Genomic DNA, 487,587 nt, shown 5'->3' with positions numbered 1-487,587 from the left:
CAGTGTTGCCTGGCAACGCTCTATAAAACCAAAGAGAGTCACACAACTTGGGAACAATGTTATGTAATCGGCAAACAAGAGTCACATCATCAAATCCAGGAAACGATAAACAGATGGGCTTGGCATTTATTTGTTAAAATTGTTTAAATGTTCTTGAATAAAGGGTCATATGTTGAATATTCAAGTTATTTCTCGCATTTTATTTTTTTCTCTTATCTATCGGTAATATTATGTTCAAACAAAAATTCCACGTTTTATGGCTCAATAATTTCGATAGTTTACACACTAATGCGCTAGGAAACAGTCTAAGTGAGTTATAATGTCGAAAACATGCTTTGGAAATATTCAATGTGATTCAAACTGCTCTTTATTGCTAACCGGAATAGATTAAGTATAATCTGTTTTCCTGTCAAAAAGCGATTGTTTAGAAGTAGGAAAAAATAATTATGTTCCCGACTTCCCACATTTTTCTTTGAAATTTGAAAAAAAAAACAGAAATAAAATCTACCATTTGTTTCAAAAGCATTTCATCTCTTTCTACTTCAAACGTCTGAATTTATATCAACTCGGCCGCAGGGAAATGAGTCAGACTTGAATCAAGCCTACACAACCCTTACCCCTGCGCTTGGCCCCCCTTATGGTAGCAGACTTGTAAATAAGTTGTCATAGACAACAGTGATAAATATCTCCACTTCAAAAAAATCAGGAACAATACAAGTTTCAAAGGTGTTTAAGACACATATCAAATTAAAGCTCACTTCCTGATCTTTCCTTTTCCTTTCAAATTTCAGTGGCTTAACCGATGACTTTTGAAAATATTTCTCTCCAGAAAAAAAATCTCCCTTAAAAAGGTAAGAGGCCATCGCCATTTTGGAAATTGATGCCTACACTGCATGGCAGAATAGAGCCATTTGGAGGGCCCCGTTTGGTGCGATATTTTCAGAAATACAAGCTGACAGTCCTGCCCCTGCATTTCATCCACCTTTTTAACAAACCACCAAGTCCACTTGCCACGAAAGGCTCTAATAGCAGAGAATTTCACAGCATACAAATCGTGATTCGATCCGCGCAGGCAATTTTGGACCTATTTCCTGGCGTGCAACCTTATGCATCGACTATAAAAGCGACTTATGCGGTTGAAAAGGAGAATCAAACCATTCTTAATCTGGAACAAAAACTTCGTTTTATTGGGATTGGTTCTCTCTGAAAGGGTAAAACTAATAGGTCCGAACATATTTCTTGAGATTTTCCAGTGACTCACTCATTCACGACGATTGAATTTACAAAGTTTTGACACTGTGCGGACTTTTTTTTACAAAACTTGTTGGACCGTTCCTAACGTTTGTTTGAGTCCTCGACGGATGCAAGAAACATTTTAAACCAGCAACGAAGAAGGTAAGAAATTGAAGGCTTTACCAACTCCTTTCCCAAATAACTGAAAATTCAGTCCACACTGGACTTCCGTACCGGAAATCGATGTTACAATATACATGCGGTTGCTGATAAACGAAGGTTACTGTTTTAGAAAGAATGTGACATCACGACGCGCAGAATAGAGAATATTCAACTAATCTTTGTATATTGACACGACAGACATGTTTCCCACAAAGTTTATTGGCAATCACAGATATTTATTCATAAACTGCCATCACAGAGACGATCCTGGTATTGCAGTGCTTGTTTTACAAAGCACATGTACATGTTTTACTAGAGATCTTATTACAGATACACTCGCAACCGCTGAGAAATTTTGATTTCAGGGGTCTGATGGGCGATCCTGCATTATCAAATGTCTTGGCCATTGTGCATGTTGTACAAGGGCAACTTTATGCCGATTTTAAATCTCGTTGACCGCAACTTCGACCGCAAACAGTTCAGATCGGATCTGTTCCTCTCAACCCAATCCTGAATGATGTCATTGTTAGCATTGTCAGTCCCTTGTTAATTGAATTTTTTTTGCAGGATGGACTTTTAAGGACTTTGTTTTGTCTGCTAAAGGAAACTTTCTTCCGCAGGGGTTGGGAACTGATTAGGAGAGGCAAGGTTATGGTGTCTTGCATGGTAACCGAAAACTCTGTGAAATCATTTTCCATCTGAATATACACGGATACGAAATTAAAACAAATTTAAAAAACAACAAAAAGCGACCGAAGGATATTGTAAAATATTAGACTTTGCTGATGCAATAGTACAATATTATATCAATCATTCCGCTAAGTTCCCAAATTCTAATTTGGCGTTTCGTTTGGAAAAAAAGAAACAAAGCTTAGCATAGCCAGAAAAATAAGAAAGAGAAAAGAAAAAGGGAGTCCACGTTTTTAATGGACTGAAAGTTAATCCGAATTTCGATTGAAATTTAAAAGAAGTAAAGCGTGAAACAGAATAAGTCCCAGTGGAAACTCAGTGAAATCTTGTTCTATTCGATTGATTGAATTTCACTGGAATTCGTCCGGTCATTGGTTTCACTGAATACATTTTTCCTGGAAAGGACTGAATTGCAACATTTGGAATTTAGAGAGTTGGATTCCGGAAAAATGAAGCCCAAATTTAAAAAAAAAAGGATGTCACGAACCTGAATTGAATTTGAAAGGTCAAAAAGGACCGTTTACCAAATCTTCCAAAAGTTCAATATTTAAACAGATGTAGCTGGCTGCTTAGCCGCTATAAAGACATTTTTGGAGGTTTATAAGTTCAGTTCTCTTTACACAAAAAAGACAAATACGTAGGCCGTTTTCACAAGTTAAGTTGTAGGTGTTCGGTTATTTGCATAGTGATTAACTTCGTGAGTGTTGACTCAGAAAGCTAATGTTGTTTATTACTGAAATGCAAAGAAGTGTTCTCAGACGCTGGTGTGCGTGGGGGTGATTGATTATTTTTCCATTGTCGAGACTATCATGCATCGATGGCTACGTGGGTTGCACCTGAGAACGGATACAGTATTATAAGGCAACTTTCCATCTTTATAAACGTCTGTTGTTACTGTTAGACCAATCCTTTTGTCACCGTCGACAGCGCGCCAGGTTGGCGTGGCCTTCAAAGCTGGCCCCGGTGCCACTATAGAACTGTACAACATGCACAGATCACCGCAGCACAACCACTGCATGTGATGAATGAGTGACTGCAGAATTCCGGTCGCATGCGTCATCGTTCGACAGCGAGGGTTTCGTGGCTATATAAAACGTACACACTGACTATCCCCACACAAAACTGCCTGTGTCAACGGACCTAAGCACTTAGGCAAACTACAGAAATATCAGCTTCATTAGCTCAGAAACTAGTAATTTTACCCTTGTCGTCAAGTGCCTTTTTCCTGCATAGACGGTGTAGGGCCGACCGGTTCAAGATGTCGAGAGGTATCAACGAGGCCCTATGGCGGGCGGTCTGGGTCGTGTTTTGTGCAGCTCTCGTTACAAGCTTCCCCACGATCTCTGACGACCCCGAAGTTGCCGAGGCGACATTTGTAAGTTCGAGTCTTGGGTCTTCTCCATGTTTTTTTTCAAAGTTTCAAACGCCAAAGAAGTATTCCAAATTACCGATTGCATTTCTCTGTTGGAGACGCTATCTTCTGATCTTGGTGAAATGTTAAGCAAAAGACAAAAACTTACAATAATGTGAATTTCTTCTCATTGAAAGTTTTTTCAACCTCTGGAGACGAGGCACCGCTGGTAACTTTTTGGAACACAGCTGCTGTGTTGCGGGGACTGTCCTAGACAGTCTTCTCTGTGGGGGATCATGTGTCTCTGCAGCAAATCCATTACTAGTTACCGGTTCATCTGGTTTTAAAGGGCACGTGTAATGCAACTGGTTGATTGCAGTCCTGGTGGATGCACCTTTTTCTGTCATTTAACCTTGATTGTTGCGCCTTTTTAAAAACTTTTTATGCTTATGTGAATTTGCATTTTAGGCATTTGAGCGATAGTGTGATGTCACATCTTCATTACTAAGAACTGCCAGATTTTGGATACAATTTACTTGTCTCGACTTTTCCTATCTATGATGATTAGTTGTGTCACATGACTAGGCCAGTGAGCAAGTTTTTCCCAAAATTATTTTTGATGCATGACCAAATTTACGTTCACAATTCGAAAGAAAAATCACGTTTTGAATGTCTTCCTGAAATGACATCAGAACAACTGCGCCCTCACTTGTCAGGAAGCGATCGGATAATATAAATAGCGCAACAAAAAAAAAGAATATTTTCAAGGGTTTTCTCCAAGGTGTGCCTTATGCCGTTTCTGACAACCGACGGCGCTGCTGCTGCTGCGAGGTCACTTTAAGCACAGGACCTAACGTCGCAGTGTATTAACTCGCTATAAATGTCTTGAGCGTATTTTTGGGTCAGTGACTGACACTGAGTCGACAGCGAACGAAACACTAACCTGGGCGATGAAGACAAAAGAGTTAAACAAATGAAAAATCGATGTACCTTTTTAATGATACAAGTCACAGGGTGTAATCTGACGTAATGTTGGGGATTTTTCCTGATGCCTGCTTGAGTGATCATTTTAGAGCTGTCGAAAATACCTTCTTGTAATATCGAACTTAGTTAACACATGCACCACATTTTTGCAGTGTGTTTTTCAAATGTGATGGAAAGAATAAGCCTTATCGCAAATAATGCATGGCTCCTTTTTCCTTCCCATAATGCCTTTCTACTATTGTGCAAAATCACCCAATGCAGTATTTGCGATAAGGCTTATGATTGATTAGTCTGTGTATGCGTCATTATGTCGCGGACGGTAGTGACGCACGCATTATATCACTGGGACCATAAAAGTGTTTGCCGCTGGGTATGAACTTCCCGGCAGCATCAAGCTTTGTGTACATTTCAAATCTGTTTCATCCGCTGTGACTTATCTCAGCATTTGTGCCCAGCCGAATCCGCGCCTTATTGAAGGATGAAAGCCATGATATTTGTATGCGCGGTGCTTGTATAAATGAACAGCGGCGACAATGGTATTTTGGTCTTAAAATCGTGTATTTTTAGAGCAGCCTTTTCCTGATTTTTAGGATGCAGAGTTCCAGTGATTTCAAACGCCACTTCCTGAACAGCTTGTATAATTTGAGGTCACCAGTATATAACTGGAATACGCGAGATGCACAAGCAACTGACCCTGGTCCTCTGTTATCCCGATTAATGGACCTGGTTGTCATGGATACTTGACATTATGGCCATCATTTGATTGAACATTGATCGACGATCTTCGATTTTGTTCTTTTAACGTTGTCTAAAATCCCTCGACAGCTTTTCTTTGTGAACTTGAACCAATCGGCTCGAACAATCGAAATTGCCCTCGAGATATCTTTGCCACTAATTTGAATTGCTCTTGAGACATCTTTTTGAGTGCTTACGCGCTTCTGTGTCTCAACTAAGTCGTCAACGCATGTGACCCTGGTCAGGCGTCCTGCGGAATTTCAATTTCTTTATTACAGGTGTTTGTGACTTAAACTTGGCCAGTTTCTTCTATGCACACACTGACTTCACCTCCCGGATGACATTATTCAACCGGTGACCCCGGCTGCGTGTTTCATGTTGCCACGACGACCAAGGGGGTTGCCGATGAGGTTTTTCCCCCCTCGGCCATTTCCTTTCCTAAATATGCAATAATGGTCAGTATTTATAGCCTGTGAGTCACAAGCATTGTGTAAATGATGACTTCCTCTTGATGTGCTCCGAACGGAAGAAGGAAACGGTGCACTTGTTCGATTATTTTGCACCATGTTTGTATGCATAGCGGCCTAAAAGGAATTCCCAAATAAAAATCCATATTAATTGTGGTTGTGGCAGTGTTAATTAACGGTATTCAACAAACTAGCCTCCATTGAATCTTTGATCAATATTATCGCATGAAATAAACCCAAATGGCCTGGCTCTGTACAGTGCGTAAATGAATGGGTAATCTGCACTGTGCATTTCTTTCATTTAAAAAAAAATTGGTTCGAGTTCCCATAACTGCACGAAGGATTGAAATGTATTAATGCTTGATTTAACCAAACGACTTCAATCGATTTTATGGGCGGAGCAATAACATGATTCACTGTGCCTGCAGCCGATTGGCTCTCGCAATCGGCGGTCAGACCAAATACGCCACTCTATTTCACTCTTATTATCTCACAGCAAAAGTGAACTATGACAATTTGTTCTTCAATTTTCCCGCCTCCTCCTTCCCCTGCTACACTCTACCCCTCCCCTTTTTCGGTGTATCCACATTGGCTGGCCCTTTTTTTTCCTTTGGGCGGTTGGACCCGCGCTACCGGCTTGTTTCCTTGGTTTAGCATGCACAAGAATTGTGTAAGCTTGTTAACTTCTTTGTTTAAAGTCATGTTGAATATTTCTAAAATCTCATTTGCATCACCTTTTTTGGCTTGATGGATAATCTGTAATTTCTCCGTCTGATTCATTCCACAATCATACTTTTGATCACCCAGTGACTCTTTTTTCCCACAGAGACAAACTGTGTTCTTTTTCATTGTAGCTCTTTTCATTTCGGAGAAAGTTTCTAGTTATATTTTCCGAATAGTAATGTATATGTATTTCTCACGCCAGCTATCGCTCATAAATGCTCACTGAACTCTGCAAGTGACGACGTTTTACGCAGTTGGAATTAATTTGGTCACCACTTGTTTTGTTCACCTTGTCTGCTCTGGAAGTAACAACGAGCGACGATAAAACCGGCAAGGAGAAAGCAGGGCTAGCGTACCATTTAATGGGAGTGTATGCTGTGTCGCTTAGATTCTTTCATTGAAGCTTCCTGCTACTGTTACCGCCCTGTATTTCTCTGTGGTTCTCCCATCTCGATTTAGGCCTAGTCACAGCGGTCTCGCACTTTCACTTCAAAAACTCAGTTTGCCATGTTTGTTCAACCTTTCCACCATAGAGATACTTGACATCCTACGGTTACATGAATCCCCCGGCGTCGGAAGAGGGCGACATTGCCACTATCACCGACGTCGAGTCTGCCATCCGCCGCGTCCAGTACTTCGCCAACCTGCCAGAGACAGGCACGGTGGACGCCGCCACGCTGGAGGTGATGAAGGGGCCGCGTTGCGGCGTTCCGGACCCAGTGGGCCGTAGCGTGAACGGCACGGTGCTTGGCGGGAGGCTCAGACGGTACGCTCACACTGGGGGAAAGTGGAACAAAAGAGATCTGACCTACAGGTAAGACTGAATTATTGCAGCAACATTGCAGAAAGGTGTCTTATTCAGAGACACAGGCACCACAACCGACAACGATGTAGATTGTATTGGCACTCTTATGTTTAAACAGGCGTTGCAGATGATAGCATAATCGTGTTCGGAAGTGGCATCACATAACTAGACAAATTAGAGCAAAGTTTCTTATTTAGGGACACAAGCAGGCCAATCACTCATGCATCTCTTTTCTGCTCTTCAGAATCCTCAACAGCCCTCCGGAGCTGTCTTACAGTCAGGTGGTGGAGACGATCCGGGAGGCCTTCAAGCTGTGGAGCGACATCACCCCGCTGAGCTTTTACGAAGTGACGGGGGCGAACTACGCCGATATATATCTGCGCTTCGCCCCCTACAACCACGGCGATCAGTTCCCCTTTGACGGGCCCGGGGGCACCCTGGCCCATGCCTACCCGCCGCTCAGCGGCTTTGGAGACCTGGACGGTGACGTGCATTTTGACGACTCTGAAACGTTTACCATCGGCACGTACGACGGTAAGAAATTGTTTCCCTCAAATTGGCCATTTTCACGTTCGAGTGCACCATGTTGGGAGATTGCACGGTTGTGCCATTGCTCAGCATGTGAGTTGTGAGGACAGATTAATTGAAAATTGATCAAACGGCAGGCTTTTCATCTGGCTGATTAACTGATTGACTTACTGAAAGTGGTTACCCGGCTGTTCGCATGGATTGATAGACAAGGTAACTTAATGACTGATACAAGTGAATGACTGTCTGATCGAGTGGTAACTTGTCAAACCAGCCAGTTTGCCGATTGACTGATCAATTGACTGACTGGTTGTTTATCATCCCAGGCGTGAATCTTCTCCAAGTCGCAGCACACGAGATAGGCCACAGCCTTGGCTTGTCGCACTCGTCCGTGCAGGGCGCCCTCATGCAGCCCTTCTTCCCCGGTTACGACCCCAACTTTAAGCTGCACTATGACGACATCCTGGGCATTCAGACGATCTACGGTGAGGAAAAATGTCTGGAAATTGCTATATGACATGCCTGTCCAGAGCTGTTGAACAGAGCTTATTTTTTATACGCAGCTAAGTTCATTGCCAAACATGGCTGCAGCTGACGAACATGTGACTCCCATATAGAAAACGGTTTGAAGGATCATGATAGTTCAACTTTTCAGCGATTTGGCAAGGTTGATAACTTGTAGCCTGTTCATCTTGGCCCACAGTTAATTAACTTTTCAGCCCACATCTGGCGTATAGTTGTATGCAAACTGTTCCATCGGAGGGTTTTGCTTTGTATTTTATCACGCAGTTCTGAAGATTTCTTCTCATTTATCAAAGTCCTTTCGTCACAGACATGGATGTATTCTCATCATTGTTCTTTACACGAACAGGATCAGGAGGTCCTCAGCCTGGACCGAACCCGGACCCGACCTACCGGCCGGTACCCGATCCCACCGAGGTCCCAGTCACCGTGCCCAAGCCCGACAGGGACACCTGCAACAAGGCCTTCACGACTATGACACTCATCAGGGGAGAGATCTTCGGTTTCAGGGTGAGAAGGGGCACTGATTTTGAATGGGTTCGATTCTGGTTAGCTGTGCTCTTGTAGGTTTTCTTCCCTGAACTGAATTTAATCGATTCCATGACTCCCGTTCAACAGGGCGCTCGATACTGGCGAATCGCCCGTGAGGGCCAACTCATCTCCAGTCCCGAGGGGGACAAGAACAAGTATTTCTGGGTCGGTCTCCCGCCCAGGATCGACGCCGGCTACGAGAGATGGCACGACCAGAAAACGCTGTTTTTCAAAGGTAAGTTCCCCTTGGCAAATTCCCCCACAAACGACTCTGTAATCGACAGTAGAAATCTGTGAAAAAAACTGTGAAGTCTTATTGTTACTAAACCCGTTATACAATCAGCAGAGTAGTTTCAAACAGAATGGCTGTCACCGTCTATGTGAATGTTCTGACGCAGGAAACCAGCACTGGCTGTTTGACGGTATCACATTACAAGACGGCTACCCGCGCCTCATCAGTGACCTCTCACGCGACCTTCCAGTCGACATCGACGCGGCCATGACGTGGAAGGAATATAGTAAAACTTACTTTTTCAAGGTCTGTACTTTTCTTGGCCTAAAAATTTGGCCATTTTCATGCACTTTCACCTTATTGTCTGCCATATCAGTAGCGATAGAATAGACCGTATTTGCGGCGTCCCCAATTTCAGTCATATTTCCGCTACGTAGTGTATAAATTCAAAGAACCAGACTATATTCTACGATTTCATTCTGAGTCCCAAAATCACCTGGTACCATCCTATTACGGGTTTAAAATTTACACTGTACGTTCAGGAATACGACTGAAATTGGGGACGCCGAGAATACGGTCTATTACACAAGATGGCGCTTTCCCTGGTAGCTCTCACTGATTCTTGAATGATGGACTCAACACTGCGCGCTAGCCAGTGAAATAAAGCCTTTAGCGACGCAACGTTTTGTAGCGCTTGCATTGTTCATTCTCTATTCATTAACTGGTTTCCATTGAAGGAGCTGTTGATTGCTAATCGTTAGAATGTTTACCTTGGTCGTCAGTGAGTCATTCTGATTAACAGACTAGCAAGTAAAAGGCAGAAGAAAATAGATTACCTCGTTGCTGTTTCAGTGCTCCTGTTGTTCCCTTTGCATCCCATGTCTCATTCGGTAGCACGTTTGATTTTTGTCGACCTATCCTGAATGGCGAACACTGAATCTTATACTGCAGGGCGACATGGTGTGGAGGTTTGACGAAGCCACGCAGACGGTAGACCCTAACTGGCCGTATCGTATCAAAGATATCTTCCCTGGTGTCCCGAGCAACCTGGGCTCCGCATTCCGGGGACGAGACGGTGAGTTGCGGCAAGAGCATCCAGGCCATGCTGGGAGTTCCAGTAGGCATGCCCTCTTAAAGATGGGGAAGAACCGTGCCTTATCTCCCACTCCCAGCTAAGTCAAAAGCAACGATACAAAAAAGTCAGAATGCTATCAATTCACTGAGGCTCATACCTTTTGGAAATGTGTTCACACTCAGAAATCGTCCCACACATGCAGAGTCAGTAAAACTTGTTGGCATGGTGAAGGATGTACCAAAACCCCGTCCACGTGATAAAAGTCACTCATTCACAATCAGGAGAAGTACTTCGTTAGGATCCCTTGAAATCCCCGTAAATTGGACTTCTTGTTGGACAGGTGGTCTTGCTAGTTAATGTGCTACACGTGGAGTAATTGTTCAGCTGCAAGACACTTGAGGCCACTCGTGTGGAGTCCCATCTCTCGACTGTGAAAGACTCTGTCTTTAAATTAACTCTTTCCGTCTTTCCTGCTCTCAACCAGGCAACGGCTACTTCATCCGCGGACGCAAGTACTGGCGCTACAACGACACGGCCAGGGCGGTGGACCCGGGATTCCCGCGCTACTTCGGGTCGGACTTCCTCAACTGTAACCTGGAGGCGATCATGGAAGACGAGGCCAGGGAGGCCGCGGAACAGCCGAACGGAGCGGTGGAGATGAAGGGGGTGACGGGCGCCCTCACCGTCGTGGGACTGGCCGTGGCCTGGTTAATGAGCTTGTGAAGCAACTTTAGTGTGCCCGCCCGTAAACTAGAATTCAAAATGCTGATTGTGACTCGGGTCTTTTGAAAAGTTATTTAGCCACGATCCGTTTCTGATTAGTTATTTTGTAAACAGCCCGTGGTATTTTAATACCACCACCAAACTGATTCAGATGAGGACCTGATCGTAAATTATGTTGAAATAATAGTAAGAACCCGTAATGGCTTAGGCTTTCCGTAAACAGCGCCCCGAGCGTCTTCCAAAATAGACAGTACTGCGTGTGAGTGGGAGGCCCTTTTTTATGTACCTCAAAGTTATGGCTGGCAAATGGCTAGCAAGTACAGCATTGAATTGAGTGACAAATGTAAATCGTGGGGTTGTATATGAACATCCTTCATTTCGGATGAAATATAGGCGGGGCTGACTTGATACTGGGGCCAAAATGGCGTTCGTATCAATACTGTGTAAAATGGTGTCTGTGAATAATTAAGTGAGGAAAGTACAATTCACTTTTCCAGTCAAGCGATTCTTAAGTTAATTTTGAGAGAGTTTAAATTATTTGAGTACTAAAATGCTTCCACATTGCGAAGCCCGTGTATTTAATATGATTTGAAACTGTTCTCGACGGTTCTCGTTTTAGACATCTCGCGGGCGAGATGGTCTTTACGTGTGTAAATAATGGCTTCCTGTGTTATGGGGAAGAAGCATTGTTACCGTATCAGTGTGTTTGATAAACTGTATGTGTTTACCCTAATAAAAAGCTTTTCTAAGAAAATAAGTAGTGTCTTAAAAGAGTGTTGCCTTGTCACGACGTAATACATACACCATTGTATTTTGTACTCGTGGGATGTTGTATAAGAATTCTGTGCGGGAAAAGTTTTCAACAGTGTGAATGGGGGTAATGTGTTTGAATGGCCTTGAGCAATGAAACGGGTGTAAAAATGGGGGTTTCCTAATTTTCATTTATTTAAAGTCAAGGATTTGTACATTTTTAACATCTGTGACCTTTTGACCAGACGTTTGGAAAGTTTACCTCAACGATTAGACAGCCAATTTTAAAAGCACGCTTTGCCGTTAGTGAGGACGTTAGGGGATTAGGGTGCCAGTCAAAAATGGTGACTTAACAAACATTACCCGTGACTCATCTTCACATTTGATACAATTGTCTCCTCAAACGCTGGATTAACTAGAAGGGAAAAGCGTGACTTCTCACAGGTTTTTATACAAAAGCACTTTAAATACATGTATGAACAACAGAGAAAAGTGACACATAACTGATTGAGCATTTAAGACGTGCAAAAACGAACATGATCCAAAGACAGCACATTTATACAATGCATTATTCCCATATCACTGACCGCGGCATACGCACGCGAATGACCGATTTATGTGGGTCTCCTGTGAGTTCCTGGAGAATATGAGACAACACGGAAGAAGCCGTTCCTGAAGCGGTCAACCGGCCAGAGATCAGGCCTTGGGTCCGGGTTCCTGGGAAGCGAGTTAGATCTCGACACATTACAGGTGCGCTGTTTCTCTTTCAAATTCACACAAATTTGCCCTTGGCGAGCAAGACTTTTTGTCACCCTAATTTTCACAAGGCAGCGGACCGCACACTGGAATTTTGCATGCCACAAGAATGAGGCAGTTCTCTTTATTGAATGAGTAAAATGTACACGAAATCTCGTCATACGTTCATTATGTGTCATTATACATCGTCAGCATTTTTACGAGGTGACGAACCGCATATACGCTTCCCAACAATGACTCGCACTCGTAATAACCAACGTGGCGGATACCGTGTACCAGCCACAGAAGATCTTGCAGGGTGCATTCCACCAAATGCTTGTATTTTTGCGCGCGAGCTCATTATTATTTTGTGATCCCACGGGGTTTTTACAATAAGACAGGCCATAATCAGGAGGCATTACAGAAATATTTTTATAAATCTCGAATTTAGGACTGATAGTCTCCAGTTCAGGGTATTTCTTTCACAAAAAGTCCGAAGTTGCGGACCTATTTTGGATAGAGGCGGGCGGTTACATTCAGAAGTGAGCGCTTAGTTTTATTGCTATTGTGGGGGTATCTTCGTTCAAAGGCGAATAAAAATTTTTCGTGGCTAACCCCCATGAAATTGAAACGAAAGGTCATCCTCAGGCCATAATCTTGAATTTCCAATGAAATAACGGAGGCCAACCTCTTCACGAGTCAACAGGCGGCGCTATTTCGGTCCGATTTTGCACTGTTTTCTATGGGCGCGTATTTGGTGTAGTGCAAACTGCATGAAATAGTTCAGTGACAAATCACCGTCTCTGCAAAGTCACAAGCGCGCATGCACACATGCCAGTGTTGAATATGCCTTTGCAACAGCAAAAGTTGCAAGGCACGACGGACCAGGGCGCTTCTTTGGAATGTGCGTTCACACGAGATCTTGTATTGTTGTTACAATGAGCGGATATCAAAATATGACTTTAAACAGCATGAAAGAGATTTATAAAGAATGTTCTAACGAAACGTGAACATTTTGAGTTTCTGATTTATTACTCAAGGCATTTGTAGACATTTGATCCGCCTTATCAAACGATAAACAAACATGTTTTCATTATTTTGTTCAATTCAGTAAGAAAATCAAATTCAAGAAGGGAAACACAAAGCGACAAACAAGAAATGTGATTCCAGCCTTTTGCTTAATTGATAAAAAAGAGAAAAGAAACAACACTTTCGGTTTTTTATCATAACCCTGTTAAAACTGGTTCGTTAACTGTTTTTGTTATAATTAAAACAAAATTGATTGATTGTTTGAAGTAAAACACCCCCTAAGCGTTGTCATGAATGCCTCTGACGTCATACGTCTTCTGAATACCAAAAAGTCTCCTGAAAAATATCACTGACAGCTGGAGCATGCAACTACTGCAGTTCGACGACTGCTTATTTGCGTCAATACGCACACGCCAACAGGGCGAGCGAACCATTATTTAGTGAATCACACCGTCAGTCACAACATATGGAGGAAAGAATATTCCTTCCTCCATGGTCACACATTGGCTATTGAACGCCAAGGCCTCACAGTTCCTGCCGTCTTTATCTTGTGGGATTATTTTCAGATCTGTGGTTCACCCTGGGCTTTTCTTTTACGGAAAAGGCTATTGGTCACCAGCGGTGTGACCATCCCCAGAGTGAGTTCCAAAATGGTTGACTAGATAGTTCAATCATCCATCGTTCAATTGCCATTGATCGAACTATTAGTTAATGCACCTCCATGTTTAATGATAGTGGTTGCACGAACTTGCATATCGCTACAAGGAAATGTGATGGTGTGGTAGGCCTAAGTGTACCAAACAAATGTTAGATTGACCAAATATTCAAAGTACCGAAAGGTCTTTTGTTTGGATTGGCGTGACAAATTGCTTAACAGGCAGATTGGATGAAAACACGCATTTACATGTTTGTTTGCGTTTCACACCAGCCAGCCCACTACCAAATAGGTTGCTGTTCTATATCGAAACTTTGCTGCGTGCATTCCCAGACAAAATATGTCAACAAATTGTAAGGACGTTTCCTCTTTTCATTCAACCGATTCGTTGCGGTTAATCAAATACATTTTCTATTTATAGTCAAAAGTGAATAATTGGTAAAACGGCTCAATAACAAGAACGACCTAAAACAGCTCGAAACACTTGCAATATTCGCATCGCAAAATATATGGACATATGCGAGTAAGATTCCACACGGTTAACGACGACCTCAATTTTTTGAGAAGTCGTTGGATTACACAAATTACAAATCGATACCATGGTAGGGGTCGCGAAACAACGAAGGAATTATTTTCCGAAACTCTAGTTGGCAATGATTAATTTACATGTAGTCATTTTACATGTTGTATGTTAAAGCTTAAGGTAAAGTCTCTCCGAGACTCGCTGTTTTTCTCTGCCTGGCTTGCTGTCGTTAACCCAATGGTCCCAGCCCCACTACTAACTGCACAGCGAATAACGATGGGCGGATCCAGAGCCAAATTTCTGGGTGGGGTGAGGGAGGGAGCTGGGTTGTTTTTTTTCGTGTGACCTTTTACGGCCTTTCTGAAGTAGGAGGCTGCATTTCAGGAGCTCTTTATTTAAAAGCTTTTGGAAGTGGGAAATGAAACTTTTTTCCGAAAAAAGATTGGCTCTTTGGGGAAGCCATGGCCCCCGTTACCTACCTCCCCCCATGCGCCCTTGCTACGGAGGCTTCTGAATTCATCAAGAAAGAAGGAAACATTTCAGTAATAAATTCCCACGTGCAACCTACCCGCACATACGAACCTTTGAAAATGCGATGTCCCAATACGTCTCTTCCTGAAATGGTGTGGGCATTTCCGAGTAAACGTCATGCTGGGTTTCGAATTTTGTTTTTGTTTTCTTCACAGAAGATGATATTTTGTGACACTGTTGTGAAGACAGTGACGTTGCAAACAGATAGCAAGGACATAGCAATAAATTTCATGTACATGATTACTTTTTATTTGCAAACCTCAGTGAGTTTTTATTCCACATTTTCCTCAAACAGGGAGGTTGCAAAGGTGTCAGTCTGTTACCTTGACAACATACAGTCTCACCTGATCCTTGAAAAATCATGATTTGAAAAGAAATCTCTATGACCGAGGGACACTTCCAACGAAGAAACCGCACTAGAGTTTGTCCTGCCGGTACCGGTACTAACGCCTGATTGACCAGTATACACTGTGAAAATCCCTTCCAATATTTATGCCAGTCTGTTACCAAGGGAATTGCCCGTGTATACATTTTGCACTATAGAGTTTGCTCATTGACAAAATACCAGCTTTCACAACCACAGCCCGTCCTCATACAACGTGTATACATTTTGCCCGTGCATACATTTTGCACTATAGAGTTTGCTCATTGACAAAATACCAGCTTTCACAACCACAGCCCGTCCTCATATAAACAAGAACAAAAGCAACGACAATGACAGCGACGACGTCGACTAAGACAATTAAGACAACAATTATGAAGCTTCGTCTGACACTTGGGGGAACATTACGATCTCTGTCTCCATGGTGATGACAATGACCAATTGTGTTCGTGAATATATCGTGAGCGCTCGTCTGCCTAATTTTCGAAAATTACTCAATTCATACCCAAAAGAGGAGACTGCAGGCCGTTACGTTTCGAGTGTGACGTAGCTCGGACTTTTCAGTCACATCTCAGAATCACGTGACGCCAATCAGTGGAAAGAGGACGGACACCACGACCGACCGCACGAAACCCGGTCCCGACCTTCGCGGAAAAAAAACTTGCTTCCAACTGTTCGCGCGTATTGTTCGGTGGCACCTAAAATGGAGAGATAATGCAGTAGGCCTATGTGACCCTGGCAGGGCACTTCCTGACAAAATAGTGGTGACGAGGTTTCCGGTGCCAAAGACCAAGGTTCCTCTTGTCATGCACGGCACATAATAAAATCAAGGAGATCAAAACCGAAATGTCATTTATTGATTCCACAGCAAACCGTCAAGCCTGGTTGCGAGGCTACAAAGGGAGAGTTTTCCACCAGGCTGTGTACATTTCCTGGTTCCACATGACTTTGTAATTCGCCAACACAGCACGGACTCACAGTCACAGCATAAAGCCGTCGCAGCTGTTGTGACACCACGTTCATTTCTTGCCTCATTTCAAAATAATTTCTGAAATCTCAGCATCTCAGTCTGCCTGTGTACATCGAGAAACACTGCCCGACCATGGCTCTCCTATCAATGTTGCCGTTGCTGGTTCTCGTAGTCTCGCTAAAGGCCGTTTTCTTCGCGCAATCGTCTGAGGTACAGCACCTCATGAGCGGTGTGGTAAGTTATAGACAAGTCCATATACTGTGTTCATGTCAATGCTGCACGTTGCATTACGCGCAGTTCAATTGCTACGAATGTAACATAATACTCACAAGTATCACATGGTAATTCTGAACGCAAAGGGAATTCGTGAAACATCTTTTGCGCGAGAGTTTCATCGACAATAGCGAGGCCAAGGAAGTGCGAAGAGGCGAATTGCTTGGGCAATTTCAGAGCAAAATCGACACCGACAGGAACAAAATCCGTACGGCATATGGATTTGTACATGCCAAATCGGAACGGCGAAAGTTGAGAATAGCAGTGAATGCATGGTGTAACAAAATTATTTCCAATGAAAGTGTCTTTGCCGTCTAATTTTGTTATTTATTGTAAACGGAACAAAATTCTAATTTTTCAATTGACAAACGGTACCCTGACTATGCTGTTCTGTAAATTCATACTCCATTCCAACACGAAAGAATGGTGTTGAATGATGGTAGTACGACAAATGATAAGACAGTAATCATAAATATTCCAAAGATATGTAATAAACTGCTTGCTGACTACAATGACCTAAAATACAAATCTCAAAATATAGAGGGCCTGACGTTTCGATCTTAGCAGAATCTTTCTCAAAGGCATATAGACTTTGAGAAAGATTCTTGGGAAAGTACGTGAATTTCAAATCAGATTTTTCGTCTCTTGGCCAGAAGACTCCTGGGTTTTCTTATCACAAAGCTGCTTTTATAATACGATCAATTCATTCGAGTAACAATGTGATCGTATCATATTATTCGAATTCATGTCGTTCAAAGTAAGGTCTTGATTTCATTAAGGGTGTGTTCTTTGATATTTCGGTGTGATGGCAAAGAAATAAAAGAATGAATTACACAAGTTTTTATTGCTCAAGCATAATGACGATGCACAATCGATTCCAACTTTTTTGATGACGCACATCTGTGCAAAGAAAGACATCAGATTGCACACCAACTCTCTAGAAGATGTCAATCTAACCCTTAACTCCATAGGGTGTATGTAAAAGTCATATTGAAATCGGAGGATTAAGGACTGTTGTTGACTGTTGTTGAAGCTCACTTTTCATGTTTTTCAGATTGTAACTTAATATATTATATCCTGTATCGATCGCGCTCAGAAGAATACCTGTGTGCTCCCTATTTCCTTTCAAGGATCATTTTAATCATGGCAGACACATGTTGCCATACACATAGTTGGAAACACACCGAGCATCAGAAAGGAACATGGAACCAGTTCAGTTGGAATTAGCATAAATCACTTCTTATCAGTCAATCAACCGAACAAAAATGGTGACTAACCTAATCTGACGTTTCCCCAACTATGGCAACAATTCATGTTTGCACAATACTTGTAAGAAAAACACAGAATGCAAAGCGGATTTCCTTGCTTGTTCACGAGGCTTCCCGTTCGTTTGAATTTAACCAACGGTGAACATGACGCAAGCCTATTTAGAATAACATGGTTGGAGTCGCCTGCACTCTGGAATGAACCATGTTCATGGTTAGCACATTCGGTTGTACTGTTTGGGGTGGTGATTTAAGATTCAAAGCTTGAAACGTGAATTGAGACTTTCTTGGGAATGTTCAAATGACTCTGGGCTGGCGTGGCAAGTTGCTTTGGATATTTATTCAAGAATGGGGAATGAGTCACTTGTTGTGAAAACAGGGCAAAATTTTAACAGCTGCCAAACTTGACCAAATTTATTAAGCATTTTGAAGCAGCGTACTCTGGTTTTTTTGTTTTTTGTTTGCTTTGAAACGTCAAAAAGAGTGTTGCAGATTATTGTGAAAATTCGGCTTCGACACGCTTTGTCGGTGTGCAGAGAAATGGCATAGGTTTCCATCTGTGGTATACATTTCCCCATCGACAGGTCCGTGCGAATCCATTGTTTAAAGTGAAAAAACCGCAAAGTTTCCTTGGGATAAAAATGACGACCGAACGCAACCGGCTTCCTTAGAAATTTTGTTGTGAGAGAAATTAAGACAAGTACTATAAAAAGCTATTATACAGACTTCGAAACTACCTCAATTACCACCTCGCCCAAACCATTTTTTTTTTGATAAGCACAAGTCATTTCAAAACCTCATCATCACGACAATAATGTGACGCCCTTTCGGTTCTCGAAAATGTTCAAACAATAGTGTCTCCATAGTTACAAAGCCGGGGCGGTCCTTTAATGTGAACTCACCGCCTGCTGGCACATAATACGTATTCAGTGCGGCACGTGCTGAGTACACGCAACCAATTTTTGTTTGAATCATAGAATGTAGCATAAAGGGCTTCTTGTTCCACATCAGGATTTGCACCCTACGGTCTTTGCGTGAACGAGCCTGTCTCTTTTGGACCACTTCAACTCGGGGCGGATGGTCGCAACGGGAGGTGGGGGGACGTTTCCACTTTGGGCCCCTCTTTCTATATTTGTCCATCGATCATTGAGCGAATGGCTAACCTAACCGACCAAGAAACCAGAGACCCTGACAGCAGCCGACAGCCAAGAAAAACACTTAACATGTTTGACATGCTGCCCCCCCCCCCCGGTTTTCCGGTATTGGAGCTATGACTGTCTGCAAACACTATAACAGTCCCTTTTCAAAAGTTAATCTTATTTAACGTCATGTTGATATTACGCTATTCTAATGCTCTTTTAGTCATGATGGAGCTAAGCTTGAAATTTGGTGCTGAAAAAGCTGTAAACTGAGTACTGAAAAAAATTGTGCAACGTGTAAAGTCTACTTATGACAAATGAAAAACAGTGCAATAAAATGTCTGCCAGTTTTTTACCTACAGCGAATATCAGATAACCTAAATTGTTGGTCGATTCGGGTGAAACGTCTACCAAATTTCAGGAGTACTCATCCTAGGTATATATTATACCTAGGTATAATATATACATATTTCTATTCTCTCATTATTTCACTGTTTATGAAAGAAACTATATAGGGAAACTGACTAGGTGCTTATAAATTATTATAAAGGTGAACAAAGAAATTGACTGGAGCGGGATTTGAACCTGCGACCTATGGAACATCGTACCAGTGCTGCACTGGTACGGTGTTCCAGAGGTCTCAGATTCAAATCTATCTTTATAAGGATTTCACTGTACAAGTAACATTTATTTCAGAAAGTGGTCAAAATGACCTTGGAGGAAACAGGGACTGCACACAACTGTTTCCATGGGCTGTCAATATGAGTTCCTTTCGCATTGCCTACTATTCGCACGGGCGGCCAAAGTTTGCAGAAATATCACCCTTGGTTAGAGTCACTTTTCGCCTCGAAGCTTGTACACATTTGCCGCTTGGCTGTTAAAGAGGGTTAAACTTTCATTCAATACTTAGTAGCAGGCCCTACTTTTTGTTATATAGGGTTCCAAGAACTGCGTGCGATCTTTCAAAGATTTCGTAGATTATTCTTTTGCTGTGGCACTGACGGGTGCCATAATTTCCTTGGCACTGGCAGGCAAAAATGCGACTGTGGAGAAGAGAGATGTCTTTACAGGGTTTCCAAAATAATATTTATGCTCCCATATTTCATCCCGGTTCACGGGGAAATCGACAACCCTGATTTTTCAGTGTCCCTCGTTTCAACCCGACCGCTCGTCTCAAGAGCAGGAAGCCACAAAACACGATTTTTTCCATTGTTCAACTAAAACAAAGACGACCCGGTCAGAGGTCGCATCTTTTGGCAGACCGACCTACCGACCTTTCGACGACAAAAGCTCCGGTTCGCAACCTGGCCCTGATGTTATACAATGGCTCGTACCGGGTACCAGTTTGGGTTTCCGGTTCGTGAACAGTCCGAGACATGGGCTTGAAGATAATAGCTGTCAGACAATCAGCCGGAAATTGTGACCCGAATGACCCACCAGCGAATATTTTCTAAGCTGCCTGTGGTGCAGCCTTACATTTTTTTTAACGTCAAATATGTCATTACTTTGGATGCAACTCCCAGATACAAGGGAAATGGACCCGGTGACCTTTGACCCAGTTCATATGGCTAAGGTTGTTCTGTATATCAGCACGCGTTTATCCATGCTTTGTTGAAAGGTCCCGATTATATTGGAATGAAAATCGAAAAAGTTTTTCTTCTTTTTTTAAATTAAAACTTGCACGGTAATGGACGCCACCAATTCAAAATTTGGAACCCGTTTGACTTATTATACACCGTTGGTGGATAATACGGGCTACCCACAATGAGCGCACCTCCAAAAGTTTGCAACGCGTTGGCCAATCACAACGCACGAAATCTGTCGACTCTTTCCAAACGCGCGCTGAGTCGACAGATTTCCCTCATTGTGATTGGCCATGGCGTTTCAAACTCTTGAAGGTGTGCTATTGAGAAACACCCGTACTCAAGTCTGACAAACTTCATAGCCAGAAAGTTAAAAACAAAATAAAACACAAACAAGCGAAACATTTGTTTTTGGGAATGATATCCTTCAAACCCACAAAAACATCCTCTATAAATGGCAAAACTGGTGTCCCACGAATGCCAATGAATCCGTCTTTCAATACGTATCAATTTTGAAATTAAGAGACAACGTTCCTTTTTATATATATACGCGAACATATATCCCCGTTATCACAGCTTGTAAGATCCAGATCAACGTTTCGATCAGTCAGTTCTGGTAATCTACCCGGGTCGAGGTTATTGGCATTTTTACAGCCCTTCAAAAGTAGCACACGGGAAAATACGCCGTTGAATTAGTATCACGCGCGTGGTATCTCAAAATGAATACTTAGAAAGCGATGCCACTGTTGATACCTCAATGCACCGATTTTTGTAGTGAACGCTTCTGTAAAAGTCTATTATTCTGGTCTTGTTTCTTTCTCCAAGAATTATCTCCAGAAGTATGGGTATATGGACGAGCCTGATCCCAACGCCGCCGAGCTGATCTCGGAGATCGAGGTCCGCCAGTCCATCATGTTGATGCAGCGGTTCTTCGGCCTACGCATGACCGGCCAGATCGACGAGGCCACGGCAGAGATGATGGGCAAGCCCCGTTGCGGCCTACCGGACATTCCGCGGGGCCGAGGCCGCTGGTTCGGGACCAGCTGGGGCGGGCGAGCCAAGCGGTACCTCACGCAGGGCATCCGGTGGGAGAAATACGTCCTAACATATTCGTAAGTATTATATTAACATTGCACCCCGTCCCAATTGAGTATGAAGCTCACATTCTTCACAGTCTAGTCATAAAAAGTGACAAAAACTATGATTTCGAAGCCTTATTGTTGAACTGGTTCACATCTTTCTGTACTGTATGTAAATCTGCTATTGAATAGGCATAACATTTACTGGAACTGAATGGACAAGTATCAAAATGTTACAAAGTTCTAAAAATTCCGCAAAAAACAACATTAGGAAGAGTGAAAAGGATGAAAACTCTATCTAGGTTAGACTTAAGCGAAGAGAAATGCTTCACTTGAACCAAAGCTGGCTGGTGGTTCAAGAGCCTGGTTCTCAGTACCGACCTGTGCTACACTATTTGAAGAAACACTTACCAGCAAAAACAATATGTGTCATGATCCAGTTGACAAAATGGGGTTTCTTTCAAGTGTTAAATAAAATTGTTCGAAATTAACTCGGCATTAATCTGCAGCTTTGACAACTACACACCGGACTTATCACGGAATCAGGTCCGCGACTCCATTGAGCGAGCCCTGAAAGTGTGGAGTGACGTCACCCCCCTCAGGTTCCGCGAGATACAGGGCGGCAACCCAGACATCCACATCAAGTTCGCCAGCCGCGAACACGGCGACAGCTACTCCTTCGACGGGAGCGGGGGCACGCTTGCGCACGCCTTCTTTCCCGGGACCGGCATCGGCGGTGACGCGCACTTCGACGAAGACGAGTCGTTCACGTTTGGCACGTACCAAGGTATCGTACGAACTCTCTCGCTCTCTCGAACTCTGACAAGTGTGCTCATTTTATATTCAGTGTGTTGTAAATAAGTGTTGTTGTTTAGACAGTGTACATGTAATTGAAAAAACAAAACCCCAGGGACGGCTTCCGGATAGTCGACTAGACTAGCTAATAGTGTGCCTCCAAGAGTTTGCAACGCGTTGGCCAATCACAACGAAAATTTGCCGACCACTTCGAACGCGTATTGGGTCAACAGATTTCGCGCACTGTGATAGGCCAACGCGTTGCAAACTCTTGGAGGCGCACTATTCAACCACCCATTGTTGAGTTGGCATTTAGTTCAACTGTGGTTAACTACGGTCGTTGCTCGAACTTCCCCAGCAAATAGCGCCAAACCTTTCTCCTCCCCCCCCCCACATCACAAAGCTCACAATAAACCGGCACAAAACAAGACTCCAGTGATACTGAAACTTACCTTTCCCTTTGTCCGCGCAGGCACCAACCTGTTCACCGTGGCTGCCCACGAACTTGGCCACTCTCTCGGCTTGGGCCACTCGGACGTGCAGGGAGCCTTGATGGCGCCCTACTACCAAGGCTACGACCCCAATTTCCGGCTGCACTCTGACGACATCGCGGGAGTCCAGAGTTTGTACGGTGAGGGCATCTACAACCGAAATTTCAAATTGTATCAAACAGTAATTGTGAGGTCTTTTGCTGGTTATATAAACATGTGCAGCATCGTCAAGTATTTGCCTCCCACGAGTGCATGAAACCCGAAGCATACGCTTAGACCAAATTTGAAAGCAATTTTTCAACCCTGTTGTAGAGTTTGCTCTTGAACAGGTACAAAATTATAAAAACGGTCATCAAAATGAAGCAATGAATATTTTCGGTGTCGATACAAGAAACCAAAGGCTGCTGTTTCATTACTTGTGACAATAAGGTTCCAAGTTTTGTTGGAAACCTTCCTCGTCTAAATTTACTGTCGCACTGATTTGAGCGGGTTTCTTCGACCGGCACGTTGGCACGTTGGCGGGACCCAAGTTTCGCCGAATGAGCCGATGTGTTTATCTCCACACGCGAGATACAATGTTCAACTCGGGCAGATATTTCAAATTCAAGAAACTTGTGTCTTTTATTCATCAGGAGGAAATCCGCGACCCCCTACCCGCCCACAGCCCCGGCCGACAGACCCTCCGGTGCCGACCCAACCCCCGGTGGAGCCCGAACCGACCATCTCACCCACCTGTACCGGAGGTTTCTCTGCGGTGTCTGACATCCGTCGCGAAGTCTTCATCTTTAAGGTCAGCAATACCGATTCTCGCGATCACTATATTTTCATAATGAGAAAATCGCGGATGTATGCTTTCAGTAATCGAACGATCACACGTACTCAAAATTTACCCAATTTGGGGGATTTTTGCTGCGTTCATGTTTTCTTGTTTCTGTAATTTTTTTCAGTCATTTGACACAGACTTTAATGACCCATAGTTGGGGCATCCATAATACTGCAGAGAGGGTGTAAATAGTATGCAGTAGCAGCTTGGAGCAGTTTATGTTGGAAAAATATCGAAAACTGTGCACTTAACCCTATAATGGTGTAGCTTTCCTCCAGGTTCAGACCTGAATGGAAATTTGTATATATTTGTACAAATTTGTACATTTGTACAAAGCATGTAGAAGTGTTAAACGAGTCCATGTCGCAGACTTATGAGGGCTTTGAAATGCACCCCCTTCAAAAAAACAAAAAACAGAACTCAAAATAAAAATGGAAGATCCTTTTTGGAGACGGTCCCTTTTTTTCTATTGAAAAAAAATTGGAACGCTCATAAAAACTCTCAAATATTTACCAAAACCTGTGAGTGGTATTAAATCAATCAACCGTGTACCATTTTTATTCTATCTACAGGAAGAGAAAATGTGGCGATTGTCCAACAGTGGTACCCCGCTCACTGGTTACCCGATGCCCACGAGCCGGTTTTGGGGGAGTGCGCCCTCTCATGCTGACGCTGTTTTCGAAAAACTCGATGGGACAATAGTTTTCGTTAAAGGTGAATTCCACGAGTCGACCTTTCTTTTCAGTACTAGTATATTCATGTTTCATTATGCATCCTTTTTTTACACAGTTTGTGATTAACACACACTTAAAGCCTAGCAAGCATCCATGTTTAACCATAAGGCAAGGTTTAACAAAATAATGGTTGGTCCATTTCCCTTAATCTATGCCAAAATTTGTGGGCACCAGGCAACTGCTAGTTGGCGAATGGTTGGTGATCGAATTTAGCCTAAAGCAGTTTTAATAGGTTTGATTTGCGCATACCTGTTTGATAACAAAGATATTGTCATCGATCATGCCATGGACAGGGTCCAGATTCTGGGAGTTTAACGGGCTGAACATGAAGCAGGGCTTCCCCCAGCATGTTGGCCAATTGACAGGCGGCGAGCTGTCTGACGTTGATGCGGTTCTGTCGCTCAGGAGGGAGGCCAAGACCTACTTCTTCAAGGACGCCCTCTGCTGGCGATTTGACGGCATGGAGGGGCAGATGGAGGCTGGCTACCCTAAATCGATCGCGGACGAGTGGGTCGGGGGACCCGATAGCGTGGATGCGGCTTTCAATCTCGACGGTAAGTACACTGATATCATCATGAAGTCGTGTCCCAATTAAAAGGCCGTGTCTTGGAGTAAAACATATCCATATGGGAACTGGCTTGAACTGCCAGCCAGAGGCTTCCATAGGCGCACGTGTTTTATTTTCATCAGCCGCAGCCAAAGCGTTCAGATATGGCCTTGGGCCCTCGGCAAAGACAGGTTTCCATTACGTCCCCTGCAAAACATGGATTGCGCCCTCTGATGCTCTAAGTCAGACAGTCTAAATGAATCAAAATGTGCAGCAGGCTATCCACAGTGCATGGCATTTCGAGCACATAATCGCCTTAAGACCGACTGTCACCATTGCTGATATACGGAAGGCAATTAACAAGGCGTAAGAAGTTGTGCTCTTTTACAGCCTTTCAATTCACCCTCATGCGAACCATAGCAAAATATCTGCTTACAGGCAACATTAAGTTCATCCGCATTTTCGATGAAAAACGTTGCCTGCCTACAGCGGAATCTGGACTGTGGGATCAGACATTCTCTCGCTCAGTAATAACAGCAACAAGAAAACAATGCAAGCAACGTCTTCATTTGTGTAGGTCCTATTTGTACGTATGCGTTAATCATAGGCACGACCTTGACAGCGTCGTAGTCATTGACTTACCTCAAGAGATCAGCATTGACCTGTCCTCTGTGAACCAGACACGTTTCCCCTAGGACTCCGTTCTGGCTTCTCATCATTTTCAATGGCCTTTATATCTCGTTGTAATCGAACGCACTCGTGTCCACGAACCCGTTTCACGGCCAGCGCTATCTTCGGTTAAGTCTAGTATCTTGAACCATGTGCTTAATAACTCCATGCTTGAACTCTATGGGGAAACCTCGTTATTGGCAAACGTGTGCAACAGGTTGGCCGGCTGTGACAGCCAGCGACTGATTGTATATTTCCAAAGAGTACAATACACCACCCACATTTTAACGACGTCGCTAAGCACACAGGTTTACACTCACAGATGTTCCATGTATTTCGTAAAGACCGCAAGCAGTAAGCATGGCAAACGGCATGGCAATCTCATTGGGCGCGAAACCGTATAAGCAGCTCCGTAGAATAACCCTTTTGCAAATTAAATTTGAATAAAATCTGGTACACTGAGTTCTTTAAATTCACGTGAACATAATTTGAATTCTCCACACTACAGACACTGTTGCTATACCTCGTGATTCGGGCAAGCTTTTGCTTAGTTACATAAGAGACACCTCGCAACAATACACTGTTCTCATAGATAAGAAGGTCACAAAGGAACCAGTCCATTCCAGAGATGGTGGTCGCTATGCAAAAGCTTGCCCCTAATCACAAGGTATAGCGACAGTATCTTTAGTCAGTGGAATTAAAATTGTTACGTTTCTGTGCAATCAAATAACTCGGTGTACCAGATTTTATTCAAATTTAACTCGCAAAATGGCTTTTGAGCCGACGATTTTGACATGTCACCTAAATTGAAACCAAAGAGGACAGCATCGATGATAAGGTCCTTGGGTAGCTCTTTCCACGGCTATTTACATAGCCCGGAAAAGGTCTTAATCTTCGATTTCATTATGAGTTTACATACGTCCTTAAAAGAGGCGAACACCTACATCCGGTGTTGGGTTACGCCGGCTTGACAAGTTGCAGTAGTTTTCATTGTTAGCATGCTATACGACAAAGTGTGTCCGACATGGGCCTCAAGGGGAAATTCCACAGTGCCTTTGTACTCAAACACAAGCAATCCTGATACTGAAAAAAATCACGCAGCTAGGGGATTTGTGTTTACGAAAACAAATGATGTGCTCATGGTCCGTGACATGTTGTGCTTCTTCTGCAGGCGACTCCTACCTCATTCAGGGGAACCGGTACTGGCGGTTCAGCGACGGCAGCAGGACGACTGAAGCGGAGCCTGGGTGGTTCACGGTGGACTTCCTGGGCTGTTCGGAGGACACGGTGTTCACCCCCACCGATCCCGCGCCTAGTGGCGCCGCCAGGACAGCTTTGGAACTCTGGGTCTACCTCTTGTCGGCGTTGACAGCGCTCATATTTTTGACATGACTTCTCAAAAAAACAAACAAACTAACAAAAAAAACACTCAAGCGATGTCTGGTACGAGGTTTACGAACAACCTCGTCTATTTTAAGCCTGCGACATTATTATGCTGCGCCTCCATAGTCGCTTAGGTTAAAGAAAAGTTTAAAAAATTACAGTACACGATGATGACTGTAATTTTTAATTGATCGTGGATCTTCCTTACATTGTTGGGTTTTATTTTTAATTATTTCATTGATCTTTCCGTGGAAAAAGCTATTCGCAGGACGAAAGTGTATGGGTTTCAGCATGTTGTGAATTAGCTGATGCATGAGATGACATCAGGAAAGATGCTGAAGTTTATATATAAATATTTATATTTATGATGTTTAACTATGAAGATCAAATAACATATTGAAGGAACTGAAAAGCAATTTGTTAAAAGGTACATTCGTTGCTTTTCTTGAACAAAATTTCAATATTTCTTTCTCTGCAAAGCTTATTTGTGAATCCTTGATTCACATGTTAAATATTATACGACAAACATGGCAAGTAAAGCATTATGTTGCAAAACATAAACGTGTAAAGTGAATTTTACAATGTCTTAAAACAAACGAATACACTGTTTTACCTTTAAATGTAAATAATGGTGACAGAGTCTTCGCGGGCGAGGACAGAAGTATTTTTTTATCTAATCGCGTGGACGGTATTTATCTTAAAAACTGCAGGGGAGAGCGGGACTATTTCCCGCCATAATTATAACCAAGTCCGTTCTAGAACAGTTTCACCTGAGTTGCCATCAATCCACACGTCAGGATCACCAGTGAAGTCAAAACTCAGACAACTGGTTCGGCCAAGAACGAACGTTACGGCTAAAGCTATAGAAATAGAAATAATCCGCGTGCCTAAGGGAGCCATGGCTACAGCGGGTTTCAACTACTTACCGTAGGAACGTGTGTTAATTCGAGTCGTAGCCGTGGTTGATTCGAACACAGCCTTATAGTCTACCGCACCAACAGTGACAAAGGGCTGATGGCCATGCCTCAGTCGCTATCCAGTGAATGGATGCATGGTGACTTGACTTGGAACTTGATGCGTGATACATAGTAACGATGACTCGATTTATAAAATAAGTAGAGTTTGTAAATACAGTATAATGTTTGTCACTGCTCTATGTCCATTTTACGTGTCTTTTTAGAAATAAAGGTACTGGGAACGTAACAGTCACAGACTTTTGTACGAATGCTGTAAACGAGTGATTTGATCCCATTCCCCGCAATGATCGATGATTAAGCTCTGGTAATGTTATTCACGACGTTGCATAATTATTATTACAACGTGGCATTGTTAGATTTAGTGGACACAAAACAAAAATCAGGGCGTCCATGAGTTGACCGACTGTTGGCTACTTCTTTCAAAAATAATGGCGGAAGTCTTCATTATATCCCCTGATGCGGAATTATGAAGCGGAAAAAATAGATTACTACCATAACTCATAACCCACACCGACGACCAATGTTATTTTTTAGGTCCTTGTTTTCTTTAACCTCGATTTTTGGTCATTTTTTTACATTCCTATTCTTTCATGCCAACTAGGTATGAACAGCTCCATGAACCGTCGGGGGGACAACTAGCAAGATAACTTTAAGGTAACATGTCCATGGGAATATAAACGAGCAATTCTCATCACACACCTCTTGCGACGCTACCGAACATATCCACTGAACACCAGCTACCTGCCTCGAAAAGAGGTGCCCCCTTCGTCGGTTGAAAAGAGCTGTGTTGGAAGTGGAGTGTGTTTGTTTTGTTGGTAGCGATGCGACAGTAACTCGTGCACTTCAAAGTCGTTTGTGAACCAGCGAAGTGCGGTTCCCACCAAGCCGGGAGCCTGAGCCGTGGAGTTACAGGACGACACGCTGCACCTTTTTGAATCGGGGATTGTAACTTGTGACTGTCTATGTAACTACAAAAATTTAGCAACCAGATAAGAATTTACCAACAGACACGTTTTTGACGACCGCCAGCGGGCTTGGAATGTCTGAAGGCGGATGAGAAAACGCTGGATGGCGCTGTCACATCGTGGCCTCTTTTTAGCTGCCATTTCCCTGACTCCTGGTGCCGATAAGAAGGCCCATAGATACATACAGAGTTGTCTCGAATTGACTGTTTGCAGCCCCAAGTGAGGCCAAATGTCCTCAAAGGAAACTCATATCAAGGCTTAGTTCTATTTTGCCACGCCTGTATTCGGGCTCCTAGCATCGAAATCCCAGCTGGCTAGTGATGCAGCGTTAGTCATAGCACCGGGACGCTGGCTCAGTGTGACCTGGTTTAAAAGGGAGAGGGATCGATGATTCAAGGCCATTTCAAGTGGTGGAGACGTTATGAAGTACAGAAACTCCGGTTGGTTTTGAAGTTTATCTATACGGTCTGACTCAGAAACGATCACATGGCTGACGATTAAAAACTCATACATATATAAATGCTAATAGGCCACAATTGTTATTTTATTCTCTTACTCGGTTTTTCGATCCATTTCTTTCATATTCCTTTCGCCAGCATGCACATCGTGTTTTGATCTTATAAATGGTGATCTATTTTCCAAAGATGTACTTGAACCGGGTAGATGTTAATCTACTCCAGGTAGGCCTTTTTACCCCTCAACCTTTAATTTTTTTCAATCCATTTCCCTACCAACAAGGATAAACTTGTGAATTGTTTTTCACGGAACTCTGCAATAATACGGTATACTGTGCTACTGAGTAAGACACGCATAGATGTAAGGGCAAAGCCCACAATTGAAAGCTAAATGGTGAATTGGAACAAAATTCCTTTCATCTGCTAAATCAGTGCGATTCTATCCACTGAAGGACCGTTTAAGTTGAATATTATGATAGGATATTATTATTAAGAAAAAAGCGGGATCCTCTCTGCCAAACGCGTCAAACAAGGCAGTTGGTACACTTTGCGGTATGTTTCGTTCTGAATTATGAAACCTTACAACTAAATCCAGTCTAATCTAGTATGAACATCCAGCTGAACAAAGAGGGGGCGCAATTTTCCTAGCAATGGAGGCTCCTTTGGTGACTGAACTTCGCTGGTTCACGAGCGACTATCAAACGCTTGCGTTTCTATCGCATCGCCAATTTATCGTATATTGACTTCTTTTGACTCTCTGACTAAAACGGTATTAATGGATGGGAATAAATATGAGCTTGGTCCATCTCAAACAGAACCGGTCTTAAACGCACGTTAATTAAGACCAGCCAAGCACATGGTTATTCCCTTATTTTTTGTATCTCCGATTGATTGAACAACTAAAGTAAATTTTTCTAATCAGCTTTCAGGTAAAGTTTGTTGATTCTTTTACGCACGGTGGCACCTAAGAATCTCTTAACAAGATCGTCGTGCATGTTCCACTGACGCTGAAGTGAAAAGTGCAATGAGTAAAACCGGGGGTGGGGTTGATTATCAAATTCCTACAAAAACAAATTTAGCTTCGGGCGTTTGGGATCGTTCGCACAATTTTTACAGTTGCACAAATTATATCTCTACTTAAACGTGCACACAAACGATGATTTAACCATTATCGGTTGAACAATGCCTTTAAGCCAATTTCCGCCAAGCCGGCTTAGCAGACGTCAGCAACCGTGATCCATTTACAGCCATGACGACTTCAAAACGTGTCAACGTCCGCCAACTACACGTACAAACGGTCTACTACTGTGGCTTTATACACCAAAGGTGGTTAACGCGATATGCCACACGTGCAACCCACCCTCGGAAAATGGGCACCGGTTACCAACTACATGTATCATTTCGACTTCAGGTTTCACGAAATGCTTCACAACCATTCCCCTTCCACAGTACCGATAAAATTGATTTCACATTCCGCAACGGGGTCATGACAAGAAATATAACCACATACCTACATTTATCTGGTTTTTCAGGCAAGCTTATGCTTAGTCTGTGGAGCATTGTTATCGATGTTAACTCACTGCAGTAGGAAAAAAGGGATCGAGAATATGACGTCATCAAAACAACATGGCGCCATCCATCAGCCTACAAGTTTCGCATGCAATAGTAATTTTGTAAGTTCCTATGGCTTTTGAAAGCCCAGGAAAGCAAAAATAGACACGTGTGTGCGGTGAAGGCTGTAAAAAAGGGGGAAATGAATCATATGACCAGTTCAGCATCCCGACCGGAAGGCGGGAAACAAATATCATTGACAATGTCCGTTTGACATTGTGCCGTATATTACCTACCCTGCATCACCGCAACACAAGTGCCGCATGTCAACTGTTCGGTATAGAAGCGTACAATCTTTACGTGCATTTATCTACCTGAGTTTCGGGACAATATTATACATGAATTTCAATGGGTGATTTAATGAAGGATGGAGAGATCTTGGGTAAAACACGGGGGGGGGGTTCTGTGCTGTTAAACAAATTTCCCAAAATTGCTTTCGTTGAACTCTACTGACTGGCATGAGATCTGCTTCATAATCATTATGAACCAGAAGTCCAAACACCGATCGTCTCAATGCCAAGATACACTCAAATCACGTGGATCTGACGAGCATGTCTCTGAGCCGAACGACAGACCCTGCGTAACAGCATGCACCATCACCTTGGAAAAAAAAAGTCCGGAAAAATCAGTGCGTCACAACAGGGACATGAACCCTGAGAGGGAGTTGAGAGGGAAGAAGGCGCGGCATTGACGGGTCGAGGATTGGCCTCGAAAGCATGGTGGAGTGCACCAACATTAAGTAGGCCGACTCTCCGTCTTCGATCCCAACTCGCGGCCGCTCGAGCTCCACAAAATCGTGCGATATTGCGTGGGCTGGTCGGCGATTCACCCAACCCTTTGAAAAAAAGATACCAAATAGAAGCCACTACTTGATTTAATATAAGTTACGACCAAAATAATCTCCCTTGCATGGATTCGTCATCTTCCTTTGCTTCTTTGAAACAGGGCCGTTGATTGGCTGGGCGATAATCGCGGTTTCCTGTGTGCTGGTATTATTCACAGTGACTGGGGTAGGTACGAGTCACAAGCTAACACCGCGTCGAGTCGCCCCCGTACGCTCCCCGCTAGACACTTCTACCTCGAGCCAAGGGTTCCCTCCCTTTTTGAGATCTGTATTACCCGTCGACGCATCTTGGATTCCTTGGATAGTAGATAACGGACGAAGACGGGACAGACAGTATAATAGAGCGGCAGGGGCCGATCCTTTTGGTTGTCTCTCAAGAATGGCCGGATCTAATTTTCGTCTGCTACTGGTCCTGGGGTTGGGGTGCACTTTGTGCGGGCTGTTGTTGGCCGACAGCGAGGAGGCTGGACAAGCTAACCCGCAGCTAGACGGCGGGAATGAGGGCAGTGCCGTTGATGCTTCCTCGGACGATGATGTAACAGACCCCGGTGAGATCGAAGAGGCAAATGTAAGTCTGAGTTGACTGGTCCCAAATTTGGTTGGTCCCAAACTAGCTCCATAATATTTCATGGGAAAGAAATTGCAGTTATAGGATAGGTATTAAAGGTATGCCAGGCACGTTGGGCAGTCGTGGAGAGGAGGATATGAGTTTATAATGGATAAAACCAGGGATACTCAAAACAACGTTGCGTAGAACAGCAATGACCAAGCTTGCTGAAATGACCGTACCGCATGAAGAGGTCCGCAGAGCAGTAAACTTACCAGAGCGCCTATACTCCTCATTTTCAAGCAGAGAGAACCTTCCAACTGTGGCTACAATTAATTTTTCTTAAACACAAGTTTTCTGCAACTTCATTCTCTTTTTGCAATATATTGGCAGCCTTTTGAGATCTGTGTAATATTAAATAATGTTAAATGCACCGACAAGTAAACTTTGTCAAACATTCAAAAGTCATTCACGCTTTTCTGGACAACTGAGGGCGCTGTTCCTGTGACGTCATCCAGGAGCACATGGTTCGGTGCATAGGGTTTTTTTCAAATTGTGATCCAGAATTTAGTCACTGAAAACATCTTTGATAAAAAAAGAAGAAGAAAGACTCAGGGGTTTGGGGGCACAAACCAATTGTAACATTAAGGTTTTCTTCCTGGGATGACATCATAGGTTTGCTCAGAAATTTGGAAATATACATTAGCATAAAAACCAAAAAGGCAGAAAAATACCCGTTGAAATAGTCAAAGAAACATTGAAAATGAACTTAACCGAGGAACAAAGCTGCAATTTTGGAGGTTTGTATTAAAATAAATTCATTACACCTACACTTTACGCCACCCTAGGCGCAGATATGTCATACTGTGTTCACTTATGTAGAACACATTGAAAGAAACAGAAACCGATAGAGATCGACCTAAGTCACGTGACCTATAGTGGGTATCATACATCAACAAACATGGTGTCCGAAGCTTCTATAGCAAAGTGTGGTTTACTAACAACAAAGCCAATTTTCGTGCAGTGCTCAGCACATCAGTAGTCTGGGTACTTTACCGACCGTCGACTTTATATTTAGCAAATGACACTTATATGACACACTCTTTTAGGTCTATGGGAGGACGATATGTTTGCTGATGTTTGATACCCACGATAGGTCACGTGACTTAGCGAGCACAATGATCGGATTATTATCAACCGTCTACAGGACACCTGATCCTTGCTTATATGCAGAACATAATAAAATGCTCATACCAAATTGGGCATTCTGACTGTGTGTGTATTAGTTTCGACTATGCATCGAATATAAACGGAATATGGAGAAAGGCATACCAAAATTAACGTTCAAGTTTTTCGTAGGTATGTACACAATCAAGGATGTTTTCACCTGGCGTCACTTTATTATTAGCGCCCTAGATGGTAATTCACAATAAATCTCTGTGTGAGTGGCACAGCACATGTATAAAACCAAAGAAAGGATCAAACTTGATGGAAAGAGATCATTGTAACACTGTGTGCTATGCCCCACCAGGGATGGCCAGTACTAAGCAATGGGGATTTTCCAATTCGGTAAACGTTGAACCTGGTACGTGGCTTCGTGACTTCGTCTTGCATCCTATTTCGCCTCGTATAAGGAGTGTGCATAGTGGTGTGAAATCATCCTTGACGCGACGGTGGGGGGGGGGTCGCTCTCGAATTAAATGCCGTCCTATAGGTGAATTGGTACTATCCATACACAACAGAGGAACTATATTCCGCTTAAGCTGTACAGACTGTAACTCGGAAAATGTAAAAAAAAGCAAACAAACAAACAAACAAACAAACAAACAAACACCCCAAAAAAATAAGAAGAATAGATGTGCAGCGGTTATGGTATTAGAAGGTTTTATTTCATTTTCGTGCGAAGCTTAGGGTCGCCACGTTGGATCGACGTGTGAGCAGTCCCCTTGATTCAAAAACCAAATTAATGTTTGGTCAACCCTGATTATTGCCATTGTTTCCTCATAAAAGTATATTTGCTACGTTAAAAAAGATTTAAGTACTGTGCATTATTTTTTGTCATATTTTTGGGGCAAAATGGAGCAGAATCATTAACACAATTATTTTAACAATAGAATGGGCCTTCTCACGACCTACTCTGGAAAAATGCTGAGCCAATTAAAATTACTATAAAGTTTTCAATGTTTCGTGTGACATTTTTAACTGTAAAGTGTGGCCAACAAGAATTTTCACTAGAACGAGAATAGCTTTGCACGGTAGACGAAAGGCCCCTCACCAGACCTCTGGCCATAACAAGGGTTGGCAGTGACGTTATTTCCTATCGATTGTTTTTAAATAGCCGTGCCCTTTCTCCGCTGCAGTACGAGTCATTAATCGCTGTAAAGGCCAACAAGGCCACATACCAGGCTGACCTTTAACTCAACTTTCTCCATGTGACCCGGAAGTACCAGCATGTTCTCTGATCTTGTACCCCTACTACGTAATTACAATGTCCGTTTACGTCATACTGCTTATCTTCCGTGAGATAAGCTTGGGTAACCCCAATCCCAAGACCCAATCGGGAACTCGACATCTATTTATATTACTGGGCGTATCTTACTGGCGAGACTCTAAGGTGAACTTTGAATTTTTAAATGTGCTTCCAACCCCAACCCCCATCGCAGCGCTGACGAAATTCACCAGATAGCGTGCAGCGGTGGTTCGGGAGACATATAGGAGAGACTGAAGATTTGAACACGAGTCACGTAAATATTACGAAAGGATTTTGCTCCAGGACCATGACAGATACGTGCACACTTCGTTTTCGTTTCCACCTTTTTACTGGCAGAAGTAATGTTGATTTAATGCACACAAGAAAGGATCTCTTAAAAAAACACATACAGAAATCAATTAGAGAAACTTCATGTACCTTTTCCGGTAGTTATTATGGAACGGGTGTTTCTCAAGCCAGTAGGGCGGAGCTGTTAGGCGTGGTTAAGGGGGATGTAATCTAGTGCATTGCAAAGCTCGGACTGCTTGTTTGCTAAAGCGCTACGAGCTGCTAGCGTTGGTCAAGAAACAAAGGGCAGAACCCGTTTTTTTTTTTTTTTTTTTTTGAAAGAGGCAGTTGTGAAAAATGAGTTACCTTCGAATCGAGGTCAGTCACTGTTCTTTCCTTATTTCATAAGGAAAATGACTACCTCGCGGTTGGGTTTGTTACTAGAGTGTCGATTCTGAGATCGTCTGTTATTGACAATAGCTGTATGGTTTGATGACACCAGCAGCTTTGTAGACAAGACCCTCACAAGTTCATTGGTAAGTCCTTTCACAAGAGTTTACAAGCTGAGTCACAAAACCAATCATAAGTGACAGGACACTTATGACAGAGGAATTCTTTTGTCACAATTTCTATTTCAATAGCATGTGACGTGGCTTTGCGCGAGACTTTACTTGTGATGGACTTGCAGGGACTTGTGACTAGTTGTAACGGACTCGACCCCAGCTCCAGACACCAGTCCGACCGCTGAGTTTTAACCACAAAGTTCTGGTCAACCCCTTTTACAGGTATACTTGAAACAGTATGGCTACTTCGATGACGACGAGCCGGAGGTTGGCATCCAGCGCTCGGTAGCCAACGTGGAGCGGGCCATCGCCATGATGCAGTACAAAGCCCACATCCCCGTGACCGGCCGACTGAACAAGGCGACGATCGCCATGATGCGGAGGCCACGATGCGGCAACAAGGATTTCAACAGCCCGGCCGACCGGCTGCGAAGGCGAAGGAGGCGCTACTCCTTGTCGGGAAATAAGTGGCCAAAGAAGGACATTACCTACAAGTGAGTCGCTCGTGTTTGATGAATCACCTACCTACTTTGTTAGCAGAATTGTTGACACTGACATGATTCATTTTTCGAGAGGGTCTTCAAGTGGCCATTTTTATGTCAGGCCATTATCCGAAACGCGCAGTTATTTACGCAGTCTAAAATGAGGACAGGTCAAGTTGACCCTTGATGCCGCGCTTCCGGAACCCTTGGATAGGAAATATAACGTGCAAAGATTTTAGAATTTTTTTACTATTTTTCGTTCAGTTACTTCTTAAGAAGTCCAACTCCGAAAAAGGGCTTCTGATAATATTTGCTAGTATATGAATTTATAGAAACTGAAAAATTACCTGACCTAGGAGAGAAATATCCCGCCAAAAACTGACCCATCACTTCCGAAAATCTAAAATACATCAAGAACAGGCCAATGCGGCGGTCTCGTACGCAGATGAACGTTTACAGTTTGAAACTTTATGGTAGTCTGTGGAAGCCGAAATAAAAATAGATCAAAATATAATACACACTTTTTTTAATTTATTAGGTAATAAATTTAAAGCAATAATCTACTTTTACGAAAGATTCTAATATTTTGTTTAACCTTTGCTGACAACAACTACGTGAATCTGGAACCCATTGACTGCAGGTAGGTAAATCTTCACAACGTTGTACAATCTCGTTTTCACGTGAGCACGGAAGTGAAAACAAATGTGCGTGAAAAAGGAGACCTATAGGTACGATATCACTGGACGTGAAAAGTCGTTAATGAAATTCGCTTTTTTTTTCAGTCTCCGGGTGACTTTTCCTAAAAATTACTTCAGAAAGACAAAGGTGAAGTTCCAACATGAGTGTTCTGGGGTGGTTTTCCAACAAACATCGAACGTGATCGGACGGCCCCATGTAAAATCCTCATAGGCGAACCACGCGAGGGTTCCGGAAGCTCACCGCGTGACCTTTTACTTTCAGGCTCTATAAATAAAATCAAAGAAACCATAGCCACCAACATCCCATTCAGACACGGCCTGACATTCAAGATGGCGGACCGCAAAGCATCACGGGGATGCTATGGGGATTTTGTAAGGGCTGTCTATATTGTATTGTTCCTTTCTCGACGCCGGTGAAGTTGCTGCTGCTGTTAAGCTGCTGCTGCTGTTTTCGATGCAGTCATTACTGCAGCTGCTGTTGAAGTTGCTGCATGTTGTTTCACTTCTGCTGACTTAACTTCCTTCGGTAGTGCCACCAGCAGATGCTGCCGTTAAGTTTACTGTTCCTATTATTTTCCTGTTGGTGCCGTCGTTGTTTTGGCTTATCGGTGTAGCTGTGTGGTATGTTGCTTCATTCTTTCCCACTGCTGTTTTTGTTCTGTTTACTACGGGCATTTACCTCATTGATGGCTATCTCCTTTGACTGGTACCTCCTCAGGTTCATCAATTACACGCCGGACCTGGGCCAGCGGACCACCCGCTCCGAGGTCACCCGCGCCTTCAACCTATGGAGCCGGGCGGCCAACCTCAACTTCCGCGAGGTGCGCTCGGGTCAGGCCGACATCGACCTCCGCTTCGCCTACGGCGATCACGGGGACGGCTACGACTTCGACGGGCAGGGAGGCATCTTGGCACACGCCTTCTTCCCCGGCAGAGAGCCCATTAGCGGGGATGCCCACTTTGATGAGAGGGAACGATTCACCTCCAACTCAAATCAAGGTGCGGACCATGGTTTGTCCAGCGGCGTAGCCAGCTTTTGGTGTGTAGGAGGGGGGATTCAAAAGCGAATGCGGCTTTGGGCTCACTAAAAGTCAAAAGCCTTATCCATGGTGCCGACATCCTTGCTTCTGTTTCATGGTGTTGTTTTCTTGGGGTGTTGGAAGATTATTTGATAACTCTACCGATTACTTTCTTCCTATGAAGTATTCTTTGTAAACAAACAAACAAAAAAAGTCAGGGGGCAAGTTCTGCCCTCCCGCCACTGGGTTGGAATAATCCATTTCTATCCGCAAAACAGAGGTCTGTGAGCTGCGTGAGGATTTGCCGGTTAATATCACCACCCTGTATAGACCTTTTTCCTGTGATGTCACAATCTTGCTGGACAGCGATGTGTTGTGATGGTAATCTACCTATTCAAGATAAACTAGTCAAGCGTGCAGCTTTCGCACGTGCGCTTGCACGTGGTCGAAGCTGCTCGTAGAAATATATGCGATCGGCATGGCCGAGGCGGTCCACACGGGGTGGTATTGTTTACATTGAACGCAATCCAGTCACGTGGGTGAAAAAGGTCTATATTATGCAGGTCGTGACTAATTCATGGGCGTTCACTGTGGTTGCCCGGAGTAAAAGAAAATTCAGAGACGTCCATTGGAGCCATTGACAAGTTGAACAAACCATTGCCGTTAGCTAGTTTAAATTAAAATGTTTTTGAACAATAGGGCCAGGTGGGAGCTATCGACTTATTTATTGTCGAATTGGTTAGCAAGGATTTCTTGGTAGGACAAGATGAAAATACTTCAATGCTTAATCTCACATCATACAATACGATGATGCAGTAGAAGTAAATGGAACTTTGTTAAAAAAATTAACAAAGTGGGTTCCATCCTAAGGGAATCAAACCCATAAAAACCGAATCCTGAAGCCAAAATGGAGATTATATGCCGACGTCCGAAAACATGCATTAATACTGGTCCATTTGTTATCCACGATGTGGTACAAGCGAGCTAAATGGTAGTTGATTCCACCGTACTCTGTACTGTTTATAATTTGTAGGTACCAACCTGTTTATGGTCGCTGCTCATGAGCTAGGTCACAGTCTCGGCCTGGGTCACTCGGAGGTCGAGAACTCCATGATGGCTCCGATCTACCAGGGTTACAGGCACGGAATCCAACTCCACAGGGACGACATTCGTGGGATACAGCGACTGTACGGTAAGACGTGACGCTACTTAATACTGCGTGCCCAAACCTTTAGGGGGTTGTGCGTGGCAGCACCCCAGTAATTCAGTAGCTAAACCTGCTGAAATATGAACTTTTCTCTTCGAACACTCAGCTTGTATCGAACCGGCAGTGGAAAATGATCAAGTTTCAGCTGATTTCCTCTGAGCGTCTTGGCTACGGAACCAGCGTGTACTGCTGGTCCATTCCAGACTGCACAGCGCCCTCTTTGGCAGGCCGAGTATTTTTTTACCAAACGAGAACCATGGCTGAGTTCAGACTGCTTGTTTTCGTATGTTCACGAATAGATCGATTTGTTGTTCGCTCACACTTCTTGCCACCGAGGCCATTTATGCGCATGCGTGCATAAATATGAATTATAAGTGAAACGTCGATAATTCATTTCCCACGATACAAGAATCATGGGATACACCCTGTACTTTCCCATGGGAAAATGGTTTTATTGCCAGTCTTAAGAGGAAACTAGCCTTCTTGCCTCGTGGAATCTCCCCGTAAACGAAATGTTGCATTTTACGTCCCTATAGCCTGTGTTCACTCTGGGTTGCGCCATGGTGCTGTTTAAAAAAAATAAATGAAGCTTCCCTGCCCACCATGTGACCGCCTAGGCGCAGGGTTAGGCTGAATTGTTCGGACTGCACACCGAGTAGGGCCTAATTGTTCCGAATCGCCGTTACGTAGAACCATAGACCCCTTTCCTTATCATCCAGGTCTATGGTAGAACTAATTTTATTTAAATAATAATAATAAGGAGCAACGTTTCCACGTGCGGGTTGATACGTGTGCATAGGATGTGCGCGCTTTGATTACGGAAGTAAGTTACCCACAAGGCTTTGTGACACTGTGCTTCCTTCACAAAATTCTGTAAAGACGCCATTTCAACCCAGTGTACGCTCATGCTAGTTTTGCAATATGGTGCAAGTTGATCGTCTAGTTCTGCAATTTAGCCAGTTCCACTATTCAGATAAAATGGGCTTTAATTTCAGAACGACAAAATTGCTGGGGACTTGATTCATTCTCTATACAGTTGACTTGAAGAGTTTTAGATTACGTTGCAATGCGCGCTTTAAGTGTGCATGCAGCGCACGAATCGTCCTGTGTCGGAGAAATAAGACCTACCGTAAAGATGGCTCGGTTTACAGAACCGGCAAATATTTACGGAACCGGGCAAACTACCGACCACTAAAAAAAGCTCGCTAGAATTCGTCTTTCAAATAACTGCTCAAAATTGTCAAGTATGATAAGTAGCTGGATAATTTCCAGATGTCTCCGGATGAAAACCTTTCCATGAAAGTAAGCTATCGAGGTGACAGGGACCTTGTACTGTTTCTGTTTGCGGAACCGCTCAATCAGCGTTCCCCAAATTTTCAAGTATATGTGTGTAGTAGAGTCCCCTAATGTGGCGCACTTCAGCGTTCACTTGACTTTCCCCCATACAGTGCTGCCAAACCTCTTTTTCAGAAAAATTTGAAACTCATTTGGCTATAAACTGGTACCATTCCTTTCATGATACTTGGTGTTAAGCCCTTATGGACAGTTTCAGTTCTTGAAATTTCGTTCGAAACCGTCAGCGTCCGGAAATTGGGCTCGAATTCAGCAGAGTGTTCTCTAAAGTGGCGCAGTTGAAACAATCTCAGAAAATCCCAGGTATTGATTAATTCTTGTGAAACATCATTTCTGCCACTCAAATTACCATCCACAAGTTTGTCCGAAAATTCTTTTTCTAGTTTGGGCACATTTTCAAAGAGTTCATTTCGCATGTCAGACAAAAATTGGATAATCAGGCGGAAATAAAAATTTCGTCCAAACTCTGTAGCAGGTACGGTGTAATAGAGATTTAACAATCAGAATATTGGATGTTTGATGAAATTTCGCTACTTGTGCGCCGCGTTGGGGGCCGTGCCACGTTCAGGGTACATTAAATGTACAATGCATGCTTCGAAATGCATTCTGTAAATATTTTGAAGTGGAGCATAAGCGCGTAACATCACTGCAGTATATTTCTGAAGAACTCAGTGCGCATGTTGGTATTTGTTTTTTACAAAGGGATAAGATAAACAGTATATTTCTTTTCTCTGCTGCAAGGTCCGAGAAGAGGCCCCCCTCCGACTGATCCTAGGCCTTCACCACCCAGACCAGGCAGCCCTAGCCCGCCGGGTCGGCCGTCCTACCCAACTACACCCACCTGCAATATCCGTGCGAGGGCGGTCATGACCGTCTCGCCAAACGAATTCCTCGCATTCGGGGTAAGTTTCACGTTCTGCAGCTAGTTTGGCGCATGAGGGGACGATTCAAGCTATCCATCGGAAACGCACAGCAATCCTGCCCGATCTTAGAGCGAGTTCCGGTACATAGGTGCAGATTTGGGATTTTCTTTTTGAACGATATTCATTGTGCATAGTAAAAAAATTGCGATTGTTTGCTTCATAATCAGAGATGTATGAAAATCTTTTTTAGATCTGAACAGGACGCCGTGAAAATACTCCAAGAGAAATGCTTTAAATCCCATTTACGAAAAATACGATAATTTTGTTTGTTAAAAGCCATAAATAGTTTTCTTGCAAAATGGCCGTCCCATATTAAGTGGAAGACGGGAAAAACAACATCAACAACTGGCAATCGGTTTCCTGATAAAACAACGGCTCATGACGTAAGTTAGCTCCATAGTTACAACATGGTCAATATTTAACCATGGAGCTGTGAGCAACCGCGCACGTCAAGTCACCTGGAAGGAATTTCTCATTTATAACATGTTGCAAAGGTTTGACCAGTTGTAAGGCATGACTGACATGCGTCCTTAGAATTCTAAATTCGCGTTTCTGTGTTCTTCACTTGTGCCTATGTACCGGAATTCAGCCCTTAGTCCGTTCCAGACTGCATGGAGAACCTTTTCGATAGGTCACCGTCAAGAAGCCACCACAGTGTCAAATGACGAACAGCATAATATTTATAAACGTCATTGTTTTCAGGCAAATAGATGTTGGTGTCCGCTTTTTAGGGCAAATCAGGTTTAGACGGGGAGTGTGAATTTTTGTCATATACGTCAGAATGTTATTTACCCCATTCCATTTTGCACATCCAAAAACACCCGGATGTTCACGAACAACGGCGTTGGACCGCCAAACTAGACTGAACTAAAAGTTTCCTCTTGGGCGGTATCGACTTGATATTCGCTGCTAACTGACTTCTGAATGTCGGTTTGCTAAGTCATCACATCCTGGAACTTAGCACTCGTGGCCATAATAGCGCCTCCTAGAGTTCCACCTAGAGTTTTGCACAGTGTTTCGACCCCTATTCCCCGTCACTCTATAACAGCAGCATGCCGGTAACTTGATTTCATGCAGAACAATGCGTTTTGGCGCATCGTCTTCGACGGAGGGTCGTACTCGGTGCCTCAGGGATATCCTAAAAAGTTCAGCGATGTCTTCAGGGCCACGTCGAGCAGAGGCCAGCCCCTGACAATAATAGATGCCGCCTACAGGCGGACTGATGGCAGCTTTAGGTTCTTTAGAGGTATGATCGTGTCCGCCGAGAACCTGACCACTTTGAAAGCATATAATAGCATAAAGGGAAGGCGGGAACCCTCGCTTCTCCCCTAAAGAAAAGCACTTCCTTCTGTTATTTTTCCTGTTTACGGGGCATACCAAAGGCAATCACCCATTCTACCTGCCAGTCTTTGCCAGAACTATATTCGAGAAATTCAGCAAAACTCACCGAAATAGATTCAAACATTTTCTTACTTTCTGCTAGATGATTTCCCACAGTATTGAGTATTTTTTCTGGTTACTTGAATAACAGAAATGAAAAGGGCATTCTTTATAAGCCAGTGCTTTTAGTTTTCCTCTAAAATTTTGCCCACAACCTCCCCAATTAAGAAGAAATACGTAATCACTTGAACCATGCAGGTTAAAAAACGGTTACGAGGACGTTTCAGTCTAACAGACTATTCACGAGTTTATATATACATCTTTTTTATTGTAGGGACTGAATATTTCGATTTCACGACGGGTGGGACCTTCAAACGGCGGGGGAGACTCGGTCGGCTCTTCCGGCGAGGCAGGTTTCCGACTTACATCGACGCGGCGGTGATCGTGCCCAACGCGAACAACCTGGTGTACCTATTCCGTGACACGCAATACTGGCGGCTGAACGACGAAGACGGCCGGGTAGATCCCGGCTACCCGCAGCCCCTCAGCAAGTGGTCGTGGGAGCTGAAACCCGGATTCGACGCTGCCTTCTTTGCTGAGGGTAGGTGGGATTTAAAGTTTCGCAAATGCGTCACTCTGCATGCTAGGAATAGAGACAGAACCCGCCTGGAACGAGACCAAGGAAGGCCCAATTTTTCCAAGCAATGGCAGAACTGTTTTGTGGATAGAGTTGCGACATGAGTGCACCATTAGAGGGTTTGCATGGCTGCCATCTTGTAGGCCAGGGCTTTTGTTCCACCGGGTAGGCACAAAGGAGGTTTCCGTGCGGAATAAAAGAACTGCCCTACTTAGAGATGGCTATCACGCAAAGCCTTAATGGTTGAAAGAGAACAGCGTCAGCCTACATGCATTAAACAATTAGCACACAATAGCTGCATGCTGTACTGCACATATAATGAACAATCAGTCTAGTTGCAGAATATACAGCTCTTAGCAACGGTTGCTGCCTTTGTACGGCATTTCGCTGGTTCACGATCGAGCATGAAATGCATGGCTCTTTTAATCAACCGATTAGGGTTTGCTTCTGCTCAAAGTGGATTTCCAAGCAATGTTTTGGCACAAATACCTGTTTTAAAAATTCAAAAACTCCTATTTCGAAATAAAGGCTCCACGGACCAATAGTCACTTGCGTATCCATGAATAGCAACAATGGTGATTTCACCATTACAGAGTTTCAAACTTGCATCCATTCGCGGCGCTATGGAATACATGCAGTCCGACGTGCAGTTCGACTTCACTGCGAGTTTATGTGGAAAATTTCGAGTGCAGTGAGGTTCGTCGTAATTTTCAGAACAACATGGAGTCCTGGGCTAGATGCAGCTGGGCTTCGTTAGTCAGTTGGACTCGAAACGCACACCGTAAACGGCACAATGCGAGTTGTGAGCGACATTTTATTTATAATACGGGCGATTCGCAATAAGTGCCTCCAAGACTGTGAGCAATCACATTGCGCGAATCTGTCGGCCCTTTCCAAACGCGCATTGGGTCAACAGATTTCGCGCACTGTGATTGGTCAACGTGTTGCAAACTCTTGCAGGCGCACTATCGTGAATCGCCCGTATTATTCCTGCAAGGCGTCTGCAGCTGTTTTGCAGAAAGGCACGTGTATCACTGGGATAGAGCAGGGGTAGATCTTGAAGGCATGAACGGGTGTTTCGTAATTCTTCTTCTTAGTGATACCAAAAATCTTTCGGGCTTCCTATTCACTTGTACAGATTCAGTTTTCTTTGTGTCTGGGAACGAATATCGACAGTTCCACTGGAATGGCTACCGGCTCGAGCCCGGCTCCTTCCGATTTGACCGGCAATTCTTTGGGTGCGGCCGACTACAACTGGAAAACGAAATGGACAACGGCCAGACTTCCAGCAGGACCGCTCGCAACTGGGCACTGGTGCCCACCATGGTGGCAGTCTCGACAGCAACGTGTCAACTGTTGCTGCTGCAATAAAATAACACCACACCCTGAACACTAACACAACGACATTTTACTGTACATAAGACGTGTTTCTAGTTGCCTTAATAACCAAGCAAATATGTGAAAGCATGGATTCCGTGCGTGGCTGAGGAGGACGGTGTTTACGCGCCTTTGTAGACATTTAAAGGCCACCTCGCCTGCGTTCGCCCGTCACACACTGCCCCATTGGGAAGGGCAAATGCATGACGTACCTTTTGTCGAGCACTCATTAGACAGAGTTAATAAATAAACAATTACACGGGTCGACAATTCCAGGTGCGCATAATTACCAAGTGCCAACTGAAAATACATGCGTGTCAGGACAGCAACCCGCAATGCTTTGCGTGCCCACACCTGTGACGTATTTCTTTCCCATAATCCGTGAAGCGCAAAATTTGCCCCCTCCTAGCCTTTGAAGGCCGGTTCATACTTCACGCGGAAGCGAAAACGGACGCAAATTTGTGACGTCAGATCAAATAATGGCACTGCAAATTCTTAAAAGTTGAACGCATTTTAACTCGCCGGAGCGAAATTTCGCTGCAAATCTTTCGTGACGTCACATCCGCTTCGCTTTCGCAATTTGCCAGAAGTATGAACCGGCCTTTAGGCCTCGGTTGTGGAGGACGAGCGAACACGCCGGCGACGCGGGCTGTGATTCGTCATTAGGCCTACTGGTATGCCAGTATTGCTCGAGGCCAGATAGTTTCCAAATATCCCGACACGATCGGTACTTTTGGTCATTTTTATAATTTAGAATGTACATACGAGGAGTCAATTTCTGTGTTCTATTTTACAGTGCTTTGATGTCCGGTTGGGCCTAATTCACCTGGCTCACCTTGCAGACATCCCAAATGGTTTTCATATCAAACGGCGATGAATTTCTCAATGACGCTTCGCGAAAGCTTTTAAAAAGTTGATATTTTAAAAAAGAAGGCTTTGGTGACGACTGTGAAAAGCAAACCACAAATCAGTAAGTTCGTATTGGCTACAAAACGCGCGCATGCGCACTTCTGCTCGACAACGAAATTTGGAGAAGCCACCAATCTCCATTGCTGGCGTGGACATGCGTCGATAGCTGTGTCGTCTACTGTGCGTAGTGTATTAAACAGTCACCATGCCCACTCATTGCAATTTACTGGGACATTAGTAATAGCTACTGATGAAAGTCGAGTGACCAACCGGCTCAAAAGGTGACGAGCAAGTATATCCAGGACCCTTTTCCAATACTCGACTTGGGCTCCGTCTCAGGCTTCGTTCCCAAAACCAATCCCCGATTGTGGGCCTGAAGCGTTTAAACTAAATTAAATTACTGTAATTTCTGGCTCTCTTGCATCTTATTTGATGTTTTGTGGCACTATTAAACTAATTACTGCGTTTACAGCTTCAACGTCAGCTAGTTAAAAAAAAACAGTTGAAGCCTGAGACGGAGCCGAAGTTGAGTATTGGAAAACGGCCCAGGTTATCGGTGCACACTATGTGCGGTACCTCTCATCCCATGACCGTGATAAAAATCGTTATCCCGGCTGTAGTCCCGCACATGCGATGTACGAAATCGAATTTAATGAGGTGGGGCGGCTTGACAACTGCATGTGAAAATTTTGTTATTTTGGTACTCAAGCAAGGTGTCGTCAATGCAACGTATATACACAATTTGCTCACCCATAGAGCTTCATGAGATTGTACCTTTGGCTTAAGGATTCACCTTGCGGCTTGAAGGAAGTAATATGCCGGTCACGTGGCCTCCTATCCTCGCCAGTAACAAGAACTAGTGGGAAAACCCACCTTATTTCCAGCGTGCCCATTCTGTAGGTGGTTTTCGCTATTTATTTGCTTCTTCTGTGAAATACCTGTGCTGGATCACAATTATATTGTATAAACAGAAATACGAAGTGAGCAAAAATACGTGTACTACAGCAAATCTATACTTATAACTAAAGAATTCAACTTGCACGTATTTTAAAATAGACCTACATGCACCTATACATTGATTTACCTGTGACTCGCTCATACAACAAAGAGTATGTAAAACAATAATTGCACTGTTACTTAATTTTATAAACAAACACGGTTCGCGCCAGCATGCAGGATACGAGAGACGTCGATTTGTCATGGGCTGAATTTGAGCTTTCCTTCACTGCGTCAGTCCGACCCCTAAAATTCAAATTCCACCGATAAATGGACCTGTTCGGGATTACTAGAGTATGCCACTAAATCGTCATTTTCCTTCTTTTTTGACTTATTTTAACCCACAAAGAGCGGGGATTATAGATCGAAAAAGAACCTTTTTATACACGGTATTACGACGCTTTCTTTGGACAAGAGTATACGAGCAGACGCCGACACTCATCAACTATGCATAGTCTATAAACATTTTTCCATCTCGAGAAGAATTTCTGAATTTTTTTTCATTATTTGACTATGCGCCTTACATTTATTTGTAAATACACGTTTTATATAAGTTGAGTATTCAGTTCATCACTACTAACACCATGAAATCAATATGACAGGTCAAATCAGAAATTATTTCTCGATTTTTAAAGATTTGGAAAGAAATTATCCAGCTTGCAAACTGTTAAAAATTAAAGAACGACAAAAAGTTGTTCGATATAATCAATGAGTATTACCTAATTGTAGTTATGTTTCATGTAAATGTAAGAAAAGAGGCATCTATTTACAAACTCATATTGACTTGGATGTCACGGTTATAATATTGTTAATAGTGATTATATATATATGAATGTACTGTACAGCCAAAGAAAGACGGTTGTACATAGCCATGTTCTGAAAGAATGGTCGTCTCTTTTGCACTGCAGTTGAAATTCATATTCGTCACTGGCTTGTAAACGGATTTAAAAATCACGTTTTCTTCCTCCCAATAAGCCGGGCATTATTCGTGGATAATGAAATTGGCTTCTTCCCTTTGCTTGTTCCTTTTGACGGTTACGTTTTTGCTGAATTCGCACGTAAATAAAGTTTTTTGTGCGAAGAAAAAAGACACGAGTAGTTTTCATGTCATTCTGCGACTGTCCTTCATTTTCATATCATGCCTACATTACATACTTCATTATTTTGTAGAAGCTGGACTCCTTGAATTACATGAGCATCTAGATATGTGATTAGAGACTGAACCGAGTGATGAGCTAACTTTGGAAGTCGTGGGATAAAAAAAGAAGGAAGCCAATGGAAAAAATGAAGCTAAAACCTTAAACCGAACAGAGATTTAGAAGATACTACGCCAGTGTCTAAACGGCGGCGCGATCTCGACTTCAACGCCATCTGCCCCACTGACACGGATCATTAAATTTCCATTTTTTTAAAATGGAAAAACATTTCTTCTTAGTACTAGTTTTTGTAGTAACTTTTTTTGGGAAATACAGCTCAACTTGTTTTTATACAAATTACTATTTGTTATAAAAAATGCAAACACGTCGTTGAAACTTCTTTTTATTAAAACCGACAAGAAGGAGGTAGTTTCCCATTCGAAGAAAGTCCTTCATCAATACTCTTTTGAGGGCGCTATTTTGCTTTTGTCACACAAGGTACTCCTCGTCAAAAGAACGTATGAAAAAATACAAGGAAATTGTCCTTCAAAATTAGCTACGAACAAAGTTTTGAAGAAATATTAGCCCTGTCTATTGTTCAAACAGTTTATTCAACACGATAAACAAGTAAAAGATAGAACTACATGTTACTCAAAGCAAATGTAAAAATGTGTGATATACATATGTTCACAGAGCTATACGGAGACACTGCTGTTCTGCCTTGGATGCGTCACGGTTTGGCTCATGAATATGGAAATATATTTATCAGCAGAAAAACCAACATGTTGAAGTTTCTCCCTGTTAATGCTTCAAAGGAGGTATTTAAGCAAAGAAAGTGTCATTTCATGTCTCCCTATATTATTTAAAGTAACAATTAAAATAAATAATACTTTTATTGAGAAATATTTGTGATTAGATTTAAAACCACGCCTTGCAAAAAACCTTGTTGATGCCCACAGTAAGTTCAATTAAAGTAATTCTAAATGACTTATGAGTTTGGCAATATGACGATTGCAACATTTAGCCAAACACAGGTTGGCATGACCACGCGTCAGCAACGTTACAAGAAGAAAGGGTAGCAGGTATTTATTCTGATGTAGCGCCCTCTTTGACATTTTCAGTCACCCTTTGATCTCAGCCTTGCCGCTGTTCCGAGACGTTTTATTTTTACACGTGAGTTAAGAGCCCGTGATTTCAGAACTTGTATTTAGTCAGTTTTTTTCCTAGAAAATGTCAAACGTCCGTCGACGAATGATGACGAATCACTCCAGAAATTATCGTGAACAATAACAGCATCTCAACGAGTCCCGATACGCGGTGTCTCCTTGCACTTTGAGAATGATGCCGTCGGCGGTAATTTCAGCAAAGGGGGGGGCATGACCTATGGCTGCTCCGTCAATGACATCATCGACAGAATTCAAGTTACTGGTGATCCTTTCACTTTGAAAAAAGACCTCCTAACAAATTCTCTGATGAGGGTTTAAAACGGGTTAATTTCAGTACAGTCTTCCAGGACTGGTTCAACAGTCTCCCCCCCTTCCCCCAACAAACAACAAACAAACACCCCGACACTTGAACAAAACCCCGAAACTCGCCAACTGCTTTCAGAAATTCACACGTGGTACTGCAGCTAAAAAGTTGGAATGGTTCCATTTCAGAAAAGTTCTTTTAAAAGCGTGCCTATGATTTCGGTGAAAATGATTTGTCAGTCATATCTATTTCAGCCTGAGTGTCTCCGAAATATGTATTCATAATAATAATATAGTGTGCTTCCTGTGTTTTGCGAATGATGCGCAAAGCCATGAGAAGATGAATTTCTCCCATGATGACTGCCACCTCACGTGCGCTATATACTGGCGGGACATCTGTCCGCCATCCATCGGCGTTGTCAGCATTCATTTCCGGGAGGGAAATTTCCGAGGTAAACAAAACACTCATCAACGAGGAAATGGGTAACAATTACTCGAAGGAGGGATCAGTTGCCAGGTTTGCTAAAGCAAATTGGAGATTTTAGTTTCTTTTTATCTCTCTTTTAAAATTTCTTTCGCGTTTTTTTTCTCTCTTTAATGTTTCATTCTTTGAACACCCCATGCTCACCGCGACGGCCTGCGCCGCCACTTTTTGCCGCCACTTGACTGGTGAACAGTGTATACGAAACGGAATCTGAGGAATTTAGAGAATTTAAAAGCAATTTGCAAACCCTTTTTGTCGCAGGTCGACAGTATTTATGAAAACAATTCGCTGAATATTGACAATTAATTAATTCGTTCTGTTTTGGGGTATCTGTTCCTGCGCAAATTGTGTATAAAGTGTGGAGTTCGGCTTGACAGGGTTCAGACGACGAGAGTTTAATTTCTTAGACGCAGTTCGTGCAACTTTATTCTCTTGTGCAATATACGAAGACAACTTGGCATCCGTTTGGTTTAAGTGTTTTGACAAGCATGTAATTTGTTCGAACATTTAAAAGTATCCTCGCTTTTGAAATTGGAGGACAACAGAGGGAGTTGTTTCGGTGGCGTCAATCAGGGAACAAAACCGCTCATTTTATAGGGATTTTCTGTTTGAATAACTGTAATACAAAATTTGCTCTTTGAGAACTTTTCCATGAAAGGGGTTATGGATAGATATTGATTTATTTATTACTTTACACATACCTTGATAAGGAGCAGCAAGTCTTCTTCTTTTTAATTAAGTATTATTTCAGCCTCCTGTTTGTCAATTACCCTTTAGACTTTCGTTGCATTTGATATACATTTTACCTTATATTTTGTATTTATTGTGTCCTTATTTATTGTGTCTTTATCATTAATTGTTTATTCATTCAATTTATTCAATTTCCAGTTCAAGTGAGTTCATTATCTTTATTCATTTCCGATAATTCTTTTTCTTTTATATTTAAATATTTATAAGTTCTAATTGGCTTCAAATACTTTTATATGGTAATATTTTTATTTATATTTTATTTACTTTGTACACAACTTGATGAGGAGTCTTGATGAGGTCTTTGGGAACAGCGATTGTTATCGCTTTTGCCTCTCCCAAGCCCATCTTCTATGTGATGAACAAGAAATGGCATAAATAAATAATGATAATAATAATATCTTCTCAAACAACAATGAATCAGCAAATGAAAGCAGAAAATATCACGATTAATAACAAAAATGTGTCTATGTACAGATCAATGCAACAAGGAGGTTTTCTCCCTGGAATGACATCTCAGTTTGCTTGTGAATATGGAAATTCACATTTGCATGAAAAGGCATCCAAATGCCTTTCCAAACATGAAAATAGAAGTTGAAAATAAGGTTACTTTGAACACAAACATGCATTAAATATGCCTTCACTGTAAAAACCAACGCCTACGCCTTTCGTTTATTGTAGACATTTAGCCGATTAAAATTAAACACCTTTACTTAAATAAACGTGTTTGGGTGTTCGGAATGTGTTACTTCCCTATAAACGCGTTTTTGTGTTTAGTTATTAACACGTAGGCCTACCGGTACAAACATGTCTTGTTTGTGTCTATTTCATTAACACATCAACACGTCTTTGTTTAAAAAATAAACGAATCAGCGTGTTTGAGTATTGGATTGTTAACACTACGACGCGTTCACAAAGTGTTACAAGGAAGGTGTGAAAACATTAACATTTGTTTTTACAGTGTTACGCGACCCCTTTAAACACCCGGATGTGCCTAATCGTTTGTGCAATCCTGTGATTCTACCTCCATGGTGTAATGCACCACTCCAAAGCATTCGTTACATGCAGGCCGACCATAAATTTACCTAATTTAGTGCTACTGGAGATCGACTGTCATTTCATGAGTGGAAATCATGTATCACCTTGAAACAAAAAGTCAGTGACTGACACCATTTTTCCTGGACACGTAAGTGACGTCATCAGAAAAATGTGACCTTGTAAACAAGTCTGATGTCAGCGGTCGTAAACATTTATCAGTCCAGAGCACACGCCAGGTACTCTGCGGAGGTGTCCTTAGTTTCCATAGCATAGCAACTGTCAACATTTTGTCGTACATGTATTCTCATAAGCTCTGGAAGGATTATTGCTGCAGGAAGTGAAATTACGAACAAGTCATCGACACGTGCGACGGGTGCAGCGCCGAAAGATTTCACTGCCAGACCCATGGGGCAAGGATTCCTTTTATGCAGTTGTTTATCTGCCTCCTCGGGGATCTATTTTTACTGGAAAATTAGTCATACCGCCCCTCTCTTGAAGTAGACATACGAAGATAGTTTTGTCAAGGAAAAAACTGTTACATTTTGCAAGATTCACTGGTGCAAATATACTACCAGAAGTCACAACTTAAATTTTACAAACTATTACGTTGCTGGACCGATATACCCCAATAAATCAAGCAATGTGGCATTGTTTGGGGGCTGCTGTTAACACAGCTATTGTCATTTTTCGGTAACTGTTGGGAATGCATAACGATGGTACTGAAAGGACACCAGGGAGTAACTTGTCGCAAGCTATTGTTCTCGAATTCCCCTTTTCCGCTCATGCATGTAATCCTGTTCTATATAAATTGATCACAAAACGTACGTCTGGTCTTCTTTCGGGGTAGAAAGAAGGGTTCTGTCTTGTGCCCCTAACACTCTCCCTCCGGCCTGAAGGAAATATGTTTTCCCGAAGAATCCCTGATTGTTATATTTAGCAAAGATTTCCCAAATCTCCGTAATAAGTGATACAAAACTCTGGGCGATCCAGAGATTCCTCCACATCCAGAGTAACGACTGGTCATAAAAGCAGTCACCGTCCGAAGAGATTTTCAGGCCCTTTCCCTTGAGTTACTACATTCCCAAAATAGAAACTGATGTCACAGAATGAGGAGACTTCCGGGGGGGGGGGGGAATAAATATAATTGTGGGCGTGTCCCAACTTTGACTTCTAATAACCTACCTACTAGTCCTATTCCCCACCTTCCTCCCCAAGGATCAAACCTTAATGCTTCCGTTCATGCTTGGACAACGTGTCACTATCAGACATAAAAAATCGTCGACACTGACCGTTTTGTCTCCAAGGAAATAATGTGACCATAAGTGGTCCCGTGGGTAAACTCACATGTGTTTCGTACAGCCTTCGGTACACCACTGTCTCGGAAGTACAGCAATCCTCTAGGCAAATACGACATACATGCACATGTGCAGTACATGCACATGCCTTCGCACACCGCTCGCAATGAGAAAGTCGGTCGTTTAACCGAGGTGAAACAATATACAGTATATCTGTCGTTGGAATGCCGAAATACGGGCACTGCTTTCCCTACGTGCGCGCGCCTCAAACCTCAGCAATTTGCCCGGAATGCCTGACCCCGGTTGCTATTTCTGTCGCGGACAGCCGGCCAACCAGCAGTCAGCCAAGACGAGCCTGACATCCGCCAATGGGAAGGTGGCATGTTTAAGTGCCGATAACATTTACATCTTGGTGTGAGACCACAAGACCATCAAAAAATCGGGAAACGCCCGCATGGCTATATGCTTTGAAAGACCAACAGACAACAGGCTGAAGCGACCAAAAAGGATTGTCCAGAATTTTGCACACAAAAAACGTGAATTTCAGAACGCCATCAACAAAAGCCTTAATGAATTATTCATGCTTTGGAATAGTCATAGGAAATACATGTAATATTTGGAGAGCATCAAGAAGGAACATTAATCTGTTATCTCTTCTAGTTGTAGAAATGAAAATTAAGAACTGAATTCTGATCCGTGCAAAACTATCATGTAGTCTCAATCGATGCCTCACAAGACAGTGATTTTGTTCTATTTTCATTTTAAAAACAATTAAGTTATTTTAATCACATCTTAATCAAACATCGAAGGTTGAAATGAATCAGACAGTCATATAAAACACTCTCGCAACAACTAGGCTCTTTTTCTTAAAAGCTTTGTGTTTTATTTGAAAAAAGTAACATTTGATTAATAATATTTGGAAAATGATATGATTGTCGCAGTATTACATATAAAAACTTAATGCGTATAGTTACAAACATCTTTGGCTGCCATGAGTAAAATAGCTGGCATGGTTAATACATCAAATTCGCCTTATTTACAGACATCGTAAATATTTACACAATCCCACAAAAATAGACTCACTTTAATGTTCCAGTGCCAATGAACCGAGGGTGCCAGTATGGATAACACCGCTGACCATGGTAACGCCCCCCCCCCCCGGTTATTTACAGTGGCCCCCTTTGATGGCGGTAAGCGATGTGATCGCCATTCAAGGGGACCATCGGGACTTGCACAGAGAAACCCCAGAGACGATGACTTTGGATGTTAGAATAATGGGCAGAGATTGGAAACCTCAAAACATCATCCACTAAGGTAATCATCATTGGTTGGTCTTCTATGCTCATTCGACAGTCCTCTTTGTTTCCGGGTTTCCGATTCCCGGACGTTGACTGGCGCCCCTACCAACAGTCTCATTTAACACCGAAGGGAACAGTCGAACAACAGGTTACTAGTCTAATAGTTTCACGTCGAAAACAAACACCGTGAATACATGCATATAACCGATACTCTCTTCCATTTCGTGCTCATGCCTAATATAGAACATAAACTATGAATACGTCCATTTCCCTTCTTCCAGACCATGCCGAGTGCAACAACGCACGGAGCAAAAGTGAATTCTGGCCTTCGGAGTTTGAAAATTCCAATAAATGCTTAGTGTATTTAAATCACATTTGGCCAAGACTAGAACAAGCTTGGCGAGGCCATGATATTTGGTAACCTGTTTCAGGTAACCAGAAATCTGTAAGACAATTTTAAGCGTCTTTTGAATGATGGATACGGGTTGAACTACTGTGGTTCAGTCATACAGGAGCAAGGATCTTTTTGATCATAATTGGAGCAGAGTCTGCGGCATGGTTGCATCGCTGGTTCTCAATAGCTTCCTAAACGTACAGAAGGTACCATTAACATACAAAAAAATGGCAGAGACCATGAAAAGCAGCAAGAAATGCAGCCGACGGGGACAACAATGTGAGTGACGATAGGACTTGTCAAGCAGAAATGTGTACAGTTGGTACTCGGTAATGGTTCCACGGAATGGAAGTGAAGGGAGCATTGAAAAAAACGTGAAGAGTAACCACTCAATGGTCTGGCCCAAAAAGTTGGCACTCGAACTTGCTCTTGTCCGTGCTTTTCTGCACTTAATACCTTAAAGTTTTCCCCTCAGGGTTGAGAGGCATTAACTAATAACTAACATTCGTTTACTGCATTAATGCATCGCGAACAACCATACAATACAAGATGGCAGTTATCTCAATAAGATGCTCGCTGCTTTTACGATGGAAGACTTTTAAAACAGGGAACGAGCCGAGTTACAGTGTGCAAGTGTATTTTTATATGTACATTATTTCTAACAACCGATCACAGGCTGTGTCAGTGGCGGCTTCTGCCTCTCTTTTTCCTTCCGTAGAGAGCGTGCAAGCCGGCCATGTCATTCCTGGACAGCCCAAACTCCGGGTCGTGGGGCCTCATGAACGGGTGCATGACGGACTCTGGGTGGGGCGAGTGGCTCAGCCCGAGGGTGTGACCCAGAAGATGAACCAACAGCTGGAACAGGTTAATTCCTGTGTACAGACCAAGAGAAAACATGGCAACCCGTGTAATTAACGTTTGGAATCCTGACACCCTTGTTAATTTAATGTTTTGAGTTCCTCGTAATGCACGCATTTTGCATTGCGGAAATCTTATCTTTCCTGCCCACGCGTACTCATCGATACGTGACGTCAGAGGCTGCCATCAGTCGGGCAGCATATCAATATTTCGGCCCCTTGCTCAGAAGACGGTCGACAAAATTAAGAAAAGGAAAACGCGGTCCCAAAAAGTTGTCTTCAGAACAATATGATGTAGCTTATAACGCCAGTAATAAAGCACTTAGGATTGCTGGTTGGTCATATTCGTCACTTGACGGGCGTTTGTTTTTGACAAAGCCTTATTTTAAACAGATAACCTTGGCTCTTATGTACTGGTACCTTCCGACCAATGCTTGAGCAACAAATGAAAAAAAATAATGCCTACCATCCGTCTCATCCCCGAGGGTGTATTTCTCTGACGCGTCCAGGTGAATATCCCCGGGCAGGAGGGGGTCTGTTGGCGGGAATGCGTGGGCCACCTCCCCCATGGGTTGCCAGAACGGCCGCCGGTCCCCGTGGTTCATGGTGGGCATAAACCTGACATTGATATCGGCGTGGCCCGACCGGACCTCGGTGAACGTCAGCGGGGACCTGCTGCTCCACAAGCGACAGGCTTGCTTCAGGACACGGCGGACAGCCTTCTTGGACAGTCCTTTCTGGGTCCAAAATATTCTGAAAGGAAATCCCCAGAAAGTTAGAAGATCAGAAGTTATTGTCCCACGTAGATAATCCTTTTTTCCAAGAACGCCACAGGAAGTAAATAGCCAGCAAGCAGTGGGGCTTCTGATAACTTTTTTCCTGATCTCTTGGCGAAATGATTCTACTTACGCCGCCAAAAGCTCAAAGCGATGCCAAGTCTCCAACAAAATGCACCTACTAGGTCAATTACATGATTCTTCCCTCCAAAGGGGTTATCACCGCCAACTCTCACCTGATCGTCAGCTCAGTCTTGTTCCACTTGTCCCCTTCCCGCCCATACCGGAACTCGTCCCGCATCGCCTCTCCTGCGAACTCCGGGTCCCGGCAGCCGCAGCGGGGCTGGGCCATCTTGTCCAGGGTGGCCGCGTTGATCACCCCGGTCTGGTTCAGGTAGTTGAAAAGCTGGAATTTACGGATGCCGGACCTTATCGCAGCCACGTCCAGGCCGGTGCCAGCCTTGGCTGGGTCCACATAAATGTAGTTGTACTTTTTCAGGTACTCCTGTATTAAAAGTGGATATAACACGTCAACGAACAAGTCAACCCTTCGTTCTCTTCTTGTTCGCTATTGCACAGCGACAATAGGGGCTTTGCGTGATAGCCATCTTGCTAGGCAGTTCCACATGGCAACCTCCATTGGGCGTACCCTGTGGAACCAAAGCACTGGCATATACAACATAGCAGCCATTCAAACTAAGGAGGCTAAGATGTGATAAGGGCGGAGTCGACTCGAAACACTTGTTTTATTTGCGTGGCCTTTATAATTAATGCTTGCTCTCCACATGTATTCATATGAGTTCGATATTCATACATGTACATGTCTTATTTTAACGATATTTTTCAGTTGTTTCTTTGTACATGTAATATTGCAGAAACTGTGGCTCGAAGTTGATCTCCAGGACAAGTGGTTTTAACGAAGGTTTCCGATTCTCAACCTATGTGAACAAAGCTTGAGTAAGACTACAGCCATAAATGTACATGTTCATGCATATGCCTATCACGCTGGAAAATTCGCGTTTTCAGATGCCATGAGCGTTAAGGCTCAGGCGAAAGCGAATGCAGCGCAAATTTGTCAGGGAAACGGCACACGTTACAGAAGAACGTGAATTGTTGGCGTTATGAACTTTCACGTGAAGTACATGTATGAACCGGGTTTTAGAATGGGGTAACTGAAGCTAGTGAGGTAGAAGTGCTATATTTGGCGACTGCTGGTTAGATCAACAGCCCGGGGAACTGTGTTTCCTCAGCATTTAGGATGCTTGGACTCATGGCTTCCGCAAAAAAAGAAGCTTTGTAAACGATATTTCAATTCCGAGTCACCGTGGTAGAAATTCGCGGCGACGTGGAGGCCTTTTCGCTTGAATCACGGACCGTGTGGGTCCGTCGTAAAAATCGCCATGATTCGCGTCCTTGTGCGCATGGTTGACCATGACGTCACCACCTCGCATCAGCTTCTGATCCGTGTCGTTAACCTTACTGCATGTACTGCTACGGGTTGTTTTAGATTGAATTGGGACGTTTATACATTAAAGAATCCCTTGAAAATCGGACTGTGTTTTGCCCGATATGCATACGAACTACCAATATCCTGGCTACGGTATGAAACAATGTGAGAGCTTATAGGATAGCTCTTTTGATACAAACCTTCAAAATGCTCCTGTTTCGGTTAACCTTATTTTCAACTTTTGTTCACCTATTTGAAAGGGTATTTTACTACCTTTTTGGTCCTTATGCAAATGATGTCCCAATATTCATGAGCAAATGTGTGATGTCATCCCAGGAAGAATACCTTTAAATGTTACGTTGGTTTGTACACAAAACAGTTCTACGTTTTTGCAGATTTTGCTGGAATGACTTTTCTCTTCTTTGATGATTTATTGTTGTTTATGTGCATAGCAATAAGTGAGCACTAATCCCTTTCTCAGAAATGTTTTCAGTAAGTAAATTCCCGGTTCACGACCCTAGTAGAAAAATGTATCCAATGAACTATGCCTTCCCAAGATGACATCATAGTAACAGCGCCCTCGATTATCCAGGAAAGCATGGTTAATTTTCAAGTGTTAAAAAAAGTGCACTTTTGAATGCATTTAACCAAATGGGAGTGTAAAAGAGTTTCCAGACATTGAAACAAGTACAAAGACGTTCAAAAATTGTGTCTAAGGAAAGTTTATTGATGCTACACTTTATGGAAGCAAATGTACATGTACGGCTAACGGTCGCAGCCACTTGCCGTGGACACGGATGCTACGGGCCCATGTATGTATTGGTCACAGCCAAGTGTAACCTTGTCTTCGTCTTCAAGAAGAACGGAAAAATAACCGTAGCATGCCAGGCATGTCTGTCAACTTCGCGTTTTGTTATTTTGGCGCACCTGCCAAAATAATTAAGTCTTGATTCCACTCGCATAGCCTTTGACCTTTTCCCTATTTACCCAAGACACTCAGTAAAATCATAGAGAAAGGACACAGAAAAAATGGCACGTCCTATGACTGTTGGCATTTTATCCCATTTGACGGAATAGACACCAATGACGACCTTATGAGAGTGTGTCCTTCCATATTTCTTGAATACGTGTACCTTTTTTGTTTGTTGACTGTGTAGAATCTCGAAGTGTTGTCATGGTGGTCAAAAATCATCTTGAGAAATATTTTTAGCACAACTCCAAACCCGTTGTTTTTCTCTGGATACACCATTCACCTTCGCTTACTATACAAGGTTTTTTTTTTCAAGTGGCTCCCTACGGTCTCGACAGACACGAAATCTCGACCTGAGGACGAGGACCTGCAAAAGTACGAAGGTCGCGTTAAGAACCCTAGCGCGACCTGAAACATGTGCACATGTGATCAATGGAGAACAAAAGGTCAAGGTTTAAGCAGATTTGCAGGTTGTGACTTTCAGAAGGCTCTGATCGGAATGCGGGCCTCGATACTGCGTCAGGAATCCTATATCCTGCGTGATGGAAAGGGCACTTGCAACAAACCTCTGTTTTCTACATTGTTAGTCAAATCGATTTATCAAGCATATTCTTTGTGAGAAACTTTGTCAAACAACTACATTGTTTTGATTCATATCCAACCGTTGCAAACGGCATAGGCATACATATACATGTATCAGGATGCAAACAGAATCCAACTTCAATTTTGACAGAATAATCTATATCGATCCAATTTCCCAAAGGGCATAGGTTTAGGATCCATTTCCCGGGGAGACTCCGGAATTGCCAGACGGAAATTCAAGTCACTACTCGACCTAACGAACGACATGGTGTACTGCACGTTGTCCGATTCATCCTCCAAACTTTACGGTGAACAACAGCAAAGAGAAACGACCGGCTCAATCTATCCATGCATGTCAATCACAGAAAAAAACTTCTAGAGCCGTGCCAAATTAGCAAACAAAAGCTCGTTCAGCTGTTCTTCATAAGTAAAGCCCGGCTTTGAAGGCGAATGACGTCGTACTTGTGCGTCCTCTTCCAACTTTCTTTATCACAATCGATGACTTCTGTCTTCTAAAGCATACCCACTTTCGAAAACTGTACATACCCCCAGGTCCCGCCTCATAATGTTAAATCACGGTTGTGAATGGGCTTCGTCTCTCCATGAATGGGGAAAGCCAGTAATTGGTAGAAGACCTCCCACGGTCTCAATTTTGGGTCTAATTATCGTCAGGTTGCCGCCAGCATTGCAAGTCATGAGCCGTGAATATAAAACGTACTTCAGGGAACAAATCACTATACACGACGCGTACATACATGCACTTTACGTGTCATCCGCAACACAACCACAGTTTTCAAGGAGGGTTGGGGGCAGAGGCGTTCCGGTTCAGACAGAGACACTTAACGTCAACAAAAACTCTTTTGACGTGATAATGATGTTGTGCAAGTGTTTTTTCCTGATAAGGTTCTGCTGCTAATGTGCATGAATCCAAAGAGCTTCCAGTAAAGTATGCAATGCACCAAACGTGGTGGCCTCTTTTGAACTCGAAGGCCGCCCTTCACGTCTTCAAAGACATTGATTTTTAGTTCAAAAGACATGGATGTTTTAAATGCTTCCCTAACTCATGAAAGTTTTTGTTTGCTTGTTTATACATTCTTTGAACGCGTGCGCAGAATTCAGTTTGAATTATTATTATTTTATTAATTTTATTATCAATTATTAATTTTACAGTAATCCGCATTCCGACTTCGACTTTATCATTGACAGAGAATGATACAAACGTCCGGAATCGGCACGATAAACCCTTACTCTCAAAACTGTCGTCATGCAATGTCATGAGTCATATTTCCTGAAGAATTTGGAATTAAGTTAAGGATCCAACTTCCATTTGAATCCGCCACAAGCTTAGCCTACGTATACACGTGCCGCGAATCGACCGAGGCGGAAGTGTGATTTTTTTTATGGGCACAATGCTCCTGAAGGTGTGCTTTGGTGGCCACCGTATATCACGGCAATGGCCCGCCTCACCCGCCCGGAGAATGTTTTTGCAAGCGGGGTCAGAGCCAGGTCAAGTCTTTGGGGAGGTACTCTGATTAGTGACGCATAGCCGAGAAGTTTGAGAGGTGCTACCGGAATGTCTTTCGCTTCTCTTCTTCTCCGTGGATATTTTCTTTTTCCCTTGTTTGGAGTTGCCGGAAAGAACGTAGGATCACACTCGGATCCATGCTTGGATTAGTTTCAATTATAGCCGTGTACATTGCACCGCGACGGAAAACCCTATGTGTCTCGATTACATGCATGTTTATAAACCTCCATGGGTACGCCAAGTGGGAGTTTTCCCATTTTACCTTATACAGAAAAAACCGAGAGTGCAACTTTGACGTGTGGTTGAAAAATGTTGGGTCATGACTTTTTTGCCGGAGACCTGGTTTTAAATTTCTGCGATGGTCTGTTACTTTTTGGGCACAATTTGCAAAACAAACCGGGCAGTCTGTACTTGGACCTTGTTCTGGCCATTGACCAAGACCTTGCTTTGATCAACGAGATTAGGGATCGTTGAGCGACGGTCGCTTTCCCTGTGTGTGTGGTCACTGCTCAAGTAGGGCTTTGTGAACTGATTCAGTCAGTATTTAAGCCTGGAAATGTAAAGATAATCATCTCTGGGTTCATTGTTCAAGAATTCTAGCAGGAGAGACACGGTCAAGTCATTCATTCTGAAAACGTGTACTGTAATTGACCACTTGACGGGAATGCCGAACTGTATCAGCGAGAAAATCCTTTATACCTTTATCGTTACTTTACAGAATAGTTGATCGGCGTACAAATGACGTTTCCTTTGTTTGCAGAATATTAAAACAATGACATGAATGATACGAAGATCCCTTGAATGAGCAGACTGAGAGATCCTTACAACTTCTGACCCACAAGCCATCCAGTTTACTTTTGTTGTGTAGTTTGCATCACTTTAATTGACCCATATGACTGTATAGCTTGTAGCCTCTTTATACCGTGCTTGTACTAATTCGGCAAAGAGCCCTTCACGATTTGCAACAGTGACGTGCTGTGTGCTGCGTCCCTGCCGAATTTCTCCTTGAACCGAGGCGGCAGCGGCAACATGACGCGGCAAAGTTCCCTGTACCTCCGTTTGTCGGTGCGGCTCACCAGGCATGCCGGGGACACGAACAGCGCTGATTCACAGAGCCCGCGGAATGTAGGTCGTAGACTCGTAAGGGAAAGTGCTTTCTCATTTAGCGCTTGTGAAAGCTGCCCACATACTTCAAGGGCAACTTTGATCTTTGCTCTATCGTGGTTTCATTCCCAACATTCGAAATTCGCAACATGCTTTCGTCTGCTGAAATAACAGCTCATGGCAAATGAGTTATGTGTGTTGCGGCAAGCAACACACATAACTCTTCTTCTCAATATAAGACTAATCATAGAGCAAGGAACGGAATAAATAATAGAGACAACTCACCGCGCCCTCCGACAGTCCCGGTTCTATGGCCAGACTCCGCGCCCGTCCTGCAACCATGACCAATAAGAACGCCGACCAAAGAATGTCCATCTTCACTCTCACGAATTGCCAAGGAAACAGTCAAAAGACTATCGAAACTTCCGTCCTCAGATTGTTCAAATCGACAATATCTTCGGGAAAAGTTACCAAAGCGTGGTATTCGTTGTGGAGTTGTCCTCTATGCTGTGATGTGTGTGTGATCCTCGATGACTGTGCGCTGATTGCAGTGTTTCGGCTTCGCTGAATTGTACGCAGTCAGTTGTCAACTGCGTCCTGATTCGTCCGCAGTTCGTTAGCCACTGGCAACTTTCAAGACCTCGCAAAGTTCTGTGGTCTAGTTCATCACTTACGAAAGATGTCGAAAAGGTCCACGCGGGTGCAGCACCTGTGATAGTCTTTTTACAAAACGTCAGTGCTTGATGGCGGACACCGCGCATAGTGCGCCCCCTAACGACTCATAATTAGACTGTGCGCCAGTAAAACTAGTTGTGCGAGGGCACTCTTCCACAGAAATAAAATAACCATCCATCACTGACGTCTTGGGCCAAGACTACACCTACGAAGGAGTCCCTCCAAAGCGTGAAATCGGTGGTGCAATCGGCCTTTCTCTCGTGTCACCCGTGGGGTCGAATCTCTGGGGTGGGCTGCGTTGGCATTTCCACGAAACCGCAAAAACAAAAAACTTACAAAATTCATTAAAGTAGGAGGAGTCAACCTCGGTACGCTGTCCCTTCGCTGGTATTCCGCTTCGGGATTCGCTGCCGTTTAACAGCAGCGATACAGTGATTCGTTAAACTGCCAAATCGAGTTTTGTGGCACATATTTTCCGCAGGTGTTCGGAACTTGGGAGAAGTCCAAATATTAAATACTGCGGTTCGGGCTTTTCAGATCAGATCATCCATCCGGAAGAAAAGATCTTATTTCTCATCACTAGGAAAAAGGCAAATGCTTAAAAAAGAGGAAAATCCTCCTCCATAAATTTTCTTGCTATCAGTTTTCAACTTATCTTAATTATTATTTGATAATTCTATTTAGAATATTGATGAATTAGCAACTGAACATTGATCGATTGTAGAGACTGAGCACGTAATCTTTAGCATCTAAATATTTTCAAGCACTGTTTACCCAAACCTATGCATGGGTGAGTTCGCATCAATAATACACTATGTCTCCTGCCAATCTTCATCTTTCTTTGAACTGTAAGGCAGTCTCTTTTTGTAAATCCGCCTTTAAAAGGCTCCAGTGACAAACGCCTATTTGGCTCATGAAGGAATTTATTAGAGCCTATAAACACACGGTTCATTAATTTTTTTTTCTTCAACGAATACTTTCTTCCTTTTTGTCGAAGATTTACAACTTCTGCTGTTATGCATTTAGCAGGAAATTCCGTTTCGTAGGTTTCCCAGTAGTGTCCGTAACTTCAGGCAGAGCTACGTTTTGGGAGACTACTTGGGCCTTAGTTACGCGATAATTGGGGGGAAAATCCCGGACTCCGCCAGGTATGCCAGTTTATTAAAGATAATGAGAAGACCATGGATCTGGAGGGTGCGGTGTCCCAATTCAAGGAAAATTCTCCGCCAGGCTGAGGCGCTTAAAAATTACCCCTACAGATTCTTTCGATAAGAGGGGTCTGTGTGGGCCGAGAAATTGTGGGATTGTGTAAGTATGGCCCAGGATCATCTCTGTTGGTGCAGGGGCACCCATCTGGGGGCAAAGCAGACAAAAATGTGATTGAAAATTTATCAGAGTTGCCTGCAAAAGGGGAGGAATGTTATTAATTTGAAAAATGGCTGCTGAGAAAACTTGGGCACATTCACTTTTTGGGGGGAGGGGTGAGTTTGTTTTGGGCGGATAATTAACAAATTAATTTGGTAACCTACTAAAACTTGAAAATCTGAAGAAATCCGAAGGACCGAAAAACACTTTTTTTTTGAGGCCTCAGAGACTTCACTGTTGCCTGCCACGGGGTTCCAAACTTTGTTGATTTTACACTGTTTTCAACGGAGCTTGAATTAGTTCAGTGCACCCTGGGGTGCAGAGGCCAGTGGCCATTAAACCCGTGACCATGACGTCACGATGGTCCAAAAACTAAAACACAACAGTGTTCTCACCTTACTGCTTGCTCTGTAAAAGGGTGCAGCCATCGAGTCGCATCATGATTGGCTGACGCGTTGCAAACTCAAGGAGGCGCACTCTTTTGAATCGCCCGTATTCAGTTGGACTGGCCTGCAACTAAAAGAGAGCTGCGCCTTAATTGAAGACCAAACGTGTTTGTCATGGAGCCAAGCGAAAACAAATAATTTAATCAGTGCAGGCCCCCGGCAAATTGAGAACCAACGTCATGGTACTATCATTACTAATTATTGGAGCCTCTAATGGACCCTGAAACTCAAGCCCGAGTCCGAGAAAAAAAAACACTTTACTGTCAGTATACGTGCGCATGGGTAACTAACAATGTTACAAGAACAGAGCCTGAAATTATGCTCAAAGGCTAAGTTTGCAAGGTTTCGCGGTTTCTCCTGGCACTGGGAAAATCACGACATATCGATTGAGTTTCATTAAGGAAATCGGTTCTAATAATGCTTGCATGACAGAGTGGTGTGTATGCAAGGAAGCTCGGTATTCATGTCCACGAATACAAGAGAAGGTCAAGCTATAACCTTCCCAGGAATCGATTCAACCCTGCCCCTTGCAATTTTTACTCTATCTTGTTATGTGCGTCTAATTTTAATTAGGCCCAGTATGAAACCTCGCATAATCGGATCCTTGGGAGCGTAGATAATCCCACAAACGCCGCCAGCCGACGACAAATATTGACCTGCAGCTTTGATTAGTTACCCCAGGGTCGGGCCTGACGAGTTGCAGACGACGAACGAGAGACGGACAGGACCGTGTTGATTTGGCCATGATTTAACGAGGTTATTTTGTAAACTTACACGCAGTGTTCCAGCTGTCGGGCCTATATACCCCCTCTCCATAGATGACCCTCTTTGTACCCATCAAGGGTGCCAGTGGTGACATCATTATAATCATAGAGCTTTCGTTTCCCGGAGAACCGAGCCCGTGCTAGTCTTGGCCTAAGACTGGATTTGTATTGCTTTGGCCCCTTACACGAACGAACATTGTCCCGTGCGAGGACATGCGCCGAACAGCGAGGTCAGATAGCAGTAGAGGGCGCCTGAAACTGCAGTCAAGGGTGCAGGATTTATGTCTGTGCGTGCAGGGCATTATTGAAATAAATAGGCTGAAAACTGCTTGCGCCAGCCAAATCCCAATAGTTTACTATAATGACCTGCACCCTTAATTCGTCTCTTATGGAATGTCGCTCTCTACTTTTACTATTATTCGGCTTTGCTATTACACGTACATGTCGGCGGGGCGTCTTGTGCCAACTCGATACTACTAGTCCTGTGCTCGAGCGCTGATGCTGCGTTCATTATCGTCCTTTGGACTCTGTCAATGCAATGTTGTTTCTCAGGTCTGTAAATCAGTCTATAGGCTTAGTTCGGGCGGCTTGTTCTTGAATGTTGACGAACAGCTCGATTTGTTTCGTGGGTTGACCGCTCAAACTCTGGGAACGTACAATCGGTTATGGGGGTTGTTAGTGGCAAGCAAAATGCAACACGGCGACGTCCCTATAGACCTTTTTCGACAATTAATGTTTGGATGACTGGGCTGAATTCTTGAATTCTTTTCTATTTAAAAAGAAGCATTCATTTCTGTGTTATTAATGGTAATTTTGCAAAACTCAAACATTCGCTCTTATAAGAGTGGAAAAGCACTCATGTCGCTGTCAAAATAAAATACATTGCACAGTGGCCTTTCACTCTACTCGGAGCGAATAAGCAACATGCCAGGGGGCTCTCTTGTTGGCCACATTCGCATTTTTCTCCTTGAGATCAAACATGTGATTGTAGTGGTATGTTGCACTAAAATCACATACTTAGGTCTACATTTCTTCCCAAACTCCGCATTAATTTTATACCCATAGAAATCGGCGTTTCAACGGTCCCGTGTCACCCTAAGGTCCACTTGTTAGTATTTGAAATGATTGTTGAAGTTCGTTCATTTTTTCGTTCGTTGTTGGGGAGAGTAGACATTGAGTTGGTGGTTCGAAAAGCAAGTTGATATATGGTGCAGTACGGGTTTTGATATCCGTTGGAATGGTTACGATTTGTGAATAATAAGTTGTATGCTATCTAGTATGTTGTATGCTATACTACGGCTATCTAAGCAATCTCATTATCATGCCCCTAAAAGTACGGTGAAGTGGTTGCACTTCTTAAAAACTGGTCTAACGCAGTAGAAGAATAGAAGGGGAATAAAACTACCCCAATATCCCCGAAAGTTAAAACTCACAGTGGTTAAAAAGGCAAACCGAGGAAGAACTAAAAAGTACATAAATTGAGTAAATCGTGATCTTCATTTTTCTGTGAGTGAAAATTAGCACATCCTGCCTGGCCTCCTAGTGCATGAAGTTCAAGAGGACGCTAGTTCCGCCTACTTTCACCACAACACCACAGACATATAAACACAGGTTTGTATTATGTCTGTGACTTTCACAGACGTGTTTTAATCTATCTGCTCCGAGCGGAACAAAAGAGGGCGTGTTTTTTTGGTACTCACCGCAAAGGTGCGCCATGAGGCGCGCAAGTACATGCGCGTTTGACGCAGATCGCGGTGAGTACGCGTAACTAATAGAGTACCGAAGTGAATACATCACGCGCACAATTAGTGTGTAAAAGGCATTAGCGCGAGAACCACCGCGTGAACCAACACGCGCGCATACTCCATTCGTTTGCACTGCACTTTCTGGTTCACAGTGACGTCACACTTCCGGTACTCTATATATTCTGGCATGTATCCGTTTCGTAAGTGACTTCGTCACAAAGACAGACGCACCATGATTTGCAGGCTCTCACTGGACGATCGCTGAAGTTGTGCGTTAACTTCCAGTTCCATGGTTCCACGTAAACGGCAATCAATGCATGTAACTCTATGTGCAGTGCGCGTGTACAGTGAGCACGGTTTAAAGTGAAGTGACGTCACACTTACGAACCAGATGGTCTTTGCGTGCACGCAGCTGAAAGCGTGCAAGAACCCGCTTGTAACCACCTGTCTTTCTTTTGGCAATTGGGGGTGCACTTCAGCTCGGGGCGGATAGACTACCGAAGTGTGATGTCATTTTGAACCAGGAAATCTAGTGCAAATGTTGGTTCACGCGCTGGTTCTCGCGCTAATGCCTTTTACACGCATAATTGTGCGCGTGACATATTCACTTCGGCCTATCAGGTTCGGTTTAAACCACGCTCACTACACATGGACTGCACATAGAGTTAAATGGGCCGTTTTCCAATACTCGACTTTGGCTCCGATTCAGGCTTCAATTGTTGTTTTACTTCCTGACTGAGGTTGTAAGCGCAATAGTAGGCCTGATAGTGCCACAAAACATCCAGGAAGGTGCAAAAGAGCCAAACATTACAGTACTTCTATTTAAGTTAAACGCTTCAGGCCCTCAATCGGGGATTGGTTTCCTAAACAAAGCTTGAGACGGAGAAGAAGTTGAGTCTTGGAAAACGGCCATGGTTAACGGTTAACGAGCACCACCAGCGACTGTCCAATGAGAGCCTGCAAATCGTGCCGCGTTTGCCTTTGTGACGAAGTCACTTACGAACCGGATAGTGCGCCTCCAAGAGTTTGCAACGCGTTGGCCAATCACAACGTGCGATATCTGTCGAGCCTTTCCAAATGCGCATTGGGTCGACAGATTTCGAGCATTGTGATTGGCCAACGCGTTGCAAAGTCTTGGCCATTGGAAGCGCGCTTTTGTGAAACGCCCGTATTCAAGTTTGCCTCTTTACTTCAGGGGTTAGCGTCGCAGTTCTTTCCTCGCTTTGCACCAATAAGGCCTGGGTTCGAGTTCCGCCGTGGCCCTGGCTTCAAGTGCATTTGGTTTCCAGTCCATACTCGCTCTCGCAGGTTTTCTCTGGGCACTCCGGCTTCCTCCAGCCTCTAAAACTGGACCTTCTTCCTAACTCCGTAATGTGATGCTGGTTAATAAGGTGTATGAATAAACGTACAGGTATTGGCGCAAATAGCCCCTGTTGCTGACAGCGCCATTAAAACCGAACGACAACAACATTTACTTCAGGGTCCAGTCCACTAATTCAAGCCCCATTGAAAACCGTTCAGGGCCCAATAGCATGCACGCCAAGATCCCTGAGATTTCTGAAACACAAATGAAATTCTTGTCTGGTCACTTATCTTTCAATTTCTTTTCAATTTTTTTGTGGGTTAACCAATTACATTTTTAATTATTCCCACAAAACAAAATCACCCCCCAAAAAGTGATTTTTCCGAAGTCTGATTGCAGCCATTTTTCAAGTGGCAACTCTCAACTTTCTCGGGCACTTAGGACCATTTTTCAACCGTAGTTTTCAGCCCTTCTGCCCTCATATGAAAGCTCAAAGACCCAGGGAGTTGATCCTGGCAACGATTTACACAATCTCACCATTTTGGGGGCCAAACAATCTCCTTTTTCAAAAGATACTGTGGGGGGGCACTTTTAATGCTAATGAGCTGGTCAGAAATTCTCACTTGAATTAGTGGTCTGCACCCTTCAGACGCGGCCTTGTCATGCTGAATGGTCTGGATAACATAACAAACTGTACATTGTATGTGTTGGCCTGCGGTTGACCGAGGCGGCCGTCTCTTGTCGATGTCATCGTCAGGCATGCATCATGCATATGTGGATGATTCAACCTTGCTCTTCGCAGTATGGCGACTGGTAACGTATTTTGTTGCTCTGTGGCCCATCGTTTCTCCTCGCAATTCCACCCCCAATATGCATTTATTCACATCAGCCCCTCCAGCCAACGATTTCTGATGGCAAGCAATGTTAAGCTGACCGCATTTCAGACTGAACAGCCCCTCCTCGGTCTTGGTCTACGCTGCTTCAGCAGCACCGTGTCGGGACAAAATGGTACCGGGAGGGCCTCTGCCGCCGATCACTCCCTACCCGCTAACCATGCTGACGCGAGCATTGGAGTGCGATCTAGGCTGGACTTCTCCTGTTCGTCTTGTTTCCGGTACAAAACAGTGTTTGAACTATTGCGTGGTATGTTTGTGCTGAAGTTGTCTAGCTATCAGAAGTTTGTTGAAAACAGTGAAAAGGTAAGCTCAGTGAAAAAAACAGTAGTTTCTCCCTCCCGACCCCACCCCATCACTCACGTTTCGAAGTTTACGACTCGGCATCCTGACTCCACTTTGTTGGTTGTGTATAAAGTCTGTGGAGAGTTTAGTGTAATTTTCAAAGCATTTTTAAAAAAAACTTTGAAAGATTTTTTTCAGCAATATTTGACATTTCAACATTTTAGCAATGTAATGATTGATAGACCTTCAACGGAGATCATAACTGATAAAAAAAAGACAGGATGTCAAACTCTTTCCGCTTTCTTCCTAGGGCCTACATCCTACCTCACTTCCTCTGAATATGTACAGTACATATAAATATGTACCAAATGTGGCCATTTATTCACTTGCTAGAAATTTTTGTACATTATAAATTGACAAAGTAATGTAACAAATGTAAAAGTTTCATCTTTTTATTTTGACAAAAGCTGACATAGGGGGCCTACTTACAAATAACCTAGTCAAGTAATTATTTGCAACTTTGAGTTAGGCCTACTTGAGGGAAAGACTTCCATCTACGGACATCCCTTTTTTCTCTGCAGTTGTTTATCTGCCAATCAGCAAGTCATGACATGTCCTAGAAAGCCAACTTCAGCGAGGAAAATATCGAAGCGTTTGCAAGAAGAGAACACTTAAAAATTTTTCAAACCAGTCTCGTGGGGATTTGCATAGGCATCAAGTGATGTCCGTCTATGGAACTCTGAATTGAGCACAGGTGCAAGTTTCTTTGGTTTTGTCCAAATCTGGATTGAATGGCTATTGTTATTAATTTGGCATTCAGCTGGGATAGCCCATACAAGTCTTTCAAGTTATTGCTAGTGGTGTCTCTTGGTAGAATAAGGGGAAGCTTGTAGCTAGAAGACGGTGAGGAAATGTACAGTTTCAAAATATGGAAGGAAACGAACTGCACAAAGGGGGAAAATCCGAAGAGTTGGATACAGACTGAAACCCTAATCCATCATCCATGTACTGACCTGGGTGGGATTTGAACCCAGGACCCACCGGTGGAATTTGAGGGAAAGTACATGTATTAACCTCCAACCCAACCCTGGGCTGGATGAGAGTCTGAGTCACAAGCTATTTAGTTTGAGTCCAATTTTCATTTTGAGTGTTTTGCCGCTGTGGCACAAGTTAGTATCCATGTTACCAAAATTGCCACTTAAGTCATGGACTCAAGTCATACCACTCACCACACATGCACTCACATACCATGTTGTTTTTTTGTTTTGTTTTGTTAGTTTGAGTTTTTTTTGAAGTAAGGATTTTTTGAAGTTGATATTTGCGGTTTTACCAATGTATACATTCCTAAGTAGTTCATCATGCAATGCTTTGCATACAATATAAGCCACGATCAGTCCACTTCCTGCCACAGGCCTCAGAAATATAATTCAGCTCATCAGATATTAACCCATTGTAGACTGACACTGTGCATGGTGTGCAATAAGCTATGTAAAAAATAACTAAGGGCCTATAGTTCCTCATCTGGGATTTTTGAACAAACGAAGGAGGTGGCCCCGTTTTTGGTTTTCAAAAGGCAATTTTTTCCAAGATTGTGGATGTATTTCTGCTTTTCTGCATCTGTTTCACTGATACTTTTCATCTCAATCAACTATCACCCGATCTATCAGATTCAAAATATGCATACATGCTACATGTTTTGCCAAAAATAACTTAAAAAGTCAAACTCTGTTGGAAATAAAAAATGTAAAAAAAGAGAGAGCCAGAGGGGACAAAGAAAGAAATTAATTTTCTTACTCTGCCTTAATAAAATCCTGTCATCAACTTGTGCACCATTACAGATCATGAGCATGTCGCAGCGCATCTTGGGGCAGCAGCTTTTTGGCGTGGCTGCCCAGTGCACGTTCTATGGCCACTTCATCGCAGGGAATGGGGAGGCCCAGGCCAGGCGATTGGTGGAGCGCTTTGAGGAGCTGGGCGTGGCCACCATCTTGGCTGTCACGGCCGAGGAGGACGTGGGCGAGAGCGTTGGCAGGTAGGGCTATCGTCAGGCTTGGCTCTTAAAAAAAAGGACGAAGAAAGAGTTTAATATGAGGCAATATTTCAATGTCAAAACCGATGTAAGCCCAAACAACAAAATAGCTGTGTTTCCTGTTACCCGACCCAACTTAAAAAACACATGGAACCTATATCTTTTTATTCAACAAATCAATAAAATATAAAAAGTTATTGTGCCTTGCCCCGAGCCTAATTGTGTGTACATTGTATTGTTTTAATTTTTTTTTTGCATTAGATGGACAGCTTGTGTGTGTTTGTAACTCAACAGCCAGCTGCTTTACTACTCAATCACAGTGCTGATATGTAATATTGACGCGCACATGTACAGTACCTGTTACAAATTCACGCTGCCCCCCCCCAAAAAAAAAAATATAGACCATCTGACCCTAATTTTTTGGGCTACAAAAATTTAGAGTAAAAAAAGTATTTTACCCACCAACCACCCTAATTTATTTTTCAGTGTAATAGGAAATACAACTAATTTTTTGTTTGGCCTAATCCCAGTAGAATTGTTAGAACTAGAATTGCAGCCGTATATATGTTTGCACAGTAATTGATGGCAACATGTAAATGGTGTCCCCAGTAAACGACTAGTTAGGTCAAAATGATGTGTAGCACAGTTGGAATGACTTGTTGAATATGATAAGCTGTTGCTTGACTCAATCAGATACAATGAGCCAAGATATGACCGGAATGCCAACGGCTACTTAAATTGCATGGACCTCTCCCAGGCGGTGTCCAACAAGTTCAGGCCCATCAGCCAGCTGAAAGTGACCTCGTTTTGCAAGGCCGATGTCTTGGTAAGTTTGTAACCCTCACCTTGTGGGCTCAGTGTACAAGCACGCACTCACCTGTGAACATCAGACAGGTTGGGTTCCCCACCTCCCACAATGTCATCCAGAGTGAGAATGGTGTTGGAGAGACTGGGGCCTGTCTTCCCGTCTCCCCTGGTATACCGTTCCTGCATTAGATAACACATGGCAGCAAATCAGATGTTTGGAAAGTCTTAGTCAAATCACAAGTCATTTTTTTGCTGGCCCAATTCAAGTCACAAGTTATTTAGGCACAAGTAAAGTAGAGTCACAAGGTCATTTAATCAAAACACATGACAAGTCACAAGTCTCTGTCCAAGAGCAAGTCAAGTCAGTATCATCCAGGGAACTGAAATGTAGTGATGCCATCTAATGAGAGCTTTTCAGTGTGGAAAGTTGCCAGAATTAAGGTTTGGAGTGCGAAGTCTTGAGTTATTGGTATGCCAGCTGGTGAGCACACTTTGAGCACAAATGGTACGAATGAGCTACATGTCGGATTCACTATCCTCCCCGAGTGGGACCAAGAGAGGGCACTATTTTCCTAGAGCGGAGGCTGGGAACTGTACTTTGCTGGTTCATAAATGACTATGAAATGAATGCTTTCGTCACTGTGTGCATCCCACCAATAAAATGAACACTCCCACCACTGTGGCTCTTTCAACTGATGAGGTGGGTGCTTCTCAGTGTTGCAGGTGAGTACTTGTTGAGTAGCAAGGTTCTCTGCCAAATTTTGAAGTGGTTTAGAGGGAATAAAGCTTGAGTACATGGGCTTTTGATGATAAAAATACAAAGGTAAGATTACTAACTAAATGTAAGACTTCAGACACTCCCAGTTTTGTAAAATTTAAGTTTCAAGGAGAAACGAGAGTACTTTTGTCCTGAAATCTTAATTTTTATTGAACACCGATAGTCTGACACTTAAGTCATCATTTGACCTTAAGTTGTAACCTTACCTCTGTGCATATACCATCAAATGTACTTCAGCTGTGATCCCTCCTAACTGGTTAAATATTTGGCAGAGAACTTTGTACTTCAAAAAAACTCAACTACAAAATCGGCACTGCTTCTACTGGAGGCAGATTGGCACAGAAAACCAGTTTCAGTGAAACACTTGAACAACATTTAAACCTGAAGGGTGCCCTCTTATAATTCTGAAGGATATACGTATGATTTGTTGTTCAATTAACATCACGGAGCATCATCATCCTTTCAATTTGAGTTTTTTATACTCCTGCAGGCTAGAATGACAGAATTACTTGAGGAAAAAGGTTTGTCATATGACAATAACTCTTCGTTGAGTGTCAACAATCTTGCCCAGGGATTAGACGGCAACATGACTCCCATCTCTGATCTCAGTGATGCTGAGAACCACCACCTGAGGCTGGTGTTGCAGAGACTCAGTGATATAGGCCAGGTGCGCCAGTGATTTTATTTCCACCATTTTTTTTCTTTGTGATGTTTTCAGTGGCAAGAAACTGGAATCCATAAAATTCATACAAAGGTTTGCTTAATTAAGTGTGATAGATTTGGCATAAACAGCAAAGTAAGTTGCCCAAAAGACAAATTTGCAGAGAAATCCACTAAAAAAGACATCCATTGAGGGATGTGACGATAACAATTAATATTTGTGATACTTCCAGGCTTGTAACAACAAACAAGGCGTGAATTGTTTCACAAATTGCCGTGATTATGCAGGACATGCACTTGGTTTTCATTACAAAATGCTAAAAAGTAGCAAAACCTGAATGCATTAATTTTGAAAAACCCACAAAATGTGGGTCACCAATGCTGAGAAATCACACCCCAGTTGATCAGAGTGTAATGACTGGCTTTACCTTCTTACAAGGTCACTAAATCTTACAAAATTCTACACAGACATTGTAGAGTTTGATGGGTTGAGTAGCCATCAATTCAGGAAATTTCTTGAGGTACCTTTGCTAAATGGGCATTGAATATTGGGGGTGTTAAAAATTGTGTTGCCTCGAAGGAACGTACAGTGGAATGCCGCTATAACGAACAAGACGAGGACCACGCCAAATGTTCGGTACAGCGGTCATTCAGTATAGCGAATTTAAGTGCCGAACGTTTCGTTGCCATGTTGAATAGCACCCTCTCTTGTCTAACCGAAGTGCACCCTCTTGTGAGACCTTGGCTCGCTGTTTTCGTGATGTTTTGCCATTGCATTCAAGTTGAAGGTTTCTAGAAATGTATCTGTTAATTATTTTTTGTTTTTTTATTTAGACTTGAGTCAAAAATTGATATTGATTTTATCCTGAAAGTCATGAAACTACCGCTCAGGATCAATCTCTGATGCATACTGTGGCAAATCTCGGTTGATTTGTGTATCACCGTGCGTGTACGTGCGGTTTTCTCCGCACCCGATCATGTGGAGTCGCAAAACCAGTGTCCATTCAGTACCGTTGACAACTAGTGGCTTTCCCTTCTAATCCTTGGGGAAATAATGGCCAATTGTCACTTTCCAACATAAAAAAACCTCAACTGTTTTATCATGTTGATGTTTGGGAATTACAAACGACAACTGAATAGTGTTCGGTAGGTTCTGTGCACAAATTATTGGGAGCCAAGGACGATGTTCGGTACAGCCAAAAGTTCAGTATAGCGGTGTTCCATTGTAATGCAAAAATGACAAATGACGGACTTTACCTGTTAATAGTTCATTAACAGTGTTGTATTCAAGTCCTTCACAAGTCCAATCACAAGTCCCTTCACAAAGCCAGTCATAAGTGACAGGGTGAACAATGACAAAAGAATGCTTTTGTCACAGCTCATTTGAATAGCTTCTGAATGATTTGTAATGGACTTGCAGGGACTTGTGATGGACTCGAATACAACACTGTTCACGAAGTGACAGTAAGATTGCATCGTGGAACTCTCTCCAAATTCAAATGCTGACTGAAGTTTACAATGAATGGGGAACCTCTCAGAGAGTAGAAATGTGATTGTATCATTTGCGTTTCAGCGAGCCGTCAAGAACCATGCCCAGTTGCTTGTCGACGCAGAAAAGACCAACATCAACCCAGGGATAACACTGGTGTGTCTTGCCCTGATGTTGAAATTCAACAAGGAGGAACCTGTGATATGGAACACCTACCAGTGTTACCTGAAGGCAAGCTTGGCACTCCTTTTTTTCTTGACGAATTTTCAAATAATTTCATTTTGATGATTTGTGTTATTTTAAAAGACAAGGATATTAACCCCTTCACTACGGAGGTTTGCTACTACTGCACCGTTGTGTGAGGATTAGTGCATACCACACATACAGTCTATTCACCATGCAGCTGCTGGTTCAATGGGGTCTGCTGCTGGACAAAGCCCTCCATTCAGGGCATACCACAGCCCAGCAGTTGCGGTCAAAATAATCCCGCCATGAAGGGGTTAATGAGTTGTTCACTTCTTTAGCTTTGCCGAGTTTCTGCAGGTGTAATAGTGATGTCGGAGATCCTCTCTTCTTTTTTTTGTTTTGTAGAAAACAAGGGATGAGGTGGAAAGTGACTTGAGGTGGTCCCAAAAGCGAGGCGTTTGCTTTGGGGTGAAAATCGTCAGGGGTGCCTACATGGAGGCGGAGAAGGGATACGCAGCACAGCACCAGCTGGAAGGTGGGAGGCTACAACAGAATAGACCTGAAAAGAGAGAGAGACCAACAGTCAGATAGCTGGGGACAGAAAGAAATGTGTTAAACGGGGCATGTTGTCCATCTTGCCTTATCCCTCCTGCTGAGTTTGTCTGGTGTGCACTGGAAGCACTACCCATTGAAACTTAAGTTTCACAAATCTAGTCCCTCCAACCAGGATTTCAGTGTTTATGTGTGTGGCAGGGAAGGTAACATTATCAATTCAATCTTTGAATACTGCAGGTGGCCCGTCCACCCTCCTTAACCATGTGCTGCTGGGTTTAATGAGAATTTGCATGATGACTTCCCGGGGGATTTTCAAGATTTTCCATTTTCAAAATTCTTCAAAAATTCATCACTTCATTTACTGGACGTTTACACCCACCTGAATGACTGTCTGGTGGCTACTCTAATCTGATAGGCAACACCTATTGACGCCAGAATATTTCAGCCAGGCCTGCCGCCTTGTAAAGGGAGCCCACACTGTGCGGTGTTGGCCCAGTCTTTTCAAATGCAGCCAGATTAGTGTGCAACAGTATTGTATTGATCGTCGCTGGAGCGCTTGTGTCCCTGGTGATAATCCACTTTCCCCGAATGCCACAAATAGTGGTATACACTGTTTCAAAACAATGATGAGTTACCTCCGCTATTGACAACTGAAAAAATGTTGGCAATTCCCAACAGCTTGGTCTTTTGTGGCATAGCTCCTTTGTCCAATTTCGGGCACCCCGGCTATGCGTATAAACCTAAGTTCTCCAGTACTAGGATCCCGGCACGAAGTGGTTGATATTATCTGCCAAATCTACCAATATGAGCAGCGTTAGTCATTCACTCTGCTCTACTTCAAGAGTTTACAACAGGATTTGCACTAACTCGGGTGCTTGTGCACCAATTTAAGCGATTAAAGCATTAAATGGGTTTTATAACCTCAGACAATTCAAACCCACATTAGTGATTAACTTTATGGCAGTCAGCCTGTGCTGAGCAAACTATAGGCACACACGACTCTGTGTTCAGTCAGGCGACGTGCAGTAACCGTTCGTGGCTGTGGTTTGGCACTTCTTGGTAATAAAATCTCCCAGTGTCAATACAGTTGCTGATGAGAAAGATGCTCCAAATCCTGGTATCACCTCACTGAGTGAATCTGTACTTGACAAACAGCACCCTCAACAGGTCACGCACAGATCCATTATATGACATTAATCACAGATTACTGCTGGAGGGGAAGAGAAAAAACAAAAACCTCAATATCGACGGGCATAAATATTCTCCTACTGTTATTATTGGTCTTATTTGGGTTTCCCTCCGGCAGACCCGATCAATCCCAGCTATGAAGCGACCAGCGACATGTATGATGGAGTGGTGGCTCTCATGATGGACCACATAAACCGAAACCCGGGCCGCTGCGGCATGATCGTCGCGACCCACAATGAAGAGTCGGTGCTGAAAGCGGTGACAAAGTATGCATACAGGAAAGCATTCTCCAATATAGTACTGGATTTAACTCGCACTTCAGTGTTGCATGCAATACTCTGTAACGTGTAATATGTTTTCACAGTCAAGAACCTTTGGCCAATTTCTAAGACCTGTAAGCACCAAGCATTCAGTAGCAAAACGGGTAACCGGCCAAAATACCAAGCAGCATATTGTTTTTGAGTGGTTCCCAGCCTGTTCTTCTGTTATAGCACATATACATGTTAATTTGTACAGTGATTTGCCACTTAATAGCTGCGGGGGCTAATTCCATAGGCCCAAAGATCTGTTAAAACTCAAAAATATTTCCTTTTAACAAGGGTGCCAGTCAATTATATTTAGTGCACTGTGCTGCCACTGGTTCTCAGCCAACTTTTGAATCTGCTGGGCAACATCTTGTGCGTAGCATATGTTTGTATAAATTGAGCCATGGTTTGAAAAGGAATTCTTCGAGTCCAGAGGGGGCAAAGACTGGAGTCATTATATAGCGAGGCCAAGGCTTTCAAGAATCGGCCTTGTTGCTAGACTTGAGACCTCCAACACTGGTAAGCATCGGGTCGCGACCACAACAATTGGACATTGACTTTATTTGAGGCCAGACTTACGATTTGACTTGTGATTGTGACGTTTGATTGAAATGACAACTGCTCTTCTTTTTGTTTTTTTAGGATGGAGGAGCTTCGGCTGTCGCCTACCTCTGGCGATGTCATCTTTGGTCAAGTCTATGGCTTGTCTGACCGAATCACAGTGGCACTCGGTAAAGAACTAAAAAAAATTTCCTCCCAACAACATTATGCCAAAGTTATGAACTATTCATGAGAAGTTGTCAAAAAAATCCAAAATTTTGCATTCATGTTAGGAGTAGGAGAGGCCAGGAGTTGTGAAAGGTTTTATTTTAGTTACATTCATAGTCATTGCGTCATTTAATCCAATCACTGGTCAGCATGTTTGTCCATTTGACAGGGAATTATTGCCCCCCCCCCCGACTACATCACCCTCTTTTGAGGCCCGCAGAAATTAGAACCATTAAAATATGAAGTGGAACACGAGAACGTTTATCACAGAAGTTTCATCCAGGTATCAGGAGATTTCCCACTCACGGTTGGCAGAACTGTAAAACCAGGGTCTAGCTGGTCTGAAACTTTCTGGTAAACGATTTCAAAAATGTCTTTGCCCCACCCAGGCAAAGCAGGCTACATCACCTACAAGTCGGCGCCTTACGGCCCCGTGGACGATGTCTTGCCATACCTGGCCCGCCGAGCTCAGGAGAACCACTGCATACTGCAGAGCACACGCCGCGAGCGATCGCTGATGATGGAGGAGGTCAAGATGAGGATGAAGTTGCACTAGCACTGGCTCCTCCCCTGTAACGGCACTTTAAGTGCCAATAGAGGCTTTACGTGGTTGCCATTTTGCAGGGCAGTTTTTTGTTCCATAGGGAAATCTCCTTTGTGCATACCCCGTGGAACAACAGCACTGGCCTACAAGATGGCAGCCATGCAAACCCTCAACAAGGAAACCACTGGCCAGTCTCTGTAGCCACTTTCGATTGGCCACTGGCCAGTCTCTGTAGCCACTTTCGATTGGCCACTGGCCAGTCTCTGTAGCCACTTTCGATTGGCCGATGAACTCCCAGAGCATTTCAGCAACCTTAACCAGAAGCATGTGTTGAGTTCAAAGCAATTACCAGGAATATTTTTTAGGTGGCCCGCAAAAGTGCAGAACCAGAAATGATTACATCATCGACAGACAAAGTGCAAAAACACAGGTGACCTTGTTGAACGTCATTTCAACTCCGTGTTCAGCAAGTTTCTTTCCAGTGCTGCTCTCTCACATTCTCAAAGAAAGTACCTCTTTAATTTTCAAATAAATTTTTGAATGTGTAATATTGAAAAGATGACAAAAATATGTGTACTTACTTTTTTCTTTTTTAACTGGCATGTGTGGTGAGAATAGTGACATCACACAGGTGTGAACGAAATCTGTGATTCCCACGGACAAAGTTGTTAAGACAGCTCAGATTTGCCCTATTTTATGCAATTTTTCCAACAGGGCTAGCAGTACTTCCGAGCGTTAAGAGTAACGAAAAGTCCTAAATAAACTACTTAACACCCAAAAAAACCTTTAAAAAAACTGATAGATGGTTTCACAGCAAATAACAACTGGAACAGGTATTCCAGGTATTGAAATTGAAGCTTCCTCTGGGCAGTATTTGAAAGAGTCAAGATTTTCACTAGAGTGGGGTCAAGTTTGATTGTTTTCGTTTGCTTTGAAAAGTTGTACACAACTGTACACACACACACTAAGTTAAACCTATGCATGTGATGCTTAAGAAATAAGTTTTTAATCTCAACCACCAGGTCTGCAGGACTCTAAAAGTTCAGGTACTTAAAGACGCCGAGTTACAAAAAGACGCCAAGTTACAAAATGATTGCACTTGATTGATAAATTGTTACAAAAGAGCTAACATGACTACCAGTGCCAGAAAAAATTCCTTTCCAAATTTACTTTTAAGAGATCTTACAAAAAGTTAATTAATATTTTTATCCTGATGTAGAACTGTATATAATACATAAGTGTGACAACGGGATTTGCCGAATATTAATTTTGAGTAAAGTGTGGAAAAGGGTGTACTTACGTACAGTGCACATTAATGATCTTACAGTTTCAGAGTCCAGGTAAAACATGGGACGGAGATCGAATGAAGCCAAATGTAGGCGATTCCGGTGACCATGGCAATGCCATCACTGGTCAGTTGCTGTGACCCCTACCAGTGACGGTAAGCATTGTGATAATGGTAATGCCATCACAGGTCAGTTGCTGGACGACATGCCATGGACGAAAATTTTTCAGAACTAAATATAATAATACGGGTGATTCACAGTACGGTTCACGTCCAAGAGTTTGCCACAGAGAGGCCATGGCAATGCCATCACTGGTCAGTTGCTGTGACCCCTACCAGTGACGGTAAGCATTGTGATAATGGCAATGCCATCACAGGTCAGTTGCTGGACGACATGCCATGGACGAAAATTTTTCAGAACTAAATATAATAATACGGGTGATTCACAGTACGGTTCACGTCCAAGAGTTTGCCACAGAGAGGCCATTTTCCACGTTTATGGTCAATGAAATCATGGCCCCCTTGCCGCGATTTGCCTACTTCGAGAAATTTCTGATGGATTTGGACATACTGTGCAACAGAAAGAAAAAAGGATTACTTAAAACTGTTACCAAAATACACTCTCCTCTGACAAATGAACACTAGGAACAATTCAAGTTCCTGTGGACCATTTCCCATAATGCCCTGTGTGAAATGGCCTTCCATTGGCAACCGATTCATGGCACACTGTAAATCATTTGCACTGAATAAAGTGAAGAGTAGCCTGCTTCATGTTAACTCGATTTAGGTCACGTGTTACCTCGCAATGATACGGGTACCTTTTAGAAATCAGACTAATCAGCCGACAAAAATTGTCGGAGGTGGAGGGAAATTTTTTTTAGGCATTGGTAAGCTAAGCATTGTTTATGTTTTCTGTTGGAACATTTTTCATTTACACTGTAAATATTTCCACCCAAAATATTTTAACATCACATTACAATTTTGACCGGGTAAAATTAAAAACATATATGTTTTATAATGTGAAAATACAGATTATGTATAGTCTCATGAATGTACAACACTTTGATTTGTCAGGAATATTTTACAATAGTACAGACACGTATATTTCAAAGTGAAACTTGCTATGATTTATATTTTGACATAAATAATAAACTGACCAAATAAGGGTCTCCTTGAACCAGAGCCCTTGTTGTCCGTCTGCTTGTGTAACATGTTTGCCGAAGGAATTGGGCACTTCAGTTCCACGTTGCCCAAACAATGGATGCTTAATAGACCATCTAGTCAACCACCAGGGTTTAGTCCCTGGGACACCACTGTCTCATTACTGGCTGTCAGTTTTCATTTTATGTGATGGAGTATTGACGAAGCTTTGGGCCCCAAAACCATAACACAAGATGGCACCGAATGCAGCCAACAGAAGAACATGCGGGACTGCATTTTGTATCCACATTAAACTTTGTCAGAAGCACTTGACAAATGGTCGTACAATAGGTCCCACCCCAACTTGCCCGTTGTGAATGATGGTCACTAGGAGTTTACAATTACCTGGCACATGTCGTTAGGGGCTGCCATAGTAAGCTTGCGGTCTACTGTGAACTGGTACCCGGCGCAGTTGCCTTTGCTGCCGAACCATGGCCTTGCACTGAATGGAGACAAACAAGTCTGTCATTGCCGGTGCTTACAATCAACAGGCTTTATGCATTACTATTAACCCCTCAGGGTGCACGCCGCCTACCCACAGACTCGGTCTGTGCGCGTTCGTTCTGTGCCACAAGTGTGCAAAGCAGTGCGTCTGCCCAAAGGAGATATTGTTGCTGGGCAACAAAGCGCCCTCACCTGTGCATGCAAAGACTCGTTATGATGCATGTGAAAAAAGTCAACAGTTTCTTTGATAGCACAGTCTAGAGAGTGCCCAATTCCCGCAAATCTTTTCCCATGCACAGTGTTGCACTCTTGGTTCCTCGTGGACTGCCTTTCACTTGTATATGCCGGACTGTTTGTGCGCATTCTATGGGAAAAAAATGGGCATGTGCACTCTCTACACAAAATAGGTGCCCAAGCGGGTACTCCACTGTGGGTAAGATTTTGAGTTGGATTCAAGAAAATTTGTACCAAGTTATTAGCGATCAGGGGCCAGTTTCATAGAGCTGCTTATAAGCACAAAATTTGCTTAAGCGGGAAAAGAACTTTGCTAAATAAAGGTTACCAGCTCAAATTTTATCTGATTGTCATGCTAACCAAAAACCAGCTAAACACAATCCCCAAACAATATACATCACATGGAGTTTTGGCTGGTTACCTGATTTAATCAAGTAAGGTTTTCTTGCGCTAGAGCAAATTTTGTGCTTAAGCAGCTCTATGAAATTGGCCCCAGGTGTCTGAACTATTTGGTCCTCACAGCGTCTCATGCATCACAAACACAGTCCCCACAACCATGGAACAAGTAAGTGTATAAAATAGTGCACATTTTTTTCTGCTGTTGTGAGAAGGCTTTATGTACATCCACAGCTCAGCTGTGAACCAAACCAGAGCAATGTGCATATCCCATGGCTTTTTCACTAATATCCCGCTGAGTAGCAAAGTTAAGCCTCTTCCTTCCTTAGTAAATTTCCTTGCTAAGTAGCTTCACAGATACTTAAAAAAGAAAGGGACCCTACGTGATGTGTCAAACACTTGGTCTTGTCTTGGTTCAAATGAACACACTTACGTCTCCTTGCACCGTCCACAAAGTCCTTCAGTATGTCAGCCATGATGGAACTGGCTGCATGGGGATCTTCCAACTGTCGCGTAGGCAGAATTTTACTTTCTGGCCTAGACCGGAAAGAAAAATTAAGTCAAAGTTTTGTGGGGGCATCATTGTGAGAAACGCTCAGTATTTTGTCTCCTGACGATGGAGAGAGGATACTGTCTGAAACGTTGGGTGCCCTCCAGCTCTTTTCAGAAGGTCCACACAAACGCAAAGGAGATATCCTTGCATGGTGCTACCGCAAACCTCTTAACCTAACTTGCCACCTTCACCATGAAAAGCCTCAAAACTCATCCATATTTTCACTTGTCCTCAAGCCCCAGGCAGCATGACGTTTCACCACAATATCAATATCACCACAATGTTTGCTCTGACACTGGCTTTGAAACCACTGAACTCGAGTCGTCTTGCCAAGTCAATTTAAGCATCTCCGTGCCCACAGACACTGCGTTCTGTGTCTAAACTCGACGGATAATTGTGTGTCTAAACTTGACGGATAAAACCACATAGTAGGTAGAACCGTCTCGATGCTGAGTAACTAATTATGGTTTTTTAGATATTTCACATGCATAGCTTCTGTCCCAGCACACAGAGCGAGATCAGGTCTCAAAAGTGCAGAGAAGCATGTCATGGCCATCCCTCCACACAAGGCATCATAAAAATGGATCCTGAAGTGAGTTCGTCTTCTTACCCTGAAGCAGGCATTTCTGGGGGTCTGGCACATTCCTGGGGGGTCAGTGTGGGCATCAACAGTGCTGGCTTGACCTAAAACAATAAGTCGTACTACTGAATCAGTGTTCAGTTGAGTAAAATATAAATATATATGGAACAATGCACTCATTATGCCCATAGCCCTAACTGCTACTGTTCATGAATATTCGAACCCTAAAAGTACTGATCTTAACCTTATCACAACCAAGACAGAGAGCTAGAAATAGGCCGTTTCTCCCTTTGAACCCAAGATCTTGGCTGTCCAAGACTCCAAAGACAGATTTCATTTTTCTCTCAAATCATGCACAGATACAAAGATGGCCAAGTTTAGCACATCTATCAAGTTTTAATTCCTTTGCTCCTTGGGTTCATAAGTAAACTTGCTGAGCGAGCACAATTCACTGAATTTGGAACTCTGACATCTTTAGGAGTAAAAGAGTTTGATTTTTAGAAATTCCTAGGGGACAGCTTCAAGGAGGCTTAATTTGACAACCTCAATGAATCGCAGGATAAAAAATTTGTGAAAGGTAGTTTCAACTTCCTTGAGGAGTAAGTCTGGGTTGAGACAAGACACGTACAGAATACCTACTTGCTTCAGTCTAGCAATTTCTAGTTTCAGCTGAGAGATTTCTGCCTGAGCTTCCCTCTCAGCCTTTGCTCTTTTTCGTTTTTCCTAACAGGTCAAGAAAAAATAGAAGTCAGACAAAGTTGAAAGACAAAACAAAGAGAACAAAATTCTTATTTACTTCAAGTTCTTGTGAGCACACTGAACAAAAGGGCAGCTCTATATCCCCGGTTCTATCCAGAACCATTTTGCTCCTGTAAGAACTTTTTATAAAGTGTATCCCCAAATCCTTTACTTTTATGTGTTAGCAGACAATGCCTTACCTCAATATCATTATTTCTCTCTGTTACTCTCTTGTTTTAGGAAGAAAAAGCCTAAGAATTTTTCACCCTTTCTGTCACCAATTTTGTTTTCTGTTATTTCGTTTCATAATACAAAACCTAAAAAGTGGTTGAAAGCATGCATACAATAAACACCTGTATAAATGTTACATGGTTTGAAGTTGGACAGTCATTTTAGGTCTCTGAGTATTGGAAGTAGATAAACTTGTCCACTTCAGAAACTAGGTTGTCGACTTCCAATACCTAAGGGATCTAATACAGACTATTCAGCCAAAATAAACCACAATATCTTTGCTTGACGATACCTCTTGCACATTCAGTTAACCCATGTGATATAAAAATGCATCCAGTCGGGAATCACTGACCTGGGAAATATTTATTAACACACATTAACACGTTAAAGAACAACATTTAGGTAAAGGGTGAAGCATAGATTTGCTTTTGTACCCTAACCTATTGACAGACATACATATTATAACATAGGACAATACAAGACATGAACATGTTTTTGGCAATGATACACATACGGACAAACACTGACAAATATGCTGATCGATAGATATGTGTGCCGCCATCTTTTCACGTGTACGCTTCATAAAGCACATGCACAGACAAACTAACACAAGGTTACTAGTTCATTTACGCATGCATATTTACTCTATGCATAAAAACTTGCATGTGCAAAGCTTGTGTGTGCACTTGGCAAACTTGGCTGTAAATCATGAATATGTATGAGGCAGTGTTGCAGTGGAGACCACTTGAGAACGTCACAAGACCAGTACAAGACCAACACAAAACCCCCAGTCTGAATTCAAGTCACAAGCTATTCAAATGAACTGCAACAAAAGCATTCCTTTGTCATTGTTCACCCTGTTACCTGAGACTGGTCTTGTGCATGGTCATGTGTCTGGTCACGTGTCTGGTCATGTGATGGTCTCCACTACAACACTGGTATAAGGTATAAGTAATATGAAATATGGACCAAAATCCCAGATTTTCATCAAACAAGCCTCATTTCAGCATCCTAAAACTGACAAACTTCGTGGGGGCATAAGAGTGGACAGTCCCACCTATCTCCCTTTCTAAAATTCCTGAATCAGCACTCACTAACAAATTTACAAATTAATTAATATTTCAGTGTCAGCCCTTTTAGGAAGCCACAAAAATTTGGGGAAGGGGGAGAAAGATAATGAGACAACAGACCCTTCTTGCTGGATTCTTGAGGCATCTGAGCCAACACAGCCCGAGTAGTTTTGATTGATGAACTCGATGACTCCTACCTGCTCAAGGAGATCTCGCAGCCTCTGCTGGTCAAATCTGGCCATCCTCTCTGAATTTTGGATCTCTTCCATCTCTTCTTCCTCCTTCCGCAACTTCTCCCTCATCTCCTCATCTCTTGCTGCATCCTTCTCTCTGGTTGATGAAAAAAAATGAAACCCAAATGGGATTTTTCCAAAAAAATTTTACAAAAATTCAGTTTGCATGTTTTCTAATGAACGTTCTTTGGGCGAGCAAGCTGAACAAGCAGTAAAAAAGGAGTTTTCTGGGAACAATATGTTTTTGGTAGTTCTTTTGGGGGGTATGACCAGGGAGGCAGTAATGGGGTGGGGAGAAGGACGTGAGGGGGAAGGTATTCAACTAACCTCTGTCTCTGGTCTTTCCTGATATTCCTCTCTCGTCTTCTGTCTTCCGCTTTGGTTCGCTGTGGCAGCATCTCATAGTACCAATACTCCCAAGGCATAGCCACTGCAAGCAACGATGATAGGGTTGAGCTGCATCGTTAACCCGGCAGTTTCTGTGCTCACTGGTGGCAAAAATGGGGGAGGGACGGGGGAAGGCTGGCACTTTTTCAATGTGGGAATGCCCCCTTCAAACACACTTTTAGTTCGACCACAATGGGGCAGGGCCTAATCAGTTTATTCCTGGCTGATGCCATGGTCCCACAACGGTCCCCCTGCTTTGAAAATCCTTCCGCCGCTGTTGTCACCACTGCCTGAAACCACCCTGCCTGTCACTTTCTATGGACTATTCCAACACCCAGAATTGAAAGCTGGCTCCGCAGTAGTAGTCCAGTGGCGTAGCCGGGGGGCCCCTGGGGGGTACATGCCCTCCCACAAATTCCCAGTGCCCCCCAGGTGCCCCCTTCCCACTAAAAAAACAGAGGAATACATATTGAACAAGGCTAACAAAAACTTGCCCCCCCCAAAAAAAAGCACACCACTGAAAGCTGGTGCCCCCCATAAGATGCTGGTTCCCCTTTGTGCCCCCTCCACTAATAAAATCCTAGCTACGCCACTGAGTGGTACTACATAAACTCGCAGGAGATACGCCTCCCCAAATAGTTTGTGATCATGCTACTGGCCAAAATGCTCCCATGCATCAAGTCTGAGATGTGCGCGTGGTTGTGGTGTTACCATGGTAACAGCATCTCCTTTAGATTAATCCACACTGCCTGAAATTACTTCAGTATGCTCTGGTACAGTCAAGCTGACAGATTTGGGACTAGAATACAGGTCTTACCAGGTTAATATAATGCAATTGCCTCACTTTTGGGTACTTACAACCTTCCTCTGCATGCGGCATCTTTTATTTACTAAATAACCTTACCTTGTGTTGGGTCCAGTACTGGTGTGCCGTCTTGCCCACTGTTCAGCTGATGATGTAGAACCTGGTAGAAATGATGGCCAATCTGAAAAATGCACCAGAACAATGGAAAATGACTGAAAACCTGAAGACAAAAACTGACTTCTTCATGTGGAGTGGAGCACGCTGAGTACGCGTAACTAATTTACCCCGGCACGTATGGTCTTTGTGTACATGCAGAACGCCTGCAAAGACCCGCTTGTAATCACCTGTCGTTCTTTTCGCTGATTAGGGGTGCACTTCAGCTTGGGGCGGATACCATAATCATGTTTAAAGGGAAGATATAAAACAAACTAATTCATCTAGTATAGTCTTTCCAGACAAAAACACACCAAATGACTGAATGCCAGGCTGATGAACTCAGTTCCTGACACAACGACCGACTGACCAACTCACTGACCAAACAAGCCCAATGACTGACCAGTCATTATGCGGACAATCATCTGACAGGCAAGCTAACCACAGCCAGTCAATTTCTTGCGCCGAGCAGATTTGGCTCGGATTTGCCGACTCCATGCTCGATTCTTACCTCATACATAAGTTCATCTTTAGTCAGTTTGACGGCATTCCTCTTAAGTATGAACTCCATCTCGGGCAACTGTGGGATGAAACATAAGAAATCTAAAAATTTAACTGAGGTGGAAAGCTTGCGGTAGCACCATGCAAGGATACGGTCTCTTTCGGTTTCGGACAGTATGCTCTGTCTGTCGTCAGGAGACTGGACGGACAGAGTATACTGTCTGAAACGTTGAGTTCCTCACGGTTCTTTTCAGAACCATACAGACTCACAAAGAGATCGTATTCTTGCATGGTGCTACGGCAAGCTTTCCACCTTAGTTGTCTGTCACCATGAATAGCTTGAAATCCCATCCAAAAATTTAAATCAGACTATTCTGCAACAGTCTTTTCTCAGAATAACTTTTCGTTTAACACTTGCTCAGATTTTTCACTGAACATCCATTTTGAGGTATTTGGGTGTGAAAAGTTAATGTTCAAAGCGACTCTAAAATAACTCAGCTTCCAAGCTGAAAATTTCCAGAAAGTAACCAAAAGACTTACACTCTCGCACTGCAGCAAGTATTTCCTTTGCAACATTAAGACACTGACTGTCATGCAAGGAACGATGTCATAGTCTGGTACATCCAAGCCGATAATGTACTGGTCCCATACATACATGACGGCATCCAGACTTAAGTAACCTTGAAAACAAAAATTATAGTCCAAGGGTGCATTTTTTTTTATTCATTTATGAACTGAATACAAAAGAAAGAAACCGCACAGGAATTAGTTATTACTTTTGCTTGGTTGTCCGTGGACATGTTTAAAAGGAAAATGAACAGTGGTTCTTGGAAACTTACCCACAAAGAGACACCTGACCATTGGCCTGACCAAAGTCTTGATGCCTTGTGTGAGTGCAGACGGCCCTGCAAAGTGACCTGTGGCCAAAACACATTCGGAAGTGAAACAGTGTGCACAGATAGATCACGTGTGCGTTCTATTGGTTTCAACAAGAAACGTTTGAAGTCTAGCGTGTGGCTTGAGATAAAGATGAAAACTCCTCTAAAGCCAAGAAAAAGGTTTTAAAAAAGTTGGAAAAGGGTATCTATGCTGTAAAATGCATGGACAAGAGACCACAATTAACTTAATTGTTATGAAAAGAAATTAAGATTTCTGCAATAAATATTGACAAAAAACATTCGCGGTCGGACGTCTTTGGAACAAATTCATTTTGGTTTTTCCTCCAAAATTGGCGCTCCCATAGGTTTCATTCTTCATCAAGACGTTAGAATGGAATTTTTTTAAGTCTCAGAAAAGGAGAAAGGTGAGACTAACCACTGAACACTTGGTGAAAGTGCTCTGCCAACGCCTCGTCTTTTTCTTGCAGCATCCCAGCGATCTGCTTTGCAAATGCCTCCATGCTCCCCTGAAAATCCTGCAAAGTTGTCAGAAATGCAATGCCGGACCCCAGTCTGAGAGTTTCAACAGCAGGGTTTTTTCCTGTCTGTTTCTGCATGGGCTATAACAGCGAGGACTCATTGCACAGTCAGAAATGCGACGGAAGAGTAAATGAGTGAATTTATCAAGCGTGATTATAAAGAGAGGGACACACTTTGAATCACAATGAAAGTCGTCTACACTCGACCAAACGAAAGGTATGAATAAAAACCTGGGGGCAACTCCTTGAAATATCAGCCCTTGGACAATGTCTTGCCTTCTAGAAACCAGACCAATATGGCAAGTGCATCATCTGGTTGCCAGACAAAAATACTGACAATGTTTTTGGGATGTTTAGGTCCGGTAGGAACCGTGGTGACATGGCTAAAGTAGGATAAATTGTAAGCCAAAGGTTAAGGGTTTGATTTCTGCCCAGACTATCTTTGTTATGATTGGTCACCATTGTTGGTCAAAGTATCAGGAAGACGTTGGAGTTTTTTAAACAGTTAAAAATTGTCAGTTGAGATATGAAAAAGAGACTTGTGTGGGAGAATATGTGGTGTGGAAAAGTAAACTTACGGCCAGGACAGTAACGGCCTGCTCCCAAACTGGATGGCTGTGTCCAAACCAACTTGCTGTGGTTGAGAGTAACACAAGTGTATGGAAAGAGGCTGCAGCTGCCAGCCAAAGACCTCCAGTGGCCAATGAGTTATTCAAAGCCCTAGCCACAACTTTTGAACATGGCCTAAATCTAGATGAGAAAGCTTGCATTCGGACTAGGGACAATGGTGAAGAACTCACTTTGACGTAGGATTCCCGCATAAAAATTGGCCGGCTGGACATGAATGTAGCATACTCCTCTATCAGTAGGGCCAAGGTGCTCTCCAGCACAAGCTGCTCAGGCCGCGTAGTTGATAACACATTGAGGAGGAACGGAATTACCAGCATGTAGTCCGTGTCAATCAGGCTAGTCTTCGTCTTCTTGCAGACGTGGTGGTAGGACAAGATGGCCTTCATTGCATGGAGTATATCTAGACAGACAAAGATATTTATTTTAATAGGCCATATGACAAGCTGAAAAAGGAGATGTTTTTGCACGTTCTGTAAGTTAAAGCTATGAGCAATGCAGTGTATATTAAAAGGCTTGAACACAGAAGCCAAGTTTTTCATGGCAAATCAAGGACAGAAATCAATATTCCCCACCAAACACTTTTGTGTCTAGACGCCTGTGCACTCTTTACACACGTATGCGAAAGTTTGAATTGCTGACTTCAGAACTCCAAGTGAGTGTTTGTCAGTACGGTTCCACTTGTTACGCATAAGAATGAAATCTCTGTACAGATGACACCAGACATTGTTTACGTGTGTGCTTTGCTTTGGCATCCAATGGACTGTGGGCCCCCAATGACTTTGTAGGAAAGTGCATATTGGCCTATCAGATGGTTAACTGAATAAGTGTGTGCAAACTGCCTTTTGGACAAACTCTTGTTGGTACACTATTTGGAAAAAGTTCCACATACGGACATCACTTATTATCCCCTGAAGTTGTTTATTAGCCATCAAAAAGCGATAACGTGCCTTGAAAAAGTCACATTTAGTGGGTCAGTATTGAAGCATTTAATTAAAAAGCACTAAGAATTTTTCAGACCAGTCTCACAGGGTTTGTACACAGGGTGTCAGGTGATGTCCACGTATGGAATTCTTTCCAACTGTTTTGTATAGCGCTCGAATTCAGCTCAAGTTAAGCAGAAGTTGAATATGACGATACCCACTCTCTCACATTGGATGCATTACCCCCCATGCTTAGCCGTACCCTTACCTGTGTTATTTGAGAGATCCTGGAAAGTCGGTTCCCGCGTAAGGAGAGCTTCGCAGGTCTGGACGACCTCCAGGTCAAGAATGGACATCACGCTGCTGGGGTCAGCCTTGAGTTGCTCCAGATACAACGATCTCACTATGGCGTGGAAAGAGGATTAAATAAAAAAGTTTTTTCCCCCCTATTCCTGAGTTGCCTTACAAATGAATGTTTAAATCTGAATGGTTTTCTGGGCAACTCGAGGCAGTTTTGGCAATGTGGGTACTGCACAAAAATCTCACCGCTCTTTTCTTCAATTCAAGGGTTACATATGTAAGTCAAACTGTTAATGAGTATATCTTGTTCTTCATTTTGATAGAGCAGCTCCAATATGTTACAATCATATTGCTCTTTCCTTCAATTAGCAAACTTGAGCTTGAGCTGTGATTGACCATCAGAGCCCTTATTCTGGTGGCAGTATTGCCCAACTATCAAGAGGTTGACTGTTGTCTTTTTTTCAAGAGTATGTGTGGCTTACATTGTAGCCATCTGGATCCTCCTTTTGACAGAACCACTCCCCCAAATGGCAAAAGTTTATGTGATGATTTTACACTGTGCAAAAAGTTACCCTCACTGGTTGTAAAAAGGGATATCAAACGCTATTGATGTCATGTATCCCGTACCCACATAAATACAGTGCAGATTTGCAACAAGAGACAACCCCAGAGAGATTGTCGCTGGATCAAATGACAGCAATTCAACACAACAAACTACCTTAGTCCTCATTTTGCTAGAGTTAGCTCAACAGCTTTTGACCCTCACCCTTTGGACTTCTGAGGTAGAGCCGCCAAGCGATCTGCCGGAGGCGATCCGGCAACGCCTGGTTGAAGAACCGTCGAAACTTGGCCTTGTTCCCTGGCCAGCTCTTGAGCAGCCCCAGGGCACCCTCACGAGCCTGCTCCAGGACTAGCTCCGACTTGCTCTCCAAGGGCGATGAGTTGAGCAGCTGCTGGTTGGCATGGTTACTGAGATGCTTGTCAAGTGTCTTGGATGCTGCCTGGTTAAAGCTCTGAAAGGCATCACCTGAAAAAAATAATAACTTGAAGCTCAGTGCTGTAACCTCTAGGTGTAAAAAAAGCATGGAACCAAATGAAACAAATTCTGAAGTCTGAGCTCTCCTTGCTTTTGTGTCGGTCCTTAACGAGTTCATGCTAGAGGATGTGTAAATCCCCAACAGGTTTCTGTGATGAGTATCCATCGGTGGTGCATTGCAACTTCGTGACTTTGTTGCTGAGTTTAACAACATGATGATGGGGTAAGGTATCCTGCAGCAAGACCACATTTGGTTGCAGTGTTGTAGTCGAGAACTTTATGTCCGAGACCGAGACTGAGACCAAGGCATCCGAGACCGAGACCAAGACCGAGACCAACCCTCCCGAGACCGAGACTCTTGTAGGCCGAGACCAAGACTGAGACCAGGTCTCTAGACCTCCAACACTGTTTGGTTGTAATTTCTACAGACGTGCTTTCAAAAAGCATTCAGCAACAGGTTGTGTCATTATAGACACTTTTCTGGGAGGTTTCCCTCCGTCCTCCGCTGACCTTCTTGTATGGCCTTGGCAGCCCTCTCTAGAAACAGTTGCTTCTCTGGATCGGACAGGTCAGTGAACTTTGACACATGGCTTTCATTTAGTTGCTGCTGGACAGCCTGGTTGAGCTCCTGGGTCAAGATCTTCCACTCCTAAGCAATGAATCACAACAGTTGTCGAAAGTATAATACACATGTGTGGTCACTGTCAATGTATCATATAATGACTATTGACATATGGGAAGCCTTTTGCTTCTGTAACCTTTTCCAGGTATCTTCAGGATGGCAAGTTACAGGTGCCATGAGCATTTATGAGGAATCTTTGGTGGCAGTCATTTTTTTTCTGCTTGGCAAACAAGAGGTCACGTGACTAAAATGATGTGATCTGATTGGACAATGATGCAAACAAAATGGCCAGGTGGTGTTTTCATCTGATTTTGTGCAGATGTTGTGCAATTTTACGTTCCTTTTTTCAGGTCCAGTACCTCTGAGTTTATTCATGATGGTTTATTATTATTCAGTAGAGGCGCATATCACAACTCAGAGAGTGTTCTTGCATCTGGGGAAGTCCCTTTATTCAAGGACAAAATCAGTCCCTAAAAAGAGAATGTCCCTCTACATTTAAACAGGGACAAGTTTTTTCAAGTGGGCTTGGTGATCCTGCCATTGCTCTGAGGATGCTTTTAATGCCTTAATTGGATTAAGCAGGAGAAAACACCCGAGGCTGCCGTTAAAAAAATTCTACCGTTTAATTCTAGGATTACAAGCAGGAGTCTACAATAACTCATAAAGGGTGGGAAAAAGACATATCAGAACAATTTTTCTGAAAATCAATTCTTTATGACATAGTTAATCAGTGACATGGCACAAAGTTCATAAAAACAACTTAAATAACTAAATATGAAAAGAAAATATGGGAGAAAGAATCGATAATAGCAGTGGATATTTTTGACCTAAGCTCACTTGGGAAAAAATGTTAACTTTTAAGGAGACATTCTCTCTTTCAGGGGACTGGTTTTGTCCCCAAATAAATGTGTGCTTCTACTGTTATTTGTAAAAATGTCTGGTTTACAAGGTAGTAATAATGACATAAATGTTAAAAGACACCAAACAGTAAACATTAATGAAAAAAAGACATAAACAGAACAGATCACAGTTTCTTTCTTTATTATTTCTGTTAAAGCAATTGCCTTGGCAAGTAGGCTAGACAGAGGGTTAGGGCCTTCAGCTCAGATGAAAATAGGCTTGTCTCCATTGATCTCGGGACTAGGTGGTTGGATTTGATAAATGAGCTGTCATTTGTTTGTGAACTTTGTCATGTAGGCCCAACCCCTAGCCCCACTAGTGTGGCACGGACTCTCACTCCCGGATCGGGAGTGAGAGTCCGTGTCACATGCACACTAGGGTGGCTAGCCCTACCCCATGTAGGCCTAGAAATTGATTGATAAAAGAAAAATAAGTCCAAGCCCCAGTTGTTGTTTACATAAATTTGAGCACATTAACACATCAGGTTGCTTCTCATTTAAATGTGTGATAGATTATAAATATACTCACATCTGTCTGTACAATTTCACCTTTACAATCCAGCAACCAGCGAGGATGTGCCGATCTCGCACCCGCCATGTTGTTTACACCTGCCAACCAAGTGACGGCGACGTAAAGCGCATCTCTATTGGTCGAGCAGGAACCAGTTGTTCCTTTTAACCCAATGAAAATCCTCGTTGAACACTGCGCGAAAACCCATCAGGACGAACAAAAACATGGCCGCCTACATTGTCGCATTCGTCTTTCTGATTGCGGGTAAGAAATTAGGAAAGAAATTGCTATTAACCCCTATATTCAGTAAATCTAAGAGACACAAATGTTGATGTTATGATTGTTATTTTAAATGCTCACGTATCTTCTTATTTTTCATCGCTGAAGGTGTTTTTGCTGCAACTTTTGATCCATATTTTCCTCGCGATTTAACTGTTGCTGAACCGGAATTCGAGGTTAGTTGTTCAGCGCGATCGATGGATTTGTACTATCGCTCGATGCGAACATGTAATTAGGTAGGCCTATTCATGATCGATTAAACAGGAGTTGCATTCAGTCACTGTTTATTAAGCCGGTGACATGATTGGTTTGGGAAATTGTTGGTGGCATTCAACTCTGCGCTGCAGAATTGAAAAAGCTTACGGTTGAAAATTATGCGAAGGCTAAATGCTTTCCTTGCTCCCACTCGTCCCAGCCAGTACAATAGGCCATGCACTCTTGCTCTATGGGCCATGCAAGCAGTGCCCAGCATGCCCAGTGCAGAAGAGTTGTCATGCTCCGAGTCCAACTATTGCATCAGTCCCAACTATGGTCATGATGGTCATTAACGGTGCTATATTTTCGCCCCAACTTGCATGGACTTGGCATTACCGGTTTGTATGAATAAGCCTAAATTGTGGAACTTTTTGCCTGTGTTGAATAAACTTGGAGTAAAGTAGAGCATTGCATTTACACTCTCCACAGCCATATTGCCAAAATGCAGTGGTACAGCTCCGCCCACAATTACCCTATCCTTCATGCCCCTCAGCCGTCTGAGAATACTCTGCGCACTGTTGTTCAATCATATTTATTGCAATGTTAGTAGTTCTAACTGCATTCGTTTGTAGTGTACTTGTTCCAAGTTTACTAATGTTTACATGTACTTTTCAGGGACATCATGCTACCACAGGTGAAGATCTTGTTTTTATCATTCGGAGCCAGCAAGAGAGCCCGCATAATCAGTGGGCTAAACAGGTCAAAACCGACATAGAACAGCAGTATCGTATCTTAAACTTGGTAAGTCTTGGCCACTTGTCTCTAAATTTTCCAACAGTGTCTTTGGGGGTTATTTGGCTTGAGGAAGATGTCTGACACCATTGGTGGATTTGCACCATGGGACAATCCTGTTGGAACTTTGCACACTCAGTGTCACAGCCCAATGGACAATTTTGCAAATGCCCAGCCATCGATTGGTCATTGTGTCTATGATCCACATCCCTGCTGGATTTCTTTTCCAAGGGGAAGTAAAGTCCCAGATTGTGCAAGTTATTGTAAGTGACTGTACTTGGCTGCAGAAGAAAAGCTCAGTACAGTTTGGTAGAATGGTCTGCATTGAACAGTAGTTTAAAACTATGCCTGGCAGACATTAATTAGTCATTAAATTCATCGTTTCAATTAAGCCACTTGCCATCTCAGCTTGCAATTATCCATTGGAAACATTTTGCTTGCTCAGACATTCCAGTATCTAGAAGCTGTCACCTTTTTCCGTTTCCTATTTCTTGCTTGGAATCAGGGCAACCCTCGTGTTATTTTACTGCATCAACAGTATGAGATCAGTGGTGTGTGGACTATTCTGCCTCTCTTGCCTAAGTAAGTACAATTTTACTTGTCTCTTAAACCAACCATTACACCCCCAAATCCCACAAAAAACACAGATAAATCCTAACAATCGTGAAATGGGCTTTCTAGTTTCAAGCACAAGAAAGGCTGTGAGCAGTTGTTAGTTTCTAACACTTCTCTCAAGTGGTCCCTTCATCTCTGCAAAACAAGCTTTAACCCTCCTATGGTTTTACAGCACAAATGCCCACAGTCACTGGTGAGCATGTAGTTTCTATATGGAACTCAAACATGCACAGGTTCAGTGTGTACACAGTAGGTTGTCAGCACAAAATGACAAGGGTCTTTTGTGCAGTCCTCTTCACTGCATTTGGTTAACTGCACAATTATGCACATGAAACAGTGAAGCACAGTTCTTGGGCAGCACAAAAGTGCAATCTGATATTCCTGTGAGGGACAGTTAGTGTAGTGCACAACACAACACAGCTGTGCTTCTTTGAGGTGTTTACCAAATGACCCAAAGAGTGACTTCAGCATAGGAGGGTTAAGCAAGCTCTTGGCAAATCAGAAATGGTCTGAGATATCTGGCAGGAAGCATGCGAGTGTTCCAGCCACAAGTCAGTTTCTTTTACAAATTCTTCGGGTGTCAACTCCTCTTCCAGTCCATCAAAATGAAGTCTCTTCAAGTCCACAACAGACACATTTATTGCACTGCAATCCAATTTTTGGTCAGGTTGAAAGAGGACTTTGGCCAGGCCAGCTGGTTATTCTTCTGTGAGGAACAGACAAGAGTCAGCGTCCATGGGCTTCTCCAAGTACTCACCAGATACGACCCGCAACAGGTACCTAGTGCTCAGTGCAGAGTATTTTCACACTGCTTCACCACATCCGCAATTATATTTGAAGGGACTCTCTTTGTGTGGCTCTGTCCCTAAGCAAGATATGTTACAGTGACAAGCCACTAAAATGACATCGTCACTTATCAGATAACAATTTGTTCTGACGTTATTTTATATTTTTGTCTTTGAAGCAGCAATGCCTCAGCAGCAGAAATTTAGAACTCCCTTCACATTATTTGTGATTTCTATAGGAATGGTTCTTAGGGCGCGCCTTACAAGACCAAACTGCCTCTGTCATCCATCACTATCGTTTCCATGACGACCCCTCTCAGTTCTCCTACCCGGACTTTGAGGCAGGCTGGCTCATCAGTGTGGGTCTGTTGCAAAGGTATCAAGTCACATTCTAAAGGAAGTAAAATTTCACATAAGAAGTAATTGCTCTATTTTGGAATGAACAATAGAAAATTATTTACAGCAACACTGAACTGTTGACCAGTGTTAGAGTGTTGCTTTTTAAAATGAAGTGCAATGTGGAACTCATGTAGAACTGATTTTTTTCCCCACTGACAGACTTGCAGAAAGGTGGGAAAATGAGGAGCATCAGATGGATTTTTCAATCGATGTCAAACACGAGGTAAAAGTTCAATATTCATTGGGATGTCATGGTTAAAGAGAGTTTCTAAGGGTGGCCAGTGCTTCGTGGAATATTTTTTGAGTAAATTTGGGCCATGTTGGCTGAAGCCCTAGTGTGCGAGTTCTTTTGGGGCTAAAAAATTTGAAGCTAACGTAAGCCTCTTTTGCTTTTCATACACTTTGTTCAGAAAGACACTTTGCCTCTGAAAAAAAAAGTTGTTTGGACTGACAAAACAGGCGGCAGAATTATATGATCTGTCCAATTTCTTTGTCGCATTGATGTGGAAGGTATTTAAAGTCTGGTTTCTTTTTCAGTTGTCATTTTACATTTGGAATGATGGCAATGGCACCCGACTGACTGCCCTGCCAGCTCTGTGTGCCGGAAATGTCGAGAAGAACCCTCACCCAAGGTCAGACAGTGAAATCAGGAAGGCCCTGACGAAGGCAATTCGAGATGGTCCCCGGGAGGATGATGGATGTGTCTCTGCTCATCCCAAGGGCCTACCCACTTGTGTAAGTTTATGGCAAATCTCATATTACATGTACCATAAAACTCCAAAGTGTGACCCACAGTTTTAGTTTTCATTTGATATATGGCAGAGCTCAATAGCCCATTCCGTTCTGGAGAGATGACTTTTCCCATATTAGTTCTTTGCAGTTCAATTTTGCAATACAACTGTGAAAACAGGCTCGATAAAGTTGAGTTTGATACAGACTTAGGCTCGGAAGACTAACCTTCAATCTTCCCAGCAAGCTACATATTCCTTTTTTTTTGACAAAAACTGAAACTTTAGTGATCAAAGATGTCATTTCTGACAAAAAGCAACAGCTGAACGTCCACAAGGAATTTCACCCTCGCATCTTTGAGCGCACTACAGCATAGAAAGGCATAGCACAACTTATATTACCTTTGGCTAGAGCTGGTCACATGTTTAATTTTGGTTTGCTTTCCTGCTTTCTTTGTCCTAACAGGGAAAAGCAGTTCCCAAGGAAGACATTCTCTTTGCTGTGAAGACTTGCAAGAAGTTTCACAAAGACAGAGGTATACAAAACAGAAATAGAAAATGCAGCCTGAACTGTAAATTTCACCAAAATAAGCAACTTGCTTTACATTTTATTTCTTATTTGAAGTTAGTTGAGCCAAATAAATCATCAGGTGGGCTGTGTCTATCACTAGAATCGGTATTGTTGTCTGGGTCTGTGGCTATTCACTGTGGTGCATCCATGGCAACAATCAAATCCACAGCCACAAGTTTCTCAAGTTTGACATGGCTGTAGTCATGCAGACATATACATATCCTGTTGCTGAAACTTGTCGGATGTTAGTAATTCAGTTCTCTTTCCAGTCCCCGTTGTCCAGCAAACTTGGGGCAAGCACACCAGCCACATTGTCTTTGTCAGTGACGTTCCAGATGACACCATACCCACCGTCGCCTCTGGGGTGCCCAACACGGAGAGAGGTAAGTCGCCAATAGGAAGTCGGTTTGAATGTGAAGGGCTACACCATCTTTAATGGTGGGTTTTGATGTTCAGTGTATACTTGCTTTTGTCGGAGAGCTTGCAGGAAAATCTCCAAGCTAACTCTGGTGGGACTCGAGCCCACGGCCTACTTCCTAGTGCAGATGTGGACAGGATCATGTCATCAATCTTTTGATGTTCTGACAGGGCACTGCGGCAAGCTCTTTGCCATCTTTGACATGTTCAACTCAAAACCTGAATATCTCAAGTACTCCTGGCTTGTGGTGGCTGATGACGATACTATACTCAGGTGGGACTTCATCTCATTACGATGCAGTTTTGACCTTCATTATCATCATCATTACGACAATCACCACCTCCAACCCATCTTTTATCACCTTCATCTCTATTATCACCATCACTGACATCATCACCATTCCAGTCACCATGTGTTTTCACCATCACCACATCAAGTGTCACCTTCACCTTTAACACCTAAACTCCATTGTCACCTTCATCACTTCAATCATCCCTCCATCATCATCTTCATCCCTTCACCATCCTTGTCTCCGGCACTTTCATAAACCTACATCATCACCTTCACCACTGACTTCTTTACATCACCAGCTCTTGACTTAAGTTGTCGTTTCTCAGAATTGTCACAGCATTGGCGAACAAGCACCCTAAGTGACGAGCCTCCCTTTTGTCTGTTACAGCGTAGCCAGAGTCCGAGCACTCTTGTCTTGCTACAGTGCTAGGAAGGTGGTGTTCCTTGGCGAGCGGTACGGCTACGGCCATCTCAAGCTTGGGTGGGGCTACGACTACCTCACGGGGGGCAGCAGGTGAGTTTTGGCAACCTCCGATGTCTCACGAGCTCTCAGAAAAAAACTGATCGTGTACCACTACAAAAATCTGTTGGAATCTTTAATAAAATTGGAGACTTTTCTCTCTACTATCAGCATGGTCTTCAGTCGAGCTGGCATACAAAAGCTCCTAGCCACGGGCTGCAGGTGTAACAAAGATGAAGATCCTGATGACATGATCTTTGGGATGTGCGCCAAACGACACGACATGCCCATCACCCACTCGCCGCTCTTTCATCAGGTCAGTCGAAGGGGGTGGTGACAGAGTGGCAGAAATAGGGGGCCAGAGAGACGTGCAGTACCTGGTTGTGTTGAGCGCAGTTTTGGAATATGGCACGAACAAAGACATGAATCCAATTTACATATATACATGGTTGGGGGGCATTCTCTGTTTTCACGGTACCACCATATTGGAACCAAAGTGAGGCTGCACTTGCAAAATAGTCTGTTTTGTTGTCACTGTATCCGCTCCAAGCAGGAACAGGAGAGGGTGTGTTTTGCAGGGAAACCATGGTCCTTTGGTAGGTACCCAGCACATGCATGTGCAGGTTGTGCAACTTTGGCATGGGACGCACTGAGCACACATGACCAAATTATGTTTAACGTCGAGTTTTTGTGTGTGCTGAAATGAAACTGGCTGGAAAACTTCCCACCAGCCTGTCTTGTCTTTGCCGTTGAGGGTGCACTTCAGCTTTGGGCAGATAGGGGGGCTGCGCTGTTTGATAAAATTTGTAAAAATCCATTTGAAATTGATGAAGCTCGCCAGTACAGCCTCTCTTTCAAAAGATTCTCAGGCATGTTTGCTTTTTTCATCGTAAATGAGCACTTCATCAATATTCAGTACCTCAATTTTGTGCAGCACTTCATTTGTATTCATTGTTTCCTCTACTTGTAGGCCCGCTCCACAGACTATGCGATTAGATTCCTACAGAACCAGACACCACTTTCCTTCCACAAGCACCTGCATGCTGACCCACTGGCAGTCTACAGGGACTGGTTCAAGAAGGCAGACGAGGCAGACTCTAGAATCCATGGAGTACAGGGAGAGAGGGAGGAGTTATGATAACACCTCCTAGTCTTAACGCTTTGGAACGGTTGCAATTTAAATTTGGCTACATTAAGGTATGTTTTGAATAACTTGTACACCTTGTTAATCTCTCACTATTTTTAGGACCGGAACTTTTAACTAAATTAATTCAGTTAAGTGAAAGGCTGTGTCCGAATTACTCAGCTACGGCTTACTATAACGCACAAGTCTATGGTAGCGGTTGCAGCCAGTTCCCATAGAGTCGGGTGTAATTTCAAGCCGCAGCTGCATGATCTGGACATGGCCCTATTGATTTAGTAAGTTTTTTTAACTATAATTTTAACACAAACGACAGTCCGCTGTCCTCTACTAAACATTGCCAAAAGAATCCCTAGAAATGAATTTAGTGCTACACAGTGCTGCTTGGCACAAACACTGTATTGACAAGAAATCTAGTTTAGATATCGTGAATGTCATGATCTTGCCCATTAAAGGTTGCAGTACACGTCAGTTTTTGCCATTGTGAAAAAATGACGCAATTTTACAACAGAAATCTAACACCAAATGACAACAGCCATCGGGAGATATGTAACTGAGTGTATTGCAGTTTACTTGCAAGTCAGGTCAGACATACACCTGACAGGTTTGAAAACTGACTAAGGAATGGCTCTGTCACTGTACACTTGATTACTGAATATTCCAGGATTGAAACTTTGGACAAAAGTGCTTTTAATTTAAATTTTTACATTTGCACAAGGGATTGTTTGATACTAACTTGGGGAATGTTAATTGATAACTCAGAAGTTACAGATGTGTGCTTATTCGTGGTTCTTATTCTACAATATCAAAAGCATCAGAACCTTGAGAACAGAAAAACACTTGAAAGAGTGACTAGGCACAAGCAATTGTTTATGGCAGCTGACAGGTATGGCAGGTTTGCCAATTTCTTGAATCAGTTTATTAAATCAATGTTTTGCCTTCACTTTTTACCATAAAAAACAGTGTAGTTTACCAGGTTTTTTCCTGACGGAAGTCCGTTTGTGACTGTACAGTTTTGTAAAGCAGCGTAGCATATGACCAGTAGGCAGACTGTATGATTTCATTTCTTGCTCATGGGGATGATGCTTGCCTGGGTCTCATGCAGGGCCATCCATGCTTGTTACCGGCTTACGGCGACAGCGTACGCGTTGAAATACAGATGTTATGGTGACCAAAAAGGTTAGGGGGACAACCTGATGTCCCCCTAACTTGGTCCAAACCTTCCCCTAAACACAGGGAAGGCCAACACATGCTGTTTAAATGCACAAGAGTGCGAGACATGAATTGGTGTGACCCCACATCAGGGTTAAAAGAACAATGTAGCACTAACCATTACTTAAACCTCTATCTGAGAGTTGTCAGCGGCATTTAGTCCAGGGCCGCATCATCTGTCTTTTAAAGTTATGGACTTTCCGCAATACTGGCTAGATATATGTACACGTGTATGAAAAGGTAACAGATATACTGGAACGGCATTTCTGACATTTTCAGGGTGTTTTATAGGAAAATTGTTTTATTACACTTGAAATGACGGTAGTTTTTAACACAGTTTTTAAGTATTGTATTTTTTGAAACAGGTCAGGCTTGTGTGTGTATGTGTGTTGGAAAATACTGAAGCATTTCAGAGATGTTTGAAATTTGGCTGCACTAAGAATTGTCTATCTTTCGTACTTGACAGGTTTATATTTTGGAGGGAATAAAACGTGGGAGATTTATTCAGTCGAAACTTTTCCTTTGTCCATATTTCGTGCTGTCTGTGTGTTTGAGAAGAATAGAAGTTCAAACTATTGCGGTATTCGGCATTGAATTAGAATGAACTCATGTGATTCTTTTCCTGGAAAAAGTTTTATTTCGGAAGAGGTAAAAAAAGTCCCCTCAAACACTGAACATGTTGCTTACCTAAAACAAAAACTTGGAGGACTTTTTTCCTTCTGTTTACCAAAACGAACAAAATTTTTTCCAACAACATGGGTTGTCTGTATTGATGAAGACTCGTTCACAGAAGAACTGTCAGACAGAGACTTGGAGGGGTTGAATAGTCCTCGGCTCTCTCAAAGATGTGCCAGAGGTTGAGGTCGACACTGTCATCACCAAGGCCACCAAGGCATCACCAAGGCATGATGCATGGGTGACTTCACCGTATGCTGGCCAAATCATTTTTTGCGTTCACGTGGTCGAACTTTTCTATATATGGTCTCGGGCTTACCTTCGCATTGTGCGGCGTACCTGGCCAATGTGAACAAATAATCGCTCAACCTGTTGAGAAAGATGCAAAAACATGTGCTCAGAGAATGAACATGGGGTGAAAACTCTGGCAAATTTCCAACCTCTCAACGCTGTTTTTGACCACATATAAATTGAGTCCACAGGCCCTTATATTTCACACTATGAAAACCAATGGAAACCCTTAACATGTTTAGCCACACGTTGTCCATGTTCATCAAGACATCAAATTGAGTGATGTATCCAAGCAGGGATGCCAGTTCTCAGGCAAAAGCCTGATTTCATGCTTTTCACTTGCTATGTTGGGCTAATTTCAGTCCCTAACAAGGTATATTTAGGATTCTCTGGCCTTCATTTTAGTCCCTAACGAGGTATATTTAGGATTCTCTGGCCTTCATTTTAGTCCCTAACGATGTATATTTAGGATTCTCTGGCCTTCATTTTAGTCCCTAACGATGTATATTTAGGATTCTCTGGCCTTCATTTTAGTCCCTAACGATGTATATTTAGGATTCTCTGGCCTTAATTTTAGTCCCTAACGATGTATATTTAGGATTCCCTGGCCTCCATTTCAGTCCTTAACAAGGTATATTTAGGATTCTCTGGCCTTCATTTCAGTCCCTAACAAGGTATATTTAGGCTGCTATGACCTTTCTATGAGGCTCTGGACAAGAATCTGCCTGGCATCCCTGATCAAATCAAACGAATACTTTTTCAATTCAGAACACAGAAAAATATGAGTTTGAGGAATGCCCTATTCTCCAATTAAAGCATTTTTCAAGCACATTTTGAAAGGACTTCCAAAATACTTCAGTGGTTGAAATGCTTTCACGATTCTATGGCAAGGTGACAGGTTTTTGCAACTTATTTTCAAATTTTCAGTCATCAAGAAAAAAATTTGAAAAATGGAGTGGGCAAACTACAGCCCCAAGTCCATGTGTTAACAAGAAGCTTTCTGTTTTCAAAATAACGATTCCAAATGGAAGTAACAAATCAGGTACTTAAAAACAACATTCCGAACTATTTCTTACCTGTTTAGAAATTTCCCTACATTTGGATCAATTTCATTCTTTGTCACCAATGGAGTAATCCTGCAGAAGGTGAAACCATAAAAAGACAAGTCTTTCACTCAAAATCGGACACATTCATGGGCTTGTAAGAACAATGTTACAGATGAAAAGCTTCTAAATTAAAAAAGGAATTCACTATTCTTTGTTCCTTCAAAAAAAAATACCCAAGCTACACTCAACCGATGTAAATCATTGCATAGGAATGAACAAGCCACTCGAAAATTCTCTGCAGAGAAAATACAGTAATTTGGGTATTATGGTCAATGGAGAGATCAGAAAAAAAGTTGTTACGAGAGCAGCAAGCCCTCTTTTTAAAAATCATCAATATGCGATCAAAAGTATGGAAATGCATCTTTAGGTCTAAGTTCTATCCACGTTGTGGTAGCATATTTAAGACTGGAAATCTTTGGATTAAGACAAGATTTTATCAAAATTTTTCTTCAACGAAAGGTACCTTCTTTCTGCCCTTCGACACGTGGATCTTGCAACATGCAGTGATGCACTTGCCTTACCACCAGACTGTACAGAAAAAAAGACAAGGAGCTTTGATTAAATAACCCCCCAAAGTAGTACTTTGGTGCAGGGTTGTAAGGTGCAAGTAGATCAACAATGAATTCGTATCAGGTGTGAAAAAAGTGCTCTTTAAAAAACCCAATATTTTTGTGATTTGATTCTAATTCATGTGGGGGTGTTACCAGGTACTTCCCGAAACTGTAAAACTCGCCCAATTCTCCTGGAAACCAGTGTAACATTCTCTGCTTCTGAAGTTTTTAAGGGACATCAAACCCCGTATAAATGAATGGTGGTTGGCTCAACCATCCTTAGTCTGGTAAAATCCTCGCCAAGCTCCTGGTGGATTTTCAAAAATCCTGGGAGGGTTACACTTGGTACATCCGAGGCGACTTACGGGCAGGATGAAGTTTTTCAGTGGCGTTAGCTGATTTGTGTACTCGTCAATCCAACTTTCCAGCGTGTCCACGCACTCTCCGCTGAATGCTGTCAGATCTGATAGCAGCAAACCATGCAACCTTGGTTATAACACTAGCCTTTTAACATCAAGATGGCAGCTCAAAACAGCACAAGAACAGCAACGCAATACCTTTCCATCTTCATTTTCAGTGAAATATTTGTTAGAAATTTGAAATAAGAGAATAAGGTAGAAGTAAAGAAATATATCCATTTCTTCTGGAACACTTAAAAATTAAAAAGAAAAAAATACACCACCTTGTCAGGTAAACAGTGCTAAGTGCTGAAAATGCAAGCTTTATTTGGAAAATAAAATTCAATTTTTAATATTGGAAAAGTAAAAGTTTTCCCCCAAATTCACTGATAAGCATCATTCATTGAGAAATCAGCCTCACTGATCAAGCTGTGTCATTCAGAAGGCCACACACATTTACACAGTCAAGGAATCAACTTAGCAAACTGAACTGCACAATCAACCACAAACATCCTTCCTGCTTCACTGAAAATTGGTTCAGCTGAAACTGAAATTTACATCAATTTACATCTGCAGAGCCCACAAGAGAGAACAAGTTGGCTGACCTACCCAGCTGATTGGCTGATGCCAGGCTTCTGGGCGTGGCTATGTTGGAACCAGCATCTTGCAGGAGACACTGGATCTTCAATGAAGAAAAAAAAAGTAAAACTTCCACAAAAAAGACAGTCAACTGCACCCTTCGTAGCAAGGGCATACGGACTACACTTGATACAGTATCATGTCTAGCATGCTTGGTATGCATCTTGAAAATTATAAAATCTTACAATTCAGCCTAAACAAACAAACAAAAAAAACAAACAAACAAACAAACAAACACCCCAACCAACAAACCTACCTCCTCCAGCTGTTGGTCAAACGGTAGCTTGGCATCTCTCACAAACTCCCTGGCAAGCCTGCAAACACAGAAAGACCTAACGAACAATGCTCTTCCCAGGTCGTGAAACAAGCTCATAATTAGCTCAAAAGCCAGAGGTCAGAAAAATGATTAAATACTCAGTTTTGGAGGTGAGTGGTAACTCACACAGCCAATAGTCCAGACAAAATCTGTCCAATTAGCTGCGAAGTGAAATTGCACAAGTTTCTGTGCTATTGTTAACGGTTTTGTTTCATTGTTCGACAGTGCTTCCTATATTCAATACTGTAAAAACCATATTTATGGTGACGCAGCTACCAAGGATCAAGTTATTATTGTCTGTAATTGTTAATAAACAGAAGCACTGAGCTCTACGATGAGAATGTGGGATAACGTCAATACCAGACATCATATTCCCACCAGTCTAAGTCTAAACTTAACGTCGTACTGACCCAATGGATGAGGAAAGTTCATCATTGGCTCCCAGCGCCTCGAAAATCTCATCACTTTTAGGCCGACGATCGCCAGCAATGGTCACAGATGTTCCTGGGGGAAAAAAAGGTGAGGATTCGCAGTCAGTTTTGACTTTAAACTGAATGGAAAGAGCAAAAACGCCTACCGCAAAAATGAGTTGGTATTCCCAATGTTTTTTGGTAACGTCATGAAATTAATTGCATTACATAGTGCTCTGCATTTATTACTACCAGTAAACTGTCCTGTAAAGAGGGCAATCTCTAAATAATATTTCAATTTCAATATATTACATTTCAATATTATTAAGATTTTTTTTCAACCCTTTCCCTAATAAAAATATGTAATTTTAAAATTATACCGTAAACAATGCTTGTAAGCTAAAAGTATGTTCCCACAACTTTTACAGTAATTTGCTTAGTTTGCTGGCACAAAACAACAGTTCTACAGTTATACAAATATAAATGTAGGAACACTCAGACAAGTTGGTTTTTCTTCCTGAGGGATAATACAGTGGGCCAAGTCACAACTTCCCTAATGGGTTGTTGACACATTTCAAAGAAATAATCACCTTTGTCTCCAGTTCTTGTATAAATCTTAGGAAGCTTGACCCTTTGATCACTGGAAAAAAAGAAGAATCGTAACTTACAAAGAACTGTTCATACATTTGTAATGACAGGCCATCTATTAAGGAGGTCCGCTTAATTATTAGTTTAAGGACGCCAAAGCAAAGGAAGTCGGGCAAAAAGAGTCCAAAATATACAGTTTTATTTACACGTCAACTTTTGGGGGTTCAAATGTCCAGTCCAGGTTTAATTAAAGTTAAATGATTCAAATCCTTTATTCCTTTATTTTCTTTACATGTAATTCCATATTCTCTGAATTCCAGGCTGGTGTGCGGCTGTGGACTTGGCCTTCCAGACAGCACTCGATGGGGCCCACACTGGAAAGGGAGGGTACACTTGCCCACCATATTATCTTTGCGGGTATTTGTAAACTACGGTGACCCCTAAAACACGCTTCCCTACACATGTATTTTGTAACTAAGCAAATTAGCAATCTTCATAAAAGGTTTTGCCCTTACATGGATGTATACGGTATATATAACAGTATACTCAGTGCTCAAATGCCCAAGAGTTTGCAAAATTCACAAGCTTACTGGGGTGGGACTTGAACCCATGACCTCCTGCTTACTAGTGCAGGGTCGTAACCACTCGACCACCGAGCTTACCAGGGTTGGGTGGCTGGTCCGAGTCAGATGCAGTAATGAGTACTGCAAATTATTACAAGATGAACTGAGTCGGGGATGTTAAGTTTCATAGCAGGTTTTGCGATTACACTGCCGTATGAACACATGTATAACACTGTGAATTTTTTCACAAGCTCTCAAACAACTGAATGCCGAGTACAAAGTGATTTTGTAATGTATACGTCTGTGTGAGGGCAAAACCTGTTCTGAAAATTAACATCCCCAACACAAAGTACATCCTGTAACAAATCAATAATGCTCACAAAACTGAAATCTGTGTCAAACTCCAAACCCGATTTAGGGCAGGGTTTATAACATACATGCAATTCTATTCTTTCACAGTGCCCTGGAAACTAGGGCCTACTTACAGAACTGTAATTAAGTCACCTGCCCAATGTGAGCAGGTGAGTATAACATTCTTTAAATTTTCTACTAAGTAGGCCTACTTACGTCTTATTTCATTCCAAGTGATAGATCATAGCATGGACCTACCTCCATGACCATAGGATAACAATCTGCCGAATATGACTGAACCAGAGTTTCGAACTGCAACAGTGTTATCGTGGTCATAAACACTGATAAAAAGGGCATTGAAAGTGAAAAACTAAACTCGAGAAAATACCGCTGGTAGTGGTACATCAATGAAAAACGCCACTCTCAAAGGCACGCAGTGTCCTGGGAACAGCGTGGACAATAGCAATGGGAGAAAATAATGGCCACAACTACAGCCTAGTTGGGGTTTTTCAAGTCCCTACGCGATACGGGGTACGCGAAAGTTGGGGCTATGCACACTGACTAATCAATTTTTGGGCCCTAGTTTACATGTCATGTTTCACTACAAATGGAAGTAAAATAACCTTGAATACATCCGATGAAACAGAAGAACTCTCCTATTAAGTTCAGGGAGAAAACATCTCGTTGACAGGGGCAATAAATAAAGAAAACGGTTCGAAACAATTCCCACTTTTCTCGCCAAATTTCGGCTGATAGGCGCCGCCATGTTGAAGTGCGACCTCTAGTGACTTGCGAAAGTTCGAGTTGAGGGGAAAGGATTAAGGGCGGGGCAGGGGCGGGTCTTGATCAATTAAGTGTAGCTTTTGGTCTAAAAGTAGTTGATCAGTGTTGGTTAGGGATTGTCGTATTTTGTCCAAATCATTTAACCGAGGCCAAACATTCACCAAGATGGATTTATCTTCATTCATTCAGGATGATAAATAAGAGAAAAACAAGATTTCATCATCATCAAAATACACTTATAATTATGCGCATTCAAATTTGTACTGTTTTAAATGTTTGACAGATCAAGACACCTTAAATGCCATAAATATCAAAACCATAACAATTAAAAAGGGGCGCCCTTGAAATACGAGAACCATGGTAGAAAAGACACCCACATGAAAAACTAGATATCCATATACAGACGATTTTTGAGGCTGATATTCAGGATATTTTCAGGTTAAATCCATCCTGTGCTTCGTTTCTGCAAAATGAGTCCCTCATTCAACAGACACTTTGAGTAACCTGCAACAGAAAACAACTATTACATACAACCATAAAGCTCTATAAAAGAAATTCAAAAGGTAAAAAAAATCTCCCAATAAAACATGAAAACTGCATCATATGCTGTATCTTTTAATCCGTAATAGCTACGGAATTCAGTACAAAAAAAAACAAACTTCAGAGAGCTTAACCCTAAATACAGAAATTTAAAGAGCCATAAAATGAGTATTCCGTTAATAAAGAATATACAGTGTATGTCAGAAGAAGAACCACACCCTAAAGTATGGCACAATAGTGACAGAATGATAATTAATATTAATCAATGCATCTTGGGTTTAACCCAACTCCGATACTGCTAATTTTAAGGTACACAACTTTACATATTAAACACACTTCATGACTGTAGTTCTTGATAACTTTAAATTCCATGCAAAAAGTAATTTGCACATTTGTAATTTCTACATCTTGAATACTACATGGCAATAAATGAGTCAAAATAGTTTACAGTATATTTCTAGAATACTAGATAGTGCAAAGATATCATGCAAATATTATTCAACATTTATTCTAAATTATTTCAGGTTGTGAGTGTAAGTCCTTATTGTAAAAATATAACCCAGAAGGATTACTTGTGGAACAGACTGACAAAAATAGGCAAAGCAGGAGTTTCAGGAATGACTGTGGGAACTGCCCCGGCTGTGGCAAATAGGAAACTACAAAAAAGTGTGAGGAGGCACATCAAACCTTTGGAAAAATATCACCAACACTGTCTTTGAAAAATACTGAAGATCAGCTGGAAAGAAAAGAGGTCTAACTTCAGTGCACTAACCGACGCAGGAACAACCAGCATTGAAGCAATGCTGATCGTTGGGCTGGCCATCTCACTCGAATGGCTGATAGCAGACTTCCAAAACAGTTTTTCTTTGGACAATTGAAGGAAGGTGCAAGAACAAGACGTGCACAGAAAAAGCACAATCAAGACACCTTGAAGCAGTATCTAAAGAAATGTGACATTACGACCAATACATGGGAGACACTTGAACAAAACAGATGTGAGTGGCGACTTTCTGTGGCACAAGGTACATGTATTGGTCACTTCAAAGGCTCGAGGAAATAAGAAGCCCTTCAGAAGTGCCAGAAACAGACAGAAAGCGGACAACAAGCCACCCACAATAGACGACACCTATTGCTGATCATTCAGCAGCAAAAACTGTAAATCAAGAATAGAGGACACACTGACGTTAGGAGGAACAGGTCATACTCATCCCCGAGTGACTGCTGATGACGATGATATTTTTGCCTTGGCGTTTCATATCGTAACGGCAGACGAGCATTTAGGTAAACCTGTGACAACTCTGCTTCAAAGACAGCGCAGTTTTCCGTCATTCTTTCCCACATGTCTTCATTTTCCTTTTTTAAATAAATGACAATTTTGAAACCCAAGTTGTGGCTGAGATGAGAGATGTAACCTAGTTGAAGAACTCCAAGTCACATAGTGACTCGGAGTTCCTCAAATAAGATGTAACTCAGCTAGCAAAATAAAAAACAATTCTAGACAGTAGACCTTGAAATTCATTAATTGCCTATCACCAAAATGCCAACATAAATAAGCTTGAAAGTACAGTTACCACCAACTTCTGACCAAATATGATCAGCCTTTCACATATTTAAAATCTGACCAATGATGACCCACTTACTTAACATTGTGGACAGAAGAATGCAGACAGCAAAAAGTGTTGTTACTTCCATTCAGTAAATTTAACGACAAACTAATGATAAAATTTAAATTCAGTACTGGGCCAACCATGGAGCCACAAACAGTCTTGAAAAAAAAAGACCTACATGTAACTTCCAATCACTGGTCAGGACACACTTACCCGCCCGGCATGTACACATCAAGACAAATTTGCCTAACTTTCCATCGAGAGTGACTATAGAGTTCTAAAAAAAACTTTCATGACAAATTAACGAAAGTTAAGAAGATTACTAACGTTACTAGATATTACAATCTGATATAGCCCTATAGCCGCTTCGGTTTTTCATGGAGGAAGTTTTCGCAACATCCGCCGTGGCGGTAAATTGGCTATCAATCACCAAAACTGCCATGGGGAGGCTGACCTGCTCAAGTGGCTCAAGAAACAGCCGCTGCGTGTCTCCTCCTTTTTTAGCCAGGTGGTACATGTAGGCTGTAGTGTAGAAGATCCATGAATTCCAGCCCCGACGACCACACAATCGTATAACTTTAAACTTTTCGAGCAAATCCAATATTTTCTCAATTTCTTTTGGTGCAGCTTGAGGCCAACTCCAACCGTGACCACCGTGTGTACACCTGGTGTACCGCGATCAACCTTTGACCACTACTAGGCCTAGGCGAGGAGGTCAGCAGAGAACCGAATTTACGGCTATTATTTTGCTAAAATAAACGATTAGCACAAGGAAAATTCTCATGCAATTCTGCAGAAGTCAATGGATAGGATGTGGATTTTTGGCAGCGCCAGAAAGGCCGTTTACGTCAAGGTGAAACCGTGGCCAAACGTGCCTACTTTTCATATGCCAAATTTAATAGGGGAGAAAAAGTTGCCTAAACTTGCACTAACGGTGGGAAACTTTTTGCCTAACTTTATACCGAACCAGACAGACGCGGAACATTTGCCTAACTATTACGCCCAAGCCAGAAACTGTGCTTAAGAATTATTTGCCTAACATACTTTTGAGCTAGTTAACAGTAGGAAACTATTTATTACTGCATGAACCACATCTACCGTAACTGTAGCCTAAGGGAAGAAAACATTCACACAACCTTTGTCACTCCGGGAATACTGAATGTCGGCACTGCGCTCGACTGTGAAAGTCCTAAATCGAAAGTTAGGCAAGTTGTTTCTAGACCGCCAGCTCACCTAATGGAAAATTAGGCAATTTTGTTCATGACCAGACACTGTACTACCTGAGTAGAAAGTTCGGCACAATTTTGGGCCACCGTTAATTTGTTCGGTGGAAAGTTAGGCAGAATTTCGCCCCACCGTTAAGTTCTCAATGAATAGTTAGGCAAATTTGCTCACACACGATTGGTCGAGTTCGGGCGGCCTGTTCTTGACACAGGTTTCTTGTTCTCCGGCTCGAACGGCGGGAACACGACTCAAGAACACTATTCTCGGGACAGGATCACACACCACCTCCTCGTTAGGGTTTTACAGGAACACACGGAAAAACTCGTGAGATTTTGATTTTTGAACAGCTGCAAAAAGTAGAGAGATGGCTTCCAAAACCATAGACAATGGGAAGTTTTGCAAAATTAACATTAATTATCTTACACTGAAATGAATGTTCCATTTTATATAGAAAAGAATTCAAATCATCCAAACATTAACTCTCGAATAACGTAGCCTACATGGACGCCGCCATATGTTGCATGTTGCTTGTCACTACCAGCGATAACCGGTTGGTTGTTCCCGGCGTTTGAGCAGCCGACCCGGACCCACGAAGAACAAATCGAGCTGTTCGTGAACACTCGGGAACAAGCCGCCGGAACTCAGCCGATATCGGCAATGGAAAGTAAGGCAAGTTTTTCGAGCCCGTAATTAACTTGCTGAGTGGAAAGTTAGGCAAACTTATGCATTTCCATCAATTGGCTCAATGGAAAGTTTGGTAAACTGTTTTGTGACCATAAAGCAGGAGAAGTAGAAAACTAGGCAAACATTTGTATGACTGTTCATTTGCTCATTAAAATGTTTGGCAAATTCTTTTATGACCATTACGTGTAGTTGGTGTTATATGAAGTTTGTGGCAATTGTTTCACGTTCATTAGCTGTTCAAGTGGAAACTCTGGCAATGTTTTAATGCACATTACATGCAATTAACATGCGTAGAGAGCCCAATGGCTGACGAATGAGATAATGTTATTGTCCTACATAAGTGATTTGGATACAGTAGCAAGAAGTCTCTTTCCTGAGGTGTGAGAATCTACGCTTTGACAGAGCAGAATAACAACTGACTGAAGAGTGGACAGCTTTCTTTCCAGACTGAGAGAGATAAGGCAGCATGTTTCTCAACGGAGGACATTTCACAGATCCTGGCCTGGGGCTGTTTTTGTTTTGTTTCTTGTTGGATTTGGGGGATGGGTGTTCCTATGTACACAATAGATATGGTATTGTCACGGCTCCAGTAACAGCCAATCAAATCGCTCTTTACCAGAAACCTGTTCACGGATAAAGCTTTTCATTGGTTAAGGACAGGGCGCATAAGTTTTCCACTCTAATTTGAATCTTTTTATTTGCTTTTTGTATTTCAGCTTGGGAAATCCAACATGGGCATGTGAACAACCTGAAATATGCAAAGTCTGATGCTAGGTGTTTGAGAATCCAAAATTTGAAGCAAATATGTGAAACTTATATTGCTTATGGACTCTTTTTTAAAGGCCGGGTAAGACACCATCCGAAACTTGGATGAATTTACTTAATTCTGCCATCTTATGAGAAAAGCCAAGAAATAATGACAAAAAAAACGACAATAGAGTTCTTAATTTTCAAGTAATATAATGTTCAAAATTTGGATAATTCGTATAAAGACACTTAAAAGAATACATTAACTTCTATAAGAGAATGAACCAAAGCTTTTTTTCCAACCCCATGGTGAAATTAAAATATTAGGATTACACATAAAAACTTCATGATATACACTCCTGGTCTTGATAATTCCTTATTTATTCCACACACTTATTAAGGCTATTGTAACATAATTACTATTTGTGCATATTTCTTGAAATACCTGAATACTCAATGTAACATACCCTCAGTACTATTCATAAAAAGAGTTCAAAATAATATCTATACTGCTTGTATTCATAAAACATTAACAAAAGTAACACATTGGAGTTTAACTATTCAGGAAAAATATGTAGAATATTTTGTGTATCATAACAATTTGTGTTATTTCAGGCCAAGACACACTTTTGGATGGATGAAACGTTTGGGGTAACACATCTACAAATTGTGGAGTAAAGCAGTGCAGAGTGGGCTGTCTGCAGGTTGAGAGAAAAAAGCTGCTCGCATCACAGGTATAAAAACGGATGAAACAATGGCAAAGGAATGCTTTTGTTAAGAGTTTTGTTTGCATGACTTGTGAACTTAGCTTGAAATCGGATGCCTTACGAATGGACCAGACAACAGCACAGCTTTTGAAAGAATTACTGGATTCTTGATAAAGACAGAAAATGAAAACTCCGACTAATCTCTGTTTAAAAGAAGGCCCTGTGACAATGCAAGGTCAATACTGTCTCTTCTTGAATTGCCCCTAGCTTTTAGCAGACTTTAATGATATAATAAAATTTTTACCCAATTCCCAAGAACAGGTATGTGCCGGAACTCGCAAATATCAGATTTAGCCTCTAATTAAAAGACAATGTATCCTTTATTGCAGTATTGGCGTGTGGCCTAGTGGTTATGGATTAAGACTCGCGAGTATAGGGTCGGGGGTTCGAATCCAGCTGATGGTCACAAACTGTGACCATGGGCAAATTACTTTATTCCCATTCATCTCTCCTCACCCAGGGGTATCAATGGGGACCTGCGATGGCAGAGATGGTTCCTGTGTTCAGCTGTCTGTGCTTGGAATAGCAGCATCAAGCTGTATACTCCCCAGGGAGCTGAGATGGTGTTAGAAATGTTTATGTGCCTGGTGAGCGGGGAAAATAATGTAGGGCACCTTGATTGGGTTCCTGGATAAGTAGACATCATAATCGATAATACCATTATTACAAACAGCACCTCTGGTAAGGGAACAAATGTCACATATGAAGAACATTTTAAATTATATTGATTTATTTTCCATTTATTTAATTTGGCCTCTTATTTCCAACTCATTGTACCATATGTGAGACTCTCTTAATACTGGTCTACAACTTGGCCTTGGCCAGCGGCCCATTGGGAAATCGACTTAGCCTGAAAGGTGAGAGGTCGTAGCTGGGTTTAGTCTGCATGGCCAGTTCACTCAGGACCTTGCCGACGGCTGGAGCCAGCTTAAATCCATGACCTGGGCCAAAAATATCAGACAAGAATAACTGTTAAACCCATCAACCAATGCTCTTCTGATGCATACAAATTTACATCCAAACGGTGCCCGACGACAGCTTAGCGGAGTGTTATATGATATGTTTCAGATAATGATGTCTTGTAACAATTTCACAAAGACTAAACCCAACTCTGGATTGATATACATTTTTAGAGTGTCCTTAAATCCTCCCAAAACCATCCCCATGCTGGGACCAACTGTCCTCAGTGATGAGAACCGAGGTCCTCAGTAATAGGACCTAAAGTCCACAGTGATGGGGCCTTAGAAGCCCTCAGTGTTTGGAAAAGGTCCTCTGTGATGGGACCTAAGGTCAATAGTAATGGGACCTAGGGTCCCTGTTTCACCGAGCATGTTTATGATCTCAATTCAATATTTGATGGAGACTTTTCTTCTACAATTTGTACTTGACATTGAAGCCAAGTAATTTCAACATAACCTATGGACAAGACTGCAACAACTGAGTAGTCTGGTGGCATGGCTTAGGGAGGTATATGTAGATGTAGAAACTAGGTGTCAGACTAGGTGTCAGATATTTCTTGCGGTACATTTGATTCATGCAGAAATAAAAGGGTACTGGACACGTTTCAAATACCAGTCTATTTTCTTTTGTTGCATACTTCCAATACATGTATAGACATTTTTTTGGACTTTCATGCATCTTGCCCACGAGTCCTAAATTTTCGGACTAGGCAAGTGTCTTACTAACTTCAACAAACTCCTCCAAAATCTTTTGGTTGGAGCTGAAGGACCGCAAAAGGGGAGGGTTTGACACAAAATCAGAGTTTTGGGCTCCATAATGTTTTCCAAGCAAATTTGGTGCTAGAGGGCCTTGACAAGCACAGCTAGCTGATTTTAGAGCCAAGCCCAGACCAGAAATTGTGAGGTGTTATAGGGCAAGCTCACCAGAAAAGCCACACCCGATGACGATGTTGTGGTACTGGGGATGGGTGTCCAGGAAGAAACTTGCATCTGGGGTGAACTGTGGACGGGAAAGATGGGCCTGAACATCGTTAACTGTGATCACTGAAGAGGGCACCATTAGAAACACCTTCTTCAGACCGGGATATGTGCTCGCAAAAGGGGTAATTCACTGTACAGTGCGCCACCAAGAGGTTGCCATGGAGAGCCCATTTTCCAAGTTTTGGGCTGACAAATGCATGGCTGCCTTTCCGTGATTTGCATTTGAACATATGAAAGTACACAGTTTGCGACCCAATCTAACAAATACAGTCAAAAGTTGCCAGAGCTGCTTCAGAGTCAGGGGCCCTCAAGAGACTCCTGCACAATGTAGAGAAACAGGAATCCACGTCACTCTTCTCCCCCATAATCTCATGAGGATACCAAACTGAGTGATACATCCAAACAAAAAGCACGGTTTGCTCTTTCTAATGCAAACTAAAACAAAGATACCAACAAAAAGACCCTAAGTTTCATTTTGAAGGAGCTGGTCATGTTGGTTATGAGCACTTCAACAACTGTTGCTAATTTGTTTGTGAACATGGCAGTAAAGGCGAGGTCTGTTGAATGTTTTGTTTCTGTGGATGGTAGTCTTTTCGTCAGTAAGATGTTAAAAACAAAACAGACTTACAGTGTACATGCAAGTCTCTGCAATAACAGGAACATGCTCCAGGCCGGGAAAATACTGCCGGACAAAAGCTTGAAGTCTCTCCATCTGGAATTGGTGGTCAGCTATAGGGATATCTCGCTCATCCGGGTCGCAGGATTGATGTTCGGTGTGATCGCACAGCTAAGAGGACCAGACAGAGAAAACGTCTGCAACACTGAACTACCTGCCACTAATTCTGAGTCCTGATTGGCTGATCCATGGTCACCTGGGTTCACTAGCACACAAGCATGTCGGTGGAATTCTGATGGTGCGTGGATTTGTCAACTCTGGGTTATGATACAGAACTAGATGGAAAATGATTGCACTGGCACTACATAAAAGAAGCGTTTGACTGAAAATAAGTAATTGGCTCAGATTTTGGCTACTGCTTAAAATACACGTATGCCTACTGGAAACCCTGCCTGCCCAGCTGATTTTCTTTGTGGGTCTATACACTGACAACCTTGGAAAATATACTTAATTGTGACAGACAGTCAGATTGGATACAGTTCTTTTTAACTTCCAAACATTGACAGATTGTGGGTGCTCTACGCAAGACAGTCCCTATACAAGGGATGTAAGACAGACTAACCTCACAGACACAGACAGATAGCCAGATGGGACTACAACACTTGAAACAAACAATCCTTCCTAAGGCCCTGGTGCTACTCTCAATTTGTACATATGGAATGTCAGCAATGTGACAGACACAGACAGACAGACACATGGGATAAACCTTGGGACGAACAGACCTTGACAAGCCCTGGGTATTCCTCGCTGGGTAAGGCGTAAGTGTGCTCGTCTTTGAAATAGGCGATGAACACTGGCATATTATTGAATGTTCCAGGCTTTTTCTCCTTCCAATAGCAAACATCCAATCTCCATGGCTAGAATGAAAAAAGAAAAACAAAACAAAAAAAACCCCAAAACCTGTTAACTTTTTCAAAATTTTACAGGAAAGTTTGTCCCGAGCCAACAAGGCTCATCTAAACTGATGTTTATCTTCAGTTTCTTGAAAGTATTCAGAGTAGTTGTACTATTTGGAATGGCATGTCACTGCAGGTTATCCTTTTTGGGTAATTGTCACAAAGCTCGGACCCATTTCTGCTGTGGGATGCAGAGGGACGTTTTGGCATGGAGAGGGACGTTGACGGCAAAAACGTTGGACTCATCTCAATTCTGGAAATGTTTAGCAAAAGTGCTCTGTGATGGCAAATTTCCTTGGTGGATATATTCTTGTGTGACATATGTTATGGTTGAGCCCATCACAAGACCAGGTAGGAGTAACATGGTGAAAAATGACTAAGGAAAGCTTATGTCACAGGACAGCTCAACTGATGATCAGCTTGCAACTTGGCTTACGATTTGTGAAGGACATGCTGGATATCGGCAGCTACAACACTAGCATGTGGTATGAATCATCTTAACCCTAAAAGGCTCAGCCTGGCTAGTGCACTGCAGTGATATCACAAAAAAAGTCAAGGGCGGGTGGATTCCGCCCCCCTCCGGCTGTTAGGATAAGGCCAGCTTGAAGTCAGCAACACGGTAATTAGGAAACTGCAGTATTTTGTTTCGTGTTTTTTCCTTAAATTCTCACCTTGAGCGGTGGGTCCAGACCCAGGGGTTTCAACATCTTGGAGGCCCATGGTCCAGGCGTCAATACAACACTCTTGCATCGATAGTGGCCTTTCCTTGTGACGACGATCACCGTCGTTCCTGGCAGGATCTGTAAGACTGGTTCGCTATCCCGTATGGTACCACCGTAATTCTGAAATTCACTCTAGTAATGGCCAATTTTAAAAAGGGAGAATAAATCCCGGATTAGATTCATCTGATTGTTACGGCAAGCCAGAGATTCACCATGCAAGCGGCACCCTCAATAACAGAATTGTGTGACCTGTATGTTAATCCATTGTCAACATTGTAAACTCTGGACAAGACGGCTCTTCAATGTCAGCCTGACAGTTAAGGCTGAAATTTTTTGTAATTTTAGGTTTCTTTAATAGTCCAAAACAGCTGCAGGTTGAATGACTAAGGCTTTACAATGACATATAGAATGAGCGGGAACTCAAAAGAAATTCATATCTGAAAGCTGGCAGAATCCAACCCAAGTAATTTGTTTAACATGCACGTATGGGCCTTGAGCTGGAGCAAGAGAGGGCACTACATGTATTTCCTTAGCCACAGAGGCTCCTTTGCACATTGCTGGTTCACATACGACTATGAAATGCAAGCGTTGCAGTCGCATTGCTATTAACAAAATGAATACTCCTGATCAACATGGCTCTTTTCAACCCATGAGGGGGTGCTTCTTTTCGAGGTGGATAGGGAGATTCTTCAGTGTGCTAAAACACATTTGAATGCCTGGACATTTTGAAGTGTCTTCCTGCTAAAATGCCTTTTAGAAGGCTTTTCACTGAGGTCGAATGGGGAAACTTTGACCCCATGGTGTGGCAGTATTCCGTCAGTCAAATGACAACCAAATTTTTTGTTCTGGCTGGCAACGTACTTGCATGGCTCTCAAGCACTTGTCGGCGAGTAAGACTCCTCCATCGTGCTCGATGATCCCCACTGTGTCTTCTGAGATCCGTAGCCCCGGGAGCCTTCGCCGGATCTCTGGTGCAGTCAGCTTCGTGTATTTATGTCCAATTGAGTCCAGGGCCTGCCGCATTTGACTGAGATCCTTGTATGGCGGACCACTTATGACGAGCAAGCCCTCCTTCCTGGAAGATGGGAACCACTCACAATAAGTGAGACATGAACACCCTAAGAATTGCGATGAATGAAGCGATCCCAAACTCCGTTCACATTGATTTCTGAGGCTGCACTTATACCCAGGGAACCAATTGTTGGGGACTTGGTCTCACACATGTTGGACGGTGTGAAATTTAAATGACTTTCCAAAATTTTCAGCAATAATGGATTTAATAACTCCTCTATCAAACTACTGGAGTCAACTTTGCACAACACTCAATGTACACCAGTGACTGTGGACACAGTATTTAAATTGGGTTCTTGCGACAAGAACCAAAAAAGGGATATGAAACGCATAAGAGTACCATAGTAACAAATATCTCCCCCAGTTGTGAGTAAAGACTCGGGGCGGATTGAGGATGACTTTTCACAGTGCACAGGGCTGAAGTACAGATTGTCATTTACTAAATATATCAGGACTTTATTGCTGGCTTCATCTTAAATATCCGGCAGTGGCGTCATTTTCTCAAACGAGACCCAGCTTCAAAAAATGCATTCATCTTCAATCCTCCAGTTTCTGGGCTTATGCACAAAATGAAAGGTACCTGAATCCTAAATCCTCCAAAATCGTCCATGGCCCTACTTTGGGTTTTTTGCCTTTTTTTTGTTTTTTGGGGGAGGGGGAGGGTTGGGCACATCAGGTTGGTTGCTGGGCTGAAGCTGGTTTTTTGCAGAGTTGGCTAACGGCTTTACTTTTGTAATAAACAAAGCAGACATGTGCCTTTGTTTTAACACACTTCAGTTAAGGATTTTGTCATTTATGACCAGTGGCAGTGAACAATGGAACACACTGTCCTTGGGTACATGCATATGACCATACGCACCACTATGTGACCGATTTTTAGTGCTTCATTCACCATTCATCCTCAATCCTCCAAAATCCTCCAGCTTTTAAATCACCATTCATCCTCAATCCTCCAAAATCCTCCAATGTTTAAATCATCAATCCTCCAAAACCATCTGGAGGATTTTTGAGGATTGAGGTGGGTTAGGGTTTGACAGCAACTGAGTGAAAATATTTCCGAGGGTTGGCCTCATGTCAGCAGTATTTCAGCTCTGGATGAATGGAACTTCAATAAAGCCTAACTCCAAAGCATTGGTGGTGTGCACGTACATGTATGATGTAACCTTCACCTTGGTCAGGCAAAAAAAACACCCTCCTGCTGCTTCAAATAAAAATTAGTTAGAGCCTTAATCGTCGAAGATCCTATGCATTTCCTTTCAGTATGTGTGAATGACACCCTGGAGTATGATTTCAAGTACAATCTGGGCCTAAGTTTATGCATGACTGAGCATTAACAGCAGTCTGGCTCCAAGACCTGCACACAATGCATCAGAAAAAAACAGTCATTTGGGTCAAACAGCATCAATCCTTCCTTTAAGCATGGTCAACTTTTGACAATTTGGTGAAGTTAGGATTAAGCTGGACTGACCTATCTTGGCGATCTCATTTGTAAAAACTGTTCCCTCTAGTCCCAGGCAGAGAACGAGCCCGAGGTTTGGAGAGATCCCCACCCCACATTGACTTACCGATATAGCCTTGTGTTGGTCTTGTTTTCGAGCTCTGCCCATATCTTGAAGCACTCTGGCATCATCTGAGCAAAGTGTTTCTCCGGGTAGGCATAGCGAGTGATGCGGGAATGACCGTGGGAACTGCCTCGAGTGTGACCAAGAGGAAACTGAAGTACAGAAGAATTTAAACAAACAGATCAACTTCTAAATTCCTATCTCATTTTGAAAAGCAAATTGAGGTACACAAATATGCAGGGTCTTAAAAGTTAACAATAGACACTTAATGATGCCTCCCCACAAAACGATGTATGCAAAATTAAGCTTGAGGGTTTAACCCAAAAAAATTATGCATTTTTCAATATAATAGAATATGTCGTGATAAATCATCTTTTTTGTTTGGTCTTACACCATCTTTGCCCACACCAGAAATGCCTGAATACAGGCTAAAACATGAAGGAGGGAAGTGAGGAGAACAGTACCCTACTGTTCACAATTTTGAGGCGTCATGAACATCAACAAGTTTAAATAGTAAGTTTAAAATAAATGAATGTAAAGATTGCCAATTTAAGGGTGAGTTTTGGGGGAACCTTGGTGCTTATAAAAACTCGAGAACTGTGATCATGGTTCCTCCTAGTCTAGCCCCACACGAGGGCGGCAGTGGCTCTCTTTTACAACCCGTTTGGCAGATAAGAGAGACGGGTTGTAGAGAGCCACTACAGCCCTACGTGTGGGGCTAGATCCATGGCCCGATATTGATCCGACGTGATCGTGGTGATTGTGGGAACGGGCCCGCGTTTTCGTCGCAACCTACCGGTAGTACCGGGTAACTGGACGGCCGAACCATACCTGCTCAAGAAGCAGCGTTTCTTGTCCTTTTTTAGCCAGGTGGTAGGCTGTAGACGATCCCTCGATTCCTGCCCCGACTACCACACAATCGTACAGCTTAGAACCCTCGTAAAAATCAGACATTTTGCCAGTCTGTCAATCACGCCAGCCCTGCCATCGCCAACCCACGATCCCACGTAGGCCTAGTCGAGTCGTACACGTATTATGTACACATTAGCTAGTCCGAGTCGAGTCCAGGGTTCGCGTAAAAACGACGTCGGAGGGCCGGGGGGGGGCATATGTGACCATGGGGGGGTGCAAAGACGCGAACGGGAGTCGGATCGAGTGGCCGGACAGGGGGGAGGGGCGGCATTGGGACCAAGACCCCCCTTTCCAAAAAACTCTTAGAATTGTGAGAGGTGGGCATAGAGTTGGATACATTATTATACATCCAACTCTATGGAGCTGGGTGGTTTTTCCGGTCTATTTCATTTTTTTGGTTGTACAAAAAACATTCTCACCCTTCAGAAAGGACAGAAAGGTTACATGAAAAAATTGCACATTTTTTTGCCCTCCAAAACAAATCTGGCCCTCCCCCCAGAAATTTGGTTTTGGAAAAGCCCTCAAAAGAGGAACCCAGCTTATTTGGTTTTTGACCAATCACAATGCGCCAAAGCTGTTGACCCAATGCACATTTGGAAATTGTCGACAGCTTTTGCGCATTGTGATTGGTCAACGCATTGCAAACTCTTGGAGTTGCACTTTTGTGAAATGCCCTTATTACATGTACCTGTTTGCACTTTGCCATGCACACTGTATAAAAAACAATGTTTATGCTCCGAGGGTTATTCTAACTTGAGAAGAATTTCATGGTTTGTGATTTAATCTGGGGAATTTCAATAGCAGAACTAATTTTTCCACAGCTGCTAGCTGCCACAAATGAAAGTATCCCACCGTCCAAATTGCAAACAGCATCTTAATGCTGTATCGGAGGCGGTTTTCTGTTATTAGTACCTTAGTTACGATTCTCAAACGTACAACAGGTTTAGTCGAGCCTATCCCAGTGATAAAACACTCTTGCCCTCTGAGGACGTTAACAACATGATTGGACGTACTGGAAATGTTACGTTCTTGTCATAGAAATTAAATGATTTGTTTTAGCAAATTGAATGTTGATCTATGAATATGTTGAAAGTTCCATGAAATGAATCGTAATAAATTTGACTGCCAAATCTTCTGAACTGGGAAAATAAAAAACCTAGGTTATATTTGACATTATTCACAGTATAAATTAAAAAACAATAGCAGGGAAAGCCTGTCTTTTTCATCATACTAATTTTTATCATAGAAAAAAAATAATCCGCACATCATCAGAGGAAAATAGGGCAAGCAAATCTTGCCTACCAATGTGTGGTAAAGCACACCGCATCACATCAATACGGGATGTTGGAAAATGTGTGCCATGTCAAATTATGACTGCAGATGGACTTTCAAAAAAGAGTTGGGACTTGTGATCTGAAAAATTGACTTATGACTTGTCTTGAGAAAATGACTCAAGATTTGACTTGTCTCAAGAAAATGACTCATAACTTGACTTGCCTAGAAAAAGTGACTTGTTACTTATCTCAAGAAATTACTTGTGACTGAATTAAGGGGAAAAATGGGACTTGACGTGCCCTTTGGTAATGTGATTCTTGGAAAAGTTACTCGGTGACAGTCCAGACATGGCATCAATAAAGCTCAATTTAGCTGCGTTAAAGTCTCGCAAAAATAGTAAATTGGAATGCAACATAAGACAAAGCAAAGTCACCCACTTAATCCCAACAGATGACACATCACAATAAAAAAGAGACAATGCTAACGACCAGTCTTCATTGTGGTTGAACATGTACTTCAAAAATGTAGAAATAATTCAATCTCAATCTGAAAATGGAAGCTTTCAATTTCTGAAGGCAGCAAGCATGCTGGGAGTACGAATGATTACATAAACATCACGAATACAAAATCATCACATTATGTCTTGAATAGTACACAGCGGGTTCACTAATAATAAATGTCAGCTTCGACAATTAAAATTGAACTTTATATCAGCTTCATAGCAATTGAAATTTCTTCAAGCTGAAACCAACAATTAAAAAAGCTTTCCTGTTTTGTTCATTTGAAAAACCTTATGAGTATATCTTAACAAATTTACAGGCATACACATATTTGATATGGGCATTTTAAAAAAACAGAAAAACAATTTTCAAAAATCATCGGGAATTCAGAAAACTGTCAGAAACATATCCAACACCTCAGTATTTTTTCAGACCACCAAACATACAACCTTTTAATTTCAATTTTATATTATTGCGGAAAGAAAATACTTTTCTTTTATATGTGATACGTCAGTACTGTGATCAAACATTCCATAAATTTATACTGAATACCCCTAAAGTATTTACATTCATATCAAATAAATGTTCAGCGGTAAAATCTCACTTGGTGGGTTTTAATTAGGGCAAGACTAAGTGAACTAAAAAAGTTTAAAACACTTCCCTTTTTGATCTTTTTGAACACTTCTGCTACTCAAACATTCCATAAAAAATTAAGGATTGTATTAACAAAAAGACATATAAATAGAATTATTAAAAAGCATCATATGCTACAAATAATATTTTGTAAATTGAAAACTAAAATGTTTGGCACACCCAAGGAATAACAGAACAATGTTAGAAATGAATGCATATGTATCACTCTCATATACAATATCAGCGTTTCTTGCTCAATACTGACCTTGAATTTCAAACTTAAAAACCTTGCATATTTCTGATATAACATTGAGATTATTGATTATTTTGCAGTACAAGTGGTAGAGGATGAATGCTATCAAAGGTGAGCTATTTTAGCACCTCTCTGAAATTACTGCTCAGTACTTGCTCAGCAAGCTTACATTTCCACCTCTGCTTCTTCAATGTCATTGTTATTGATGAGGATTTTTGGAACATCAGTGCTTGACTCCTGACCTGTAGTCTCCGCATCACCTGCCTGTCTGTCCTCCATCATCATCTGTCCGCCCCCACTGCCCTTGGTCTCTCCAGCGCTATTGCTGTTGTTGCGGCTGATAGGCTGGCCTGGCGGGGACATGGCAATAGTGGCCGGGACCGCGGGGCCCGCATTCAGGTCCGGGCGGCACAGCGACGCGATGTCGTGGCCCAGCTCAATCAGCTGGTGGCTGTCCGTGCGGACGCAGGTCATGCGCTCCCGCTGCTTGAAGGGCTCCTTGCGCGTGGCCATGAGGACGGGCCCCGAGTAGCTCCTCCGGCGCTGGTCATCCTCTAGGGGCGTCTCCTCCGGTATCGGACTGTCCACGCGCGCCGGCGGGGACAGCGAGGGGGTCAGGCTGACAGAGTGTCCCCTCTGGTCTTCGCCAGTCACTGCCAGTGTTGCCTCATCTGCAGGGGGCAGCTCCTGCTTCGGTTTCTCCAGAAATTCCCAAGTACTTTCATCCTGGGGTTCAGGGGATGGTTTCACATTGTTCTTGCCGCGAAAAAGAAATGAAAACCTGCAAAAGAGGAACAATACAGGGCAACTGTAATACTATCATCTCCCATAACTCACTACCTAATCAAGTAAACACTGGTGCACAAACCAACAAAAAACATATAAATGGAAAGGCACAGACGTAGTCAAGATTCAAGACCAGGAGCAAGTACAGCCCACACAAAAGTTGCTTCCACTATGAGCCTCGAGCTGGACCCAGAGAGGGCACAATTTTCTTAGAAATGGAGGCCCCTTTGGTTGGATCTGAACTTCCCTGGTTCACGAGCAACTATGAAATGCACACGGTATGGTCGCATCACTACCAACAAAATGAACACTCCTGACAAATATGGCTCTTTTCAACCGATGAAGGGGGGGGGTTTCTGCTCGAGGTGGATAGTAAGTGATTGTCCACTACGGTACAACAATGACATAACTATAGGGAGGGGGATGGCACAGGAGAGGTAGCCCCCCTCTCCAGGTGCTTCCACAGAAATACGCAACTGCTATACTACGTTAAAGTTGTGCTGTGATTAAGGCATGCAAAATAAGTAAAAAGTAAAAACAAATGACACAAGTGAACATTGTCACTGGAGTAGAACCATAATGGACATCCGACACTTACAGTGAAAACCAAGACTGCGAGAAAGGGGGTTTTGGGCAGTGGCTCAGGCTTTCCACTGTAGCACGTCAATGTCAAGAGCTTGAAGCCACAGCCACAAAACACGCTAAATGGAGTTCCAGGCCCAATTCAACCACAGCTTGGGTGACAGTGACCATTTTAGTGAGAAGCCTGAAATAGCTGTGGTTTAATGTGGTTACAACTCAACGAAATTTATGTGCACCCGGCACCGTCACAAGGGGTGGAGGGGTTGGGAGAGATTTGGAAACCGTGATACCACCCTCTTCTTCGTTTTTTCGTCGGCAAACTCCTTGTCCTCTGAAAAAAATCACATGACTGACGGCAAAAAAGGTCACTGTGAACAGTGTCCCTATTGTAAGAATTTTGCCCTGTTCAGTCTATTCAAACAGAACCCCCTGGTGTCAGATAATTTCCACAACAGACATCCCCTCCCCTTAAACTGTGCATAACATGAACATTTACCGTGGCACTACGTAAATCATGCCTTCTGCTCATTAGCCGATGGATCAGTCTCAACGGTGCAGAATGATTTTCTAAGTGGGGGGCAGCAGTTGTGAGAGCATCACACATCAGCCATTAAAAAACCAATCAATGACCACCCTGCCCCGCTGCCAAAAGTGGGAGGGGGGGTGTTCTGCCACCAGTGCTTAGTCTACAGACAGGACTCGCACACACCAACAAAGCTGACCAGTACAATGACAAACACATCCAGCATGCTGTTAGCTGTTTGGGTCTCACCTCTGCCGTTACAACATTCCTCACTGGCCCATTCCTTTGTCAGTCACCATTAAACGGGTTTACAAAGATCACAGGAGAAAAAAGTAAGTTACTAAAACTAGGTTTTTATCAAGGTAGAAGACAGTGAGTCAACCATGATGCCAAAGGCGTAAAAGATAGCTGTGTGGCCCCTCAAAGGATCTCCTTTGGGAAAGACATATTGTATGTAATTGACGTGTGCACAAATTGCAGAAACTAATTTTCATCAGAATGTGCACAACCAAGTCACATCTTTGAATGGGGGCTGAGCACACAGCAGCAATGGCATTCCAGTGTCTACTGTGTCTCTTTCTGGGGTATTTTGCGCAGGACTTGTTCTTCTCCTCCTCCTCCTCAGATGTACTTAATGAAGATGATTCCAGTTTCGCTGTAACCATAGCAACAATGTAACCATTTGTTTTGTCCATAAAAAGTTTTGTGGGATTCATCTGAGGCTCTCTAGGCTTTTGCTCCCACTTCTGATTTTGACACTTCCCTCCTTGTCTAAAAGCTAACACCAAGGCAGAACCAAGTTAAGTTAATCTCAGGAAACACGAAAATGCAAAAGTAAACAGTTGCCAGATTAAACAGGGCTGAGGTTACTTATCCTGTCATGTTATCCTGTAGTTTATCACATAGCTTTTTAGTTTCTTTCACATGGAATAACTGAAACTGTTTCTATTCCCCCCTGGATGGGATACCAGTCTATCACACCTTGCTCCATAGCTACCACCTGTAACTGTTTATGCTCCTGGATGGAGAGGGGCCAATCAGGGTAAAGAGGCTTGCCTGAGGCCACAACTTTTGGCAAACAGCTGGATTCAAACTCCTGACCCCTCTGATCTGTTTGCTTGACAAACCTTAAGCACCCAGCCACACTCCTCCAAAAAAGGGCAAGAATGAACTATACAGTAAATAAAAACATCAAGTTGTCACCTCTGGACCCTAGCATCTCAGGTACTTTAGTTGAAACCTTCCTGAATAAATATTCCACTCTGCAGGAGAGCCAATGTCACACCCTTTGCGCATGTACTTCACCCTCCAAGGGATATTAAAATAATAATGGCATGGATGGGCTCTACCTTGCTCAATCCTGCAACATCCTTCAAAAGAAACATTCTTGGGGATTTTGAAAGCTCTAAAAAGAGGGGTTAGCAGAATGTTGCAAATAACCACTCACACAGATCACTCAAAACTCCAACAAATTTACACAATTGTAAGCTTGTAAACTTTGCTCAAGCAGGCATGCTATTTTTGAACACTCGGATAAAATGTACTCACTAAAGAGTAAAACATTGTTCTACTGGAGCGCAAGGCTAACACATCTTGCACATGTGTGAAACACTGGGGCAACACATGGTCACACTAGATCAGATATGTGACAAAATGGCAACACAGGCCAGAAGTTTAGCATTTGAACAAAAATATTTGGAAAGACACAGTGAAACTTATTTAAGAAGTAAGCTGGTTCAATATTTAAAACAACCTAAGGCTATTCAAGAAAACAGCACATGTGTGAGTCTGCATAAGACTGTGCTTATGAGGTGGACCTTACACGTGCATCTGGATGACCTCAGACACCCTCCATTTTGGACATGTGCTATTAGAATACTGAACTGGCTCAATGTGAAAGTTAAAGTGCATATAAAGTGTCTCTCTCAGAGGGGTTAATGATGCAATCTGTTTCCCTTGAATAGGCTGCTTTTGGAATTCAGGGCGAATTCCCTAAATTATTGTCTTGCAATTAATCATCTCTGCTTCATTGAGCATCAGCAAAAGTAAATGGATAACTAATGCTGTTTGGCATCATTATTATTTCACAGAGTCAATTTCAGTGAACTTCATTTACATGTCGGCCATATTGACTTGAATTGAATAAGAGTCCATTACACATAATGAAATGTTAAGCCATATTCAAACAATTTCAAGTGATCCATGGAACCCAACATAGTCTGACAATACCCACAGATTGTGTTGAACAATATAGGTTCAGGGAATGCGATTGAATACGGCTTTAAATAAGGTCTACTGCGCATGTCCAAAAACAATTGAGCACACGATTTACCTGCTTACAAGTAAACATCACCCTCAAAAGTCAACAGATGAATGTTGACTTTTCAACGATGCACTGTACAAACTGGCCTCTTTGGATTAACCTCTTGGTGGTGCTCTTTAATGTGAATGGCACCCATACGTTTATTTTGAGACAAGCTTCTGTCCTTCATTCGATATGCTTTGGTTTTCCCCAAGTCACTGTATTCCCAGTGTTGTCCAAGAGCCTGTGAGAATGATTTCGGCTTGCATGGGTGGGACCCAAATCTGTGATTTCAAATGTCATAGATTTGGTACATACAGTTTCTTGATGCCAGATGGCTCTCCTTTATTCTTGGAGTTGCTTCTTGCTCGCTTTTGGTCAGCCTCTGTCAACTGGACATCAACTTCCTTGGGTCTGGGGTTAAAAAAACCACCAAGAACAGAACTGTATATGAGGATTGCGGCAATATGTATTGATGCCCCTGATTGGCAGGTTTATATTTCTTGTGAATTTATCTATATTCCCTAAGATCAACAAGCAATCACATTAGGCTGCATACTATTGTCTACAAACTCCAAGCAAAAATAGTAAAGGGTGTGGTGATTTGAAATCAACTGGTACTTTCGGTTTGCACCTCCATGACCTGAGTTTTGAATTCCCCTGCACTTCAGTCCCTCTCAATTTCTTTAGGTTTTCAATGGAATGCCATTGCCCCTCCCAACAATAAAACTAGGCATGTCTTCATCGTCTTCTGTCTCTGCTTCTTCAAGCCACCAAATAACTTTGTCTTTCACCAAAAAGAATTAAAGAAACCTACTCATTAAAAACAAAGAAGACACTCAGATTTGTTTTCCGCAATACATTACACAGACTCGCAAAAGAACAAAAATTTTGATGTTCACTCATGAATCCCACTTGAATACAAAAATATGCTTCCAATGCAAACGAAACTCTGGCAATATCTGACTCAATTTGTTGTATGTCACACTAAAGAGCCCTTTTCTCAAACTGCTTTCCTTCTGAATTGCTGAGCCTCTCTATTTCAGACTTGTAAAATACCACACTTGCTGCTATCTGCCTTCTGACTACAGTGACCTGAAATGTACTGAGAAAGATGCTGCAGGGATCACAGTGTCACGCCCCCTGATACTTTAGCTTTCGTAGTGGTTAACAAAACCGTTAAACAATGGGGTTTCCAGCTACGGATGGACTCCCGCTTACCTGTACTGCTGCAGTTCGTCCTCCAGCTCCATCACGTCCAGCTTGAGCTCGTCCCGTTCTTGCAGGACAGTCTGGAGCTCTAGCAGTGTGAAGCGGGGTCTGTCAGGATCGCTGAGGTCAATGATCTCCTTGCCTGTCAAGTCGATGGTCACCTGGAAATATTATGACCAATGCTAAATTTAAGAAGACTCCAACCGAACACTACTATGTTCACTGAGTTTCACGGAGCTCTTCGGCAAGGTATAATTTTTGTTCTTATTTCTTTGCACATAATCAGGCTTAATGAAGAGAAGTTACCAGGAAAAGGTTTTCTGTAATGCGTGCACATTAGTTTAGTTAATTTCTCTCAACTGATTCTAAGCACACAGTAGAGCTAACAGAATTTACTTTGCAAACCAAATAGCAGGACAGAAGCTCTTTTAGGAAATGCTTGAATCTCATTCACTGAACAACGTACTACCGGTCAAAACATGTCCTACTTTGAATTGAAGTTCTCTCGGTTTTTATTTCCCCTAAACTGATCCAGTCTACCACTGGCTGAAGTGATACTGGGGCTGTGTTAAGATTATGGCTGCATCTGAATTGTATTGTGACTTTGGCTCACTTTTTGCCATTAGGGTACCATGGCGACTAGCTTAAGCCATAGTCCATTTCAGACACGGGCAAGCCCTACTTAATCTACAATAAGTTCTTACCATATTTCCCATGGGTACATTCTCCTCGTTTGCCTCGCCATCCAGGGCGTCGCCACCGTCGTCCGCGCTCTTCTGCTGTTGCTCGACTATCCCCTGGTGCTCGGTCAGCGTCTGCTGCTGCTGCTGTTGCTGTTTGTCCATCGCTGTCAGCTGCGACTGCAGCTGGGACTTCTCCTGGATAAAATTCTTAGCCATGCTGTTGAGGAGTTCATTCTTGCGGCGCAGGTCGGCTGTGACCTTGGCCAGCCTGTCGACGTGCTGCTGTAGCTGTGACCACAACAAAGAATCTGGAATAAACTCAGACCTTGAATCCGTCATTCCCAATAATTTTAGCAAGGACACACCTTAAATGTCACACAATCTCATAATGTGCATGAAAAAGCCCCACAGAAAGTAACAGTGGCTGGGCTCTACCTCCCTGTGAGATTTGGAAGGATCTTGGAAGTTTAAGATTAAGTGACCTTGACTAGCTGTTAAACATAACACTCTGCTGCAGTAAGAATCAAAGGATAGCATTACAAACTTGAAAATTTTACAAAATTTACAAAAGTCATTATAAGTCATCACAAGTCATAATAAGTCATTACACGTCATCACAAGTCATCATAAGTCTAGGTAACATGTCATTACAAGTCATAAGATGTCATCACAATTTATCACACGTCATCATAAGTCATTACAAGTCATCACAAGCCATCATAAGACACCAGAATTCATCACAAGTCATCAACAGTCATTAATGAGTCATCATAGGTCTAGATCACAAGTCCATCTCAAATCATACATGTAGTTGAAAGTCATAAGATACTCAAAAGAATGGAACCTGCCATTGCCCTTCTCCCTTTTACTGGTAAATGGCTTGTGGCTGACTCCATTTTTCACTCTGCTAAACCATACTTACAGCCTCCACCTCCAACGTCCGCGTGGCTATCTCATCATCCTTGGCTCTTATGGCGTCCCTCTGCTTATCCACTGTCTCCTTCAACTGATAGAGGACCTGCAAGGCCTCCTGCTCTTGGGCTGCAGCGAGGAACGAAAAAGACAGATCACCATCACTGCCACTCTAGTTATTGCTACAATCTCAAGAATTTCATGGCCACAGTTGTTGTCACTGTCATGAGAGTGACCTGAGGGCAGATCCAGAACCATATTTTTGGCAGGGGGGAACTTGTTTCTTTGGGGGGGGGAGACTAATCAGAATTTTTTTCACGTAACCTTTTACGGCCCTTTTGGGGGTGAAGCTACAATTTAGGGCTTTTTGGGGAGGAAGGGAAATAAAAAGTCCAAAAGATTTGTTACTCTTTATGTTTGATCCTGACACACAGATCCAACCTTCTTGTCAGCACGGTCAGGATTCTCATCACTGTCATCATCATTAAGGTAAATGAGAAAGAAGTATGACAGATACTTGAACGCCAGTCTCCGTGTGCTCAGCACCCATGTTCAAGTTTTGTGCAGATTCAGATGAAAAGTGGCGTGTAATCCATTTTACAAGTATCCATTTCACTGCATGCTACATGTAGCAAAAACGGCTCACACGAAGCCACATGCATGTAGCGCATCCTGCACTTATGCTGGTACAGAGTCAATGGATGGGAGAAGGGAGGGACCTGGCTGACAGATTGGGGAGGGACAAGGTGAACGATTCCATGTCCCTAACTCCATTCTGATACCTTTCTCCTTGTCAACTATGCCTTCCTTCTCACTCAGCTGTGCCATCAACATGTTGTTCTGCTGTTCCAGTCTCTTTGCCACTGTCATCCAGTCATGTATTTCTTTCTGCCTCTGTTCATCGAGTTGTTTTACATCCTACAAGTTAACACAAGACATGGAAAATATAGTTCTAATGAACACAAAGGAGTCTTCACAAAATCTGTAAATAAAAGCAGTTCCCCCACTGTCTCCTTTGTATCTTTTATTTCACAGCTTTATACACACTTTCATTTCAAAATACCCACATGCAACCATCCTCTCTCTCCGTCTCCACCGGGCACCCCTGAGCATTGTGCTCATGGCTATATACACCAAGATGGTCTCATCGACACACTTGCCATTATAAGACGCAGGTTTTCATCTGAGGCGACCACACTTGCGTGCTTGGCCAACTGCAGCTGCTCCTGCAGTTGCTGCAGCTCGCCGATCCCTTTCTCGCGCTGCTTGATGCACAACTCCAGTTGCTCCAAGACCCGCACCACCTTGGGCATCAGCTCCACCACCAGGTCACTCCCAACAGCATTGATGAGTTTCTCCAAGTCTTTCCCAATATCAGCAGCCCATTCATAAACCTCAATCACAGTGATTTCTGCCATGTTTGTGCTAGGCCTTAGCTTATATAGATACAAGTGTGACCTCACATTTAAAATGGGGATATAATAGAGCCTGAAGGAGCCACTAATTGGAAGAAATCTCGTCAGAAAAGAGTTAATTTGTAATTTGCAGTTTCACCTTGGTTCCACACTCTGCAGAGATTTCCACAAGTTCAGTGTTATCAGATTAGACATATTCAATTGAATTACAAACTCGGCAATGCGGGACTTGTTGAACTTGAGCTTCATTGTGCATGATTGAGGTCTTCATTCCTGCCAAGAAAGAGATGTTCCTTTACCAGCTGTCTCAAGAAAAATCGTAGATTAAGAGCACAGAGCAGTAAAGCCAGACACTGAAAATGCAACTTAACTGACTTGCAGTTGTAAGACAATCAAACAAATTAAGAAACCAATTTCAGACGTCAATGAAAACCTCACGAGTCACGTTTATTAGGTTGGCCGTGTCCGAATTGATTGGCTATGGCTAGCAATAACACGAGAACCTAAGGAAGTCACAGAATATCGGCGGCAGCCGTTTCACGTTTTGTGTGCTATAGCCGGCCGTAGCCAAGTTTACCGACACGACCGGCCAGCCTCAGTCGCCTTTTCAATGTCATGTGACATCACAGAGCGCAACATGGCGGCGGTTCTGTTGTGGGCCCGTCGATAGCGAGTGTGAGGCCAACCCCTTAAAAATCGTGGAATTTGTCGAGTCGCAGGACTCGGACAGCGTCCGATTTTCAGCATGGGGAACAAGGACAGCAGGCCCTCGATAATCCCCTACGAAGATGCCATCAGAAGAGGTTTGTTGCCGTGTTTGCCGTGTCGATTTTGACTCGGGGGTGTAACACAAATTGACGCAACAATCATTGACAGTCATGACACTGTGCGTGCTGTGTTGCTTGGCGCATGGAGGTAGAATCACATGCTTGACGTGACATAGGCCTACATGTAGGCCCACTTACTTGACGTGATAGGCCTAAGTCATCTTCATGTTTGCAGCACCACGCCTGTGGTAATGTGTGAGTTGGGCCCCATGGTTGGGCCTAAGCCCTAAGTACATTTGTGCTGCAACAATTACATAAATTCTCACATGGATTTTTTTGGTTTGAGCTCGATTGCTAAACCACATGTAGGCCTATAAACCCGGGGAAAATGTTCTATCCTGCAGACAACAATTGCAATGTTTTATTCCTCCATGGTCTGGGTCTGTGCCCCTAGTGCACAAACCTAGGCCTATGAGACTTGTATAAAAAACCCTAACAAATTCCCAACATTCCTAAGCATTTTCTAAGTAAACTCTTCAGAATTTTTGAAGCTGAAGTTCTCTTTTTAGGACGTTATCAATTTCTGATGGCAGTTATAACATTTTACTGGAAAATAAGTGTTGTCTAAAGGGCCTATGGAACTCTTTCTGAACTGAGTAATATCTGGTGAATATTTGGAAGAAATATTAGGATGGAGTACAGTTTTAGTGTACACTCAAAATACAAAAGATGTTAAAATATTCTAGAGGTTTAACATTTTTGCTTAATGCAATCTGGCATTCATTTTTGTTGTGAATGATGCCTGTTACATATGAGTAGGATTACTGATTTTGTCCCCTTCAACATCCATGTACTTTTTGAGAAAAGGTAGATTCTATAACAATAAGCATTGCTTGTTTTCAGTGCCCCAACATCAGTCTACATTTTTACATACATGTACATGTAGGTTGGACCATATAATTATGTTGTTGAACTATATAATTATGCATACCTGTATGAAAGTTCCAGTAGGTGAAGGCAGCCTCTATAAAGTTTGGCTAAACGTTTAAACGGTGTGGGAATATTTTGTAAATGTTTTTCAAACTAAATGTAAATTCCCACCGTTAATAAGAATGCCTGCAGGGGACAGCATTTCTGTCACTTTGGTGACATCCGGTGCTCTTCAATGTATTTATTTCATGTAGGATTTTAATCCAACTGTCAAGTTGCACAAGTGAAGCCATAAAACAAAGTTTGGTCAGTGTACTAAGTGTGCTAATTATATCGAAATGCCAGTTTGGTTTCTGGACAGTTTCGGGAATATAACACAGTGTTTTATGTTCATGCAGTTTAGTGAGTTAAGTAATTAATAAAAAATACAGTACATGTATGTACCAGACATGAATTATGCAGTGTTCTGCTGCTGTCCTGCATCAATAAGTTTGTGCTGACTTGCGATATCCTTTCTGTATGCGCGAATCATAGGCACGCTTTTTGATAATAGACACCAAAATAAAAAAGAGCAAATGTAAGAACTTTAGTAGATCTATCTTGTATAAAGTCTTGAATATTTATTACAATTTGATTTACAAAGGAGAAAAAATAGAGAGATGGACTCACATTTACTGGCGTTCACAGCGCAACAGTGACATAATATCAAATACATGCCAATGTTGTCTTATCTTGGACAAGTGGGTATTCTGTTAACACCTGACAGTTACTCCTTCTGAAATTAGAGCCCCAGTACATGTTTATGGTTTTTAATGGTTAAACTGTAGATTTTCCAAGGGTAAGTGCTTCTTTTTCTTCCTGATGTTTCCAAATGATCTAATCAACCCACGTCTCTCTTTCTTAGTTACTGAGGAAGAATTCAAGCGGATTAGGGAGGCTTTTAAACGATACTCCACCCCCGCTGGGTACATGAGCCGGCCCGTCTTTGTGAAAGATGTACTTGGAGATGGGATGCCACCAAAACTTGGAGAGGTGAGAAAACATCTGGTTCTGCATTTTGGTTTCAAATTACAGTGGAATGCCACTGTAAGGAACATGACGGGGTCCACGCTAAATGTTCGGTACACTGGTCTTTTGGTATAGCGAAACGTTTCGTTGCCATGTTGAATAGCTCCCTCTCTTGTCTAACTAAATTGCCCCCTCTTGTGATACTATGATTCGCTGTTTTCGTGATGTTTTGCATTCACGTTTGAGGTTTCTAGAAATGTATCTGTTAATTATTTTGGGTTTTTATTAAATCTTGAGTTAGAAAATTGAAATTTACATGTAGTTTATCCTGAAAGTCGTGAAGCTACCTCTCAGGATCGATCTCTGATACATGCTGTGGGGAATCTCTGTTGATTTGCAACCACATAATGTTCGGTAGGTTTGTGCACAAAATATTGGGAGCCAAGGACAGTGTTTGGTACAGCCAAATGTTCGGTATAGCAGTGTTCAGTATAGCAACGCTCCACTGTATTCATCTCCAGTGGAGACGCTTTTTTGAAGGTTCTAGAACTTCAGCCTTGCGTTGCTTACTGAATGCATCCCGAAAAGTTGGAAAGCTGTTGACCTTGGAAAAGCATAAAGGAGGATACGTAAGTCATCACTAGAGTGTAGAAGATAAATATTGTCTAGAAACCAAAGATCGTATAGTGCCGCGAAGCGGTGCAAGATGGCGAACTTCACCGTGAATACACATAAAACGTTGTAATCGCATAGGCGCCATTTGAGCAAGCAATGCGCGTGCGCAATGCACATTAATGCATACGCGCAGGCGCCACGGCAGGCACGTGCACCTGGTGAGCCTGCGCCTAAGCATTACCGTAAACTACGCAGGTGTATCGCTTGCTCAGATGGCGCCCATGGTAATTACATCTTTTTGGCAGAGTTATCCATCTTGCACCTTCGGCGCTATACGATCTTTGCTAGAAACCATTTAAAATACCTGGTATCATGAGTTAAAACTGGCTGTGGCTGATGGACAGTTGTTAAGAAATGCTGGCTGCCGAGCAACCTGCCCCCTCCCGGATGTGCCATTGCTGTCAAGGTGTTGTAGTTAAAAACTGCAGTGTATTTGGAATAGATCTTATTCAAGTTCCATTTGGAATTGATTAAAAATTTACCCCACCAAAAAAAATGATATTTTAACAAAGATGTGGACAAATGTACTTGTGAAGAGGGTTTCATCTAGGATTACAATATTTTAGAAATTGACACCCTTTGTTGCTATCTTGGGCCATGTATGGTATTTCCACTTGGGTCAATATGCCAACCATTGTTATAGATTTACATGAAAGTGAGGGCTTGTAAATTTTTGAACAAGCAAAAACTGCCTGTCCAAATTCATTCTTGCCTGTCCTCAGGACAGGTTCTTATGAGACGCTACTTGTTAACTGTAAACTTAATTGTTACTGCAAGTGTGGTTATATCCTCATCAAGTTAGTTTTTGGAAGTTAATATTAGGGTATTGGAACAGGGGATAAAAAAATTGGAAGTTTCCCATTTGAGTTGAATGTCAAGTCCTATCACAACCTTGGAAGTAGTCATTCAGTTTCTTTGAATGGCCAAGTCTGTTTTACAAAATATGTTTCATTACCCAAGTTCAGAGACGCATTGTTTTCAAGGGGACAAAGAGGATGTGTTCATTATCAACATGTGTCATGATGTCGGCACAACTTTGCCCTTATCCACCAGCCAATCGATTCCTTGTTATTTGCTCTTGAGCAAATTAATTCCCAGAGTGCCAGGTATTTGGCAGAATGCCAGCATTAATTGGCTTGATGTCTTCAGCTTAGCAACCCTTAAGCCCCTGTGTCTAGGTGATGAACTGGCATACATTTACATGTACCGGGTACCTGAATCAGTGCTTGTATTTGTGATATTATACCATGCATTGCATGTAGATGCATGTACATGTACGGTATACATATACATGCACATGTACATGTAAGTACGTGCATACATAAATGTACATGGGTTTTCTTCATTGATAAGCACTAGTGGATTCTTTTTTTTCTTGAAATCCTCACAATAAAAAATGACACCAATTATGTACATCTACAGTCCATATTTTGGGACTTTTACGAAAACGTCATTTTTAGTCCCAAAACACACCGGTATTTACTTGGTGGTAATATATTTATATATATCATTATATATTTTTAAATTGTAATCTCTTGCCCGAGAGAAAAAATTCCCAATCTGTCACTTCCAAAGGGAAAGAGGATTAGGCTTGTATGACAATGTCATTTTTGCCGGCAAGTGATAATCTCAGCTGACAGTTCTGAGAGTCCGTGAAGAAAAGAAAAGAATTGCTTGAGGAAGACACTTGTCAGTCATTAATGCATTAAAGCTTGCCCAAAGTGACTGATTAACATCAAAAAAAAAATCTATTTGCAATCCTGGGAACTTTGTACAATGTGTAAATGAACACCTGCATGTATGTACATGTACCTGCATTTATACAAATTCTGTCCGGACCCGACAATTTTTTGTAACCCTTTTTCAAGGTGAAAATAGCAGACCTTGAAATGATTCCTAGTCAAATTGGTTTCTTTTTCATTTTTAATTGGATTTTTCATGAAAACAAATGTCACAGTATGTATTTTAATACATGTAGAAAAAATTATAAAATTACTTTTTGCTCTCAAACAAAATCGTTCAAAATTCATGGTGTAAATCAAAACTGTTATCTTTAAAATAATGTGGCATTGCCTTCAAGCATTGCATTTCCCTTTGTTTCTTGAATATCCAACTTTCGCATACATGTACATGTAGATCAAGCATACACCAACATCCTTTGACATGTAAGATGACAACAAAGAGTCTTTTGTGGGTTCTGTGCACCGGTACAATTAACCGGTACACATATTTCTTTGTGATGAAGGAATGTCAACTCCACAATGGCCCTCATATTGCTCTTGCAAATTTTTTTCTCCATATCAATCAGCATTTGATTCAGTTTTCCTGACCATGTCTGTTTTTGTTCCACCCGGCTTCTTTCCCCTCTAGTTGTTGCATGCATATTAGATTGCCTCTTAATCCCTGCTGGAGAGGCTTGTTACACACACCCGATGCCCCGGCCAATCTAGTTACGCCAGCGATAATTACCACGACCACTACTGTGTCGGGATTTTGACTTGATGATGGTGCGTTGGATATCCCAAGCACTGTCTCATGCACTCGCAACCGACGCCTTCCTTTTCTCCGCATTCTCCCTCGGCGCTGATTTATTCCTATTGGATCCTCGGCGTCTGGTCCCATTGTAGAGCTTCTTGGCTCCGTCTTATCGAGTTTCCTGTCCTCACGGACATATTGATTTTTTGGGGGGGAGGGGAGAGGGTGTGTGGCAGAAAAACCTAAGCCTTGCAGTGGGCAGGTCTGTTCTGACCAGTTATCCATGGCAAGAGTAAACATTGACCTTCCTTGGAGATGGATCATCAGCTTGCTGTACACACCTGTTTGTTGGTCAGGGAACTCAGTGCATGCCTGTGTAATGTTACATGCACATCATGTGTAATATTACATCATGTGTAATATTACACTTCCGGTACACATACTTCTCATTTACACAGGATCTAAAAAAAAAACCCAAACAACAGAGAAAACAGAATGTACATACATATTTCCGTGTTTATGTAGTCACATGCATACAATTTACTGGTACATGTAACGTGTATATGTGGGTTTACTCAGTCACATACATGTAAATGTACACCATGTACACCGTACGTGTCGGCTATCATTACTGTATCACATATGGCTGCATACACCTGCAATGTCCATTGAGAAATATGACACATTTTTACATACACACATGTACAAGTACACATGTCAATCGCAGCTCAGTCAAAATACCGGTACAATACCATATTTCCCGCACTGTAGTTGCTGGGACATACCGGTATTGTACATGCACACTCGATATTTCACCTATGGGGACCAAAAACGTATTCAGTAATGTCCCCACAACTCATTTCAAATTTCCCTAACAACAGAACTTGTCCCCTGAACGCGGTGAATGCCTACCCATTTTTACGCACAGTGTGTAGTGCCTCACATGTGAAGCACTGGAACCTGTTTGTGCATGTACAGTGTACACGTATGCACATGTGTACTGTGTACCTGTACCAGAAGGCACTTCTTCTGTATTCACTGTGCATTCCACAGTGTCTACTCTCTACATATGTACATGTACATTGTGGACATAAAATGTCTTGACATTGGAGCAAATGGAAGGGTTTTTACAAATTGGCACTTTACATTTACCCATTTCCGTACTGTCAAAGAGTGACTGATATTGTCCTTGACTTTCTTCAGGTAATACGTGTAATTGTGCTAGGACATTTAATGTTGTACCATGTTTTCGTTTTCTGGGTTTTTTTTTTGCAATTTGGGAAGAGCCACATGTAACATACCATATTAGTACTAGTACGTACAATTCGTATCAGGCTTGGGCAAATCCATGCTAGAATCGGGTAGAATCCATTCCAAATTTGGAATCGGAGTTGCGATTCCACTTTTTTGAGGAAATGAATTTTAGAACTCATGGTCACTTCTATATAAATTGGAAAACTTGAAAGCCAGCGGTCTACGTAGATTGATAACCTTTTCCCATAAATGATGTGCTTCCATCAAGTTAAAATTTCTGATTTAAAAATCTGTAATGGTAATAAATCTTTTATGTTTCTGATAATTAGGGGATAATTTTTAATGACACAAGTGTTTAGGAAAAAACTTGCAAACTGTGCATTTTGCATTTAATTCCGGGTATACTCAACATGGCATTCACACATGTAAAAATTGGAATCAATTCCAAGTGGAATAGCGATTCCTGGATGGAATTGGAATCAATTCCGAAAGTGCTGGAATCGCCCAACTCTAATTTGTATATCATAAGGGAACTACAGATTTGGTGGTGACAGACAAATGTGTACATTAACAACTACCCAGGCTGCTGGTACATTGTTAACCATATGGCCCAGTTCTAGTACCAGAGTAGCCAGACAGTATCCAGTTTTATTATGGTTTTTGTAGACAGCTGTTCATTTTTGCAGCTTAGTGCTGTTGTATGCTGAAGTTTGAGTTCAAGTGCAAGTGCCACTGCATGTACATTTACATGTACTTTACCTAAGGCCTGAAATTCCACTGTGGATTAAAGACGTTAGATTGGGAGTTTCTATAGTGGGTAAATACATGTATTTGGTGTTTGTCCAAGTTGGGCATATTTGATGTCAGACTCAAATGTATTGGAGTGCTTCAGTGTTAAGGGTGGGACCCAAAACCATACCAGGCAGAAAGCCGGCAATGCAGAAGTTCTTCCATTATATACATGTATGTTATGCCTGTACTGTACATGTACAAGTACAAGACTGTGAAAACTTGCAATAAGTGAAAAACAGATACCTTTATGAAGAATGGTCAAAGCTAACATCAATTTTTGATTGGGATTCAATATATAACTTACTATTGCAAAATTGTCCTACGGAAAATGTTGAACTTCAGTCAGACACTTTTAGGTGCAATATTGAATTAATTGTGCAGTGCATACGAGTACATGTACGAGTTCGAGTTCTCTTCATTTTGTGTGCTCTACTGAATTGCAAGAGAAAATGCTCTGCTTTGATCCCGTCTGAATGAATATTTGGAGAAAAAAAGAAGTGAAAACTTGCCCCGGAGCATCATCTCATATCAGAATTCATGGCCGCGTCTTGAGTGCAGAGACCCAGGGAGATGCAACGATTGGTCAGGGGCCCGAAACCCAAGCGCGGGGCTTTCCGCAAGATCAAAAGCCGTAATGCGCCGCATTTATGCAGCCCCGAGGCATTTTCGTTTTTTTTTTTTTGCCATGGATCAAAAGGGGCAAGCGGGTATAGAATATCAGCGGACGGTGAGACTGTATCAGGTGTGCAGATGAGACTTTGGAGGATTGCTCTTTTGTCAAAGCCACCCTTGATGAGGTTGCACTATCTAGCATGTACATAATTTACATGTGTATCGGTGTCATTGACCCATAGATGCTCGAGTCGTACCGTAGTAAATGTACAATTTGTACATGTATGTACCTAGGGATTTCAGTATAGGTAATTGCACCCACTGGACTGAGTCCTTAAGGCATTGCTGTAGTGCTTGCTTTGATGGAAGGAGACCATTGGTCTATCGTTTTTTTTCTCATTTACCGACCTACTAATCTTACGCGCTCCATTTGGAAGTCTGATTTGGAGTCAAGTGCTCATCTTCACGATTTGCAACATTCGTCTGCAGTGCAGTCTTTTTTTGTCTTACACTCTCCGTGCATTTAAGGGGGAGTGCGCCCAAGTGGCCAGAATGTGCTGACTTTATACTGGCCGTTTGTTGTGTCCCTGGGCAAGCCACTCTACCCCTGGGGTGTCTGGCAATCCCATCAATGGAGGGAGGAAGAATGGAATAACCTCATCAGGTCCATTTTTTCAAAAAAGGACGGGGGGGGGGAGAGAAGCTTGCCAAATGGAGATGAGACCTGAACATACATGTACATATGCGGTGCATTCAAGTGAGGTACATGTTTACCGGTATGTGGAGTACGTGAATGGCAGTTCGGGTCATACAGTTGTTCAATAACCTGTAGAAAGGAGAGACCAGAAAAAGGCAAGCTACATGTACATGACCGTGCCCCCCAAAAAAGAAAATGGGGTGGGGGAAAGGAAGGGCATGTGTTGTGTACCTTTCTTCTTCCCCCCTTCCCTGGTCTGCCATTACCTTGATCGTTTTTTTTGATGAAAGGAAGTGGGAGATAACGCTTTACGGGGGACATGTGCCAATATAGTGGCGAGGTACATGTACATACTGTACTGTAGCACATGTAAGCCAAGTATATTATACCCTCCACTGATATTGGCTGAGGCTAATAAGACAAGAAAGATTTCTTTACTTAAGCAAACACATTTTTTAGTTCATGCTACACATGTATAAATGCACAGGTGTTACTTGACATGTCTGTATGTTTAACATTTAGCTGCATGTACATGTATGGGGTGCACTGTATGCACCCATAAACATGTTCTGTACCCTTATGTCAAATGATAAAAATGAATGGTTTTCGTTACCCGTTCCTGTTAGTTTTTTAATGCCAATTCTAAAGCATTTTTTCTCTTCCATCGGTAGTCTTATTCACATAATCTACAAAGTATGTACATGTACCGCAAGTTTACCATTTTGATGACCCGTGGCACAAGTCCACTGAACGTAGTTTTCAGTAGTAGCTTAAAGATTTTGCACAGTTACATGTATCTGCACAAACGTTTGCTTAAAATAATCAGAAACATTGTTTTCCTTCTGTCCTTCATGGCACCCACACAGTTGCACACATGCAGTAGAAATGTGCATGTTATGACCACAGCAACTATCCTACTGAAGGTGCACGCATGTAGGGTACCATTTCAGGTACAGTACCAGTACACTGTTTACAGACATTTTTATGCTCATCCGGTGCACGTTCTCCAACCGCCTGCATCAATCAAGCGAGACATTGTGAATATAAGAAGGCACTAAACAGTGCAGGACCCTAAATCCTCTTGGTCATTTCACCGTGATGGGGTAACCCTTGAAATGCAGCCGTCAGGATATGATGATACTTGAACCTGTGTAAGTACGGCTGTTTGACACAACAGTATTTTGAGCTGCAGTTTTGTGCATGTAAATGTACAGTGTACATGTATGTGTGTATCTGTCAATGTACATGAATTTGGCAGTTTCATATCTGTACAGGCACAGTGACAGTCTGGTTCCTTTGCTGTCATGATTAGTTCCTTTGCTGTCATGATTTAGATCACATTGTACTTTAACTATAAAAGCAAGAAAGTATACAGTACTGTACATGCGTTCCACAAACTTCACCCTCTCTCGCCGCCTCCTGAGTACATTAAAGCTCAGCCGAAAACTCTGAGTCATAGGCACAGAGAGGACAGAAAAGCTTGAAACACTAAGCAGATGGAGTGCTTTGGGCTTGAACGACCCAGTTCACTCAGACTGTGAAATCACTCCCTCCCCCCCCTCCATCCCACCTCCACCATAATTTGCCAAGGAGTTTGGGGCTTGAGATTTCCCTCCTTCTCTCATCGCCGTGGTGCAGCATCTAGCCTCGTGGGAGGGAGGCTGTTTGTGGACTCTCGAGGAGAGGCGGTCGGCATTGTGTTGTTGTGATCGGCAATGCCTGACGGAATTGTGAGCAAAGACAGGGATTTTTTTTTTCGGGATAGTGCCCTTGAGGATGAGTAGCATGCTGCCTAACCCAGACATCCGATACAACGGATGATGGTTTCAATCAAGTCATAGCTCTCCCTTTCTCCCCCCCCCCATTATATTCTTGTAGCCTGTATTTTATTTTAGAAACGAGCAGGAAATCTTGACCCATGTCCATGTGTCTGCTTACTGTATAAGGTATTGGTAAATGTGTGTGTTTAGAATGTACAAATTTATGTAAAATGGCCAGTGCTTTTGAAAACTGTAAATTGTATACTGTTCAATGCACACACACCATGTACATGTGTACACAATTGGTCTGTGATCTAGTTGGGCATTTTGCATTGAGTGGACTTATACAAGTCAAGGTAATTGGAGGGGCGTATTCTGGCAGTCACCTGATCTTTGTCATTATACATTTTTTTCCCTGGAATTCTGCATTTGTGCAGAAGATGGTCACAAACATGAAAAATGAATTCACCTCTGGCACTATGCACACATACATGTACCCTGTACAAGTCCCACATCCCTGCCTATTCTAGGGCCAGTGCCAATATAACCAAGGTTTCATGGCAGCCAGCCAAGTAGGACATTCTGGTGATAAATGCCCAGGAAAAAGATCGTATTTCAATTTTAATAAAGACGCACCTTGTAAAACAATTTTTTTTCTATCTGTTCTTTTTGAAAATTACAGCTTGTCTGGCTGTCTGTGACAGTTCTGGTATGCTTTTACATTTGATGCAGCTGTTGTCATATGCTTTCTTCCTTTCCAATAAGAAGATTCTTTATCAAGTGTTCAATTCATAAATCATGTACATGTAGTGTACGTGTACATTACGTGCACATGTACATTACGTGCTTGAAACTGTTTCAGCCGAATGGGTTGTCGTGTCAAGAGTCGTGAAGGTACACATTAAAAAAAAGCTGCATGTACGATACAGTAATGAGAGAATATGCTATGACACCAGTCCTATCAGTTCAGACGCTACCGTACCATCCATTACATCATTATCTTTACACTGAAAAACAAATTTTGTTTGTTTCCCAATGAGCAGAGTGGAGTTTCAACACCGTAAAATAGTAAAATCATATTGAAATATAAAGTCCCAAATCCTCTGATTTCAATTTGATTTTGCATACACCCTAGTGGCTTAGGGTTAATGCTCATTATTGTTGATGTTATAAGACCTTTTCAAGGTCTGCAGTAGAATATAACTATCTGCCTTTTCCATCGTTAAGGTTTTTTATCATTTCAAAATATTTTGCCACACTCTCAGCAAATAAAAATCAGTTGGTTACACGTACATGTACCTATGGCACTTTGGCACTCTTCAAGATTTCATTATCAAACTCCAAAGTCTGGGAACTTCCAATTCATTCTGATAAATACTGGCTTTTAAAAATAGATGTTGTTCAAATCACAATGGAAAAAACATTGCACTGCACTCAACATTCCAGTCGAAGGTTTAAAAAAAAGCTGGCAATATTGAAAGATTTGTGGCATACTTACATTATACTCCATTCAGTTGAACAAAGCAAAGAAATCCGAACGTTTGACAGAGAATTTCTATTCCATGTACATGTAACTGTTGTGTGATGTGCTCCTACTTTCTTTTCAGCAACTGTTACTTAAATTAACCTGTCCATCATTGCATTTTCTTTGAGGTAGTAGTCAGGGTTTGCCCTTAACTTTTTTTGTCTCTTGCCAGCCGGACCAGCAGTGATGGCTTTTTACTAGTCCACCAGCAGCATTTTCACTAGTCCGCATCTCTCCCCAGACTTTCAACATTCTTTTTTAGCACTAGTGTTTTCTGCTCCAACATCATGCATAACCTGATAACAGTGTGCACTCGGGGCTGCATGTTGTTTAATTGTTGATGAGTAATCTTAAATGGCCATGGGACTTGTGAATTTCCAGAATATTCATGATTATAACTTTACTCAAGCAAATTAAACACAGAGTGTGATTACCCACTGAAAATGGTTTGTTTTATTTGCAGTCCAAGAGACAGAAAACAATCCATATCATTATGAACAGTTTATGTACATGTACGTTCTTTGCAGTATGTACATGTACATGCACATCTGTGCATGTACACCTGGCGAAATGTACATGTATACAATGTACATGTATGTATAGTCATGACTTACATGTACCTCTGCGATGCAATGCATGAAAGCACATGCTGATTTAATCTAGTACGCAGAACCAACGGCAAGTCATGTAGCGTTGTCAAGACCAGCCGTACACAGCCAGTAGTCAGTAAACGGCTGACAGTTAAGTGCAATCGCATGGGCATTGTGGAACAGAAGTTTCAGACAATTTACTGCCGGTGCATTCATAGACTTCAGCATTACTTCTGTTGGGCTGGTGCCAGGGACAGAACTAGTCTTGGTCGCAAAAGGTCCTATTTTATTTCGTTCAAAAACCAGCAGTAGCTAGAGGGCATGCTTCACGATCAACTGTTTTGCTGCTTATTTCAGAATATTGTTTTACTAGACCGCCGGACTACCCAGATGAGGGCTTTCGCTATACCTCCATGGTTTTTACTCGAATTTGGCTAGCAGACCAGTGTCAAGGTCGAACCCTGGTAGTGGTTAAAAGGATTACATTTGCATAGTACATTCTGCTTGCAACTCTTCTTTTATCTGTCAGCGCTAGAAAAAATTTAGAAAACAAACTTGTTAGGACTCATCAATACTACCAAATGTTATTCACACAAAATTACGGATGGAAAGTAATTGAAATACTCCACATGTGGAGTTGGCCCACTATTTCTTGGTACTAAATGTACATTTATACTGCGTGTTCATGAGTTAAAAATGCATAAATCCCAAACTGTGAGTAGTGATTGTGATATAAAGAAATCAGTCTTTATACTTGCTCTCATACCAAGTACACTCTACGGTACATGCTACGGTAGTCTTCAAAATGTACAGGTGCCTGCATTTTTCCATCACTTTTGGCAAAGAATACTTTAAATGTGAAAGGCAGTGTTTTCCGTTTTGTAAAGGTCTTTTCATTTCTTTTGTATGAAGATGAATGGACGTGAACTGGTACGTTATTGATATTTAAACACAGGTAGAACAAGCATATTTTAAATGTCCTTTTAGTTTGGCATAATTTCATCTTTGCTTCAAGAAGCAGGCTTTTTTAATGTCAAAATCTGCTTGGTCCTCTGAATTAATATTCAGTCTATAAAAAGGATGGTGCATTGATTTTATGGATAACATTACTGGCTTAAACAGAAGATAAATTAGTGTGACTCACTTTGTTCTTGATAATCCCTTTTTTCCTGTTGACAGCACCTGTACTGTGCATTCGGGGGTACCAACAAGGGTCTGGTCTTCAAGGATTTGTTCACGGGCTTGGTGCTACTGGCCAGGGGATCACAGACCGAGAAACTCAAATGTAAGTGAGCCATCTAAAAAGTTAACTCTGACCTATATGTGTGTCATGCTTGTAGTTCTTGTCAGTATTCAGTACAAAATACATTGTAATGAAGTTTTTTAGGTAGTGCTAAGAGGCCAGACTGAATAAGCTACTTGGGAGTTAAATTTGAATAAAATCTGGTACACTGTGTTTTCTGATTGCATAGAAACGTAACAATTAAAATTCCTTTGTGCCGTTTCTATCCATTGAGAACAGTGTATTGTTGCAAGGCGTCTCTTATGTAACTAAGCAAAAGCTTGCCCCGAATCACAAGGTATAGCAACAGTGGTTTTAGTATGGAGAATTCAAGTTGTTATGCTCATGTGAATTTAAAGAACTCAGTGTTCCAGATTTTATTCAAATTTAACTCGCAAATGGCTTATAGAGGGATTTCACATTAGCGCCGTTTGCGCATATCTGCATCGAAACCGAGGCTCTATGTGTTGAACTTCGTTGCGCGCGCCCATGGAGTCTACACAGTACATGGAGTATTCTGTTCGTAAGTGTGACGCCACTTCAGTTTAAACCACGCCCACTGCACAAGATACATGACCATCGCAGGTACGTTAGTTTGCAGTCAATTGTCATTATTTATTTTTTTATTTTACGTGTCGAGTCATCCTGAAAGACTCTTCTTTATGTATTTTGTGTCTTAACTCCTTACTTTCAATCGTCTGATCGTATTAAGAATTGAAGCTGACACATACAGCCTCGTTTTCAAATGCGGAAGTGTGCAGATCGACGCTGAAAGCGTCGTATTGGGATCCCTCGATTGATCAAGGGTTTTGTTGCTGGCTCTGTGTTTTCCTGCATCTGCTTTGGTAATGCGGTATTTGGCAGTTTTTGTGCAGATGCTGTAATTCAACTAGAACATGTGAGTATTGCCAGCAGCATACATACACAAGTACTAGTAATTTTAATTGTCTTATGAGAATAATTTCTACAGTGAATTTTTTTTACATATAGAGCTTTTTCACCCATGTAACTGGGTTGCACTAAATGTAAACAGTACCATCACATGTGGACCATCTTGGCCATCGCATATCGGTATATTCTTACGGGCAGCTTCAATCGCGTGTGAACGCTGCATGATTGACTAGTTTATCTTGAATAAGTAGATTACCATCACAACACTATGCACTCATTACCATCACAATACATGGCGGTCCAGCACGATTGTGACGTCACAGGAAAAAGGTCTATATGTATGACCTACTGACCACACAGATGTTTCTGTGATAATTTCACGAGAGAAAACTCATGCATAATCTTCATATTACATTACGGTAATTGGCGGGCATAGATCTACAGATTTAAAGAACAGAGATGTCTGGGAGGCTAAAAGAATTTCTTTCGGGGACAAAAGAACATTTCATACAATTTCATACAGGAGAGTGTTCCTCATCACTTCAAAATCTTTAGAAATCGCACAATTTAGAGAGCTGCAAGTCTTTGCCAGACAGATTCAGAGGACACACAAGCATTTATGCAGACTAATGGTTTCTTGCAGCATGTTGAGTGCTGCATTCTTTTGATCCTGTGAATCTCCATGTAGCACTGATCAAGATTACTGCATTTTGCCTTTTTTTTTTCTTTTAACTGTGTGAGCAGTGTTGAAAGGCAATTACCCACTTCATGCGCAATGCACTTAACCGTTCTGTCATTCATTACCCGAGTGAGATTTCCGTAGTGGGTGGAGAGATCACGGTCTGTTTCCATAATCCTGTGAAAAGCTTCCGTTAGCTCAACATGCTCGGTTAGCTTTCAAAAAAACAAGACAGTGCTGGGGAGTTTTCCGGTCCAAATGTGCGCGCCCATTGCAGAGTGCACAAGTCTGGCAGAGGGTCATTCAGGCATTGTTGTTTGGTTTGGGATGTTGCACACAACTCCTCATTGATGACGCCCTTCTGTCAGGGAGCAGAAAATGTACACATAATGACAGCAGCAAAAAAGGCATGTGTTTGTTAAAAATAGTACGTATGCATTGGATGTCGTGACTTCCCTTCAAAATCTCTCGTGTCATAAACCTTAGGATTTATGCATCCATGTACACAGTACAGTGCAGGTTTACAAAATTGCAATTAACATATCACTCACAGATTTGTCCATGTTGTATTTACTATTATACATGTAAATGTACAGTCTACATGTACATACATACCCATACAGGTATGTAAATGTACATGTATGTACATAGGTCTGCAAGTGTGTGTGTACCGCGCATGTACACATACTGTACACGTACATGTACATGTACATGTACAGTATACTGTGAACAGTACGCAAACATGTGTACATGTACATCCCTTAGGAATGTTTGCTCAGAATGTTTATAGCAAGCATACATGTACATGTACCTGACCAGCCTCTTGTGGGATGGCTGTGCCTAATTGATAATCAACAATTCAGTCAATTTACCTGCATCTTCAGTGTACACAAATTAGCCCATTAGCTGTCCAAAAGTGTTTGTCTCTCTCCAGGCATATATGTACATGTACATGTAGCTCTATGCTCCAGGTGTTTGACTTCAGTGACTAGTCACTATGGAGCTGTGCTTCATGTCCTGTAATGATTGAAGGCAAGATAAGACATTGTTATAATGGTCTGCCTTCAAGTTCTTTCTGGACTCTCAGATAACTAGGCTAGTGCCGAATAATCCAACACATTAATATATTCTTACTGTTTGATCATGTAGTGGATTAGTTTTTCATTATTACAGTGGAGTCATGGACTTGTGCTGGCAAAATTTACAAAAGGAAATGTTCTTATGATGATAATGTGTTGCTTCATGCATCAATAGGAAGTGCTTCTCTCTAAGCTCTGTTGACTGAAAATTTGCCGCACAGCCGAATGATTGACCGGATTTCAAGCTGAGTACATGTTCAATTATATGATCTGACTTTGGCCTACAAATAACAATAATTTGTTACTACATGTACATGTAAGCGCCTTTATTAATTTTTCATAGTTATTATTTGCATAAGCCGTGTTTAGACTTTTTCAGGTGAAACTTACAAAAAGTGTTATCAATTTGACAAAAGTAAATCCAATGTGGACAGACAATAACTGCAGTTCTTAGTTTAACCTTCCTGCAGTGGAAATTTTACGGGACCAGCCCGGCTTGGAAGAAGTACATTGTCAGTTTTACGTCACAGAAAAGTTCATGTGGATGGCCAGTGTAACGTAAAAGATACATGTGTTGATTACGTGAATGGGTCAAGGCACATGTACGGTATGTATTTGATGTACATGTACATGTATGGTGCACATGTACATGTGCATCAGAGTAACTAATTCTAATTTTTCATTGAAATATCCACATACTACATGTAGTTTATTTGTGGAGTGCAGTATGTACACACTACGTGTACATAAATGTATGTACATGGAGCAGCATTGTTGACCTTGGATCTTGGCAGTAAATGAACCAGGAAATGTGATGATGGAGCTGTTTTAAATCATAAATGGTCATCAGGGTGTTTATCAATACGCTCATACAGGGCACATTGTTATATGTGTGTTTGTACAAATGTATACATGTGCATGTTACATGTGCATTGTTATGTGTGCATGTACATACAAAATCTATATAATACATGTACATTGCAGTATGTGAGTACGTGTACATATACATGTACATGTACCGGTATGCACATTACGCTTTTATGCATTTCCCTTATGAAGGGAATTAATAATTTGAAATTGCACATTTTTAAAGTTAATTTTCAGCAATTTTATATTATTAGATGTTCTTTTAAGTACATGGACTGTAAATGGAACTTTGTTATGGAGGTTTCAATGTTAAATACTGTACATGTAATAATAATTTTTACAATACGGGTACATGTAAAGGCCATGTATTTATATTTTGCGTGTGAAATGCAGTCATGCATGTATACTATAGTTTGCAATGCACTCTATGTATACACTCATTGTTCATCACCTTACAATTGCAAGATGTGCTCCTACACATACATACAGTATTGTGTTCCTTCCTTTAGCTTGATGTGTCTTTTTTCAATTAACTTTGGGCAATTACGTTTCTGGCACCATAGTCTGGAAGATAACGTTTCATCATACATGTACATTGATTGTACATGTACAGAATTCGGTTGAGCACAGCAGGCCGCTGTCTCACTCCAATCACTGGCCATCATTCCACACTGCACACTCCACGTGTCATCACTCACGAGGCCATACACGTACACATGTAGCTCACCCCATCCAATCAAGCTGATGTAATGAAGAAATGCTGTTCTTGCCTTCACAATAAATAAGCGATGAATGTACACCTTTGTTTGTTTCTGCAATTTTAGTAATGAAGTGTTTCACGTCACATCCACCTGTACTCATACTACATACGATGTTCATTGCTGTGATTGTACCATACATGTACATGTACATCATGCCATGTACAGACAATCAGTGTTACACCCTTTTCCCCTTACATCATGTACACAATCAATGCTTTACCCTTCTTGTGCACTGTTTTTGCTCAGTTTGTACAGTGCATATGTATCTGGTCCATGTACATGAACATGGACATGTTTGTACTCCAGTCCAAGGCTGAAAGAAATTCCAAGAAAATTTCAGAAATACTAATATGACGATTGGCCTGGTGACCTTAATTATTGAATCTTTTCCTTGCTGAACAAATTTCTGCCCTCTCTAACATAACATGTACGAATGTGAATGAGAGGCCACAGTCCATGACGAGTTCATGTTCTTCAATTAACATTTTTAAGGAACTCATTTGTTCAAATGCCAGTTTACTCATGAGTCCAGGTGAGAGTTGTCTCTTTATTAAAAAATTCCCTCATTGGTACTGGTTCATGTACATTTTCAATCGGTGCTGACATTTGATGGCAAGACTTGTTGAAAAGCTGCTAAACTGTCTGTCATTTTACTCGTATTCTCCAAGTTCCAAATTTTTAACTCGGTAATGGGGGAGGGTAGTGGGAACCCTCAGCATGGGGATTATGGTCCACTCCCCCACCCCATTTCTTTAGTTCAGGTCTTGTACATTTCTGGACATCTAAGATGTTTTTTGTGTTTTCCACAAGAGTTGAAGTTGTTTTTTTTTTCAGATATTGTTGTGTAAGATTAAATATCTCAGAACAATGTAAATTACATGTATGTACCGGTACATGCACCGGTAGCACCCAAATTTTAAACATGGCGACCAGATTTTAAAGCTTAGTGGCTACTCTTAGGACTTGGTGAGAGACAAGAAAAACTTGATAGGCCGCCAGGCACACTATGCAGGTTGTGGAACAGTGGTTAAATGTTTGTACATCTAGCAAACTAGCAGTGAGATTAGGTTGTAGAGATGACAAAACCGGTAGTGTGCTGGTTGTGTGCAGCTTCGTGTACTGGGGTACATGGAGATAACACATCAGGCAAATAGGCTCAACATTTGACTTGTACAAATTTTGGCTGTGAAATACTTCTTGTCCTCCAACTGGCGACAGTTTCTATTGCCACAACTATCTCTCCTGCGTGCATGCACGACGCAAAGCCGTCAAGAGCAGCTTTACGCAACTTTGCCATGGTAACGGAAATTCAATTAAGTGTACATTATGCACTCGGAAATTAAGAGAAGAGGAAATTACATTGTCATCCTATATGCAAGAGTGGCCACCATAAAACACAATATGTACATTCATCTTTACCACCTAGTCATATGTTCAATTTGGCCTCTGAAATATAAGAATTAAGCGTAATTAGGAATTTGCATTGCAGACTGCTTGCATGTCAACAAAAACTGGTACACATGCACAGTGACTAATGCATTGAGCAATATCAGTTTACCGTTTTTCTTATGGAATTCGAAATTTACATTTTTTCCGAGGGTGGTCATTTATGTACATTGTATACAATTCAAAAACATAATGTGAGGAAAAAGTTGGATCAGACACTTGTGCGGAATAAAGAAAAATTAAAATATTAAACTTAAATTCATCAAGCTTACCTGTAAAGCATGGTATTCGTCCAAAGTGCTGCAAATTGTAACCAATGTAAACATTCTTTGCAGAAGTTCAGTGTTGTCATGGTTGTGGACCTTTCCATTTGCAAGGTTGAACTTTGTGGCATTAACATGTATCCATTATAAAGTATGTATGAGATTGGTACAGTAATAATTATCAGCTTGAAAGACGAAACAGTGTTTTTCTCAGTACATGGGTTTTTTATCATGAGTAATGCAATACATTGTACCTGTATGTACCTGTACAGTATGTGCATGTTCATCTTATGCTTAAAATGTCAATTTACAGAACAATGTTAACACAGCAATAGCCCAAAGACTCCATTTATACGTACAGACATATACAAATGGACTTAACAATTTATGAGTCTGCCATATTGAAATAGACCGATCCGTTCAGCCTGCCTCATTGTTTTCTGACCAATCATAGCCGTGATTTATGTCCGATATACGCGCACAAAAGTCTGTAATGCTTGCGCAAGCGCATATGATGCGTGAAGCTGGAACGCGCAGTATGGCACTGGAAAAGAGCACGTGCTGTAAGTGCCCACGTGAGCAGCGGACGGGGCTTACTGGATCGGTCTATTGGAAGTGAGGTTAAGTCTTCTTATTTGAGACTGGAAAGCAACAATGAATAAATAACATAAAATTTCCTGTTAAATTAGTGCCTTTCTACTCTGATGAACAATTTCATATTTATGACTAAACATACTTTGGTGTTTATGCCAGATTTAGAAACAATTAAAAGAGAGGCGTTGAATCCACGTGAATTCTACAATAGTCTGATACCATCCCATTCAACAGTTAACCATTTATGAAACAGATTCATTGAACAAGATTAGCAATGGCGTCGTCTGGAATACGGTCCATTTAAGTACAATTTGTAAAGTTCGAAAATAAAGTAATTCATTCAGTCGTTACATGTCCACATAGCAGGATATGCTATTGCTACATGTACATGTATACTGGAGAGGTGTGTTCATGCACTAACAATTTCAACCAACAGAAATTTCCATGGAAAGAAGAAAAGAACATTCAACAATAGATGTACATGTACCGGTATGTTTGATTGTTGCTGTAAGTGGTCCTCATTCTGTTGGAATTCAGTTGAAATTCAACCAGTGTGTTCGTTCATTTCCCGTTTATCCGTACAGGTACTTGTATAGTCTGCCTGCCACTCGAACAAACATGGCCCGGTACATACCTGTATGGAAGAAATAATTTATGTACTCTGCATATATCTTACACATTCATAAAGAAGACATACATGTACCGGTAGATGTGTGCCCTATTTAGGCTGTAACAAAATTTTCATTTTTGATACTGTATCTTTGCATCACCATCTCCACAAAAGAAAGTCTACAAGTGCCTTTTGAGTAAAATTCCCATTTTGATTTTGAGACACATACCATACATACATGTTCGTTGTAGTTGTACATGTACAACTGCACACATACCGCTTTGTACATGTACATGTGCATGTCAGCCAATAAATAGGCAAGTACATGTAGATCTGTTTGTGCAGTGTGTATCACACGTGTACAGTACCTGTTACCAAGTTGTGGGAACTACATGTGTTGAAATAAATGTTATGACAAATGTTTCTCTCCACAGCTCGATCCTACACGTACATGTAACTTTCCTAACAAAAGATAGAAACTGTCACCTTTACATGCTGAAGGCCACCCCACACGTAAACGGTACCACACACCATGTACCGTGTACATATACATGCATGTAGCGTAGTTGTGGGGATTGCATGTGTCTAGTTAGAGCTATTGTGGAGACAAATTTGTTGTCGGGACACATTAAATTTTTAGGCCCCCCATCACTCGATCCCAAATTTCTCGACTTTGCCTCTCTAGTGTGAGGTAAGCCAGGACATGACTGGTGTACGTGTCCGGGTACCAGTTGTACAAGTATATATGTACAGTACATGTACTTGTTGCCTACTACATAGAACACGAGTCCCGTGTATATGTACATGTATATGTGCATGTACATATTCAGGCCTCGAAATAGTACTAGCCCGGCGGACAAATTCTAGCAAAAAATGCTCCGGGCTACCTTAACTTGGTTCCTTGGTTGCCCGGTGGGCTTGTGGAAAATTCAGAATGTACCTGTTAAAACTTTGATAAAATATATAATGCTTTTTGTGATAATAAATACAAGATCGCAAAAACTGAGTCGTTGTGGATGTGTTTTTACTTGTGTTTTTTGAAATGTGATGCTCGCACAACAGGGCGATAATTTTTATACACGGGCTAGTAAAACTCTAAACAGGCTAGTAAAATATCCACATAAGTAGTCCAGTGGGCTAGCCAGGAAAAAAAAGTTAGCTCAAGGCCTGATATTGTACATGTACATGTACAGACCAGCATGGGTGTAGGAGTCTGTGTGTGTGTGCATGTGTGGTATCCTACTCAGGTGATATCAAGGAGTGTTCTGATAACCCCTGATAACACCCCTTGCATTCCTGCATCACATATTACAGTGGAGAGTGTGCGTCATGCTGCTTGACCATTGTTGATGAGGATGCATATGAGAGCATCTGAAGATGAGTCAGTTCTTTCCATGAAATGCCAAATACTACAACCAGAATAATATCAATTGAACAAGCAACAGTTAACATAGGCATACAGTAGACGTGTACAGTGTTGTCTGTGCACGTACATGTACGTGTATGGTATGGGTCCCTACACGTGTACATTTTCAGTGAAGATCAGTTATTGACCAAACATGCATGTCTCGACATGTAGACTTGGACATACTAGTCTATGTATGTACAGACATGTCCATTGTACGTGGACATACATGTATTCATATACTGGTACCAGTACATGTACATACATTGTACATGTACATCTGTGTAACACCCGTACTTGAGGAACATTCAGTCAGTAATATAAATTCAGTTGTCTAGATTGGGCTGGAATTGACCATCGGGTTGTACCATTACTACCAGAAATTGGTTGCTCACAATGACAATAACGTTGGTTTAATTTTGTATTGTATAAGTGGGTAAGGTCACATCAATTTCTTTATTACATGTACATAAATGCAGACCAAGTTGTGTGTTGATAGGTCATTTTTTGTGCAGAGCGGAAAGGTACAGTGTTCACATTATGATTTACTGAACACCATCTGAGCTATATGTGTTATCCTCCAGTTTTGTTAAGGCACCTTATGACTCATTCTGGTATAAATTGCAATGTGTATTTTTCCATAGTGGGATGGAGGGATATCTGTTGGGCACCTGTACCCGTGAAGGTGTTTTGTATGTACTGGTACTTGTTGGTACAGGTTGGCACATGCACATCTTTTTTTCTATGAAGTATTCACAGGGTTCACACGCCTCCTGGAAAACCTGGAAAATTTTTATACCCATCCTGGAAAGTTCTGGAAAATAATTTATTTTTAAAAGTAGTCCTGGAAATTCCTGGAAATTACAGTAACATCATTACCGATACTTTGAAAGTGAGACAAAAATGATCTAATAAACTGCGATCGATCTGTCCCTGCGTACATTGTCGCTATTGTGCGGCACAATACAGTTTTGCATTATTCACCATGCATGGTCTACACACTCGAAAACACACCCACGCTGAACACCGCGCTATGAGCAAAATGGATGGTGCCCACAATGTGATTCTTTCTATGTTGCATGCATGGGGCACCAAGGATATCATTACTAAACTCTCTTGTAGTCAAATTTTACCTTTGTTTTTTGTAGCTCAATGGTGAACTGTCTGTTGTGGCTATAATGATGAAACCATTCTCTATTAAATTCATGCACTTTATTTAATATGTAATTAAATATTTCAGGTCAATATAAACTAATAAAGCTCAGTGTAAAAGTAAAATTGTGACTGTGTTGAACCTTTTTCCTTAACGTTGAATGGACTAGGGGAAGTTTTTTTTTATGATCACCAGCTGTGTGTAGGCCTACCTTGTGGTCCAGTTGTCACTGTCAGAACCTGAATTAATTCCTTGAAAAATCAAACTTTTGACCTGGAAATCCTGGAAAAGCCCTGGAATTTTTGTTTCCAAGGGTGTATGAACCCTGTATTCATTCTCTATTCAGGAGAATATCTCCTACCTGTCAGTGTCTACTGGAACATATTGAATTGCAAAAGGGCCAAAGTTAACTCTGTTGTACATGTACGTTATGAACTTCAGAGGGGTTCATTGAACCAGTACTTTTGCTTTAAAAAGAACATTTAGAATAATTCTGTTACATTTTGAACTTTTTTTTTAAGAAGAACTTTGTTTAGTGTATTAAACCAAGTGTTGTTCAGTGTATCGTATTTACATGTGGAGTGCCGTGGCCTTGTGGTTAAGAGCATCAGATTCGTAGTCAGCGAGTAAAGCTGCAGGTTGCAGGTTCGAATCTAGCCTGTGTTTGTGGTGCGTGTGCCCTTGGGCAAGGCACTTTGTCACTCATTGCCTCTCTCCACCCAGGAGTAATTGGGTACCGGTACCTGTGAGGGCAGAGATGGTTATTGTGGTTGATCTAGCTGCATTGCGCTGAAATGGCAGCATTGAGCTGTATACTCCCCAGGGAGCTGAGATGGTATTTGGAATGTTTCATGGGCCCAGTGAGCAGGGGTAATAATAATGGAGTTGCCCCTTGATTGGTTTTTCGGATAAGTGCGCTATATAAATCTGTATTATTATGATGATGATGATGATGGTGTGTTTTGTCTGCTTTTTCCTTTAGTCATTTTTGCCCTGTGTGCCAGCCACGATGGCGGTATGTACATTAGTCAGGAGGACCTGGAACAGTTCATCTCCACGTGTGACGGCAGCCCGCCTCCCCAGGAGGTTGCCCAGCTGTTCAGAGAGGTAAGCCCCTTCCCTTCCCAGTCCCACTGTTATCCCTACAGTCCTACCTGTGACAGCAGCCTGCCTCCTCAGGAGGTTGCCTGGGTGTTCAGAGAGGTAAGCCCCTTCCCTTCCCAGTCCTACTGTCATCCCTACCTGTGATGGCGGTGGGGCGATCTGGGAGGAATGTACCTATCCATCCGCATCACTCTCTTTACTTGAGGTTGCAGTCATCCTTCCCTGTGTGCCTGACTATGCAGAGAGTTCCAAACCGTCTTCATTCTGTAAAAAAAAAAAAGAGGAGGATAATATAACTGCATTTACATGTACATGAGACCAAAAATGGAACAAATTCAAGGAGAGTCCTTGTTGAACACGGGAATGTCTTGCTGTGTTGTCATGGCAAATAATCCCCATCTCCCATCCCCTGCGAAGCTCCTAGCTATTCAGAGAGGTAAAGTTCCTCTGTAAAAGGAAGAAAAATCAATAACACATGCACAACAGGAAACAGGGACAAATTTCAAGGAGAAGTGATGTCGGGGATGAGAATGCCTGGCTGTGTTGTCATGGCAAGTCATTGCGTTACGTACTCGCAAAAGCTGAACATGATCAAATTTGGACAAATATCAGGCCAATTTATTTGTTGGCTTTGCTTGTGCACCGTGTACATGCCTGAACCAGCATTTTGTCTGCAACAGTTGATTCCAACATTCAGTATTCACATAATAATCTGGCCCGTGACATTTCCTGCACGAAGAGCGGTTTACACATTTGTGAAATGCATTAACATGAATTCTAATGCGCCAGGTCTTCACATGCAGGGAGCGAAAAACTCATGTTGCACAGGCACTTGGAAAAATATTACCATATGTTCATGGATTGGTAAGGCTGTTACTGCTTTAAACGTAAGGTCCACTTGAGACACAGATTAAAAGAGGAACTTGAGAGCGGAATTAACAAAGAACATGAATCTTGAAAGTCTCTGAATTATTGAGTTAATAAGTTACAAAGCAGTTATCTTCATAGAAACTTGGGTATTTTTCCCTGTCAAACTCATTACATACATGTAAATCTGTTGTAGATGACAGCCTTTTTTCAGTCACTGCATCTATTTGAAAACCTTTCTTTTTTGGTATCAAGGATGACCGGGCATCGTATGAGCAGTTCTGCTCCTGGCTCCTGAAGCACAGTCATGTGATGAAGCTGTCGGCATGGTTACTGCAGGACTCCAACAAGCCAGGGCTACGGCTGTCGGACGAGAGCGACACGCCCACATTCTACCAGACCCTGGCTGGAGTGACACACTGTAAGAACATTTTGGCGTCTTTTCATACCTAGATGTCTAAATACCATACTCGTACATTGGCATCATTTGTGTCGATAGTCATTGCTTGTTTCTGTCCACCCAGTACTGTGGCTGTGTTGACCACTGAATTTAAGGCTTGTGATTATCATTTTGTACTCAGAGTGTGCCACATTGGTGTCCTTGTTGAACCATCTGATTAGACCATTAGCTAATCAGATCAGCTTATAATCTGCAGCGTCACTGTCCTTTCGATTAGAGTCCATGAAAAAGAACAGGGCCCAATTGCACGACGCTACTAAGCACATGATTTTACGCTAACAGAGACTCCGCATATTTCATGGAGACCGTAAGCAGTAACCCCAGCAAAAGGCATGCTAACCTTAGGGGAAAAAGGTGCTTAACTTGGTGATGCAACAATGGAAATCTCTATACATGACCATGCATTTGTTTTGCTATGCTCAGCAACTGTGAAATACTTGCCATGAAATGCGCTTATTGTTAAGCAGATGTGGTTAGCAAAAAAATGTTGGTTAGCAGTAATCAGCACTGTGAAATTTTGCCCAGACCTGACTACAATGCTTCATGCTGTCCTGGTCTTTTTTGAAGTTAACAGGCTGTGCTCTCTTTTTCACAGTGGAAGAGGCAGAGATCATTGAACTGGAGAAGAAATACTGGGCATTGCAAGCGCAGTCCAAGACGGGCCGCTTTGATCTAGACACGTTCATTCCGCTCATTTCACCGCCCATGCCTAGGGAACTATGCGAAGGTGAGTTATAAACGTAGCAAGTACGGTAGCATTTGACATGAACAATACTTCAATTAAACTCTCGCAGTTTGTCTGTAAAGGTTGTTTTAGTTCACACTCCCATTTATCATGAACAAAAATTTATAATTTTCACAAGTACAAATATCCATGTAAATGTTAAAATGGGGATTAACTGTTCACTTGAAACATTATGGTCATATAATGGTGGTTTTTGGATCCTGTGGTCTGAAAAGAAATGCAAAATTAGTCCGAAAAGAATTTGGGACGATAAGGATAAAGAGAGTTATCATCTGATGATGTTCAAGTTTTGGCATTTACCCTGAAAACCGATAGATGTAGAAACTGTAGAGTTTGATTTCACAGACTTCGTCATCTTGACTCTTTTCTCTTTGTTGGATCTGGTATTTTAGGCATTTTCAATGCATTTGATGTGAACAGCGACAATCACATTGATCTCAAGGAGATGGCGTGTGGCTTATCAGCATGCTGCCGAGGACCCAGGGTGGAGAGACAAAAATGTAAGCCGGGGAAGACAGCAAATGACTGTCACCCAGACCTCCAAGTCACTTCTGCCGAATGAAGCTGTCTGTGTCAGCCAGACTCGATTACTGGAAGTAAACTAAGCAGCCCGTTCCATGGACCAAAACCAAAGCGTGTTGTCAAGACCCATGCCAAGTTACAGTGGCTTGGCTGCAAAGCACTCTACGTAACATACCGTTTGATTTATAGGAATGTGTATAGGTCTCTCTCAAATGACGTCACTTCCTGCAGATTGCCCGGTGCATCGGCATTTATTACTTCACTTTGTGTGACACGCATTGGCCGGGCCGTATTTCAAACATATTTTGATAAGTTTCGAACATTTTGCACACTGCGCGCACATGCACCCGCTTGCATTATATGCGCTGTTGCAGTTTTTTTTTTACAAAGACGACGTCTGAGGAGAGAGATCTATTCTAGTGTGGCTGGCAATTATAGTGGTCTGTGTTTGAATCAGCAAGTAATTTGGAAGCATGCACTGTGAATGATAATTACAACAAAATCCTGTTCTAGATTGGATTAAAACTACACAGACATAGGTGTCATTATACAGTGTGTTTGACGTATTTACACTCACGTCATGTTCTAAAATGATTGGACATGGGTCGTTCAAGGTGTTAAGAGTGGATTTCTTTCCCAACCTACCCCTCTGTGAGAAGGTGTGGGGAAAAAAATCCCAAAACATTTCAAGTTTAAAATGAATCATTTGTACACTTTTGTAGGCTTACTGTCCGCTGTTTTCTCTCCCGTAGTTTTCTTCAAGATATTTGACACGGACCAGGACAACTTGTTGAACAAGGATGAGCTGGAGAAGATGGTTAAAAGTCTGATCAATGTGCGACGGGAAAGCAGAATAGGCCAAGAAGTGGTGAGAAATCCCTCAAGTATTTGAAAAACCTTCATTTCGCTTTTTAAAAGTCTTGGAGCAAACTGTCAAATTAATCTACCTTTCTGAATTCTGTGCTCGTATCTGCCTGTGTTGCATCTCATTTTTTCCTCTCAGGGTTTCTCAGTGGAACAGAATCATACATGTAGGTTGCGAAGTTACCCTCAATCTACATGTTTGAAGCAACTGTTGAAAGATTTGTTGTGACGCCTTGACTCCAAGGCATGTTAAGGTGATTGTAATTTATTGGGACCCAGGCTTTTTTTTCCCTTTCAAATGTCAGGCAGTTCATGTAGCCATTGGTTGCTTCCAAACATCCTGGCTATGGCTTCACAGTGACAGTGCTTGTGAAAGCCACTGCCTATCAGCTACATCCATTTCTTATAGATACTAAGGTGACCACTGGCCATAGCCAAGACGTTTGGATTGAGTCATTCATCAAATCATGAGTTTGGCAGGAATGTCAGCCTCTGACAATCATATGTCTGACTATCTGAGAAGTTTAGTGGTTTCTCTGGCTGAGTACAATTTGTAATTGTCTCGACAGGATTATCGGTCGGTGGAGAACTTGAACCCAGCAAACATCGCAGCAGACATTCTGGCTAACCACGATGGGGATAATGATGGCTGTATAACCCAAGAGGAGTTCCTGATGTGGGCCCTGAAGAACAGCCTCCCTGATGACTTCTGCAAGCAGCTCTTTCAGGTGGTTCTCACAAGCCGCTCCCTTCTCCCGTCCCCCCCAAAATTACAGTAGAATGTGCACAAATTGCTCAAATGTCATCAGAACTGGGCCCAATTTCTCAGCCAGTTGCATTGTCCCAAAACTTCCCAAGGACAGAACCAATTTGCTTGGCAAAAGGTTACTGGCTAGAATGCCCAGCATCTGCACATTCTTGTGGCTGGTTCTCAGCTAACTCTAGCTTAGCACATAAATTAGCTAAGCAGTATTTTGGACTTAGCATCCATTTAAAATTAGCATGGGTTTGATTTCTCAGTAATTTCCAATATTTCATGATTTTTCACCCCCAAGTTCAGGATGTTTAGGGATTTCATCATTCATGTTTTGCTGTTTTTTCGCACTTTGCTGTAACCATTACAGCCCTGCTGCTGGATTGCCTTGTGGAATTTTCCTCATGCCCTAATCTCCCCATGAATTGGGCCCTGGTCACGAACCCTAGTACTGCCTAGACAAGGTTTTAGTCAGAAGGGCATCTCACATGTTTTGGACACTTTACATGCTCAAAAGCTTGGAACTTCAAATGAAACACCCTGTTTTTCAATTGTAAAGGGAAATTTGGAAACCCTGCTTTCAAATACCAACTTAAACATAGAACTGTTGAAATTTTCCGAATGAAAAAGTTTGAAAAATGGCTTTTTTGTGGTGATTGAAACCTTTCTTGTAATTTCCTGTCACAGGTCTGCCACATCATTCTGGGCCTGAAACCCCAGTCAACAGAAGAGGAGAAAGAAGTCATCCTCGGGTGGGTGGAGCGAGAGAAGAGGCGGGGGCTGAGACTGACACAGACCTGGTACCTCATCTCCATGAACTGGTGGAGGATGTGGAACCACTATGTCGCCCATAAGGTGAGCAGGGAACCAGCTTTTGGGAGGATGTGAACCTGTGAACTATTTTTGAGCCTTGAACAAATTTCAACTATTTTTCACGGATTATAAGAGACTGTTAAATTGTATTCACAAAATAAACAACACATGTTGAATTGAGCTTGAAAGTTAAAAGTCTGGGATATGATGTCAGACTTTTCACTTTTGTGAATTCCGAAGTCATTTTTTTATAGATGAGGGGGAATGGTGTGTGGTATCAGTTTCAGAGCTTAAAGCATTATTGATTTGTTTCAAATGAACCTCAAAAAAGGTAAAAAACGAATTGAAACAAGTGAGAATCTTGGGCATCCCAGCAGTAAATACAGGGAGAAGTATTGTCCATGTTTTCAGAAAACTGAGATTTCCAACATCTTTCGTTCAACTCCATGCCTTAGTCTGAAGACTTATCTACTGTAACAACTCAGTTGTATGAATATCATTTGTATAAGAATCAAAATTAACATCGTAAATAAAATGGGCCAGTTGCCTGAATGTAGCTTCTGAAAGCATCTACTGTTTGGTTATATCAAAAGGCATGTCAGTAAGATGTTTCGTTTAAATGGCTGATTTCTGATTATAGCTTCATTTGCCTTTTCACTCTTTGTCAACTAGCCGCCCATATCCAACCATTCCAACACCAGTTCCAGCTCTTCCCAGAATTCGGTCAGCTCCCTGAGCCGGCCAGCCAATCAGGCTTGGAGCGAGTCTCGGTCTAGGAGTCCCCTCCTGTCAAGGCGGGGGAACCACCACCACAGCAACGGGACCGGCTTGACACCACACAGTCCTACCCGGTCCCCCAAACGATCAAATTCTGGCAACCAGGGGAGCCTGGGGCCCCCTAAGCCCGGGCTGATTGATAACACCTGCCTCATCATGCCTGACAACAGGAAGGTAAGGTGTCTGCATTTTCATAGTAGACTCATGTAATACTAACTTGATGCTGTATAAAACTTGACACCAAGGTCTCATTTTCATGCAATAGTTTCAGATCAGTGAATGAGTTCTCCACCCCCACCGGCATTCAGTTGTAATCCTCGGGGGAGAGAGGTAATTGCAGTGACATGTCTTGCCCAGGAACACAAGCGTGCATTATTCGTGTTGCCAACGTATGACCATACGTACAGTTTAACTTTTTAACTACTGTGACTCTTCAATATTGTACGCTCAATGCTTTCTGAAAGATTATTAGAAAAACCTCCAAACCCATGACCTCCTGTTTATCTATGCAGATGTCACAACCACCGGGCAAGCAGTCGTCAGCTAGCTAGTCCAAATCCCTTGTAGTAGTGGGCATTATAACCCATGAAGTTTGGTTATGCTTTTGCTTGAAAATATTCCTACATATTGCAGAGTAGAGATTCTGCATTTCCGACATGCATTTTATGATTTCATTTATCTTTTGTCACTTCTACTAGGTTGGAACGTTGACCAACGAGGGAGGGCGGTTGAAGCGGACTCCACCCCTTGTCCAGGGCAAAGATTATGAGGTCATCCCGGAGCCTGTGTGGAAAGCTCTCTCTCAGTGGTATGCTGGCGGGCCAGCACTGCCCAGGAATGTAAGTACCCCCTTCAAATATATCTGTTCGGAAGTTAAGGGAATAGGAGGGTGTGTGGATAAACCTAAGTTTTGAAAGAGGCTTGGTTTTTTGGCGGGGGGGGGGCAAGGGTAAAGATTGGAAAACTAATGACTTTTTCAGTTCTCAATTTGTGGTCTGAAAGTCTGAATTTTTTAAGCTTGAAGTCTTGAATAATTACGGGAATGACACTGTTTTTTAAACTGTTGATAGAGAATTATTTGGAATTTGCAGTAGTGATTGAGAGTTTTTTGTAATTCTATAAATTTGGTGTCCAATTCCCCCTCCCCTGTTACATCAGGCGTATGATGTTGTACGTTTAGAATGCATTCTTTAATTCCCAAGACTGATTATGTAATGCAAATTACCTTCCCAACAAATGAAAATAGTTTAATAGTTAATTTCAGTAATACATCTTTTGTTAAATGACACAGGTCAGGTGTAACAGGGACAGAAATATGTCACACGTTGGACCCCACATTTATAGAATGACTCATTTGTAAAAGAAAAAGTACTTGTTATCGCTGAACAGGTAACTAGGAGTGGAGAGTTTTGTTGCCATGGTGATGTTTCCCCAGTTGATTTGTTTTATGTCACCATGTTGCCTTGTGCTGTACTAAATCCAGCATTTCTCCCTGAGTAAAACCTATTTACAGGAGATGGGAAACGGTCTAAATCAAAGTAAAATTGGAATATGACATTTAAAGGGATGAGTTTTAAATATACACGCTGGCCCCCAACCAGTGGAAAGGCAATCGTGACTGCCTCTCTCGAATCATTCAGTGCTGTTTTCTGCCCTCGCCTTAGTGTCTTCTGATGATGAGATTTTAGGTATACACTGGGTATTGGGTATTCAGAAGGTCCGTCCACAGGTGATGGGCCTCTTCCTCTGGACTTGGGAAGAATTAGGCTTTGATGGCAGTGACTGTGGCTATAGGCGTTGGGCACGAATGGCAAAAACCAAAAGCCACAGCCAGATTCAGACACAGCTTCAAAAGGGGCTTCTTCTCTCGTGCTTGGTCTCAGGTGATAGTGCCTTTGGAAGGGGAGCCCAGTGCAACGCTAGAGCTGTACCCAATCAGCGTGCGTCTGCTCAGACACCAGACGGTACAGCAGAGACAGAACGCCTGGAATGGAGTCAATATCGGTAAGCTCCCTTCGTTGGCCCCAACATGGTGAACAATCCACTCTCATTCTCACAAGGATTCCAATGGCTGGTTGGTAAGGCATTTTTATCCAAGTAGACTGGTAAACAGACGATCACTGTTGGCATCGATTAGAAATAAGTCAAAGTCAAACTAACGATACGGAGGGTTCCAAATCGGTCTCTGGCAGGCCGGTGAGGTTCAAACTAGATGAAAAAAGCTAACAGTAAGGCAAAGTCGGACTAAGTTTAGGGGGAAGGGTTTCCAAATCTCAAATTTCATTTCTAACTTTGAAATTCAGGGATGCTGGTGTGAGGCAAAAACTCTGACTTCAGGATTTTCCATTTGAATTTTTTGGCCAATTACCTGCCTCAGCTTCAATCTTTTCAGGCTGTGGAAACGAAGCTGACAGTTGTCCCTGTGAAACATCCTTGTAGGCCTGTATTGTTCAAACTGAATGAAACTGCTTTCATCTGTTTGGAAGATACTGAGCTAAAAAGTCCAATTGTCAGGATGAAAAATTAGGTGAAGCCACAGACAAAGCTGAGTTCTGGAATAAAAAGGCTTTGACTGAACTTTCACGTGTACCTCCCTTCTCTTCTGCCAGGCAATGTGTCCATCGGGGCCGGGGGCATCAGCTTCGGCCAGAACAACAGCTCGTCCACCCCGCCGGCCCCCAAGCGCTACCTGGCCTACACCTCCTGCTTCAGCAAGATGCACACCATGCAGCAGATCTACGAGTTCCTCTCGGTCCGGCTGAGAATCCGCAGTGAGGAGATGAGGCTTTGGAACCTCAAAGATGAGGTAGGTTTAGACAAAAACAATGTCCTCAGGGCATTTTTGGAATTTCACATGCCCTCAGAGTTTGAAGTTCTCGTGGACACCTGGTGCCTTGGTACAGCCCTTCATAGCGACAAGAGAGATATGAGTTGTATTTAAATACCACAGGAGCTTGGTTTGCCAGGTGCCAGTGCAAAAATTCTTAGCATTTTGTGCTCATTCAGATGAAATTAATCGTGCACACTCTCTTCATGCACATGCATATTAATGTCAGCTTGGCCCATACGTTAGGCTGCAAAGTGCTATTTCTGCATGAACGCTGAGAATAACTACCGGTACACCCTTAGTTGTCAAAATCATGAGGTGTTCTATTTGACTAACACCTTTTGTGCCACACGCCATGCTTATCTTTATATACATCATGAAGATGCTTCTTTTTGTGCTCATTTCATCGTAAATCCATTTATTGAGTACACTTAATGATTCAAATTAGTATGTGTGGGCTTCTTGTTTGGTTGGGCTTGGCTACCTCATTAGGTTATACAGCGTTGTTTGCAATCACACATGTCAAGGTAAAATAGAATAATATAAGAAATACACTACATTCACTTATTTTCCTCGTTGCTTTGATGACTTGCAGAACAACCCCATCCTCCTCGAAGATGACTCCAGCACCATGGAGCAGCAAGGCATCTCAGAGGACCAGCCCATGCTTATTGAGGTCAGGAACAAGGACCTGAGTTGGCCGGAGGAGATGTCCCTGCTGGCCAAGAGCAAGCAGGACAAGCAGAAACAGGGTAAGATGTCATCAAGACATCTAGGAACAAGATGACTCAAGAACTTCGGTTCTTTTGTTGAACCCCTTGAGATGTCCGATACTGCTTTAATACCACACTCATGGGTGAAGATTTTCTTAAACTCGAGACATGTAATTTGGCCAGTCATGTCACTCTGTTGGTCGAATGGGCATTAAACCATCTGTTTCTGGTCGCTTGTTTAGTCTATTGATATACACTTGTGTTTGTTAGCCATGTACAGATTGGTAAGCCATGAATGTAGTTGCTTGATCTTCCTCCAACAAGTTCACAGAAGAATAACATTTTAGAAGAGTCTTGAATAAGTTTGGCCGACAAACTGGAGGACCGTTTATGAGAGAAGTCGACGATGGTGTAGAAAAGTAGCCTCGGTTAGGCATATTGATATTGATGTACTGTAGTGTGTACCGTTGATGTACTGTATTATGGAAATGTTCTTTACACAAGGTGTACCTTGGAATTCTAAGAACGTGTTTTCTCGGAATGACCACTCCACAGAAACTTTTGCACAGGAAGCTTTTGCTTGGAATGTTAGCTTCCATTGCAGTTGTTTTGTGTTTTGTCCATTCCCCGCACAGTTGTTCGGACCGAGTGTGGCTTGACGGGCATGAGTAACCTTGGCAACACCTGCTTCATGAACGCCGCCATCCAGTGCATCAGCAATACTCAGCCGCTGACGCTTTACTTCAAGTCAGACTCGTTCCTCTATGAACTGAACTCGTGAGTAATGACAGCTTCTAATTTAGGCCCGCAGTCGTGGAACAACTTAGCACAACTTAACAATATAGGCATTGCAAGAATCATTGGGGAACCGATGACGAGCAATGCACATCACATGCAATTTGTGCCGGTACCCTGCTTCTGCTAAGCAAGATGCCTTTGCACTGAGAAAAATTTCATGTTTAGACCTTACATCGGCAGACAATAGCTTCAAGTTACAAATCAGACTGATGAGGCACATTATCCAGGTCCGTTGTAGTTATGGACTGCTAATATTCACAGGTTAAAACTGAGGGCAAAATGTGGATTTCTTTAACACCTAATAGCTCAAAATTCCGAAATGTATGTCATGTCAACTGTGACTAAATTTCTTCTTTTCTAGAACCAACCCCCTGGGCATGAAGGGTCATGTTGCTAAGCGGTACGGTGACCTCATCCGGGAGCTGTGGGCTGGCAATGCCAAGAGTGTTGCACCCCTGAAACTCAGAGTAAGACCCTTAAAAACATCTTATTCATGAATAATATAACCCACATTTCATTTTTCCTCGCCTGTAAATGTGCCAATTTGTACCAGGTTCTCCCCCTGAGGTTTTGTGAATTTAGAGCCAGTTTATGATTTACCTTTAATAACAAAAACATCCTTCCTGCTCATTGTTGTGTGCCTAACTTAATTGTTGCTGAGAGTAATATGGAGAGTCTCGTTCTGCACTTTGTAAGAGCAGAACATCGGAATATCACATAATGTGATACGGCTGCCAAGCTAATAAGTGAGGCTGAAGTTGACAATGCCCTAAAATGAGCATTTTAATTAACCCTCCTATGCTGAAGTCACTCTTTGGGTCACTTGGTGAACAACTCAAGGAAGCACAGCTGTGTTGTGTTGTGCACTGCACCAACAGTCCCTCACAGGAATATCAGATTGCACTTTTTTGCTGCCCAACAACTGTGCTTCACTGTTTCATGTGCATAATTGTGCAGTAAACCAAATGCAGTGAAGAGGACTGCACAAAAGACCCTTGTCATTTTGTGCTGGCAACCTACTGTGTACACACTGAACCTGTGCATGTTTGAGTTCCATATAGAAACTACAGGCTCACCAGTGACTGTGGGCATTTGTGCACATTTGTGCTGTAAAACCAAAGGAGGGTTAAAGTATAACAATTCAAGACTACCAATTTGGGCAGTAAATTAAATAAGATTTCAAAATTGATTGTTTCCAACTGTAAGCAGAGTGGAAAAAAGAAAAAATACCCTCTGGGATTGAATCACGGACATCATCAGCACTTAAAAACCATTCTTTCATCTTGTTGGTTATACTAGCCAGCTCAACCGAACTCCATTTTTCCTTCTTGATTCATGTGCCTATTATAATATGTTGCCAGCTTGCTTCAAGCACGACCTGTTGCTTTGAACGCTATGTTTATGTGGAGAGGTGGGTCGTCAGATCACATTTTGTATTTGGGAAAAAATGCATGGCATAAATGGAACACACAAAATTGTGTATTAGTATACCACAGAGGACAGGGCATTGTGGTTTTTTTCTGATAAAAAGACATACAATCTAATAACATGCACTTATCGTCAAGGTTGGAATTGAGCGGGCTTACCACTGAAAACAGGGAAAAATCTGTCGTTCCATTTGTGTCTGTCGTCTCTGCTTTGGTAAAATCGTGCACATTAATAACTTTGTTAACGATTTATGGGTTTTCCCCCAACACCAGTGGACAATAGCCAAGTACGCGCCACGCTTCAATGGTTTCCAGCAGCAGGACTCACAGGAGCTGTTAGCCTTCCTGCTGGATGGCCTCCACGAGGACCTGAACCGGGTCCAGGAAAAGCCCTACGTGGAGCTGAAGGACAGCGACGGCCGACCGGACGAGGAAGTCTCGCAAGAGGTGAGCACTGTGGTCTGAAAACTCCCTCCTTCTCGAGAGGGGAGCCCAAGATCTGCTGCCACATTGGGCACTGATGCCCTTTGGCATAGCATTGAAATCTAGTTTGTTAAATCACACCTTTTTAATACACTTTAAGATGCACAGTCAGAAAAATTATCACTGTTGATATATTGGCAGCATAGGCAGAAGATAAGAAAGCACAAATTTTCCAGCATGCACTGCTAATGGAGGTACTTGTGTTTTGTGCCCTCACTAGGCATGGGAAAACCACCTGCGGCGGAACCAGTCTGTCATCGTGGACTTGTTCCAGGGTCAGCTCAAGTCACAGGTCCGTTGCAAGACCTGTGGTCACACCAGCGTCCGCTTTGATCCCTTCATCTTCCTTTCCCTCCCCTTGCCCATGGAGAGCTCCATGCATGTGGAGATTGTAGGTGAGTCCCCTCATTTGGTTAACCACAGCAGTGCCCAATTGATATAATTAGCCCATTTGGAACGCTGACAAGTGCCGTTGGCAAATATATCTGATTTCAAATCAAAGGTTGCATATGAATCTGTTTTCTAGATCTATTAAGTCTAGGTCTTCACTCCATTGGAATATATAGAGATGCCCCGACAACAAACATAGCCGTAGCCAACCCAGCCGTTGACTGCTTCACAGTTCAAAGACATTGGAAGCCATCACTGCTTTTCTGGCCAATAGGGTGTTGTGATATGCCAAATTGTGTGCTTGTATCCCATATAAAGAAGCATGCATGAGTGTAGTGCCAGTGGAGTTACACCGTTTCTTTTGGGCCAAATTTTACGGCGCTGCTTACTGCACGATTTCATGCTAACAGAGGCTCCACGTATTTCATTGAGACTGTAAGCAATAAGCACTTTGTGACGTAACAATAAAAATCACGCAGCCATTAGCACAACCATGCCAAGCCAGTTTTGAATCAGAATGCTGAGATTTAAATGTGAGTGCTGAGTTGCCAAAGTTAGTAGTCAGTGTTTGATACGAGCGCAGATCACTCAATCTCAAACCTGGGCACTCAAGTTACAAACAGTCCATTTTGCAGACTAAAACCAAAGTTGGCAAGCTACCCTGTCACATCAACAGTTGTCAACGATGGTTATTGTCAATTTTTTTTTCAATCCTCGTCAGTTGTTCGGCTGGACGGCTCAGTTCCCATCAAGTACGGCTTGAGGCTGAACATGGAGGCCAAGTACAAAGCCTTCAAGAAGCAGCTAGGAGAGCTGTGCGACCTGCAGCCGGACCAGCTACTGCTGGTGGAGATTGGAGGGGCTATGGTCAGGGTAAGAGAACAAATCCTGCAAGATTGGATAAAGCCGTGGGACACTTTTCTGTTATCTCTTTGAGGTTTGAAAATGCAAATGAAATGTAAAACATGTTTCTTTTTCTGCCAGGATCAAGTTTCTAGCCCTTTTTAACTGTCTTAGAATTATTTATGATTATTTACATTGTACAGGATTCTTTTGAAGATCTTTGACTCAAAAAAGGCGCTGGCCATTCGAAAGTAATTTGGTTGGTTGGGTCACATTGTGCAAATGACAATTGTCATTTTTTTTCTTATTAGAATTTCGGTTTTTCACAGTAAAGCCACTTTCTTTGTGATAAAGCAACATAATGTTTCTCTCTGCAGAGTTTTCCATCGGACGCACAGAAAATTCGGACATTACTAGGGGGCCTTTTGTACTGCTACGAAATTCCATTAGTTACAGCGACGGTGGCAAATAAACAATACATGAGTACACAGGGTGAGTTGACAAGTCGATGGCAAACAAAGCCTCCTCTGAAGTGATTGTGGTTTCTTTTAGTCACGATTGTAGTGTTTATCACTGCTTATATCATGCGCAGAGATTATATCATTTTCTATCTCGATTGGGACTAACTTCATCCTTATTTCATTCCAGCCACCATCCAATCCGAAAGCCTCATCAATCTCCAGCCGTTGCCTCCTATCAACTCGCCAGCCCCCTGTGGCATTGGCACCACCCAGCCGGCCCCACCCAATGGGGTGGTCCGCTGCAATCACCAAGCCACCAGCATCAGCATGACCCGCGTGGGAGGGGCGGAGACTGGGGCAGCGGCTCGTCTGAACGGAGAGGCGGAACAGAGCGAGCCCAGCCGACCAAACGGTGACGTGGGTGAGTTCTCTAGGTTAACCACTTGCTGCCGGGTTCAATTGAAATGGTCGTGCACAAATACAGGCGTTTGTCATGATTTTCCATTTTCAAAATTCTTCAAAAATTAATTACTTCATTTACTGGATGTTTACACCCACATGAATGACTGTCTGGTGGCTACTCTAATCTGATGGGCAACATCTATTGATGCCCGTGTATTTCAGCCTGGCCTGCTGCCTTGTAAAGAGAGCCCAGATTGTGCGGTGTTGCGTAATTTTCTTTTGTTCTTGAAACTAGAGCAGTTTGCTGCTGGCATCTTTTTCAGTGGGGAGAGATTAGCGTGTAGTGATATTGTGTTGCTCAGCACTGCAGCACTGGAGAGCTTTTGTCCGTGGTTGTAATCCTTCGTAAAGAATGCCACAAATAGTAGTATAGTGTTTCAAAAAAAAGGATGGATTATCTCCGCTATTGACTACTGAAAAAATGCTCTTCAAGTTCCAGCAGCTCGGTCTTTTGTTCAGAGTGTGGTCTTTCGTTACAAGACAAGACTCCTTTGTCCGATTTCGGGCTCCCCGGCTATGCGTACCAACATAAGGTACCCGATATCGGATCCCCTTGTGCAAAGTGGTTAACACTGACACATAAGAGCACACTTTACAATTATTTTCACTGAACCAGTTCATGCCAGAGGAAATATGCATCAGTATGTGTTATGTTTGGCTGTATTTCAAATTTGGGTTAATATATCTTGCCATTTTAAAAAATTGAGATTTTCAAGCGGATACTATGTTGAAGTGCTTGTTTCTCATTGTTTGATTCATATTTCCTAGAACCACTTAGCAGAAAACATCACTGAGTCAATTTGTTACGTGAAGCCCAAAACAGATGAGAACCAGTCAAAAACTGATGCAGATGGCATAGGACCTGAGCAGTTAACCAGTTTTTGCTGAACAGATACAATTAATGCATTTCTTTGCCAAGCGAATGCTTGAAAGTTAGCCCCGGTGTTGCAATTTCAAGACGTTAATATGGCCGTTTCACAATAGTGCATCACCAAGAGTTTACAACACATTGGCCAATCACAACGCGCGAAATCTGTTGACCAAATGCGCATTTGGAAAGGGTCGACAGATTTCGCGCATTGTGATTTGCCAACGCATTGCAAACTCTTGGTGGTGCACCATTCTGAATCGCCCGTATTGTATAAAATTTAGGGTTTGAATCCGGCCTGTATGTGGCATTGTACTGCATGTTTGCCATAGGGAAGACGTATTATTCGTGTTGTTATTTAAGGCAGAGATGGTAATTAGATTTGATTAATAGAGAAAACAATTCTGGATGGAAAATAACACCCAAAAAAAATGCAAAACTCAAAAAAAAAAATTGGTGTTTAGATCTCTGCACTACTTTAGACGTAAAATTTTTTTTGATGTGTTGCTTAAGTACCTTCTCCATTAATTTTCTCTGATTAGTTTTGGAGCGGCTTGGAGATTCCAGCACCCCTGTCAAGCAGCACAGCCGCACTCCCAGCACGGCTAGTGTCGCCAGCAGCGTAGGAGCCCCTCAGCCCGTGGTGTACAGCTTTGAAGGTTTCGTCATCGCCATGCATCGCAAGATGGTGAGCCTGGGAAGGAAGACCTTAGGAACCTTGATCTCTTACTGCGCACATTCACATCCGTCGTTGCTGTGGCATGGTTTTAGGCGGGCCTGCTTTCCAGGGATCAGCTGATGCCCCCGAAGCATAACGGTTTTAAGAACATGCCGCTGGTTTCCTCCACAGCGGAGGATTTTGAAGGATTTGAAAAGGTTCCTAGACAAATGGCCAGAGAGTTGAAATTAATCAGACAAAAACTGCAAGAATCGGTAGACTTTACCTACTGTTTCTATTTTGAGGAAGTCTGCCCAATTTATGAATTGTCACTTTGTTGTATACAACTCCTGCAGCAATCCCCGTCATTTGATTGGTGGATCGTTGATCACATGGCATTGAATTATATGTACCAACACATTATTTGTATGCCATGAAGCAATGTCCGCAATAGTTTTGGTGCACCAGGAAGTAATGTATCCTCCATAGACTTCACTGTTCAGTTGATGCAATGGTAAGTGGTGCGGCAACAATATGTCACTTCGCAGTGCGATGCACAAAATGATCTTTGCAGTATTGAAAATCCCCTTAATTAGCAGATGCAGGGGTTCGCTGTTGACCTTGTTTTGTTGTTGGGTTTGTCTCCAGATCCGCATGGACATGTACTTCCTGTCGTGGCAGAAATCGAGGCCGTGCCTGTTTGGCATCCCGCTCATCCTGCCCTGCGTGGCCTCCTCCACCACGCACGAGGAGCTGTACGCATCGGTGTGGAAACAGGTCAACCGGCTGGTCAGTTCCACGGCACCCATGGAGAACGGCCACAAGAACCACGCAGAGGACGGGTGAGTCAGGGCTGGACATGGGCTCAACCATTGAAAAAAGTCGCTCAGCAAAATATGCTGGCCAGTCACCGGCCAAAAAAGGCACACATTGTATATGGCTTTTCACAGGTTCACAGCGAGTTTTTTTTTTTTACCACAATAATTGCGCTTCTGGTGGAATATCATGTATCCAGTGAATTTTGCCCTTACAGTCACCATTCTGTGCTTACAGCACACAGGTACAAAATTCAGCGCTAGATTGGATTACTTTCTGTCAGTGAGTTGACCCGTTTCAGTACATCTTTTTGTTTGTCTCCACGGAAAATAAAAATCAACCTGTGCACACTGCTTGGCATTTAGCAGCTTCTGCATTTTACTGATCTTTTGTTTTGAGTAACAATGTTTATGACGGAGCACTTGCTGCATTTATTGCTAGTGACAGTCCACGCCACAGTTACCCTTTCACCTTGAAGGCTGTACAGAAGGATGGAATCACATGCGCATGGTGCCCTTGGTACAGGTGAGAAATTTCCTCCTATTTTGAGGATAACGTTCTTGCTTTCTTTAAGCGAGTCAGAAGATTCCTTAAAATTGCCTTTAACCTACAAGACGTTTTTTTTTTTGGTGTTTACATTTGCATGGCTTCATATTGCGTTTGATAGATTTTGTCGTGGCTGTGAGATTTCTTGTACGTCAGACCCCTTCACCTCCGGAACAACTTTCTTGGCCATTGACTGGGACCCAACCGCTTTGCACCTGAGGTATCAGTCCTCACAAGAGAGGGTGAGTTTGGAAGAGCACGAATGAGGTGGGCCATTTTGAGTGACAGGTCAAGAGGCAGTCACACTGGGCTTTGGCCAAAAGAACTAAGGGATAAAAATGAAGAAAATTACAATTTTTGATGGTTCAGTCCAGTTGCTACCATTAATTCCATCCTCAGGCACATACCTCTTTCATAGAGACGCAATGGCTCGATATTTTCACTTAAAACCAGTCACATGCATTTAGTCCCAATTTCCAGTCAAGCTGTGGTCAAACCTCCTGATGATTTCCCACACCTGACTTTCTGCTAAGCATTCCGATACACGTTGCTTTTGATAATCAATGATCGCCACTGACGTCACCCTGCTGGTCAAGAGTCACTCAACTTGGCAAGTCCAGCTGCAGTTGCCGAGTGGAAATTTTGTTCAATCTCAGTCAGCGCTCTCCAACGTCACCATTTCTGTGTATTCCAAGGTGGTGACGGAACACGAGAGCGTGGAGAAGAGCCGCCGACTCCAGACAGAACCCATCAGCCTCGACGACTGCCTGCGAGCCTTCACCAAGGAAGAGGAATTAGGAGAAGACGAGCTGTACTATTGCTCCAAATGCAAGCACCACAGGCTGGCAGTCAAGAAGCTAGACATCTGGAGGCTACCCCCAATACTAGTAAGCATCCAGAATTTCCGACATAATTTACTTTTCTTTCATTAAGTATTTCCTTCATTAAGTCCCAACTGGCGTAAATTGGTCCTTGGTGGACACCTTGGGCCTCATTTTGTGGGGATGGAAAAAATCCACAAATTTTATTAAACACACAAACTCTTCGCCTAGCCAAAAAGGGTTGTCGGCCTCTCAATACATGTTCTTATCTTGGTCAATATTTGTATAGGATACAAAGTTGCTCAGCAGTTTTTCTATGTCGTAAGGTTTGATCTATTCGGGTCTGTATGGCTCAGCGACTGTTACTTTTAAAATTAGGGACATGATGTCCGTATTTGTTTCATGAGCAAAGACAGTGATATTAGGTAAAAGCATGGAGTAAATCTGTGTAATATCCTTTCATTATAATTTTAAGTGGCATTACTTTTATTAAACAATTCTGTGATTAAAAAAGTGGATTTCTGATTCTCAAAACATGTCAACTTTGCAAACGGTTCGACTGAAATTTCTTTGTTCATTCACAGGTTATTCATCTCAAGAGGTTCCAGTTTGTCAATGGTCGCTGGGTCAAATCGCAGAAGATTGTCAAGTTCCCCAAGGAAAACTTTGACCCCTCCAATTTCCTGGCTCCCCGCAATCCGTTGGACTTCAGGAACTTGATCATCGGCCGGCAGCGACCCCGCAGCGAGATGATGGAGCTGATCCAGGGGAAGGAGGAGGGAGGAAAGTTGGAGGAGGAGACTACGGGGAAAGGGGAGGGGGACAGCCTTGGTCCCCAGGGAGGGGTGAGCGTCAACGCCATCAAAGTTAACGACAGGTGCGCGGGGAAGGACAGAACGGACAGCAACTTAGAGTGCACCTGTGGCGGTCACACCCAACCAGTGCAGCCAGCGCCCCCCGACAACAAGGACTGCGACTCGGGCACAGCAAACCACAGCGAGAACTCGTCTGACGGCAATAGCGGCGGTGGGAGCGCGCCGAGCTCCGGGGATGAGGAGATGGGCGGGCGGGGCAAGCTGGCACGGCAGCGGTCAGTCTTGACCCAGCCCACCGACGCGACCGATGCCCACCCACTGCTCAAAGAAGAAATAGAAGACGACAAGGATGAGCATGGACTGAGCCCCAGTCTCTACAACCTCTACAGCATGGCCGTAAGTGCTGCTGCAACAACCTTTTATCATTCAAATGTCAAACTGTTGATCAGTCAGACCCCTTCTTTTATCAATCACAGTTTTCAAACTCTCCAAGGATCGGAAAGCATTGAAGCATAATTTTTGTTCTTTATTATTGACGTGCAGTGTCACAGCGGAATTCTGGGTGGTGGTCACTACGTTGCCTATGCGGTCAACCCCAATAAGAAGTGGTACTGTTACAACGATAGCAGCGTTAAGGTCAGTGAGTTCTCTTCTTCCTCTAACGTCCGCTAGGCTATAAGCTATAACTATAAATGACTCTAAAACCAAGAGGCTTCACTGAATTTAACTGAATTTTCTCAGATACACTCATATTGGATGTCTGTATGCACATGCCAGGTTTCAATAATATTGAACACAGGTTGACCAAGTTCTTGGGGTGTGGAAAATGGACATCCCACTTCCATGGAAAAGATCATTAAAACAAATATCAGGAACAATTCAAGTTCCCCTTCCCCACAGCTGGAGAATGAGATTAGTCAAAAGTTTCCCACAATGCACTGTAAAAATGGCCTTTTCATGTAAACCTCTTGGTGGTGCAGTTTATTGTGAATTTGTGTTCTTCATGACCTCTGACCCTTGAACAGGAAGTTAAGGACGAGATCGACAAGGACAATGCCTACATGCTCTTCTACGAGCGGCACGGGCTGAGCTACGCTGACTTCATCCCCGACGTACGGGGGAAGGAGCCGGACACCACGCCCATCGACGATGACATCGAGGCGGACTACCGGCGCTTCTGCGTCATCCAATGACTAGCGGAGCGGGGCAAGTTGGGGGCAGTGGTAGGGTCGTGGCTACTCTGGCTCTGGATGGCGGCGCGCTACGGCTTGCATGCCTGCAACGCCATGATCAAGCGCTGAAGACATGGTTTCTCATCTCTTATACACCCTCTCTCTCTTGTTTTCTCCCCAGTGTCACTTCTCTCTTTCAGATCTGTGTGACATTCCTGGTCATTTTCTCTGATCCCCAAACATTCTTTGTTTTAAAGCCAATAGTTCAGAGTTCTAAGCTTGAAACCCAAGTCAAATTTTCCTTTTTTTTCTGAGGTCTAATATAACCTAGTTCCTTTCTGCATTGTAACAGGGCTCCATTTGGTAAATGTAAAATGACCAAGGTTTTAGTCACACACTTTCTTCCACTCAGACACGTTTTTATGCATTGCTGACTAAATTTGAAAACATGGGGTTTGATTGGAAATAGGATACATTTTTGCGCAAGTAGTAAAAATCCTCAGTTTCCGTACTTTTCATTTTTGTACTGTCTGAAGAGAAAGTGAGGTTTTTATGCTTTTGGAATAAGTACTTAACTTTATTGTTTAGCAGTCAACAGTCCTCATCGAGTTCCGCCAAGCCAGATGTGTTATAAAAGGCTTGCATCTCAAAATACCTCTGACCAATCCTGACTTGTTTTTGTCAGGTTGTGGCAACAATTCAATCAGTTCATTTCCACCTCAGGAATCAGTCAATCACATGGGTCATTTGGCGTGGGAGTGCCAATTCAACGGAGTTGATTGGCCACGTTACTCATTCAGTGTACCCTGTGAGCTCAATTGGTGAGTTAGTTTTGTTACTTCAGGAAACAATGCTTGTGCAAGTAACAAATTTAAGCAAATCAAAAAGTTCCACCTACCCCCAACCCTTGCCCCTATAAACAGAACATGTAATTTGAGTGGGAAATGATCTGTTTGTTCGTTGACTATGATTTTTGTTCTTTTGAAGTCTTTCAGTACCATTAAGCTGGTATCTTTCTCCACCCCAAAAAATACAATCTTGGAAATCTTTCTCTGGAAAAAAATCTCGCTCTTCAGTTTATTTTTCTTTTCTTGACAAAAGGAGAAATTAAAAAAATCAGTCTTCAATGTTGATTCAGAAGTAGAAAGGTCAGGCCACATAAATTTTCAGCCCAGCTTGTCTCGCAAGAGTTAAGTTATGTAAATATATCTTTCTTTTAAGCATAAAATGTTGTTGGAGCGGTACTGAAACATTGTGCATATTTTAAATCATCAATTCAGGCATAAAGTTGATATCTGACACACATGTACAATTTCAGCTGTTAAAATACACAAATGGCATCTATTTATTGATCAGACAGAACGTTGTTGAAGAAACCACATGCATTTGTGATGTTTTTACCACAGACTGGTTTGTATATATGTATGTTTGATGTTATTGTCAAACATACAGTGCACTGCTGATGTCTAGTTGTTAATATGCATGCCTTACTGTGGTACTACTTTGATTTTTCTTGATACAATATTTTGCATAAACTCATTACCAAAAATCCATCATTGCTGTCACACTGATTCTTTTGCATTTTCCAAGTTTGGGTTTCAAAATTGGCAGGTTTTTTGTGTCCAGGCAGTTTTTCTTTCTATTTTAATCACTCAGAAATAGAAGGACGTTTTGTGACCAGATTTTGAGCCAAATTCTGTAAGCAGAAATTGGTCAGGGGGACATTAACTGGATCAGCAATAATTCTGTGAACCAACCTAAAAATGCATTACCCATTGCAGGGCAATATGACTGGTGTTCTGATTTCGCATAGCAGATGTTTTCCATGCTTATTCTTCGGCTCGTGGTACCTTCTGTTAAAACTGGCAGGAGAATTGAATATTGGATAGAATGCAGAGACACTATGACAAAAACCCCAAAGGATCAGAAACTGGGGGAGGGGGCTCTGTCTGGCAGTGTTGTAGTCAAGTATTTTTCAAGTACCAAGGTTCTTTACCAAATCTTGAACTCGGTGAGAGGAAATGTAGCTGGAGTACACGGGCATTCGATGGTGAATACACAAAGGTAAGACTTCAGACACCCCTAAATTGTGTAAAATTGAAGTTTTAAGGAGAAAAGTACTTGGAAAGTACTCGGCCGAGTACTTTCCAAGTAATTTTGCCCAACAGTAAAGGCAGAAAAGTTGGCTCTTTTTCGTAACTTTCAGTCGTGAGAACACTACAAGTTAACCATCTGCGTGGTGTGCAGCTCACACATTTTTTTTTAACCAAAAAATTCACATTGGCCTAAATATTTACTCACTTAATTTAAAACTTGTAAATCGGTGCACTCAGTTATATTTCATGGTCAATGCTTACCAATATTTTAAAATTACTTTATACTTGAAAACTAAGCGTTGTATATTTTATCAATAGTTGTCTGATGATGTCTTGTATTGAGTATTTTTTACACAGAATTAAAAAGTAAGTAAAGACTTTAATGGTTATATATATATTTATATATATGTATGTGTACAAATGTGGCAGCTGTGATATATGTTGTGTAAATAAGTACAAATTGAGGAGGATCTGGAATGGTTGAAAATGATCTCAATTTTATTACGAACATTCTACAGAGAAGATGAGATCTAAGACAAAAAGTGCCGGTTAACCTTTCGTGTAGAAATCACAGTGCACTTTTGAAGGTTAAAGTCCTTAAACAGTGTATGCGTACATGGACATGATGAGAGCTGTTATCAGTGGCACAAATGCACAGGGGCAAGAATAGGCCATCAATGGTGGGGGGGGGGGGAAACTCCAATCAACGTGCCACATTTATACAACTTATTTTTGCTTTAAAAAGAGAGAGAGACCCGTTTTTTGTAAATCCATTTTTGTGAGGTAATCCCTTGTGCTGTGAATGAGTTTATTACAGAGAACATGGATGCCACCAGCCTTTGACAGACTACAGTCATTCCGTTTTTTATTTTGTAATTAAACATGTATGGAAGTCCGAACCAGAAGTGCATTTTGATAAGTTTTTACATCTGACCATTTTTTAGAGGACCAGGATTGCCCCCCCCCCAAAAAAGTTGCTTTGTACTTTCAAAAACAGGGCAAAGTCACTGGAGCCATCTTTGAGCAGTGACTTTTTTGTTTTGAATAATAGCAAACCACAGACCACGGTTTGTCTGTCCAGATTTGGTGCTTACATATTTTGAGACCTTCCTGAAGATTTGAAAATATAAATTCAAAATCTTGTTTGAAAGTGAGAATGCCAAACCGATATTTCCAGGTGATGCTGAATCAGATCCTCATTTCATTCCAGCTAGTCATGAGCGATTCTTAACGAAAAGAAATCTCGTCACACTTTAACACGCCGTACCGTAACTGCCAAATACACGGCTACTTAATACAATGCAGAGAGAAAACTGGGGGCGGGGGGGCTCACATTAGATTAAAATTAACGTTTGCACTCACTAACCTTAGTTTTCATTCATCCCCACTTTCCACCATTCTGAAGTAGTGATGTTTTATTCTCGTACAACTCAGTGAAAAAGCTATTGTTTAAAGATACATGTACAAAATGCAGACATTTCATTCGAAATGATGTGTGTGAAGACTGACTGCCTGCTTTTCACAATGCATCATCACAGATTTGCATTTTTATGGGTGTGACATGTATTTTGTTGTATTGTAGTTTGGGGGGTGGTTTTTCCCTTTTTCACATAGTTTGAATCAACTGAAAATGATTATGCGTGCACTAAATTGTTTTAGGCTCAATTGAACTTGTTTTTCTGAAACTTATGCATGGACGGCTGACTAAGGAATACTTGTGCCGTAGATCGCCAAAGCTGTCCCAAAATGAACATTTCAAAAATATATGTATTTGTCCTTTTGCTTTGAAAGAGGTTCAAGGAAGACAGTGCTGGAGTCAGCTGTAAGTAAATAAGTCCTCAGGAATGAATTAAGACTTCCAAAATTGTGATCAGTTTCACTGTAGTCTTGTTAAAAAATGAAACAGAGCCAGAGTTATTCAAGCCAATTCTTGAAAACAAAAGGCAAATGACATTGGAATTTGAATAGATTTACAAACTGGAGGTAGACTGTGAAATTCTTTTAAATACTGTGCAGTAGGTCCCTTTGATGTTCAAGCAAAAAAATACAATGGCAGATTTGAAACTCAAGAAGGTTTTGGTCATTGTTTAGAAAATACTAAAACGGAAACATTTCAGATTGGTGTTCGTAAACTTACAAAAGGCCTTTTCACATTAGACAAATCTCAGGGTTAACATAGGGTTGATGTAGGATCGAAATGGGCAACCCTGTGCTTACCCTGCATCAACCCCAAGACTGACCTCAACTCGGGTTGAACTCAACCCTGCTCCGGACCAGGTTTGATATTTTTTCAGCCTGGGTTGAAAATCATTTGTGCTCAGTTGAATGCCCCTGATAAGCTCAGTTCCCATGAAACAAATGTGAAATGACGCCAGGTTGAATGTGGGGGTGAAATATCAAATTTTTAATCCAGGCCGGCCATGGGTTCGCCCTGGGTTAAGTTCAACCTGGTGCGCAGTGTGAAGAAGCCAAAAGGAAATGCATTTGAACAGTGAACAGTTTCTTAGCAGGGGTGCATTCTGGGAAGGTTGTCATACTATGTCTTAATGTGCTGTAATGTTATTTGTCTGGAAATTTGCACAGTGTCGGATTTTGTGAAATGCAGATGTGTCACACATGTTGTTTGCATCACAATACAAGCTTTAATACACTTGAGCCACATGGCAGGCAGTTTTTCGTGTTTTCACACGTCAGCGGTTGCCAAGTATTTATATATGTATTTAACACATGACAGTTTTTTACAACTTGTGGGTCTATGGAGCATTGGTGTTCGTAAATAAAATTTGCAGTGAATTTATATCAATTTTTTCACTATCATCCTTGGCATGTGTGACAAGACTTTTTAACCTCTTGAAGGATAAATGGTGTACTCTGAACATAGGGCAATAATGTCACACTGGGAGGTGATAAAATGCATTGTGCCACATTAAATCAATTGGTAAATGGCTCAGTGGTTTAAAAGACTGCTCAGTAAAACATGCCGATTAGTGCAAATGCCTCTGATACTGTTTTTTTCAAAATCTGCATTTGCAGAGAGATTCGTTGTAAACGAGTTTACTGAATGATGTGATAAATTTGTCCTGTCCAAACTGTGACGTTTTGACCACAGACATTTACTAGTAACAAAACAAATTTGGATTTTGTATAACTGTTGACAAGAACTGTGTCGTGCGGACTGTTGGTGTGAATTACATACACAAACTGAAAGCAAAAAACTACTTGTGTTTGTAGATTGATTCTGTGACGTGGGGAAGGGAGCGAATATTGTCTTTGTATTAAAAAAAATGTACAAATTACCGAAAAGATGTAATTTTTGGAATAAAAGTAATCCACGAATTGGAAACACAGTGTGTTGGATACTTTTCTGTTGGAATGTTATACATGCAGCAATAATAAAGTACTGTCAAAGGCACCAACCACTCCTAATACCTTAGCTATCATTCTCTGGACTGTTACCATTCTTCCAAAATTTTTCACTGATGTGAAATTTACTTGACATTTTCTGATTCTGTTTGTGCTGTCAGAGAAATAACTGGACTTTTCAGATTTTGTTTCTGAGCTGTTGATATTGAGTCTTCATGTTACATACTCATAGAGACAAAAAATACCAAGTCACCCAAGTTTTGTACACCAACTTCAGTGTATGAAATGCTGAAACAAACCTGGCATTTATATACTTGGTTCAATTATATTCATGTAAATGTATCAACATTTGAGCCATTCCGTAATCACTTTTTAAATTTTCATTCTTTGTCATTCATGTGCTGTTTAAGTATCAGCCGTGTCGAAGGTTGTGACAGGAGAAGAACATCGTGAATTTAATTACTTCCATTGAGATTTTCTCCCCTATGAATGATTTGCAACGTGTAAACTTAGCAAACCTGAGCAAGAAAGCAAGACTCGACACAAAAAAGAAGGGACGACAATTCGTGGCTTTTACTTTGAAAACAAATGTTTTTATTATTAACGGCATCAGTCCATATTGTACACTTGGAAACCTACCGGCCTGTTGCCTGCTAAATAGGCATTAGCCTATAATACAAAGTGGCCGCAGTTTTTGCCCTCTGAATCAACAACTCTGCCAATACTTTTTCTCATTTCTGAATAACATTTAAAGCGAGAAACGCTCCAAGACAAGAAATATCACGCTAGTTTCTACTGTTAAGGGTGCGCACATCTACGAGTTATGTTCACTACAGCTTTCCTTGGGCAGTTCATCTCGATGGAATATCACAGGCATTGCTATGGGAAACCATATCTGCACCATATCCACTGGTTCCAAACACTATTTCAATGTTATTTGAACAAACCATAATGAAGAGAATGTGATTTGTATGAATGTCCGAATCAATGGATTTAGTTCTGATGGCTCCATTTTTTTTGTTGAGCTTCTACAGAATCATTTATTCCTGTTTAAAGAAAAAAATCTTCTGAATGTTGTTTCAAAACTCCAATTTTTTTTTTTTCGAAAGCTTCACAGAATGCTGCACTACCGTGCATGAGACTTGAATGAGTAAAAAACAGAATCAGACTCAATGCCGGCTACAATGAAAATGGGGTGCCATTCAAATCACGGCTTGATCTTGATAGACGGGATTGTAGAACTTAGATCATGCATTCATTTCATATTAAAATTTACAGTTCTAGCCACAATTTCACAAGAACACTTCTGAAGTAGGAAGTTAACTCGGTGCAGATTTTTTTTTTTTAAATCACATTTTTCCTTCCGTGGGTTTTATTAAAAAGAAAGAATATTTTATATCCAAGACTTCCAACAGTATGTGCCTGAAATAATTTCAGTTGTTTGGGGAACGTACAACATGCAGCAAACTTAATGCTGTTGATGAAATGATGCAACTGGTCCAATGCTACTAAACACACTGTGATATCCTGTCCACAGCTTTGAAATCTGACACAAAAGCGTAAAAAATTGCAATCAGACTTGGACGAGGCTAAATTGAACATACACATTTGCTAACCAATGAAGAAATTCTCGAAAAAATTTAAAGACAAAAAAACTTTTGGGTATATATACAAGGGCACATTACAACGTTCTTTTCTTTTTTTCATGTTTACTTATCTGCTCCCAACTCTGATTCCAAGCCGGGGAAAAAACTCAGAAGAGATTCTCAGGAATAATTGGTATAAATTACATATGCCTCCAAATGAGCTGCCTCTTTCTTTCCTGCAGTCCCCAACCCCCCCTCCCCCAAAACTCAGTCTGCGCTTTCGCCCCGTGGCTTCTCCAGCTTCTGGAGGTTCTCCTCACGCGGTTTCCCGCGTCCAAAGATGGAGCTGCGCTGCACGTCATCCGCCAGCTGGTTGACAGGATCCTTGACAGTCCGCTTCTGGAGTTTGAGCTTTGGTCGTCCTGCGGAATCCGCTGGAGAAACAAAAAAACGGTCAAAAAGTGGAATTCGCTCTGATTAAAGAAAACAGTGCAGCCGTAAACTGTCTCTGTGCATCATGCCTACGCTTTAATCTTAAAAGATCGCGGGGGTGAGGGAGTATGGAATCCGCCCCTTTCAACATTGTTTCCAATATCAGGCATGCCAAGTTTAAAAAAAATCAAGTGTGGCACAGCTAAGTTCTTGGGGGGCAGAATCCCCCCCGACCCAAGCTGTGAGATGGGCCAAAATTACCTGTCGATTTAATGGTTAATAGTGCATGCAAGTATTTCCCTGACAAGTTGGCCGCCTACATGCTACAATTTGTATCAATGAGTGTGCACATGTAGCTTTATAAATGCATTGCTCATGATGCATCTTCAGATTAATTGGGGCTGTCCACTGTGGACTCGCTGGAGGATCTAAAGGAAAAGGCCCCGTTATGGTAGCCAGTGAAATATGCTATCCACTTGTACACTACGCTCACCATTTGCCATGCAGTGTTACTCAGTGTTCACCAATTACACAAACCATTCAGGTTATAATACTCCATGGGACTACATGTAGGTATTAAAGGTAACTGTACGAGGTATATGTACTTCAATGGAGGTAGTTTCTATTAGCGGCACTTAAGAAAAAAATCATCTCAATAAATGATTTGTTATACGCTTACCCCAAAAAGCATACGTGTATAGTTGTGCATGGAGTGATAGCTGTTAATGAAAAGCCTGTGTCCGATTTCATGGTTTTTTAAAATTTCTTTTGCAACACAAACTGTCGAATTGCAGGGCTTACCAGGATCGGGCTCTTTGAAGTCGTCTGGCCTGCCAGTGCGTTCCCTGTCGAATCCCCCTCGGTCCCGGTACCCACCCCCTCTCTGTCCTCGGGAGCCCCCGTAGTCCTCCCGCCCCCTGCCGCCTCCCCCGTAGTACCCATCGTCTCCAGCTGGGGGTCCCCTGTCACCCCGTCTGAAGTCGCCACTGAAGTTGCCTGGCAAAGTGTACATACATAACAGGCCAAGTTTAAAGGGTGTTAATCACTGGTCCATAAAATTTGGGCCTCTCGATGCTGTGCATCAACGTGCCAAAGTTCAGGTCTGATACAAGAAAATTCGCTGGCACATGGAACCATCAGTCCAGCACTTCTTTCAGTAAAGCACAAACAAAGTGTGCTACAAGAAACATCTGGTACCCAGTCTCTACTTCTATGCACTCTACCCATAAAATGATCCAGGCTTTCAAAAGGTTGGGCAGGATATTGAATTCTGCAGCTGGAAATACCTCCCTTTGAAAACTCTATGACAAATGTTGATTTTGAGGTAAAACCTCTCACCAACCACGGTTAGTCACTTTCTATGCTGTACTATAAATCAAACACGGGTTACCCTAACCCCCCTAGGCTCCTGCACTGGGTAACATACTGACCCTCACAATATCCAACAAGTTCATCTACTTGTCTATGTACTTGTACATGCAAGTCACTGTACCAAACCTGATAAACTCCAACAGAATGAGCCCGTTGGAATTTGAGTGATATGGTATGGATGGGTCTATGCAGTATAGGATGACTTGCACTGAACAGTACCAAACCTGACAAAATCAAGCACAGTCCAACAATAATGGTACAGCAAGCCAGACACGGCACACAGTGACCCGTGTGTGTCCCAACTCACACAGAATCCAACACCATCTCCCTGGGCCTTTCATCCCAAGTCTCAACAAAATTCAACAAGTTCATCAGGTACGGTACCAAACCTGCCAACACCTCACAAAACCTGATCTTGGAGTATGGCAGGTTTGGGATAATAGGTTTAATAATCTGAGGTAAAACTTTGCTCAAGCTGGAAACATGAGCACGGGAATAGAAAACAACTGGAAAGAAATTGAAACTTGCAGGGAGTGGAAGGAAGTCTTACCTTCATCCCTGAATCCCCCTCGGCTTGGACCACCTCTGCCCCTCCCACCTCGGCTAAAGCCTAGAACCGAGTGAAACATAAAAACCAAAAAGTCAGGGCTCTCAATAATTTCTAGCCTCGGATCGTCACAGCCAAATGGCAATGTTTCGAGTAGTAGAACTGGGAACTCCAGCATTTTGGAATACTGACTGACAATCGGAGCTGCTTTCCGAAAAAAAACCTCTGATCTGACCGGTTCCCGAGTTGAAGTGCACCCTCGGCGGGGAAAAAAAGACACGTGCAGCCAAGACCATACATTCCAGCATAAATTCAATGCGCATGCTCAGCCCCATGTCAAACCATGCTAACTGATGTGGCGAGTTCGTACCAAAGGATTGTCAATTTCATTTAAAAACATGCCCTATTTTGTTCCCACTCGGTCCATTTTAGGCTAATAATATCGCTCTTTTCTTCAACAAACTGATGTTGTCTTTCCTTACTCCAACAACAAAGCACTCACACTTTCCTGAATAGTGTTTAAACCTAAAGAGAGAGCAACTACAATTAGGAAAGACCAGCTGTTCCAAGTTCCAAGAATGTTCAGAATGTTCCAAGTGGTTCATTGAGCATGTGCTTTATTGACAAGAAAACTATATACAAAGTTTCTTTGAATTACTCGCAACAATTAATTACCTCCCCGTCCTCCATCTTTTGATTTCTTGCTGTATGCAATGTCGACCCTCAATGGCTTTCCTTCAAACAACTACAAAAGAGGATTACGAAAATCTTTGATAAAATGGACCTCATGACAAAAGTTAGCGATATGGAACAGAATCTCTTCGAGTGACATGAAATGGTAACATCTGAGCAGTGGGGCAATATGAACTAGTTGTCCTCTTCCTGTTTTCCACCCCATTGATTTTTGTTTGTTCATTAGTATCATTAACCCTAACCGACCTCAATCCTTCAAAATCCTCCAAAATCCTCGGGGCAGTTTTGGAAGATTTGGGAGGATTGAGGCTGCATGGCATAATTTGCATTGCTGATTGTGAACGATGCACCGTCTCAAGGTTGTGGGTTAGACTTTGTGTTGTTTATGTTCAGCCATGCATAAATTCATGCCCTCATAATGTGAAATTCCCCACATTGCTCCAGGATACCATTCACATTGCTTCAACATAATGAGGGGAATTGTCGGAGGATTTTGAAGGATTGAGGCAGTAGGCACCACTCCACAGAACATATTCAAGAAATATCAGAGCATTTTGGGGGACTGAGACTGTATCCAATTTTTTCATGGGGCAGTTGTAGGATTCTGAAGGATTGAGGATGTATCCTAGCCAAGAGGGCCTAGGTGGTTAGGGTTCAGGATTTTCAGTATACTGGCATTTCACTTCAAATGAAATATGTAGTTGTAAATGTTTCAAAGTTACCAGGTGAAGTGAAAGCCGCCTTCAATACAAACATTTCAAAAAGATTCAGGAAAATCAATCCATTATCTTAGAAAAATGAGCCATCTATGAAAACCACAACCTCCAAAAAAATTGCCTCCCACCTTTTCAACACAAACTTTAAAGAGGAACTGTCATACTTTTTGTACTTGGCCTTTGAGTGAAAGATTAAATGAGGCATTCTGATTCACTTACAGCACCGTTGTACTGGAGGGCCTCCTTCAATGACTCCAAGTCATCAAATTCAACATAACTGAACCCTGGGTGGAGTATAAACAGTCAAGATGAGAAAAAAAGGAGAATGAATACCGATTGGCAATGGACAAGAAGATTCTTAGATTTTCTTGGCAAAGTTTGCCTGACTCAATTCATTGAAGTATGAGAAGAAGTCAACAATTTCAACTGACAAGCAAAAGGATCAGGAACTGTAATGGTTCATATATTCACTATTAAAACATAACTGAGAACAAAGGCATGCACAGTTTCCCAAGGACAGTTTTCAGAGAATTCTAGTCTGAGGGTAGCCGAAATAATGACAAATAGGTGAGAGATTTTGAAGACATGCGGGTCTATCCCTAAAACAACCCATACACTGGAGGTGCGGGTAGGGGGTCGTATCCGCTTTTCAGTTATTAACCCTCCTATGCTGAAGTCACTCTGTGGGTCACTTGGTAAACACCTCAAAGAAGCACAGCTGTGTTGTGTTGTGCACTGCACTAACTGTCCCTCACAGGAATATCAGATTGCACTTTTGTGCTGCCCAAGAACTGTGCTTCATTGTTTCATGTGCATAATTGTGCAGTAAACCAAATGCAGTGAAGAGGACTGCACAAAAGACCCTGGGTCATTTTGTGCTGGCAATCTACTGTGTACACACTGAACCTGTGCATGTTTGAGTTCCATATAGAAACTACATGCTCACCAGTGACTGTGGGCATTTGTGCACATTTGTGCTGTAAAACCATAGGAGGGTTAACAAGTTTTAAAATGTGCATAATATCTTACATACAAAGCACCTTTTGCATCCTTCTCAGTTTGTATTCTCCAGGGTCAACAAAAAAGTGTACTCTCTCAATGTTCATGAGAATGGTGACATAATGGATGGCCTTTTGGGCAGAAAGAACTGAAAAGCATGCTTGCCTTTGAAGGAATCTGTGTCCCTGTCACGCACGAGACGGACAACTCTAATCTTTTCCTGTAAATAATGTAGAAACCATCCCATTAACCAATTCTCATTCCCAAACACACTGACAGATATTTGTGCAAGCTTACTTTGGAATGCCATCACATCTGAAATAGACTGCTTTCAGTGTTATGGTTGAAATGACAGTCACACGACCAATGCAAGACCTCCAGTCTAACTTCAAGTCACAAGCTATTCAAATGTATGGCAATAAAAGCATTCCTTTGTCATTCTTTACCCAGCTACTTGTGACTGGTCTTGTGTCCAGACTTCTGGTTCTTGTCTACAACACTGATTGTTCTTCTGAAATCAATGAGTACTTCTTACTCATCTCAGCAATGAATACCAAAAGTAAATCCCACGGAAACCAGACTTGACAGGGTCTTGCCAGAGCTGGATCCTTAACTTCACGCAATATTGTGCTTGGAAGCACTAGCCAAACACAACAAATGGCAAGAGCTCTCAAACAAGAGGCCAGCTCAATATTACAATCTATAACAGGCTACCTGGCCAAATTGACCAACCGTTAACCTGTCAGACCCAGAGACTTTTCAATTAGACAACCCAGGCAGCTTCTACTTTCTCAAAATTGGCAGCAGTGCTGCTGTTAGTGACTTGCTAAAGCAACAATGCCAAACAGGTATGTACACCAGTTTATCCCCCCTTCCCTTTTGCACACGTTTATAGCAGGTTAGGGGTACCAGTGAATTCGGTGCCTCTTTGCAGTCAACTGAATTATATCCACCAGAACAATTGTAATGCTGTGCTTTACCGCCAGATTCTCAAAGATCGTCTCCAGATCCCCTTGCAAACAATCACTCGGTAGGTTGCCTACGTAGGCAGTGTAAGGGGGCTCTGTGGGCAGAGGCTTCTGCTGCTTTCCCCCACTGTAACCCCCTCCTCCGCCGTAACCCCCACTGTATCCCCCAGCACCATGACCACCACCGCCCCTTCCGTAGTCATTGTCACGATCACGTCCCCTGTGAGGTGCAAGGGGAAAAATGAGAAAACAGGAGTGTCTTAATATTTTGCTCAACAGAACAAAGACCAGCAATAATAAAATGCCAGAGGGAAATTAATACACTTTTACAAAACACAGCTGCACAAGATTGTAAGGCCAAGAGGAACCTTGGAATGGGGATTAATCAATTATGCATAAGTTGTTATTAAAAATGTTTGCCATTGTACGATGAGGTGAATAGTAAACTGGCAAAATTCCAAAACAAAAAATCATAAGAAACAAATGCTACCATTTCTGCAAATGAAAAAAATGAGAATTTTAGGCCCTGGCAATTGGACATGAAATGGATAGCAACAAAAAGGCCTTCCTGCATTGTGTCCTGGTGGCCCTTTTACGCCCACACTATAACATCAGTCCCAACTGTAGTTGGGACTGTCCCAACTATCGTGGGGCCCGTCCCGACTAGAGTGCTATAGTTGGGCTGGCCCAACTACAACACAGAGGTCCAGTCGTGTGCATGTGTCCAGCATGTGCCAAAGTCATATTCACTGTTTACAGTATCATGTCATAGATGAAGTGCCATATGGAAGTTAACGCGCAACTTCAGTGATCGTCCACTAGGAGCCTGCAAATCGTGGCGTGTCCGCCTTTGTGACGAAGTCACTTATGAACAGGATAGAAATTGGTCAACAACAGTTGGGCAAGCCCAACTGCAGCACTTTAGTTGGGACAGATGCTAAAGTTGGGGCGTAACATCACCATGTGTGTATTTTCCACAATGATCAGTCACTGTAAATAATTTGATGAAAGCTCAGATTTTGGACTACACTAATAAATTAAAAAAAAATTCTCATTTGGTCATATGAAGGAAAGGCAGCATTGAACATGTTGAACATGTTGCGGTTGGATTTTTGGAATTACATCGCACTGGCCTGAGTAACACTCAGTTACACGGCACGGCAAAGGGACAATATGCTTATGCTCCATTTATCATAGCATGCTAGCTGTGACGTGCAGAAGTGCAATGAAGCTCCCAGTCCCAGCTCAGATGTCCGACCGACCACGAGCCCAGTCATGCGTCGCGGACAATGATGGACTTTGTTCAAAGCAGTGAACTTATTAAGTTATTTTCCAAACATGCCAAATAATATTGAGTTGAATAAATACTCTCAACTGTCGAGATTACCAAAACATGCACATCTGGGGCACCAGGCTTGTACAGTAGTAAAGACTGCTGCCCCTAGAATTTATAATTAAAATGATGGCGCCCTCGTGCGCGCGTGTAACTCGTCATGCCCGTTTCACCTCCATTCACATTACGCACACAACATGCACAACATATTTTCAGCCTTCACATATTATGCTCCTTATTTTTCCACACTGTAAATTTAAAATAATTAAAAAAATCTGGAAATGATACTAGAAAGTCTGCAGATGTACTCCGTCTTCTCAATTAAGACTGGCTCACCTCGGATAGTTTCCTGCGGCGCCCGAAAATGCGTTGAAATTTTCACCAAATCCCGACATCTTGGATTAGAGTCTAAAAAGACATCGAGATCGACCTTTTGACCTCTAAACTTCAAGAGATTGACGAAAAACACAGATTTACAATTATTTGTTTAAAATAAAGTAAATAATGTCTAATTGATGGAAAATGTGTTTCCATAAATTATTTTTCATATTTCGATGTGTGTTCGGTGAGTGGACGTAATTTCCACAAAAATATCTAACTTATTGGAGTTATGATCTTACAAACATTAAATTCCAAACATCAACATGGCGGCAGCAGAGAAATTGCACGTGGATGCGAAAGTCGTCGAGAGTAAGTTTCAAAAACACCCAGAACGACAGAGTAAGCAGGACAAGCAACTCTTGGAAACATTCTGGGACCTTGCTGCTACATTAGACGGTAAAAGGGTGGAAGCTGCAGGGAGACTTATCGATATAGTGAGCAGAAGGCAGGCGGACCATCAACGCGATGGTACAGCCATGACAGCGACGCCGGTGCGTGCCTTTCGTTTCAACTGTTCACAGTCATGATAGTCTACATGTTCGCTGCCTTTGTCATACTCTTAATTATTGACAACATGTTTACGGGGAATTGAGCAAGCAGAGAGGGTCAGTACCTATATGACCTACCTTTGGGGTTACACCTTACAAGTTCTAAAAAGTGAAAGGAAAAGGTCATTGTCAAATGATTGTCATTCGTGTTATTGATTTGAGGCATACATGATTACAACATTATGGATGTACAGTAAACTCTCGATGGCTCAAACTCAAGGGAATGGATAAAAATTTCTAGGTATTTGGATTTCGAGCTGACGAAAGTTCTTGAGTCTTGCCCACAAACGTACACAGTGCACAGCACAGGTAACTCTACTGACTAGCCCCACAAGTGTGGCATGGACTCTCACTCCCGATTTATCCTTAGCCACACATCCGTATGCGCAATTTCGTGTCGGCGAAATGAACATTTTTGGCGCACCAACTTATAATCGTGGGCGCAATTTCTTTTGCACACTAACATGATTCTTGACCTTTCCGTTTTCTAAATACCATTTATTGAATGAATTCACTCACGTTATTCAGGTATTTTGCAGTCTTTTTTCCTTCATTTATTCAACCTAATGGGCCCACTCTCACAGTCGCCATCTTTAAAATAAGGTCGTTGAGCATTACGTCACCTGACCCCTCATCGTCTCAAACGCTGTTCCATGTCAAGACATGTAATAAACGGACTGATCGATAAGATACTACATGTACCAATGGACTCTTCCAAAACTTTTGCAGCAGTTTAGATGTCTCGACATGGAACAGCCGTTGAGACGATTAGGGGTCAAGTGACGTAATGCTCAACGACCTTATTTTAAAGATGGCGACTGTGAGAGTGGGCCCGTTAGATTGAAGGGATGAAGGAAAAAAGACTGCAAAATACCTGAATAACGTGAGTGAAATCATTCAATAAATGGTATTTAGAAAACGGAAAGGTCAGGATTCATGTTAGTGTGCAAAAGAAATTGCGCCCACGATTATAAGTCGGTGCGCCAAAAATTACGCATACAGATGTGTGGCTAAGGATAAATCGGGAGTGAGAGTCCGTGCCACACTAGTGGGGCTATCTACTGACTTGCTCTCCTGGTGTCTATTGGAGATGCTACAAGTGGTTATTTCCTTTTATCCAAGAACAAATCTCTTCTCAAAATCATTATTTTGCTCAGACTTCATATTTAGCTGAGGCATGCACAAAAAGCTTCTTTCAGTGCGGTCACATGGCCACCATGTACATGTAGAATCAACAATTGGACCGGTTGCTTGCAGGCTACATTTGGGCGGCGATGGCAATCAGATCTGCTTGAAAGCCGGGATTTGTTGAGGAGGTGGTCACAATTTGATTACAATGGCACTGGCAGCAGTCACCTTCGTTTCCTCATGCAAAAAAAGTGCGGTTTGCAGAAATGACCAATAATTAAAGTCTCCACGTTCTTTTTCCACTCATTGTCAGTAATTTGTTGATAGTCTTTTGGATGGGCCCTTAAAAAACTTCCAGTGAAGCGGATTTAGCGGTGTGGCATTTCAAGTTACGGAAGTATTTTTGTACATAAAGGCCTATTTTTTTGGTTGGAATGAAGAATGTGTTTGAGATAAGCGGAGTTTCGCATTAACCAACTTTTGACTTATTAAGAGTTTACTGTATATTTAGGGAAAGAGTTCTGGGCCTAGGCCTCCTACCATCACCCGTAGAGTCAGACCATGTGCACAAACTTACAAAGTGTACGAGTCATAACAGAAAAGTTGAAGTACATGCATTTTCCAAGAAACTTGAATTGTTTTCACGTTTAAGTTAGTGTTTCTTTGTCAGAGTTACACTTCTTGGTAGAATTTAAGTTATGTCAAGTGGCTGGATATGGAACTCTTTTGAACATGTTGAATGCTTTGCATGTTCAGTGCTTTGCTGGAAAATTAAAAAACAATCGAGGACCAGTTCATGGTATATGCAAATATATTTCCCATCATGAATAAGGAAGGCTGTCTTCATTAATTCCCCCACTTGATAAAGTAAAAAGAAAAAAAGTAGAGTTCAAGCTGTAAAAAGCAGTCTTGATTCTAATCAATATTTCAAAACTGAGAATACTAGTCAATAGCCTGGGTACTCTCACTGTTAATACTTTTACTTTTCATTAAATCACATCATATGCCACACTAACTATTCTTAATATGACTGTGGTTATCCAGGAGGCATTATGCGAGGAAGTCCAGTACACACTCAAGAGGCTCATCAGAGGGTTGGCATCACCACGGAAAGGAGCCCGGCAGGGCTACGCTATGGCACTGGCCCAGGTGATCTGTGAAAGTCCTCTTTTGAAGGATCGGGAGCATTGAGGACCAATGGTGGTCATTGTCCCATTCCAAAAATTTTGTTTATTTTTGAAAAATAATGCAAGAAAAGGGGTTTTGAGGGGACTAAAAGCGTGTAAAAGCCCCAAAAATTTAGCCTCACCTCGCAGTAAGGCCACAGAAGGCTAAATAAAGAAATGTTACAACTTTGTTGTCCCACCCCCTCGTATTTGGCCCAGATAGAGTTCCGTATACGGATGCCAGTAATTATTCCCTACAGTGACCTATTAGCCATCAGAAAGCAAAAACATGGCCAGAAAAGTTCAATTTAGGATGGAAAATGCCATGTCGTTTGCTGAGAAAAAGAAAATTTCAGACCAGTCTCATAAGGCTTATGCACGGGGTGTCAAGTGGCGTTCCTATATGGAACTCTTTCCTTTTGGTCCACTCCTGAACTGGATTTTGGTATTTGATCATAAGGTTATGACTGTAATGGGTTTCCAGAGCTACAGCTAGGTCTATTTTCTGCGCATCTCTGCACATTTCAAATCTAGTGAAAACCTAGGGACCCAGCTCTAGGCAACAGATTCGGATGCAGCCTAAAGTTGATTGGTTTATCCTCCAGCATTTGTTGACGCCCGTGATGCTCTTTTGTTGACCTGGCGACAAACCGGCTGGAGGAGATTTTGAGAAAGATTTATTTAGCCCCCAAAACAGCAAGATATGCCGATGTCCATTATTCTATACACATACTGAGGTTTTACCCAGTTTCAAGAGATGGCGTATCAGAAATATTGGAATATATGTATGTACAATTGTACACGTATACCTGCTTACCAAATAGTTACTCTCAACTTGACCCAAAAGGAGCATGGTAGCTTATTCTGAGGCACTCTCTTTTTAAATTAATGGGGAAAATGTTATACAATTCAGGAATAATGTGACATTTGTTGATCAGAAAGGTTCTTTCGTTACTTGTATCTCCAGCTCCTGGAGCACATAGAACAGATCACCCTTGGCGATGTCTTCAAACTCATCAAAGAACATCTCGAGACCAAAGGCCTTAAAAGCGTAAGAAAAGCCATTTTTTCGGTTGATTTAAACCACGATACATTTTATCCTCTTCAAGAATTGGTCCATTTGAATCATTTCCAAGGGCTGTCTTGTCTTTTTTTTTTAAAAGAACCACTGAACCAATACCTGTTCTTGATTTTGGAGGCAGATTTTGGAACATGATGTTCTTAGGTTTTCAATTTTCAGTAACTGCCCAAAGTGTCTTTTCAAAGTGTCCTGTCAAAGGGGATCTTGTGAATGGCAGGGTGATTTAGGATCACCAGGGATGCAAAAAGAATGAGAGAAGAGTTTCCAAGTAAGAAGATGTTAGTCACTTCAGGGATCACCAGCTTTGCCCAGGGATGGGTTTGATTCTCTCCAAGGATGAAATCTCCCCGCTTTCCCCCGAGTCAAGACTTATTTGTCAGTGTAATAAAATGTCTTTGGGGGGGGGTTGAGGCGATTCCTGGTTTTGGAACACTTTTTTGAAGAGGAGTTTAGACTGAGAACCAGTGTCCAAGCATGGAGCATTGTTGCTGTTGTTCCCACATGTATAGTCTCACAGAATTGGGAAGTGCTATCCACTGAGTGTGAAGCATCTGCTGTCTTTCTTTTTTTTTTCAGGAGGAGAAGCAATGTTTGTTTGGGAAAGCCTTCGCCTACCTTTCCATCATCCAGTCGGGGAAGTTGCAAAAGGTCAGTCCACCCTGGCAGTGTGGCTCACTGTATGCACTGTGCATATCCCACCTGAAACTCTTTTAGCTAGCTCTTTGGTATTTGTCTATATCCCAACCTTGCGCTTTTCTAACTTTTTCAGTGTATCCCCAACCCCTCTGAGAGTTTTTCCTGTGCTTTCGTTCCACATGAAATCCTTAGACATTGCCCAATTCAAGGTGTTTTCCTCCAACTCTGTTTTATCAGGAGGACGGTCGCTTCTCTGCCGAGGTGATCAGGCAGCTTCAGAACCTGTGCGTCCAGAAGGGCTTCCTGGAAGACATCTGCTTTAGAGCTGTAATCGACCTCATATCAAGGGTAAGCCTTGTATCTCAGTAAGCATTGTGACGTTATAACGAATACTCTCGAATACTCTCTGAGTGCCAGCCCAGGTCTCTGTCCTGCAGGGGGGTTGAGAAATAAACTCCTGAATTTCATGGGGCAGTGAAAGCCCAGAAGATGACCCTGAGAAAGGCATGTTATTGTCTTAAAAATTGCTTACTCCTAATTTTCAGTTATCTAAAACAGCAAATATTTAACCCGTTATTAACTTCAAACTTCTTGTGTAATCATTCAAGGAACTGAACTGTATTGCAATGTGACTGCAGTTGTATAGCTAATCTCTTTGTACCTAAGGCCGCGAACTCATCAATCACTCATTGTACCTACCAACAGAAAGTAAAAGACTCTGGATAATCAGATTCTTGTACCAACTAATCTTGAGGGGTAAAAGTTATTGGCAAGTAGATGTACTCACCAACTATCCAAGCACTTCTGATTCAAAGTTTAAATTGCGAAAGATTTTGTATCTAAAGTCAGAAGTTTTCTTCCTTAAACTTACCACCATATGCCGTTAGTGGTTTTCTTGATGTATTCTTCTACTAGACAGACTAATGGTCGGATTTAAAACAAGTATTTAGAAAGTGCCTAGCTTCGACTCTGGCCCTGACCCATCAAACAGCCCATTCGAGTATTACAAATTTGTCACTTTGCCTCTGTAGAGTAAATTGGTGGCATTTGAAGAGGACATCTGGCCGACGCTGCAGCGGGAACTGAGGCAGGGCTGGGGGTCCTGCAATCCCTACACGCTAGCCATGCTGGCTGCTTGCAAACGCACCTTCCCTGTAAGTGTAACGCCCGGTGCAAGTGATATCCAATGCAGTCGCGGCTGTACTCAACTTTGTGACGATGTCGTTTCTTTTAAATGTCCATGGGCTGTGCACGTATGTAGTTTTTGACCCAGTCTGTTCATGACTGCCAACCACCAGTGACTATCGACTGCGCTGAGCCAATTATGTACAAAGTAAGCAGGGTTCACACTATAAGACTTGTGGAAATGGCATAAAAGGATGCACTTATTATGGTTCAGTCCATCTCGTGAAATCTCTTTAGTGCAGGAAATCAACTTCAGTGTTGGTGTTTAAGGTCAGTTTTCACACTGACCGTTGAAAGTACTTCACTTCTTCACAGTCAGAATAATATTAAAACTGATATTGTAGACAATGCACCAAGTGTTGGCGTTCTTGTCCTTACAGAGTATTGTAGACAAGAAGTTCATGCAGAAGCATTGGGAACATGCCGACCTGTTGGATGCAAGCAACCTGCCTTATATAGCAAGGATCATAGCTGTGAGTATTTGAAGCCAGGGAACCAGACCTGATCTTAGACAAACTGAAATCTTTTAAAATCCAGCTCCTGGATTTTTTTCTTGTCTTTTTTACATAATACGTCATGTCATCTCTAATTTTTCTCATTTTGACACTCCTAGTTCGAGATGTCAACGGTTAAACTCAGAGACTTCATTCAAATATATTTTCTTTTGGAAAATAGTTTCTTAGAATGTTTTTTGGTTATTACTTTGAACAGAATTCTACTACCACTTCCCACCCTCATCCTCATGCTGTCTGTGACATTCTGTTGTCGTGGGTGTTGGAAAAGAGGGAGAAATTGCCCATATTCTGGAATAAAGTGGTGGACGGTAAGTCAGAAATTCTCCAACATCAGTGTTTTTGACTGACTGTACACAAAACCCACGCTTACTCCCTTTGAAACTATCAACCCAGAGCCCAGGGGTACTGTAAAAGTGATGTAAGAGGGTCCTCTATCAAAAGTAAGGTTTCACATCTCCTTCACTGAAATTCTTCACTGCAGGATTTTCAACAGAATGTACATAAACCTGGTGTTATAATTGAGTATGGAGTGTGTATTGTCATTTTCAAGTCACTGCTCATCGGAACAATGGACAAAGCAGGTCCAATTTGGCCTCTTTCGTGCCTTTTTTTTTAGTAGCAACAGAATTTGGTACCAGTCTTGGACTTTGGGAGGAAAATGATGTCATTTGGAAGGAGTGTAGTGGATAACAGCGGTATTATACCAGGCAGGAATGGGACAGAGGGGTACCCCCAACAAGTCCAATCCCTATACACACTCCAGCCAATTGTCACTTAACACATCCCCCCTAGATGTCTGAAAAGGATTCCTGAGATACCATTATAACAACGACCAACACTACGTCGCATAGTTTGCTTCATATGAGTGGTACTATGCATCGCCAGGGATGCTTTGATGTTTCCACATCTTCATCAAAGTTTTTTTTACCTTGCCGCATTTGTTTGGCTTCCCTTTAACTTGTCAAGAGTCACCCACCCCCCCCCCAACAATGAGTCAAGACACTAAAGGAACTCTGTAATCAATAAAGGGCTCTTATGACAATCTTATGCAGTGTAATGGGCTAGTCCAGCACACATCGTCTGGTGGTCATCAGGCTGGATGTCAAATCAAAGTATCTTTCAAACTGGACAATACGATCTTTCTAATGCACTCTGGAAATGATTGAATAGAAGATTTCCTTAATTGTCCCTAGTCCAATTGTCTGTCTATAGGCTGCTCTCTACAAGCCCTCGCTTATATGAACAGGTCCATACTTTCTATTTTTTAAAGTTTTCTCTATTTTCTCTTATATTTTATTGTATTCATGACTCGTATTTATTTTACGTGTACTCTTAATTCTATTTTAATGAAAGTATGGAAATAAATGTTGTTTTTGAATTTGAATTTGAAGATTCATTTTGTGGGAGCCGGTCATATATATATCTCCTTGGCAACAAGTATCATTCATTCCTTTGCGCATCTCGATGCCCGCAGGTCACCTCTGCACCAGCACGCAGGACGAGTGTGTCTTCCTCGCCTTCCGCTTGCTGGAGGCGGTCCTCCCTGCGTGCAGCACTGCTGAGATACCCAGGGTCTTGTCCAAGAACCTGTTGCGGAGCTTCATTAGCAGCTTGGCCAACCGGCAGGCTGGGCTGTACGCGGCCGCCAACAAACTGGTAAGGGTTGTAAATCACCACAGCTCCCAGATGCTTCAGAAGTCTGGCAGGTTTGGAGGATTTTGCAGGATTGAGGAAGATAGGGTCTGGCTATTATTACTTTACATGGAGATTGATGCTAGATTGTAGAACGAGAATTGTTCTTGAAACTTGACTGTGAAATGTGGCCGTTGAACACGTCGACCCTTACTTTCCCAGAGCCTTTAAAATTCATCACGAGGGATTTTGGACAGGCTTAGGAAAGTGGAGCTCAGTTATTGTTATTCACATGGGACTTACTGCTGCTGAAAAGTTTAAGCACAAAGATTGTGCCGTTTGTTTTCTGTTCTGCGAAGGAAATCAGAGAAGTTGGGGAGTTACGAGTGACATGCATGAAATAAAAGGTTAATAATCTGAATAAAAGTGAATGATTTGAGACCTTTTGGGTATGAGAATTTTTCAATTTTTTTTAATCAGCAACTTGGCTGACTGTACTTCAAGCTGTGTTACCTCTGCTTATTGGTTTGGCAAGCAGAGTACCGAGCGATTTTATTCATAAAGCAAAAACTGAGCTGATCACCAGACACAAGCAATAGATATTGAGTGGAATATGGGTTGGTAACCAGTTTTTGCTAAGCAAATGTGATCCAAACTTAGGAGCTACATGAGGCTGGCCACTGATATCAACAGCTAATTTAAAGTCAACTTCAGAGATGTAAAATACAAAAACTTCTTCAAACTGGAATACCACAGTGACCCAAGATACACACTTTGCCTTGGAGAAAAAGTCTGCAAGGATCACACTGTTGGGCCCTCTAGGTTATTAGATCTGATTCAAAGTTAGCAGACCAGTCACTTTGGTGAGCTGCAAAGCAAATGCGAGCCTACGTAACACTGATTTCTGTCTTCTGTCCGTCGGGACGTCTGTCTTTTGGGACATCTGTCCGTCTGGCCTCCTCAAATGTTAACATTTTTCCTTGTATTTATATAGGTTAAAATGTGCCATTGAGTGCTTGTTTGCTTCCTCTTGGAATTCTGTCAGTATTTAAATAGTCTCATATGGCATTAATGCTTAGAAACTTATGAATTTAATGAAAAAATTTATAAAAGTTGAATGTTAACGTTTGAGTTGTATTGTGTACTTACCCCGTAGTACATACATATATACATGTACACTGTACACGTATGTACCTACATGTATTCATACTGTATGTACTGAGCACTCCTGTAATGTACATGTATGTATAGACATTGGTTGGATGCATCCAAATGTAGATGTACAGTATGTGGGAATAATGTAAGGGATGGGGGGGGACTCCAAGTGACAGATGAGGATATTGGTTGGGGGAGGGGTACCTGTAGGAGGAGGATCATGGGGACAAGGTACATGTATGTAGAAAGTGGATGAAATGCTGGATGAAGTTGGCGTAATGGTTGGGCTAGATTTGTGGGATGATGGGACAGCCAGAGCAAGAAGTGAAGGGAATGATGGGGAGGGGACGGAGTAGGAATTGATAGGATGATGGGAAGAGGGCAGAGTGTTAAATGGATAAGATGATGGAGAGGGGGCAGAGTAGGAAATGGATAGGATGATGGGGAGGGGGCAGAGTAGGAAATGGATAGGATGATGGGGAGGGGGCAGAGTAGGAAATGGATAGGATGATGGGAAGAGGGCAGAGTGTTAAATGGATAGGATGATGGAGAAGGGGCAGAGTGTTAAATGGATAAGATGATGGAGAGGGGGCAGAGTAGGAAATGGATAGGATGATGGGGAGGGGGCAGAGTAGGAAATGGATAGGATGATGGGGAGGGGGCAGAGTAGGAAATGGATAGGATGATGGGGAGGGGGCAGAGTAGGAAATGGATGGAAAGATAAGGTGGATGGGATTTGAGATAGATGGGATTAGGGGTGGAGTCAAAGTAGACATGGTAGATATGGGATGATGGGGTAGAATTGTAGAGGATAGGACGATGGAGCTGGATGCAAAGTGCAAAACTATACATTAGAAGAATTTTACTTAAGCACCATCCATATCCATCAAACTCACAAATGCACCGTTTATCTAGGCGTGCAGGTCTAGTCTGACTCTACTGGACCCACATTCTTTAGACATTCCTCTCTCCTGTAAAGTACTATGAAGCCTTTGTACCTGAATCTGGTGGTCTTTGTTGATTTTCTTTAAAACGACAAGCGTCTTTCAACACACAGTCTGCACACAGCACTTACTAGGCTTTTTCTCCTAGAGAGTAGAATGGTTTTTATTGCTAAGGTCAATAAAATATCTTGTACATCTGTATCGCAGTCGTATGCCAACCAATCTTGTACAAAATTTGGATGAAGCTTGGTTAGTATTTTCTTGTTTAATTTAGTAACCATATTTGTATAACTTGGATGTCTCTTAACATAAGCTGTTATTACAGAAAATAAATTCAATTGATAACACACAGCGAGCCATGGCGGCTTTGCCATTTTAGTTTATTGATGTGAAACAGTTTTCACAAAATATAATCCATGTAGCATTTCAAATCCGTGTCCACTTAGGCAGTTCATTAAAGTTTTCATTTTACTTATTTCACAACCTCAATATAATCACTGACATCTCTTTTTGTCTCAAAACACTAATTTAAAATATTAGCTCAGATTGGATAAATCTTTTTGCCTCTGTCCCCCACAGAGTAGTTCACTAGCTAGCCTCGTCAAGAACATGGAGGACTCGGCGACGCAGTTGGCCATAGTCAAGGGACTGCTACTCAGTCCGGGGCACTTCAACTTTGACGAAATCACCAAAAGTCGGACCGTTTACTCAATTATCAGCAACGTGAGTCTGTCCATGATAACAGGAAATTTATTAACCAATTTCTTGGCAAGAATGTTGACTTGTGCATATGCGTACATCCCTTAACTTAATAGCTGTTATCTTGTGTTGTACATAATTTTCCTGTTGGCTTTGTGAGCACAGAATGGTCTTCAGAATGGTCTTCATATATGGTTAGCAGAGCCAAACGCTTTGTGCACAAATTTCAGTGGCGAGTGAAAATTCGTACCTTCATTGTACAGTAGTTTGTCAAATAGGCTATTTTCTCGAGAGGACATTGTACCACAAACTTTGATATTTTTTTTTAAGACTGATAATGGTTCTGGCTGCCTTGAAGAATCCTATCAGCTTGTATTTTTTGATCTCCTGCAGTTCAATTCTGATGCAGTGAGGTTATATCTGAGGTGGTTGAAGGAGCTATTTAACACAGGCTCAGTCAATACTGGGTAAGCGTAATAGGATGTTGATTGATTGTTGATTTCTTCTTATGTCTTTGTGAATTTTCTCAAGGCACTTGACTAAGTTAGCCCTAACCCCCTAGGATGTATGTAAAATCATATTAAAATCAGAGGATTTGGGACTGTTAGGGATCTATAGCCAGTAGAATCTGACTTACAGAGTGTTAAGTATGGCAGTTTAAATGACCGCCTCTGTTTACCACCTCACATGGATTAGTTTTAGACATTGCTAAGTGTGCACTAGGTTTGATGGATTCCAACAGTTCAACATTTGCTTATCTCATAATCGAGGAATTGATAGTTAAACTCATAGACACACATTCGGCACTGAATTCCTCCTTTTGAGAGAATCCCTTTTTTCCTGAGATTGATTTCCTCCTAATTTATGCATAATGCATGTGTATTGCCATGTTTTCTGTTCAAGTTACCATGGTGATTTAGTAACATGGATGGGCCTACTGAGCTTCCGTGGTTAATCCATTTTGAGGCTACAGAAACCAAGAGCCCACAGTTCTAACCTCATCATGGGTCTTGTGTGGTCCAGTGTGTGACTTTACTCATTTCTGTGTCTATTTCTTAGGAGCAACGAGCCCCGTGATGTCGACAGCGGAAGACACTGGGTTTCAATGCAGGTAAGGTGTTGCCACTTTCAGATTTCTTTCTTTAAATTTCAGGTTCACTGGTGTTCAAGATGATTGAAGAGCTAGACCAAGACCTGAAGGCCTGCTTCCAAGATCAACCCATGTACCTCCAATTTCAAAACTGTCAGGTCTGAGAGCAAGATCCAGCAGGGGTGTGAGAATTCAGCTTTTTAGCTGATTCCAGCTTTATTTTGGTTAGATGTTTCGACCCTGAATGTCAGCTTTTTGGTGCAGCTGGTCTGTACAAAAGTATGGGAACCTTTTTACATTACATACTTTGCTAGCTGTTTTCAGCTTTAATTTTAAGTGGCCAGTCACATCCCTGATCCAGATCTGAAGGTCTCAGAAATTAAAATTTCTTCTTTCAGCTGTAGTACAAGTCTTGATTCCAGGTAAGGTTCTCCTCCAGTTTTGTACTTTTTCCTTTCTTCGACTGGCAACTTACAGGCTAAGTATGTTTCTGTTTTTCTTTTCCAGGTGCTGTCCTTAGTCAGGAATCCTCACCTACAGAAGGACACAGACTGGCTGAGCGACTGCTTCCAATTTCTCTTCCTGCATGCTTTCTTCAGGGTCCGGAAGGCAACCAAAGATATCCCCAACGTAAGTCTGGCATTACCAAGGGGCGATTACAGTTTTACCCTAAACACCCTCAAATTCCCCAGATCCGGCACCTGGTTGGCAGTACTGCTGAGATGGATTTAGCACCTGGTTTCACTAAAGTGGCGTAACTCCACTTTATACTTTATTACATGAGTGAAAAAAATAACCAGTCGTTTATTGAACTCTTGCAATCCTTTTGGATGCCAATGGTTGCAGCAGACAAATTCAGTGGTGTCCACACGTTGTTATTTGTCCTTGTGCAACAGTGTAGCAGGGTGCTCGATGTCCCAGTCGGCGAGTCGCTACGGCAGCAGATGGCCCAGCATTTCTACAGCGCCCTCGGGGTGGTGTGCAACCTGTCCACCAGGGCACCAGTGGAGCCGGAGGGCACCAGCGCTGAGTCGGGGGAATTGTGGGTGTATGTCATTGTGACCTATGCGCAGGTAGGCAAGAGGACATTTAAGCCAGGGGGCACTTTTCTTTGCCACACCTTTTCTCTGTGTACCTGAAATGTTTTGATTTTAAAATAATTTGTGCCCTGTTTTCTTTCTGACAGGCTCTTTTGAACTCCCCAGATGTGAACCGTGCCATAACTTTCTCAGATGAGGTATTCAAAATTGATTTTTATTTTTTTTCATAGAATGAGCCAGTTTGGTATCCCAACAGTGCGTGCCCAAAATGAAATACGTCCGAGGTCATTCGGACGCCCGCATGAGGTCTGCCCTCTCAATGCGGGTCTATGCGGACTCCCACGCGTGCTTTGTTTCCGAATGACCTTGCTTTTTTTGAATACCGAACGGGCTCATTACACCAATGTCATTTCGTTTTGAATTGAAAAGTATTTCACATGCCATGCATTCATATTGTAAACTAATGGCTGTCATTACCTGGACTAGTTCAACAATTCCCTTTGTTTTTCAGTCCAGTTCGTCACCTAAGGTTAAAAGAAAAGCTAGTGTAAATTCCACCGCAGATTTGAAAGGTGTAAGACATATCTTACCATACATTTGGAGTACCTTTGAGAGTTTTTTTTAATTTTCTTCTCAATCAAAAATCTAACTTCAGCAGCTGCTTAAGAAACTAGTTTCTCACCCAAAACAATAGATAGCAATATCTTACCCATTATCCAACATTTTTGTATGGCCTTTTGGAAGCTTTATTAGTCCAAATAATTTTTTGGAAAGTCTTTTTTTTCCTTTCCATTCCTTTTTGGTCATCCAGGCCCAGGCAGCTTGGGCTGAGATGCTGTCGGTCGTGGACAAGCTGCGCAAGAAGTCCAAGCCAGCCAAGTCCCCGTCGGCCGGCCCAGCCTTCCAGCTCCTCTTCCTCCACGTGGGCCTGCAGATGTTCAGCGAGACGCAGCAAGCTGTGGACATACTACAGGTCGGTCCACCCACACGCCCCCCCCAATCAACTCCAAACTCTATCACATATTTCTCACACTTAAAACCTTTTTCAAAACTGTCCCGAGACAAGAACATCTGCGGGGACAAAATTTCAATGTAACACCGAATCAAACCTGTTGACATTTTTCACAAATTTGAAAACAAATTTTGGCACGACAAAATATGATGAAATACGCACAAGTTGTAATGTAGTGGTATAACTAGTGGAACTGGTTGCTGACGACAGTTTCACCCGCTTAATTTCCATTGTAATCAGGATGCAAAATGGAGTGACACATCAGAATGAAGATTGCAGTGAATTCTGTCTGATGTGTATAAAAAAGATATTGTTGCAATATGCTTCCGACTCATTTAATTGGATCTGGTCACATCAAATCACCAAACAAATTTCCAGACATCTCTTTGAGGCCCAAAGTCTCAATTTATTTGCATGAGTGTTAGTGTGAATTGGTGGAATGTTTGGATCACGTGATTTGTTTAGGATCTCCACGGATGCTACGAGCGAGCTGTGAGCAGGAGAAGATCCCTCAAGAAGAAGACAGAGGACGGTAAGACAGAATTACAGTCCTCATTGATATTACCCTTAATAGACAAGGCCAATCGTGTTCGATAGATGTGAGGACAACACAGGTGTTGAAACTTACAGGTTGAGAGGACCCAAAGCCGTATGTGGACAAATCATTGTCCCAAGTAACTCGGCGTCGATGTTCCAAACAAAATCAATTGTCTCCTTGACAGGGTGACAGCCTGGGCTTGATTTCTCACATGGATGAACGGCCCGAGAATGATCGCTGCATAGGGCCCCCTCAGTTAAACATCCGCAGGCAGTAATGGACCCTATTCACGTGGAGGCCATTTTTGATCTTATCCCCCAAATCTGTTGTATATATTGCAAACTGGCGATTAGGATGTCACCAGACTGTTTTATACTTCCCTGCGTTCCAAGCCTCCCTTTCAATAATTTTTTGGAATCTGGCAAGGTACAATTCTATGTGTTCAATCATGAATTTGAAATTATTCATCGGAGTAGACAGGTGGACATTGGTCATGAAATTTCATTTTATTGCTTTATTTGTACTCTCAACATTCAAAAATGAAGAGTTAACCTCGCTTTCAAATTCAATATGGCCGGCCCCGTGAATAAAGTCTATGGACTGATTGGAAGATATACCACTACTCAATGGTACCACAGTCACATGCTTGTCACATGCTTGTCACATGCATTCATTGGCCAAGTGTGTACGTTGGTCAGGTTTAGACAAACTGGTCATAGAGGTACATGTATGTTGCATGCACAAATGATCCATGTGGGAGCGGGGTACCCTCACAGTAACGGCTCCTAGTTACGGTCCCTGGATTACTCTACAGAGGCTGGATTCCAAGCCTACACATGCTTAAGGGCGTGACTAGTCAGGGTGCAAAGAAAGTGGAAATGGCTCTTGCAAAGCAGTCAGCACAATTACAAAAATTCTGAAGGTGTCTCGCCATCCGTCAACGTTTTTCTCCTCTTGCTAAGTTTCAAGGTCATGGCATACCCAGAAAGGCGTGGTTTTGCCTATACAGGAGCCCAGCGTGATATTGAAGATGCTATTGGAATTGTGTTTTGCCTCCAGAGCCGGAGTGGGTGGAGGTCGTGACCGAGATCTTGCTCAGTCTCTTGTCCAAGCCGTCACATCTCTTGCGGACCGTGGTGGACGGCGTCTTCAAGATGATCTGCCCTCACATGACCCCGGAGGCACTGCAGCTGCTCCTGGATGTAAGTTTCTGTTTCACTCTGTCAGAGTGCAGTTGTTCTGCAAGTTCTCGTAAGTACATAAAAACTCACCCAAGCAGAATAGATTGTGTTCATGTGTTGACCATCTTGAATTGAGAGTGAGGTAAGACTTTTCATTTTGTGAACCTGAGAGTAAAAATAACAGCAACGCAGTAAAAGTTCAGTGCAAACTCATGCCCAATTTGAAATTTTGTGATAAATTATATCTAAACACTTCAAGCCACATTTTGAAACAAGGAACCCCAAATAGTCTGGTACCACCTTGTTTAACCAGGTGACATATTATATGATCGACTTTGGAAACATGATAAAAATGGCTTCCCCCGAATGAGGTCTTTTCACTCTTTAGGTCAGTTGGGCGGCAGTACAGAGGTGTCATTTTGTACATGGCATGAAACTACCCCACAGAGGGATAGATCAGATGACAGTTGGTGCTGTCCAACAACTGTGCCCTGTTGTTCCGTGCGCATAATGTTTGTGCAGTAAACCAACTGTTGTGATGGGGACATCAGGAAAGGGCATGAGTCATTTTGTGCCGGCAAGCAACTGATTACACACTGACGGTGTGCCGAATTGTGTCCCATATACAAAATACGCTGAGAAAGGACTAGATATTTGTGCATAAGAGAGATGAATTGATTAAACACTGAAAGTGTTCAGTTTGGCCTGGTGCATCATCTATCTCCGTAGCCCAAGTTCCTAGGTACAACTGATCCAGAAGAATTACTGCTTTTCCACACCATATTTCGTTCAACCAAAGCGACCATTTCCGTAAGAGCACTAACTTTATGTGGTCTTGTGTTGACAGATTCTTGATCCAACCAAAGAGGTTGCAGATGGTAATATGGAGATCACTGAATCAGGTTAGTTTGGATTTCATGTAGAGAAATCCGTTTTTGTTCTAAAAACAGAATATTTTACATTTGTGGCCAACAACGCAACTTGCCAGTGAGGGCTAGATATTTCCCCCTCTTTTCTGACAGTCTGGTAACAAATTTGAGTCAAAGTCATCTTGTTTGAATTAGAATTTGTGCAAATTTTCATAGGCTACACTGTACGACCAAGCCACCGTTTCTTTCCGAACTGGTTGGTGTCCAGTCTTGATTTGGGCACGAAGAATATGCCATTGGTTTTTATACTGCACTGGTTGTATTTTGCCGAAAGCAAGAAACACTCACTCTCAGCGAGCATTCACTCAGAGTGAGGTTAAGGGATGACCATTTCTTCTTGCTTTTTTCATTTTTTTTCTTCAGACGATGAGGAAGATGCAGAAATGGAAGAGGGGAGCGACGATGACGATGACGATGATGATGAAGATGACGATGATGATGACGATGACGATGATGATGGGGAGGAGCAGGAGAAGAATGACAAGGTCATGGAGTCAACTCCAGTCAGCAAGAAGAAACGGCTTTCAAACGGTCATGGAAACCACACGAATAAGGTAAATAAATAACTCTTGAAAATGCTGTGCAGCCAGCAATGTTAAACCACCATACTACTGCATTCATCTGGGCTTGAAGTACTGGCTTCCATGCAGACGACTCCTCGTTTGAATTAGCTGGCATGAGTGTTGCCAGTTTTTTTTTTACAAGTCACTGTTCCAGGTCTGAATGGTGGGTCAGCTACTAGGGCTGAACATTTTTAGCGTGTTCAAAACGTGAGTGCTCAGGTTCTGTAACCTGTCACTCACTGCATCAGTTTTGTGTTTTTTGCTGTTCTGCCTGATTTAGGGAGCGTCTCAAAAGTCCCAATTAGAATTTATGATATGACCGACTTAGAATGTTCCCAGAAGGAACGCTGATGTCACAACACAGTGTTCCCCAGAAAACAGCTGGGAACAACTTGTTCCCATTGGGAACCAGCTGTGTTCTACATGGGAACAACCAGTGTTCCCAAATGGAGCATTCCAGCGGGAACAAGAACGTTCCAACATCTGAGATGCTCCCTTAAGTTCTTGAATGTACCCTCAGTAAACCATCTACTTTTCCAGAAGCAGAAGCAGTCCAGCGAGGACAGTCACAACGAATCAGAGAACAGTGAGGACAGCGAGAGCGGAGATGAGAACGACGAGGACGATGAAGATGATGACGTCGACGAGTTCTTCCGCAACGATGTCAAGACAGCACTGGGCGATGCAGCAGCTGATGAGGTGAGCAAGGTTATTCCTCCCAAAAGAGGGCCGTACTTGGAGGAGAAGATTGAAGATTAGAAATAGAATTGTTTCGGCATAGTTCAGAACATTATCCTCCAAGATGGCTACTGAGGGTGTTCCAATCAAGTCCATCTACTAGTCCCTTCACAGCACTTTTCACAAGTCCGGTTGCAAGTGCGGCCACAAGTCCACACTCTGGAACGGGTCACATCCCCACGTTCAAGACTCAAGTGTTTTTATTTTTTGATGACTCAGTTAAAAACATTTATTTGCACAGTATAGAGCACTGTCAGTTGAAAGTACTATGTAAACTATATTCAAGCCTGACTTGCCCTGACCCCTTTTACCCTCAACCCAGGATGACAGTGACGATGACGATGTTGCCAGCAACTTTGACGACGACACGATGATGAGGCTGGACACGGCGCTCTCCAGTCTCTTCAAAGCCAAGATGGCCGACCGGAGGAAAGGCAAGAAGGAGACCAACACTGTGCTGCTGCATTTCAAGCTCAGGTATACACGAAGTGCTAAGTCACCGAGTTGAACCTTGTTCTCGGTGCGTGGAAAAGACGTGGGCATGCGTCACTCATCAGCAGTGTAACGATGCTGAGGGAAAAAAAAAGGTGGCGCGCGTCAGGCCTTACTGTTCAGGCACCGTGCAGCCTGCCACATGTCGATTCACTGATGTAACTGTAAAAGTCCATGCAAGAACTTCATAAACTTATCAGCATTTGCCATGTTTAAAAGTGGCATTCCTACTGCACATTCACTGCTGTTTTCATTGGTTAGGGTGGATCACTCTTTTCAAAAAACCTGCAGTGCCTTTTGTCGACATAGTGTCAGAAACGACTTTTCAAGTTTTGACAATCTTTGCATATATTTATATTGACATTTTCTCTTTCTGTTTAATAAGTGACAGAAATTATTCTCTCCTTTAATTTTCTAGAGTCCTGGATTTGCTAGACATATTCATCAAGAGACAGCAATCGAATCCTCTAATACTGGTGCGTGTAGTTCCAACTCCAGAGGCCAGAAATATTTGCTAATGAACTCACTAGCAGCTATGCAACACTACAGTACATTGTATTTATTCATTGGTAAAACCAGAAAAAAGATACACAGTGCTTTGGTGATTAGGGGCAGTATAGGGAGTAACAGGCAGGGCAGTTTTTGGCATAACCTGCGTCATTTGTCAAAGTAGCTTGCCTGTCCAATGCGATGAGATCCAACAGGTCGACTGTCGCCAAGGCCAAACAGCCTGGGAGTCTGTGGTTGCCAGTCACCACACGATCCATCAGTGGCATTGTTCAGTGGGACCAGATCGCAGTGTTTCCACATGGCCAGTTTGTTAGGCTGCTGTTGATTGCCCAGTGCAAACAAAGTGCACTAGGTTGTTTACACCTGCTGCACTATGCTGTGTCTAGCAGGGTCAAGGACACTTTTTCACTCAAGTGCTATGGTTCAGATAGATGCGTCATGTAGCAACCCGGAAAATCGGGGCAAAAAACTCCTCTGTCATGACAGTAATTTCTGGTCGTTCAGCGAACGTTGATCCAGTGGAAAGGAGCTGTGACTTCAAGTCTCAAGGACACTTCCCACACGAATCACAACTCCTTTTGTTTCACACCACTGTCCACAGGAATTGGTTCTGCCGTTGTTGGTGGTCGCCCAGACAGCATCCGTGCACAAGGACCAGCACGTCCTGTCGGAGAAGGCAGTCGGCATCTTTCACAACAAGCTCTGTAGGGTCAGAAAGGTATTGTGAGGCTTCTCCAAAAATCAACTATTTCAGCAATTTGTTTAAATCTAGCCTAAATTATAGATGTTTTATTGCTGTTACTTGTATTTAAAAAATACCAAAATGCCAGGTGTAGTGACGTACTTACTCTCTGTTCAATTTCTTATACGTCTCCAGTTTTGCATTTTATGTCATGTTATTGGAAGTGAAACACTTTATTATCTGGACTGTCTCCTAGTATCCGCATAATCTCACAGAGCAGAGAGAATTGCTACACGACACCATTGAGGCAATCTTGCAGATCGCTAAGAAAGGTAACCAGTGCTTTATGATGTGTTGTGTTTGTATAGTGGCAGATAGCCAGCTGTAATCTTCAACACCTTTAACCTTCAGAAAGAACCATCCACCTTAGATGGACGATTTTTTCATCATTGGGAAAGGAGTAAAAAGCTAAAACTTCATCATCAGATTTTTGTATCCAACCACGTAATTGGTCCATATTCTCCACATTCTAGACAGTAGTCCAATAGCAAGCTTTGTAGTATTTTCACGTTCTCAAGCTTTTGGTTTTCTCTTTCATAAACTTACATTATGTCTTATGCGCAGACTCATCATCTTTGATACAAGCACTTATTTAAACCCTGACATTTATCAAGTCACTTCCTTTGTCTGTTTTCTTTTTCAGCAATTTCCGTTATGACTGTGTCACTTTCGTCAACTGGCTGCTTGTTTCTGGTAATTTGACCTAATAAAGATCAATACATGTTTATTTTCTCTCAAAACTTAATAACTAAAATTCATTTTGCGTCGATCAGTTATGTCCCCATACGTTGTTCATTTTCAAGCTTATTATTTCCCCCTGCAAACCATCATCAAATTTCCAAGTGCCGAATATTTTCCTGTTTTTTATTTCTCTTTACTTTCCGCCAACAATTCCACTTCAATTTTAACACGTTAACATCCCGGATATCATTGATATTCAAGCTTAAGACATCTGGGAAGACATCACACACCGTGAACAAACTTCGAAGTCCTAGACTTTGGTGGATTTCTTTGACTTGCATCAAGAGTGGTGCTGCGTAATCAGACAAAGGTCAAAGGTCATTCTTTTCCTTTCTGGTACATTTGTCGCAACAGATCCGGGTGTTACGAGGCAACGTCGAGATGACTGACCTGTCTCCTGTGAAAACGAGACACCAGAGGGCCGAGGAGAAGAAAGCCAGCTCTGTCACGCAGGAAAATGTTCCACAGGTCAGTCAGTCACCCAACCAAGAGATGTGTCAAAGCTGGATTGTTGGGATTTAGGGAGCCATACTTCTTTCAGAGCACAAGCCTGCAGATGAAACAAAGGAATATTTGTTCTACCGTGATGTACAGATTTAAAATAATTTTGGTTCAGCAACATGTTACCAGCTAAATTGTGATTTGCTTTATTTTTTTTTTCTGTGTTCCAGTCAAATATGTTGGATGTGGAAAGGATAAGCAAGCTGTACTGTAGTGCCTTAGAAGACTTCATGACTCACAGGTAGGTTGTGAGGGCTCTTTGGACTTAATAGTTGGCCAAAATATTGGATGTGTAATCAGTCTGGGACATGCTAGGATACCTCAGCAGCATGGACTTCTGTGTGACATACGGTTTGTTGTACACATATCAGACCAGACTTTTTAAGCCAACCATTCACTGAAGGCCATGCCCATTACATCTATACATTAATATCCGGCACCTCCCAGTCGAATCAAGTTGGTCACTTGCAGGAAACTTTAAAGGAAAACTTCAGCCAGCATGGAAAGACAAAGTCGTGTACATTGTCTGGACTTATTTGCTTAAGAATTACACCAGTATCCTTATCCTCTGCAGGAGCACCAACCTCCACTCTCTTCTCTTCTCGGAGCTGATTGAACGGTTCCCTGTAAGTATGGATTGCATGACTCATCCAGGCTTTTGAGCCTGCCTGCCAGACTGTGTCTTTGTCAAACTTTCAGTGCCAAATCTGGCCAAAAGATGTCAACAAACTTTTTACTGAAAGAGTCCTAGGTAATGTACTAAATGTCATGATACATGTCAAAGTAATTTTATTGACCCTTGGAGTAAAAGCCATTTGCGAGTTAAATTTGAATAAAATCTGGTACACTGAGTTATCTGATTGCACATAAACGTAGCAATTTGAATCCCCCAAACTAAAGACACTGTTGCTATACCTCATGATTCGGGGCAAGCTTTTGCATAGCGACCACCATCTCTGGAATGGACTGGTTCCTTTGTGCCGTCCCTATCCATTGAGAACAGTGTATTGTTGCAAGGCGTCTCTTATGTAACTAAGCACAAGCTTGCCCCGAATCACGAGGTATACGAACAGTGGTTTAGTATGGAGAATTCAAGTTGTTATGTTCACATGGACTTAAAGAACTCGGTGTACCAGATTTGAGTCAAAGTTAACTCGCAAAAGGCTTATTGTAGATAATGTAAATAAGTGTCGTAACCTTTAAGATCAGGAACATTGACAAACTTTCTTTTTTTTTAGTGGGGTTGGGGTCTTCTGGCTTGTATAGTTATTTGTAACTGCATTCACATTCTTGCCTGACAGAACCTGGCTTGGCACTTTGCCGAAGATCTTGTCCAGTATATCAGCACTGGTTGCCAGCTTTACCGAAAGGTAAACCCCACAGTAAATGAACGCTTTTCTTTCCGAAAACAATGTCAAATGAGTACATACACGTGTCCATTTGAAATCTTAATCTCCGTCTGTCTATTTCATTTCAGACTCAAGCCTGTAGATTGTTAGCTCTGCTTATGTCCAGCAGACCTGTACAAGTGAGTTCAATATAAGCTACCTAATAGCTCGGGATGCCGGTCTTTGTGTCAGCCCAGTTTAGTAGTGTGCATGCATGGGCAGACTGGGGACCAGATACCCTACTGAAGTATAGCACAGGCTCCAAGGTACACAAGAAAGAAGGCTCACCCCAAATTCAAAGAACATAGAAAGTGCAAACGTGCAAAGTACATTTAAATTCCCATTTTACTGCAGACGCTCGTCAGTAACCTTCAGATATAATTGTTTTCAGAGTCCATGTAGCCTGGCTTTTATTTTGCTAGTTCCCCACAAAAATCTTTCTGAAACCCTTTCATTTTCTTCATCTCAAGAATGAAAGTTATCTGTTCGTGCAGTTAGTGGTAGGCTTTTCTGTTATCTAGAACCACTTCAAGCAGCCTGTTTGTTTCACGCAGATCTAGATCGCGGTCAGTGATCGGACATTGGTTCACTGACTTCAGAACCCACATAATGGATAGAGCAAGCCAGTGTTGGGACCACTGATCCAGATCCTTGTAAAACAAACACGCCCCCGATATTGGTTAGGTCATCGGGCACCCTTTCACAGCCCTAGCCCAGATTCTGGGTGTTAAAGTAGTGGGTCCAGCTGTTTCCAGAAGTCATTGCTCACTCCTGCAGAGGTTATCCTGTTAAATTCGACCCCCATTCTCTCCAAAAGTCATGGATTTGATCCATTTTCTTTGCGGTGCTGTTTGTCGTAGGGTGACTCCGGCAGATGGAGCAACACAAGCGAGAGACTCTTGAAAGATGGCCTTGAGGTGAGACTAGTTTTTTTTTCAGAAAATGAAATGAATCCCAAGGCCCCCCACAAAAAGTGGTTCTAACGTCAACAGTAAAAGAGTAAATTTGCAAAAATACATGTGTGACTGTGTAATTGTGGTTCTCCGTGGCCTTGAGGTAAGACTAGTGCTTTTTATTCCAGATGATGGAATGTACCTAAATCTTCCCAATCCACAAAAAGTGGTTCTAAAGTCAACAGTAAAAAGTAAATTTGCAAAGATGTACATGAGACTGTGTGATTTACGGTTTTCAATGTACAGGTGTTGCAGAGCATGTTGGACGGAGAGCAAGTCATCAAACCCAAGTTTCTTCTTCAGTTGCTGATTCTTCTGCGGGAGTTTGCCAATGCTTGTCACTGCGTGAATAAGGTAACCAGACCCCAATGGCGGCATCAGTTGAAAAGCTCAACATGTTCCGATATACGCGATGTAGCTTCACGAACCTTGTGATATCTGAAAATATTTACCTATTCTTCTACAATAAGAACTGAAATTTTTGTTTACACATTTTGGCTAATCCATATTTGTTTTCGGGAAGTTATTTGTTGTTTGTTAATTCAAATCAGTCTATTCCTGTTGGAGATATCTGGAGCATAGCACCTTGGCATGGTCCTCACAAGGAAGATTTGAAAAATAAAAAGGAACAAAACCGATAGATATGAAAAAAACTAAGATAAAAGAGAATAAATCACCAAATTCCTTCAGAAAGAAACCCTCAAAATTAATCCATTCCACTTGCTAATTGTTTATCTTTTTATCTGAAGAGTGCTTTGCGTCCCCCCCCTGAAAAAGTGGTTGCCACTCCCTGGACACAATCTGGTGATGCCCATGCACCTGAGCCCCCAAATATTTGGCCCTTAAATGTCATAGTAGATGCTACACGAGAATGAATCGGACAGGGTGGAATGCAGCCCGCTGCAGCTATCAGTTCTGGTTCGTTAGTGGTCCAGTTCCCGTTTTTTAAAGATTTTTGTCAAATCCACCAAATCCACCAAACAGTAGAAGAGCCCAGAGCCTGTTGGATTATGACAGGAACTTCCACTTGCTGTTAACATCTGAAACAGGCTTCCCTGATGTCATTGGGTAGCCTTCAGAGAAGGGGGCTCAGCACTTCCAGGAGGGCCACCGCCATTTTTTGATCGGCCTCACATAGTCCCCGACTTCGTGTATATAGGTTCAGATTAGTCCAAGCACATCTCCAAGTCCTATTATAAGTGATTATCAGTTGTCTTTCCATGACAGTTTATAGTTTTCCACTGGCACTATTTGTCATGTTTAACTGTAGGTTGTAGGAGTGGGTTGTGTTTAAAAAAGGTAGTCCAACCGTTGTTACTTCTTGAAGGTCTTTGCACAGAAAAGTGCCTTTGATTTCCAATATGGTGGAAAATTAAAGAGTTTCTGGGACTGTTCCTTGCAGAAGTGTCAGGGAGTTAAGTAAAAGGTTCTCTGTCCCAGTTACATTCAAGGCTTCAGGGGCTGAACAAGACGAACCATTTCACATGCGCTTCGGCTTGTAAGGCTAATGGGTGCGTGCACAAAGCTTAGCAATAAAGCGTCCAATCGAATTCTCCCGTCCCTGCCCACCCCTGCAGCTCCCTAATTTCTCCAAGATGGAGTCAAGGCTAGAGGAACTTCAGAAGAAGGTGGAAGTCAGCCGATCGGGTGAGCTCACCTCGGCGGTCAGGAGCGTCCTCAAGGCGTTTAGCAACAGGTAATGCCAATACAGCTAATCAACGCATCGCAAATTTGAGACAGTTGGCCGTTCAAAGAGCGTGCGACAGATTGGCGTCGGGGCTGTGTTGAGGCGCGGGAATATAGAAACTCTTCAGTCACATGATTTTTGAGGGTCAGCGTTCAATCTGCACGCTTCCAAAGTCTTTCAGCATTCTGCCATACGTGAAATTACCAAAAGAAAGATGCGTGTTCAAAAATGCATGCGGTGCCGCGGACTTGAAACATTTCCTGAACTGCATTTGCCCATCAAGTGACATCACATGAAAAGCCTCTATACCTGAATGTGAAAACGTAATGCATTATTGCTAGTTAGATTCCAGGACTGATGTGTACTGATGCCAGGGGACAGGAAAGGATATATCCCCATATATCTCCCCCCATTTGACCAGGGGGATGGGACATTTGATCTCCTCCTGCTTTTTTTTTTTCTTGGTGAGAAACAAAAAAATGGTGATGCGAGGTGATTTTTCCACCCTTCCAACAGGCAAGCCGATATTAAGTAGCACTGACAGAAATGGAGAACAGACAGTATAAATCTTGAAGTGCACTGTTTAAAGCTTAAAAAACTCATAATCATGCAACAGTGACAAAGATGTATCTTCTTGGTAACACCTCCCCTCGTGCCATGCCGTGTCCACCGCCCTCCGCAAGTGGCATATATTTGTTCCAGGGACTGGGAGGTCTGGGGAATGATGTAAAACTTGCCCAGCCATTGACATTAGTAAGAGGGGGCGGGGGTGGGTGTTGGTGGACCCCACATGATTCTAACAATACAAAAGTACATTTTATGTATAATCTCAGCCTTTCATCGAAATGGCATATTTTAAAAATGTGTACTTTTTCTCTCCTTTTCAGTGCTATTGGATGCATTTTGGTTGTTGGGAAGGTTTAAAAATACCTCAAAATCTAGCCTGTCTTTCTGCTTGCCACAAAAAAAGTAGGAGATTGATCCAGTAGACCACCCCCCCATTCAAAATTGCGGGGGCTACCCCCATGCCCCCAGAATTTAAAACCCTGCACCCCTCACCCCCACCTCAGATTTCTATGGCCATACAATTGTAGGATTTGGGTCATACCCCCATCCCCACCTTCAGTCGCCATGCACGAATTTCCATTACTTACAGGGCACAAAAGACCCCCTATTGTCCATAAGAATCCAGTGGCAGTGGCGGAAGGAGGGTGCCGGGGGGGGCCCATTGGCCAATAGCCCCCCCCCCACCATATACACTCTTTTGAGAGATCCTTGAAGCCTGATTGTCTAACAAATGCCCCCTTTGAAAATCATTGTGCGGCTGGTGTAAGAATTCCATCCTTGGGATGGAACGTTAAACCACAGGTGCCTTGCCCCCGATTATTACGCCCAGAGAACCCAGAAAACTACTTAATGGCTCGATGCCAGGGTTCCTGGTACCGGAGACCTTGAGTTTGTTAGCCAGGGGTACCTGAAATCAGACAAAGGAGCTGGGCCTTGTAACAAAAGACCATACTCGGAACAAAAGACCGAGCTGCTGGGAATTGCCATCATTTTTTGGCTGATATTAGCGGAGATAATCCGTCACTGTTTTGAAATAGTATACCACTGTTTGCGACATTCAGCACCCGCAGATTATCAGCGGGGACAAAAGTAATGAGCATTGCAGTACCGCTGTGCACTCATCTGGCTGCATTTGAAAAGACACCACTGCCATTCAGGAGGTTGCCTGTCAAATGAGAGTAGCCACGAGGCCAGTTTTGGGAACAAAGGAAATTACCTAACACCACAAAATCTGGGCTCTCTTTATTGGGTGGCAGGCCTGGCTGCAATGCTCGGGTGTCAGTGGAGGTTGCCTGTCAGATTAGAGAAGCCACCAGACAGTCATTCGTGTGGGTGTAAACATACAGTGAATGAAGTTATGATTTTTGAAAAATTTTGAAAGCAGAAAATCTTGAAAATCACCCGGGAACTTGTCCCAGATATGCAAATTCCATCCAGCAGAAAGTGGATAAGGTAGAGCCATGATTTTTCTAGCTTTAAAAGCCTGTTCCTTGTCTGTTGATAACAGAAGGTGCCACATGAACGATTCATGTCATGTCATTGCCAAATTTGGAACACATCAAGTCCCGAATTGGGAACAGTTAATGTCTCCCAGCCTGGTTCTCAGGCAGAAGGGGGCCCTGTTTCCAATTTAGTATGTTGCACGAAGGCAAATGTTTCCACATGGTTCCAGCTGGAACAGCACACGATTCCCAAATAAATCGGACAGGATTCTCAGAGGAATGCTTCAGGCATGTCCGACTTCGGAGATATTTCCTCAAACAGTTCTGCCTCGCCCACCCAAAAAAACTACATGAATCACAGTTTGCCTCCAAACTGTTAAAGTGTTTTTAGTTCACTGTCTTGTTCCCAAATCTGTGCTGAAATACTGTTTCCAGTCCATCATGACTTTGTTTTTTTCAATTTCCTTTTTTAGACCTGCTGACACACGAGGTTCCGGGAAGAGAAACAAACGGAAAAAGCACAAACGGAACAAGAAGAGCAAAAGGTCAAAACCAGTCGATAGTTAGGTGAAAGAATGCCACAATTCAGTTGTTTCTATGATAATTTTTTATTGTAATTGGGCCAATCATATAACATAAAAATGCAGTATAATTGTTGTGGGATAATATGCTATCGCGCTTGCAGGTATTTCACTTAACGTCATTACCCTTCCTGATTCTATGGTTTTTAAGGCATTTATTTTGGGGGTTCAGAATTTCCTTTTGATGGGGTCTCTCAACCTCACCCTATCTGAATTTTCATTTGACACTTGCTCTTTGGGGGTTCTGCTCTTTGGGGGAATTACTCAGCATTCTCAGTGCCCCCAGTAACTACTTGTCGTAAATCCAGGATAAAACTTGAGCTCATCAATGGTAAACCAGCAGAACTTTGAAAAAAGGGGCGTGATTTCTCAGGATATTGCTGGATTTCAGGACTTTTGATGCCCAAAGTTCTGGGTTTTTCAGAGTTTTAATCATTCAGACGTTGCTCCTTTTTTTGCCAGAAACCCCAAGTCGGAGATTCACTTCATCGTAGCCTTTGGCAAGAAAACTTGTCTCTTGTTAGCTTTTCAAAGCTCTGAAGAGTCACATTATTTTATTGTTATCTGTATAACCCCTCCACTGGGTATGTCATGAATTTCTCTAAATCTCACACCTTGGGGAAAAAAAAGCAAAAACATGCTACGTAATGTTTTAGCGGTCAGTCTACAGACTCCAAGGACGAGATAATTTCTCTGTTGTCCGAAGGACTGGCCAAAAAAAGTTTTGGTGCTTGAGCCCTACCAGAATGGAAAACCGTACCATGCCTAAGTTTTCCAAAACTAGTTTAAAATGACGTGTTCATATCATGGAGCATGTCTGCCTGTAACTTTTTTTTCTTCAATGAGAACAAATCACCAACCGTGATTTAAAAATCCAGATTTTTCCTTTGTACACCTTGTTGTGTGGTTGATTCGTTTCACATACATGTACATGTATACATGGCTGAAAGAAAGGACCGTGTTGGAGTAACAACAAAACACTTAAGTTTCAGTTGTTGGTTTTTGTTTTCTTTTGTTTTATGTTTATTTGGTGGAGGGGGGTTGTTTTTTGTTTATAATTAGCTTACATGTCCCAACTACCCTTTGAATTGTATTTCAAAAATGAAATAATGTATTTTCAAATAAATTATAAATTTTAAAGCCCTCCCAAAAAATACACAAAAAAAAGAGTAAACTTGGATTTTAAGCTCGGCCTGTTGCAGTGATTAAAATTCAAGACCTAAGTAGGCCCAGGCCAGCTACAATTACAACCGCAAGAGGGACATGGCCGACTGAGCAGATGCCAGTGGCCGCGGCAGAGTTAGGCGGGGCCCGTCTGTGTCCCTCCATGGGTCCTGCCGCCAGGTCAGCACCCTGGGAGTTGGCGGCCTCGTTCCGCTGGAATTCCCCGCACGTAGTCCAAAACGGACAGCTGGTCGGCCAACAGGCCCTGAATGGTATAACTGGACCACAGTCCCACGTTTCTGTAAAATAAGATCAAAATTATGTGGGGGGGTGAAGATGTGAAACTTTACCGAACATTTCCCAATGATTATCAGAAATTCCAGTCTTTTTACCCTTCAGAAACATGCGCCTCAGTTAAAAAAAAAAGACCACGAACTGTGGCAGACTAGGTTCCTTACCGACGAAGTATAAACGGCAAATAAGAAACTAATATTCCACAACCCTGATTTCAGTAACTATCGAAGCTTCCTGCTTGTAAAATTTCACTCTGAAGTGTGAAGTTGTAGCGTGAAATTACAACTGGGCAGTGAAACTACATCAACCCCCACGCACAACTTCTAAACTCTAGAAGGTAACCGTGTGCCCTGTGGTTTTGGTAGAGGTAATTAATGTTGATGGGCCGTACATTTTTCGGGGGACGGGAAAGCGATTCCCTCTATTTGTGGACCAGAGCACAATATAACACAAAGGACGAAATACATTTGACATTTCCAATTTCATGCATGGTGGAACGACATTTCAGATGTTTAGTTGAGAGTTTTGTACGAGAGCATTCGGTGATTTGATGCCAACTTGGGCAATCAACCATGCAGCTTTTTTATATCGAGAGGACAATTTGTGGGAAGGGGGACTAATCCTGCCCTTTCCTCCCGAAATAATGCGAAAGCCCCGGAACGTAGCGTTATTCTCAGCCTCGGGTTAGGCCTACATGTAAGGCAATTCTCAAAACAAAGGATATCTGCAATTATCTCCTATGGCAGTGCTATTACCGTTTAGTCGTTAATGTGTTACGCATAACTGCTGGCGAACATTTTGCGCCAGCTCGTCGGAAGTCGGTAATCGCTCGTTATTAAATAAATTACGTCTGGAAATCCACCTTCTAAATTCCTCTCTCGCTATCGTGCGAGTTACTGCCAAACAGTGAATGTCTTCTTGACTGTTGGGGATGATTGTGTCGATTCTTTTTTTTTTTTTTAATTCTGTATATTTGTTTTTGTTTGATTGTTTTGTTTGTTTGGGGTTTTGTTATGTCCTCTTTTTTTTCTTGGTGTTTGTTTTTTGGGGTTGTTTTGATTTTAATTTTTTTTACTCGGTAAAACATTGAAACTAAAAAGAAGCCTTTCTCTTTCGGGGGCATATACAGTTAATGAACATTTAGCTTTTACTCTGTGTATGTGAAAACGTGAATGTTACCACACGGAAATTAATATTAATTGGATTGTACGGAAGAAAAAAAAAGATGTCGAATGGAAATTTATTATGTCTATTTCAAGCAGTATCATTTAGAGCAAAGGCAATTTTCTGAAAGTGTACATGACCTCTTTGTAACGTTTTCCAACTCTTCTAATTTGAAAAAAAAAAGAGATTTATGTAATTTACAGAAATGTGGAAGTCATCCGGCAAAATGGTCAACCTTTGGTTTGTAATTTTTCCTTATACGCGGACTCGACTTCGGATTCGTTTCAATTTCCGGTCAAGTTTTGTTGACCAGGGGCGAGATGCTACGAAACTATAAATGGGAAAATACCGGTCACTGCACAAAGTGCTTCCATAATTTACTTCCACAGAAATTGTTTTCATACAGATGTCGGCGCTGTAAACTTACATCTGTCATTGCTACGTATAACAAATGACTAACCTAAGCGCGCGCGATAAAAACATGCCAGCTGATTTTTTAGGCCTACTTTCGATGTCCTGTGGTTTCGAAAAGTAGGACACGGCATATGTAGTTGTTTGGTATTTGACGCATTGACCCCCCCCCCCCCCAGCATCGGAGGCAAGTATACCCTATGCAAAGACCTATAAGATTGTGTCAACATGAACGAAATTAAATATCGAGACACACTTGTCGAACCTCGAATCCGTTTCGAGCGGAATCAAAAACAACTCCCTGGGCCCAGTGGCGTACGGTCCACCACAAACAACATTCTGTACTTCGACTCGGCGCCCCTGTGACATGCAACTGGCAAGATAACTGGATAAAACGTGCAGTAATCATTTATTATTTAGACGTCAGCTGCGAATACTGATTGGATGTAGGCTTGATATTGAGCGATTTACATGTGTTTGTATCAAGCTATACGCTTGGCCTATGTTGAGGTGCGAGCGAAATTCACCTAATTCAAAATAAATGAACTGCCGTTATTCTTGCGTGCATATTCGGAAGGACTATCTTGTCGGCACGCCTAACCAACTGGCGAAATCCACCCCTCAAATGTCCTGTTAATGCCATCCTGAAAACTTGGTTAGGTATATAAGAGCTGTACATCAAAGATCATTACCCGAAATCCTCAGGGACAACTCTGCTTTTATCAACGAATTTACTTGACATTTTGATTTCAGCATGTGATTCCAAACGTCTGATGGGTTCCCCGCAATTTTTAGAATACAATCTTTTGAGACATCAAACAGTTTGCGATCTCTGGATACGTATTCTTTGCCACCGCTGTGTTATTCAGAAAAGCTGACAACTAGATCGTGAAAAGAATATTGGACGTGCATTTCACGAGAAATACAAAATCGTTCAACGCCCCGTCCAGTTATGATTTTCACGATTTTGCTGAGACAGTAATTTTTTGGTTGATGATTTAAGCACGAGCAAAAACGTCACGACTGGTTTTGTTGTAAGATTCAAATTTGTAACACATAAATTTTTAGTCATAAAATTCCCAAAGTTTGACACCCCGAAGGAAACTCGGTACGGTGCGTCTGATAATCAGACTATCTTGATAGCCATGTCCTGGCGATAATGATCCGTACCTTGCTTTGAAAACTGTCGGTACCATGACGAACAAAAGGATACTCGTTGTTGAGAACATTGTCTGGCGCTGCAAATGGACAAAAATACCCTCCAAATTGACAGCGATGTCCAACACGCTGCAAAAATAATGATCTAATTTCTTGTGGCCCGAAGCAATATCACACGTTGTTATTAAAGCTCGGGGCCCTGCACAATTACCCGTGTGGAAAAAGAAAAATCCTTGACTACCCGTGTTGAATACTGACTGGCTATCATTGGACAATAAAATGACAGATGACTGAGTTATCAGTTCCAGTGTGTGAATCGGCCATATTGGTTATACGCGTGAACGCCGGCAGCTGTTATTTTGAAACAGTGTTTTAACATAGAATATAAATATTGAGTGCCGGCGCTTTCTCCAACCAGAAGATGTACCAGGAGACTGTAGTTTATTAAATGAACTCTTGCATTCAGTATTTTGTCTGTTCACGTTGCTGAGCCTCATTTTGTGTTCAAGCTAGTTTTGATAATACAAGTATGACTATTCATGAACATCGTTCGTGAGAAAAAAAGAATGAGTCGGTGAGTAAGTCAAACTGAACTGTCGTCACGTCACCCCATGATCACACCGCACGGTAGGCCTAATATTCCGGGTGGTGTTACACGACTAAATTGACTGTTCGTGAATTAGGTGGTTGCATTTTGTGTGGTGATGGATGGGATGTTCCACTAAGTTATGAAGTGGTACGGAGTCACCAAATGAAATTATTCTTTTCATCCAAGGAAAACGCATTCATTACTCTTTTGCGCAACACCGCAGTAGGCCCCGAATAGAACGTTCCATTTACTGCGCATCATGGATTAGAACATGTCCCGTTGTTTTTTTGATGCGTTTTATAATTCGTTTCGATTTTTTTCTCTCATCAGGGTCTAGCCTATGGTCCATTCATTCATGACGATGCAAAACGTCTTGTCTTAGTTGACCCATGCACTTCCAAGGTCAAGGTCGGGTCTTGTCTGGACCGCTTCTCTATGTCACGGGTCCACTGAACGAAACTGGGATTTTTCTTTCGTTATTTCCGATAATCTTCTGCTGTCTTCCAACCCTTCAGTTGGCTGTATACCAATTTTTTTCTGTTCACTGTTACCTACATGAATCTTGTAAATAAATTCCAGAGTTTAAAACATATTTTTCTTCTTTGATTCACCACAAGTTTCTCTGAATAAACTTGATGTATTTGACAATACGTAGGTCTACTAAAATCACCAAGATGCTCCGTCATCTATGACATCACAGTGTTGTAAATTACCACTGTCGGAAGTAGCCAGGAAAACTGGCATAATTTCCCGGCCGACAGAGTACTGATGACAAGGCAGTTTACACAGTTTGCAGAACAGCTTTTATCTATCTGATCGTTTTCGTTGTTTAACAAAAAATTCCGTACCTATTTTAATGAATAGTAATGACCGTCTAAAGAACGTTTTTGATTAATTTTTACTTAACAAGAAGGTCTAAAAATTTCGATTTTTCTCCAGTTTTGTAAAAAATTGAATAACATGTCGAAAGATACTCGCGAAAAGTTAAAAGTAAAGACGTGATCGCTGAGGAAACTCTCATTACAGTGTGCTTACAAAGGAGGATAAGGGTATACTTAAAGGTCGTTACCTGATGAAGTAAGAAAGCTCATAATGAACTACTTTCTTGGCGGAAGCGCAGACGAAAATTCTATCGCTGTTGAAAGGGCGCCCCCATGCATCTATCGCGGTCATATCTGCACAGGAAAAAAATAGTCGGCTGGTACCCGGCTTCTCCATGCAAAATGGAACTTAAGTGGGACACCAACTCATGAAAGGGAAGGAGTGTTTTCCTATTGGAATCTGCTGTTGAGTTTAGACCCCAAAACACTGCGAAATCTGCCAGATTTTCAACCATTTTGGCGTCCCGAATTCCCGGAATTCCCCCACAGGAGGCGTGGGTGATTCTCAGGGCTTCCACACAGCACGGACTCGGGCATGGAGAACGAGCAGAAGAAGCGCTCGCAGCGGAATCGCCGGCGCGAACGGGCGCAGGAGCTGAAGCAGAGACAACAAATGCAAATGCTCCAGAACGGGGAGAATAAATCGCAGGATAATGGGGGCAGTGGGGATGACGACGACGATGGACCCCCACCCCCTCGGGGGCCTAGGGAGAGGACAAGGCATCGGCCCAAGAAGAGAAAGAGCTCACGGTCTAGCTCCAATGACGAGGATATAATTGATGGCTTTGCAATTTCCAGCTTCCCGACACTGGATGCGATGGAGGTAGGCCTAGGCCTTGCTAAGTCCCCTCACTAATTTTGTTCACATTGTCCTAAACTTTACACCAGATTTAGGGACGAAAACCATTGCGCTTGGTCTGTAACCCCAGCTAAACCGAATGGTCAGTGCCCTAAAGATATTGGGGTTCATTACAATTAGCGCCGTGTTCCTATAATAATGCCGTTAAAGGAAACAAAGTCCACTTTTCAAACCAACTGACTTTCAGACCTTGAAGATCCGTTCCTTAATCCCTGTAACCCTAGTTTAGGTGAATTTGGCAACATTTAAGCAAGAAAACCAGAATTTTTTAATCCGAGTTCGGGGAAAGACGACTGCATGATGGCATTTTGTTTCACATCTGGTTACCAGATCCAGCCATTGTGGATTTACTAAATTGTACAAAAAACTTCATCCAGGTCAAGGCACCAGACTACATTCACAAACTCGTCTTCGTTCTCAGCTCTTCGTTGTGTCATTTACGCTACCGTTTTACCCAATAATTTCCCTCAAAAACCAAAGCCGAGCCCTCTTTTCTTTCGAATATGAAAGAGGACATCACCGCCAACTTGTCTAGGTAAGTTTTTTCGAAAAGTTAGACTTTGTTTCCTTATTATAGGAACAGGGTGCTAAAGGTAATGAACATCAAGATATTGAACCATTTTCATGTTTTGGCCATTAGGCCTCCTTTGTAACCTACGGCATACCAACCAGCACAGAGTTGCGTGTTGCACTGCGGCCTACATTGTGTTGTAAGTAAACTCCAGCATGTCGAGTGGAAACACGTAATATAACAGGCTGTATTTCCTGATTTTGTGACCGTATTTTTCATAGTGGCTTAAGTTACAGAAGCTCTAACATGATTTGCAGATTTTGTAGTTACGGACGGCAGTGTTCAATATGTGCCTATACATTAGATATTGTGCCAATCTGTGTCAGGTTTCAGATTGCATTAGCAATTTTCGCCTTCTTAGTGGTACGGTACATATTACTCATTCAGTATACACTACTTTGAATCCCTCTTGGCAATTTTGAATTGTTTTCGTTCATTTCTTTACATTATTATTTGAAACTAATCCTACGCTTACTTTTTTGAAGTGAAACAAGGTCATAGATATCCATTTGTTACTGACTGTTCTGAGGGAAGAGTTCCATATGCGGACACTCATTTTTCCTTACAGTGGCATGTCAGCCATCAGGAAGTGAGCATGTCCTAAAGAGGTCAAATTTATATGGGAAAATTTCAAAGCATTTACTTAGAAATGCTTTCAAAAATTTAGTCTAGTAGAGTTTGTTTGTCAAGTGATGTCTGTGCATGGAACTCTTTCCAGCAATAATTTTTTCATCCATAAAGTGCAAATTTCATACAGTTATGTTCGCATGCATTGTATAATGAAGACATTAAACTATAATGTGGTTGAGCCGCAGGCATACAAATGTGCCTCAGGCAGCCGCCAAACGACCCACATCTGTAGAGAGGAGACAATGAGAAGCAGTTCCTCTTTAGAGTTGGGAGGAAGACCCCAGAAGAATGGTCTGGATAAAACCCACAGAATTAATTAGGGACTGAAAACCCAATCCACATGTACACTAAACTGGGAATCAAAACAGCTGAAAAGAGAGGAAAGAAGCACTATACCTGCCAGATTACCGACAGTTTCACTAAATCAATTTGAAAACCTCAAATATCCCACTTAAAGAACTAAAAATAACTAGCTAACTACTCGTACATGTAGCTACAAATACACCTGTTTCATATGACATTTGGAAAGAAATGAGTAGGCTTATTGATGGAATTCCTGTGGTTTGAAAGTGCCAGATTACGCATTGTCTGGTTGGTGTAATTTTTAAACTTACTGACTGAAGTTTGACATTAAATTCTTCCCACAGTTAAAAAAAAAAGGGCAAAAAGGAAACAGTCATTTTAAACATTAAATTCCATTTCCAGTAGTTAATTTGAAATCAATTTCAAGTTCACTTTGTTCATTCATTGATGTTGATACTGGTTTGTTATCCTTTGGACTACATTTTAATGATATCAGAGATACAGTAGTGCTGAATGCATTGACCTTTGCTGCCTTCATTATCTAGTCGACCATTGCATCTATTGGTAATTTCTGTTTCAATAAATCTATTATACTGAGAGCTGAAACGTGCACAAAGAGAAATCAATTGCAGATCCTCAATCACAAATCAAATAAACAGGAGTGGGAAAATTGGTTGGGGGTCAGTTGTGTTCTTTGACAACTGTAAAGACCATCTGCAGATCATTAGGCGTACTCATCTGTGAATAGTTCTGTGTTTTTGTTAGAATTAGCAAAGAAATGAGGGTTATGATTTAGATTGGAAGGTGAATTTGTGATTTAATGTATATGAACTGATTCATCATTTGTTTGGTTTGGCATTGTGTATGAAAGCATCAGTCAGACTCATGAATCGGTACATGTGTACATACATGTACATGTATGCACAGGGGAATTGTGCTTAAGTAGTTATGCATGAGCGACTTCGCTAACTCTGGTTTACGATATTTGTTCATAATGTAATTAGTTTACCATTGAGGCTTATGTGTACTTTGTGCGACAGGATGAGGGGGGGTGTTTCCTGATGGGTGAGGTTTATTTGACGGCAGGTTTGATGCTCATGTATTGTCTGATTTAGTGGACAAAATGTGGGTGTAATTGACTCATTTGTAGATTTCAATTCATCTGTCCAGAAAAAGAAAAACGGAAAAAAATTAGCCTTGCAAAGGTCCTGACATGTTCAACTTTGTTTCACCACTCTGCAGTAATGGGGAGTTGAGGAAAATCGGCAAGGCGTAAAATGTGTATTTCATCATCTCTTAAAATCCATGTTGCTGTGATTTGTTTATTTGACTCGTCTGTTCACCGTTGTCTGTGTTATTGGGGCTTGATTCATTGCTACCGTTTGGCTGAATTGGGCATTGGACCAATTTCTTCGTCAAACTCCCAAAAGATTTATTGGTTAGCAATTACTGGTATAGCCAGAACATTTCAGAAATATGTGCATATTAACTCCCCTATCCCTGCCTGTTTTGTTGCCCTCGAGAATTCTCAAAAAATTAAAATTCAGCATTGATCAGCGAGCAGGTGGCACATTTTTTGAGCACCCACTCACGCTATCAAAGGACACACTTCCATAGCTGGCTCTACCTTCCTCGAACCAGCAAAATCCTCACAAATAACCGGACGTTTGATTTTGTTCAAAAAGATCTGCAAGGGGCAAGGGGTAACTCTGCACAGTCATTCGTCTTGTTTTCAGGTTAGCGGGAGTGTTTAGTGTTAAACCCCAGGGTAACCATCTCTGGAGTATCCCCTCCCCCCAGGCAAATTGTCAGACAGCTGCCCCTGCTGCTGCAATGCGAGCCCACCCTTGGGCAACCTCAACTTGGTCGTGACACTGAATATTTGATTCGTGGATTGGAATCCACATTGGCTCAATTAACCGTTGCATTCACAGACGCCAATTCCCCATATTGTGGGCTTGAACGAGAGCATGCGGTTTGAACATACATGTAGATTGTGGAAAGAACTACAACGTGCAGAGTAGGCCATCAGACTAAATCAGGTGTGAGATTTGTCAGGATTTTCTTGATTTTAGGATTTTTTTATACTGATTTTCCTGGTTTTGGGAAATTTGCAGATCCCTCCAAAATCTGGAAGATCCCAAGTTTACCATTAAAATGTGGTCATGTACAAAAGTTTATATAGAACACAGTAATGGGTATACATACAGTGTAATATGTAAGGAGTGCCTTTAGGCAAACACAAATGTATTGCAGACCCTATGCTGCTAGTGAAGGCCCTCAAAGCCACCGATCAGTTTTGTAGATATTTCGTATCTCACCCCTGATTGGACCAAATGCCCCCGTCTCAACAGAGACTCTAACCCACCTGTATTAGCCAAGGAGATACCATTACTGCAGCAGCACCACGCTCACGCGTGCTTTCATACTTTTTGAGGCAGGCTCACATCGTGACCAGTCCACAGCACTCGGTGGAAGAGGTATACCGCCTGTGCATGAGCATGGTTCCAACGCAGTGATGGCTGTTAATTCTTCAACAGACTAGTCTTTACCCCTCCATACTCAATTTATCAAGTGCGCGTTTTCTACCGTGCAATGGCCTATTCTAATGTATTCATCATGTGCTCTCAAACTATTACATATAAAGCGGCGGAGTCTTTCAGACGCGCACCTTAAAAAACGCCGCTTGAATTCAATTTGGGTGTAACCGCTACGCTGAAGCAGTGTCTTCTTATACTCAATCCAATTTGTGTTGCTGTGGGTGCGAACGGTCTGCTAAACCTCTTCAGAGGGAGGGTCCCGTGCTAAACCAGACACAGTTTAACGTCCTAACATCTGCTGAAATGTGAAGTCAGCTGAACCCAACAGGATGCCGGCAGCTAGTATAAGCATGGGTTGTAGCTCTATGGTATAAGAAAGCTCTTGTTCAGCACCAGCAAACTCCAATCTTGATGGATTCACCAGTATCAATATTGGTTGAATTTTTTTCTGCCTGCAAGATCATTAAATTAAAAAAAGGTGTCCACTCTATGCATTGGTAAGGAAAAGTAGCTTGCCAAAACTGATGCATATTTTTTGGTACATGTTTGTCTTTATTATAATGGCTTCCTTTGCCTGAGTTTGCATTTTCTGTATTTTGTCTGGGGAACAGTTTACATCCATATCACTATTTGTATATATATATCACTGGAATAGGTCAAGGGAAAAACCACAGCCAATCATGTTAATGGAGTCACGATTTCTCAAATTACTCAACGCCCTCAGTTTCACTGAAATTAGATTCATTCTCTTGAACAACAGAGGAAATGGAACCTATTTCCTATTTTTTTTCCTCCACGTATGGTATTGCTTAGGCCTTTCCATCTTTCAGCATGGTTTGTTGTATATGTGCTCAACATTCAAATTGGTCAACTAAAAAAAACTGTTGGTGTACTTTTCTGTCTGAAACAAGCTTACATCTAGTCTGATTGGAACCTGGCCATAAAAAGGTAATCCTTGTTCATTTTAATACACAGAGGATTTATTACCCTTCAAACGATGGGTTGAAATTTATTGCAGTATTGTTGAGCTAAACAAGATTGCTCTATGATTGGCCTGACTGTTTCAAAATCTTGTTCTTTGGGGGGAGGACATCATACACAGGTGCTTTGCACCACGTGTGTCTAGTTTGTCTGTCCTCAGAGTCAGCCCAACATCAACGTGAATGCCATGGATTGTAGTGGCTTGGCTGCCATAACCTGCCCCCCCTGCAATTTGTCACATAAAGCAACAGGGGTAGTTTACAAACCTTGTCCTGACACTTGGTATTCTGTGTAACAGTGTAGGGATTTAACCTTGGTCAGTGACAGAGTTGACCGTAGAGGTCAACTCTGTCCCTGGTGTGGATGATTTGGATGTCAGCGTCTCTAATGGAAGTATCCTGGTTCTTCCAATGATCCATTTTGGTTCATTACCTCATAGGTGTCAACAAGCTACATGCTAATCTTCCGCACTGAAAATAGTGCTTTGCCCAAAGGTATTTTTATTCATTGTGGTGACAAATGATGTACATGTACATGTTCATGTATGTACTCAGCAGTGCAGAACTTCAAGCCTGCTATGGCTAACCTTAGCATCCCAGCGCTGTTTCACATTTAAGAGTGAATGCAAACATGAACAGAATATCTCCAACTTCCTGGCAAATATTTGCGCTGCAAATTCACTGAAGTCAAATAAATGCCCAATTGCCGGAGTGCCACTGATTGGGCCACGGGCCTTTCTTGATGTCAAATCAGCTTCAAGTCAAATGGGCTTCACATTCAGGAGAAGTTTGCCTAGAAGTCAATTGGCCCCTCATCCAGGACGAAAAAGGAAACTGCTAAAAATTCGAACATCTGCCTGTACAGTGTACACAATAGAGGTACAGTAGCTTTAGAAAAAGAGGGTTTTGACAAAGACAAATTAATGTTGAGCAAGTGTAGTGAAGAATTTGGTGAGGGTGGCATTTTTTAAGTAGATTTGAAAAAATATTAACAGTGAAGAAATAGTCACCTTTTTCACGAAGAGACAGATATCTCTCTGCTGAGTAAAAATAAGCTTTTGAGAATACACTATCATGTTTGAAGTCGGACACTTTCTTTAAACAGAGAATTTGTATCGATCAAATGCAATGGTTGATTCAATACATTGAACGATGCCATGTCTGAACAAACAGTTTTTTTTCTCTTAAATTAATGTAATCTCTGTGGAGTATACATTTCACCCCCTCCAGAAAACCAAAAAATGCATTTCGTTTGAATTTTGCCCCATGGAGATCATTGTGATTCAGCTGATTCCGACAGATTTGGTCAAAAAAATTTCACCACGGTGTGGGCATGAGAAAGGGCAGTTAGTTTGGCAAAAAAAACCCCAAAAAAACCAAACCAAAAAAATCCCCCGAAAAACCAGATTTACAAAGGTGGTGGTATTTGGGCCAAATTCGCCCCTTCGTGAAAATGGTGATGAAATAAGAATTGAATCGTGAGAGTGTTATTTCAAGTTGAAAGTGCCCTGCGATGCACTGATAACAGATACATGTACTCTGTGTGTCATCCTTAAGGGGCCAAAGATAACTGGAAGAGTTGAAGAATAAGATAAGGTTACCTTAATGCCACTGCTTAATGTCGGGCCTTGGGTGCATCTTGAGTACATGTATGTCATTCAAGGGGGGGTGGTTGGTTTCAAGTGACTTGTCATTTGTTGTGTTACTGCTCAGGTGGTAAGGCCAGTAAAGTTCACTGCATACATGTATGTCACAGTAGGCGAGTGTCATTGAAATGTGAAACTGCATGTATTGATGGGTAATAAATAGGTGGTGGTGTTTTTTTTTTGTTTTTTTTTTGCAGCATGCGTGTACTTTGGCATTTGGGTTACGTGGGCTGTGTCACTTGTTATTTCATAGTATAGATTTAGACTGAAAAATCTTCAGGCACGTCTGACTCAGTTACATTGTTCATAAAGCATGTGTGCTGGTGTACTTAAGCCGTAAGTCTTGAGCTAAACTGCTTTTCTTGTGGGTTAATGGGCAATTGGACCAACTATTGAAGAGATGTGGCCCTTAAAATTCTGCCTGGTAGAAATCACAGGAAGTGGTCTGTTGGCCTGGCCAATAAAGGCAAAGACCAATGGGGCAGCCTGGCCCATTCTAGAATTGGATTATTGCAACGCTTGTGAGGGCTTATATAGAAGCCCCTGGCTTCTTTTTTTTTTTACGGAGGGGGGGTGCGCTATTGTCCGAGTCACCATAGAGTCACCATCAATCTTTTTTTCTTTTCATTCCTGAGATGGTTGGGCCTGTACCTTTATTCAGCTTTTTTGTGTGGTATACCTGTGTGTGGTGTACACCTTTCTTTGAGTGTGAGAGGGGTGTATACAAGCCAAGTTGCCAAGGCAGTGTAGACCTGAAGGGTTGGCATTCCGGTAAAGTGCATCGCACATTAGTCATCCTGGCAAGCTTCCTCTAATCAAGTTTGTCAAAAACGTGAAGGGGGAGGGGTGGGGGGTTTCTCTTACGTTTGCCACCACTGAGTAAGAAACCACATCAGCATTTTACCCAAGAGAACAAATTGTCATTTTGGGGGGCTCCTTCTGTGGCTTGAATCAACTGTGCTTGTGCTTTTTGTCAATTTCGATATATGTGAGAAGAGATTTAATAATCAGTTAGTGTGACTTGACCCTTACTGTATCAATTATCAATTGATCTTATTAATATCAAAGTACTTGGAATGTTTGTGATTGGAATGTTGTAACTAAATATCCACATTCCACTGGGTATTAAGTAAATTGTTTTCTCAAGCAAGAAGACATTATCGTCTCTGCTCACCTGACCCACCCAGAAAATAATTGAGAACCCTTTTTATTTTCATTTGAAAGTTTGATTTCACAAAACAAAGGATAATAACCCTAGAACCTATTTTTAAAATGTGCATCACCCTGTATCTAAGAAAAAACAATTGTAAACTGGTCAGCTGTAAAGCAGTCACATACAAATTAATTCATCTCAATATTCTTGGCTAAAAAGATTTAGAGTATTTAAGAAAGGATTTCAGCTTCCTAGCAACTGTAATTTTTCAGTGTAGTGGGAAACGCAACATTTTCATGGATTGGTCTCACAACGAAGAGTACAATGTGGGAATTCCCTGATTTAATAGGTCTACCAACTGAAGTGTGTTTAAGTTTGATTGGATAGGGATGATTCATAAAGACAACAGAAAATATGATTCACAAACACCACAAAATAAAGATAAGCAAACTAAAGCTCTTGTCAGGGATATTCCCCCCAAAAGACACCACCAATGTATATATTTCCATTGTGATTGGCTTAAAAGGCAAAAGAATGATGAGTTACGAACACCCCCCAAGAATGTGTAATAAAAAAATGATTACCCAAAATGCCGCAAGAGGTGCATTTAGAAGTAAAGACATACATACATGTATATGACTCTCAAAAATATACAATGCAAGAACTTGCCAGAAGAACTAAATTTGTGCAACAGACAGATTTTTTAGAACACCACCCACTCCCTTTCCATACATGTGCATTTCAAGATGTATTTGAAAAGTTGTATGAAAAATGCAGTACAATGGACATGTTCAAAGTACATGTGTAATGGGGTGACAAGTGTTAGTTTGATTAACTAGTTAGCTGGAGAACACAATCCTGTCCGTTTACTATATGTATGCATAATACTGTACATTGTAATACTTTGTAATACATTCTGAAATGCTTTGTAATGTTTTGTATGCAAGTAGATGTTAGGTAGGGCTTTGTTACTACATGCTCGTTCAATTGATAGGTATGTTCCTTTAATTTTTTGAGTTGCATGTATCGTTAATGATGCTGACCTTGGACAATTGAGATCAAACTGACACACAGTAGGTTTTTTAAACAAGAGGTTATGACATGTCCACAATCTCTGATATTGCACTCACTCTGCGTGTGCTTAACTTCCTCTTATTGTAAAGAGCTCTGCAATTACTCCAAGAGAGATAAAGAGGAAAAACTGAACAGTTAGCCTATAGGTTTTCAGCAGGCAGTAAATAATGACCGGTAAATTGAGTGGTGTGTCCAGGAATATAATAGACATGCCCAAGGCCAGTTGTTGACCAGTGAATTGTCTGTTGAGGGGATATAAGGCTCGTTATGACAATGCCAACGTTAATCAAATGGCGTGTTTGCACTGGTCTTGCAGTGGGTGTTGATTCAGGTCTTGTCGGCCTGCACTTTTCATATGAAAAATACATAACGCCCGTCCCCCAGGATGCTGGTCATTTCTCAATTGGTCTGGAATGATTAGCCAATCAAGCTCAGCTATGGCGACATTGGTTTCGAATGAGAAAGTTGCGCACTATATTTAGAAACTGTGATGCTGAGTTTTCAGCCCTGGTTGGTCATATAACCTGCTGATCTTCAATCTGCATGTAAATTTAACTCTTTCATTTTAGAGGACTCTTTGTGTTATGAATTGTATTGGTGCACGCAAGTCACAGCATGTCCTCTGGTGCTAACCGGTTAATTTGGAAGCTGAATGCACCAAAGACAACTCTGGAAAGTTCGTTACATTCGCCCATCACCAAGTCTCAGTTAACAGTTTGCTCAGCTCAATGATGTTTTGTTGGTTTGAACATGAATATGAGGACGGTGTTAGTGACTGGTATAAAGTAGGACTAAAGAATGAATGAAGAGGACGGAGTGGACTCAAATTATTGATCATCCTCACATTCAGCTGAATTATTCACGACTTCATGTTATTAATTGTGATTGTTTCTGACACACATAGATGAGAATACTCACGTTTGAAGTTGAAAGGTAGAATGTTTCTTGAAAGCAAGTCTGCCACTCCAATTGGACTTTGGTAACTTGCTGTACAGTGTACCCTCCAAAGTGCACAGCATTATTGAAACAGTACACTGAAGTAAATTTATGGAGAGTTAGGTAAACACAAGCCAGAAGGTATTGGTACCTAATTTGTACAAGCCTGTGTGAAGTTGTTCTTGATCGTATAAATGATTTCAAGGAATGCAGTAAAATTGTTATTTCATAAATAAGGCCTATCAGAAACAGATATAATAAAGAGTTAAAAATGACAGATTTGGATATTATCAGGAACTGAGCTTCTGTCGTGAAAACTGGTTGTTCGACCTGTTTGTAAAGTGTGGCACAACCTAGCAGTCGTCAAAAATAGACTTGAGAAAAATGACACAGGGGTTGGGTCAGTGTTGATGTGAACAGAAGGCAACTTGGCAACAAGGCACCTTGTCATTTTACTTGAATCGTACTTGTAACATTAATCTTTGTTATTCATATGTGAGTGACTTTTGTTTGTGGTGAAAGTATGTGAGAAGTTGCTGGTGGTTTTTGATGTTCAGTGTAATTGACAGGTACTTTATTTTTCACTCCCACATTCAAGTTTGATTTATTGATACAGTTATGAGTTTCAGAAGTGGTCATGTTATTTTTAATTGCCTCAACCAACAAACTGCTGGTCCTGTTTATGTCTGTGTGTTAAGAGTGGATGTTGGTCATTGTAACTTGGCAGTGGTTAGAGAATACATTTTGCACTAACTGAAAGATGGACTTGAGTCTGGACTCGGATCTGGACTCAGATTCGACTCCAGACTCGAGTGTATTTTTAGTGAACTTGTGACTCGGCTCGGACGCGGACCGTTTTGTACTGAACTTGGCTTGGACTCGGCTAGTGGCTGACTTGGACTGCTCGCCAGACTTGAATCAAGTCTAGTCAAGAACTGTATTTAAACTTGAGAAATGTGTTAAAAAAAAACTGTCCTGCATCTGTTGTCAGCAAATTTTTGTTTAATTCTTTACCAAGAAACCTCTTTTATATACCCCTAACTTTGGTGTTGAATAATTGCAAGTACAGTCACCCAGGCTGTGCAGCGTAAACACATTCAGTGTTAAGCATTGACTTACTTATGGTCCTCTCCTTCATACTCTTTTTCATACAGACTAGGTTGATACATAATTTTCCTTGTTTGCTCCACGGATGACGTGTACACTCGTTTAAGAATTCTGTTTTCATTTCCGTGGTTGACGTATTAACGCGTCCCACTTGACTGGGTCAAAGGGCAGTTGCAAGGTTGAACAATTTACGGGTAAAAAACCTGCCTCCCAGCAGTTTCTTTGGGTAAGAATTTCCAATGTTAACTGGCTGTAGAACATTTTCATAATTTCTAAATGTAGGAAGCTCTCTGAACACTTGTTACACAAAGAGTTTGTTCATCATTTTTTGATCCCTGGACAATTGAAAACTTTTGAACAGCCCAGGACGGACAAAGTTTTTATGCACCAGTGTGTTCTGCTATTAAAACTTTTCACAGCTGGACTCGGACTTTGCTTTGACTTGACAATTCAGACTCGGACTTGAGCTAGACTTGGACAAAACTGGACTCGGACTTGGCTCGGACTCGGGCCTTCATGGACTCAGCTTGACTTGGACTTGTATTAGACGGACACACAAGTACATGTGCATCACTGCAGTGACTCGTAGGTGTTCATTCACGACCGAGTTCTAGATTTTTCACTGAAAAAAAACATGCACACACGTGCACGGAAATATCAACATACATGCATGTATGTTAATATTTCCGCGATAAAAAATGGGAAAAGTGCACGTGTCTTCATAGAAAAACAGATTGATCACAGAAAATGAAAATGTTGATTATTTTTGGATGCCAGGAAAATTGCGGGCACAAATTAGGGAAAAACCTGACGGTGTGTGTCGGGAAATTCGCCACAGAATCTCAGTCAGGCAGAGCTCCGCACCTGTTGCCCTTATAGTAAGCAACACTTCCCAAGTCAAATTACAATGTACCTTGCTTTGGCAAAGTCCCAAACAAAACCTTTTCTGACAGACCTGGCATGCTGGCAATCCACCATCATCGGCCAAACTCATAAAACCTTCATGAAGAGCACAAAAGCTGTCGGAGTTGAACAATCTCATTATGCCTTGCTCTCCCAACAAAAAATCTGTGACCCCTAAAATTCTGCAGTTTCAAAGTTGAAAAAGAAGCATGCTTTCTGTCACATCTGTCGTTAGTCATATCAGGTTATGCATAGCGATTGGCCTCGGACCTAGGGATTTGCTCACAAGCCACATTTCAATTCTGTAGAAATTCCCTCCCTGACCAGCTCCCTGTGCCCCCTAGAAAAAACAGAAGGGGGAAAAAAGGACCATTTCCAATTACCTGTTCAGAACTTGTTTGACATTTGTATTAGATTGTCCATGTGGATGAAACTTACACTTGAGCCCAGGCATGTGCAAAGCACAGCCCATGGTAAATTGAATGATTACTTGTGTGCTTGCATATATTACCTGCTTTTACATACATAGCAGTGTAGAGTTTTTTGTGCACATACAGTACTTGTAAGCCTCAGTGTTGAGTATGGCAGGTTTACGGTTGGGAACCTTTGATGATTTATGATTGTACTTTCCAATTTCACAAAGAACTGCATACTGTTCGTGAATGGGGAGTCAGGAATCCACATCAATACATTCCTTTCTTTTGCATTTTTTTATAATGGCAGTGGGATAGAAATGTTGTCATTTTTCAACAAACTGACCCTCCAGTGCGATCATTCATACAGCGTTAATATTCATCAGAGAGCATCCAGCCGAGTGCTGTCCATGCAGGAGCACGTCTGTTGTGTGGACAGGGGACTGACGACTGCTCGTGTTGTCGTGTCCCGTCCCGCCGCCGCTCCAGTTATTCAGTCTGCGGCTTGGTCTGTAGGCTTGGTCTGGAGGGACCATCGTATGTGTACATGTTGAAGGCATGTCGAAAGGGGCTTGCTTTGTCAGGTTAGATATTCCCCAGGGCACTGCAACAATGCCCTCTCCTCTCTTTTCTTTCTTCTTTGTCAAAATGGTACAAGGAATAGTTAAAGGGAGGGCTTGAATTTCACCAATTCTTCAAGTGTGCTGTGTCAAAAAAAAAAAAAATCAAATTTCGTACCATTTTAAGGTGGCTGTAACCTAGCGTGTACACTTTGATCTGATGGTTTCAGGGCATTGGACTGGTAGACTCCGTAGAATTTTTTTTTTTGCCAAATTGGAATTACACTTGTTTTTTTCGTTGGACATACTTCTCAGGCTACCCAGCTTTCCAAGTTCTACTGGTACTTTCCTGAAGGGGAGGGGTAGGATTAGTGCTAATCCCTTGGCCATTCTTGGCAGGGAACTTTCTGAACCCCCTGCCCCCACAGTCCTCAACCTTGGAAGAATCCAAGGGCGTGTGACTTTTACACATATATGTACATGTACTTCAACTTAATTAATGGGGCCGGGCACATGTACATGCAAGTTGCTTTTGTAGCAATAAAGCCGAGCCCTACACTCTCTTAAACTTTGTTCTTGTAAGGAATTTTGAAAAATCTTGAACAAAGGTTGATGTGTTTCTGTCGTGTACGTACTGGTACTAATTTCTTGTCATGTTTTGTAGATACCGGTACATGCACAAATGAGAAGACTGGATAGCGACTACAGGTACATACATGTACATGTAGTTGCAAAGGTCCTGTCTTAAATGGACACATACATGTACTTGTATGTGACTGAAGTTAGTGGTGTTGGGGATGAATTGAAACCTGGCCAAAATTTGCAGAATTTTCTGCTCTGAAACAATTTAATTAAGCAGACAAAAGAAAAGTTGGAAGGACCTCCCTTTGGGCAGACGAAAGCTCCCTGCAAAGTGCTGTTTCCGAGGGGAATGATTTTCAGGCATTGACAGACCACGAGGGGCACAGGTGTCCAGGGATGGGACGGACGTGATGACTGATGACTTAAGAGTGAGATTTGCCATTCCTGTTTTTATTAGAGCCCTTTGGTTTGGATGTTGGCTTAACTTGCTTGGGCTGACAGGAAGAGCATCATTGTAACTGCCAACCCACCCAACTCATTGCCAGGAGTCTAGTCGACGGATCGTTTGTGATCATCGCAATGTTGTTGTATCTTCAGATTAGTCCATGGCATCTTGTATTTCCAACGTGCCGGAAACAGGCCAAGTGAAAATTAATTAATCAGTTAGGGCAGACAAAGAAAAGTGCTCAGTGCATTGCATGAAATCAGCTGGTGTGAAATGCATACATGAAACATGGGCTGATGTACATGTACACAGCTAGACAAAAACTGTCTACAGTTTCAGTATGTGTGTGGATTGTGCTAAATATCGGACAAGAGGCCCATCCCTTGTGACACAAATTGCGAACAACAAAGTTTGCCACGCAAATTATGAATGCTTGTGGATTCAAGCAGTGGACAGATGCCCTGTAGTATACTTGCGTGTAGGGTTTCCCTTGCCTGTTCTAATGTGAGGCGGCCCACCGAAATGATCCTAGTGACCACCTCAGGCTTTTCTGTTGAATTTTAAATTGTCCAGAATGGCAAAGAAGGACATAGAGTACAAGATGGATTTATTTTAGAGGGGAAATTTGGAGTAACTGTACTGTTAGACTGTATAGAATTTATTATATGTAGGCCTTTTTAAAAACACCCATTTTTGTTTTAGGCATTGGAATTTTGGCAAAATTTTGTTTGACTACCTCAAACATATCAGCTCCCCAGGGCAAACCCTGTATGAGTGTGCCCCAAATCAGGTTGCTTCCAAACCAATCAAGGAACAGTTATTCCAAAAAGGAGCTCAATACAAAACCAGTTGTTAAAACTGGCAGTGTCTCTCCTCGTCAACTTCAAGAGCTCTTGATTGAGAATGTCCACAGCTGTGTGAAGAGTCAACAAGCCGTCTGAATGTATGCAGGCCTCTCAAGCTTTTTTTTTTAACCCGTCCGCAAAGTCAGGCAGCTATTCTCAATCCAGAGTTGTTGTCCGAGTCGCAGCTTCCCCCACATCCCAATTCAGGACGGCTTTGCTCTCCTGCGTGTTAAGTGAGAACAAGGAAAGGCTTGCCGACTGCCCCTGAATCCCCCGTTTCTTTAGTACCGTTTACCCGCTTTATCATGTACCACTGAATGCCACAACGGTTGGAGTTCTGTCGTTAAATTGTAAACCTCCCCCCCCCCCCATTTTGAAGTGCCTCTGCGGAGGGTGCACAGGTGAATTTGAGCTCTGGGCACAACAACTATCACGGGTGTAGTGGAAAAGCAGGGATTGTTTGTTTAGCTTGTGAATGGCCAGTGCAAACCCCCACTTTTGCCCTGGGACAATCTGGACAAATTGTTAGGGCTGCAGTTTGTATGCACAGTCTATGAGATTACTTCGCTGGGCTTCTGAGAAAGAAAAAAAAAGACCAACTCGCATGAATATGATACGTGTAACAGTCTGTTTGATACCTGACCTGTGCATGTCTTGAAGGTGAAAGTCTTGGAGAGAAAAGGAGTGTGTAATTTAAGGCTGAGTCTTATTCACATAATGGAGTACACAAATATTCCAATTTCATTCAGTCCGTTATTCCAGTGATGAGAATGCAGTGTAATACTGGTTGAAGGAGGTTTTGAAGCTCAGCAAACAATAGCAGTAACACCGGGATGCAACAAACTGCCCATCATGGTCTATGTAATTAACATGGCATCGTCACACGTTCATTGACTATTGCCAGTAGCAATGATGATTTAAAATGCCAGTCACAAAGTGAAAAGACAATTGTACAACTTGGCCAAAGTTTAGTCTTCCTTTTATTGAACTGCATTTATCACGGACTGGTTTGTTGTGAAAAAATTTCAAATATTTATCAGTTGATTGAATATTCAAGTATTAAGTTCAGCCCGTCAAGATTCAGTGTGTGCAAGGAGCAGTCCTGTTTTTCGAGTCTTCAAAGGTAACTTCGAATTGAATATGCCATTCTGCCAAATGAGGTCAGCATGACTCAGCAGTTCTGACAAGGACTAATTGGACGGACTGTTAGAACATTGCTCAAAAGAGTAATGACATTTTAGTTCCCATAAGAGGCCTAGGATCCTGTCACTGTTGGTGGACGGGATGTGAAAATGAAATGTCAGTGTTAAAAGTGTGACAAAGGTAACTGTGTGGTTATTTTCTGACTCGTTCGAGTTGTCGTGGATACTGTTTGGCTGATTATATATATCTATGGGATTGCTTTTGGCCATGTCAGGTTTTTCACACAGGTGGATAGATTTGTTTGAGGTTGGTATTGAACAGTTGTTGAGAGCTGTGCATGTGTAGCGTGTTTTTTATGCTCGTAGGAAGTATAACACTCTCGTTGCCCTTGAATGGTCAAAGAAACGTGTTCCTGTCCTAACATTACTGCAATCCAAAATTGATTCTTTATTTTTCGTCAGATCACGGAAAGAAAGATTGCAGCTTGATATAACCTGGCAAGAAGTGAAGGAAATCATGGCAGGGTAGCCTGTGACTTCCTTTAGTTTTTTGATCGGGAGCCTTTCATGTCTGACGTGTGGTGCACCTTTGTTTGCAAACTGGGCTCATGACTGTTCAGGACCAATTGGAGGCGTCGTATGGCAATGCTTGATTGAATTCAAGTCACCGACTCATCTGAGGAGACACCTTGTGCATTTTGTTGTGAAGTCACAGCATTTGAGAAGTCAAAGAGGCATCTAACTATAAAAGTGTGCAAGCGTGACATGGCTTCTAAGGCGGGACACAAGATTACCTCATAAACCACCTGTCATGATCACAATTTTCATTGTGACATTCTGAAACCAAATGCCAGACGATTTTGCTTTGCTTCCACACTTGCGAAGTGAAGGCGTGTTGGCATTTCTCTCTCGGCTTTCCAGAGCTCAACTGAATTATAGATCACCTACCATCCCCGAGGTTTGTTAACAGTTTCCTCCAAACGGAAGCCAGAAATCCACCTGCCCTTCCACTGACATGAATGATGAATCGAAAGAACCCCCCCTTTCCCCTGAACGCGTTGCTTGAAATTCTTTTTTCCCCACTCACAGGCAAGTTTTAAACTGCAAGGCATTTTCAGGCAGGCAGGTCTGTCCCTCATATGAAAAAAAAAACAAGGAAAAAATAGTAGGTGAGGAAATGTTCTTTTCAGCGCTGTAATGTGTTGCACGTGACTTGGATGACACTAATTAGGTGTTCAGGTAGTCAGGAACTTAACTTCTTGACACTCCCAAATGGCTGTGTATCTGACAAGGTTGTGTCTGCCTCAGTCAGTTACGACGCCTCACATGCAGATTTTGATATGGTTCTTCGGCATTGATTACGGCGGTAATTTAATTACCGGAAGCAACTGCGGCAATTACGAGAGTCGTGTCAACAGCAGTTGCTTGTTTCCAAGAATAGTTCAAAACTCCTTTTTTGTTTTTGCTGTCATAAGCGGATTTTACCTGCTTTTTTTAAAAAGTAAGACAGAAGAAAATCAACACGCTACATGCACATGAAGACAGTGTACCACTTTGTGTGTGGTGTTTACTGTGCACACATGGGAATCCAAATTGGAAAGATGAGACACGTCAAATTGGAACAATCATACATATACCAGAGCTGAATTTCTGAGAAAATATCAGCCAAAAATGGCTCACAGTTGACACACCATTTTATGTACTTTGTCTCTGAATGTGGCAAGGCACTAGCAGCTGGAAGACCTCGTGTTGACCATTACCGCAATGTTCATTTGTGACTGGGTCATTCCACGAAGTTCGGGCACAGTTTGTGACGGCATCCCTTGTTACATCAGTGAAAATAAACATCTTTTATCCTGCATGTGGATTCTAAATTGACATTGTTCTAAATCTTGCTAGGTTCTTGTAGTGGTGTGCTTCATCTTTGCCGAATAATAATGACTTAATCTGTTGTAATGTGAAAATAATGGGCCATAAAAGTTACCGATGTAAGAAGGGACGCCGTCACAAACTGTGCCCGAACTTCATGGAATGACCGGACTGACTACATCTGCTTTACCGGAATGAATGTGTGTTGATGAAATTGCATGAACGAAGTTGCCTGTTAAGATTGTAAATTAACTCTCCCTGCAGCGTCTTGAGTCTCTGAGGAGCTTCCTTTCCAGCTCAATTATTTTGGCACCTGGCTGGTGCTGTAATACTTTTCTTTGCTTTAGCTCTGCAACCCAGATTTGAGTCCCACTCGGGCCAACATGTGTGGCTTGGATGTACAGTCTCTACTCAATTGACCCTACTCAAAAGTCAGCCATATTGAATTGAAAGCATGGTTAACTTTTTTATTTTGGGAACCTAAGAAAAAAAAATGAAACTATTGAAAAAATTTCAAAACAGATTAATTTCATTTACGATGATAAATGATTTGAATAGTATGTGATTCATTATATCTTTTTTTAAGCAACATTAAAAAAAATTGAAAGTTAGGCCTCGACCCCAAAATAGTCTGGCACCATCTCATTTGACAGCCTTCATTGTATTAGATTGATTCAGGGAACATGATCAAAATGGATTCCTTGTGAATAAGGTCTGTTTCGTGGGCTTTCCCGAGGATGTCATTCCAGGGTTTCCCTCTCTAAAACTGCAGATATCTTCTCTGTTTTTGTCTCTCTTGGTCTCTGCAGACCTCTGGGCTACGGTGCCATACATGTAGATGTACTTTCAAGGAAACCTTGGTTTCTTCTCCAGAAAGAAAGAAAGCGGAGCCAAAAAATTGAATGTCATAAAATAAATCGCAAAAGACTTACAGTGCCTCTGTGGACGTGCCAAGAGAACTGGTCCATTTCAATTTACCTTTCAAATTTACATCCCTTGAAATAATTCACGCTTAACATGCCAGATTTGACCAGTTAAAATTCATTACAGCATTACCGTTTGAGACTACCAATTTTGCATGAACTTAACGCATGTTATGTGTAAGGGTGAGGCCTGCTTTAGTCGAAGCATCTCCCTGAAAGAAATTTCTCTGCCCGGAGGAGCCATGCTGTGCAGCACAGTGTGCCGTGACTCAGTGTTGAGAGGATATGTAATGATTCAATTTGAGACCATGTCTAGAGCTTGTTAATGCCGGTTCCTGCCAGTGATAGCTTGGGCTGAGGCGGGCGACTCTGACAGACAGGGAGTGAGGAGTGTTCCACAGCAAACGTGCAGCAGAGTCGGTGTACGTGTACATGTATACAGTGTCTTAGAGGCATCCTCGGACTAGTGACTGACGTGACCTGCTCCGGAAAAATCAACTTGGTCCTATCGTGGCAAAATTGACTTCCAGGGTAGACCTACATGCACGTAAATGAAATGGGCGTATGAAGTGATTAAAGCTACATTTATGATTTTAAAATCCCTTCTGGAGTATTTCACTTTTGGTTTTGAATGTCTCATTCTCCAAATTTCTCAGAAAAATTTCATTGAGAAAGCACAGTTTGAAAAATCCAAACCAAGAAAGGCACTACAAACTTTACCCTTTTCTTGTTCTTCATGGAAAACACAACGGGTACTTTCTGTTTAACATTGAAACTAAAACTATTCAACAACTAAACAAAAAGCAAAAAGAATGAATCCAGCTCAATGGCCGTATAGAGAACTCAAAAAAAAAAGAAAAAAAAAAAGGGGGAAAAAAAAAGTCTCAAATGCACCGTGGCATTTAAGACATTGAAGGGTTGGAACCAGTGAACCCCTGCCTGCTTTGCATGCATGAATTACACCTCAAGCAGCTTGCAAGCAGTACCGGGGAAAGTGTGCCACACTGACAGAGCATAGAGCCTTTTTTACACTGTACATGGTCGGTGTTGCAGTGGTTCTGGTGCATGAATTATGGATGTGAGCATTTCAGTGAAACAATTGTGCGTATAAAGCTGTTCAGTTGACAAGCCATTAGAGGCACTTTTAATATTTGATGGCATTTTAGGAAGTTTCATGTGTGCATTTTAAGTGACTGTTTCATATCTGTAAGGTATGCATTGTTTACATGATGTCACATCGCCACCCAGCATGTAATCGGCTAAAATGTAAAACATGAAATGTTCACAAAATAGGTACCAAATGAAATATAGACGCCCAACTTATAGTGTGAAGTACCGGTATACTTTGATGGTACTGTACTTTAAATCCAGATATGCCATCAGATTATCCATCAGTAATCCGCATGCCTCCTGTGAAATGTACACAACTCCCCACTCAACCTTGCACACTTGTCAGCGAACCCACTTGAAACTTGGGGCCCTGCCGGCCCTCAAATCAACAAATAACACCTAATCAAAATGCGATGTGCGAAACGTCTTGAATTGCAACCGGCCCGGCTCTCCACGGTCATTAATTTGGATAAGATCCAATATTTGCTTTGATGTGCTAATAATACACCCCCATCCAGTTTCGGTTCGTCGGCGGCGGTGGTGGCAGGGTTCTGAGCTCTGCGTGTTGTGGTGACAGTGGAAACATAAGTATGCTTGGGCTGGTTCAGCTGTTAGTTGACTGGTTCTGTAGATAATGTGATGAAGGATTGGGGTTTATTTCATTACATTTGAGCTTTGACTGTTTGGAGGAGGGGGCGGCAGAGGAAAACACTCTGAGAAAAAAACAAAACAAGGAGGACTTCTGAGGACAAATTCCGTCCAGCTGCCAAGTGAAACATTGTACTATGAGAACATTTTGGACAAGCAAAGAACTAAGCGGAGAGCCAGTTGGAGGCATTATGAACCATATTACTGTGTGACTTCTGGGCTGGTAAGCCAACTCTGCTTTGCATATGTACTTCTCTGTGGACCACACATCCAGTGTCTTGGCTTAAGAAGCTCCATGAAGCCTGCCCGTGGATGTAAAAACAGGCCACTGCACCCAATACCAAACTGGAAAAAAAAAAACCAAGTGAATGGCCCATTTTGCCCTTGCAAATTTTGCCGCAAAAAATAGTAGTGCCTCATCTGAAGAGCAGTTCTTGTGTATTTTATAAACAACAAAATCTCTGTAGATGTGAACCCCCCTCATAGCTGTCCACTGAAGACAGAGAGACTCCTTTTGGGATAGGATATCATATCTTTCCAGCGTTGTCATATGCAGTATCCCCAAATTGAGCCAGGCGAAATGGATGTTGGGGAAATTATTTTATGACATGTCACCGTCTACAGTGTTGATCCCAGCCCCTGCTTTTATCAGGGGATATGAATAGTTTGAATTCCATGGCTGAGGAAATCAGGAACTTTGTTGGACCGGCTGACATTTAGGCAAATCTAAATGGACAGACAAATATTTGTGACATGCTTCTCAAGTGAAGAAAAAAATCCTTGCCGTGGCATTAATGTGTGCATGTAGAGTCGGACAACCTCAATGGAGATGCTAATGAAGTTTGACTTAACTCGCCAGTCATTTCTTGCAGTGCAGTACAGAGAATATTGAAATGAGGAGCCACGGGCTCCTAGAATAAAAAGTTAGGCTCCAGGTAGATTTTTGCACGTACTGTACACAAATTTGCAAAATGTACAAGTTGTATGTACAAAATCTGACAAAACACACAGAAACATTATTCTGTCAACTATCTGCAGGACAGACAGGCTTTGGATTTTCTTCTTGTGGAATAAATAAAAATGGCAACCAATTATGTGCCAAAAAAAAAAAAGCTGACAGGAAAGACAACGCATGTTTGTTCTCTTACCTTTAAGTATTTCAGACCTGGGACTGGACCAGACCAAGGAAAGCTTTGGTTTCAAACTTCAAGAACATTTGGGACTGAAACAAGTTTATTGCTCTGGAATCGTGGTAGGCATAGACTGCTAGTGTATTGTGAACACACAAAATGTCTCAGCTCCCCAAACACACTCTATATAGCATGTGACCACCACCTAGGCAACTCTGGTACCTAGTACCTGTATGTGAGTGTACATGTATGTACCTATATGTAAGCAATATGTAACGTGGGTTCATGCTGTGTACATAGAGAAAGATCGTGTGATCACATGCTCGGTGCATGTAGAAGAAAACTGGGCAGCGGTCGTTTGTGAAATAATTAGGTCTGACAAGGTGGGCGACTAACAGGCACAAATCATGGTAACCATTGGTGATAAAAATTAAACATTGGGTCGCATATAATCAGTTTTAGACGCAAATGTGACTGTTTTGGTCGCACCGTACAGCTCTGATTTCTTGTAAACTTCCAAGCTCTTGCCATTTTGGACAATGGCTTGATGTTATATTGCTTTGCTTTACTCATGTGAAGATTACCATAAGTTTGAAAAAGCAGGCTTTTTTTTTCATGTGCGAGTTTAAATAAGTGTGTATTTTTCCTCCTATTGTAGAGAACGGGATTATAGTTGCAGAGGTGCCCGGGCATCGTTTGGATGTCCTATTCTTCAATTCGGATTTCTCATTTATCGTGTTCCGTAGAAGTATAAAAATTAAAGAACTTTGACCCTCTGTAATTCAGTGCATTGTTGACTTGGTTTTTATTTCATATCTGACCAAATCGGTGGACAGTTTATTTAGTGTGGCGCATAATCACAGTTGTACATGGTGGATGTAGATGTGTACATGTCTTCACTTGTATTCATTAGTGTCATTTCCATGTGCTGTACCTGTACATGAATGGTTAGTGCACATGGACGTGAGTGTGTATGCAGAGTACATGAAGGCCTATATCTGGTTTGTATGTACATTTTCCTGTTTGTGTGAAGCTGCTGCCTGTTTCTATGAAACTGTGCATGCATTTGCTCTCAACTTTCGCTGCGGCACACACATTTTGTTGTTATCAAGATGTGCTGCCCCCCCAATTCAGACTTCCCGTGAGAAAAGTGGTCAGACTTTTGTCGAAGTTTGATTCATTTAATGTGATTCAAATTCTGGCCAAAGTTCTGTCGTCTGATGGGTGGATTGTCGATCCCATGCCATTGAATTATTAGTTTCTAAGTTACAGCAGCACTTCAGAAACAAGTCCCATTACGCACAAATGGAATGTTCCATTCCTTAGTCACAAGATATTTCTGAACTCATAAGTAATGCAGGGATTTATTCAGATGACGCAGCAATTTCTTGTCAGGATCAATTCAGGCCCGAGGAAACTGCAAACATGCCCAGCTTTCCCTAATTTTATTAGAATAGAAAAACATTTAAGTCCGGGAATGCCCTTCTTTGTGTCTATCTGAATGTTTTTTCCTCAAATTGAAATAAATAGAATTCCTTTCTATGTAGAACTACATGAGTACTTGAAAATTGAAATTGTGACTTTGTGCACGGTACTTTTTTGTTGGAACACTTTTGTCGGTCATATATCTCAGCCTTTTCTTTTGACAAGTTCGTTTCCTTGCAAATGTCAAGATAACAGCTTGCTAAGTCTCCCCTAGATTTCAAAAAAATATGGGCACTTTCCCCAGCCTTTTATGGATTTCCATTTGTCTCATCCCCCCTCCCCCCAAAAAAACCAGTTGCTGCTGTCTTTTGAGGGAAGTTACCATGTAAAGCCTGCAGTGTTTGAATAAAGCTAATGGAGCCTTAAAATGTTTAAATGCAGTGGCTGGAAAATTGCACCCTGCTCTGGACTTCAGGTGTACTGATGTTAAAATCCACGGGTGGTCTTGAGTGGTGCTGTGTGCAATGAATGAGACCACAACTATGCCATTTTCCATTCCATTCTGGGGATTTTTTTGTTCGCTGTGTGTGTCTGAACCCACAAAATATGTGACCCAACCCTAACAAAATGAGGCTTAAGTTGTCAAAGCCACTTTTGAATTAGGCCAGTAACAATTACTGTTAAGATTTATATTTTCACCCAACCAGATTTGCATGGCCGGCCAGACATGTAACAAATATTTTAATTTGTTTTCTGGAAAGATGCCATTTCCTCCAATACCAATCGGGATTTGTTTTTTGACAAATTTCTCAAATTTTGACCAACTTGCGCTTAAACAGTGGACCGATTTTGACCCTTTGTAGTATTAGCTGCTGCATGGTACCCATATTATCACCATATCAATACCACACCAATTCGTCATGGCTCCTGACAAATCATAACATCTTCTTGCCCATCTGCGGATTTTCATGCTATGCATTGTTAATTGAACATTGAAACATCTGTCTGGTAATATGTATTTTATATTGTACATGTAGTGCCTTGTCCCACATATCAAACTTTTGCCCCTTGTTGAACCTGAAAAAGTATGATTCATGATATATTCCTTGGCTTTCTGATTTTTTTTTCAGTCCGAGTGATATACACCCAAGAATTAATTTTGACTGGCCTTAAAAGCCTCTAAAGAAAGCATGAACAGTGTACACTTTTTTTTCCTTAGCATCACGTCTATTTCCAGCCCATGCCTAAGGGAGTGATACACTGTGCATCAAAACCAAGAGCTAAGCTTTCCAATGTCAACTAAAAAGGGAAAAACTGGAGAAAATGGTCTCAAGATGCATGTTGTGGGATGGGCGCTACTCTGGCCGGGATTTACACTGACAGACATGGCTGTTGGTAAGAGACAGACTGCTGACTGATTTAATGTTGGTATTTTAGGCTTGAGATCTGAAGAGGAAAAAGAAAAGAATTGGGAACAAGGATTAGCAAGACCAGAGATATGCCTTTTTACCAGGAAATGGTTTTCTTTTGGAAACAGAAAGGCTGGCCCCTTTATCAGCTGGGTGTCAAGTTTCTAGGAATGTGATTTCTAGACGTCCGGATTTGACCTTAAAATTTTTGACATAAGGAAGTTTTTGATCAAACAATCAGGCAGGCAAGTAAGCAAACAAACAAGCAGATTAACAAACCAAAAAACAAACAAGCAGACACATAAACCAAGTGCAATATCCGCATAATCATATCCATGTAGGAGAGAACTCCTGACTTGTTACCTATTACAAACCCTGAATAGTCGCCCTGTTTTTCACTGTTGCTATCCTGACAACCCATCTACAGGAGGTCTCTTCATTTCTCCAGTCTTGCAATCTCATCCCTCATTCCCTGCAAGTACTGTCCTGTGTAATTGTTACAACAGCAAACATACACATGAACGTACACAGAAGGGCAGACTTATTAATTTACGGCTGTCAGAGTCTGGTCTGTTGGTTTTCTGGGGGGGAGGGGGAATTTGGTGCCTTGGATGAGGCGAGGGGATGGAGAGATTTTGAGAAGAGAGATTCTGCTCCTGATTGGTTATCCCAGGGAGAGTGTTCGTTGCTCCTCTGATGCTCCCAAGTGGATCTAGAAAGGAGTAAATGAAGGGGGAAAAACAACTGTGGTGTGCTTCAGCACATGATTGATGAAACGTTTAGCGGGGAGGCACCAGTACCAGCTTTGCATGAGAAAAAAAACGAGGTCCGTAGTTCAACCCAGTTCCCCTCCAGGTGCACTTTTTATTCAAAGGCAAAGGCAAAGTGGGACAGCACATTCGTCACAATTTGTTTGTAGGTGAATGCAATTCAATTAATGCACCAATCAGTCAGTGCCCATACATTATACCCGGTCAGGCATTACCCATGTACAGTAGTTGACAGCATCAGTGCAGCATTTTAGCATGGAGCTATAGAACAGAACAGCAGGTGCTTAGGTCTTTAATTAATTGCTGTATGTGAGCGGAATAGTTCCAAAATCAGCCTCTTCTCATTTGCACGGCACCAGCTTGTACCGGTAGTCACACTGGATGATGATGCTTAACGGCGATGATGCCTAACGGAGATATCCAGTCAACATTCTTAGATTCTGAGATTTGTGCAACAATTACATGCAGGTACCATACCGCTGTGTTGAGTGATTTACAAGTACAGTATCAACCGTGCATAATTTGGTGTCACTTTGAAGTCGCCTTGTTGAACTTCACGCCCTCACCTTGTCACCTTTTTTTTACCTTTAGTTGTGGGACCATACACATGCTGTGTGAGAGTTTTTTGGAGGAACCAAGACATCATTAAGACAGAAATTTCCCCTTTATTTTAATCCAACTTTTCCTAACAAAAAAATCTTCCCCACAACAGAGTGCTGGCCAGCAGGGCTGACATCAGTGTCTTAACAAGCCACCCTCCTGAGGACGGGAAAAATGTTATTCAAGACAGACAGTCTTTGCTGGTACAGAATTTATAAAACCCTGATTTATTCCACAAAGCTCGATTTTAATAAATCATTACATTTTCATTTAAAACATTGGGCATAAGAGAAATGTGGACTCCGATAGCACCAAGGGGTAGGTGTCAGTCAGTTTGCTGGGAGTGGACAGGCAGCTTTTGACATAGCGTGGGAAATGACAGGTAGATAATAATCCTAGATAAAACCTGGCCTACATACATATAATACAATGTACATGTATACTAATCCATGTGGTAAATCATTCAACTATTATAAGGCCAAACAAAATAATAGTTGTGTTTCCAGTTTCTGTCCCAACCTAGCAAAGTGCACCGACCCTAAACCTTTTTAATTGGAAAAGAAATAAAAATATAAAATACTGTAGCTGAACCTCGTGCTTATTTCAGGGGCGTAATTAAAAAAAAATTTCCCACCCTAAAATTTTTTGACCCAAAACCTTCAGAAGAAAAAAAAAAGGATACCACCCACCTACCCAACCAATTTTTTTTCAGTGTAATAGTGAGCACAGCTATTATTTTGTTTGGCCTAATTATTGTACATTCACAGTACCATGATGTGTGAAGTGTGGTAGAATCCATTGTTATTTAGAGGATAAAAATTCAGCTGAAGCTTTGTTAAACTTTGAAAAGGGTAGAATCAGTCCTTACAAATTAATCTGCCAATCGCTACAAATGGATGTCGACTTCTTCCCACAGTGAGTATTCTGCTTGTCCTACAGAAAACAAAAGAAAAACAAAAGCAAATGAAACTACAACAATAACACCAGTGAGTGACAGCCCGAATGCCCTCATTCCAGGGGCTGGGAGAACGTGTTGGCTGACTGCGATAATCAGACAGACCGGTCGGGAGGCAATTATGGGGAACGGCAGGGACCCCCCCCACTCCACAGCAGGCTCTGATTGCACTCCAAGTTCAGGTTAATATTTGCACAATACCAGATGCAGCCTGTCTCTCTACCTCTCTCTCTCTCTCCGGGAAAAAAAATTGATTTGCAAGACCCAATAATTGACGCAGAATGCAGTCACATGTTTTTGCCAATCTGCAGGGTTCAAGGTTTAGTATTGATCAAGAAATCAGGGAATAATTTATGTACTGTATCTTTGACACACAGTGCCAAGGTTGTGAAAACACCAGTGTGTCACATTGTAATCTGTTGATAACAGCCTGTTTTCCTTTTGCGGTTAAAAAGGATGAGGCAATCTGTGTTTAACGACCAATTTTACCTTCTCACTGGGGATGATGGATTGTTTGCAGAAATGGGAATCCGAATGGTTAGAGCAACATTGGTCCATTTGTCTAAATTTAGCCTTCCCTAATGTATCCCGGGAAATGTTCTGTTGACACCAGCCAGCTGCTTTCTAAAGGTCAAACCTGCCTGGCTGAAAGGTTGTGTGGGGTTGGCTAGAAATGTGCAGATTCACTCATCTTTTTTTACAGTGCTCTTCCAGTTTCCAGCATTACAGGTCGATTGAAATCAATCACTTCCACACTACACTTAAGATCAGTCCTCACACCAATATGTACAATGCCAGCTTTTTCTGTAGCCAGTGCATAAACTCATAGTTGCATAGCAGGGGTTTAAATTGACCTTTCCTTCCTGTTAGCCAGCAGGACCAGTACTTCGCATTTCCACTGGTCCTGCTGAAAGTTTGGTGGTCCTACCAGAACCGCACACGCAGCCGCATTGAGCAATCCTTGTTAGGGGGCCTACATGTACATGTTAATATACAGGATAACTTCTCGCAGTCAAGACTAGGGGCATTTACAAAACGAGTGGATAAGGCTTACATTTCAGTTTCGCTGGTTCCAGCCCTTTTGAAACAATGTTCGAAACCACATGTTCAAGCTCTGACTGGAACCAGCGAAACCAAAGTCTAAGCCGAATCCACTTGTTTCGAAAACGCTCTAGGTTAGTCTATCGCGTGGTGCACACATGTGGCAATATTACAGTTTGGATCTTTTTTATGTCACGCAGCTAGGTACATGCAGCATGCGAAAATATAACTGGATCCACCACGCTGTTAATTAGGGTAATATGTACACAGACTTTTTTTTTTCAGCTCTTCAATATTTAATTAAATTAGTCCAGTAAATTTTGTACTGGCCCATGGGACCACCAGTTTTATTAGATCAGCTGGTCCTCCGACTTTCCTACTGGTCTCCGGCCAGCAGACCACGGTTAATTTCGACCCCTGCATAGCTTATGGTGTGCTACGGGTTCAAGTATCTCTTACATCAATTTTTGCAATTTGTAGGTCCCTTGTTGATTCATTTAATTCTTGATATTGAGCATGCTGTGGCATGATGTTGCCATTGAGACAGAACAGTGAAAATCCAAGATACTGCCTAATTTTGAAAAGAGTGCATGCTGTACTCTCTTTGATTGAGAATACTTGTTCTTCCCCTCCTCCAACTGAAACGAGGGACCAGATGAAGCAGAATGAAATTTATTTCATAGAATAGATTGAGATTGAACGTAATGTAATTAAATGACTTTACTACCTTTACAAAAAAAATAAAAATCTGTCCGCTTTTTTTGCTGGCAATCTCCGGCACGTTCTTTAAACTTTCACTGGGCATCAGGCCTTATGTGATGTAGTAGCGGCTGGGCCATTTCCTTCAAAAACCTGCAAAATCCTTCCAAAAATCCCCTGGTCGATTTTGAAAAATCCTGCAGGATTAGAGGTTACAGCATACCATTACATACATATGATGATTTGTATCGTCCAGACCCGAGTAGATCCCTGTCATCTGATTGGTTGGCTGTTGACTGTTGAATGTATCTGATTGGTGGTTGTCGATTATTGAATGTCTCGATACACTCAGTGGTGACTGCGAAATACCACCACAAAAACAGATTGTTGTCAGGCATTGTATAAAACAAATAATATGTTACATTCCTGCACCGTAAGGAAAAATTTCATCGGGTGACAACACTCTGGTCCACAGCGTTCAAGGCACGCTACCGGATCTTGAATTTATTCATACTGTTGCTCTCATACAAAAGCTATTTGTGTGCTGTTCCACTAATTAGAGGTTTGACAGACCCATGCCAGTCAATTCTGTCCTCGCCTTTTGAGCCCAAAAAATTATTGTTTTTGTAGAAATGTATGCACAAAGCCAACTTTTTCATTTTGCTCGAAGGGAAAAAAAAAGCCCTCGGGAATCACCATTTACAATGACGTTACTAGAAACATCAGGTGTCGCACGCATCGGAGACCTGCCCACTGCCCACGGTCTCCACTCGACTACAAAGGGAATACATGTTCCCGCTGAAAAATTCATAACTGGAGTACTCGCTGCTGCATTATGAATAATAAATTTTCAAAATTGGACGTGTGATTGAGACGGGGGAGGGGGATATGCAGTCCAGATGGAGTGGGGGGGGGAGAGCATTGTAATGAGAAGCCCGGAGGCCAGGGATGATGCATCATCAGACCAGGGCATGCCTAGTGGGCAAAACTGCACGTAGCACTGGTGAGGCTCATTAGTTGATGTTTGGAGCAGTCAAATACTGCTCTGTGTATTTTGAATTACCATCTAAATGATGCTTACACAAATGTACAATGTAGGCCTACTGGTACTTACATAACCTCGGCGATGTACATTATACATGCTAATCGAATAATTAACATGGGTTTTCTGTACATGGACATTGAAAATGTATTATTCACATGGATCAACAGATTTCTTTTGTTTTTTTTTTATTTCTTTTGTGAGTCATTACACAGTGGAAAACAGTGGACAAAGTCTTTGACAACTGTAAATTGCTGTTTCATGCTGACTTTTGATTTGCATGCTTGTATGGTGAAATGCCTCCAACTACAAGATGAACTGAACCAAGTCATGTTTTCCGTTGTCATTCTGACAGCATGGAACATCTTCAGGAGGCATCTGATTGAAATCTCTACCTTTGCCGTATTCCACTGGACATTTTTGAAGTGCTGATCTCCTGTGTCTTGGACTTGATAAAAGGGAGGGGGAGCTCGGGTTACTTTTCAAAAACAAAATAGGAGAAATATGGGTCGATGTGTGTGGCTTGGGGCATTAAAGCAGCATATGAGAACCTGCATATTATGAAGAGGAAAAAAAACAACCACCAAGAATAGAAGGAAAAAGATCACAAGAAAGTAAGTGATGTTACAAAGTGGCCGAGGCTTGAAACGCAACTGTCTTTCCACCTGTGGGAAGAGCGTAAAAGGACACGCCACTTGTGCCGTTGGGCTACGTGCGTGATGATCTTTACGGCTCGCCCGGTGTGCATAACCTGACACCATGATGTGTAGACAGTTTTTTTTTGTCTGATGCGCTGAGACCCATCATCCATACAAAAAAAAAAGCCTAAAGAAACCTGAGTGTACTTGTTGTATCCACGGCTCTTAAAATAATATTGCTCCGATCTCCATTGGCAGCATTTGGAGACTTGCCGAAAATTTTAAAAAGTGCAAGTGGGGCTATATTTACCGGTAAGTGATCAGCGCATTCAACTGCTTGACCTTTCAGAAAAATGGAAATTGAAGAACCTCGTGAATTAGACTGGAGAGATTTTTTCCCTCCTCGGTAAATCATGTATATGTACAACCTATGGTACAACACCTGCCACTATTTTCAATTTTTTCTTTCTCCTAGTAACAATTACATGTAAGTGATTGGGGAGCTCAGGTGGCTGTATTCGGCTTCCTAATTCTTGATGATAGTTCTGCGTTGAATATTTCAATTACAGTCGGGCCCGGCGAGTCTGAAATTATTGGATTTTAACTATGGTTCCTCGTCACAACATGGATGAGAGTCTGTTCTTTTTTTTTTACTGCTTCAGAGTCCAGAGTCCATGCCGAAACAAAATTTTCTAAAAAAGTACTTTAAAGGAAGGAAACTTGAGGGAAATCCCTCTCAAGGATTGTGGTAGTGAAATACCGTAGTAATGCCGGGAAATTAAAGGGGAAATTGCTCACAATTATGATCACTTTGCACGTGCACATGTAATTTGGGGCCCAAGAATTGATCCATTCATGGTGTGTCATTTCTTGAACCAGTTTCAGCTTGACGATAATTGCTTCTCAGTTGACCAGAGTTTCTTCTTGGCAGCTGTACAGCAAATGCTTGCAAATACATTAAAACATTGCTGAAAGAAAAAAATATAATTGCCTGAGTTGTACTTTGCATGGGAAAGATGTTAATGACATCTTTTTAAAAATTAACATCTCCCTAACACAAGGTACATGTACAGGCGTACGTCTTTTGAAATAACTCGACTACAATATCTGCTGCTACATACCGTATGACTCGGACTGGCCAGCCAACCCTTGTAAGTGCATTGGTCAAGTGTTGGCACTAGTATAAGCCGTAGGTTGTGGGTTCAAGCCCCACACAAGTACATGTAAGCTTTGAATTTTTTGTGCATGCTCTTGGACAGCACCAAGTATATGGTGTTATGAATATACATTAGTGTAAGGGCAAGCTTATAATAAAATTAAAACAGAAAAACACTGACCCAGATCAAGACATTCAGGCCATGCTTGGACCAGATTTGATTGCAGTCCATTTAAGAGTGTTCTTCACATACTTACATGTACAATGTAGTATGTACAGTGTACATGTGCAGATCCAGGCTCAATCTGGGTCAAACCCTGGGTGTTGCATCAGTAGGCTTGCATCAACACTATGTAGTGGTTGTCTTTCTGACTATACATGTACATGCCGTTCTGAGGAAAATCACGTTCGGGTTTCATAACAGAACATGTACATGTGTACACTGTACATGCCAGGTATTCATCTTCTTGGTTTGGATCATTGGAAAAGGACCCAAGAAGCATGTGAAATATTGATGTCCTTAATGTGCTCTCTCTAGGTGCCAAATTCTATCAAGTGCGATCAAATCAGTTCCAGCATGTCATTCACACCTGAGGTCCAGTGAAAACAAACCGTAGGTTCGTCTGTTTCCAGTTATTAAATCCAGCACCTGCACATAAACAAACCAGACACATTTTCATTTATTCATTTATGGGGGGGGGGAAATGTCTGTACTGTCTTCTTCAAGATGCATACATGTACACACCCAAAATGCACTTCCTCTTGCATCCGTCCCCCTTCCATAGAAGTCATCCTTCCCTGGAGGAATAAATCTCTTTCAAAATTTAGAACCGTGATCAGTCTTAGAGTGTCTGTTTAAAGGAGCAGGACACACCAGCAGTATTTATGTATTTGGTCGAAGGGAACGATTGTTGCATAGACTGAGGTTGGAAGCTTGTAAAAGAAAATATCAACAGTGCTAACTATGATAAGGCAGAAACTGCAAAGAGAGGTGGAGTCTCTAGTGATATTTGGCCACGCTGGAAATAAAGTGTGTTTCCTGGGCTGCTGTAGATGGAGGGCAAGAAATCAGGGTTAACATTGGAATAAGCCATATGCAAATTACATTTGAATAAAATCTGGCACTCTGAGTTCTTTAAATTCATGTGAACATAACAACTTGAATTCTCCATACTAAAAGCACTGTTGCTATACCTCATGATTTGGGGCGAGCTTTTGCTTAGTTACATAAGAAACGCCTTGCAACAATACACTGTTCTCAATGGATAGGAACGGCACAAAGGAACCAGTCCATTCCAGAGATGGTGGTCGCTATGCAAAAGCTTGCCCCGAATCACGAGGTATAGCAACAGTGTCTTTAGTCTGGGGAATTCAAATTGTTACTTTTCTATGCAATCAGATAACACAGAGTACTGGATTTTATTCAAAATTCGCAAGTGCCATCAGAGAGGGGTACTTTAATTTGTGGAAATTGTTCCCCTCCTTGTGCTCTCACGCCCCCACTTATCATAACCCCTCCCCTTGTCTCTCCTTACATGTGCTGAATCTGCTGTATGTTGTGCCTGTCCATCAATGCTAAACGCATGTTGAAGTCTGTTGAAGTCATTACGTACATGCACATGTAACTCCAACGAGGAGACCCATTGCTGCTGACCAACGAATCAGGATATTACAAACAGCAGCAAACCCTCACATGCGTGTCCATTTCTTGTGGCCGGTTGTAAAATACTTTTCTTTATCTGGGTACTGGTAAAATGGTCAGCTTTGTGCCCATGCTTTTGCGTAGTTTGTCATCAACTTCCTTCGGTTCCGTTGCCTGTGAGCCTTCAGTCAGTGTCAATGACCACTGTGACCTGGATAAGCTGGATTGGCCGTTATGCTTTGCCGCATGATCTGACACAGGGGACATAGATCTACATGACCTTGCTTGCTAGTGCATAGCACTTTGGTAATGAATATACACAGTTTAATTGCAAAGGCTGTAACTCAAGTTCTTTCTTAGGCGTGTGTGTTACCATCACCCTGGACTCTTTGCTCAGTAGCATTTTCACTTGTGAATGAGAAAAACATTGCACCTTGTGTACACCGATAAGGGGTTGGTGCCCTTCCCTCTGTGTTACTGCAGAGAGATGTAGATGGCCAAAAAAATCATATTATTGATGACTGCCCCTTGTACTCTCCTCCAAATGGCCGAGCTAGACTGAGTCTCTGAATCCACCATCAAGAAGACAGTTGACAAATGGCTGCCCAGATATACTGGTAACATCTCCAGCAAAGGAGAGAACAACACACAAAATGTCATTGCTACCAAGTGCCGGCACCCACTGGATGGCACTATGAATTTGTACTCATTTAGATGAAAGTCAGCTCTGCATGCTTTACACATCATGCCATATACACGGGAGCAAGTGCCCAGCTGGTGTTGTCTCATATTGAAGCTCCTCTTGATGTTCACGAACATACCCGTATCCATCGACTGATCCTCAGTGGATTTCATTTCCTGGTTTGTTGACGTGAGTGGCATTTGCGCGTGATGGATGCTCGGTCATGTTGCATTGGTGCGATGAATGGGCAGGGTACGTACAGAGGTTCTTGTCTCCTTTGCTCACCTGCCCAAGGTGGGATCGGATTACTCCCATGTGAATTGTTACACATGCTGGAGGAAATGTGGTGAGTAATGTGCCACACAGCCTTGGATGACTCCAGCGACCGATTAGAGATGTGACAGAAACATGCTGTTTATAGCATTTGGTGTGCATGTACATTGTGCCCACCTTGTACAGTATGCAGTGATCCTGCAACAATTCCGCCTCTTCTCTACCCACACCTTGTTGGGCCGTGCCCAATATTTGATCGAAAAGCTGAATATTTGTTTTTGAAATCGAATATGCAGAGGTGAAAATCGATGAAATAAAAAGAGACCAACAATGCAATAATGTGGTTTCAGATTGCATTCTAAGAGCATTCATCGTTATTTCAAGGTGTTACAAGCATTAAAACTTTAAGACATTAAAACTGAAACGACACTTTACTGCAATTTTACTTTATTTCAATTCTGGTGGTATTTTGCTGGGACTACAGGAATAAATATCCCAGCATCCTCCGTTAACGAAGGGATGAACCCTTGCTCTGCAACTCAGTGACAGTGACCACCACCAACGCAAGCACATAACATTTCTGCTTTTGTGGGAAATCGATGTACATGTAAGCGCATGTTTCATTATTTAATGAACGCTGATTTTGCCCACACCTCTGGCTCATGCATTAGTCGTGTCCATTCTCCAGGGTGGACTAGCCAAGCACATATTAATTCAATAATTTGATGCAGCCTTAGTATCCCGCTGTCATAACTTAACCCCCCCTCCTTATCTCACGTTTTTACACCCAAATGGAAGTAATATTATGTTACCTTATCCAAGTCTAATATGGTGGGCAGTCTCAACCGTGGGAAAAAAAATGTTGGCAAAGCAAAACAGAAGAATCCTGTATTTTAAGGTATTCAATATTTAAGGTACTTTTGAGGAATTTTATAAAAATTCTGCTCTTGTGTAATCTCCAAGGCTGGTTCGGGTTGGTTGGGGGTTATGTTTTTGCAGTCTAGTATTAATCTCGGGGTAATCCTATCAGGGGCACATGTAGCTCTCGTTCCCTTTCCCCCTCCCTGCAAGTAAATCAGGCAGGCTCAGGAAAAAGAAGTAGGAAGAAGACTGGCATTAAGATAGCAGAAAGTGAGCCGTCAAAACACATCAACTGCCTTGATTGCAAACAGATTTTTTTTTTTTACATCACGGGGGAGGGGGTAAAACAGACTGCAGCTGAGATCTTTTCTTGATCAGATCGATGGGCAGCAGAGTTGCGAACGCGCGCCTGAATGGGCCGAGATCGCTGCTTCGGAAACATGCCTTGCGGTAGTGAGGATTTTTACTGGCTGTGGGGGGAAATTAGAACAGCATGATTTAGGCAGTGTTATAGGAATTGGGTATTAGTGCTTGGCTGTGGCAGATCACGCCAGACAAAAGGAAAATTGTGTTTCCTGTATCAGTAACTCAATAACTGCGTGCATTAGCTTTCTCTCTCTCTCTCTCTCTTTATCTGTAGCCTAAAATGTGAGCTTTTGATGATGGGTTACAGAATTGTTAGGCTCAATCTTCTGCAAAAGTTAAGTGACTGATATTCCAAATGGTGCGATACATGTATTTCACACTTTTATACGATCAGCACTCAACGTGTATGCATTTATTTTAGAATATTTGCTTTTCGGGGGTACCAACCAAGAAGAGAAAGCCCTCCCCCTTTAAGCCAACCTCGAAGTCACATTTAAAAAGAAAATAAAAATACAAGACAGTGTGCACCAAAAATTAGGTTATGTGTATGGTACCAATAAGTTTTCATTTTGTGTAAATTTTCAAATAAAAGATACGCCCTTAGGTTGTGTGTGATAGTTTTGGGGGGCGGGGGTCTTGGGTCGGGTCGGGTCAGGAAAGCGATGACATTGCCCGGAAGGTAGACCGTTGAGTACGTCTTGATCGTTGTTAAGCTTGTTGAATAACGAGATTTTTTTTGGGGGGGGGCGGGGAGGGGAGAGGACATTCAACCTGTAATGTTCCACCTGCAAAAGTATGCACCTGGCATTCTTGCTCGGAAGCTGCCTGAAACCTCCTGAAATCTACTACTATGCACAAAACAAATAGCACATTATTGGAGAGGAATTTGTGAGAGATACTGAGAGTCATGCCCTGTTCAGGGCAAGTAGTACAATGTCTGAGCCCTGCCTTCCTCGGTCAGTCCTGCCAAATCCTCCCAAACCTGGCAGTGGATCAATACGAGGAAGCGCCACCCATAACTTGCCTGGCACTCGCGTGTGCACTTCTTGTGTTTGAGGTAGGCGCATTTTGGCAAGGCACAGTACCCTGTTGGTTGAAGAGGTAGACTGTGCACTGCCTGTGCCTCGAACGCGGTACCACTACAGTAACGGCTTCTAATTCTAGTTGCCTGATTGGCCAAATTTTGATGGATTCGTGAGGATCAGAGGTACTCTGCCCAATCATGCATGATGTGACACTGATAGAGTGACAGAAATAATGCTTTTAAACTCGGACTGTTTTTTTTTCATGTTGAGTGAAGATACAGTATAAGAAAAAAGGTGGTTTTTAAATTCATGAGGTCTGCAGGAGAACAGTGCTCTACTCAGCCGATTTGACATTGTGCAGAAAAGGGCTAATAATTCTCCACGAGTCTTTGGCAGTGGCCGCAGCCAGTTCCCATAGAGCCGTGGGTAATTTTCAAGCCACAGAAAGGGTTGTTGGGACACTGCCTGTGACCATAATACTCTAAATCAGTATCTGATTTGCGCTAGTGTATAATCTATGGTAGGTTGGCCGGGAGGTCAACGGGGCCCTGTGCTGGCAGGGAAATCATCACCACTAGGGGGAAGGCAGGTCAGCCTACCTGTAATCTAATCAAAGATGGAGAGTCCAGTGACTTGATGACAGTGTCATTGGGGAAATGGGGGATGTGTGCCTGCCACTTCTTCCTAAACAAGGCTGGCTGCCCATTTGGAAAGAGTTGTGCTCTTGATATTTCTCTGGGCCGTGTAGCTGCTGTTGAGCGTTTGAATCAAGATGGAGAACTCTCCCAAAAAGGTGTTTTCACCATGGGCTGCTTGGGCGCCATTTGAGTGTGCGCAGGTGGTAGTGCAGGCATACCAGGTGGGCGTACCTGTCGCGGCACCTGCACCTGTACATTAACAATGTGCTGCGCAGGCTTAGTCCAAACCAAATGGCGCCCATGCGATTGTAACGTTTTCAACGTATTCATGGTGAAGTTCTCCATCTTGCCCAGCTATGCAGCGCTATACAATCTTTGGTTTGAGTACACGAAGGAACGTAAATGTTGGCTGCCCTGTATTTGTTTGAATGTGCGGGTGGAGTTCTGGGTTGGGATACAGCCAGTGGGATCTTATGTTGGCTGACTAGAATGTTTTCTGTGATCTGTTCATTCACAAGGTAGGTAAAGGTGAAAGAAAAAGCCCCCTCCCGGCTTTTAAATATGAAAAAATAGAAAGGAATATGATTGACAGATGTGCAAACTATTGTTTACCTCTTGAAAACCCTCTGGAATAGGTTTTAAACAGAGTTACAGAATTCCGCAGCTATAAATCTTCTAAAGTTTTACTTTGCAGTTTCATGACTTTGCATAAGAAATTTGTCGGTAGATTTGTTGGATTTGTAACCACGGAAGTAAATGTTGTATGCGAGGAAATTTCACTTCCCACAATTACTTTTAATGCAATTGAAAAGCAACTTGCGAGTGTTCACAGTCGACGCATCAGCATTAATCTCGGGATTGGGCCACTTTACACCCTGCAGCTTAGTGAGCAGATAATTTAGTTAGTCGTCCCCTCTCTGGGCGTAAATTACGTCAAGCCTCCCATGCATCACGTTTTTGGCTCCACCGGACTCCTCCAGAGATTAAAAAAAAAAAAATTGCTTGTTCCAACACTACGGGTCCACAGGCCGTAAAGGGGCCCCACTATTGCCTGAAGAAAAACCTCAAGCCTCTCTCGATTAAAAAAAAAGGAGCGCTCACACATCTCGCCAGTCTGCAGTCCAAGGCAGAGTCTTGCGGCTTTGAGTGCCGTAGCTCAACTGAACCCCCCCCCCTTCTCCTCTCACATTGTCTCACCTAACCCCTTTCAGCAAATTACACCTTCTTCTCGGAGGGGCTCGGGGTCGAGTCAAGTGGAAAAATTAGCGGCAATCGGAGGGAAAAAGGCGAGAAGAGGAGGGGAAGGAGCTATGCGTTACGACGACTTTTTTTCACAAGACGATAATGGAGAGAGTGATACTTACCCGTCGAGGTTCCAAACGGTGGGCCGACTCGCATCTCTAATGCTTGTTACATGACTAAAACGTGACACAGACGATGGAACACCCACTTAGCATTTTTAGAGTCATACAAAATAACTTTAACCAACGAATTAAAAGAAAAATATCTGACCGAAGTGATCACAGGGTAGACGGTATTTGTTGTACATGTACACTGTCAATTTTCCATCTCAGATCCACAGTCACCAAGGGACCTTTGGAGAGACACTCAAGTATTTCCTACAAGATAAATTACCTCCCGAAAAATCAATTCTCTGTCACGAAGGGAGTAGTGTTATTGCAGGTTAATACAAATCTCATTTGCTGGTCAGCACTTTACAGACATTACACCAACCAAAATTTTTTTAAAGGTACTAATTACTGGGAGTGCAAATTACATCAGTGCTTGTCTGGAGAGGTTTCTTGTTGGAAAAGAAAATGAGAGATGCAGTTTGGAAAATGGAAGGGGGGAGGAGTCAAGTTCCCTGTCTCATTTCATTATGACTATGTTGCGATCAGTAGTAATCCTCCCTGTCGGGTACCGAAGGGGTGCATAAAACTAATTGGCGATCTTGTTTTGACGGTTTGTGCTAATATGCCGCCAATTTTTTTCCTTCTCGGTGATTGCAGCTGTGGAACTGTTTGTCAGGGCTTAGAGAGTTTAGGATTGTAGGGATGCCCGAAGGTTAAACAAACTGAGGCTCAAGCACTGCAGACGCCATGCAGGACATGGTGCTGGGCACTGTGTGGCCTACATGAAGGTACGGAAGACTACAGAGGACACATCGCATCCATCATTTGAGTGCATGACAGTGCCCAGGCGGTATGGAGTAGGTGTGGGAATTTGCATTCCAATCAGCAAACCTTTGATGTGTCGTTGAAATATTCAGCCAGCCCTTTACAAAGACCATCACAGCTTACCCTGTTGTTAAAAATAGTTCACAAACAATGGACTTTATCGGCAAGATGCACAAACGCAAGGAATCAACTCATTCAATGGGCAACGAAATAATCGTTATACTGGTATCTGGCTGACAACAAACCTTCCATATACCAGAGGCATCTTCGAAGACCATGTATATGTACATTTCTGTGTCTTGTTCCAGATTTGACCATGGTTTGACTGACGCATGAAATGCTCCAGTATTGTCATGGCCCTAACAGTAAAAAGCAAAACTCCGCCGGCACAAAAATTTGAATACAGTGTCACTCACTGTCATACATTGAGCCAAGTAAAAAAAATAATTGTTGTATGTGCCCACATCCTTTTTTGAAGCTGCACCCTTTAAAAAAAAAAAATTCAATTTTTGTTTCTTACCTGTAAAAGCTAAATTTTTCATGCATGTTATTAATAGCTGGAAACTTCCATTTATAAAACACTGAGAGCAATGTTAACATAAATATGTTTGGAACTACTAAAATCCTCGCAGTCATTTTGAACTGAAAAGTTGGCAGCCATTTTTAACCACCTGCTGCGGGTGGTTTGAAAAATGCAGTGCACACAAACGGGACATTTTCAAGATTTTTAGTTTTCCAAATTCTTAAAAAATTCATCACTTCAATTAATGGACGTTTACACCCACACGAATGACTGTCTGGTTGCTACTCTAACCTGGCAGACAAATCTATTGACACCTGAGTATTTCAGCCAGGCCTGCAGCCTTGTGAAAAAGAGCCCAGATTGTGCGGTGTTATGTAACTTTCTTTTGTTCAGGAACCTGGCACAGTGCCCTGCTGACCTCTTTCCAATAGGGGCCAGATTAGCATGCAGCGGTACTGTGTGGCTCATCACTGCCCTGGTGGAGCGCTTTTGTCCCCGGTGATAATCTGCTCGCTCTAAATCCCCATACTGTATACTGTTTCAAATAAAGCTGGATTATCTCCACTATTGAGAGTTAAAAAATGTTGGTAATGCCCATCAGCCTGGTCTTGTGTTCCGAGTACGGTCTTTTGTTACAAGGCCCAGTTCTCTTCGTCCGATTTTGGAGACCCCGGCCACACTTATGGAGACCCCGGCCACACTTATAAAGACTACCGGTACGTGTCCGGTACCGGAAACCCCGGCGGCAAGTGGTTAAGGTATTGCTGGTGACCATCTTGGACAAAAAAATCTATGAAATAAAACGTTTTCATCCTCCCCCGTTTTGACAACCCCAGAGGATCAACTGCTTTTTTTCCCCTTGGCCTTATTGCTGTTAAAATGTGACAAATTGTGTTCTCCAAATGTTACATGGCCTTGCACTCCTGAATCAAGTGCAGAAAATGTATTTCATATTACGGCAAATTTGATACATGTATCTATTACATGTAAGTGTCTCTGTGAAATACGTTGCTGATGTCAGTTTGCAAACATGTGTCGCTGCCTGTGCAGGAGGGATACATAGAGAATGTACATGTGCAGTACATGCTCCTGCTCATGTACATGTGTGTGTGTACATGTACTTGTCATTGGTAGCCTCATGTTTACACACACCACCAGACTTGATGAATGGCGCTTGACTCTTGCTGTGAACTTTACCCATTAGGCTTGACAGAGGGCCCTTTGTTCTGTCAAAGCGATTTACAGGTGGAGGGTAGCATTCCTTAAGAAGATTTACAGGTTTGACTGTGACACCTGGTAGGAAATCTAACAGCTTTTTTTGTTAGGTATTTTGGAAGTCTTAATTTTGGGATCCGTCGTGTCAATCTCGTCAAAAAGTGTGCCTTGGCTGCTTTGTACTTTTCTTCATAAATAGTTTTTGAAAAAACCTCAGTCGTTTTAATAGAGATGCAAGGTGGAAATTTATGACACTTGGGGAAAGCATTAAAAAAAATGAACTTTGGCATTTGAGCTGCATGAATTATCTACAATGTAGATTTCAGACATGTACATCAATGTACAGCACGTACATGAAGACTGAAGCTAAGTGTTAACGTAATGTACATGTACGTGGTACATGTAATTTCTTGGGGTCTTTTAGAATAGCAGGTCACTTTTCATCCGTTAGTTTCTGTCGATCCATCAGTATTCTGTAGTACCGTTTCAGATACATATTAGCTGTAATTTGCCCAGCTTCGACCTATCTAATTGGTAATTGGATGGTCGATCATCCACAGATCGGAGATGAAGCAGTCAACATTCCCACACAAAGGTAGAATACGTCACGTGCGTAGTTATGTGTGAAGGGCATAATTAGCAAGAGAACCATCTCGTGAACCAACACGCTCACGTACTTCATTTGTTTGCTTTTCTGGTTCAGAATGGTGTTATACTTCGGCACATATTTGAATGTGACTGGGTCCTTCCACGGGAATCCCAGGAATTTTGTTCTAGTTGACATCAGCAAACTACGGTGAGCTAATGGAAATGGACATTAGTCGCTATGAGGGTGAAAAATGTTGAGGATGCCTGTCCGATTCACACAGTGTGCCTTTACCTCAAAGGCAGCTTTGGTAACCCATTCTGTTATGTTGGCTTACTAATTAACAGTTCCAGTCTACTAGAGTCTCTCATGGGTCATCTAAAAGCAGCCGCATATAAAAGATAAATGTGCAATGACATGATACCAAAATAATAAGGGGACTGGCACATATACATGGAGATAGAGTCGTTTATGTATTTTTTTTTGAGGTAGCTGAAAATATTTTCTGACATACATGTAGCTCTTTCAGTGTTTGCCAGAAATCTCCTGACTGGCTTATGAATGTTGTTACCCCGAACTGTCATTGATGAAGTGTAGTTCCTGCAGTGTACTCGTTTACGTCTCCATTCTCTGCAGATAATTTCCCAGTTATGAGTCTACCCTCCTGCCCTGCGGTCAAACCGGACAGGCCCAAAAAAACCCACAAAACAAACAAAGGAAAGAAAAGAAACACGAGTTGGTGGTGGTTTTTTCCCCTCTGACATGAGAGTTCCCTATTCCTCGGAAATTCAAAATAGCATGGCTGGTCCCTGTGCCCCCACTTGGGAAGGGAGAAAGTGGGCCCATAGCTCTATGGTGGGCCAAAAATCTGACCAGGTTTTGGCTGGCATCACCTTGCCAACTGTGCTTTTTTTCCCCTGTTCCTCCCTTCGTTCTTCTCTCTTTTCAAGAATCGGGACTCCCTGGCCGGGGAACAGAGTGGCATTGATTTGCGCTAATTTGATTGGGCAGTGGCTGGCCGTCACACGAGATCCGCTGCCGTCAGGAAAACTTTAATTTGGTTGTATGGATAAGCCCAGTGTCTTTAAAGGAGGTATGTCATATCAGATGCGGTGGCCTTTTCAGGGGACGGATGCACAATTATATATGCAGGAGTTTGGTCCAGCACGCATGCCGGACCTCACAAATGTGGAAATTGGACTTGATAGGCCAAAGGCCTTTTTGAATGTCTACATCATCTTGAGTGGATTGGAGTAATCCCTAACATTCACACTGCCCTTAATACCCCAAAGGCACAGTGGGTGTCCCGGTTTGCTGGCAAGCTGCTCTGAACAACCCCGTAATCGATAAATGTTTACAGAGAAATCCTGCCGAATCACTTCAGCCAGACTAAATCCAACGGTTCGAATGTTAAGCCTGGCAGATTGAACAGCTTTCAGACAGTGTCATGTTCCTTTTATACCCCTTGTATAAATTCTGCATTTCCAACAAAAAAATCTTCCTTACTTTGTGCATTGAGATATTCTTTTGGACCTGATCTATCGTAATAAACTCCTGAAACCCTTTGTGGAGTAAACTTTGAGTAAAAACTGTCTGTATTTGGATTTTTGCAATCAAACTGAAAGCTGCATTTGTTTGTGTTATGCGTCACAACTCACAGCGTACAGGAAATTATTAATCATTTTGCCATTCTTTCTACAAGTAATTCCTCTTAGTTGTTCGTCAGTGAAGTATTTGAAAATGAAAAAAAAAGGGAATTTAACGTCTTTGCTTTGAAAATTGGGGGAGCTGAAAAAAAAATGCACTAATGTTGTCATTCCTTTTTGTTTGGATAATAATGTACCCATTGCTTTCGGGCGGGCAAATATCTTCTCTCAGCACTTTTCTGAATTTAAAGTCCCAAACCCTTTTGCATCCATAGGATATTGCTAATCAAACTCATCTCTCACCTTGTACTTGTAGTTAGCACAATTTCTACAGCCATGTAATTTTTGATACATCCACAGGGACGTGCACCCCCTTGAAGGGAGAAACAAAATTGGCATGTCTGGAATTCTCCGTCCCCTGCTAAACCTCAAGGCCCCAAGTGACCCAGATCGCTATCTCCCAATCCCTCTGAAAAATATGATTGGACAAGACTGCTTGTTTCCTGTCGCCAGGAGTTCTTAAAGAAATCAGGGGGGAAAAAAGAAAGAAGCGAGAGAAGAAAGAAGGGGAGGAGAGAGATTGAAAAGAGGCCAATGTTGACATGTCAGTAGTTGCTCCTAGGTTCCACAGCCAGAGTCCAGCTGTTTTGTTTTGTGTGTGTGTGTGTGTGTCTAGGTTTCAGGAGGGCCTGTTGTTGATGTAAATGTTTGGCTTCAGGGTTACCCAGCCCAGCATGATGTTTATGAATCATGTTCCCAGGGATCATGTGGAGGGTTGACATGTTGATACTAATCATGTGGTGTGGAGGTGATCCATTGGGCCTGTCTGACATTTTTAGGGCCCCTTTTTGGCATGTGTTTGGAGAGGGCAGAAAAGGGACTCCAAATGCTGTGGGAGCCCTCCCTCCCTGAAAATTGCTTGTTTTGTCTCGTGACTTTTTGTTTTTGTTTTTTTTGAACGGGGCGATAAAACCCTATGCAACATTGGTGTGCCACCAAGAGTTTGCAACGCTTTGGCCAATCACACTGCCCCCAAATCTGTCGACCCAATGTGCGTTTGGAAAGGGTCGACAGATTTTGTGTTTTGTGCATTGCAAACTCATGGTGGCGCACTATTGCGCATCGCTTGTATTTCAGGCTTGCTTTTTTTGTCCAGTTTGAGATGACAGACACTGTTGCACCACACATGGATGCACATGTATGCGTGTACTGTTTGTCAGTAGATGTACCTGAAATACAGGCCAAATATACAATTGTTTCACGCACTGCTTTCAAAAAGTAACTGTTCAGGGAACCTTCCCCCACAATTTCCCAAGGGAAAACAGGAAATGTGGAAAGTTGCATCTCATGAAACCTGGTCACCATCCTGAACTTTTTTTGTTTTAATTTGCTTAATATCGTCTACTTGGTGCTCACACACAAGTGAACTACACCTGACACCGTGAAGTTATTGACACCTTTGACTTTTTCCCCACAATGACATTTTTTATCGCTTATCTTTCTTCCCTCAACCTGATGGGCTGGCTACGGAAACATTTGCCACAAGTACCCATTATTTTATGGAGAGTGGCAATCACAGTAAAATGCCTTGCTTACGGACAGTGTTTTGGACGTCCACCCAGAGATCACACACACTGCGTAAAGTTGACCCATTCTGGATGCTGTGATAAGTCCATTGAATTTTTCAACAACACAAGGCTGTCCACAGCATCTCACGTTCAGCTCACCGGCTTGATCATGTTCTGTGTGCTTGAGTCGGCACACCAGCATGTTGACTATCCCAAGCAACGCTTCATTTTGTACGTGCGCTGTTGGAATACTGAATTGTGCTGTGATTTCCTGTGGCCACCACATGTAGATGATATGCCTTCATTTCTATTTCATTGCAAGGCACAGATCTGCCGCATGCAGGATTGAATTTCTTACTGGTGGAGCTTGGCAGGTTTTATTCGCCAGTGTGTACGCTTGCTCGCATGCATGCACATCAGCTTTAATCCTCCCAGATCCTTCATAACCCACCTGGAGGTTTTGATAGACTTGGTAGGATTTGGGAATGTGTAGCCCAGCAACTGTAACTTCATATAGAATTTACATGCTGCTTGAGAATTTACCTGCTGATAGTTCTATTTATAAGGCACTGAGCAGTTGGGTTTCTTTGCAATGGTATATCTTTGGGATTCAGAAAGGTTCCTTGCAAAGATGCCAAGGGAATTGGGATATACATGTATGACTCAGACATTCCTTATTCTGGCCATATTGTTATACTTTTTATGTTTTTGATTGAATCATAAAAGGACAGCTGCAATCAATTTGTTTTGAAACAAACAACTCACCTTAGTGGCTCAGTTAACCTTATTTTCAACTTTTGTTTTATTATTTCCAAGGGTATTTTACTGTCTTTTTTTGTTTATGTATGATATTGTATATTTCCACAGTCATGAGCAAAACTGTGATGTCATCCCTGGAAGAAAGCCTAAATGTCACATTGGTTGGTACACAAAAAAGCCTGGCATTTATCTCCTCTGCCGATTTATTGTTGTTCGTGTGCATAGCAATACACAAGCAGGAATCCTTCTCAGAAATGTTTTCAGTCAGTATATCCAGGGGTGAGATTTCTCAGCTTTTTTTGTTGTGGATTTCAGCCTTTTTTCCTCACTGGCTGTGTACAAAAGTATAGGAGATTTTCACAGTTCAGCTTCTTCATGCATTTTTTCGGCTGTTTTCAGCTATTTTTATTATTGGTAAATCTCATCCCTGTAGATCCCAATTTCACACTTTTAAGAGCAAAACATGTGGATTGGACTCCGTTTTCCCTTAGTGCCATGACAGTTGTAGTGCTCCCAGTTGTCCAGGAAAGCAGGGAAACTTTGAAGTGTTTTAATATAGCACACCTTGCATTTAGTGCATTTAACTAAATAAGAATATAAAAGATTTTCATACACTGGAGAATAGTACAAAGTTGCTGAAAATTGTGTCTATGAAACATTCATTGCGGTTTGGCCTTAAATGTTTCAACAATCTTGTATTGCATTTTGATGATATAGAGATAGGCCATGCAAGGAAGCTTTTATTGGTGTACGCGTGGAATCAAATGTATAGAAGAATCGAACGTAATCTTCATTTCGAACCGGAGAAAAAATCATTTCTTTGTAACCTTTCAAGCCTCTAGCCTTGGCGTCTGTTTCTGTTGCTCAGTGAATTCTTTCAAAAGCGGTTTGAGATGCCAAAATTCAAGAGACAGCTTTACCTTGAAAGTTGAACACTGCCCTCATGTGGCGGCTCTTGGCCAGCCTGGCTACCCACTCCCAGCCCGTAATGTGTATGGGAAAAACTGAAAGGTGCATTGACTTATTCTCCAGGCATGGCAGTGTTGGATGCCAGCTACTGATAATAATGCCTGGAGTGGCTCAGATATGAAGTGGTAGAGTTTAATGTACTCTGGCTGTACAAACATATGTCAGCAGGGCTGATAGGTTTATTAATAATGGGAGGGGGGGCTGGCTTTCAATTTTTTTCCTAATACCTATCTCTTCCAGTAACAGATGCCCCGGGCCCCATGCAACCTTAAAGGGGTGGTTATGGAGATTGATTGTTTGAGGGCTTGCAAAATTACATGTTGGCTACAGGGTTGTTGGCATAGGATTCGACCAAGTGGAGATTGTCACTTTAATTATTGCTACTGAAACAATGAAGTGATGCTAATTTTAATTGCTGCAGAGTTCGTAAGTCACAGGGTAGGATTACTAGCAAGGATTTGACCCATTCAATTTCCATGAAATTACCTGCACTGAATGACATGTCTTTAATGAGTTAATGACAGATAACAGCAGCACAACGTAATTGTTGCCTTGCAGAGGCCAAGAAAATCTAAAAGTCTGGGAAAAATTATTTTGGGACAGTATTTAATTACACAGTGATCAAATTCAGCCTTGGATGCAGCTGTTCGTGAAAATGACTATTTTTGCAGAAATTAACATTTTTTTATCAGCCTCACTGCTAACTCCATACCAGACTAATCAGAGGAGCTTTTTCATTTGCATTGAGGAGTAGTGGGAGCAGGCTTGCCTCAAACCTCACAGAGCCCTCAAAATCCATCGGAAGGTTTGGGAAGATGTGAAAGAAAGACCTGGTCCCAATCACATGGTGCTTTATTCCCTTCAGTCATCACCATTTTCACAAAGACAGGAATTTGGCCAACAATCACCTCCTTCTCAAATTCCAGATTATTGGCCACATCAACTACCTTATCTTTTTGGTGAAATCACTTTGACAAAATCTATTGAAATCAACCAAATCACAGTTTATTCCTTTGAGCAAAGTTCAGTTCAGCTGCAAATTTGGTTTTCATGAAAGCGAAGTTTCTGCTCCATAGAGATTACATTGAGCTACATGTATTCAGAATGGAATTGGTTTTGCATTTTCATGAAGAGGCGAACTTAACACTGGAATTATATACATAATAGCAATTTTGCACGCAATGGCAGCAGCAGGTGTGTTTCTAATTCCATTCCACTACTTTTTGAGTTTACACAAAGGGGCAAACTGTCGGTGAATGAATAATCCTGAGTTATAGTTAGGGATGAGACAGTACAATTTCTCACATTTTGTAGGAGGTTGAGGCATATGCCGTCGCACAGTGTATTAAATTAATCAGCTACTCAGTTAATCTATACAAATTCTGTGTATAAAAGAGTGACCTACTTCAAATGTGGTTTCCTTGAAAATTTACTTTAATGCAGCAGGGAGAAATTTATTTTTGCCTCTTTGTTCAAACGGTGAATAGATGCAGAAGCACCAGCTGCAGTGTATGTGTCATTAGCTTCCTGTTGTGGTTTTAGTAGATGGAGGGTACAAGAAGGTTTGTCATGGTATCAGTTAAAGTTTGGTTGCATTTGGATACAGTGTTTAAACATTAATGACAACACCCTGGCAATATATTTAAAGATTAGAAACATTTCAATAATACAGGAAGGTTCTAGCAGCGTCATTCAATGTGTGGAAGGTTCTAGCAGTTTCAGTCAATGTGTGAAAGGTTCTAGCAGCGTCAGTCAATGTTTGGAAGGTTCTAGCAGCGTCAGTCAATGTTTGGAAGGTTCTAGCAGCGTCAGTCAGTGTTTGGAAGGTTCTAGCAGTGTCAATCAATGTTTGGAAGGTTCTAGCAGCATCAGTCAATGTTTGGAAGGTTCTAGCAGTTTCAGTCAATGTTTGGAAGGTTCTAGCACTGTTAGTCAATGTTTGGTGACAGTCAAATACAGTTTTACACATTAATTACAACACTCTCTATTTTGTTTTTTTATTTTAAGGATAAGATCTTTTAAAGATACTGGCATTCCTCTGTGGGTGGTGTAGTGTTTATTTAGCTTTGTAGGAATAAGCATTGTCAGAAAACACATCAGTCAGTGACACTGTCAAACCATGGCATAAACATTTGGGTTTCATGACCTGATAATTACCTGCCCTGGCTTGGGGCCCTTTCAGTACTTTTATGGCACAGTTGCAGCAATTCTCCTGGCCTTGGTGGGGTGATTTACAGAGGGCAGTTGATAATTTAGTGGGCACCTCCTGTTACACAGAGGATTGTTAGCGTTCCTGGTCTGGGAGCCTGGGGCATAAATGCAATTTCAGATTGTGGTGACAAAATTATGAGAAGTTAACTCTGTGTGTACAGAGTGAAGTGGAATGATTTGATGTGTTGTATAAAATGACTGTACTTTACATGTGTGCCTGTCTTCCAGAATGAGGTCCCCCATAGCTTCAATACCAATGTTAATTCAGTACATTATTGAGCAGTGTTATAGATCTGTAACTCAACTTTGAGTAGTTTTCGAGTACTGAGTTCAATAACCAAGGTTCTCTGCCAAATATTGAACTGAGTAACAGGAATCAAAGCTGGAGTACATAGGCACTGATGGTATTGTGCACAAAGGTAGAATTTCAAACACTCCCGGTTTTGTAAACTTGAAGTTTTAAGGAGAAAAGTACTCAGAAAGTACTTGGACGGGTATTTTTCGAGAACCTTTGTCCTAAAAACTTAATTTTTATGAAACAGTGATAGCCTGAGACTGAAGTCATCATTTTACCTCAAGTTGTAACCTTGCCTTCGTGCATATACCATCAAATGTCCATGCTTTGTGCCCTCCTAACTAGTTAAATATTTGGCAGGGAAAACTGTTTTTCCCCAGGAATTTCTTTGGTAGTGTGAACAGACCGACCAAAATTCCCCGGGCGATTTCCCAGGAAATCCCCGGAGAATTCGTGTATTGTGAAAGTCCCTTAGGAGTAGTTGAGTAGTGGTGTGCACTTCGCATGTATGTAGTGCATAGTGCATGAGCCAATTAGTGTATTAGCAGCTGTTTAAGACTGGTCACATGATGAGCTCTCAACCAATAGAAAGGGTTAAACTCTCATAGGAGTTTATGAATATGATTTTAAAAGATTTTCTTTTCGACATTTCACACTTCTAAATGTATTGATTTCCCCCAAATTCTCCAAAAGTCAGGCCCTCAAAAATGATAAATTTGAAAATGCTTTCTTGAACACTGCCCCCTAGAGCTGTGACTGTTGCATTTCAAGACAGCAGTGTTTCTAACCATTGCAGCGATTGCAGGGGAATTGCCCAGCTTTTCTTTCGAGGAAAGTCATTGTAACAAAACCAATTCTGGAAGGGTAATTTAGCAGAGGGGCTGCCTGCTGTCTGGTCAAACTTTCAAGTGAGAGACCATTCTTCCTTTTCACCCTGAGGACCATGTCACAAACCAGAGTGGTTATCCAGTGTTGTCCCAGGGAGCCAGTACTTCCAGGACCTGGCCATTTGTCATCTGGTAGAGTCATTATTCCCATTGCTGACCCACCCTCCACCTTCCAGAAACAAAAAATTCTGGCAGGAACGCTTAGCTGCTAATCTGCACACAGCCCATAGCCCTACATTTTCTCCCCAGGACACAAATGTTTTTGTGTGTCTCTGTTTTTTTTTTTTTAACTCTTGTTGAGGTGTTGGTTGGCCCCAAGTGCCTACTTACAGTCTGGCTTATCACTCTGATTGTTGTATAATGTAGGTCAGGCCCATTTATCACAGATATTAAAGCTGATAATTTGCTGACCCAGGACAACCCCTATTTACTGTGTTCCTGATAAGGGGGTTGGAAACTTGGGAGTCGGTGTCTGGCATTGCTACCAGGTGCTACAGTTTAAAGCTGTTAAATACACGTGCTTGACATCAGGGACTGATGTTGGGGCTTGATGATTTGTGTTTTTTTGGTTCTGCTGGGCTCTCCAGCCTGACACGCCCCAGTGTCCCATTTCAGACAAATATATTTTGGGTTGCTATGCTGCCACTGCTGTAAGTGGCATAAGCCTGCCTTTTGTGCTTGACCTCAATTTGACAAGGGATGGGAAAAAAAATGGGATCGATTTCCTTTGGTATCATTTGGATAAGCTTTGAGTGTTGATGAATTTGGTAGGGGGATATTTTTGGCAGGAACTGTCGCTTCAAAAGGTGGGGGGAATTCAGAACAAGAATTGTGAATTGAGCAGTGGCTTGTTCGATGTTTCGATAGTCAATTTGATGAACATTCCCAAATCTATTGATCATCACAACTGAGATGGAATCAAAATTGATGTGTTTTCATTTCATTCCTGTTTTGAATCAAGTTTGAGGAAAACAGGTGCATTAAAACAGTTGGGCAGGAAATTATCTGCTGCTTCCCGTTCCCTCAGACCCCAACAAAAGCTACAGGGCCTGACCTTTGACTTGTCAATTTGCATACCCAAACTTGAGGTGAGCTCCCACCTGGTATGTTGTACGAGTCCCATTTGTCAAAGAAAAATTGAAAACCCATCACCAAACTTGAATTGATGCCACCACAGCATTGGTTTCTAATTCTGCCAGCAGTCAAAGTATTCTCTGACGAACCCTTATTCAAGTTGTAGCTTGTTAAATTTGTAAGATTTATTTGTGAGAAGCATTCTACAGTTTACTTCTTTTCCCTTCTTGTGATGTTAGCAGAATGATGGCAAGACTAAGGATAGCAAGAAGTCCAGACAGAGTCTAGAGGACAGTACCAACACGGACCGCAGCAAGCGCAAGAGGCCGTACCGTAAAAAGGTAGGTCACTCTGCTTTTCCCTGTCCCGTGCTGGACTCAAGAAGGTACATGTATATACATTGCGCTCATACAGATTTGCACCTTGAAATAGTCAAACTGCTGGAATTTAAAACTGGCTTTCAGTAACTTTCAAACGGTAGTTACAACCTCCTATAAGCTGCTTTGTCTGGGAGGTATCCTGTATTATTGTGCGTCTGCACCTCCACCTGGGGCCGGGTATGTCCCTTGTGTTTGCAGAAATCCGTTTGTCGCCCTCTTGTGTCATGATGTGTCCATCTTCACTACAAAGGGTGGGAGACTTGTGGTTGGGATAATGAAGTCGGACTGCTTTCAACATAACTGTGCAAGTCCAGTCAGGCGTGCATAACGGTGCGCTTGGTGTAATTTTTGTTTAATTGCAGCGGGGTCTTCTCTGTCAGGCGCAAATTGAACGACATGGTGCATTGTCTGTGGGAAGTTATCTCCAAGAGGAGAAGATGTGGATTTTACAACACATTATTTTGTTGTCGATCATGAAAATAAAACAGGATATACGTGTAGAGTTTTACATTTTTTACATTCAGTGAGTGGAACCGCATGCTGCTCAAAATGACCCAGTCATTAAAGTCCATTACGATATTTTCAGCTCTTTTGTTAGAGAAATATCAACACCAACCGCATGATCTTGGAAATTGCTGCTTTTTAATCCTGAATATGAACTTGACTGTGTGTGAAATCATGTCAGTGTTGTCACAGTTTCAAGAAACTTCGAAGGTTCTGACCAATGTGCATAATGTTCATGTGCTTTGGGAGGTTCTTGCAGCTATAGAAAAAAGTGTTACTAATTAACTCCAACTTCAAATCAGGACCGTAAATGAAAAATTTAAAAGGCAGCATCAGGAAAGCTTAGGCCATGTCCGAAATGGGCTTCCAGAGCTATGGCTAGCTCTATTGTCTACGCGTCTCCACGCAATTCCAGTGGAGCGAAGATCTAGACCTAGCTCTAGACAAGAGATTCGGATGCAGCCTAAGTCTTTTCAGCTCTGCATGACAAGGTAGTAAACTCTACCTAGTTACATGTACCTATTAAAATTTATGAGGAACTGGAATGCGTTCAGTGTCCTCGGAAGTCATAAAAAAAGCCATTTACCATAAAACATTTGTTGTACATGTAATACAGGCCGAGGGAAATAATATGGTGAAAAGAAAATTACATAACTCATTTGGCAATTGTGCTACAAACAGAAAAAAAAAAATTACACATTCAAAATTTTGGACAAAGCAAGGACATTTCACAGCTTTCAGTAGAGGGCGACATCACCCGTTTCTCTGTGCCGTTGCTTTGGCGACACACTGCAGCCAGCTGGGGAATGCCGTCCCTTTTGGCCAATTAGCAGCCAGACTGGATGTGACAGTAATATCGGTGCACTTCCTGTCGTCGTCCATCAAGTGCAAATGGCAGGTAACCACAAGATCACGTTTATAACGATCGCCACATTTTTTCCCTCTTCTTGTTGCGGCACAGTTGTTCAGCAGAGACAGACCACGTACATATTCCCAAGGCCGCACGCATCACCACTTTATCAGGACTCTTCCCTAAACAAGTCTTCACAGATTGATGGAGATTGATGACTTTTTTTACGCAGCGCTCGATGCCCTTTTATTTCTTCTCCTGACCCAACCGTTCGCAAGTAATTTGGTCCTAATTAAGACAAAGGCCGGCCACTGTTTGTCGCTGTTAGTGGACATGACATTTTAAAAATGAAACTGCCAAAACAGAGTTTTAAGCAGTACACGTAGTTTGGCATTCTGTAATTCATTGAAATTTTTTCTTTGCTGTCTTTACAATTCCTGGATATTATCAGCAGTTAAACTTTGGCTTCAATGACTCACGTATGTAATTTTTTGGTCGAACTGTTTTGCCAGCATCAGTTATACAGAAAATCTGGGCTTTTGATTTCCTTTTGTAGGTCAATTAAAAAAGAATTATTGTAGGTGTATTGTACATGTAGGTTCTATGTAGGCATGCACGATTTTTGGAGCGATCAGATTGGAGAAATTCATTCACACTAGTTCTAAATTAACTGGTGGTTTAATAGCGCAAAGAAAAATGGCTTTTTTTTTTCCTTGTCTCACCGTTGGCAAAAAAGTCAGAAATGCTAGAACTGTTTGTCATGAATGTTACGTCCAAACATACCCAAACAACCAAAAAAGCTCCAGATCACAAAATCCTCTCAAATCTTTTTTTTAGCATCACCACATATTTGTATTGAACCCCTTGGCAATTAATTATGGTTGACCTGTCTGTCATATTTCGCTGCATTGTTTTCAAAGCCAAACGTGTCCAAAAATCCCCCCTTGCATTAACCCGCCCTCCGATTCATTGTTCATGCCGACCGTGTCTACCATGATGCTATCCCCCCCTCCCCCCGAACCCCAATTGTGTTTCATGTCCTCCTTAAATCTCATCTCTCACGGCCCCCCTCCACCCCCACCCTCAACATGATTGAAGATTGAATAGCTCTCCTCGCCAACCTCTCAGAAACCTGGAGACAGGCTCTCCACTCCATCTCAAAACAGAACAGAGAAGCTCCTGTTGACACAAGCGCAGGGGTTTCAATGTCACCGTTTCAGCAATCTGGAGGTGTTTTTTTTTCTTCCCCTCTGCTTTGGTCGAGCTGCGCACAATTGGAATACGCATTTCATTTGATCATTTCATTGATCTTTCCTGATCTTTTCAGGAAGTGATGTGTCTTTCTCAGGTATTTTTTTCTAGATTTCTGCAAAGTTGATACTGTAAAGAAAAATACAGTGGCTTTTTTGTTCTTTGTTTCATTTCTATTGCCTTTGTCAGGTTATTCGCTGTTCTCATTTTGGGGGGAGAGAATCTACGTGTACATGTAATTCAGAGTCTTTTTGTGGTATGTGTATGGTGCTACTTATCGTCATATACATAAAGAATGTTGATGAGTGCAATACCGTAGGTGGAACAATTTTATGAGGTGAGAGATGGAACATGGTATCGAATGATATTCATTCCTGTGAAGGAATATGAATATTCATTACTTGTGTCATACATCTCCATAATAAATGTCCACATTCTCTACGAATTTGAAAGTTGGTGTAATCGTGGATTAGAACATTCTTAGTTACTGGGCAACGTGGATTGGGACATTTTATTTTTGCAGCGTGGCCACTTGCTGCATGCTGGCAGGAATCCCTCAGCGGCATGTGATCTCCTATGTACAACGTTAGGATAAGATGGCAGGGATTTCTTCAGGTGTTGTTGAAGTCTGACTGACTGACTTGAAGATGTAATACATCTTCTAAGACCACCATAGTGATAAATGAATTGAGACTTGGTCCAAGACCTTGAATCAAGAGGGATAATGCTCTGAAGTTTAGTAAGCTTCTCAGCTTGGCCAAGCTTGGAATGAATCAGTGTCATTTTTAGGTAGCTTAAGTTCCCATCCAACAAATGCATGCCTTAACATTGCTTATCCAAACTTAGTATTATAATCTGGTGAACGAGTACACTCTGTCCTGATTGATACCTGTGCATGAAAAAGTCAAGGTGGTGAATCATGTCTTGCTGATTAGTTGCGATGTCCAAAGACCGAGCTGTTTTCAACTTTTCGGATGGGGCATTGCGACTTCTCTGACACAAGGCCTCTCCAGCATCTCAACATTAAGTCACCACCTCCTCGAATATGCCAGAGGATCCTTTGCATTGCCAAATGAAGGAGGGTTGACAGGAAGGAAAGGGAGAAAGGAGAACAAAAAGGAGAAAAAAGGAGTCAACCTCTGACGTCTTAGAGCGAGGCATGGAAGTGGAGGGGCACTCGACGCGGGTGGCATTCCTCGTCTTCCAACAAGGGGGGGGTTGGTGTTTTAATTAAAGCGCTCGGCTGGACACTTGAACCACGTTTGGTGAGATCTCAGCCGTCGAGAAGCTTAATAACATTCCTGGAGTGTATTGTAGCATCTGAATGGCAATGGGAGAGCTGTTGTATAAGGGGGGATTCAAGCCACGAACTCCCAACCCTACCCCTTCCCCGCAACGTAACTCAAGTCTTAAAGCTGTGGCTCTGAAAAAGTGGGGAAGGGCTCTATCGGTTGCGTACATGCTACAGTTTGGATAATGGGAAAAGTGTGCCAAAGGAGTGCCCTCTGGGATTGATGATGATGGTTCTAACTGCTATTGGTCATGTTAGTCCATTTCACAGGAAGTACAAGATTGGTGTGGCCAAAATAATTCCCTTGGAAGGCGAAAGCCCAAGGATGCGAAAAAGTGTCGCAGATTCAAAGAAATTAATAGATTATACATTTGGTGTCTAGAGCCGTAATGTTGAAATACATACCTAAACTTCTTGAAATTTGACATTTGAAATAGTATGAATTATTACGTGAAAGGAATGATACTGATCATCACCTGACATTTGTAACTTTAAAATGTGATGTTCACTTATATATTGAAATAACTTTTTTTCACAATGCGTCGTATTTTCGATCACTTTTTGTCATGAATTCGGTTCTTAGAACTGCAGTTACCGGGGTAGCAAGGTATTGATATGTCTGTCATGGATTTTTTCATTCAAGTCAACTCCTCTCAGGTTTGCCCAGTGTCAATCTGAGAACCCCTACCTCAATTCCCCCCCCCCCCCCCGAAAAAGCAAGGTAGGAGAGGAAGAAAAGAAATCTTTACTACCGCAGACACCCGACACGGGTTTTAATTACGGAACCCCAGTCCGTGGACAGAGGAGGTATTTGATCGTCAATCAGAACGACGACGTCTGCGAAAGATCGGAATGGCAAATGTTGCCGAGCGGGAAAGTGGCAAACGGAGTGAGGCTCTGATGTGACAGTGGGGGGGGGGTGATATCAAAGAGCAGGTTACAGGAGAAATACTAGTACATTCCACAAGGTGTACATTTTCTTCAGGAATTTTTATTGCATTTGTCTGCAGAAATTGCACTTTTCTAAGGCTAACTTCACCTTCAGGATTAGCCCCGAAAAGTTCTTTTTTTTTTTAAGAGCCAAACTTAGAAATGCGGTCTTGTACATGTACATGTATGTAAGCTTTGAGAGTTGCAACCATATTGACTGAAACCCGAGGAGTTTAAATTTCTCCCGGTTTTAACTTCCCTTCTCGGAAAGTAATGCAACAATCTCACCCTTGCCGGCATTTTAAAATATATTTAAAGAACAAAGATTGCTTAACATTTGCAAAATTTGTGTCCTTAAAAACAAACAAGTCAACAATCCTAACAAACAATAAAACTAGCCAAACAAAATGCAAGATTCACATTATAATCAGGGATAGAACTCATGGCTCATTTAACTGTTAAAAGGTACAGTATAGAGGCTTTGCGTGTGGCCATCTTCAGGGCATTTCTTTTGTTTCACAGGGAAACCTCCTTTGTGCATATTTTGGAACCAAAAGCACTGGCCTGCCTGCAAGATGGCAGCCATGCAAACCCTCTATTTCCCTGTCGTTTGCAGTCCCACTACTGGATGTTTTCTCTTTATCTCCCAATCTCACAGCTGGGGAGAAAAAACATGGTGGCAGGCCATATCAGATTTGAAGGGCATCTCCTGCAGTTTCAATGAACATGAGAGAGTGTGTGCTTTTTTGTTACCCATTGATTGCAGCAATCCTCATCAATCTAGCTCTGATAAATAGCCCTCACATTACAACCTTCTCGACAGGGCCAGTCTCCATTGATCTGATTGTTTGGGGAGATTGATTAAGCTGCTCCTCAACAATGCTATTGACGGGTAGATTAGTGGCCCAGGGATTACAGCTCAATCACTCTGTTTGGTTGGAAGGGGACCAAGGGATCCTTCATCCTGGTCTTTTTTTTTTTTTTGAAAATTGCATGAGAGGAATGCTGAGTACATGCACTGGGTGTACTCGGAAATAGCAGGGTATGGGCTGTAGCTGTGTGGGGTGGGGATGCAATTGGGACTGGGGTGGGGGTAACTGGAACTGGGTGAGGAGTGGAGGAAATCAGGGGTGAGAGTGGTGGAGAGTGGTCAGAGTGGTGGATGGAAGGAATCCTGAGTTGTACAGCGAAACCCTGGGTGTCCATGCCAAATATATTGCTCACATTAAAAGTCAGTTTAAAATGGTTTGTTTTTTTACCTTGTGTAATCAGACCAGAAACAGCTGGAAATTATTTTGCTGAATACTGTTTACACAGAATGAACCCATGTACTTTGTATCGTTAGAATGCTCTCCACACAGGGCTCAGTTTATTTTAATACAGATGATGCATTGACAAGTTAAACATCAATAGGCTGCGTCATTTTGGCACTACATGCACTCATAATTTACGTTAGTCTTTGTGGAAAATTCAAGGGGCCTGTCCTGCCTGAAGTATTTACCAACCGATCCGTCTCTTTCAGAAATACTTTCTTGTCAAAATGTCAATTTTTTTTTTCTTGCACATTTGACAGTTGCAAAACTTAAGAGTTGCCATCGCAAGATTGATTCGTCTCAGATCGGGGTGAGTCACTTCTGCAGATTGTTGGGGATGATGACTTTGAAGTCGAATATTCCCCTGCTTTCACAGTCATCAGTCTGTCTGAAGCGAGCACTGCCCAAATCCTGGCTGGTCTGACATCCCAGTGTTGCTTCCAAGAGATGTTTTTTCTCCCCGTTCGCAAGAGAACGATAAATGTTGATATTGCCACCCTTCGGTCTGCTTCAGAAATGTGTCTGGATTGGAGCTGTCGTCTTGTCTCCTCGCTACCCGCCAATTCTGGAGTGCCTTTTTTTTTATAGACTCTCCCACCATTCCAACCCTCCCCCCCCCACTTCTTAGCTTTCTCTTCATCTCTGGAGATAAATTGTCTTCCCCCCCCCGCTGCGAATGACACAGGCAGATAGGGGTCCCCCGTACTCCTGGAGGTGCTTGTGTTACCATGAAACACTGGACGCGACAAGCCGCGGCACTCGACTGTCTCTGGGGAGGTTAGCAGATTTGACCCGGCTCCCGAAATTGAACCGACAGAGTTGGCATTACCCTGCCCCCCCCTTCTGATAGGAGCCACTGTGTGGTGTGACAGGATCTTGCTGATTGACGGTATGTGGCTATATCCTAGATGTCATTTTTGTAACAACTGTTGGGGACTTTGGAGATCAATTGCATCATAGTAACACCTAGGGGTGCAAGCTACTGGCAATCCAAGAGAAATTCTAAATAGCCATATACTCTGATATATACATGTACATAATATCTGTTCTATGTTTTCCTTTTTTGGGAAGGGATTACCCTATTGACATGTATGTGGTTAGTTTGTGTCACAAATAACCTTGACCACTCCTCCCTCCTCACCATCAGTCACCTTTTAATACAGCCATACTTCCCTGACTCCACCCCCCCAGCCCCACCTTGTGAAGTAGGGAAAAAGAATGGAACATTCCTCGTAAACCTGTCTCAGACCCTTCGGGATGTGTTAAAATCATATTCAGTGTTTGCAAAAAGAAAAAAATTTAATTCCCCTGACCCTGTTATGGGCCAAAACATTGAGGTGTTAAACTTGATAAATTCGACTCTGGTTGTCGTGGGAATTTTTTCTTTGCCACCTAGATGCAAAGTACCCATGTGCCTCATTTGCCATGTGTTTCCAGGGTGTGGAAATTTGCCTTTTCCCTAGTCAGAGCAGTCGACAATTTTTAATTATCTGTCCCCCAAACCAGGGTGCGTTTCTTACTCTCATGGGATTCTGTTCTCTGAAAGGCAGTTTTTGTCCCTGTTTATTGGACGTGATAGATGTGAATGCTTCATCTGTTGTCTGAATCATGTAGGTCCAATGGAGAAAACAACATCTGGCAATTACTTTGACTTGACAAATGAAATCCTCGATGCGATTACTGCTGAATCCGCTAAGCAGGTAACATCAGACAGAAGCTGCTCGGGAGCCCTCCCTTGCCAAGTTCAAGTACACGATATCGCTAATGTCAAATTGACATCTCTCTCGCTCTCTCTCTCTCTCATAACGCCACTCAGCCTGTCTGGGTTCCCGGTGACAGATTGCAATTTCAGGCAGTCGGCCGTAATCATCATTTTCGGTTGTGCATGTATACAGTGCATGTGTGTGTGTGTGTGGTGGATAGGGAGGAGATGACCCGCTCTGTTGTCATTGTGTTACACTAGGGGGAACAGTGTACTTTGCGTGCTCCCCTGGCCTGAAGTGGCCGGGTGATTTGATATGTTTGTTGTTAGATTAAGTTATCAAGCGCCGGGGATGCAATAAATAAGTTATTATCGGTGTACGTGCGAAGTGGCCTCGTTGAGGGCGACCGGAGGTCTTTCCAACCCTTTGCCAGGAAAAATAATAATACACGGAGGATAATGTGCCGGGATTAAGGTGGCGTGTCATATATTCAATTCTGCCTCGGGCTATACATTATGAATAGTGTAACCAATGATCGGAGACCTTCTTAGCTCCAAACTGTGTCAAAACTTCTGTGTGAATTCTCTGTGGCAACACAGTTTTTTTGTGAGTGGTTTCGAAGTTGGAAATATGATATGGAGAAATCTGCAATGTCGCGTACAGTGTACAGGTAATGTACGGCCTCCATCAAGAGTTTTAGTTAGCAAGCGTGGCGGTGCTGGGCACGTGTGTGTTCTCCCCCAAATAGAATTGTAGGTGTGGTTGCAGTTTTGTCAGGTTGTCTCTTCTTTCAGTTCCACCTGTTAATTTGATATAACCACAGGGTTGTGTGTGATAGCAGTACCTATAATATGGCCACTTTGAAAATTTGCGGCCTATTTTCCTCGACTGTTGAAGAAGCCTCTGAAAGGTCAGTTGTCCTGCTGATGTAGAAATGGGAGCTTGCAGGGCTGTGGAGATGTCTGTTATCAGTAGTTGTTGCCGCCGACTTGCCCACAAACGGCTTCCACCAAGTGGCCATCAAATCAATATTGTCATCAAGGGCATGTGAGCGAGCCTTTTAACAAACCAACCGTGTCTTTGCCCCGACACTTCTGTTTCATTTCCCCTGTTGGGTTTCTGTCTCCCTCTGTTTTTCTCTGACGGTGCCGTTGCTAGGCGAATTGCCAATGTCAGTGCTCGGGACTCGCAGCCCGACGCTATCTCCGAATTCATCATGTCGAGTCAACAGTCTGCGTTACATTACAGGCCCCTGCCAACAAATAACCCACCAATTTATCAACACTTCACTCGTGCTCTTTCGCCATGATAAGGTCTTGCTCCATTGAAGGCCCGAGACCTACACTTGATAACCGTAAAAAAAAAAAAGAAAGAAAGGAATAAATTGACGGATTTTTTGGTGGTCTTTGGTCAGTGATAACAATTTAATAAATGCTGTCTTTGATGGTAACTGGATGGGAATTGAGCTGTGTACATGTAAGTTATCGGCCCTGCTGGCTGGTTGAGGCTTTATCAGTGTTAGCCCTTTTACAAGAGATGTCAGTGACAGGTTTTCAATCCCCCCCCCTTTTGTGCATGCCTGTGTGTGTGTGTCAGCGTGACGAGTTGATAATTGTTAGCTATGTCAATTGCAAGGAGGCTGTTTGTTTGAGTAGCCCGTCTCGCTCATGTACATGTAGCTCACTCAGTCTCGGTGGTAGACGGCGAGAAGACCGTTGGAGCTCTGTGCCCAGCATTTCGCAGAGGGACCGTTTTTTTTTTATTACCACGGCGTGAAGTGATTGTAGGGGTTAAGACCTGGAGTGTGTAAAGCCATCGGTTGCAGCCGACAGCTTTCGGTAAGTGCACATATACATGTACTGATGTCTATGCTGCTTAACTGTTAATACTGAAGTACCCAGTACAAGAAAGCTTGTCTGGGTTCACCCCCCAGAAAGCCCTCATATCTAAAGAAACATCTGTTTTCTATAAAGTCACCCAAAGAAGTTGGAAATGTAACCTCAAGATTGTTCCACTTATTGCACTGTTTTAATTGTCCTTGAAAAGAAATTGTAACCGTGTTCTTCTTTGCCATGCATACAAAAACTTCCAAGCCAGCCTAACCTGTAGTCAGGTATATACAAAAGCCAACAAAAATACGTACAGTGTACATTTGAATGTACATGTGCAGTGTACATTTGAATGTACATGTGCAATGGACATGTGCAATGGACATGTGCAATATACATGTGATAGAAAACGCAGTAAAAGAAGCCAGTTGCATTAGTTTTCATGATACTCACCACCTTCTTGGAACATTCAAAATTTGATGTACACGTACATTACCATTGCACGTGTACATGCACTTGTTTATGTTGTGTGCATGCAGGCTATATCAGGAATGAAATCCTGTGGAAATTTGCTTCAAATCCCATTTGAAGTTCTAGTGGAAGCAAAGAAATTTTACCATCCAGTTTTGTTTTAATTGATTAGTTTTAGGCTGCATGCTGCTTTTTGTGTAGATATGGTTTTCATTAGAACGTCCAAATTTTAATTTGTATGCGTCATCTTCAAAACGTAGACTGTCTTTGAACTTTCTGAAATAAGGCTTAACATGAACGTGCACTTGAAACTGAGCACCAGTTAATTAGCATAGAGTGATTTTTTTTCCGACAGGCGCATCCCTTTTTGAAAATTAGGACCAGGTATACATGTGAGCATTGCACATGGTAATTTTGTAGCACTATTCTGGACATGAACAGTGGCACAGAAAAAGAACAGAATGCCTCGCACTCATTCAGGATATAACACTGCTGCTGCTTCTTGGGAGGCAACACAATCACCTTTGGTATGTGATGGCGGGAATAAATTGTTGTTAGGCGGACACACCGTGAGAGCGCCGGCACTGAAAGACTGTAATTTCACACTCGCGATATCGCCGCGAAATTGGTGCTTCACCCTGTAATGTCACGCCACTGTTATCGTACCTAGACGTGATTAGCACTTACAATGTTTTTCTAATGAGAAATGCAATCCCATTTTTTTTTTTTTTTTCCGCCTGTCATTTTTTTTTTCCTGTGGTCCCACTGCTGGAGAGCACTCGTGGGCTTGAGGAGAGGACAAAAAAGAGAAATCTACTTGGTGCGTGTATCGTTGAAACCTTGAAGGAGTCCCTTAACAAGTCGTTGTGCGGGGCCTGGAGTGGGCGACATGCATTATTCCAATTTATCACTGTAATTGTAACTCCCAGCCACCGTGGAAAAACAGCATGCGCATTTCCAATTGGGCGTGTGACATAACGTGGCAAGGCCCTAGTCTAAGGCCTGCGGGGATAAATCATGCATTTGCATTGCAGGTTTCCAGCTGTCTGGTAAATTGCATTTTTCGAAACCCCCCCCATTCGAAAAAGAAAACTGGAAAGCTCTGGTTTTTGAAATAGTTGTCTGTAACTTAACTATGTAATTTAAACATGTCACAATGTACGTTCATAAACCTTGTCACTTAGCGCATCAACTTTTATTTTTTTATGTTTCTGGTTTTTAAGAGGGGTTGTCAGTTACAGCGTAAAAAAAACAGAACAGTGTTTACAAATGGGGAAATGCATAACACAGCAATATAGATGATAAAATTGATGAGATTATTTCAAAGTTTGGTTGGTTTTAAAAAGTCCATCCATTGATCTTTTCGAATTTGCCTTAAAAAGTTCATCACCTCTCGAAGAAGCAAGGTTGAATTTATTGCCACCAACTTATTAAGCAATATGAATGACAGTGTTAGTTCATTTCAAACTCTAGTTGGTTTAAAGCTAAATTTAAAATTATCCATCTATCAATCTTTCAGAATTTGCATTAAAAATACTTCGCATGCTGAATGAAGTAAGGTTAAAATTCATATTTTTTTTGTAACCCCCCATTTACTAATAGATTTGCAACCAGGACAATTGGCAGGCTTGCCGGAGGTGTGCACATATGCTTGCTCGTTCCTCTTTCCCTCCATTACTGTCCTAAGGCAGAGCAGGAAGCCACACACTGTTACTTCAATTCACACTCCCGGGCTTTTTTTTTTTTTGGTTGTCTCCTGTAGTTCCTTTCTTTCTGTCTTTGTGGCACGGACAACGGAGAGGGGAAAAAATAACTTGGTAGAGGCAATTTCTCATCTCTGCTGATTTGGCGTGGGGGTAATTTGGTGCATTGATTGAATCTTCCCTAGGGTGGGCCATTTCCCCCCCCCCCGTCCTTCTCCCCTTCTGCATCTCTCTTTTTTCTTCCTCACGCTCTCTCCCCGTCTCTCCTTGGCGCCCCATGGAGCCCCGTTCTCCCAATATCATAATCTCGGCAGGTTATTTTCTTAGCGGAGGGGGCAATTTTCCTTGCCGGGGCAGCAGCAATAATTTGCGGCGCATCTAGTCATAATTCCCCAGCGCTATTGATTGTACCCTGGGGTGTTTATGGATGTAAAAGCAAGGGGTTAGCCAGTGAAAACAGATTTGTTTTATGGGAGCCGACAGGAGGGGGCCCAATGGAAGGCAGAAAAAGAAAAGAAAAAGAGAGAGATGGAAAAAGTCCCCGGGGAAGAAAGTGTAAACTATAAACAAGGGAAGTGCCACGCTCGGTGAAATCCACGCGCATGTTCTTCCTTAATATGTATACATGACCTTTAAAAAAAAAAAACTGTGCAGTTGTAAAATGCAACTTTCCGTTTGGGCTGATGATGATTCAGTGTGCTATTTTTGTTAAGATTTGTGGCAGTGAAAAGGCGGAGTTGTTTACCTCCCGAGGAGCTCGTAGCAGAAAGGGAGTCGAACCTAAACGGTACAAATTGGTTGTGACACGAGGCGTAACGTTTCGCCTTGTTTTGGTTCTGGGCTGTGTGCGGTGCCAGGCATGCATGGGGGGATAGGAGGAGGGATCCCACGCAACATAATTGAGCGTGCAGGTCATTTGTCATGCCCCAGAAAGCAGAGCAACGTTGCTCCAGATCGGAAGCAAGTCGACGGATAATGCCAATGCAATGATGAACCTCCCATAAATGTGAAACCCAAGTATGACAGTAGGGCCTATAGTGCATTGGTGCTGGTACTGCCGAACAGTCAGTGGGGCAGACGTAGAATGGCTTGTTAATGGGTATACACTGTGGTTGTTGGGTCATGTCTTTGGATGTTTTTGCTTTCGTACGCATGTTATGCAGACGAGCGGCTGTCAAAAAGGAGGGATTCCTTCATTTTGTTGCCCATAGTCGGCTTGAATCAGATGGGAAGATTTTCCAAAGTTGGCCTGACCCCGTCTTCCGTCTTCCCACATCTGTGCTTTTCCACCTTCCAATCCCTGTGCAAATCCCATACTGAACACCCTGCAAGCCGCATTCCTGACCGACATAAATCTTAATTGAAGCTTGACATTCTCACAGAAAGTATGTTTTTTATGAATGTTGGTGGTTTTATCATATGTAATTCCGTCTGTCGTCCCTTTCTCATAATTTTACCATCCTGATTAGTCAGGCCCTCTTGAAACTGGCATTGGTGTGTCATTTTTTTGTGGGGGGGGTTGGTAGTTGTTGGAAACATTTCTTTCTCTCCAAGGGGTGGGGGTCAGGTTGCAGAGAGGAAACCTTACTAGATGCTCAATCGCTGACAGGCGGCGAAGCCCCCCCTCCCCGTGGGTCAGCACGTAATTACGCCCGATTGTAAGGGAAAACACAAAGGGGGAAATGAAGCCTGCCGCATTGAAGCTTCCTGACGCCGGAAAGTCAGAATTGCAGAATCTGGCGTGACGGACGAGGATGATAATCAGAGGTGTGGTGAGCCGTGATGCCATCAATGCTGGGTTGACTTCAAGGGGAAGGACCCAAGCGACCCGCATTTAAAACCTCCCCCACCCACCCGGCTACAGTTTTTGTCTTTCATCGTTAGGGATGGTTTGTCACCCCCTCAAGATCCCAGAGCATTCTTAATCCACCAGGACCATTTAGGGAGGATTTATTCAGGATTGGAAAAGACACACATAGAAACTTTGACACTGTTGTTTTACAAGGGAATATGCACCCTCACAGTGATGCGTGGAATTAGCTGTTTTTGTAATTTGCAGTTATCATATTTTTAGTTGAAATAAACTCAACTGTCACTGACAAATCCTTGTCCGAGTTAACCTTAGAAGAACCCGCAATAAAGGCCAGTGTGCTCAGATACATGTACATGTACTATCAGCGCATTGACTACATGTGTATTGAGCTCATGTGCATTGAGCTCATGTACATGTACATGTACTATCAGCACATTGACTACATGTACATGTGCATTTAGCTCATGTACATGTACTATCAGCACATTGACTACATGTGCATTGAGCTTATGTGCATGTACTATCAGCGCATTGACATGTGCATTGAGCTTATGTACATGTACTATCAGCGCATTGACTACATGTGTATTGAGCTCATCTTAAAGAGCACATCTTAGGAAAACATGTTTTCTCTGATTTTATCTCTTCAACTAAATATGGAAGCATCCAAATTGAACGCAGCAAGCTTGCTTAAAAGGGCTTTATTCTGTTCGTGCCAAGGTGCAATTCTGAATGTAGATTGCGTGGCATGCACAATGGTTTATCCACTGCAAACACAGGGCAAGGGTTCCCCTCGTTTTCTCTCTTTTCTCCAAATCTACATTCAGAATTCGCATCTTGGCATGAACAGAAAAAAAAGTCCTTTTTAGCTTGTTGTAGTTGAGCTCTGAAGACAAATTACACTGCGTTCGATTTGGGTGCTTCCACATCTGTTTGAACAGATAAAATCAGAAAAAAAGTATGTTTTCCTCAGAGGTGCTCTTTAAGACCTATCATTGCCATGTACATTTTATGGCTGGAGCTCATGACATCAGAATACATGTGTGTAATTCCTTCAGTGTGAGAAAAACAGATGCCCTCCCTCAAACCTTTTTATGGGAATCTGTGTTGGATGTGTTGCCAGCTCAGAATCCCGAAATGCAAGTTTTGCTCAACATTATCACAGTAGCTCAGTAGAATGAGCTGCTGCATAACAAGGTTGAGGGTTCGAAACCCAACTTGGGATTCTTTTTTTTTTTGAAGTAGTTGGTTTCAAATACATGTGTACTGATGGAGTTGTTCTTTATCCTCTCCTCGGAATCACAGGGTTTTTGTTTTTGAAAGGAAAATCATGCCCGACAACCTGCCTTTGGCCATATTTCGGGGCTGTCTCTAACAGCAGTTCCAAAAGATGGACACCCAGAGGGAACCTTGATTCCAGTTTATGTCTGATTACCTCCCCTTCCCCTCCTCCCCTCCCCCCAAGCCGGGACGAATTCATTCCCCCCCCCACATGGGAACCCTCCTGGCTCACTGTAGATTGTGGCCGTGTCGTATCCCCAATCCCTCTTGCTGGAGACACTTATGCTTTTTCCAAATACCCACCCAAGGAATGGCAAGGCGAGAGGGCCCCAGCCCAAGGTATCAATTTTGCAGCTGACTGGCGGAGTACTCCTGACCCTGTTGCACTATGGCTGAAAACTGCCAACAAGAGATTCGCCTGTCAGTGCATTCAGGTTAAAGCCGCATGCCTCGTTCAAGATATATATAAACTTACTTTTGTATCTTAACCAAAAGTAACCAATCGATTGACCAATCCAAAATCTCTCTCTATGCCACTTTTTATGCATTTATTGGAGACTGGACATAAGGTCCAACTCAGCCTTCAGAAGACATACCTCACGGTATGTCTTAGGCTGAGTAGGATCTTATGTCCACTCTCCAATAACCAATCAAGTAACCAATCCAAAATCTCAATATGCCACTTTTTATCTCGTTGTATGTCTTCAGCCAAGTAGGACCTTATGTCCACTCTCAAATAACCAATCCAAAATCTCAATATGCCTCTTTTTATCTCGTATGTCTTAGGCTGAGTAGGATCTTATGTCCACTCTCCAATAACTAATCAAGTAACCAATCCAAAATCTCAATATGCCAGTTTTTATCTCGTTGTATGTCTCCGGCCAAGTAGGACCTTATGTCCACTCTCAAATAACCAATCCAAAATCTCAATATGCCTCTTTTTATCTCGTTGTATGTCTTGGGCTGAGTAGGATCTTATGTCCACTCTTCAATAACCAATCAATTAACCAATCCAAAATCTCAATATGCCTCTTTTTATCTCGTTGTATGTCTTGGGCTGAGTAGGATCTTATGTCCACTCTTCAATAACCAATCAATTAACCAATCCAAAATCTCAATATGCCTCTTTTTATTTGTATTCGTATTTGTATTCTATTTTTCCAAACACTGTGCTGAGTGCGGTTTTTTCTGCTGTTTGCAATCTACTCAATGGAATTTCTTCAGCAGCTCATGCATTCGCAACTCTCATGTTGGGGTGGCACTTTTTTAAAAAGGGCTTTAACAGTGCTTTGTTCATGGTAACAAATACAAGATGCATTGTTCATGCAGTTGGACTTTCAGTGCATAACGTCTCGATACAGACATTTGTAGTATGATCGATGCTGTAGCAAAGCAGTGTCTTGCCTTTATGTTGACAGTCCTCTCTTTCTGAAAGCGTTCTACAAAACATCCTCCGGAAAATTAAAGAGCCTTCTCCATTCCATTCCAGTTCAAAACTGCTACCGACCCCAGGAATCGTAACTCAGCCCTTTACTGAGGGCTCCTTACAAATCCAGCTTCCTGTTTGCAAAAAAACAGCAACAGATTTTTGGCCTGGAAAAAATGGTTGCTTGATTGGCAGCAACTGATCAGATTTCAAGAGGGTCATCTAGACAGAAGGCAGAACTTGTAAGTGGGGGGGGGTTCTAGAGTGATCTTGAGAACTTTTTTTATGATCGAGTGGGAAATGTAAGATGAGAGAAAGTACAACTGCAGTAACTCAACCCAAACACTGCCCTGGAAATTGTTCATCAGTGAGAAAAGGGAAATTGAATATCATTAAAAATCACCATGTAATATGATATTAAACAGGTTTTTAAATACTTTCTTGGCGGGAGTAATGAAATGGTCCCGTGATTGACAGAGCGATTATTAATTTCTCATTGATGTCTATAGATACATTGTGGCAGTGGACAGACGTGGTGACATGTTGTAAATACACATTTTAGGCTCTTGGCATGCGCTCATGTGTTGGGGAGGGGACTCGAGAGGAAACACAGGAGGCATGACAGGGAACAAAAGACAAGGAGGGCCCTTGTTTGCTGGGAAAGAGCTCTCACTGATCTGTGATACCCAGGAACATGAAAGAAGGGGGGGGGAACTAGAGGGACATATGCCAGCTGCCTCATTCATCATCGGGCGGTGAGAGAAGTGAAGAAGGGAGAGGCTGGGACATGACAGGTGTTGGGTTGTTTACACACCATTGTGAGCTGTGCACCAGACTGTTGCTGAGTTTCTGTGCTTTTATTGTTTGACACCCTTCTCCCCCCACACACACACATATGTATACCTTTTCAAATGTGGAGAGGCAAAATTACATTGGCGGGGTTGTAAAGTACATGTACACACTCTGAGTGCATGTGTATATCTGGAAGAAGAGCCTGCAGTACATGAATAGATACACGTCGCTTAGCGTGAGAATCTGTACAGTGTGGTTCCCGTTGTTGTGTGGAAAAGCCACATTTTGCAGAAAGCTTTGTTTTCTGGAGCCTGTATTCCTGAAACATGTTTTGAACAAAGTACACATAATTCACTGGAGGGAGTGTTTATTTTACAGTCCTTGGGAAAAATCCCAGGTTTCACTTGATGAGGTAAAATGCATGTGAACTGCTACAGGTATCTGTTAGCAAAGAGACATCGCGAAAAATTAAAAGCTGGAAAGGCAGATGTGGAACCCTCTGGACTGCGTTATTGCAGTGCAAGGATTTGCCAAACCCTCAAGAGCAGGTGCTCCTTAATTCCTACCACGGCTCATCGTAGAAATGACCACTTCCCCTCTGAGAGTCCAAGATAACGATAAGGAGAAATTGATTCCTCAAGCCTCGTCCTTAATACCAGCCCGCAACCCCCCCCCCACTTTCTTGATATCCTTCATCAGTTCTCTTGCCCGGGTAGCTTGGAGTTACAGCTCCGCGAGATGCCCTCTTTATCTGTTGTAGTGATCGACAAAGCCCCCCATTAGAGGAGGATGGGTTTTTTTCTCTGCTAGTCCTTGCTCTGAGAAGGGAGGGGGGGTTTGCCGGAGATTTTGAGGTCACTTCAGGATGGACAATTAGATTTGAGGAGCAGAGGGCTGAGTGAGTCCACAGTGCACAAGGCAGTGTTGCTCCCTGGTCATGGTGAGTGTCAGGATGGGTAAACTTCAGTCATTCTCTTGTCATGTTGTTCTTGTGCTGCTAGAAGAGGATCTGGACTTAAAAACTTTCCGTGAAAATTTTGCTCTTGGTTCACCAGCAAGGGCAGGTTCGATCAGTAACAATTCGTTAACCAAATTTTCCTGTGATGCATTGTATATTTCATGCTTACGTTACCAGTCAAAAGCTCCCGTTGATTGACAGTTTGTCAATGATTTAACTTACCCAAAGCTGCCCAGTTAAAATCATTCTCGTAAGAAGGTAACAGGATTGTTACTCGTCCAAGCAAAGTCATGCAAATAGACCATTTCAGGCCTTTCTCCATGTGCGAGATTGTCATTAATAGCATCTTCCATGTTTCTGTAATGGGTTTCACAAGTGAAACGGTATGCCAGCTTTTCTTCCCAAGCCGTGACATGTAAGCAGTACTGTACATGTATATTTCCCTTGAGGGGCGGGGACACTCCGCTCGTGTGTTCATACTGGTACGGTAGTTGTGTGACTAAGCACATGTTGAACAGTAGTTATTGTTGGGACGTTCATTATGGAGACAAATTTGTGTCCCTACACATTCAACTCGGTCGAGAAATTCCTAAACCCCCCCAAATTTCCCCCCCCCATCTGGGACCCACCAAGGCGTAGGTGTTTGTGTGCAAGTGATACAGAATACACACCGGTAAATGTGGGAAGTTTGTAGCACATTCCCATGGCCACTGGCTGCAGAGTACCAGTGGTGTTCAATTGTTGCCCCACTCTCTCTCTGAGATGAAGGAGGGTACCGGTACATGCACTCCTGCAGGTCGGAAGATCAGCTTCCTTGATGCAGAGTGTATGTGCACTAAACAATGCAATAGTTTGTGACAAATATCAGTACGTGTTGATAATTGATATGTGAATATCACTGCTGATAGCCAGCCGTCATGAGGAAGCAATTACCGGCGCTCTTCTCACTTAAGTCCCCGACAGCTCAGGACCAAGTTCTTCCCCCCCCCTTCTTTCTGACCAAATGCCGGAGTAAGCGGCCAACTAATCCTAGTGAAGAGCTCCCCGAGATTGCCTGCCCGTGTAACACGATATCGGCCATCGCTCGCGATGCTGTGGCCCCTCCGTGCGCGGCGCATTTGCCTAATCTCCCACAATCGCCTCCCACCCTAATGCTTGGGGATTGGACATTATCTTGAGGGGGGGGGATGTTGTAACTTGTAAAGTACTGGAGACCAAAATCATCAAGACTCCGATCTTTAAAAAAAATAGAGCATGCATTCAAGTTGATGTTCGTGTCCGTTTAGTTTCATTGCTTTGAACCCGGAAAGTTGAAACATTTCCATGATTTTAATAGTGATAAAGCCAGCATGGTAGTAAAAAAATTTCTTGAGAAATTTTAAAAACTTTGATTACTTTTTGAGTATCTTTCATTAGACCCAAATACAGAAAAGGTCCAGTGTCCATACAATGAAGTGGAATTCCCGGAGTGAAATTACACTTGGCATCGATTTTTGAAGCCCAAGAATGCTCATGTTTTCCCTGTCGTGCCAGGCCGTTTATCAAGATTGCTGATGGCAAGCTTATATTGATCTGCGAGGAAAGTGGATTTGTCAGAGTAATCGTGTTAGTGCATATTACCTGATCGGAGAGATTTGCTCCGATAATGGCACGGGGCCCCCTCGCCTTTGAAGCGGGATGTTTTGTCCAGTATGCTGACACCACCTACACTTGTATTTGTCCTTCACAACGTAACAGTTGGGCTTCTTAATAGCAAAGTACTTTCAAGATGAAATACATACATGGAATAACCTGAGCTCAATTTCAAACACTGAGTACTGATTGTTTAGGCTTGGTAATGTGCCTTTTTGTTTTGTTTTAAGTTCCATAACTTGTCGTACTGCACTCACCTTTACCATACTTTCACTAGCTGACACAAATTTCTGCAAGCATGCTCTGATTTGCCATCAAAAGGGTTAACTCGGAATGCATCCCGACAACTGTACAAATTCACTTTGTCATTCATAGATCATTCGGTTTCCTGCACATTCAGAGCAAATTATGCTTCCATCGTCAACAGGAGGCATTGTGGGCAGCCGCGACGCATTTCTGAAACAGGATTTCTAAATTACCGCTCCATATGGCAGGATCAGGTTTAGGGTAGTCTCGGGACAATTCAGTTGATGACATTAGCTCCCAAGTGCCTCGTTTGCCAGGTGGAATCAATTTGGCCTCTGCAAGTCCCAAATTGCCTGGCCAGACTTTCTTTTTTTTTTCCTCTCCATCTTATTTTAGGTTTTTTTTTTCTTCTTTACGGAGTTGGATAAGATGTAACAACTCGCAGCAGATTTCCTCTGTCGGATTTCACCAGGATCTGATGGAGCTCTGATTTGAGATGTGGATTGGGCGCAGGTGCTCTGGGCTGTGAATCATTGGCTAGGGGGGGGGATGTAGGGCTGGCAGGTACAAGGTTTGGGCCCTCCAGGAGTAAGCATACAATCTGAGGCTGTGAATCACTGATTTGCTGTCTGGTGGATTGTGAGGTTTGGGGGGGCAAGGAATGTCGTCTCAGGCTATGAATTGTTGAGTTGCAGCCTGCAAATAGTGAGCTTTTGCTCCACAGAGCCAAGAAGGTAATCGGAGGCTCTAAAACATGAACTTCGCAGGTCAGTGACTGTGAGGTCTGGTTCTTTGGAGCTACTGTAGGAGGTAGCCCAGAGGTTGTAAAATATTGATGGCCAGACGGGCAAGTACATGTACATGAACGAGGTGAGATTCCATTAAGCGAAGAGACAGTTTATAGATTTGAATCTTTGTTGGCCAGAGATTATGAGGTTAAACACTGCAAAGCATAACTTCGCATGAGGTTTTTAATAATGGACTCTTGGGAAGGAGACCGTTGAGGTTTTACTGCATGGTCCATGTTGTACCCTGCATATCGTACTGGTTTTGTTCCGCACATTGTGCTGTGTTATATGTAAAATGTACAGCTGCAAAATTCACTGTCAGTTGAAAAGTGGCCTGTTTGCATCCTATTGGGATCGTGACATGTGTTTAACTGTGACCATACTCATTATGTTTTCCAGGTCCCTTTCAATTGCCGACTGTTTTCAAGATGGCATACATAACGAGGACTGCTGCTGACAAAGTTCCACTTGTTCTTAAATATTTGGTAACTCACCCAGCTGCAGAAATTGATGTCCCCACATTCAAAACAACACCCCCCCATAAACACTTGGCAGGCCATCTGTACCGCTCATCAAGTTTGTTTGAAGATAAATTAGTGATCATGCTCACACTTATGGAACTGTGGAAAAGTGTAGTGCACCTGTGCCCCACCGTGGTCCCACGTACCATGAGGCTGAAAGCTGAACTGTCTCTGGTTTTGACAAGAGAATGTGCAGGTTGACTTTATAGGGCAATGCAAATGTTCTAATACGAAGCTGAAGTCAACATTATGGTATTTATTTGACTTCAGAGACACGTCCCAGATATCGTCCCATGTTGGGACTTGTGAATAAATTGTGCATGATAATCTGATCCTGGGTACATAGATTTAGAATCAGAGCTGCCCTGAAGTCACACACAATAGTTCTTAAAATCCAACATTTCTTTTATATTCTGTAATGAAAATTCAGCTCTAAAACTGATAAGGCTCCTTCTCCGTCTGGCTTGGGAAGGGGGGGGAGACAGAAAGAAAAAATGACTGTATCTGTTGAGTGAATGCTTTCCTAGCACTCCATTCCAGGCCTATAAGTGTCCCTCCTTCACTTCTCAGAAAAAAAAAATTGACAGAAGATTAATCATGCTTGAAAATAGGAGCCAGGGCAATAAAGTTGTCAGGCCTGGTGTGAACCAGCAGAGCTAGCAGTTAGATATCAGATACCGATGTTGACAGAGCAGCCTGCACTATGTACCCCCCTCTGATAATTACAAGATAACTTTGGGAACACAGAAATGGAGGGGGCAGAAAGAGCCCTGGGAACAAAAAACCGGGCCAGAGTGCTCACTGCAGTTTGTTGTGTTGGGACCGTTGTTGAGTGCAGCAGTCTGCTTTCAGTGTGTTACTGTGCTTGGAAAGTACACTGTACATGTACATGCCATGTAAAAAGATCAGTTGCCCTTTGGTCCAGCTGTCGGCGTTACCAGGTAGCAAGTAATACAGGCCAAATATCATTTCTACCTCATTTTTTTTATGTGGCCAATTGAAAATGACAGCCTCTCCATACCTGTGTCACACAATCCTTGATCTTTCATTCTTGTAGCACAGATGCTTTTAATTGTAGGCCCTAACAGGCATATAAAAACTCTCAAGATCCATTAGGTTTACTGAAGAAGTTGCATTGTGCAAAAGCAGTTTCTGTCTCGTTTAATGCACATCATGAATTTTGTTTAGCAAAATGTCGTAATCCCTGTGTGAGTTTGACAACATAACAGGTTGGATTGCCACAGGTGGCATACCAGTCTCAAGAGTCCCGAGTGTCATCAAATTGTCAACTTCATCAATCTTTTGGGGGGGTTGGAAGAAGACATTATTGCATCAACATTTGCATCAGGAATCATTTTTATAGTGTTATTAAATCCTGCTAACAGGCTGTAGGTCTGGTTACCTGCTGTGGTCATGGTGTAAGGGTAGGAATGTGAAGGGGTTACCCCTGGCCCCCTCCCACCGTTTTGGCTCTGTCCCAGTTTTTAACCCTTCACTCCCGCAGCAACACCACAGTGCAAAGCAACTCTTCATAAATTGCTCAGTTCGCCTTTAAATAAGAAATCGAAATCATCCGTCGGCACGGAAACATAAGTATCCGGTGACCCAAGGGCTGACCCCTGCACCATTTATCACTCCCCGGATGACAGGTTATATGTGTATGTGTGTCAATAAAGCTGGGGGGTTGCCAGGCGATACCCAAGGGGTCCTGCCCTCTGGGGGCTTATTGGCAGCCGGCTCCCTGTTTGCTCTGGTTTTGAAGCAAGGGGGTCCCCAGTGGGTTGTTTCTGGGCAGGCAGTGTTGCAGACACTCCACCACTTGTAGCCATCCAAAATAAACAAGTGTCATTTGATGAACTTGGTAGTAAATTCATTGAATTTTTTTTCCCTCCCTGTCCCCTTGGTCTTTCTCCCCCCCCCTTGCAGGGCCTGTCATTTGGAGTCAGGCATAAATTTCACCCCTGCACAATTCCATCCTTGCCCCTTAAACCCTTCCATCCATAAATTTTACTTTTGGAGAGAGGAGCCAAAAATCTCCATGGCTACAGCACTGCAGCTGGTACCTCCACGTGAGCTCTAGAGTACATGTACATGGTCTTGTTTTTCTGAAGTGCTTTTTGATGCTTTTTTCCCTCTCTATCTCTCTATTTCGATCGTCTCTCTTGTCGGCTACCAAATCCAGTCCGGGTGATAAGATGGATTTCTGGGTTATTTTCCTAAAAAGGCTTGTTTTGAAGAAGCACCTGTCTTGATTAGATCTTTTGTGTCGGCTTATCTGCCGTGCCCTGAAAAATGATACAGAGGGTTTGTAGGACAGGCACTACACCGTTTCTAAGTTGAAGAAACAATGATAAATAGACAGATGGGAGATTAAATGGATATTGATGGCTTTCATATCTGAAAGCAATTTTTTCCCCCGGCTTTTAAAAGGGAACACTCATTCAGTGCCGCATTGAGCGATTTTTGTCTTAAATTGTTTCTCGATAACAAATACTATAATCTCCTACAGCTGGCAGGTTCGTGTCTTTTGGAAGAAAACATGGCAAGAACAAAGTTACCTCTGGAAAGATAAATTGAGAGAGATGAATCCAGACTCAAACTTGTCAACTCAGGAAACAATTCCCACTGTCAACTGTAATCCCGCTTCAAATAAATTGTCACTAGATGGCATCTGGATGCCCTTAGTTTATCTACACAAGGCTTCAGTGAATCAGTCATCTTTCTCCAACAGTCTGTGCTGTGATTGCCATCAGTATCAACAGTTTTCAGTTGCTGTACAAAAAAAAATTCCCGTGTAATTTTCTTCTCGGCTCTAAAAACTATCAAATTTCAAGGATTCTGATGAGTGCTCTGGTTGGTCTTTTAGGTTCCTTTACTTGGAGGGACGTCAGATTTCTTTGCAGTTCATTGTCACACTCGTGAAGGGAGAACTTTTTGTTCCAGTTAAAAAAACATAGAGCTGCTCACCGATACAGCGTTCAGGGCCTACATAAGCTCCCTCTGTTGTTTGTTGTATCGCATGGCTGAGTCCACAAACTCTGTCTCTCCTGTGCTGGAGCTAATGTCAAGCTACACGTTCTGGTTATTCTTCCACATGTCTCTCCCGGCCCGAAAAGCACACAAGACGATGAGTGCTCCTGAAAAAATTCACCCGAGAGCTCTTCTGCTCTTATCGCATGCTTGCTGTCCTCGGCGCGGTTTCGCTCCCCTCCCCCCCAAACCAACGAGGAGCCTTATCGGGTTTCCTCGCGCACAGGAAATGAATTCTGCCTCTCCTTTGTGTAGCTGTCTTGTATCCAAGAGGCATTGGCTGACACCTATTATGGCCCGTATTTGTTCCTTTTTTTTTTTTTTTTTCCGATGTCGAACCTTGGGACAATTCCCTCTGTCAAAAATAGAGATGCAGCCCTCTTGTTGCATTTTACAGAGAACACTGGCAATTTTTAATGAGAAATTTTCAGGGGGTTTTATTATAAAGCTGACATTTTTTCTTTTTCATTTTTTTTTACCTGCATATGAGATTAGTTGTGTGGATGCTCATAGGGGAGTAAAAATGGACCCTCAAAAATGTGGGCCGTGGAAGAAAGTGCACTTGCGTGTTATTGCACTTTGACAAATTTTTTGGAAAGGTCACACGAATAATTGAATTCCCAAGTCATTATGTGCATGTGATTTTTATTAGTAGTTCATCATCTGGGATTCTGAAAGTACATTAAACTTTTAGCAAGACGCTAAACTCGTCAAGTGCCGTACAGTTCACACCATTCAACCACATACATGTACTGTAGTTGCACACTGCACTCGTGCCTTCCTAGTCACTCTCGGCGATAAGAAATATGGCTCAGGCCAGGAATGATGACAACAAATGGAGTTGTAGGCTTTTGTTTTGTTATCAGGTTTGGATCATTAATCACAGGAAACCTGATTTGAAAAACCAACAGAGCTGACCCAATAAATGGAGAGCTTATCACCAAATGTGTCAAGCTCTTCTCCTCAAGGGTGTTAATTTGTCAAATCATTTGCCGTTGTTCCCCCCAATTCGAATGAGGCGTTTTCATTGCCTGTAATAAATTGGGCCGCCCAGCTCTTTTGGCAGCTGCCGAAATGCTCTTTTATCAGTGAACTAATTCGGATTAACAAAAGCCGCCCTTGTTTCCTGACACCTTTCTCATTATTAATGTGTTAGCAAGTGACCATTAACTTTAAAAAGAAATGTAATCTTGAATGATATCATTGGCAAGCATCGGCATTTTGATATCGGCATTTCTGCATAAAAGGCAGCTTGGGGTTACCAGGTCCTGCCAAAAGTTTTTCTCATTGCAGTTCTTTCTCTCTCTCATCCTTCATTTCTGGCAGCCCTTGGAAATTGAAAAGTACAAAGAACTTCTTGTCACCGGATACCTGCAAGGTGGTTGGTTTTGGTGGAACTCAAGACAGGTCCTCAAAAAAACCTGCCGGGGGAGTTAACATACAGTTGCTTTTATGCGAATAATCACAGATGTAATTGGCTAGCCCACCAAATATTGAAAGGAGACGGAAAGATTAAGTGGGAAACAATAATTTATTTTTCATTGAGAAAATCCTGTAATGTCGGCTTCATGTTATTGAGCCCTGAATTACATTGATTTTACACCATCTTCTGTGTGGTTTAACATTAAATGAGTGCACAGCACCCCTAGATGTCCCTGCAGCCTTATTTGCTGCCCTCTATTGTCCAGCCAGCACCAATTCTCTAATCCTTACCCCTCCTTCTCTCCTCAAGTTGCTCCCTGATGTGGGGGGAGGACATAGGGGTGACTGCTGGGTATGTAGTTCGCGAACTTCTTGTCTGACTGAATGAAGCGGCGCATAGTCTCTCTCTCTTGCAGACGAGTGCAGAGAGAGAGAGATGCTGTAATGCTCTAGTGCCAGGGAAACAGTTCTTGCAGTGCCCTACATTTGTGGGATGGAGAGCTTGCATACCATGCAGGCAGTTGGCAGGGGATGAAACAGTTCTTCCAGAGGACCAGAACGAGTCAGAATGTGTAATGATTAAAATGTTTTACTTTCCACAATACAATAGCTTTGGTAACAATCCGCCAAGCCCAATAAACATATCAGAAGCAGTTTCCTTGCGGATATCAATGATTGTTTGTTCCAATCCTCGCTCATAAATGCGGGTTGAGAAATACACAAGTGGAATTTTTTTTGGGTGGTAATTTATTAATCTCAAGCCAGACGTTCGTGGAACCGACCTGAATTCATAGCAGTTCAACTAGGTTCAGTAACCACAGCGCATTCAAACAGCTGGTAAAATGGGCACTACAAAAGAGGGCTACACTACAAAAGAGGGCTGTGCTTTCCCGTGTTGCTAAAACACGCACATGGCGAATGGGTGAAATGCCCGAATAGCAGAAAAGTTGAAATTGTGTTGCATGTTGAGAATCAACAAAAGGGAAATTGTTCTCTGCATACACTGCACTGGATTTTAACATCTTTAAAACTAATTTCTTGTTTGGGAATGGCTCAAGTCCTTTAACATCTGTCACTTTGCTGGAATCTTGACACCAAGTCTCATGTCCATGTTCTAGTCAGCTTTTCAGTGCAGCTAATGTCCTTTTTTTTGTAGTTCTCACTTACCCATACACATATCTTGCACGTTTTGGAATATTTTGCCTTCTGAAATCCACTTCATGCCTGTTTAATGTTAAAAGGGTCAATACGTTGCAGTCCCAAATCCATCCGAAATACAGCCAAACTAGGTGTCGGAACTTGGCAGCTTCGGGACAGCGTAGATTGATAGGTGATCGATAGCTCAAGATTGCCGTGGGCTTTGAGTGGTGTGCACAATGTGTACATTGGCGTGTTCCACCCTGTCCGTTTGTTGTTCACAGAAGGGCTATCACCACTGTGTGGTTGTTCACATGCATGACCTTGTTCATTTTGAAAAATAATGGTGAAACCAAAGGAAAAAAAAAAAAACACTCATTCGTGTCTGTGTAGGAAGGCATAGGGCCACAATGAACAGTCACATAATGTTCCCAGACTTCCATAAATGATAAACTCATGCGTACATTCATGCGTCCACGCACATGCACCTGCGCAGCAACTTGAATTGATCCAGTGTTTGTGTTCAACCCCCCTCCCCCCCTCCAAGCATCTCAGCCGGTGAACATGCGTCACCCAGCACCGGTGAATAGTTATCTTGTCGCCCAGTGCTCTGCCAAGCTGGGTGGGGACTGAATTGTTTGGAGTACCGACACATTGTCGCATTTGTTGAAGAGGGAAGGAAAAATATAGAACATGCACTTGGGGTGAGTTGATTGTACTCTTTTGAGTTTGTTCAACATTCTGCATGTCTACCAGCATATTCTGTTGCAGTTAACATTTATGTGGACTTTTGTCTATGTTCAATGGGTACAGTTTTTGATGGGACTGTTTTACTTCACTGACTTTTGTGGGGTATTTTTTTCATACCGTATACATGTATGTGTACAACGTGTATGGATGTGCTGGTACTGTGCCACAGAAATTGATGAACTGAACAAAGGTATGTTACAATGTGGTGTGCTTAGAAGCTTATTACATTCCTGAATTTTTAGGTTCTTAGTAATTTTCAGAATGGTTTCCGTGGCTATGTCGAATTTGGTAAGAGTTGGATGCGACCAGTGTGCGTCTGGTGTCGATCAATCTAATTGATTGCTACACCTGTCTTCACTGGCCATTGTAGTTGTGTACTTTATAGACTTTCGAGTCCCATAGGAACCAGATAAGATTTTATGACTTCCTGGATGTCTCCTCTTCCACTTTCAACACACACATGTATTTATTTTACTGTTTTATTGCAACTGTCCATTTCCTGGATTTGTTACTTTCCAGAAGAGTGGAAACAAAAAGAGAGACGTAAAGACACGGTAGTAGGAATGTTCATTGGGAGGGTCATTAGTAAAACTACATTCCAATGGTATTCCCAGTTTGGCAACTTTACTGACAGTAAGGTTGTGTGGCACACTTTGCTGACCTCAAACCATAATATATGAGGCTGAATGGCCAAAGCCTGTGTGTGAGATTTATGCGAGGTGGCGCATTGTGACATTATGAGGGTCATGCATGGTGTGAAAGAGGAGTAAGTGATTGTCCGTGCACATCACATGGATGCTCATCAGTGCAGATGTTCTTCTATTGGAACCTGACCACCTCAGTAGCCGAGGGTCCACTGGGTCACCAGTAACCAACTTCACAATTCCCCAGTCACTTCTCATATCAAGAAAAGGAAAGATTTCCAAAGTTGGTGTTTTTTTTGTGGTGCAGTTTCAAAATAAAAACGGGGCTGCATTGTGTGAGCGAAAACATGTTTCAAAGCTGTGCTTAAGGGTTTTTATCAGTGTTTTGGGACAAGAAGGAATTGCTTTTTTAATGCATTTAACTTACCGGTAAGTTTTTCCTTTTTTCGTGGGCATTTTTACGTATGAGATCAAGTTTATTGGTACCAAGGAACCTGTGTTTTGACTTCAAATTAAAGTGGGGTTTTCCCGCAGTGCCCGTACATGCGCACCAGTGGTGTGAATGCGCTTCAACACAAACGTTCACCGGCCATGGAAGCTGAGCTCTCAAGAGCTGTCTAACAGAAAGAAACCTGAGCCAGGGAATAGATTCTATTTCTCTGCCTTCCCCTCCCCCCCCTCCTCCTCCAAGATGGAGAATGATGGATGGCGTAGCCTCAATCCACCCAGAATGCGAAGGAGAGGCAGACTTGCCTCTCGCCATGAACTCCAGCCTCAGTCGTAACGGGCCGTGATGCATCACCATAATCACCAGGCTTAGACGTATGGTAGATGCGTATGCAGCTGTGCGTCCACATTTTCAACCAGCATTCCCCCCCCCCTTTGGATTTTGAGCACATTTTAAGGTCATGCGTTTGGTTGTGCTAAGGACTTTTCAAAACATTGATATTACCTATTCTACATTCAGCAAAATTGTTTTTTTGCGGAATGGCAAATTCTGGCCGAGAGTGGTCCAAATTTATTTCAAATGAAGCTCTTGTATACACATATACGTGTATATATGTGCCCTTTTTATGTGTGTACATAAATGTAACTTTAAAAACCCACTCACCCTGCAAAAACTCTCATATTCCAAAGGAAGAGGCTTGGGTTTGCACGGATTAAGAAGAGGGGAAAAACAGATGCGAAGTTCTCCACTCTCTATAAAGTCTGAGGATATCACCCCCCCCTTAAGAAATGTGTGACTTTGACTCCCGGACATAATGCCTTCACAAGTGGAGCAAGTGTCAGTGCTGAATCCCCTTGTTGAAAGCGAGAGTCTTTTGTGCCTGCTAATCAGGGGCGATGATGGATCGGAAGGGGGTGCGAGAGAGGGAGAAGGGATGGCAGCGCGCAGCACAGTGCCGAGAATCACTTGTGCACCAGCCATCCGGCCAGGCTGTGCTGGGAGGCGCTCGTGCGAGACAACATTGCACATTCATTAACCCTAGACCTCCCAGATCATTGGCAATCCAGCAAGAGAGTTTTGACTTGACCGAGGGAAGGAGTGCCCACCGCATTGTTGCAGTTCACCCCTCCCCTCTTGTCATACGTGTTCATGGAATGCTGTGATAGTGTTGCCTAGATAACCAATCTAGACCTGCAGGCCTGGAATGGACCTTTATTTGCTGTCATTCATATTCATTGAGCAAACATACAGATTTTCAAGGAAAAATCCTTTCGTTTGGTGAATTTTTGAAATTTGAGGGCATTTCCTAAACTTGGTATTTGTGCTTTGAACTTGGTCTTTTTTGGCTGGGTTTTTTATGGTATGCCTCAGTGTACATGGGTTTTATTTAAAATTACATGCAGTTGCCAAAATTGGAAAGCTCAAAAATTCTGTTCATACATGTATATTAGGGGTTATCGCGCTTTTAAATTGTGTGATGCATGATGAATATTCATGACCTAGCATGCTCACTTCAATACTCAGCTCCTTAGCTGTGCTTTCCGTTCCCAATTTTTCTGTGATGGAGAAAAGAGGTTGGTTGATATTTTTGTTCCTGTTTGCCAGAAATTTAACAAGATTGCCCTCCCGTTAGGTCCAGAATTCTGACACATCGACGCCTTTTGTTCAGGTCATTTCATTCTTGCCCTCAAAAGCAAACATAAATGCGGCATTGTGACATCAGATCAAATAGTCGTGCTGCAAATTTGTCAAAGTTTAACACCTTTCAACTCAGGTGAATTTCACTGCAAATGTTTTGTGTTGTCAAATTTGCTCCACTTTTGCATTTGCCGGAAGTGTGAACTGGCCTTTATACTGCACAGCAATTACTTTCATTGTTTGCAGGATCACTATACCCTCCATTGCATGCCTGGGGCTTCAGTGCATGTTTATTATTGCGCCGTCCCCTGCAGAGTTTTATATTCACATCACCAAGCAAAATTGTTAGTTACGGTTTGGTATCACGGAAGAGAGGGGAAAAAAATGGAGAGAGAGAAGGTAAAAGTGGGGAAAGGTTTAGTTGTTGGCTGGCCGTGCCGTGAGTGGCACCGGTGGAAATGGATACCAGTGTGGCGTGGTTAATGGCTGAGAGACAAAAGCAACCAGCCATGGCTCTGCATCAGGTCGCGTAATTACGGAGAATGCTGCCTGTCCAAACACCCCCCCCAAACCTCTGATCACGTCTCCCCACAGACAGTTTGAAATCCCTCAATTTCACACTTGATGGTCTTCAATCCATTAGAGCTTCCCCCTTGTCTCTCTTTCCTTCTAGTTTTTTTTTTTTTTTCCTTCTTCTTCTTCTTGCCTCCCCACTCGCTTTCCCTTCATTCTTCGGCGATGACGGTAGTGATGATGATTACTCGATAGTTGTGCGGTCAGTCAGTCAGGTAGAAAGCCGCAGGAAAGGCACACTCGAATTGATTCGTGGCCGGCGGCGTTTGGAGAATGAGGGGGACGTCTGTCTGGAAAAATGCGTTTCTTTCTCCCGCTTTTGTTTTCCCCCCTCCACCCGGTTTAATAAAAAATGGATGTGTTTTAGATTACCCCCAAATCTGATCGATAACGATTTCGGCATGAACGGTTTACTTTGCAGGGAGTGTAAGGACAGAGGTGGCGGGACAGCTTTTAATCATCTCCTCCTCTTTAATGTTGCCGTTGCTTTTTTCTCCTCTCGCTTCCGTTTCTTCCGTTCATGCTGAATTGACCCCTCCAATGAGTGCATTTTTTTTTCCCCCCACTAAGTTGGAATGAAGCACGGACGGGCAGAGGCAGCCGCATACATGCGCATGTTACATGTATGAAGGCCCGCATCCGTGTGCCTACATGTTGCTCTCTCTCCCCTCGCCACGCGGCACTTTCCGACCACCACTCGGCGTAACGCCAATGTCGGTTTTGAATTTTCAAGTTGAGGACGGGGCGGCAGACGAGCGCTTGCATATGGGACGTTGCCGTTATCGATCGCCTTCAATCATTCATACGTCTTGCCAGCCTGCGCAGCGTTTGTTTGCCGCCTCACGCTCTAACCCACCCTCCCTGCACACACGGCATCTCAAAAGCTCTACAACTATCATAAGCAGTGTCCTCTTACTAAGAGGGTCCTCTGCTGTGCTGGGCGATATCTCAATATCCCACCCCTAATTGTTATAGTAACGATATCGCCATTGCTGTACCTAACCAAATTTGACTGGTTACTATGCAGTTGGCATATTTTTTATTCTTTTTTTCAGTCTGCAATGTCCACCACCAGTTGTTAACCTCTGAATATTAATATAAACCCACAGCAAGCCATGTTAGGTTTGGTTGACAACCTAAAGTGGTCCCGGAAACAAATTCTACAAAACCCCAGTGCATATGTAAATTGAAAACTGCGCAATACCATTTAGAATAGAGAGGGGGGAAAAAACAAACACAGGTGTGATTTTTCAGCTTCTTTATGGATATCAGGATTTTGGACTTCGAATTCAGGGATTTTTAATTCATTTCAGTTTTTCTACCATTTGCACTTTGTACACAGACCAAGTGCAAAACTTAAATAATTGTAGCCACTGGGAAGAGAAACTTTTGTTGTTAAGCCCGGCAAAATTAAAGTACAAATATTCCATTGTCATTGTCACAATCCCCTCTGCTGGATTTGCAAGGATTTCTGTTCATCCCTGTCGCTTCTTTTCTGTTGACTTAAATACGTATATATCAGTCAAAACCCCTTTTGTGTCCAAGTGTTGAGTGATTTGGCATGTAAGATCTACAAAGCCCCAACCTTCCTAACCCCATGACCGGCCATGGTTGAACCCCCCCACAATAACACCCAGGGCAATGATTTACAGGCAATGTGTGTGCGTTTATTAGCCGAATGCCTGGGGGGCAGGCCAACCTACATGTACTCCCTCTCTGGGAGAGAGGTTGCAGGCAGCCAGAGCCCCCACCAGGGTGGAAGGAGGGTGTGAAAGTCCTGTTACCTGCTGTGAATTATGGAATAGGGGCTGTCAATGTATGAGCTGTCTAATGCAACATCATGGGCCCAAGTAATGCTTGGGGTTTCCATGCCCATGTCCTCCGCACATGTACATGTATATGTACAACCATGTACATGTACATACATGTACAACCATGTACATGTGGAGCCTTCATTGCGCTTGTGTGTGCCCTTACATGTTAAAGTGAGCTACCTGTCGACTGAACGGCCAGTACAGTGTAATTTTTTTTCCCACATGACCCTTTGTGTCCCATGTGAAATTTGTTTCAATTGTGTTTGTGCCATTTCAAGGGTATTTGGGGAATCCTTTTTTTTTTCTTTTTGGCTTTTTGATTCAAATGCGTATTTCCATTGTCATTGAGCAAAACTGTGATGTCATCTTTGGCAGATGCCCCAAGATTTACAGCTGTTTGAGCATGAAGAGTCTCTAGAATTTAGCTTACTCTGTTGTGGTTACTTTTCTTTTCCTTCCGTGAGGTACCAGTACTTGACAGTAGAGCCAACGAGCGACCCTTTCTCACATTTAGGGGTTGAACGCAACCTTACTTCCAGTTCCTTGTAACACCGTGACCAAGTCTCTGCAAACTGGGTCACAAGTTAACAGGCAATTTAGGATTTCACCCTTGTGTGTGGTTGACAGAACAGGAAATACATTGTCCACAGCCTTCCAAGATCTCTCAGAATATACCGTGAGGTTTTGGGGTGTACAGTCATAATTCATGTAGATGGATTGCGCCTGCTACATGTAAATCATATGACCTGTCGTGGGTATCAACCTCATAGCAACGATGTGTTTTGAGTGGTGTTTGCAAACAATACAACCAAGTCACTGTATGGTATTGTACCCAGCACATCAGTAGTCTGAGTACGGTACCTATGGTCAGCTTTATTTTTGTTGAATGATACTTATGAAACACTTTGATTTTGGTGGATACCGTGTTTGGTGGATACCGTGTTTGGTGGATACCGTGTTTGGCGGATACCGTGTTTGGTGGATACCGTGTTTATTGATATTTAGTACCCACTACAGGTATACCTGCCAACCATTCAGAATTTGGCAGAACCGTTACAAAAATACAAGCTGCATCATGGATTACGAACTAATCGCCCTTCATTACCAATTTTCTGCAAACTTGCTTCCTTTGATGATTAATGCAATGATTTCATTAGAAACCAGAAAGGCATGGTGTGTCAATTGTTTGTCTGTTTGTTGTCTCATTTGAACGTAATTTAATTGGGACCGTGCGTCATGCATGAACAATATAAGTGCAAAATGTTGAACCAATGTGATCTTAATGACATCATTGGTGCCCGGGCCTACGACTTACTGCACTCAAAATGACGATCACCAGTGTGCGAGTTCAACAGAGGATCCGAAGATACACAAAGTGCTTCCATGTTAGTTGGTGCCCTGAAGTAACTGCTACTTTAAAAAAAAAAAGTTCACCAGTGCTTTCACGGCGCAGGTGATCCGAAGATACTTGAAGCGCTAGTGCTACTGTGCATGTGCGCAGCTTTGCATCAATGTGATCGAGATCCTGACAGTGTGCTGAGGAAGAAGTAAACAAAATGTTGCGAAAGCAATGCGTATCGCAGAAATTCCAGGCTGAATACTCAAACAAGTACCCACTGATTGCTTCTTCGAAAGGCGGAGAACATTACGTGTTTTGTACAGTTTGTCGAGTCCCACGGAGGACTTCATGACATGGAAAAACACGTGGGATCTAAAAAGCATAAAACCCATAGTGATGCAACCAGTCCAGTGAAAAGCTGACTAATGGTTTTTTTTGGTAGTATTACTAGTATTTACTAGGTATAGAGTACCGAAGTGTGATGTCACTGTGAACCAGAAAGTGCAGTACAAACGAATGGAGTACGTGCGCGTGTTCACGCACTGGTCCTCGCGCTAGTGCCTTTTACACACTAATTGTGCACGTGACATATTCATTTCGGTACTCTATATGTATTCATGAGGAATGTATTACAGGTGGCACCCTTCAGATTGTCACATAGAGGTACATGTACACACAAATGTCTTGTACATGTACATTTTCGTGCCTCTGATTTGACACCAGATCAGGCGCACTTATCAGTCTCGTATGGGGTGATACGGTGCACAGTTATTGCAAATACATCTGATGTGTCACACGATTGTGCTCGATTCCTGTTTTTTTTATTCCACAAAGTTGGCAGGCGTGTATAGGTCACGTGACTTGGCAGTAAGCCTGTTCGATATGGTGATATTTTGCAATATTTCGATATGATGTTGATGTTGGATACCATATCGTTCGTAAAAACACAATCGGGATATCGTGCAAATCGACATGCCAAAAATTATTGTTGAGCCGTGCATGCATTACTGCATTTCAGTCACACAAATACTCCACTGAAAACCTCAAACCACAAAGTCACTGTTGGCCCCTAGCACCTGCAAGGGTCTTACAAGTATTAGGGGGAGAACCAAACCAACAGATTGTATGCACGTGTAATGTATTGTACAGTAAACTCCAGCTAAGTCGGCTCTCTCACTCTGGCCGTTTTCCAATACTCAACCTCGTCTCCATCTCAGGCTCTGTCTCCAAAACCAATTCCCGATTGTGAGCCTGAAGCATTTTGATTAAATTGAAGAACTGTAATGTTTGGCTCTTTTGCATCTTACTTGATGTTTAGTGCCACTGTCAAACTTGCTATTGCGCTTACAACTTCAAAGTCAGGTAGTAAACAAACAGGTGAAGCCTGAACTGAGACAAAGTCGAGTATTGGAAAACAGCCTACATGTTAAGTTCGTTCAATAAGGCGACCCCCAAAATGGTTAGAGTGCATGCGTGTAGCCCAAGAGGGGTCCCAAGTATTGATGTACTCAACCACGTGCATGCATCAGTTGGGCAGTGTGGGGATTGTCGCTCAACGCTTCTAAGCAACAGCAGTAAAGGAAACTGATACCGAAGCGTGATATTTTTATTGCCAACTTACACAAAAGATTTTTTTGTGGTCTTGTAGAAAAGGGACCGAGTGAAACATGCCGACTTATGAGAAATAAATGACGATTTAGAAATGAGGTGAGGGCATCAATACCAGTAGCCCCTCTAGTAACACGCATGTGCTCTGTCCATTTTTGGGGTTGCCTTATTGAGCGAACTTTTCCGCTAATGTGTGTCGGGAAATGGCTTTTTCTGTACTGTGCCATGATATGATATGTGATAATTTAATGCCCACAATTTCCATGTTGAAATTTGCTTTCCACCAGCATACATGTATAAGAGTTCTAAATGTAGAGATAATACAAAGGCCTGTACATCGGGTTTTTTTTTCTTTTTTTTACAAGGCTCTAGAGACATGGTGATTTCGGTTGTGTTTATTTTATGAATGGAAAATGACATCACGATAATATCGGATATCGCGATATTTTTTCATGATATCGCGATATGAAAAAAAATGAATATCAAATGGGCTTACTTGGCAGGCGCAATCAGTCTGTTTGAGTAAATGTTGACCTCAAGATATTACTGCTAATCTGGCCTTAACAGCTAGGGATAGAGCTTGTAGACCTCTGTCATATTACCTACTATTCCCGTGGATGGAAATGTTTGTGGAAGTCCCAGCGTCACCCTTGGTTGGGTTTCATAATTTTACCCCAGAATATACATTGCGCATATGGCCCATTACTTTGTAAGAGGGTCGTATCTTCATTAAGATCGTGCCTTGGTGTTTCTCATTTAGTGTTCTGATTGCTGGCAAGAGTATTTGTTATTTGGTGAATTAAGACCTGTGCATACTTCGCGCGAAAGCGAACGCGAATATGTGATGTCTAATCAAATATTTGCGCTGCTTATTTGTAAAAGATGAACACATTTCGACTCGAGCGGAATTTTTGTTGCAAATTTTTCGTGACATCAAATTCGTTTACGCTTCTGCAGTCTGAACCGGCCTTTACTCTTTTGCTGTTGCACGGACGACCAGCGATAATTGCACCAGCCACTGGTGGGCAAAAATGGACTGATGGGGAAAGAACAGAACCTGTTGTCAAGGTCCTTGCCATTAGATATGCCAAGCAAGCCTATTTAGGATGTGAGTTGTGGCCTACCCAATGCACTTGAATTGTAGTTATGTGTTAGAGTTGTATGGGTGAATGTGTCAGTGGGAAACATAAAAGTGCATGCACACTGGGCGCCCCTTTAAAAGTAACCAGAAAGCCCTCTTCCCAGAATATTCCCTCGATCGCAAATGAAGGAACCAAATATGAGAGCACCTGCGAATTTCAAATGAATTAAAAACTGGATCCTTCGTGTCGAGGCAGCACCCCCTCTCCCCCCTTCACTCGTTTCACCTTTACCCCTGCGCATCCCCAGATGATGAGTTGATGCCTGTGAGAAGGTTTGGCACCCACGGGGGGGAAGAGAGCAGAGGTGTTAGTCTGCGGTGACATAACGTGTGAATAATTCAGTGGGGCCCCTAATTTATTGGCCACAAATGTTGCCGGTTGCGGAGTGTCGGCGAGGCTCCCCCCCGTACATGTTCCTGCCACCTTCTCGGCTCCGCCGCAAGACTGCTGATGACGATGCCGCCAGTTATTATCATTTCATTCCTCTCTTTTTTTTGGCCTTCCTTGCAATAATAATAAAGTGCAGATGATAAATCTTGCACAGCGCCCCCCCGTGAAATGCCTTGGGCACCTCAGAGAGACAAGAATATTCAGGTTATCCCAATAATAAATCTTGAGAATTGAGTTGGGAAATGTGTATGAAAAAGGAAAAGGTGATCTCAGCACCTTAAAGTCTTTTGCCTTATCTAACTGCTGGTTTTTTTTGTTTTTTTTGATGTATTGATTAATAATTATTAACATCCTACGATTTGGCCAGTCCTATGCATGGAATTTTATACTCGGCAAAAATGTTGTAGTATTGTCTGAAGTTAAGGCAAAGCTGAAGATTTTGGCATATTCAGAAAGTTTTCTAACCCCTCAAAGTGTCTGAGGTTTCATGATAGATTTGAAGGCTGTTTGTGGTCCAGTATGCATTCAAATTGTGCCTTGCAAAGGAAATTTGACAGCCGTGGAACATATGCTGTAGAATTTGCCTGGCTTGTGTTGAACTTCATACTTGCTGGCAGTACATCACAGATTCTAATTTACATTTCAATTGAATTAGGACCAAGTATGATCTGGCATTTTACAAGCCACGAAACTTTTATACATGCACATGCATGCATTACAATGCCACATGATGTCACTCACTGTATCAGCACAGGCGTATTGTTTACAAGCAGGCAAGTCATGCAGAGAAAGCCTGGTCCATTTAAAATTAATTGCGATACACAAACACATCCAAATGCTGTCCTCTGGTTTCCTCCAAGCTTGGTGTTTTCATTAAACTCCCTGATAGCCAGTGTCAGTGACCTTGTTGCCTCAATAGTGGCCAACCTCCCTTCCTCTCACAAACAGGCTGAAATCCATCTGCTCCCCACTGTCAAACCAGAGTGTCCAGTAACCCAAATAAACCCCCCAGGGGCTTTCATCTGGACTCTTTAGCCAAGCCCCTCCTCCCCACCTCCTTGTATGTATCTCTGCCATCCTTGTGGCAGGCATTGTACTCTTTTCATGCCCTCCTTTTACCTATCTTCCCCTCTGTCTCCATCTGCCCCCCCCAGTCCACAAAGCGTGACCTTAGAAAAGACAAGATACAAAGCGGGGGAGATATATGGTAGATCGTGTTCCTTTTCTGTCATGGAGTGGAGTAGAGGTTCTCATCGGTGGAAGAAGAGCACTTGTCCGGCTGTTGCATTCTTTCTCGAGCCCCCATCCCATTAAGAAAGGACTCAACCCCTGGAGAACCCCTTCAGTTTGCCAGAGATGAAAGCTGTCATCAGAGCCCGTCTGACCTCCAGTACCCTCTTGTCTGCATGCAGAAGGACTGAACCAGAGGGCTGTTTTTTTCAAATCCAGGATTTGTCCGGGGATGTAGCTTCATCCCAGCTCTGGAATCCGTTTTAAACGTCCTCTGGAAACGGAGCGGAAATACCCAAAAAGATGGCTGGGGATTTTATAAATAAACAAAATGGAGGCCCCTGTAGCTGAAGAGAAAAGCCATAGAGGACAGGATTCACAGCTGGACTCGTAAAGCCAAACCTTGAGACTGCAGCAAGCTCGAAAAACTCTTCTCTCCTCATTCAGGACCCAATATTATGGCAATGCTTCACAGTTAGCGCAAACATTGTGCTTACCAAACGTTGTGCTAACTGTAGCAGAAAAATCGCACTGCTGTTTGAGCACTTTTTCACAACTTGAGCAGGCTAATGGTTGTGCGTGCATGGAGATTTTGTATCGTTTTGTCACTGATGTAAACAACTGTTTCCTCCGGGGTGAAACTTGCTTTTGCTATGCTTACTGTTAAATTATCTTGTCGGTGTGAAATGACGGAGGCTCTGTTCACACAAAAGCCAGCTGTGAATTTTGTCTCAGGAAGAAGTGTCAATTATTCTGATTGGGTTGGCAACACAAATGTGCATCATTTGCCATCCATTGTCAAGACTCGCTAAACAGTGTCACTGATGTCTCCTACATGCTACTCTCTAATAAACAACAGTGTTGTCCCAGAGCCAGATAGACCACAGCACAGAGAGACCTTCTTACACCTCAGCAAGCTTTAGTATAGTCTTCTGATGAGGGTGGGGGACAAAACAGTACCCCCTGGGCTGGATCTAACTTCTTCCCCTCAGCAAATGAGGTCATCTTCCTCTCCCTTCTGTACAGTGGCAGGACCCAAATGAAATAAAGAGAAGCGATCCAGGTTCTGAATGCTAGCTGTGTGTCAGGGGGAACCAGCCGGTAATGGTGACACAATGGGAAGTGACAGGCCCAGCGTGAGCTCTCACCTTGATAAAGTAACCGGGCTGATTGCAGCCCCAGGGCATGTTTGCCACGTTTAAGCCATGCTTTTGGGTGGTTTACCCAATCACCTGCCTCAAGAAAGCGAACAAGGACTCTCCAACACCTAGACCAAGGAGTACTGCACAAGTTTGCATACCTAGTAGCTCATAATTCGTACACCTGGGGTTTTCAGGGGAGTATTTCAATTAACATTTGAGGCACTAATAATGCTTTCGTGTTGGCAAGTAAGGTACAAGTCAGTAAGTGCTTTGTCGGTACCTATTTAGTCTGCAATTCATCAACTAGTCTTAGAGCACAGAAATGGCTTTATACTTTGTACAGCCATAATTATAGCAATCAAAACAATTGCTAATACAATCAATACAACTGCTGTAAGTGATAAATGAAAACATTTCCCTCTTGTTGTAAATTGTAAGTTTGTACATTCCTGCCAGTAACTCTGTCTGCCCATATAAAATGGCGTTCATTGACCATAACGAAAATAAAGGTCTATATGCTCATTTGATATGAAGTCAGGGCTCCAGACCAGGAACTTGGCAGTCGGTGACTGTAATGAAAAGAAAGGTCCATAATATGCATGTTTGATGTGAAGTTGGGGCTTCAGTCCAGGAACTCCCCACTTTGCATGGGCGAATACTACAAAGTGTTCTTAATTGCTGTGTGTAGAATCCAGTGCATAATTGACAGTTCAATCCATCAGGGATGAGATTTCTCAGCTTTTTAGCTGATTTAAGCTTTTTCTGTTTTGGATTTCAGCTTTTTTCCTCACTGGTTTCAGCTTCTTTATGCCTTCTCTCAGCTGTTTTAGCTATTTCATCACTGGTCAATTTCATCCCTGATCCATTACCAATGTGTTCGCTGCTCACAGAATTTCGATTTTGGTTATGTGTTCCTGGTGTGCCTTTTCTTTTTTTTTTTTTTTTTAACTAACAAGGGGTAGGCATTTTGGGCCATCGTAAAGATATGAATGCTATTCACCCTGGGAACATCTGGATCTCTGGGGTGGTTTTATGAGAGCGTTTAAAAGGTTTTTGCCTGCGTCTGGAGTTTGAGCTGAATAGATGGCTTGCTGAATCCTTTTTCGGTTGGCTATTAATTGTTAAGTTGCCCGAAATGATCAGAATATGTTGCAGTATGGAATCAGCGGCGTGGAAACGAAAGACTTTAATAAATTAAACTGGATCACACTGTTATTTCGCTTGTGGCATTGTGCCCTATATGATAACATACATGTACACATGCATGTACATGCAAACCACAGTTATGCTTGACACTTGTATCAAAAATTCAGTTTTGGAGAAAGGGCAGTTTGTTCATTTTTTTTTTTTTTTTGGTCTACCGCTAGATGGTCTGCCCATGGAGCCATGGTATTATGCCTTGCAGGGTAGTATAATGAAACAATGGGGTGCAGCGAGCGAGGAACAGAAAATGGATGACAGTCTTGACCTTGGGCATTACATGTAGATAGGTCTATTTTGGGATTTCGTTGGTCACTTTTGTGTGGCTGGTATTTTGTACCTTTACTCTGATTGGTGGAAATCACATTTGAGCCACTAGTTCCCCGCGTAAATTATGCATGCATTTGTCAGTCCGGTATTTACTTCGAGGAATCAAGAGCTAAAGTGATGTCTTAATACAAGTCTGACACCCACAACATCCATTGGGAGATTCAGCATTTACAAAAAAGACGGGCACCAGACGTTTACAAAAGGGGTCAACCCAAATTGAGGTGAACTTAACATATATATACAGGGCATATTTTAGGGAGTAATTTGTGTCTTTAAACTTGTTAAATAACCATAGTTAAATAGTCCATCTTCAATAATTACTTTATAATTGCTTAAAGCTACAATTATTTGTTGTTTCTTATAGTAATATGTATGTATGTTTGTTTAAGGGCATGCCTAACTCAAGCTTTGCTTTTAAGGTGTTGCCATCTCTTCTGGCATATATATGTCTTTTAGACTTGTCTTATTATTATTATTTCTGCCACGGGAGGAAATAAATGTGTGTGTCACTGACTGATGGACATGTTGACAGCAAAAGAAACCAACCAAGCAAAATGAAAGGTACATTGTGTAATAAAAAAAACTACAAAAATGGAAAGGGAGGGATGGGGGATCCACCAGATCTTCCACCCCCCCCCAGCTTGATGTGTTACAAACATCCATTCGTGGTATGACGTTAGTGGCGGGTAGTCAAGCCCAACCCTTCCCATATTGCCTTGCGGCAGCTATTTGCATGACAGCACCAGAGGCGATGGGGTGATTTTCAAATTAAAACTGCCATCAGTTCCGACACGGTCGGCCACCAATGACAGATCAATGTTATCTGCATTTATTGTAGCGTGCGTCGCTGTAATGAAGTTTCCTGTTTCACGCTTTGTCTTCTGCGCCGCCAGGGGCAGAAATCAGATAACAACGCCTTTGATTTCTGCTCAGAGGGGTGGATATTCATCCCTGTCACCAAGGGGGGAAAAATATGCTCTTAACTCATCCAAGTCAGGCCTTCTTTAAATGTCAAAAACTTCTGCCGTGTTGAATTAAAATTGACTTGCGTTCTTAGATGGAGGCAGAGACCGTATTGCTGCTTAAAAAAATATCCCTCGTCAGTGGAGAAGGGTAGATTGTTTTTAAGTTTGATGTCTCACCAACTTCATAGAAATGTTAATATAAAACTGTAAATATTTCTTTTCCAGTAAGTAAGCGGACAGCTGCATTTGCGTGTTTGAAGATTCAACACTTCATTCCAGCACTGAGCTGAATTAAACATGGCGGAGTGTTGTTGGAAGGAACTTGTAATTTGCAAGATGACACGATAACAGGGAATGCGGAGGCCTACTTTTTTTTTTTTTTTAAATTGGGAGTCCGAGTTGGAAAACAAGCCTTGAACTGCCAACAGGATATCAGGACAGAGAAAGAGCAAATTTTATGTGAACGTTTTTGTCGCATTTGCTTGAGCAATTTTCACAATTTTAGAAATTTGATTTATTAGGCTAGAAGTACTTGTGCCTTTTCTTATTCTTCATCCTTCAAATGCACTTTTCCCAGTCTCCTTGTCCTTTGATTTGCATGGACAGCATTTGACAATGTATTGAACAATTTCAACACCCTTCTCCCCTGGGAGGGAGGTTGTTGTTTGCCCCTGTACATTCCCCCTTCCCCATGTGACATCCTCTTCCTTTTCATGTTTGTCCATTGTGAGTTCATTCACAGGTTTCATGTGTGCGTCCTGACAAGTAATGTACAAAAAAACACCCCGTGTGAGTTGTACAGAGGATCAGAAAAAAGTGTCCGCACGTTGGCTTAGCTTGAAGAAGAAATGTTTTCCCTCATGTGTGGAAGATATTTTCCCACTTATATCAAAAGGTGTGAAAATGTCTTACCCACTGTGGGAAATCTAAGTGTGAAAGGAGTTCCCATTTGCAGGTTACGCACATATTTCAGTTCCAATGTTCTGTATGTGTAGACATCGCAGGAAAAAAAAGCAACATTCCCAAAGGTAATGTATCAATGTCACAGACTGTGTATATGCTTGTAGAGGTCCAGACAGTCCGGCATTGAGGAGACAGTTTCTTTTGTCAGGATATTTGGGGCTGACTTGTAGGGACAAAACTTTGTCCCAACAAAGAAATTGTCCCCGAAGTAACCACATTCAACACGCATGTACGCGCAGAGCCCCTTCGGTGCCTATGTGTGAAAATACAAATGTAAATTCCCCATGCTGTAGGTGCATCACGGAGGGGGAGGGCAAGGAGATACTCCCCTCAAGATGAAAAAAAAACAGATATAAACTTGACTGCCCCCTTTATCAGGGGAAAAACTGGCACTGTCCATGCCTCGTTGTTAGAAGACCCTGTATTGTACATGTACATGCACATGTTGTTACATGTATTTGTCCCAGTCAGCCTTTTGCAATATCCGAATGCCGCCGCGCACACTTAGCACAGTGTTCGCACTTCGTATGCGTGTATCTGGTTTTTTTTTTAACTGTTACCCAATTGTTAGGAAATGCACAAATTGCCCAAGAATTATTGATAGTGGATTGGTAAAGCAGATGTAGTGGCACCAGCTGTGGAGTCATCAAATGGACCGCTCATCAGTCGTATTATTGAATTACATGCACATTTTGCAATCAGTTGGATGCTTGGTGGAAGTGTCTTTGCAGACTTGTAGCCGAGGTCACATGCTAAGAAGTACATGCACAGCCTGTGTCATACCGCATGTTTATAGAGACATATTGTTGTGGGCACAATTTTCCCCTTTTCTGATAACCAATAACCTATTAGTTCTTAAGTTACTGTACATATTAAGTTACATAAATGGCACCCAATTGATATCTTGCACCTCTGAGTTTGATGCAAGTGCCCGGTTTGTTGACTTTGCAAGTTTGTTTTTATATATCTTCTGGCTTCAGCAATGTATCTATTACCATTGTTGGTAATATTTTATTCGAACAAAGTATGGCGCATCTGCTAATTTTCACACGGTGGGCTTGTTCTCAGAAGAGACACTGCAAAAGTGAACTCATTATATGTTCACGGACATTTGGACAGGAACTAAAAGTTCTTGCCAGAAGAATTGTGTTTATTACATCGGATATTAGTGGCCTTATTAAATTTTGGGGATTAATTGGTCTCATTGCAGAACCGGTCTCCTCATCGTGGATTCCTGCCTAGTGGAGACAAAAACACAAGGCCTATAGCTGCAAACGGCAACACCAATCGACCCAACTCACAAGATCCGTCAAGCGACGTAAGTAACCCTTTCACTCGGACGTGGAGGTGTAGGGGGAGAACAGCACTTGAGTTGTCATTTTGAAAGGTTAATTCCATTGCAGGTTTTTCTGCCTGACTATCTGGAGTCATTTTTCCTCGTGCCCAAACCTTGGGACATCAGCTGCCATTTTCACAAAACTTGGCATAGTTTTGCACCATTCATAAGCCTTAATGCCAACTGGTGACCGAAGGGGGAAAGTGGGTCATTTCCCCCTTTCTATAGTTTTCCGACTGGGGACCTGTCCCCCCTCCCACACACACAGACACACACTTTTGGCAGGTCCTATAATAGGTTGGGGATACTTGATGCCTGATGTTTTCCTAATTAGTCCCCTTTGAAAATCATTCTGTCGCTGCTGCTTATGCCTCAAACTTCGGAGGAACTTTGCACAGTACGCAGAGCTGTATACAGGAGAGCAGTGCCAACTTCAGACATTAGAACCAAAATGGCTGTTCATTTTGTGTGCAGTGCCGCATGCAGCTGCTGTGTGCTAAATGTCCATGTGCACTGATGCATAGTCCGCCATTTTGGTTCCAATACTTGAGACATTCATGCCGCAACTCTCTCTATGAGCAGCTCTGACTGCACACAATATGGCCGATTTCATTAGCATTGGCTTTGTTGTGCATTTGAATTATATTAACATTTAACATCTTTGATGCAACGGTTATTCTTGCTGTGCTACAGCAGTCAATAAACAGTGGTCAAATTAGCTCCGCCCACCATTTTGGATATACATGTACATGTATACTTTTGTCTTTTCTTTATTGGAACTGATCAGTGAATTTCAAATTTTCTCACAACCTTTCTCTCAACAAAATTGTCCATCCCCTCCTAAAAACAAATTGGTGGATTTCTCATAGAACCCGGATAAATGAGTAGGGATGAGCCTTACAGCGAGCACAGTTTGTAAAATATCCATTTCCAGTTCAGTGCAGTTGGTACCACCTAAAAGCACCGCTGTTAGCTGTTGTGCAAGTTGCAGACATACGCAGTGGGTAATTTGGTGACATGTGCCATAAATTGTGGCACAACTGGCCCGATAAAAATTAGACATTACATGTACAAGTGAAGTTACGCCAACTACATTGTAGTTAAAGTTATTGTGCAATTGGCTGCAGGCTCAGTGTGCAGGACAGCCATAAATCCCCTAAGATGTTGCTAATGGGTATCAAATATCTGCAGAATCAGGAAAATGTTATCGTTGACGATTGCACATTTTGTTGTATTGTTGGGAGGAGGGGGTTGCAGATTCAGGGTCTTCAGCCATTTAATTTTCACGATGGCATGCCTTGGGCACCAGTGCTGTCAGGTAGTCCGCTTTATAATATATAATAGCGCTTTATAATAGCGGTACGGTGCTGTATTACTGAACAGTAATACCATTTAGTCTCACCCTAGATATTACTATTTAGTCTCACTCCAGATATTACCATTTAGTCTCACTCTAGTATCCTCTGTATGTCTTGGTTTTGCATTTTTGGAGTAGCGAAATGTTGCTTTATTTTTCTTTCCTTTTTTTGCTCAGTCAAGTGCTGTTTTCTGGTCCATTGTGGAAGGGCTTTTTTTCGTTCTTTTTTTTGCAGATTGCTTTTGGTTTGGTTTTTACAGTCAACTTCAACCTGTGCCATTTTGGGGCAGAATGTTGTCACTATAAGATATTTTTGACCAATTTGTAAACCAATCCTTGATGAAAATCAGTATGCAGACACAGCTTCCAGTCCTTCAAAATAGTCTTCACTCTGGTAGCACGTATGTTGAACCCACTGCCCCCAAACTGACTCACCCTCGCACTGGTTTACAGTGCTAGCCCCTCAATTTAGTGACCCCCAATAGAACAACAAACCACCTTCCACCACACCATATCTCCCCCCTTTTTGTCATCGGACCTTGATATCCTGACCTCCACCCCCCTTCCAAAATGAGAAGCTCTTAGCGCAGTGTTGCATGCCGTTTAAGCCTCATCGATTCGCCAGTGATTACACGGTTATTTAACGTGACTGTCCAGGAGAGGGGCAGAGTTGCATACCGTCGTGGAGAAAGGGAAGGGAGAATGGCGAGAAATGTGTGACAAGTGCTATTGGCTGTTGAGTCACCTACGGGAGCAGCCATTTTGTGATTTTTGCCCGCGAGGCGATCTGGCCATATACAGGAGTTCATTAATTGTTCGTTCGGTTGGGTTGTCAGTATTTCACGGCTGGGCACACTACAAGATCACATTTAGCCGAGAGGGGGAGGGGGGAAGAGATAGAGCAAAGAAGAAGAAAAAAGAAGAAAAAAAATGCTGATAACACTGTCAATGTTGACACGATGCAGGCCTCACCGGAACTATTTTGTTGACGTGCCGCAGCTCGGCTGGGCAAGTGGCGATGATGGGACGGGCTCATCACCAGATTACCAATATCCCGCCACTCCGTTCCCAGGTCCGGGGATGACAGGAATCGTGGGATAGCTACCGCGGTTGTGTGTCCCACAGCATTAACGATAATGTCAACAGTACTCTGTGGTACGGGACCCATTCAGTTTGTAAAGAATATTGTTTGTGGGGAATATTATGGAGGAGTGGAGATAAGGTGCGATTACAAAGCTTGATTTATAAATGGTATCTGTGGCATGTGACAAGGCCAGATAGGGACAGGTATCCATTTTTTATGCACCAGTGGAACAAAAAAGGTTTAACTGAGAAAGTGTTGATAGTGTACCTTGGCAAATTCACACAAGTCAGTCCTTGAGTAAAAATGTGTGGAATCTCATATTGGTAAACATAAAGGCAGTACATGTACACGTCGAAGTGCCTTGGTTTTCTGCAAAATAAGTGTTTTAAGATCTCTCCAAATTTCAAACGCCAAGCTTGTTAGCAGAGATGGAATACGTGATATCATCTTTTTCAGGCAACAGTGTGTTGCCATATGTGATTGGAATTGATGTACAGGGGACAGGGAGGTAAGGTTTGGAAAGTGATGCTCAAGTGAATAATTCACATGCCCTGTATTTCATGCTAAAAGCCATTTGTTTGAAAGAGTATCCATGTACATGACCCACTTGGAATAAAATTGCAGAAAACAATTTCCGTTTGATTCTTACCTGAGTCCCCCCTGGAGGGGGATCCTGTACGACATATCCTCCTTCCTCCTGAAAATAAATGTAGAAAATAGTACAGGATGGAATTCGGAAAAAGGCATCTGGACGGTAGGCTACAGCGGGCAAACGATATTGAGCATTCTGTTCCTCCCAACGCGGCATCGTGAACCCAGGCGAAGGGCTATAAGGTAGCATTCGCCGGGGCGTAGGGGACTGGGGGAACGATGCTAGGGGGCAAAAAATCCTTACGAGCCTTGACAGAAAAAGCTTTGGAGGATCGGATGAACAGGCGCAACAGTGCCTGGAGTTGCATGGGTATCAGGGTGCAGAGGGACTTTCTTGTCTCACCTCTTGTTTTCCCCCATTTATCTCTCTCTCCCTCTCATTTTTTTTTTTTCAGGGGGACAATAAGATTTTGTTTCTTATTGATGACATGTGATGTTTGGTAGGTGACACCGTCAGTCGGGGCTCTGCGGGAGTTGGGGTGTTTGCCCGGGCAGGCAGTGAGTCATGGCACAGCGGCAGCGTGTGTTCACTTTGCCAGTTTGGGTTTAAGTGTCAGTCCCTGTAGGATTGGAGGGTCTGTATTGCACAGAACGAAGGCAACATGCACATGTACTTGCATGCGGTATGCATAACTCTGTATATAAAAGGCGTGCATGTGGTGTACAGCTTGCAAATTGTCCATGTGAGACGTGCTTCATCCAGTTCAGGAACAGATCTTTTGCTTTCTGACTTAATAATTATTGTTTTGGCATTCGAATTAGAGCAAGGTTTACCTTCATACTGTACATGTAACTGATTAAAAGAAATTTAACGTTTGTCTTCAAACTGCGCCATACTTTCATGACTAAAAGAATTAGTTTTTCTGTAAAGCAGAAAAAAAGTGGTTAATACTGCCGTATGTGTATTTCGCCCTGGTACTCATGAAGAGAAAAATTTCCTATCGCCTGCCATACTGTACCCATTTCTTTTTGAAAACATTTTTAAGCAATAAAATGCTTTCAGCCTTGTAGATTTTAAGGCCTAGATGGTGTACATCAGTGTCACTGAAGTTGGCATGAAAGGCTGTCTCCACAAATTTGTCCATGTTTCCAGGAATTACAAATAGTTGTCGTAGTATAGTATAGTAGTTTTTTTATGACTAGTGGTCCTAGTTGTTAGTTTTGTGCAAGTTCTTCCCCGAGAACAGCAAGCAAGCCAAAGGATGATTAGAAATACGTGTGATTCCCAGTGCAGTGTGCCACCAGCAGGTTGCCACAGAGAGGTTATTTTTCAAGCTCACGGTTGACAAATGCATGGCCCCCTTGTCGTGAATGTCATTCGACAATTTGAGGGAGTGTGTGATTGAATGGGGCCTTCCATACCTCACAAAAGAAACCCACCATTTTATTAATTAATTCCCACAATGCACTGGAAAAAAGCCTTTCTGTGGCAGCCTCTTGGTGGCGCACAACATTGTGAATCTCCTGTATACTGGCATAAGCTGGAAACAATAGCCTCATCGGTTTGTTGCAGAAACTCACGTCAGTCTTTACATCAGATTCTAGAGGGTATGACCGGAGAGAGCAAAGCTTGAGTCTGTCCTGTGAGTTGGTTGCCTTTGTGCGTAAGTGTGCAACCGAGTCGGGCAACTTGAGGCGAATAGACTCAGGAAATTTGTTGAGGCCAAACGCTGCAAAGGTTTTTCCTCATTTGATGCTGAAACCCTTCATTTCTCCTCCCTTCAGGTGAGCTCCCACTCTCGGTCTGGAAGTGGTTATATGGTAAGTACATTCTGCCAAACAAACATCCCCCAACCTGACAGTAATGTAATGGAAAACACCCGCCAGACTAACCCGACTTTCTGTTTATTTGAATAGCGAACGCATAAACTGTGCCATATTTTCACCCAAGCAAGCAGCAACCCGTTAGTTCTTGTGTCTTTTTGCATCGTTTTACTGCGTGAAGAACAGGAGCCTAACCAGTATTGCTGTTGAAAGAGAACAGGCATTTCTAAATGTTACTTATCGGAAGTATGATGTGACTTTTTACTGCAAAAAATGTTTGAAAAAATTCTACGCCAGCTGGATAACTTTTTATAGTGCAATGAGAATTCTTCAAGCCAAAAAAAAGTAAATAAATAAATAGAAACATTTGAGTCCGTAGGTTTTTGTTTATATGAAACAAAAAGCAGGCATACTCAGCTAGCACATAAAATTACATCAATTTATTACATCGTTATACCCCTGCTGACGCCATAAATTACTCTTAATTACACAGCTGTTTGCCCTGAATGTGTGTACATTTCCCCTTCCCATCTGTCAGTGCCAAACTAAAATTCATTGCCACCTTCCCTGCATTCAGGCTTCCATGGTTTGCTTTCGGGCCGTCGCCATGTAAAACTTGTAATGGAGGAGCCGACCCGACCCAGCCACCCCCACACCTTCCTTGCTAGACACCCGAGGCAATTTTTTTTTGAAAGTCTAGGCATCGGATACCAAAGCCTTCCAATTACTTCCATCTGACCTTTTCCATCATTTAAATAATTCCGACTATATTCAGTCCCCCTTCCCACCACCTCTCTGCTTTGTGACAATGCACATTATTAATTAACCCTTTAATTATACATGTAATCCATTTTTAGTGGGGGGGTTTGGGGTATTACGCTGTCAACGTATGTGGTAGTTTTTCGCTTCTTCTCCATCTGCTTCTCCTGGAACTGCAGCAGCAGATATCAGCATTGAAATTTTACGCGACGATGATTACTGGATTAAACACACATGTCCGCACACGGCAAATTGTTCCGTCGGTCTTGTCTATCCCCCATCTTCCCTTCCTCCTCTTAGTAGCCCTCTCATTGCGACCTGATTGGATTCCCAATCCATTCCCCTTCCCCCCCCAGGGGGGGAGATGGAGGGTGAGCCACCAAACGAAGAGAGAAAGACGGTGAAGAATAAACAGCAATGTTTGGCAAATTAAATTTTGTGGTGCGACATGTCTGGTTGGCCCAAATGAGATTAGCAGAATTAGAGAACCCTGGTTTTCACTCTTTACTTTTTTTTTTTAAACATTCTTTTCCGTGGGGAAGATTCCACAGAAATTTCTTGTGCAATGTAGTTGTGACATTAGAGACCATAAGACCTGGTGTGGGTAAAGAATAGGCGTGGAGTTTGAAAAAAAACACAAGTGGTGCAATTGTTTCAAGAAACCCACCTGTGTGTATACGAGACCATTTGCATATGTAATATGCATCAGAAATCCAAGCACTTCACAGTTATTATAATCTCTGTTGGTCAGGCCACGAGATCTTTTCAGTGCAGCTGCTAGGGACGAGTGGGGGCCTGCTCTAGTCCACCGTCACTGGAAACCCCATCCAGTCTTCTCCGTCCCACAGAAGTGGTCTGACAGCCCACTGAGTTTGGCCTGCCTGAAAATAGCAGCCACAGGGCTTGTAAAGCTGGCTGCCAGTGTTCAATATTTTGAGTGCTGAGTTTGTTCTAGGCAGCGCTGTGAAGATGAAAAAAAAAGCTGTCTGGAAATGACCGTAATCAACTTCTAAGATCCCCCCCCCGAAATGCACTAGACCTGAACTCCCCAGCTATTTCAGTCCAATTTTTTAAAACCAGTCTTCACCAAATTTAAAAATTGAACTGGAGAAAGTGAAACCCTGTTTATAATCCTGGAGGGTGTGAGGCTGTCAAAAAAATCCGATCCATGAAGACTTTAATACTACAATATCCTTGGTAACGTTATCCATACACGTGAATCGTGTACATGTAGATGTTGTGTAGGCTTGAAACAATCACAAATAAAACCGTTTTACGTATGAAAGCGATACCTACTTCAACAAATACCACATTCTTGTTTTTTTCCTCAGTAAATTGGTGTCTGCCGTGAGATCTTGAAAGACTACCATCGTGTCTCTCTTCCCGAAACGGACGTGTGATTTGCACGTGTTTCCCTGCAAGGCACAAGTTGCGTTGTGGAAGGCCTAATTGGGTTAGGATTGAATTTGTACTTCTTTGAGCACCATAACAAGATTTTACATTACAATTCACGGGAAACGATTGTGCACGTATTGACACAGAACGTGGTTTCACGTCCAGGAAATTGTTGTTTTTTGTCTTTGCAATATGCTGGCACAGACAGCCGGAAATGCATACATGTGTATATGCAATTCCGTCCTCCATGTCCAGACACTTGGTGCCACTCCTTTCCACACACAAGCTGGCAGAGCCTACCCCCAGCTGCACCAGCTGTGAATTTCCAGGTCTAGGGATACACTCTGTAACCCCCCCCTCCCATTGTACGGGCATGTACCGCAGAATTTGGCGGTATTCACGGTACATCGGCACTTAGTTATCTCCTCAGCTGAAATGGGGTCGGGAACACTCTGTAAATACTTAAGCCCGTGTTGAAATCCAGCTCTTGATAAAAAACAAAAAGAGTTGACACGCATGAATAATTTAATACAGAGGCTGTGAGTTTTCCCCTGTTTTCATTTCCAAAATGAAAACAACGCGCAAACTTGCTTGTGACAGACTTGCCCGAGTGTGGGATAATATTTTGATAGAACGATGCCCTGACTCTAAGCATGGGCTTAAGCCTTAGCCAAAGTAACAGCTGCTTCATACGCTGTACACACAGCAACATGGAAAAAGGAGATGCATCAAAGAAAAGTCCATAGTCGTGCAAAGCAAGAAGGGGAAAAATATTGATGGCAGGAATGAAAGAGGAGAAAAAGAATAGAAAAAAAAAGTAAGATTAAGGACGGAACTCGGACGACAAAAAGGTGGAATCCTTGCCGCAATTGGAACGGCACAGCACAGATGTGGATGGCATTGTCAGTTAAGCCCGCCGAGGGAATGGCATGATCCCTTTCATTTACGGAGTCACGTCGGGAGGGGAGGAGGGATTACCCCGGGGCTTTTGTGCAGTGATGGAGCATCGCAAGCCGAGGGACTTTTGCCAGTAAAGAATGGATGAGGGGTACCCCCCCGTGGGACGCCTGGCTTCTGCACGCTGTGTACCCAGTAGCCTGTATCAGTCAGTTGGCTCAAAGATGAGTGCTCTATGACATGAGATACGTGTACATGTACATGTACAAGACAGGCATGTACCGAGTGCTTTGTTTTTCCACCCGTTGTCCTTTCCCAGAAATTAATTTCCCTTCCCATTTTTTTTTCCCCTTCCCTTTTTTTTTCTGGTTGGCTCGTTCATTGAAAAAAAGTTGAGCAAACACCACAGCGCACACAGAATCCAGCCGATATGTTAAAATCATTTAGAATTGCGAGCTTTTAATTTTTTAGGATAAACTGGAGGAACTGATCCTAGGGAATTTCTGCAAACCGATTGCCCACCAGAATTTTAAATGGTAAACAAGGCATTGATTTAATCAGAGTTATTGGCATGCTACCAGTACTGTGAAATAGTTTTACTATTTCATAGTGAGTTTTCATGAGATATGTTTACTATTTCATTGTAAAAGCTGCATTTGTGCAGCATTGTTGCTTGCATTTGAGTATTTAACATCTGTTTCAATACTGAAAAAGACTTCATATGTTCATAGCTTGTGTTGAATAATGCAAGTCGGTTAGTGATTATTACAATGTACTGCAAATCTATTTTTCATCAATGTCAACTGTACACATTTGATTGAATTTCAATACATTTCCTTGTTCAACAGTTGAAGAAATTTTGGTGTAATGTGAACAGACAAATATAGATGACCTACATGTAGTTTTATCAGATGGGATATAATTACATGTGCTCAGGTGCTACAACCCCCGCAGTGTTATAAATCCTTGAATTTTGGCCATTAAAAATGCAACTGACTTGCACAACTTCCTTGGGTTACTGCAGATCATCCAGATCAGAGCACCGAAAATCTCTCCCTCTGGCCATCTTGCTAACTCCCCCCCTTCCAACCTTTCTCCTTTTCAAAAGCCAGTCCTTGTGTGTCCTTTTTTCTTCCTCCATGTAATAGTCGCAGACCTCATGGAAAAAAAAAATCTGAAATCCCTTGATGCCATACACCACCGGGCCTTTACTGGATGAATTAGATAGCTAAGTCCTATAATTTCCCCTGGGTCCGACATCCCGATGGGCCAGCTAAGCCATAGTCATTCATTCATTCAACGGCAGCCTGTCTCTAACTCCCTCTCAGCTCCCTCTTTCCCCCACCTCGGTTTTGTGGATTTTTTTTTTTCTTTCTCTTGGAGAAGACAGGAGGTGTTTGAACAGAAATTCTATGTGATCCGGGCGGCCGTCTGGGTGTTGTTGGTTTTGTTGGTTACCCAGGGCTTTTCCCGGCTGATGTAACTGTACACTGTGTGCTGGGGCAGGGGGACCAGGGAGGTGGGTTGGTTGGTTCCAGGGTCCCCTCGGCATACATGCTCTATAGCCTCTGTGATGAGAACGCTTGCCTTTGTTAAAGGCTTTCAGAGATTGCTTGCATGATTCATTTGCTTGGTCTCGCCAATATCTTTGTAATATAAAAGGAGATGCACATGTACAAATGTACATGTGAGATGGCAATATACATGACATGTACACGTGCACGTACATGTGTACCTCAAGCTTTCTCTGGAATTTGTCAGAAGTCCAGGTTTGTTAGCTTAGGCTGCATCTGAATCTGTTGTCTAGAGCTACATGTAGGTCTAGGTTTTCACTCCATTGGAAATGCGTGGAGAGCATAGACAATAGACCTAGCCGTAGCTCTGGAAGCCCATTTCGGGCACAGCCTCCGTCTTCCCCCAGATGGCCATGATCTTTGACCTCATATACCCAATTCAAAAGTCCAAAAAGTCCAAGTTTCAGTTACATATTTAACCAATGAGTGATATTTCTCGAGATGATGATGGAGAGTGGTTGTTGTACATGTATGTGCAAGTTGCCTGCCTGCCTGGTGTTTTGAAAATACTTTCATACACAAAATTATTAAACAGAGTGCGTTAAATGAAAGATTTCCTCAAACAACTTCTGGCATGAGAAAGTTACTCTTTTCACCATGGCTCACCAGAATTCCAAACATTCAAAATGTCACAATTGGCAAAAGATGCAGAAATTTTGTGCACAAAGTGATCATCCTTAAAAATTTGAATGCATAATTTGCATGTGTTAACGGTTTCTAAAACCTGAACTTTGTGGTTTCTTTTTCTGAATAATAAACACATGCATTCAAAGTGGAACAACACTTTTTCCCTGTATCTTGTACTGCTGGTACTTGAAAATAAAATAGGTAGACACTTTGAAACTCGGATTGCATTGTATTACATAAATATTCCTCGATGAATCCATAAAACATGCAATGCTGAGGTTATTCAGGGCACTTTTTGGAATAAGAGAGCAGATTGGTCTTGTATACAAGTTTATGGAGTAGACATATTAGTAAACTGTGCCTTTGCTATTAAAGAACGACAATTTGAGGGACTTAGAGAAAGAGCAGGTGGGATCCAGGGTCGGAAGTAAATGGTGGCTTTGATGACCATCAAGAACGGCAAGATCCTCACTTGTTTTGAGGCTGTGGCCAAATGTCTCGGCTGCGGCTTGTAGTTTCACATGCGTCAGTGGGAAGAGGATGTAGCCGCAAGCCACTTCGAGCTAGTGGCCTCCACAGGCACTCCAGTAAATCATCAGTGCGGCCAAGACTTTTGATGAACGTAGTCGCTAGAGGTTCCCTTCAATGATCCCAAGATTCTCTTGACCTTCTTAACCCTTCGCACAGAACCCATCCGTTAACAGCCCCCCCCCCTTTTTAATTTGGTGCTTCATAGCGCGCCACTTGTGCGTGTGCGTGATAGATCGCTCCAGCAGAGCGCGAAACCAAAATCCATGCTGGTGGTGGCTCTCATAATTGTGTGTGTCCGACCGAGATATCAGTGGGGGAAATTTTTCACACCGCGCTGGACATCGATCAATCATTTGCGAAACTGCCACTCAGTGCTTGGCTTGGGTTATTTCCTTGACGCGTGTACATGGTCCTGTGCATGTACATGCATCCTTGTTTGTATGAAATACATCAGTCTTTTGAAAAGTTTCTTTAAAAATGAGACAGTTGCAGGTGATAGGTATGGTGACGACAAATGCCATTTGTGTGAAAGATTTTAAACAAAATGAAATAAAACAAATTAAAATGGCCAGACTGTGTTTTTCTACTATGAGTACAAAACCAAAAATTTTAACAGATGTGATACCAATGTTTGTCATACTGGTAATACTGTAATTTGTATATGTTAAAATCAATTCTAGCTATTGAAGCAAACCTAAAACAAACGGATCCCCCCAAATCTTTCTGGATAACTTCACTGATTTCGAGTTCACTTAGGTTTTCTTCATCATTCCTTGTCCCACTATGTGCTTTTCCAGGCACATAATGATATCCCTGATCAATATTCATATATTCAGCCCCCTGGGCAGCCGGCCCGTCGATGATACCCACCAATCTCCCCCCATGCACCTGCTGCCTGGGGGGGCCATATCTCATGCATATTCATGCAACTGTGCAGACCCTTTGAATCCGACACTGCCTGCATATTCATGAGCCACTTTATTGTGCATTTACCGGTGTTCTCTCGTTTTTCTCTCTTTTCTTCTTCCCGGTCTCTGCCATTCATATGGACTCACGCGCTTGTGCACAGTGCGACAGTGAAAACGAGGACTACCGGGTACGTACAAAAAAAATATCTTCTCGTTTCTCCTCAATTGCCCTTTCAGGGAGTTCTGCAGCGTACATGTATCTGTTGTTGTCAGGGTTGCTCTTGAGGGCATTTCCACAGCCCCGTCCCCCTTGGGAGTTTATTTCCCATAGAAATGAACAAAAGGGACCCTCCAGACCAGAAAATTTGCCAGCCAATTTGACGGATTTGGATGACAGCCCCGACACCATTGCATGTAATGCAGCGAGCAGTGTACTTCCAGTACACTAACAGAGTGTGGTACCCCGCGTTGTCTGGGCAGTAGCCAGCCCAAATAAAGCCTTAAGCATTTGTTATAAAATGCAACAGTGGTGAAAAACTCTATATATGTGATTATTAAAGTAACAGATCAGAGGTTGAAGATTTTTTGACAGTTGCAGCAGCACCTACCGGCACGGTAAAACCATGTGATCTAGTATGTTGGAAGTGAGTTGCTTCTGGCCAGAAAGTCAAAGTTGAGTTTTTAGAGTTACTGTGAATGAACACTTCCCTCTCTTGATTGGACTGCTTTGTGGATGACAATCAGATTTCCACGAGCCAATTCCCAGAATTTTGTATTTAGTTGTCAAGACAGAATGTGGGCTTTGAAAGCGTTGTGCAGAAAGTGACAAATTTCCCTTCTAACGATGTCCAGAAAACGTTCCCTTTTAGTGATATTTCACTTCATTGCTTTTATACGTAAACCTTTATTACAGTACCTCAGTTTGGCATCATGACAATCCAAAATTTGAAACTAGGTCGAAGAAAATATCCGACATCACTCCTCAGAGTGCTTTTCCTTAATTCAGCTTTGTGCAGCCTACACATGAATGAAGTTCACCCTGTTTTATACACGTGCCGGTTTAATACGTACCACTTCATGTGTATAAACATGCAGATGTGCGTGTACATGCATGTACGTGTACATGAAACTTCCATATTAATTATGCAGGTAGGGACATACATGTATGTTCATTGCAAAGCTTATACATTTACTGCACATGGACGTGTTATTTGTGTATGCACTACACTGCAAACTCTATTCTAACTTGAGTTTCTGCTTTTGTGAATTTCTGTGGCCCAACGTAGTGCAAAGCACTATCATTCTAGAATGAGCTCTGTGTGATGCTTTTGTCGCTAGAAACTTTGAACGGAGGGTGAAAGGCACTGTGTTTGTGTGTGTTTGTTTTTCACCATTGAACATTTGTCGCGCTCATGTGCTCAAAGACACGCCTGATTGACGCGCTTTTTTGCTAAATACGGGTAAATACAGAGATAGAGATACGTGCACTGTGCTTTGTCAAATGCACTGCTGTTTTCAATTGTTCATGACAGTGGTCCTGCTTAGAATTGCTGGTCACGTATCAGCCAAAATGAAGTCCATTGGAAAGAGTTGCTGGCCTGTATCGATCGACACCGTGTGCAGTGAAATTCTGGCTTGTTTCCAAGTTTTTGGAAGAATGCACGTCATTTTGTGACCTGATCCCACAGAACAGGCCAGTAGGCCCTTTTCCCCCCAAGTCATTTGGCTTGTAGTTTGCATAAAGAGAGAAGCACATAGAGGTCTTTGTTTTGAAGTATCGCTCAGTTTGGTGTCCTAATGAGAATGGACTTCATGTTGGGGAAACATGTTCACAGGGTACCTACGGAAATGGCATTGTTCTAACCCTAGCTCCATATACGTATAAGTGTACATATTTCATGTTACTTCAGTCTTTCACTACTCGGTACAATGAGCATCTTGCGCTGATTTTCAGTGTCATTATATCCGACGATTTTTCCTGAGTTTTTTTATTTTTTTTAAGTCTTTCGTACGTAGGAGATTTGTTCAATCAGACTGAAGATCAAAAAGCTCTTTTCTTGCCAAGGTGAAAAATGAGAGTAGATTGACGCAAAGCATTTCTCATTTTCATCAATTTCAAGTGTACACTCAGACAAATTAAATTGCTGTCGTGTGTGAAATTGAAGGACACTGTCAGAGATTGTCATTTGTGCCGAAGCGATACACCTAACTGAGTTTTTCTGAGCAGGCCAAAGCACTTTGAAATATCGGTTGGAAATTAAATACGCGTAATTCACAAGGAAAAAAAGTTTGATAAAGTCCACTTACATGTACAGGATGTGAAAGTTGAGCCAATGACACATCAGTGTTCAATGTAGCCAATAAAGTCACAGCCCTTGGGAACACTATTCTCGCAGTGTGTGATTGGACATTAATTTTTTCCTGACGGATGCTTGCACCTACTGGGAGTCTTTGAACTGATGGTGCCGGGCTTGCTTCCAGATTTTCCCATCAGCCTCAGTTTACCTGAAGACGATTGTTCCAATATGGCCCAGCCCCTAAACTCGGAGCTGTCCCGTGTTCATTCGGTAGATTTTTTTTCCAAACGCTGTGCGGCGAGACTGTCGTCGGCAAAACAGACTTAACTCTGGCTTCACCAAAACCTGCCATAAAAATCATCAGCCCGTACAAAATACAGGATATATATATATGTATATACGTTTGTATGGGGACACTCTGGTGTGGCCTGCAAAGTGCACGCATATGAAATTTTACGACATACCCGCACAGGGGAATGAAATTAACTTGGATTAAATGACCTCAATGCATTAATTTTTTTTTGTCTTTTTATCTTTTTAAGTGATAGAAGGTTTGAGAAGCTCACTTTACATGCATAATGTGTTTTTGTGTTAGTGGCAAACTCTGTAAGGCAATTTTTTCTTTTTTGGCAAGGAAATGCTGACTGGTAGCTTCACGTACCGTTACCTTTTTGCCATTTTCTCCCCTTTTTTGTATCAAACTGCATTTTGTGTTGTCCACACTGTGGGCAGCTCTGCTGTCCAAGGCTCTATTACATTCATTATTACTCCAGTTCATCCTGATTCTCTGACAAGCTAGGGCCAATTTCATAGCACTGCTTAAGCGAAAAAGTTGTTTAAGCCTGAAAAAACCTTGCTTGACAAACCAGGTTACCAGCTAAAACTTCTTATGATATATAGTGTTTTGGAACAGTATTTGCCTGTCCGCTGGTTAGCATGACAATCACATAGAGTTTGAGCTGGTAACTTTTGTTTATTTAGCAATTTTTTTTCACACTTAAGCAAATTCTTTGCTTAAGCAGCTCAATGAAATTGGCCCCAGCAGCGAGTCTCAAATCCTAACTACCAGTTCATCACACACCATGGGAAAACATTTGGGAAAGAAAATGCTAGCATGGTACCATTAATTAGGCTTGCTATTCATTCTGAATCAGGGCATCTCTCTACCCAGAAAGATGGGGCATATCAGATCAACCAAAGCCACTGCCGCATCTGAATTAGCTGTTTAGAGGCTACGGCTTCTGTTGTTGAACATTGGCATACCATTAGTGGATGTAAATTTCATTATAGCTACAGTATAAAGAGAAGCCTGCAAACTGATGGCAATAGGGTAATTCCAGAAATTAGGAGTCCATTTTGTTTTGTGTCCCTGTCACATCTGACATATTATGATCTTGTAAGTTCAGAACACATTTTCTAATTTCCAAGAGTGATGAATTAATGTAAATTACCTGCCAAACAAATGGTAATAGTTTGAAATCGATTTCCACGTCAAATAACAACGGTCAGATGTACCAGGGACACAAAAAAGTCACATTTTTTGACCCCTGATTTCTGGAATTACCCATAATTGTGTACACAGAGTATAGCGCCATGACGTGTATGGTGTACATGTAGATGCACATGTAGGCATCAGTACTGGTTAAGATGATAAATCAGTTGTTCATGGCCCTTTGTAAAAAGCATGTGTTCTTCTTAAAATCACACCAATAATGTCATTGTGATGCCATGTGTTTTTAAACCCCAAATGTAAATTTAAGCTACTAATACAAAGGAAGAAAGCCACAAAGTTTTAGACACCACTTTGCCAACACACCAAGGGGTGTAATAATCTGTCTTTTGTCCGTTTGGTGACTCTTGGTTGTCAATCGTACAGTGCCTATTCATTATGGATCAGTCACCACCCTGCATGAAGGCAATTGTACAGTAATTGATCTGTGGACAGCAGGCAAATGTTCATCATGCCGCCAATTAGTGTGGGGACAAAGACCATCCAATCAAGTCGCAATTAATGTCGTATTTATACAGAGCACAGAGCCGCTGTTTCTCTGGGTTTCCTCTGTTATTGGTTTTGACGTGCAGTGCAAGCACAGATTCATTCATGTGTGCTACGAAGACACTAAACGTCCATAATGAAGCGTCGCTATGACTACCAATTGATGAGGTTTGTCACAATGATGGAGATAATAAATGAAATGTTGAGATGAGCCTTGGCATCATTTTGCAGCCCTGGGTTGGAGGTTCTGTGGCTGTTCTGTGCCCAAAGGAGGGAGACAGGTCATCAAATTTGAGTGTGTTCTTCCAGTGGTTAACAGCAAGTTATCGGAGTGTCATCTTTGATGTTTCCAGTTGCCCGAGTCGTGCTTCAAGGTCTTGGCAAAAAAGATGTATGTAGCACGGCTACTCATGTCTAAGGGTCATTTTTTAATTTCATTTTTTGGCACTGATGTAGTCAGTTTTCCCCATCAGTCTCTGTATTGTTCTCCGTCACTGTCCGTGTACATTTTTCAATGGCGAGAAAGTCTTCCAGCGTTTCTGAGACATAAGAGTCCCCCTCCCACCCCCGTCTTACATTCCACTGTTGAATTTGCATTGTGCATTTCTGCATTGATAAGGTAAAACTACCTGCCCAGTTTTGCTGCTGGGGGGGTGAGGGGAAGGGAGAGAACGGCCGCCAGTCCTGAAACAACCAGTCTCTGCCTCCCCCACCCGCAAGCAAGGTGCCGTATAATAATCAGCAGTGGCCCTGAACCAAAAGCGGTAATCGTTAGGCACAACAAGCGTTGGTAACGAGACCCAGTTATGTCACTTAACGCTGGTTATTTCATCATGCGGACGAGGGTTGGAGGGAGAGAGAAATCCATACGGTATTGATCCCGGCAACCCGCGACCCTTGGCACCACGGGCGTTGGTGCCTAATTGTCCGGAATAGGAAATTTGGCTGCCTCTCTTGTATATATGCATGTACATATATGTGTGTGTGTGCTGCCTGCCTCTTTCTGTAATGCCCCTTGTAATTTCCATGTCATTAAGGCTGAAATTTGATGCCACGATCACGAACTGGGAGACAATAAACTTCAAACATCCAGACCATTTCGGACAGACTGAACAAGGGGTTCATTAACAAATTTCATTCCTGACTGTTCAAATTTCCTGCCGATTTTTGCCAGTCCTGTGAGCACATTTGCAATTTGACAAGGTTGAGTAGAGTCATTTATGTGAAAATTAGAATGTAGAAGATTCTCGGCTGCCTCTTCAAAATTGAAGAAGCATTCTGATGTGGCAAAAAGCATGATTTTTTTTTATAACCACAGTTGAAGAAGAACACTAAATGCAGAAAAAAAACTGGAGTTTCAAAATTGCAGTATTTGTACAAGTGTACCTGAAGCAAACATCTTGGTAACTGCTTTTTCGTGATAAACTCGCAGCAAACCACCAGTGTTCGCATTTCATTTTATACAAAGAACGATATCGTCATTTAATTTCAGAGTTTCACATAGCAATTTGTTTAAAAGATGAGCTAAACATGAGTAGAATATTATGTACACGTACTGTGCTGTCAAAAATTCTTGACAGACTGGTATTTTGTTTTGCAAATGGAGAGGGCATGCACTTAAGAGCTGGTAACCATGTACTTGCACTCAAGCACCATTGTGCATGTTTTCGAGACTTGCTTGCACAGAGGGAAGGTTAACTGGGGCTCAGCCATGGTCAAGAATCTAATTATAATAAGATTATTTCCTGATGCTGCAGACTTCCTAGCCTCATTACAGTCACTCCGGTGAGAGGTAGTGAAAGCCGCCATGGCCCATTTTGTGCTAACCAATTGTAGCGGCACAATTTAACCGTGTATTGTCGCGGTGATTGTCTGCACGCTCCGGTCCCTTCCTTTCTTAACCCCCCCCCACGCCAGAGTGTTCAATTAAGCCCCGGACAAGTGTTGCAAATGATGATTAATTTAGCAATTAAGGCTCGTGCCTTAGCAAGCGCCTGGCTGATTAGGCTCCCGTGGCTTGTGTGGGGGAAGAGAGAGGGGGGGTTATTGCTGGAGACAGACCAAGAGGAGAGAATGAGACATGCCAGGCTGCTGATGATGCGCGGTCAACCGTTGGATCAAATATCGGTTCTTGGCAGACCGATGTCACATGATTGCGACTCCATCATTTTCAACCTCATTTCCAATTTACCTCGATGCTCTCTCGCGGTACGGTCGGTACCTCTGTGCTGTTTTTCCCTTATTTATCATCATCCTGGAGATTTTTTCCCCCCCCCTTTCCGCCATCGACCCATGACATGATTCTGTCCGTCAGCGCACAAAATTGTCAGCATGACGGCTATGTTATTTGATACACTCAAGCATAATGCCTGCATGTTTAATATCCTGTGGCTTGAAAAGGGGGAGGAGATGGGGGGAAGACTGACACTAAACATGTCGAGCCAAACCCGAGTTTTCCAAATCGGGAGGGAAAGGAGCAAAAACACTGCGGTTAATAGAAGAGATAAATCATCGATTATCTTTTTACTGTATTTAACACTGCGGTTGTTTGGGAGGATTTTACGAAGTGGTTTTTCCTTTGCAAACTGTGGTCCTCTGTTTTTAATTGTTCAAATGTTTCATCGTTGGGATCATTTTGTCCAGTGGTGGATATAGCAAAAATGTGTCCGTTGATGCATAGACATAACAGGTTTAGCAAAGCCGATTGGCATTTGGCGCGGCATAAATTGAATAGTAGGATATTCTAACCTTAGACATGCGTGCCTGACATGAGCCATAAATTCTAGTGCCCCCTTTGGTTATATTGTAGTCCGAAATGTTTTTATGGCTTGAGTTTGTCAGGTCTGCTGGTACAGCAATTATTTTTTAAAGCTTGGTGTCTGCCTCCCAGGGACATATACTGTCAAATATACAATGTATCTGGGGGCGGTTGTGTGCTTTCGAAGCTGAAAAGAGATGCATCAATCTTTTTGTGTACTGGTAGGTGGGATGCCATTTTGGCAGCAAATGGTACGGTACCCAGAATCAACGACGTTCATTCATGTACGTTTTGTTTAACACCCCAGTGTACAGGCTGTGCTGTTTGAAAGTTCAAATATTTGAGGCAGTTGGTCCTAACACTGCCCGTTTCCAAAGCTCTGAAGCTTCCATATTAAAGATTTAGTATAGAAAATGAAAACGGTTTCATTTCTTTTCTGATTTGGTTGAAGCATCTGAAGTTCTTCTGCAGGTGTTAATCAAGTAAAATATGTATGCATGTTTCATATTAGAGGTACAGACAGCTTTAGGCCCAAATCTCTATCAGATTTCATATGGTTTCGTATCAGTTGTGGCAAACTTTACCACCGTACAATGAAAAGAGAAACTACGTGGATACTGTAGTCACTTTAAGCTGGACTGTCAAGCAACTTTCGCCGGTCGTTTGCTTGTTTCCCATGATATTTTGATTGCAAAGACATAATTATGCCTGTCCTCGGTGCTGCGGAGAATTGGAGGATTGTCCGAGGGGGGAACTGCCATTACTGGTCAGGCGTTGCGGGGCACGTGCGGCAACAAATCGCTTATTGACACACAGAGTCAGGAAGGTGGATGATTACCGCTGAAGGCACCACCCCAGTCTCTAATAATCTACCATCAGCGGCCGTCACAGGAAATTCAGTGTTACCATTTTCGTTCCCGTCCCCTGCTTTTGCCTCTCCCATAATGCATTTAGCTGTCACCCTTTGTGACAGCACCCTCGGGGTCATCATGCCGAATTTCATCACCTTGCCACAGTTAGGTCCGTCTCAGATGGAAAGGGAGGGGGGGTGTTAAGTTGTTTTGAGGCATCTCGGAGTTTAGGGTTTAGCTTACCAGAGCCCAAGCGCGAACTCTAATTTGTCCCCCGGATTGGAAGGGGGGGGGGTTTAAGAGATAATTGAGGCAAGTGTTGAGAAAATGGGGAGAGGAAATGCGTTGTGTGTGCGGATGGCCGGCTGGCTGTCAGGTTGTGTTGTGTCAGGAACGGGTACAAGTTTCATGCGGGAGTCTGCTTGGACTGCAGATTTTGGTGTGGACGCTGCCACGGGCTCCCCCCCCCACAAGGAGCCTTGAAAGAGACTGGCGCAAGCAGCCATACTCGCATGGGGATAGAGTCTGGCGGGTAATTGGTGTCACGTCTTGTACCAGTGGAATTAACACTTCCTTTTTTTCTCTCTTAAAATGGCTGCCAGGCAAAATATCTATTTGGTTCCCAGAGGACGTGGCCAATATATTTAACTGTAAATAGGCCAGCCCGCCCTGGGGTACCAGACTTTGCCACGTGTTCCTCTGTAGCCTCTAAGTTGGGAATCCTCAGTTGCAATGAAAGACATGCAGCTGCATGTACTGTACTGTCAAACATCTTTATAACAAGGTCCTGGAGCTTTTACATATTGCCTTGTAAACAAAATACGTAAGACTATGGCACCTAAAATGGATCTTTTTATAAGTAGGCTACTGTATAAACTGCTCTCGTCATTGATGTTCGGCTGTAAAGTGATTAGCAACGGTTCTGCTAGATTTGGGTAAGTGTGGGCAACACATGGACATGTACCTATACAACTGATGAGCTTGAGTGTCAGTGTGCGATTCTGTTATGATCAATACTTTTTCATTGGCCCATAAGTATTGGCTGCACTGGCCTTTGATGAAAAAGGGTGCCCATTTCTCTCCGTTCTGTGTATGAGACTGCCACGGCAGAAAGTTATCCTTTGCAAATAGATGGTGAACTTTGAAGTGAAATTATTCGGCATTGACAAGCCGTTCATCTTTCATTGGGGAGGGGTGTCATGTTTTTAGGTCAGAGAAGCGCCTCAAAGAGCTGCGGAGTTCTTCAAGTTTTTTGCTCTTTTCAGCTTGGCCAGTTTACCCAACTGCTTGAAAAGCAGATGAAATCGGTGTCGAATTCCGAGCATTTCTGAATTAGAAATTGGCCAGTTTTGTCTCTTTGCATCAGCGGAGCTCGCCCAATGTAAAGTGATTCTATTCTCTTTAACCCGTCAGTGGAAACATCAGCCAAGAGGTAGCTGCTGTCAGGCTATTTCAGGCATCACGCTAGCAAATGTACACAGATCTGATCATTTGTACATGTATCTGTAGGTTCATCCGTGTGTATACATGACCATACATACCAATTGAATGTTCTTGTGGAATTCATGCATAGTCAGCTGGAGCTGGTCATTCAGGACCAAACTGCGGTCACCATATTCCCCCGACCTCAAACTTCTGCTCATTCAAGAAACCTTTGATTTTTGTTCAAATGTTAAATGCTGTGATAGACTAAACACGGTCCGACGACCTCCACCCAAAGTGAAGTGGGAGGGAAAATTGTTCAAGTAACAAGCCTTTCTCACACCAGTATACAGACGACGTACCAGTAATTTACTTTTTGCAACTTCAGCTTACACAAGGTATAAGAAGAAAACACCTGAAATTCTACCCCCATTCACCCCCGGTGTAAAAAAAAGCACCATTTGAAACGTGATACCTCCATTGACGTGGTTTGCGGCATTCCCCCCTCCCAGCAGTTTTCCTGCCCAATGTCAATCCATTTCCATCTCGGCATATCTGACAACTTGTTTAATTGCAAATTGGCTTCTGCCCCATTTCAGAATAAATGTTGCTTCAAACAATCCCCCCCCCCAGATGTGACATTTTCAACAGTGCCGATAATGCTCAAGCCATGCTGCTTTTTATCTGTGTCCTTTAACATGGGAATAATGACAACGCAGGCGAAACATCGTGGGGGGGGGTCCTTATGCTCTAGTTTGTTCCTGGGGGCATATACACGTACACATGTACTGTCTGGTCTGTGCTGCATTCAGGATATGAATGTGTCAGAAGTTTTCCCCCGTGGCTTTTTGAAATAGCAAGATATATTCGCTACAGAATGTCAACTGCTTTGCATGGTTTTGCTTTCCAGTCGCTTTTTTTATCCTTTGGGCGGGGGAGAAACCTGCAGCTCCAAGGAAACTTTTGTATTGATGAGAAAGGATTTACTTTGTCACTTCAAGCCGACTTTGAAACATCTCACCCTTGGAAGTGCGATTGGTTTGTGTTGCAGTCCCGCTGTGCCATCGTAGATAAAGGAGCGTGGGATTTTTGTTTGTTTGTCTGTTCTTTTTTTGGTAGCAGAAATTATTCGTAGAGAGCAGTCTTTTTTTTTTCAAAGTATTTTTGTAAAAATCAACAACTGGAGAACAAATCCCTTTATATTCTGACATGATATGAGGGTTTGTCACTGTGGGAAAAGAAATTATATTTCAAACATTAAGACATCTCTGAACAAAATATTTGAAATTCTTTCATTTAAACCCTTTGCTTACAAAATGGTTCCACACGTAATCAAACAAATGAGAATGAAGCAAAATCTGGCCAGACATTGACAGGATCTTCTCAAAGAATATTATTTTTCACTCATTTTAAAAGACGTGGCATTTTTCCTCCCCCCCCCGTTTTTTATCCTCTCTTTGTGCTAGGGGAATGGAAATAAATTCTGCTGAGAATTTAATCTCGCAGAGAATTTGAGTCTAAATTTATCCTTGGCACACTATACTGATTTGTGATCAGTGTGGTTAGGCATAAATATTGAATTTCATCACGAGTAATAGGGCGAGCAAATTGAATCAAGCTGACAAGAATTGGACGAAATTGATGCCGCTGGATTTTCCAGCGGGACGGATGTTGTCATAATGCGTGCGTGCATCTTTGAAAATAGTCTCTTCTTTTTTCCGCCATGTTTTGGTTCTTTAATTTGCTTGAAACTTGCGCTCTAAGTTCCGAGCCTATTGTATCTGATTTTCAGACTTTATTTAATACCAAGTACATGTCACACATGCAATGCAGCAATATTTGTTTTTCCACATGCCCCAAATCAAATTCTGCACCTCTGGTCTAAGTTGATTTGATGTCGTACGCCAGACTCCAAAACTTAATTTAAGAGATTTCTTGCATTTGGAAGAGACGAAAGGCGTTGGTGCTGCCTTGTGTCATCCTGTTCAGGGTACGCAACCAAAAACACAGTGAACACTGGGGAGGACAGAGAAAATCCCCAAATTATTTCACTCAAAATTCCCGGCTCTAGGTGTGTACCAATCCTGTCTTGATCAAAGCTGTTTTTTACGTGCATGCAAATGCACAACAAACAGCAGGCGACTTAATACCACTGTCTATATTTGTTCATGTGCCTGCGGGTGCCACGTGTACACGCACCACGTTGACTCAAATTATACTGCACACACACGGGCTCCCGCGTGTACGGTCGTGCTGCATGCATAGCCTGGGCTTGCATGAAAGAAAATGGTGATGGATTCCTTTCCGTAATATCCCCATATGAGTACATGTAACTGTGAAATTGGTCTCTTAATCCTATATGTAGGTACTTTTGTGGCAGTAATTTGGATCAGAAAGAGTTTGAACTTCGACACTTCAGGGAGGGATCTTGATTCAAGAATATGAGTTTATTTAAAGGTGAAAAGTAGCAGTATTTCTGAGTTTACTGATGTTTTATTTTATTACCTTTTGCTTTGCATACACGTATGGACATGCATGTAATGCAAGCTAAATTCAGTGCCAGTGCTTTTCTTATAGTTTCGTCATTCTTTCCAATTAAGTTTTTTCAATGCTGTCTCATACAAATGGTCCAACCTTCTCAAATATCTTCATGTATTCTGTGACTTCAACAAAAAATCATACGCGTACCGTTTTTGTAAGCAAGCAAACATACATGCAAAAAAATTCTGGCAGAAAAAATTCGAAGATGTTCTAGAAATGGATAGCGTGCTTTTTCTTCCTTCTTGCTGTACTGAGCACCGACGACCAAAACCTGAAACTGTCATGTACCTGAATACATGACTGAATGCATTCCATTCACACCATCTAGCATAATTCTCAGCAGCAGACAGACAGGCGATCATCATATTCTTTAAAAAAAAAAACAAAAAAAACAGCCGTCTCTTTTGCCGAAAATATAGAACTTGAATTTTGATTTTCTGATCAAGCCTCCACTTACTATTCGAGGAGCGTCTCTCTCTTCCCCCCCCCATGACTCCGTTAGGTGCCCTCGCAAGGCACCAACCGTGACGGGGACTTCTCCCCTCCTTACAATAACACTCAGCCAAGCAATGACATCTTGTATGTTTTGCCAAAGACAACCCAAGAGGTCTCAGCGCCTCTGAGGAGAGAGACAGGGTAAACCGGCCCTAGCTCTTTCAAGTGGGTGTATTTTTTTACGTCGCCGGTGCAGTGACCTTATAAAAATATTTTCCCTCAGCCCGTTTTTTTCCCCCCTTTTCTCCCTCCCTCATTCTCCCTTCCTCACTAACTTCCTTCTGTATCTCTTGTTTTAAATCTGGTTTTCCTCTCTCCCGCTGGTGTATATTTGAATTCAGAGAGTCATGCTAACCTCTGAGTATTTTCAAACCTGTGCTTCAAGAGGACTGACATTTATTTTACTAGATCACTCGTATCTACCCCCCCCCAAAAAAAGAAAGGGAAAAAAGTCTTGGATCTGTTGGACAGTAAATTGTGCTCACGTTTCTCTGCTTGGGTTTCAGTTGACAAAGTTTGAGCATCGACATGAACACGTAGGCCAGCAGCGTAACTGGGGTACATTTTGCAGTTGGGCACTTGGCAGTCCTCGTTTTCTGGAGGAGTACCCAGTGGGTTTGGTCATAGTTATAGACTGACCAGGCAGACTGTCACCAGATTTTTTTTTCCTTTTCCAATTTATTAGGGGGAGGGGGACTCAAGCAGGAGGGCCAGTGCCCCTCTTGCTTCCCCCCATTAAGATACTGATGTAGGTCAATGATCACTGCAGTCTTTGTGTGTTTAAAAAAAAATAAAAATTGCACAATTCAATCCACGCACCTGGGCATTATGCGCAATTTTTATATGGCAACCTAGTGCAGAATTTTCGTTTGGACAGGAACATGTAAAATGTTGATTGCTGCAACTGGCTTTCTTTGGCAAAAGGGTCTGGATAGCTTTGGGCTAGGTTTTGGCCAAGTTATTATTTCGTTTTACATTTTAATGGTCATTTTGGAGTTTTTAAACTGTAACACACAAGGGCAGGATTTTGCTGAAAGTGACAGTTAATCATCTGGTAAGTTTGGGAGTGTGGCTCAAGGCTTAATAAACAAAGTGAATTCACTCATCTATTTGCAGCTTGGGTTTTACTGGTGTAGTGCCTTAGACAGCAATATTGCTATGCTTGTGGGCTTCAGAAACATTATTGATGTGTGTGTGTGTGTCAGCATGGGTATAGTAAGAGATTGCAAAAGCTCCTGCCTTCAAATGATCACACACTAATCAGAAATTCTGTCTGATTACAAGACGCAATCCATTTCATCAGTCATAAGCATTGAAACTCCGGCAGAAAACCCATCAACATGAACGCACTCGGCACTCCCAGAGAGATCACTGCAGAATAAATGAATGACTCACTTTTGCTGTCCCCACATTCCAAAAGAGTGACCGATAGTCAACCATGAAGCCCTTTCAAAAAGACGGTCTAAGTTATTTCCGTTTGTGTTGCCAACAGATCAGTTTTCTTTTGGCTGTGTACATCCATGTGATGGAGGCTGGTATTGCCCCTTTTTACCTGGCCAAGTTCATAAACTAGCCATGAGGAGTTAAATGAGATTGTCAAGACAATGACACCATTCTGCCACTGCGCTTTTACCCGAGCCGACTGTAGGTAAAAATCAGCTCCCGGTATTCTGTAGACTTCATTGTTGAAAGTGTTGTAGTGACAACCTTTCCTGAGATGTGCACAAGTGTACAGGTACCGTACGTGTCTGTGCTCTAAACCATGTTGCTCTGAGATGGAAGGATTGTGCAGACATTTTCTTTGTGGAGCACTTGCGATGTACTGTGCACAATGTTTGTACAAATATGGAGCCACAAGGTGCCTGGTGGAAGCAACTACATGTACATGTAGTATGTGCACTTTGTACATTACACACTGCGATGGAGAGCGCTTGGATACAGTGCATTACTTTGCCTCTTGTATTCCTAAGAATGGAACTGAGAACTAGATGATTTGGCAGGGAAGATCTCTCTCCATTTTAGATTGGAATAGCTTGAATAAGAAAACACTTCCAGTGGGAACTCGAGTGAAATCTGACTCTGTACGCCCTAAATTGAAGTGCACCCACACCGGCGAAGAAGAGACAAGCTCGTGGGAAGTTTTCAGCTGGGGTGGGGCATGTGAACAGATGCGCATATAAAGACCATGCATTCAAACTTAAACTGGTTGCACATGCTCAGTGCATCCCCCATGAACCATGCATAAGCTTGTAAGTACGCAGCTCGAGTTCCTACCAAATGGCCGTCATTGCACCCCCTCTTTTGGTTTCCTCTTGGAGCGGATTGAAGTGAGGAAATTTGACTCCAAATTTGTTTTGTCCCTAGTTTCTGTCGGAGGGTAGGAACTTGCTCTGGAAAGTGAAGTGAATTCGAACTCTTTAGAATGTAGGGAACTTGTTTGCCAAATATCGGGAACTGACTAGAAAAGTTAGAAGGGTACACGCAGCACAATATGTCGATTGGTTTCCTGTCCTATTTCTGAAGCAAATGTTTCCAGAGTTTAGCAATTTTGAGCTGAGAGGACCTTTGGGAAACTGGCTTTGTTGGGATTTGAACCTTCCAAGCTGTGTTGTGTTGCATGCGTTACACCTTATCAATCTTTAGTGTTGCCCACTGGTGGAGGAAGCGGGGGAGGTGGCCACAGTACCCCCCTCCCCTTTTTTGGGGGTGGGTATTGCCCCTCCACACGTACACTTTTGGCAGGTCCTTTAATAGCTGATGCATGATTGTCTCACAAATGTACTTGCCGAAGAGTTTCTAAGATTGCCTCTCTCTGTTTTAATGCATCTGCCCTCCCTGATCCACCCCCCCCATTTGTTTGTTGGCCTGCTGAGAATGATCCATGGGCCTCACAACCCCTGGTGACTGACCCCCCAACAGTGAGCAGTGCCCTCTGTCTTCACCTCCGCTGATCTGTGGCCGACACCCCCCCCCCAAGCTTGGCTTCCATCTCTCTGAGCAGCTTAATGATGACCTGCGACTTGTTAACTGCTGTGTGTAGCATTCCGGTCGCTCAGTGCACTGATGAATGGCGCTAGGAAATGGTAGCCGACTTAACGTCGCATCTCTGTCATCAGTGGTTTGTGTGTACATGAGTCCTTGTCAATTTGGCTGTTTCACAATGATCTGGAGACTTGTTTTGGCAGGATTTCACCCGGAAAGAAATATGAAACGTGATATCTGCTCACTTTTTGAAAAAAAAATTCACCCCTTTAACATAAACTCTTGAGCAACTTATTCATAAATTAGCTGTGAAGTTAATGAAAATTGTTCAGTGACCTACTCTCGTATTTTACTTTGGCATGTAAATGAATTGTAAAATACTTTACTTCAGCAAGCTGAAGCTGAATTGAAATGGAAACTTCAACTTGCTATTTGTAAATTTGGATCAGTTTTGACAAATTTCAAAAAACTGTGGAACCTGCTCAGGGATTTGGGGGGGAGGAGGCTTTGTGGGCAAAAATACATGTTCATGTCTCCGGGCACCCAGGGCAAATCACTGCCAGTGGGTGAGTTGATTTTGCAGTGTGACTTGCATGCTTGAACGGATGAGTGACCAGGGTTGAGCCAGCCACGCGTACGGAACCACTTAGACAAATATTACTCCTAATGAAAACCGAGTGATGTGCATAACAAAATGATAACACCCGGAAAAAAAAAATTCCTCCTAACTGATGACCGTTAAGCTGTAAAGCAATATAAATGATTCGTTGTTCCTTTATCCCTTGCCCTCATCTCCGATCGTAGTCTGCAGAGACCTATGGATGGCACTTTCTTCAATTATGTCAGCTGCTTTCTGCTTGAGGTGTTGGGCCCTAAATACGACCTCACCGCCAATGCTCGGGGTGATTAATAAGCCAATATGAACACATCTCGCGCCGGTAAAACAGCTCCCCCAGCAAGGCTTTTTTTTCCCCGTCTTCTTCCTTTGTGCCAGTCCTGGTGTTTTTAGTGGCAAGGAAAAGCAGAGGCAGAAGGGGGAAAAAAGATAAAAAAGTACTCTGTTTGGCGTGCAGTCAGGCAAGGGATACATTGATGGGATGTAAGGTTCATTGTGCCGAGCTGGGGGGGGGAGTGAAGAGACTGGTGTCCCTCCTGGGGTTTCCCTTCCTTCTGCTTTAGTGCTGATGGGAGCTTACATCTTCACCGGTAGCCTGCTCCGACATATCGCAAATTTTTTTTTTTTTTTTCCTTTTGGTTTTTACCTTCCCACTTTAAAATAAGCACGGGGCATTGCACTAATGCCTTATCTGCCTCCAGGAAAACTTCATTCGTTCGGATCTCTGTTTGGCTGTCTCTCTTGTGTTTCCTTGGTGGTTTTTTTGGGGGGGTGGTTTTTTTTTCCTTTGTCTGTTTCCTGGACTGGTCAAGTTAACAATGGCCGCGGAGTGTTATCGGGTCCAGATGAAGAAGAGTGTTTTTCTTCTGGGGGGTCAGACCCAAGAGGTTTGCTGCTCTGCGGCTAGACCTGCCATCTCTGTCACTGTTCCTAGCCGGGGGATGTCAAGTTCTTTGAAGGATCATACATATGGCACCCTGGAGGTATGCAGTCAATAACTTTAAAATCCTTCATTTCTCGGTGTATTTTTGAACTTGCCACAAACAGCCAGAATGTGGGGTGCTGTATATAAAGAAAAGCAGTTTATTGTAAAAAAAAAAGAAAAAAGTCTTGTTTTGTATTACCCGAGAAGAGATCATGGGAATTTTCAGCCGAGAAAGGTGATAATTACATTTGCAAGTAAGAAGAATTCCTTGTGGATTTTTGTTCTTCTTCATATTTTTTTCCCTGGGTGTTGAATTACAAACTTGAAAGTTTCCTTAGACAGCACAGGCTTGGATCAAAATGTTTTTCAGGCAGGGTTGGAATTTTAAACATTTTGAATAATTCATATGTCTTCTGTAGCTTGTTGATTTCTTACATGAATTTAAATTGGAAAGTTCTGATGAAAACAGAAAAAAAGTGCTGCTCGGGTAGGTGAAAGTTTGTACCTTAATCAAACCCAGTGGTGTGATATCCTATTTTTATGGCTATCAAAGACACAGACAGCATAATGCAGGTTAAATTTCCAATGTTAGAAATTCTGTGAATCTGAAAATTGAAAGACTGCGAAAATGAAAGTTTTACATGACAGTGTGCAAATCACCAACTGTATATTTTTGGCGGGTTATTTCCACAAATTAGAGTTATCATTGTACCCACATCCACCCGAAAATGTAACCTTTTTAAATGACCACGTTTATGTTTTTTTTTACCTCCTTGTGGCAGCTAAGTGAAAACATTGCCCGTCCATTACACTGGATCAGTCAGTGAAATTTTCCCAATCAAAATGCCAAAGTAATTGATGCCAGGCCAGGCATAGCTCACTGATGACCTGCTTCTGGTGGGGGGGGGCCTTAATTGCATTATTTCCAGTCCAGCCAACCTTTTGAATTGTTGGGAGGTCGGGCATGAGCGGCCAATCAGTGCCAGACCTGCCCGAGTCACTGCCCGTGAAAAACAATATTGACTGCCAAGCAAATCTTGCTCACCTGTACGTCTTACCAAAAAAAATAAAATGAAATAAAAGCAAGACAAAACAGTCCCACAAAACCAACTCACAGTTGGGCTTTGTTCATCACTTCATGTTGTTCATGATTAATTTCAAACCCCAAACAAATACTGGATAGACTTTCTTTATCTAGCATCAACATAGATATCTCTCCCATCCTATCAGCAAACCTACTAATTTGATTGACTGCCCTGTTTGTTTTTTTTTGTGGTGGTGTGAACATGGTAGTTAATATCCCCCCATTCAGTTATTACCTCACCTCATCAGGTTGTCATTACAATCTTGCCAACCGCTGAGCTGCATGTGTTCTGTTAGTTTTTTTCTCTCTCTCTCTCTTTTTTTTTTTTTTTGTTCCCCTTTTGTGCTGGAGTGTAATGTGTGTATACACACACGCAGTGTCTGTGTTCTCTCTCCAAAGTCTTGATAAGGATGATGGAAGGAGACTTCGACCGTTTCTGCTCCATTTGACTGGCACTCGGGCCATGCATGGCAGCCACTGCAGGAGGTTTTTTTTTTCAGCCCCCCCCTCCCTTTTGTCAACAGTCGCTGGCAAAACAACCCAAGGACTCCTGGCTTTCCCACCCCCCCTCCTTACCCTGCACACTGCTGCTTTGTAATAATAATATGGGAGTTGGGACTCATTGACTGAGGTGGAGGGGTCCAGAGGGAGTGGGGTCGGGATCCAGCCTCCCCGGCCATTGATGCATTGCTATTGCCCTCCCGAAGAAGGTGTCGGGAGGGGCCCGGGAGTGAATATCATCGGTTGGGGTACCGCTCACTTGGAAAGGAGACAACAAGGCAGAGAGAGTGGGGGGGGGTTGGGGGAAGCCTGCCTTGCATTACGCAGACCCGTTTAATTAGACGGAGCCGCGGCATTAACGGGTGGGTGTTGTTTGATAAAACGAAAAGAGGCGTGCGGGAGGGAGGAAGGGGAGGAAAAAAAGGTGAGAAAGAAAGAAAACCGGGGACTGGGTCATACGGATCACCGGGCAATGACGGCGGTGGATGTGTTCTGATAAACGCCAGCGGACTGCATCGACCGACAACCCCCCCTCCCCCCCATCCGCCTGTATTATGCGTGAGTGATGCATGCTGTGCCTCCTGGACACTGCTGGCCCCGGATGAATACATGTGTTGTGGGGCACTGGAAACGGATACAGCCCTGGCTGTGCGGCGGCATTGTTGTGGCACACATTTGCCCTGCAACTGGCTCAGAGACAGACAGGACTGTGTGAGGCCTCTGAATAGCACACACACACACACTCTCTCTGTGAACAGCCCAGCGGAGACACCTCCCCGCAGAAAGTGCCTGCTTCAGTTCTCTGTTTGGTTGGTCGAACACTGCCAATCGATGCATTGAATTTGTAGGGGGGAAAAAGGACCCTACAGAGAGTGCTTTTTACATATACACACACACACGCATACAAAAAGAGGGAGGCCCGCATTTTTGCCGCTTCGTTCCTGTGGACAACACTCAGCGTGCATGCATCCGGGTGACAACTGCTTGTGCCTCAAGTCGCCAGTGTGCATGCAGTGTATATACAGTACATGCACTGTGTGAATGCATGGACAGTACATGTACATGTACACCGCCACTGTCCGTTAACTGCTTTGTTCCCCGGGACGCACTCAGGCTCTCTCAAAGCTGTCTGCCTGCATGCTGTGTCTACAAGCACAAGCCGGCATTTCTGTTGTGCATCTGCGGGCCAGCCCAGCCGCTCTGGATCATTAGTACCTCCCTGTGCCATTTTGCCGGTGTAGTGTTTGCTGGATGTGCTTTGTGATGGCCGCTTAAACCTGTACTGTGGGTCTGCATATTTTCATTGTGTATGTGCTGGTACATGCACTCGTGAAGAGGTAAATCCTCCCTGTGTAGTACATTGGACCTCTGCATTGTAGACAGACCAACACAGAGGAACAGCATAAATCCTCACAGAATAAACACGCTCAGACAACTGGATTTGTGTACTTGGCCAGCAGTGGGCATCTTTATAAGTAGCGGTAATACGAGTCCTGCATCTGTCTGGATCTCTTTGAGTTTTCGTCAGTGATAGAGTATCTATCTGTTCTGCTCTGCCAGTCCACTGCTGCCTTTGAAAACACCCAGAATTTACCCACGGATTATTTATTATACCCTTGTTGTCGGAGCACTGGATTATTTTACACTGCCTCTTGTCGGGAGTTGATATTTTGTGCCAGCCGTTTTACGGAGCATTTGTGCTCCGCGTGGATTTCAGGTAAGAACCAGCGTAGAAGATTCTTAATTGAAATTTATGCGTTATCATTGGCATAATGAGTTAGAGTCTGTGAACTGTTTTGTAAGGTGTCCTCCCCTGGCCACTTTTCTGGGGAAAGTAGGATTGTCTGGGATTATTGCAGTCACTCCTCGCCGGCTGTGTTTTATGGGATTGGCTGTACTGCATCTGCACCAATCTGTCCAGGGTGTTGATGGCCGTCGGTCTGCACAACCTCCATCACTGTCAATGCTTGTTTATATGTTACAGCCAGCAACTGGAGAATCATTGTCCACAAAGACTTGGTTGAACAAAAACTAAATTTCCATCTTGTCAGTGCAGTGCACATTTCTCCGTGGCATTTGGTACAGGAAAATGCAACATGCACAAAAAGCATGTGAAGTTTGATGTCTTGAAAGCCGTGTATTTGTACACAGCATTAGTTTAATTTTACATGTACCTAACAAGTGTCTGGCTGATTTTATTTTCAGACTTACCTCGCTCTCAGTAATTAGGTATGTGTTTGGTTTTATCTTGGCATCTAATGCACATTGCAGGATGCTGCTAATTTATCCGTGCTTTCATATCCCTGATGATGTAATTTGTTCAGTAGGGCTCCATCCAGTCATGTCAAATTGACAAATCTTCCCGTCCATTATTACAGTAGCCCTGAAAATAATACCGACAGCCCCCCTTTTCTCCAGAGTGGTAGCTCCTCTGAGTGCAGGCCAGCCTGCCAGTGCCTGACCAGCTAATTGGTCAATTAGGGGAGCCTGTAATCAAATTAAGCGGGGCATTAAAATCAATAAACACTGGCAGTGCTCTTAATGCAAGGCCTAATTGGGTGACTGATTAGCACTGCCTATATAACTGGGATGTGGTTAGAGATAACTGCATTAGGTCTAACACATCATACAATGCTGGGCTTGTGGGCCTTTTTGTTTTTTACAAATTCCCTGCCGCCCTGCAAAATTGTATTCTGTTGACATGCATTTTATATGTGCATGTACAAATGTATATACATGTACATGTACATGCCCACTTGATTTCTGTATGGTGCCCCTGTGCACTGCCCTCTAGAGTTGTCTTGTCTGCTTAGTATCTTCTTATTCCGGTGAAGGAGTATTTTTCACTCTGGACTTTATCACAGAACCCCAAATATTGGGCTAGGATCAGAATCTCATCTTTGAGGGGGCGGAGGAGAGGGAATTTAAATGTAAATTCATTAATTATGCTTGGACCTCAGTCGGTGTGACAACAGAGAAGAATCACTGTCTCCGTGTCTGTCTGTTGGTTGTGCTTTTGGAGTCTCCCCTAAGAAAAATATTCAGAAAGAAATGTAGAACATTGAATTTGTTAGAGGTCATGGTGATACAGTAGATATTTGCATGTGTGATTTTAGTGACACTAACCAGGAGTTTTTTTGTTGGAGGGAGGTAGAGGCCAGCCAATATGAATACATGGGACAAGAAGAAAATTTGTTGATAGCAAATGGGGAGGATTTTTGGAGGTTCCAAGTGGGAGTCCACAGACGTTTGATGAACTGCCAGAACTGTTTTCAATTCCTAATTCTCTGACTTTTTGATTGATGGCTGGTTTCGCTAGTTTGAGCGACACAGGAAACCCTGGCGTGTTTGTCTGCCGCCGGTCTTGCACAGGTTTCTCCTGTGGTGCCGTATTTTGTACGGATTCCTGGTGATGGAAACCAGAAATAGACGCTTCCCTTCAAGAAGACTGGTGGAAAAATCCTTTGGCTTCAGTATAATTTGGGAAGCCGGTGCAGTGCCGAACCCTATTAGCTAGCATTTCCCCCCATTAGGAGACGACTTGTCAACAGATCAACTGGTTGGAACACCACCGGGCAGTTTCCTGTATGTCTCTCAGAATACACTTACTGATTTGGGGGAGATGGTTTCCATCCCTTTTTTCATTTATTTCCCAGGAAACATCCTCTCTTTTCTTCTCTTTTTTTATTTTGGTGGTGGAGTTTTTCGTTTGTTGATTGTCAAAGAAAAACGTACCCTTGTTATTGAGATGAGCGACAGGCTTCACTGCTTCCCATTATGCTGTGGGAATGAGCTTTCTAGTCCCTTTTTTTTTTTTGCGGCTTCAGTGATTTTACTTCTCTTTTGTTCCCGGTCTAGAAGCGGGATTAGGGAGCGGTGTTAAAGACCGTAAACAGGAGCCCCAGGCAGTCTGGCCTCGGTCTCTTTCCCTTTCCATTGATCGGAGGGTATGTTTAGAGGTCGCTGGCATACTCCTGAGGGGACAAGAAATTGCCGCGCCTGTCGCGGATTGTTGGGGTGTGAAAAGGCAGTATACAAACACCCCATAAAGAGCCTGCCTCGCTCCTCATTAAACAAAAAGCTTTGCACAGAATTTTTAACGACGTTTTATTCACAATTCTTGTCTGTTGAAGCCATGTACAGCATGTACTGTCTATACCGGTACCCTTCTTGGCTGGTGTACACATATTGTAGCTGTATTATTTTGCCCTGGGGCAGGGAAGAGTATGCCTCAAGTTGAAAACAAAAGTTTTGGAAGTGTCCATGTAAAACTGTACGTTTGCGTGTCTGGCGCACTCATTTCAAGTTGTAAAAAGTGACACAATTTTTGTCTGCTGGTATGCCATGTGGCTGTTAACACTGATGGCGCCCATAAAACAAATTGATAGTGGCGTAGCGCCTTGCTGGCCATCAAATTAGTAGGAAAACCTGGAATTAATTCATCTGACCCAAATATTGGGCATAACATACGCGTGTTCATGTAACTGTGAGGGGAGACATCATGTTTAGTTTCCATGCCTGAAATCCATTGGCAAGCTGAGGGTGTCGTCTCCTTCAGCTTATGTTGAATAGACCATTCATTTGTTATTGTCTAGATGTTTACTAGATAGTCCTCAATTCTCCATTTTCAGGTGTTTTTTTTTTTTTAGGTTTTTGTTTGTTTGTTTCAAAATATTCTGAGGGCTCAAGTTCACATAACTTCAATGCCTTGCCATCTGCTTGTGAAACTTGTTTAACTTCATCAAAAATTACCTTCTGTTAACAATTTATTTACCTTTGACCCCATCCTAAACTCCAGCATTGAGTTTTGGATGACTTTGGAGGGGTTCTGCACTCGGCAAAGAGTGTAGCTGTCCTGTGTAGAAAGCATGAGTTTTTAGTGGTGTTTTTTAGTCACATTGATGGATTTTTGGAAGATTTCTAGCCAAGCCTGGGAGATCAATGTTAACCGACCTACTTGCTGTCTTTCAAGTTGTTTTCCACATTAGCCCTCTCTGTCAGTCATGAAACTTGACTTCATCATTGCCATAGGTTATAGGTTAAACTATAATCCTTCCATGGAAAGCTACATGCGGCAATAGCTGTTTTGATATGTTTTCCAATCCTGGCCAAAAAGAACTGGGTCAATATTGAGAAGACTGTCACCAGCTTGATTAGGACGAGAACAAGACCTGTCTCTGTTATCTTTGCCCAGCTCATTGTGGAACAGCCCGATATAACTGGAGCACCGCTGATTGCCGGTAGGCTCTTGGTTTGACCGTAGATTGGGTGGCAAAGAGGAGGGGAGGAGCCAATGGAACAACACTTTTGCCTCCCACACGCACCTGTGTGCATGCACCTTGACGTCTGCAGTTATGAAGCCAGAGTGTACATGTACCAGTACATGTGGTATTTACTGAGTCGACCTCATGTTCAGCAGTCCCGTTTCCCACCGTTTTGGCGGGGTAATGATGCACCAGTAGAGTATGCGATATGGCATCATTGAATACACGTACAAACACGTATATGGTGTGGGCCCAAATGAATTATCTCACGCTGAAAAATTGACAAATTCCCTGAATGTTCAACAATACCCCTCCTCCCATTGCATTGCATTTGTTATCACATTTCCTTGGGAATTTCGAAGCACCTAGAGAAGGAAAAAAAATAATACTTTGAACCTTAGATTCTCAACCTTGACAAGTACATGTACGTGTACATGTACAGTTTGTAAATGTGACACGCTGGGCTGAATTGTGGGAGCCACTTTTTGATTTTTTTTTTTTCCCTTCAGATAAGTACCTGAAGTGGAACAGCTGTAAAAGTCCAGCATACAATTGCAGTACAAACACGGTCCGGGTGATTTATCTTGGGTTGTTATTGATTGAAGATTTTGTTCCCCTGACAGTTTTACAGGATAGAGGAAAGAGGAAAAAAAGAGGGGAAAAATGAGAGATGATATGTGGATCGATGGAAAATGCCCGTCACTTGAGGCTCTGTCATTTGTGTGCAGTTATAGATTATTTGATACAAACATAATTGCTGAAATGAAAGTAATACCCCACAGATGTCAACTGTCTGGCTTGTTTGCGCTTGCCCTAGCCAGACGCCATTGTTTATAATGAGCCCTATGACATATACCCTCCGAGTGGGAACAAAAGAGGGCGTGTTGTAAACAAAACTGACAGTCCTTTGGTAGGAACTCACCGCATAGGAGGGCAAGTTTATGTGGGTTTGATGGGGAGCACGCCAAGTACACACCACAAATTTATTATGGAATGTATGGTCTTAGCGTGCACGCTGACCGCGTGCAGGAACCCGGTTGGAAAGCTTCGTACCAGTCTGTCCGTCTTTTGCCAGTGAGGGTGCACTTCAACTCAGGGCGGATGAAGTCCGTGTTAAGAAATTAGTTTCTCCGAAGTGTGCACGTACCCACGTAGGCCATAGGCTGTCTTGTAACTGGTTTAAAAACATGCACAGCAAATATGCAACTCTAGTCATAACCATAAAAACAAATAAATACTGCACATGTGGATTATGGCGGGCACCGTATATTGCTGTTCATACCAGCTGTGCCCCTAGAACATTTCATCAAACCATCAGAGCTCCCAGGGGGGTGAGGGCAGTGTGTTGATCAAACACAGCAGCCATCTCTGCCCTCATGGATAACCTTAGTCAAAGCTGTCTTGCCAGAAGAATAAAAGAATGTATTGCCATTGACTTGGAAGCCGTTTCCCACAGATCTTTTAACACTTGGAATCTAGATCGTGACTCTAAACCTAATCATTACCGCTAGGGGTCGGCTATCCTAGGGAATGCCTGTCACAGGATCCCAGTTTATTGTGGTTTAACACTTTTGGAGCTGAATATATAATCCAACATCTCTTGTGTTCACCAGGAATTCATTTTTTCAAGTACCATGTTTATAGATTTCGGACAGAAGTTTTGGAAGGGAGACTTCGACCCATTTTTAAGAAATGCTTGCCCCACATGGATCCTGTTATTTTGTTATACCTGTTTGAGGGAATTGAATTGCCAGTGTTTGGCTGATCAAATCTGTTTTGTCCAGGGATGTAGAGCTCCATGAAACCGTGCGAGGCTTTCAACAGTAAAAGAATCCCTTCCACAATCTGTGGCAGACAAGCGCTCTCCCGAGACAACCCACTAACAAGGTTTTGACCCAATTTCGATAGATTATCCCAACCCTGTTTTTTTTCCCCAATCTGTGTTCCATTCAAGAGGATTTTTTTTAGCTCACAACTCAAAATAAAATCCTCCTTGGAAAAGAGAGCAGGCTGAGATAAAAACATGGGGGAGGGGACAGAGGTTGAACTAAAGGCGGTAGCCATGGTAGGCACAAAGGCAACCAGGCATGCGTTAATCGGGCCAGAAAAAGGTAGTCAAATGTGCGTGGGGTTTTTTGTGTATAATTCCCTCAGGCTTGTTCTCACGGGCTAAGAGTCCCTCACAGATCTCCCAAAGTACCATGTGTACAGGGTGTACATACCTCGTAGAATCGTGAGGGCTTTGTTGGCCGGCATGAGTTTGGGATTTGGCTAATGGCTCGATGCACGTACCCCTCCTCCTGTGCATTGCTCATAACATTGTGGCCAGTCGCTTATGTGTGTAGTGTCACTAGTGTGTACGCATTTTGTTAGGAGGGCTCACATGGCTCAGCAGAGTGGAGTGGTTTGGGTTTTTTTTTCCCCTCTCGGTCGGCATGATTAATGCCAGCCTCGTATCACTAATCCGATGCCGATGTGGACAAAAAAGAAAGAACTATGCCAGGATGGATCACTGTTAGATGCAGGGAACAGTGCAAACCATAGACACCACATGTTGGAGTATGGGTAAGGATGCATGAATTCCTTTGTATGGTCTGAGACACTGTGTATTTGGTTTGGCCGAAAGAGAGTCTAGGAAAACGTTAAACCTGCTGGCACCGGTAGGCTCACATGCGCGCACAATCGTCTCATCATGCAGGTGTACATATGCAAGTGAGGCTCTTGTATTGTTGTGTTAACAGCTTAGGAGTCTGTTTGTACAGTGGCTGTGCTTGTTTGTGAATCCATACATGATATGTTTGTGTGCTTATTACAGGCTGATAATTTTTCCAGCAAGTTGTGAAACTCGTTCATCCACAAGTGATTTTTTTATTTCTTTTCTCTCTTGTTTTTGTCAGTTGAGTTGCAAGGGCAGCTCTGTAAATTGCAGGTGGGTTAGGATATCCCCAGTTTATGTTGTGAAGGTGCTGCTGTCATTCTGAGAATTAACAACACCAAACTAACCACTCAGTCTTCTGTATAGATTTCAAAGAGGAAGTGGTAGCAGATTTTTGGGGGAATGCACAATGCGCCAGGATGGCCCTAGAATTTAGATTTATTCATGCTGTGCCGTCCATTTAGAAAACTTCAACAATTTGCCGGCCTTGTGTTTATTATGTGGTGAGCACCGGTAGCCACTATTGTGACAGCTGACGCACATCTCTGGACATTAGTCATCTTGTCCGGCGGTTAGAGTGTAATTTTACAACTTGATGGTGGGAGAGAAAGGTTGCCATGGCATTCTGTCTGTAGGTTTTTCATTTGTTCGTCCTCCCCCCCCCAAAGAGGACGACTCAATCAAGGGAGGAGAGGCCTCTACTGTGTTGTCAAGCCCTGACATATGGTGGTAAGGGCAGGCGTGAAATTCAACACACGGGCTGCCGGCCCAGGCAATGATTTAAACCCCTTCAACCGAGCGCTTTTCTCTTTGTTGTTTTTATTGTGCATGCGTGTGAGTGTGTGTGTTGGGTCGTAAGGTGTGTGCAGAAGGAGGAGGGGGTTGAGAGAGAGAGGAGTCTGAGAGATGGATTGAAGTGAGTCTGTGACCGAAGCCATCGCCTGCAGGTTTATATAGAAAAACTGTTCCCCCCCTTCCGGTTTTTTTTTTTTTTTTTGCAGCGGCCGGGTGTGCGTGTGTTCACAGCACTTCCCCCCCCCTTGCCTCCCCGTCAAGAAGTGGGCCCTGGAGTGCTGTGCACACAATCGAGATGTGATTTCTCCCACCGGCTGGAGTGCTCTAATGCAGTAGTGTTCCATTAACATGTTTGCTTTGGCCACGCTCGTGATTGGGTTAACGATCAGCCGCGCTCGGCCACCGCGACCGTGCACACACTCTTGCACAGGTTTCAATTTCCTGAACAACTTGAATATCCTCACAAGAAGAAAGAGGAGAGAGAGAGAGAGAGAGAAGGAGAGAGGGGGGAATCGACAGTCTTGGAGTTCTCCTTGTTTCCCCATTTGGCATGGGGCTTCTTATCTGACAAGCAGTCTCAAGTCCCTGCCAGTATAACAACCTGACTTCTAGCTCCCCCCCCCTTGCCATTCTGGAGTAGGGCATCAAATTGTTCCCAAGCACAGCATTCCAATCTCGTTACCTAGTCTCCTCTCTTCTGTTTTCCAACACCCCCCCTCCCCCAAAAAAGCCAGTTCAGTAGCTAGCATCCCCACTCAGCATGGATTTATTCAGGTGAAGGGGAGATGAAAAAAATCAGGACATCATCCACGTTCAGTTTGGGGACGTCATTGGGTCCTCTGATTATCCCTCTCTTTGAAGGGCTAAAGTGCCTCTTGCCAGGTCACATTGTTAGCATTGATTTCCCCCCAGTAGTGCGCATTATTGATTCACGCTCTAGTGTTTACCGTTAAGCGGAGTTCAAACAGTTGATTCTGTAGGAGTGCTCATCCCGGGCATGGCAAATACATTTTTGTTCGGGGAGTACCATAATCACGAACAGCACGTTGTATGTGCAGGAGATTTTTTGGGGGGGAGGACTCATTCGAATTTCTAAAAAAAAATTTCTCTTGGAAGAAAGCGGGACAGCTGAAAGGTCAAGGGGCTCAGTTGGTCCATACAGACCCCGCAGTTCACCTGGTCAGCATACAAAGGGGATCAGTGGTAATGTTTGCTGACACCCTCTCCAATGCAGTTTTTCCTCCTTCATCGTTTGTCCCTCCTGGAGTGTTTCTACAAGCAGGTGCCAATAATCGGCCATCTGTCTCAACTCTTTTCACCAGGGACGGACTTTTCAAAACAGCTTTGTCACAACACTGACCTCTATTATTTAGGTCGGACGTGAGCAGTGCCCACACACAATTTCATATGTCATTTCCAATGGCACGCACGAAGAGAGACTAATACCAAGTCATCACTCTCAGCTGCGAATTGACTGGTACTTGTTTTCCCTATAGTATATACTAGCACATGTAAGCATGCATCATAAATCCCTTTGTGTGAGGGAGGTCAATATTTGAGTGCAAATCTGTTTTGCCCGGTATACAGTAAGGTGATAAGATTCCTGTTCCACTTTTGAGCCTTGGTTTCATGGAACATGTCAGATCTTTTTTTCAGTAAATGTGAAGTCGGTAACTTCATAACCCCGAAAATAGTGAGACTTTCACCGTTCAGATTTTCATGGGAGTTTTACAGCTATCACTATCGGTCAGAAGCTTACTGCAGACAGAATTTCGATTTAACATGGATCACTTTAAAGTGTTGGGAAAAAAGCTGAAGCAGAGGAATTGTCCAACATCACAAATACCGACTTGAGCCTGGTTTGGGGATGGTGGGTCACAAATGCCGTGTATTAATACAGCGGCAGTGATCAAAATACTCATTCAACCGAAAATTTGTTGCACTCACTCAGCACTGCTGAGTGCGTACAAATGCATTATTTCCCCTTCGTTTCTGCTTAGCATGGTACTCTCAAAGCATCCATAAACCTTCGCTTCAGCAAGATAAGATTGATCAAAGGGGCAGAAACCAGGCAGAAGTGGTCCATCATTGTGCATTGTGAAATGAAGCCGACTGCAGCGTCTCTTTCGTTAAAATGGAGGAAGCACAAGGAGCGTGCACTCTGATGCTGATGGGGCTTTTCACTAATTTGATTTAGCTCTGCATTTTATTGGCTTTAAAACAGGAAATTGTGTTGTCTGTGATATCAATTTGACATGAAGATGTCGCAGAATGTTACTGGGGAGGGACTGGGACACGCAGAATAAGTCCCCAATCCCAGGGAGTGCTGAATCATCATCTCAGATTGACTTTATGACAAATTTGCGAGTGTGGTTATTAGATATGATTAACTTTGAAATCCCCAGGCAGTTGGGGGGCCAGCAGAGAAATTAGTGGGAAGTTTCTGTCATAATTTAGTTCCTGATATTGTGAGATCAAACCCATCATTTTACTGTGCCATGCTTGCATGAAACAGTTTTGCAGTTGGTGTGATTTGTTAGGATTTTTCCCAGATTTCAGGGTTTGGAACCAAAATTTCTGGACTTGTAGAGGTTTCATAGTTCAAGCGTTGTTTCTCTTTATGCAGGTTCTAGTAGCCCAAAACACACGATTTGCATACCTGCAGATGTGATCGTGACCAGTTTGGAGAAAACTCATGTAGCAGAAGCTCTAAAAACCTCATGGTATTCGATGCATTCCCGCTGTTGGACAATTCCATTGATTCCTCTTCGTCTCCCAAATTTCACCCCTTGTGAAAAATCCACTGAAATGATGCAAACCCAAGCGTTGGATTTAGGAATATGTTTAGTCCTTACTTAAATGATAGAAGTGGTGTGGGTGTCAGTTGTAGAGGTTCTGCATGGCAGCCGTGTTTCAGGTAACTGCTTTTGTTACAGAAGGACAGCACCCAAGAGGTCTGCTCGTGTGTATCCCTGTGGAACAAAAGCTCTTACCAGGGGAAAAAAATGGCTGCCATACAGAACCTCCGTTGGAAACCTTTTCACCTCACAATTTCTGGATTAGTAGAGATGTTTTCATTCAGGTTTTGCTGCAGAAGAGGGCCTTCTTAATGACAAAAAGCTAATGGAACCAAATCTCTCTCATTATTTACAAGTGCCAACACCATGTGCAATGTAATTAGAATCCGCACAATTGTATGTGGTTCACATTTCAGGAACACTTTGAAATATAAATGCTCATTGATTAGTTCCTTTTTTGTTTCTCATTTCTTTGAGGGGGGAAGCTGGCACCCGGAGCATAGACCTTGGCGCAGCATTAACACAGTCGGGTTATTTAGGTCTGCAACTCTTCTAACTTGTTGCCTCTTTTGTAGTCCAATTTATTTCATTACTGCCAATATTTAAACAGCTGTCGCTGCTGTTTTACACAGGCAGTGTGTCCCCAGGTGTCGGTCGATTGTGTTTTCTTTCATGCGTGGGGGGCGATATTGAAAGGACCGAATTTAAAGTATTGATTTTTTACCCTTTTATTTATTGAAGAGCAGTATCTTTCATCATCTGTTTATTAGCCTGTGTGCCTTTTCTTCATAATAGTTTGACCGCTCTTGTACAACATTATAAGCTTTGAAGGTGAAGTTTGAAGATTTCTTTTGCCCGTGCCGGTGTCATGTTCTTTTTGTTGTGGATCATATAAATCACCTTCGTTCCTTTACAGCAAATTTGAAACGTAAAGTCTTCCAAATTTGGCATGTCGTGACTATTCATGTACTGCATTTATCCAATAGGAGCACTGAGAAATTACATGAAGTAGGGAAATTAAAAGACACTTTCTGTCTGTCTCTTTTGACTTACGCAAGCATGAAGCCATTGTTATAGTTAGCCCTTGAATAGACGTCCACATGAAATGCAGTGTTATGCTCTTCACACTGCTGGTTGCAGGTCAGGGGCCATCATTTCCTCTTCTTTTATAGCTTTGACCCTATTGCAGATTTTTAGGAGCAGTCCTCCCTGGGTTAGGGTTGGCCCAGATTGAATGCCCTCAAAAGATGGAATTGTCAACAGAAAATTGAGTCAAATGGGTTCCTGTAATGAGGCCAATGCCAGGGTTTTAAAAATTTGAACTTATGAGGCCATCTGGCCCTCGTGTGCAAGTTGTTATGGGGACCCCAGAACATTGTGAGGATGCACTGAAGTCCTCACAGTGTAGTCCACACTTTCCAAACAATGAAAAGTCTTTCCCACAGTGCAGTCCTGGCCAGGATGTCAAGCTCCCGGTGGAAGATAGTAAAAAGACAGATCTTTCTCCAGAGGAGACAGATAAACAGAACTGTTGATAACCGCTGCCTGGCCGGTCCTCCCTTTTTTGTAATGTGACAGCTGAATAGGATAATTGACATTTCCCCCTGATTTATTTAGTAATTGCTAAAATAACATCGCTACAAATAAGCAATTTCCTCTGCCATTACTCATTGCTTGCAAGTTTCTTTGCTGCTCTGAACAAAGAAACAAGTGTAGAATCTCGTAAAAAAAAAAATTCATACATAGAATTGGCTGTTTGGATTTGTAGGCATTATCGGATCATGTGATAGAATCGCTCTTGGAATGTTTTCATCTTCAGAAACAAATGGCAAGTGCATCCTGTGTGATTAGATTATTGCTGATGGTTGATAGGTTTCATCCAGACAGTTCAATACATTGATTATATAGGGGGTTTTGTATGCGCATGCGTGTGTTCAAAGATTTGTGTTTTGGCAACATTTGCTTCTGTCAATCGACCAGTGGCCTTAGCCGGTTTTGTTTTTTTTTGTTTGCTCTGTAAGGAACGTCAGACCTGGCACCAGAGGCGTTTTAATATTGTGGTAAATTTATTGGAGGACCGTTTGCCAAATATTAAAAAAAAAAGGTGGAGGGGAGAGAGAGTGAAAGAGCCTGGATTCAATCGGCAGCCATGTTGCCCTAGAGACAGACCAGGGGGCTGGAACGGTATCCCATCAGCGGTGTGTATACAGTTGAGTCCCTGGAAATGTCAGATGCAACCGGATCCGTCGGGCGAGCGTGTGCAGTGCCCGCAAGTCGTGACTGTCACTGTTTACGTTAGCTGTTCTCCTGTAATACAGCCCGCATCCCCTGTCGAACTAGATCAACAGTTAGGCATTCATCGCCCGGCAATGCAGGCTGCGCGGGCTTTATTAGTATACCCTCTGCTTTCCCCTCTAAACTGGTCTTTCCTTTTTTTTTTTTTTTTGCTGGGCTGTGTGTGCATCTCGGCTGGGATAATATGCCCGATATTAATTTTGTATTTGCTCTTCAACTAACAGTAGTCGATCATTTTCTTGAAAGGAGTGGGAGAGAGGTGAGGGAACAAGGCAGGGAGCTTCTTGGCTTGGACAAATAGATGGATAATGGTGCCGGCTTTGTTTGGCACGATGTATCGTTTTCAGGCAGTCGATCGACCGGGGGTTGCCGCATAAACAGGGAATTCACGCCGGCCCCTTGCAAAAAAAAAGGGAAGAAAGATTGGGGCGTATCGGGTTTCCATTGGAGACCGGGCAGGGAGGAACGATTGGATTGCTGGGCTGAAATTGTTTCCTAAGACCTGCGAACCGATCATGGAGATTTGATTGGAAGATATTGCATCATTGCCTGCTTGTGTATGTACATGCAGGGGGGGGGTAATGCCTCCTTTGTCTGTCGTGGGCCCTGCAAGTCAGGCACGGGTGTCGTGTTTTCCTTTAGCTGAATTCCAATTTCATGGGAAATACTCATTGCTGTCAACACCTCCCTGCTATAGCATTTTAATCTGTGGCATTTCTTCAGTTCCTTTGTGGCACCCATTCAAAGTACGCTGTCCATATCGTGAATATGCATGTACTGCATTCACAGGGTAAGTGCGAAGATTATGTGTTGTTCTGCATGGTCTTGCGCCAGATGAGTGTTTCTTTAATTCACGAAAATCAATTTGTGCCAATGAAACACCTTTAATCACGTGGAATGTTTAATTGGGATCACCTGGCGTGCAGGTTCTGTGGCTTTCGTTTTTGTTTTTATGAAAAACAGTTTGATCTTGCCTAGGAAGCTACTGGGCACATGTTCATGATGGGACGTGGACTGGCCTCGGCTGCATACTGATGGTGTGTGGTTAACCTCCTAGTTTTTCTGAACCATGTACATGTACAGGGCAACTGATCTAACTTAGTAACGCTAATGTCAATGAAATATACACATACAGTAGGTGGCGAATTGGGGATGTCTGCCAGGGGAAAACAAAAATGGCTGAGTGGACTGGGATGGGCTAGGTCTTGGAATGGACTTTAGATGAAAACATTTATTTGAAAATTGAAGAAGAGCAAACGAGACACTTCATCTTGACACGATGACACTGTGGATGTAACGCTTCAGTTTAGAGAGTATATTTTAGAGAAAAGGTTTTATTGTCTTGTATGTATTGATATGCAAAGAGCCGGGTAAAAGACCATCTCTCAGCCGGGGGGGAGGAGGGTATGCCCCCACCCCGGAATTCAGCTACGACATGCTTGGTTGTCTTGAAACCTAACAAACTTGTACAGACACTTGTCATTACAAATGTGAAATTTGAATTCAATATGACATGGGGTATTATGGTCATTAGAAGTTCATGACCTCAAACATGTCTGTCCATGCGCCTTAAGCACCCACTGAATCAAGTATGGCATTTTGGCCGACCTTTTTCGGAGCTCAAAAGTGCACATTGCACAAGAGTGGCACGTCTGATTTTCACAAATGACCACAAGATGTTACTTAAAAAAGTCCTTCCAAGGCTCGGCAAGTATTGTGATGATATTAGAGAAAATGTTGTGGGGCAGGCTCTAACCCACCCCGACCCCCCTTTGGTTCTTTTATGGTTAAAGTTGAAAATGGCCGTTTAGTTTTTAGGATATGCAGAGTGCTGTGATTGTGAAGTTCCGTTAGATATTCATGCTGGCGTGTAAGGTATTTCATTATCAATATTTTGGGACTGAGGGACATTACTTATTTCACCATCTAAGTCGGTTCTTTTATCAAATATACGTGTTACACGTACCTGTATCAAAGAATTGTGAAAAATTTTGATGAGCATACTCCCCCCTCCCAAAAATCACCCGTTTGGGTGGGTGCATTTTAGGAATTATTATCACCATATGTTCTTTTCCTTCCCCCTCCTTCCCCAGAAAGTCAGGAAAAAAATGTATGGGTGACCGCAAAAGTTGTCTTTACAGCTTCACTAACGGTTGGCCTGGTGTAGATTTCATATGGTTGCATGGCAAAACTTTTCCACATGAAAAAAAATGGACATGACTGAATGCCAGACTGTCTACTGACTGTTCCCTCACAGTTTAGCAGGAGGGCAAGTCCATCAGAGGCAAGACATGCTTGCGTTTGTCCATACTCCCAGTCCCCAGGCAGATAAGGTTGTCTGAATGGGGCCCCTCCCTGCTCCCTTCCCCCCCCCATCACACAAATTGGAGGTAATGAGACTTGGCAGGTTAATTTTCTGACACAACTTCACTTCATCACCCAGTTGACCCCCTCCTGGGGAACGGGACAGTCAGGGTGGGACAGTTAGATTGGGAGTCATGTTTCTGAACCAGGAACAAAAATCCCTACGAAGTCACGTTTTTGACTCGGACAGTTTATGTCAGAACCCCTGGCCTCATGGTATTTTTGTAAAAACAAAATATGACCTGTGTTCCAAGACGTGGGTAATTCCAGAAATTAAGGGTCTAAAAGTGTGACATTTTCGTGTCTCTGTTACATCTGAACTTTATTATTTGACATGGAGATATCACCGGAATTGATTTCAAACTATTACTATTTGTTTTGAAAGTTGAAAATGGCCGCTTAGTTTTTATTGTTTTTTTTATTGAATTGATTTCAAACTATTACTATTTGTTTTGAGTTGTTTTTTGATGAATGAATTGTTTTGATGAATTAATGCAAATCACCTCCCAAACAAATACTAATCGTTTGAAATCAAGTCTAGTGATATTTCCATGTCAAATAGCAAAGGTCAGTTATAACAGGGACACAAAAATGTCACACTTTTAGACCCCTGATTTCTGGAATTACCCATTTGTCAGTTGAATCACATTTTTCTCTCGAGAGGTAGACATGTACTGTGAAGGATTTTGTGACATGCATCTTTTATAGGAACTTATTTTTGTGCAACCTTGTACTTTTCTCCGATTTGAAAATGATGACACTTTCTTGTCTTTTCGATAATGCACGTTTTTCAACATTAGCAATTTCCACGTTTTCCTAAAAAATGAGGGCACCGTTGCAATGATCTCATTTGGGGAAGATATTGCTCATTTGGGGACTCTTTTTGTTTGAATTGCAAAGCAAACCTTTGCTCACATAAAATGTTCGGGAGAAAGCTGTGTTTCACTTTGTAACCTGACACAAAAATTGATCTCCAAAGAAAAGACATCCAAGTGCCCTTCAAAATGGCAAAGTGAAAATTGACAATAAAGTTAAAGGGGGTGCACGGATACACTGTCCAAGGACTGCTATTAAAAAATTGCATTGCACAGACTCTTTGAACGGGTTTGGAGACAAAGAAAGCCCCCTGAAGTCTGCATTGCTACTGTTGTTTTCATGATCCGTCCAGTGATGAAAGGCAAAGTTGCTGGTACCACTTTCAAGTTGTCGTGTTGATTCTGTGCAAGACGAGAGCGTGCTTCACCTGATGCCTTGCCATTCTCCAGCACTCGTTAACGGAAATTGACCCGTTCATGTGTTACATGAGGGTTTTGAAGGTGCTGGTATAAGTATATTGTTGTTTTTTAGGGGAAAACTAGACAAACAGACGGTTAATTTTTTTTTTTCGGCTCTTTCTTATCCACTCAAGAGAAGCAGTTTGTTATCAGGTTGCACAGTGTCATTTGGTCTTGATGAGGGTTTTTATGCATTTACCGAGTGCCATTCCAACAGTTGCTGGTTGCTGCTTTCTGTTTGGGCCGATGGTATAAAAACATCAGACTGGCTGTGCCTACAAATGTCTGTGCATTCTTGGCGTGTGTGTGTGTGCACAGCGTGCATGGCTCTTGCTCAGCGCTGCATGCTCTGACTCAACACAGCACACATCCATAATTTCATTTTTGCGGTGAAGCAGGGCCCCAGCCTGCCCGGCCGTGCAGCAAGCAGCGGCCGTGCCCCGCGGGTCAATACCAATTACGGGAACAGGAAACCGGCTGTTTGTCCCATAATGCCCCTCTGCATCACCCGGGCCACCTTGAGGTAATCAGCGGTAATCAGATAATCAGAAACTTGCACTTTTGAATTAGTCGATTCTCCCCAGGGGGCTCTGCCTCCAACTCCTGTCAGCTGAGAGTTCCCATACCCCCCCTCCCTTCTTTCTCTTCCCACTGGAGCTGCGGAAGCACAAACCCAGATCCAAATTACAATCGGGTCTGGTCTGTGCCAGATTCTGTCTGGATGTTCAAGGGATTGCTCCATTCACCAATAGGCTGTGTATGACCAAGACATGACCTTTTTCATCCACAGTCTGTGCCAGAGACCAACCATTTGTGTGATTTTCATGTTGTTGTGGGGAGGGGGGTTAGAGGAGCTATCACTCTATTGCCTAGGGGTCAGGTATTGTCCTTAAACTGTGGTCCTTTCTCCGCTGTGGCCATTCGATTATAGACCTGCTGGGCTAAGTTCACCATCTTTGGTGCAGGTGTTCTGCGTTCTCAGTCCTGCAGGGATCCTGTCTGAAATTTGCTTTAAGTCTGCATCTCAACTACTTTTTTAATCAGAATAAGTTCAAACCATACAGCCTATAAGTCAAAGTTGTGGTATTCAGTAACCCTAACAGTCCCAAATCCCGCCAATTTCAATATGATTTTACATACACCCTAGGGGGTTAGGGTTAAAAAAAAAAAACCTGCTTGTACATGTATATTTGTCGCTAAGTCTAAGTACATGTATCATAAGTTAATAAGGTCCATGCCGATTTCATGTTAGATCGAAAAGAGGCTGGTGGGTTTGATGTGATGACTCACTCCAAAGCAATCTCTGCACATGCTGCAGGGAACTAGACAAATATGGTGGCTTGAGGGGAGAGACCGAGTAAGATTCATTGTCAGGTTTTGTTGGAGAAAGGGGATAAATTGTGCCCGTTGCAGAAATAAGAGGGAAAATCCGGCTGTGCTGATGATGCTGAATAGGTTAGGGACCTCTTGTCACAGCAGAAACAGAAATGAGTTGCCTATATGAAGTGATCATTCCTGTCACCCTGACATAAAAGGAGGTTTCCTCTACCAGCCACTTGATTTGCTGCTGTGGCACAAGAAGGTATCAATGGACTCTGAGGGAACAGTCAGAAGCGGTTTGTCTGCCGGCCTTGCCTCCCCTGCTGGCTGAAACAAAATAAACGCCTCCTTAATATCATGAGGTAATTTCCTCCCATTTCCACTCGGGCTTTCGGAGCGCCCCTCGGAAACTTGCCCATCGATGATAATCATGCCGGAATAATTGATGCCAGTGCATGCGTGTATATACGTGTGGTTCAGTTTCAGTCCTTGTTCAGCCCTGCCGGGTCGGTCGGTCGCCCCGGCAAATCACAATTAATCCACTCTGTCCTGTTACTGGGAATTTTGTGACAAACCCCTAATGCAGTCCTTATTGGAACCCAACACGGCTGATCAGTTCAAATTTGCAACTGTCAGCTTCAATATCGCCGGCCAGGGCCTGATCTTGGCAGTTGGCACAGTGCAGTGGGGATTTCACCGCTGGAATGATATACACACGGTTTCAGGCCAGTGGGGAATGAGGAAGGCTGAAAATTGCGGTGTTACTTTTTGCAAGTTCACCTGTAAATGTGAACCTTGTCATTTCCCCCCCCCTTTCCTTCAGACACTTCGAATTAAGGTTTAAGGCTGAAAAAAAAGGGGGAATGTGTTGGGTTTTTTTTGGTAACAGTGCAAGATTTGGTACAAGTCCATGTGGATACAGATTTTGGGTGCTTAACTGGGGATTTGTTTGCCGGTTGAAAAAAATGTCCAAATGGCTCTTTCCGTCTGCAAAATTGTAAGCCACAGGGAAACTTGTGAAAGAATAGTTGATTTTGGAATACTTTGACAACACATTATTCAGTTCACTTAAATCCTGGCTTTGAATTTATGATCCTCTGTTGCCGTTGCAATGTTGTTTCTGTCAGCGTCCATACAGTTTGCATGTAAAATCTCATCTGGTGTTCTACCTCTCTGCCTCTCCTTTAGCTCGGGTACTTCACGAGAAAGCTTCCCGGAGGAAATACATTCAAATAGATTCTAGTTTCTGTTGTTGGTATTGTTGTTGTTTATGTTTGTTTTTTGATTGGATAAAACATCGCAGCCCTCTACAGGGACATAAATTGTCCCAAGGCCTGATGTCAGGTTTGTTTTTTATTTTGAAGACACCTGGAAATTTACGTACAGCCCCCAAGGGTTTGTGCACAGGTTGTTCCCTGATGTCCAGGTATGGAACTCTTTCCTTAATTCAATTGTCAAATTGTAAAGAATTTGCATACATTTGCATCACACATGCATTGAAACTTATCATGGATACCTGAAATTCCAGGCACACGGTAATTCCATGTAGCCATTTGCATACACTTTGCGACGGTGCATGTCCACCACATGCAAATGCACTAAGGCGCTGGTATAAATGACATGCTCATATGATTTATGCAAGCGCGAAGAAAGCATACATTAACGACATGCGTTCATTGTAACACACTACCTTTCGATGTCCTTGGCGTGGTTAGTGAAATTTGTCACATATGGACAGGCACGTGATGTCTGCCATTTTCACTCCCGGCGTAATTGCAATGTGTCATGTTGAGATGAATGCACTCTCTTTTGCCTGTTTAGTGGTGGGGTGGGGTATGGATTTCATTTGGAACTTCGTTTGACAGGCTAGAAATTTTCTGAGGACGATTGTAAACATAGTTCCATCGGGTCAGAAATATAATGAGCTCTGGAACAACACGAGTGCTGCTGTTGTGAATTTCCCTCAAGAAAAAGAAAACATTCACGAGCACAGGCATCTCATTGGATCTGTTATTTTAAGTGAGGGGTAACCTGGCAGGCAATGTTGTCCTTAAAAGCAAGGAACCAAGATCAGAGACAAAAATATCCGGGGACACTCATTTGTTGGCAGATGTGTGACTCTGTGTATGTGGGACACCTTACCCTAACCTTACAGACCTAGTGTGGACTTGTGAACAAAAGATATCTAACAATGCAGAAAGGGAAGACATTCTGTGGACCTACCCATGTCCACAGGACATTTCCCCATCTCTAAAACAGAAGTTTAGGGGCATTGGGGGTTAGGGTCATCTGTCATAAAAGGAAGAGGAACAGTCAAAGAAACATTTTACAAAACCCAGCTAAAAACTGTGTTCCCAGTCCAAGAAAAATAAATATTTTTTGAGAGTTTTCTTAACTGCATAAAAACAAAGTACGCCCGCACTAGGTATGTAACATTAATATGTGTGGTGGAGAGTGCACAGTAGAAGCTGAATTTATAATGGGGTGGGGGGCTCATTTTAAAAGAATGGTATCTTAGGAGAGCAAAAGGTTTTTTTCAGGGATCTTGGCTCCAGCTGTCATAATGGTCGACTGCCTGACCGAGGACGGCCAGATGAGTTGTTGGCTGGCCAGAAGTTTGCCATCATCCGGTCCTGTAGGATGACAGACTGTGGATTGATATGTTGCCACTCTTACTGAGGAAAGATGTCCATTTGTAGGATATTTCATCATTCACATTCCGATCAGTGATCCATCCCAGCAAAATGAGTCCAAATTTGCAAGAGATAGTTTGTTGAGTTACAGGTCCTGAAAGACAGCCTAAGTTTTTTGCTTGATTATCATCAAGATTTCACCATGAGTGTCACACATGTGCATATCAAAACAGAGGTGGAGTCTGCTATTCATGAGGTGGTTCAGCCACATTGTATTGTATCTCTGATTATCTGCATGACTCTTGATTTATCCATTGTTAGAATTTTTCAGTGTGTGTTTTGCATATGATGTACTTAGAAAGGTCAGTGTAATCGTACAGATTCTAACTGAACTATATGTTGATAGCAATTAAGAAAAAAAATGTCCAGCATTTGCATTCTGCACACATTACTGGTTTGAGTTTTCAAATGGTATGAATCAGGCCAGAATGTATTACTGTGGTCTGTCTTTTTTACCGTGGCCAGGCTTTGGTCACAATTAAATTTTTCATGTGCTAGAATCTTGGTAAGGATTTTCAACCACACCGTCAGTCAAGTAGAGTACAGCCTGCCGAGAATTTTCATCGGCTTCAGAGATTTCATAGGTAGGCAAATCTTCTGCAGACAATAATACACGATCGGTACTACCTTTTTTAGAAATCTGTTTGGTAATTTTTCTGTAAGATTTTCCCCTCCCAGTGAAGGTCGCACAGGTCAGAAATCCCATGCTTTGCCTGAAGGACGCTACCTGGTTCCTGTTTTTCTTTGTGAGCTGTTCTCATGGGCTAACCAAATCCTCTAATACCAGAGCTTTTGCCTCCTGGCTCTAGGACCAAATCCACCCCATTGAAAAAGAAAAAAAGAGCTCAGAAAAAAAGGGAGAAAAATGGAGCTTACAGGCTCAAATCATATTCACAGCTCTCTGCACAATAGATGTAGTTTTTGGTCCGGTTTTCAAATCTCAAATCCCACTCCAACACATAAATCCCGCTCTCTTTAATCGATAAATCTTCACCTTCTCACGCAAAGCCTTTTGCTTGTTACATATTTTTCTCATTTTCTTTATACTTTTTCAACCTGACACCAGCAAAAGAGGAGAAAGAAAGGAAAAAAAAACTGTTGACAATAACATTTTATCGCTTTGCTCGAGGTGAAGTGTACTTTTTGTAGCAAATACTTCTGAACCCCACCCCAGGGGAGAATTGGATGTGTAGTTTGAAAACCATTGTGGGCAGGATTTGAAAATAAATCCAGACACAATTCTCTGGTTATTTACGCAGCAGTGGACGTGGGGGTAGTAGTTTTAAATGTGGACTCTTTTCTGCCTTTGGCACAATTTGTTTGTGGTGTTTTATACATCGCCTGGCACTCTCAAGCTTGCCTGGAAAAAGATTGTTACAAATGCCAGCGAGTCAATTCTGAAAGGGGCTTTTTCCTTTGACCGAGGTCTACAGAATCACAACCGTGACTCCAACCAAGATGTCGACATGAAAAGACAACATTGATGATATTTTACTTGTTCATGTGTCATTTTCAGTGGCAAACTGCTGGGGAAATATACATGTCAGCAATTTCAAAGAGATCCAGGGGAGCAGTTAATCTGAATTTCCCCCCAAATTGTGGAGTTTCAGAGGTTGAATCAGACACGCTTTGGTACTGGCACATGTTGAGTTTCTGGACAGGGAACGAACTCAAGGTTCACATCATTGTAGCAGTGTGGGAGAGAAGTCATGCCTTGGCAGCGATTTCAAAGCCTTTGAAAGTCAAAAGCGCTTGATTGTTATCATTATCACAACCCGTCTTCTTGATGTTTCATGGATCTTTATCCATCCTCCTGTGACGCATGTATTTGATCCATATTGGTCGAATTCAGTTTTTGAAGGGCTTACATGATACAAGCGTCACTTTTTAGAAGTGGAACACAATTACTTGTCTTGTTGGCGTACTGTCTCCTTTCTTCTGATTGATGGACCAGATTTTTGTGTCCTACATGAGGCTTTGTACTGAACTTTGGATATTTGTTGACAGGTTAAAAAAAATTCCTGGATGTTTTTAGTTCTTGATTTTTTTTTCATTGATAAAAATAGTTCCATTGCCTGAATCTTTCTCAATGGTATGATTTTTTGAAGATAGATTTTTTTTCACATTATTTTTGCATTTTTTGAAGGGAATATTCAAAAGGTTTTTATTGATCTGCCTCACCAAATTTTGAAGAATGATCGTCCTCGCTTCAGCAAAAACACATCACCACTCGTTGAGGGGAGAAAATGGAATGTTAGTGCCCCCTGATTTTCCTTTTGAAGGGGAGGCTCGCAGTGGGAGAGAAAGAGGTTCAGACCTGGCCAACCTGTGCTCGCTGATATCGAGTTGCCATTTGTATCGTCGGGTCATTTGCATAAGTTTTTCAGGAGGAAGGGCCTCATTGAAGTCTGCTGGGCTGGAGAGGCCTGAGTGCCAGTGTAGTGCACTGTCAAGAGCTCGCTGGATGCATTTCAGGATGGGTTCCCGGCTCAGATTACCGGCCTGGAATTTTTCGTCGTCATATTGGGCCAATATGTTTCTCCTTATTCTGTAGTTCTTTTTGAGGGGATCATTATATATTTTTGATGGCTTTGAGTTCAGTGGAGTCCTGTTTTGTAAAACGCAACCAGAGACTTGGAATACAACGTAAGAATTGGCCAACAACTCAACTAAGAATATTATTTTTCTTCTGTACTTTTTTTCAGCTCAAGAGTACTTCACTGTGACATAATTTGAATGAATGTGATTTAACCAGGAAACAATTTTTGGATTATCGTGAGTTTGCTATGGGTAATGCCAAGGTATATTTAGACCTCATAACTTTCTTAACATTCTTAAAATTGTCCAAGCTTCTACAGACAAGTGAGGGCGCTGTTACTTTTTAAAATCATGGAAGACACTGTTCAGATAATCAGATTATGCATTTAATGTTCAGATTTGGATTTCCAAATTTGCTCTTTTGAAGACATTTCTGAGAAAAGGCTGCTTGCTGGCTCATGTTTTCGTATACTTACTCCCCAGTAAAAATTGCCAAAGAAATGGAACTTTTTGACAGCAAAATAAGAGAGCAGTTTTTCTCTGTACAAAACAATGCAACATAGACCTTTTCGCAAGTAAATTCATAATTATGCACGCATGCACGCACAAATGGCCTTGGCGGCAAGGGCCATTGAAAATGTACAGGGGTCCAATTTTTATCATTTTCTCAGGTTTTCTGGCTTTGTTGATTTTTTCTTCAGAAAATCCCATTAAATTAATTTTAGTGCTCTGTAGAAAGACTTTAGAAGCGTGATTTTTCCTGTGTGCACGAGATTAAGCAGGAAAAATCCTGCTTAGATTAGAAACTTAACAAGTAATGGAGTAAATATCTATTTCATCATAGAATCTAATCCCAACCAAGGTTACGTATACAAACAGTTGGCAGCAGATGAGAAGTCTGGTCATCGAAGAACAAAACATGGAATGTAGTCCTGGACTACTAGTCCACTGTTCACCTCTGAGTGCTGTTTCGTTTTTTTTTTAATACCACATCATATCTTAAGCTTTAATACCAAGTTGTCTTGGGGACCCTTTGCCGTCAGCAACTCGCGACAGCCGACAGTGGTTTGTTTAATTTTTTTTTTTTTTTTGTCTAGCAATTCACAGCGCCCCGGCTGCGTTAAATGAGTTGGCAGAAATTTCACAGTCGGATCGGAAAGCCCCTTTGGCTTTGCCTAAGTTGTCACATATGTGGGGACTCACTGTGAGTTTCCCAAGTGACCCTGTGAGGTCCGACCTCAGGGTGGTGGGGAAACAAAATTGAGAAGAGAAAAAAAAAATTTGAAGCAGTCAACATGCATGTCAGCTGTGTTCTTATTTTTTTCTTCCCCAAAATATGATTTCTCCAAGTGCAAATAAAAGTGTGACCCCACTTGTCATCCCAGCCAAAGAGGGAATGAGGAGGTGAAGCTGAATACCAATAAAAGTAGATTGGGTTTCGGGATGTCAACAGGGCTAAATGTAAAAGACAAAGAAGTTGTTAAATGGTAAATTCTAGATACGTTGGCAGAAAATGGGCTGGATTGATACACTTTCTTTCCAACAATTCTCTGGCAGCTTTTCAATTTTTTTTCCTCGGGGAAGGGGAGTCTTTTTTCTTTTAAAGACTCCCTCGTATCTCCTCCCTCTTCACTTTATTGAACTTTTTTTTACCAGTGCCAAACTCGCGTGCAGTCGCTCTTCTCCATCCCGCCTGAAACCAACCAGGCTGCTTGATGCAGCTAGCCCAGCTCACTGTTAAAGCAATTGCAGTTATCCCAGCACTGAATTGATGTTGCTGGAAGGAGACTTGACAGGGACCAAACATTGCAGAAGTGCACGTATCTGTACTGCTTGAACTACCCCAGTGCCTGTCTGTGAACAGATTTGAAAGAATGAAGGGTATCACTGATCATATCTTCAGATTCTGTAGAAGAGGTTACGCTTAGACCAGTTAGCTTGTAGATGGTGCACAGAGTAAGGAATAAACTTTGTCACAAAAATTCTTTTGGTTAGTTTGTGTCTAGTTATTCAAAAATGATAAACATGTGAAATGGTTCAGGCCAGTTTGTGTGCATTTAACCCTATTTATGTGACTGTTCTATAACAGAGACAGCATTTTTAAGTTATGCCTTTTTTCTCCTTTTTGTTTGTTATGCAGGCTTCAGAAAGTGACACTGATCTTTTTGCCAACTCTCCTCCAAGAAGTAAGTACAGTGCCATTGTTTCATTTTTCCGTGTTTGTTTCCACGTCACAAACCCAGAAACCGCTTTGAAGAAATGTTCAAATCATCCCAGGCGCATGCACTGTTCACATGTGGAATATTTGGAACTTCACTGAAGTCACATGAATGTGACAGGATACAAGGTTACGACAGGAATTGGGAACTGTTTTTACCACATGCAAGAAAACTCAGAGGGTGTCTGTTACAGAAAGAAGCAAAGTCTGTCAATGACTTTCAGAGAGAAAAAAAGCGAAGAGAAACAAGTTTCTTTGACGATTGGCAATGGAATTCTGTGAGTAATAGCAAAAATTATTCCCCGTGCAGTGGAGATCCATTCTCAGTAACTGTGTTGAATAGAAAGGATTCAAAACAATGTCATTTCATTTTGTTTGGAAGAGGCCATTTGTGAATATTACGGTGAAGTTCCTACGTGAGGCGTATCATCCTGAAGTAATAATCATCTCTCTCTCACACCACGTAAACACAAATGCATTGGCTGCCTCGTAAATCAATTTCAACATTATTCACAGAAAAAAAAGAGGAACGTTACATAGTGTGCATCCCCTCCACCCCCCCCAAAATAACCCCAAAATTCTCCAAGCCTTTATTTCAATGCAGAGTGAATATCATTTTGCAATGTGTGCTTGCCATGTTATGAAATGTGGGTATAGAAATACGATTTGCTCCGCCAGCGGCAGATGTTTTTCAATTCCACACAGCATGGATCTTTACCTGAGCCATTAATGTCAGGAACTGATTCCAAATCACGAGGTCCGAGTAACTTGTAATCAACTGAACAAATCAGGCCTACTCAGTGACTTTTCAGACTTCATGTAGGAGTAGGAAAGATCTTAAAGGGGTCATGTTTGGTGGCAAATTTTTTATGATAAAAACCGAGCTTTCTTAAACTACTCGCAGCACACCTGTCAAGTTCAAGTCCAAGGGTTGTTGTGGAGTTTTGTGAAAGACAGAATCATCAATGTTAATGCTTTGTTAAGGTGTTTTTGTTTTTGTTTTGTTTTTTCCTTGTAATGACGGGATCAGATTTCTATTAAAGGTTACCTGCATGGGTGTCTGCTCTTCGCTTCAGTACGGGTCTGTGGTTCTGTCCTACCTGTACGTGTACATGTACTTGCATACGACTGAGGCATTTATACAGAGTTTTGGTTTTGGGTCTGTGTTGTGGAAGAGCACCTGAAGCTTTGCGGTGCATTAAGATAATCATTAACTAAATTGATCACGTTTGCATCACGTGCAAAACGGGAGAGCTGTGGAACGGATTTGACAGAGCATGCGACGGTCTGTCTGGAGTTGGTTCAGCTCGGTAATTGTCCAGGAAGAAAAAGCAGTTGATAGGCAACGAATTATCACCAGGTTCTCCCTGGCAACTTGTTTTTTTTTTTCCCCCTCATAAAAATTTGTCTGGAATTGGATGATACGTGAGGTTGGTGTTGCTGTTTAGCTGTGTAATGGGATGTGAGGCTGTTGATTGTGATCAGTTGTGTCCATGGTATTTAGCTGAAGTAGGATTTGCTGTGGTTCATCATGAGTTCCATGATGTATAGGCTAGTTGTTGGCAGTGGCAGCGGAATGATTGTCAAAGTGGGGGAGGGAACCAATTGAGAGAATGTCAAGCATCAGTAGACCAAGCCATTAATCTCCACACCATTATAGGATATGCCTACAGAGGGGGGCCTTGCTTCCCCAATCACAAACGTGGGGAGGGAGTCACTTTTGCCACCTGTGGATATAAGATGATTATCAAGAAATTACACATAAAAAAATTAAAGTCAGGCCCCATGAACGATTGAAATATAAGTCTACCTGTCACTGTACAGTTTAGAGCACTACTGTACTGCATTGCCATGGAAACAGTTGATGCCGCCAGCTGAGCACTCGGTCTGGAATGTGGAAGAGGGGACAAGCTGCCTGATGAGCTCCAGACAATAGAGGGTGCTCTTTGATAATTACAGGATAAAAAGCAGGGGAGAGGTAGGGGGAAACTGAAACAGTTCTGGTTGGTGTTTAGTAATGGTAATATTGTCTGTAAACAGCGTAAATGCTGACATTTTACAATATTTATCAAAACACTTAAATTTTCAGCCATACAGCAAAAGAAATACTTACAATGTATAAGGATTTTAAGATACAAAACACAGGTGAACACTTTAAAACAACAGTAATCATTTAGGCCACTTATAAAAAAGAATAATCCGACCCCCTCTTCTACAAAAACAAATGCATAAACAAAAAAGGTTGCATTTCAAAATAGAACAATTAGGACAAGTTGTCTGTCATCCAAGCGATAATGCATACAGAGGGGGTCAGTAGAGTGATCTGGGGGTTGGGCAGCAGACAATTCCGTTGGGGGTGGGAGAGTGTCCAGACTCGATTTGCCCCCCAGGCCTTTTAGTTGGTTTAAGGGTCCACAAAATGTTTCATGACCAACGTTTTTAAAAAAAAATGTAAAAACTTTTCTGTAGCGATAGATCATAGCTTGGGGGACAAGTTCTCAATAATGGTCAGGCCGTGAAAGCTGGGTCAGCGAGAAGCTTGGGACCTGCTTGTGGGCAGTGGCAGAGGACATTCTGTGGGGGAGGGGGGCTTCCTAGCAACACTTTTACCAGCCTTTTTAAGTAGGTTAAGTGAGCAAGGAACGTTTATAGCTAACTATTGTGGGGAAAAAGTAACGGAGGAGACGTGGTACATTCCCAGGCAGGGACATTTTCTTTCTTTCTTTTTTTGGAAAAGTGCGGAGGGGATAAGCCCTTTAAATTTACAGAAATGTCAATGATGGCTTTGTTGTGGTGCAGGCTTTAAAATGTTACTCAGACACCTGCAGGGATGTATTGGTCGAAATTTTCTGACCCAATTACTTCGTTTGGTTTCCTGGGCGACACTCCCCACAGAGGAAGTTTGGATTCTTCCCGGCGAGGCAGACAAAGCGCTAATGTCCAGCCCGTGGAAGATGCGCCGTCAGGTTGAGGGTAATTGGACGGAAACCGGCGCGAGGATGTATTAGCGAACAAACAGGGTTCCCCCGGGATTGCGAATCCATTAGCACTGCAGCCAAATGAATTATATATACTGTAATATTTGCCCGACGGCACCTCACAGTCTCCCTCTGTAAGCTCCAACATCCATCTAGGATTCTTAAAGATATCTCTCCTTACCCCTTCCCCCTTCCCTTTGGTTGTAGACCTGAGTTGGCTACATACATGTTTGTTTCTGATCTGTTAGAGCTGTTCGCCATTGCCAAGGTTGGGAGATTGTAACATGACTGCCAAGGTACATGTAGTCAATGCCAACAGTGAAGGTTATGGCCTAATTAGTCTGGAATGGTTTAATTTGGACTGCACTTACGCTGCAGTGTGTAATGAAGAAGGCCAATACGTATACAGAGTTATTACATGTGTTAATTGCAATCCTGCACTTCGGGGCTTTCAACTATGAAGAGATGTGATGGGGCAGAGAAGTGTATTGATCTGTATTATGTAGAGGCTATTACGTTTTCAGCTGGGCATAACCCCCCCCCCATTGTGGTTACAGCTCTACATTCAAATCATACCCTAGCAGACTAAATGCAAGGCTATTGCCAGTATTTTGTCCAGTGTTTTGAGAGTCTTTGATGAAGAGTTTAGAGGTCTTGGATTTGATGTAAAAAAAAGATAGTTACACCTTTAGTAAAGAATCTTCTGCCTGGCACAGTCTTCTGGTACGGAACATTTGGCAGTGATAACTGAAGTTTGGTCCCCAGGTAGGGCCAACACTGGCCTTGTTGGTACCCTTCTGTTCTTGAACTCGGAGAGGCTTACGAGACGCTGTGGAAACAGGTGAAAATGGCACCCTCTTGCAGTCATGCACAGTAGAGATACAAAGAGCTGATGTGTCAAGAACGGAAACATTTGTTAGACCTTGCAGTCTGTGGAAAGTCCCTGCATCAAAACCTGGAAACTTCATGTCTTTTAAATTTTTTTTTCCTTTCATGTCTTCTCAGGCACTGTCAGCATTTTACCCTTTAATTGCCCTCTTCCTAAATGACAGTGTTGTAGCCTTTCTTGGGCCCTTTCCTCTCCCTCCATGGTATTCTCTAGGCGCCCACCATTAGTGGGCGGAAATAATTATGGGGCTTGGCAGAGGCTAGACAAATGGGACCCCCTGGTGCACTTGGGGGAATAGCCATTGGTCACGTCCCACAGCCTCTGGAAAAATTATCTGCTAAATTGTTTCCAGGTGTGATAATGCTTGGCGCTATGGTAGACAGAAATTAATTTTTGATCAAGTTATTTTTTTTCCCTCCCATTCCTGTAGTTTGTAGCTGCGTGTACGTGTACCATATGGCAGGGTTTTTTTGTTCATCGTCAACTAACTAAGGGGGGAGGGAAGGGGAACAAAGGAGAACGAAAGAGTGATTTTGGGGGCTTAGTACTCTTGACGCAAGTGCTCTCCCGATGAAGTAAGGGTGACACCGTGGTGACACAAACTCTTGGGTTGTCATGCGCCCATCCACACTCCGGACTTGAGACGCATTCTTAAGCTTTTGCCATGGCAGCAGAGTGTATTGCGGCACAGGAAGAGAACGCTGGTGTGTTTAATGTACATGCCATTCAGTGTTATTGTGAAGCCCAACATGTCGGGTCCATTTTTTTGTCTTAATAAAGGAAAGGTGTGAGTTTATGGCATCTGCAGACAACAAGCAACCTCTTATATGTACGCACATATCGTTGTACACCCTGTAGCATTTTTTCCCCATCTATTCAGTTTGATGATGTGTTAGTCAGAAAATTACAGTTCCTGAGAAAAAAATTTGTTCTTTATTTCCATGATTTTCAGGTTTTCTGTCTCATATTTCTTGGGATCACCAAAAAAGATTGTGCGGGATCCAGTTTGAGGAGGGGTTGTGAGTTTTTTTCTTGTCAAGAAACCTTAAATCCGGATCATGTCTTTGTCTGTTCTCTTTTGGTCTTTATATTCTCACCCCTTGAAGGGTTGTCGTTATGCAGTAACGGTACGAAAGTTTGCATGTTAATTATTTAAGAGTCATCAATGACCCAGCATCAGTGTGATTTTTCGCATACCCTATGGGAGTGGGGGTAAAGTTCTGATGGAAAATTGAGCAGGGGTGGTTGTAAGTGAGGTTGTGTGAGTTACAAGGTCACCAGTGGTCAGTGACTGTAGAAAAATCAAGAGAGAGCAGCTTCCAAGAAAAGACTGACCGATAATCCTAGATGTTTTTCGGTTGCTCTCGGTCTACCGATGACTCCCCACCCAATCTTGTCTCTCTCCTTGTGCGCTTCGGCATGTGAGAAACGACATCCAGGAGTTATCCTAAATCACTTTCTGGTGCAGGGGGAGCTTTGCTTTTTTTGCTTTGCCAGTTGACAGCCCATCAGATGGCATCTTGACGGGGTCACCATGCCATAGCAGGCAGCATTCCCTGGGCGACTCAGGCATCTGATAAAGAAACAACAACAGAAATAATGGTCTCACCTGTCCAATGTTGTGACATGCGGCTTGCATTACAAACGACCATCTTGAGACTCCGGGTACCAGACTGACTGTGCTGGGGTGCCCCTCCAGGGCACGAAATGGATACCAATTAGTGCGGTCAGCACTGTGTTACAAGCCCCAGGCAGCCAGCATGATCAGACTGCAGAATAACTTAGCTTCAGTCTATGCCTGCATTCCATCTTTTTTTTTTTTTCCTTTTTTTTCATTTCTCTCTCCTTGCACAAAACGTCCAGTCCAGTTTCGTTTGTAACAGTTCATGACTCTGCGTTCAAGGCCCTCTGTAAAGCCTGGCATTCATGTGGATGTAAGGATCACAATCATTGACAGCAGGTGCAATGTCACGATGCAGACAAGAGACAAGTTAGGGAAGAGACGGTGTGGATGTGTGGATGTCACAAAACCAATAACTGAAACAAAATGGCACCCAAAACTCTCCAACCGTTTGTATGAAATGTCTTTTCTTGGTGGTTTATACCAGTAGGCTACATCTGCCAATTTGTTGTAATTCACTTATGGACAACTATTCTGATGACTATTGGTTTTTTTGTTTCTTTATCATAAGGAAAAAAATAGGCAAAATACATGGCACTCAATTGAGACATATGGTTGTTGCAATCGAGTGCAGTCTCTTGCTGTCAAAGACTGTCTTCAGAATTCATGTGGCCAACTGAGTTTATCATACCTGCCAAGTCTCACGCATTAGGCACGTGACACACGCATTTTGACCAAATCTCACGCCCACACACATCAAGCTCAAAATCTCACGCATTCTGTAAATGATGACTATAGTTCACAAAAACTCAAAGCATAGGACAACAAGGTCGGTCGCGTGCATCAATTTTCTTTCTCTGTACTGCACGCGCGCACTGCACTGTATTACAGTAATAGCCTTGCGTCAAGGCTCACCTGGACACATGGCGCACACATGAGGAAGACAGGCTGTGCAGAGCGAGTGGCAAAGCTCATGAATTGTGTGCGTCCTGAGTACACGTTAGGAGCTATAGTCACCACGCGCGCCTTGACTAATGACTATGCACTACTGATGACTCACACCACGTGTAGGTCACCTCCGAAACCAGCTTCTAGAGCTTTCGGCTAGGTCTATTTTCTTTGCGTCTCCGTGTAGAGCGAAGACCTAGACCTAGGTCTAAAGAACAGATCCGGATACAGCATAAATAGATAGGCAACGCATGCTGTACTGCCGCGCTATATATTTTCCGTTCCATTGTGGACGGGCGCAGTAGAATGTAGAACATGGGCCATGCACTCAAACATTTTCCTAATTTTTTCATTGACATTTTGTATAAATGTTAACTTGAAAACATCATTTTCACGACACAGTTGAAAACATATCACGATGTGATTTAGTTTTGCGATTTTTTAAAAAGAATTATAACGAGCCCCGAAGAGATCCCAAGCATTTCATACATTAACTTTCATTAGATTTTTGTGACGTCACCATGAATATTTTATTCAAATTATGACGTCACAATATGATTATGCATTATAATGGATGTGGGTTTCAATCGGACAAAACAGTCTCACACATTGGAATTTCTGAAGCATGGCAGGTCTGGTTTTTGCTATGCTCATCTCATTAAATGAGAAGGAGTTAAAAACTCTTGAAGCCAGCAGGTAAATAGCCCAAAATGGCCGTCTAGTCCCCGTATTTCATAAGACCCAGAATGATACAGAGAATCACCCAGAATTGCTAGCAGCTGTTCACATGCTCTTGTACGCCCTCACCTTTTACTCCATCTTGGGTCGAAGAGACCAGTGGTAAATTTGAACTTGGAGCTGCAACCTTCGCCAACCTCTCAAAATCCTGGGTCGCCAACTTCAACTTCAACTTTGGTCATGTAGATTGATGGGACCGGGGTAAGTGTTTATACATGTGGCTCTCATCAGGAATCTGAGCACATCTTGGAGAAGTGGGGAAATCTTCAGATCTCTTTCCAGAAGCTGACAGCATCAACACCATGCCACACTGGCTTTATCACATGGTTCACATTCATCACTTAATACTTCCCTCTTGGCCCACACCGCTGGCCTCACAAGCCCTCTCTCATGTACATGTATTCAGCATACCCATACATGTACCGCTGAGGGAGGGAGGGAGGCGGGCAGACTGTTTCTGTATCTCCGTCAGAATCAACCGAACCTGTGAGGAGAATTTTTGCCAGGTGTTAGTGAGACGGTTTGTTTGAGTTTCCCCAGATCTTTGGGAGGGGGGTATGGTAAACAGGTTGGTTGGACCAAAGAGCAGGGAAACGGTGGTGTCAGCTAGGTGCTACGTCGGTTACAGCATGTCCTTGTGGGTTGTAGGTGTACTTTCAGTGCAAGTCAGAAGGTAAACTTTTGAACAACGTAGTCATAATGCATCTGGCCCAGAGATCACTCAGCTGTCCCTGTTTCAACAATTGCTCCAAACACTTAGGCCAATAATTTACGACTTCTCAACCATGTTTAGACAACCGGATAGTCACTCTGGTGGAAAGTTAAGCTGGTCAGGCATTTTACTCACCCTGCCTGTCAGCAGCTGTTTATGTGCAGGATGTCAGACTTAAGCCCCAGAAATCCCTGCCAATTAAAGTGAGTTATCCAAAGTTATTAAAGCGACCTTAAGACACCAATCCCCACCAAACAAAAATTTACGTTCAGTGTGCTTGGCTTGGTGAATGGGTGAGTATATGGGTGTCAGCAGCCTTGGTAAAGAGGAAATCTGTGATGGGAAGTGGTCGTTTTAATGAGGAAGAACATTGTCTGCCTGTCAGTGTTAATAAGGCATTGTACTAATAAAGGCCAGTAGTCATAATTGTCTTGTTCCGGTGTCGATGCGGCTATGCAAAGCAATCTTGACTTTGGCTAATGTTCTTGATGGCTGATGAGATTTAAACTCAGTACACGAAGTCATCAATTTTTCTTCTCCCATCATTTTCACATGTGTACAAACAATATGGTGGTGGTATTCAAGACAGCAATCAACATGCTTTTCTCTTTATGGAGGGGGTCCCAAAAGGAGCGCAGTGGCCAAACCAGTTGCTGCTTTTGTTTACTTGCTCCATTTCTTTTTTGTGTTTTAATAAGGGTTTAGTTAATTTTTTATTTGTTTTATTTTGTTCAATGGTTTTTGTTGCTTTGGTTTTTGTTTTGTTGTTGTTTGTTTATTTGTTTGGGTTGTTGGGGTGTTTGTTTGGGTTGTTTGTTTTGGTTTAGTGTGCTCAGAAAAAAATGTATAGATTGGAACTTTCAAAACAGGAGGCATTTCTTTCAAGATCCGTAGTGTTGAGATGTGAAACGTGAGAACTGATGCAAACTTTGTACAAAATGTTCCATTCAAAGAAAAAGAATGGATTTTGGGAATTAATGCACAAAGAAGAGAAAACTTGACTGAAAACTTTGGCCATTATCATATGACATGAACTTACAAACACTATAATGCTTATTGGTGTAATTTTGGGTAATTTTATGTCGCAGTTTCCTATTTATGCATCAGTTTTTTATGCATTATATGCATTTACATGTACCTGTAATGTCTGTATCTCTGCCACATTGACATGTCAACTGAGTTTTACGTGAAGGTGTTTCTGACCTTTTTATGGGGGGGAGACATAGAAATAGGAAAGTGAAATGCCTCCCTCCCCCAATTTCTTTTTGGGGGGTTGGGATGTTAAGGTCAAGTAAATTGAAAGGTCATGGCATATCCAGTGGCGTAGTGAGCAGGGGGCGTTGCAGTCGGCAAATAAAGGGTCAGTCGGCAAATGAAACTGAAATTGACGTCATGAATTATTGACATACATGTACATTAACCAGTCGGCAAATTGACCCTGGTACACCTCCCAAAGAAAATGGCCTTTGCTACGCCGCTGGGCATATCTGCATACAGCAGTCACTTGTACCCAGTTGACATCAATGTCTGGTGTTATTGTCACCAGTTATTCTGGGCAAGAGCAGATCATGGCATGTAAACTGATGGTTTGTCATGTTGGATGGTAGGCAATGTTTGTGTAGTGGGCCTCAGACAGGCGACGGCCTGTGACCAACCCCTGGCATTACTGGGGCCGAGGCGAGGACTGATGCATGTGGCAACTGACTATCCCCGCTGTTGGTGACACCGGCCTGCGAGATCTGTTCCTGTGTTTCCTCAGTTGGAAGAGGATGCACAACTCACGATTTTAGTGTTGCCTTTTTGAGGGGGCTGTCCCGAGAGGAGCATGGCAGTGGCTTGTGTTTGCCAAAAAGGGGGGAGACCACACAAACTGTGTCAGAAAATGTCTACAGTCGCAGACAACTTCAGAGCTTCAGTAATTCTGCCGAACATCTAGAATCCCGTGGGCAAATGTTCAGAAAAATCAGAAATCTCTGTGTTGGCGTAGTGTGGAAACAAGAGTAACTGAAGAAACTGTTGATGTGGCCTGCTGTGTGAAGCCAATTCACATTACGCGTTCTTCCTCACAACTCGTTAGTCACTCGCCCCAGGCGATATGACACTCATCTATTAAAGCCCCACCGGAGTTGACTGATCCGCGGGATTAGGCCCCGGCATTAGGCAGGGATTAGCACCAGCCTTCCTCGTGTCACCTCCAGTAATCCTGCGGATAAGCGGGAGCCCCGAATCACCTGTCCGAGGGGTTTGCCTCCTATGTGCGGTGAAGAGCCAAGTCAGTGTGGATTCATCAACAAGGGGGCTGGCTGTACACACAACAAAGTTGTGTGTGTGTGTTTTTATGGTCTGCCGGATGGGGGCAGGGCGAGGCTTTTTTTTTTTTTAGATGTCAGAGAGGGTCATTTGGTTTTGTGATTATTATCCATCGGGACAGCAGTAGCTCTGTTAAGGAAGGCAGCCCTGTAGACTGAGCCAGCGTTTTCAAATGACTCATTAACGGTGAGGGAAAGGTGCCTGCACTTTTTTTGTGTGCAGTGTCTTGCTCCTCGTCTTCGCGGGAGTGCGAGCCCGACGGAGTAAGAACAGGCCACCCCCCCCTTCGGATTTGCCTGGTCATTTGTGCATTGCCACAAGTGCCATCACATATGTGCATGTCTGCTTTCTGTGCGAGTGATTTCAAACCGGTCGTCACCCGCCCCAACGCGATCGCACGCAAGGACACCGTGATGAGAATTACAGACTAAAAACTGCCGGTGGAGGCTGGTTGTTGTTCCAGGAATCAGCACCGATTAAATGGTAGTCTCTCCCGAAGCTTCCAGGGGCATTGCCGGTAAGCACTTTGTTGGTCAAATCCTTGCCCACGTTCCACAATTCTAAGAAGTGTTTTTCAACATTCAGAATGTCTCTGTGGTTTCACCGATATCGATGCATGTGCAGATCTTGTGTACTCTCACCTGTCTTTCCTCTCCATTTTCTGTGCTCACTCTGTATTTGTATTTCTTATTTTTATATATTCTTTATGGGGTGGAGGTAGGATAAGAAGGAAATTATCCAAAGTTCTAGTTCTGTCCCGTCCAGTTGAACCTTGCCTAACAGTTACTTCAACAGTTTGTTGGGGTCAGGCCTACCTCAAGGTTTTTCGAGCTACAGCCTAGTTAGTTTTGAATTCTGCCCTAATGAAGTTTCCATGTGGGCATAGCACTGCTACATTGAAAATGTGGAATCAATTGACACCAATGCACACAAGCGTAACCAAGGTCATAATATTTAGTCCCGAAGATCTCCCTTACGAGGCCTGAATAGATCTGGCAGGTTGGACGAAGTCCTACCACTTGCCTTGAGGTAGTGCATGCCATTTTTGGTGAGATTCTGAAAAAATTGGTACCTGTTTGCCTGGGTTTTGGTGGAGGAAGTTGGGGATGGATGTCGAGGGGAGATGAAAAGAAGATAGAAGACAAACCATGTTTCTCCCCTCTCCAGCCCGTCTCCCTACGTTGTCATTTGGCCCTGCATCTCCCAGCGGTTGATTTGCGGTTTGGTCTCTGCAGGCTGTGCAACTCACCCCCCCTCCCATCGTCTGGGCTGTGTCAGTGTGTAGGCAGTGCACACAGTGATTGGGGATGCATATTGTGACCTTCTCTGGCCAGCCATGATTACAGCAAACACGTGGACGCGCATGCCGAGAATCTCAACCGGCCCCCTTCCTTCACTCAATTTGCGGAGGCCACAGTGTTTATTGCTCCCCCCTCCCCTCCGCCAATTCCACTCTCTCTGTCCCTCTTTACCCCATGTTGCTTTGCTCCCAAGAGCACGTGGAAGAATTGTCTTAGCAGTTGTGCCAATTAGGGCTATATGCTTTGAATCAGGGGCGGGTAACTGGGCCGTAATTGGCGGCATATTGTGGGACCCTTCGGTTTGCCTGGGTCAGACCAGGAGGCTCACCTGGACGACAGCCTCACTACTTACCGTGCAGTCGAAATGATTGAACCTTGCACCAGTCTAGCTCCCCAATTTAGACTCCTAACAGATGGCCGAGCTACCCCCAAAATTTTATCATGTCTGCCAATGATGTCTGTCAACCTCTGCCAGAGTGCCCGGGGCACACCCCAAGAGTTGTTGAAGTAGAGAAGTCTGGCTTGTTGGTTTAATGGAGTACATAAAACATACATGCGGGATGGGTGGATATCCCAAGCAAACCTGACCTCCTTTGAATATGCGTGTCTAATAGCAGCACAGGCCCCACTTCTTCGGTATCGTGCTGAACGGAAAAACGTTTCGCAATATCGACAAGCCTACCTATTTTTAGTGAGGCTGAATATTAGTTCCAACCAGTGACAGCCATGAGGACCTCTCAAATTCCAAACACAAATGGAATAGGAATGAAACTGAAACCATTGGACACAATTGTGTTAGCTGCTTGGGTATTGACCGATCTGTGCAGGTAGGGTTGAAATGAAAGTGCACACATTGTGCTGCCCCCAAGAAAAAGTCAAAATGATGAAAAGGAAGGGATTATTTGCCATTTGATTCCAAACTTAAGTAAACACACTGGGCTGAAATCAACAACGCTCCATGGACTGCGCTTGTTCAAATTAGCTTGAACAAAAAATTGTCTTGCCAGTAAGAACAGCCTGCATAATATAATCACAATCTAATGGCTTGGATCCGGTGATGTGTTCAATCTCCCCCCCCTCCACTCCCCAATCCAGCAACTAATAAAACGCTAATGACATTGTACTGTCTACAGACCTACCTAGGTCTGGACTGATTGATGGCTTTCTCACAAGAAAATTCCGGGCACAAGCATGACCGGCTATTAATGCATTCGCCACACCTGTTTTCCTAAGCCTTGAGCAACTGTTCAATTACCATATTAAGCAGGGCAAAGTACTTTCAATATGTTGTTGTTCTTTCCTCCTGCGCTCGCTCTCTTCGGGAGCAGCGGAGTATCATGTCGGGTATTTAGTAGTAATCATGGAGGCGGGTGGAAACCTGGGGAACCAGGCATGCCAGGGCGAGCCAATTTAATTTATCTCCCAAACCTCGCCATGGCGACTGAACTGTGCATAATGCCTCAACTGTTATGGCCCACTAACACATTTAGCCGGGTTGGCAAATTAGCCGCCCCAGTGACTGTCTAGAGGGCAGAACGGGTGAGGGGCCATTCTGACAGGCAGTACACAGCGGCCTGCATTTTGCGCATCTGTCCATCGACGAACACTTGATTGTGAGAAAGTAGTACACCGTACATAGCGCTCTCTATCAGTTGAAAGCGCTCGTACTTACTGTACATCCAGCTTTGGTCCAGTGCTTTATTATTCTCCTCCGATAATCTCTGGAGTGGCAAACATGGATATATTTAAAAGACCTACATGTATTTGTCCATCTGTAGAACTACCAAAAATAGTCAATTTCTTATGCGTACAAAAATTTCAAAAGCTGACAGTAGATTTTGTTGCTTTGATGTACCCTTGTATTATGTTTCCCCCTCCAGAAGAGCCTGTTCTACCAGCCAAGTCGGTACCCCTCACCAATGGTCTCCCAAACGATACCCACCACTCGGAGTCCCCATTGCCCATTCCCGGCCCTCAATTGGGAACCTCCCCTTCCGTCACTCTGCCCGTAAGTGGGGATAGGATCCCCAGTGGAGGGGACCGCACCGGAAGAGGAAGTGCCACAGGAGGCTGCATCGGAGGTACCGTCGGGGTCGCCATCGGGGGTTCTGTTGCAGGTACCGTAGGGGGTTCCGTAGGCGGTCCACTAGGGGGAAGGGACAGCAGCCGGGACATCCGGAAAGAGGAGACCAGTGTGCTTCATCAGAGAGAGAAAGAGCCTAGTTATCAGAGGCTGCCTGGCTGGTTAAGGTAATCAGATTTTCTGACACATTCCTCTTCTGAGTTAGCGCTGTTTTAAGACTCATGGAGAATCTCATGTGGAGCACATTGCCTGTGTAACCTTCAGTCCAATGCAAGCTGCCAAGAATCCATTTTTTTCCTTTTTTTTAAAAGTGAAACAGTGCGCAATTTGATCCTGAAAGAAGTTACAGCGCCGCATTTCCCCTCCCTACCTGAAGCCGCGGGAAGAGAATTAGGTGGGAATTAAAGTTGGATTACCGCTCGTTATCCCATTTGTGGAGGGGGGGAAATTGCTTATAACTCGGCTCTGAATCAGCCCCTGTCTACTGCACCTGTTCGGGTCTTACTGCAAATGACAATTGCTTGAAAAAAACATTGCCTCTGAGAGCTTGGTGCCAAAAGAATCAAGCACCACCACTTCTGTGAGAAGGAAGAGGGAGAGAAAAAAAATGGCAAAATTGTTCGCCATAATCTCTTTAAAATGAGCTTGCAGCAACACAAGGATTAAATTCATTGTTGCTCTTTATCAATTGCCCGAATTTGAGATCAGTGACCTTGCTGTTTTCTGTTACTCAATCCAGACAAAATATTTTCACAGAATGTCTTTCTGGCTGCTTGTAACAATTTTTTTGGAGGGGGGGGCAGAGAGGGGGCACATTTGAAGCTGGATTTGAAGGGATTATCTGTCAAAGTTTTAAGGCAAGCCTCAGGCCAACAGTAATGGTTGCCCCACGTTGGGCCGCGGGATTGTGACTTCCACTAAACAAGGTTTCACAGTTAACTTGGAGCTTTAAGAATGTGTCAGTAAACTCTGCTCCAACATTTCTGGTTTCGTTCTTTCTATAGATTTATAGATGTTTGATAAATGAAGTGGTTTAATGCAGATAAAATTGTGTCGTCCTCTTTACGTTTTATTTGAAAACTGATCAAACAACAAGTCCAAAGATGAATAATGTCTGATTTACAATACAAAAGGATAAAATGTAATTACAGCTAAACAGCAAAAAGGGGGATACTATGAAAATATTTACAAGACGGACTAAAAATTATAATAAATATTGGAAAGGTAAACGATAGCACCAAATAAAAACACACACACACTTACAGACATGTACCAGCATTCAGTAGCATAGCCTGATGAAAGGAATCGGAGACTGCTTATATCGCTTGAGTCCTTGAACTGGGAATAGTTGGGAGTACATGTAGTTGGGATTGCCTAAGATTGCAACCAGGAATATTTTGACAAGTTGGAGGCAGAAAAGAGTGATATCTTTCAGATTCTAATGAAGATTTCCCAAATCACCTAATTAGTAGGTTGCGTCTAGCAGCAAGAGTCTGGACATTGTGGCTGAGTTCGGGCGGCTTGTTCCTGTATGTTCACGAATAGCTTGATTTGTTGTTCATGGGTCTGCCGCTCGAACGCTGGGAACAAACAACCGGTTATCGCTGGTAGTTTAGTGACAAGCAACATGCAACATGGAGGCGTCCCTGTTGGCTACGTTATTGGAGAGTTAATGTTTGGATGGGCTGAATTCTTTTCTAAATAAACAGGAACATTCATTTTTGTGTTACGGAAAATAATTAATGTTAATTTGGCCAAACTTCCCATTGTCTATGGCTTTGGAAGCCATCTCTCTACTTTTTGCAGTTGTCCAAAAATCAAAATCTCACGAGTTTTTCCGTGTGTTCCTGTAAAACCCTAATGAGGAGGTGGTGTGTGATCCTGTTCCAAGAACAGTGTTCTTGAGTCATGTTCCTGCTGTTCGGGCACGAGAACAAGAAACCCGTGTCGAGAACAGGCCGCCCGAACTTGACCTGTGATTACAGATGTATTCAGAAGCTCAGCATAGGGCAACAGATGAGGATAGGCTATTAGGCGGAGTGCTCGTTTCTGCACACGTTCAGTACTAAATACAAAATATTTAGCCTAAAAGCCAAACATAGTCTATACCATAATTGGGGGTTGGAAGTTTGATTCCCTTTTTTCAAGGGGCAGACTTTCATTTTCATGAAATCTGGTCCCAGGCAACATCTGGGGTTTTTTTTAAGACAGGTCTATCTTTTACTTGGGTTCAAATATGAATAGGAACAGTAAATACCACAACTTCAGAACAAATATCTGGCGGTAAAAACTCATATTAAGAGAATGTACACTTTGATTTTGCCTGTTTGTCTCAAGAAACCACAGCTCAACAGAGAATTGGATTTGTACTCAGACATTTTATTGTAAACCCTAAGCCAAATATGCATGTCAGTAAAATGCTATATGGGAATGATACTGCCAACGTTTTTTGTCTTGTTTTGCTTTTATTTTTTGCTTGTTGGACATCCTTATCAACCAGCTTTTGCTTTGTCCAGTCTGTTTGTCAGAAGTGAGGATCGGCATCTGTTTGGCTCGTTGACATTTACTTGTAATTCCAGCAAAGCTTGTGTCGATCCCGAGTAATCCAAAGAATACATGTTTCCCGAGAACTTATATGTAAAGTTTACGGTTGAACCTGGACCATTGACTTTTCATCACTGGAATGCATGATAACTGAGATTTTCTGCCCGAAACCCTTCCATCAAAAGATTAACTGTCCTGGAAGGAGGGGGTGGGAATGGCTGGGACTTGGCCAGATGCAGGAGAGGCGTTGCCCGCAGGCGGCCATGTGTGAGGCTTTGAGCACCTGCGCTGCCGGTCTGTGGTGGATTAGCTGCTTCGTTGAGGAGGACAAGTGCCTCTTTATCACGGGGCTCACACCCTCGTTCCCCTTTCCCCCTGTCATAATCTTCGTCTTCGTTTCTGTTCCCTTGTCAGAAAGGGGGGGGGGAAGAGAGAGAATTTACGAGAACCATTTTTGTTGTGAGAGGGGAGACACTCAACAGGGTCAGCTGTACTTCTTGTGTGCTCATTCGCTTAAGCATTTCACAACTTGAAAGTGATCCACCAGATATGGCAACCCCCAAAAATCACAACCGCTGGGTTTATAAAGGGGAGAACAGGAAAGCTTGCGGGATTTTTTCGTTAAAGCTCATGGAAATTTGATACCCCTCATGTAGACTTCTGGAAAATTCAACAGACAAGGTCCATTAGGCTTTGGTTCCAAAAGAAGGAACACATGTGTTTTGGCTGAGTTCGGTAAGTGTAATTATAATCAGTTTGCAATCCACTTGGTGAAAGGGAGTCAAAAGGCCAGTTTTATCCAGTCATTTTGTTTCAGTTTGCAGTGGAAAGAGCAATTCCAAGCTTTTTGTGTTGCTACACATACCTGGCTTGGATATCCTGATGAAACTAGACATTATGTGAGTGAACATTTTGTAGGGGTCCTACTGCTTTACATTGCGCAAGATTCCTCAGGAGGCCTTTGACTCAAATTGGCTCTGGTGATTTTACTCCCTTTCACAGAGCAGATCCCATTTGTGGTGGTTTAAGTCATTTTTCACTTATTAAGAGCAACGTGTTTGAATATTTTGTATTTTTTTTGTCCAACAGCAACACCACCCCCACAAGAGCAAGTCCACAGCCCAGAAACCATCCATCCCAGGTCCCAACCAGTGTGCCCCCTAAATACCCAAGCCAACCCGCCCCTCACAAGGGACACCCCCACCATCCCCCACCCTACACCCACCCCCATCACCACCCCTCGAATGCACGGGCCCCTACCCCTGGCCCCGCCCCTGGCTCCACCCCAGTGGTTGGCCCCGCCCTGTCGACGCAGCGGACTATGTACCCAGGCCCCACGCTGCCTCCACCCCCGCCACTGACATCCAACAGCGGCAGCAGCGTAGTGCCGGGGATCAGCAGCACTGGGCCGGGCCAGCCAGGACCCCCCCAGCCGCCACTGCCATCGCAGCAGCAACCGCAGCAGCAACAGCAACCACCGCATCATCAGCAGGCCCAGTCAGCGCACGCAAGGGGCGAGCCAGGATTCAGCTATAATCCTTCAAGTGAGTACGCATCATACCTTGTCCACCGTAGGGCGATTATGCGTGTCCTCTGGCCTGTTTATGAGGACTGTCGAGTAAGATGCGGCTTCTGCATCAGTCTGGGCGTTGTTCATATTTTCCTATTGCATGTTTTGCCCTTCACCAACATATATTTGCAACACTGTGTTCTCAGTGATGTCCAAAGGCTTGTGAAAAATTCACGACTTCCTGCTTACTTGCACAGACGTGTTACTACTCGACCACTGAGCTTGCCTTGGCCAGTCGGTCGCTTCAAATTCATCAGCTGCAGATACTTCAACAAACATACTTGTAAGATGTAATTGGGTGTGAGTGTGTGTGTTACTATTATACGTCACAAAAGGACAGATTTGCTGTGTAATTTTTTTTAATGTAGTCGCAACTTTTCTTACATTTGGTCCTGAAGTTCTACGTTTTTGGTCCATCAATGCAATCTCATTGAATATTTTCCATAAGTGTTTTACACCCTGTCAAATCACACAATAAGGGCTTGGAGTTTGAGGGTGGTGAGTAGTCATTGCAGATTCCTGGTGGCGCACTTCATCCATGTGCACCACAACTTTACAAGGGATTCAGACACACTAGTCAGGTTGGGTGTCAGCACAGTATATGCCGACTGTGGCTTACGATTCTGTGAACATGGGGAAAACATCAAAAACATCAACAAAATCTCCTCCTGAAAGCTGCCAAAAGTCCTACCCATGTCCTCAGTTTGTCTTCCAGAGTTGTCACTCCCTCCGCTTTTGGCTGAAATGTTACCGTACATTTCGTTTATTTTTTTGCATGGGTCTCCTCGAAAACCAGTGCACTATGAGCATTCTCCAGTCAACTGCTCATACACTGTGTGTCCCACACTGCAACATTGAAGTCAGCTCGCCCATGCATTTTCCAAAATGTGTACAATGCACGTAGGATCTTTAATCAAAGGTATTATACTGCAAGGGAAATGGCGCCTGAAGTTAAAAAAAAAGTATTTTGAATTTGCCCTTTAAATCGTGGAAGACTTTCCAAAGCCCAAGTGTCACAGCTCATAGGTGATGTATAACTTGCCTTCAAGTATCATCTCCATGGCAACACCTCCCACTGTATGGCCTTTATAAATACTTGAAGGGGCAGCTTTTGATTTTTGTGTGGCACTGGAGTTGGGCTGTGTCATCTCACCCGTCTCAATGCGGCAACTGTGAAAACACAGATGCACTCCTGAAGTTTAGACAGAAAGCAGCGCCTCATCTGGCCTAAAAAGTGTTTCCATGAGCAGTGTTGTCCTGTTTGGGTGAAAGGTAAGATTGTTTGATTTGGTGGTAGAAGTGGCTGGATTGAGCTCATGAAAGCAGAAGGAGAAGTTGATCTGTGCACCAAATCTGTCCGTCTCTGCCATTGCATGGCATGCTCGTTATTTTAACAGGAATATTGGCCAGGCCAAGGAGCATTCGCAGAATCTCAGACTCGTTGGCACATGAGTTCATGGAAAACTCATTAGAGAATGCACGCGTAGGTCTAATTCCCTCGTGTTTACTGTTGGAGGTTTGTTTTCATGGCATTTTGTAATGAGGTTTCTGAAATGTCAATTATGTATAAATTCAGTGACTAAAGCTTTTGAAAGGAGTAGGGGGAGGATCCTGTCATTAACATAAAAATCCTCCAAGTCTAAACACATTCAAGCTTTGAAATGAAAAGAGACTTCTGTGCAAAATGTACTGACTTCACAACGGAAATGTTCCACGTCCTTTTCTTGTTCCTCCTAAGCACTTTTCAATTATCTTCTTTTTTTTTTCTACGTCTAATTTGTCAGCCCACCTGCAGGTTGATCAGATTGCCTTCCCTCCAACTGTTCTCACTTATGTCTCCCGCGTATGTGTTCCCACCCCTCTTTTCTTTTATTCCATTGGAGTGTTGTTCTGTCTTAACCAGATCTTCTGCCCTGCCGTCATTGGTTTTGACGGGCCCAGGGAGGAAGTCCAGACGTGTTCGTGTCATTCCTTCATTTGTTGACCAATTTTCCTCCACTTTCCCCGTTGTGTATGCAGCACGCTATCCCCCTTGGGAAAATCTACCCCGGTTGTTCCGCTCCCGTCCTGCTGAACTTGGGAATCAAACTTTAAGTTGTTCATTGGAATTTAGATGCCTTTTGCCAAATGGAGGGACTCTTTTCACTTTTTTTTCAACTGTACATTTTCCCGCAACATTACTGCAGTTGCAAAAGGGTATTTAGATTTAGGGTATTTAGATTTACTGCCATATGTATTCCAGATTATGTAGTTACAGCCCCCCTCTGTCTTTTTGATGTTCAGATTTTGATTGCTGATTTGAATTTTTATGTCTTTCAGTACCCACCAAAATACTCTTCTGTCTTTCAAATCATATCTGGTGCTGATTTTTATGACAAACTCATGATTCTCCAAGAGTGCACTTTTACAAAACATATGTGTGGTGCCTGGTTTTATCATGAATAAACATTAACTTGTTATCTATCAGCATGTTATGTCATCATTAAAGTTAATGAACCCACATGTTATGCCTCTGTGGTTCTTAGTGCCATCGTGTCTGGCGGTTCCCCCTTCCTGTAATTCTTGAGCTTTTCAATATTAATCAAGTTGAGTAGCAGATGCTTTTGTGGAAAACGGTTGTTGTTACGCCAACACAACCATGTGCGGCTAAATTGCACAGAAGGGAGTAAGCTTTTTCTAGTTTGATATTGGTCTGGTACCAGCAGTTTGCGTCGTCAAATTTTAGCTCATTCTGCCCTCAATAAACCAGTAGCATCAGGAGAGTGGCTACCAGGGACTGCATTCAGTTTCTAGCCAAGGAGTGTCATTCACTGCTCATTTATGGTACACTCATTTCATTGTCCTGGACCTCTTGATGCACTGGACCGTCATCTGTTCTGGCAACTACCAGTTGAATCTGTTAGCTGATTGTGTGCAGTATTTGTGTCGCCCTTCAGCTGACAGGTTGCCAGTAGCCTGTGGTCAAAGTGGATAAGGTGTGCTGTTGTCCATGTTGAGTATGTAGTTCTGATTTAAGTTCAGGACTTGGTGGAGGTATGCTCATTTTTTCTTACTTTGCCTATGGAAATGCTGTATATGCACACAGTGACTCACAGAGTACTTACTAGCGTTTTGTAAATTTGCCAAGATGATGTATACTGAATACTGTTGTTAGGAATCTTTCTGTGTTCTTTTGAACTGTGTGCTTTCTGTGCCTGGCTGTTGTTCATTTCTATCTGTTCATTGAAGTGAGTCAAGCAAAGTAAGAAAGAGACTATACATCTTGGAAATAAATATTCATCATGAAACCTGGAAAAGAAAAGAAAGCCCCAACAGATATTTCAGGAGACACACCCAGAATCAGTTTAAAAACCCTATTCCTTGTCGGCTTGGGTGGGATTGGAACCCAGATCACAGGGGCAGAACACACATCAACCGTGCCTGCTCGCTGACATCCTACTGTGTCATATTAGGCAAGTTGGAGGAGTGACTGTACATGAAGTTAACTATGGTTTGACCAGTGTCACTTGAATGATGGATGGTTGAACCATGGTTGAGCCATGGTTGAACCACAAGAGTTGACTATTTGGAACCAGACCCTGGGGCATGGATGCTTCACTGGCTCTCAATAGCCGGTTTGTAACAAAGCATGAGGTGGACAGTTGACCTGAAAAAGAATTCCACAAGATGACAGAGACTGTGAACTCAGAGAGAGTGGTAATCTACGGTAAAATGTGAGTGAGATAAGATTTCCAAAAATGGTTTGACGGGGGCCATTTTGAGTGAGATGGTATTGCATGTGTATTGGCAAGAAGCAACAGGCCTATGTATTGAAGATGTGACACTTTGTTTTTATGGCACTTTCCTGTGGAGCCAGTAGGGACCCACAGTCCACTGAGCATCATAGGAGATCACGCAGTGTGGCATCATCAACACTGAGGTCTGTTTTCCAGTGGTTGACCTGTAGTCGTCACTGGTCGTCCAACTGGTCCAAAGGTGACACACAGTCCACTCCATTAAATTTGGTTCCTGTCTTGTCTCTGTTCTCCTTCTCATTCCCTTCAACCTCTCCCTTCAATCTGCAGATCCACAGCGCGAGATCCTTCAGCAGGAGCTGAACAACCGTTTTCTGGCTTCCAATGACCAAAGGATGAACGTCGGTCCGCCGCCCTACATGCGACAGGAGACCCACATGCACCAGCACCAACACATGCATCAGCATCAGCACACGCACCAGCATTCCTTCTTGCCACCACCTGGGGGCGCTCTGGTACCCACACCCGCACCGCACATGGTGAGAACCGTTTCCTACAATCTTGATGTACTTTCTCGTTTGTTTTTGATTTATTGTTTGTTCAGCAGGATATTATTAGTCAGGTCCCATGAGTTTGGTGGGTAGATAAATTGATGTGGCCCAGCCCTTTAATAATTTTCTCTGAACTAAAGAAATACTTTGCAGGTATGCTTAAGTTGCCACCATGGGCACATCCTTGTCGGAAGTTTCACAAAGGGTTTTCCATCTCCAAGAAAACCCAATTTCTACTTCTGAATTATTTAGGTGAATGTGAAAGGCTCCTTCATACTTCAGGTGGTTGCAAAAGCGCAGGGAGTTTGACATCCCGAATTTGCAGCGAGATTTGCTTAACTTGAATAAAATTTGTAATCCAAGTGTTTAATCTGATGTCAGAAATTAGCGTTGACTATCGCATCTGTGCTGTGCAGAGCCTGGTCTTTAGTCTGCCTACCTGCGCACATGTGCTGGAATTGTGTATGGAGTATTCCGATCCAGGATGGCAGAGGGGATTCATCATATCTCGTCATTCCCTGCAAATGGTGTAGTTTGTCTAATTGATGACTGATTTTTTGCATGGGGTGAAGTGTACTTGTGTACCCCAAAAATGGAAAATGATCTCGGGATATTCTCTCTGACCTTCCGGTGTCTTGTTTCTCCTATATTTAGCCGTTCTTTTGCCTCCACCAGTATAAAGCATGCACAAGTACCAGCTTCTTTTTTATTGTGCCATTACATGTAACTGCCTTTGCATAATTCATCCATGCATCTTGTAGTGAATGGCTGATTGTAATAAATCCACAAGTCTCCTCTTTCGGGTTTAATTCCAACTCTGCGTCTTTGTAAACAAATTATGCGCATCTTTTTCTCTCCCCCCCCCCAAAAAAAATTTGCGTTCTCTCAAACTTTTGTGGTGGAAATCTCCTAGTGCATGTACATTTCCGAATTTCCATTGTTCTTTGACATGTGCCCTTGGGTGGGATCATTTTTTAAAATTTGGACAGAGTTGAGAGGACTCTCCTGGGCCCCTATCATTTCAGATCCCAATAATGCTTATATTCAATAATTATCATTTAATGCACCTGTGCTGCCCACTGCTCGGGATCAAGAGTGTGCGAAAGTTCCATAGGCCTACTTATCTCTTTTGTCTTTTTACAAAATTTGTTGATTTTTCTTGTCCATTTTGAATGAATTCAGAGCTTTCTCACGGATGTACTTCCTCTTGATTTTTCCGGCTTGAGGATCTCACACGTAGAAATGCCCTTTTTTTCCCCCAGATGTTCAGTCATTTAGGTTTTCCTCTTTTTTTGAACTACATAAAAATTGCCATGTGGGAGAGAATTATTAGAAGCCCTGAAAAGTTGCTGTACAGTTATAATCCTGTGATATTAAATCAGGTCGAGTCTTCGGAAACGAATTAACAAGCCAGCCCAAGCAAAATGTTCAGTTCAGGCCGGGGCTTCTTTTTCCCCCTATTCTTCCTTTCTTTAATTTCCCTCACAGCCATTTCATCCAATTCCCTATCGATTTGTCGCTGTGGCAGGGTGTCAGAATGAAGATATCATGTCAGATTCGAGAATCGTATCGTAATTTACATAAATTGTGATGGAATTAAATCAAATGTAGGAATCGTAATTTGCATCCTCTGGAAGTAATCTCCGGGCTCCAAACTCTCAAGTGGCTTTCATAATTTCAGGGCAGGAATGATGATGTGAATGCAGACTGCTTGCTTCTTTATTGTCACTGGTTCAAATCTTCAATGAAAATCGGCAAAGCCACAAAGTGAGCTGTCTGATTTGAAACAGTAGTTGAAAAAGAGCATTTAATTGATTGAAGAATACCATTTGGTTATGGTATTTACGTAGTCTGGTAAAATTAAGAACATTGGCAAAACAAAAGAAAGTAGTGGAAGAAGTGTCTGAAAATATGCAATTAATCATCACTTGGCCCAGTGGGTGGGAAAAAAGTGGATTGCCTCCTTTTCTAATAGATTATCTGGTTACTTACTTATTTACTAACTCATTGGTGTAATGTTTCCCTCACCATAAATCAAGACCCTTCAGATGTCAGCAGTGATTTTTTCAACATGATACAGTTTCCATCGTATCAGTCTCATTTGATTGTTGTAAAAAGCCTTCAGTGTGCCTTCGTGTATTGAACAGCATTATTAGCGCTAACTCTGTCAGTGTTGATCTTCTTGAGACTGCTACATTTTTGTTCTAAGGCTGTGAGAGGAGGAGGAGAGATAAGCTTGGAAAAACCTTGCGGCTTAAAGACTTCAGTCTCAGCGAGCAAATTACGTCTTGTTGGAGCTTGGGCTCTGGGTGTCTTGCGATCTCGATTATTTTGGTCGTAATCTTTTAAATGGACATTTCCCGTGTGTTCATCGAGTGCTGATGCTGCATTTGAAGACCTTTTGGCTGGGGAAGTTGTTGCTGATTGGTTCAAAGGGAAGTTTTTTTTGTTTTAAATTTCATGAAAGTATATTTTGAGACATTTTGTTTCAAATCACGAAAGTATGTTTGGAGATGTTGGACTTAGTGTGTAATGTGTGCATCCATGTTAAAGATTTTTCTGTTGCCGAGTTATTTCCTGTCACACATATTTATGATTGATTGTACTTCAGGAAAACACTTGTCGAAGATCTTAAGATGAAGAAGAGAATTTGGGTGTGGACAACCATAAACTGTAATTCTCAGAAAGCTAGAATTGAAAAGTTCTCTTTTTTAGCTAGAGAAAACCTCTAGATAGAATATTTTTCTTTCTAAAAAAAGAAAGGCCAGGAAGTTGCTCTAAAATGTATACTGGATAGTATCATCCCCTTCCTTCTCCAGCTTCTTGTAAACCATTCCCCAGAGCAGTTACTTGTAAATTAACGAGATTTCCCCTGGATCAAAATGCCACATCCTGTACAGATGTTTGTTGCCGTATCCCATCACTGACTTTAACACTTTTACACAAGCCAGGTTCCCCCCCCCCAAAAAAAGGTGATAGGCGAAACGGTCAGCCACCACGGATGGCCCTGTTCACAGTCTTGTCAACAAGAATTGTCGAAACCCCCCCCCATTTTTTTTTCTTTCGCTTCCTGTTCCTTGGCCTTGAAAGACTTGCACAATGTGGCAATACTTTCTTGATTGGTGCGGGTATTGGGGGAAATGAAGGTAGCGAGGGACCTAGAGGAGGCGTGTTACTCACGAAAGCTTGGGGAAGGGGACAGTCCCGGTTGATTACACCCTGGGCGTGTTGATCAACTGAGGAGGATGCAGCAGCCAAGATGGGGAGGCAGGATTTTCTTGTCTTGTCTCCTTTCACGTTAAGCGCAAGGATGAGCTGTCCAAGTGCTAGGATGAGCTGTCCCGTTGTCAGCCTCCAGCAGATTTTTAGCCCCACCAGTCGACTGTTACATTTTGGCTTAGACGCGAAAGTCATTTTTGCTCTGTCAGCAACTGTCCGAGTTTTGTTAACTTGTGTCCATCCCAGCACCGAGTTGTGGGGAAGGCTTCTACTGTGCAGACTAAATGATGAGGATATTGGTGTGTCCTCACAATAACTGACCCACGATGCATGTGCTCCACAGAACCATGGAACAAGAATACACGGTGTTACTTGTATTTCCTCAACCCCCATGGACTTTTACACACTGTTTTTGTCTGAAAGGAAAATCTTGAGTTACATACACTCACAGTTCATTTAAACAGGCTTGTCAGTTTCTAAGTTACAGGCAGCTCAAACAAAACCCTTCACCTTGAGAACGTTTCTCACTCTCTTTTTTGTCTGTCTCTTGCAGTTTGACAATTACTCTGAAATAGATCCGGGATTTTTGCACCGCCATGTGAGTGGTCTTTCCCACAAATTCCTCATCCAGTTAGATTGAATGATCAAACCAAAAACAGCCATCCGATCAACACGTAGCTGTAGTGATGTTCTGACTCATAGTTAACATGCTCATATTGTTTGATACATGTAATTGCTGTAGTGCTCACGTTCAACTTCTTGAGCTGTAGTCATGCTTCATCCTTTATGTACATGAGTTGCCGAGGGCGCTATTTACACTGATTACAATCATTTTGCTGTGGGTTGAAGTGGTGGGTTTTTGGGGGTTTTTTGTTGAGAGTTTATTTGGCTTCATGCCCTATTTTGATGGGGACCGGTGAAGTACCACCCTTGAATGGGAACTGTATGAATTTTCAGGAGATACACCCAAATTTCAACTTCTATTTTTTTATCATCCCATGAACCCCACTCATGCTTCCATGAAATGAATATGCGTGTAGTTACCATCTCACTTCAACACACACTGTACCTCCATTTCCCAAGACTTACCCATAAATCTTGACTGCTTTCATAAACTGTTATTCCTCACAATGCTCCATCCATTCCAAAACAAATTTATCATTCGCTATTTCATCACTTCCACTCAGTCTGTTTTTTTTTTCACGGTGTTTACAAGAATGCCACTTGTATAGTGGGCCACAAGTAATAAATCCTGAATCCTCCCGTGAGATTTTTAGGAATGGAGCAGTTCATGCATGTGTCACTCAGCGAAAAAACAATTTAGTTTGTCAGGAGATTACCACATATTACCAAAGATTACTGAGGATCTGTGGGCTTATGAGCACCACCTGAATCACCCACAGTTTGGGCAGAAAGTAAAGAGTCTCTTTGGATATAACTATTAGGCTGTGCCTGACTGATTTGGCTATGGCTTAAAATTATTTGCGGGTCTATGGCTGTCAATGCAGCCATAGACACATAGAGTTGTGTGCGATTTCAAGCCTCAGCTGAGTTATTTAGACACAACCGTCCTGAAGACAAGCAAAGCCAACCCATCATATGGTATGTGTTCACTTTTGGTTGTTCACCTGCAGAAAAGATTTCTAGGAGTGACAAGACTTGAAAAGTTCTTCGAATTTTTCAAATTGTCGGATTTTAGGTCTCTTGAGAGATTTCTTTGAATGGCAAGATTTGAAAAATTCTTCTAGAGAGTTTTGCAACAAAAATTATTTAATTTCAGGTTCCTGTGAGTGATTCCCTCCCCCCAAAGACAGTACATGTAGGATGATTTCAGGTTCTGTGGATAAGTATCATGTTTGTTTCCCAGTTGACCCAAATTTTTCATTGTGCTCTTGAGCTTGATTGGGTAGATTTTATGGGAAAATGGCGGCTACATGCACATTGAAGCATAGTTAGTAAGGCAATTATTCCTGTTGTAGAAAAAAGCCTGTCAAGAGGTAGTTATACCATTCTATGAGTGAGTTGGTTCAGCAGCTTCAACAATAGGCCTGCGACATAATGAGGTCACTCTAGGTTTACATGTACATGTACATTAGTGTAAAAACCACATGTAAACTGTGTGACATCATTATCTCTAGTGAAGGCTGTATTTCTCTGCTGTCTGGTGCCCTGTCACAGCAAAGTGTTCAGCTAGCCCAGGCAGTATGAGTAGTTTTGTTTTGCCTTTCAGCAAAAAGTAATTTCAAACCTGGCTAATACATGTAAATGACCTTTGACCCATGCAGAGTCGTCGCATTCTCTTTTAATCATGCGCAGTTGTGCTACATCTGTTAATGTACATGGTTTTGTGCGGAAATCTGCTTCCATCATACCCAAGTCATCGTCTTTTTCGGACAATCCTTTTTGGCCATTGTATCGTTCAACACATTGATACTCATGGCCAAGGTGACCATTGTCTGATATTCCCCCTTTAAAAGTATCTCATCTAGCCATCTTCATCCCACCCATTTTGGGAAGAAAATGTCCTTCCCTGAAACTGATCAAGTGGCCCAACGTGATGACATTTCAAATCTCACCTTTTTCCATTGCGTCGGCAGGAAGTTGCTGGTGATATTGCTGAGAGTGTACATGTATATACATGTTTAAGACGTACATGTATGTACATGTGTACATGTACAACCTTAGTTACTATTAATCCTACACATTTGACCTCCACCTGCACTTTCCCAGCCTACTGTGAAATGTGGGGGATTAACTTGTAAGGATTTTTTCTTAAGCCTTCGGTAAAATCTGGATCTAAATAAGTGTGCCTTCAGGGAGGACAGGTGGCTGAATGGGAGCCATTTATATCGTGATCTTGACCCCTGACCCCTCGCCTGTCAGTCATCACTAAGATTCAATGAATCACGCTCGGATACTGTGCGGGAGTGTAGAAATTCATATCCTTTAGCCACATACAGTGCATAATCCAATTAGTTTATCAGCCTAGGTTTGGACGACTTACACATGCACGCAATCCAACCACAAGCTTTGTTAAATTTACTTAAAGTATTTGAGTGAGATTTACTGGTGTAATAGGGAATGAAGCAATGATTTTACCGGATGCTTTTTAACTCACTCTTGATGTCTTCTGTGTTTTATGAATTATCAGTACAGTGTAATGAGACTTTACTGCCCGTGAAAGAGAGTATGAGTTGGGTGATACTTTGACTGAACGAGCACATTTTGATAACGGCCATTCCAAGGTTTGGGGGGATGAAAGTTTAGACTGACCAAGTTCCCATATTTGACTTCTTCAAATCTTCACCGCACTGACAAATATATATGTAACTCAGTGGGATTTGAATTCAGATTCAATTTAGAGAACAGGCAATTGGAAGTTGGAACTAATACGTGTAACTTCCAAAATCCCGGTGATTGTCAGGATTGGAATCGTTTACCCAAATTTCATGTTTTCAGTTTCCAATTCTGAGCTTGAAAAACCTTTCCAATCCTTGGTTTATTTTGTCTCTTTTAACAGTAAATTTCTTTGGAAGAAAAACAATAACCATCTTGGACCATGGAAGTTAAACTCTATAACATCCAAGTGCCTTCATATTTTTCAGTTTTCCTCTTCACCATGCCTTGTTTTGTCATTTGATTAACCTAACAGAGCAAAAGTCCATTTTATGATATGCCGTGCAACGATATAATTTCTGACTTCATTGGCATGCACATATGGCATGAAGATCATACACATCCAACGCTGTGCAAAACAGCAGCGAATTCAATGATGTGCAATATGTTTTGAAGTCATACAGTTATTTTGTGTGTACCGAATTGCCATCAATGTCTGTATCACTTCCATGCTCCTCATCTGCCTCAGACCCTTTGTAGCCCAAATATCAATTTGTACAATCTTTACAAAATGACCAAATTTTGCTTTTCATGATTGGTCTTCTGAGTTGTTTCACAGAATCCCTTTGTTTTCTCCAGTTAGACACGGTCTCATCATAAAAAATAATATCCTGTCACGAAACCTGACAGAATTTTTGATCTTTTTTCCAGTTTCCCCCTCAACCAGTCCCAAATACTTGAAAACTCTCACGGAGAGAAGCAGAGTGCTTCTGCAGATAAGCACGTCAAATGCAGTTGCTGACATCTTGGTTTTCCAACATGATGAATCTCCCAGTATCATGGCATGCAGCCATAATGCGTAAACAATGTCCAACCTTACATTTATTTAACCATGTAAAATAGAGGATATCTGCAATATGATTTATTTTATAAGCTGTTTGCTCAAATGACAAACACATGTCCGTGATCATTCTAACTGACATCAGCTCAACTCTACCCAGAGAACAAACGCAGCCAGTGTTAAGCTGAAGAGGGGGTGACACAGTAACTCCTGCCTTATTTCATTTTCATTTTGCTTGACCTCAATCCCCCCCTCCCCATTTTACCCCTCCTCTCTGCCCCATGCAGCTTGGGATTGGCTATCCTCCTGGCATGGCACCCATTCTTCCACCCACCAGCATGGCCAACAGCTTCGGATCAGGAGCATTCCAGCCCAAGGTAGGGAATTGGAGTCAGCTGTTTGGCTCTCTGTGTGGTTTTCACTAGTTTCCATGCACTCGGGGATGAATATTGGAGGGCATTTTTCAGCAGATACATTTCCGTTCACTATTGAATGCCCAAGATGATTAGATGATTTTTTCACTGACCCAGAGAAACAAGTCCTCCTGCAGTAGCTAATTTCAGGCTTTTTTTTTTTTCTTTCAAATTTTGGTAATTTCTTGACACCATACATGGCTGTTCAAGTTTTCCAGCATAACTTTAAATGCCAAGCATAACTATCAGAACTCTGTCCCAGTCGTCAGAATGGGAACAGTTTTGATCTCTGTTGATGGACTCGTTGCACTGAAGAAGGCACTGTATAACTAACAATGAAAGCAAATGTAGGTATCACTGGTCCCGATGTGTTTGTTCATTTACATGTGGGAATCGGTGGGCTTGCACCAGGTATGACAAGGATTTAGTGGACTGTGAAAGTGCTGACTTAACAAGTAGGCTGGATCCTTGGCCATCCAATTGTACTCTTTACTTTGAAAGGATGTAGAAACCAGTCTGGAAGTGAGAGGCTGGTAACCTTTTCCCTTTGCACCATTCTTCCATCTGGGTCATTCTATAAATTTGGGGTGCAAAATGTCCCTGTTACCTCTGACATGTTTGACAAGGGATATATTGCTGAAATTGATTTCAAAATATTGTTATTTGTTTGGCAGGTTATTTGCAGTACTTATTCAGTCTGGGAAATCAAACAATGAGTTCTTAACATTAAAAATCAAATGCCAGACGTAACAGGGATGGGGGAAAAAATTGGACTCCAAATTTATAGAATGACCCTCCTCACACTGATAAAAAAAATCACCCTTTTCAAGACAAGTGTGGTACAGTGACAGCAGTATTCAGTACTGACATATCAAGTCCTGATCAGGGAAGCAAGTATGTGAAGTGGGACCAGTTACAGTAAGCCATCTTACTGAGGGAGACAGATTTATATTTCTAGGCTATATCCAAACCCATATTCTTTCAAGACCTCTGACAAGAGTTTACCAGTGTAACCCTATCTTATTTACAGAATGAGTTTGACCAAGATTAGTTGACAAGTTGTTTACATGTAGTTCACAGCTAGCTTGCACCAGCAGAAGTCAAAATGTGCAAATGGTGTGCATTGAATGAGTTTTGACATTAACAGGATTTTTGACCTTCCCCATTAATTGTTTCCTGAATAGTCAACTGTACTAGCACGACCAGTGCCGACCAGCATACGTTCTATCAGCATTTACAAAAGTTTTTAATTTCAGTTTGTGATGAAATCTTAATTTATTCTTGCTTAATACTTCTATCTATTGTTTGTTATTAACAGGCAGTATGTGTGTACACTGACTTTTTACATGGGTAAAAGTCAGTGCGATAATCTTTCTGATGTTTTTGTTCTATTCTGCAGCAAGTTCCAGCGCCAGAGAGTCGGTCAGTGTTGGAAGGGGCGTTACACTTCAAAGGAGGGGTGGATCGACCCCCGGCACTGCCGCTGTCTAGGTTATCTATGATGGTTAGTACTGCCACTTACCGTTAACTGGGGTCAGGAAAGTGTATCAAGAGACCCAGGACCAGCATCACGGAGCTGCAAAGCACTGAAAACTATTTCGCTCAAGCCAGTGCTGTACGGAGAATAAATGGATATTCAAATTAGCTTGGGAGTGTTCGAGGGCAGGCATGCCATCCTTGAGGATTAAATGTCTGTCTGCTTAGCCACATTGCTCATGACTTGGCCTATGACAGGAAAGGGAACGTTGTTACATGTAAGGTTCCTCCCTCCTGCAGCTGTTTCATGGCCTTTACAAGAAACTTCGAGTCTAGATGAATCCTTTTTATGTCATTTGACTTCACTCATTTTAAAAAAAAAAAAAGTCAAAATGTCAAGGTTTTTGGAGGATTGCCCCTGAGAGCCAGGCGCACTCGTCAGCTAAGATCCAGTTTTTTGGGAAGACGACTTTTCAGGTGACTCAGGGTGATTGATTCATTTTCCTGAATTGAGAATGCAGGGCTACCTCCTCAAGATCCCCCTTCAAAAAAACAGGAAGAAAAGCGGTTACCTTTCAGGGAGTTGTGATGCATCCTTTACATCCTTTCTTTGAAGCTAGAAGTGCGGTCAGAAGTTCACAAGGCACGTCAGACAATCATCAATGGGAATAAATTTGCTGGCGAAACCATGATATGCCAGTCATTACTCTCGAGAGCGTGTGAATGTTCGAGTAACTTCTCTTTTTCCTCACACACACACAGTGAGTCATGGATCAAGTGGCTCTCTAATGTAACGGTCCATCACGTCAGGACGAAATGGAACCTGTGTTTCATCTCAGGAATCCCCCAAGGGGAAAAAAGAATGAAGAACGTGGAAGGACATTTTTGGTCACCTTGGAAGTGGATCTCTTTGCTTGATTTCACCTGCAGCAACACTGTATGAGTAATGTTCCAAGTCAGAAGCATTCACTTACCTTCTTCGTTGATTTTATTTTTGGTGTTTAGAAACCCGGCAAGTGGTGCGCTGCTCATGTCAATGTGGCATGGCTGATCTATCATCAACAGCAAAAGGTATGTAGAATTTCTTAATTTCTTGACATATTATAAAATGACAGGGTGGGTTTGCAGTGTGGTGCTAAGATTGACTTGAAAAGAAAGCCAACACGGAATTGTTAGAATGTTGGCTATCTCCACACCTTGTATAGATACATTCAGTGACTCATGGAAATGCAATTTCCAGTCACCTGCTGAGGCTTCCTTCAATGGTGAGAAGCTTTGTGATGACTGTTGTATGGAGCCACATTCGGCAACAAGTCGCTTCGACAAAGACAAATCTTTTTACCATTGAAGGGCATTATTGAGAATGTCCAGTGATGACATTGCTAGATTTGTCTGTAGGAACCACATCATACATGCTGTGTCCTTTTTAATCTGTTGGCCATCTTTTGGAGAGGTGAGCTACAGTTAAATTTTTCTCTAAGAGTCACTTTGAGTTTTTAGAGTGTATGATGTGATATAATATGCCATTTGAATCTTTGTTCTCTTTTGGATATTTATTGTAGGCCAAGGCTGATGCACAGAAGGATCAGCTAGGCAAGGCTGATCTGTTTGGCGGCCGGCCACCGAGTCATCTGTTCTCTCCCCACAGGCCGCCAGATTTGCCCATGCAGCCCAATCTCTTCCCTCATGGTAAGCAGGCCGCAGTTTTAGGGGTTAGGATGGTATTCTCAAAAGATTCTGGATGGGGAGGGGGTAGTAGGCATGGATGTCAGAAAGGGTGCAGCATGGGGGTGCTTGCCTGCCTGTCCAGGTTGGAGGAGGGTTGGTTATGGAGAGTATTGGATACTACAAATGGCATACTTGACTCTAACCCTGATACATGTAACACTATAGAGTGCAACATATGTAACACTGTATTGTATACATTTTGGCAGTCAATGCAGCTAGCAGAGAGCAATGAGTAACTTCATATGCCCAAGAGGCTGGTGATTATTAAGTGCACTGCTTGATGTCATAGAATCTATCGTTACACGTTCGTGCATTCCGACACAATTACAAAGGTCATTATTTCTACTGTGTGGAATTCGGTAGTATTTACAGTTACACAGTGCTCAGAGAAAATGTGATGGGGGTTAGGTTCAATAATGGAGCATGATGACGTGCAGGTTTTCGTAAATGGAAGCTGTTACCTTCATGTTGTTGCGTGCTTTCTGTTTGGCAGGTGCACCTGGAGGACCCCACAACCCCTTAGGAGCAAACCCCCACCATGGACCCTTCCTCAACTCCTCTCCCGGCCAGTTTGGTCTACCGCCAGTAGCCCGACCCGGCAACTACACTCCCAGCTTTGGCTTTCCCTTGGGTACACCCGGTGAGTGATTGCAACAAAACGGCGAAAGAGTTCAGTGTGGTGGATAGATTGAGGTTCTTACTCCTAAAACTCAGCCACTAAAATGTTTGGTGTTCAAAACCATCTTGTATCATCCTCCCAACAAGAAGAAACCCATGGGCTTGGTTTGAGTTTGAAATGGTCTGAACTGATGTGAGAGACCATAACGTCTGAAAGTCGATTTCTGTGCTTCAGAGAGCTTGTTGGACAAGTTCAAGTTTCTCAGGTGGGGCTTAGACAATGACAAGCAGCTTACTAGTGAAAGTTTACTCTGGTAAAGCTTAGTGGTCAAGTAGTAAGATGTTTGTACTAGCAAGCAGGAGGTCATGAGTTTGGGTTCCATGTGAGTGATCTGTAACTTCTTTGTCCTCACACTTTTGAATATCTTCAAGTTTATAAGCTAATAAGAATTACTTGATGAGAAGCAATCACTACGATTATCCACTTCCTGCCGGAAGGAATTTGCACATGTGGGACAAGTTCCCGGACATTTTCAAGATTTTCCGTTTTCAAAAATCTTTAAAAATTCATAACTTCATTTAGTGGACGCTCGCACCCACACGAATGACTGTCTGGTGGCTACGCTAATCTGACAGGCAACCTCCATTGACACCAGAGTATTACAGTCAGGCCTGCCGCCCAGTAAAGAGAGCCCAGGTTGTGCGGTGTTGTGCTATTTCCTTTGTTCCCAAAATTGGCCCAGTGCACTGCTGAATGGCGGTGGTGTATTGTGAAGTGCTGTATCTCTCATCGCTGGCGTGCTGGAGCACTTTTGTCCCCGCTGATAATCTGCAGGCGCTGAATGCTTCAAACAGTGGTATACTGTTTCAAAACAATGACGGTATACCTCGGCTAATGCCAGCTGAAAAAATGATGGCAAATCCCAGCAGCTCGGTTTTTTTGTTCCGGGTACAGTCTTTTTTTTACAAGGCCCAGGTCCTTTGTCCGATTTCGGGCACCCCCGGCTATGCGTACAAACCAAAGGTACCCAGTACTAGGAACCTCGGCATCGAGTGGTTGAAGCTTGCATTTCCATTTATGTACTTGTGTTTGTTGCCTTTGTAGGCTCAGACTGAGATCAGTACCATATGCTTTTGTTTTTGTTGAAGTTTCCTGCAACTTTTGAAACTTGTATTGTTACTTTTATGGCTCATAAGAAAATGCCCTCTCCTTGAAAACTGGTCATCTCTGATGTTTTAATTTACCTGTTACTCTAGGTTCCAACCCGGCGCACCTGAGCAGCTTCTTGAATGGTCGAGAGATGCTGGGTGTTCCTCCTGGCCTGGTCAGCCCTCACCCTGCCTCCTGGAACCGGCTTCACCGTACCCCACCGGGCTTCCCTGCAGCAGGTCCCCCGCCCTGGGCCAAGCCTGATACCGAGCGGGTGAAGGAAGGATTCCACCTCGACTTGGATCGGGAGCGGGCTAAGGAGGAAGAAAGGAATCGAGAACGGGAACGAGAGAGAGAACGTGAAAAGGAGCGGGAACGGGAACGGGAAAGGGACAAGGAAAGAGAAAGGTGAGAGTTTTTCCTCATTAAAGTGGGCTTTGAGTACAGGAATATTGAAGGTGAGAACAGGAAAAAGGGAACGATTAGAATACTTACTCCATAAACAGGGTGTTTCAGTATAAGATTAGTCTTGCAGTTGGCATGTCACACTGGCCCAGGTAACATGCAGCTGCCGTATGGCAAGGGGGAAACATACCCCTTCACACCATGCCGTTGCACGACATGCTGTGCACAAACATCGGCAAGAATTGGGAGCGAAAATGTGACCAGGATCCAGAAAAGAATACATCCCCTGTCCACGTACCCTAAACACAAGGGAGATACATCAGTTTTATTTATTTTGTCACCCTGGTTATTACCCTTTACTCACTTATAGATCCATTTCCGCTCCTCAAAAAGCATTTTTGTGCTGTGTTAAGTTGTGCACTTGGGTAGTACCCATGGTTCAGTGAACAAAAAATAACCAATCTGCCTTGATAAGGGAGTTTTTGACACCTGTATAAGATACAGCAATCTGGTGTTGTGAACCACATTGTCTAGAGCTTTAGCTCCGTCATCTTCTGGCCTTTTTCTAATCTTGATTAAGCCTGCTTTCATGAGAGTAGAAATCTGACTTCTACACGGTGAGGCCATAGTGTATTGAGTTGTATCGTATTTGCATTGTGGTAGACTTTTCAGACTGCCTTTCCCAAATCTAACCTGTGGGTATAGGTAATTGACTGCACTTCTGTAGTTGTCTCATAGTGGTTTTCTACCGTATTTGTTGGTCATTCTCTTTGCTGATCATCACTTTATTCCCCCACAGGGAGCGGAGAGAGAATGAATCGAGACCAGGCAAGAAAGAGAGAATCTCCCCTTTATCACATAGCTGGCCCAACGATTTGGAGCATCGCCGTGAGGAGCGAGAGTCCAGTAGAACTGTCCAGAACCATGACAGAGGGCTGTCGCGGGATGGCGACCACCACTCACGAGACCATGACTCAAGGTTAGGGTCGGCCGAGCACAACAGGAGTCGGGAGTTTACCTCCAGATCCCCAATAAGGGACTCGCATTACCGGCCCAGCAGTGACAACCTGCACGCCAGCAAGGCAGAGAGTGCATTCAACAATGTGCATGGGTTGTTAGCCGGGAAAGAGGAGCGGAAGGAGACAGGAACCTCAGAGAAGGAACGAGCGTTACACAACTCGCATACTTTGCATCCAGCCATGAGCATGGCACCGGGGATGTCTCTCTTTGAGCGGAGCCGCATTGTGGGGCAATTAGGACCCCAGCTGCACCCCATGGAGAGGCCACCAGCACCAGGACTCTCCCCCTGGGACCCGTTTGGCCGGGGACTAGAAGCCCTGCAGCTGCAGCGTGAGCAGGGGCTCGTCCGGCCTGATCCCCGGGAGTATGAGCGTGACCGCATGATGCGGGCCACGCTCCAGCCCATGGGTCCGCTGGTGGACCATGAACGATTCCGGGACCGGGAGCCACACGACTTTACGCGGGACAACCCCATCGGCTTGGATCCACTGCGCCGACTGGAGCAGGAACGCATACAGCATTACATGGAAGAGCGGGAACGCATGATACGTGATGAGGCCGAGCGTGCCCGATTACTCCAAGGGGTGGACCCTGCCCTCTGTCTGCAACCGAGACACATGGGCTTGATGCCCCCCGTCTCATCTGGACTATTCCGAAATGGAATGATGTATCCAAACAGTGTTCACAGGAACGGTTCCCCGTCCACAGCCCCACAGCCTCCCCCACTGATCCCATCAACAAGTGTCGGTTTAAATCCAGCTTGTCCACGAAGTCGGACATCCTCTCCAAGCCTGGCGTTGCCTCCCAGTGCACGGAACTCATCCCCAGCTGAGCCCTCTGCACCCAAAGACAAACATTTGGAAAAGGATGCTCATTCAAGATAGACGGACCCTGTCCATTTTTCTATTTGCCATTTGGTTTCTTTTTATAAGTGCAAAGGGTGAAAAACTGTCGAGTTTTTGAGAATGCTGAAACAAACATCTGTGCATAAAAAATGTGCTTGGATGTCTGGCTAGAGCTTCATTGCTTGAATCTTTCAAGACTGACACAGCTGCTTGGAAAGAACCTTGGTCACAAAACTCTCAGAGATTTGTCTCAGTCGTGCTCATCTTCTTTCCAATATCTACTACTTTCATTTGGTTGCTTTTAGTAAATGTAGGTTTTTATAGCAAACTTAAGGTATATATCTGGTTGTTTATACATGAGGCAAGAATTCCATATTTTTCATGGCAGTTTTTGTTGCAGGAAGACTTTTTAACTTCAATCTTTTTAAGAGAATTATTGTAACTTAAGCCTTCGGATACACATCAATATTTTTAGAAATGTATCCTTAATGGTACATCTGTACAATCAAATGAGTTAAAATTTTTGTTTTTCTTGTTAAATCTATGACATTGAGACTACTGGATGAACGTCAGAACCAACCTCAACATCGGGAGAGGAGCATGCTAGATCGTCATTTTTTTTTTCTGTTTACAGTGAAACTGTTGAACATTTTTGGGCTGAAATGGAAAACACTGTAAAGTCTTAAGTTGAGCATGGTGATAAACATCTGAAATATGGCCCTTGTGCAGAGATCTGTTGAGAGGGTTTGCATATGGTGTCTGCTCAATCTCGGGGTTTTTTTTTTGTGTGTTTGACACAGAAGTCCCCTAAAAAAGCAAAGGACAGGTATTGGTGTGTTTAAGTTTTTGTGGGTTTTTTTTTTGTTAACAGAAGGCTAGACCCAGTGGCTGTGGCTCCAACGGGACATTGTATGTGTGGCCATCAAAGCCACTAGCTATTGGCTAGAGTCACTTCCTATGGATGTGTTTTACTCCCGGCAGAAGCCAGGACCAAGGGTTTTCAAAGATTTGTATACTCCATGCATGCCTCCACCCTCTAGTGGCTAAATGAACTCGCAGCCTCAACCAGGAGCAAGTTGATGAAGAACCTCTCATTAATTGAAGTTGATTTGTAACTTAGTGGCTTCCACCCGTGCACTATTTGTGTAGTGCGAACATCTCTGGTCAAACTATGGTCCAACGTCGTCATGGCTAGGCAAGAATCCTTGTGCCCTGATGTACACGGCGATATTCACAGCACTTGAATTTAGTGATGCAACCAACCTTTGGTAGATCGGTCCCAAATAGTCAACCTGACTGGGTAGCCATCTTTGACAAGCGTGCAGTGGATCATGGGCCATGTTTGTTTCAACACATCTGGATCACGATCGGTGACCCATTGGTGGTTTACAGACACCAAAACGCACCTAATGGATGGTGCAAACCAGTGTTAGGGATCACTGATCGCAATCCAAATCTGTGTGAAACAAACAGGCCCATAATCTGTAACTGTGTTTGGATTTGTTTTCCCACAGTGATCTATAACATATCTCTTTTGCGATGCCTGCAAGTCATAACCCAACTTGATATGTTTTGAAGAAAAGGAAACACCTTTCGTGTCACGTGATTTGTCACTAATGATGTCATCATGACATAATGCCAATCATTCTGTCATTCTAGTAGATTTCAGACTTGCACCCTGACTGACACACTGTATCATAGATTCTTTTACTGAAAACACAAGGATAATGCTTCAGTGTTCAGCAAGACAAATCTTGATTTAATGTTTGCTGAGATAGAAAGAGAATGTGGAACAGCACACATGGTATCCAATTTGTAATCGTCAGTTCTCATTCCAAACTTTTCCTATATTTTGTTTGAGTATCTGCCTTTATTTATACTTGCAGTTAGATTACTTGATACACAATCCTCTCGTCACAAAAATGAGCAACATTGTTTCAGGTAAATAGCATGTGCTTGTACGCCGAAGCAAGTGACAAAATTGTGTGCTTATATGTGATTTCAGGTGCACAATAATAATTGTAAAATATGTTGAATTGATTTCAGGTGAATTCTCGTTTTGAAGGCATTTTTTTTATGAATCTTTTTAAAGCATTCTTTCAAAGTATGAAATAATCTAATCAAACTGCACTTTGGTTGTTTTGCCATTTCTCCCCCCCGCTGGTATGATGCCAGCGTTTGTTCAAAATGAGTAACTTTCAAGCATTATGGTGAACTGTACAGTTGTATGATATTTCCACATTGGAAGGAGGTGTAAGATATTTGCATATTGAATTTGCATATTTAATGTGATTGGTTGATTTAGAATGGTGTCATTTCAGCTGCTAAGAAAGTAGATCATGTGTTCTTGATGTTAGAGATTTATTAGACTTGCTCAAGACAGCTGTCTCAGTATGGTCCACAAACTGAACAAATGTTCCATAACAGATTGTTGGAACACTCTTGAGCAGGTCAAGACCAAAGAAATGAACAATGTTGGGGACACTATCAAACTTGGCTGACTAAAAATGTCTTTGTTATTGTTAGTAAAAAAATTTATCTCCTTTTGTACAAAAATTATCTGCCTTTTAGTGGCAGCCGTTTGTGTATAATAGAAAGGAACTTCTTTTTTTCTAGATAGATAAAAAGTTATATGTTATTGTTGAAAAGAATGTGACACCCACTCAAAAAAAAAATCTTGTCAACTCAATTTATGAATTATTTTGTAGCTTTGGGTACCATTCATATAGGTGCCAAGAACAATAAAATATTGAAAAAAGTGAACTCCTAAGCACAGCAGTTTCATCCCATTTCATAATTACGTAAATGAATGAGGTATGTATTGGACGATCTTGTGAACTTGAGGGTTTGGGAAAAGGGGTGGATCCCCTTGGACTTGCAGGTTTGAGTATCTATGAATCTGTGATGACTTTGATTTCTGAGCGTGCATTTATTTCAAACTGGAGTGGAGAAATCATTTGAAATGTGAATTTGAAATGGCTGGGGACTTTGGGACTATTGTGGGAGACAGTGTCTTGTCCAGCCACCTGCCCTGAGGACTGGCAAAAACAAATTTGGGGAGACGGTTTTTGCTTGTCCAAAATTTACATGCAGCCATTTTGTTTGAAATCGTTAACACTGGTGAACAAGTCTTCACTTCTCCCTCCAAAATACTGCTGTGGAAACATGGTCTTTGATATCACCAGTGTCAGATTCAACAATTTTTCTGGTAGAAAACAGGCAGTTTTTAACCTTGGGGTTGGGATGGGACAGGCAAACATTGCAGGGTAGTAAGTAAATAGATCCAAAACTGCCTGCGCAGACCGAATCACGCTTTGTAGGCTGTCAAAGTCTCTGCTGTTAGAGCATTTTGTAGCAGGTGGACTTGGTGGTTTGTAAAGGAGGAGGATGGAATGTACCAGCAGGATTGCTAGGTTGTATTTCTGAAAGTATCACACCAAACGATGCCCTCTAAATTGGTAACAGGTCACTTCGGTACCTTGCCAACTCGGCAGCTTGTAAGAGATATTTTGGCAAGGTTTCTAGCTGAATTAAGAAGGCCTATTATTCAGATATTGCATTAACTGAGTAGATACGGAATTAGAACCAATTGGTTGCGAGCGTGCTGAGTCAGTCTGGTGCCAAGTTGGAAAATGCAGACCGAAGGTAAAGTTTTGTGCAGAGTTGGCTAGGTGCTGACTAGGTGCCGAGTTGACGAGGTGTGGAGTTGGTAGGTACCGAGTTGGCAAGGTGCCGAAGTGATCAACATTCCTCTAAATTACTCTATTTTGCCATGGGGTGTAGGCATCAATTTCCAAAATGGCGATGGGCCTCTTGACTGTTTTGAAGGGTTATTTTCTCTGGAGAGAAATATCTTCAAAAGTCATCGGTTAAGCCCCTGAAAACTGAAAGGAAAATTAAAGATAATTTGATATGTGTTTTGAACACCTGTATTCAAAAACTGTTATTTTCCTGAGTTTTTGAAGTGGGGATATTTATCACTGTTCTGCTTATGCTGTATAGCAGCTTATCTACTGGTCTGCACCATGCAGTCGAAAATGAAACCCTGTGTGGAGGGTGTTCACATATGAAGGGAACAATGTTTCCAAATATCAGAAAACCCATCATCATGATTCATAGCATCCTCTTTTGGCGTGAGTGCAATAGTACAATCAACGAGTGTTGATACCTTGTTGGGCAAATACGAAACCCCAAATATCCTAAATGAAAGCACTTACGCTCACAAAATCTGAACGAAATGAAGCAACTTATTAAACACACTTTCTCACAAGACAGCTTGGGGTATATAAACTACTTAGCGTTACCATTTACATTGCTACATTAATGATTCCCATTTAATGTAAGCCTGCGCAAACCCACAAGAAGTTGCAAACGGTAACAGGATAACTGATCAAGAGAAGCGAATTTATTTCTTCTGGATAGGGACACGGCGCCAGATATGCATTAGCATCCACAAGCTTCTCATTGATTGAACAGTTCCCCGGTTAACCAGTAACCAAGGACTAGGCATCGGGTTCGGAAACAATGTTAACAAAATACCTAGTTGAGGGGGAACCGAATAGTCATTGACTTGGTACCGGGCCATTAGCTGTTTCTGCTTGGTTGCTTGACACAGAGGATCACGCTGTCACAGGAAACAATTAACAAGTCATCAGGAAGCTGATGACTTGTATTTGAAGAACATGTATTTGCCAATGCAGATAGATCATAATGCCACTTTCTTTTCTTATCTTTACCAGGTGTTGGAGGTAGACGACAGCGTGGTTGGTCCGGTTCCTGTTGGCTCATCTTCTGGCATCACTATCCTGACAGAGTATTAGTGACAGCAGCGTGGTTGGTCCCCTGCCTGTGGGCTCATCTTCAGGCATCACTGTTCTGATAAAGTAAGGCAATAGCAGCATGATTGGTCCCCTGCCTGTGAACTTTTCTTCTGGCATCATTATTCTGATAAAGTAAGTCATCCTTCAGTTCTTTCCTTTCAAATTATAATTGTAACAAACATGATTAGGGTACTTATAAAAATTTTTCCTTTGTACAGGGTTCCCATAGTCGTACATGTAGAAAATCCTTAAAAAATCACCCTGAAAAGTCACTGAAAATGCATTCAATTTGTCTTGGTTGTCAAAGGAAGTCATGGAAAAGATATGGAAGTCATGGAAATCAAAATCATGCAAGGGTTATTTGATGTTCCACTTTTGATTTGATACCAAAAGAATGACAGATTTACAGGCTTGTCCTTTTGCTCATGTAAAAAACTTCTTAGTTTGTGATTGAAAAACTTAACTTTACCTTGCTTGTATTTTTTTCATTTCCTGTGTTTAGATTAGTGAAGGCCTGATTGCTAGGTGAATGTACTGCAATAGCTGCCTATGTTGAGGCTGGCTATTGTATCTCTTGCATCGTGGTGCGAATGGACTGACCAACGATGAAATTTCCAAAGTTGAAGATGCAGGTAAGAGTCTCATGTATTGCATATGCTTGCAAGATGCTGAAGTTACCTTTGGAACTGTGTATAAATAGCCCAAAATGTTGCAAAACCCCTCAAACAATTTAAAAAGCAAACCAAATCCACTCCCCACTCCTGCATTTTGGTACTGGATCCACCCTTGGCTTTTGGCTTGTAAAAACAATGGGTGCTTTTGGTTTAAGCTAACACAAAGCAACCCTGACCTAGGGATGGTCGTTTGTACTGTGTCAAACAAACAAGACGGTGGGGATGAGGGTAAACCCTTGTAACCAGGGCAAGCTAGTTGAATGTACCCACTATGCTGGAATTGTTTTCATTTTTCTGGCCTAAATTTCCTTTTCCTTGGTAATTCATTGCTGTTTCCTGGAAAATAACCAATGATCGATGGTCAGCATATCCTGAGACTTGTTCAAGGAGCAAATTTAGATTTCACAATTTTAAAATAAATACATATAAAATAAGCATCCTCCCATTTCCATAAAATTCCTACAGATTGAAATCACAGTAAAGCGCTCTCAATTGTCCAGAAAGGCATGACGTCACTTTTTAATTCACTTCAACCAAAAGGGATGTTTAAGAAGATAAATCACAAAAGACGTACAATGTGCAGTGTTAGTTTAGTCCATCAGAAATCCTGTCATGAGTAAGAGATCAGAGTCCTTTCATCGTAGTTCATTCTCCGACTTGAAAATAGTTGAAAAGAATGATAGACTTGGAGGGACTTTGTGTCGGACTCAATTACAACACAGATTGTTTTGTATGAAATAAGGTGAGAAATTGAGGATCATACAAGGATCCTTGCATTTTGGTCAGAATTGTCCGAGTTTCTGCTGCAACTCATTATTCTGTGTTTAATTTCTTCCCAGACATTGTTGACATGGAAAGCTGTGCATAAGGAAAACCAGACAGTGCTGATGAGAAGGGCGCCCTCACCTCCTTCAGTGAGGAGAGAAGCAAGATGGAGGACAAGATCCCAGGGGACTTCCCAGAGATGATTCGTTAAAATGTCAAGGAGAAGAAGTAACTCAGATAGATGCCAGTCCTCACCTCCGTCACTGAGAAGGAACAGTTTCCAAGACTGCATGAGGAATCCTCGTCAGAATCGTAGGCATTGATTCACAAAAAGGCAAGGAAAGGACTCAATCTTCTCAGAGATGCAGTTCCGTGCTTCCACCTTAGTATGTGATGGAGCTAGTCTATCTGCATTTGTACACGACGCAAAAGGATCAGAATTTTTTAAAAAGGATTCACATCATAAGAAATATGAGTGTCATGTAATGTGGTTATGTTCTGGCAACAAAACAAGAAAAATGTATTAGTTCAAGTCCAATGGCAAACATTCTCTGCAGAGTACTGAAGTCCCATGACACTGAAAAACACTTTGGCCTGCACCTTGTCCAGGTCACCTACACAGCCCTAAAAATGATGAAAGTGGAGTTTGGGGAGAATATGAGTTGCTAGAATGATATCCTGTTAATATGAGGACACTATATGCGTTGTTGGAATGATATCCCATTAATGTGAGGACACTATATGAGTCGTTGGACTGATATGCTGTTAATGTGAGGACACTATACAAGTTGTTGGAATGATATCTCGTTAATGTGAGGACACTATATGGGTTAGAATGATATCCTGATAATGTGAGGGTCCTATTTTGTATTCTGAAATTATTACAGTAGAGAAATGAAGCACTTTGAAGATATGATACATACATGTACATGTATCTCAGTGTGAACAAATTATGAGACTTTTTTGTTTCAGAAAAAATAATGCATACATCTGTCTGTATATCTGCCCCAAAATCACATATTTTGTAACTATCCAAAAAAATAGACTGATACATTTCTTTAAGTTGTTTGTAACCAGCGAAGTTCATTTCTGACTATTAAAAGGAGACTCTGTCATCAAGAAAATTGGGCCCTCTCTTGGTCAAGCTTGGGGCTCATTGGACTCTGACACACGTTACGCATTATTTCTCATTGTATCAATAAAATAGACACCTAGCTGAAATTTTCAAAGACAAATGTCTGACCCTTTATGTTTGAGTAGTGTATATTGGTATACCATACAACGCTGCTGTAATGAACAGGGCAGGGTCCACACACAATGCTTGGTGTAGCATACCTCCCCAACTGTTCCGATTTCATTGGGTGATATTTCAAAGGCCTAAAAATTGAACCGTTCCAATTTCTGTCAAAAAAGGGAGAAAAAATTCTTACAAGAGGGTGCCATTTGCCTAAAAGGAGGTGCCATTTGCAGAAAAAAGAGGGTGGTATTTGCAATGTTGTAGAATGGTAGTTCTGATTTTGACTTTTTAGTGCTAATATCTTAGCTTTCATGTCATTATCATCAGTCCTAAATTTGTTTCTTTAATTTTAAAGCAATTTTCAATATTCAAAAAAGTGCATAGGAAAATTTTGGAGCTAAGGGGCATGTTCCGTACACCCAATTGTTCAGCATAGTGATGTACTGTATTCATGACTTTATTGAGAGGTACTTTTGTACATTTATTACAGTCAGACACAGTTGATCAGTTTGCTTTGAAACAAAAATTACTTTTCACAAATTAACTTATATCTTTAACGTACCGTAACCCATGTACATGTACTTTTATATTTACGCACATTTAACACATTCATGTGTATGTAGGTTTAAAGATGCTTTACTCCAAACATTCAAATGATGCATTTGTACAAAAACTGTATTACCATTTGGAAAGCCTGTAGATACTTTGAAAGGACTCTCATCAAAGTTTGCAACTCTTGCAAGCTTTTAAAATTTGAACAGTAAACTATGCAATTCACATCTCTGTTTGCCATTCAGGCAGCCAAAATACAGGCGGCTGTTCAGTCAACCTCACTTCAACAACTTTTTCCTCGGACAAAATTCTATGTGTATAAGTATTTTCCAAGTTGTACATGCACATTGCCAGAGCATTAGAAAAGGTCTTTTGCTGAAAATTATCACAAAACTGCAAGTCACAAATTGTTGTCTTAGTGCTAAAAGTCTATTACTGCAAAAATGTAATTTTTGAAAATACAGCGTTACTCTCAGCATGAAAAAATATTTTATTGAAACAAGCTTTTTTAAACTTCTATTCATAAAACTAGATTTTTTCAGTCTGCATTTAAATTTCAACCGATTTTCATTCTCAAATTGATGTTTACAACAATCAGGACCTTTTAGCACTGACGCAAAATTTGTTTTGATTGAAAATATCGCCTCGCAAAAATGCCTTTGTGTGTGTGTGTGAAACAACCATCATTTATTGCTGTAACCAGTTAATTTCTATTTGCAAGTGAAATAAATCTTCATTTATTTATACTTACAGAACAACTTTTGTTTGTATAGTCTGTTTGTGAAAATGTAGTACTTTGCCACTTATCCCATTTTCCCATTCTCAACCATTTTACACTGCCAGAGTTACATCTGTTTCCCATCTTTAGATTTTACATTGCAGCCTCATCCTAAGCACTGCCAGTCTTAAACATCTTCCAAGCTCCTTAAAGAAAGTTCCCTCTTAGAGCCTTAAGTCTCAATCTTATAAGGGCTACAATAAACCCATTAGCAATATGGAACACCATTAGAAGCTATGTCCTTCAACCCATGGGGTCCTTAGAGCTCTAATACTGATAGTCCCAAGCCCTCAGCCATCCACTCTACCCTTCCTATCAGCTCTCAGACTTTCAGCCCCTAGGACTTCCACCCTTGCCCATCTCCAGTACAGAGTTTGGCTGAAAAATATTCTAAGTCCAAACAATGGAAGGTTTAACATTTAGAAACGAGCACATTTCTTCAAGAAAGTGCCGTGGCATAGCGGTTAGGGACCCTAACTGCTATGCACAAGGACCTAGGTTCAATTCCAGGTGGGCATGCACAATTTTGTTAAAAAACTTAGTAAAAAAAAAAAAAAAAAAAAAAAAAAACCTCCTTTTCCAGGGACCCCGGGATTTGAACCGGGATCCCCTGGCCTGGCAGCCAGCTAGCTAACCACCAGGCCACTTGCCTCTTGATAGATAAGATTTCGGAACTTATATTTAAAGGTTAGGATTGCGCAATTTCAAAAAAGGTCAGAGGGCACAGCTTATCTGCATATATTTAAATAACAAAAGCAGAAATTTGCATATGATTTGAATATGACAGAATAGACAAAATATTCAGACCTTGCATGTACTTCAGTATGTTATATTTCCAAGCCTTTTCTATATTTAAGATTCTTCGAAGTATCCATTTCTACACGTAAACTATATTTCTGTCACAAATTCTACCCTTTGTACAACATTTGAGATTGAGAATCAGCAAGGACTGAAATTTCTGGGCATGTAAATTTTGAACTTTTTAGGACGTATAAGAAAGTTTGGTAGTAAGCCTCTATCTTGCTATAAACTTTCGAGGAATAGGTTGGGCATTAGCCACATTACAGATACCTTATTTTGAATAAGAGGTTTCTACAATCTGACAAAAACTATGCATAAAATCTAGAAAATTTTGGGGAAAAAAGGAAAAGCAGTAAAAAGGTACAACATAATTTAATTTTTCTAGTTTCCTCAATAATTTAAGAGTTCTGATTTCACAGCTTACTGCTTTGCGCAAGCATGAACAATATGATGGATATTTTTGAAATTTCTACATTTAAGAGCACATCTTGTCTAAAACTTTGCAATTTTAATTTATACTCAGATAGTTACTCACAATTTGCTTTCTCTAGAGACAATACACCCGTAATAGCAGTCCTAAAAATATGGGGTTTTGTATAAAAAGAAGTTGTGCATCTTTAACAAGAAACCTCTGTTCCCTGTTCCAAAAAGCCTAAAACTGTTCCAAATAAGGCAAAAGCCTTAAACCATGTTTTCCATCTCAAGATAATCTATACACTTTTTGCTGCAAATCTAATCTTTGAGTGTTGTAGCCCGCTGATTGTGTTTCCTAGGATTGTCAAGGGAAACCCCAGCAAATACCACAGCAGACAGGAACCACTTCAGTGTCGCCGATATTTTTTGCCTACAGGAACAAGAAAAAAAACAAGAATTTTTTATGACATATTACATATGACAGTGGATGTTTAGTTGTCGCCAAATTTAACTAAAGGTACTTAGTCGGCTACAAGTAGACAGCGCCCTCTTTGATGCATGGGCAAGTAAGCCTATAATAGGTCATCAAATTCCCATGAAATTTAAACTATGTTCAGTGTTCTAATAAATAGGGCCCACATCTAAATCACATGACACAAGGATCCATTTAAATCATCCTTATATTTCCCCCAAAATAGACTTTTTGGGGGGGTCAGTTTTAAATTTACTTCAACATTTAGTTACAGACTAAATGTATGTCATATCAGCTGGCCCTGGAAGATTTTTTAATAGGGCAAGAAACACAAAATTGAAACATGGTCTGATTCCCACCTTGTAAATGAGTAGTCCCAATAATTTTGTGAACAAAGAACAAAAGCGGAAGAATTTATGTCAACTCCCCCAGTTACATGCACAAATGCCCGGAAAAATATTGATTAGGTAAATTTGACAGTGACGTCTAAATACCCACTGTCGTTACATTTAGACCATGGGCCAAAATCTGATGCTGAATGCTTTGATGATGCTGAATCCAAATCCAGTTGTCCACAACAGCAAAACTTGCACATTTATCAAATGTGGCCATTTTTTCCCCAGTTTTGCCCATTTTTTGGTCAAAAACAGTATTTTGGCTATACTTTTAATTTAACATTCATTAAGTATCAATTTGGTACAGAATTCTTGTTTGTAGTCATAATGCAATACGTATGAGTTTATTTGTCATCCAGTGTCACCAATAGAGGGCGTGACATCTGTTGTGTTTGGGGAAAAAGTGTAGTTTTTGTGATTTTTGCCTCAAAAGTCAGGTTTTTAAGCTGCACAGGCTGTAGTTTATCTGTTTTAGCATTTCAGAAGGCAGTAAATATTACAAATTCATGCAAACCTATAGATCTGCAATGGATCATTTTATTTTGACCCAAAATGAACAGAAATAATTAACGATCTCAAAAATAAAAATTTTTTGAAAATTGCGTATCAGTGTTTCACAGTTGTTGAAGTAGTACATTGCATACTATTTTTAGTATTTTGTCATGATGTTTCTTGTTTTCATACTTGAGAAAAAATTACGCTCTGAGAGGACATTGCAGTAACATTGCTTAAAATCGGTAAACCTTATCTCCTTTACATTTTCTCCAGGTACCCCTAAATAGAACCAAATGAGACAAAAAAATAAGTTTGTTCAAAGGCCTACAATTGCATATTTTTGGATTTCGCACGGTTAAAAGTTAAAGTGTTATTTCTCTCATTCATGTATGCAAGTTCATAAACACATAAGTGAAGGAAGAGTGGAAGTAAAGATGCCACATTACCTAGTAGGTCTCCAGATCTGACTCTCCTTCATCACTGAATTCCCCAGTCATCATCATTATCATCAAAGGCTGTAAGCACATTCTGGCAATCGCTGCATTTGCAGAGTTCAGTGCAAGGAAGATTCACTTTGTGACAAGAGCAGCTCGTTGTGTTACAGTGAGTTTTCTTGCACCCACAGTGCACATGCTGGATAATCTCTGGTGGAGCTGCAGGGATTGACATCCATTTGAATGTCAAATGTTCATTTGTGAGGTCCCACCCATGGCCAACAGGGCTTGGTGCAATGATGTACTGAGTCAAACAACGTCTGTAAACAGCGGTTTGATAGGATGCCCTCATCGCATGGAGCTTAAGGGAGTCCTTGTTTGGTGGCAAAACCTCATCCACTTTGCATCTGAGGGTGAGTATGTTTTGACGAGCTTCATTCACATCAGAGGTTTTTTCATCGTAGAGAGTGCATACAAATGTCTCAAGTCCTCTAAGCAGCTCGTCATTTGGCATCCACTCGCAGCCAAGTTGCCTGAAGACATTCACTCTCTCAGCTGACTCCAACAAAAGATGTAGAGGCCGCACTTTCCCTTTTCCCTTAAAGGCACTAACTGTATCACATCCTGTGAAAACATGCATGCCTATGATTGCTTGGCAAACTTCAGACCCATAATGTGATGACAGCTGAGTGATGTCGAGAACAGTTGTGTCCTGCCTACTTCCAGTCCTGGCATACACACGACATGGTAATTCATGAACAACTTCTGTACAAAACAGAAAGACACAGTGTCACGGCTGTTGATGGTGACACAAGAATGTGTGTCACCAGCATGTGCAGCATGTAAGAGAAGAATTGTGTCTGCCTCTTGGTGATCACATTTTAACTCCTGAACATCTTCCGCCACCAAAACTCCTTCGCTGAGGTTTAATCGAGTACACAACTCTCGACACAGATAGAGTTCAATTCCAGTAGGAAGGGCTGTACTTTCACGACTCCACATGGCAAGAAGGAACTTAACCAGCTTCTCCTTGTTTGTTACATTCGAAAGAAATTTAGCAAATTGTTGAGGTAGTTTCTGATTAGGTCTGGTGATGTCAATTTGCTGCACACCTGAAGCCTCTCGACAGGTATGTTCACAGTCCTTTACTGATATGTCTGGGTACCGATCAGTCATAAAATCCAAACGTGTACATTTCAGTTGGGTGCATAACTGTAGAGCCTTGGCTGCAAGAGCATCTGCAAATTCTGCAAATGTTTCACACTTAAAGTTACAGGACTGAATGAGGGCCATTCCGTCAATCATTAGGGCTGAATCTGCAGGAATTGTCGAGGCTTGAACTCGACATGATGGCACATCACCCTCCATTTCATGCATGATTGTGGACTTTGTTGTCTTGTGGCAGAGGCCATCATATGTAGCAATTGATGTGGACACAGGAGTCAACGTGTAGCTCAGAACTTTCTTCAAATCAACTGAACGATTCTTTGACACAATGAGCAACCGTGTGAATAAATCACAACTTGTGCGGAGCAACTGTGCATCTCGTGTCTTGGAGGATTCTAGACTTTTATTGACCGAGGCAAAGGTCTTCAGCTTGAGCATTTTGATTGGCTTGTGAAATTCAACACTTCCACCTGCAAGAATTCTGCCTGCATAGAAAGCTTGGTATGCAGAGTTACCTTTGGAGTGTACTTGCTTGATGTCGTTAGCAACTTGCTCGCTGACAACAAGTCCAGAAGACACATTGATCAACTGATCTCCACTGCATGCAAATGGGTCAACCATTGCTTCAAATGTTCTGACAAGCTTACTTACTGTAGCATTGTCTTGTTTGACTCTTGCAGTATCTAGATCTTTCCTCAATCTTATGTTGTCATCTTTTCCTGCCATCACTTGACATGTCCGTGTAATAGCTGCTCTCTCAGGATGGGAAAGCAGCCATTTGTTTACACCTCCTTTACTGCTAGTGTGATTCCCCTCATACCGCCCTTTGTTTTCGAGTCTCTATTGATTGTCTGCTCCATGAAAATATCACAAGCTATTGGCTGAATCCATGATCCGACTGCTACTGAGCTACAAATTCACCTCTCGAAAATGACTCATAGATGGTTGGGTGAGTCGCAGGCAGGTTGCTCATCTCTGCAATGTATGCGGGAAGATATCTTGCATAGGTTATACGGTAATAGGCGTGAAACCAAGTTACCATCTTTTTGCACGACTCGAGGTGAAGTGACCAATTCCTTTGTCTTGTTGCTCTTTTTGACAGCAGAAGTATTTGTACCATGTCTAGGTATGATGACCAGAAGTCATACAATGCACTTCGTGTACATTCCTGCCTGACGAAGCTTTCATATCTCTGAAGAACTTCCTGAATCTGATTTGTTTGAAGGATATTCATCCAACCATCTTCAAGATCACTCTGACCTAGTTCAGAAATAGTGGAGGTGACCATCTGACATTCACTTCCCGTTAAAGTCTTCAGGAAACTCTGCCAACGCAAACGATGAAGTGCTTCATACAGCAGTTTGTGACAACGCACTGCACGATTGTAATGATGTCCTGTTTGTCCCCCCTTGATGGATCCTGCAGCAATTGCACCAGATTTGATTAAGACGTCTTCAAAACCACTGTCCTGAAAGCGCTTTCCCGTGCAACCAAGAAATGCCATAACAAGGTGAAAATCTCCAAGGCGCAACACCAATCTCTCCTGAAATATTTTATGCTGCCACCTGATTTCTTGCAGCTTGGCATAGATAGCATGGTCAAAAACAACTGTGATAGCATCCAAGTCCAAGTTATTGGCAATATCCACACTCTGTAACAGTACAGTATGTACCGTTGCCATCTCAGTGGGACTGGCGTCTATTATCGGCAGATTTCAATCTTGGACTTGTGGTGTATGAAAGAAGACTGCAGTTTGGTATTGAAGCCTTTCCATCCTGGTAGTGTAGAATCAACGGTCTTGGAGAGACAGTATGCTACATCCATTTGCACTTCCAGCTTCTCAATACTTGTAAGTCCCCTGTCCATCTCAAAACTGACACCTACTGGACCTTGGCTGGTCCCCCCTCGGTAGGGCACAAACAACTGACGATGGAGGCTTCAAGGAACGTTCCTTTTTCTTTGGAAGTCGTATGCTTTCGGGTTGGCTGCAATGAACTTCACTTTTGCGTTGTATGATTACACCATTGGGGTTAAGTGTTGTGTTGTACGTGGCCAGTTGGGGTATCTTCTGCAAAGTCGTTGTTATCCCTTACGAGTATTGTATGGATGGATTTGGCAAAGCCACTAGGTACGATTTCCTGTCTTTTGAGCTGAATGGTGGCCAGTACCACATCATGTTCAAGAACTTTCGAATGGGATGTACAGTGTCCAAGTCCATTCAACACATCAATCAAATGTGACGAACCAGTGGAATGCCTGACAGTCATGGCCAAAGCCAAGTGTTTAGGTGTAAGTAAGCCTTCCTCTGGAGTGAAGATAGATTATGTCTTGTGATACAGAGAGCAGTTTTCAACGTAAATCATCTGAGGTGGAGACATATTTGTCATCTTCACCCAAATTATCAGAATTTTCAGTTAGCCAAGCCGAATAGTTGAAGAGATCCACTGGAACCATTTGGGAAACAGTATCCAAATCCACATCACTAGCCAATGGGAGCCATTTGTCCTTCAGTCCTCTCACCTGCCTAAGTACTTGACTAAGCATCTTAGCACTGTGGTAGTGAACCTGGTGGGTGTCCATCTTTGTTGACTCAGAAAGTTCTGGATTCAGAGTCTCAGGAGCTCCAGTGCTGCTGGATTCAGTGTCAGAACTGGATTGATCAGATTCCCAATGATCGACAATAGTAGACTCGTTGCCTTCGCAGTACACAATACCACTCATATTCATTCTTGATAGCCTATGAAATTGTAGCTTGGGATACTTACGCTGCAATTTCTACTTTAGGTACGTGGTGTTGGCAAATGCAGGTGGCACTCCACCTTTTCCAAACATGCCTTGCAGCAATGACTGCAACTTAGTCATGCACATGACCTGTCCTTTTCCTATGATTTCATCCTCCACATGCTTTTTGCAGAAAGCACTGAATATATACTGGATGGCATTTTCACTGTCAGGGTCAAACGGCAGACTTGAACTTGTTGACGTAATCTGAAATGAAAGAATGAGAAGATCTGTTGTCTGTTACATGCAGGAGTGCCTCAGAGAACTATAAATGGGGATGTGGGGTGTGACACAAAATTGACACCAGGTCATCCATGATAACAGTCTAACAGATACACAGGATTCTTTCTCAGCCACTGCTAAACTGTAAAGCATGCTAAAGAAACATTCCCATAGGGATGGTAAACACAGTGGATGATAAAATCTTGTGGAAATTGCCAGACTTTTGGTGGCACTCTTTACAACTTCAAATTTCCAACAGACGCATGATCATTTTTCCCAATAAAGACTGATGATGCCCTTCAGGACTGCATCATTATGGGAAGATGCTCTTGAAAGAGCTGAATATACATGTAATTGTGTAAAAATGACACAGGCAGTTCTAAAGATCATGAGGATAGAAAAAGGTTTTCCGAAAACACAATATTTCTAAACTGCAATATTTCATTTGATTGGGATTTCTGCTTGTTAACATGATCGACAGATTTGAGAACTTGTTGGTGAACTAACAATGCCAAGAAAATGCATTGCTATCACCAAGTCTATTAACTTACCTTGATGTAGTCCTAGTAACAACTCCGATGGTACCTGACCTCGATCGCAACCATGTCTTTTCCTTTGATGTCCACCAAAATTTGTTCATCATTTAGGATCTCTGCAGCTTTGAGCAGTAAATCCCCTATAACAAAAGGTATGTGTACATTTAATAAATGGAAATGATAAAGGAAAACCGTGCAAATGAGCCAAACTACACAGTCAATATGAAATCAAAACATTTATACACACCTGACTGGTACTGGCAGTTTGATAGTCTTTCCCTTGAACGTTTACATGTGTGGCTGTTGGTTATCCATTTTTCCTTTTTGCAGATGAGACATCTGACTGGCAGGACATGTGGGTTGCGCCGTGGTTGTGACAGCGAAGTTTCAAATGACGGCCGACATGACTTTCATGATGGTTCTAGGCTTGGTTCCAGTGTTCCTTCAACTACAGTAGAACTAGGTTCACCGTGTGCAGCTTGTTTAGCTAAGCGGCGTTCCTCTCTCTCAATCTGAGTAGTATCGCAAAATCTAAAAAAACATAAAAAAAAATTTTTTTAATAAAACGAAACAATAATATGCAGTTTAGAGAGTCCTTCAGGTACATGGACATGTAGGATCTAAATGTTTGTACTGTCTCTGCTGGGGTTCTACTTCTGTCTTTAGTTTGAAATCGATCTTTTGGAATCATCTTAAACAAAACCCTGATATATGGGAAATTCCTGACAAACTTCACATGTGCAGAATATATGCAGTTGGTACGAGATCAAACAAAACAGGAGAATCAATCACAAAAAAAAATGGAACAGAGCATATTTTTTAAAAATGGAACAGTGCATAAAACTGAAGACAGATACTACCACAAACGCTGAAGTAAACACTGCCATTTGCTTTCCCAAGAATTTATCACACAAGGAAAATTATCGGGCAACCTGAAATTGTCACTGAAAAACATTCCCCCCAACAAAAGAAAAACCTTCACAAAAGCTTCTCCCACTAGTTTCAAAGCTACTGTGCCCATAAAAATTGTTAATTGTCCACACATTCCAACCCCCACCAAAATGTCAGTAAAATGAAATTTTCTGAAGGTAAAAAAACTATGAATTAGGCTTAAGTGACCAATAGTTAACAGTAAAATATAACATCCCATAAAATGTTGACTTAGTGTAATCATTTCCAGCAGCACTAGGCCTAGCTTGACTCATTTTGAATTCTCTTTTTATCCACATTTTAACTAGTCACATGTCAAGTTGGATCTCTTTAATCATGCTTCAATTGAGCATCGTTAGGTCTGAAAACACTTTCAAAATTCTTTACTTAAACACTGCCGGGTAGGGATAGCTAACGTTAGGCCTAGTAGTAGTAGTACATGTACCATTTATAACAGCTCCGGTGATAACCATATTCATTTCTAGGCTCAGGAGTTCGAGTCAAGATTTCATTTTTTTCAGCCAGTTCTCGCTGTTTGCCATCAAGTAGTTTCCATTTACTGTTGCTGTCACAAAACTTTTGCCAACTAACCCGTGTAAAGGGGGTTATTTTTCCCGCTTCGATCAAATGAAACACGTGACACATTCGCACGGGCGCCAACATTTTTTATCCTCATATGCAGGTCATATTATCGATACTGTAGACAGAAGTAGCAGCAACAGTTCGAGGTTAGAAAAATAGCGCCCACACGCGGCAAGTTACGGATGGAAAATTACACGAATAAAACGTCGATTTTCTTTCTTGAATTTCTCATTAACGTGAAAAACTGTGCAAATGTGGCCAGGTAAAATATCATTTAATGTATTCTAAACTATTTAAAAAGGGGAAATGAGGTTGCCCTATAAAGTGAAGACAAAACTGCACACTACGGCTTTTGGCCCATGGCCTAATTGTTAGAATGCTATTATTTTTTAAAGATGTGATATTACCACATGTGCTACTACACTGTACTACAGTCCAACCTCTTGAAAGGGTAGCTGCAATCAACTACAACATACTACAGTCCAACCTCTTGAAAGGGTAGCTGCCATCAACTACACTGTACTACAGTCCACCTTCTTGAAAGGGTGGCTGCAATCAACTACACTGTACTACAGTCCAACCTCTTGAAAGGGTAGCTGCCATCAACTACAACATACTACAGTCCAACCTCTTGAAAGGGTAGCTGCCATCAACTACACTGTACTACAGTCCAACCTCTTGAAAGGGTAGCTGCCATCAACTACACTGTACTACAGTGAACCTCTTGAAAGGGTAGCTGCCATCAACTACACTGTACTACAGTCCAACCTCTTGAAAGGGTAGCTGCAATCAACTACAACATACTACAGTCCAACCTCTTGAAAGGGTAGCTGCCATCAACTACACTGTACTACAGTCCACCTTCTTGAAAGGGTGGCTGCAATCAACTACACTGTACTACAGTCCAACCTCTTGAAAGGGTAGCTGCCATCAACTACAACATACTACAGTCCAACCTCTTGAAAGGGTAGCTGCCATCAACTACACTGTACTACAGTCCAACCTCTTGAAAGGGTAGCTGCCATCAACTACACTGTACTACAGTGAACCTCTTGAAAGGGTAGCTGCCATCAACTACACTGTACTACAGTCCAACCTCTTGAAAGGGTAGCTGCCATCAACTACACTGTAACTACAGTCCAACCTCTTGAAAGGGTAGCTGCCATCAACTACAATGTACTACAGTCCAACCTCTTGAAAGGGTAGCTGCCATCAACTACACTGTACTACAGTCCAACCTCTTGAAAGGGTAGCTGCCATCAACTACAATGTAACTACAGTCCAACCTCTTGAAAGGGTAGCACTGTAACTACAGTCCAACCTCTTGAAAGGGTAGCTGCCATCAACTACAACATACTACAGTCCAACCTCTTGAAAGGGTAGCTGCCATCAACTACACTGTACTACAGTCCAACCTCTTGAAAGGGTAGCTGCCATCAACTACAATGTACTACAGTCCAACCTCTTGAAAGGGTAGCTGCCATCAACTACACTGTACTACAGTCCAACCTCTTGAAAGGGTAGCTGCCATCAACTACACTGTACTACAGTCCAACCTCTTGAAAGGGTAGCTGCCATCAACTACACTGTACTACAGTCCAACCTCTTGAAAGGGTAGCTGCCATCAACTACACTGTAACTACAGTCCAACCTCTTGAAAGGGTAGCTGCCATCAACTACACTGTACTACAGTCCACCTTCTTGAAAGGGTAGCTGCCATCAACTACACTGTACTACAGTCCAACCTCTTGAAAGGGTAGCTGCAATCAACTACACTCTACTACAGTCCAACCTGTGGAACCGAACATGGCGACTTGAGAACACCTATGTTACATTAAAGCAGAACGATGTATTAACTGTGTTCTGGGGAATAACATAAATTTGGGGTCCAAAAGGGTGAAATTTTGTGTCTCTGTTACATCTGACCTTTGTTATTTGATGTGGAAATTTCACTGGAATTGATTTCAAACTGTTACTATTAGTTTGGTGGGTAATTTGCATCATTAATTCATCACTCTTGGTAATTAGAAAATGTGTTCTCATGTGACAGGGACGTGACAAAAAAGGACTTATTTCTGGAATTACCGTTCTCATTAATGAGGTTTGACTTATTTGTCTGGATCTAAAAAGAGCCGGGGGTATGTTTCAATATCCTCACAGTGCATTTTTTACATACCAAGCTTTTAGGAAATTTTCTTGTAATATCTTCAAGTAATTTTGACCCTAATTTGGTGAAAATCAGACATATTCCTTTCGCATGCTGCACCAAATTTTTCAAGAGAGCTCATCAGCCCAAATGTCAACTTTTCCCAATGGTGTGCATGCAAGCTGACACAAACGTAGTCTTCAAATGATAGCAACAATGAAGCCATACATCAGACGGAATTGACACTTCCCATCTGTACTGATAATGAGTATGTCAATCTAAAAAAAGATTGGGCATAGGAAAGCTGAGTTCAAAATAGGGTGGAAGGATGAAATAGTCTGAAAAAATGTTCTGTGAAATTGAAAAAACAGCTATTCTAGGGCTAAATCATTTTTTTTCAATTGCCAAATTTTTCAACAGATTTTCTTACAGCATCCTTGCCTGTGAATTCAGTGTTACTCATTTCTCTGAACACATCACAAAAAATAACAAAACCTCAGTCCCGACATAAAACACACCGAGGTTTGTGAAAGAATCTATCATGCTTACCCACACTCATCAAGAAACTTGATTCTTCAAGATGGCAGACCACTGTAATTGCAGCATCGAAAGAAAGAAGGTAATAACAAATTTTGTAAAATCTTTAGAAATTTGATGCAATCATTCAATGTTTGTAAACAACTCCAGAAACACAATACATGGCTCATACATAAATCTTCAAATCTACTCTGCAAAGCTACAAAATCAACAGGCTACAAAATCATACCAAGTGGTTATATGCAACTTCTCAATCGGCCATCTTCATCAACAAGTCGAAAGCAATCAAAATCGGTTAGCCCTACGAGATCTGGAACATGTTTTGATGCCCCAGACTGTGAAGATCCACTTCTGTGCCACTCTCCACCAGCATTATGAATGAATGGTTTGGTTTATTTATTTAACTGTATTCCTCGCCGCCAGGGGCAGAATTGTGAATACAATTTACATGTACACGTGTAGGGTATTAAAAAGCTAAAAGCCTTAAATTTTTACAAAGCCTTGGAGTAAACAGGGACATTATGATCAATAATACATTCTAAAAGAGTTAAAATTGAAATGACAAAAAATTGAATCAACGGAAATCAAAATTTGTTTACAAACATTAACAATGTACTTGGACAAAAGGACGAAAATACAGAAAGGGAAGAGGAAACAAAACATATAGGGCTATAAAGGAGTAGGGGGTCAGGAGGACGAGCGGTCAAAAGGAAGAGGAGGGGAATCAAAACACAAAATATTACAAAGGGAACATTAGATAGGGAGGACAATTACGACGCAGGAACCACATTATCATTTGTATTAAAAGCATTAAAAAATGAACCAGAGCAAGTAAACGATAAGGTCTGATTCTATTATTGGCAGGGCAAATAAACTCAACATGGAGCTAATAGGTTTAGTCAGACACACTGTTAAGCAGCTTTATCAATCCTACAAGAGGGCTGTTCTGATACCTCCTTGTACGACAGAAAGGCACTGTTATAGTTGTAGAATTTCTTGTCTGACGACCATGTGACTGATGACGAGTCAGAGGAATCCAAGTACTAGAATGCTTTGAGGTGAGCAGAGACTGACCAAACTTAATACACAATTGGTTTCACCTTTGACTGAGAGTGAGCATGCCACAAGAAACAAGTGCATCATCATAACCATTATATTCACTGCCAAGGATAATTTTGCAAACCCTCTTCTGGAAATTTTCCAGAGCTGCAAAATGTTTCAACGTGAGGCTAAAATTCCATACTGGAGTGGCATATTCTAACAATGGCCTAATATAGCCAAGATAAATGGAGACCAAATCATTTACAGGTAGGCAAAAACGCTTCTTTAACAACGTCTTTAACATATACAGTCTTTTGTTGGCACGAGATATTATATTCTGGATGTGGCCATCCCATTTAAGGTCTGCCTGCACTATAACACCCAGGATGCGATGGGATGCGTTTTCTTGTAGAACTGTGTCCGCGATATGGAGTTGCTCAGTCTATGTGGTTGTCTCGTAAAGCTGACAGTCATGACGCTGCACTTGCTGGGATTGAGTTTCATGTGATTGGCAGATAACCAATGATGGATATGATCAAGGTCCTCTTGCATGTGGCCTTGGTGATTTTTGCTTAGGCATTCTACTAGCGTAAGGTCATCAACGTACTGCCAATGGTTAGATGAAAGGCCATTAGCAACATCGTTGACCAACGCCATGAAGATAACTGGGCCGAGTCGGGTGCCCTGTGGGACACCGGCGTTTACAGAAAGCCAGGTAGAGGTTGTGCTGTGGTACCGGACACACTGCTGGCGATCCTGGAGGAAGCTGCAGATCCATGGGATGATGGATGCACGTACGCCCAGATTTAGCAATTTCTCAATTGCCACATTGTGATCGACTCTATCAAATGCCTTACTATAGTCAGTAAGGACAATTCTTGAAATCGAATTGCTCACCTCTGAATGCTTATACAGCAGATTCATCATGTCTATGAGACAGTGTGTTGTTGACATTGCTTTCCTGTTTCCAAACTGTTGCGTGTTCATGTGGGGCTCTATATCAGACAATACCCACTTGGACACAAATAATTCTGCCAGCTTTGCAAAATTGTCGGTTAGTGAGATTGGTCGCAATTTGTGTAATACGGGTGGATTGGATTTCGGAACCGGAACCACGACTGCTTTCTTCCATCGACGTGGCATCATCCCTTCATTGTATGATGTATTCAGGATGTCGGCAAGAGGTGTGCTCAATTCAAGTGCAAATGTCTTGATAATGCCATCTGGTCCACCACTTTTGTTGATTTTTGTTTTACTCAACTCTCCGTACACATCCCATGGTTGTACAACTGGGCAAGGATGAGGTGCTGGAAGGAATGCAGGCAAGTCGGATGTCACTAAACAAGGCAGATCACTGGCAACAGCAATAAAATGTTTATTGATGATTTCTGCCTTCTGTTGATCACTGTATTGATGATCAGGTGGCGTTGGGATATCAATGCAGGGTTGAGCTTTGGCACTTCTAGTCATTATTTTGACGTACTTGTGCCAAGATGCCGGATCTGCATTTTTCAATCGCTGTATTCTTCCATGATAATAGTTTTTCTTGGCAGATTTGATTTCTCTCCTAATTTTGTTGCGTATATATTTCCACAATGTGTCTTTGCCCATGTGACATGCCCTTTGACGTTTCAAGATCAGGGCCTTAATTGCAGGTGACATCCATGGCTTGTCAGCCGTGTGAAGTTTTACCATCTTGCAGGGGAAGAAGGTATGAATGGCAGACTGCAGTGTGTGATAAAAGTTCTCACATTTATTTGTCGCGCTCGCACCTTGCAGAACTTCAGTCCATGGGTGGTTGCTTATCCAGGATTCAAAGTCCCGCAGATCCGAATCTCGGAGTGGCCAAACAACCTTTGTGTGTGTTGTGTTCGGTACTTTTTCATGATTGTTCGGGGGCCATAACACAGTGGAATGGTCACTCAGGCCAATTGGTGCAGAGATGAGAGGCTTTGCATAGAACTTGCCAACGTTTGTTATTATCTTGTCTAGGATGGCTTGTGCTCATGTCGGTTGATCTACTACCTGGGTAAGGTTTCCGCCGTTACACAGGGGGTCAACATCCAAGTTGTTTATGTCACCCAGAATTACAACTCCAGCATCTGGATGACGAGTCTGGATCAGGTCAACAGTTTGTGTGAGGTGTTCCAGTAAGAGTTCAGCGTTGGGGCTTGCAGGCGGGTGATATAGAGCACAGAAAAACAGCTGCGATATTTGACGAGGTAGTCTTGCTGGTCTAATCTGCACCCATACCAGTTCAAGTTCATCAGGGGCCTCAGCATCATGGAAGGGTTTGGCATTCAAGTGTTCTCGAGCATACAGAGCCACACCACCACCCCTTCTGCCGATTCTACACTTAAGGAAGAGGTTATATTGTGGTATTTGCCAACATTCAGGTGATTGATTTGCGGTAAACCATGATTCAGTCACAACCGCTACATCAGCATTGTTGCCCCTGATTTACAGTCTCAAATTCGTCCATTTTGTTGTTCAGTGATCGCGGATTGCACCAATAAATCAATGGCAGCAGAGTTTTGTTGACGGCAGTTTGCTCTTGATGCTGTTTGAGAGTATGTACATTTTTGTGGTTGACATAGCTGACATTGTGGCTGCAATCACGTGTCTTCCAAGATGGCCGCCGGGAAATTCTGGTGTTTATCAGGTGTTGCTTGTGTTGACCAGCCCGGCATCCCCTCAACCTTTTGCAAATGCCCAGATTTTGGAGTACTTGCCATGTTGCAGATGGTAGTTTGATGTCCTTAGTATTAGCTCTGATAGTCCGCAACACCGTTGATGTATATGAATACATGGTACTCAGCATCAAGTTATCGCCATGACAGCCTAGGTCGTCTTCACTTCCAGTATCCAAGACCAGGGCCCTGACTGTTTGCTTGCAAGGAAACAATTTCTCTAGAGCATCAGTGTGCAATCACTATGCTGATCTCCTCCCCTTCCTGAGAGATGTCCGGGAGAGAGATGGCAAGAACGCTGCCTTCATAGCATCGGATAATGGTCCTGATTGGAAGAAAAGCAGTTTGAAGGTGATCATGATGATGGGGCGACTCTGGCCGGATCTCGGACTGGATTATCTCTGCATAGTGTCATACGCACCCGGGGACAGCAGATTCAACATGATTGAGCACAGTTGGGCGCCAATGATGATGTGACTCACTGGTCTACAATTATCCGACAAAGTCCCTGGGGAGGACAAAATGCTATCAGAACAGACATCACTGTCAGAAGCTGAAAAAAGGAGGAAGGAGGCAGTCATCCTAGACACCGCCATCGACGACGTGCAGCATTGCCTGCAAGGCAGATCATTCGACAGCTTCCCAGTGTCAACTGTTGCGGTGAAGTCATCAGCGAAACCCCCCTACACTGACGAAGCTGAGATCGACAACTTGACGGATGCCAGCACAACTAAAATTAAGACCAACGATACATTATCCGCCCTTGCAGACGAATACCGGTTTCTAGCGAAACATTCCATTCAGCGTTCCTATCAGCTGGAGTTCGCCAAATGTACAGATAGCAGGTGCCAGCACTGTTCCAGAAAACCCATCCACGCCAAAAAGCTGATGGAATTTCTTCGCTCATTTGGCTGAGGATGTGCTCTAACACCGGTGCCTTCAGAAAAAATTCCAGGCCATTTCCAAACATGGCAAAAGCAAGAGCAAATGCAGTGCAACGACAGCACAGGCAAGCTGGTCTTGATGAAGGACTAGAATCTACAGTCAAGGGAGATCGTGTATGTAATCAAGGCTGCAAGAAGGTTTTCCAGAGTGGGGCAGACCGTGATTGACACAACAGACTTGTACACTGTCGGCAGGAGCTGTAGGACGGGCACTGAAAGGGCAGACAAAACCATCCCAGCAATCTTGAACAAAAAAACCCAAAAGGCTCTTTTCAGAGCCACACAGATTCAAAAAAAGAGATTGATTCGCTCTGCTGAAAGTTCAAGTGAAAAGAAAGACATCCCACCCCCCGTTAATAAATTCCATTGTCCCATTGATTGGTTCCCGTCCCAACATATAGGGACCGATATCTAGCTTGACTGCTTCCCACCCCTTTTCAATTTAGATTTGTAAAAATATACATATAATATTAATATACATGAAAACGAAAGTCCTTCCTGTAGATTTCCAAAACGTTATGGGCAAAAATCACTTTTCGGAGTTGTTCCGGCTATACAGTGTTCACAATACTGAATTTTACCATTTCGGCCCAAAAATGTTAACGGAAGTTTGAAATTCCACCAAACTTGACATGAGATGTCACGACACCATTTTCAACCATATACATGAAGACGAAAGACCTTTCTATAGATTTGTAAATTTTATGGGCAAAGGGATTTTTGTCTTTGTTAACAATCTCCTCGATCTTGACTCCCACAAAGTTAACATTAGTGACAGCACTCTGTGAAGTGAATGTGAAGTGTTTGCAGCATTTTACTGCAGGACTGCACTCCGCTAATCACTGATATTGTCAAAACGAACATGTAATGGGCCAATGTATCGTATTCGCTCCATGTACGTCAGGTGGCGGTGAAATATGGAATTCTTTACATCGCGCGGCCCGGCAACGAGCACCTTCTCACGGGTACAGCCCGAGGCCGGCCCACCCAGCTCTTGACTCACGCCATGCATATTTGTGCATGCCCATCGCACCATAAACGTTGAGCGCCTGTATAGCTGGCTGGGCAGACAGCCACGTGCTTCAGATGTACACGTACGAAGCCAAACCGGCCCTATACTGGCCAAGTATACAGTAGGGGCATCATACAAGCCCATACAAGCCCATACAAATTTGCAAAGGCTCAAGTAGACCCAATCAAACAATATTCAACAGAAACAGATTGTGGTGTTTGATTTTGGCAAGTTGGGGTTGGTTAGGGTTGACATTCAAACATGTGGACGCAACGTACATGTAATATTAAGTACAATGGCCCGGTCATTGGCACGGCCAGCATCTAGCACTACAGCACGCCCGGCCAGCCAAGCAGCGCTGGCCCCCTGCTGTCCGCTAGCCTCCACGTACGTACGGGGGCGGGCTGGGTGGCTGTCCACCAAGCCCACTGGTTACATGTACGTGTAAAATACGCTTGGCATCGTGCACGTCTCTCGGACTGTACCATTTGTGATAGTGTTGTCATTTTATTCATATTCAATAAATTGGAAAACTCTGAATGATTGGTGTAAACAGTTGTCATTCCGAAATAAAAATATGAGGAAAGAAAAGTGTGAGTATTTTATTTCATAAAAATCTTCAAATGGGTTTGAAATGTGAAGTACATATTCAAAATCTCATAGCAAAACACCCCTTGATTTTGGAAGTTGCTAAAGCTGCATATAACACCGACGCGTAACCGAAGCTGGGAGCCAGTTCGCCTCGGATTTCCCCTGTTTTAACAAAATAAAGGAAATTTGGTACGATGAGTTTTCTCAAGATGGCCAATACTATGACAACATGTAATAGCGGACACCAGCTTTGGAAAACGAGGGATGCCACTACGCGTTTGTCACCGCGATCAAGGAACTTTGTTTACACTAATCCGCTTAGACCCCCATTCATCTGTGGAAGGGAAGCCTTCCGTCAGAGACTTTGAAATGCCGACGTACAGACAGGCCTGATACCGGCCTGGAGTAAGCTGAATACCGGGTGGGCTACCAGGGTCCCTTTTCAAACCAGGTCTAAATGGTCGCCTGCCCTAACTACTACGCATGATATTACTGAGACTACAGTTAGGATTGGTCACTCAATCCTGGATGGTGTCAGGCTCACTTCTACCTGCTTCTTTTGTTGCTAAAGCCAAAGCTAGGAATGATCACTCAAACCTGCAGTGCATTGTGTCAGGCTCGAGTTAAACTCAAGCCTGTTAAGAGGCTCAAGAGCTGGGACTGGTCACTCAAGCCTAGATTGTTTGAGGCTCAAACCCACCAACTGGTTCATGGAGCTGAGATCAGCTCAAGGATTGATCACTAAATCCTGGATGGTTAGAGGCTCAAGTCCAATTGTTGATCAGACCAGAGCAAGGATTGGTCACTCAATCCTTGGTTGTTAGAGGCTAAAGTCCACCTGCTGGTTCATGTAGCTGAGACCAGCACAAGGATTGAACACTCAATCTTGGACTGTTTGAGGCTCAGGTCCACCTGATGGTTCATGTTGATGAGACTAGAGCAAAGATTGATCACTCAATCCTGGAAAGATTGAGGCTCTTTAATTGATTGAACCCACTTGATGGGTTCATACTGCTGAGAGTAGACCCAGGGTTAGTCAATCAAGCCTGGATGGTTTGACGTTTAAGTCCAGCCGTTTATGAGACTAGAGATAGGGTTTGTGATTGAAGCTTCAATGGTCTGAGGTTCAAATTCACTCAAGTCTCGTAAAAAGCTCAAGAACTAGGACCGGACACTCAAGCCTCGAGGATCATTGAGGCTCATTCCAACTTGCTGGTTCATGATGCTGAGACCAGAGCTTAGGCCACTCAGGCTTAGATGGTTTGAAGCTTCAACTCCCTTAACGTCTCGTAAGAGGCTCAAAAGCTTAACTGGTTACTCAGATCATAACTGGATGGTTTGAGGCTCGAGTCCACCTCGTTGTTCACATTGCTGAGACTAGAGCTAAGGTCGGTCATTCAATGCTGGATGGTATGAAGCTCAAGTCCACCTGCTTGTTCATATTGCTCCAACTGAAGCAAGGATTGGTCACTAATCCTGGATGGTTTGAGGCTTAAGTCCATCTGCTAGTTCATTCTGCTGTAACTTTGAGTTACGATTGGTCATTCAAGCCTGGATGTTTTGAGACTCAAGTCCACCAGCTGGTTCATGTTGCTGAGACTAGAGCTAGGGTTGGTCACTCAAGCGGGATTGTTGGAGGATCAAATTTACTTAAGTCTCGTAAGCAGCTCAAGTACTTGGACTGGTCACTCAAGTCTGGATGGTTTGAGGCTGAAGTCCAGCCATTACAGAGATTAGAGCCATGATGGTTATACTCTCACATCCATCAGCTGGTTCAAGTTGCCGAGACTAAAGCTAGGATTGGTTACGTATGCCTGGAAGATTTGACGCTCAAGTCCACCAGCTGGTTCACATTGGATCCATGAACAAGATACATGTACTTCCTCATCATTTGCCTCGATCCAAGCTTGTACTGAAAGCATAATGGATGCGTCTTTTAACTACAATACTTACAGAAATGTAATATAGATGATCACTCTTCTAGTCGGAGATCCACAATGACTTGAAATAAGAAAACAGAACCACAAAAGGCAACAACAGTGAACCCTGGTTGGGAAAGGCAAATGAGGAACACAGCATTTTGCTGTAAAACAACTGGATAAAATGTGCCAGTAATATTACAACTTCACCAGTGAAAGATCGAGCTTATCTTCTGCTTTGACTGAAACATGTCAGTCCATCTCTGGTTTTGAATTTGATGAGGTCCAACCGTCAAAACTTTGCCAACCTTTTTTACACTCTCAATAAACTTTGACAACCAGCTTAAGATATAAATGCATGTCTAACTTCCTAATGGTTGAAAGCTAAGCTAAGGTGGGTACACTTAGAACAAGTTGGAGTGATGACTTTGGTTAACGATAGTTTAATTAACATCACCTGAATGATGGATGGTCTCAAACATCTGGTCAACGGACTGATCTGTGTCAAAATCCCAGACTTCTGCAAGTTTTCCATAACCCTGAATTGGAAAGAAAAGATCAGGATATAATACTTTTACGAGTGACAGCAATAGGATCAACAAATTTTATATCGATCAACTGATAGCAGCACAGGATCCAATGATTGCACAGATCCATCAATCACACCAAAGTGACGTCTGCACATGAACAACACGGGGGTGCAATCAGACAAGGCCTCCGAAAAATAAAATCTTTTAAACATGAGACAGTGCAGTGGTTGACATCCAAGAATCTGATATTCCCTGACTCAAGACTCATTGCTGCTTTTAGTCCCCAGTAGAGTGCTTGAGATGAAAGCAAGCTAGGGTTGGTGCAGAGGTGGCCTTTTGACAACCCAAAGGCCGCTTCATATACTGGTATTGATCAACCACAGTGAGATTAAACTCAAACAAGAAGTGGTATGATTTGTCAGAGACGGTGATTTCAATACAATTAATAGACAAATCCAACTTTTCTACTTCTACGGGAGGAATAACTGATTCAAGGAGTTGTCGATCTTCTTTGCCTTTGATGAAGAACAAAGGCACAGCAGCATTGGGACTATTTGGACATTTCTCTTTCCATACTGCAAGCCCCGTTTGAAAAAATCAACGTTTCATGAAATGATCTTCACATTACAATGGTGACTAATCAGAAAACAGTCCTGCAAAAATAAATGTACACAAACTTAAAATAAATGGAATGATTTAATATATTTATTCTGATCAAGGGGTTTATTAAAATAACCTGATGCATGTGATGACGTCCCTGCAGAAGCACCGTCTTCTTTGATGATTTCAAGTGGTGTCCACATATAGAGTATCATATTGTACGTTTGAGCTTGACCTGGCTATTGATAGATAGCATGACGCCCGGATCCATCTAGTCCATCTTTGCAGATAACCTTATAGTCTCCTGATGGAGCGTCAGGTTCAGCTTCAATCATTCTGGTCATCTGATTACTACAAGATTGCTAAGAGAGGCTGTGACACCTTCATAATCTCCTAAACAGTAGCGGCTCACTTCAGGTATTATAGAGCGTTTCTCTCCATCAGTTTATAATGAGTGGGTAGATTGACATGCTCTTTAAAGTCCCGTCTGAGATTGGTGTAGGCAGTTCTCCCTAAGTTGTATGATGATAGGAAATAGAGTCCTTTGTTTTCAGACATCTCATTCACAAGTGAGGATCCTGTAAAAAGCCTCATGCCGACTTCAGCAATTTTTCTGTTGCTAACATAGTTCTCTTTATATAACAAAAACCGAGTAACTGTTGGGATACTCCATTTTCTGCAGCTTCTACTCTCGATTCATCTAATATTGTACCAGTTCTCCTGAACTGCTGGCGTGGTCCTACTTCATCCAGGGGATTAATTCTTGGTCTCGCTGGAACATCAGTTTCAGCCTCTTCGGACACGGTTGTCAAATTCATTGCCTCAACAACAGTAATTGATGATGTGTCAAGTATTTGTTTTGGAGCTGTCTCTTTCCCAAGAAGGACAAATGGTTCAAAGAAAATTTACTTGATTGCTGATGGGGACAGGGATTTGTTCAATTTAACCCATTTCTCCCACAATGCTCTCAGTCACTTGGAAATGTATAGTTCCGTGAACTTTCCTTTTAGGTTGTTGTCCACTATAATTTCTCTAGCTACGGTTATATAGTCTGGCCTCTTGTTGAACCTGATCCATCTTCTCTTCAGGTATTTATTCCAAATTTCCTCATTAGAAGGCTCCGTCCTCCCACTGATGACAGAAAAAATATAAAATGGTCTAGCTTTGCAAACTGAGTTGTTATAAGAAGTCGGATGGCTACATGTATCTAGTCTGTGGGTTGGTTCAGACAGGAAAATTCTGGGAAATAACGATCTCCATTTACACAAAAGCCATTAAGACATTTGGACTACATCATACTGACAGCTCCTGCCCGGGTTTTTGGTTACTGGATATATTTCAACAAATCAGGCCAAGTTAAAGGTATCTGGCCTTCTGAAAAACATATATCGTTGGATAAACTAGAGTTTACTTTTTTCTCTCTACCCGAAAACAACTACACCCCATATCAGGTTTACAAAAAAGTAAAACCTTGTTTATTGCAATAGTTTTTCTTAACAATGCACCCAACATTACATGGAGTTATTAGTATTCTACTTTTGTTAATTTGTAAATGGCAACTGTAACATCTCAAAAACAGAGGTTTAAATCTCAAAATAAAGTTGTCTATACTTAAAACTTGTGTTTTAGACTCCAATGCAAAGTGTTTTGCTGTAAAAAAAAAGATAATAAAATCGGACTGAATGTCTGAGTCTTAACCACATGCTGCCAGGTGGTTTGAAAAATACAGTGCACACATACGGGCGAATTTCAAGATTTTCAGTTTTCAAAAATTCATCATTTTAATTAATGGACGTTTACACCCACATGAATTACTGTCTGGTGGCCACTGTAGCCTGACAGACAAAATCTATTGACGCCCGAGTATTTCAGCCAGGCCTGCGGCCTCGTAAAAAGATTGTGCGGTGTTATATAACTTTCTTTTGTTCATGAGCCTGGCAAAGTGCACTGCTGACCTCTTTTCAATATATAGGGGCCAGATTAGCATGTAGCGGTGCTGTGTGGCTCGTCACTGCGGTGGTGGAGCGCTTTTGTCCCCGGTGGTAATCCGCTCACACTAAATGCCCAAAACCGTGGTATACCGTTTCAAAACAAGGCTGGATTATCTCCACTATTGAGAGTGAAAAATGAGTGTAATGCCTAGCACCTCAGTCTTTTGTGCCAAGCAGTAATATTACAAGGTGATGTACTAAAAATAAAATGGTTCTTCATTCCAACAAGTGTAAGGTCATGAGGTTGACCAGAAGAAGCAAATACTGGCAGACCTGATCAGTCTGATATTAAACATACTCAACAAACCCCTGGAGGTCGTCTACAGTTACAAGTATCTTGGTGTCATGATCTCCTCTGACCTTAAATGGGGGGAACATGTTAAACTTGTGTCGTCAAGAGCCTCTCGGTTGTTTTGGTTTAATTAGGAGGCTGGTTCGCTGTAATGATCATCATAACATTCTTGTGAATCTCTATTCCACCCTTTGTCGTCCCATTCTTGAGTACAGGTTTCCTGCTTGGTTGCCACACCAAATCAGCCACATAAATTCTTTGGAAAAAACTCAGACGTTTGGCATGTGTCTGTATTCCTGCACCAAGGGGGGAGCTTGCGTATGGTGCTCGTCTTAAGATATTACATCTTATGTCACTACATTACAGATATAGGTATCTTGCCATCTAATTTGCTTCCAAGTGCCTTTATGGTATTTGCGATGTTGACCCTTTTCAGTTTATTTCTATCAACTCACGTCATACTGATAATCTCAAATTCTCTCACGCATATGCTCGCACTGATAGTTTTAAATTTACTGTGTTTAATCGTTTTCCAGCCTATTTTGATTAGATTCCTCCTGATTTGCGTGATCAGCTACTTTTTAGTATTTCTGGATTTTCAAAAAACATCAAGCAGCGTTTCAAGGACCTTAGTTGGGTTTGAAATATTTTTTAATGATTTAATATTAATTTTTAGATGTTTTATTTCTTTTAATTTGTTTTAAGCTGTTAGATCTAATGTCCCTATATAATACCTATAGGTATTTTGCCAATCTTTTTTGTTTCCAAGCGCCTTTTGGTATTTGATGTTCAGTCTTTTCAGTTTTTTCTGCTGATTCACGTCATGTTTGGTACTTTCGAACTCTCTCATATGCATGTTCGCACTGACGGTTATAAATTTGCCGCTTTTGATCGTTCTCAGCCTTTTTTATCAACTCCCACCAAATTTGAGAGATAAACCTCTTTTTAGTATTTCAGGGTTTAAAAAGAAAAAGAAAGCTTTTAACTAGCATAAAATAATATTTTTGATTTTTCTTTTTTCTTTTTGTTTCCAATTCTTTTTTTCCCTGTCTTCTCCATGAGGGAGAAGCCACAACACTACTTTCTTGTTTGGGTTGTCCTTGTTGCGTTTCATGCGGAATTTTAGGTTTAGCCACTTTGAACGTGCCTGCACTATTTTGGTTATCCCTGCCAGAGATTCTTCCAGCTCGTATGTTTTTGTTTGTCTGTATATGTGTAGTGGTTGTTGGTATACTCTCCCTCATGGACAAGATTGGGATGTGTGAGAGAGTGTGAGTATTGCTGCGTTGCACTTGAAGGTTGGTAGTTGTGTTTTTGTGCCGTGTTGATAGTTTGCTAGAGTAGTCTGGCTGGTGAGGTGTTTTTCTGGTATTTTAGTTACTGTGCAATTATTTTTATCTCTCATGTAATGTATTTCGATGTTTTTAGGTGTGCCTCTTGTATGTAATTTGCGTATTTTTGTATGTCCGTATCTGGCAAATAAATGAAATGAAATTAACACAGAATCAAACAGTTTTGGTGGCTGCACCAAGTGGCAACTTCAACTTAAATATGGAAAGGTTTCCAGCTGAGGCAGATACAGTATTCAATTTATGCCTGATCTTCCTGACCCAAAGGGGACGGGAAAGGTTATTTTCCCCCCTCTCCCCACTACACACAATGACAAGATTCCCGCTTGCCACCCCATGCAGCCCCCCTTTCCCCCTTCAAAGAATTTCTTCCCCTCTTTTTTTTCCCTTTCATGGGTGGAGCATGAAGCCACCACAGTACAGCTGCCTAGTTGCGATTAAATCAGAAGGGTTAGCAGGTGTTAAGTATGTATGCATGAGCATTATGTCATGTCTTGACTTACATGTACGTACCTCCATCCAGTCATCTCTTACCTGAATGAGATGCATGTTCATTACACAGCTGCACGTTATGTGCATAGGTGGAGTCCAGCATCAATGTCTGCCTGCGTGCAGGAGAAGTATAGGACGTGTTCAATTAGCAAATGTAACTTGCGAAAATGGCACTCTACGAAGGAAGAGAAACTCAATCTAAATGAAGAATCTTCAAGGGAAAAGTTGCAGGGAACTGAATTAGTAAGGACTTGGACACCATTCTAGATGTACATGTATCAAAACCAAAACTATGATCACCCCCCCAAAAAAAAACCGAAACCAAAGCTAGAAAAACCAAGCACTACAAACTATAACTACAAGTTAAACCATAAAAAGAGCATGGGGGGGTTGTGGAATCTTCCTGCAACATTTTTCTAATATTTCTGCAGTGCTTTTTTCGTAAGCTGAGCCTTTAGGAGTTTTTCAGGAACTCTGTGACTATTTTGACATCAATTTTGTGAACATCAAACATTCCGCTCTTGTGCAGTGCCCATTTTTCCAAGACAGCTAGATCAGTCCAAAATTTAAACTTCTCCACTACAAAGCTCAATGCAAGAGGCCAGCACGTACATGTATGTGGTCTTGAACTTCAAATGAAAACTATACATGTTGAATTGAGCGCATGTAATTTTAAAATAATGTGGTGTGCATTAAATAACATTCTCTATTCACCACAACTGCCGCTGCCTTGAGCTGTACACGTTCATCACCAGTACAGATCTTGAGCAAATCACTGTAGTAATGAAAGGACGGTGTTGAGATGACAAAATTATAAATAATGCACGAAGAGGCATGATGGTCAGTAAATTTTGGTTTGGGAAAATAGATAAACATAATAAACTGCTAGGTGATTAATCAAAAAGGCAATTGAAAAATACATGTATGTTGCTCATACGTTTTATGGCCAGGGAGGTTTTTCCCAATGTTCCTCCACTCATTTCCAGTTTAAAAGTAGGGTCAAGGATACTACACCAGCCCAAGTCCAAGTCCTCCAACGTGCCATGCGTTGATGTTTCCTTGACTTTCCTCAAGCATCACTGCCACACCTCTTGCTGAAAAACTTTGAATTCATTCAGTTAAATAATGATATTATAATCTTCAAAATACATGCTACTGACCACCTCTGTGAACAATTTCGGTGTCATGAAATTTACGTCATACATAGATGCAAGAATTTCTTCAAAGTTGATAAATTCCAGTATTAAACTGCAAATATATAGAAGTGTTTTCTTCAGAAAAGTAGGCCTACTTTCTTCACTGTGGGCACATTTTCAAAGCATTCATTTTTCACAAAGTTCCCCCCAAAATTGAAGAATCAGGCCCAAAGCCTACATATGTAATTGCAAAGGCCTTTGGAACTCAGTAGCCAAGTGGCAGGTGTGTGAACTCAAGATTATGTCATAAATACATGCCGTGAATTCTCATTTACCAGAAAACCTGAGTTCAGCAGCCTCGTTCTCCGACCTCCGCTGGAGTTTGGGGAATCTTCCTTTTTTGAAAGAGACCCGTTTTGCTTGACTTCACGCCAGGACAATCCCTTTTGAAGTGACCCATCTTGCCACACTTGTAGCAAGGGCTCTTATTTTGGCCAGCATCACGGTCCGAGCAGCCTTGACAAAATTTCAGCACCACCAGCTTCTGAACATGCACTTCTGGCAGGTCGCGGAATGCACGTGTATCTAAGTATAGAACACGGTCCGCCCAATCAAGAATAGATTCCTCTGCAGACTGCTTTGCATAGTTGAACTGCATTTATGTGGCCTCTGGTAGGTCGAGTAACTCAAGCCTCTTCTCCAATTTTTGGATCAGATCAAAATACTCAAGGTCAGGTTCCCGCTCAATGAGTAAGGCATAGAATTCACTTGCCTTGGACTCCAGGCACCAACACAAATGACTCTTTCTCTGTTTGGCCGACCAGCTGCATCCACTGGCGTACGAAGTAAACTTAGCAAAGAATGCTTGCCAACTGCTCTTGCCGTTGAATGTGATTGTTATCGGTAGTGCGGAACTTGCTTGGAGGTGAACACACTCTCCCTCCCCTTGGAAAAACAGGACCACTTATCTCAGTGGACGTAGGAGCATCCCGTCCACTCAATGGTGAAGGACATCATCATAACCAGAGTGCGTTGCACATGGGTGCAACAAGTGACAGTGAGTAGTCGGTTGCTGTGGTGATGGGTACATGCCGTCATCAGTGGACCGGAAAGATTGCCCTGGAAACCCACATGAATGGTCGTCAAACTTGGGTACTTTAACTGGTGGGCGACGGTGAGTGCCCTCCCACATGACGGAACTTGGAAAATGTGAGGTCATTGACAAGGTCATTGAAATCGAGGGCTTTGGGTGAGCTAATTTTGGTGATTGTGTCCTTGCAGGTCCAAGTCCCTCAGAGTATGGCACGTAGCGTCGAAAATTGAAAAAAATCTACCAAAGTAGGCATGCTCACAAATTGAGGAAGACTCATGAGCAGTTCGGGCCTCACATTACCCCAATCACATCTCAGGTCCATGATCATATTTGCAAGGGCAGTTCCAATACCAGGAACAGTTGTCAAGTCACGATATGAACAGAAATTTATCTGTATCTTCTCCATGTTGCCAATCTTTTGTTCTGCTTTTTTTTGTAATATATTGGTCTGGCTAGAATTATTCACTCATCAAAGTGTAGTGCCTCACTGGTTTATGATCTCTTAGTCTGTTCAATTCTTTGGTTTCTCAGTTCAGACTCACTATAAGGTCACATACATGCAAATGCTATAGCAACACAGGTACTCTTCAAATGATTAAACACAAAAGCAAAGTTGAAAGAGTGTACCTTACAAAGTGGCAAAAAGATTTAACACAATGATAAATAAACTCAGGTGGCTTTTTAATTAATTTCCTTTATTTTGTTCTTTCCTTTGTTTTTGTTGGTTGTTTAATTCTTTTCAAAACACTAAATATGTACTGTACGTGTGCAAGTCATGTGCCGCAAGTCCTGGCACACAAAATGTAAAATCTTCAGGCCGGAAACTGATGTTCCCAGAGGATCTGAGGAGAGTGGTTCTGGTAAACAGGGCCACCCAGACCAATTAGGAGATTGATTATGGTAAACAGAGCCACAACCCGGACTAGGGGTTTGTGCAGGTAAACAGAGCCAGAAAGACCAATGAGGAAGGTGGTTCTGGTAAACAGAGCCACCCAAACCAATTAGGAGAGTGATTCTAATAAACAGAGCCATGATGTCGACTAGGGGTTTGCGCTGGTAAACAGAGCCAGAAAGACCAATGAGGAAAGTGGTTCTGGTAAACAGAGCCACCCAGACCAATTGGGAGAGTGATTCTGGTAAACAGCTGGAGCCACATAGACTAATCAGAAGCGTGGGTCTGGTAAACAGAGCCATAAAGACCGATCAGAAAGGTCTACAGTCACAAGAAAGAAAGCTGACAACTTTCTTAGGTAAGTTCTCTACTGAAAATCTAGACAAAATTGACCGACCGTGGTAAAAGAAAATACCACTGACCAAGGATTTGAGAATGATGCCATAAAACACACACATTATTATGACAAGACCCCAAACGAAACTTCTTAAACCTTCCCAGATAGTTGATTCCTTGGACTATAATTTTTTTGTCGTCTAGACCTAGCCGAGGTCACATGGAAAAACAGTAACCCATTCACACTGATTGAAATTACTGCTCACAATTTAACTTTTTCCCTCTCTACAGCCGTGGTCACGCTCTACAACTGACCCATTCCTGCTGATTGCAAAGACTTATTGTCAAGCTAGGCTTGCTCTTTTCTTTCTCTTTGGTTGTTGTTAAATGCCAGCACTCCAAATATTAAGAAGAGTTAGAGTTGACCCAATAAACACGAGAAAAATCCATCCAGAGTGTCGTCAAAGCCCCTTTGAGAAAACTGCTTTCCCAACATGGCCTCCACACTGTAATAGTACTGCGGATCCATGGCATGGTTTCCGAACACGCTGCACGGTGTTGTATCAATCAGTCCTGTCTGTGACGCCAATGTAAAATCTGGTGATGAACTCACCCTGTCCTTGGCCTGGGCAAACTCCGACGAGCCGTGCAAGGGGTCTTGTTAATACACAAGAAATTACCAACCCAGAAAACTAACATTCTCAGTTTTTAAAGCAGTAATAGGCCTACTACCTCTTTAATATATCCTAAGATTAAGAACTGGAGAACATATAAACTCAGATCAGAAGTTGTGCCATGTAAAAAAGGTCAAAGTGTCAAGCACACAATAACTATACAGTGGACCCGTCCATTTACAGGAAAGGAGTAGGGCAAAGACCCAGTCCCTATAAATCCCAAGGTGCAATCTTACTTCATACCGTACCATTTAGATGTCAGTCTAATGTCTGAGTTTAGTAAAGCATTTTCACATTCCAGTGGAAATTAAACTTCATTGCCTATTCAGGAATCAGAAGACAGTGCTTTAATTACTTCTGACATTTGTTGGTACGATTAATGTCTGAAAGTTTCTAAAAAGCTACAGGATCTGTCAATCACTCGAACTCATTCATGGTGCTGCATGTACCAATGCAATGGGATTTAATCCAACGCGCACGGCATGGCACTGACTCACAAAAGGCCGCAAGATCATTCGGCGTCCCTTGACTGAAGTAGGAAACGTACAAATAAAATCTGAAACTTATGATTTTTCTTAAGTTTGAATAAAATGACGAAAGGTTGAATGAAACAGAGGCAAAAAGTGTCATTTAGCACACTCTAATAATTAATCACGCAGAAACTGAATGTTCCTTGGGTTGGGTCCGAGTTGGCAGGGTCCGAGTTAGTTATGGGTCCAAGTTAATTATGGGTCCGAGTTGGTTGTGGGTCCGAGTTGGCATTGGGTCCGAGTTGGCGTGGGTCCGAGTTGGTTTTAGTCCGAGTTGACTCAAAACTGGCCTACATACATAGTATATCATGTGTGTAGCATAATGGGTTTCGAGTCAACTCGGACCCACAACCAACTCGCACCCATATAAACTAACTCAGACCCACCCCGAGTCAACTCAGACCCAACCAGAGGAATGTTTCTGTGTGATTAATTACCAGAGTGTTCTAAATGACACTTTTGGACTCTATTTTATTCAACCTTTCATTATTTTATTCAAACTTAACAAAATCTTAAGTTTTAGATTTCATTTGTCCATATCCTACTTCAGTCAAGGGATGCCAAATGAACTTGTCACCTCTTGTGAGCCTGGGCCATACCACGTGCATCAGTTTAAATCCCTTTTCATTGGTACATGCAGCACCATGAATGAGTTTGAATGATTGACAGATCCTATAGCTTTTTTAGAAACTTTCAGACATTAACCGTACCAACAAATGTCAGAAGTAATTAAAGTGCTGTCTTAGGCAATGAAGTTTGATTTACCTGGAATGTGAAAATGCTTTATTAAACTCAGACATGAGATTGACGTTTAAATGGTACGGTATAAAATTCTTTACGAGACGAAATTAAACGTTTTAAATTGTGATAAATTATTATCCCTTACACTGCAACTTTTCAATTGATACGTAAACCCTAGATTAAACGGGAATGATTAGAATTTGATAAAAGTTTACATGTAAATGATTATCTAGGGTACTGCTTAAAAGAATTGAAGGTTTCAAACCAGAACATCTTTAGAAGCAAGAATATTTTGGGACCCATGCTGAAAGCCTCGCTGCTGGGGCTGCCAGGCTTTGCACATTTAAATATTAACACAAATTTGCCAAAACAGTATAAGGCTCGGTGGGTCTGAGTTGACTCGCAGTGGGTTCTCGTTGGCATGGATCCAAGTTGGCATGGGTACGAGTAGGTTTGGGTCCGAGTTGACCTGATCCTATATGATGTAGCCCTATGGTCTATTGAAAGGTTGTGATGAAATTTCACTTGTGAAATTTGAGAAATGGAGGTAAAAAATAGTGCTCTAAGTTGGTGCATGGAGGAAGGACACAATGGTTACTGAGTCATCGGGCGAAATATCAAAGTGCGCCACGTTATGGTACGGTACTATGTCGTACAGGGACGGTGGTAAGAATAATCAAATGTAGCCCTACTAGTGTGGCACAGACTTTCACTCCTGATCCATCCTTAGCCACACATTCGTATACGCAATTTCGTGTCGGTATACTGAAATAATTATCATCGTGGGTTCAATTTCTTTTGCACAGAGAGATGATCCTTAGCCTCTCCGCTTTCTTAGCGCCATTTATTGAATGATTTCACTCTTGTTGTTCTGATATTTTCCAGTCTTTTTGCCTTCACCCAGTCAAATCATTCAATAAATGGCGCTAAGAAAGCAGATAGGCTAAGCATGCTAAGGATAATCTCTGTATGCAAAAGAAATTGCACCCACGATAAGTAGAAGCGCCGAAAATTTTCAGTACGCCGACACGAAATTGCGTATACGGATGTGTGGCTAAGGATGGAGCGGGAGTGAGAGTCCGTGCCGCACTAGTGGGGCTAAATCAAATGCAACATATTCAACTTAGTTTGATTCAGATTAGAGGTGAAAAGTAGTCACCAGAAGTAGTAAGTCAATGCTAAAACTAACCACAGTAATCTCTCGTGCATTGAACGAACACTGGGCACATATTTTGCATAAACATCTCCTTATTTAACACAAAAAATGAAGTTACCTTTCGTTTGCTTGCTCTACAAAGCCAGCCAACGCACGTGGGCATTTTCACGCGAATGCTGAACAGCGCACCAATGTCAGTTACAGCGCCCCCTATATGATTGAACTAAACGCACTCGCGCCCGATTATTGTATAAAAAAAATCATCTCTAGACTACGCTCGAGCTCACTATTTTGTCGACCCTAGGTTCATTACAATGCGAGGTGCCATAATCGGGACAGATCGTAGAAATAATTATAAAAATCATGAATTTGGGACAAGTACTGTAGCTTCCAACTCGCGTTGTTTTGCTCACAAAGACGTCCAACTTGTAGGCCTATTTTGCACAGAGGTGGGTGGCTAAATGAGCGCATAATTTGACTAAATGTTTGGTAAGGGAAGGCGAATAAAAAATTGAAATTTAAAAAAAAATGTGGCCAACCCTTGTGAAGATTAGAAGAAAATTGCAATTGATTAACTCATCCTATTCGTTGGAAGAATTTTGAGTCAAAGCCAACCACAAAATAACTTACTTTTAGAATTTCTTGTAAAGAAAACAAATCAATGTACATGTATTTGCAGTGTGTGTATGCTGAAGTATAATACAGCATTCCGTTGTCTGGTACAGATATCTACGGCGGGATATGGGTTGAATGCATGTACAAGACTTTGTTAGGGGATTGGTGATAAATAAATAAAGTTGGCAGCCTGGGACATGGGTTAATATTTTCTTGTTTTTTTTTTTTCAGCCAAAATGATCTCATACTGTCAGAAACACTTGACCACTCCAGCAATATTGTAAAGATCCAAGTTTTCTCTTTGCAATTATTTTTCTAGCATTTTGCAGACACAGCAGCCTAAAGTCACGATTACAACGATGTTGGATACACTTCTTGTGTCATCAGGTGGTCAGATTTTGATTGTGTTGCCAATCATCTCATTTTTTCTAATTACTCAGGCACCTCATCCAACTTTCTTATTACATGTCACGTCATCAAGCTTTCTGATGAGCTGGTCGACGAGTCAATAATTAACTAAACGGTGGATATAATCTGATAAATTCTGTCCAAATACATGTAGAAGGGTAATATACACTGATAACACGCTGACTGATTGATTTCCGCCAATGGTACCCTATATCTACATGCTAATCACATTCAGTGTTCTTGTACAACTTCAAAATGTAACAGTGACTTTGAACAAAGTCACTGTAAAGGCACATGTGACATGTACATGTAAGTCCACTTTGCTGAAATTAAAATGACGTCATAATGGCATCACCAATGGTACACCACGCTCATTCTGGTTGCGCTTACCCACGATAAAGAAGCATTCGCACATCGTCCTGTGTGGAATTTAGTAGGTCGACGTTACTGTAGGACACTGATCCAGTGGGCAACAGACAAAAATGATTAATTAATAAATGATCACGAAAAAAGGAAACAGCAGAAAGTCACATGCTCTGTCCACAGACAGACATGTGCTTGTTTTTTTTACTCTAAATCCATAGTATTTACACGTTTTTGATCTCCACCCGTTTTGCCCCATTTTTTACTCCAATTTTTTTTTTAAAACTTTGGGAGATACACTGTACTTGGAAAACAACTTGAAATGTAGTGTTCATCTTAAGGTATCTCACGGCTGTTTGCCCCTGGGTTTGGGTGTGTATTATTGAGCTGGTAATGATCTCAACACCATTTTCCAATCCAAGTTCTCCAAACACTCTGATCAGGTACTCAATTGCATCTTTATCCACAATGCCATGCAGTCTGCGCACTCCTAAGTAGGCTTTCAGTAGCTCCCTGGTTGGACATTCCATGCGTTCAGCTTTTCTAATGAACCGATAACCTCTTGAAGTAAACCATTCAGCCAGTGCAATCCAGTTCCTACCATCCTCTCTATCTGCATCGAGATGTTCACACAGGTCCATCAGCTTTTGCTCTTGTAACCCAAAGCAACCAGTGTAGCCAATGATGTCGTCTACAATGTGAGCTTGTCTTCTGAATTCAGCACCAACTTCAGCCTTCGTGAGAAGACAAGAAAAAAATGAAAAGAACTTGACGAACTGTAAAATGTATGCAATATCCGTATCAATTTTAATGTGAAAAAATGATCGAAACTTGTTTTGAAACTGCAGTTCACTTATCTTACCCTGACTTCATCGCGGGGAGCTGGAGCTGGTGCCCAAAATAAAGACGAATACAGGGACACAATGAAGTTGTCTGTACATTGAATCTATACCTCCAACTACAAAATGCATCTGCCCAAGATTTGACATACACTTCACGTAAGATAAATGAGCCAGTTTGGTATTCCATCAGCGCATGCCCAGTACAAGGCTATTCAGGAATAGCAATACATGAACGCATAATAGTCTGTCCTATCAGCACAGTCATACGCTTACTCACGCGCACGCACGCTTTGTTTCTAAAAGACCTTGGCTCTTTGAAAATACCGAACTGGCTCATTGGTTAGCAGGATGATCTCGTTTGAAAATAAAAGGATGCAGCTTAACTGCAAAAGCTGCATACAAGGAATGGTGTATAAGCATGTGGGTTAAAGTACGGTAGAAATTAGAGGAGGGTCCTTCATAATGCTTTGATTAAGCTGAAACAATCATATCAAAGTGAATACATAATGCAAACGAAGTATTTCAAAAGTCCAGGTTTCTGATTTTTGTAATTTTTCCAAAGCGTAAATTTTGCCACTCACCGTTGCTTGTCCTGGATACAGTGGCAGAATGGTTTTGAGAGAATCAGCTCACTCGCCTCCGTGGTAAATGCCTAAATCACAAAACAGATCGTGAACTAAAAGAAGACGCCATGAGAACTAGGCGTCTTGAAGTGAAAGGTTCTGGAATTCCACGGTTGCTTCCATATTGCTTCCTGGTTGATTATTTGTATCTAAGTGAAGCAGATATCTGATTACAAATTAGATATTGTCGGAACCAAATGAAGGGTCAAACTATAATTCATTATACATGTACATATATTATATTCATTATATTATCGTTCCTTATCGTAGGCTTCGGTCTAATTATGTTTCATAGCGCAGTAGGTTGACAAATAGAACTACACATGACTATGAAACATTTCGGCAATCAAAAGTAGAAGTCATGCAGGTGATAACGCTCGCGGACAGGTGGTGTGCACGCGTTACATACCTCTTCGACCAATAGGATGTCATGATTTGCTAAGAACGTGCGCCTCAAGCTGAAGAATGTGAGTGTGACTGCAGACAGTAATGGCATTCCTAGGAAGTGTAAGGGATTCCCCCTTCCTAAAAAAAGAAAGAAAAAGCAGCAATGGGGCCACTTTTGAAAATAATGACAGTTGCGAGTCCCAGAACCTCCCTTGATGACCCCAATTAGACTATGTTGCCCAAATATAGAAAAACAATTTCATTCTACCAGAAAAAAAATCTTCAGCAATTACAACAAATTTGCTATGCTGCTGTCCTACCCGAAGACCTCCCGGTGCACTTAAATTAAGATCACACATAAAAAAAACTTAGGCACTGTTCACACCATAAAAGAACTTAGGCACTGTGGACACCATAAAAAACCTAGTCACTGTGGACACGATAAAAACCTGAGCACAGTTCATACCATTAAAAAAAAACAGGGCACAGTTGACACCATACAAAACCTGGGCACTGTTATGGCACATCCGAATCTCTGTGGTGATCTCTCGTGTTATTGCAGCGTGATGAGGGAAAGTCAGTTCCGCACTTCAGGACCGCATTGTATCACCGGTGATAGGGAGATCTCTTTTGAATCAAACCCCTCGACCGTCTCTGGAGGGGGGCTGGTGAAGAGGTATACCATCTTCGGAGGGCCTGCTGCAATTATGCCTGGTGGGATGATCAGCCTCGCATCGTACTTTTCCAGGGACAAGCTTCCACCTCTGTTGTCAAAGTAACCAAGGGAGATGTATGATTGCTGGTGGCGTGTATAGAGCCTGTTCTCGTCATTCAACCCCTCTTTCAGCGTCTTGTACAATTCTAACGCTCCCTTTAAAAGGAGATGTGTGGCCTTGCTGGACGGGGTGAAAGTTGTGGACTTTTTTGCCTGAAAAATACACTAGAACTAGTTTCCTCCCCCACATGGAGTGGGTCGGGTCCCCTAGAGATACTTACCCCTGCCCAGCCTACATATGCAAATTTCCCATGTGCCTATTACAATTCGCTGAAAATACTTGATTATGCATACTGCCCCTTGACCCTCCACAATGCACTGCGAGCCCACCGCCATGTTCGTCCTTCTTTTCGAAGCGGTTCCTTTCAGTTACTAAAAGGAACATAAGGCGGGTGTCACAAGAGCGAGCACTCACCAAGAGAAGCTCCTCAGTCGAAGTATCAACCGCCCGGCATCATGTTGTGCCAGCCAGATCCCCTGATCGATCGCCCATGTGAAGAGCTGCCACGCAAGGGCGCAGGAGTTGATGAGGGCGAGTGCCACCCTGACAATTGATGTACGCTACTGTCCTTGAGGCGTCACTCTGGACTCGAGCGGAACCTAAGTGGCAAAGAGTGTTGAACACCGCTTGGAGTTCTACGACGTCGATATGTTTGCCTCGAAAGGCAGTGTCCTAGATCCCGGAGGCATGGAGTGGAGAGAGGCTCCCCCATCTACCGTATTTGCCAAGAAATGAATAATGAACCTTGTTACATTGTACTATGTTCAAAGCGGCCGTTTGTATCCTTGAGTTAAGAGAACTACGGCCATATCATTACAAGCCTGGGAAATGAAGGTCATTCCGCATGCATTGCAAAACTAGAGAAATTGCAGGTAGGGAGCGTCCAGAGACGGATTTAGACGGACTTAGATTAAAGGAGCGTGTAGAATTTCGACAATGTGACGTTCGGTGAACTTGGACGCCCGAGGCGTGGATAATGAATTGAATGGCGTGATCACCGGTCAGAAATACAGGGGAGCCTGTTCGGAGATCTTGGTTGATTGTTACCGCGCCTGAGTGCCCCGAGTGCAGGGCTCGATGGGGCACTGGGTCTGCCAGAATCATTGGACAAGCAGCTCAAGACCTCTCGGCAGACCCTCCGAGATACAGTCCAGCCCAGAGATTTCTCCAAGATTCAAGCCCTCACCTGCAGTCATCTGGACTCAATGCGTACAAGACTACTCGCCAAAAGCAGATTAAAAAAATTGCCAAGCTGTGCCCCAAACACCTTATTTGGAATAGGCGATCCCCTATATCTCTTTTTCCACCTCAACCAAGCCGGGCCCAGCACCTTCGATCTCAGCAAGCTTTCAACAAAAAGTAGGCCCCAAGTGGCCCCGAGTCAGAGAGCGTTCACAGCGCTCAAGAACCTACGTCAAGATGAGTCCATCCACATCCTGCCAGCAAACAAAGGTAATGCAACAGCAGTCATGGATAAGTCCGACTATGTCAGTAAGGTCACTGACATGCTCTCCACCCCTACTTTCCGCCCCCCTGCAGAAAGACCCCACTCCGTCTGTTGAACGGAAGATCGCCAGCAAGTTGTTGGCACTCTACCACTCCGATGCCATCCCCTACCAACTGTACAGACAGTTCAGAAACGCCCAGCTCCACCTGCCCCAGGTTCTTTGGTCACCCGAAGATACACAAACCTGGCACCTCACTCCGTCTCATCGTTGCCTCAAGAGGAGGCCCCACCTACAACACCGCCAAGCACCTTACCGCAATTCTCCAACACTTGGTGGGTAAATCCCCGCATCATGTGTCCAACTCTGATCAGTTTGTTCAGATGATCAAGCAGCTTCACCTCAGCCCTGACGACATCATGGTTAGCTTTGATGTCGTTTCCCTCTTCACCAACGTCCCCACAGGCAAGGCCTGCGTCATTGCCAAAGAACGTTTAGAGCAAGACTGCACTCTCTTTGAGCGCACAGCCCTATCCCTGGACCAAATCCATGACCTGTTGCTAACCTGCGTGTTATGTACCAGAGGTTGCCAACTCAAACACAGAAAATATGCACAACAACTGGGCAATGCATAGAATTATTTACATAATTTCAATTAACAAAATAAACCACATATAACAAAACAATGGGCTTGCATTAGCGAGATTAGAAACGGCCATGCCAAGCAAAACAAAATTAATAAAGCAGCCATGCACAAAAAACGTTAAGGTAACATTTTATAAACACACAACTCGGCCAAGCAAAGGAAAACATTAACCCTAACACTCCTCAGTCCTCCAACAGGTGAAGGATTGAGGAGGGTTAGGGTTAATACAAGACAGTAATTTTAACTTACGAAAAATAAAAACAGCTACCCGGTCGGTGCAGAACGGTGAGCACAGCCATCAAGGCTGCACCCCCTGAACAGGACCGCCACACCAGCATGGACTCCAGTCACCACGAGAACCAACCACCACCGGTAAGCCCACAGGTAGATCCAAGCAGCAATGTAGCCTTCTTTGGAACAGGTGTGCGGACCTCAAACTATGCTCACGCACGTTCGCCATAATTGACTCCGACCGAGACAGAACAGCCCACTATTAGGCCTTACATGCTGAACGAGACATTCCATGCAAACAAAAAGAATCATACAGCTTTCGCATTCAGCGAACGGTTACAAAAGACTAGTATGAGTAGAGAGGTTATGTAACACTGCGTCTCGTTATCCAGCTTCAGATGGAGGGACAAGTTCTTCAAACAGTCATATCTGGGACCTCCACAGGATCTCCTCTATCCCCGGTCCTGGCTGACATGTTTGTGGAAGTCCTCGAGAATACAGTGCTTGACACAGCATATCACCGCCCAAGTACCTGGCTACACTATGTGGACGACACCGTCATTTGGCCACATGGCCCCCAGCACCTGCAAGCGTTCCAGGATCACCTCAACGACCTGCATTCCAACACCAAGTTCACCATGATGCAAGAGGAGAGGAATTCCATTCCTTTCCTAGATGTCAAGGTCTCCTGGATCCCTGGGGCATGCCGTCTACCGCAAGCCGACCCACACAGACCGTTACCTGCACATCGCGTCGTTCAGTCAACCGTGCCCTGGTGCAGCGAGCCTACAAGATTTGCGACCAAGAACACATACAAGAAGAACTCAAGCACATCTCAAGAGCCCTCAAGCACAACGGTTACTGCCAAGATCAAGAACCAAAGTCTACTGTCTCTCGGGTCTCCTATACCCAAAGTCAACCACCCTCGTACAAGGCAACAGTGACCCTACCATACATAGGAAATGCATCCTACAAGATCTAACGCATCCTTCACCAAGCCAACATCAGAGTATTCTACACTGCAGCCAAGAAACTTTAAGCCACCCTACAGACCCACAAGAGCAAGCAAGACCATCAGACGAAAGCTGATGTCTACAGGATTCCCTGCGAATGTGGGAAGCGGTACATAGGCGAGACTGGCCGGGACTTGCCTGGACTTGCCTACCAGACTCAAAGTGCACATCGCCCATGGACGCAGAGGTGACTACGAAAAATAAGCGATTGTCAAACACTCACACATCAATGGTCACGTCATCAACTGGCAAGCAGTTCAACTCATCGAGATATACAAGCACGACGCAGTCCCCCAAGACATTGGGTTCCATCACTATATCAGCTCCTCCTCCCAACACACCCAATACCCCACTGCCAAGCATAAGCATCGTGTGTGTTTTGCCAAGTTTGACATGGAAAATGCAGAAAAAGTTTCTCCTATTGATAATTATTTTCATACGTGGACGTGTAATTATTGTAACAACAAATTGTCTACATGCAGTGCGTGTGCTTTCTTCTTGTACTTTTTTTCTGAACTGGATTAATTTAAAAACTGAACTCCGATTTTTGCATCAAGTATTTTAAAGGAATTCGTACCTCAAATATCTTGTCTGCTGTCGTTTATTGCTCCAACAACGTCTTTTGAATTTCGCGCCACGACTTTGAAGGTAAAAAGTAAAGTAATTCTGCAGTTTGTGTCAAAGAATTCTAGCAGGAAACGATGAATGGAATAGAATCAAGGGGGGCGATGGGAAACTGCACATTGATTAGAATCGAAAGGAGGCCCTACGTAATTCTTACAAGGTCCCCAACTCACGGTTTCAGGTCTGACCTGCAGTTTATGTTGTCTGAATACAACTCTGGCAAAACATATTAAAACAGCGTCAATGTAAACAGGTTCTGGACTGTTACGACCCTTTCAGACACCTCGAAATGAATTTGATCTGTGGTAATTTGGTTAGGGCTAACGAACACAGTATCGGGGGAGGGGGTTCGAATCCAGTTGATGGTTACTGGTTGCGACCTTGAGCAAGTCAACGGTACTCCCACTTGCCTGTCTCCACCCAGGAGTAGGTACCTGTGAGGATTGAGTGGTTAAGGTGTTTTTAGCAGATTGCGCCTGAAATGGCAGCATTGAGCTATCCACTCCCCACGGAGCAGAGAGAGTTTGGGAATATCTGTGAGCTGGGATAATAATAACCGCCTTGTATCTCCTGAAAATTTGGCTCTATAAATACGGTCATTGTTAGTATTCATTATTAGATTTTCTAATTTAAAGGCCTGGAAATTCAAAATAGAGAATTTCATACTATCATTTGGACAAAGAGGCGTATTCCTGCACACAGACGAAAGAATGCATGGGTAACACAATCGCTTACTTTGAAGGTCTGTCGAAAATGGACATTAGGATTAGAATTACAGGATAAATATCGCGTAGGTGACATTGACAGATTTGCTAATGTTAACCCACCGATTGCTCCAATTTTAATTTCACTATAACTTGGATGCAAAATGACATAGCGATAATCTTTTATTGTTGAATAAGCAGAAACAAAAATGATATCTGATCGACCAGGCAAACATTTCATACAAAACAGAGGCTGACCGCATTCGATGCTTTTAATCAAAATAGTGCCTGAACTAAATTATTTTTCGAAACAGAATGTTAGCAAAATTATCAGGGTCAATCTTTTTTGTGAAGCATTATTTGGTCCAATTTACAAGTAAAGGGCGTAAGATTTGATTTCCAAATGAGGTGTTTGAAGTTTTTTGTATTAATACGAGTGTTATGTTATTAAATATGACAGACCCTAGAGGTAAACGCTTGGTTGTAATGTTTGAAACCCTACCCAAAATGTTTTCATCATGAATGAATAGACTGACAGAAACAAATTATAAGGCACTTATCTTGTTTGTTTTTAATTTTTTCTTTGTGTCTTTGTTTTTGTTTTGTTTTGTACTGTTTTGTTTTTTGTGCGTGCGTTTTAGCATTCATTGAAAATAAACAGGAGCAAAAGACGTATCAACACTTGTAACTTAGCACTAAATGAATGGCAAGGGATCAGCCTTAAAACTTTCGTTTTCAAACGCGGAAGTGCGCAGATCGATGCTAAACGCGTCGTATTGGGACCCCTCTATTAACAAGACGCAGGAAAGCAGGCCTCAGGCAACAAATCATGTTCGTACATGTAAAACAGAAAGACGCAAGAAAAGCTTTTTTGTTCCGCACGGGTTAAGTGCTTAGGTCTAACCGTCTTACGAGACTGCTGACTGTGCCGGACACTCTGTGCAATCAGGAAGAAACACCAGAATAGAACTACCACGAGAATACGTGACGCAGCCGATTTCAGACAGATGGGGACTTACATTGGCACGAGTAGTGTATGCACGCTCTCAAGGAAATATACAGTATCATTAACTTTACCCCCTAAATCTCTTTCACGTCATCTCATGACGTAAGCACTCGTTACAGATTTTTAAAGCCTGTGTGAAAGGGGCCAACGTCAATACTGATTACAAAATATATTTGGCAACCGGAGATAATATAATTTCATATTATAAACTAGGTAAAGAAAACAATGTTCACAATTGAATGCTCGGTTTTCCTTCTCACGAAAGCCCTGAACAACGAGACGATATAATAATAAGAGGTTGAATGCTATATTCAATTAAAACATTTGCCCTGCGATACTCCTAACGCGGTCGTGTCCCAACATGAACGATAGGCCCATCCTAAAGCGCTTGTGTTTCCTGTGTTTAGTGGCTTTCCAAAAATTACAACCAGAATGAATTTACGAGTGGAGTAGACACGCGCGGGCAAGGCAAATGAATCATCTATTAATGATAGCTACGCAAACATTAAAGGCCTATTTACAACTGGAAACTGATATCTGTAACTCATTTATAAAACTCAGTGCCATGGATAGAGAAGGAATCGCGCTGAATGGCTTAATCTCCATGTCACCCGAAATAACACTTCGCACTACCACTGTGGTCACTTGTTACCTTTGGTTACCATACAAAAATTTAGAATATACTTTATTTAATAAACTAAAATCTGCTTTACTGCTAAGAGAAGGCAAAATTGATTCAATACAACACGAAATGAAAAATCTAATTGACTGAAATACTGGAACAATAACAGTGAGCCGTTTATTACGAGTGAGGGTAAAATCATATTGAAATCGGAGAATTGGGACTATTAGGGCTATTTTCGAACTGATAGTTCTTTACTGACAGAAATATCGAAAGGTTTGAACTGCATAAACGGGAGAGATTAACATTATTTTTGCTTGTTTTAAATTAAAATACACAAAAACGTTGACACTTGGCTTCGCACTAAATGGTGTTCATTACTGTTGAAAAAATGGAGTTGAAAAAAATTCAATTAAACTGTATTGAGCAAATATCCATTCTTTTATACTGTATTCAGATAAGGGGAAACTTCCAGGGCAATTTTAGGGTAATTAAGTGCCCTTTTCCACTTTTTGCAGTGTTCGTAATATGTTCAGAAACTGTTGTCGTAATTTAATTTTAGGCAAACTTTCAATGTATATTTAGTGTAAATTTTCTATAAAAATTGGGAAAACGAAATGCCGTCCGAGTTTTCATGAAGGAACGAATGTGGCCAAAAAAACATTGCTTTTCAACATTCTTTTTTCAGGCCAGAATCCACTGTTATTGCAAACAACGCCCTGGCTAGACTTTTTGGTCCTAATAATTACAATCACCAAAATCATGGAAAATCAATCACGAGAAAAATGTCACCTAAATCATGTTTTGAGTTTTCGCGGGAGACGAATTCAACCGTTATCGCCGTTGAAAGCTCGGTGTTCACCGCGGCAAAAACAAGGCACGTCTGGGCGTTTCAGTTTTCTAATTGCACCAAAAAACATAACGCGCGAACAGCTTGTATTCCTGAACGGACATATTTCCATGGATATTAATTACTCCGCAATTAATTATTCTAATATTCTGTAATTGGTGCATTTTTGAAGTGTGAGATCGTGGCTCACTTTCTGTATTAAACGTGGTGAACATTACGCTCCAAATTAGGCGAAATTTATTTCAAAAATTGACCAACTTAAAACTTGATTTCTCAAAACTACTGTCCAATGCTCCGTGGCCAAATTCAACCCTATGTGAAAACTCTAAACTCTGATAGGAATGCAATTTGGGTCCAGCACACTAAAAGAAAATAAGAAATCTCACTCACAAAGAAAAGACTGCAGAAAAAACACATTAGATTGACGAATAAAGTGCAGATATAAAGATAAAGATTCTCCCAAGTGTGACGTCAGTTTATTCACTCGTGAATAATCATCGTTCTATTTTCGAAATAGCCTTCAAAAGAAATGCCAATGATGCACACGGGAATATGAGGCTGTGTGGGACACAATGGGTGTGCATTCACGACTCCGTTGGGCATACTTCAACTGAAATATCATTGTCTTCACTAGCCTTTAATTCTTTTGGAGGAAACCAATAGTGTTGAAAGCGAGTTTCCAAAGGTTTCGCAAAAATCTATTCCTCTGATAGGTTTTTTTACTATACTTTTGAGTTTTCAATGACCGAGACTAGATGAGAATTCCATCTCGCCTCCCCTGGATCGCTGATCCACTATCATCTCTCCATACTAGATCAACAGGCGGTGTACTTTCAGCGAATGCATCTTGCTTGTCAGTTACAATACAAATGTCTCGTAAAGCCCAACCAGTTTCGGTGGCAGGCTGTGATGACACACACCAATGTAACCGACAGCAGTTTTCCGTTTCCAGGAGACTGAGGAACAGAGAGCGATCACTCCCGACAAACGATAAGGCTGTGCGCTTCGGCAGACGAGCGAATGGCGCCAATTTACCAAACGGAATCTTCAGTAAAAGGTTCCTCGTATTATGAATTCATCAGTGAAATAATGAAATAGATGCTCGCATGGACCTCGATGTATCATTTATGAGTTTGATCAAACATTCTACTCTTGATAGATAACATTAACAACCTTGATTACAATTACATGCAGTATAGTTTTACTCAACTGTTGTCATGGCAGCGCATCTTAAAATTGTTCAATAAATCGTTTTGTTCATTTTGTGTAAATCAAATTTTAAAAATTAAACATAAACAATCCCGAAATTGTACCATACCAGCACAATACACGAACACACAAAGTCAACCCGAATGGTTGGTCTCGATTTGCGCCTGGGTCGAAGACGTTGGAGACAAATGTTTCAAGCGAAAAAAAATTACGAATTTTAACCAACTAAGCTGTACCTTTTTTTTAAATTTTTTATTAGTCCTAGAAAAAAGGTAAACTCGACGACCATTTATGGCAGTGCATCCACACAATATAATGGATATTTCAGGGACATGTTACTTTTACATTGAGCTAATTTTACCTATATTATAGATGGTGGTGCTTGACATTCATAGTTTGATAATCTTTGCTAAGCCCATGGAAACTGAGTAAAAGTGTCAAAAAGGCAAACCAGCTTTTCCTGCTGAGTATGTCTATATAAGTGCGAAAGCCAACAAGTATGCATATGAACCCCTATTTCTTATATCTACATGCACGCCTCTGGTCTTTCCTGCGGCCTATAGCGTGAAATGATCTTCTACATTATTCGGATCTTCTTCTTTTTAATTTTAAGTCCAATTTCCATCATTGCACGGATCGGCTGCACTGCAGATTGGCAGTGTTGTAATTAAGTCCATCACAAGTCCCTGCAAATCCAGCACAAGTCCATTTAATACAAGTCATTCGGTCTCAAGCCAATTCACAAGCGTTTCAAATGAACTGTGATACAAGCGTTCTTTGTCATTGCTCACACTGTTTCTTCTGTGTCATTGTTCACCCTGTTACTTATAAATGGCCTTGTGAAGGGACTTGTGACTAGACTTGTGATGGACTCGACTATAACACTGAGCCTACTTGGCTAAAATGGACAACAATCCCTAGACAAAGAGTGAAATGTATTCAGGCTCACGCTTCCTTGAAAATATAGCACGCACGGTACACAGTAATGCATAACAACCTTTAATATAAAATATCATCACAAAGGTTATCCCAACCTACTCTCTTTGACTTCAGGCACAATGGCAACACGAAGGCGCGTCTATGGTATACCTAACACAAGAAAGATTCGTAAGTTGTCGTACAAAATGACGCTCACAAATTTACAATCATAGTTTTGGTTTGTATACATTTATCATTGTATAGCTTTTCAAGGGTCTTCGTTTCGAAGCCCCACGCTCACAATCTCCGAGTTTTCGAATGGTCTGACGAGCCAATGGTTATAAATTCCATCATGTTTAATGATGGGATACATCGCATCTCTCCCAACGCGACAAAGTTCTAACAAAATGCTGCAACATAGCCGATCGAGGAGGTCAGTGGCGATCCATAAGAGGATTTCGATTCTGCCAAACTCTGGAACAAACTTGCATCATTATCCGGATACCAATTCTGAAGCCAAGTTTGTTTTAAATTTCTCGAATGATCCCTATAGCCCAACTAAAGTTTGGTATGGTGACTGCGCTGCGAAACGCCATCTGAGGGAGTCCCGTTTAATAAGAGACTACCGTTGCTTGTTTGCCTGCCTTTATCATCATCTAATCGGTCTTCAACGGAGCGATCAGTCGCCACGATAGTGGCGTCCCCTGGGGCCATAATGGTGGAATGAGCTGCCTCTCGTCTCGCCGGAGAGGAGCAAGCAAACACGCGGATGAACGCTCTCCGGTAACGCGAGTTGGTGGCGTTGTAGATTATGGGGTTGATAGCGGAGTTGACGTAGACGAGAATGCGGGAGGTCGTTACTACGATACCCTGTACGACCGGGTCGGCAAAGAGCGGCAGGCTCGCTAGTGTTGACACCAGGATGCAGAGCGAAAGGAACTGGAAAGGGGCGTGGCAGATGAAGAAGACCACGGCGTTCGCCGCTAGCATCTTTGTAACCTGGTGCGTGATGTGCACCATACGACGCCCTTGGAGTGATCCCCGGCCCCGGTCAATTGCCTGGCGACGGCGGAGGTTGCGGACGATCTTGATGAAAAACAAAGCGTTGCAGACAAGGGCCGAAAAGAAAGGTACCGCGTGTATGGTGTCAAAGGCGTAAGATGCCCAGTCCACAGTCGGGGCACAACGTCCCGCAGACGTAGGGAGACTGTCGTATCTTCCCCCCTCTGGCCACTGGATGCAATACTTGGTGTAGACTGCATTGACCGGAATGGCACAGGCGCTCAATAGGATACCAAGGGCCCAGGCGCACGCGACCAGTTTGGACGCGCGGCTCTTGGTGTTGATGGAGAGGTGTCTCAGGGGGTGGCACACGGCTAGGTATCTTTCAGTCGACATGAGACAAACCAGGAAGATTGAGGTGAAGTAACCAAGGTAGTTGAAGAACTGGGTTACCATGCAACCGGGGGAGCCAAGGAGATTGCCATCGGAGGGTATTCCCAGCAGTGAGTAGTTGATGATTGGCACGGCCGCGTGCTGCAGGAGCACTAGGCCGTCCGCCAAGGCCAGGTTCACCAGGTAAAAGTTTACCAGGGTGTGCATGCTACGGACCCGAGCGATGACGATTAAGAAGGCGCCATTACCGACTACGCCCACCACAAGGATTATTGAGCGAGATGCAATGCTGATTTGTATTCTCGTATCGGAGTACATCCACTGTGAAAGTGTCTCCTCGTCTGCGTCGGTCAGATTGACGTGTGCGTCACACGGGGATATCGTTTGAACGTTCGCTCCCATGATACCACCAATTTCATGTCAGTTCTCAGGCAAACAGTCTTATCGTGCAGACAAATCTCAAGGTTGCTCCCCATATCTTTGGCTGCATTGGCTGGCCATGACGTGGTATCTTCAATGATCCGACCTCCCACGATGACAAACAGTTCTAAGATATAAATTTCCCCAAGTGAGCGCACATTTGCGTAGTGTAACTGCACCCCGCAATGTTTGGCAACGGTGATGGTGATCGGGGTCGTTCGTCCAAGCTGGCTACGGAGATACAATGCATCATGCGCTTCTATGCACTATCATCCTTGTACAGCACAGCAAACTCCCTAATTCAATGATGTCTCCTGCCGTCTACAAATGCTCGACATGCAGCGTAAAACACACCGCATTCAATCCATCCGCCCTGACTCCACATCCCGATGTCTCGATGCCTGATTGGGGAAACCGCTGCGTGTCTGTGCTACTTTTAAGGAGGCAGTGCCGCAAGAACATTTCCTGTCCCATGGCCGATGACTAGCACATGATGAACGACATTAGTTCTCTCACCGCCCCCACTGTTACCCATGCAACGTATAGAGCGAGCGAGCGCGGCACTCATCGGAATGCATATTTGCACTGTAATTCACAAACGCTTGCGTTATGAACAGTGCTAAAGACATATACTGTTTTGAACACGCGGATCTGAAGAACACGTTTTGTTACTTGAAACCGGAGCAAATATTAAAAAGGTGGATTTATGCACCAATCTGATTATTCTGAGCACTCCACGGCTTGAGGTAACGCCCATCAATCAAACGTCAAGAGTGAGAAATGTAGCCCCCTCCACAATGGCACGTGATCACCCTACACGAACGGATGTGTTGAATGGAGGGCAGATTGCCTTGCCATTTTGGCAGCTAGCTGTTGGCAACACCACTCGCTTGTCAGTTCATATTCATATTTTCGCAGTTTGGGGAATGTCTCGAAGATAGGGAGTCACATGGAGGTTAAATGGGACGCGGGAACCCTCAAATCAGGTAGAGGACACAATGGAGACACTCAGATGGGAGCCAATGATGGATAAGTGCAACGGGACCGCATCTGACAGAATGGGACGCCAGCCAAATTTCATTTTTTTTTCGCTTGCGCGAACTAAAATTCCAGGATTGTTTTCAAAAAATGTTCAACACATTTTCTACCGATTTTTCACACAGTTCTCTCAATTTCATTACACCTTGTAGACATTTTTTTCAAAAAGTTTAAAAGTAAAACTGAGAAAATTGCTGTTTAGCAAACGCATGGGTGGCAGCATTTTGTGGAATTTTCATGTAACGTTTACTGCACTGCGCCAGCCAGTTGGGTTTAACTTTACGCACAAGATGATTGACGAAAGTAAGCCAGAAGTTACCCCCCCCCCAAGATATGGCAACTACGAATACCTAACGGTAAAAGCTTGGGAAAAACAGAATATAATGGTCAAGAAAAAAATCCAGGCCATTCCAGGTCAAGTTATCCGGAAGTTCATCTGTCACATAGTCTTAGTGTCATCAGTTTTCAACGAAGCCCGGGCGGCCCGCGGCCGCACGTGGCCCATATACCTGTTACACGGGACTCTGTGCACAGAACTTTCAGCATGTCATGAAAAATATGTCTGCTGCCACCAAGAGTTCAAACAGCAGGGTACTGTTGACTGACCGACGTCTCCCTACACACAAGATTCGGTTTTACGGAGGGATTACAATTGCAAATAAATCGGATTGAAAATCTAGGCTTGCCAGGCAAAGAACATCAGTTTTCAACAGCAAAAGACGCTAGACCACACCATTACTACACAATGTCTGCACTTAACATCTCTAAAAAGATGTGAACATACATTTTTATTACGCACCCTTCATGTTGGCTTACAGCGTTTAATCTCATTGAATAATTTAAGTTCCCAAATCTGCTAACCATGGAAAATAAAATGGTTTTGCAATGCCATGAATCAATAAAAAGTTGTTCTTTAGCGTCTTACTAATTACCTTTGTTTTCTATTACGGTTAAACGAGCATACAGTCTAATGCACAAAAACATTTCTTTATTTAGAGTTCGTGGATCGACGTCAATGGATTCCCAAACTATTTTCGACTGAAAGAAACCAACAACAAGAAGGACGAGCAGCTGCATTGATGACGGGTGCAAGTACCGATGGTCGGACGTGGACTGGAATATCAACAGGAAGTCGAACGTCTGCTCGAAAAGCACACCACAGAACTAGCTTGGAAGCAGGCTCTCAAAGTATGGCTACATGCATTGTTTGGCATGCACAAGGGTTTATCCACTACGAACACAGGGTGAGGGTTCCCTTGTTTTCTCTGTTTTCTCCGAATGACGCAATCTACATTCAGAATTTGCATCTTGGCATGAACAGAAAAAAACCTTTTGGTTTTTATAGTTGAGCTCTGAAGACAAATGACGCTGCGTTCGATTTGGACGCTTCGATATTTATTTGAACAGATAAACATCAGAGAAAACATGTCTTCCTTAGGGGTGCTCTTTAAGTTACACAGCGTCAGGTACACACATTTCACACCTTTTCACAAGTCAAGCACACAGATTTACGCATCCAAAGAAAATTTGCCACTATTCGTGTTGACTGGTTTCGACGATCATTTGGCCAGTTGAAGCTGTGGGCCTACTCTTTGTATTTGGCAATAATGGGCAGCGTGAAATTTTTCATGTAATTAACAATCCGCTTAAGATGAAGACAAGAAGGTAAGAGTTTTGACAGTTATAGATACAGGTGTCTCCAAAGAAAACGGTCAGGCCAGCATCGGTATAGATCACTTTAACGCCAAAGTGTGAGTACATAAATGATTACATTTGTGTTTACATTCATGCATTTATTCTGCTGTTTTATTAGCGATTTCCTTTCGTGCTTCAAAACCACAGCAACATAACTTGATTAACGATTTCAAACACGGCTCGGGGTCGAGACGGAAGCAAACACGGGGAAACTGTTCAATTCATCTTTCACAGTTCAACTTGTCCATTAACCAAATGGCTGCAAGACTGAAGTGAACAGTACTTGAACCAGGCTATGGTATGGAATTCCATATCTGCCGTCGCCCGTCGCTTGTCGTCCGTCACATTTTGCTTTTTGTTGTGTCCCAATTCTGTCGTGCGTCGCCCGTCGGGCGTCGCCCGTCGCCCATCAAATGGGTTGCATAGGCCCTGCAAAAGCCGGGGTTTAACACTGTGGACAATGTGATGATTCCATTTACTTTTAAAGATCTTTTCCGAATAAGGCAAGTACAAATGCCACCTGCAAAGCTATATAGTAGCACCATAATTAATTCCAATAATGCTAGACTACCCCTGCCCCTTGACAAGAAAATATCGCCTCTCTGAGAATTCAACCAAGTGTTTTTTGGGAAAAACATTTTCACCAAAAAATCCGGCCAACTTATTCACAGTGTTATTCTAATTTGCATACTGTAAAAATGTGCCGACTTGTTTTCATCAAATTCCAGGAAGAAATCTGCCAACCGATACAGATATTCCATCTTGTCCTCTCAATTTCCCCTTGAAATCCAGAAATATTAGACGTGCTTTGGATAAATACTGTTTATTAAATGTATTGTTAGGGGGCAATTACCACTTGGTTTAAGTTTCAGAAAATATGACGTGTTGGTTTTTGTGGGTGTGTATGCCATGGTGGATAGACCAATGAGAGCAGGTTGTCCAGCACATCAGCATTATTTATGGGGCTAACAAGTAACGTTACTGTTTAAAAGATTTCTGTGGGCCAACCTGCAACTAAAGTCATGTCTAATTTGGAGTATACAGCAGATTTCATCATAGGTATACCCGCCCTCAAAATAATGTTGAATCAGTTTGTCTCTTATGAAAACTATTAAGGAATCAAACATTGTAAATAATCTATTATTTACATTCCGTTCTGTGAGATATCGTGCAGGGACAGACAGAAATATTACGTAGGCTATAGACCTAAAGTCAGGCTGTTAACGAGTAAAGTTACGTCTACAGTAACTAAGTGATCGAGAAAAACAATCTACCCTAACAAAAGTCTATTTTGTTAATTTATTTATGTAACCAAAATGGTATTATTTCATATACACGTTACTTAACCGATGTCAGGATATTATTTCTTCAATTCAATTGAAGTTTGGCGCAACTGCAAAAACGAATACATGTACATCTTCTAGTTCTATTGCTAAAATGAGAGTCAGGCATGGTGGATCGATCGAACAAGGACATGTACATGTGAAACGATCAAGGGTCAAAGTTAAAAATACCACTGCGCAATCGTGACAAAAAAAACCACAGACGACGCACGACGGGCGACGCACGACGGCAGATATGGAATTCCATACTATGGTGCAGGTAGCGATGCACGATGACACGAGATACAACAGAGCTCAGTCAGGCCCGTTCATGCACGACCATTAAAAATATTAAGGAATAGAGGTCGCTATTTCTAAGTTACGGTTAATAAAGTATCTCAATAAGGTGTCCAAAAAGCAAGGCACTAAGAAACAATCATCCCAAGTTCTCATATGGTTACGGGATTTGTTTCATTTTCGTATACCTTTGCGTGTGACTTGCTGACTTTTTGTTCTCGAAGATGCGGTAAAGTTAAAAAGAAAAGCCGTAGCTGAAACTGTTTATACCGGACACAACTATTGGGTGTCTTTATCCAAAATTCGTCCACATCTCCAGCTTCCTTTGATTTCAGATCATGAACTCTGAAGATCAAGGATGCGGCCCAGCATACGGCACTGTTTTGTTACAGGAACACCACAATGCAACGTTATCCAACGATGCAAATGATTATTATAAACGACACGTGCCTAGCTTGCTCTCAAATAGTACTACATGAGGCTTGGAACGAACCGCAAATGACAGTTCACTTATCAGATGATGAGAATTTACTCAATACTCAGGCCGCGTTGTACTTTGCGGCGTGGTCACGTCACATGCACTGGAGCGAAATTAATTCAACGATAAATCTCACCATGGGAATTTCAGAAAGCATCGTAAACAGCATTTAGAAAATGGATACTCGTATACATGCGTTGGCATGTGTGTCTGATGCCAAACATGCCTGCAGTCATTTGAAAGATATAGCTTTTGTGATTTACAAAACTTTGGAACAAAACCAATATCAATGTCACTATCCAGAGCTAAGCACCAGTGAGGGCAAAATTACGAAGGTCGACTGAGAACACTCAGCTTTTATATACACAGGGTGTCTTTAAAAAAAATGGGGGGGGGACTGAGATAAATTTGTTTGTTTCTTGAATGTGACTACCAGGGGCAAAATTTGGGTTGAAAGAAAATGGGGGGGGGGGCGGACACTGGGGTTAAAAGAATAAGCCCCTAACTGTGGTTGTCTTTGAATTAATGATTTTGCTAGTGTACTTACTGCTTTTATTTTCCTTTGGAAATACTTCCCGCGGTGCAAACCCACGATACATTTGGTGCAAAGCCATTTCTGACACGGTCCACTTTGTGCTAAGTTATGTGTGACGGAAATATGGCTTCCTTGATGTCATAAGAAAGAAGACATCAGACTGAAACAGATTTTACAAAAATAATCAGTCACATTCAAGAAATAGATTAATTAATCTCGGTTTTCTGTTTTCTTTTTTAAGACACCCTGTATAGTATTTGTGCTTGTTTTAGGCATATGCGTTGCAGAGCATCTGAGGCGTCAAAAATCTGTTTTCGAGCTCAGTGGCCGGAAAGATGGTGTTTGGATTGCATTCCCGGTGATCAAGACATCGATTTTCAACCCCATACATCACTGAATAAAACAACCTGTTTGCCGCCTCGTTAACGGTGATGCGCGTGCATGTATTTCAGGAAGCACACGCACGTCTTCTTTGTGATCGCCCGATTGCGCTGTCTCCGCCATACACGAGAGCCTACACATTAATCTAGCGGTGCGCGGGGCGAGAGGCGGACAGCCCGGGGTAAATGGCCACGAGCCATTTGTATTGATATATTACGCCCCCGGTCCCTCTAGATCCGGAAGATCATCGTTAATTAGGGTAATGTTGGCTCTGGTCGCGATTTCTCTTTTGAAATCGACAGCGGTATCATTTCAATGAGAGTTGCTTAGAGGTTAGACACATCCACGCTCAACAAACTTTCTGCGAGCAGTCAGCATTTTTGGAATCATAATCATCACTTTTCTGCATGTTACAGCTCAGCGTGAATCAGTAAGTTTTTCCTCTGCACAGTCAATGGGTGCGTTTGATTAGCTTCCCTGAATACACCAGTGTTACACGCAAGGGACGCCTCGAAACGAGGCTAATCGAACGCTGCAGAATTTTCCCCAAGACATTCTGGGAAAAAGGTCAAGTCCCCACCACGTTCCATCATGTCCATGCTCCAACAGTCCATCCGTGACGTCATTACAATCAGGCATCCTCCAGAGACCCGCTCGCTAGCCGGGGTAGTGGTGGCTGACACTGGGGCAGGCACAAGTATCAGGTGATGGCTAAACGAACGGTCTCGTGTAAGTTTAACTTAAACGTGTAAGCTAATCGAACACACCCACAGAAAGCCTTTCGGCAGTCCGAGGTTGAAAATACTGCCAGAACGATTAAGAAAATTCAGAAAATGTAAAGAGATGACTGGAAATAAATCCATGATGTTTTATAGACAACAAAACGTCAAGTCTAGCGCGAACATTTGTTACCATACCGGTACATTGACCAACGTCACCCAAACGATCAATGGTTGGACTTCAGTGTGTAGCTGATCGTTTATACCAAAGGCGTGCTTACCAGGAACAGGCTTATGACCTCAAAGGAATAAGCATGAACTGTTTTGGGTGGTTGCGGCAAAAACTCAGATCCAGGAACGTGTTACGTCGGCTAAGAGAGATAAAGTACGAGATAACAGACGACTTTGCCCCTTTCAGTCAATATTCGGCAAGTTATTGCCACCTCTGATCTTCCTCTCTTCACATTCTAGAACAGAGTATAGCCATTTTGGTTCCCTGCATGACACAACAAATTGGGAGAAACATAATTCACTCATGTTGAAGACGACAAAGTATTGTGGTCTTATTTTCCGCGAAGTTCTGGACCCCTGTGGATAACTCCAACCTTTGAGTCTCATAAAGTCTGAACAAGACTTCACACACGTAAAACAAAAGTCGGAAAACGCTCAGCTAGTGAACAAAGCAGAAGTACGTTTCTGGTAAATGACCGATGACCGATGCCTTATACCATGACCGATGTACCCGTTCTGTGTCTTAATATAAGTGACGCACACAGAGAACGTTGTTATTTGATTAGTGGAACTCACATCACGTGTTAGGATCACCCTTGTTTCCATGGTGTGTGTTACGAACACGCTGATATGACTTATCCTGCAGTTGCACCACTGCAAAACAGAAAGGACATTCATTTGACGGAGTGCCAACCAAAACCTATGAAGGATGTTACTGTTGGTGTCCAAAAACATTACTGATTCCATGAGTTGTTAGAATTTGTGGAATATTGAAAACATTAAATTCGTTCAAAATTTAAGTATATAAAATTTCGTACCGAACGTTTGTCATGTGATTTAAAATCCTATTTGAAATCATACGATTCCCATTTTATTTCCTACTCTTTTTGCCGCTTCAGGGAAATAATTATCCAGGGCATATTTCAACACGGTAAATACATGAACTTGAGAATTGGTATGCCTATAAAATTGACGTCATGATGACGTCATTAGGCATCAAATTACAAACATTAGAATTTGATTTTTTAATCTTTCAAAATCCATATGAAATCAATCGGGAGATACCTCATCTTGCTTTTTGCCACAAATGATAGAGTCTCCATTTTTTGTCCAGTACCTAAGATCACCTGACCCCTGCTTCCAGTCGAAAAGGGAAGTGCCTCGTTACATGTATTTGAAATTGGTACAAGATATGAACTTGCTTTCAACGGTGTTTGTCTCCAGCGATATAACATAACAAGATAACATTCAAAACTTGGACCAGTGACGTAATAAAAAATGCCTTCTAGCGGTGGTTAAAATGTAAAAAGTGCATTAATTTTGAGTTGATTCTGTGGCGAAGTTTGTTGTAATTACATGAAATTGACAGATTTAATGACCGTCATGCACATAATGCATGTGCGAAGTTTGACGCTGATGACGTCATCAGGACGGACGTTAATAAAGAGACCCTCCCTCTTTCAAAGATTGCTAAACAAAGTTCAGCACTGAGAGATATCAAACAGTTTCCAGTTTCCTTGAAGTTCTGGTTGGGAAACGTCCTTAGTGGTGTGATTTTTGAGCGCGCACGTTTATTGCTCTGTGTATAAAAGCGACATGAGAGTTCTGTTGTATGTCATGCACAATGACTGTGAATGATAACCCACGTGTACAAAGCCGCACAGGACGAGCGCGACCGGCGTGCATAATTTAATAGACAGCTGACGCACTACGCAGACATCATGTCTGAGAAGTAAGTTGGCCGGCCAACCTACTCAATGGCCCGCTCACACTTCTTGCCGCCAAGGCCATTTGTGCGCATGCGTGCATAATTACGGATTCATCAGTGAAAAGGTCTATAGCGGGTTGACAATACACGGCAACGTCAAGTGATTATGTAATACTCAGCAACAGCACGTCATTCCCGAACAGAAATGACAGATTTCACAGACTTTCTTGCGTCCACTAAACCTGTCCGCGAATTCTCCTCTCACATTGTTCTAACGTTAAAAAATCTCAACTTCAATATTCGCCTTTATTACAATCATACTTTTCTCAATTGCACTTCTCGCCCAATCACCCAGCGTTTGTTCACTGCACAAACGCTTCCCTGTAGTTTAAAATAAATTTTTGAAAAATCGAATGGCAAGGATCTGCATGTCAGCTATATAAAACAAATATTGAGAGGCTTTAAATCGTGACAAGGGTTCCACGTTCAACTCCGAGTTACTAAATATTTGTATAATGGCTACTCCTTTATGGTACATAACAGCGTTCTCACAAAGTGACAACAATTTGGAAAATCAATAATTTTTCGATCTATAGAGTTTTTGCCATTTTTTACTACATGGTTCAAAAGACGAGTTGCCACAGTTTCAAAGCAAACTGTAGTTTACTTTAACATCATTTGTAAATGAACATGTGGCAAGAAGATCAGTCTCCGTGTTCCTCTGTTTCACGAAGTGACAAAAATCCAGGGCAAAAATAAAGACAATATAGTGTTCTGTACGAAGCAGGATTCGTGAACGATGTTGAATGAGTGCGCAAATTGAAAGTCTCTGTGTTCCTCTGTTTCACGAAGTGACAAAAATGCACCTCGTGCAAGAATTTTTTCGCGTGTGTTATCACGAAGTGCGTATGTTTTCACGAAGTGCCAGTAAGTGTGTACAATATAACAAGGGAAACAGAAGACCTCTAGATTTGGCAGTTTTCACGCAGTGAAAATAGGTTGTCAGTGAATTACTGTTTATTAAAACAATATTTCTACAAGTAAGTGTAGATTAGCATTGTAAAACCCTTACATTCCATGACCGTGCACAACATTCCAGAATTCTTATGACAAAGTAATCTCAAATGGGACTTGAAATGAAGAGTATTTCCAAGCGCGTTCATTTTGGAATGTCTATTTCGCAAGATTATGGGGGGTGTCACTTCGTGAGAACACCGACGATACCACGTCTGCATTTATCACTGAGGCCAACCAATCGGATGACAGACCAAATGGATCATCGTGTAAGAGAATGCCGTCCTTCCAAAAAAGGAGACCGTCGGCCAACCCCGATTTATGAGGTCAGGACTCCCACCAGGAACTATTCTTATAAAATTGTTGCCAACAGTCGGCAGATTCAGGCCTCGTACACAACAGACTGTAATAATTGGTCAGGATTCCGTAAAACTAATTTGTTTGCGTCCATCGTATTGGCGTTTGGGGGCGGAACACCAAAAAGTCTACAAGGCCGGCGTCCCCCTTTTTAATATACATTGTAATTTTCCAAAGCCTCGCGGGGTAAAACGACGCCTCGTTTGCAGGCCTGCACAACTTTGGACCCGACGGTTAATGAGACTTGTAGCACGCCAGGGCTTGCAGCATAAGGCCATCAATCACGCCAGAGTGCTTCATTTTTTCCCTGGTCAGACGATATTTTGTTTCACGGCAAAAATGGCGGAAGCCCTCAATGTCTGGATTTAGAGGTCTTCAGCTGAATCATTTATCATCTAGGTGAGAAAAAATGCCGAAAGGGAAAGGCAGTCACCCACGCGTCTTTTTGCCGTTTGTGTATTCAGGCTTATTTTTTGCATCGTTGGCTACTTTCCTCAGATGAATTCGAAGCTTCCTTGAGTACACGTACGTGGAACAATCAGAGAATAGCCACTGCGGCCAACTCTGAGGTAAAATTAAAGGGACAAGTGGATTTTGGAGTGCTTGGATAATTCAACACTGTTTTAAAGGGGAAAAAAGGAGACAAATTATGGCGCCAATTTAGGAGAAAAATCTCAACACTCTATTGTTCCTATGAAGACGGGTCGCGAATTGGTTTCTATGAATACGTGTCGCAAATTGCTTTTTCTTCAAACAAAATTCCATCAGTTCATCCCGTTACCCTGCTGACAAATTACATGTAAATGATAATGCACGTACCCATCAATTAACCATCTCAAAGGTCACCTCGTAACAGCCTCGTCATTGGGTGAAGTGACATCTCGTGTTGATATGCGTGAAAGTAGCAATATGGATCGAGCGTCCGGGTGTGTTCACTCCGAACACTAAATAAATTTGATTGATGATGACGTCAGCTTGACACGGTGCATTGTTATATATGTTACTTAATACGTTTATGGTTGAACTGTGATTTTTTCCCGGTTGAAAACTTTTCATTTTTACAGAAGCTAATTTAAAACATATCGTGGTTGTGTGATTATGGTCAGACGCATGAGGGCTGTCACATTTGGGAACTCGGTAAAACGTAGCTCTAAATCTTGCCAAACATCGCTTCCTCAAGATCGTGGAAATCTGCCATTCTGTACCTTATATGCGGACATTGTTGTATTCCCCAGTGAAGGGGTGTGTCATCAACAACCTCCCCCAAACCACTTATCCGCCAGATGCAAACTTGGCTCATGGTGAATGTAACACTTCACATCCCCCACCCAAAAATGCGTTGTTGGCCGTGCCACAGAAATCCTACAGGCAAGATCTAAAATAGTAACGAAATGATTGACAATCACAGACAGAACGATTAGCCAAAGCCCTCTCGTGAGTCGATAGTGCGCGATTGCTAAGGCAATTGATGGGCTCAAACACTCCCTTAGAGATTGATCTCTCAGACAACAAATGTATGATGCATTACGGCAGTCTCCTAGTAGTTGTTGCTGTTAGCTGTTTCAATTTTGGCGGGTTCCTTTGGTCGTCCCCCCCCGCGACTCTTGCGGCACAGTGGCGCTAAGAGTTGACGCACGCATCCAAGGTAACCGCGTCCTGGCAAAACGCATATTGGGTATAAATCAGCCGGTGAGATCCAAATTGATATCACTCGAACGGGAAGCCCTGGTCGCATGATAAAGCGTTGTTATAGTTCGAGCCACATTCTGGGGCGCGACTGGATGTGCTGAGTGCTTGCGCCACGTGTGTTTACATGTCTTTCTTTTAATCTGTGCCCACCCATCGGCAACCCGCTGTAAAGTGACATGCCTTCGAATATAGAAACATCGGCAACAGCTTTTCAATGATTAACCAGACATCATCATTAAACCTCTAGAGTGCGCGTTCCCTCCAGACAGTGGAGTTTTTCCCATTTTTTTCCCTGGCAGATGTACGATGTCGCTGCATCACAAAGTCGAAAACTCTACGAGTGCACACCGTGATGTAAGCGCCTAAACGTGTGTGGAAGCAACCACATGTTGACCATCCTTGCCACTTTCTTTAATAAAACGTCCAAACCCGGAGCCAGAAGAAGGCCTGCACATGCTGGCCTCTTTTTTGTGGTATTGGAACCAGAGAAAATTAATTGAAGACTGGCTAAGTTGGGGGTTTGGAAGTCTGGCGTGGTCAACGATTGCCTTCATCGCAGTTTTCCATACTTGTGTGTCGCAACGTGATAGAGATGGGTTCCGACACGAGTACTCTTCAATGCACGACCGCGGACATAAAGGTCCTCACGTCGACAAACTCTAGCAGGTTCATGTACGCGGATGTGCAGAAAGTCATGACCTCGTACGTTTTACCGTGCATTCTCCTGGTGGGACTGCTTGGGAACAGCGCCTTCTTGTTTGTGGTAGCACGGGTCCGAAGCATGCGGACCGTGACAAATTTTTACCTCGCCAACTTGGCCGTGGCTGACATGGTGTTTCTGACCATAGTGATAATCGGCCGGGTTTACACCCTCGCGGTGTACGGCGTCCCAAATGACGTCCTTGGTGTGGCCGGCTGCGTCGCGGATAACCTCTTCGTCTACATCTTCCACTTCGCCGGTCTGTTCCTCATCACCTTCATGTCCCTTGAGCGATACATCGCTGTGTGCCACCCACTGCGGCATCGGCTCATCAGCGGTCGCGGCTGCACCGCCAAGCTGGTCCTTGCCTGCTGGCTGACGTCGACGGCTCTCGCAGCAGTCCTCATCCCCACCTCCGTGCGGTTCATCCAATACTGTGTCCGGTGGCCTCTCGAGGACTCAGTGCTCTACCAGAACTTCCCCGAAGTCATTGGGCAATGCCTTGGACTCGATGAACCCTGGGTCAACCCACTCTTACACCTGACACAGACTATCCCTTTCTTCATGGCTCTTTTCGGCAACTCCTACTTTTATGCCCGCATTGTGTTCAAGCTCAACAAGAGGAACTCGTCGAGTGACAGGCAGCGTGTCATCCGCACCCGTAACCACGTAGCCCTAATGCTGGTGGCCAACGGCACTGTGTTCTTCCTAACGCTCACAGCTTTCCAAGTGACCTCAATGATACTTTTCGTCGAAAACTTTCTGGAAGTGGAAATTATACCTTACGATATTCGATACAATCTTTTCGAAGCTAATCGGGTTCTCCTTTACGCGAACTCTGCCGTGAACCCCATCGTTTACACCGTCACCAACGCCCGATACAGGCAGGCTTTCAGGAGGGCGTTCAGGCCGGCCAGGTGGGGTAAAAGACGAGGCGAGAACTCAACGATATTTAGCACGTTTCCTGATTACTATTCCCAGTACCACATCAACTCAGGAGGACTTGCACCCATTCCTCGCCCCAAATCGCCGCCCAAGAGTCCGATGGTAGCGCGGCCGGCCACCTACTCCAACGCCTGTTTCGATCCAATTGAGACTGTGACCCCAAAACCTGATGAAAACGAGGAAGACTGGGACGAGCAACTGCCACAGGGACAACAAAACTTAAAATGTGAGTAGTCACGCAAAAGTAGCAACGCTGGACGGAATACAGATATAGGCACAACCATCAGTGGGAATGCATGAAGTCGTTCACTCAGTCAGCTGCCCAAGCAAGCGATGGTGCCGTTAAAATGGCGCCCAGAAGACATAATTAATTATGCAGTACCATTTTAGAATTGGAAAGAGACATTTTCCCTTTGGTAAAAAATCATAATTCCAGCGAATTCCACGATGGTAATTTGACATGGTGTTCATCACGCTCTCACATCCAGCGAGTACCAGAAGAGTTTGTAATTCAAACGCTTTTAATATAATGTTTATGACTAAAATACTGTACCAACAGGTAGAGGATACCATCACTGCGTCACTGCCACCGGGGACACAAAAAAACCACCTGAAACACAACACTTGTGAATGAAAAACTCATTTTGCTGACGGTAGCTACAACAACCAGATCGAGTCGGGCAAAAACTGCCTTATGACGAGTCTCGACAAGATGATAACGTCGTCTTGACTTCATTCTATGGCCTTGTCTCTTTTTGCTCTTAATGAAAGACTTACCCTTTTTTGTGGTACTAACCGTCTTGACGGTTACATACCGGTAACTATTTTAGCAATTATGACATCGATGCATGAAGTACGGCTCCGTCTGCTCTTCGTTTGTTGTCTTTAAATGGAAGAGTACGGTAAATTCCCGGAAAGAAAGTTCTAAAGGCTATAGTTAATATGTTCATTTAAAAAGAGTACTGTTTTAAAGTGTTTCGTGTTATTGTACAATTTCACTGTAACAAGCAGAGGTTTGCAAAATTATTGTGCACTGCGGAATGGAAATCGATTTTCGCACGGGAGTACACGGTGCAACAATGATTGCCTTAATGATTTTTGAAATAGGGTTCTATTTTATAGACCTTTTTCCTGTGATGTCACAATCGTGCTGGACAGCGATGTGTTGTGATGGTAATGAGTGCACAGTGTTGTGATGGTAATCTTTTATTTAATATAAACTAGTCAAACATGTAACGCTCGCACGTGCGCTTGCACGCGGTTGAAGCTGCCCGTGGGAATATAATGCGATCACCATGGCCAAGGCGGTCCACACGTGGTGGTACTGTTTACATTTAGCGCAATCCAGTCACGTGGATGAAAAAGGTCAACAGCAGACCCATTTTAGCGAAAACAGAGGTGCTTTCCATAATGAATTGCCAATCTGCAAAGTGCAGTTGTTCTATGGAGGGGGTTGGAAGTGGATGGAGACGCAGCGCTGCACTTTCATCGAAAGCGGAATTAGCAATTAGAAAGATTAGCAAATTAGAATTAAAAAGACATGATGACGCCAAATAGGTAGATGTGAATAGTGTCCCCGCTGTCACAACATTGGCTTGTAATCCGTCGAAAAAAGAAACCTAAATGTGCACCACAAAAACGAAAGAAAGGAAGACCAAGGCTTTTAAGGTTGACGCTAATAATTCCTTCTGACAGACGTCAAGTGTGTTGATTCATTATTTGACGATTATGAATGACGTAGAAAGAAGCAAGAATGGGTCAATTAAAAGCCGATTAGTCGTAAACATTTCTTCTCCATGACATTTTCTATACTGACTAATTGATTTCTAGGCTAATAATGCAGTCAGCATACTGTTTCCTACATTGTTTCGCTTTTTTCCATTTTAAAACTGTTTTGCCTCTTTTTTACTTTGGCGTATGCTCAATAATTTGGTTGGTTTGTACTTAATTTAGTAAGACTACAGCTAACAGTTTGTTGGACACTAAAAGTGGTTATTTGATATGTTTTGGACGTTGATAAAGCAGACATTATGTTAGAATGCCCAACAAACAGCTTATAAACAACTCTCGTTTTGCCTACAACTTGTATGGGTGGCCAAAGCTTGCAGAAATATCACGTTTGACTGGTTTTCGATTTTACCTCTAATTCGTTCAAAATGGACATTTGTTCCGTTAATTGTAAATAGAATGTATTTTATTTATAGTTTATCTGGTGTTCTGATAGCTGCGTGGGATTTTCGTGAATTACTGTTTTACTTTTGTACCGAAGGCCTACTTTTAGCAGAAAAGTAGAAAAAAACACGACAGTCAGGTCAAAAAAGCAGACCCTCTTACGGCAGTACTACTCAGCGTTTCCAGGTTGAATCTGGGTCGTAGTTGCTTTGATCTCAGGTAACTCAGAGTAAACCCAGCTGCCCAGAGTAAACTTGACCGTCTTCGTTTTCCATCGACTCTCATGAATGGAAACTGATGAGGATGACAATATACTGGTGCACATGACTAATTTGATGAACGTTTAACGACACCTCCTGAAATTGTTAATACCATCAATAATTCAGTGCCGTTTGTTAGAGAGAAAGAGGGCACAAATCTTTGCTGGCGGGGCGGGGCGGCGCAACGAGATCATTACACGCAACAAAATGTAAAATGAATTGATCAGACTTTCTGAAATGCGATCAAATATCCTGTATTTTGCAAACTGAAATTCCAATACCTCGTTTGAAAAAAAAATTATTGTGTTGACAGTAAATTAGAGGGTAAAATGTAAATACAAGGTCTGAATTTCGAAATGTGAGTCTCCCTTTAGTTTTAGGCAACTTGTGAAGGGATTTAGAATTTACGTCACCTAAACGTGTGGTTCATTATTGTGTCTCTGCACCCCTAGAAACTGATCTCAAAATTGTATTGTTGATTTAATACTTCTGGTATTATTTCTCACCATCAGACACAAATTTCATACACGTGAGAGCATATTCTGAACATAATTAAGGCCTTTAAACATAAATGTAAGCTGTATGACCAAACGTCTACCTCCGTTACACTGTAGTACTACACTCTACTACACCTGCAACTACTTTCACTGAAACACTTACTTGTCTTATTTCCACCATCATTTAGAATGACACGAAAGGCGTCCTGTTTTCATAACCGAAGTCAGAGAAATCCGTATTTATTCGGGGCAAACTTAAGAGGCCGCACGACGGTCCCAAAATGACTTTCCCTTGGCGAACTACAAATACAGGGGACGCTTAATTAATTGCATTTGTGTTTGCGGTTCGGCCCGGAAAAGCGAGTCCAGGACATTTCCTCCAACGTAGCCAGGGATTCATTCCAACGCCGGTATTCTGTTGTTGCGTGAAATCTAATTCAATAAACGCTGCCGCTAAACTAACCTTAGCCACAGCAAATATTACGCCGATCTTAAATAATTCAGAGAGTATTAGCCCGTGTCGATGAAGTTTGACCATCGAGACAACGCAAGAATCCGAAGTGGGTGTACAACCTACACAAGTGGTTCTCGTGGCGAATTTGCGTTCGTGCGGCAGTAAAACTGTGACTCGCGTGACTTGACTTATGAATAAAGTTAGC

At 42.5% G+C, this 487,587-nt stretch overlaps 17 protein-coding genes, 2 long non-coding RNA genes and 3 pseudogenes across 33 annotated transcripts in view; 12 read left to right on the top strand and 10 right to left on the bottom strand.

The window, feature by feature from the left end:
- The first annotated feature begins 3,099 nt into the window (after nt 1-3,099).
- On the top strand, nt 3,100-11,518 carry LOC147798082 (collagenase 3-like). The gene is made up of 9 exons (XM_087141529.1): nt 3,100-3,460; nt 6,879-7,159; nt 7,395-7,684; nt 8,005-8,163; nt 8,550-8,710; nt 8,819-8,966; nt 9,130-9,269; nt 9,915-10,038; nt 10,523-11,518. The coding sequence occupies exons 1-9, from the start codon at nt 3,344-3,346 to the stop codon at nt 10,759-10,761; spliced, it is 1,659 nt and encodes a 552-aa protein (XP_086997655.1). The 5' UTR covers nt 3,100-3,343; the 3' UTR covers nt 10,762-11,518.
- Nucleotides 11,519-16,220: 4,702 nt separating this feature from the next.
- LOC147798081 (stromelysin-2-like) lies at nt 16,221-28,320 on the top strand. The gene is made up of 8 exons (XM_087141520.1): nt 16,221-16,570; nt 21,422-21,708; nt 22,185-22,462; nt 22,943-23,101; nt 23,594-23,751; nt 24,357-24,498; nt 24,812-25,072; nt 26,906-28,320. The coding sequence occupies exons 1-8, from the start codon at nt 16,469-16,471 to the stop codon at nt 27,124-27,126; spliced, it is 1,608 nt and encodes a 535-aa protein (XP_086997646.1). The 5' UTR covers nt 16,221-16,468; the 3' UTR covers nt 27,127-28,320.
- A 3,822-nt stretch (nt 28,321-32,142) lies between these two features.
- LOC147798080 (matrix metalloproteinase-16-like) lies at nt 32,143-47,910 on the top strand. The gene is made up of 8 exons (XM_087141568.1): nt 32,143-32,537; nt 36,060-36,331; nt 37,736-38,016; nt 39,070-39,228; nt 41,338-41,498; nt 42,597-42,765; nt 43,234-43,500; nt 44,675-47,910. The coding sequence occupies exons 1-8, from the start codon at nt 32,349-32,351 to the stop codon at nt 44,905-44,907; spliced, it is 1,731 nt and encodes a 576-aa protein (XP_086997694.1). The 5' UTR covers nt 32,143-32,348; the 3' UTR covers nt 44,908-47,910.
- Nucleotides 47,911-53,847: 5,937 nt separating this feature from the next.
- Nucleotides 53,848-62,762, bottom strand: LOC110986300 (matrilysin-like). The gene is made up of 4 exons (XM_022248065.2): nt 62,226-62,762; nt 56,549-56,817; nt 56,003-56,289; nt 53,848-55,551 (listed from the first exon to the last, which is right to left on the bottom strand). Exons 1-4 carry the CDS (start codon nt 62,313-62,315, stop codon nt 55,361-55,363), a joined length of 837 nt encoding a protein of 278 aa, XP_022103757.2. The 5' UTR covers nt 62,316-62,762; the 3' UTR covers nt 53,848-55,360.
- A 6,184-nt stretch (nt 62,763-68,946) lies between these two features.
- prodh2 (proline dehydrogenase 2) lies at nt 68,947-81,192 on the top strand. Of its 2 annotated transcripts, XM_022248028.2 has the most exons (10): nt 69,301-69,437; nt 69,998-70,170; nt 71,255-71,448; nt 72,139-72,271; nt 73,521-73,697; nt 75,264-75,410; nt 75,771-75,900; nt 77,227-77,374; nt 78,056-78,144; nt 78,571-81,192. In XM_022248028.2, the coding sequence occupies exons 3-10, from the start codon at nt 71,258-71,260 to the stop codon at nt 78,735-78,737; spliced, it is 1,182 nt and encodes a 393-aa protein (XP_022103720.2). In that variant the 5' UTR covers nt 69,301-69,437; nt 69,998-70,170; nt 71,255-71,257; the 3' UTR covers nt 78,738-81,192. The 2 variants fall into 2 exon arrangements, with proteins under 2 accessions (XP_022103719.2, XP_022103720.2); XM_022248027.2 differs by lacking the exon at nt 69,998-70,170 and having other exon boundaries at nt 68,947-69,437.
- LOC147798079 (uncharacterized) lies at nt 79,708-94,021 on the bottom strand. Its single transcript, XM_087141033.1, has 16 exons — nt 93,889-94,021; nt 92,349-92,487; nt 91,569-91,829; nt 90,771-90,905; nt 89,753-89,982; nt 88,850-88,949; nt 88,375-88,452; nt 88,076-88,215; nt 87,546-87,614; nt 86,981-87,062; nt 86,017-86,119; nt 85,654-85,786; nt 84,057-84,140; nt 83,448-83,521; nt 82,718-82,821; nt 79,708-81,652 (listed from the first exon to the last, which is right to left on the bottom strand). Exons 1-16 carry the CDS (start codon nt 93,955-93,957, stop codon nt 81,597-81,599), a joined length of 1,857 nt encoding a protein of 618 aa, XP_086997159.1. The 5' UTR covers nt 93,958-94,021; the 3' UTR covers nt 79,708-81,596.
- mmab (metabolism of cobalamin associated B) lies at nt 93,986-108,414 on the bottom strand. Of its 2 annotated transcripts, XM_022248034.2 has the most exons (10): nt 108,268-108,414; nt 106,733-106,782; nt 106,143-106,236; nt 105,673-105,730; nt 105,387-105,459; nt 104,745-104,842; nt 104,292-104,356; nt 103,799-103,858; nt 102,751-102,800; nt 93,986-94,124 (listed from the first exon to the last, which is right to left on the bottom strand). In XM_022248034.2, exons 1-10 carry the CDS (start codon nt 108,408-108,410, stop codon nt 94,078-94,080), a joined length of 738 nt encoding a protein of 245 aa, XP_022103726.2. In that variant the 5' UTR covers nt 108,411-108,414; the 3' UTR covers nt 93,986-94,077. The 2 variants fall into 2 exon arrangements, with proteins under 2 accessions (XP_022103726.2, XP_022103724.1); XM_022248032.2 differs by lacking the exon at nt 93,986-94,124 and having other exon boundaries at nt 102,020-102,800.
- b3glct (beta 3-glucosyltransferase) lies at nt 94,001-102,270 on the top strand. Its single transcript, XM_022248031.2, has 14 exons — nt 94,001-94,134; nt 94,258-94,325; nt 95,020-95,145; nt 95,642-95,718; nt 96,419-96,527; nt 96,776-96,912; nt 97,095-97,158; nt 97,473-97,670; nt 98,130-98,199; nt 98,504-98,617; nt 98,823-98,925; nt 99,332-99,457; nt 99,575-99,719; nt 100,374-102,270. The coding sequence occupies exons 1-14, from the start codon at nt 94,095-94,097 to the stop codon at nt 100,539-100,541; spliced, it is 1,545 nt and encodes a 514-aa protein (XP_022103723.2). The 5' UTR covers nt 94,001-94,094; the 3' UTR covers nt 100,542-102,270.
- Nucleotides 108,415-111,976: 3,562 nt separating the features above from the next.
- On the top strand, nt 111,977-113,930 carry LOC110986298 (uncharacterized). The gene is made up of 3 exons (XR_015426524.1): nt 111,977-112,467; nt 113,199-113,329; nt 113,845-113,930. It is a non-coding gene; the product is annotated as an uncharacterized LOC110986298 (long non-coding RNA).
- On the bottom strand, nt 113,590-121,899 carry LOC110986296 (peroxisomal sarcosine oxidase-like). 2 transcript variants are annotated; one of them, XM_022248060.2, is made up of 9 exons: nt 121,695-121,899; nt 120,867-121,015; nt 119,092-119,305; nt 118,180-118,362; nt 117,335-117,469; nt 116,565-116,723; nt 115,880-115,955; nt 114,774-114,937; nt 113,590-114,623 (listed from the first exon to the last, which is right to left on the bottom strand). In XM_022248060.2, exons 1-8 carry the CDS (start codon nt 121,815-121,817, stop codon nt 114,801-114,803), a joined length of 1,176 nt encoding a protein of 391 aa, XP_022103752.2. In that variant the 5' UTR covers nt 121,818-121,899; the 3' UTR covers nt 113,590-114,623; nt 114,774-114,800. The 2 variants fall into 2 exon arrangements, with proteins under 2 accessions (XP_022103752.2, XP_022103751.2); XM_022248059.2 differs by having other exon boundaries at nt 113,590-114,937.
- A 1,644-nt stretch (nt 121,900-123,543) lies between these two features.
- On the bottom strand, nt 123,544-133,333 carry LOC147798078 (RILP-like protein 1). Of its 2 annotated transcripts, none has more exons than XM_087140901.1 (7): nt 132,991-133,333; nt 132,219-132,354; nt 131,447-131,565; nt 130,546-130,812; nt 129,851-130,002; nt 128,948-129,043; nt 123,544-125,217 (listed from the first exon to the last, which is right to left on the bottom strand). In XM_087140901.1, exons 2-7 carry the CDS (start codon nt 132,304-132,306, stop codon nt 124,602-124,604), a joined length of 1,338 nt encoding a protein of 445 aa, XP_086997027.1. In that variant the 5' UTR covers nt 132,307-132,354; nt 132,991-133,333; the 3' UTR covers nt 123,544-124,601. The 2 variants fall into 2 exon arrangements, with proteins under 2 accessions (XP_086997027.1, XP_086997026.1); XM_087140900.1 differs by lacking the exon at nt 132,991-133,333 and adding an exon at nt 132,597-132,978.
- Nucleotides 133,334-133,461: 128 nt separating this feature from the next.
- On the top strand, nt 133,462-183,411 carry LOC110986285 (ubiquitin carboxyl-terminal hydrolase 32-like). Of its 2 annotated transcripts, none has more exons than XM_087140899.1 (30): nt 133,462-133,654; nt 135,453-135,580; nt 147,116-147,221; nt 157,949-158,073; nt 159,193-159,358; nt 159,993-160,124; nt 160,535-160,642; nt 161,417-161,532; nt 162,098-162,256; nt 162,970-163,137; nt 163,768-164,046; nt 164,571-164,711; nt 165,756-165,876; nt 166,482-166,678; nt 167,295-167,451; nt 168,048-168,189; nt 168,572-168,677; nt 169,911-170,084; nt 170,341-170,515; nt 171,232-171,383; nt 171,731-171,845; nt 172,002-172,235; nt 173,687-173,832; nt 174,451-174,644; nt 175,066-175,143; nt 175,286-175,406; nt 175,860-176,051; nt 176,570-177,196; nt 177,344-177,436; nt 177,826-183,411. In XM_087140899.1, exons 1-30 carry the CDS (start codon nt 133,597-133,599, stop codon nt 177,991-177,993), a joined length of 4,878 nt encoding a protein of 1,625 aa, XP_086997025.1. In that variant the 5' UTR covers nt 133,462-133,596; the 3' UTR covers nt 177,994-183,411. The 2 variants fall into 2 exon arrangements, with proteins under 2 accessions (XP_086997025.1, XP_086997024.1); XM_087140898.1 differs by having other exon boundaries at nt 175,060-175,143.
- Nucleotides 183,412-184,002: 591 nt separating this feature from the next.
- LOC147798077 (eukaryotic translation initiation factor 4H-like) lies at nt 184,003-192,522 on the bottom strand. Its single transcript, XM_087140902.1, has 8 exons — nt 192,413-192,522; nt 190,756-190,963; nt 189,941-189,995; nt 188,996-189,060; nt 188,043-188,112; nt 187,371-187,430; nt 186,251-186,445; nt 184,003-185,451 (listed from the first exon to the last, which is right to left on the bottom strand). Exons 1-8 carry the CDS (start codon nt 192,469-192,471, stop codon nt 185,285-185,287), a joined length of 879 nt encoding a protein of 292 aa, XP_086997028.1. The 5' UTR covers nt 192,472-192,522; the 3' UTR covers nt 184,003-185,284.
- Nucleotides 192,523-192,719: 197 nt separating this feature from the next.
- LOC147798076 (myb-binding protein 1A-like protein) lies at nt 192,720-224,500 on the top strand. The gene is made up of 35 exons (XM_087141505.1): nt 192,720-192,948; nt 195,178-195,282; nt 196,267-196,350; nt 196,957-197,028; nt 197,254-197,364; nt 198,048-198,170; nt 198,582-198,674; nt 198,913-199,024; nt 200,191-200,372; nt 203,027-203,170; nt 203,540-203,613; nt 204,206-204,257; nt 204,744-204,866; nt 205,133-205,309; nt 205,423-205,473; nt 206,088-206,249; nt 206,754-206,820; nt 207,886-208,028; nt 208,855-208,909; nt 209,300-209,490; nt 210,040-210,198; nt 210,560-210,714; nt 211,148-211,205; nt 211,841-211,957; nt 212,178-212,253; nt 212,625-212,674; nt 213,077-213,190; nt 213,394-213,464; nt 213,798-213,849; nt 214,525-214,593; nt 214,701-214,751; nt 215,472-215,528; nt 215,811-215,918; nt 217,142-217,260; nt 219,734-224,500. Exons 1-35 carry the CDS (start codon nt 192,721-192,723, stop codon nt 219,825-219,827), a joined length of 3,699 nt encoding a protein of 1,232 aa, XP_086997631.1. The 5' UTR covers nt 192,720; the 3' UTR covers nt 219,828-224,500.
- A 1,383-nt stretch (nt 224,501-225,883) lies between these two features.
- LOC110986281 (uncharacterized) lies at nt 225,884-417,816 on the top strand. Of its 9 annotated transcripts, none has more exons than XM_087141348.1 (17): nt 225,884-226,325; nt 277,246-277,344; nt 321,661-321,768; nt 326,604-326,639; nt 333,495-333,521; nt 377,939-377,984; nt 391,394-391,763; nt 395,230-395,684; nt 399,775-399,983; nt 403,768-403,812; nt 407,679-407,768; nt 409,204-409,308; nt 410,286-410,351; nt 410,843-410,969; nt 411,502-411,648; nt 412,884-413,184; nt 413,981-417,816. In XM_087141348.1, the coding sequence occupies exons 1-17, from the start codon at nt 226,038-226,040 to the stop codon at nt 415,083-415,085; spliced, it is 3,624 nt and encodes a 1,207-aa protein (XP_086997474.1). In that variant the 5' UTR covers nt 225,884-226,037; the 3' UTR covers nt 415,086-417,816. The 9 variants fall into 9 exon arrangements, with proteins under 9 accessions (XP_086997474.1, XP_086997473.1, XP_086997475.1 ...); XM_087141347.1 differs by having other exon boundaries at nt 277,243-277,344; XM_087141349.1 differs by lacking the exon at nt 333,495-333,521 and having other exon boundaries at nt 277,243-277,344.
- A 13,009-nt stretch (nt 417,817-430,825) lies between these two features.
- On the bottom strand, nt 430,826-431,999 carry LOC147798075 (uncharacterized; annotated as a pseudogene).
- A 2,235-nt stretch (nt 432,000-434,234) lies between these two features.
- On the bottom strand, nt 434,235-463,477 carry LOC110988315 (uncharacterized). Of its 2 annotated transcripts, none has more exons than XR_015426485.1 (8): nt 462,148-463,477; nt 458,603-459,795; nt 455,912-457,913; nt 450,173-450,337; nt 449,950-450,010; nt 449,278-449,348; nt 444,439-444,520; nt 434,235-435,838 (listed from the first exon to the last, which is right to left on the bottom strand). It is a non-coding gene; the product is annotated as an uncharacterized LOC110988315 (long non-coding RNA). The 2 variants fall into 2 exon arrangements; XR_015426486.1 differs by having other exon boundaries at nt 458,603-459,169.
- On the top strand, nt 439,758-440,663 carry LOC147798074 (uncharacterized; annotated as a pseudogene).
- Nucleotides 445,189-446,010, bottom strand: LOC147798073 (uncharacterized; annotated as a pseudogene).
- A 6,156-nt stretch (nt 463,478-469,633) lies between the features above and the next one.
- LOC110988321 (nociceptin receptor-like) lies at nt 469,634-470,872 on the bottom strand. Its single transcript, XM_022251697.2, has one exon. It carries the CDS (start codon nt 470,870-470,872, stop codon nt 469,634-469,636), a length of 1,239 nt encoding a protein of 412 aa, XP_022107389.2.
- An 11,742-nt stretch (nt 470,873-482,614) lies between these two features.
- LOC110988322 (neuromedin-U receptor 2-like) lies at nt 482,615-484,233 on the top strand. The gene has a single exon (XM_022251698.2). The coding sequence runs from the start codon at nt 482,947-482,949 to the stop codon at nt 484,231-484,233; it is 1,287 nt and encodes a 428-aa protein (XP_022107390.2). The 5' UTR covers nt 482,615-482,946.
- Nucleotides 484,234-487,443: 3,210 nt separating this feature from the next.
- LOC110988323 (neuromedin-U receptor 2-like) overlaps nt 487,444-487,587 on the top strand; it is a 1,592-nt gene continuing 1,448 nt past the window's right edge. Inside the window, exon 1 of the mRNA XM_022251699.2 lies at nt 487,444-487,587. This exon is cut by the window's right edge and continues 1,448 nt beyond it. The gene's annotated coding sequence lies outside the window, so the exon portion shown is untranslated.

Source organism: Acanthaster planci, linkage group LG09, assembly GCF_054643075.1.
Source record: "Acanthaster planci isolate LZ-2023a linkage group LG09, COTS_SCS, whole genome shotgun sequence".
Classification (NCBI taxonomy): domain Eukaryota; kingdom Metazoa; phylum Echinodermata; class Asteroidea; order Valvatida; family Acanthasteridae; genus Acanthaster; species Acanthaster planci.
Note: the sequence above shows the minus strand (reverse complement) of the source record. Positions and strands in the feature narration are given on the sequence as shown.

What these genes read in the sequence shown, in the direction of transcription:
- LOC147798082 (XM_087141529.1), top strand. Translation starts at nt 3,344, where the DNA reads ATGTCGAGAGGTATCAACGAGGCCCTATGGCGGGCGGTCTGGGTCGTG. An exon ending in TACCATCGGCACGTACGACG is followed by an intron (nt 7,685 to 8,004) that starts GTAAGAAATTGT and finishes TTATCATCCCAG; the next exon opens with GCGTGAATCTTCTCCAAGTC. An exon ending in GTAAAACTTACTTTTTCAAG is followed by an intron (nt 9,270 to 9,914) that starts GTCTGTACTTTT and finishes CTTATACTGCAG; the next exon opens with GGCGACATGGTGTGGAGGTT.
- LOC147798081 (XM_087141520.1), top strand. Translation starts at nt 16,469, where the DNA reads ATGGCTCTCCTATCAATGTTGCCGTTGCTGGTTCTCGTAGTCTCGCTA. An exon ending in AGCACCTCATGAGCGGTGTG is followed by an intron (nt 16,571 to 21,421) that starts GTAAGTTATAGA and finishes TCTTTCTCCAAG; the next exon opens with AATTATCTCCAGAAGTATGG. An exon ending in TGCGGCTTTCAATCTCGACG is followed by an intron (nt 25,073 to 26,905) that starts GTAAGTACACTG and finishes CTTCTTCTGCAG; the next exon opens with GCGACTCCTACCTCATTCAG.
- LOC147798080 (XM_087141568.1), top strand. Translation starts at nt 32,349, where the DNA reads ATGGCCGGATCTAATTTTCGTCTGCTACTGGTCCTGGGGTTGGGGTGC. An exon ending in GTGAGATCGAAGAGGCAAAT is followed by an intron (nt 32,538 to 36,059) that starts GTAAGTCTGAGT and finishes CCCCTTTTACAG; the next exon opens with GTATACTTGAAACAGTATGG. An exon ending in CAGCTTTAGGTTCTTTAGAG is followed by an intron (nt 42,766 to 43,233) that starts GTATGATCGTGT and finishes TTTTTATTGTAG; the next exon opens with GGACTGAATATTTCGATTTC.
- LOC110986300 (XM_022248065.2), bottom strand. Translation starts at nt 62,315, where the DNA reads ATGGACATTCTTTGGTCGGCGTTCTTATTGGTCATGGTTGCAGGACGG. An exon ending in CGGGACTGTCGGAGGGCGCG is followed by an intron (nt 56,818 to 62,225) that starts GTGAGTTGTCTC and finishes CTTTTAATACAG; the next exon opens with GAGTACCTGAAAAAGTACAA. An exon ending in AAGACTGAGCTGACGATCAG is followed by an intron (nt 56,290 to 56,548) that starts GTGAGAGTTGGC and finishes ATTTCCTTTCAG; the next exon opens with AATATTTTGGACCCAGAAAG.
- prodh2 (XM_022248027.2), top strand. Translation starts at nt 69,042, where the DNA reads ATGGCGACTGGTAACGTATTTTGTTGCTCTGTGGCCCATCGTTTCTCC. An exon ending in GACTCAGTGATATAGGCCAG is followed by an intron (nt 73,698 to 75,263) that starts GTGCGCCAGTGA and finishes TTTGCGTTTCAG; the next exon opens with CGAGCCGTCAAGAACCATGC. An exon ending in CCTACCAGTGTTACCTGAAG is followed by an intron (nt 75,411 to 75,770) that starts GCAAGCTTGGCA and finishes TTTGTTTTGTAG; the next exon opens with AAAACAAGGGATGAGGTGGA.
- LOC147798079 (XM_087141033.1), bottom strand. Translation starts at nt 93,957, where the DNA reads ATGGCGGGTGCGAGATCGGCACATCCTCGCTGGTTGCTGGATTGTAAA. An exon ending in TGCGAGATCTCCTTGAGCAG is followed by an intron (nt 84,141 to 85,653) that starts GTAGGAGTCATC and finishes TTGACCTGTTAG; the next exon opens with GAAAAACGAAAAAGAGCAAA. An exon ending in AAATTGCTAGACTGAAGCAA is followed by an intron (nt 83,522 to 84,056) that starts GTAGGTATTCTG and finishes TTATTGTTTTAG; the next exon opens with GTCAAGCCAGCACTGTTGAT.
- b3glct (XM_022248031.2), top strand. Translation starts at nt 94,095, where the DNA reads ATGGCCGCCTACATTGTCGCATTCGTCTTTCTGATTGCGG. An exon ending in TTGCTGAACCGGAATTCGAG is followed by an intron (nt 94,326 to 95,019) that starts GTTAGTTGTTCA and finishes TGTACTTTTCAG; the next exon opens with GGACATCATGCTACCACAGG. An exon ending in GAAGTTTCACAAAGACAGAG is followed by an intron (nt 98,200 to 98,503) that starts GTATACAAAACA and finishes TTCTCTTTCCAG; the next exon opens with TCCCCGTTGTCCAGCAAACT.
- mmab (XM_022248032.2), bottom strand. Translation starts at nt 108,410, where the DNA reads ATGGCGGCGCCTATCAGCCGAAATTTGGCGAGAAAAGTGGGAATTGTT. An exon ending in GAACTTTCCTCATCCATTGG is followed by an intron (nt 105,731 to 106,142) that starts GTCAGTACGACG and finishes CTGTGTTTGCAG; the next exon opens with GCTTGCCAGGGAGTTTGTGA. An exon ending in TGTCGAAGGGCAGAAAGAAG is followed by an intron (nt 103,859 to 104,291) that starts GTACCTTTCGTT and finishes CACCTTCTGCAG; the next exon opens with GATTACTCCATTGGTGACAA.
- LOC110986296 (XM_022248059.2), bottom strand. Translation starts at nt 121,817, where the DNA reads ATGTCTGATTTTTACGAGGGTTCTAAGCTGTACGATTGTGTGGTAGTC. An exon ending in AAACGCTGCTTCTTGAGCAG is followed by an intron (nt 121,016 to 121,694) that starts GTATGGTTCGGC and finishes TCTGTACTTCAG; the next exon opens with TTTCCTCTTGGTCACACTCG. An exon ending in CATCGGGTGTGGCTTTTCTG is followed by an intron (nt 114,938 to 115,879) that starts GTGAGCTTGCCC and finishes TTTTTGGCCCAG; the next exon opens with GTCATGGATTTAAGCTGGCT.
- LOC147798078 (XM_087140900.1), bottom strand. Translation starts at nt 132,854, where the DNA reads ATGGCAGAAATCACTGTGATTGAGGTTTATGAATGGGCTGCTGATATT. An exon ending in AAAACCTGCGTCTTATAATG is followed by an intron (nt 132,355 to 132,596) that starts GCAAGTGTGTCG and finishes GTTAACTTGTAG; the next exon opens with GATGTAAAACAACTCGATGA. An exon ending in GGACGTTGGAGGTGGAGGCT is followed by an intron (nt 130,813 to 131,446) that starts GTAAGTATGGTT and finishes TTGTGGTCACAG; the next exon opens with CTACAGCAGCACGTCGACAG.
- LOC110986285 (XM_087140898.1), top strand. Translation starts at nt 133,597, where the DNA reads ATGGGGAACAAGGACAGCAGGCCCTCGATAATCCCCTACGAAGATGCC. An exon ending in TTGCCCAGCTGTTCAGAGAG is followed by an intron (nt 158,074 to 159,192) that starts GTAAGCCCCTTC and finishes TTTGGTATCAAG; the next exon opens with GATGACCGGGCATCGTATGA. An exon ending in ACAACCTCTACAGCATGGCC is followed by an intron (nt 177,197 to 177,343) that starts GTAAGTGCTGCT and finishes ATTGACGTGCAG; the next exon opens with TGTCACAGCGGAATTCTGGG.
- LOC147798077 (XM_087140902.1), bottom strand. Translation starts at nt 192,471, where the DNA reads ATGTCGGGATTTGGTGAAAATTTCAACGCATTTTCGGGCGCCGCAGGA. An exon ending in GGACACAGATTCCTTCAAAG is followed by an intron (nt 189,061 to 189,940) that starts GCAAGCATGCTT and finishes TACTCCACCCAG; the next exon opens with GGTTCAGTTATGTTGAATTT. An exon ending in AAAAGATGGAGGACGGGGAG is followed by an intron (nt 187,431 to 188,042) that starts GTAATTAATTGT and finishes ACTCGGTTCTAG; the next exon opens with GCTTTAGCCGAGGTGGGAGG.
- LOC147798076 (XM_087141505.1), top strand. Translation starts at nt 192,721, where the DNA reads ATGGCGGCAGCAGAGAAATTGCACGTGGATGCGAAAGTCGTCGAGAGT. An exon ending in CTTGCAAACGCACCTTCCCT is followed by an intron (nt 198,171 to 198,581) that starts GTAAGTGTAACG and finishes TTGTCCTTACAG; the next exon opens with AGTATTGTAGACAAGAAGTT. An exon ending in CAACCAAAGATATCCCCAAC is followed by an intron (nt 204,867 to 205,132) that starts GTAAGTCTGGCA and finishes CTTGTGCAACAG; the next exon opens with TGTAGCAGGGTGCTCGATGT.
- LOC110986281 (XM_087141347.1), top strand. Translation starts at nt 226,038, where the DNA reads ATGGAGAACGAGCAGAAGAAGCGCTCGCAGCGGAATCGCCGGCGCGAA. An exon ending in CGGGATTTTTGCACCGCCAT is followed by an intron (nt 403,813 to 407,678) that starts GTGAGTGGTCTT and finishes TGCCCCATGCAG; the next exon opens with CTTGGGATTGGCTATCCTCC. An exon ending in TCTATCATCAACAGCAAAAG is followed by an intron (nt 410,352 to 410,842) that starts GTATGTAGAATT and finishes TATTTATTGTAG; the next exon opens with GCCAAGGCTGATGCACAGAA.
- LOC110988321 (XM_022251697.2), bottom strand. Translation starts at nt 470,872, where the DNA reads ATGGGAGCGAACGTTCAAACGATATCCCCGTGTGACGCACACGTCAAT.
- LOC110988322 (XM_022251698.2), top strand. Translation starts at nt 482,947, where the DNA reads ATGGGTTCCGACACGAGTACTCTTCAATGCACGACCGCGGACATAAAG.